General features: G+C 38.1%; 29 protein-coding genes, 1 long non-coding RNA gene and 2 other non-coding genes across 80 annotated transcripts; 14 read left to right on the top strand and 18 right to left on the bottom strand.

Annotated features, from left to right (window-relative positions):
• The first annotated feature begins 4,613 nt into the window (after positions 1 to 4,613).
• Positions 4,614 to 124,252, top strand: LOC135165697 (matrix metalloproteinase-2-like). 4 transcript variants are annotated; one of them, XM_064127240.1, is made up of 12 exons: positions 4,614 to 4,666; positions 21,346 to 21,797; positions 22,392 to 23,036; positions 49,881 to 49,982; positions 51,847 to 52,016; positions 105,167 to 105,313; positions 109,169 to 109,311; positions 116,249 to 116,407; positions 121,205 to 121,650; positions 122,194 to 122,492; positions 122,575 to 122,678; positions 123,044 to 124,252. In XM_064127240.1, the coding sequence occupies exons 3-12, from the start codon at positions 22,953 to 22,955 to the stop codon at positions 123,286 to 123,288; spliced, it is 1,899 nt and encodes a 632-aa protein (XP_063983310.1). In that variant the 5' UTR covers positions 4,614 to 4,666; positions 21,346 to 21,797; positions 22,392 to 22,952; the 3' UTR covers positions 123,289 to 124,252. The 4 variants fall into 4 exon arrangements, with proteins under 4 accessions (XP_063983310.1, XP_063983309.1, XP_063983311.1 ...); XM_064127239.1 differs by lacking the exon at positions 4,614 to 4,666 and adding an exon at positions 18,061 to 18,356; XM_064127241.1 differs by lacking the exons at positions 4,614 to 4,666; positions 21,346 to 21,797; positions 22,392 to 23,036; positions 49,881 to 49,982; positions 51,847 to 52,016 and adding an exon at positions 63,722 to 63,954.
• Positions 5,414 to 11,925, bottom strand: LOC135165696 (beta-glucuronidase). 5 transcript variants are annotated; one of them, XM_064127237.1, is made up of 9 exons: positions 11,829 to 11,846; positions 11,675 to 11,724; positions 9,501 to 9,529; positions 8,540 to 8,711; positions 8,288 to 8,386; positions 7,636 to 7,812; positions 7,325 to 7,557; positions 6,573 to 7,059; positions 5,414 to 6,359 (listed from the first exon to the last, which is right to left on the bottom strand). In XM_064127237.1, exons 4-9 carry the CDS (start codon positions 8,699 to 8,701, stop codon positions 5,523 to 5,525), a joined length of 1,995 nt encoding a protein of 664 aa, XP_063983307.1. In that variant the 5' UTR covers positions 8,702 to 8,711; positions 9,501 to 9,529; positions 11,675 to 11,724; positions 11,829 to 11,846; the 3' UTR covers positions 5,414 to 5,522. The 5 variants fall into 5 exon arrangements, with proteins under 5 accessions (XP_063983307.1, XP_063983306.1, XP_063983308.1 ...); XM_064127236.1 differs by lacking the exon at positions 9,501 to 9,529 and having other exon boundaries at positions 11,829 to 11,925; XM_064127238.1 differs by lacking the exons at positions 9,501 to 9,529; positions 11,829 to 11,846 and having other exon boundaries at positions 11,675 to 11,792.
• Positions 93,499 to 93,580, bottom strand: Trnas-gcu (transfer RNA serine (anticodon GCU)). The gene has a single exon. It is a non-coding gene; the product is annotated as a tRNA-Ser (tRNA).
• A 149-nt stretch (positions 124,253 to 124,401) lies between the features above and the next one.
• Positions 124,402 to 125,814, bottom strand: LOC135165709 (phosphopantothenoylcysteine decarboxylase). The gene is made up of 2 exons (XM_064127267.1): positions 125,395 to 125,814; positions 124,402 to 124,710 (listed from the first exon to the last, which is right to left on the bottom strand). The coding sequence occupies exons 1-2, from the start codon at positions 125,812 to 125,814 to the stop codon at positions 124,534 to 124,536; spliced, it is 597 nt and encodes a 198-aa protein (XP_063983337.1). The 3' UTR covers positions 124,402 to 124,533.
• A 932-nt stretch (positions 125,815 to 126,746) lies between these two features.
• Positions 126,747 to 127,214, bottom strand: LOC135165710 (uncharacterized protein). The gene has a single exon (XM_064127269.1). It carries the CDS (start codon positions 127,025 to 127,027, stop codon positions 126,749 to 126,751), a length of 279 nt encoding a protein of 92 aa, XP_063983339.1. The 5' UTR covers positions 127,028 to 127,214; the 3' UTR covers positions 126,747 to 126,748.
• Positions 127,215 to 127,648: 434 nt separating this feature from the next.
• Positions 127,649 to 129,536, bottom strand: LOC135165706 (uncharacterized). The gene is made up of 4 exons (XM_064127264.1): positions 129,372 to 129,536; positions 128,769 to 129,022; positions 128,300 to 128,605; positions 127,649 to 127,968 (listed from the first exon to the last, which is right to left on the bottom strand). The coding sequence occupies exons 1-4, from the start codon at positions 129,534 to 129,536 to the stop codon at positions 127,719 to 127,721; spliced, it is 975 nt and encodes a 324-aa protein (XP_063983334.1). The 3' UTR covers positions 127,649 to 127,718.
• LOC135165694 (trifunctional purine biosynthetic protein adenosine-3) lies at positions 128,410 to 135,290 on the top strand. The gene is made up of 8 exons (XM_064127229.1): positions 128,410 to 128,550; positions 129,815 to 130,042; positions 130,580 to 130,661; positions 130,728 to 131,475; positions 131,915 to 132,631; positions 132,990 to 134,026; positions 134,667 to 134,924; positions 135,010 to 135,290. The coding sequence occupies exons 3-8, from the start codon at positions 130,581 to 130,583 to the stop codon at positions 135,193 to 135,195; spliced, it is 3,027 nt and encodes a 1,008-aa protein (XP_063983299.1). The 5' UTR covers positions 128,410 to 128,550; positions 129,815 to 130,042; position 130,580; the 3' UTR covers positions 135,196 to 135,290.
• A 104-nt stretch (positions 135,291 to 135,394) lies between these two features.
• LOC135165704 (uncharacterized protein) lies at positions 135,395 to 137,996 on the bottom strand. The gene is made up of 5 exons (XM_064127261.1): positions 137,593 to 137,996; positions 137,390 to 137,521; positions 137,220 to 137,312; positions 136,246 to 136,599; positions 135,395 to 135,937 (listed from the first exon to the last, which is right to left on the bottom strand). The coding sequence occupies exons 1-5, from the start codon at positions 137,722 to 137,724 to the stop codon at positions 135,539 to 135,541; spliced, it is 1,110 nt and encodes a 369-aa protein (XP_063983331.1). The 5' UTR covers positions 137,725 to 137,996; the 3' UTR covers positions 135,395 to 135,538.
• A 61-nt stretch (positions 137,997 to 138,057) lies between these two features.
• LOC135165702 (heparan sulfate glucosamine 3-O-sulfotransferase 5-like) lies at positions 138,058 to 214,964 on the top strand. Of its 12 annotated transcripts, none has more exons than XM_064127259.1 (10): positions 138,061 to 139,111; positions 191,309 to 191,404; positions 207,370 to 207,553; positions 208,654 to 208,822; positions 211,852 to 212,069; positions 212,897 to 213,020; positions 213,248 to 213,373; positions 213,839 to 214,094; positions 214,240 to 214,558; positions 214,781 to 214,964. In XM_064127259.1, exons 6-10 carry the CDS (start codon positions 212,994 to 212,996, stop codon positions 214,896 to 214,898), a joined length of 846 nt encoding a protein of 281 aa, XP_063983329.1. In that variant the 5' UTR covers positions 138,061 to 139,111; positions 191,309 to 191,404; positions 207,370 to 207,553; positions 208,654 to 208,822; positions 211,852 to 212,069; positions 212,897 to 212,993; the 3' UTR covers positions 214,899 to 214,964. The 12 variants fall into 12 exon arrangements, with proteins under 12 accessions (XP_063983319.1, XP_063983329.1, XP_063983323.1 ...); XM_064127253.1 differs by having other exon boundaries at positions 138,062 to 139,111; positions 211,929 to 212,069; positions 213,243 to 213,373; XM_064127256.1 differs by having other exon boundaries at positions 138,062 to 139,111; positions 211,945 to 212,069; positions 213,243 to 213,373.
• Positions 139,516 to 143,858, bottom strand: LOC135166288 (BTB/POZ domain-containing adapter for CUL3-mediated RhoA degradation protein 3). The gene is made up of 4 exons (XM_064128412.1): positions 143,242 to 143,858; positions 142,354 to 142,666; positions 141,866 to 142,064; positions 139,516 to 141,500 (listed from the first exon to the last, which is right to left on the bottom strand). The coding sequence occupies exons 1-4, from the start codon at positions 143,507 to 143,509 to the stop codon at positions 141,297 to 141,299; spliced, it is 984 nt and encodes a 327-aa protein (XP_063984482.1). The 5' UTR covers positions 143,510 to 143,858; the 3' UTR covers positions 139,516 to 141,296.
• Positions 144,331 to 146,203, top strand: LOC135166290 (intraflagellar transport protein 20 homolog). 2 transcript variants are annotated; one of them, XR_010299649.1, is made up of 4 exons: positions 144,331 to 144,487; positions 145,178 to 145,332; positions 145,394 to 145,583; positions 145,687 to 146,203. XR_010299649.1 is itself a non-coding variant. In XM_064128413.1 (3 exons), exons 1-3 carry the CDS (start codon positions 144,364 to 144,366, stop codon positions 145,505 to 145,507), a joined length of 393 nt encoding a protein of 130 aa, XP_063984483.1. In that variant the 5' UTR covers positions 144,331 to 144,363; the 3' UTR covers positions 145,508 to 146,203. The 2 variants fall into 2 exon arrangements, 1 of the variants encoding a protein (XP_063984483.1); XM_064128413.1 differs by having other exon boundaries at positions 145,394 to 146,203.
• Positions 146,385 to 151,192, bottom strand: LOC135166287 (probable protein phosphatase CG10417). Of its 2 annotated transcripts, XM_064128411.1 has the most exons (5): positions 151,062 to 151,182; positions 150,871 to 150,989; positions 149,048 to 150,001; positions 147,836 to 148,402; positions 146,385 to 147,586 (listed from the first exon to the last, which is right to left on the bottom strand). In XM_064128411.1, the coding sequence occupies exons 2-5, from the start codon at positions 150,979 to 150,981 to the stop codon at positions 147,338 to 147,340; spliced, it is 1,881 nt and encodes a 626-aa protein (XP_063984481.1). In that variant the 5' UTR covers positions 150,982 to 150,989; positions 151,062 to 151,182; the 3' UTR covers positions 146,385 to 147,337. The 2 variants fall into 2 exon arrangements, with proteins under 2 accessions (XP_063984481.1, XP_063984480.1); XM_064128410.1 differs by having other exon boundaries at positions 150,871 to 151,192.
• Positions 214,965 to 215,447: 483 nt separating the features above from the next.
• LOC135165834 (uncharacterized protein) lies at positions 215,448 to 235,338 on the bottom strand. 5 transcript variants are annotated; one of them, XR_010299586.1, is made up of 14 exons: positions 234,705 to 235,338; positions 226,355 to 226,575; positions 225,812 to 226,040; positions 225,627 to 225,733; positions 225,339 to 225,455; positions 224,898 to 225,161; positions 224,400 to 224,779; positions 224,014 to 224,235; positions 223,525 to 223,758; positions 223,298 to 223,354; positions 221,913 to 222,372; positions 220,808 to 221,217; positions 220,210 to 220,473; positions 215,448 to 218,410 (listed from the first exon to the last, which is right to left on the bottom strand). XR_010299586.1 is itself a non-coding variant. In XM_064127558.1 (14 exons), exons 2-14 carry the CDS (start codon positions 226,424 to 226,426, stop codon positions 220,413 to 220,415), a joined length of 2,532 nt encoding a protein of 843 aa, XP_063983628.1. In that variant the 5' UTR covers positions 226,427 to 226,575; positions 234,705 to 235,338; the 3' UTR covers positions 215,448 to 220,412. The 5 variants fall into 5 exon arrangements, 4 of the variants coding, with proteins under 4 accessions (XP_063983628.1, XP_063983627.1, XP_063983629.1 ...); XM_064127558.1 differs by having other exon boundaries at positions 215,448 to 220,473; positions 225,812 to 225,862; positions 225,944 to 226,040; XM_064127557.1 differs by having other exon boundaries at positions 215,448 to 220,311; positions 220,411 to 220,473.
• Positions 235,339 to 236,936: 1,598 nt separating this feature from the next.
• Positions 236,937 to 272,973, top strand: LOC135165832 (MICAL-like protein 1). Of its 5 annotated transcripts, none has more exons than XM_064127550.1 (8): positions 236,937 to 237,089; positions 255,776 to 256,008; positions 259,281 to 259,459; positions 262,121 to 262,206; positions 269,671 to 270,890; positions 270,975 to 271,161; positions 271,422 to 272,187; positions 272,566 to 272,973. In XM_064127550.1, exons 2-8 carry the CDS (start codon positions 255,857 to 255,859, stop codon positions 272,751 to 272,753), a joined length of 2,778 nt encoding a protein of 925 aa, XP_063983620.1. In that variant the 5' UTR covers positions 236,937 to 237,089; positions 255,776 to 255,856; the 3' UTR covers positions 272,754 to 272,973. The 5 variants fall into 5 exon arrangements, with proteins under 5 accessions (XP_063983620.1, XP_063983619.1, XP_063983621.1 ...); XM_064127549.1 differs by lacking the exon at positions 236,937 to 237,089 and adding an exon at positions 244,402 to 244,730; XM_064127551.1 differs by lacking the exon at positions 236,937 to 237,089 and adding an exon at positions 245,450 to 245,571.
• Positions 272,974 to 273,091: 118 nt separating this feature from the next.
• Positions 273,092 to 275,818, bottom strand: LOC135165859 (protein-lysine N-methyltransferase EEF2KMT-like). Its single transcript, XM_064127612.1, has 4 exons — positions 275,688 to 275,818; positions 274,379 to 275,546; positions 273,622 to 274,054; positions 273,092 to 273,528 (listed from the first exon to the last, which is right to left on the bottom strand). Exons 2-4 carry the CDS (start codon positions 274,778 to 274,780, stop codon positions 273,413 to 273,415), a joined length of 951 nt encoding a protein of 316 aa, XP_063983682.1. The 5' UTR covers positions 274,781 to 275,546; positions 275,688 to 275,818; the 3' UTR covers positions 273,092 to 273,412.
• Positions 275,819 to 275,894: 76 nt separating this feature from the next.
• LOC135165865 (CUE domain-containing protein 1) lies at positions 275,895 to 278,709 on the top strand. Of its 2 annotated transcripts, none has more exons than XM_064127624.1 (4): positions 275,895 to 276,028; positions 276,450 to 276,816; positions 276,873 to 276,995; positions 277,481 to 278,709. In XM_064127624.1, the coding sequence occupies exons 1-4, from the start codon at positions 275,924 to 275,926 to the stop codon at positions 277,615 to 277,617; spliced, it is 732 nt and encodes a 243-aa protein (XP_063983694.1). In that variant the 5' UTR covers positions 275,895 to 275,923; the 3' UTR covers positions 277,618 to 278,709. The 2 variants fall into 2 exon arrangements, with proteins under 2 accessions (XP_063983694.1, XP_063983695.1); XM_064127625.1 differs by having other exon boundaries at positions 276,894 to 276,995.
• A 10-nt stretch (positions 278,710 to 278,719) lies between these two features.
• Positions 278,720 to 283,088, bottom strand: LOC135165830 (WASH complex subunit 4). The gene is made up of 2 exons (XM_064127544.1): positions 282,228 to 283,088; positions 278,720 to 281,862 (listed from the first exon to the last, which is right to left on the bottom strand). Exons 1-2 carry the CDS (start codon positions 282,488 to 282,490, stop codon positions 278,874 to 278,876), a joined length of 3,252 nt encoding a protein of 1,083 aa, XP_063983614.1. The 5' UTR covers positions 282,491 to 283,088; the 3' UTR covers positions 278,720 to 278,873.
• Positions 283,089 to 283,392: 304 nt separating this feature from the next.
• Positions 283,393 to 290,322, bottom strand: LOC135165848 (glucocorticoid-induced transcript 1 protein-like). Of its 2 annotated transcripts, XM_064127591.1 has the most exons (9): positions 290,024 to 290,322; positions 288,157 to 288,439; positions 286,709 to 286,982; positions 286,210 to 286,352; positions 285,652 to 285,818; positions 285,212 to 285,341; positions 284,953 to 285,033; positions 284,311 to 284,446; positions 283,393 to 284,145 (listed from the first exon to the last, which is right to left on the bottom strand). In XM_064127591.1, exons 2-9 carry the CDS (start codon positions 288,398 to 288,400, stop codon positions 283,959 to 283,961), a joined length of 1,362 nt encoding a protein of 453 aa, XP_063983661.1. In that variant the 5' UTR covers positions 288,401 to 288,439; positions 290,024 to 290,322; the 3' UTR covers positions 283,393 to 283,958. The 2 variants fall into 2 exon arrangements, with proteins under 2 accessions (XP_063983661.1, XP_063983662.1); XM_064127592.1 differs by lacking the exon at positions 284,953 to 285,033 and having other exon boundaries at positions 290,024 to 290,319.
• Positions 290,323 to 290,945: 623 nt separating this feature from the next.
• On the top strand, positions 290,946 to 293,876 carry LOC135165867 (uncharacterized protein). The gene is made up of 2 exons (XM_064127627.1): positions 290,946 to 291,140; positions 291,894 to 293,876. Exons 1-2 carry the CDS (start codon positions 291,070 to 291,072, stop codon positions 292,429 to 292,431), a joined length of 609 nt encoding a protein of 202 aa, XP_063983697.1. The 5' UTR covers positions 290,946 to 291,069; the 3' UTR covers positions 292,432 to 293,876.
• Positions 293,877 to 294,129: 253 nt separating this feature from the next.
• Positions 294,130 to 308,105, bottom strand: Ttd14 (TRPL translocation defect 14). Of its 3 annotated transcripts, XM_064127576.1 has the most exons (9): positions 307,763 to 308,105; positions 304,029 to 304,096; positions 303,667 to 303,704; positions 302,927 to 302,964; positions 300,140 to 300,313; positions 298,748 to 299,350; positions 297,990 to 298,197; positions 297,088 to 297,269; positions 294,130 to 296,707 (listed from the first exon to the last, which is right to left on the bottom strand). In XM_064127576.1, the coding sequence occupies exons 1-9, from the start codon at positions 307,800 to 307,802 to the stop codon at positions 296,442 to 296,444; spliced, it is 1,617 nt and encodes a 538-aa protein (XP_063983646.1). In that variant the 5' UTR covers positions 307,803 to 308,105; the 3' UTR covers positions 294,130 to 296,441. The 3 variants fall into 3 exon arrangements, with proteins under 3 accessions (XP_063983646.1, XP_063983647.1, XP_063983648.1); XM_064127577.1 differs by lacking the exon at positions 300,140 to 300,313 and having other exon boundaries at positions 307,763 to 308,104; XM_064127578.1 differs by lacking the exons at positions 300,140 to 300,313; positions 303,667 to 303,704 and having other exon boundaries at positions 307,763 to 307,824.
• A 196-nt stretch (positions 308,106 to 308,301) lies between these two features.
• LOC135165853 (lymphokine-activated killer T-cell-originated protein kinase homolog) lies at positions 308,302 to 311,135 on the top strand. Its single transcript, XM_064127598.1, has 5 exons — positions 308,302 to 308,550; positions 308,662 to 308,898; positions 309,198 to 309,491; positions 309,959 to 310,180; positions 310,575 to 311,135. The coding sequence occupies exons 1-5, from the start codon at positions 308,430 to 308,432 to the stop codon at positions 310,766 to 310,768; spliced, it is 1,068 nt and encodes a 355-aa protein (XP_063983668.1). The 5' UTR covers positions 308,302 to 308,429; the 3' UTR covers positions 310,769 to 311,135.
• On the top strand, positions 309,581 to 309,662 carry Trnal-aag (transfer RNA leucine (anticodon AAG)). The gene has a single exon. It is a non-coding gene; the product is annotated as a tRNA-Leu (tRNA).
• Positions 310,934 to 319,933, bottom strand: LOC135165863 (syntaxin-1A-like). The gene is made up of 9 exons (XM_064127621.1): positions 319,533 to 319,933; positions 318,913 to 319,005; positions 318,211 to 318,304; positions 318,055 to 318,129; positions 312,335 to 312,532; positions 311,792 to 311,868; positions 311,454 to 311,591; positions 311,137 to 311,247; positions 310,934 to 311,062 (listed from the first exon to the last, which is right to left on the bottom strand). The coding sequence occupies exons 1-9, from the start codon at positions 319,563 to 319,565 to the stop codon at positions 310,991 to 310,993; spliced, it is 891 nt and encodes a 296-aa protein (XP_063983691.1). The 5' UTR covers positions 319,566 to 319,933; the 3' UTR covers positions 310,934 to 310,990.
• LOC135165827 (condensin-2 complex subunit D3-L-like) lies at positions 312,418 to 330,284 on the top strand. 2 transcript variants are annotated; one of them, XR_010299585.1, is made up of 9 exons: positions 312,418 to 312,553; positions 313,315 to 316,914; positions 317,309 to 317,637; positions 320,488 to 320,573; positions 320,942 to 320,972; positions 325,805 to 325,938; positions 326,537 to 326,641; positions 326,800 to 329,543; positions 330,124 to 330,284. XR_010299585.1 is itself a non-coding variant. In XM_064127538.1 (3 exons), exons 2-3 carry the CDS (start codon positions 313,430 to 313,432, stop codon positions 317,616 to 317,618), a joined length of 3,795 nt encoding a protein of 1,264 aa, XP_063983608.1. In that variant the 5' UTR covers positions 312,418 to 312,553; positions 313,315 to 313,429; the 3' UTR covers positions 317,619 to 318,632. The 2 variants fall into 2 exon arrangements, 1 of the variants encoding a protein (XP_063983608.1); XM_064127538.1 differs by lacking the exons at positions 320,488 to 320,573; positions 320,942 to 320,972; positions 325,805 to 325,938; ... (1 more) ...; positions 326,800 to 329,543; positions 330,124 to 330,284 and having other exon boundaries at positions 317,309 to 318,632.
• Positions 322,512 to 329,294, bottom strand: LOC135165862 (ankyrin repeat domain-containing protein 29). Of its 4 annotated transcripts, none has more exons than XM_064127616.1 (8): positions 329,153 to 329,294; positions 328,512 to 328,622; positions 327,585 to 327,683; positions 325,481 to 325,579; positions 325,258 to 325,356; positions 324,568 to 324,765; positions 324,394 to 324,489; positions 322,512 to 323,746 (listed from the first exon to the last, which is right to left on the bottom strand). In XM_064127616.1, exons 1-8 carry the CDS (start codon positions 329,162 to 329,164, stop codon positions 323,549 to 323,551), a joined length of 912 nt encoding a protein of 303 aa, XP_063983686.1. In that variant the 5' UTR covers positions 329,165 to 329,294; the 3' UTR covers positions 322,512 to 323,548. The 4 variants fall into 4 exon arrangements, with proteins under 4 accessions (XP_063983686.1, XP_063983687.1, XP_063983690.1 ...); XM_064127617.1 differs by lacking the exon at positions 327,585 to 327,683 and adding an exon at positions 325,652 to 325,760 and having other exon boundaries at positions 329,153 to 329,169; XM_064127620.1 differs by lacking the exon at positions 329,153 to 329,294 and adding an exon at positions 325,652 to 325,760.
• Positions 330,201 to 331,354, top strand: LOC135165871 (small ribosomal subunit protein eS21). The gene is made up of 4 exons (XM_064127630.1): positions 330,201 to 330,283; positions 330,384 to 330,441; positions 330,631 to 330,766; positions 331,234 to 331,354. Exons 2-4 carry the CDS (start codon positions 330,392 to 330,394, stop codon positions 331,297 to 331,299), a joined length of 252 nt encoding a protein of 83 aa, XP_063983700.1. The 5' UTR covers positions 330,201 to 330,283; positions 330,384 to 330,391; the 3' UTR covers positions 331,300 to 331,354.
• Positions 331,355 to 331,442: 88 nt separating this feature from the next.
• Positions 331,443 to 338,361, bottom strand: LOC135165828 (TBC1 domain family member 9B). Of its 4 annotated transcripts, XM_064127540.1 has the most exons (7): positions 338,099 to 338,359; positions 337,429 to 337,547; positions 337,194 to 337,360; positions 333,783 to 336,596; positions 333,420 to 333,538; positions 332,893 to 333,153; positions 331,443 to 332,362 (listed from the first exon to the last, which is right to left on the bottom strand). In XM_064127540.1, the coding sequence occupies exons 1-6, from the start codon at positions 338,165 to 338,167 to the stop codon at positions 332,935 to 332,937; spliced, it is 3,507 nt and encodes a 1,168-aa protein (XP_063983610.1). In that variant the 5' UTR covers positions 338,168 to 338,359; the 3' UTR covers positions 331,443 to 332,362; positions 332,893 to 332,934. The 4 variants fall into 4 exon arrangements, with proteins under 4 accessions (XP_063983610.1, XP_063983609.1, XP_063983611.1 ...); XM_064127539.1 differs by having other exon boundaries at positions 331,443 to 333,153; XM_064127542.1 differs by lacking the exon at positions 331,443 to 332,362 and having other exon boundaries at positions 333,095 to 333,232; positions 338,099 to 338,361.
• Rab26 lies at positions 338,108 to 437,371 on the top strand. Of its 9 annotated transcripts, XM_064127602.1 has the most exons (10): positions 338,108 to 338,208; positions 380,346 to 380,503; positions 403,754 to 403,812; positions 406,653 to 406,865; positions 414,606 to 414,716; positions 433,316 to 433,426; positions 434,287 to 434,395; positions 435,297 to 435,407; positions 435,881 to 436,022; positions 436,107 to 437,371. In XM_064127602.1, exons 2-10 carry the CDS (start codon positions 380,500 to 380,502, stop codon positions 436,222 to 436,224), a joined length of 978 nt encoding a protein of 325 aa, XP_063983672.1. In that variant the 5' UTR covers positions 338,108 to 338,208; positions 380,346 to 380,499; the 3' UTR covers positions 436,225 to 437,371. The 9 variants fall into 9 exon arrangements, with proteins under 9 accessions (XP_063983672.1, XP_063983676.1, XP_063983680.1 ...); XM_064127605.1 differs by lacking the exons at positions 338,108 to 338,208; positions 380,346 to 380,503 and adding an exon at positions 400,998 to 401,018; XM_064127603.1 differs by lacking the exons at positions 338,108 to 338,208; positions 380,346 to 380,503 and adding an exon at positions 402,193 to 402,545.
• LOC135165851 (polycomb group protein Pc) lies at positions 338,941 to 347,444 on the bottom strand. The gene is made up of 4 exons (XM_064127595.1): positions 345,816 to 347,444; positions 344,484 to 344,651; positions 343,717 to 344,127; positions 338,941 to 343,385 (listed from the first exon to the last, which is right to left on the bottom strand). The coding sequence occupies exons 1-4, from the start codon at positions 345,876 to 345,878 to the stop codon at positions 342,825 to 342,827; spliced, it is 1,203 nt and encodes a 400-aa protein (XP_063983665.1). The 5' UTR covers positions 345,879 to 347,444; the 3' UTR covers positions 338,941 to 342,824.
• A 1,110-nt stretch (positions 437,372 to 438,481) lies between the features above and the next one.
• LOC135165829 (zinc finger protein 845-like) lies at positions 438,482 to 444,403 on the top strand. Its single transcript, XM_064127543.1, has 4 exons — positions 438,482 to 438,801; positions 439,040 to 439,177; positions 440,043 to 440,190; positions 440,357 to 444,403. Exons 1-4 carry the CDS (start codon positions 438,658 to 438,660, stop codon positions 443,383 to 443,385), a joined length of 3,459 nt encoding a protein of 1,152 aa, XP_063983613.1. The 5' UTR covers positions 438,482 to 438,657; the 3' UTR covers positions 443,386 to 444,403.
• Positions 444,404 to 451,390: 6,987 nt separating this feature from the next.
• Positions 451,391 to 481,283, bottom strand: LOC135165850 (protein Tob1-like). Of its 2 annotated transcripts, none has more exons than XM_064127594.1 (3): positions 480,946 to 481,283; positions 457,010 to 457,844; positions 451,391 to 456,932 (listed from the first exon to the last, which is right to left on the bottom strand). In XM_064127594.1, the coding sequence occupies exons 2-3, from the start codon at positions 457,738 to 457,740 to the stop codon at positions 456,398 to 456,400; spliced, it is 1,266 nt and encodes a 421-aa protein (XP_063983664.1). In that variant the 5' UTR covers positions 457,741 to 457,844; positions 480,946 to 481,283; the 3' UTR covers positions 451,391 to 456,397. The 2 variants fall into 2 exon arrangements, with proteins under 2 accessions (XP_063983664.1, XP_063983663.1); XM_064127593.1 differs by lacking the exon at positions 480,946 to 481,283 and adding an exon at positions 467,846 to 468,472.
• LOC135165873 (uncharacterized) lies at positions 459,958 to 463,203 on the top strand. Its single transcript, XR_010299588.1, has 3 exons — positions 459,958 to 460,166; positions 460,233 to 460,761; positions 462,774 to 463,203. It is a non-coding gene; the product is annotated as an uncharacterized LOC135165873 (long non-coding RNA).
• Positions 481,284 to 506,546: the final 25,263 nt, after the last annotated feature.

Here is a 506,546-nt window from a genome sequence, read left to right on the forward strand (position 1 = left end):
ATGTCTTTGAATAAATTGACAAGAGACGTCAGTGAGATATTGCGGAAAAAATATGAGAACCTGACGTAGTAATCGTAATTATCCGATGCAGAGTGTCATAAAAACCCCCCGGGGGACAGTACAGTGAGATAATTAAGCCTATCGAGTTGATAATGCAGTGATAATGATCAATTGTTCGGGAAGAAGGAAATTAAAAAGTCCAAAGAACAAAAAATCATTTTCGTTCAAATTTATTGATTTTTATTGAATCTCATTGATCTTCATTCATGTGATCAATTACATTTAAATTGTGGCTTAATTACTCGTTAATTATACCACATTAACGCGTTAATTAGTTTGATAACTCATGAGTAATAAACATTTCTGAAAATTCATTGGTTAATTAAAGCAAAAGGACTTTTTTCAGAAGTTGTTTTCATTAAAAAAAAATTAATTCCGATTATTCATGAAAATTACACTTTTAATACATAACAATAAATACCACATCTTCTAAAAACTTAAACAATTCTCATTCTGTATTCCTTACGTTGTCATCAACTAATTTTTTAATAATTATTTTCCCGAATCTTTTTAAACAAATAAACCAAATTTGATTAAATGAACCACTAAATGAATTATTTCAAGTCTATAAAATTTTGAAAATCGAAATGAATAATTCTTCATAAAAAACATTCCAAGTCCCTTCGTACTCTTCAAAAATTTAATCCATGACTAATTAATCATCAGCTAATTATCCCCAATTTTTGCAATAAATTCCGAGGATTGACCGGGAATTCGAACAGCCCGAGGAATTCACAGTAAATCGACATGAATAAAAAAAAATGATGAGAGGTTTGAGTGGAACGTGTGTTCACCGAGTAGCGGTTGGTATCCACTCGTGCCAAGGTCATTGATTCCTCCAACAGTTCCGGCTCAGTTTCTGGGCCAGGTTAACCGTCAGTCGACTCACTACGTCGGTTACAACACTGGAATTCCGAAGCTTCCTTGCATCTTATTTATTAGTTTTGCAGCTCCTCTCGGTTGTCCTGGAGCCCTTGGAGTCCAGGAGGAGTCCAGGCTTCCGCATTGGGCCCCCAAATGCTCCTGGTGGTGGGCCAGGGCCTGGCAGGAAATTATTTGATTTTCTAACAGACGTGAAACTTTAAATTAATCGTATTATTTAGTTTTGCAGGGCTTCCTGGTTGTCCTGAAGCCGTTGGAGTCCAGGGGGTCTCTGGGCCCCTAAATTGGTGCTCCAGATGGGCCGGAGGTGGGGACAAGGGCCTGGGAGGCGATTCTTAGATTTTAGAATGAATGAGGTATTTTAAATTCATATTATTTATTAATTTTGAAGGGTCCCTCGGTTGTTCTGAGGCCCTGGAAATCCCGAGGAACTCCGGGCCTCCAAATTGGGCCCCTGGATGGTCTGAGAGTCCAATTATTTGATTGTAGACGAGTGCAAAATTTTAAATCCATCTTATTTATTACTTTTGCAGGGATTCCTGGTTGTCCTGAAGGCCTTGAAGACCAGCGAGACTCCAGGCCCTCGAATTGGGACTAAGATGGGCCGGAGGCAGGGGCTAGAGCCTGGGAGGCGATTATTAGATTTTAGAATGAATGAGGTATTTTAAATTCATATTATTTATTAATTTTGAAGGGTCCCTCGGTTGTTCTGAGGCCCTGGGAGTCCAGAAGAACCCTGGGCCTCCGAATTGGGCCCCTGCATGGTCCGGGGGTCCAATTATTCAATTTTAGAGCGGATGTGGAATTTTAAATCCATGTTTCCTCGTTAATTTAAAGTTCCGCTAGCTCGGAAATTATCACGCCTCGGGAAACACCAACCGCGCATTGCTGCGGAATTGCTGGATGAGGATTAACGAGTCGTGGGAGATGTTTTTTTCGCTGAGGAATGTATTGCCGCTCGTGGAAATGTTTTTTAGCATTTAATTTTCTGATAATTTGTTATACTTTTACAGGTAGTGAGGAAAAATAGGGCTCACTCGCAGGAAAAGGGTCTCATAACTTGGAGGGACTCGTCTGCAGGGAACGCAACTTATCGGTCACAGAAAAACAACTTTACGCACTAGGATTACAATGAGGTAATATTTATGGGTTTTATAAAAGGGTTCAAAGGAATATTTATTGCCTGTGCGTAAAATTATATTTCTGTGGAGACTCAGAACACACGAAACCTTCATTTCGGCTGATAGTTATCACAAATAGGCTTCCAGACTCGTCAGAAAAGTAGTTTTTTATCCCTAGGAGGACAAAACAATTTTATGTACTCGTATGTCAGTGGATAATTTTTATTCGTGGGAAAAACACACTTTTGGGAGTAAAAACAGTCGTTAAGATAGTTTAATTAAAGGTGTTTAGATGTGCTATTATAATACGAAACGAAAACCCATTTTTTTAGTTTAAAAAAGTTGGAACGTTGGATCTGTCCAATCGGGATGGTTCTCTGGAGCTTGGGTATTGCAATCGGGTGACGAGAATGCAGTGGCATCCGGGGCACGCGGATTGGAATGCCCGGTTACGAGTTTCCCCGGCATGATGCGACGTGTGTCCAATTCCAATTTCGAACCGGTGATTTCACATTTTTTTGGGATTTTTTTTCCGTGAATTATTTTTTTAGATTAATAATAACTCATTTCGCGCTATTATTCATCCCCAAGAAATTACAATTTTTCCTCTTAATTAATTAATGGAAGAAATGAAAAAACGTTTCCAAAAAGTTATTTTTCATTTTCTTCCAATTTATTTTTAACAGGCAATAATTTTGCTGTATAAAAGTATTCATCATTACCGATAGATCATATTAATGATTTAATTTAAGAAGGTAATTAGGGGGAAATGGAAAAATAAATGTTTGAACAATTTTTCATTCCAAAATCGACAAAAAAACATTTAAAATACTGAAAAAAGAAAAAAAAATCTCAAAAACTTTCAATTTCGCGTGCCCCTAATAATCAGATAATTAAATAACCGTCACCCCTCCCCCTCCATTAGTAAACATATTTTTACCCCTCAATTGCCATAAAAAAATCGAACATTAATGATAATTTGAATTATAACTTGAATTTCCCGCGAAATTCTCTTATAATTAACAAATAGTTTCATTCACTCGTTAATTAATTGCGTTACTTCACGTCAAAGACCCGGAATAACGGTGCAATAATCGATTATGTCATTGATATCGTGATACCGAGCGTTTGAATTCGAGCAGTCTTGGCGCTCGCCGCGAGCGGCGCCCGCCATGATACCCCTTCCCAATGCGCCGGCGCAGGGACTGGTTGTGACGCGTTAGGGACGCGAACTCGTCAGAGAACAAAGGAAGAGGCAGAATCGTGTGTTTTAACCGGTTTTGTTGCGACGAATCATCATTAATAATCATTGAAAAGTCAATTAAACCGTCAAAGTCAATACTCAGTCCATCGAACTACATAAATATCGATCAATTATCCATTAATTGTCTCGCAAGATGAAGAATTGCTGCGTTTGCAACGCCGAGGCTTCGCGGTACAAATGTCCGGCGTGCACACAACCCTAGTACGTAAACAACTCTTGATTTTTGTTGTTAATAACCATTGGCGAATATTAATTAACATCGACTTAATGTTTTAATTTAATTTTAAACGATTTTTCGCCATTAAATACTCAGTAGTTGTTCAGAAGAACATTTTTACCTCGAAAAGTGGTGAAATGGAGACTATATTCGTGGGATAAATCCATGAAAAATCATTAAAAATTCGGGGAAAATATTGTTGCTGATTAAAACATGTTCATAACCTTAAAAGACTTGAGGAAGATATGAAAAAAAAATAATAAAAATCACAATACTTCAATTTTAATACTCAGACCATTGTTTTTAATTTGAGGAAAAAGAGCTGCGAATAGTTTTATTGAACTATTTACGTTTATAAAAAAATCCCTCTCAAACAAATAAATAAATAAATATTTCTTGAATGGTTGCGCATTTATTTTCAAAAAATATAATTAGATTATTCATGAAAATTTTAATTAGTGGTGTCCTCTTCTTGCAGTTGTTCGGCTTCCTGCTGCACGTCTCACAAGTCCACCTCCTGTTCCCCCTCTGAGTCAGCAAATAAATCTTCAGATGAGGGGAAGAAGCCCCGAACGTACGAATTTCCAACAGAAGACACTGTCCCCCTCGAAAAACTTGAATTATTACGTGAGAGTGAGGAAGTGAGGGAGTGCCTGAAGAATCCCCACGTAAGGGACATTGCTAGGGCGATCCTCAATGACCCTGATCCCACAAAAACCATAGCCCTGGCAATGACTGAGCCCATCTTTGTTGAACTCGCTGATGCTTGTCTGAAAGTTGTTGAGCCTAAGGAAACTCCCATGACGAACATTACATAAAAAGTACATTTAAAAGATTTTATTATTTATCAGATGTCATTAAATATTTTTTCATGAAAAAGAAAATAATGAGCTGGATTTGAAAAATGGTCAAAACTAGTGATAGATAGAATAGATAAGATAATTTATTTTTTGATGTATGGAAATAATGGTTTTCTTGATTTTGGTTTTTCTTTTTTATGAAAATAAGGGAAAGATTGGTTTTTGCGGTTTTATTTATCCATTTTGTTTTGGTGTTTTTAGAGTGTTGGAGGCAGATCTTCATTTATTTGTTGTCGTGAACGCAATACCTCGTCCTGAATCGGTAAATACCCTTTCCTTAATATTTCCTGAGTCCTAAAAATCATCAGAAAAATCCTGGTAATCCTCCCTTTTAAGTTGAAGCTATTTTCTGATGGTTTTTATTACGATAATTATTATTCGGTAGTCCTTGAACGATTTAGAAGAAGTGGGATGAAAATTGAATTATTTTTACATTATAATGTTCTAATGAATCTTTTTCGAGTTTGGAAACAGAAATTCATTAATTTTTTTAAACTTAGTAAGATTTATTTTCGATAACTATTCTCTGAGAATTATTTTTGAACGTGATTTTTACACCGACAAAAATCATTGCGAAATATTTAGAAATTCGGACTTTTAAAATCATTTGAAGTTCAGTTTCAAAAATTCGTAATGCGTCATTGAGTTGGAAAACCCTTTTATAATATATTTTCCGCAGTTTCAATGAAAATTTTACAATTGATTCGATGATTATCATTAGAAAAAAAATTCTGAAGTTTCTCACAACTGAAAAATTGCGTTTTCTGATGAGTTTTCAACTAAATGAGATCACTCTTCAGCCCTTGATCGTTCCAAATTTTCCCAAATCATTACGAAAGTTCGCAAGAACCTTCAAAACCCCTCATTAACTCCCAAAAATCATTGTTTCATGACTCAAAAAAATCCAAAAATGGTCGAAAAATTTCTATTTCATTTCATCGAAATTCTCTTTTGATGATCATCAAAAAAAAACTGGTATTCCTCACAGGGAAAAAAATCCTCGAGCTCATTCATTGCAAAATCGTTTATTACCGAAAATCACTGCCATACAAAAATTCTTGAAAAAGCTCATTAAAAAAATTCTTCTAATTAAAAACACTCCAGCGGAATTTGTTCATTTACAACTCCTCATGTCTCTCGAAGCTAGCGGAGTAATACTCTAAATCCTCTGGGGGCTCCTCGCTATCGAGTCGCTGTCCAAGGGCGTGATATCTCCTTCTGACGAGATGAGCTGCCATTTTTGGTTCTCTATTTCTCGTAAAAATTCCTTTTTTATTTCCCGCGACTCTCGTGTACGATTGAGCTGTTCTGAAGTCAGCGAAATTCCATATAAATTCCCCAATGAACCAGCCCTTTTCCCTCAGTCTGTCAAAAGCCTCAAAGTGCTTGGACAGAACAGCTGTCTGATATTCCTCACTCCAGATGTATTCAGGTAACTCATGGAGTCCTGACACTGTGTCAGCACCGTATTCGCTCATCAGGACAGGCTTGTTGTACTTTTCGTGCCAATTTTGGGCCTCTGCTATCACCCTATCAATTATCATGTCCAGTCTTCCGGCGTTTGAGTACCAGGAATTGTACCTGTTGAAGCTTATCACATCTAGAAACTGTCCTGCCTGGTCCTGAATGTAACTAGTGGACAGGGCGATGGTGATGGGTCTAGTTCGATCTAGATTTTTTGTGTGCTGAGCGACCTGTTTGAAGTAGCCATCAGCTCCTGGTTGAGTTGTCCTGGGCTCGTTGGAGATCGACCACATCACAACTGATGGACGATTCTTGTCTCGACGGATTAATTCGGAGATGGAGATCTTGTGGCGTTTTAGTAATCCAGAGGAGAAATTTTCTGTGTCGACTGCTGGACATTCGTCGATTATGAGGAAACCCTGGCGATCTGCCATGTCCATTACTTCGTCACTGTAGGGGTAATGGCTCGTTCTGTATGCGTTTGCTCCCACCTGGGGATGGTAATCGATGGTTTAGGGATATCGATGTTTTTTCGGGGTGAGAGAGTGGATTTTTAGGAGGGGAGGACTTTTCGGTTATAGTTGGAATACGAATTTTACTGTTTAGGCCGTAAAGTACCAAATTTTTACGTTCCAGGTTGTGAAATAAGGCCCAGGTGATGAAATTTTATTTAAAAAAACGATTTATGTCATAGCTCGACTCACCCATTTCAACAATTCGTGATCTCTCGTCATGGTAACTAGGTCTAGTCCTCTTCCCCTGATGATCGAGTCCTCGTGACGACCAAATCCCCGAAGGTAGACAGGCCTATCGTTCAGGAGAAGACTCGTACTGTTCCATTTTATCGTTCTGATACCGATTGGCAGACGATAGACGTCTTGTACTGCTGAATTTGGTAGTGTTAGGGTAACCTCGAAAGTGTACAAGTAACCAGGGGTTTCACCCATTCCTCGGGCCCACCAGAGTTTCACGTTTGATATCTTGAGAGTCCCTGAGAAATCGAAAATTTCACTTGAGGTGACTAGGGTTCCGTCTTCCTCTCGAACAGTTACTCTGCAGTTCGGGGTTTCTGTTGGGAGATAGCCAGCTGCCTCTACTGAGTATTTTACGATTCCCGTTTCCCCGAAGATTGAGGTTTCTACTGTTATGTCGGAAATGTAGACTCGGGGCCTTGTTGATAACAAAACTGGCCTGAATACATAAATAACGACAATGAGAGGTTCCGTAACTGAGGGCTTTTGAAATTCTTATTGGTCCATACGGTCATCATACGATGTTCATATTCGAAGCAGGAAATTAAAATGAAATAAATAAATCGATAACTGAAGACAACAAAAAAATATCCATCGATATTTTTTCAATTTTAAAAAATGTCGAATGAGTCAAGATTGAGAATCGAATTTACACAATTAAGGTTTTAATTTAAATGAAAAAATTCATGAATATATTTAATTACCTGTGAATTCCCGCGTAATTAAAAAAGTCAAATGAATAACTCTGAACCCAGGTGGTACCATTGTCAGCCTCCATTTTATTAATATTACCCTGGGGTACGGTCGTTTGCAACAGGATATTGTCAACTGCAACGGTTATTCGGTTTTTAGCACCGAAAAATATGTAGGAGTTGATTTCAGCCTCGAATGGCAAATGTCCCATTTCGTGGTTTGTCACTAATCTTCCGTTGATCCACTGCGAAATTTAAGAGTTAAGTGTGGTTAATTTGAACGGTGATTGTGGCTTTTTTATGACTTATTATGAGCTATTTACCACTTGGGCCAGGTAATTTACTGAGCCAAATCTTATGAAAACCCGTTGATCTTCCCAGGAAAGGGGAACAAAAAATTTACGCTCGTACCAGACGCCTCCGATGTGGTCTCTGAGGGCTTTTGAGGTCGTTATGTCATTGTAGGATGAGGGCACAGGCATCTGCATCACTGGGGCCGACTATTTTTATTTAATAATCAGAGGGAATTAGAAATTAATTGAACGTAATTGGGAATTCAGTGTTGAAGTACGAAGAATTACATCTTTCGTAAATTGAGGATTATCTCACGAACTATTGACTAGGGCAAAAAATGTCTCATAACCTTTTTTGTAGATTATGAAATTATGCGTGAAAATGATTTTGTGTGATTTTATCGTAGGAGCATTATTTGTTTAGATAAAATCACTTGAAAGTTTTTCAGGTTGATGAAAAAATTACTTCATTTGGGTTAGAACTTCTCTTGCGAAAACTTCTCTTTTTAATTGCCCAATATCTCGCAAATTAATGATCTTAAGCAAAAATATCAAGATATCTTTTTTGTCGGGGATGAAATGCCCCGCAAAAATGATTCTGGGACATTTTAGCGTGGAATCATTAATAAGTGAGGTAAATCATTCAGAATGATTGGGTTCAGGAAAAATCGTCTATTTTTACCTTTGATAAATCATCCTGGTACCATTCATGGTGGACTTCCGAGAGATAATCATCAGACGGTGATATTGCAAAGTCCCATAGACCGTCCAATGACTTTACCTGCATTAAATAATTATTATAATTGCATTTCTGCACTTGTGAGTGAAGGAAAAATTTGCGTGAAAAGTGCTCGCTGAAGGCATTTGGATCACAATGAATTATTTCATTCGACTGAAGTGTCTGATTATTCTCGCTTATTTGCACGATATTTACTTCTCTCGATTCACTCTCCCTTGGGTAAAGCATCCCCGAAAGAGGCGGAACTGGCTCCTCGTCATCGAACTCCAAGCGCTCAATCGATTCGTCATCATCCGAATAGTCCTTGTGTCCCGATACCAGAACCAATAGTATAAACAATTTCAACGCTCGTAACATTCTTGGTTATCTGTAACAATAGGAGCTGGTGGCGTTGAATGATAAATACGAGGAGCATGTCTTGGTGATAAGATTGACAGTCTTGCTGTGAATATCAGTAGATTTACCTTAGAATGGTAATGCAAACTAAAATTGAACGGAAGCCTCCAGATCATTTTTTATTTCGAAGTACTTTATTTTCATTGTTTCTTTCGAGAAAAAATGTCTCATTCATTCGATTATAAATTATCTGAGCCATTAAGTGGGGTCACTATCGAGCCCATCAGTATATTCACTCTCTTGATGTCCCCCAAATAATTCAACATTGAAAGTAAAATAATTTTTTCGTTGAAAAAAAAAAAATCAAAGTTATTAATTAATTGATTCAAATATTTGAAATTTCGGAAAAAATCCTTTTTTGAAATTATTCTTGACAAGATAAGGAAATCTCTCACAAAGAACTGCAAATGCCAAACCATTTTGCCCCGAATCAATCAATCAAGAGTTCAAAAATCGGAAAAAAATCTATTGTCATCAATTTTTTGTAATTCAATTGATAATTTTTTTTTATCATTCAAACAAAAATTGTCCTGACGTCCTCACCTCACGGATGTCTCCACCGACTCCCCCCCCCCCCTCCAACAATTCCAATATTTGTTATTCCCAAGAAAAATCAGCCAATTGAATTAAAAAATTGAAAAAGTATTTTTTAAAGAAAAAAAAATGCCACAGAAATAAAAAAAACAATAAAAATAATTTTCATAACTTGAAACATTGGATCACCTTGAACGACAGCTCAGCAATAATTATGGATACTCACCTGAGCAGAGGCCGATGTAACTGTTTCCACTGTTCAGAATGACAGGCTTTATATGAAAAGAGTTTCGACACCTCAATGATAAAAATATTATTGATAAAATTTATGAAACAATTAATTAATAAGGTAATCAGTGGTACAGGGATGTTGGAGGGGGTGGGAAGGACAGTGATGGTGAGTGGGTACGATGGTCTTGGAAGGTCTCGACTTGGTTGGTGAATAGACCGGTGAGGACTGAGTTTAATAAAAGACGAAACAGGGGAACTGGAGGATGTGGATGAAGAAGGTGGGCATTGAAATTCACCTTGGATTTCACCAGCCAGTGGTCGAGATTAGATTAGATTTGTTTATTCGGAAATTTAGGGGAGATCTCTGATCGTGTTATTGTTGATTTTTATAGAAATCAGAAGGAATAACGAGGGCATCACTTGTGTGTAAAGTGATCATTTCATTGTCTGTACGTTGTGATAAAAAAAGGGGGAGGTTGATATATTGGGGGCGGGGGGCGGGGGGGGGTCAAGGGTTCGATGAATGTTGGGAGTATACCACTCGGTAAAACAGGTTAAAATTTTTTTTTTTATATCGCCCAGTGCGGTAAATAGGAGATTATGTACTCGGAGACGTGCGTTAATACGAAAGTCGTAGATTTTTTGAGTTTCAGTTTCGTTAGAATTATTTTACCGCACTTGTGGGGTGCATTGTTTTATGACTTGTGTGTAAAGTAATATTATCACTCTCCACACATTGCAATAAATAATATAATTCGATAGTTGTGTGAAATGGGAGAATGGGAGCGAGAAGATGTGGATGAAGTCGATGAAAATTGTAACTCATCTTCAATTTTACAAGTCAGTGGCTGAGATTAGATTAGATTTGTTTATTCGGATATTTAATATCGATGAGATGAGGAAGGGATGACCGATAGGAGATATTTTTTTCCACATGATTGAATGTCTTCGTGTGGAGTTATGAAATTCGAAAAATTGAGGAAATTTTCCGGGTATTTTTTATTGCATTGTTTTATGAAGAGTCGCATGATAAAACGAAGTGTTATAACATTCATTGTTGTTAATTTTGCTGTGGGTATTTTCGTCCGAGCGTAGAAAAAAAATATTCAAAAATTTTGGTAATACAAACCTCTTTTTCAATAAAATCCAGAGTTTAAAAATCTAAAAAAACGACCACATTCTGCAAAAAGTGGAATTTAATAATACAAAATTAGGGGAATAATTTCGTACATGAAGTTAATAATTTAATTGTTTGTCGATGCGTTATCGATTCACCGCATCGATTAGTTGATTAATAATACCAGCGAAATCAGCTTCTGATATAAAACTGGAAGACAATATTTTTTTTATTCAGGAAGATGATGACACACTTGTTTAGGAAAAATTACTGACAATAGTAGCTCCCCCTGAGATTAGACATTAGAGTATAATTTTGGCGAGCATTACAACTGAATTTGCGGGGTAAATTGGTGCTGCGGAATTTCTGGATTTTTTTGCGGTTCGAGGGTAATTCGAGTCTTGGATTGCGGCCAGGATTTTTACTCACTCTCGTCGCAATGAAAATTACCTGTTTACTTCACAGCCTCCTAATATATAAATAATTCTCACACTGTGTCGACAACTCGTTCAAATTAGAAACAAAAAAAAAATTACAGAATTTTTTTTCTTTCCTTTTAGTCGAGGGCAAACCTGTAGGGTCCTTTGTAATCCACGAGGCGTCAGTTGACCTTCAAAATTATTTGGCCCTCAATCTGCTAGACTAACCACACATCATTTTTTTTTCTTCGAATATTCTCAAGGTCATTTAACCCTCAATATTCACAAAGTCTGTTTGACCTTCAACTTTAAATGCCTTTGAAGAGCGACAACGTTCAAAATTATTTGACCTTCGCCTAAAAATAATAAATGTTTTCCACATCTCGAGTTGAGGGTCAAATTAGCTTACGGTTTTAACGATTGAAAGATCTCCACATTTAGGGGTCAATGATCTCATCGCTATTTAACCCTCGACTTCAAACCCCCGTGAAAATTCAGTCGAAGGTCAACATTGAGTTGAGGGTTATCTAAGGGTCAGTAATTTATTTTCTCAACAATAAATATTATACGAACATAATTTAAATAATTAATTATAGTTCTTCCTCATTAATTTTACTAAATGAAAATACTCACAAATACTTGACACGTTTTTTCAATCTCATTTCATCCACCAGAACTTTCCTCTGCAATCAAAAGTGTAAATTACGAAACCATGAGGGAAAGAGGCCCAGAGGGGGAGGGTAGGGGGGTGAGGGTAACTTGAGGAAATACAAATATGTGCACAAACTCTGTGAAATTGTCACACTGCATCGGTGTACACGACTCTAAAACTGATTGATGTTAACATACGTGTTTTAATCAACCCCCGGCCACCCTTGCCCCTCCCCCTTCTCCCCTTGCCGATCCCCTCGTTTGAGACCGTAAATTTTACAGTGAACGAGGGGTACTCGGGTTTTGATGTTGCCTCATCGAGGCACTTTGTGCGACTAGATGAACATTCAGAGGATGTAAGTGAGGAGATGGGGGTTACCTATTCCAATCTCTCTCAGCACCCGACTTTCATCGTGCATACGACTGCGTACCGGGTGTATTTATCATGATGTGGGTATTTGACTGTTCAATCGTGGACGGAAAGAAATTTTGGATAAAAATTTGATTTGTAGAGGACAAAACGTGGGATGAAGTGATAATCAATCACTTTTAGGGGAATTTTTTGTTGGAAAAATTAGACTTGAGAGGGTTATTTTTGGAATAAAACTAACCTTCGTGACTTGTTTTGACCCCTGGAGGTCCAATTTTTATCTAAAATGTTTGTCCGTGTGTCAATGTAAACACTTTCGGGATTTTGAATTTTTTAATTATCTTTGTTACGCCCTTCGTGAGGGTGAAATGTCTTCGGGGAACGGTTGACCCGTAATGAGGAAGTAAAAAGCTTAATTTTCTTGGAGTTCTAGTTGAGGGTCAAAAAAGCTCGAAGAATGTTTAGGATTAAGAGTCAAGAGGGTCATTTAACCCTCGATCTTCAGATAGAATGCGATATTTTTTTTTGAATTTTTAATTGAAGGTCAAATGGTCTGAAGATTCCAATGAACTTTGAAAGCGTTTAGAGTCACGAAAAGGGTCTTTTAACCCTTGACTCTCAGCTAAAAGTTCATATTAAGCTGAACTTAATGAATACATTTGACCCTCAGCTAAAAATTTATAGTTAAGGCGACTATTTCTAGAAAAATCAGGTTTGAAGGGCAAAAAGGTCATAACTGCATAAAACACATAATTTGACCCTCGAAAAAAGGAAAAAAGGCCCCGATTTCTTTCAGGTTCTCCTTAATATTTTCCAATCTACGACTGAGACAAATTTTTAGTTAAAAAATTTGGATGAAAGGGCCTTTTTTACAGTCCTTCAAATTTTCTGTAAAAAGACTCATCACAAATGTTTCCTCATTTTACTTGATTATCTTTAATTCTCTTTTTTTTTCAATGACAAATTTTCGATGTGCATTCAATCACAACTTTTCCATCACTGTCACGCACGAATGGACTTCATTATCAAACTGTTTTGTATTTTGTGGTTGTAAAGGTGCATTAGGTGAATCAGTTGCATTTAGTTAATGCCAGGATCTACGGTTCGTCTGTCATCAATGGTTTCGCAAAACTAGTGGTGAAATTACTCTCGGATGCCTCCTGCATTGTAAAAATTTCTTTTACAACAGTCGAAGGGTCAAAACACCAATGACCTCTGGAAATGCCCTCAGAGACACAAAAACCACTTTTTTATTAAAAAAAAAACTGGAAAAAAAAATTTTTCTAATTCTCGTTCACTGAAAAAAAACGATTTCACTTCGAGTATTTTCTCTTCTCCGTAAAGTGGCGCCAGTTCTCGTGAATAATTCGCATTCACTGATTCGACTCGACTGCAAAGGAAGTGCTCTGCAATTTCCAAAACGAGAGAAATTAAAAAAATTAGGAGAAATGATGAGAAAAACGATGAAGGGGAATTTATTTTGGGGACAAAGAAGAGATTGGGATTTTTATTTATTTATTTATATAATTTTTAGGTCGCTGTGTTATCATTTAAATCGGCCTAATTGACATGCGATTGATCCTCGACATTAAAAGCCAGAGGATAGAGAGGTCACCAGCCCTCTGGGCAACAATCAGACACTTCCGGTCTGTCCCGACAATTTTACTCTGAATCATTTTGATACATGTATCAATGCCTCTAGCTCCTTTGTCTCTCGGTACAGTACTTTCATTACTTTATTCATGAATATGAGTCAAAGTGGCCTTGGATGATTTGTTAGATTTTGCGTTGGTTTACTTGCTTTTGTCGTATTGCGAGAAATTGGAAAAAAAATATTGTGGAGATGTAATGTGAGTGGATTTCCGGTTGGCGCCCACTGGATTTCACAACGGAATTATTATCTTCGGGGGGAAGTCAGTGGTCATTCGCCCAGTGATTTTAGTTTAATGAACTATCTTTGGTGTTTTTTATTCGTTTGGGGTAGTTGCACTGAAACAATCAGGAGAACTAGAAATCTATAAATTTTGACAAATCTTTAATAATTTATTTTAATTTATTTTTATTGATTTCATGGTTCGCCAGAATCACTTATATTTTTGTGGATGTGTTACAATCGGAGGGAGGTACGGAGGGAGGACAGTTTTGTTTATAACTTTTTTGAGGAGAATTTGGCATGCTGTGAATATAATTCCCTCAAATAATTTGGTATCGCTGATAAATCGCTAATATTTTACGAAAAGTGAATAAGAAGATATTAAAAATGTCATGAGATTGATGTTTTGGGAGTAGATGAAGGTCAAGTGACCCTTAAATGACGTTGAGGGTCAAGATATTCTTTATGAACTTTGGTTTTGTGGGTCAAATACTTGAGGTTAAAGGTTAAATGGTCTCAAGGGTTAAACTTGTTAGTATATTTATCAGAAAGGGCCATTTGGGCCACAGTACTACATGACTTCGAGGGTTTTTCAACCTCTTAATTAATCCTAAACGTCTTTAAGGGTCAAAATTGAACGCCAACTGCTGACAGACCCTCAAGATCATTTGACCCGCACCAAAAAACAACTCGGTTAAAGTTTCGTGTGGGTCAAATGCCCTTTCAAGTTGAAGTTGAGGGTAAAATGGGTCAAGTGAAGGTCAAACAATTAATCATATTCAAGGTTAAACGCCCAATAGTTACAAAGGTCAATTGACCTTCATTTTATTGACCCTTAGAACAGACTAATTTATCTTTAGTCAATCGGTCGTTGCAAAAACATTAAATAAAAAAATCCCAAGTTAAGACTATCGTCAAAGACCCGACACTGGCCCGATATGTCCTCGTTAAATTTCCCTCGCGTCCTTATTCTTCGCCGAAATAATTTCATATTCCCACTCTGGGTGGTCCCACCAATCTCAAATGTCATCAAAAATTTTATTGTTTCAACGTAAGAGGATTTGACGATCAACTTTAACAGCAAAATTGTGTCGGGTTGAGTTACCAAAGCGATTAGTTTTGGGTAATAGGTGTGACCAGTTCTCAAGGGTCCACTTTGTTTGGCTTAAGGTTTATGGATGTGCTCGGGGTACGTTGCAAAATCCTCTGGTCTCATGTGGTCCCGTTGGGGGATATCATATCAATTAAAGTCAAGACTCAACTTCGTCATTTCTGGGTGAATTCCCTGGTGCCAGTCCAGTGGGTTGAAGTGACAGGTGTGACAGGGAAGACCATTAAATTTTTTTTTGCGAGAGAAAACTTGTATATTTAGATGCACAGGTGGGCGGTGATCTATCGATCGAGTCAATATTTTTTTATGACTTTTTTTTTTTTTTTTTTTATTGCGGAAACCTACATTCTCAGACGGGTGAACACACTCATTGGGAGCATTTACATGGGTTCTGATGGAATGGAGGATTTGTTCGAGTGGAAAGTGGGTTTTTTGCGTTTTTTTTTTCGTTCTGGGGATCAATTAACTTGGGAGTGGACAGTGGGGGAGGTTGGGGAGGGGGCTGATAGATGGCACTGGCGAGGCCTTCGTATTCCCGCCAGGAATAATTTCATGGACATCGAGTGGGATTTTATTCATGTGTATGGATTTTTGTTTATTTTTTTTTGTCGGTTCGAGTATTTTTTTTAGGGGGATGTGGAGCTCATGGGGGGGTGAACAATGTATTGGAGATGATGGTAGTATCCATTGGGTCGATTACGAAAAATGGATATTGAATACTTGATTCGAAAGGTAATAATTGTTTTTTTCGAGTTTTACTGAATGTAAAATTATTGAATTAATTGTTTATGAGTTATTGCGGAAATTGTGGGGAAAATGAAGAAATGTTGGCAGTTAATGTTGCCCCAGTAGTGGCCAGCCGCCTGAACTCCAGAATTAATCTGGAGAAACAAAAATTCCTGAAGAGAATTGACGTTCTATAGAAATGATTGATTAATGAGTTCATTTGGTTGTTTTTGAATTAAGGGATTGAAGTGTCGGGATAAATAAGTGTAAAGAACCGCAGAAATTATTTATACAAATTTATTTTATTCAATTAATTCCTTGGTTACAGGGAATTCCACTAGTTTAACCTAAAATTGAAATTTCTTCACGGAAATTTGTCTTTTCAGTTTAATTTTTATCGAAAACATGACCTCCTATTATTTTTTCATACTATTATTAATTTCTACTAATTTTTCCAATCATTTCAATCCTAATTTTTCCCTAAAAACGTTGATGGGGACACGTTATTTGTAAGTCACAACTCGGGACCCCCGAGCGTCACTGTTCGGCTCACTTCGGCGAGCCGGACGTTGTCGAAGTCGTGCGGACACGCCCGAGGAGAGTAACAAAGGAAAAATTCTAGCGCTGATACTGGGACATTCCTCAACTGCACAATAAATATTTATTTTCCCAAAAATTAATTATTAATTATTAAATTAATAATCAATTATTCACATAATTTTTCATGAGGTTCTCCTTGACATGGGCTCAATGAGAAATTATTTAGTGTCAGTTGTAGAATTTTTCTCGTGTGTTCTCCCACAAATTGGAATATTTTTTACCCGTTAAAAAGAAACTAATTCTAGAATTGAACTTCAAAGACAAGTAGTGGCCCTACGTTTGCGCCCCAGTGGGTGGGTCTCGGTGTGAGTAGTGCTATATCCGGTGAAGTGAGACACGAAAACACCGAATGGTTGAGACACAACCGCTGGCTTCTCGGCTCTCATTTAGGGGCTCGACTTGGCTCACTGAAACGCACTATTACAGAAGCAAAAAAAACCGCTCAATAATTTCTGGGGGCATTGATTTTTTACCCCTAACTCAGGGGCGGAAAAATCATCTCGATAGACGCAACTGTTTGTACCTAGCAGTGAGCATTAACATATCCACTATCTTAATGATTTATGACGTTGTAATCTTTCTCCAGATGCACCGCAGAGTTATCAATTTTTTTTTTTCGATATTTTGACGTTTTCCGGTATCTTGCGGGATGATATGAGATAAAGTTCTTTTAGCAGAAAAATATTTCTTGGCTCTGCGATTATCTGGAGAGTTATCTGTCTATGGGGAATAAAATTGTGAATTATAACGCGAGGAGATAATCATACCATCGAAATTAATATTTTTTAAAATAAAAACAACACTTTTTCAAGCGATTGGATGTGATTGAAAAATTAATTAAACAGATCATTTTCACAGCTTTTTTTTGGATTTTTAAAAATCGAAATGCAGTGATAGAGGGATTAATTTTCTTGTGGGTTAAACGGTTAACGGGTGAAGAGATGGGGGAAATTATTAATCAATCTTTCTCCCGTTTGACCTCCAAAATTGTGGGAATTTTGAAGGTGAAATTTACTGGCCTTCTACGAATCAAAATAACGATAGCAAATCATTTATTTTACTCTTTCGTCAGTCCAAATAAACAAAATATCTCGTCTCTTCCGCTTGACCTTCTTGACCTCTTCGTCTATCTCTCTCAGTTGACCTTTTTGACCCCTTCGTCTGTCGCTCCCACTTCACCTTCAACACTCGTTGACCCTCACTTCACGACATATTAAACCCAAAAAAAAATAACGTCTTCCTTAAAATAGGAAAAAATCAAAACCATTAGAAAACAACATTAAATTGATAAAAACAATTTATTCCTTCAAAAAAGGAAACATTTTCTGCAATTAAAATCGAACATCTCTGCAACTATACTTTAATCAAATTAACTAATGAGAAATTCAAATTAATTTGGTATCATCAATAACAAAAATGATCAGGAAAATTAAGTGGTGGGGGTAATCCAGTGGTGGGCGTTAAACGTGAATAGAATGAGTGAGAGAGAGAAAGAGAAAGAGAGATTGTGTGGGTGAGTGGAGAAGAAAAAGAGAGACGTGTAAAATAAAAAAAAAAAAAGAAATGAGAATGGGCAGACGAATCGAGCTGAGACTCGAGGGTTCCCCATTGCAGTTGGGATGGAGTGAGAAGGACGAAAAAGGGAGCGTGCTTTGGCTGTTGTGTTGAGAGTTGAAGCCAACGACAGTCGCGCGGCACGCGGCGCCCTGTACGCACGGGTTTCCTTGCGTTGCGTGTGGGCTATTCATTTTTTTTATTTATTTATTTACCGTACGTCATCCCTTCCTTTTTACCTCACCCCCACCGGAGAACGAGCCACGTGAATACGCGGAATTCGCCTCCCGCGAGTTAATTAATTAGTTAATTAGTTAATTGAATAGATAATCAGCTGATGAATTGAAAGTAATTAGGAATTTTTGGGGAATTGAAGATTGAAAATCGAAGGGATTGTTTGAAAGTTGAAACGAAATTCCAATTTTTAAAGGTAATTTTGAATTTTTCGGAGTTTTTTTTTGTGATGTTTTGGTTGTTTTTATTTATTTATTTTTTGTGGTTTTGAAATGGTTTTTTTGGAATTCGCCAAGTGTTGAGTGGTGATTTTTAACGTCGTGAGGACATTGGATGCTCTATTTTTATCACGTGAAATTTATTTTTATTTTCTTTTTTTGATGGATGCTAGTGAGAAAGTGCTGAGTGAACAGTTAAGAGTATGTGGAAAACTATTTACTACGGAAATTCGAACAGATGTGTGGTAGAGGGTTTAAATTTTTCAGTTTCATTCTTCGATCTGCAGTAACTTTTCAATTTGAGGGTAAAAGGTTTTGGAGGTGTCTGCGAACGATAGGGAATTGATTGTTAATTGATTTTTGCCATTGGGTTGAATGAAACTGTTTTCTCCTTTGGTTTTTCATCTCGAAAACAGGTGGAGCTAGTGAAACACCTTTCGGATAATTTTCAATGGGAATAGTTTTGTAAAAATGAATTTCAACAGTTTTTTGGAGCTTTAGAATTTTTTAGAGAATTGATTAGATCATTAAAACAACCACAGACAGTTTATAAAATTTTACAATTCTGTTATTGTTCAGTCACCTCAGAAAAAGATGTTTATACAGTCAAATATTTTAAACAATTTTTCTGCAGAATTTAATTACCGAAAATAAATCGCTGTTGAAATATTTGCGATAATTGTAGTTATCAGAAAATTATCGAGGTAATTCAGGAATTATCATAAATAATTAAAACGAGTAATTGGCATAATCTCATGGAAAAAAAAAGTTATTAAAAATTGATAAAAAAGTTGAACTTCTTCATCCTTTGTTTATTCATCTATTCATTCATGTACATAGTCATCCTCGATTAATCGTTAATTACTACCGATAAATCGTATCGTAGTAGAGACAGTCATTCATTCATTTTTTTTCACTCATTTACTATCGCCTTATCTCGATAAAAACCTCATTCAGAACTTGTGAAACAAATTTTATTTATTTTTTTTTCCACTTCTCCATCGTGACATGAGGCATTCTACTATTTATCATCAGCTGCAGTATCTAATCAACTTGCATTTGAGTTGAACGGATAAAAGCCACCGTAAATGTAGCATAACAAAACATTTTTTTTTCTGGTATTGGCGTTGGATATTTGAACGATTGTTTGGGATGCGCGAGGAATTCAGTGGTGTCCCCATTCGGTGACCGGTTTAATTGACTGTCCACGGTGGAGAGGCGAACAGCCTCGGCGATCCTTGTTAGGTAAAACCGGACTGTCACATGGCATCACCGTGGGGCCTTCAACGACCTTTATGGGCCTTTGGAAATTTCAATTCGCAATTTTTGTTCTTGAGAGAATGGCAAAAAACAGTTGGCGGCGAATTTCGTTGATTAAGGGTCAAAAAAGGGCGGGGGTTGAATGGAAGGGATAAGGCATGTGACCTCTTCCTTTTGACCCTCAAGGTGGGGTGAGCTTGAATGACATTTGACCCATTTATTTATTTTATTTATTTATTTATTTATTTATTTAAGTAATAGAGATCGAGAGTTGATCCTCACAGTAAATTACAACTTCTACTTGACCCTGAAGCCCAATTGACCCTTGATGGGGGTGTAACCCCTTCAGATTGACCCTCAAGGCAGATTAATGTTGAAAAACGTCTGACTCATTATTATTTTTCTGATACTAGAGACAGAGAGTTGACCCTTTTGGAAATTCATACTTTACGATTGACCCTGAAGGACATTTCACCCTTTACGAGCCCTATGATATAATTTTATTATTATATATTGTTTATTTTGATTGAACTAACGCCAGGATAAACGATTTATTATCCCAATTTTGTTTAGTACATGAGAAATTTATTATTCACTCCGGGGTCAAGTGGAATGTTTGTTTAAGGGTCAAACTATGCTGTGGGTCAACTCGGAGGGTCAAACATTTAATCTGTTCGATTATTAAAGACGGAAAAAGAATTGTGTGCGTTTATTACGGCCTTCGCGCTGAATAATTATCTGGGAAAAGGTGGAAAATTAGTTTAATTATTTAACCAACAGCTCGTTCACTCGTTCATAAAATCCGCTGGGTGTGGCCTCTCTAAACCACAAATTGCGGTTATATACCTATGCATCACACGTTTCTCACTACAATCTTGAGTCACGTCGCGTGTAATCAAGAAAATAAACAATGATTGAATTCTTATTCCAATCATAACAAAACGAAGCGAGAGGGAATGGTTCAAGAGGGCTTTCTTAATTGATAATAGACTCGATAGTAAGCCGTCTTGACCTATATGATACAATGGATTTCTTTTGTTTCATCTCTCATCCACATTTTTACAATCTCCCCTTCAACTTATTTCCAAGTATCGAATAAAAGAAATTGGATAAAATTCGGCAAAATATTTCCGAGAAATTATTTTTTTATTTGACTCGAGTGGTAAATTATCGTGAGGGTCAATTGCCCCATTGTGATTGTGTATTTCTCATTTGCTCGCCTCTCAAGACGTTAATTCTCACCCTCAAATATTTTTAACCCACAAATGAAAACGTTTTTAAGAGCAGTTTAAACCCTCAAGGGTCAAACAACCCTTTCTGCACTAACTCATGCAGTCCTCAATTAAAAAATTAAAAATATCTTAATAATTAATATGGATTCACTTGAGGGTCAACTGATTATTGATCACATTCGGGGGTGGGTGAAATAATCGTAATGGTTAAAGGACTCATCAGGACGTTTGACCGCGTGGGTCAACTCCTGTCGGTGGGAAAACAACTCTAGTGAGGTTCGGAGCCCAAAAAAATAAACCGTAAGGGTCAAGTGACCCTTAAAGACATATATCGTCATGGGTTAACTTGTACTGAGGGTCAAATGACCTTCAAAACGTATGAAGTCAAAAAATAGTAGAGTTAGTTTTCACAAATAAATTTTATTTTCAAATTCTCCTCATTTGTTTTAACAGACAATTTTTATTCTTCTTTCAGACAAAATTCTCGGAACACGTGGTACCCATCAGAGTGATAAAAACTGTCCCGGGGCTCGGCGATTTATCAATTAAATAAAAAAAAGGATTCGGTGAAAAAAAAAAATTGCATTCACTCAAGAAATTTTGGTCCCGATGATTCAATTAAATTCCGTCTGCTCGACGAAGTGAGAAAATAGACAGACGGATTAAAACAAGGAACGGAAATACAAAGGGAAATAAAAAGAACAGGCAATAGAAAGCTAACGGAAGGAAGAGAGACAGAGGGAGACTTGGGTTGGTGGCGATGAGGGACAAGTTCTTGGAATTCCAGGGTGACATTTCCGGTCTGTGAAATTCAACGGAGCTATGGCAAATACGTTCTATTGAATCGTATTGATGACGAAACAATTATGTCGTACATCCAATACACACCGGCAACCACTCTGCATCACTTGGGGGAACGATTCAACGGTAAGTTTTTATTTATTTTATGACTCTTCATTACACCTGACCGCAGGGTGACTGGTCATTGGAATTCCCCAATGGTGCCATACAGGAAATCTCAAAATTATCGGCTTTAGGATCAGTGGAAAAAGGTCTACGTTTTTGAAATTTCTAATGTCAATGAGATATTGAAAAAAAATCATTTTGAATCGAATGTTTTTTTGGAAAATTTTGAACATTTAATTTTCGAGGAAAACTGCCTTTTTGGCAATTTTTGAGAGATTTTGACTGTTGTGAACCTTTTTTTATTTATTTACTTCTTACTCAAGTACTTAAAAGATTGAAAAATATTAATTAATATTAAATAACAAGTCAGAGACACAGAACAATAAACAAAATATCTCATCTAACTTTACTCACTTGTTAAACAACAGTAAGAAAATGAAAAGAAAAACAAAGTCATGAGAAAAGTCAAATGAATCAATCAACTTTTGGAACGGGAGCAAAAACAAGAAAAAAGTCTTTAATTTTTTTCCCTGTGAAAAAATTGATTCCTCGAAAAATGTTGAATGAAATGGCGAATATTTCCTGAAAATCATTTCCTTCCCGTGTAAATTCCAGATTCAACGAAAGACCTGAATGAAATCTGGAGGAGTCCGGGAAATACGTAGGATTGATCACAACCGCATGAGTTGCTATTATTCATGTGATGATGGATAACAAATAATGATCCACGTAAATAGGATAAAAAAACGTCCTCTTGCTTTCTCCTATTATTTTTAATGTTTAAAGTGGGGGAATAGTGAATATCCACGGTCAGTGTCACTTGGACAGTCACACTGGGAACATTAATATCCCAAGCCACCCACTCATCAACCATCAAATTCAAGGAGAGCCGGTCATATGTGTTCTACAAACTACTTTGAGATCCACTTTACACTGCCAACTTGATGACTCCCTGGTGCTCAAGACTGAGAGAGCTTGCTCATTGATACAAAGGGAGTGATAAAAAAGCTCGAATGACTTTTACGAGGCCCTGAAAAGACAGCAGGCGGGGATTTAAACGTTTCGAAACTTTTTCTGTGAATTTCTTTTTTTTGTGAAATTTTGAGAAATTTTGTGAAGTAGTGAATGTTGTTTTTGTGATTTTTGTTTTCGTGAGTGAACAATTGAGGTGTTACCATGTTTTTTTACGTACTCTTGGTTGGTCTGGTGTCCTCTGGTTATGCCAAACCTCATTCAATGCTGTATGCTGACGACAGAGTGGTGAGTGAACTTTTTTATCTTATTTTTATTGGTAAATGGGGAAGGACTCGCGGTTTTTTGCGGATAGCTCGTCAATAAGGGGACCTAGCCGAAAATACCTCAGGACCTTTTTTGTAGCTGAGGAATTTTTGTAGAAAAAGTCTCTTCTGACTTTTTGTCGTAGGGCATGTACTTTGGGGGATATTCGCGATTGAATGGAACGAGTCCATTTGATAATCTGATGATCTCCAGTGAATGCGTCTTTGCTGGCCTCCGCTGGTATTTTATTATTTAATTAAAAATACCTTCAGTGCCCCGATAACGATTATTTTCACTCTCAGATGTGGTATACGATGTACGTCGTGAGTCTAGATAATTTGTTCAAACTTTCCGGTAAAATTTTTTTATTAAAATTCAATGAAAATGTCTGGAAAGTGGCAGATACTGGAACAATGGCAATTAATTGCGAGATGCGAGTCAATGTCAGATGATGACTTTCAACGTGAATTAATGGTTATGGGCGGCTTATACTTTTATTTACCACTGGCTTTGGGATCGAGGAAGACGACGGGGTTCACGGATTAATGGGATCGATGCCCTGGGGATGATAAGAAGGTTAGAGGGGAATATACGATGATTTTTTCTTGTCTCGCTGGATCCAACGCCCATTCATCACTGATGTGATTTCAAGTCACCGAGCATTCTTTCATTTTCATCAACAACTGTATTTTCAACTGGTTGATGCAGTTTCTGGGGTCTCAATCGAGTCAAAGGGAGGGTCATGGGCAAAAACCTGGGGGATGCAATTTTATCGGATATATTGGCGTGAAAAATGACGTTCTTCGGTCACAGCTACGTCACAGAGAAACAAGATTGCTTCCAGGCATCAAAGCTCTCAATTTCTTGGACTTTTTTTTAAGGGTTGTTGGAGGTAGGGGGGGGGGGGGAGTGATCGATGCACCCTCGGGCCTTTATACCGAGATATGGATTATCGCGGTGGTGCATCAAATTGTGGAAGTTTTATTCAGGAATGTTGAGGGAACGGGGTTTCATCGGCTTTTAGGGCATCAAAGTTATCGTGCGGAAGGGCGAGGGGGGAGGAGGGAGGTTGAGGAATTTCGTCTGAATTATCGAGATAAAGAAGATGTGCTCTCTAGATTTAATATTGGAATTTTTGGTGCGTATGGGACAATAATGGCGACGATTTCTAGGATTATGAAGGGGATGTTGAGGATTATTGAGATAGTGTAGGATTCAGGAGAAAGCCAGGAAGGGTGTAAAATGAGGCGATTTGAATAAATTTTTAGGGTTTTGTAGTTTATGAAAATATCTTCAAAATGACTCAGAATTTTTTTTATTTTACTCTGCCGATATGGAGTTATCGAAGGTTGTATATTCTCTTCTTTAATGTACGATGGTCTTCGATGATTAAGCTTTCTTATCTTGACTCGCTTAAAAATGGTGGAATTTGAATAAAATTGTAGGCTTTTATAGTGTATAAAAAAATCTTCAAAATGACTTGAAGATTTTTAAAATTCACTCTACCAATGTAAAGTTATTAACAACCAAAAATTATGGCAGCCAAGTAAAATGACTTTCAACCTCGCAATTCCTGTTTCCAACATGGTACAAAAAAATAGTGGGGCGAAACGGGTCATCTTGTTCTCACATCAATGATGGATTTGTCTATCTAAGGGGGTGACTTTCGACCCCATTTTTCAAGCGCTAATCGCTGATGAGTTTTGCCGATAAACTTCCTGGGAGTTCTAAGTACAATTTGGTTGCACTTTCAATGGAGAGATTGGAAAGCACCGGGAGACTGGTGGGTGGAGATGAGGTGGGATTATACGTGGGACATTAGAGGACATCGGGAGGGAGACGAAGTCGTTGAAATGGCAAAGTTCCACGAACCAACAGACAGTTAAAGGGATGAGCATCTCTTCCACTCGCAGTCATCCTCCCTCTCTCACTCGGTATCTTACAAAGTAAATTAAAATTAATTACTCGGTTTATCTCTCGGCTACTGGGTTTCTTGTCAGTGCAAATACTACTCGAGGGAAAGACTCGCTTCTCTTCCGATGTTCCCTTCTATAGTTTCGCAAATGAGAACACATTTTCCGAAAATTAAAGAAAATTAAAGGTACAAAACTCAATTCAGTAGCAAAGTCGTAAGACGTGATAAGTTGCCTCCAGTTTTTGAGCAATATCTTCGAATCTAATGGAGATAGCGAAATTTTTGTAATGACCTTTGTTGTAGTGCTCAGTTCTTTCCACAAAAAAGGTCATAATCAAAATGTTGCTATCTTCCATAGATTTCGAGATATTTATCGAAAAGTGTTTTGCTTCCTCCGAATTCTGAGAAAAATCGGTTTCTGTTGAAAAATATTTGGAAAATATATTTTTAGATGAAATATTATTGGTGAAGATATAAATTTTATAGTATATTTATGCCAATGGAGTTACCGCAGAATTGAATGACCAATTTCAGTATTTTCATCCGAGAATTAGCGGTAAACATTCGCTGTATTTTGCAGTTTTATTTTATCAGTTTATCATTCACTCGCCTACTCGACTTTATATGATCGGTTATAATCAACGTACAATTCACCCGAGTTTTATTCGTCTGTTAACTTTATCACTTTCTCCTTTTCAATCAATCGCCTCTTCTCTCTCAAATTATCACTCTCTCGTGACTTTTAACGCGAGCTCGTCACGTCGCGACTTTTAAGTCCCAACTTATGCGCCGGCGCTTCCTGCAGTTAACGACCTCCGATCAAATATAAATGTCCGTGGACTCGTTCCATCGGTTTTTATTTTTCATCAGGTCCTATGGTACCTGAGTGATGTTGAAAGGGCTACTGGGGATGTTTAGGTTATTTTTATGGGGGTGGGTTCAGGAGGGACCTGTACATGGGGGATTGGGAAGGTGCGGAAGGATCGACGACCCGACTGTTTAAATTATTATGCAGTTCACGGACAGAAAAGTCGAGGAATTTTTATTGGAAAAAATTCCACGGCTGTATTTTAACAGAACTTCAATGTGTCAATACATGAAAAATTTCCCTGAGGTATTGAAACATTTTTCATTGCATCGGAAAATTTTTGGGAAAAAATAATTTGGAGTAGAAAATTCTCAGATAAAATTCACGTTTTTTCCCTTAATTATTTATTAATTATTTAGCGAGTTCAGGGATTTATTTCGTGATTTTACATTTAGTTATTGTAAAATATTTGTAAAGGGTTTCCTCACGAATGAAAAAATACAATAAAGTATTTAAAAAATTAGAAAATGAAGAAAAATATTAGAAATATAAAATGGAAGGATTTTTTTTGCTTAAAAAAATTCTTGAAACTTTCATTCTAATAATTTTTCGTCGTCAATTAATTTTCCCTCGACTCATCTAGTGATTAAACGTAGAAAAAGAGCGCCTTTGATGTAGAACACACACCGGGTGTCTCATAAAATTTGATTAAAACCTGAGAAAATGCATCGTTAAAAGCTCAAGTGACTGAGTAAAACAGAAAAGCTTTTGAAGGAAGTACACTGTAGGTTTTAACAAACCTCTCACGAGAGAGAGAGGAAAGTCGATGAACTCTAATACAACGCATAATGCTCATAAAATACTTATCTATAACGTCGTTAAAGAGTGGGAGAAAAAAAAATCTCCAGAGGCACGACGTTATCCATTATCCGAACTTCGCTAAATGCACTAATTAAATATCTCCATCAGAATTACTTTCAATGCACGTGAAAAAAAATTCATAAAAATTCACGTGAATCTAATTTTTCCTTTAATTATTCACCACACGTTTAGCGACGTCAAAGGAATTATTTTTACTCGAATTTATGGCAGGAAAACTGGGCCCTTTAATTAGGACTTCACACGAGATGAGACAAAATGATGTTTTGTCAAGTCTTGTTCCTTTTGTCTTAACTTTTCGATACCAGACGAGACGACAACGAGACCCGTTTTGATTTCACGTGTAATCCACCGCTTTGTAATAAATAAAATTTGTGGAAATTTTTCACGATTCAAATTTGGCGCCGGCGGGATTTTTTAAAAATTCGAATTTAATCGTTGGAAATTGCGTTCTGCAATTTTCGATCCCAGATGAATCGAGAACAAAACCAGTTTCGATATCGTGTGCATTTTTATTCTTCGTAACGAATAAAATTCGCGGGAATTTCTTCTGATTCAAATTTCCCGCCGGCGGGATTTCTTGAAATTTCAAATTATATCGTTGAAGATTGTGCAAATGATGGGCTCTTTATCCCCTGGGGGGGTGTTTGCATTTCACACAAGTATTAAAATGTACTTTGTGAAGAGCTCGTGAACCATCCGACATGTGCTGGGCGATGCCAAGGGAGACGAGGTTGTGATACAGAAACGGAGCGTTGGTAATTAGTAACACATGTGTGGAGCGAATGGTGCCAGCGTTTGAGCATCTCGTATTTCCCATTTCCCCTCTTCACCCTCACCGATGAGCGGATGGTGGGTGTATGCATGGACGAGTGAGAGAACACCCCTGGCGCTTTCCTTGGAGGTAATAAACGCGATGTTATCGATCATTGTCATTAAATTTCGATCGAACGGAGGATGAAATTTTTTAGATGGATTTGTTATGCAGACCCCAGTGAAGAGTTTTTGAAGATTATTTTGAAGAGTTTTTTTTGTGAGTCAAAAAGATCTTCAGGTGACAAATAATTCTGTCATAAATAACTTGAAAAATTCTTCACAAGATATTTTTTTGAAGATCTTTGTAAACCTATTTTTGTGTAAAAAGATCTTCAGAACTTTTGAACATTTTTAGGATCTTCAGAAGACACTTTTAGTTTTTAAAATGATAATTTTTTGAAGCCTCAAATTTTTCTGAAGATCTTCTCGTGGGATTTCCTTCTGAAGATCTCCTGGGATCACCAGAAAATATTTCGAAGATCTTCCCACAATTTTTCTGAAGAATTCAAGCAGATCCTTGACCGACAATAATTAAATAATTCATTAAAATTTCCCGAAATTATTTCCTCAAAACACAGAAAAATTATTCACCGAATTTTCAAGTGAAAACTACTTCAATAAAAATCTGAAAGAGACGCGATTAAAAACCCGTGTGATCTTCACTCAATTTATGCCAAAGTTAATACTCAATAAATATCAAAAAGAACAATGGGATTACGATGGGCATCCGATTTATTCACTCTGATGTCATAAAGTTTTGTTCTGTCGGATGTGCAAATGTCGAAGCTCCTGGAAATGAAAATGTCAGAGGGATTCGCCATATTTCAGCTTTGAATTTTTTTTCTAGTCTTCCCCCTGCCCCCAACCTCACCCTTTGTGTTTCCATCAGCTTCACAAACTCGAGGAACACTCATACCCAATATGTGCACACAAATTTACATGCAAATTTCCCTTCGACATTCTCTCGTCTTTCATTTTCTCATTTATCCCAGAATAAATTCTCATCGTCGGGTGAAAATTCAATCTACCGGAGTGGCTCCAACTTTCTTTATCAATTTTCGTGCCTAATCTACGGGAGAATGGACTCCATGAGTTGTCCACCTCACGTACCAATGAATCATGAAAATTCCATGGATGATTAATCCATTATTTTAATCCATCAAATGTGCCTTGTCACATAATAAAGTGCAGATGATAAAAATTTATTGTAATTTTTTATGAGACAAATGAGAAATTGTTCATTATCAGTGAGGATGACCCATCTGGAGAGATTTACGTCTTGTGAAGATCCTTCTCTTGAATTTGCACTGACATTTCCCATTATCACTCGCATATTCGCGAATTTTTTAATACTTTATGACGTCACGTGCAGCTGTAGTAACTGCAATTGAAATTCCTTTAATCCGCAGTGAATAATCACAGGTGAAAATTTGATGAAATCAACGAACCGTGAATGGTATTGTAGTAAAGGGAATTTGGGTAATCAAAACTTGGATGGAATACTAAATTCAGGGACGAGGAGGGGAGAAATACCTTCGAGTGGAGTTTATCATTAATTTTATCACTCTTGTTAATTTTGCGCTATCAGTGCAAAATTCTAATTAAGCAGTCCCTTAATTTCGAGGGGTAACTCATTAAAATCGATAATTCATGAATATTTACTGGTGGGAGGAGGGTGTAGAGGGCAGGCACGTGACCCTATTAGTTGAATCGACACATTGCAGATCAACTCAAAACCTAACAAACCCATTTAAACTAAATTCTAATTTAAATAAATTGGTATTATCAAATAGGATAATTTGTGCCTGAATTTTTCCAGGAAAAAAAAATTATTTCGAGACACCAGAATTTTTCTGGTGGTAAACAATCAAATCCATATTATCAAACATCACGACAATTTCTGTCTGAATTTTGCGAGTGAAAAAATTAGCTTGTGACACCAGAATTTGTATTAGACAGCACCAGAATTTTTCTGGCACTAGACAATTAAATCCACATTATCATGCCTCAAAGTAATTTTTGTCTGAATTTTTCCAGTAAAAAAATTTAGCTCGCGACACCAGAATTTGCATTAGACTGCACCAGAATTTTTCTGGCGCTAGACAATTAAATCCACGTTATCAAGCCTCACGATAATTTCTGCCTGAATTTCGCCAGTAAAGAAAATTAACTTATGACACCAGAATTTATATTATACAGCACCAGCATTTTCCTGGTGCCAGACAATCAAATCCATGTTTTCAAGCCATACGGTACTTTCTGTCTGAATTTTGCGAGCAAAAACATTAGCTTATGACACCAGAATTTGAATTATACAGCACCAGAATTTTCCTGATAATTAAATTCGCATTATCAAGCCTCACAGTAATTTTTGCCTGAATTTTTCCAGTAAAAAACCTATTATCCGATACCATAATTAGCACCGGAATTTTTCTGGCGCTATACAATCAAATTCACATAATCAAGCGCCAAATAACGTTTGCCGGAATATTTACAAAAAAAAAATACAAAAGCAAAAAAATAAAAATTCCACACATACAAAATCCCTTCAGAAGCATTTTGTTAACTTGTTGTCAACATTATCGATTTTTTTAATGATCTCAGCTGATTGGATTATCAACTCAGAAGTTTTTTCATCTGAACGAGAATTTTCTGACGACCCTCTCAACGTTATAATCTCCCCGAAGTTCTCGCAGCTTCTCAAGATGTTACTTCCACTTCGTGGATCGATGAAGTCGTTCGCGTAACATTTCACTTCATACAGAGAAGATGACTATCAAATCTAAGTTGATCCTCCGGTGTCGCATGTCCCCTCCCTCGATTCCCTTATCAGGAAAAGTTCGTTTGAATCGTGAAGGAAAAATTTTTAGAACAAGAGATGAAGTCGCCGGGTAATTTTCCACCTGACGGCGACAACAACTCTTGTCTCGGAATTCTCTGCCTTGGAGTAATCAAGTTTTTCTTTACTCTTGTATCAGAGGAGTTACCATGCATTCGTAATCGACTCTCCTTTCGCTCCGAGGGACCGTACCGTAACCCCCGATAAGACCAAAGTTGACGAGAATTTTCGTTAAAACTTGGTAGGGGAATAGTTTTTAAATAAAATTGGGAGGAGATTGGAAAAATTCTGGTGCTTCGCTGCACAAGTCGGGATGTGGGGATTTTTATTCCAATAGGGAGAGAGATATATTATGGTTTTATTAATTTTGTTTAATAGCAGGACAATAGGACATGAGTGAGGAGAATTATTAGCACCACAAAAATTTCCAGAATTTTTTTTTTGATTTTTAATCTCATCCATTTTTTGCAGAAAGCACCAGAAAAATTCTGGATTCGTGAATTTTGTCGCTGAATATAAGGGAATTCAGGGTCATCTAGTTTTAGGTCAACTCTAGTCACACTAAACTAGATTAATTTTAATCGTGATAAGCGAAATTTAAAATCGAAAAAAAAGGAATTAATTTTTTACATAAAGCACCAGAAAAATTGTTGATCTGTGAATTTTATCGTGAATCTGAGGGAATTTAGGGTCATCTATTTTTAGATTCATTCTAGTCACGATAGACTAGATTAATTTTAATCGTAATGAGCAAAATTTAGAATCCAAATAATCGGAATTAATTTTTTTTATAAAGCACCAGAAAAATTTTGGCTCCTTATAATTTCATCGCTGATTTCGATTGAATTTGGGGTTTTACCGTACGAAATAAAAACTGTCAGTGGATTAGATTAATTTAAATTGTGTTAAACAAAATGATATCTTTGTGCTTGAAGATCGGTAAATATCATAATGACTTGGCTTAGCAATTATTTTTTGTATTGCGTCCTTGGTGAGGACGCCTCCGACGTTCCTTTCTCCACATTTCTGGCGCAAAATGGGTCGCAATTGCCTGCTATGTTGCAATTACATTTTTTTTTCATCTTGAGAAAATAAAGGAACATAAATTGCCGGTTTTACACGTGAGATACTCCATTATCTCCGGATCTGTAGTCACCAATTGTGCGAATTCCGTTGAATCTTTGTTCCTACATCGACAAATAATAATCAACCGGTATCAAGATACAGATAACCTATTGCCCATTACATGTTGAGAAATTTCTGACCTAAAATCCGCAAATATTTTTTATTCCATTCATCATGCGTTATCGTGTCTCACTAAAGGGTCGATATCTTCTGACCCAACGATCCGATTTCCATGTGTTACCGCTTATTTCAAAGATCATAAAAATACCTTCAAAATGGCGATTAGTTCAGCTAATTTCACTCTGCAGATGCTGAGATATTACAGATTAAATTTCGAGTTTTCATTTTTTTCTTTTTTTCTCTTTCAAGTTCATATTCAACTTAAATAAATTATTTTTTCGATAAAAAAATTTATCATTTAGTAAAATATATTTCATATCCATCAATTAATTCGATATTGAATTATTATATCAGGAAAAAAACACTGGGAAAGTTTCGTCATTGGAATACTCTCAATAATTTTATCCCATAATTTATTTACCGAATTTTTCGTTCAGTTTTTCTTATTGACTTTATTCTAATTTTTTATTTTAAAAAGGGGAGGAATTTCTCTTGAAATTTACCCCAATCCTCAATTAATTGTTAATAATTAATTGATAATTACCCTCAATTTTCCCCATTATTACGACCAAAAGATTCAGGAAAATAGTTTCCACAAAAATTTTTGATATTTTTCGTTAATCCACCGAAAGACAGCCCATGGGCAATCGATCGGCTGGCGTCGCGACGCCGTCGTGTTTATTACCCGTTGATTCATCGCCTCGGGGAGTCCGCCCTATGCCTAGACCAGCTTGTGCCTTCCTCCCTTGTGCTCTGCCCCACCTTGAAACCACTATCGTGTTTCAACTTTACTCTTTTACCCGGTGACTCGATATTTTCCGATGAATAAATCTTGGGTAAATAAATAGTCTCACGGATTTCATTACAGCGGACGCCTGAAAAGTCGGTAAAACTTGCTGGATAAATTGAGACATCTTTTGCTCAATCATTTTGCTCCAGAATATGAAAAAAAAAAGTATTCAAATTTTTTGTTTTAGTCATGTGCTCTCAATGAGTCCTATCCTATTCATTCCGCTTTGTTTACAAACTTAAAATCAAAATCAATAAAAATGTTTTTCATTTTAAAGCATAAACACTCAGAAGAGAATGAAATCAATCGATTTTTCCTTCCTATTTATTTAATAAAAAATCCAGCAATCAGTGTTTAAGATACTCAAAAGTGTTTGATTATTTGGATCCCCATAATCTGACAGAAGATAATGAAATAAAGTGATTAAAAATTTTTTTCTGCTTTGCATTTTTCCTTTATAGGGATGAAATAGCATAAATGGGTAAAATTTTTCTGAAATTTTATTTTCCCCTTATTTAGTTTTTCTGTGAAAATGTAGCTCGCTGCTGCAGGCCACGTGTTGTTTGAAATTTTTCAAATGTGCGTCAGAGGACAGGCGTGGAGTTATGGTACCGCCTGAATCATCAGCGAAGGCCCCCAGTCTGTTCTATTATCGACGGAGTATTCCCGAAAAACTGGCATCCCCACTGGCCACTGCCACTGTCAAAATAATTCTTCCACCGGTATTTGGTGGAGTCATTCCTGGGTGAAGATAGTGGGGACATTTGGCATGAGGTTTTTCGTCGGTCCGGTGGGTACGAGATGAACGATTTGTAGGTGAAGGCGAAGGTTGAGAGTCAAACGATGAATCAACGACTGGTAGAGATAGACCTCCGTAATCGATTAATTACTAGTGTCGGGTGAGCGCTGGGCTGAGTGTTCTTGGGCTTGAACCGGTGTTCGAGGCTTTTTTAAACGTCCTTTTGGCCGGATTTGTCTATTGATTTTAGGTGGAAAGTTACGGGGGTTTTTCCGCGTTGATAAACATTTTGGAAGACGAATATATGGATTTTTTTATTTGAAAAAAGTTTTTTAGGAGATTTTTGGTGGAAGAGTTTTAAAAATTTTTGGCAGAACTTCTTGGCGATTCCGAAAGATCTTCGGGAGACGAATTCTTTCAGGAAAACTTCATTTTTTTAGATCTTCAACTTTGAAGGACAATTTTGTTTTGATCTTTTTCGAAGTAATTGATTGTGTTGCTACATTTTTTTATCTACTTTTACCCATATCCCAATACTTCAATAAGAAGATCTTCAAAATCAAGATCTTCAGGCATAATCAGGCAGGAAGAATGACTGTCTGTGGAAGATATTGCGGAATTCTTCAGAAGAATCATCGGAAGATCTCCCTGGGGCTCGCCAAAAGATCTTCAGATGATCATTTCTGTTTGGAGATATGTTCGGAAGAGTGCGTTTTCAGAATATTTTCCAAACTGAAACTCAGAAGATCTTCAGGAAAAAATAATGTCCTCGAATGAATTTTTTCGAATCCCCAGGCAGATCTTCCGACGGATTCTGGAAGATCTTGGACTGACAATAATTTTTCTATGCGGTATGACCGATGAGACTTGAGATGCATTCGAATTGTCCGATTCAGGTCAGGATGAGACATCGTCAATCAGCGAATCCACCAGTCTCAATGATATTAATTTTCCCCCGGTGCGGAATAACGATGAAATACGATGCGACAAAACGCGAAACTTCTTCCGGGAGTGCAATGAGCTAAATATAATCTCGTAATGGTGAACGACAAAGGCCAATAGTTCGTCGATGATTCCTCCAATGGGGGAGGGAGTTATGGTGGGCTGGAGGGGATAGCCGGAAGTCCGCGATTGCAATTGTGAAATGATCTTAATGAGTGAGTCTTGGAATGCGCGAATGGAATTATTCTGTTTTTGCAAAAGTATTTACATTTATTTACAATATTTACATGTAAATAAAAAGGGGTGTGCAAAGAAAACATAGCGATGGATATTTGATTAATCATAATGCGTACAAAAATTTCTGGTTGACGAAGATCTTTCAGGGATCTTCAGAAGATCTTCGAAGGTCATCTGAAGATCTGCGGAAACAATTTTTGTTTTATTTATTTGAAGATCTTTCATTAGTTTTCCGAAAAATGTCCCAAGAATCTGTTTGGATAATCCGAGGGATCTTCAGATCTTCACTGATTATTCTGGAAAATTTTCGAAGATCTTTGGTAGACATTAATTTTTCTACACAGAAATATCTTAACGACTAGCAAAAAAAAAGATTCAATAAGAGGGGATATTTTTTTTTTTATAAAGCAACAAAATAATAGCAGAACGAAAATCATCTTTTGTTACTCAACCAAATGAACAATTTCTCAATGAGATGAATCAACGGATGACTTCGAATAATCGTGACAATTGATCCTCCAGTCATTGATCAGCATTCGCTCCAATTGTTAGCAATTCCTCCTCCTGTACCCGGGCCACATGGATTCATTCACAACATCATTCGTCATTCATCAATCGTCAATAAACAGCTGGAGAAAAAAAAAATTATCTCTCTGGAGTGATTCAGTCTCGCTGGTTCAAGTACCTTTTGAGTATCAATTTTCAATTCTCGGGGGTTCATTGAGACTCCCTGGAGCGTTCACAAGAGGCCCTATTGTCCTGCGCCCTCATCATGAGGCGGGATTTTTTTTTTCCCCCTCGACTCTTGATTTTTTTTTTCCCTCCCCTGAGAAACCAACGAAACACTTTCTAAAAATACCACATTATACGGCATATTGAGGGACAACGAGGTGCCTTGTTGACTCTGCCCCACTGGCGCCATTGGTCTCTCTTTTCCGATCTCTTGGTTTCCAAGAAGAGTTGAAAAAATGTTACTCAGCCAAACGAATCAGCCGTGTCAATTGTCCTCTGGGAATTCAATTCAATTTTATTAAGAAAATTGTTGGGAAGATTTTTTGATCTGGTGAAGTGGCTTATTCATTTGGAGATGTTGGTGAGTTAATGAGGCAGATGATTTTTTGGAAGTAAATCAGGGTATTCGGAACCCCAATAACTGATCGCGTCGTGGGCGGTTGGCAGTAGCACCCGCGGCTACTCGAACAAATTATTGCAATCGGTAAAATGTAATAATGACTCATTATTAATCGCTTTGTAATCATGATTTCTGAATTGATGAAGACAATTTAATTAAAAGAGATGGGTAATTATTTTCGTTGGTTCCGGGGTGGATTTTGAACCGATTAAGTGGTTCAGTGAATGGAATATTGACTCAATGTTGGCCGGCAATGTCGTGCCAAGGTTTCAACCGACATTGCCTCAATGTTGACAGTCAACACTGCATCAATTTTGGTTGTGCGAATTGAAGCAATGTTGAATGCCATTTTTTACTTCATGTTGACAGCCAATATTGCCGTCATGTTGACAGCCGACATTATCCGAATGTTGGCAGTCAACACAAGGTTTGTGTGAATAAGAAAAACTGCCACAATGACGGCCACCTTTGACTGAACGTGACTAGTTAAAATTACGGTGATGTTGCCTGTCAGTTTTCGCACAATGTTGGTTGTCAAAGTTCATCTAATGTTGCTAGTCAAAGTGACCTCAAGGCTGACAGCTGGCTTTATTTCAATGTTGACAGTGATCCCAGCCCCCATATGCCCCAATACCGCCGAACAATACTGGTAACTGGCATTGACAGTGAAATCCATACAAGACTAACTATCAATATTCCCTTAATGTTGATAACCAACATTACCTCTGAATGTTGGCAGCGACATTACCACCAACATTTCCAACCCTAATTACCTCAATCCTAACCGCCAAAATTGAACGTAATGTTGGCGATTGTCTGCACAGAAACGTGTTGACTGTCAACATTGGCCGAGTGTCGGCAGCCAATACTGGCCGACTGTCGGCCGCCAGCATTGGCCCAACGTTGGCAGTCAAAATTATTTGCGTATGAACACCCAACATAACCCCAACGTCGGCAGCCAACATTACCTCCTGTGAACTGAAATCAGGAAAATAATTTCTCAATCCAATCGATTCAATTAACGATCCAATGCAACAATAATCGCCCACCCGAGAGAACATTGAAAACATCAATTCACATTCAACTACTCTCCATAAAAAAAAACATATCACAAATGCACTCCATTAATCACGATGTGTCGGGGGAGCCATTTAACTCCTCCATCCATCAAAGAATCCCATAATTTGTTGACTCATTTGAAAATACAACTTCACCACCCGTTGCTCTACAAAAGCGTTGAATTACTCCGAGTAAATTTAACAAATGGTTAATTTCAAAGTTCATGAATAGAATGAATATCTCGCCCCTCGTAATTTTAGCAATGAAAAATTTTCAACTCCGGAAAATGTCACTGGCATTTTCACCAAGAGATTTCTCTGATTCGTCGGGCTGTTCGTATTTGTCTCTGATTTATTCAGTCGAGTTGTTACTTTTTATTGAATGGCAGTTTTCAATTCCATAACGTCCAGGATGTCGGGATTTTTGCGATGAAGGGGAAAGGGGAGGCAAACGACATCGTCAACCCCAGGCCATCAACGTTTGAAATTCTATATTTACATGCTGCTATTTATAGGGTAGAAAATCTTATGTATTCCGAGACCAGACTCACTTGCATTTACAGCGGTCAGACTGAAATCTCATTTGCGAATTTCTTTTTTTTATGAGAATTGCCTCCATGGAATTTTTATTGTCGATTGTTTGGAAAATTTTGAGATGACGATGGTAGTTTACATAGGTTTGGCTGAAGGTTTTTTTTAAATATTTTTGAAAGTCAAATTAAAATATCCACTGAAGACAAATATTTTTCAAAAATCTTCTGACGAATTTTTTTGAGTCATTAATATCCTTCGATGATTCTTCTGAAGATTTCGGAAAGATCTTCAAGAAAAAAATTATTTTGCAGGGGATGAAGGACGGCTATTATGAGTTGTTCATGTTGCGATTTTATTCATTTAAACACAAATAATTAATGCAAAAAAATAATTTTGTTTGTTTATTCATAAACCCCATGAGGGTTGGAAGACATCGTACACAATTGACTCGTCTTTTGTATGCGGAAATCAATGGAATTTTTTGGCTAAAAATGAAGCGATTCAAATAAATTTCTAGATTCTTGTAGTTTCTAAAAAATACTTCAAATTGTCTCAAGATTTTTTTAATTTCACTCAGCCGAAGTGGAGTTATCAACAACTGTAAACATCTCCACGAGAAGCTTTCGTATTTTCCTTATCGTAACTTCACCCAAATTCGTTTGGCCCATAATTCTTATTTTTCCAGTAAAAAAATTATTTTTTTCACACATGAATTTTCCACGTACCAGAATCACACCCTTGTCACAACAAAAGTCATAAAAATTTAAATATTTATTCTCATTAGCATCAGAATTGAAATTTAACTGGCCCAACATCCGGTGTATTTCAGTAACACGAGGTTAAAACCAATAATTCCCCCCGGCTTTATCCGACGACAAGCAGATGTCACTTAGTTTTTTACCACACCCGAAAAAACAACTCTAATCTCCAACGTGGAAAACTAACTTCCCTTTATACAGACGTATCTCATTTTTTTTTCCCTACACGAGGCTTTATCATTCCCTTTTTGTTTCTCAAACTCGTATGTATTCAACTGCAATAGGTATTCCCCAGTGGATGAGAAAGAATGGGAAAAATAAGAGTGGCTAGTGGAGAAATGAAAACCATTTCATTTTCACGCGAAAACGTTTTTCCTTCGCAATCTCGACAGTTTCATCTTTCCTGAGTTTTTTTTTTCTCATTTTTTTTTCCAACTCTTGTTGCACGTTTCGCCGCTTTTCTTAATTCAAAATCCCCTCGGGATTATCTACTTACCCTGGAGATCTACTACAATTCTTGTGGCTCATTCGGTTTCGAGTTAATGAGAATTTATCTTGTTGAGATTTTGCTGGAAAAGAGGTGGAGACGAGCTTGCAATTACTGAAGAACTGAGAGAAATTAGATTTTTCTAGTTCCCCTGATTGCCACTATCTCTGACACTATTGACGCGACATAAAAATGTCACATACACTTTTTCTAGGAAATTTTGTTATCTACAGAAAGTTCCAACAACATTTTTACGCCAGATGACTCGTTTATAACATAATCACCGGATTATAACGGAATCCTTAAATCAATTGTCCCAAAATCGTCACGATTTCGTTCACTTTTTTTAGCCTGCAAATATCTTTTTAATGAGTGACTCTATGAAGAAATGTCATCAATACTTTTTTCTCGGAAATTCTCCGATCTACAAAAAGTTATTACACCATTTTTACGTAAAACGATTAGTTTATTAAATAATCCATGACTCCTGACCTAATTTTTCCAGTATCATCCCAATTTTGTTCAATTTCTTTTTAAATTGCAAATATCTCTTTAATAAATAATTTTATGGAAAAATGGCATAAAATCTTTTTTATCGGAAATTCTCTGACCTATAAAAAGTTTCTATGCCAATTTGTTGTACAATCAAGCGTTATCGAGGTATTGAATTTTTCATGAAGTCGAAAATTGCTGGTTTAAAATTAGATTATTCTAATTAGATTATTTTCATTGGCCTCAAATGGAGGAGTTGATGTATGTGGAACACCACTGTCGGCACATTTTACGTAAAATGCATATCTCTATTGCCCCCACACTCTGATTAGCCTAGTTGTGGGCACGTGAAGAGAAATGACTGAACCTTTGTTTCATACAAATGGTCAATAACGGGTAAAATCATCGTAGTGATGCATCTTTTGGGGAGGAAATTTGCCGTTTAATTTTTTTTCTCCCTCTCTGCTCTTCACATCCCGTTGGAACGGAAGTGCGGAACATATTTCAGAGTAATTATTGATGCTGGTCACGTAGTGAATGCTTGATGGAACCCAGTCCACGTAATACATTGGACAGAAACCCGTTTTTAGGTGTCACAATTCCTGAAATAAATTGTTGCATTAACATAAATTGTTCGGAGATCACGACTGGGGATTGAAAATTAGACGGATGAAGCATCTCCCGGGGGATCAATGGAATGGATAACATTATTCCATCGTAATGAATTTCGACGGAAATGAAATCATTTGAGGAATAAACTTTCGGACAAAAGGAAACGGTCGTAGGCGTACGCGAAAATTTTCAAGCATTGACAACTTTTTGTTGCCAGAGTGGAATTTGAAAAGTCTTGAGTCATTTTAAAGCTCTTTCAATAGTCTATGAGCGCTTAAAAATTTATCAAAATTGCTTCGTTTTTCATGCCAATGACACACAAAAACATTCTGACTAATTTTCGGACTGCGGTTTCGTCAAGTCGTGCACGAAATTTTCGATCATCGATAACTTCACATTGGTAGAGTGAAATTCAAAAAATCGTGAGTCAATTTGAAGCGCTTTCAATATCCTACAAAAAATTAAAAATTTTTTTAAATCGCATCATTTTCAGTCAGTCCACATCAAGAAGGTTTTCCGTCTGAACCTGTCTCCCAAAATGTAATTCATAATTCAACATCTCCAATAATTCGACATTGACTGAGTGAATAAAAAAAATGGCGCCATTCTTAAAGTCCAATCCATCAACCAAGATCATTATAACTCTCATTACGAAAGTTGAGCTCCTCATCATTATTTTTTTCACAAACTCAATGAAAATAACTCAATTTTCAAGCTGAGCTGCCTCAACTTATCACGAGGGTACCACCATCTCCTGGTCCATCGGATACTCAGGATTCTGCCGATCTTTCTTCCTCCCTCCTGCCCCCCTCCCCCTCTTCCGCACCCCTTAAAGAACAGACGCGACAGTAACGAAGATTAATCGTATTGCTAGTCTCCAGCAGTACCCAAGCTTATGTGATACATCCTCGCGTCCTCACCTAGATCAACCACCTAAAATCCATCCATGTACACATACCACTCCACAACTTTACGGTCAATTATATCCCAACGCGTCATCTTCACTGTTGTCACATACAGAGAAATGTTACGGTTCATTTACAGAAATATAAATGAAAGTTTTCACTCAAGTGAAGTTGGCAATCAGTGGAAATGTCTTAGAAATTAGCTTTCAAGTTTCTCCAGTGGTCATTATTTCGGTTGTTATTAACTTGACGGAAAAATGTTATATGAATTTTCTGTCGGAAATTTTCCATTCTACAAAAAGTTCCTCCACCATTTTTCACGTACAGCGAGTAATTTTCCAGATTTTCGCTTGTTTATAAAAATTATTCCAAATGAGTTTTTCCAGTCCCCTGAAAATTTAGTCTTAAATTTTTTTATTAAATTCCAAATATTTTTCCAATGGTCGACTCCATGGAAAAAAGTTATCTACATTATTTGTCGGAAATTTCCTTCTCTACAAAAAGTTCTAGACAATTTTTTTCGTGCGACTAACTGTTCTCGTGATTTTCTATCATTTCCACGAAGACAGATTCAGGGAAATCCGTCACTGCTCATTAACCATAAACATAAACCATCATTTCCGTAAAAAAACTAGTTGGAGAGTTAAATAAAAAATAGTCTCTCGTGTTCACTGTTGTTTATCGCAGTGGATAAAAACCTAGTTTGATATTTACGAGATTTACATGAAGCGTTGGACACACTCCCATTTTATTTCTCGTGAAATATCACCGGGGGATGAAATATTCTATCGTGTGGGCTGATTTAAAACGAATTGCGTTCGTTTATGAAAATTCGGGAATTTCTGGGTTCTTGTTAAGTCTATTGGGGGTGTGAGCATTCCTCAACGGGGTGTATATTTATAACGGTCAAAATTCCCTCTCGAGTCGTCAAAAAATCATCAAAAAATCTAATAGTAGAATAACGACTTTAAAAATGTCCCTTTCGTGAGCCAGAAATTCTCTCTCCATTCGCTTCGTTGGGTACCAAAAACAATAAATAACGAAACCCACCGTAAAACAAAATGATTCAGAGTTTGCCAATAAAGCAAGCACACCCCCCGAATCCATATTTCACCCACCTCCACACCAGTGATGAACCCCTTTTTTATTTATAAATTTTTGGAACGAATTTTTTTTTTTATCATTCCACTTCACTTTATCTGCCACCAATCCATTCTCCCAACTGAGTATGACAAAATGGGGGATGAAGGATGGGGAAGTGGGGGATGAAATTTTTCGTGTTTGTTCGCTTCTATTTCACGGTTGTTTCCGGATAAATGGAACTTCCGGAATTTCTCTTTCGCACACAACGAGGCCACGTCGTACAAGCTCAATTTATCTGGTGTTGGTGGAACAAAACGATAGCCAGAGTTGGTAGCGAGAAAAGAAGGAGTGAAAGGATGAAAAATAAAAATTGTGGGAGGAGAGGACGGGCGGGGCGGGGGGGAGAGGAGAGGAGTGAAATTGATAAAGAGAATGGAGAATATCGGAGATACGCAATACGGAAATTCACGTCCGGTCCACATACCATAAAAAAAGAACGTGATGATGAAGAAAAAAAGTGATGAGAAAAATTGAATTTTCTGAGTTTTCACGGAGGAATGGGATAATCGGTGGAGGGGAGAAGGTCCTTGTCCTTTTTTTACTTTTTTTTTAAGGGAGAGTGTCTTTAAAATACCTCTTTTGAAGGGGTAAAATAAAATATAAACGATTTAACGACACACTGTCAACTTCTTACTGTTGTTAATCATATTGTTTATATGTTAGACCTGTATTTAGTGAAGTTAATCGATACATTGTTTAAATTATATTAATTAAAGATTTGAAACGAGATGAGGATACAGCAAAACGTTTACAATTGACTTGAAATTTGTATTAAAAAATAGGTGGCTGTGCTCCCTTGCTCGCTCCGCTCGTCAATGCAACGAGGGGGGGCTTGGCCCCCCCTCGCGCTCTTTTCCCTCACCCCTCCCCCACCACTGCAATGCGTCCAGTCTTTTCACAGAGGGGGCTATGCCCTCTGCTCGCTCCACTTCTCAACGTAGGGCTGGGGGGGGGGGCTTGGCCCCCCTGCCTCCTGCAATCCATCTGTTGATACTTTTTTTCCATAAAATAAATTTACTGTTAATTGATATCATATTCACATTCAAAGGTACTGTGTGGTATTCTTCACTTATTTCCTTGAGCTCTCCAAACTTCCCTTTCATCCCCTAAAATCCAACGTTCCCTGAATTTCAAAAAAATGTCTCGTGAATTTTGAAACAATTTTTTTCAGATATCTTTCTCTTGAAAAATTTTCCAACTCGACAAATTGGTTTAGAAGATTATCAGAAATGATGCTGATCGACCGGCTTTGACTGTCTCCACCCCCCCAATAAGCCCCCCCCCCCCCCTCGACACCCTTCAAACCTTTCTCCGTCCACATATCTCTCACCGAGAGACTGAAACACAATATCTCTGTGATTACTCGACGGAAATATTTTCCTAAAATTCCTGAAATTGATGGAGTGTGTACGTAAGGACAAAAGAAGGGATAATCTACAAAGGGATGACTGCAAAGAGCCCCCTCGTGAATGACAGGAACGTCTTTGACGTATCGGTTATTCGCATCAAAGGATAAAAGCAGAGATACTTTTAATAGTAGAAAAATTGAAAAAAAAAATAAAATGTAAAAATCCGTTTGATAGGGATGATAAAAACCAATCAATACACACAACGCTGGTCCAATGTCGGTGATTGCTGGAAACCTCTCAGCATCAGTGTTTCTTTATACCCGGTATTTTCCCACCTGATAAGTGGTATTCATGTCTGGGGTAGTGATAGTAGCTCTTCTCAGTGGGCATTAGCATAATCGTATTTCCTCGCTTCGAGGAGATGTCTCGGAGAAGCCGAATAATTCACACATTCCTGTGACTATCTTACCCTTATGCATAAAACGTTGACCTTTGTCTTCTAGGGAAGATCGAATATTTAACGTAGCATGAAAAATTATAGTCGTTAGTATTCACAATCCTTTCGTGAATTTTTATCACGAATTATCAGGGAAGAGAAAATAATCGAGGAGGATTTTTCAAGTTAACAGCTTCTCTCGGAGGTTGAGTGATGATTTTCGGTGATGATCAGTCGGTTGAGGAAGAGTGAAGATTTAGAAAATCGTGAGTCAGGTTATGATGGAGTTTATTATGAGAGAAAGTGAAGTTTTTTTTGGTAGTTAATCTTTGTGGAGGAATTTTTCTCTGTGAATAATGTTTTAGAAATCTTCAGGGGGATCAGACGATCTTCGGAAGATCTTTGTGGTAATGTCAAGAGACTCTTCGGAAGATGATTTTTGGTTGGAGAGAGTTTTTTGAGAATATTTTTTATAGGGAAATTGGGAATATCCTCAGAAAAAAATATTGTCTCATGAAGAGCTTGGAAAAATCTTTTTGAATCAACACGAAGATCTTCTGAAGATTTTTCGATGTTTCTTCTGGAAGAATTCCTGAAGATCTTCGGTAAACAATAATTTTTCTACATGAGAAAGTCGCGTAGAACCATTTTCGTCTGTCGAAGATCTTCCAAAACTCTTCCGAAGAATCATCGAAAGATTTTGGGAAGATCGACCCCCCACCCCCCATAAATAAGCCCTGAAGATCCTGCAACCTGGAGGGGGTATCAGGCTCATCCCATATGGAGCCCAAAATGATCAAAATCCCTTATTTCTTCATTATATTTTTTCAAACCAATTCATAACCTCAAATTCCAACGTTACATTCTCCGTTTCACCTGCCCTGTCATCCCCTAAATCATCTCAAACATCCCTATCCCCAAATATACCAAAAGATAAATGTGAAAAAAAAAAATTAAAATACAACGACTCTCTATTTCCAGAGATTTTCATCATAACAAACTCAGGGAAAATTGATAGCGTGACAGCTGGCTTAACTCCATTGTCTACCCTCCTCACCCCTCCTCCCTCATCCCCTTAAGATAGACCGGGTGTTTTTCGTTGTTTACTTCCGTGAGTGGACCCAAGCAACTGCGGATAATGTCTCCACACAGACCAAAATGAGTTCAAGTGATTCATGAATCGTGGCATTAGGGTCGGGAGGGAGGGTGGGGGGGGGGATCGAGTAGCCGATCGAATTCTTCGTACTATGTAGTACTCTTTTAACCTGAAAGGCGTTTGCCTACGGCCGTCGGCATTCCTTTTACCACAATGTTTACACATTTCTCCACTAAATTCAACAGTCATCGAGTGCAAATGGGGTCTTTGTAGTTCTACGCCTCCGGGCACAGTGGGGGGGGGAGGGGGAATTTTATCGGAACTAGGTGCAAGCGATTCCTATGTTACCCAATTGCATTCACCCCTGGAATTCAATGGGGTCGTTAGAAACCAAAACGGTGATAATTCAAAGATTCAAATTTTTATATATTCGTAAATTTTATGTAATTCCTGTCTTTTTATTTTTTGGTTGAAAGGAGGGGGGGGGGATATGGTCGGAGGGGAGTGCGAATACCTCCTCTGTAAGGATTGTATTGGCTCCTGATGGTCAATGGGGTGGGGGGTGGGTGGTGACACCCCAAATGGTGATAATTCAAAGATGGCAATTTTTATTTTTTCGTGAGGGGTTTTCGATCGCTGATATCTGAAGAACTGGAGAGTGAAATTTGACGATTTTTTTTTCAAATTTAAGACATTTTTTCGATCTTCAAAATGAGACCTCATTTGTAGAAATCGGATCGTTCAGTTCGCGGATATTCAGGATTGAAATGATGAGGGAGCTATCACCGCCATCGCTATTTTGCGATGCCAATTATTAACGTCGGGGCAAAATGGATCACGCTCGGGGTGATTTAATGGTGCATTCACTGGGACCGCAGGAGCGTGATAAAATCCATTATAATTTCATCCACCAATTTTTCTTTTCCATTTTACCATCATCAATAATATGACATGTAAATTCAATTCCATTTTACGAATGATTTGGTTTCACATCAAAAGAGTTCATCTCGACAATCGAAATGCAAATGCCACAAATGATCGTCAGTGTGGCGGACAACGAAGACCAAATGTAAAACGATACAAAATAAATTCCCCCTACCCTCCTCCTCCTCCTCCTCCCCTTCCTGGGATGTCGATGTATTTTCCACATATTTTTTTTCCCTTTTATTTCGCTGTTTATTTTTTTTAAATTTATTTTTCAACTGCACTGGTTACGCGCTACGAACTATCGAGACGGCTAATGGACCGGAGTGACGGGATTTGCATGATACTGAACAACTCCGTCAGCCGTGTTAAACAAAATGCCAATTGGAAATGAAAATGAAAAAAAAAATACCAGAAATACCTGATGAAAGCTAAACGAGAGAAAAAAAACATTGAATTGCTCGCTTTGTTGATTCTTTATTATGTCGGAGTCGCGGGGAGGGAACGGATACAAAATGGTGCATTGAATGCTAATGGAACAGTCCATTTTGCCCCACTAGCTTAATAATAATGTGGGAAACCCTGAGATTGTTTTGAATTTAAGGCCCGGTTGGATACACTGAAGTGTCTCGAATAGATAGTTTTTGCTTTTTATTTTATCTTCAACTTTATTGCAAGTTCATCTACAAATTTTGTTGAAACAAAACTAAAAAAAAAAACTACAAATACAGGCGGGTCCAATATTTTTAGTTTTTTTATTTTATTTATTTTTTAAAATTTACTTTTATTAATTAAAATTTATATTTTAAATTTATATGAGAAAAAATTAATTGAAAATGAAGATCATAGACTGGATTTCATTCCAAATATTTATCAACGTTTTTTCATTTTCCGTTCCAAACAGCAATTCACGTAATCGCTAAAATCTCGTGCAAATTCACTCGCGAATACGGAAAATACCCCGGTGCATGTGCAAACCCTACCGTCCAGGAATGTACTCGGTGTTATATGTAAATGTTTCAAGGCACCTCCTCCGGCGGCTCTTTCGGAGGATGAGAGGAAGCTGAATATGAAGCAGATTAAGCCCGGAAGATCGTGCTGTGCATGAATGTCATATGGCACTAGGCATCACAAGGACATAGGTCGTCTTCGAATGGTCGTCTTCCCTCTCATCCCCTCAGACCCTCCGCCGAACAGCTATATATACACTCAGTTAAGGTCCCCGGTCCTCCGAACGGAAGTGGAATTTCTGAGGATCGCATAAACGTGCGCCGAATATTATTTTCAACATTTCCTGAATGTGGAATAATACTTCGTCTAGAATGTTTGGTTTTCTGTCAAATATTTTTCATTAATCTTCGATGAATTAGAAGATCCAAAAAAAAAAGGGTTTTGAAGACGATTTTCGGGTTCAAAATCCTTCGGAAGAGATTTTATTATGAAGAGGGGCTGGGCCCCTCTCTCCCTCCACTCATTAATCCCGAAGACCCCCCCCCCCCTATTCGCGTGGTTCACTCACCCCTTCCGGCAACTCCTCCATCAATGTTTTTCTTCAACGAAAATTATGTTTTCGTTAATTGAGATGATCTTCAAATTAGAATGTGACGTGACATCGTCATCACAATCCATTTGTTCCCTGCGGATTCCCATGAAATGTATCATTCCCTGAATATCCGAAATGTCCCCTGAACTCCATCCAAAAAATTGTTATCTATCAACTGAAGATCTTCCATAAATCTTCAGAAGAATCATCGCAGAATCATCCGAAAACAATATTTTCCTTCCAGTAAATATTCTAAATCATCTTTTGAAAATAACTTTCACCAAATCCCCTTTCAAACACACCCCCAACCAAAAATTTTCTTTCGAAGATCCCCAAAAAAATTTATTTCCCCCCCACGATGATCTTCCCACCCCCTACAACTCCCCTGAAGATCCCCCACAAAAATCCACTCATAAAAATTTTCTCCTCCCGACATCTAATCACCTATTCTCCTCCCACCAATTTCCCAACTAATTTTCGAATCATCACTAAGATCTTCATCTCCTTCAACGATTCCCCTGAAGATCCCCCGATTTTTCCGACAAAAACTTTTCTCCTTATCCCACATAATCAATACATATCTCAATACCACCCTTTCCCTCACCCTTCAATTCGATTTTAAATTTCCTGTGGATCTTCATCTCCGCCCCTCCCCATGCATATCCCCCCTCTCATTACAAACCCACTGATTCCCGGGAAATTAATCTACCATTTGACGTCTATGTCCAATGGAAACAGGAATTGATCTCTCGTCATATCCGACAGTGCGATTAATTTGGCCACAGCAACCCCTTCCACCCCCTCCCCCTTCCTCCCTCTTCACCATCACCCCTTTCATACCTTACAATTTCCATATCAGTTATGGTTTGGGTGCATTAATCATCGATAAAGTCACCGAAGCCATTGATGTACAAATCCTCTATCTTTGGTAATCCAACCACCGCTTCAGGTTTAACTTTTATTTTATTTTTTATTATTTTATTTATTTTTTATTAACTTTTATTTATTTTTATTGATTTTTATTTTTCTTTCATTCCATTGTGAAGGCCCTCTTTTCGTTATGGTCAACACACGTGTTTCTTGTATCTCTTATTTCTGTCTACAAAGGGAGAATGCCCGACCGCTCCTTTTATAGTACCACCGGTGTAATTCGCCGACACTGGGACAATGGTGGAATCATTGTCAGTCGCAGTCAGGGAGGGAACGATAAGAATTAATATTTTTATCTTTTAAGTGACTCAGTGAGTTAACGTCTCCATGAATTAATTCGAATGCTGAGGAATTATTGGAGTACAGTATCTGGTTGTTATTCCCAGGGGGGCAGGGGAGGGGGAGGTAAATATCATTATCTCGGGGGGATGGAGATATCCCTCGTTATCCTGGGGATAACGAGCGTGAGTAGGAATCAACAGTGAATATTTTCTCCCCTGAGGAGATGGAAAATGTGAAGTTGGCAGTTGTCATCTCTTCATTCGTTAATTTTTTTTTTCTTCTTTTTTTGGGACAAAATTAATTACTCCCTCATGGTTACTGGTGCGCGTTTAATCGAGTGTCTGACGTGTAAAGTGGCGGAAATTGAGACGAGTTAACTAATTGACGAGTGCAACAAGTCTTGAGTTATTTAAAATAGGAGCTTGTGGAGAAAATGTTTTGGGGGTGAAATTTCTTGAGAAATTGTGCTCCGGTGTTGTGGAGATTTTTTTTTTAATTCTTTGGGGAAAATAATTGCGGTTGAAATAAATAAACGATTGTTTGAAGATCGAATTGAATGATCTTTCTGAGGCTGTGAAAAATTTTCTTTAAAAAATCATTAGCCTTTTACCAATCTTCAAATAAAATTAGCAAAAAGCTCTTCAAAATAATTAGTGGAGGATTTTTTACTATAATTTGTTAATGATATTTTAAAGGAGGTGAGGTAAATAAATGGATGGAGACTATTTCTTCAGGATAAATAATTATTTTAAAATAATTCGGGATCCGGTGTAATATTGGAACGGATTAAGTTTTTCAATCCATCGGTGAGTGGAATTCACTTAATGAAACATTTTCCAAATTTTCCCGGCAAAATTCACCCCCATGTATTTGAAGGAATAATCCAAAAGGTCACAGCCGACGTAACAATATCTGTGTCACTGAAATGTTGTGGCTAACCGCAACGTTGAAAACAACAGTTGGAGCAGTTAACGACTAAATACAACAGCCACCGCTGCCAATTCCAATCTCGTCCAATGCAGGCAAATTCCATCTTATTTTTCCAATGAGATCACTTTTCCCAGCATCAAGTTCAGCTACTGGGTGCTTGCTACCCATTTTCTACCTCGTGGTGAATAATCACAGTCACGTTTTTCTCAGGCTGTATATATTTACCTTCGATATTTTTACATTTCACTCTTGATGGAAAAGGATTTCTATTTGCGTACGGGAAAATCCGCCGGTTGGAACCCCGAGATTGAACTCGAGTCAATGAAATTCCGATGATGAGGATTTTTCGCGTGAAGAATTATATGTTGGGAATATTTTCTCTGAAATCTTCGGAGAAATCTTCAATTTATGTCGAAGCTTCCGATTACTCTGAAGATCTTTGGCGATCAATGAGATATTCAGCAAATGACAACGTAAATTCTTCAACAAATAAATTATTTTAAACACAATTTCGGAAGATCTTCCAGATCTTCTTTAACAGATCTTCAGATATTTTTGAAGATCTCTGAAAGACAAAGGATTGAATATTTGAGTTACAATTTGAGGGTTAAGGTATTCGAGGGTCACAGTATCTTCAGTAAAAAAAAAAGATCTTCCATGGTAACCGGTCTTATAAGTCAATCCACTTAAGAATATTTACTCAAATCGATGATGATCCACTGATAGGATCTGTATTGATCGGAAAATTTGTTCTAATGTACCCTTCCCCCCTATGCAGCCCACCATAATCCCTTGGAATGTCGAAGCCATTCTTCGAACCTTCTCATACTTTAAACATCAACCCCCCCCCTTCTACATTTATTACGCTCACCTGGAGAACTTTTCAACTTATTCCCCAGATTTTTTCCCCTGAGACAGCCCCAGATATCCAGTCCAACCTATTCATCACACGTTAGAACCTCAGATCTTAACTGAATTAATGTTTTACTCAATTTTTTTTTGCAGCAAAACTATCTCATGAGGTTTGGCTACTTGCCGATGAGCGATTGGGAGACCGGCAATCTGAGGACTGATGATCAGCTGAGGGATGCCATTAAGACTCTTCAGGTGAGTTGAAAGAAATATTTTTAAAATTCAATCGTCTCAATTCCAAAATTTAAATTAAATTTTTTGTTTCTCGTACCAAATCGATCATTTTCATTCAAAATTCTCTATTTTTTTCGAAAACAAAAAATCATTATCAGATGGATCTTCCGTAGTTCCAGAAATATTATCAAATTAAAACCATTTTGCCCCACAAATTCCTCCAAAACTAATTTTTGATAGAGAAAAACGATTTCTTATGTTAAAAAATCTCAAATTTTTTCCGAAAAAAAATTAATTTTCATCTGAATTTTTCACTTCATTAATCATCTCCCCCCCCCCCCCCCGGTAAACAGATCCCATCATTAATAATCCCAGTGTATATTTATTGATAAGAAAATATTCGATTTGACGTCCCCTAAGAAACCGAATTACGCGTAAAATATGAGAGGATAAATGAAGCCTCGGAATTTCCCCAGTGCAGCTATCATCCCGGTACCATCTCCAAGGTGATGGAATAGGTAGTGAAAATGCCGATATATGGCCAGCACATAGGCGCCAATGTTCCATTGGGAACTGATCTCACGTGCTTTAGAGGGTCTCCCCTCCCTCCGTCCCGCCCCACTCCTCACCGTGTTTCCCCCTCTCTGCTGCCACCATTTGTCCCTCTCAGACTTCTCTTTTCTGAAACGTTGGTCGGAGACGATGGGATTTGCATGAAAATCGAGCTCGTCAACGACCCAAGGAGTCGCTCCAATGGAATCATAAAGAGATTGGGGAGTAGAGGGAGATGGTTACACAGATGAATGGATGAAGTACAGATCTGTCCTATACTACCAAATGGAAAAATATACGGCGCCTTGGAATACGTAAATAAGTGTCACTGGTACCTCGTTATTTCGAATAAATATCACGTGAAATCGTATGATAATATTTGGATGGAAAACATCTGTTGGGAATTGAATTTTCGAGTCTCGTGTGTTTTGTTACAAATGTTATTTACATTTTTTTTCTTCGGGGGTATTGTTGGTGGGTAATGGGATATCGCGCGGCAGGAATTGATGGGATCTATTGTGAATGATGATTGGGGGGACTGATTACGGGCGGGAGTGGTCCAGAAGTCAAATTCCAAGTTTTAGTTTCTTTGGGGAATTTCGGGGAATTTTTTGTTTTGAAATTGATTTTGAGGAAGAAGGTCAACACTTTTATTTTTTATTATTGAACCTAAATAGTAAACGGATTTAATGACTAGAATTATTCAATTTCGATGAGGAGAAATAGTGATCCAATAGTGTCCCAACATTGTCCCAATGTGGGGGCAATGTTGGAGTAAATAAATTATTTAATCGAACCAAAAAAACATCGACATAAAAATTCCACCAAATTAATTGAGACATTGCGTGCAATACTAACTGTCCCAACATTGACTCAAAATAGTCTCAACATTGTCCCAATGTGGGAACAATGTTGAATACAACAAATGATCAAAATAGATTAAAACTTCATCGTGAGGAAAATGCCACCAAATTAATTAAGACGTTGCATTAAATACCAATACTGTCCCAATATTGTCTCAACATTGTGCCAACGTGGCTGCAATGTTGATTCCCCTAAATAATCAAATGAAATACTAAATACGCAAATATATTTCCGTAACTTTTCTCGTTAATTTCCCTCCATGTATTCTCTTATTTCGATTATTCAAAGTGATTGTTTACACCACAAATTCTGGTACTCAATGTACGCTACCATGAATCTTCATCAACTTCACCAATCTCCCCATAAGATCCTATAATTACCCTCGAAAATTGTTGACGTTCGTGAAAGTTAAATTGAGACGTTGAAGTTACCATATTCGAAACGTGTTTGAGTTGACAAAACTTTACAGAGTAACGGTGGAATAGCTGTGACTGGAGAGATAGACGAGGCGACGATGGAACTAATGAGATCACGTAGGTGCGGTTTAGCGGACATACCAGATCCGCGATATCGTAGATCAAGACACAGGAGATTCACCATTCATGGACAGCCATGGCCGCACAAGAATCTCACCTGGAGGTGAGTAGCCTTTATATTTACAATATTTTCACGGCACCGAATACGCGCTCCGCTCGCCCTATTCGTATTTCCCGCGTCGAATGTCAACATATGGCGATTGCAATGGCGACAGAGTCTTACTAATGGAGTTAGTAAATGTCTTACGTAGGTGACTTAATTAATACGCGTTTGCTTTTACAAATAGGACTAGATATTTTGTCTATTTGCGTTCGTGCTGGACTCGATGAGAACAATACCCAACTTTGAAAAATTGTTGTCTGCGGAAGATCTTCACGAAAATAGGAAAATCATCGGAAGATCTTCGGAAGATACTTTTTAGTTGGAGATACACTTGATGGAGGGTTTTTTGAAAACAGTTTACAAGATGAAATTCGGAACATGCGTTGAAAAAAATATTTTGGTGATTATTTTGAAGATTTTTGACAGATCTTCACCAGACAAACACTTATTTACGTGGGATCTATTAAAAAAAACCTGTTGGCTCCCGAAAATCTTCGAAAGAATGTTTTTAGATCGGTATAGAGATCTTCCGAAGAATTTTCGGTGATTATTCTGAAGATTTACGAACGATCTTCAGCAGACAAAAATTTTTCTGTCCCACTAGGCGCTGAAAAATCAACTTTTGTCTCCCGAAAATCTTCCCCAGAATTATTTTTCGATCACTCGAGCATTTTCCGAAGATCTATCCATCATTCTTCTGAAGATCTCTGACTGATCTTCACCAGACAAAAATTTTCCGCCACTGGATCCGTTAAGGAACATTATCTTCCGAACATCTTCCAGTGAATCTTTTTGAATTACCGGACAGATCCTCCGAAGATCTTTTTATGATTATTCTGAAGATTTTTCAACGATCTTCAGCAGACAAAAAATGCGCTTGACTTTTGGCAGATGTTTCACGGGGTCTCTGACCAACGAATGCCGTTGACATCGTTGGTAGACTGCCAGGGACACTTGGCACACACCCGTTTGCATTTCCTTTTGCGAATCATTGCCATTGTTACTTTTACCATCAGCGCTTTCTCATCGTCGTGCGTGCCTTTCATTATCAATTGGCCTGGCTGTTATCGTCCGACGATGGGGGTGGAAAATTCAGTGCCTGATCGGAAAATAAAAATAATTCCCGAGACTATCGAACAGTGTCAATGACCCCCTCAACAACTGCCACTGCCCCAATATCTGCTCCTTGCAGTCTTTGTCAGTAAACATCGACGCTAATTTTTTAAACAAATTGTCTGGGCTACCAAGAGCTGGATGATCCGGGAAAACCGGTAAATGTTCGTTACAATCATAGGAGAAACATTATGACGACCACCCCCAACCCCTTATTGAGGTCAATCACGTGTCAATATTTCCTGCGGAATTAATCGTCATTCAGAACGTGATAATGAATAATTCTGCTGTTGACTAAAGCGATAACAATATCAGTCGGAAGTTATCACGATTTTATTTCCATCCGATTCATCTCTCTGTCCCTAAAACAGGGTCATTACCAACCCCTCCATCACCGAGATACCCTCTCTCACCCCATTAATTACTGATAGTGATACAACGAATTCAGTGGCATCAGTTTTGACAGAATAAAAAGGTCTCCAGCCCCTCAGGCAACTCTAGAAAAATTGTAAAACATAAAAGTAAGTAACGAGAGGAGAGTTCATATAAAAGCTCGTAAAAAGTTTTTCCTATTTCTGCGAAGAGGTGGGAGGAGGGTAGGGGGAGGGGGAGGCGGTATATGGCCTTACAAGTGGGATGAAAATTTTTCCTGCCAGGACAGAGGAATAATAAAAAATATGAAGAGAGGGATTGAGTTCCTCGAAGTACAGAGGAGCCAAAGCTCTACGGTTCATTCGAAGATCCCCTTTCTGACTGTCTCATAAATAATCAAAAAGATTCGCATGAAAAATTTTGTAATGTCGTCCCGAAATTTTAACTCATCTCGTAAATTTGTTGGAATTATTGTTGAGTGAGAAGAAACTTTAATAAATTCGATGCTCTTGAAATTTGGACTAAAATAGTAGGGAAATGGAGAAACTATTTATGGACATTTTCCTGACTGATGCAGTCGGGAAGATCCTTGTGAAGATCTTTCATAAATTTTTGGAAGAATCGGAGAAAGATCGGGACTCAGTGGTTTTGAAGAATATTCAGGAGTAGAAAAATTCTGACGAAGATCTTCTAGAGTTCCTGAGAAGAATGGTCGAAAGATCTTCGGAAGATCTCCGTGGTGATTCAAAAAGATTCTTGGAAGATGTTCTAAATTTCGGTTTAAAAAATATTCATAGAAAGTTCTCTTCCAATCATATTTTCAAACAAAAATCGTTTTCCGAAGATCTTCCAAAGAATCGTTTTGGATCATCAGGAAGATCTTCCGAAGACCTTTCGATAATTTTTGTGAAGAGGCATAACAATAGCTTCCAAAATAAAATTCAGAAGATTGTCTGGAAAAAACAGTGATCCTCCCGAGATCTTCAGATGATCCTTCGGATAATTTTTGAAAGATCTTCAGCGAAAAATAGAAATTTCTTCATATATTCTAACCTAAATATTTAAAATAATTTCAAAATACTTAAATAGAAAAAAAAAATATATATTTACAATATTATTATAAACACAAAAAACTCTTCATAAAAATTCAACTCTTCATCTGTTGAAAGTGGAGAAATTCCGATCTTTCTTTGTTGCGTTGTCCCTGTCAAGACCTCGGCTTTTACCGACCAAACGAAAATAAAAAGACTGAACGGCCGATAAAAACGTCGTCTTTTCTATTTTATCGACGCGCGTGTTATCCCTGACGGTACAGTAGGGATCCTGTATTTGATCGATCGGGCAGGTGGTGCTGCCTGACGGCCGGTGTTGGAGGTAATCAGTAATTGTATATTCGAATGACTGGAAATTATTAGGAGGGGAATTAGAGCGAAGGAAGTGATTTCATCTCACTCGAGGGGATGATAATGAATTTCTATCTCATTCCGAATCTTTTGTTATTTTTCTCAGTGGCTTTGAGATCCCTCTACTGTTGTTCGTAGAGTACCCGGGGTACCTCTGCATTAAGGATGGATTAAGACAGCGTAAAATTAGACCGCAGGCAGGAAAATTGTGGGGCTGAAGGGGCTAATGAATGCACTTTTTGTTGGATTTTTTTTTTGCATTTTGCGGCGGCTCTTTGTGGAATTTTCTAGGTTTCAGTGCGGTTAGGGGGGGGGGGGAGGAGGGAAATTGTGTTCCTAGGGAATTGGAGGAATTAGTCATTTTAAAGGGATAATAATGGCGACGGGTTAATTTTCTATTCTGTTATAGGAGCGAGGGGGTTGAAAGGGGGTAGAACGGTGCGATGTCAACGAATTTTTAGGTTTTTTGAGATTATAAAAAATGCTTGACAATGAATGCAAAATTTTTGAGTTTCACTCTGCCAGTTTTGAGTTATTGAAGATTGAAAATTGTCGGTTATAGATGGAGAACTTTCAGATGCAAGAAGTTGCTTCGATTAGTTATGAACAAAAATGATCGGATTTCAATGAACTTCTAGGGTTTTGAAGTTCATAAAGACTGCTTCAAATTGCCTCTAAATTTTTCGAATTTCACTCTGCCGATATGGATTTATCGAAGCTTCTAAAGCACATTCACAGTTAAGGAAATTTCCCTGTGCTAATTAAGTTCTTTATCCCAGTAGAAATTATTTTTTTTTAATTTATTAATCCAACCAATGATAATTCTCATTGATTGGCTGGATTGGCTGATTGGTTGGACTTCATTCAACCTCATCCCCCTCCCCTTCAATACGAAAAATCCTTTGATCTTAAATACAACTTTTGTCCCAAATAGTTAAAGCTCCGAGGAAAGAAAAATTCAGCTGAATGACTTTCCAGAACTTTTGAAATTTTATCACAAAAATCCGTCGCTGGTATCAACCCCCGCGAATTGACTGTTTGAATCTCCCTATTTTCCTCCCCCCGGCCCTCTCCCCGCACCACTCCAAACGCTCGTGGAAAACGAGAAGGCAAACAAGACGCGGAAAGTGGTCGCCTCTTTGTCACCCCAAGTGGAAAGAGAAGTCGATGGGGTTTCGCTGTGAAAAAGTCGAAAAGAAAAGCCCTGTTCACCCAATGGAAATGGATTCGCTAATTTTTTTTTTCTCTCTCCCGACCGTTGAAACTGAAACAAAAAGAAACGAGTAAAATAAACTTTATTCTCATTCCTTTGTTTCGCAAAAGCTCAGGTGCGGTCGTCCCGGGATATCGGATGTTCCGGGAGTTGCGGAAATTCGAGAGAAAATAAAAATATATCAATATTTTTAACGATAATAATTGATTATTTGTTATGATTGAAATTAATTTAATTGATGTCAATTCGTTTGACAATTCGATTTTTTCTCATTAATATTTTTTAATGGACTTTCGTAATTATCAGCGTTGAAATTCAGAGAACTCTTTCCGCATTTTACTGAAAACGTTTTGAACTTGTGAAGTGTATTTTTAAAAATTATTAATTATTTTAATGATAAATGGATATACCTGTCTGTCAATTGTGATGGATAGATGTGCTCATTCGTCATCTAAATAACGATATAAAGATTTTTTTTCTGGATAGGATGTGATAACTGCCCGGAAGCTATAAAAAAACTTGTCATAAAACGCGGAATATCCCGTCAGCGCCTTTCCGCCGTTAAATCGACGTATTTTAATATGATACTATTCAGTCCGTTGTCATCGATTTTTCAAATTTTTTGCGTCGAATCCGGTGTTACAGAGTTTTTTTACGTTTTATGTTATTTAAAAAAAAACTCACAATATGAAAAAGTTCCATCAGCTCGTGTCCGTCCTGCAATCGTCATTAAAGTCATTTCCCTTTGATCCATCGATTTTTCATTTTTTTCGCATGAAAATCCAGAGGCAGCATTTTTGCCGTTTTTCTATTAAAAAAAGGTCATCACAAATTCAAGAAAACATTATTTCAAAATTAAAAAAGCTCAATCAGTTCCCTTTCCCTCTCCACTCGCCATTAAACTCCTTCCCCCTTCATAAATCAATTTTTGATTTTTTTCATCTTAAAATCCAGACCCAAAATTTGTTCCACCTCCCAATTAAAAAATTCATCCCAAATTCAAAAAAACATTAATCCAAAATCAACACACTCCATGCACTTCCATTCCCTCTTCCAATCGCCATCACTCTCATCTTCCCTTTCCAAATCGATTTTTCATCCCCCCCCCCCTCAAAATCCCGACACAAAATTTTTTACAAAAAAAAAATCATCGCAAAATCATAAAAACCCCGTCATCTCCATATCCCCCACAGCTCACCTCACTTTCATATTCTCATACAATCCCATACCCTCCACTCCCTTTTCCGCCCTCCCGCCCCCCCCCCCCAGAATATTAATTATCAACTCTCTCTGCAAATGCTGACGTAAAAACAAACTGCCCAGCAAAGTGGTTTTCCGCACAAGCAGATATGATGAAAAATGTACGGTTGAATATTTTGATAAACTCGAATTAATAGAGAAAAGTACCAGATGAATCTGATGAGCATCACCGCTTGTTCCATACATACATATCATCGTGATACTGTATGCAATTTCATTTGGCTGAGTAATTTTCCATTCGTGTTTTCCGTATACCGAGCGTTGTTGGTAATACCGATATACCATTTTCCTACATATCATTCTGATAATTCTAGTGCAGAAGGTTACATTTTGCGCAGTTAAATAGAGAGTGGGAAAGGGGTGAAGGGGGAGGGAGAAGGAAGGAAGGGGATGTATGAAGGCGGATCGATAAATAATAAACACGAGTAGTTTTCGGTTTAGGAGGGAATCCACAATTACGTTTATTAGTTTGTGGAGAGGACTTTGGTAATGTTAGTCGGCTTTTATCAGATCCTTTTAATTTCATTCCGATGATAATTGAATGATATTTTATTTAATAGTTGGCAACAGGCAGGATGGCTGACTTAATAAGTTGTTAATTATTTATTTTTAAAAATAGATGGAGTAAAAATTGAGGGGCGAGGGAAAGTGGGGATTTACTGATTGGGACGGTAAATTCATTATCTGGAGGTCTAATTTTCCCCAAAATTTATTTCTCCCCATAAATATTCGTTTACATATTCTGATAAACAAATCTGGATCCATCACTTCCCAGAAAATTCTGGTTTTATAATAAAACATTAAAATTCACCCTCGAATCGCTTTAACATTATCCAACAATTACTATTTACCAAAATTATCCCCTAAAAGTCTCATTTTTCTCCACGTGGGCCGAACCATCCCCCATCCCTCCACTGACGAAAATTAAATAAACAATTACTCAGTTATCTCGTCACTTCGTCTCTCCCACAATCGTCACAATAACCCCTAAACCCATTTTTTTCATCTTACTCTTGTTAATTCATCCATTAACTAGTTGTAACTCATCCGAGCAATTCAAATGGTACCAGCCAGTACTTCAGGTTCACTAGTTGTTGGAAGGAAAAGCTGGGGGAGGGGTGAGGGGGTGGCACAGCAGCGCGGAATACCCCATTATCCGTAACTCTGCGTTACGCTCTCTCGGAAACGAAGTTTCGATCCTTCTGTCCTACTCCCACCCTTTCCTGGCCCTCTCACTTCCTCTGTTGGTGTACATCGAGCTTTACCTCGGTACCGTAATGCTGGAATACTAAATATTAGCGAACATAATGGCTTCCACGTGATCCCATCGAATAATTGGAGAGAGGAATTTTCAGAGAAAAGAAAAATTCAAACGAGAATTTTATTGTAAAATTTATTCCCGGGTTTCCTCCTTTCCACCCTACCATACCTCCCCCCCCCCCCGCCCCCATGTTCCCGATTCTCTCTATTGTAATGAGAAGTCTCTGGTTTTATTAAATTCTTTTGTTCAATTGAATTTGTTCAGTTCTTGGAATCATTGCGGTACGAGAATTGTTTGGGGGAAAAATCTTATTAAAATTTTCCCATCAATTTCAGGGGTTTTTCACCCTTTTCTTTTTGGATCGTTCACAAACATTCGCGTTTACTTTAGAGTCTATCGGGGGCTGCCGGGATTGATGGCTGGGTGAATTCAGTTCTCGGAAAAGAGACGGGAAAATTTAGAATGGGAGGAAAATGAATATTTTTGAGGGTTAATTTTGAAATTTTTTCTGGATAATTACTTTTTGATAGTGAAAAGTCTGTTGATGTTTTTTGTGTAGCTTATTGGGGTAAAATGGGGTGTTTTAATTGTTGTAATGATGAAATTTTTGAGGATAACATTCGGATCATCGTCTCTCAATATCAGAATTTTTTCTGTCTCTCACTATTTTGCTGTTTTGGTTTTAATTTTCGATTTTCTCACGCAGAAAGAAATTTTAGATACAAATTAGACGTCTAGAGGGTGAAACGAGGGATGAAGATTAGTTTTATCACATAAATTAGTACCTCAAGTCTAATTTTTCAACTAAACTTGACCCAAATAGTAGTCAATTGTCATTTTGTCCCACGTTTCGACCCCTAAAGTTCAATTTTTATCCAAAATTTCTTTCCCTGCGATAATAAAATTCGGAAAAGGGTCAATTCTTCTCAACTTGATAATAAAACCTCTGATCAAACGAATGGGGTCACAGTGAACAGTCAATTTTTGTCAGCTCCTTTTGTTAATTCAACATTTTTCCTGTTTATTTATAATTACATAATAAATTACCGGATAAATCCCCTATTTATCCCTTTTTTTTTTTTAATTATATTTTTCACTTTGTACAATTCTCCGAGTGTCGGCTGCTGCAAAATATCCCTTTTTCCCTTCAATTCAATAACAAATCCCCCAACAAAATTCACAAATCACCCCACTGACCCCAATATTCCCTTTTCCCATAAAAAAAAAATCAATTTCCCCCTCAAAAATCAAATTTTTTTTTTTACAACCCCCAGTCCGGCACACAGACACCCCCAGTACTGGTGGTATGATTGGCCAGTATTGTACGCCCTTCTCGATCACTCGTTTACGACAAAGCACTCGGCCTCGTCTGTCATGGCGACGCCATTGTCTTCCGGTTTGTTTGCATTACCCAACTGCCTCCACAAGCCTCCACTCCAATTCACCCCTTTACCCACCCCCTTCAGGGGGGCGGGAGTAGATCAGAGGGAGGGAGGGGAGGTTTGTGCCTCTTCCTATAATATATCTTGCTCTATCACGCTCCTCTTGAGTTTCCACTGGCTTCCGGAACTCGATCACTCTCGATTCTCTGTCCTCCCTCACCAGCCCCCCCACAATCCACCCCCTCAACCCCCTCGTGGAGTCCTCACAGGGCTCTCAGCATTTCAGTCCACTCAATCATTTCCATTCCTCTTCGACATTCACTCGAACATATCTCGGATTTTCACCATTATCAATGATTCCAATAATTTCATCTGATATTCATGACATCTCGTTCTGTTGTGGGAGATTTTTTGCTGATTTTATTCTGCTGTCGTGGGTACGAGGGTTTTTTTTTTTTTTTTGGTTGGTTCAAGGGGTGGAATAGTGTCGGAGAATTCTAGGGAGGAATTTATTGAATGTTGATGGAGAGATGGAGGAGATGGGGAAAATATTATTAAATTAAATATTATTGAATTTGTATTATTGAATTATTAAATCATTTACGGGTTTTAGAATGGATATTAGGGGTTGAGGACAGGGAGAAAGGGTGTTTGGGGATTGTGGAATTGGTGGGTATTTTTTGAGTGACGGGTCATATTTTTTCTGTTTATTTTTCTTGTTTATTTACTTCAGGGGAATATTTATTTTTTGAATTCTTCGTTTCGAAAATCGAGTAATTTCCTGAGGATTTTGATTAGGGTTAAATGGGCTTAATTATATTGTTGCAGAACATAATCATGTTATTTATAACTTTGAGTGAAGTTAGGAAATAGTTATGAGCATTACGGAATTCATCGAAATTCTTTCCTCGAGAAAATCAGAAATTTAGGAAAAACTGAATAATTATTAATAGAGTTCGTTCAAGGTCACTTAGAAAATACTCATCTTCTAGAGTAATATGATTATCGTAATTTGAACCTAACCCGGTCCCCCTCGGTAATGATTACACTGGGGGAATATAATTTTGAAAAATGAATCCTCTCAAGTAAATAGTTATTTGACAAATTTTTTTTTTCTTCGTGAAACTGTTCAATAATTTTTCCGAAATATTGTTTTGACGGACATTTTTAAAGAATTTTTCGTTTTGTGGACTGGAAAAATTGGACACTTAAAAAATTTTCAGTCAAAGAATTTAATTTCTGAAGAAAATTCATATTTAAGCGGATAAAATTGCCGGTTTTGCGATTTCTGATAATTTCTGGTGCAGTTCTGAAATAGACGCGATAAAACACCCACACGAGGACGAATATTCGATAAACGTACCAGAGAAGAAACGCAAAAATTACCGTTCCAGACGTAATCAGCGAGTGAAGTAAATTAAATGAAAATTATGAGTCAAGAATGAAATTTTACGGTTTCGTCAGAAAATTTTTACGTAGAGTTCCGTAATAATAAGTCAATCGTAAAAATTTCTAATTAGTAGACTTAAATTTCTAATTTCTAATTAATGAAGATCGCACAACAGAAAACTTCTTTTCGTTTTTCGGGCGAAAATTAATTTGATTCCTCTCACAATTTTTGTCAATTGCAAATTGCGAAAAAAATGCTGGAGCCCATCGATAAACATTGAGAAATAAAGGATTAAGAATTGAAATAGAAAATTAAAATTAGAAACTGGAAATTGATTAGAAATAAAATATTGAGAATTTAGTTGGGCTGTCGAGGAATTTTGCCAATTAAAACTCAACCGATGACATTGAATTAATTGTGACCCGGAAGGAAAGTCTTCAAGTAACCGCTGGGGAACAGGTCACAATAATAATGTCAGGATGACGTCAAATAAAGGTCAAAGATTATGCAGAAATTTGTTTATAAATACGAAATAAAGTGTAATGGCTGTTGCAATTAAAAATCGAAGGGGCGGTTCCAACAGTTTTTTTTTATATACGCGACGTTGGCTTATCAACAAACGAGAGAAGTGCCAGACCCACCACCGCTTATCATTGTACATCTGGACAATTTCCAATTTTTATTCAAAATTTATCTGCATTCCCGAGTGATGTTGGGGGGACCCCGGCAGATGGGCGGTACCGATGGCTGATAAATAGCTGAGAAAATCAATAATAAAACATATTTGATAATTTCAGTAATGGGGAGAGCGTTGAGGCCCTCAAAGGGTCGAGAAAATTGAAAAAAACCTCCACCCGTTTTGCCCCATTTGTTAAAAAAAAAGAACATAAAATAATTATTTTGCCTTTCGAACGTAAATCGCATTGAAATGGTTTTTTAATTTGATCATCCAATAATTTAATGTTGGCGGAATGTTGGCGGAATGTTGGCGAAAGGTTGGCTCAATGTCGGCGCAATATTGGTTTCAATAAACACTTTCTTAGCATTTGAAATATATTTTTGGGGACTTCAGGATGACAAAGGGGTCACATTGAGGTTTTATTATTGAAAGACGTTTATTTTTATCAAGAATTAGTTGATATTTCTCTTCGCGACGGACTTCGCAATCATTTTAGTTTCGATTAAACTCTATACGAGTCGGTCATCTCAGAATTCAATCGAGTAACATTGGAGTCAATTGCTGGGAATGACAAAGCGCAGTGGAATAACGAAACTAAACCCAATACCGAGGGTGGAATAAAAAGGCCGAGGCATTGGAAAAAAAAATGTTGGCTATATTTCCCGGTACGTTCGCTCGCCGATTGAAAATCAAAAGTCAAACTTTATTCCACTTTTATACCTGACATGGAGGGAATAATCAACTACTGGTGTGCCTTTCAGCTGAATGTTCCGTGATGATAGTAAATAACATTATCGTCTGATTTTCATGGCGGAAATCCTCCGACACCCGTGCGAGGATAAGATTTGATATTAACATATTTTATATTCATCGCGTTTGTTGATGATGAAGGGAAGTAATTTTCGAAAATAACGCGAGGTAATTTTTTGGGTCTACGGAGAGGGAAAAATTGTTTAAAAATTACGTGCCTCTTCCGTAATCTGCAGTAAAAATAATATTCAGTAAAAATTACGGAAGTCTCGCATTTTTTTAATGAACATTTCATACTTTTTATGAAACGTTCTTGACTTTCTCCTGAAAGTTTACTAAAAAATTGCGTAATTATTCCGTAATTTTTACTGAATACTATTTTTACTGGAGATTACAGAAGAGGTACGTCATTTTTAAACAATTTTTCTTTCCATATTCTTCGCAATTTGTCAGTCAAAACCTCAGGAAAAATTACCAATAAAATTCAGCAACTTATCAAGATCTACCTCGCACCCCCTCAACAATTTTCCCCACAACCAGCGACGGAATTTTCAACCCCCGTACATTTTTCCCCCACAATTCACCCGTAAAATGTAAGAATTCACCAGCAAATGAAAATAATCCAAAGAATAAAGAATCATATCTCATCCCCTTAACTCTGACATTAAATAAAGTCGTGACAACATTCAGGCATCTCGTCTCAAGTGTCCTCGAGTATCCCCAGACACCTTCTGCGGTTGTAACTGCCGTACACATGACAACGCAAAAAAATAAAAAATGAAAGATGAAAAAAAAAAAGAGAGGCCCGAGATGAAATAGCCATGAGTGGAGACAGAGTGTAAAGGGCTTTTTTTTCCATGGCACAAAAGGGAGGGGTTACGACGCACACTGGTTCGCATGAATTTCACTAATGGGGGGGGGGGGTGGGAGGGGTGCGCGCGCATATTTTACCACCACCCGATACTGACGGACAATAGGGGACTTTCCGTGGCAATTTCTACTTTAGTTGTTCCGTGCGTTCCGTACTGTTCGCATTTTCATGTCACTGGCGCAATATCTGTGTTTATTACGATAATTGAGGGAGAGACGACGGCATGGGGGCAGAACGGGCTGGGGTAAGTAGAACTTTAAATTGTAGGCGAGATATTTTTAAAATTTTTTTGAGTGGAACATTTTTTTTTTTCATGATTTTTTTGCTTTTAATTTTTTTTTGGTACAGTTTGTTCAAATTTATTTATTTGAAAATTGAATTGTGAAATAAAGGGAGGGTCTTGTGGTGTGGTTGGCAGATTTTTTTGGATTTTTTTTAGTGGTGGAAATTTTGAAAAAAATTGAATATTGAAAAACGTGGAATAAGCTATTGAACTATTTTGGAAAAATTGATTTTTTGTCGTTGAATTTCTATAGAATGTTATGGCAGAAGGGTGAAGTTTTTTGGAAATTTTTGAGATGGAGATATTGACTTCGAAATGGAGGTGATTATTTGAAATTTTACTCAGCCAATTTCGAGATATTTTATTTTGAAAATCCGCGAATTTTATTGCATGGAATGGAACGAATTCGAGAATTTTCTTATCACTTGTAAGCTCGAGAAACTGCCTTCAAAATGGCGTCGAATTTTCATCGACTCGTCAAAAAATATTTATTCTCACACTTGATCACAATTTTTCAGATTTCAATTCAAAAGCGGAACAAAAATATTTTTTCCGCTGAAAAATCGCGATTTTCTAAAACTGTTGAATGGGTTACGGGGCACCTGATGCATCTGGACCAACAGGAAAACTATCAAAATTTCATTTTCTTCCAAAATTATTATTTTTCTCCTGAACAAAAATCTCCAAAAATTACTGAAACAAACCCTTTCAAAATCAACTTTTTCCAACTTCAAATATCTCCAGCTCAAACCACCGAAGTAGACCAATTTTTTTTTCATTTTCACCCCTTTCAATGTACCCTCAAAACAACATCAAATTTTCCAAATATTCCACTAAATATCGAGACCTCCTCTTTCAATATCTCCGAATTTCCTCCGATTGTCCATCAATTATTCTCAGTGCCATCAATTAAATGCGCATTAAACTAATTCCTCCCATTGACAAAATAGCTTCTTTACCTCTTAAATCCCAATCGCTCCCGTCGGACCGGCCAACGATAGCCAACACTAACTCAATGATTTTATTGGACTAAACTCTCCCGAAACTTCGGACAGCGAACGCGTGATATCCACCAACAGACGATTGACTTCCTCAACTTAACGTCTGACTATCTCACGTCAATACAAACGTCAGTGGTATTCCATGTATTCACTATCAAACTGGGGTACATATATATCACATTTTAAGGGCTCTCAAGGTAAATAGGAAATTCCATTGTATCGTGAGAGATTGCTTGCCGTTTGTATTTCACTTGGAATCTGCATTTCGTGCATTTTCCCTTGTTCCAACTGTTTACATTAACAACATCCCCCTCACCCCCTTCGTGTTCTTATCCCACCCCCTTGCACCCCTCCCTCGCCCACTATCCTGTCCTTTACCGAGCCCCTCACCAAGAGGAGGGGGCGAGTGAGTGAGGGATGTTGCAACTGTTTACATTCCAACATCCCTCACACCCCTTCTTATTTTTATCCACTCCCTTACACCCCTCCCTCACCCTCTCGCTTCTGTCTCTTACCAGACCCCCATCCTGAGGAGGGGACTGGAGGGTGAGGGGGATGTTACAACTGTTTACGTTCTAACACCCCTCACACCCCCCTCTCTTATTTTTATCCACCCCCTTTGCACCCCACCCTCGCTGCCCTCTCCTGTGCGCCCTAACTCCTGTCCCTCACCTGCCCCCCTACCAGGAGGAGGGGTGAGAGGGGGGCAGGTGAGGGACGTTGCAACTGTTTACATTCCAACACCCCTTACCCCTTCCCGTTCTCATCCACCCCCTTACCTTCCTCTAGACCCCTCCATCGAGCTCCTACCCTTCACTCTGGCAGGTCTTGAAGGGGGTATTTTTCATGAGGCTCTTGTCAATGCTCTTTATCCTAGAATTTTTTAGCCGCTCGCGCTCTTTAATATTTATCAGCACTCTGGTACTCGCCGGCGGGAACAGAGAATTTTTATGAAGTCCGTATTATCGAATGGCGCGGGAAATTTGAAATGAATTTTTTCTTTTGTAGAGAAAGGGATTCGAGATAAAAATTAGACCTTGGGGGGTAAAACGGGTGATGAACGTTGGGTTTAGCACGAAAATTAGCCCCCAAAGTCTAATTTTTTTAATTCAACTTGACCTAAAATTGATTTATTGTCGTTTCCTTCCACGTTTGGTTCTCTAAAGGTCTAATTTTTATTAAAAATTTATTTCCATGTAAGTGGGTTTTTTGGAATTTTTAGGAAATAGCGAGGGGAGGGGAAAATGGGGGTTTTATTTTTTGAATACAATAAGTTGGAAATGGAATTCGTATTTCAATCATTTTGCCCCAGGATTCATTGAGAAAAGAATTTTTTAAAAGAATTTTTGGTTTTCGAAATGGTTACAAATAATTACAGGGCAAAATGGATGATTTTTGTGGCGTTCTTACTCTTTTGAATATTTTAAAAATTTGATAAAACAGGACATCCTCAATTTTATTTTATTTTTCAAAGTTTGAACATTTAAAATATAAAAATAAGTTGAATTAAGTTGAAATAATTTATATAAATGGAAATATTTATATGTGAAAATTCAGAATTTCCCCTGAATTTCAATTAATTTTTTGAATTTCATAAGAACAAATTTCAAAAGATTGCATTTTAAGAAACTATAGAGTGAAAGGTTTAATTACAGGGATCAATCCGGGATCAGTTTAATTAAAACTCTCGGGGTTTCATACAGAAGTATAAAAGGGAACTGGGGTGTGGGGAGGGATGGATGGGGTTTTGGAGTAACGAGAGATTGCCTCACTCCTCTCAAAGACTTACGAAGAGTATCGAGAGCGATAATGGTGGAATGGAATCCGGGATTTTCCGGACGGGGGGTAGAGTCCCGGGGCTAACTAGTTGTTCCGCTAAATCAAAAGATCCCCTCCGCAATTCTTACCGACGAACAACAGAAATCGATCCGCAACTCAAACATTCCATCAACCCCTTATAAAAGACACTATTCAATCGCGAATATCTCGGGAACGAACGATCCGAAATTTCCAATTTTTTTTCAGTTTGAGGGTAAACTAATATCTTGAAAGTTGAATAAAAATCGTTGATATTCACTCTGCCGATCGCGAGATATTATCAATGAAAAAAAAACAGCTGTTTCGCCCAACTCTTTTCTGTAAAGATTAATGATGTCCAATATCTGTTCTTTGAGAAATAAATTTCTAATTATTGTCCATTGTGTATCTACCTCACCCCCGTCCCTCGGAAGACGTATTACGCAATTATCCAAGAAACCGTCAAGGGAATATCCCCAGCCCCTGACTCGGGTGCCCTCTCCCTGGCATTACACGGGACCGCGTTTCCTGGAGAATATAACCGTCGGTCACGAGTAAAACGACTTACGACTTGTAATAACGTATTCCGTACCATTTGACGACAAACGCGATCGTGACCCCACTATCCACCCTGAACAAACCACCCCCCACCCCTTGACCCTTCATTGGGTCCATTTAATGGAAAATAAGAGAGACAGGGGAATAAATCCTTGTGATAGATTTAATGACAGCATAAAATGGTCGTAAAATGTATTTTCACTGATAAAATGGCCCTTTACTCGTGTCATTACGAAGAAAATCAGCCCTAGACGGGCGGGACTCCAAGGGTGGTAAAATTTCCAATCAATTTCACTGTGGATGAAGCTATTTATCCAGATTCACCGGTGAGATATCGACAGGAAATTGGCGATTAGCGTTGTCAAGTGGTTTTTGTGGCTGATAATTCACCTCATTCGAAGGTAATAGTTCAATAAAAATTATGTGAAATTAATTAAATTTTATTTGAGGTGCGAGGCATTTTAGGGTGACGTATCAATTGATCTTTCCAGTCCAGTAAATTTAAATACAAAATATCGAAAATTCCGGTAGAGCAAAAATTACTCTACTGATACAGCAATTTTCTTCTTTATCATAATAAAATTGTTCTAACCTAGAAAAAAATTTCTTTCATCCCCAAAAAAATTTCTAACCTAGAAAAACCATTCTCTAACCTAAAAAAAATGTTTTTCACATTTTTTAATGGTTTTTATAACTCGAAACTTGTAAAGTAAAATTAAATGATTTTGACTTCCTTTAAAGCTTAAAAACAGAGCGTCAAAATGATATAAAATCTATTGAATTTTGGTTGACAGCTGCCAAGTTATAGCTATTCGAAACCATTCTAGTTAGTCCCAGCGCGAAATCGCCCTTAAATGCATAAAGTTTCCCTTATCTCCCTATTTTCTTCTCGTCTCTAGATAATAATTCTCGAGTTTCCCGCAGAATTGTCGCCCGTCTGAATTCATAAATTCAAACAGCCCGCAACAATGTCCACACTCGTATTCATTATCCCTCTGCGAGACGAATACACAGGCCCACTAATCGTTTCATCAGTACAATTACCCGGTATTTACTCCAGTGACCATGCGCGACAATGCCCCTCTCCCTCACCTCGTCAGACCGTTAGACTCATAAGACTATTTCTCAAACACTCGTCTATGACTCAATTCCATTATCCCCGTAATCCCCAAAAAATGTGATTACCCCGAGGACCGTTCGCCAGATTGTCACGAAACTTTTCCCACCCGAAAGCCCGATGAATGCCCCCATGAACGAAAAATTAAATGAAATCCAATTGCAACTCTAGTTTTCAACTAATCACAAAAAATAAAAAATGAAATTTCTTTTTCCTTTCGTTCAAAAATATCTAATTATTCAATTTTTTCTAATTATTTAAGCATTTCTGAACAAAATTCAATTTAAATACATATTTTACGTCTTTGAACTAGTTTATGCAAATATGAATTGTTTACCATCATTTTATTGCGTCTAAGTTAACAATAATTGGTTATTGTCATATATTTAAGGTACACGTGCGAAAGAATTAATTGATTATTACCAAAAGTTAACTTAATGAGCTTCTGAAATTATTTGATTTTAATCGCTAATCCTGGTTTTTAATAACAATTTATTTTCAGTTTAATTTTTCGTAAATTTGAAGCGATTTTTTGTGGAATAAACAGCTGTCAGAAATAGTAATTTTTCATACGATTTACACCTGAAATTCGCAAAATGAAAATTACTACGTTGACTGGCAAAAACCACAGGGGATGACCAAAGGGTTGACTATTTTCACTTCTTTGAATTTCCTTCCTCAACCCCCGCCTGTTGACCCGAATAGCGGACTCCATAATTCTAAAAAGTTACTAGCCTTCCTCCCCCTCGCTTTTACGTACGAGTGGTTTATATTGTTTGTTATTACTGGGTAATTTTCGATAACTTTCTAAATAATAAACTGATATCTATCTCACTTTTTCTCGGAATCAATAGACTCGGAGAAAAATTATTAATAATTTTCAAAGGTAGTGGAGAAGATTACATATGGTTTTGGACGTTTATCACTTTGGCGATCAGTTGATTAGTGGATAATTTCATTTCCTTGAAAAATACCAAGAAATTTACTATAGGGAAAGAAATTTTGGATAGAAATTAAACCTCTAGAGGGTGAAACGTGGGACGAAATGACGATCAACCACTTCTTCGGTCAAGTTTTAAAAAAATTAGACTTGAGAGGGTAATTATTCTGATAAAACTACCCCTTGTCTCTCGTTTCACCCCCTGAATGTCTAATTTTTATCTAAAATTTTTTTCTATGTAAAAAATTTTTGGTTTTGTTGATGTAATTTTTGATGGAATTTTTCATAGGGAAATATTCGTAAAAAATATATAATATATAATATATTATTTATTTATGATATTATATATATACTATATTGTTCATATATTATATTATATATACGATATAATATATAATATACAATATATAATATATTTCGTCGCTAGAGGAGCCCAAAACAGTTAAAAAAAAAATTAATTTGCTTTCACTGATTTTTTTTTCAAACAATGAAAATCCAAATTTGTTATTAAATATTCCTCTTCATACAGGAGGTACTTTCCACCCCTTCGCCTCTCAGCAAGTAATTCTATTCACAAGTTTAATCAGCAAGCAAAAGATTTTTCCTCAATCCACACACCGGTTTCTCTTGATTGCAAAAAAGATGAAGTACTCGAGGAAAAATTAATTAAAACTGATTCAACTGGCCCATCAATTTTGCCTAATTCGAGGGGTTCTATCTTTATCGTTTGTCAATGGAGGCGGGGAGGGAGGTGGACGGGGAATTTAATCTCCTTATCTCGAGTTGGACAATGTTCTTTTTTGTAGTTTTTTTATTGTTTATTTTCCTCGGTTTTTTCCTGTTCTGCACTGCAGATTCACTTTGGGGGAACATCACGGTATGGTAAAGTCACGTAAACGCGTGTACTGTGAATTCAAATGCCGGGAGAAGTCATTCGACATTCGAAATCGCGTGCAGAAGGGATGAGAATTGGGGATGAAAGTTTTATTGGAATCGATTTTTCCAAATTTTTTTTCTCCCCAAATTTACATCCGGAGAAATAAATTTGTTACGAGTTCACTAAATTCGGAATTTCAATGACAAAATCTTATGCAATACAAGAAAAAATTTCCAAATTTTCTCAAAATAAATTCACGAAAATATTTTTTATCGAGAACATTTGTTTGTATTTTATTAATTATATTAATTCGGTGGTATCAATGAATTAATTCGGGATTAATTAATTTCAAATGCCATTCGAAGGTACCCTCCCATATTTAAAAAAATTATGAAATTACGGTACATCTTAATTAAAATGATAAAAAAATTGAAAAACAATTTTTTTTTTAATGAACTAAAATTCAATAAAAATAAATTAATGAATAATCTACAAGTAATGTTAATGAAACGTCATCATTACAATCCCGGGACTGCAAATGAAACCGCCACATCCCCTAGAAAACGACAGATCATCATGTTTTAATGACCCCTGTAAACACATCTAATTATGATGTACCTAAACCACTAAAAATCACTTGTCCATCTCCCTCTCTCTAGCATTCCAACCCCTGTAATCGAAAGCCACTGCCTCCAGCACTTCCGAATCGATATTTTGCGGTCTCGTTTCCGCGACAACGTTGTAATAACTATAATTATCACAGCTGTGAGTTGTAGTAAGAATTATAATTCCGAGAAACTAGAGGAATATTCTCCTAAACCGTTTTGTTACACGATCCAACGAAAATTTCAACCTCCTGGAATTCAATGGTATGAATTATTCAATGTTATTTAATTAAACATTCCGTTGGGCCATTCAGAGGCGCTGGTAACCGGAGAAAATAATTACAGTGAGAACAGAAAAGAGAAAAAGTGGAATTCACTTAGAAAGATGAATTCAACGAGAAACTTTTGAAAATGTTTTGTCTGCTGAACAAACTGTCCGCTTTGGATGAATTGAGTCTTATTTAAAGGCTATTCAAGAAGCTTCAGAGTGGCACCAGAATTTTTAAATTTCACTCTGCCAAAGTCCAGATATAAACAATTCAAAAAAGTTAATTTTATATCTCTTTAAAATGACAATCATTGCTTCCCTAGTTTGCAACCAATTTTTAACTGCAATTATCTCTACAAAAAGTAATTTCACGGAAAAATGTCTCCTTACATTTTTTCTAGGAAATTTCGCGCTCTCCAAAAAAGCTCTTATGACCTCTACCCCCAAATGCACTCATTACCGAGAAAATTAATGAATTAAAAAAATAGGACCTGAAATTCAAAAATTCAGAGATAAACCGGAGAAGGAAGCCTCCACAAAAACTCACATATCTCCCGTTCCCCCGATGAGATTCCCTTAAATGACCGCTCATTTTGAAGTACCTGAAATTCCCTACAAAATGGCGTCAAATGCGTTCGATTCCACTCAGCCATTACCAATTTATTGGCTCTTAAATTCATTTCGTGCCAATTATTTTCAAAAATTTGATTTTCGTCATTTATTTTGAAAGAGTCGGAAAAGTGACTAGGACCAGACAGTGAGGGGTGATGTAGGGGTGGTGTTACACATATTGGGCTCTAACCGAATGAGAATGACACTGTCAAAGGGTTCGACAAGGCTCGTAGAGTACATTGACGCTTTCATCGTCGCCTGTAAATTGATTGGCACAGCTACTATCCTGCGACAAACCTCTCCCCCCTCCACCCCCACCCCCTCCCACCATCCTCACCACCTATTTTGCCCACCGATTCACGGAAGATTCAATCCCCCCAAGCCACTCTATACTTTTGGCTAATGCCGTAGACAGACGTGACAGAGACGGCAATGAGGTGAAAAGGGTGAGGGTGAAGGGGTTGGGGGTTGTGCCGTTATTCCACTACGATCGAATTAAATTGAAAGCCCTTGCAGTGAGGGTCACGTTCGTGTGCCTGTCTTTGACTCGGTTTTAGCTCGACCCGGAGTAAAGGCTGTCCTGCGACACCCCCTACAAGGCTCTCAAGTAATTAGGTCGGGCCCTAGTGGAGCAATCGACGTGTTCATCTGCGTTGAGAGAATTTAAATTACGGATTTTTTTGGCAGAAGTGAGAGATAAGAGGGGAAGGGAAAAATCCCGGTCAAGTGGGTGAATTCGGCGCGATACAGTGAGGGATGAAAAGGGGAATAATTTTTTCATGAAGTGTCAGGGAGCGGAGGGATGAGGTGTGTGCGATGATTTTTAGGGTGTGATAAGTTTATAATGGCTGAGTGAAAATGAAAAAGTTTAGAGTCATTTTGAGGGTTTTTTTGTGAATTTGAATAATCCATGAAATTATTCAAATCGCGTCATTTTTGGGGAGAATACGTCGTTGTCATTCGGAAGGCTTCGTGACAGGTGCAAGTGACAATTGGAAATTTTTTACATTTTAATTGGAAGTTGAAGGAAATTAAACAAATTTCGCGTCATTTTGGAATTTTGTTAACAATTTAGAGATTCACTAATTTATCCAACTCACCCCCTCCCTAAACTTCCACAAGTTTTATTGAAAATAAAAAAAGAAGACGCGATTTTTCCAAAAAACTTTTTAAATCTTTTTCCCAAACGCACGCAATAATTTTAAACCATGTAAATCACCCCCCTCCCTCACACCTCCCCAAAATCACAGCGATCAACTGTCGTCATTACCTACCCCTGTCCACCGCGTCATAACTCTCGACTAATCCAATTTCGATCTTCATTCACACCAAATTATTTTCTCCAAAACTACCCCCGTTTTCATAATTCAGTCCAAACGAACCAAATTGCTTCCCCCAACCAATTAATCCCCTCCCAATCGTCAATATCTCAAGAAATAATTGGACGAAACCGCCAATTTTACTCCTGTTCATCCCATACTCCTCCCCCAGCCACAACCACCCCCTTCCCCCCCCCCCTACTTAACGACCAAGAAAAATATAGAGAAGAGAAGTTTAATGATCATTCAACGAGCCCTAACTAATGAGTTTCCCCCGTGAAGCTCGTAAATAACTGGATACCGCTAATTGGATAGGTATGCAACCACCCCCTCTCCCGGGGGGTGAAGGGAGAGGCAGGGGGTGCCAACAAGGTTAGGGAACAGTCACGCAAGGGTTTCCGGAGGCACCATAATCGAACAAAGCACGTTAATTCCATTCTCTCCGAATACAACGAACGAAAAAAAGAATTAACAAAAATTGAATTGAAATTTGAAAACAGTATTATTTAAATTTCAATGGCCGCCGAATTTTTTTTTTCATTGGCAACACTAGTATCGAAAAGTTTCAGCGATATTTGCATGCTCTGGCCCCTTTGTCTCTTTGAAAATAATCCTCGCAGGGGGTGGGAAGTGTCAATTGAAAAAAAAAGAAAAAATTGTGATGGTTTTTCTCATTTTCCGTCCGATCTAGTTAATCATTTTTTTCATTGTTAAAGAAGTTTTCATAGTTGAATAATTTTAGCGATATTTATTTTGCAAAATAAATGTGCAGTACAGTCGGGAAAAGTCGGTCTCATGGCACCGCAGGGGATGGGGGTGCAAACGGGCAAAATGTTATTGACAGTGAAGTCGATGTAAAACAAAAGAAAAAATTTGTAACATCAAAGTAAATAACAATTAAAAAAATTAAAAAATATGTCACCCCCCACCTCCCGGGGGAGACGCGTAAAATTCACTTTTCCGCACATCGTGTGTAAAGCATTATTTTTCGCACCAGTAAAAAAGTACTTTTCGATTAATTTTAGTTTTCGAGTCGGAGAGATGTATTACGAAGGTCGTTAATGAATGACCCAGTTAATCAATTAGTCCCTTTCATTCTGATATTCAGATTATCACCGACAGAACGTGTACACAAGTCCGAACAAGCGTTTACCCCCTTCACTTGATCTCTGTGGGGATGAGAATAGGGTGGAAGACAGGGGGAGGGGTTAAAGAGGGTGAACAGTGGGTGAACTGAAAGGAACAGGGGGCGCGATGAAGAGCTGACAGGGGATGCGAAAAAGGGGGTGGGGGTGGGAAAGACGAGGAAGTGGACAAAGTGAGACATAACGACAAAACCTCCCCACCACAAATGCACCCATTGGTGCGTTAAACGGCTTTTCCCAGTGGCCTCAGGGACGTGCATTCGATAATATTTCACAGTGGTCCATTCATCTTAACACTTGACTCAACACGACATCATTTAATCGTCTCAGAGACTCCACTCAATATCACGAGTACATGGGAGGGGGTGGAAGGGGCGCTAGGGCCTGAATTGAAGCTCAGTGAAGACCTTAATGATCGTATAACGATGGAGAATCGAGTAATTAAACGTGGGGAGGGAAAAAAATGGAAGGAGAGAGGCCCTCTCTCGCAGTTCATTGAAGTAATGACTGGGAAAAATGCATTGGGCGTCGAATTTCTCGGAGGGAAAATAAAACGCCTCTCGGGCTTTCCTTTGACATTTTTAAAATTTTTTTTTACAGAAGTAATGAGAGAATTTGATGCTATCCGGAGGGAGAGGGAATTCACCACCTGGAGCTTTGCGAATAATTTCATGCGGTGGCTTAATGGGGAGGGGGGGGGGAGATTACCTTACTTCTCGGCAAGACGCGAAGAGAATCGAGCCTGATGATGAGGGAACGGAATCCAGGATTTTCCGGGGGGGGGGGGAGGTAGAATCCCGGGGTTAATGGTTGTTTCACTAAATCATAAGATCCCCTCCGCAATTATTGCTGATAATCAACAGAAATCGATTCGCAACTCAAATATTGTGTCAACCCCTTATAAAAGACACTCTTCAATCGCGAATATCTCGCGAACAAACGATCGGAAATTACCAATTTTTTTTCAGTTTGAGGGTGAACTAATATCTTGAAAGTTGAATAAAAATCGTTGATATTCACTCTGCCGATCGCGAGATATTATCAATGAAAAAAAAAACCGCTGTTTCGCCCAACTCTTTAATGTGAAGATTAATGATGTGCAATATCTGTTCTTTGAGAAATAAATTTCTAATTATTGTCCATTGTGTATCCACCCCGGCCCCGTTCCTCGGAAGATGTATTACGCAATTATCCAAGAAACCGGCGGGAGAATATCCCCAGCCCCTGGGCCGGTCGCCCCCTCCTCCCTCGCATCAGACAGAACCGCCATTTGCTTCGGAATACAATCGTCCGCCGAGACTAACACGACTTACAATAACGTATTCCCTTCCATTTGACTGCGACTAAACGATTAATCATATCTCTCCGAAAATTAAATTCCGGACGTTGTTAACGCCTGAAAAAAATTAAAAACATCCCTCCATAATTTCAAGCGAGAGCTGGGTGTCCACCCAGCACTGAATAAAAGGCCCCGACGCGCTCGCAATAAAACGCGAGTATATTTTTTTCCATCAAAAATAAAAAATAGAAAACGCGAAAAAATACTGTTAACGCGTCCAGATTAGTTGGTGTGTGTTTCTCCGGGTCGTTCTTTTCACACCGGGCTAATAAAATCCTACAGGGGTGGGTGTGTGAAATCCCCCACACTGCGAATGGAAAATTTAAGGAGACGAAAGGAAGCCCGGAGAGAGAGAGACAGAGAACGATGAAATAAAAAAAATTGTAATGAATGGGAAAAAAATCCGGACTTGAGAATTATTCGTCTTTTCTACCATTTCGTAGCGAGTAAATTTACCCCCGACTTCCTGGTTCAGGAAATTGTCATCCGGCGAGAGTTGTCTCGAGGGTGTGAAGAACTGAGACTTAATATTCCGGACTTTTTTTATTTAAAAATCATCGGAGAAAATTTGGAGTTGGAGTTTGGAAAATAATTTGTTTTTATGAAATCCAGGGGAAAGTTTTTTCGTAAAGTAGATAAATATTATTTATTTGTTTATTATTTCATGTTATTTATTAATTTGAAATTTATTTTTTCATTTCATAATTATTTTCTCATATTTAACACTCGATGTATTATAATTGAATTGAAAAAATATTTTCATGTGAAAAAAATTAAATAATATATAATATATTTATGTTATATATTATATCATATTATATGATATGTTATATATTATGTATTATATATTATACATTATGTACGATATTATACATGAAATAATGAACGAAAAATGTTTTTATCTAGGAATTTCCAGGGGACTTTTTTCTGAGGGAAAGGGAGAATTTTTACAGCTGTTTGCGAGGAGCGTAAGGAGAACTTCAAAGGGCCTCTGCCAACTACGAAAAGAAAATTCAACGATAGCGTACTTCGTTTACTCACTCAACCCGGGTGTGATGCTTGTCCACAGTGACGTGGACTCCCTGTTGACCATCACAACCTTTTTGAGTGAGCGAATGCGGACGTTTGGTCAACAAGGAACAACTCTACATCGTCCCAGGATGCTCAGAAAGCTTGAGTAGTTCGATCGATTCGATGTTAAGGGGTTATTCTCATGTGAGCATTTCAAAAAATCGATTTTTTTTTTTTTAATATTTTGACAGTAAAACCTATTGAAAACATGCTGTGAAAAATTCAGACCGAAATTCATAGTATTTGATAAGTTACAGCTCATAGTAGCCGACGCGTCGTAAGCGATTGTCTACCAGGCTTTAAACTTTAAACGCGTTTTTCTCGAATCATCATTTTCTGAAACGGTCAAGGTCCTACAAGAAAAAGTATTCAACCGATTGCTTTAAAATTTACATATGTTGTTCTACTCATTTATAGTTATCGTCCCTACCACAATTGTTTATTTTCGACAATATCTTCATATTTTTTTTAAACGATTTGTAACGAAAAAGAACGAGATTTTCGTGATTTTTTTTTTGAAGTTCGATATTTTTTTTTGTTTTTAATGAAATTGATTATATTTGGTAGGGACGATAGCCACAGATCTACTGAATAATAATCCATTCGATTTTTTTATCTCAGACAACATGAACAGCCGTTATCATCTTGACCAGTGAACTACCTTTTTTGGTTGGGGACTACTTTGACTTAAAAAAAATATATGTTAAAAACGTAAAAAACGCCAAAAAAAAATTTTTTCGTATATTTCAAACTACAAATAAAAATATATTAAAAAATCAACATGATTGAAGGTTGTTGTCGCATAAAAAAAAAATTCCGAAAAAGTGGTAAAATATAGGCGTTCACATGAGAATAACCCCTTAACTCGAATTGTTAGCGATTCCGAGAGGATAAATCAGAGTTCATTAATTCTTCGGTGAGGACTCGTAGATGGAGGTAAATCATCGGGAATAATTACGTGATCAGTCACGTAATTCGTGAGCATTCGTGAGCGAGGGTTCTTTTTCGATGGTTTTTGAAGGAATGGAAGAGAATGATTCTAAATCTGTCAGTAAATTTTCTGATTTACAACGAAAAAATACGAAGAGGACAGGAATATCGTGACGTTGAATATTTTATACGAAATTGGCGGGTAACCCTTGTAGCCCGTCCTTAGGTGGCGCTCAAAAATGTCCAATTTATTTTTCATTTCACTCCTTCGATTTTCAAATATGAAAAATTGCGAAATTACGCAGGAGAAACTTTCTAACGGCTGTTCCTTAATATCATCTGTCGAAAAATGACGCGATTTGAATGAATTTCCAGGTTTTTATAGCTCATAAGAAGACCTTCAAAATGACTCTAAACATTTTCAAATTCACTCTGCCGATTTCGAGTTATCGCATCCATACCACTGTCGCGTGCACTCATTCAACTTTTCTCCGGAAAACCGTTTCTGATGATTCAATTTAAAATGAAATTACAAGGCCCCAATATAATACAACTCCACTCCCTTTTCTCCCTCAAAATTCTCATTATCTTCTGTAATTGCAAAATTAATTACAGAATATATTACTCTGCGAATGATAAAATCTACTAATCCTCGCGTCACGCCCCCGGGGAGAATTCAACATCTGAAAAGAAAGTAGACTCCAGACTATCTGACGAAGCAGAGGAAAAAAGTGGTTAAAAAGGCATCCGGAAGCAAGTGGAAAAGGGAGAAGAGGAATTCCATTCTCACTCACTTGAATTCCCTAAAGCTATACAGTCATACCTCCCTCCCCTCCTTTCATCCCTGTCCGTTTGCACCACCGACAACTCCGTTTCTATTTATTTCTCTTTTGCTTTTGCGTCCGTTGCAAGTTTCTCCCTTCGAACTCCCCCTCTTCCACCCCTCGGCTGGGGCTTCTTTTTACCCCTGGACTTGTGGCCGCATTAGAAGGAAAAATACAGTAGAAAAACCAATGGTTGTGCCGGCACCCAGGAGCCTCAGCTCGACGTGCACTTCTGTTTCTACTTCTCATTTTTTCACATATTTGAATCAAATTGGCGGGAAAATAACCTCGACCTTTGACGATTTCACGTTTCATCGATGTGAATGAGAGAGTTGTAGATAAAAGAGCGGTCGAGGGGATATTATTATAATTAAATATGAGCAGAAGATTGTAGGGGGTGGGATCGAAGGGGTGAGCACCAGAAATGATCACACGAACGATTGACAGATCTTCGGAAGATCTGTCTGGTGACTTCAAAAAATTCTTTTGAAAATCTTCAATTTTGGTGTGGATATATCGGTGGAAGGAAATTTTTTTTAAATATTTATAAAAATCCAATGGATATTTTCAAAAAAAAATATTTATCTCCGAAATAATTCCAAAGAATCTTTTTGGGTCACCAGGGAAATATTCTTCTTCGAATTGACAGACATAAATCAGGTGAAAATCGATAAATTTTCTGTTGCAATTTATCAATTGATAAGAGTAAATAATAAAAATGATAAGGAAGAGTTGAACGCAACCTTTGAAAGCTTACGACGATGGAATATAACCTGAGTACGTGACTCGGAATGCGGCCGTAATTCGTCGACGAATCCCCCGGACCCCGTCCGCATCCCTGAGCGCGTTATAAATTGGCTTGGGTCCAGAAGGTTCTACTTCATCCCCCAGTCCACGGCGACCCCTCCGGTTCACCTCATTTTTTTTCCAAATCGAACGATCCAAAAATGAAGAAAAAGAGACGATTTGTTCACTATCGAAGAAGATCGAGAGGATCTTTCCCGTATAATATTTTTTATTTATAATTTATGTACAATTAATATTTTTTATTGATAATGTTGCTGTGGCCGCGCGGTTAAACAAATATTCTAGGAAATTTTCATGAAAAATAAAACAGAAATAGATTCTATTAATTCCCGCTGGCGACTTGACAATTTACTGACAGATTCGAAATTATTCTCTTCGATGAGTTGCGAATTATAATAATTGCATAATTTTTCTCGGTCATTTCTCGTCGCGCGCGGAAGGGGCGAATGTGTGTGGTGAAAAGTGGCGACGTCTGAGCGGAAGGAGCAGCATTGAAGGTGAATGAAAAATGTGACAGAAGAGGGTAAGAGGGAGAGGGTGCATTGAAATGAAAATGCACAGGAAGAAGAGGTCGACAAGAGTTGGATCGCACATCAAAAGGTTTGAGAGAAGTTCAACTTGACGTCTGGAAAATATTCACAACTAATATTATCCCGGAAGGAGTGGTTTCCAGGGGGTGAGGGGGTTGGTTTTGGTATGACAGTGCTCAGAAATTCTATGCATCTGCAATGACCACGGGAAATTTTTCATAGCGCTTGAGATTTCAGTTTTTTCTCCCATTTTAATGCCGCAGAGGTTAAAAATTTGATTACGCGGGCGAATTGAATTTTTTATACAACAGCTGAGGGATTTGCAACAAGTCCGGGGGAGGTGCAAGAAAAATAAGGGCTTTTCATAGCCTAGTTTTATGAGGGTTCTGGAGGTCAGAATAATATTCCAAATTTTTTTGGTTATTTTAAACTGGAAATTTTATCGTATTTTCTCTCTTACGTTATCTGCCTAATGAGAAAGTTCATTCTTGAGCCGGCGTGATTAAAAACGAGGCGATTGTAATTAATTTTTAGGTGCTTGTGTCTTATAAAAAATGCTTCAAAATGACTCTAAAAAATTTGAAATTCACTCAGCCGATATGAAGTTATCAATCAATTTTGAAAATAACTTCCAGCCACGAAGATAATGTCGTAGATGAGGAAACCACTCCTTCGTTCAGGCTCTCACGAATGATGCGATTCAAATGAATTTCCAGATTTATCTATTTCCCAAAAGATGTTTCAAAATGACTCAAACAATTTTCCATACCACTCACCCAATTTCGAGTTACCCTGCATTGCCCAAACCTACGCACGCCTAAAACCAACCGTTAAAGCGAGAACCATATCCTCCCCTAGTTCCACTTTAAACGATACGATTTAAATAATTTTCTGAGTTTACATCCCCCCTAAAAACCCCTACAAAATGACCGTAAAATTTTTCAATTCTACTCACCCAGTCCCGAGTTATCAATCCTTCAAAATTGCCCTCCACGCCCACGAAGAAGCTGTTCCATAAAGTCAACAGCCCTCCAATCATCATTATCATCCCCCAAACCCCACTCCCCCTATTCCCTCGCACTTTTTTAGGTCCACTGCCAATAAATAACCCTTTTATTTGCATATCGCATCTAAACGGACAGAGTATAGACGTGACGAATCGTAAATTCCTATCACGAGTTTGATGCTCGACGGTGGCGCCCACCCGGGATACCGCTTCCCTCGGGCGAGGGCATTTTTTTATATTTTTTGTGGCCTTGTATGGGTGTATACGCTGCTATTCCCCAGGTGGGACAGGGGGATGAAGGAGGGAGGGGTTGAAAAACGTCCCGATCAGTTTTCCTAGTGGGATAGGGGCTGGTCCCCATAAATAACCGCAGTAGTCACACTGCGTTCTCGATCCACATAACCCACCCCCAAAACCCCCAGTCTCTTTTTATTTCTGAATCCACATTTTTATACGGAGTTCACCCCCCATTCTCCCCTCAGATACCGTTCCCACATCGTTGGAGATATCTGACTCTTCACCATCTCACAGCCGGAAATATCTCACTGGATATATCGATACTTCAAATCGAATGGTGATCCATGTGGATTGATCGTTTGAGCACATTTTTTTCCTCGTAGTTTTTTTTTTTCATTTTTTTTTTCTTCATTTTTTATCCTCTCAGGGTTGAGTATTTCCGATGTACTTTATTCCCCTTGTTCCTGAGGCCCTGACGTAGACAGATCGGATTATCATGATGGATATCTTTTGATATTCAGTGCATGCAGGTGAAATGGGGCTGTTCGATAGGGAATTTATTGAAGTGGAAGGACAAGAGAGAATTTTTCGACAATTCTATAACTCAAATTTTGAATTAAAACCATTTTAACCATCAAAAAATTGATTTTCCATTTTTTTAAACTTTCGATTGTTCTTTGAAAAGATTTAAATACAATTTTTTCTTCGTTTTAAAATTTAAAAAACTGCAACATTTCATCTAAAATTATATCAAGTGCTCAAAATTTTTGAGTTTTTGGATTCTAAGGACAATATTGTCGTTAGAATTATAAATTGATTTTTTTTTATTCTACGAGAATTGAGAATAATTACATTCTCTCAATTGATTCAGGAAATTGTTAATGGAGTGACAAAAATTAATATAAAAAAATTGGCAGGGAGCTAATTATGATCCTTTCTGGCTCATAATACCCTCGGCTAATGGCCTCTTGCGAGTGGTTTAATCCAATTTTTAAATTTTCATGTACCAGCCGAGTGTTATAAAAGGTCAGAGAGCGTGTCCACTGGACACACTTGTGAAAAAAAATAATAATATCCAGGGAATGGCATACGAGCGTTGGACAATCACTAATTGACCTAATTGAGCCAATGGAGATACCCTTCCCTCTCCCCTGCCCCTATCTCTTCAACCTTTTATCTCCAGCACTATGAATTATAATTATCATTATTATTACCGGCTAACGCTTGTACCACGGGACCTGGATGAATTCCCGTCTGGAGAATCTCGGCATTATGGCATTATATAACTTGAATAAATTCCATAAAACTCGATTCATAAACTTTCAACGATAAATTCGTCATAATTTGTTTGCGAAAATTATATCGTCTGGGAAAATTTTCCGTGAATTTAATTAGAAAAGAAAATTTGGCTAATGAGTCTTCGTTCAGCGTCTGCTGTGAGGTTCGCAGGGGAGTGGAAAAAACGGGGCAGAATGGTGCGATTTGAATAAATTTATAGGTTTTGGTGGATCAGGAAATATCCTTTGAAATGACTCTAGATTTTTTCAATTTCACTCTACCAATATTGAGTTATCAAACCTTATTGCTAAGAACATAATGAAATCATAATGCTTGTCATATTTCCGTAAGATTTGGGAGGGAGGCGGAAAAAGTGGGGCAAAATGGTGCGATTTGAATAAATTTGTAGATGATGATAACTGATGAACAGGCCCTCAAAATGAGTCCAGTTTTTTCAAATTTCACTCTGCCAATATCGAGTTATCTACGATAAAAATAATCGTGTCACGATCAACAATCTTTCGGAGAAATCCTCTCCATTTAAAAATTTCCCTCATTTCACCTGAACAACCCCAGCTATCCCACCCCCTCCCCTCATTTCACTCCAGTGCAAGCGAATAGTCTTCAACGGCTCCCCAATACCGATTTCATCCCCCAAGGTTCCATTACCCCCTAATGAAAAATCTCTCCACCCCCGAAGATGAAAGGGCGCTGCTAAGTGATAGGAGTAAAGTAGTCATCGTTATTCGAGGAAAGTTGTGGCCGGAAAAACTTTTCCCACCCCAGAACTAATCCATCCGCCTATCACTCCCGCGGGAGGGGAAAAATACCCTTCGATTCGAGTGAATTCGCGGGGGTTGCGTAACGAGAGGTACTACAGGGGCGTTCGCCTGTGTTGGACCGAGGGAAACGATCAGTAAAAATTGTGTAATTATTTATGTAATTTCTAGGCGACTGTTATTTCTCATTTTTTCGCAAAATTTGCCTGAAAGTCCCAGAATTATTTATTATTTTTCTGTCGACTGCACCCTCTCGGCTCTTTCATTTTGTTTCCCTCCCCTGCGGTACCCTGGGACCGACTTCCTCCCCAACTGCATTGACACAGGGCCTGAGGGGCGCCATGGAACCCCCCACCGTACAGAAGTCCCAGAATTATTTTCCCTCAACTCTCACCTGAACGTTCCATGATGGGACCGTAAAATTTAATTTTCAATTCATCATTTTTATTGAATTTTGCTTCGCTCGCTAATTATATCCGAAACGTAATTTTTACGTTTTTTCTTTAGGACTTTTTATTGAATTTCTACGGGTGGGGGAGTATTTTGGCGACCCCAAACTTTTTCGAAATGTAACATACGGGCAGTCGTATTCATCTCACGTTTGGGGGCTGTTGAATTATATTTCCTCCTCGGGGTGGGGGAGGGAAAAGGGGAGATACCCCTTTGACGAGATTTTCCAGTATTCCTTTATATTTAAACTAGTGCTGCGGTAACTTTATATTAAATTCGTGAGCTTTTGAGAATTTCATCACTTCGAAAAGAATCTCTGGGAGTATTTTAAGCGCTCAGAGGTCTCCACTTGTAAAATCAATTCCGCTAACATGTGGAGTATCCGGTGTTGACAAGTAATTAGAACTTTCTCATCTCCCAAATTTTTTTTTCGCTAAAAAAAAAATTTGAAAAATTGGGGGAAAAATAATTCATCCCTGTCACTTGTCCCCTGGAGTGGACGCGAGAGGGAGGACAGGGTGGAGTGCCGCAGGAGTGGTTTTTTCTCCGAAGGCTTGTATAATAGGGGAAGGACGGGGGTGAGTTGGTGAGGCGAAAGGGGTGAAACGTGCGTGGCCGAAAAATTGTCTGAAGAGTCATGTACCGTGACTACTCGAGTCTTACACCTTGAGGGATGGATCCACTGCGGCATCATGAAGTGCTACAGCCACTTGAGTCTGACGCGAAGGATAGGGGGTGGAGAGGGGTGGGAAAAAAGAAAAGTAAAGTCCTTTCTTATGAATTTTTATTTTATTTTATTCTAGCAAAATCTTAAATAAAGTGTTATTTATTATTTTTATTATATTTATCATTATTATTGTTATGAGGGTCAAGTGGGTCAAACAATTCCATCATTCCATTTTACCCCAGTATGGAGGTATTAAATTGGCAATTTCGACTGGGGGCTTTGAGGTATTGGGGTAAAATGGAATGGTGGAATCGTTTGACCCCAGTACCTCCCACATAATTTTCTTTCAAAAAATATCGGACACGAAATCTTTCTCTCGAAATTTCTTCCTTCAAAACCACAATTGTCCCCCAAATATCGCAATTCACTGGAACTCAAATTTCCGCTGAAATCAATCATGCAAATGTTCGTCCTCCAGTCCGTCTCATTTTCGCCTATTGTACTGCAGCTGTTTCAAGGGTCTCATTGGATTATCCACAAACGACTGACATTAGAGCCCATTGGCCAACTCACAGGGCTGACGTTTCTCTCCTCGGGCCATTACTCGACATTTCACGCGACTGAACGCACACTGTGCGAGAGGCGTTGGCCTGACTATTAAACGTTTCACCACAGTTTCCGTCTGTTGTTGGTGGTGCCGTGTGCCCACAGCTCCGAGGAACAACACCGGTTGGAGAATTCTGGGGTATCAAAGCCCCCAGTCGAAATTGCCAATTTAATACCTCCACCGGAAACGAAAAATCGGAAAAAAAAAATTGGGGTTGGGGGGGGGAAGGTCGGAGGGTAGTTACTGGCGCTATAATTTTCCGGGATTTTTTTTTCTTTTTTGAGGTGGAAAATTAAGTCTCGATGTTTCGTTGTTATCGACAACCTCTGGTTTATTGGAAAATTGGGTGATTCCGGGGGCTGTTAGGGTACCCTCGTGATTTTTAATTACGACCCTTCAAATTTTTTTCGTCATTCGTTTTTTCTGATTCAGAAACTATTTTTATAATGCGATTGTTCGAGTGTGAGTTTCATCATCGCTCCATTGGAAATGATAAAAAAATACATTTTAAGATAATATTTTATCCTCTTAGCGTACGAAAAAGTCAGTTTTTCTAACCACCTCATGTCATGAAAGCTAATAATTTCCATCATCACCCACCTAAATATTTTTTAAACAATTATTTCACGTAAAAAATTGCTCGATTGACCTGGAAATTTGACGATAACAACAGCAACTTCTCGTACTTTTTCTGTAGAAAAAAAATCCACAAAAATTCCCATAAATTCCCCCGAATTCCTTGATATTTTCTCTTTTCGTCCTCGTCCTAAAATCTTCATTTTAAATCATTTTCTCCGCCTTTAATTCACCAAAAAAATCCAAACAACACCTTCACCATTCGCATTTCCCTAGTTAATTGTGTTTACACAACTGAGATAAGATTATGCTGATGAAGATATGGTCGAAATGCCAGTGGCTGGTGGCGAAGGGGGGGGGCGGCGAGGGGGGAGGGGGTGACGCGTAACGACCTGCGGCCAGATTCTGGCTTAGCGAGTATTCAGAGACGCGCAATCACGCCTAGGGGGTAGTAGCAGGTGGCATTGTATGAGGGTGTGAGCAGGGGCGCGCCCCCCCCCCCGCCGCCGATTTCTCGCGAGAGGGGGGGGGGCTGAGGTAAGTGATGACCACGTTGAAATGCCCCCGTGGCCACTGGTGGCTACAGAATCGTGACCACCCACACCATTGCCACCACCAGTCCTTCCCCCTTCACACCCCCTTTCAACCCCCTTCTCTTACTCCCATCGCACGAGCTCTCAGTTCCACCTCTCTTCGGCCAAAATCGACGGCTATTTGCACGTGAAATTATCGACGATTAAGCCGACTGGGGAGCTGGGTAATGCCATCGGGTCGTACTCAATGCAACCGCACAATTTGTATCGTCTTTATTTCCCTAATTAATGAGTTAATTAATTGAGCTATTGGGGTTTTGTGGAATTTACCGGTTGCAATCGGCGTGAAAATGATTGGGGAGAGGGTTGTTTGATGTATAGGTAGGAGGGTGGAGGGGGGGGGGTCGATTGAGATGCGAGGGAAATGGGAGATTCCGTTCTGCCTCGGGTTTTGAAGATTAATGAGAAGTTGGAGGGGTTTTTTGACGTTTTATGGTTTTATTTTGATTGTTTTGGATAATTAGTTATTTGGTTTTTACTGGTATTGGGAAAGTTATGGGGGAAAGGGTTCACTCGGGATTTTCCTTTTGATTCAATTGAATTTCTCTGGAGAAAAAAAATTTTTTTTATAAAATTTCCGTTTATTTTTGTTTGTAAATTTAATTTTTTTGTCTGAGGGGTGGAGGGGTGTGAAATTCGAGAGCTGTCTTAGCATTTTGTATTTATTTGGACATATCGAGGGCTGAAGTGCTTCATTCAGGATTTTTCATTTACTAAATAAATTATTTAGGGCAAAATAATAACTTTTATAACCAAAAATCAATTCTTTTTATTTTCATTGAAATTTTTATTTCTTCCTAATGTTGATATCTATCTTTCACTTCTGCGTTAATTAAAATAAATTTAAAAAAAGGAAGTAAAATTGTATTTTCAGAGAAATGTTGTGGGAAAATGACCGAAATCTTCGTAATTTCGTCCAGAAAATTCACTTCACAGGACTTTTTGCTCCGAAATTACGAAAAATATAAATAATTTTTATGGAATATTTCTCTTCTTCAAGAGTGAACCGTTGCAGAATTAGTCTTTTTAATCTGACGAATGAGAAATCCTCCCTGAAAGTTAAAAAAGAGAAAAATGTAGTTTCCCCGAGTTTTATGATAAAACTCCTAAAAAATATAAACATGAGTGGAAATGAAATTCGACGGGGTAGAAAAGGTGAGGGAGAAGTCAAGAGTGCAGGGAGACGAGAGGATATTGATGCGAAAGCGGAGATATGCGAGGAGTTGGTGAGATTTATGCGAAAGCCCGAGAATTTTCGCATCAGACGGATTCTAAAATTCTTGATTTCACTCTCGCTCCAGAAACAGCGCGCGAGATACGAAAGGGAAAAATAAAAATCAACTCCACAGTTCGTCCATTTTTCAGAAAGAGAATTTTCTCATTACTTTAATTGGCGAAAAATCGGTGGGATCTAACGCTCACGACAAATGAAAGATTCCAAGACGATTTCAACAGCAGAAAGAAATTGAAATTTCCAGTTTTTCATAAACAAAGAAAAATTGTAAAAATATTTGTAATAAACAAAAATGTTTTTAGTAAATTTTAAAATGCGCCGCTTTATTTTTTTTCAATATTTTTGTTTTGGTTTCGTAAGTTCTCGTCTATTTCGGTTACTGCTGGCGTCACGATTGCAATTTTCCATTCCCACCGGTTTTCGCAGAGTCTTTTATTGCTCTCACTCTGTTTTTCCTGGAAAACTTATCGACGTCAACATTCCCTTCCATTTTCCTTGAATAAATTTGCGGTTATAACACCCCCGCAACGGGCGCGCAAATATTTAACTTGAAAATCAGGAATGATAGCGACTTTTGACCTCGATAAATATCATCAATAAGTTTTCACGGGCAATATCTTAAAATCTAACAGTGATACGAAAATTTATATGTCTACATTTCTTATGGGAAATTTCTTCACCCATAAAAGTGATTCTGTCAAAAATTGCGATATCTCGTGTAGATTCCGAGATATTCCCAAAAAATTGTGAATCCATTCCATTCTTTTTTCCATCATATCAATTACTATTAGTCTTTCTTAATTAACAATATCTGGGAATCCAAGTGAAATCACAAAATTTATGTATCTACATCTTTTGTGCAAAATTTAATGGCGCATAAGAAAGGTCCAGAGGAAAATTTCGTCAACTCCCATAGATTTCGAGATATTTAAAAAAAAGTAAAAACTCCCAGCGTCAAAATTTTTTTCCTCTATTTCAACTGACATCAGCATTTCCTCGCGGAAAAAAACCATTTTGGCGTCTCGGCGAGGTCACATGACCCACAAACATGATAATAGACACCACTTGACACCACTTGTCGCAAACCCATTACCAGACTAAAGCCGTCATCTATTAAAAACGAGAAAAATAATTCATGTGAGAGACTAAAGCGTTTACTCGATAATTCAGATGGTGAATCGTTCAATAATTCCCTTCTTCGCATTTTACGAAGACGAATCATGTTCCATGTCATTGCCAGCGCCCGTCGGCTTCAATAGACAATTATTGGGACGAGTCTCAATTATTAACAAGTGGCCTCCATTCCAATTTATCGACATAAGTATCAACAGATTTCATGTCTCGGCAATATCGCTGAGCATTACATATTTTTATTCAATTCCCTAGGGGGTATTTTTGATGCGTAGTTGCCCCAACGGTTGCAAATACTGTGAGGATTTTCTGAAGGAAATATTGAGGCTACTGGAGCAGGAAGAAAATTGAGAACAGAAACCCAATTACTTCGTTTGTATTTTTTTATTAAAAATAGGGATGAAAGTTCAGGGGATTTTCAAAGCAATAGAATTTTGTGTTGATGTAGTTTTGGTACCGTAGGGTCTTTCTTTAACCCCTTGACCCACTTCCTCAATTTGACCTTCAGGAAGATTTGGGATTTCTGGTGACGTCGTGTGTCTCTCTCGTTTGACCTTCAAAACTGTTTCAAACTTAATGAAATGGGTAAACTATTGACCCTTAATACTATTTGACCCATAAATAAATAGTGAAGCTTCTTGTCTCGTTTGACCTTCACAACTATTAACCCTCAATACGATTTGACCCTCAAGAAATGGGTGAACTATTGACCCTTAATACCAGTTGACCCTTCACTAAATGGGTGAATCTTCTACTTTACCCTCCTCCCCTTCTATAATCTAAAAGGCGAATATTATTCCCGTCTTTTATTATTAATATTATTCATATAGTTATTATTGTCCGTTGAGTTAACAAAAAAATTGTCGGATAATGGATTTTTTGGGAAATTTAGAGAGAACCCCAGCCTAAAAAATCGTGACATGAATTTACCACAATTTTTTTTTCTTCTCCCAACAAAGAATAATAAAACCCAATGAATTCCATCAAAATTTCCATTTTCCCATTTTTCTCTCTTAAATGACAAATATCCCAGTTTCACAACCCCTATTGTCAACCTCGGGACCGCCAGAATTGCCGTATGGCAACTGCCATTATCCCATATCCACTCGGGACAGTTTAAATATTTATCCCTCCGACTCGGGGCTCAAAAGTCCGTATACATTTTCCTCAATTCTTCTGTTGAAGAATCCGTCTGTCCAACGATATTTCAAGTTTTTCCGGCGAAACTCATTTAAACCGATTATCGTACCCCTTTCTCTCCCCTTTCTCATCAAATACTCGCGAAAAAATACCAGACGAGGTGGGTTTTACGACAAGATTTAATCTTACACATTTGTATTTTAATCTGGGAAAAATTGCATTTTAAAAAACAGGGAATAATTCCCAATTCCAATTATTTTTTGCGATAACGAAACTGTCCTTCCTGTCTCACCCGATATCCTCGCAGTCCTTATTTTAGAAGGGGAAACATGTGTCCAAAGGGTGGAGAGAAAAATAATGGGAAATTTTTCAGCGACAAAATGTTCTCCAATAAAGTCACTTCAAGGGAATTATGGGAACTGTTATTTTCGATAAAATCTTTGATATTTCCATCGCCTCTGGAGGTAGTGCAATAAAATCTTCGTTATCCGACGGACAAGAACGTTCTCCATAAGATAAAAATTTACCAAATCTATTTTACCCCAGTGGTTATTTAAAAAATTATTAAAAGGTAAATTTACCTCGAATTTTTTTTTGCGAGTTTTTGCAGCCCTCGGGGCAAAACGGAGTGGAATAGTTCATTGCACATGTCTTCGTTTACTTTATGAAAGAATTTCTAGTCAACGATTTCCAATAGCAACTGCCAAAATGGAATTCGTCTCTCAAAGGAGGAATTAATTTCGTGTTAAGCCATTCAACTGTAAAATTACGGATGATTCCCCCATATTCTGTTGAACCATTTTGTGCTCAAGAGTATCATCCTCGGATTCTTCAGATCTGGGGGAATATCTGGTGGAAGTCGAAGACGGAGGATCCGGTGAGAACGGAATGAAAAAAAAAATGTATCGGGAGATCTTTTATTGGAATTTTTCCCTCTGACTTCACCCCACCCCCTCCACCCAACCTCGATTGATACAAAAAGATGGCGAACACTTTCCCCGGTGACTACTTCCGAAAAGTCTGGGTCCTCCTAGTCTGGGGGTCCAGAAAGACCGGAAAACATTTTTTATTTATTTTTTAAAAAATTTTTTCAGTTTTTATTTTTTTTTTATTATTTATAACGAATCGTTGGAGCTTTTGCTTCTTCTGGTGGTTTGCTCCAGGCGCCGGTGAGAGAAGGATTTTCGGACATGAAGGGGATTTACGGGTTATCCTAAGCACCTCATAGCGTTATTACGCTATCCGGGAATGCATTATACCTTGGGGTGAGCGGGAGAAATTTATTGGGCAGCTCTGGTCCGCATAAAAATTAGGAAATGCCACCCGGTTTTTTGGTGGAGGGTGGGCGCACCTCTTTGTGAGGATAAATTGGGGATTGCTTTTCAAGGGAGGCCCATTTGTTCTTAAATAAATTATAGGATTTTACTACTATCTACCTCGAAAAACGTGTCGCTAACGTCCATTTGGAAAAAAAATACTTCAGCTAAATATTTATTTATTTCAAAGGAGCATTTTAATTAAATAAATGTTTTTCTTTATTTAATTAAGAGGCCCAATGAGGTTTCAAATATGACAAATCATATTGCTCTAGAGGATAAGTATTTTATTCATCTCGACTGATAATTATTTTATGGCGACAAAAATTTTATTTTATTTTTTATTTTCCATTATTAAATAACGTTAATAATTGTTCCGGACCCTCACTAAAGGTTATGACCATCCCAATCATCTTCTAATCCACCCAAATTGACCTCATTCATCAACGTCAGAAAATAAACTATAAAAAAAAAATTAATTCTTTAAAAAAAAATTTTTGAAATGAATGAACACTTGGAGAAAATATTTTTTTTTCTCTCAGTGTTCATTAACTCTCAAATACACCCGCATAATATCTGAATAAATACACAATGACTCCAGACACTCGTGCAGAACTCTCCACCTCTCCCCCTCCCCCCTCTAATTATTCGCACGTCTTATCATGCACCTGTCGCCTCGTTATCTCGAGCCCATTCTCCCGCGGCCACTTTGCCTTAATAATCCAAAATTGTCGCTGGGGCACGGGTGGAAATTTCGAACAACCCAGCGCACAGGAGGGCACCCCCTCCCCCTCCCCCTCCACCCCCGGCGGGCATTTCTTCTTCCTGAGGGAGTCTCCGGCTATGAAAATGTAACGGAGCACGCTAAGGAAGCCCAATGCAATAAGAATTTGCATAATCCTTGATGGCGTTATCGTCGGTACAGAGTACTATTTTTTTTTTTTTTTAAAACAGAAAAATTAAAAAAAAAATCCTCCGCTTCCGCTTAAGCTTGAGGTTGAGTTGTATAAGAAAATTCGTTATTGTCCCCTGGAGTCCACTGAAAATCCCTGAATGCACGTAAAGAGAATAGGTAAATGGCGGATAAGCCGATGGGGCGGGGAGGGGGTGAAGTAAGAAAGAAATTACAAGTTCTTTAGATTTTTTTTTGCAGGAATTTCACTTCGAGTTTGAATGGGCATTTCTTGGGGAGCTGTTGAAGCGATTTGTGGAAAAGTTTGAGGGGGGTTGGGGGGTGCGTGTTTGGGGGTGCGTTCTACGGTTGAAACTGAATAAAATTAAATGAGTTTCCAACAGAACGTGACCTAAAAAATGGTTAATTATCAATTCATCCCCTGGGATGAAATGATAATTAACTATTTTGCCCTCTAGAGGTCCAATTTTTATGCAAAATTTCGTTCTGTGCAAAAAACGAAATTACACTAAATCAATCTTTTCAATTCTTTAAACCATTAATTATTCATTAATCTCCCCAAATTAATTTAATTATTCTTTATTTATTAATCATCTTCAACTACATGAATTAAATTCTTCATTTCTGCGATGAATGATTTATTTGTCCGGGTTTAAACATCCCAAATAAAGTCGAAAAATTTCGGTTCTCCAAAATGGCGTCAATTTTATCCAAATCCCCTCCGTTGTTTCCAGGAAATCCCCGAAAATCCGCGGTAACTTTTTATTTACTTCACAGCTGTTCAAAACGTTTAGAATTATCACCGGAGTGAAGGATATTCTCTCCCCCCCCCGCACAAAATGACACGAAGGATTTACCGTTAACCCTTTCGCTACGAGCAGTGACTATAGTCACCCAACACCTGACGCTCGCTATGCACGAGCGGTGACTTGAGTCACCCAACATTTGACGCTCGCTATGTACGAGCGGTGACTATAGTCACCCAACCCCTAACGCTCGCTATACGATTGCAGTTGTTCCGCAAATGCACACTTTTGGCGCCGCGGCTCACTCAGCGAGAGAAGCGCGCCGGAGAATGCGTCCGTAGCGAAAGGGTTAAGTCGCTCTCGGCAGCTCAGTATATCCCACCTCGTAAACCACAGAAATTCCCCAGGTCCCGTGGGCTAACATCACGCCTGGTTGCGCAACGGTGGTTTAACATACCTGCTGCTTTGATAATATACGAGGGGACACGCTGGGGTCACAAACGAGAGTCAAGAGGCCATAGCTGAGGGGCAAGGCGTCTTAATTTCGGTTAATCCCTCTTATACGTTCTAATTTCATCCCCAAAATGTTTTAACGTTAATTAGGAAAATTATCGTGGGATGATTTAAGGAGGAAAATTGTTTTTCCCGGGTTTTCCGCGATTAAAATATTCAGTGAAAAAGTTTTCAAAAAATTAAATTATTTTAAATTAATTTGGATTTTTAAATTAATTTTTTTATAGATTCTTGAAGGATTTAAATAATTTAAAACAATATTAAAGTCTCAATTTTTTTATTTCTGAAATTATTATTTGAAATTTAAAAAGTTTAAATCGATATTGAACCCCTCAATTTCTTAATTTTTAGTTATTTTTCCAAATTTGCCGCAGTTTAAATTAATAATGAAGGTTTCAATGTGTTTATTTTTGAGTCAATTGTTGATGGATTCGTAATCCAAATAATTTTATATGTGCAGTTTAACTCGGGATATTTATTTATAAATAGTTTTGATTAGAATTTTCTTGATGAAAAGTAGAGAATTGAGAGGGGAGGAACGATTAATTAGATTTTCATAAAAATGTAGGAAAAAAAAATCGACGAGGATGGGATTCGAACCCACGCGTGCAGAGCACATTGGATTAGCAGTCCAACGCCTTAACCACTCGGCCACCTCGTCCTTACGATGATTAATTGATCGAATCGTTCGGGGACGTTTTTTTTTCATACGATAACTTGGTTTGCGGGGTTGTCGCGAGCTTCAAATTCAATGTTCTCGAGAATGAGTTGTTGTACGAAGAAAAGTGACAAAACCTTATTTGCGGGGATTTTCGTCAGCTTCAAATGAGTTCTTATGAAGTTTTCTCGTAATTTTGATAGTTTCCGAGATAAAGCAACGTTTATGACAATTAGAATTTAATTTTACACAAAAAGTTCTTTTTAATATTTTTTTATATTCGAATTTTCTCGGTTAAAAGTGGAGGCCAACAAAATGTGGAAATACATTTTTGTAGAGACTTTTGTCAGCTTCAAAAAAGTTTTTATAATTTATTTGTTCTAATTTAGAGAATTTTCTCGATAAATTCAACTTTAGAAAAATCTAAATGCGATTTTTCTAACGAATAGTTATTTCATTTCGTTGGATTTCAATTTTTCTCCGCAGCCGATAATTTTACGGAAAAATGTTATAGAACATTTTTTGTGATAAATTTTCTCTGCTACAAAAAATATCTTGTGACTTTTTCCCCTAAACTTGATCGTTCCCCAGATAATAGGGTTCTAACAAAGAAAGAAATTTTGATTCCACGAAAAACTTGAGTTCAACGCGTTGAAATTAATTTTTTTCAATAAAAAGAAAAACATTAAACAATGGAAAAATGTCTAGAGGGAAAAACGATATTTGTCATTATTTTATCATCTTAAAATTACCCTCTAATCACCCCGCCTACGCTAGTTTCCCTTCAGAGGAAAGCCTCTACGAATTCACCGCAAAAATCCGGAAACAGTCAATTTTCGATTTATCGATTCTCTGAAATAAACTCACAATCAGCCCCATTACCCGTGATTTTCAAGCTCCTCCGCAGGAAAATTCCACTGAAATTGCGAGTTCTCATGTATCGGAGGAACATTAACCCCAGAAAAACTACTGGCAACGGTGAAATAGAATAAAAAAATATAATCGGGGAAAATGTTACAGGAAATGCTGTTCTGTTCTGCTATCGATTTCACGTTTTCGCTTGAGGACTGGATTGTATCCTCGATATTCAGCGTATATCGTATATTCCATTACTCCAGTGCTCAGGAATTTTTATGTTTTTAAAGTTTCTGGGGGATTTGGTGAAGACGGCATTTGATAATATGGCAGAAGTTAAATCGTAAAAATTAAATTCAATGATGTAAACACGCTGATTCCTCCCCCTCCCCCTGCACATCAATCTGGTGCACTCGGTGTGCCTCTGACGTCACTTGTAACTCTAGTTCGATGAAAACTTGGTGAAGTTCCTGTTGAATAAAGCACGTAGTGGAAAGTTTCACGATTAATTTAAAGTGACTTGGAGGTCCCAAACTCTGCCGAAGGCCTCAGTGCCTCCTAATTTTCCTGGTTGTCGGGGCTTCACAGAGGAAAAAAAATCAATTGATTTATCAACGAGACACTCAATAAGGCAATCATCGATTTTTCCGGATGATTAAACCCCTTAGCGACTCATCAAACTCGTTGATAAATGAATTTCGAGATGAGGAGAGGAATTATTTTGGTGATGAATTGCTCTTGTGACGTTTTGACATTTCTCATTTCGAGTGTCATGGGTTGTCTCTTTACAATGGTCGAATTGTAATGAATTTGTAGGCTTTTCCAACCTATAACAGACCCTTCAAAATGCCTCAGGAAAATTTTCATTTCACTCTGCCAATTACAAGTTATTGTCAATTAAAAATTATCACCCGCTTAAAAGAACTTTGAAGTACTGAATTCGTATCGTCGCCAGGTCTATCCAAAAATGACGCAATTCGGATAAATTTCTCAGCTTTTCTACCCCTTCCCAAACCCTTCAAATCCCCTCAAGACGATTTTCATTTCACTCTACCAATTAAAAGTTATCATCAATTAAAAATTACCCAACGCCTCAAACACTCCTCAAGTACTAAAGCAATTCCTCCCCCAGCTCCATCCAAAAATGATCCAATTCTTTCAAATTTCTACATTTCTCTACCCCCCACCACACCCTTCAAACCCCCTCAAAAAACATTTCATTCGACTCTGCCAATTACAACTTATCCTCAAAAAAATCCCCCTCCAAGACTCACCGTTCAGCCCAAAACCTCGTTCCTCCTCTCTTCACACACTCACCCCCGCCTCCACCCCGAAAATTTCCAGTTCGTCACCCCTTCAATCGATTCCCCAAAAAATTCTTCCGTGTCTCAGTGCACCAATCGTCGATAAATAAAAATAGTACCATGACTTTCGGTCATGAATGCAGTTAAATGAACCGTAAGAAGGTCACGTCAATGATACCATCGTAGCACATTGGGCCCAAAGTCGGCTTTCACGTGCAATCTTTCCACCCATATGCATTTTAGGGATGGGTTTAGAGCCATGATGCAAGTACAAGAGTCAGCCAAAAGCTCACCCAATCCCCCTCCAGCCTCTCCCTTGACTGGATGGGAGGAGGGGGATGTTTATCCCATCTAGCATGCTGAGTACTGTGCATTCTCATCCCTTATTCGTCCGTACAATCCGTTCTCGTTGTACAACAGAACAGAACAGAGATACCGAATGACGTTTTGGTTGCACATCCACTGGAGCTTTTGGAGTAGAGGGAGTGGTAGGGTGAGGCTTCACTCATGTACATGGGGGTGATATTCAGGGGGAGACTTACGTCGTTCTAGGCTGGAAGCCAGGGTAAATCTACATGTGTAACTTTGACGTTGGGTGGACTACCACCGAGACGTCAGACAACTGTTTAACGTTGTTATAGGGATGCTCAAGTTGAACTCACAGGGTGGCTTAAGGGTTTTTTTGGGGTATGTGGGAGGGTCTCGGGTGGGGTGTTATTGTGACGGGGAGAGAAAAGCTGGGGAAAATTACTGGGAGGGGTGTAGAGTCGAGGGGAACACGAATGGAGAGAAAAATTGTTTAAAAATTATCTTTCGGACATAAAAATTCCTGTTCCTACCATTAATTTCGTAATTAATTTTGCAATTAATTATATGTGACTTGGTAAAATTGACTGAACAATACTATAAATTCTGAAGGTCCTTCAATTTTTTTTTAAGTCAAATAAAAAATTTATTGTAATTTTTAAAAAATTCTTAATTAGGTCAGTTTATTTTATTACGTCTTCCTTCATTTTTTACTGTACCACACAGTAATTTTTTGGTAACTCATTGTGTAATGGCTCCGTAATTTTAACTGAATACTGTAGTCACTGGCAAATTACCGAAGTGACGGATAATTTTTCAAGAATTTTCCTCTCCATATCGATTTGTTTTCTGATGTACCAGAAAAATTGTATCCAAAACTTCATTTTTTCGGAGCAGTAAAATTTACCTGACGATTCTACAATTATTGCCCTGCTGTTCCATCAATGAACAAACAATTTCAAATCAATTAAAAATAGAATCGATAAAAAACGAATTTATAATTAAAAACAATTATCCTCAATATTTCCCGGAAATATTTCATCATTTCCCAACATTTTTGGGAACAATCTTTTTATTTAAGAGAATCGTAAAAACTGGAATAACTCATCTCTAAATCACCAGACACTCAGCGTTTATTATCCTGTAAAAGACTGGGTCATTAAGGCATCTTGGCAACAGTGTAGTCTGTCCTCCTTCTGGTACCTCTTGTCCTCCATCCACCAGTCGAGAAGAGTTTTCTCTTCCAGGACAATACCATGACGTTCCCTCTTGCTTCTTATTTTTTTGTTCACTTTTTTTTTTTACTCCAACCATCTACACTATATTACCCAGCGCTGTGCACTTCACCGGGGTGGGGGAGGGGGGAGGGGATTTTTTTTTTCGGTCCAATGGAAGAGCCAGAAATGAGGGGTAGGACCGGTGTATGGAGACACTGGAGAATGAGAGTGCCACTGAGGGCTCTTGAAAACGTAACACTCGACACTTTTTGACGTCGTAAAAACTCGGGCACACCATAACTGACACTCCTTTTCTACGTTGCCAACGCCTTGGTGTTATTCTTGTGGATGATTTTTATTTTGCTATGGGGTTTATGATCGCATGAAAGTGGAGAATCATCGCTGGGGAATGATGTGTAATCGTGATTTCAGGAGATTTTTGTCGAGGGTGAGTTGGATGAGGGATAAAAAATTATTGGTACATGTGCACAAACGTTTTCAAGGTGCGATAACTCGACAGCCGCAGAGTGAAATTTAAAAAATTTTAAGGCATTTTGAAGGGCTATTCGTGCACTCCAAACAGGTACAAATTTATTCGAATTCGATCATTTTTGGATTGAGTAACTCAAAAGATTTTTTGTTTCAAATTTTCGGTTTTAGAGGCAATTGATAATTTTTAATATTCGATAACTGGGCAACTGCAGAGTGAAATTAAAAAAATCTTGAGGCATTTTGAAGGGTTGTTAGTGTACTTCAAAGAGCTAAAAAATTATTCGAATCAGATCATTTTTGAACAGACCAATTAACCTACCAATTAAAAAGATTTTTCCTTCCAAATTTCTTCTCTTAGAAGCACTCGGTAATTTTCAGTCTTCGATAACTCGACAACAGCAGAGTGAAATCGAAAAAATCTCACGTTATTTCAAAGGGCTATTCATAATCTACCAAAACCTAGAAATTCATTCAAATCATTCCATTCTGCCCCACTTTTTCCGCCTCCCTTCCTAATCTTCCAGAAGATCAACGAGAATCAAAACCCCAATTCCATCCAACCGAGAATATTCTGTGGAGCATGAGAGCTCCCTCTTGCTGTTCGCACCCCAGTCCACCCCAGTTATCGAGAAAACTAGAAAAATATTTTCCTCTCCCTAAAATTATTATTTACAGTAATCATTGAGTTCACAATATAATTTTCCTATCCGGAATAATGGTGAATCAATCCTCTTCTAAAGCGAATGCACATCCCATTGCGACCCGCGGAATTAAATCCCTCCCCCTTCCCCCTTTCAATATGCATCACACAGGGGGTAAAAGCGTTTTCCACAAAACGATCCATCGATCCCTCACGCTTCGTCATTTGCATATTCCAGGGCAGAACATTGAGATAACGAAAACGCCACACGTGCATTGCAAATCCTCCCCCTTCCTCCCTCCCCCTTCACCCCCCTCAACAGTAGGACTCGTTCACCCTGAATAAATACAACGTTTACTGAGTTTGAAAGCCCTTATCACTCTGTAATTAACACTTCTTTTTTTTTTAATGTAAATTTTCGACTTTTGAACAAATTCATTCCAGAGAAATTGTATTTTCATAAGACTAAAGTCTGTTTAGTCTAATAACAAAGGGTTTTCAATCAGTAATACATTTTTTATTACCTTGGAAGGATAATTAAATGACAGAGATAATCTTGACTTAAAAAATGGTAGGAAAATAAAAATTATTTATTTTTTTTAAATGAAATTAACTTTAATTTTACAAATTTTTTTATCGCGAAGTTTTGGGAGATGGAAAAATTGTACTGCCCTTGTTTTTTCCATTAATTGATGGATTGATTGATCGATTGAATATTTGGGAGGAGCCGATGATTCTTTGGCATCATTACAAAGTCCGGAAAAATTACAATTTTTTTTTTCAAAGATTAAATTTTGAATTTTTGTGTAATCGATCAATTTTAAGGTCCTGAGCCTCAGAATATTTTCATTTAATATTTTTATTGAATTCTTATCTAGAAATCCATTGATAATACGAAGAAAATTTTTATCTCGTCCAGTCACAAACTCTCCAGCACAACATAATGAAAAAAAAAAATTTCGAGGCCCTTTTTGCCCTCTAAATCACAATTTCGTTCTCTCAACCCAATAATATTTTAAATAATCGATTCTTGGTCTGACCAATATCCACCCAAATCGATTTCTAATTTTTTTTTTTGATTCTAATTCATTATGGATTCGAAAAACTCGAGAGAGTCCATTCAGCGCTGAAATTAATTTCTAAATTTTGAGTGACGAATGTTGTATAACAATTTTTAATGTAACTAATTAAATCCTTTTGATGAAGTTATGGAAAATTTTTGTGCTACCGTTGACGATATTAATGTTATCCTTTGCCGATGTAATTCACGTGATTCTGTCGTGTGGTAGGCAGGTAACGTGTTACATTTAATGGGAATGTATATCCCGTGATCGTAATGACGTATGGGCGGCCCTGGGTTAATTAATTCATGTCCCCTGGCTCACATATCATCATAATAATCGCACGTTACGACAACAGGAGGGGACATCTCCAGACGTTGTATTGCGTATCGAATGGTTTCATCATTATAAACGGAAATATTTTTTTATTTGGAAAAACAACAGTTATGGATGATTGAGTGTTGATTTATCGGTGCTCACAGGTGTATTGACGCATCCAATGAGACATTTCTGCAGTTTGCGTTATCATGCTGTGATAGCGAAACTGTTTGAACATCTTTGGAGAGACATTACGAATGTTGATTCATTGGGGCGGGAAGATGAGGGAGGGAGAGGGAAGAAGTGGGGCAAAACGGTGGGATTCATGTAAATTTTGACGATTGATTTGAAGGTCATGAGTACAATTGCAAAGTTATGATTTTTTTTTCATTTTTCATTTAATTCTGTGAAATTGAAGTATTGAAAATTAGAAACTATGGCTTACAGTTGAAGAAAACATTCCAACGGAAACTTACTTGACCAAGCCTGACCAAAAATGACGGGATTTGAATAAAATTGTAGGTATTTGTAGCTTATAAAAAAAGCTTCAAAATGACTCTAATTTTTTTCAATTTCACTCAGCCAGTGTCGAGTTATCGTCAACTGAAAATCATGACGTACGTCTAAGATGATCTATTTTGACGAAAACCTTTCTCGATCTGTTCTCCTCAAAAATGAAGCGATTTGAATGAATCTATAAGCTTTTGCAGCTTCCAAAAAGGGCTTGAAAATGCCTCTAAATTTTTCAAATTTCACTCTCCCAATATCGATCTATCAACAATAAACAAAATAACGCATACGCCTACGAAAATGTCCACCACAACAGCTGTTCCTCAATGACCTTCCCCCCTCCCCGAAGGGCTCCTGCATCCCCTTCCCTTCCCATCCCTTTCTGCATCATACCCCTCCAAAAAACCCATCCCAACAATCCCCAAGAATTCACCCTCTCCAGAAGATCCCTATCATACTCATCCCTCACCCCATTTTTCTACAAAAAAAAGCTAAAAAAAAATTCCCTCTTTATTGTGGTGTTGCTGGCATAATAGCACCCCGAGTTTTCGTTGAGGGGGTGAGTTTTACAAGAGCAAAACAGGTGGGAATTGTACCGAGTACGGGAAAGCTCGTACGCCGACGGTGTATATAAACCGAAACAAGGAAGAGAGCTGGTGCATCGTATCGGGTGCATGGAATATGCATGCCTTGGGTTCCTTTCAAGAGGGAAAATTTTTGGCGAGGGGTTGAGGGTGGAAATACAGGCTGGAAAGGTACTTGGGCATGAGCGATGTCGTAAATCACCGAGTGCGAGTGGTGTGTACCAGTCGGCTATGCTCTGCATAGACACCCCCTACCCCCAACCCACCCCTCCATCCCTGTGGCGACGCCTCGTTATTTTCCCGCGAGTATCTCCTTCCACCCCCAGCCCTACCATCCACTGGTCGCCATGTGCACAGGCATAAAGTCGTGGAAATATCTTTATTTGGATATTCCCATATTGCGGTTAACGAAATTATCATCTTCAGGGGGTGATTCCAGGGAAATGAGAAAATGGGGAGGGGGTGGATGTGGAGAAAGGGGAGGAAACGACCTTGCAAAGGTCTGGGAAGAGGAATTTCGTGGGGATTTGGTTTTTCGGGGTTGTGAGGGGGTGGAAAGTGGAGAGTTCTGGAACGAGGGAAATTAGGGGTTGAATTCTGGAGTTTTGGGGAAGAATTGTTGTTCAGGAGAGGCGTAATAATATACTATCAAATTTTAAAGGTTTTATGTTTTATTTTCATTGTAAATTTTTATTTAATTTTCTGTTTTATATAATTAAAAATTTCGTTAATGTGATAACTTCTGGATTTCAATTTTATCATGTTAAGAAACAAATATCGAAGGGATGGAATAGACTATTGAATGTCAAGAATTTGTACCCACATTTGTTAATATTGATAAATCATTGTTTGCAGGAGTTTGTCCTCCCCCAAACACTTTCGAAATCCCCAAAAAACTCCCCCTGACGCCCTTACAACAGCTGGAAAACCGAAAAAAACAATATGAAACCCTAAAACAAAACTTTTTCCTGAAAATCCCTATCGATTCCCCTGCCAACCCCCAGTCCCTAAAAAGCGAAAAATTATCCCAGTACTGGGGAAAAACGTGAAAACATCAGAGTCCGCCGTATTTCGGGTGAAAATAAATCCACGAGAGACGGAAAATAACCGGAGAGACTATTGAAAATAAAATTGCCGAAACAAAAATCAGAGTTAAAAACAAAAAAATTGAAATAGAAAAAAAAATGCAACAAAGACCATTGGAATGGAGAAATCCGTTGTTTACTCGGGGATGCAGTGAGCCAATACCGAGTGAGATTCTTCCACTGGTCCTAGTGTAAACGTAATATCGTTTATATACGATGTATTGTTAACGGGTATTGGAGCTGTTTGATTTTGGATTTTATTGACTCTCTGCATTTTTTCCTTCACCCGAGGCCCGTTATTCGCAATAAAATACGAATCATCGATACGTTATTATTTTGGTTGGCAATGATCGAATGCCGGGGGTTATTTTTTAATTATTTTTGGATAGAAATCCTTTGGCACAGAAATCTTTTTCGCAAAATTCTGCAATTTATATTGTTATTGATGATTAAAGGGATGAAGCCACTACAACCGCTTCAACTCTCACCGAAGTCCTCGAGGAATACCGCCAAATCTAAGGGAGATAGCGAAATTCTTGTCATAACCTTTTTTAAGGAGCGAATTAAGGGCTACAAAAAAGGTTCTCAGGAAGATTTTGGTATCTGCCTTAGATTTTGAATTATCAATAAAAAACTGGCCATCAAAATTGACCTCAAACATTTGACCGTTTCACTTCAGTTTTGCGGGAAATCCTCCAAATCTCCAAAAGTTACCGAAATTTTCATGAGAACCTTTTTTGTAGCTCTTAACTCGCTCTACAAAAAAGGTTCCACCAAAAATCCCGCTACCTCTCCCCGATTCCAAGTTATTCCCGAAAAACTACAATTAAAAATCGACGTAAACCGATTCACCACTTCTGACGGTTTTTCTTCATCGCTTTCATTCGCGCATTGACGCAATCAATTACTATAAATTAATTGAGAAATGACTTGTCCAATCCCCACTCATAACCACCCAATTAACAACCCCGACATGGGATTTTCAAACATAAAAAATTGACTGATGGCGTGACAAAGAGTTTCTCTCCATCGAAACAAATTATAAAATCAAAAACGTCTGTTTCACTCAATAGTACTTGTATTTACGGAGTACAAGTACAGGATTGGGGGTTGGTTGGAGGGGTAACAGGGGGGAATGTTGACGTGTGTTCACGACAATTGACTGGCATGACCCAAGTGCTGGGAAACGATCGCCTGTTCGAATGGCACGAGTGGGATTTTCGTGAGAGGAGTGTGACACAGAGAGGGACAGACGAAAGCTCCTGATGCTTTCAAGTGTCGCTCTATGCACACATAACAAGTACAACGACTCTTCCTCCCCCCCCCCCATTCCCACCCCTCTATCTATTTTACCCATCCACTCTCGAATCAATCCTGAAGGAGTGTCGGCTGCCAGTGATGGAAGACACTCCGGCTGGTGTTTGAATGTCAGAGCGATTGACAGGAGCGCGAATCAGTCGGGAAGCGCAGCATAAAATTACTCTGTTGGGAATAATTTTATGCTGTGATGTTGGAAAAATAAATAAATATTGAGTAGAGTCAATAAAAAAAATATTAACAGGCTCGGAGAAATTTATTTCCAATTTTTTGTGAGGTTTTTTAAACAACTGGAACCGAAGAAAAAATTGGAAAAACTCCAACTGCTGTTGGAGTAATTTCCCTGTTTTTTTTTATTTTTTTAATAATTAATAAAAATTTAATTTTCCAAAGATTTTTCCTTTATGTTGGGTATAAATTTTGAGTTGTATTTAGTAGAGATTTATAAAATCTTTGGGAATTTTTAGTAGAAAATTTTAATCAGTTTTTTTAATGATTTGTTTAAAGTGTTGACATCTGAATATACGATTTATTTACACAGTTGATTTAGTAATAAATTTTTGATTTATATTCCTTTAAATATCCAGATATTGTTTGTGTATGCTTAAGGGGCAGTTGGAGAGGCTCACGTGATCACAAATCGAGATCATAAATAAAATGTTGACATAATGATTTTATTAGAATCAAACAGAAATATTAGTCTAGGGAAAGAATAAATGAAGCGCAGTAATTAGGTTTGGTAACTATTAAATAATTATTTTGGCTGCAATCGATAAGGGCAGTTGTAGGTTATCTATCGATTTGTAAATAATTCGCAGCGCCCCTGAGAGAAAAAAGGATTTTTGCAAAATATCAATTCACTTCAGGGAAATATTTATTTCTTCAATTTTTTAATTCTGAAATCGAGGAAATCCCTGACAATTCTGATGAGGTTCAAATTGCGTTAATTATATTGCTCTAGAACATGATCATGTTATTTATAACTTTTAGTGAACCCCGCAATAATTATGAACATTAGATAATTCATCGAAATTCTTCCCTCAGGGCAATTTTACGAAGTTGCATATCATTAATTACAAAATTTATTATAAAGTTTATGGTATTGATAGGAATGTTTATGTGTGAGGAATCTTTAGGTGGTACACTAAGACATGAAGGAGATCCAATAAAATAAACTGACCTAATTAAGATTAAAAAAAAAATTCTATCAATTTTTAATCTAAACTCAAAAAAATGATAGACCTTCGAAATTTATAGTGCTGTTAAGTAAATTTTATCAGGTTACATATTATTAATTACAAAATTCACTACGAAACCAATAGCATGAATAGTCATTTTTATGTGTGAGTGAAGCACATTTTATTATTTTAGCACAGGGAGAGAAAAATTCTTGAAAAATTACGTGTCTCTTCCATAATCTGCCCGTCAACACAATATTCAGTAAAAATTACGAAAAACGGAAATAAATCGGGTAAAAATTACCCCTCGAGGGGGTGAAACGAGGGGTGAAGGTTAGTTTTATAAAAAAAATCAGCCTCCTAACTCTAATTTTCCCAACAAAACTTGACCTAATTAATTATTAATTGTCATTTCGTCCCACGTCTCGTCCTCTAGCTAGAGCTTTAATTTTCATTCGAAATTTTTTTTCGTCCAGTTACGCATTTTTTCACTGAAAAAGTGTGTCACTGTTCCGTCATTTTTACCGAATACTATTTTCAAGGACAGATTACGGTATAGACTCGTAATTTATCAATAACTTTTCCCCGCGGACGATAAATCGTTCGCCGGGTTCGCCGCTGGCCTCTCATTTTAACGAGTCCTAAAATAATAAAGTGACGTGTCTTTGATCACTATTTTAACGAACGCCGGATGAATAAATTGTGGTTCACCTATGTTACAGTTTGAGGACAGAGCAACCGAGTGGTTTAGACACGTACGGTGTCAGACAGGAGCTGAGCAGAGCTCTGGATCTCTGGGCGAGAAATTCAAAGCTGACATTTCGGGAAGTTAACAGCGACCGAGCCGACATTCTCATCTACTTTTATCGGTGAGTTAATTATTCCCCCTCTACCCCACTTTCTCCCTCACCGTTCAAAATATTTTGTCTCTGGAAAACCCCTAAAAATGGCCCCCAGCATTTATCCCCATAAAATAACTAATTAACTGTTTTCACATCTCAATCAGTAATTTTTTCCTTAATTTTATGACTGAGTGAAACAAAAAATTTAATGGTTTAAATATTCCTCAACTTTAATCATAAACTTTTTTCGTCAATTTCCCGCTGATTTCATCTCGATCAATTACCCTACCTCCGTCATTTACACCCGCGATAATTGGATTAATAATCGAGCTGATAGCAGTGCAAATGCTGATGAATTGACCGCAACGTAAATCCCATTAATTATGAATTTATTTTCATATTTTTGGTATGTTCAAATATTGAATGTTTAAACACCCGAAAAAGGTGGATTTACGCATAATAAACATGTACATTCAGCCCGGGTAATTCACTAAAATGGAAAAATACTTTATAATTCACTGACGAATCGAGCTCCCACTGAATTTCCTTTGTTATTTGGCCCGTAAACACGATAAATTCCATTCGAAATTCCAAATCCACCCGGATTATTATCTCGACATAAGTAAATTTCATTGATAATGAGTTATACTACTTCAGTCCATATTTGTGCCGATCAATACATGCACTCAAATAACGGAATATGGAGGGACGCTGGGGGATGAGGTTTGAATTTCGCGAATGCAAAAACCGTATCAACATTTCCACAATTTTATTTTAATATTATTTTTACGGTATTACTAATGTTTTCCCCAATTTCGGATTTTTTTTCCTTTTGTTAAAATTTAAACAAACGGTCTGACAATTTCAATTATTTGACTTTCTGTATTTTTCATCGTTATGGACTCGTGGACTCGAGGGTCAAATGATTTTAAGGATCAAGGGCAATAGTTGAGAGCCATTTAACCCTTAAATGACATAGAAATGTCAGAATATTTTTTTGGTCGTGGGTCAAGTGGTCACGAGGGTCAATTAACCCTCAACTGAGCTACAAACGTAATTTTTGTTGTCTCCAGTTGTGGGTCAAATGAAGCAGGTCTGAATGTGACCATTAAAACAGTTGAAGCTGTGGGTCAAATGGTCAAAGGGTCAAGTGGTCTATCCCCACTTGACCCTTAGAAAAAAAAATCTGGATCCAAAAAAATTCCTGAACATAAAATTAGAATTAGTAAACAAAATACAACAAAAAATCCCCTAATTGTTGCTCTTTTTTCAGTCGAGGGTCAAATGGACTCAAGGGTCAAACAATTTTCACCCCCTTTCAGGGTCAATTAGAATAAAGAAAATCCAGAAAAACCTTCGTTCTCCCCAGCCCGAAAATTCATACAAATCCTCATCCCACCCCTCGCCAATTCCTCCATCAACCCCGTATTGACACTGACCTCCCCCGGCGGGGGGTCGTCCCAGAAATCCCCTGAATAGAATTAATGGCTCTGTATGACGTATAAACAAACTAGCAATGGAGGACGACCGCGTATAAATTATAATTTCGAATGTTACAGACAATAGGGGAGTAATTTTCAGTGGTGAATCGTCGTGCGGAGGATTTTGTGAGGTTCACCCCAACTGCGACCTCCCCTTTCTCTCACACACCAATCCCTAAAAACTTGTGTTTATGTGTTCCCTTTGGAATTGTATGAGCTTTCCCTGTTTGTCCCACCCACTCTCTGTTTACCCACGAGCCCTCTTTTCCTTGACTATATATTCGCGAGTCGGTATTAAGGGTGGAAAGGGGTGAGTTGAGGTTTTTGTTGTTCCATTGAAATTCGAATGATTAAAAAAAATACCAATTGTTGTCGCCTCAATGGAAAACTCTCCCTCTCTTTCTCTTTCTCTCAGGGAGGGGGTAATTATTTCCTGATGAATTCACACCGATTGTTTGTAATTATTATTATTATTTCGTATTCGTGCTGAGAGAAGTGTAATTGCGCACATTATTATTCGGGTTTCATGTAATTAAATGTATTATTGTTTTATGCGATTGATAAAACATACGAATAATTATTAAATACATATTATATATTATATATTATATATTTTATATTATATATTGTATATTATGGTTCAATTATTTCTTTATTAAACAAAGAAAAATGTTTGTTAGTGTAAATACTGCCGCCCGTATGATCGATTAAATAAATAAAAAGTAACAAATATTTGAGAAAATTCCCCAGACTTGAAAGGTCCATTGGTCATCGGGAAAGAACAACATCTGGTTGAGTTGTTTTTTCCCGGAGAATAAACTCCGATGTAAAAACAGAGCATGAAGGAAATGTCGAGAGAAAAATCTGAGACCATTCGGAGGGTGAATTGGATGGCTGTCTTTCCCTTCTCCCCCTCCCCCCGTCCCGCTCTTTCATGCCGTTATATATTTTTTCTGCAAATGGGAATCGAACGCAGAAATATAAGATACGCGAAACCAATGGAAACTCAACTCCCTCGATATTCTAGACTTTCATAGGTACAAAAGTACTGGTACACGGGGGAAATCTCTGTCGCAAACTTCTATAAAAATATAGGTATTTTTTTATATTTAAGAGGAAAGGGGATGAGTATATAGAGGAGAGAAGGGAAAACAATTGTTTAATTTTATGAAATTTAAATTAAAATCAAATTGAATTTGATGAATTGAATTAATCAAAATATTTTGATATCAAAAAGAAAATCAGTAACAATAATATAACGTAATATCATATATAATATATAGTATATTATTTATTATATATTGTATATTATATATTTATATGGAAAGTGTAATTAAAAATTTTAAGAAGAATTCAATTAAAAATTTTATAATTTTATCCCTCGCAATTTATCTTTCCGAATACAACAGAATTTGCTCGTGATTTTTTTTTATCTCTTGATAAATGTGAAAGGGGGAACGGCGGGTGGGGGGAGGTTTTATGCAAAGATTTGAATGCAGCGAAAATGATGGGGAAATTATCTCTTGGGGCTCTCTGAGTTTAAACAGTAGCTTCACACGAGAGCTTTCACGGAGTTTAATTCAAAACGTAACGATAAGGCGCTCGGTAATTTCTACCGTTTGCCCAGTGTTTCCAGTTTGGAATGAGGTGAAAATTTTATCGTGAGGGGGGCGGGATGATTGCTATGGGTAGGGGTACATGTGTTGAGTACTCAAGATTTCATGACAATGGGGGGAAAAAATCAGGGGCGGAAATGTGGCGTGACGCTTTCGTTATTTGCTCGTGATTTTTATGGCGATTAGCAGGAGCTGGGGAGAAAAATTGGCGCAAAAAAAAAAACACTAATGTTCATTACTCGCTTTATTTTATATTATTACGGGAATTCCGCAACACTGGGGAGGGGGTTGGTGAGAGAAGGGAGAAATAATGGATTTCGGAGAATTTGTGAGGCCTGAGATTTTTTGCTATAAGTTTCCCCAGATTCTGAAACGTTTCTCCATTTTATTTTTGGATAAAATGATGCGATTTGGATGAATTTTTAGGGTTTTATTGTTTATAAAAAACCCTTTAAATTGACAGTAATTTTTTTCCATTTCACTCTGCCAGTCAAAAGTTATCATCGATTCAAGTTTATCGCACCCACTTGAAAAACTTTTTCACGACAAAACCATCCCCCGATCCTTTTTTTCCCAAAATGACGCGATTTTGATAAATTTACAGGTTTTTGTAGTTCATAAGAACCCCCTCAAAATGACTCAGAATTGTTTAAATTTCTCTCTACCAGTAAAAACTTATCATCAATTAAAAGTGATCACCAATTTCTAAAAACACCCTCCCATGCTGAAAACCTCTGGTCATCCCCCTTAAAACCCATCAATTTACACTGTTCCTCTTCTTGCAGAGGATATCATGGTGACGGATACCCATTCGATGGAAGAGGTCAGATCCTCGCTCACGCTTTCTTCCCAGGTAGAGACCGCGGTGGTGACGCCCATTTCGACGAGGAGGAGATCTGGTTGTTGGACAACGACAGCAACGAAGAGGGTAAGCGCCACCCCCTTCTTCATCCCTTCATTCAAAGCTCCCTTTATCCCTCACGAATGCGGTACACATTTCCCGTCAACCATCCCCTACCCTCGAGAGCGAGAAACCCCCTCTCACCCTCAAATCGTCATCGAGAAACGATTACGCCATTTTTCCTTTTTATTTCTCTTCTCTCGTTGATATAAACAGCAAAACATTCATCGGGTATCCGAAGCCAGCAAAACGACCTGTAGTTTGAAACTTTTGTATAATGCAACACTCTCCCCTCCCTTCCACCGCCCCGCGATCAGTCCATTCAATTTCCCCCTTTTCTATTGAAAAAGTTGGCTCGGTATCTCAGCAAAAATTGAATAAACCAATTCGACTATTTTTCGAGTTCCCCGTAAATGCGTATAAGCCAATTGAATGGTTCCGCCATTTTGAAAATTGGAAAATTTCGAAATGTGATGAGAAAAACAAAAATTGAATTTAAATTTTCCCCATTTCCCGCGCGAGTTGAAGGGGATTCCCCTTATTCTTTCAATGAAGATATCCTCTGAACTAGTCGATTGAATTGACTCGGTGCTGATTCTTTTTAACATTTGTTTCAAACAATCAAAAGTGAAATGAAAAAAATGGAGAAGTCGTTTTCAGTGACTTCTTACAGTGATCCCATGACCCGCAGGTGTGTCGCTACTGAAAGTTCAATTTTACATTTAAAGAAACGTAAAATGTTATTCCCACCTGACATTTCCATCGACCGAGCCAATTCCAGTCGTCTCAGGAGCCGATACCCGAGAGGAAACTCAATTCGATGGCTATTGTGTCGTGAAAGAAATTCCAATGTTACATTTTTTTTATTTCCTCCTTTAAAAAACATGGCCAATATTGTGAATCGAAAACGACAACTCACGGGGCTTTCAGTATTCATGAGTGCAATTGTCTTCTGGATTTTTATGCAGCTCATCTGTGTTGTTAAAAAAATTCCATTGATTTTTTTTTCTGTTAAAAATTCCTGGATCTCTATAAATTTTAGGATAATTACTCGGGTGAGGGGAGAGTGGACTTTTTCTGGTTCCAATTGAACTCATCCTATTCAATTAAGCCGACACCATTTCCAATTGGGGTCACTCTAGCTCCAACTTTATCCATCCTGGCCTCAATTGGGTTCAGCCTAATCCCAATTGGATTCATCCTAGTCTTAATTTCGTTCAGTTAATTCCAATTGGACTCGTTCTAGGGTCAGTTGGATCTATCCTAGTCTCAATGTAGGCCAGTTAATTCCAATTGGACTTGTTCTAGCCTCAATTGGATCTACCCTAGTCTCAATGTGGTCCAGTTAATTCTACTTGAACTTGTTCTACCCTCAATTGGATCCATCCTAGTCTCAATTTCGCTCAGTGAATTCCAATTGAACTCGTTTGAGCCTCAATTGGATCCATTCTAGTCTCAATTGGATTCACTCCAATTCCAATGGGACCGGTCTTAGTCTCAATTATGCCGAGCCCAATTGGACGATCCTACTTCCAATTGGTCCACCTCATTCCAATTCCATAATTTCCATAAATTCCCCAATAAAAATGACTATTTCCACCCAAAATCAACGCCTTAAATTTCCCCTCCACCGAATCCTTTCCAAATCCCGTTATTTATCGCACCTTCAAATGTATCGATCATAAAAAATAAATTGATAGACGCAATATCGAATCTGTCAAGAGAACGAGAGTTGAATAAAAATCGTCAGGCACTTGGGCATATCCTCAATATACCAATAATCCAGGTAAATGTAGGTGAAACTGGCGACGAGTTCTGGGAAGTTTTTTGACGCCATGCCAAATGGGTCAGGTGAAACCCCCCAACCCCGCGTCACCCCTCGGCCCAATAAGACACATTAAAGAGCGATGAACGAAGGGATTATCGATTACTACGTCGATAGAGACGAAATCCGTTCATTTCATATCGAAAAATCTTCCTTTTTGGGTTCGTACGATTCCGAGTGGAGCTCAGTCGAGTTTGAACAATTGATTCACACGCTCATTGAGTCGGAAACTTCATCCCATCTTTCTGATGATGCCCCGGGGGAAATTCGATTCGAAGTGAAGATAATTCGGTTAAATTGGGGATTTTTATTGGATTCGGTAAATAACGTTTGGTCATTTTTCTTAGCTGTGAACCGACGAAAATTGGCGAAAGCAGCGATTAATAGTTATTGAATTAGTACTTCTTTGACTATTACTTTGTGATATTTGTGAATTGGAAAAAAATTATCTCCCATGGGGAGGATAGATCAGTGACAAGAAAGGAGAATTGAGTTTCGATAAAATCTTGAGCACCAAAAACGGTGATTTTATTAATCTCCAGGAGGATCTTACGTCGCCGAGTGGCTGAAAGAACCGCCGATATCAAGAGCACTCAACAAGAGTGGAGATTGACCCTCGACCCCCGCAAGAGCCCCTGAAGAACTCGAAAAAAAAACAGAGAAAGAAAATAATGAAACTAATTTCTCCGGGAGACAATGAAAATCGATAAATCCCCAATATCTCAGCGAATCCCCAAGATCTCCATTGCCCGGAGGACTCAGACACACGTATAAACTGCAATCCCCTCAAAAAAGCCGAATAAATAACCCGGATCCTCTCAAGACGTCTCCACAACTCCCTCCCACCCCGTCTCATCCCCCTATTTTTCTTCAAAGTGATCGCAGAGTTTCTCCCCCGGTGGAAAAACTCGGCAATCACTTTGTTTACGATGGAAACTGTGTAAATCGAGAACTCCACAGTCGTTTCAGCCCCAAGGGCGAGATGTTTTTCGCCCCTAAAAACGAGGTCGTACCTCACCCGCACTACCATTCTTCCTTCATTACCTCAACGGTGTACATGTTTCCGCTCAACAATTTTTTTTCTCTCTCTTTTATTTTTACCCCCTCACTGGCCGGTGAAACGAGAATCCTTGGATAGCGAAAATAGAAGACTAACAGGCGGCTTACAAGGCCCCTACATTATTTACCTCACGTTACAATTATTTTTTAATTCTTTTTCTTTTGGGTTAAGGATCTACTTAATCGTCGGTCTTTGCCGAGACTTTTATGCCGACTTTTACGAGCGAAAACCTATTAGAACGTGATGATGAATTTGCTCAGTGTGGCGCTACTTGAGATTGGCTGAGTGGAATGGAATTTATCTGGTGTCATTTTCAAGATATTCTATTCAGATTTAATATTGGATTTGACTCGCCCAAATCGATCCATTTGATCGAAAGATACTTCAGTTTGAGCGACAATTTTTCCTTTTCTTTTTACGAGTAAAATGAGAGCCACAGCTTGAGCTATTCTTCAGTTGTGAGTAACTCGAAATCGACTGAGTGGAATTGAATTTTTGTGAAGTCATTCTCAAGATATTTTATTAAGCTTGAAAGTCGGATGTGGCTTATCCAAATCCCTTCATTTCCTTGAGAGATATTTAACATTGAGTAACTACAACTTTTGTTATTCTTTTCTTGGCTCAAAATAGGCGTTTGCCATTGTGACCATCGTATAGGCCTCTATCATTTGAGATCGGTAGAGTGAAATGGATTTTTTCCGGAGTGAATGTGATGATTTATTATCCAGCTTCAAAAATACCTGTGACATAACTAAATCGCATCATTTGATCAGAAAATATTTCACATCAACTACCAATTTTGTCAACCAGTCTTTTCAAAAATCTCTCCACCTCTGATAGATTCACTGCAACTCCCTGAAAACCCGAGTTGAATTGACTCATTACGTTGAGCTACCTCACCCTGATAATTAATTCTTGAGATAATTAGGATTGGGAATTTTAATTGAAAACTTTGAAGTGGAAAATATCTCGAGAATTAATTGACGTACAGAGGCTTACCCTCAGCCTTCCAGAAGCGTAATATTCTCCGATATCTCGATGGGATATTTCACGGTTTCATTTCTTTTTTTTTCCCCTCCAATATTTAATTTCATCTTTTTAACGAACAAGTTTCTCTGATAACTAATTATCGATGGGAGGCAGAAGTTCTTGTCACACATCTAGATTATTAGTTCTGGACTGGGAAAACATGGAGTCGTCTCGTTATTGTCGCTAGTCAGAGTTGTGGTTACCCAGGCCCTTAGTTACTATATAACTATGTATATGACAGGTGTGTGGAGATGGGAGGGGTTTTGGAGGATGAGTGGTAAGAGGAAGTTTCTTAACGAGGAAACTTCAGTAGTGTCTAGTCTCTCTCGATCCATAACTTCAGGTGCATGTGTTTTTCCTACCCTCTTCGTGTATTATCTCCGTGAATTGTTCTAATGGGAGATAATAGGCGAATGTTAGATAGTAATTTTTCATTCTTTAGTGTCTTTATTCAGGTTGACAGCCGTAACTTTTCTCCGTTATTTTACTCTCCAAAGCCGCGGGCATTCATCCAGTTTTATCCACAACCCCTGTCCTAAAAGGGCTCATCCTCCAAATAGGCTCAAACGACGTCCTATTTATGCCCGTTCAGGTCCTCATAGGGCCCACGAAAGTCCCATGCAGGCCCAAACTTCGCCCCAATGGAGCCCATCCTAGTCCCATGAGGACAGTTTTAGTCCACCCCCATCCCTAGTCCTATTGAGACTCATATCCTGACCCTGTCACGACCCAACTTTCACCCCCCAATTACGCCCAGTCTGCTACTAGTCCCACCGTCGTGAACTCCCTCGGCCACACAGGATTTCTCTCATATTTTATTCTCAAAAAAACTACCCAAAGCTGGGATCGAACCCTCGACCTTCCACTCAACAAGCAGAAACTCTACCGCTGAGCTATTGCTCTCCACCTCGGCATCTTCTAAAATCCAGAGAACTCATTCGGACGCGGTGCGTGGAATTATTTTCTTATCACTCCATCCTACATTCAGCCCGTGTCGAAAAGTGCCTTTTCGTTTACACATAAACAAAACGTCAAAACTTCTAAATAAATAAAACTTTTCGTTCACAAGTAAACGAAAATCGGTCCAGTTCACCACTCGCTGAACGTAACATCACTAGCAAAAAATATATTTCATAACACGTGCGAGGGGGTATGATTGGCAGCCCTCGGGCCCCCTTGGGCCCACTTCTATCGAAATATACTATTTGTGTTCATCTCGTAAAATAAAAGAGGAATAAAAGGCAAATGTTATCGGAGAAATTGATACAGAACGTTCTCGGCACCAACTGTTTTTGGAATTCAACACACAAACACGAATGGAGTAGCATGTTATTCCCTCTGGGATTAAAAGAGGGTTCGCATGGTGCCAAGGGGTGGCGGAGGGGCGGCGGCCGTGGGGGGGGGGAGGGCTGGGATGAAAGGCCAAGTGAGCACGTTCCCAATTGGCCCCGTTAATAATTCTCGGGCTTTCGCGCACGAAACTGCCATTGGGCCACTAAATCCGACACCCTCTCACCTACATAACGAAAACTCTGGCATTCCATTAGCATTGTATACAGAGATTTTCGTCTGCGTAATAATAGCAACGATATAGGTTTAATTAAACGTTGTATATAGCGCCAGCGATGGGGTTTCATGAGGCGTACGATGAGAGAAATATTCCATAAAAAGTACCAGAAGAGAAAGGCAAAAATTACCAACTTAATTTACACCTTCAACCCCAGTTTAGCTACGAAAATTCAAATTACCCGCCATTTTTTCATGAGTTTCACTTCTCCGGATGATTAAGATTGAAAATTGTGGTGAAAGCATTTGAATGGACATTAATTCCACTTCTCTCGATTTTTAAAAGGAATCGTGATGGTGTGTTTGAAGCCGGAACTTTTCGACTCGAGGGGTGGATCTGCTGGTAAAAAAAAAATGGACAATTGCGATTTTTCAAGCTCTCCCGTCTCCCAGTACATTCAGTAACGAACCATATCACGCCTGTCGTACCTCTCGCGTGCCCGAGTTTTTCCAGGCAATTGCCCCCGGGGATTGCCAGGTTGAATCCTCGAGTCTCTCCACTACGTCGTAGCCTCCGAACGCACATCAACCTCTCAAATTTTTATTTGCTCTCCTTTTTCTGGGAGCGAGTGAAAAAGGGCGAGAGACGTGAAGGATACGTTATCGTCAAGTCCTCTTCACGTTTTTCAACTCTTTCACGTTTTATTTCATTTTATTTTTGCTCAACGCTTCTGTTTGTTACTTTTTTTTTTTATTCACTTTTTTCACTCACTAGCAACCCCTGTCTCATTTCTGCTTGCACTCTGAAATGTATATCTGTAGCTCCTGTGAGCCGCGCTTGATGCTCGACCTATTCCACTTGAGCTCAATTGAAAACTACGATCTCTGCACAACTTGATGAAAAATCGTGATCTGACGTGGAAGTTACATCCTTTGAAATTTCAGATAAAAATCTGTCTGAATGTGTGTCAATTCGGTGAGATAATTAAAGGGGAAGAGTTATTTGATCTTAATTGGATGTATCTTGGGCGTGATTGGACACAGTTGAACATACCCTTATCGTAATTGGAATCATCCTAATTTTAATTGAATCCATTCTAGTCTCAGTTGGATTCAGACTATTTCCAATTGGACTTATACCAATCCTAAGTGGATCCATCTTAGTCTCAGTTGGATCCACACTATTTCCAATTGGACTTATCCTAGTCCCAAGGGGATCTCTCTTAAACCCAATTGGATCCATTCTAGTCAGGCTCGAGTCTCAGTTGGCTCCAGTCTATTCCCAATTGGTCGAATCTCAGTCCCAACCGAATCTCTTTTTTGCAATAGCCGGACACTCTACCGCTGAGTTATTGCACCCAAGAATTGCAACTTTGAAAATATCGACGGTTAATAACAGACTCCTAACAGATGATTAGAGGATTTCGGTGACCAATGAATTATGAAAATTATCATTAATTTTCCAACCTCAGAATCCCATAATATCATTTTTAAACACAACCCCGTTGGCATTAATAACAACTCCAATATTTTATCCCCCCCAGGGACGAGTTTGTTTGCCGTTGCAGCTCACGAGTTCGGCCACTCGCTGGGGCTTGCTCACAGCTCAGTCAGAGGGGCTCTCATGTATCCCTGGTACCAGGGGATATCAGGGAATTATGAGCTTCCGGAGGACGACAGGAACGGAATCCAACAAATGTACGGTGAGTGAAAAAAAGTCTTCGTGAAATAAATTTTTTTTAAGTCTTGAATGGATCATCGCGTCTCTTTCATTCCAATTTTCATGTCATTTCTCGATTTATTTCAATCATTTTTTTTTTTCATTAGTTGAATTAACTGATAGACAAGAATAAAAAAAATAACATAAATAATTTCTTTGAAAAATTAAATGAAATGTTAAAAAAATATTATTAATTATTTAATCTAATCAATAATAATTGAAAAATGACCGAAATATTTTTTGCTGATAATTTCACGATAAAATAAAGAACAATCCAACGGTTCAAAAAAATTAAATTAATATAAATATTCATTTTTCAATTTCATTTTATTTCTTTTTGTTACAAATGTTTTTTTTTGTTTCACATCGACTCCCCCCATCTCTCTGCTGCTCCATTAATATAAATAATTCTCATAATTATTCGTTTGTAAAATCGAATCGTCCACATTTTCATATTTAACACTGAAATGAAATCGAACGAATAAAATTTACAACGATAGATCCATTCAGGTTTTTATTTCCGTTATATCCGCATTCACCGAATAACATTTTCGTACTTTTGAAATTGTCTACCTTATCTTGGCCACCGCAATTGAACCCGTAAAACGGGAGAATGGTGAAATTGATACTATGAGAATGATATCAGCTTTGAATGCAGGACAATTTGAATCGAGAGTAGGTAAAGTGCGTACTGTACCAGCCGGTTTTTGTACTGTAAAAGCGATAGCGCACGGCCAGTGGTGCAGCTCGCTCGATAGTCAGACGATAGCACAAACGGTTACACTATTTTTTTTATTTGACGGTGTTCACTAGTTTTATTTTCTATCCTTCAACGGAGAGTTGAGTCGGGATACCATGAAATAGTAGTACGGAGATTTTTCTTCTAGTTTCATGGAGAAGACTATTCTATTCAACGATGGGTGAAGACGGTTCCGCTGAAGTTGCCCGGAGATCGTTTTTTTGGATTTGTCGGGGGAAATAATGATCCAAGGATAAAATACTATGAGACCTTTTTTATAGCCGATGAAATTTCCAACAAAATATTTCTTATCACTTTTGTCCATAAAATCAACCTTTATCAAGATAATTTAACGATGAAATGTTACCGTAATTTTATGTGAGTGATACTGAGGTACGAGGGACTTGGTGGCGGACAGTTATCGAAATTATCGCGGAATCCAGTGGATTTAGGCGAAAACTTCATAAAACCTTTTTTGTAGTGGATAAACTGTTGGATAAAAAATGTTATATGAAATTTTTTGATAAAACCACTCGTCACCGAGATAATCTAATTTTTAATAAAACGTGAAGGGATTGATAACATTTTATTCTACAACTGAAAGCTGACTCGTCAATCTGATTTTCGTTCTCCACTGGAATCTCAATTGTTGTCGACCCAAACCCCTCCTTCTGCACTCTTTCACCCTCCCCGCACCCCTAAACCCAGCAAGACGCGGTGGATCGTTCCGGGGTCACCCGGGAACATGAATAAAATATGAAGAATGACCCGACTCACCAGTTCATGAGTGATTTACGCTACCTGCAGAGCTTTTGTGGCTTTCCAGGGTGGATTACACGTTGTCACTATTTAATCCCCGAATTTTCTTGCCTCTCCCATCACTCATGACACCATAAATCATGAATGAACACCGAAACCCCACATTCCAAGACTTTTTACCATTGAAAAATGTAAAATTTTTGAATTTTTCTTGAAGTTTCAATGCTTTTGACGTCTTATTCAGCTTTGCGGTCGTGTATGGGTCACGTTAATGTCCGAAGATTGTTAACTCGATTTTTCATTCATTCCTGCTCTTCTGAGGAAAACTTCCTATGGGAAATTTTCAAAAATGTAAAGATGAAGGGTCACGAGGGTCTGAAAAGCTCAAACAAAAGAAAAACAGACCTTGAACAAACGTCCTTGACGCAGTTTTCCTCACAATTATGAGTATCTTATATTAATAACTTTATTAACATAAGAAGTGTTTACTCAAGTGTTTTATTTTGACCTCAGCAGCACTCAAGGTATTTACTCGTAGGAGGAGAGATAAAAAAATCGCATGGGGTTTTTAAAAAGAATTTTTAGTTCTTTTCAAGACTCATTTTACCGACCGGATACGTAAGAAATAATATCCAAGTACGTTATTTTCCGGGAAAGTATATTGAATCAAATGAGGTCGCCTCTTCCTTAATGAAACACTAAATTTCCCGATCTATTTAATGAACTCATTTCAACCCCCAGGACTACCTCCGTCTTCATCGTAATTTGAAGATGCAGCTGGGAGAGGTTTTCTACTTGCCATCGCTTAATTAAAATTTCAATTACGTCCGATGAATTAAAACGAAAAATTCTCTCAATAAATTCTGGATTAATACAAATAAAGTGAGACAGGCCGTTTCATTTTCATTAGTTTGACTCGAAAAGGGGTAATTATTTACTCGCGCGTCAACCACTCGACTTTATCGTTCCCCGGTTGCTTCGTAGTTTCTCTACCCTCTTATCCTCCAGTCCACCCCCTCCTGCCCGCTCGAGCAGACGTCCCCGACATTTCCGGACGATAGAACCAACGGTACTACCCCTCCCACCCACCCACACTTTAATTCTCCACCCAAGTTGTCTTCCTGTCGTCTCTTCAACTCATTTCCTCGTTCTCCATTTTCTTCGTTCACTTCCGCCATCAATTTTGCAATTTTAACTGTTCAGAGTATTACTAGGGAGGGGGTTACCTGGTTAGAATCGATTGGGGGTGGGATAAAACGATGCTGGGGATTTTTCGGGGAAATTAAGTCGTTGGATGCCTTTTGGGATTTTGGAAAATTTGGGGGAAACGAAATTTTGGGACAGGGTGGGGCGATTTAAAGAAAATTGGATGCGTTTTGAAGATTATGAACAAAACTGAAAAATGACCTATTTTTTTCAATTTCGATTCATCGATATCGAACTATTGAAGATTGATGATGATTGCTTATGTTTTGGCTGACGGGGTTAGACGGAAAAATCTTCTTCGATGTGATTTGTTTAACAATTATGCGATTTGAATAAATTTAGCGGGTCTTATAGTTCTGGAAAGGGGCTTCAAAATCACTCTAGATGTTTTAAATTTCACTCAGCCAATAGGAACTTATCGGCATTTAAAAATCGTTAGGAATTGGGGCTTGTTGCATTTCTGGAATATTCAGAAAATCGTCGAAAAAGGTGGGGCAGAACGGTGCGATCTTAACGAATTTATAGGTTTTCAAAGCCAATTAGACATTCTCCAAAATGGCTCAAGAATTTTTAAATTTTACTCTGCCAATATAAAGTTATTGTCAATTAAATATGCTCCGGGATCGTGCCTTGTTACAGTAGCATTTCTGCAAAATTCAGAAAATCATCAATAAATGCGGGGCAAAACGGTGCGATTTTAATGAATTCACAGATTTTTGTAGCCAACCATAAATCCTTCAAATCGACTCAAGAGCTTTTTCATTTCACTCACCCAATGTAAACTTATCATAAAAAAAATGGTTCCACACGCCCAACAGAACAATTTACCCACAAACACCACCCCCATGACATTCCACCCCTATCTACCGCCTTCAAAAAACCATTACTCCCCTCAAAATTAGCCCCTCAACCATTGTCACACCTCCCCCAAATCTCACCATCTGAGGTTCTACCCACACCCCCAAGATAATAACCTAACCCACTCGACAAGGGTTAAACGGGGGGCAGTCGAGATTAAGTTTCCGATTTCCGTGGAGCTACCCTCAGTGGGGATAACTACCCCAGACAGTTACAGTTAGTCCAAGTGTCCACAAAACCTCACCCAAAGTCCGTGGTTTGCACTTTACTTGCCAAAAACTCCGGGATTCCCAGGAATTCTCTCCAGCAATTCCACCCCTATTTTACATTCTCCAAGTAATTTTTTTTTCCCCTCACGATAAGAAGATCCATTGAACATCTGCGATAGGGAACTATCGTAAAAACTCTCGCCCGCATTCACCAATTTTTTTTTATTCATTCCAGAAAGAATGTCTCAAAGATAGAAAACTCGTCTGATTTTTACTCACTTTTTCCACTGAACTCACTCCAGGGGGAATCCCATTATCCTTGACGTCATTCCATTCACCTCTCGCAAACCCCTTATACCTTCTATTTCACCATTCTGGGATCAACTTCCGTACCTTCCAGCGACGATTTAATCCCCAGGATGATTTCATCAAGGAGAAAAAGAAAATGAGGGAATGGTCTACAGGGGGAGGGGGACAGGGGGGGCGTGCTAGGGAGCGGGAGTCGTGGGAAATGAGAGAAAAAAAAAAATACACAAGAAGGGGGGTGAATTCCCCTGAGGTTGAACACCAGTCTTGTACCAATTTCCACGAAAACATCGTCAGCGTCACTTCATTTCCTCTTTTGTCAAATTCAATTTGAGTTTATTTTTTGGTTGAGAAATTGAGGGGGAATCGGATAGGAAATTGTAAAATTTAGGGGATGAATATTATCGTACGGCTCAGATCGGTAAATTTCCGTCTCCAAACGGTAGTTACACCCCCTTTTTACCCCACAACTTCCTGAGATACTTCGAATCAAACTTTTCAAGTTCTTAATTTGTTTCTTAATTATCAGAGGAAGTTGTCGAAGTAAAGGGGTTTGTAAGTACCATTCGGAGACGGAAATCTCCCCACCGATTCGATAAACTGGTTTTCAGTAAACACTTCCGTGATATTGAAAATTATTGATTGACTGATACTGATTAATCCATTAGTTTAAATCGTTGATTCATCAATTATGTTGATGCAGGCGCACCGGAGGATAAATTATGGGGCAATTTACCAGACGCCAGACGTCCAACTCGTCCACCAACAACAACAACGACAACAACAACAACAACAACAACAACAACAACAACGGCTCGAACCCGTTTACCAACGAGAAGACCCTGGAAAACCCGTCCAACCAGGCCAAACACTTATCCAGATGATACAAGTCGAGACAGAATTAATCACTATCCATACAAGCCAAACTGGCGTACAGAGAGACCTGATTATTATCCGCAACGGCCGGACTATCCAGATAGACCGAGGAAACCACACAGGCATCACACGACAACAACCACCACTGTCACACCCCATCGACCAAGGCACAGATGGACACCACCACCTCGGAATGATATTCCTGATAAGTGTGACACGGCCTATGATGCCATTAGCATTATTCGACGGGAGGTTTTCATTTTTAAAGGAAGGGTATGTGATGCTTAATTTTTTAGCAAATTTTTTTTAAGCTGTTGTGCGACCTGAATTTATGCCTTAATCCAAATTTAGACGCAAATGCCATTCCTTGACACACCGTAATTTATTTTTTAATCCAATTTACGTAGCTTTGGATTTATAGAGGACCTGATTTTAGTCCAGTGCCTGATTTTTCATACAGATTGCGTTAAATAATGACTTCAATCAACGAGAAAACCTGACCTTGATCCCTGATTATTTGTTATTCAATTACAAATATTTTTAAGTTTAAAATTAGGTATGATTTTAGTCAGGTACTCAATCAGCTAAATTAATCACCGAATTTTGACGGAAACTGAGAGGCTTTTGTTCCCATCGTATTAAGTGAAACTTATCCCTCCCTCACATCCAATTAGCTGGTGAATCTCTCAATCCCTGCAACAAGGTCATTCCCATCCCCTCCCTGGACTAAAGTGTGTCAACATGTAATTTGAATCATGATTTTTACCAGTAAAAGTTAATTAACTGCGTCATTATCTCTGTCCTCCCCTGGAGCAGTATCTTTGGAGAATAGGCGATGACGGGCTTTACGAGGGCTATCCAGCTGAGATAACCCGTCTATTCAATCTGCCCCAGGATATTGATCATGTGGATGCTGTGTACGAGAGACAAGACAAGAAAATAGTATTTTTCATTGGAAAGAATTACTACGTTTTCAACGCTAATAAACTCGAGCCCGGCTATCCTCAGCCCCTGAGGACACTTGGATTACCGAATGAACTTGAGAAGATTGATGGGGCCATGGTATGGGGATACAACAGCAGAACTTATTTCTTCAGTGGCACAATGTACTGGAGGTAATCACTCTTAGATTTATCTTATTGTGATGGTAAATTTAGGTTGAGCACATGTTTGACCTTTTTCGTGTCTTAATTTCAGGTTTGATGAATCGGAGAATTTTATTGAGTTGGATTATCCCAGGGATATGACCATGTTTGCTGGAGTTCCTTATAACATCGATGCTGTCTTCCAGTGGAAGAATGGTGAGCATTTTCGTAATCATAAGACTTTGAATTTTTAACATTTTTTTTTAAATACATCATTTTTATTGGCAATTTCACTCTATTGTCATGCGTCGGCTTTGGACGACACCTGAATTCACCTGAATACTTGTCTTGATCAGATTGGGGTCAATAGTTTTTTTTTTAATTACCGCAAGTGAGGGCTGAACCTGATTTTAAGGCGTCAATTCGTGAAGACATGAATTTAGGTTTAGACGTGACTTTACGGTGTATCAGGACCTGAATTAATTCTACAGAAATGTTTTTCTATTTCTAATCTAATGGCAATTAGCAGGGAGATATTCTCTCCTCGTAACTGATATTGTAAAAATCGATTTTTCTTCCAGGAAAGACCTACTTCTTCAAAGGCAAAGGCTACTGGGAATTCGATGACATGAGAATGCGGGTGGCACACGAACGTCCCAGGCCTTCCGCACCATTCTGGATGGCCTGTCCTCCGGAAATGGAGACTAATGACATCGATTATCCGTCCCACAGGGCAAAAATTATCGAGAGCTCCTCGTCAGCATCTACAATCACATTTTCTGTTATAATTAGCAGTCTCTTTGTACTTGCAATTAGAATAACGTAGGTCATTATTTTTTTACGATTTTTTTTTTGTCACGTGAAAATAGAAAAGATAATCCGTGGTGGAGACAAATGTGCCTAATTATTAAGTAAAATTTAAAAACACTGCCGAACAATTAGAAAAAATTAAATTGTTAAAGGTTTAAGGATTCATTATTGAGAGGACACAAAATTGGAAGGGAATGAAAAAATCAAATTAACAAATTCAAAAAGGAATATGTCAACATCGGCTGAGTGAAAATCAACGATTTTTTTTTTATTTTCAAGATACTTTTGTGCATTTTGAAAGAACATTTGACTCGTAGAAATCGCATCGTTGGGTCTCGAGATATTTCATATCAAAGGCCGTCAGTTTTTTTTCAGTTTAAAGACCTTAAGGGGCCAATTAAAATAGATGAATTTTCCCAAAAAGTTTTGTGTTCTTATTAATCTCAAAATGATCCTATACCAATGCATAACAACAAACAACAATCCATCCAATAATTGAATCAAAAAATTAAAAAATAATTTTTATATGCGTCTTTACATGATTTATTATTTTCATGAAACTACAATTAATGGCACGATATTTGTGCATCAGTTTTATAAACTGTGATATTTATGTGAAACTCAAAGAATATGGGGAAAAAAATAATCTTATATGTGTAACGGTATTTATAAATAGTGAATGAGAAGAAATAGCGATGTTGTTGTTTAATATTGGAATAGTCTGAGACAAGTTTTCTACGTATAAATTTTTATGAGCTTCTTGTGATTGCAAAAAAGTCGATTTACATCACCAATAATTATCAATCAATAATCACTCATTAAAATTCTTTTTAATCCAACGTTTTTACGAAATCTCGTCGCAGAATCAATTGACGTGCAACTTCTAGGGAATAAGTGGAATAATGGAGTGGATTTATATGGTTAAGTGAATAAATTCAGAACCACTGTATAAATAAATAAAAAAAATGTATACGACTCAACCTCCCACCAATGTCATTTATTATTCTCTTTCCCCTGAATTTTTATTCTCGTTAAATATATTTATTTCATTTTTCCTTAATTAAACAAAGCTCCAGTATGATCTAGGGATTAGGATAGAATGAAAGAAAAAATATTTTGATGAAACGAATTTGTTATAAACACAATTTCGATTTTATTCTCGTACAGGTAGTGCTTCACACAAGTAACATTGTCTTAAAATTTCCCTATACATATTTTTTCACTCTCGTAATCCTTCGCTTGAACTGATTAAATATTCCAATTACTTCTTATGACGTAAATCAGGCGGTGAATAAGGATCCCAGGGATTGAGGGATCTGAGCGTTGTATGGACGATAGTGTCTACTTCAGCCATAGCTCCAACACCAGTATCACCGCACATGAGTGTCTTAGTGATGCAGCTAATCTCTCTGTATCCCCAGGACTTGAGTAGAGCCACCTGAAACCGTATTTCATTATGAATTCATCAGAATTAAGTCTTCTACCTGGAAACAACTGGGATTATCCTTGACACCTGGCTACGAAAGTAATTTTGTATCACAGTCAGGGTAATTTACCACTGAATGAAGAAGAATAATCCATGTTTTAGTGTATCGATTTTTAATTGGAAGAAAAAAATTAAGTGTTGGAACAAAATTCATAATGATTTCAATTTAATTCAGACGATCATTAATATTGAATCGCAATTTAAGACGAATTAAATTGATTACTGATCTTAAATTCAGGTTTGGACTTGATTGAGATAATTCAGATAATGATTTAAGACCTGAATTTAATTCACGATTTAAAATAATTCCTGTTGTCAAATTTCTCGTTTCGTCCTGAATTTAATCCGTGATCTGGATTAATCCCTTATCTAAAATTTATCTTTCGATCTTGAAGATGTTTTTTACATTTGGCCCTCAATTTAGCTCACATATTAATCCCTAATGACCTGGATAGATTCTCTACCTAAATAGAGGTGTAAATCAAAATTTATAATTCAGTGAATCAATTAATTTCAGGTTTTAACCTGAATTTAGTCCCTTAAATTGCTATCTCCCTTTCAATTAAGCCCCCAAGACTCCAACAAAATTAACTCGAAGGTAATCCCCGGACATTCAATCACGAATTAATCGTCTACCTGAGGTGCAGTAACTGGATGCTCCCACATCTTAGTGTTCATGGCAGGGCAGAATAGCAGTGGCTTAACAGGATCCCAAGCTCTAGCAACGCAGGTGAGTATATTATCACAAATGCCGGAAGCTAATTTTCCCATGGTATTGGCATCGAGTGGTGCTATGAGAAATAAATCAGCCCATTTTGCAAGATCAATATGGAGAACAGGATCACCACGATCCTGCCATGCAGCCCATTCCACAGTATCGGACAGGACAGGTATGTCCTGGGGAAATTCCGCGTCCTTCAGGAAATGCTTAGCCCTCTCTGTCACCACAATCTTCACATCGATATTGTGATCTCGTAATTTTTGACATAGCAAGGGTAATTTTATCGTTGCAACACTTCCGGTACAGCCCAGAAGTACTTTTTTTCTCGTTGCCATTGTTTAATTGCTCGGTTGTGTTTTATTGTTCAGACGATAGTTCGATTCTTAAAGCTTAATTGTTCACAGATATGCAAGGTTTGTCTTTGTGTGCTTTGTTGTTTTTTTTGTCCTGAATATTTTTTGATACTATTTCGGTAGAAAATTATAACTCGCTGATTGTGGAATCTAAGAACAATTGGTTTTAGCTGATTCTTTGAGCTTCAAGGGAACGAATCAATTGGTTCAGCCGATCTTTCTAATTTCTTGTGATGGAAACCAACTGGGGTAATTGGGTTTTGAAAAATTGGGATCAACTAATTTGTTCAGTCAAAACTGCAGAAATAACTTCAACCAATTTTTTCAACTTTTATTAAGTTATTGAGTTGCTCGACTGGGGCTAGACAATTGGATCGATCCAGATTCCTCAACTGGTATTAGAGAAAAGCCTCTTGACCAGGTGCTCGACTTGAGCTATGAAAAATTGAATTGATAGATTTTTCAGCTGGGGCTCAAAGAAAATACTGTCAGCCAACTGTTTGACTTGGGCTGGGGAAATTTATTTGATGGAATTCGTCAACTTGGACCAAAAAATTGGGCAGATTCAATTTTTTCAACAGTTCCAAGCAAATCGTTATCAGCAATATATTCAACTAGTTAAAAAAAGATCGTATCAACTTCATCAAATGCGTTTGCAAACATTAATATCAACAGCTCTATATTTTCTCTAGAAAATTTATCCCCTACAACATGACTAATGCCCACGTACCTAAGTTTCTAGTATGTCTTCAACAATAGCCTAAAAAAATTCGAAGCTGTGAACGTTTCATTGGATAAATATATGATATATATTCCTCGTGTCTTGGTGTCTTGATAATCTTCAACAATAAATTTCTCCTGGATTTTCAGTATTATCTCTCTGTATTTATTCGTTAAATATTGTTAAAATTTTTGGTTATGTGTTCTTTGTTGTTTTGTCCTCTTCAACACTATCAACATCGTGAAATCCAAGCTTCGACCATTCCTCACGGCTCATGAGGTTATTTTCCATCCTACACCCAAGATACTCTTTGGCATCCTCTCGACATTTGTTGTTATCGTTTTTGTTGGTGTGAAGACAACGCATGTACTTTATCATCGGTATTTTGCAATAGCCCTCATGATCCAGGGGAAAACTACCCTTCTGAGGGGGTATTGGGGTGATTATCTTCTGTGAGAACGTGTATGATGACATCACCAGGTGGTGGCACGGACATCAAGGCTTCTCTGTCAACGAATATTGTTCTCCTCCAGCTGCCACTCGATATTTCGTGGATTTATCAGGTTTTTTTCGACACTTGAGCACAGATTTTACCAGGAGTTTACAGGGAGTTTCTTAGACACCACTGGGAGGAGGATTTATTTCGTGAAAAAAACTGATGGAGGAGACTGTCTGCGCATGTGTGACCCAGTCAGGAGTGCCAGCTGACGACTTGGGGGTTCAAGGAGTTGGAGACAAGGGGCAGCAGCTCGTGGACGAGACTACAAGCAGTGTCGGGGGAGCAGAGCCCTGTAATATCTGACTCCCGGGTATCGATAAGTAGCGACTTCTGTGTTCCACATCTTACACTGAGTAATTAGACAAATAAATTATTGGACTACAAACGATTCCCGATCAATATGTCGATATAAAAATATCAATTTTTACTTATCTGTGGGCCCAACTCATGTTGGATTTTTAATTGTTTATTGAAAAATGAATGAGAGAGTAACGAAACATTCCAAGTTCAGTAGAAACGGTAGAATTAGTTCATTTTGCGAAAAATTATCATCTATCACATTTTTTCATCTCTGAGAATTTTTATGACGTACAAAGTCTTCTGGTAGATTAATACAATTTATTATGGTTTGATTACAAATTCATTAATTAGTGTATTAATTATCTTTCAACATTTAATTTGTGGCTCTCCAGTACAGGGATCGATATAGGCCTCTTCAGCTGGAAAATCTGGCTCCTCCTTTTTCGTGTACCCCGCAATCAGTCTCTTCACCTGGGCCACCGCACGCCCTGGGTTCAGGCCCTTGGGGCAGGTCTTTGTGCAGTTGAAGATGGTGTGACATCGGAAGACTGAGTAGTAGTCTCGCATCTTGGCGAGTCTCTCCTTGTGGCTAGTGTCTCTGGAATCGATGATCCATCTGCTCCATTCGATAGAATAAATAATATAAATAATATAGATAACATAAATAAATAATAATAATCTATCGAGGACTATCCAACGTTAGAAAAAATAAATCACATCTCTAAATCTAATGAGTCAATCGAAAAATCGTACGAAAATATGGTTGAGGATCATAAAGAATGAAAAATATGGATCATCGTTCTCATAATCTCCTGACATAATCTCTCTTTTGCTCGTGAGACTGTCAACAAACTCTCAATATCTCTTAAACCATCAGAATTTTCGATAGATTCACAAATTTAAGAGCTTTTCTGTGTTTTAAGGGGCGAACTCCAGGACAGTTTCACCTGTACGCCTGCAGGAGCACCGCAGGACCCAGGTACTTCTCTCCTAGCCACCAATATGGCGGACAAGAGAAGGTGCAGCATCCGCAGAGGATGCACTCGTACAGTCCATCCAATTTTTTCCTGTCCCTCGGGCTCTGAAGGGTCTGCCTAGTTCCTGGAGGATATGCCTTGTCCTCTCGCTTCAGATATGGATCGATCATCGTGTACTGTTCGAGGAAGTGCCCCATGTCGGGGATCAGGTCTCGAATTACGTAAGTGTGGGGCAGGGGGTAGATGATCAGGGGTTTGTCGTCGGTGGAAATTTTTCTAAAATCATTACGGATGTTCAGAGAGTGGGAGAGGAAGGAAAAATGAATTCGAAGACATTTTTTGATTGAATTCTTAATGTTAATGGTTTGTGGCTCTTCTTTAACGAATAAAAAATTTGATCGAGTAGATTCGTTTTTTGTTGAGAAAAAATTCTCGTTACGTGATGCAGGCGAGGGTGTTGGTCCCATTGATGTTCATGGCGCAACTCCCGCAGATGCCTTCCCTGCAGGACCTTCGGAAGGCCAGGGTCGGGTCCTGATAGGCCTTGATATTGATCAGGAGATCCAGAACCATCGATCCACATTTGTTCAGGTCTACTGTGAACGTTTCCATTCTCGCCTTCGCCGAGGGCATCTCTGGGTTCCATCGATACACTCTTACTGTCTTCAGTTTTGGAGGGATGACTTGACAGTCCTGGGGTGGTAGACAATCGTCATATGACGGCGATAGTGATGATTATTACCCTACCATAGCCCCTGATTAACATGAATGTCAATTCAATCAATTGATAAAACGAGAAATTTATAAACTCAAATTCTAATTCAGCAGCGAAATTTGGCTGATACTGTTCACTAAATATTTCGAAATCTGAGGGAGATGGAACAATTATGGTCATGACCTTTTTTGTAGATCAGATTCAGGGCTACAAAAAATGTCATCATGAAAATATCGTTACCTCCTTCGGATATCGAGGTATTCCTCGAAAACTGAAACTAGTGCTCGACTTAGACTGTTTTTTTTCGTAAAGTTGATGGAAACAAACCCTCGAGGCATCAGGATCGAAGCACTCCTCCATCTCCTCTCGATTCCTCACCACCTCCGCCTCCCACTCGGCATCCTTAGCATCCCGTTTTGCCCCCTTGGACGATAAAAAGCGTGAAAACCTGATTCTCCGTGTGACAGAAATTTTCAGAGAATTCAAAAACATTTTCCATCTCCTGAAAACTGTTTTTTTACTCCGAAATGTCACCTGACTTCAGTTCATATGATCACCTGACTTCAGAGCATTTAAAATTCATTTATTTTACAGCGATAAAATATTCTTCGTGTTGTTCTGAAGTTTAATTCTCCCATTTTTAAAGAGAAAAATATTTGTTTCCCAATGGCGTTGATAATTTCAACAGATCGATAAGTTCTGACGCCGATGACCTCTTGTTTCGTTCTCACGTCATTATCATTTGGAATTATTTTCGTGTTTGTGTCCAGGAGACAAGGGGTCAGATAAAGACGATGATAAGGAGGGAATTATCCCCCGCGGAGTGACGCGAAAATGGAAGTGGTGATCAGTTACTACTGGGAGTGAGCGGTGAGAGGAGGTGATCAACCTGTTGATTGAAAACGTGTCTCGAGGGTCTGTTTTGAAGTTCGGTGACGCTAGAGAGCTAATTCAAGGTCAATCACCACGTGGAGTGGAAGCTGAAGCTGCAGAATCGAGTGAGTCTGCTGTTTTTCATTGATTTTTTTCATAATTTATTGAAACTTTTCCGTTGGGAGCAATTTTTCAGTGAAAAAGTTGGTTTACAATGAATTTTTGGAGTTTCCGGAGACTTTTCGGTCTTGGAGGTTAGGCAAGGGACACAAAATTGCCAAAATTTGAAATAATTTATGCATAATTGAGTGATTATTCAATTTATTTACATTTTTTTTGGGTTTTTGAGGTGTAAATTTGTGTAATTTTTTATTAGAGAATTATTCTCAAGTAAAATAATTATTTTTTCCATTTTGGAATTCTATCAATTGTATTATTATTTTTGTAGTCACAAAGATGGGAAAATGGATTTCAAAAATGTGTGAAATGTGTCATAAATCCAAAAATAAAAAAGATTGGAACGATTTTTTTATTCGTAAACAATATTCTCATTTTTTTTACCTAATAATTCATTGATTTTGATTCCCATATTACCATCTAAACTCTTCGAATCCATTCCAGTTCTTGTAAAATAAATACTGAATAAAGATTCTCCTCCCCAGGATGTCCAGTCAAAAGGTTCTCGTGATAGGAGGTGGTGGTCGTGAGCACGCCATCACTTGGAAGCTCTCAGAATCCTCAAAGGTACGTGACTCCTCCCTCCAGACCCCCTGAAACCCCGACTAATCGAGACCAATGTTCCACCGCCAGGTCTCCGAGATCTTCGTTTCCCCCGGGAACTGCGGTATCGCATCGCTCCCAAAAGTGTCCCTAGTCCCCCTGACCATAAAGGACAACAAGGAAGTAGCCACCTGGTGTGTGAAGAATGCAATTGACCTGGTGGTGGTTGGGCCCGAGGACTATCTAGCGAATGGTCTAGCTGACGAGCTTAAGACCCACAAGATTCCCTGCTTCGGGCCCCAGAAGTCAGGAGCTAGACTTGAATCCGATAAGGACTGGTCCAAGGTCTTCATGGATCGCCACAGCATCCCCACCGCCAGGTGGAAGTCCTTCCAGTCCTCCCAGGAGGCCAAGAGGTTCATCCAGGAAGCCGATTTTCCAGCCCTGGTGGTGAAAGCCAGTGGATTGGCCGCTGGAAAGGGAGTTGTTGTTGCTAAAGATAAGAAGGAAGCTTGTGAGGCTGTTGAAGACATCCTCGAGGAGAAGAGGTTCGGCACAGCTGGAGAGACTGTCGTCGTGGAGGAGCTCCTCGAGGGAGAGGAGGTGTCTGTCCTCGTGTTTACGGATGGGACGAGTTTCAAAATTATGCCAGCGACTCAAGACCACAAGAGGATTTTTGATAACGATGAGGGGCCCAACACGGGGGGAATGGGGGCCTATGGGCCCTGTTTGTTGATTGGGGATGAGGAGATGAAGGAGGTCGAGGAGAGGATTGTTAAGAGGACTGTGGAGGGACTCAGGAAGGATGGGGTTGATTATGTTGGAGTGCTTTATGCAGGTTTGTCTCTGTAATTGTAGATATACATTATAAAATTGTGGGTTTGTTTTTTTATGGGGTTTGGGAAGGGTTTTAGAGGGCTGTGGGTCAACTGTCTTCAAAGATTATTTGAAAAGACAATGGTCTTGAGGGTCAAATGATTGTGAGAAGAATGTGACCTTCCGGAAGGAGACGAGAGCTCCTCAGGGTCAAATGATCTCTAAAGACGTTTGAAATGGAGAGAATATTTTTATTGAGGGCAAAACGACCCTTGAAGACAATCTTCAGAGTAGAGTTCAGGGTAGAGTTGTGGGTCAAGGTGTCCTTTCTGATCATTGTGTTTGCATTTGTTTGACCTCGAGCCCTCTAAATGTCTTTAAGGGTTGCTTGATCATCAGTTAAAGTAATAAACTTGGTATTATGAAATGATATCCTATTTCCAACCCTCATCACTTTCCAGGATTGATGCTTACTCGACAAGGTCCCAAAGTACTTGAGTTCAACTGTCGATTTGGGGACCCAGAGACCCAAATCCTCATGACTCTCTTGGACACCGACCTCTTCGAGATCATGAAATCCTGCTGCGAGGGCAGCCTATCATCCTTGGCCATTGATTGGCACAAGGGGAGGTTCTCAGCAGGTGTTATCCTGGCATCAAAGGGTTACCCAGCGTCGTCCTCGAAGGGTCAAGTAATTTCCAACGTCGAAAAGGTCCTGCGCGAGCCCTCGACTCACATCTTCCACTCTGGAACCTCGCAGTCATCGACTGGCGAGCTTCTGACGAACGGGGGGAGAGTCCTGATGACAGTATCGCTGGCTCCTACCTTGGAACATGCAGCGGCGAGGGCGACTATGGCTGCCAGGACGATATCCTTCGAGGGAAAACAATTCAGGACTGATATCGCTCACAAGGGCATCGCCCGGACCATCCTCAAGGCTGGAAAAATGTCGTACAAGGCTGCTGGGGTCGACATTAAAGCTGGTGATGACCTGGTCACCAGGATCAAGCCCTTGGTGACCTCTAGCAATCGGTCAGGAGTTCTTGGAAGTATCGGAGGGTTCGGGGGACTTTTTGATACAAAAGCTGCTGGGTTTCAGGATCCCATCCTCGTTTCTGGGACTGATGGGGTCGGGACAAAACTGAAGATTGCTATGGAGATCAACAAACATGACACAGGTGATTTTTTTGATAGATTTAAGGTCGACCCTGTGAAGTTAAAAATAGATGAAAAATCTGGAAAATAGCATAAAACATTTGTTTATTATCGAGGAAAAATATGGAATCATTTAGAGGTGATTTGGTGAGGTGATAGACAAATGGATGGAAGTGACACCGCCATCTTTCTTTACCACCCTCTCTCTACCGGATGGGATTCTAAAGATGGCGACGCATCCCCTGGAATGTTTAAACATTTTAAAAAATTGTTTATCCTCTTCTGATCATTGTCAACTCGTTCAATTCGATTTGTTTAGAATGAACAATTTTTTTTAACTCATAAGTAAATAGTAAATAAATAATAAGTCATTCACTCCAGTGGGAATCGACCTGGTGGCGATGTGCGTCAACGACGTCCTGGCCCACGGTGCGGAGCCCCTCTTCTTCCTCGACTACTTCGCCTGCGGGCACCTGGACGTCTCTCAGGCGACGAGTGTTATCACTGGAATTGCTCGTGGCTGCCAGGAGGCGGGATGTGCCCTGGTGGGTGGTGAGACCGCAGAAATGCCGGACTTTTACCCTCCAGGTGAGTACGATCTCGCCGGATTCGCAGTGGGTGCAGTAGAACGATCCCAACTCCTTCCAAGGACCTCTGAAATTCACGCTGGAGATGTTGTCATCGGTCTGCCGTCCTCCGGAGTCCACTCCAATGGATTCTCCCTCGTGAGGAAGGTCCTGAGGCTCGCGGGGAAGGGTTTTCGGGATCTGGCGCCTTTTGGTGACTCGGGGAGGACAATTGGGGAGGAACTTCTGGTGCCAACGAGGATTTACACTAAGTCTGTTGTCTCGGCATTGAAAACAGGGGCTGTCAAGGCTTTTGCACATATTACTGGGGGTGGACTCACTGAGAACATCCCCAGGATTCTTCCTGCTGAGATGGGGGTGGTGATAGACGCAGAGAAGTGGAGGATTCTTCCAGTTTTTGGGTGGCTAGCGGCCACTGGGGGCATTCCTGAGGAGGAAATGCTGAGGACATTCAATTGTGGTCTGGGAGGAGTTGTCATTTGTGCGGTTCAGGATCGGGAAATAGTCCTGGAAGCGCTCCAGGGAGAGGGGGCGGTGGTGGTGGGATCTGTCAGGATGGTGGAGGGTGGGGAGAGGGTTGTTGTCGAGAACTTTGGGAGGTGCTTGGCTGGAGTGATGAGGGAACACGTGCCTGACGTTGTCAGCAGGCTCCAGGTACCTCATAAGAAGGTCGGGGTGTTGATTTCTGGAAGTGGGACTAATTTACAAGCTCTTATTGATGCTACTGAGGATCCTCTGCAGCAGATCGGGGCCAAGATTGTCGTGGTTATATCGAATAAGGAGGGCGTGGAGGGCCTCAGGAGGGCGGAACGCGCTGGAATACCCACGAAGGTGAGATTTTTTTCAGAGATTTTCATCATGACATTATGCTGGTGTTGAGTGGGTCCATTACGATTCTGTCGTTTGGTTTTTTAAAATAGCTTTGGATCTGTTGGAGATAACGAAAATTTTGATAAGGAAGTTTTCGAAGATCATTCTTTGCTCTACAAAAAAGGTTCCGATGGATATTTCGATATCTCCCTTAGATTCACAGCTAATTATCAAAATATCAGGGGAGCTAAGGACTTCCAGGCGAAGATATACTTAAATGAACGTTTTCAATCTTCAACCATCGCTGACCTGACGATGCGATTTCCACGAATATTTGACCATTTGTTACCTCAAAGAAGGTCTTTCTGCTGTCCAAAAATAGTTGAATTTCACTCTGCGAATTTTGAGATATTGAAGATTGAAAGTGATTCCCTCTATCTCACTCGCCCCCTAACCGATTTTAGGTCAGCTCCTGGGGAATATCTCGGGAAGTAACAAAGACAGCTATATTGTTGTGAGGATCTTTTTGAAGAACAGACTGACATATGCGAAACAACCCTCATAAAAATTTTTATTGTTCAGAAATATCAAGTACAGAGTCAGTAAATGAAAATATTCTTCTGGAATTTTTTTCATGTTTTGGCATTTCTGATACTTTCAGGTGATCAAACACACGGACTATCCCTCCAGGGAGGCCTTTGACACAGAAATGGACTCAGTCCTTCGAGGATATGGAGTGGAGATAGTCTGTCTCGCTGGATTCATGAGGATATTGTCGGAGAAATTCGTTAAAAGTTGGAAGGGAGCACTCCTCAACGTTCATCCAGCACTTCTCCCCTCTTTCAAGGGTGCCCACGCACACAAGGACGCCCTGGCAATGGGGGTGAGGGTTTCTGGGTGCACAGTCCACTTCGTCGAGGTGAATACGCTATCCCTTAATGATAATTCCCAGAATAAATGGGGAGGTCTCGTTTTTCTAACATCAAAATTTTGATTTTTTTCAGGTGGAGATCGATTCTGGGGCGATCATTGAGCAAGAAGCTGTGCCAGTGCTTCCTGGAGATACTGTGGAGACCCTCCAGGAGAGGGTCAAAGGCGCTGAACACAAGTGCTTCCCCAGAGCTCTCAAATATCTAGCCACTGGGAGAATTCATCTCAAAGAAGATGGAAATCTCCACTGGAACTATTGAAAAATTGTTCAAGTTATTTTTTTAATGACATTAAAGCTTTTTTGGATTCTAATACTTTTTAGAATAAATTTTCATACATTTATGGACGATCAAAACGATTGTCAACAATTAATTCATAATTTTTCAACTGCTTTCCGACCGGTTTTTTAAATAATTTTCTTATTGCGATTAAATGAAGTTTTTTTATGATAAGAAAATATTATTGCGTTCTTCACGTTCAATTTTAATTAATATTCATCTATTTACAAGTTTATTAACAATATTAAATTTTTTATAATTTTTCTCAGCCGTAAAAAAATAATTTCGTCTATTCTCTTTTTTCTAGACGAAAAATATTTTTTTATTAATTTTTCCTACTCTCGAAACTACCCATCAAAAAATCAAGTATAGAAACAGGTTCTTCCTGTCTTGGGCTTTCCCCTAGAGGAGCCTCTTTAACTCTAGAGTTTGGAGGCCTCTCCATCGCCTTTTTCTCGAAATTTTTCAAATTAATCTGGACCATTTGCTTCTGGAGAATAGGAACGAGAAGATTATATTTATTAATTTTATCGTTTATTCGTTTCGCTGTGGTTTCCGCTGACTTCAGGGCTGCATCCCAGATGTTCAGGTCCTCTGAAGTGAATGGAAAGGGTCCCAGAGTTTCTCTGGTGTTGTTCAGGTACTCTTGGAGGTCCTTGGACTCTTCTCGAATCTCCTTGGAGAGCTGAATCCACTCAGGAGTGAATCCATTGTCAATCAAAATCTGATAGAAATGGTTTCATTAATAAAAGTTATTTTTAACAATCAATCTTTTGTTTTTCTTAAGAATGAGATCCACTGATAAGCAATAATGATAATTTATTAATCAATTGTACTTGATTATGAGAGAAAAATCTGACCTCAAGTATTTTTAAAAATTTTCTGAAAAGGATTTATCATTTTTTTATCGCCTTTTACCTTTTGTTATCTTATTTTTCATTGGTATTCTGCTATTAACCGAAGGTGATCTTAAATGCTTTTCGTTTGGATTGAATTCACTTTCAGGATGTTGGTAAAGCAATTATCACTCACTTCGTTTAATTTATGAGTGACAAAGTCGACGTGAGGGTTTTGAGAGCTTGATCTGTCCTTCAATGGCTTCCCCATGCCAGAGAGTTGACTGAACTCCCCTTTGTTCATCGCCTCCTGAATGTAATCCTCCACTAATCGGTCAATTCCAAACCTAGTTTTGATGTCCTTGGCTCTGGTCTTGTCTTTTCCAACTAGAGTATTTCTCTCTGCAGCCTGAATTTTTTTGAGTCTGTGCTCCATGACGTTCTCCACTGCTTTCTGGGCCCGTTCCACGGTGAATCTTCGTTGTCGTTGGCTCAGGGTACCCCTGCCTGTGTCGTAGGTAAGAAAATGACGATGTTGGGGAGCTGTGTGCTGAGAGGAAATCGTTGTTAGAAAAAACTGTTTTGGTTTACTTTTTGGTTAATATCTCTGGATCTGAGGGATGTGGCAATATTTCCATTAGAACCTTTTTTACAGAGCAAAGGGAGATCTAGAAGAATGTCGTCAGATTTTTTTTATCCCTCACTATCTCTCACTAATCCAAAGATATTTTCAAAAAACCAAATCTGCTGATGATTCTTAAGATGACTTGGGAGAGCGTGAAGCTGAAAATAATATCTCGAGAATAATTGAATATCTCGAGATCGGTAGAGTGGAACCTAATGAATTTTGGATATTAAGAAGAACTTCTTTGAAGTCAGACATGAGAGAAAATTCGTTGAAATCCGATCATTGGGTCAGCAGATAATGAAAATTTTAAAAAACCCTTTAGCTTCATCCTTTCCTGGGTCACCTCAACTTCAGTGATTGTTTGATCAATAGCTGCGAATCGAGAAGAGATATCGAAATATTCATCAGAATCTTTTTTGTAGAGGGAAGATAGATCTCAAAAAAATGTCTGATCAAAATTTTCGGGATCTCCCCCAGATCCAAAGATATTTTCGAAAAACCACAAACGACACAATCGTCAAAATTCGATATGACGTCTTCACCTGGATATCAAACTCCTCAACGTCGGGCAGCTGCTCGGCCCTCTCCTTCAGCATATTCCTCTGACGCTGGATCATCCTGTACGCACCCTCAACCTCCCCAACCACCAGAATTAATCCTAATTTCTGAGAATCCTTGATCACGTCATCAGAAAAATAAGAATGGAACTCACTTCTGAAAATTTATTAGCATCAGCACTGGAGCACCCACTGTCCGGATGGTACTGCTTGGCTAGGTGCACAAACGCCAGTCGCAGATCCTCATCCTGGCAGTCCTCAGCCAGCCCAAGGGTCTGATAAGACTTCTACCTCCAAGGAAAATCCCAAATCCTCAAAAAAAGCCATGAAAATCATCTCCAAAGCCTCTTCAACTCACTTTGAGTGCCGCCCGGTGTTTGTACCTCACCCCCAGCTTCTCTAGGGGTTCTCTCCTACTCCTGAATCTCCCAAGACACATCAGACACCTCAGGGGAGTCTCCGAGACACAGGAGCACACGACACTCAACATTTTTTAATAACAATAATCCTCGAATTTCTCTTTTGTTTTGGTATTGCGTTGTGTCCAACAATGATGTAATCAGACGTAACTCCACCATTTTTGCACTTTTGCTGTCTCTTGATTTTTTCGGAGGGCTGTAGAGACTATATTTACCCACTAACGACATTTAACAAACTTAAAATCAATTTATTTAATTTTTTCTTTATTTTTAAATTTTTTTTTGGACTTAACATGAGAATTTTCTTGATTATCAAATTTTTTCAACGTAATTCGAGATTTGCAATTTTTTTGAAATTCATCGGTTCAGCGCACATATCGCTGCGTAGTGCCCCACTGCGCATCCCAATATGGCCGTCGTGGTCTAGTTCATTGGCGTTCGTCTCCGTATTTTATCCGGAAATCTGGGGTAAAATCATCAAATTAATCATTATAAAGGTCGTAATTAGTTGATACTGAGGGACGACAACGATTTGATTATAAAATCAACGATTATTCAGACCAATTACGACTGCTGAATCGATAAAACCAAATGGCTATCAGAGAATGATGAGGCCCTCTGCGCATCGTGACTGCGCACCCTAGTAATGGCCGATCGGGAGAGAGTGACTGGCGTTAGTTTCTGGAGTTGCAGCAATAATCAAGGGTAAAATTATCAAATCAATTATTAAAAATGGAACAATTAGTCGATGACGAGGAACAATAATGATATCATCGTGGAATCCACGCTTATCTCGACGAATTACGAGTCAATACATGAAAACAAAAATTTACATTCGACAATCAGGAGCAATCTCCGCGCAATGGCTTTGCGCACATGCAAAATGGTCGCCTGAGTCCGGCTTTTTGGACGTTGGCTTAGTATCTTCGATGGAATGGCTCACAAATTAGTCGAATCAATTGATTATAACACAGTAATTAATTAATAACGATGCGGCGATACAATTATATGGAGCATTCATTGAATATTTTAATGAAGTACGAGTTTTTGAATGATCTGAACGTTGTCATGTAAAAAATAAGTCTCCATATGACCGATGGATTCGTGGCGCCACCAGGTGACGGCTGGAGGCAATTCTGGAAACCGAATCCAGTATTTTAATTTTTCTATGGCATCAATTACTCCTAAACGAATTAAAAAAGTGATTAAATAAGTTAATAAATGACAATAGTGGACTCAGGATTTTTTCTGTTGTGAATTGTGATTTTTTTTTTATTAAATCAAGTGATAAAGTGTATATGGGAATTTTCCTTGTCGATGTGGTGTGTGAATACGCCAGATGGCGGGGTTAGTGATGTTTGTGCGATATTTTGAAAGTTCAGTGCAAGTGATGTTCATGGAGACGAGTTCTTGGATATACTGGAGATCCTGAGGTCTGGAGGAGAATTTCAGCTACTGGTGAGTCACAAAAATTTATAATTGAAATATCAGTTTTCAATCGTCAATATCTCGATATTGGCTGAGTCAATTTCGGTAATTTTGGGCTAATTTTGAAGATCATTTCATGAGCCTTAAGATGCAATTTGATTTTTCCCAATCGTATCATTAGATCCTGAGATATTGACGATTGACGAACGTTCATGTTCACGTTCACGTCTATTTTGTTGAACTGCATGTTTTATTCGTCGGCGGTCCATTTTGTCCCCAATGACGGTTTCGGGGCATTGAAGACAATCTTTGGGCCTCAAGGCCCATGAACAGTATGCCCAACACGTCAGAATGCGTTCGATTCATTTTTTAAATCCAAAATCAATAGGTTTTATCGACAAAAAGTTCAGGGGAAAAATATTTTTCAAGATGAATATATTGTTTTCAACTTTATTTCAATCATTTATCACAATAACTTATCCATTTCACGCGGATTACATGGGCCAGACCAATTCTGGAAACTTTTTATATTATTGAATAACATACATCATCCACAGTCATTGATTTATCAATTAATGCATTTCTTTTAAATTCAACAATTGAAAAATTCATTTTGGCACAAATTGATATACATCAATCATTGTTCGATTGTTCTTGTGGGATTGTGGGGTCGAAAGTGACCCCATCAAACAGCCGGACACAGTTACCCATAAATACATTTAAAAAATACGACCCGTCTTGCCCCATAGGTGCTCATTTGCAGATAGAAATCCGTTTTATAGATTTTGTTTCGTTTCTCAACTTAAAATTTCCATTTTCAATCATTAATTGGTTTTTAATAGATTATTTATAAGCCAGGGGAGTTTTAGGCCCCACTGTGCAAACTCTTAGTTATTTATATTACAATCCACAGCTTGTTTCAATAAATAATTTATTCCTGTGAGTAAAAAAAACAAAAAACGGATCTTGGAAATTATGGCGACAGAACGGGTCATCTTATTTAATTTGTGCGCAAATTTCGCGTTAAAATTCGTTATCTAATTCAGAATAATGAAAACAATAATTAACTCGCATAACTGATTAAAAAAAAAATTATGATTATTGTTTATCAGTGCAGTTTTATCACTGGGTCACCCTCGAAACATTATAGTTCTTCAACAATTATTATTCAACATTTTATGGACTAATTTACACACTTAAACTTCATTTTTTTTTCTCGATATTTTATAGAATGAAATATTTAATTAATACCTGTCCATGGGGGGGGGGGGATATTGACAACCCTGTATTGTTCGTTATTTAATTAACAATTTGTGGAACAATGATGAGGGGGAGGTTTCTCATGCAGTTGTAAAAAATAATCGCATTATTTTATTTTTCATTTCAATTTCGAGAAATAAAAAATCGTTAACGAGAGAGAGAAAAAATGCGAATAATTAGTTTATGATTTTTTTTCTTTTAATACTTAAAACAATTATCTCGTTTTCAATGATAAATTGTTCGTGATTTATTGGCAGTGGTAATATCCATACGTCGTCGTAATGCAGTTGTAATTAATTCAATTTTTCACTAATGATTAACAAAAATTGAATGATAGTTCAATCCTGACGATTTTATTGGTATTGATATTAATTATCTTTATCATAAATTACGCATGAATAAATAATGACTCGATAGTTGATCAATTCAGAGTAATCTACAGTGGGAGCAAGGAAATTACCCAATTAAATTAATTAAATATTCAATTAATTAGAGGAAACAATGAAGAAGGGAGGAAGAGGATGAACCATTACTTTTTAATATTCGATAACTCGAGATCGACTGAGTGAAAATCCTCGATTTTTCTTCAGATACGAGAGTTTTTTCGGATCTTTAAAATGACATTTGATTTATCGAAATCGCATCGTCTGTTCGAGAGATATTCATGATTTAAGAACATCTCTTTTACCTCAGTCTCTCTCAGATTCTATTTTTAGCAGAAAACCGAAATGATTGATTGATTAATTACTTAATAGATATCAGCGTGAGTTAATCAATGTGTCCGATGGATAATCAATCGTTTAATTGTTTAATTGGTGATTTTTTTTTAATACTCTGGGGAAATTCGTTGGCTTCCCCATGATTTTCTTATCTATTTAATGTGGGCACATGTTTTCAATGATCTCACTAAACTTAGTAATGCAGGATGCGGGGGTGTTAGGGCAGCTGGGGGGGGTCAGTTGGTATTTTGCTTGTTGGTGCGTAGTCGAGCTAGTCCAGAACGCTCACCCTCTTCCTCGTCTGAGGTGCAGGGAGGACCACCACCCACTGCACCTCGTGATGATGTTGCCTGCATCAGTTCTTGATCTGGACCGTTTCTGTGCTCATAGAGTAAAATATTGAGGGTCTCCTCGTAGATGCGAGCCTCGGGGAACTCCACCTAGTGAGGAAGTTATTAGGGTAATGAATTAACTAATCAATTAAGACGGTTAAATAAATGTTTTGAATGAGCTGAGAGTTAAGCGCTGAGAGTGAGAGGTTGAAGGATTTGTGAGTTTCCTGCGCGAATAAGTCGGAGGGAAAGGGTTTAATGAAAAAAATTCATCAGACATTTTTCGTGAGAAATTTCGAGAACTACAAAATTGTCCTGTAACATTTTTTTGTAATTTCAAAGGCTGAGGAGATAATTGGGAAATAATAAAGTAGAGTTTAAAACGCCCCTTGATTTTTTACGATAACCCCTCTAAGTCCAGAGTTATTTCAAAACAACGGTCGGAAAAAAAATTATAATCATTGATGCATTACCTTCGTGTGCTTCTTATCAGTCGTGTAGACAATTGAATGACAACAGACCTCACCAACTTTCCTCCCATGACCATAGAATGTCCAGCAACATATTTCAATTGAGCCTATCACGTCCTTGATGAATAGAACTCTGCCATTGAATCTCAACGACATTTTGTCGAATAATTCAATATTTTTCAATAAATTGTCGTCAGACATACTGAAAAAATTCATATTCATTGATTTTTCATCCATAAATAGACGCTTCCCGATTGATAATGTAATTGATAACATAATTGAGAACATAATTGATTGATTGATCCATTAACATTCACAGGTTTTTCATTTTTGAACTCGACAATTCCCTGGACAACATAATTTTGAATCAGACAAGATGGTAGAAAAATATTTTAAAATAAAACTTCACTTTTAGCTCCAAAAATAGAATGAAAATTTGATTTTCAAGTGAAAGACATTTTTGTTGACTTGAGCGTCAAATCTCCTATTACCTGGTATATGAATATTTATTGTTGTGCCTATTGATAAGAAGTTTAACAACCGGTTTGGTTGTGCTGCTAATCAACAATTGCTCCTCTCTTTGTGATGTTATCAATGCAACCCTGCAAATTGGCTCGGCCTCTCGCTCTTTGCGAAGTAGAGCCTGTTCACATGATTCGGCTAGTTCTGTTATGCAGTAATATTTAGCCTCCGCTAGTAATTCTGTGATTTCTTTAGTGCTCTCGGGCAGGCCCACCGAGCCATCTCTCAGGAAGTTGAGAATCGTTCCAAAGTGTTTGCCACATCTGTCAATGAGAATCCATCCTAAAAAATGAGAAAAAAATTGAAACAATAGTGAAAATTATAGTGATAAAAGCTAATAATTTTATTAGATTTTGTTAAGCAAAGTTTGCAAAGTATAGGGCCATCGATTTCCAAAAGTAAAATGCTCAATTTTTCAAATGTTAAAGTTTTCTGACTTTTCAATCATTTAAAAGCTCTGGAAATTAATTGTTTAAGGATTTTCGAGAATTATTAGATATCGTTGGGGGTGTCAAGTGACCCCAGTACTTAGCCAGCCTCTAGCTGGAAAAAACTATATAATTCTCCTATTTTTTCACATTTTTCACGTGAAAAAAATTGTTTTTTTTTCTAAATCCTAATTAAATGTTTTCGATTTTGTTAGAAAATAATCCTGCTAAACATATTAATCAATAGTGTTGTCAATGCAGCACTTTTCCTAATCTCTTCCACCCACCCTCAACCCTCAAAGTCTCTTCCAACCCCCCGTAATTCATCAATTTTCAAGTACGAAATTTTGGCAAATCACATTTTCTCTGAACGTTTCTTGAAAAAATTGTTGAAAAAGTTTTTAAAGTCTCCTTTAAAAAATTGATCACCTTCAGAATCTGTATGAACATCCATTCGTCCACTGAACATAGCACGAAGCATGGTATCATGTTTCCTGAGTGTGCTGATAGTAGTGTAATGCAAGGATCCACCAATATTTAATTTAACGTATTCAGATGGATAACGAATGACAGGTCTGTGATCTCCAGACATTCCTGGTGTGCTGACTAATAATCCTGGTGACGACGTCGATGTGGGCGACGACGTACCCGACGGTGACGGTGGTTCCTCGATTTTATCGGGCGAAATGATCAACATTTAATGAATAAAATCAGCAACGTCCACGACGTTGCGATATTTATTCTTTTTTAATCACTTTTTTTTCTAATCCACGAATTCCTTGACTCCTGGAGCAATTAGTCGTGTCTGGGTAGGAGAACAGAAGGATTTTACAAGATTTAGAAGGGCGTAACTACGTTCACTGGGTCTAGGTTACGATTTGACGAGACATTTTAACGAGAGAGACGAGTTTGATGTAGATATTTGGCGAGTGTTTAGAGCTTTTTACTGGGTTTTGCTGACATTTTTGAGATTTCGAGGGGCTTTCGCAGTCACTGGGTGGCAATGGAGACGATAATTGAAGGGAGGAACGTGGGAATTACATGGGAGAGCCATGAAATTAGGAAGACGATGAAGAGGGAAAACTCCGGGCGATTGTAACGCTCCAGTGGACGGTTTTTGAAGTTCGTGTTTTATTTTGCTTTCGATCGAATTATCCTGGCAGAGAGTAGTTTCACGGGAAAATATGATAGGAACATTGTTATGGAGAAATTCGTAAGCTACAAAAAAGTTCTTATCACTTTTTTTGATAAGATCAGTTTTTATGGAGATAATGGTCAATTAGTCCGAGATTTGAGGCAACCTCATCGTTCAGCTGAAATCAATTTTATTTTCAGTTCCCTTCAGGTGTAATTATTTCGATAGGGAAGTGATTTATGAAAAAATCCTATCAGACATTCATTCTGCACAATTTTGCGGGCTACAAAAAAGGTTTCAACAGTTTTTCTTGTAGAATGACGAGTTTCGGAGATAATCGCGAAAAAGGAACTGATTCAGGTCGCTCTGGTTAATTTTGTGGTGTTGATGGTCTAAGGTTTGTTTTGTTTGGGAAAATGGCGGACTCACTGGCCAAGTACGGGCTCTACGTAGATGATTTCAGTAAAATTAGGATTCTGGAGCCCGAGGTAGCCGGACAGAGTGAGAAATTGAGGGTTGAATGTCAAGGATTTATCTCCAGTAAGTTCGTGATTTGTAGCTGTCGCTTGGAAAATTCTTGTTGATGTTTTCGTGCACCGAGAGAGGTTAGGGAGCACTGAGAACTATTCACACACTTCAATAACACATTTGCATATTTTTTTTCTACGAAAAAGAGCTGGAAATGCACTTCGTCCTGTTTCTTTAAGTTTTTGGTAGTATTTTTAGAGTTTTTTCTTTGTGTTTGGGTGAAATTAGGCTTCTAAAAAAGTATTAGAGTATTAGGAAAGTGTTCAGACTCTTCAGGAACATAAAAGATTTTTTTAGTCTTTATTCACTGAAAAAAGGCCGGAAGTATTCTTTTCATGGCTTTAATTTTATTATGTTTGACCTTTTTCAATATTTTTCTATCGTTGAACCTGATTTAGAGTTTCAATAGGATTATTGGAGTCTTGGGGAGTCGTGCAAGGGGTTGGAAAATTTATTTTGGCTTGGAAAAAAGGTTCAGACTGTCAAAGAACTTAAAAATGATTTTTTTCGAATTTGTATTTCGTTAAAAAGCCACTGAATCTGCACTTTTCAATTTTTTTGCTGCATTTTTGAGTTCACTGGGAGGTGGAGTCGTCCTGTGTTTTCAAAAAATACACCATAGCACTTCTCAATGGTACATGAGCCCTTCACAGGGTTTTTGAAAAATGTTATCCTCAAAGAAACCTGAAATTTCAATTTTAGAAATAACAGAATTCAAAAAAAATTCCGATGAATTCATCGAGATGCTTGATGGTCTTGCTAATGAGGTCGAGAGACAGAAGATGAGGACAATAGGTGCTAGGAATCTTTTGAGATCGGTATCGAAGCAGCGTGAGGCTCAGAAACAAAAAATTCAGGTAGAAAATCGTTTAAAAAATACGAAAGTTGCATGAAATGAGAATTGAAATGACTTTTCAGGCTTTGATTATTGAAAAAACAATGGAACTGGAGCGTTTGAGGATTCAGTACGACTCGTTGCGAAGAATAGAACAAGAGCAGCTGGAAACAATCGAGCATTTAACAGTTAATTAATTAATTGGCTTTTAATTTCATTTATAATCGCAGTGAATCGATTTTTTCTTGGTGAAATAACTTCTGAAAAATAAAGGTACGTTTGTTCTTCGCCAAATGTTCATTCAATCTGCGTTGGAGTTTATAAATAATTGAAGAATAGCGGGGCAATTTATTAATTACTACAAAATAATTTTTAGGAAATTTTAGAGTTCAATAACTTGATGAGCCGTTTTGGTCACAATTTTCGTTGGATATCTCTACATCTAGAAGAGTTGGGAAAAATATTGTTCGACAGCTTTTGTAGCTCTTGAAATTCTCCACAAAAAATGTTCAGACGAAAATTTCGTAATTTATCTCCAGTTCTGAGATATTGAAGATTTTTGGAAAAGAAATTCGTTCTGAAGTGAAATTCTTCTTGTCCATCACTTCACTGTTTCATTAATTAATTAATCAAATTAATTGACTAATTTTTCAATTAATCGGAGGGAGAAAAATAAATTTATAATATAGATTTTCTGGTTTTCGTCATTTTTATTAAAAACATTCTTTTCATAAACTGTCAATCAGGTTTTTAAGTGAGTAATTGTATTCCATAACCAGGGAAATTTACCCACAAATAAAAAAAAAATGTGTTTCTATCTTGAAATTCTCGAGATGTCGTCAGTTTCCATTTTCTAAAAGGCGTACAGGGTTTTCCTGTCTATTCTTCAGGAATATTAATCCATGATTACCCAGTGGGTACCCCCTCATATCCAAAATTGTCGAACTACTCGACGCGATTTCATTTTTTCCAAGAAAAAAACAAATTCAATTCTTCGTTGATGAAATTAAATGAAAAATTATGTCGTGTCTTCGTTACAAATATAAATCCTATGCTCTATTTTATTCATTCGTATTATTTATCTTTTTTTTTGCTCAATTTTTACCTCAAATATTTACATGCCTATTACACCACCTAAATTAAGTGTAACTTTACAATTAGTGAATTATTTTGGAGCATATGAGGGGCTTTATGAAAATAGTGGCTCAAACAATTGAATTTATGATTGTCGATTTGTAATTGAAACAAAATTACTTAATTACCTCAACGCAATAATTATTCGACCAATTGTAATCAACTTTCTGGTAAAATAAAGCGATAGCTTTTTTTTCAATTTGATAAAAGTTGAATTATCTGGATAACGCGTGGGTTTAGGGGAAAATATCAGGTGACATTTTTCGTTGGAAATTAAATTCCACGCAAAAAAGGTCTCATGATATTTATCCGCAGGACCCATCATTAACGAGATAATCAGCCAATGATGAAATGCATTTTACTATTTTCGTGAATTTAGGCCTTTGGCTCCTAATGGAGCGATAGATTTTCCCAGTTTGATAAACGTTGAACTATCTCGATAACGAGTGGATTTGGCAGAAAATGTCACTGGACATTTTTCGTCAGGAATTTCATTCCACGAATAAAAGATATAATCATATTTTTTCGTAGGACCAATCCTTATCGAGATAATCAGCCAATTACGAAACACATTTTACAATTTTTGTGAATTTAGGCCTTTGAGGCTTTGGCCTCTGGTTTTAATACAAAAAAATTACAAAAAAATTCAGTAACCGGGGAAATAATGTACTCATGTGCTCCGTAACGCCAATAACCATCACGAATACCCAATAAAACACTAATCACATTAATCGCGTTGATTAATCTTGCATAACCGTTTGTCCAGAAATATTAAGATTTTTTTTTTTCATTCAAAATAAGAGAAAATAATTATAAAAGAAATTATAAATTTTCACATTCACTTGTGGACAGTCGTGGCTATCGAGTTCATTGTTGAATTCATTCTTCGCCATTCAGACTGCCTCCATTTTCGCACGTTTACACTCATCAATTGGTTTATCATTGTTGACTGATTCCTCAGGATTTTCCTCGGAATTTTCGGTGGATAGGGGCCTCTTCTTTGTTACTGGGACTTGATCACTGTCACCGTTGTTCTGGGACTCAGCGGGTGAGGGCTTTTTGAATTTTACGATTACAGCTGTCATGTTGTCACAGCCTGTGCCATCACCCATTGTGTCTGTTGCCAGGCAGTGATCAAAAAGCTGAAAAAAATGGACAAAATTAGATTTTGAAGTGGCATGGCTTTATACGATTAATTAATCAGTCTAAGAAAGTTCATTAATGGCGACTTAGGGGTATTGAAGCTCATTTGCGACTCGAGTGCACCATAATTACAATTTTATCGTATTTAATTGATTGGTTTCATTGAATTTTTATTTAATTTTGACATTCGGCGAGGACTCAATCTGGATGTTGAATTAAAAATCAATGAAAATTTTGAAAAATCTCACCTCCTCGCAGATCTTCGATATATTCTCCCCACTATTTCTCAGCCTCTCCCTCACAAACTTGACAACATCGTCTGAAGACATGAAATTCCAAATACCATCGCACGCCAAAATCATGAACTCATCGGTCTCGGGATCAATTGTGACCCTCGTAACATCAGGCTTTGCTGATATCATTTGCTCATCAGCAGGAAGGGCAGTGTTTTGCTTGTATGCATGATCACCAAGTGCTCTGGACAAATTAAGTCCACCATTGACCCTTCCATCAGATGTGACTTTTCCTCCGGCTTTGACAATTCTTGCCATCTCCGGTGGATCCTCTGGCTTATGATCGAGACTCATCTCCATGGCTTCGCCATTTCTACAGAGGACACACCTGGAGTCACCGGCATTAGCGACGAAGAGCTCATTACCTCGAAGGATAGCCACAACAGCTGTACAACCACTGTCAGCTCCTGGCTCCTCGGTGATGTTGAACTCACCGTCTTCATCGATCTCGTCCTCCTCGTCCACATCGCTCTCCTCGTCCTCAACGTCATCCTCATCCTCGTCCTCGTCGTCACTAGTTGCCTGTTGACATAATCAAAATCCAAATATTAATTTTAATAAATCAGGAAAACATATTGTGATGGACATTAGTTCTAAAATTAAATGAGTCAGTGGTGACTGTCGATCGATTTTTGATGAATATCTCAAAATCTCGGAGGGAAAGAGAAATTTTTGTTATAACATTTTTTGTGGAGTGAATTGAGTTCTACAATAAATGATATCACGATAATTTCACTATCGATCTTAGATTCGGAGATATTGACCAAAAGCTGGAGCCAGAGATAAGTCAGTTTATCTCGATTTACGATTTTGCTACCGAGTTATCGATGAATATCTTTTAAGAGAAGGGAAATATCGAAATTTTCGAAGAAATTGATTTTGTTCGTGAGACTTTGCTCCACAAAAAAGATTCTACCAAAAATCTTACCATCTCTGCTCATTTACGATTTATTGATCGACAACTGTAGCTTGAGGAAATTGACTAATCTCATTTTACCATTTCACAACAAAATTCAGTCTCGTAATTTAATTCATGATCTTTGTCGATTCAAAAAGATTTTTTGTTTTTGAACTGGGCCTATTCGTATTCTTCCAATTTAACCTCATAATGTTTTTCAATATTTATATACATAATATTTATTATTAAGAAATATTTAGATGCGTCACCTCATCATTTCCCTCCACTCCTTCCTTGAACGTCTCATCCTCCTCGTCATCACTGTCAGAGTCATCTCCATCCTCAACAGCTCTCTGCAGTAGAGCTCTGTAGATGTGCTCTCCAATGGCTTTTTTGCTGCTGCTGGAGATTCCCTCAATATCATCAGCATCACCATTACCACAAGAATTGCACGACGACGAAACATTGTCTGTCTTGCTACTGTCTGGTACTAATGATTTCTTATCATCTCCATTAATCTCCGAATTGGATGAAATTTTGCTGTCAATTTTTTCAGTCGCATCGTCTGAACTATCTGGCATGTCACTTTTGACAATAGCCTTTACAACAGGGTGAGATCCATCACCGTTGCTCGTTGAATCCAATAATTGATCGGAATCACTACTTCCTGGCTCTGATTTTTTATCATTTTCGTCTGGTGATTTTACATCTGATGCATCAGCTGTTGTTGAACTACTGCTGGATACATCTGATTCATTTGTGGATGATGTTGAACAACCAGCTGATGTACCTGATGAACAACCTGGCTTTGATCTACGACATCTGAGGTATGGGGAGGCTACTCCTCGATGAGATTTATCTGTTTCTGTTTGGTATTTCAGCATCACCTGCTCCAATGACATTTCCGCTTCCTTTCGAAGATCCATTATTGAATCCTCCTCAGAGGAATCGCAGGAATCATTTTGTTCTTTCTCGGGGAGGCTTGAAGCAGCTATTTTTTTTAACGTTGCTATCGTTTCAGGTGTTGCCAGGGTAGCGTCGAAACTTAAAAATGCCTCGATTAGGGCTTGAAATACGTCCCCTTCCTTGTAAGATTTCGTTGATTTTATGAAGTCCGGGAGGTTCTGGGAACAGTAGGTTGCCACCTCGTGACCCCCGTGACCGTCGTACACTGCGAATAGGGAGGTGTTCATGTCGAATGATATGCAACAGTTGTGGGCGTCCTGGAAATTTGAAGAATCATTTTTTTCTTGTTTAGTTTTTTTTATATTAAAAAATTTATGTGATGGAGTCAATAATCTTAATTCGTCATTTTTTCTGCACGCTATTGTCGATAAAATCTTCAATTTTCTGGGGAAGGATAAAGATTACATTTGGGAGCGGATTTGCTTTTGGTCTAACAATTTATTATTAATTAAAGGGTAAATATATGAAGGGTAAAGTGTCTCTTGATATCTTTAAATGCTTATTTGAATTATAAATAAATGATTATGATTTGTAATTTTCGGAGTAGTTTTTCAAATGTTTTAATTTAGTTTTCTAATTTTTTTTGCAGAAATTTTCTATGATTTTTCTATTTTGTTTATGTTTTACTTGTTCATTTTATCTCTTAAAAATTGAGCTTTTCATTACGAAATTTCCCTTCACGTATTGTTATAAATAATAGCCCCATTTCTATAATAATTTCTCGAATAAAAAATCCAAAAATTAAACTACGAAAATTCTCCAAAAAAAAATTCATTTCATGAAAACAAAAATCGTTCGTTGAAAATGGGGTTTCAACAATCTCCCAACAATTGTTTACCTCCCACCTCTTCCGCCCCCCCCCCAAACAACCGCCATTATCTTTCGAAAAGTCGATAATAATAATTAAGACCCCTTCAAATAAAAAATTCGTTTAAAATTTCACCGAAAAATAAATCTTCAAAGATGAAATTCGAAATTTTAGGTTGGAATTCGCCGGAAGCGATGGCCCCTCCACGCAAGAAAAAAAAAATTTTTTCTTCCCCTCACCCCGCACGCAGTGAACTTCACTCTGTTATAATGACGTTAATAATTAATATTAGAGTAATAGTTTAAAATAATTATTTACCTCTTGACTGACCCTCCATCCCTGCATAGAGCTCGCACCAAACGCCACATTTTCACCCGACTCGTCGCTCGAGATTTTTGTCGTTATCGGCTCCGATAGGTAGGCCCCCATTTTCCAGCCTTAATTTTCCTTTTGTTATCAATTTTTGATGAGTTAAATTAACAATATGATGATATTTAATGCTCACGTACACCCTTTAACAGTGAAATGCGGGCAAAATGTGTTGATAAATTTTTTTGGTTAACGAGGGAATTATATTCGGCGGGACTGCGAATATGATGCGGTCGTTAACTGTCCCCCATGACCGGTTTTAACACTGCCTGCATTTTCGTCGGCCTATTTCGCGAAGGTGGCGACACCTCGCAATGATTTTCGCGCCCGTTTCAATGCGCAAGCGCACGCTAGACGGTTAAGCGCGCGCGGGATATTTAAAATTGGCTCCGACGCTTTCAATCGGTGATACCGGTGAGGGAAATGGATTTTTCTGGAGTTTTTTTTTATTGACGATAGGGTGAAATTGATTATTTATTTAATATTCGTATTTTAATGCTGATTATTTGGGTATTAATAGATGATTTATTGGAATAGTTGATTGGTAACTTTTATTGTTAATTAGTGAAAATGGGCTAATATTGAAGAGGAATTAAGTTCTGATGTAAAAATGTGCGAGTCACAATCTGGAACCGGAGTTTTCGGGCATTAAGTCGAGATGGAGTGGATTTACGAGGAAATCTTTGAGGATATCTTTTGTGGAGAATTTTGTCAGCTACAGAGAAGGTTCTATGACTTTTTTTGATAGGATGAATCTTTAATGAGATTATTGCACTTTTATGGTGGGCGGAAAAATTGTGGATTAGAGACTAATGAATTTTCTGTTGGAAGAGGAAATTGTTAACTGATATTTTTCTCAATAATGAGTGGTTTCTATGAAAAATGTCACTCTAAATTTTTTGCAGAGAATTTCCTTGGCTACAATAAGTGTTCAGGTCCATTTTTCGATAAAACCTCTGATTGCCCAGATAATTATCGATTTTTAAAGACGTGAACTGGAAAATTTCCTTCAGACGTGGATTCGTTCGATTTTCCCCTCGATTAATTTCAAATTTATCTCACTAATAAATCACTTTAAGAAAAAATCTCATATTACTTCATTTGTAGAGAATTTCCTCGGCTACAAAAAAGGTCATGTGATTTTATTACGTCAGAGTGCGCGTTTCCGAGATAATCGCAATTTTCAATCAGACGAATACTCGTTTTCTACTGATTGCTCAATTTTTTATATTATTGCTCGTTACGCCGTATTTTGTTTTGATGATAAAATACGCTGTTTCATCGTCTATATCGGTTTTTGGTCTTGAATGAACGGTACAGAATGGTGATGTTATGTGTGGGGTGAACTCGACAATAATGTCATACCGCAGTTTTAATGGGAAAATTGTGAAATATTGCAGGACAAAGTGTGTGGCGGAGTGTTTTGTACTGGTGAACTATGGATTATTTATGGAGAATGTCAGGGATTTGTTCGGTTTACATCGGCTTGACGTGGCTAGGTGTAAGTACAAGGTTTATGACCTTTACAGACTATCGTAAACGCCTAGTTAAATGATTAATTGAACGACATTCACTCCACGCAACTTTTCCGTACAAATATTTAATCATCGAATTTTTTCGCGATCTTTGCAATCAAAATATTCTCAAATTAATTCTTTTTGAGAGTCAAAACTCGTGAAAATTTCTGAAAATCAATGAAATGATATTGTGTATCATATAAAAAAAGAAAAATTGAACGGTGAATTGAGGAATATATTTTTTTTAATTAAAAAACAATTTTGAGTTGTTGAAACGTTCAGTATTTTTTCCATTTTTCAAATTTTTATCGACATTTTTAATCGAAGAATAGGGGGTGCCTAAAACTGCTTATCACTGTTAAAATTCCATTATCCGTTATCTGTCCAATCTATCAGCGAATGGATGAGTAAAATACCTCGATAAAAAATGAGGGACAGACTGTGAGAATTTCACTTCTGATTCCCTAATTGAGATATCGATCAAATAGTTTGAAAGCCATACGCAACAGTTTCTGTATCGAGTGGCTCAGGTCAGGGAAGCCTGACATTTGACCTACCAAGTTATCCCTTTTTCCCCCTCTTTTAATTAAAAATAATAAATATAGAAAATAAAATGATAAAACTCCGGGAAAATTATGAAAAAAAAAAAATATTTTATTTATTTTATTGAGCGAAGAGTAATTTTCATTGGGCGATTTCATCTGGATTCTTCGTACACTACTCTGGGGAGTTCTGAAGGCAAGAGGTCAATACCAAAGTTTGGGGAGAAAATTGCTCAGTGAATTATGAAAATTAGTTGTTGAAAAAACTAATTATCCCAACGAAATAATGAATTTCCGGGACTAGTTGTTAGGTTCAACAAAATTGTTACGGAAATTCAATAAACGAATTGCTTTTCGTAATCCCCTAATTAATTGATTAGTACTCAATTTCGTTAACAAGTTGTTCGTAAATTTTCGTAATTGGTTGTTCATAATTATTAAATTATAAAATTTACAAAGTTGTTGAAGCTAAAATTGATTTCAACGAAGTTCACAATTAATTCATAAATTCCTTAAACACGAAATTACTTTAAAAATTATAGAATTTTCAATTGTTTCTAATTTTACAAATTTCCTTGGGAAAAAAATTTTCAGGAAATCGAAAACTTAAAAATTTCTAAACGTCAAAACGTTTTTAAATTCATTATAAAATTTATCTGACTATTTTCCATCAAGAAAAATTTATGTTTAAATTCTCCATATTCCTAAAAAATTTCTCAGCCCTCAACTATGAAGTTTACCCAATATCTCTATTTTTCAATATTTATTTCCAGCAGAATATTCCCTAAAATCATTAATAACAAATTTCTAAATTTTTTCAGAGGAAAATCACAAAATTAATTCGATTTTTCAATTAAAAAAAATTATTTGATATTCAAAATCTCACGCAATCACTCATCAAATAGTGAATATATCATTTTAATAATTAATCAGATGATCAGTTAGTTTTCGTCGATTAAAAAAAAACGCAACAGTGTCAGTATCAAGTATTTGAGGTCAGGGAATCAGTGGATTGTTCCCTCCTCCCTCACTCGGTTGGTGGGAGGGCGGGGGGGGGGGGGGTTCGGCTGGTAGCTCTCGGGGTTTGTCGCTTATCGATTTTCACGCTGTTGAGAAATGTTGCCTCTCATATAGGTAACGTTTTTCACGAGCTTCCATACAGACGTGCGCACCTCACGGGTGCATTTTTACTCTCATCGAGGGGTTGAAAAACAATGTGAAGAGACGACGGGGGTAACGGGGTTGATGATGAGGGTGAGGGAGGGAGGGAGGGAGGTAGAGAGTGAAAAAGTAAAACATTGATGAGAGAAATCGCGAATGTGAAAAAAATTGAGAAAAATAGAGAATGAAAATTGTGTCTTTACGGCAACTCGACCATAAAGAAATCCCATTGGATTATCCTCCCCCCTGGGGATCCACCACTCTCGTCAAACGATATCATTTCAACGTATCACCGGAAGAGCCGCCTAAACCCTCGTCGTATGAAAAATTGCACATTTGTTTTTATTTTTGGAAAGGATGAAAAATTTGCCATTAGTACCTATTTCAATGATTGGAGTTTTTATTGATATCTCGGTAGGGGGAGGATTTGGGAAAATTTTGTATAGAACATTTTTTGTGGAGAATTTTGTAAGCTATGTTAATGGTTTTGTCACTTTTTTTTGAAAAAGTGATGGTTCTTGAGATATTGGCGAAATTATCGTTATGGATTTGAAATAATTTCATGATATTGAGTGATGAAACTTTGTTTATTGGTAATTGAGCGTGATTGGGTAATTGAAACAACAATGGCGAGGTTTAGTGCATCTGGCAGTGTTGCAAGTCGATTTAATTCAATAGGAAGATCGTCCACAATGCTGTCTGATATCTCTTGGCACGGCTCACTCATTCGATTTAATGAATCGTCGTGTCTGTGAATGTAATTTGAAATTACTTGTACTTTGATGGAAAGCCAATATTTATAACAGTGGAGAATGTCTGAAAAGGTCAATTATTGTGGTTCAGTATAAAAAAAATCGCGATGAAAATTTAGCTCGTAATTATGAAATAAAAATAGTATGAATTTGCGAAAAGAAGAATTTGGAACTTTCCACGGTTATCTAATTATCTCCAGAAATAATCGATTTATCGGGAAACGCAAGAGAACTAATTTTGTAGGTCTTCCTCCCCTCTACGAAAATGCCCTTATCACTTATTTCGATATCTCTGATAAATCCAGAGATATTACTAAAATATTAACTTCAATCATAATTTTCTGAATCAACAAAATCTAACCTCTCCCTTCATATTTCCGCAGATAACTCAAAAACCGCGAGAAATACAAAAAACTTCGTCTGAACCTTTTCGACAGGTCTCCATTTTCCCTAAAAAATATCCCCTATCGAAATTTTTCCATCCCCTATACATCCAAAGATATTCTCAAAAGATCGCATTTCAATCCCAACTTTTCCGTTCGACTACCCTAACCTCACCTCTACATTTTCATCGATTTTTCAAAAACCGTCATAAATACCAAATTTTTCATCAGCACATTTTTTGTAGCTCTTCTTCTCCCCTCCGATAAATGTCCTACTCAAAATATCCCCATTTCCCTTTTATCAGAAGATATTCCCAAAAAACTAACCTCAAACTAAACTCATTTTGATCGTTCCTCGCTTTCTCTCCCATTTAATAAATCAATCAAGCCGATTCTAAATTCAATTAATCAATTTCAAGAAAAGCTTTATCACCCCTAAGACCCTCCCACCCTCACCCTCAATATTTCCCAAACAATCGCGTAAGACGCGAGTCAAAGTTACACTAGGTTTGCTCCGGTTTTCAACGGTTGAAACAGTATGAGCTAGGTTTTGTATCTCATGACGCGGAGGGTTGGGGGCGTAGGAAGCGACCGGAAGAGGGGTGATTGAGTGAGAGAGAGAGAGGGTGAGTGAGCGAGCGAGAGAGAGGTGATGGGGGGGAGGGGGATAAAATAGTGGGGGCAATATTGAGGGAGAGATCGTCAGGGGCTTTATAACCCTCACTGGTGGGGATGGAAAATCCGGGAGCGGGAGAAGCTCTTGCGTACGACGGAGTTAAAGCTCCCGCCAGTTCTTGGACAAAGCTCGCACCGAACGTACCTCTCACCCTTATTTCAACATCAAAAGAATCAATTTATCATCGTCTCGACGAATTTTAAAATTTAATGTCTGTGATCATCACCCCCTGATCTGCCAGTGTTTCATCGTCAATTCTGTGAAGTTAATCCCACCCCCTCGGAAATTACGGAATTTACTGAACATAACCTAGAAAATCTAAAGAGAAAAATCAGTTGGAAAAAATGAATTTTTGCAAAATTTTTTTGTGACCGAACTTGGAAATTTTTTTTTTTTTTTTGGAGGGGTGTTAATCAACTTCTTGGGAATTTATTTATTGTGAGGGGGAGGGGTGAGGAGGAAACGTGTGGATGCGGCCTACTGACCTGACCTTGGGGCGGCCAGACTCGGTGAGTTCTCGGTTCGTTGTAAGACGATTTTTGGTGGTTGTGGTGGGTGAGGAAGAAGGGGATTCTAGGGGTGTTGGATAGGTCCAGAAAATTGTGATTCAATGGGAATAAACTGGTGAATGTTTTTTTGATGTGAGGGATGTCGATGAATATAATTTTTTTGAAGAGAATGGCTTTTGGAATTTTTGGTATTTTAGGGGTTCTAGGGGAGTCTTGTAACGGGGTTCTAGGGGAGTCTAGCAAAGGGGTTCTCTAGGATTTTTTGCGGAATCGACATTGTTGTTGAGTTCACTCGATGTTAGACTGTTGAAATATTTTTTAACTGAATTTTCGGGATTTTTGGGGGCCCTAGGGGCTGGAGAGAGGGTGAGAGGAATTTCTAGGGGATTGGGAGATTCAGAAATTTGGATTTTGACTTGAAAAAACGCATAAACCATTCTTTTCCTGACAAACAATGAAACCAAAATTACTTTGGAAGTTGATGAGATGTTGGTGAATACGAATTTATAGGGGTTTCTGGAATTCTAGGGGAGCCATGAGAGACATATTTAGTTGTAGGAGACAATTTTTCTGGGGTTACGACCGGTCATTTATATTCTGACTCTTTGAAAATTCCCTACTTGAGCTCTTGGATTTTATGGAGTTCTAGGGGATGGCGAGACCCGCGACGGTAATTCTAGGAGTTCCGGTAGGCTGAAAAATTTGTAACTGAATTTAATAAAGAACAACCGTAGGTTTACTCGAGGAATTCATGAGGTATAAAAAAATCGATTCTAGGGGAGAAAACGGTTTTCAGGTTTTTAGGGGTTTAGGGGTCTCACAGAATTCCCTATTTCTCCATCCCAGATCCACTTTTTTTTTTCTCAGAATTTTCATTCTGAATTCTCAAGCGATTTTGTCTTCTAGGAAATTCTTTAAGAATTTCCAGGGATCGATAATGGTCGCGGAACTTTTTTTTCTTCATCTGAGATCGTGAACTTTTATCTGAAAAATTTAATTAAATTCTTGTTTTCACCGAAACTTTTGTGTATAAAAATTTTTCAGTAAATTTCCATCTTCTTTTTTTTCTTTCGTTCTGTTATTTCAGTTCTCAAGGGACACTTGGAATGAGTCTCGTGCCCATTGTGTGTACAATTGTCTGTGGGCTGGTAAGTGGCGGATAGTGGGGAAATTCTGGTGTAAGCGCACGCACGTTGCGTACTCGAACACGTATTCCAGTGAGCGTAAAAAATAGGTATGTGAGGGGTGAGGATTTTTATTCTCATCACTGGTTGGAGCGTTGGGTATAACTCCAGGTTTAGGGCGAGGGTGCAACAGCCCCTGAGTCTTGAGGGATTTTTTTGTATTTTTTTTTTATTAACGTCGAGAGAAATAAAAATCCTCATTCTATCTCATTGTCAATTAAAAATTATTAATTGAAGTGATATGACTTGTGGGGGATGATGCAAGACAGCCGGTTTTGCCCCATATTTTTTTTGAGCTTTTAATAACGCAAAGAAAAATAAAATCTAAATTTTTTTTTGAAAGAAAAAAAATAAATAAAAAATTACGGGATTTAATAAATAATGGGGCAAAACGGATCGTACCTTCGGCATCTTTCGGAGCTTTTAATTTTATTGCCCCCCTCCTCTTCCTGGAGAAATAATAAATCCTGAATTATTATGCGAATTTTCTCATTTTTTTCAAAAATATATTTTTTTCCCCCCTTTTTACTAAATATCCTTGAACTTGAGAAAATAAGGGACAGAGCAGAACCTACTGACCTTTCCCTCCATAATTTTACACGGCCAGAAACACTAGTGGAAAGCCAATAGAGGCATTGACAACTCCATTGCGTGACCAATGCACTCATCGTATTTATTTATTTATTTTATATTTTAAAACATTTACGACTACATGAAAACTCAAGTCTAATCTACAATGGTATATGTAGGGGTCGTATACATGTCTCGGGGTTTCCTTTGTAATTTACGAAACGAGTTCACCACTGGTCTTTCTCTCTCCGTCGGTCGGTCGTTTTGCCGTGCCAAAATGCCACGAAAATTACTCGGCAATCGTAAAATCAAATAAATTCGCGGTACCAACAGCAATTATCACCCCTTCTACCTTGAAAAATGGGGTAAAAAAATTTTTTATTTCCACTGGGTAATTACTCATGAGGTACAAAATTCAATTGTTCTGTGGGTTTATTATTCTTCGGTGATTATTCAATTTTTTTTACGGCGTTTGTTTCAAATCTATTTTGAGTTTTTATTTTTTTTTTAGTGGAAAGGTATTATAATTTGCGGTTGTGAGGGAAATTGATGGGGTAAAATGGATCGTTTCGTGGTTTTCTGGGGTGATTTTCGATCTCGGTTTGGGGGATATTTTTTAGTGTTATTTTTTACGATAATTTCTGAAGTTAATTATTTGAAACATTTTTTTTTTCGACAATTAAAAAGTTTCTCTTCGAGATAGGCGAGTTGAGGGATTTTTTCCCTCTGGGCTGGGGTGAGGCCGAATAATTCTCAGAGTTTTTATTATTCTTGCGTCATTAGGTAATTTTTATTGCGCTTTTTAAATAATTTATTACAAGTTACATTTTTTTTTCATTAAATTTATTTTTAAATATGAAGATGTCAAATAATTTGTGGGGCTGAGAGAAATTAGGGGGGTAAAATCGGTCAGATTGTTTCTTCGTGCACCCCACTTTTATCTCCAGTTTGAAAATAATTTTTAAATAATTTTTCCTTCATAATTGCTAAAGTTTATAATTTTTTTTTCGAAATCAAAATGAATGAAAAATTGTTGGAGTTAATTTTCAAAAATTTTTCTCGAGATATTAGATTTTTCCTCTCTTTGTTGAAGAACTGGTCACCAATGATTCAGGTTCAATCATTCTTACGTCATTAATCACTTGAATATTACATTTTTAAATTTTATTTCAAGTTTTAATTGTTTAACATTAAAATTCCTCCAAAACGTTCAAATATCCATTAAATTTCGAGTATAAAAAAATTGACTAGATAAAATGAGGTTATTGGTCTTTTATGGGGTGACTTTAGACCCCAGTTTAACAATTATATCTCCATAAAAACTTTTTCCAGTAATTTCTGGGAATTTTCGATTTTTTTTACAAAAATTAATAAGTTTTCTCTAGTGATATTGGAATTTTTTTCTCTCGGTTGAAGAACTAGTGATCGATGACCTGAGTTTTCATCAGTTTTTTTTTCTCTCTTCTCCTCACCCTCTTTCTCAGTAAAAAATTTCGAATGGATATTTCCCAGTCGATTCAACGAGCGCTCTCGCCCACTCTAACGGCGTCTGTTTTTCCTTCTGGCATTTTGCTTCAGGCGTGACAGATGACTGAGTTCACTGCATTGCACTAGAGGTGGGTGAAAATTGTGAAGAAAGGAAATTGAGGAAATTTGCGTTTTATGGGGGTGTAGAATGGAGGCGATTAGTTCCAATTGAAGAGATATTTTCTTTATTTGAAATTCAAACATTGTCTGAATTCTTTGAAGTGGCAATCCAACGAATTATTCATAAAGCCAATAAGACATCGGATATTCAATTATCTGTGATAATTATTAAATTTAGTTAACGTTACGGAACACGGAGATGAATATTTAATCAATATAACGTATCTAATTTTGGAGCGAAGTGCGATTTTTAATAAATTTTACGGAACTGTCTGGGAATTTTTATTGAATAAACAATATTTATCTCTGTCAAGTTGTCAACCATTAATATTAATTGTAAATAATTTAGTAACGAAGTGATAAAATGAGATAAGTCACTCACAACATTTTACTACTTCGTTATTGAATTAATTGAAATTAATAAATTATTCTGTTACTTTAGAATGTTATATTCTCTCAGTAAATATTAATCAATTTAATTGATAAACAAATAGCGAATGAAATGAACAAATAAACAGAATTAAAAAAATAAGTAAAGGAATCCCTGAACACGAATTCGTAAAATCGATTAATCAAATAATGAATCATTTCCTTATTAAAATTATTTTCAAATAATTGCACTATAATAATAATACAATTGAATTAATATAAATCAATATTTCATTCTCTCAATGAATATCCAGCAATTAATATGATAAAAAAATAACGGATACAATTGATAAATAAATAAAAGTATAAAAAGTAATTCTTGGAAAAAAAATGGTATAAAAATCTCCATAAAATCAAATAATTCCAAATTGATTGATATTTAATGCCTGCAATGCGCATTACACGGAAGCGAGAGATTTTTTTCCCCGGATTCTAGGGGAAATCACAGAGTTGAGCGGAAGTCCTAGGGTGAGAAAAAAAAAATATAATAAAATGAGATGGGGAAGGGGAATGGTAGCGGTGAAGCCTTCCTGGATGAGGGAAACGGGGAGATTGTGAGTTGTGAGAAGAAAAAGTGAGGTCACGTTAGAACAGGTGACAAACCGGCGTGACGTGACCATTGGGAATAGCCCTGGCACTATCATCCCCCTGTTCCAACACCTCAAAATCCCTCTCTTGCATTTTTTTTTTCCCTCTTCACTCCTTTATTTTTCTGTCCGCTGGAGAACGTTCAAATACGCGAAATTTTTATCCCTACAAATGTCGTGGATTTGAATATTTCAGGGGTTTAAAAATTGTCACCCTCGTTTTACCTCTGATTTTTTCCCTATCTATCGACAACGAGTACTTCAGAATAAATTATTCAATTTTTTTAATTGTTTTTAAACCTTTTTTTCATTTTTTAACACAACAGTAGAGAAGTGGGAAAACAGAGACAAATTGACTCAGTTTTTGGGCCAGTTTTTGGGAAATATCTCTGAATCTAAGGAACACAGCGGAATTTTTGTTATTAGAGTTATTGTAGAACTTGAGTTTCTCCATCGAAAAGGTTATAATGAAAATTTTGCCAGCTATCTTAGATTTTGAGATATTTATTAAAAACTAGTCAACAGTCAAAAGTGACTCGGTTTGGCACTTCGCTACTGACCTATCCTTTAATCCTTGAAATTATTGGAAGTTGGGGATCGATAATGTCACCATCGGAAAGTTCGGTAAATTTATCCACAATCTTGCAATAAGCTGGTCCATTTTACCCCTCTATTATCGAAAATAAAGTCAAAATAATTAGATGTAATTTGAATTTTCATTGAAGACGTCTCTCATAGAAAAACATGAGCAATTTTTTTTATTAATTCTTCAATTATATTTAATTTTTTAACCCCGGACTTTTCTTTTTCCAAAGATCAGAGTTCAGGGGGCGGTAACGACCTCATCAGAAATAATAAAAAATTCATAGTCTAATTTAATGAAAAATGAACCTTTTCCCCCACTATTTTTAATACAATTAAGGAAACCGACTCATCTGAATTTTTTTTTTCAAACATTAAAAAGCATAAAACGGAGCACTTTTTAAAATTTAAGGATGAAAGTACTGGATTTAGTGGAGGGCTTGACCGCGTATAAAATTTTTTTTGCAATGAAAAAAAAAATGAGAAAAATAAAAATGTAAATGTAAATGTGTGGCTTCAGTCCAAATATTTTGAAACAACTGCACAGGGGCATTGAAAATACAACAGTGGGCTTGTTGACGGGGATTGTGAGGTGAGGGTAGATGAGGGGGGAGGGGGGAAGGGGGTAGTTGAAGGGACAAGAGGGTGCTCCATTGCCAGGGCAACGAGCCATAGCCACTCGTGTAACTATTCACCGAGGCAAATTTTTTCCAATGAAATTTTATCACTCGAGGGGCTCGTGCAGTCATTGAATTTTTTAAATCTCGTAGGGAACATTTTTTTTTTTCCAATACAATACACCCACCGTTAGATTATTCAATGTCAATTACAGAATTGGGTCATCATGACAAATATTCATTAAAAATCCTAGTTAATTATCTCAAAATTCAAATTATTGGAAAAATTGTGTTGAATTTCCCGCCCTTTTTTCCGTCCACTGTGACTCTCGTTCAAGAGATTCAAAATGTGTCAATGGGGGGGAAATTAAAAAAGATCCATTTTGCCCCAGATGTTATTTTAGAAACTTGATAGGAAAATTTCGGGTATTTTTATTTTTATTTTTTAAATTTCTCAGTTGTTAATTAAGAAATTACGAATATTCATTAAAACAATAAATGTGTTTCCCATATAATCAAATTTTACTCGTAGAGAGTTCCAAAAAAAAGGTCCAGCCCCTCCCCCTCCCGCCGCAGTATTAAAAAAATACTCAATAAATTCTCATGACTTTTTTTTTTAATTTTCAACTCAATTATACGGTAATTAAACAAAAATCAAAAAAATTAATAGAAGCTTTGAATGTGTTTCCAGTATATAATTACCTTTACCTCCCATAGAATTAAAAAAATGCTCCATTCTGTCCCAGCCGCAAATATTGCCCTGTTTTATTAACATTTCAACTTCATTATTCGTTAATTATCAAAAATTAAAAAAAATTAATTAAACTTTGAATGGGTCTCCTATGTAATTAAATTCCACTGGCATAGAATTCATTGAAATGTCTCCTCCCCCTCCCTCCCACCCCCCCACGATCACCCTAAAAATAATTATAATAGCATTGGAGAGCATCCAAAATTCTCTGAATAAATTTGCTTCATCCCTCAGAAATTCAAATTGCAAACAGTAATATATATTTTTTTTCTCCTTTTACCCAAGTGGTTGAGTTTACGGTCCTTGAGTGCAAGAAAATAGTTGTAAAAAAACTACGGGAGATGAAAAAAAAAAAAAAAAGAAAACCACAAGTCATGAAGCGTGTGAGACGAAGGGGTAGTTTGGGGGTGGGAGGAAGATGAAGAAGATTTTTTTTCAATATTTTTTTTTTCCCTCTCTTTTTCCACCAGCTAAAAAGAGAAAAAAAAATTGTAGTAAAAGTGGAGAGACACGAGAATATCTGGAGAATCCGTTGGAAAATTTTCTCCCTTCTATCCAGTGTTGAGAGTTGAGTGCTGAAGGGGTGGAATGAGGGAGGGTCTGGAGAAAATACACAGGGAATTGGGAGTCTTTGCAGGACCTCAGGAGGTACTCATGTGTGGGAGCTTACATTGGAGCCGTTTAATGGCACTTTCTCGAGTACCGTGGGAAGACGAGGGAGGGGGGAAGGGTGGGGGGAGGGGTGGAGGAGGAGGTAAGGGAGTACTATCCCACAATTCTCCTCCTGTCATCCCCTCACCACCCACTTGGACAAGTTTCCACTAGTTATAATGGTGAAATACAGGATGTCAGTGGAGTTTGTTACAACATTTCTAAAGAGATCTATTTTCTCACGTCTCAACTTTCACCATTTTCCCGTGACTTATCGCGGAATTGTGTTTTCTGAGGGGTTGTAAAATGTTGGTGGGTCATGGGGCAGATTTTATAAAATGGGTTTAAAAAAAAAAAATGGTTCGTTTGGGGTGGATGGGTGGAGAATTAGAAGGGAAAGAGTTGGATGGGTCTAGGAGACAGTGAATGATCTATGAAATGATTTTGGATTTTTTGGGATTTTACGAGGGGTAAATGAGGCGGATTTTTTTGGGGGTGGAGAGAGGGTCTTTCAGATGAGAGAGGGGACGAAGGGTGAATGAAAAATTAATTGTAACTCGTTAATAGAATGAGAGATACAATGGAAAGGGTTGAACGGGTCTAGAAGACGGTGAATGATCTATGAAATGATTTAGGATTTTTTGGGATTTTACGAGGGGTAAATGAGGCGGATTTTTTTGGAGGTAGTGAGGAAGTGCTTCAGTAACTACTCACTTTGGATAGAATCTACGATAAACCGAAACATGTTGAAATGATCTACATCCACATAAATGTAGATATCGATAAGTGATGTACGTGGATTAATTTTCGATTTTCGTGTGAATCTGTCTTTTCACATTTCTTGGCACACCTTCCCCTCTCATAAATCCCGATTCACATCTGGAATTATGGAAATGATCTACAACCTGATCAATGATCTACAAAAATTCATTCACAATTTTTGTCAAAACTACTCATGGGAAATCAACGATTTTTTTTCATCGTAATACAAATTTATCGATCTATCGTATGCTCTGACTATCGATTCCTCCTCCCTCCTCTGGGCTGATCTTTACTGTTGTTTCTCCTCGGCAATCTCATCATGATCGAATAAATCGTCTGATTTCCCTAGATTCCCTCCCCCTAATCCTCCCTTCATCTACACAATTTTCATCAATTCAAACCCCGTAATCTCATCCCCATAAATCTTCTTTTATCTCTCTCTGCACCAGTTATTTTCATCTCAAACCAATACCATGTAAATAAACAAAGAAACAACATTTTCATTCTTTTGTTTCTACGGGGAATAGAATGAATTTTACGATGAACGGACAATATTCCTCTATTTCAGCTCATGCTCAGAAAAAAAAAAAAAAAGATCTATAAAATTGAGTGTCACGTAGTGGCAATACGCCACGAATATCCCACGGAGACAGACGATTGGAAAACGTCTCGTCTTTTACTTTCCAATAATTTTTTTTCCCCCCCACCCCTACAGCCCCCTCGGACACCCCCACAACCCACCCCTTAGTTTGCCCTTTTTTTTCTCTTTCTTCTCGTATTTTTTTTTTCTCACTTCCACCCCCTGTCCCTTCTTGGACATTTCGATTCCGACTAAAGGAGACTCCATCTACGTCTTAACACGTCACTCTTTCACATCGAGTACTCGAGAAAAATCGAGATTCCTTGTCACGTGATTTTTACTTCCCCTTTTTATGTCACCTATTTTTTTTTACTGCTTTATCTTTTTTTTTTCCTGACGGTTTAACGACGCTCTCGTGCACTGGAAAAATTTATTTAATACTTTGCGACGTGGGGGTAGTTTGCGAGCCCGAGGGGGTAACGTGAGTGAAAATTTTAGTGGTTGTTAATATTTGTGAGGGGTTGTGGGGGAAAAGGGGGATGGTTAGAGAGGGGTGACAGTGGTTTCGTTCGATAGATCGGATGATTTATCAGGGGTTTGGAAAAAAAAAATCGTTTATTTCGGTTCAGTAGTTTCGGAGAAAATCCTAAATGAAGTTTTATGGATCATTCGGTGATTTAGAGATCCTTTTATTGATCATTCCGTTGGATCTTCAATGAATTGTTGAGATAATCTCATCCGATAAATCTGTAAATTCTTCGTGATAATCTGGCTTTGTGACAAAATTTATTTTGGTCAAGTTGTCGCTGCGAAAATCCCAAACGAAACGTCATCGATCATTCAATGATCTATAGATCATTCTGTTGGATCTTCAATGAGTCTCAGATAATCTCATCCGACAGATCTGTAAGTTCTTCACGACATTCCAAAAAAATCTACTCTGATCCGCTACGTGAAAAAACAATTGTGAATTCTCCTTCGTAGATCTCTCATTATCTAGATCATCTTTTATAGATCAATGGCTATAGATCACGATGTCGTTTTCTTCTGTAACTCGGGTTCTATGGGGGCTAGATGAATGATTTTTTTTTCATTTTGCCAGTTTTTTTTCAATCTATCCGTTCATACGATCATTTATAACTAAAACCCACCCCCCCATCCCCCACCCCTCTCCACCTCGTCGCTTATTCATTATAATTCAAACTTTGCAATCACAATTTTTTTTCTGTTACAACCCTTATCATTTTCACATTGAAATGTACATGCTAAAAGACCGGTGAAAAAAAAAATGGAGAAGGAGGTGGAGCTGAAGAGACAGGATGATTAATGTCCTCGAGTGTAATTCAGCGTTTCCGCAGGCGTCCGTGGAAACGACTTTAATTTTTAATGCGAAATACGTGACTAGCCGTTGCTTCCTCTGCGTCGACACTTTTTTTTTTCCCCTGAAACTACTTGCGTTTTTCCAATCATGAGAAAAAAAAAAGATTATCTTCAAGTGATCCGTCAACCCACACCTTCAGCATTTTCTTTAATCTCCAATTCAATTTTTAAATTGAAAAATTGTGAAAAAAAAAACAAGACTTTTGTAGGATCATAAATAATCCCATTTCATGCGAAAAAAAACTTTCGCTGGAACTGCATTAAATATAGTTTATTTTGCTGACTCATTTTTAAAGTTTTTTATTTCTCAAATAGGAACAAAAAATTGTACAGCTTTTTTTATTCTACTTTTCAACATCAAAATTTGTTTGCATCAACTTTTTAAATATGTGGGGTAAAACGGGCCGTTCTATTTCTCTTGTTTGGTGAGGGGTTCATCAGGGACCCCAATGGGCTATTATCTTTTGTACAATTTTTTTTTGAGTTTTATTTTTAATGGATGAAAATGAAGTGAAAATTGGTAGAGAAATTATAGGAAATAATTGGGAAATAATAGTAAATCATAAAAATTAATAGAAAATAATCGGAAAAATAATAATAAAAGACCAACTTGTTTGTACATTATATACATGTCGGTAGGTATACAGAGGGAGTGAAAGAGGTGGGAAAAGTCCTTTTCAAATTCTGATGGAAACTCGAGTGTTAACCCAAACCGATAAGGGGTTGCGATAACGTTGGCCGATTTAAGGGAGCCGATAACAGTTGTTCAGACAGTTTAAAACTTCTCTACGTGTTTCCATAGATTCTTACTCGGTATGTTCAGCCATTGGAGACACTCCAGTCGAGGTGAAAGGAAGTCTAATATTTTCTTTTGTTATTTATTTTGTCTTCGAAAGAATGAGGAAAGAATATCTATTTCTGGAATTCAGGTTTTGATTTTTTTTCTTTTTGTTGCCAACGAAATAACGTTATAAATTTTCCAACGGGTAGAGGTATTCGAGATATCAATGTAAATTGGAGGTAAAACATTCAGGCGCCATATTTTTTTATTTGATTTTTTTTTGTTTTACTTTTTACGGTAAATTCGCGGTATTTGTGAGGAAACTGAAACTTTTGGATGGACATTATTTATGAAAACGGTGAGAAATCAATTATTAATAGTCAATCATCAAAATCCAAAAATATTTTGAAATTTTCGCCCGAAAAATTGAAAAAAATGAAGAGAAAATGGGATTTTAGGTTTTAAAAAAATTATGAAATTCAGTTTTTTTTTTTGGTGCACAAACGCGGAAAATAAATATTACAACAGATCGACGTAGTAGAGGATAACAAACGCAAGCTGAAGGTGAAAAATGGCGGTGGAATTTTTTTTTATTTCGATTTTTTTTTATTCTTCATTCATTTTTTTTTTGGTTTTACTTTTTTTTACGAGGTATTTACGTTAGCTGCCTGCAAAGCCTGTTTTCATTCTGCAGTGAAAAAAAAAGAACGAATGACGTTGTATACGGACACCCACACGTCGTCAAAAAAAATGAAGAAAAAAAAATAAGAATGAAAAATACGAGTTTGCGTATAAATTTCGATTTGTTTTTCCAAAAAAAATACTGTTGGAATAAATGTCGAAATTTCTAGATAAAAAATATCGAGATAAAAATAACCGGATATCTGTTATTGGTCAATACTCTCTCACTATTTACAACATTGAAGAATAAAAAATTATACCGCGGAATATTAATGAAATTTCGTGTTTAATAAATGTTTTGCTTTTGAAAAATGGGGTTACGATAGGGAAATTAATTTTAATTGTTAGCGACCTTTTTTAATCGAAGTTAAACCATTTTTCATTCTTAAAATTTAATTTACCGTTTGGTGGAATGAGGGGAAAATTACAAACGAGTTAAATTAAATAACTTAATTAAAAAACGGTTTATCTAAAGGATTTTAAATTAAAAAATTAAAAACATTAATCTATTCTTTTTATTTTTCATTGAAAAAAAAATCAAATGATTACAATTTTTTATTTTCATTCAATTTAAATTACCACTAATCCAAATCGCTGCTGTCAGTTAAAAAAATAGTCGTAGAAATAGTCAGAGCCGGGCTATCCCTCGTCTAAAATCACCGACAGTAAAAAAAAAAATTAGAAAATCAGTCAGCGAATAATTAATGTGATTTTGTCTAACAAATGGGCTCACGACGAGGTAAATGAATTTTAACCCACCCCTACCCCCTCAAGTAATTCTACTTCTACCAGTTTATCGCTCATTTCTCCCTTCTCCTCCATTTTTACCCACTTCTGTTTTTTTGCCCCCCTTTAACTTCCCCCTGTTCTCTTTATTCCTTAAGGCCAATTGTTAGCGGGTTCCTCTCGACGTTCTCTCTTCTTTTTTTTTTTTGCCAACGACCCCATTGTGCCCTGAGCTCCCGAGACTACCGACTATTGGCGGATGACCACCGACGACCCGGCAAACTCTTCTCTTATTTTTCCCTCAATTTTATTTCTCTTGACTTTCTCCCTCTCATTCACTCGTTTCACCAGAAAATATATTTATCGACTGTTTGACTTACCGATTGAAGCATTTCCCCTCTTCTTCCTCCCCCCCCTCACCCTTCTCTCTTTTCCGATCCATCCTCCAGTTATTTCGCGTATAGACTCGACTGATCGATTCTCAACTCGGAGTGAGTTTACTTTAGGTAATCGGGTATCCATTCAGGGCTGTGTATACATTGAAAAATGGAGTTTAAATTTTTTAGGGAATCAAACTTGATTTCTATTTATTCAGATTCCGATGACAAAAAAAAAATGGAACGTGAAGATAGGGAGTGAGCGATGGCGTCATTCGATAGATCGAAAAATCCCCGACAAAATAAAAAAAAAATTATTGTTCTTACTCCCATAGAAACCGAGTTACGAAATAAAATATTCGTATGATCCAGCGATCGATTGATGATCTATCCAAAAATTAACTGGCCTAATTTGGAAATTTTTCCGTTATCACTGGTCCAAAATGGATCATTTCCTTCATAATTCAATCCAGAAAATAGTCTCTTTCCCCTTTCATATCCAGAACAACGAAATTTTCCCCTTAAATTGCTTAAATGATCTAGAAATCGATGAAATGATCTACGAAAATTCATTCAGGATTTTCTCCGCATCTACTGAACCAAATTCGATGATTTTTTTTTTCATTTCCACATAAATTTTTCCAATCTTTCGAATGGAATGATTACCCACCCTCTCCTCAATCCTCCCTTGCTCCAACAAACGACAAAATATTCAAGATCGTAAATTTTTTTTTTCCTTTCTCGGTATAACATTTACCAAACGTTACACGGCCTTAAATATTCGATAGGCCATTCTCAGTCCTGGCGTTTGTCACCCCACTGGTATAAATAATAGAAGTCACTCTTCTCTCAACACAATCCAGAGAGAGGAATGAGGTGTACCACCATCTTCCATAGTTTTTCCGTAATCCGTATAGTGCCGCCTGAGGGCTTCTCTGCATTATGTATAACTGCTCTTGGTGCCTCAAACTCCCCCTTCGCCAGCATAAAAAGCGGGGAAGAGGAAGAAATGGAGGAATCGTGGTAACCAGGGGGGTGGGGGGTGGATGGGCTTAAAAAAAAACGAAGAAATACGGAAGTTTCTGGGGTGGGTGGAGAGGGGGTGGGAAACTAGTCCAGGCGAATTGTAAGTACAGACGTGAAGGCGTGGAAATGAGAATGGAGTACTGGAAAAGTAACTTGCTCCTGTCATGACCAAGTCCTAGTAATTTCCCTCGTTGTAACATCCCTCCATTCTCCCCTCTTACCCCTCTTAAATCCCACCCCCAACTCCAGACCGCAGCGAAAATGATGAATGTATTGTTCACGAGAAACATTCATGCTATGAATGTATCTCGTTACATCAACTTTTATTCCATATTTTTTTTTTTTTTTAATAACTTATAAAATTTTTACACGGCCTTGGGGAGCCTTGGAAAAGATCTGAGGGTAGAAAATAACTTTTTTTATTATTTAATGGGGATATTTTACGGGTAAAATATTTTTTATATATATTTTTTCCATTTTTGAAATTGTTGGTTAAGGGGTTGGGGCGGAGGGGGTGGTGGGGGTGATTGGGGAGGGATGGAATTGGTTTGGTTGGATAGAAAGAGGAATTTCCTGGAGGAGGAAAAAAACGAGAGTGTTCTAGCCCTCGTAGAAGCCGAGTTACGGGGAGAAGTCAAAATGATCTAGCGATCGATCGATGATCTAGGGAAAATTGATTTAGGATTTTCTCGGAAACTACTGAACCGAATTGAGTGATTTTTTTTTCGGGATATTTGATTTCAAGGGGTCGAAATCGTAAGATATCGTTGGGGGTTGAAAATCGAATGGCCCGTTCAGCCCCGTTATGGAGCTATCTACACTAGAATAATTTCTTTTCTATTCCATGAAGGAGTGAATTCGTGTTTTGCAACCATAAAACATCCCCATTATATACCGATTTCCTGGGTGATAGATACTGTTGGTGAGATAACAGTCACTGGCCTCAACAGGCCAACCAATTAGGCGAATTAGGGGACAAGGCAAGATACAACGGGTATTATCGATTTTCATGCCTCGTATCAGCTAAAGTGCATTACCCATTTCAGTTTTTTCTTCCCTGAAAAATGGGGGAAAAAAATACGAGGTGGATTAAGTAATGAGAGGAGGATAATGGGCTCAAGAAAATTGAACTTCAAGGGAATAATGTAAAATTCATGGAATATTTTATTTGCAAAAATCGAAGAACTCTTGCGGGGAACGATAAATCGAGGATAAAATCTGGTGATTGGTATCAGTAACGAGTTTGAAACGGTAAAATTGCAGTTTTTGAATTAAAACATAAGAATATTTTAGATCAACTCGAAAATTGCGGAAAATTCATGAATTTTCGAAACATTTGAAAATTTTTCCAGTTCCAACATTAAATTTTTCAACTTTTCCCGTCCTCGAGAATCTCCGCACGACATCGGCAACGTTCGTCACGCCGAGGGAGGCCGAACAGCTGTGCTCGGAGGTCCCGAATGGGGCCTTACAAATGACGTTTCAATTCTGCCTCATTTCAGTTCAATAAAAACCGTAGAAAACACGCAAAATAATTGCACAAAAAGTAAAATATTGTTAAACAATATCACGGCTAGATAAATCGTATACATTTTTTCAATTTTACGGTCTTTTTTCCGGGGAATAGAATAACGCTCTTGTGATCGGTGAATAGTAAAGTGCAGTTGAGAAGACATTCCAACGTTGTCCGACCATAACGGGGACCCTCCACTCGCCACTGGGATCCTCATGTTACCCCTCGTAAATGTGGTTATGTGCATTGACGTCTCATTCGATTCGCTCGTATTGTTTGAGTTTTACGATTACGAGAGGATTTTGTTTATCGTTATTTTATATGCTGATCGGCTGGACCCCGAGGAGGGGTAATAAATAAAATGCAGGTGGAGATCTTTTAGTATGAGAAACTGAGATCATTCACGTAATATTTTTTTCACTTCGAGTGAACAATTTCATCCCTTTGACATGTGAGTCACTTAATATATGAAAAAAAAAAATATTTTTGTATATAATATATTATATATCACATGGGATATGAGCATATTTTATATAATATATCGTACATCATATATGATACATTAATGAGTTATGGGTTTACTACTCTCATCAAAATACATTATTTTTATGTTTAATATATATACATTGAAAATAAAAATAATATATATCATAAATGATATATTATATTACCTTACGTTTAATGGTTAAAACCATTTCAAATCTTTCTTTGTTATAAAAAATATATACAGCTGTGTATATATACCTTCTACATAATATTAAAAAATATTGCACTATCCAATAATCCATACATAATCATTAAAAAAAATCCTTTCAATTTTAACTCACCATCAGTGAAATAATTCACCTAAACGGAAAAAATGGAACAGAGGCGCAATGACTGGGGGTAAAATAACGGAGCGAATGAAAAAAAAAAATTACAAAAAAAAAAAAAAAGAAACGGGAAAAGAGATCTCGTTATCGCCTCGTGCTACGCCAGCTCTGAAGCAAAGTCGTTCGCTCTAGTCTCTGTGAATTGGTATATATGTGTCTTCTCTGCTTTTGGTATCCAACGATGAGAGGTCTGCCGACCCGATAGGGGGTGGACAAAGGGGTGTAGAGGGGTGGGAGGGAATGATGGGGGATGGAGAAAGATGAGATGAGTAAACCCATACAACTGTCTCACTCTATTCTCTGTAACCAATTACCAGGACTTCAATCAACGTGTAATCAGCGAAGCGTACGACGTGGCCCGGATGGGAAATTGATTGTACCACTCACTGATACTTTCGTATAATTAATTGGACCTCGTGTAATGATAACACACCGTCATTTTATATGTATGGAAAGTTTACTGTAGATTGGCTGTGAGATATTGCTAGTACCAAGATACATCAAGTATAAATAATTAGTATTATTAATGTAACTAGAATTGATATCACTGTGCATTGAAAATAATTATCATAATCGTAATAATTAATTGTTCAGTATTAAAAATAAAAATAAGATATTACTGTGAAAAATTGAACATTCATAATTGTCATCAGTAATATATTATTGTGGGAATTGTTATTATTGTGATATTTATTGTTATCGTGTGCTGATGGAAAATATTTTGAGATTTTTGGGGAAATTTCATTGACTTGGAAAACTTGAGAGAGAAAATATGTAAAAAATAGTAGTGAAGAACGTAAAGACAGAAAGACTCTGTTATCGCTCGAAGGTGAGCCTCCTCGAGGAAGTCCCCCCCCCTCCTCCTCCTCCCCCTGGGGCGGCTTTTCTACCCACTCGAGATAACGTGTCATATTTTATCCACAAATCCCATCCACAGATCTCTTCCCTCTCCCTCTTTACCTTTCCTCTAGATCTCAAGTGCCACCCCTCTCACCTTATTTTAAACACATGAAATTTTTTTCTTCTGCAATTTGTCACACATTCAAATCCCAAAAAAAATCAGCATAAATTGAATTACAATTTCTCTCCATCAGTTTTTTTTTTTTCGCTTTTATTATAAATTATGGAGTCGCTGAGGGGTTGAAAAATATTTTCTTAGGTTCACCAATGGTATCCTAATATTTTTACTGAATATCATTCGACGAATGGCCATGAATATTCTTCTTTCTCCTCTTCCTCCCACCCTTGCGGGGGGGGGGGTTATGGGGCACGAAATTTCTGGTAAAAATTACTTTTGCGTTTGGAAAAAATGGATTTTTAGAATTTTTTCGAAGCTGAAGAAATTTTAAAATATAAAATTATTTATATTATGTATCATATATTATAACATCGTATATAATATATTAGACACTATATAGTATATATAATATATTTTTTTATGTTCAGCTCGCCCCATTTAATTTCTCATTTTTTCTTCCCCGATGTTGATTAATCGAGCATTGAGAAATGGCCAATAATGGGAAAAAATAAAAAAATAAAACTGGGGAACAACTCGTGGGATTCCCATTTGTGGACATGAATCAACCAAGTGTTGTTCCAACTGATGCAATCGTCGTCTGTCCAGGGTCTGGACTCGGTTGTTTCTTTTTTTCTTTTTCTTTATTCAAGAGTAATTACGTGCCTCAGGGGAGATGATAGATACATCAGTCATTTATATTTTTCTGTTCAGTCTCGTTGTTGAGGGAAAGTACCTACATGTGATTGATTAATGAACTTTCCACACTTTGTCCCGTGCTTTGGGGGGTAAAATGACACCCGAATTTCAATTTTTCATTTCGATAAATATCAGCCTATTTTATTACTCTATTTGATGTCAAAAATGAGGGGAACAAAATTTTAGACGCCATTTTTTTCGATTAAAGAAAATTAGAACTAAAAGTTTGTCTTAATATTTCGAAGAATTGATTTTTAAAAATTGTAAAATGGAAGGAAAATTATATTTTATGATAGAGCTGGGGGAAAATTTGCAAAAAAATTGAGAGGCGGTTTTTCAGGTGCCTCAATCGTAGAAAAAAATTTGTTTTCAGTTTTTTTTTCCATTTCCTAAAGTTGACTCATTGGAAATGTCGTTGGTTTTCGAATGACGTCAGTTAAATCTCTTTACCTATTTTCCTTCGTCAAATATGGGGCAAAATGGAGAGGGATTTTTTGTTGGCTGAAGCACGAATAATTGAAATTGTGTTTGTAGGTTTCTCCCTCAACTATTGACTCTCCTGGCATTCTCCCATCCCACGAAGTGTCTCATCCCTATTCCCTTCACTTAATCACCCTTGACCTGTTTTCTCATCGGGTAAAATTGTGCATTCTAACCCGTTGTCCCAATCTTTAAAATCTATAGGTCTACAAAGGCCCCTCAAAAGCCACTCAAAACTCAGTGTCTTACTCCCCCAACCCCCCACCCCCACCCCTGCCCCTCTCATTTCTATTCTCTCGAGATTTTCGAGTGGACACTTGGCAAACGCGTACCACGACAGACGTCCGCAGTTGGAGATCTCTTCATCTCCCAAAAATTGCGAATCAAAGGGATGAAACAATTCGCAGCAAAATTAAAATTAATTTTATATCATCCATTTCACCCTCTTCGATAGATCGATTAATTTTAGTCGGAATTAGAAAAAAAAGTGTTCATTTAGGTTTCAAAGCTCCAGAGAAAATCCTAAATCAAGTTTTCGTCGATCATTCGTTGCACAGTAGATCCTCTAAGGGATGATCCGGCTTTTTAGGGTGAGACAGTCAGTGGGGGGTGACTCCAATCAATGGCGTACGAAATTTCAGTTAAGATTGAAAAAAAAATTATCCATTTTGGGCAAATAGTCTGGGAGAAAATCCTAAATGAATTTTCATAGATCATTTATCGATCGCTAGATCATTTTTTCTTTCTTCTCTAACTCAGATTCTATGGGAGCAAAATGGATGATTTTTTTTCTATTCATTTGATTTTTCGCTGATCCATCGACTGACCATAATCACCTCCCTCCCTCCCTCCCTCCCCCCACCACGTCCTATGGGAAATATTCCTCTAAGATATCAAAACATCGAGGCATTTCCAACTCGAGACTTCATTCTACTTTTTTTTTTCCTAATGGAAACTGGGAAAATTCAACAGACTTTCCCACAATTCCCCCTCCCCCCGTCTTATTATTCTAAATTATTCAGCCAAACCCGAGTAAGAACTACCATTTTCCATTGCTGAAGACAGTTAGAACGAAATATCAAGGGAATTGTGGGGTTCATGGGGGTGGGTAAAAGAAAGCTTCTACCCCTCTACATTCTTGCACACCCTCTCAACTTCTAGACTGAAAACTTACCGTGAATATTCCCACAGTGTCTAAGTAGAGACTGTTTAATTATTTTTCTCTCCTCGCTGTACCATGAAAACAATGAACCATCTTGGAGTCAGGGTGTGATAACGGAAAGATTGTGAAGAAAAATATTTCAGAACTGATAAAATTCATTTGCCTGTGAAAATGGGTTATTTAATCAGACACTGGCTAACTTTTCTGATAAACTTTTCCCAACTTTGTCATTTTTTCTTAATGAGTGTCAAGCGTGAGACGTGACCGCTGTAGATTGTACGTTGAAAATACACCGTAAGAATATGAATTTCAATTTTCAGGTTAGAAAATCGTTGTTGTTGTTGTTTCATGAAAACTGAATAATGAAAATTGGCCTTTATCCGTTGGATTCGATGAATTTAAAATTTCCCGCCCTCTGGAATGCCGTCACTAGACGATTTATAACCTCAATTTGATTGGTAATCGGGTTATTTTATGGATATTTGTGAAAGAGGATCAAATTGATTGAAAAAATATCAGGGAAAATGAATTTTTTCTCGTCGGGTTCATTCACCATTCGTTTATACGAAATAAAATAACATCAAAGAATAAACTGATCTGTGACTACACCGTAAACCATTTCTGGATGACAAGGCAAATCGATTTTTTAACGTTTCGATGAATTTCCAGGCTTTAGCCAATTATCGATTATTCATTAATCGGGTTTATTGCCAGTCGCAGCGAAAAAAAAAATTGTACGTAAACAAGGGAATATTTTTCCACAATTTTTCTCGTATTTTTTAACAATTTGTTTTTTTATGTTGATCCATTTTACGAAGACATGAAAAATTATCGTTGGCTTGTACACCGAGACCACATGTTCAGACGCCCATATGGTGCACCAATGTTCGAAGTAAAAATGACAGTTACAGGTCATTGACAATTTGGAAGGCCCAATTAAAAAATGATTTATATTTTTTTTAAGTTATTACGGTGCTAGGACCGTCGAAAAATCAAACAATTATCACAAACGTTACGTTTGACCGTCACATGATCGTCACTGATCGCAATCTGACCGCATTTGTATCGCTCCTGGATTTTTGAGACTTCTTCCAGCTCCGAAAAAAAAAAAGAAAATCTCCTTCGCCAGAACATTTTAATCATCTTCCTCCTTCTTCTCTCATCTCTTTCACCAATCGATACTGAATTCCTCTATCCTTCGAGTGACACAACTTCCATCATCTTCCAATGCATCATCTCCAAGATAATCAAAACTTTGTAAACTATTTCCACTGCCCGACCCTCACTCCCTTCGCTCACTCGCTCACACCGCTCCCCTACCGGATCATCTGATACTTTGAAAGCAAGTCGGTATGATTACGAAGACATGGTAGACGTCGAGACATATTGAATTACGAAAACGAGATGTCGAGACGAGTGGAAGGGGTTTTTTGAAAAAAGAAGAAAAAAAAATGAAAGGGATCTTGATGAGAAGCCTCTCTGGAGTGCTCAAAACTTATTGGATCGTTGGAGGGAAACGTGAGTTGTGGGGAGAGGGTAAATTAGCGTTAGAGTTGAAGCTGGATTAGATTCACCATGGGGATGGTATATCGACCGTGAGCACCACCCGGAGGGCGGGGTGGTAGATACGAGAGGTTAGTGTACATGAGAAATACCACCACCTGATGCCACCAATGGTTCCTATCTCCGAAGTGAGAGATTATCTCTCACCAAATATGCGTGATCCATTTTGTTTCTAGATTATCCAGTGAATAAGTTATGATGGGTAATGGAGGTTAGGTTATTGTGAAATGTTAATAAGACGAGATCATTTGGTATGGTCGAGTGGCACGAGTAATCGATACACAATCTGTCATTGCTATTCGATCGCGTATTCTTGGTGGGAGTGGGGAGAAGGCCAGGGGGTTGCCGATGGTCGCCCGACTGTCGGCCGACGTTGAACCGATATGAGCTATTTTTGCGGAAATCATCAGCTCTGGAGATAATATACGAGGGGAGACGGCCAGGGGTTCCAATGATCGCCAATGAGCGCCCGACTGTTGGCCGACGTTGAGCCGACAACAGCTATTTTGGCTTAAATGATCATACAGGGTCCCCTTTATCTTATTGTAAAGGGTGCACCGGCGTGTTTGGGGGGTGGTTTGGAACCGAAAAGTCCTTTTCCACTTTTCGCCCCGACGCACCCCTATCGAGATATGGGGGTGAAAAGAGCGGCCAATGGGGCGCGAGCTTTGCGCGGCTGTACGTCCGTGTGCCGCGGGTAAGCGGTGTGCGTGCTTCCCCTTCTCCACGGACGGACGTTCCATTCCGCTAGTGAGAGGAAGAGAGGGGGGGGGAAGATATTTCTCTCTCAATCATTGCCAATTTCAAGACAAACCTTGGGGGGGGGGGTAGAGGGGGTGATTAAATTACATAATTAATGTTTAAAATTGTCGAAATAATAATAAACACGTTAAATAATAAACGCGATTTCTTGATTATCAAAGAATCAAATTGTCTACAACAAATGTCTTATGGCGGGTCCCGTAAATCCATTTGTTTATGTAATAATTGGATGTAAAATTTAAACAACAATCCGCGATTAATTATTAAACTAAGACATCTACGCGATTTTTCGATACAATCATTAATGTGTAAAATTGAATTTTTGGCAAAAAAACCGTCTTGACAAAATGTTGTAAACCCATTTGTTTACAGGATAATTGGCAAAACGTGTTTTTTGGTGGAAAAATTCTGAAAATCGCGAGCTATCCCCTCTGAAATTTACCCGCGATTGTTTATTATTAATTATCTCGATAATAGGCTCTTTTACAGCATTTTGTCAAGAGATCTTTCTTGTTGTAAATTAAATTTACAATAAAAAAGATCTCTTAATAGATCTCGATAATAGGCTCTTTTACAGCATTTTGTCAAGAGATCTTTCTTGTTGTAAATTAAATTTACAATAAAAAAGATCTCTTGACAAAATGCTGTAAAAGAGCCTATTATCGAGATAATTAATCATAAACAATCGCGGGTAAATTTCAGAGGGGATGCCCGCGATTTTCAGAATTTTTCCACCAAAAAACACGTTTTGCCAATTATCCTGTAAACAAATGGGTTTACAACATTTTGTCAAGACGGTTTTTTTGCCAAAAATTCAATTTTACACATTAATGATTGTATCGAAAAATCGCGTAGATGTCTTAGTTTAATAATTAATCGCGGATTGTTGTTTAAATTTTACATCCAATTATTACATAAACAAATGGATTTACGGGACCCGCCATAAGACATTTGTTGTAGACAATTTGATTCTTTGATAATCAAGAAATCGCGTTTATTATTTAACGTGTTTATTATTATTTCGACAATTTTAAACATTAATTATGTAATTTAATCACCCCCTCTACCCCTCCCCCCCCAAGGTTTGTCTTGAAATTGGCAATGATTGAGAGAGAAATATCTTCCCCCCCCTCTCTTCCTCTCACTAGCGGAATGGAACGTCCGTCCGTGGAGAAGGGGAAGCACGCACACCGCTTACCCGCGGCACACGGACGTACAGCCGCGCAAAGCTCGCGCCCCATTGGCCGCTCTTTTCACCCCCATATCTCGATAGGGGTGCGTCGGGGCGAAAAGTGGAAAAGGACTTTTCGGTTCCAAACCACCCCCCAAACACGCCGGTGCACCCTTTACAATAAGATAAAGGGGACCCTGTATATGTGAATGGTATACGAGGGGAGACGTCCGGTGGGTCTCAGTGTGACTGAAAATAAGTGGGTAATTAATTTTTTTGTGGAAGCGTAGGGTATTTTATTACTTGTGCGTAAAAATGGACTTTTCGCACGCACATGTAATGTATTCTAGGTACTTTGTATACGTCCGGTGATAAGCAATAGCTTTATGTACACTCGGTTTTTGTGAACAGGGATTTTTTGAAGGGAATGTCATAAAATAGTACTTTTTGTCACGAGTACAAAAAAGTGGATTTTAAGGCGTGTGAGGATTGCAGGACACGCCGAGGGTGAGTGCTAATCCCACCCTTGTTCTCACGAATATTCAATAGTGACTTTTATCGCAATATGTGGGACAGGGACTTTCAGTTAAAAATTTACTTTACCGCATCGCGTCATGAAAAGTTACTTTTTCGGACGGTACGATAAAAAAATCAGGTTTTCAATTCTGAGTAAATAATTATCGGCGACAGAAATTCCCACACAGGACTTCAAACATAATCCAAGACTATTATGCGAAACCCATGAAGTGAAAATTAATTATCCGGACGAAAAAAAATTGGAAATTTTGGATTTGACGAATACAATGCTTTTACCCCGAGGCAAATAAATTGGAGAAATGCTCTTCGCTGTGACAGGGACATTTGCATGGTCCCATCATCATCCAAATGGAAAATGTCCATCAGAATGAGGAAGCAGAATTGAGAGGAGAAAATTTCGAGGTTAAATTGCATAATGGATTTTCCATCCCCCTCACCCCCGAAGGGCTTCTGCTATTGAAGTATTGAGACCTTGACCTATCGAGGATAAATTCCAGGATATTGGGAAGCGTCCTTTGACTCCCTGCACTCTCCTGCATCCAGCACAGATTTAACCTTTAAATTCCACAACCCCTGACATGTTATCGTGCTTTGTACATTTTACCGTCCCTCAACCACGAGACTCGCCCACGTGCTCATGTTACCCTTCTGTTGACCGCCTGAGTAATGTAGTAGCCCACAACTCAAAATTAATGACTCGTTGATTCTTCGTAATCAAAGCTGAATACAAAATGGAACTGAAAATTTTTCAATTTTCATTTTCTAACCTCAAAAAAATGCTTTATAACCCAAAAATTGATTAATTTGAATTTTTTAACTTTAAAAAAATCATCACGAACTAAAAATTCTTTAATTTCAATTTTCGAACTTCAAAAAAATTTTCATTAACTGAAAATTTGTTAATTTTAATTTTCTAACCTCAAAAAAATGTGTCATGAACGGAAAATTTTTTAATGCACTGAAAATTCATACCTCTCTTACTTCATACGTCTCTCGACAAAATATGGATATGATTTCTCTCTGACTTCATTTTTAATTCATATATTTTTTTTTTCGTTTGGAATTTTAACAAGAAAATTTTACCCCCAATGGAAATAGCGAGAAAAATAACCTCTTCATTTCCATACGCCTCCGCCATTTCCTGAATACCCTTCCAATTTTCGTGCACAGAGGGATAACGATGCAGGCGTTTCCTTGCGGTTACGTTAACGGGTTTTTCCTCTTTTCATTTTTCCATAATCCGTTGTTCCTTTTTTTTTCCCTTCAATTTTTTTTCCCTCATCTTTTATTACATCATCTTTCTCATTTTTCCACGGCAACGTGAACATTCTTGAGTATAACGTTTCGTCCTCATCTTTGTTGCAAACATCTGGGTAGGGGGTGGATGAGGGTCGTCGACACTTGGGAATTTGCATGGGTTTACCGCTGAACTTTTTGAAAAAAAAAAAAGGAAAAAGAAAATGGTATCCAGGTAGAGTTTGTAGATGGAAAATTTTACATTGGCTCGGGGATGTCTTTGTTCTACGAATTTTCCCGGGATTTTCTTCGCGGGTGTGAGAGTTTTCAAACTCTTTACAATTCTGGGAGATTTGAATTCAGCCGGTGAATTACGGAGGGATTCCCCTCTTTGCTGATTAATTGATGAATAATAGTGATTGAATTTTGTTGAGCCGTTGGAGGGACTGGGGAGATGAGATTTCAGTGAATAGATCGGGAAATTTGAGAGGAAATAAGGAAAATGATGATTCGATTCTCCAGTGGGTTTTTGCGACAGCCGTGGGCGAGACTCGACCGCCGCTCTCGCATCGTAATTTCCATTTTCGGAAAAAATATATCGGCGGTGTCTTGGATTGCGTGAACCTTCGGCTTTTGTCTTAAGGAAGACTCGTAATCGTTAAATAAGTCCTGCACGGAGGGAAAAGTCTGTGAAAAATTACTGTCCCGGGCACTAGAATCGCGGTTCAACATGCGAGAATATTGGAATGTGTTTCACTCACACCGAAAAATTCCTATCACTACTGTAAATTTTGTAATTAATGATATGTACCCTCGTAAAATTTACTAAATAGCACTATAAACTTTGAAGGTTTATGATTTTTGATTTGAAGTTAAATGAAAAATTGATAGAATTTTTTTTTAATTTTCTATCTAGGTCGGATTATTTTATTGGGCATTCCTCCATTTTTGTTCCGTAATTTTTGGTTGGATCGACAGTGAAAAATGACGATACTGTCGCGAAAAATTTCCCCGTTGATTCCGTAATTGATGAGCGAACTGCGAGTTCCGTAATTTTCACAGAATATTTTTTGTCAAGTACGAGGCCGATATAGAAGTTTTCTTAAGTCGATAATTAAATGTTACTAGGCAGCATAGCAATTTTTATCGGTATCACACTATAAAAATCCTCCGATTTTTCTCTCCGTGTGATGGTAAGACTTGCGCGAGACTTGGCCGCAACTCCACTGTTATAATCCCGCTTTTGTGATCTCACGAGAAAAAATTCGTTTATGAGAATATTTCTTCCTTTTATATGATTTAGTGTAATTCTCGTGTCTCTATGGGAGATCATAATCTTCAACCAAGTTTTATCGACACCCATCCGTGTGGAAGACACGACCGCAACTCCAACATCATAATTTTCATTTTACTGTATCTCGAGAAGGAATTGGTTTATGGTGACATTTCGTCGTTTTATTTGATTTAGTGACGTTTTCGCGTCTCTACGAGAGATCATAATCATCAAACAACTCGTTTAGATAACCAGCCCAGTGCGACACTTAACCTCAACTTCAAAATGAATATTTTGAAATTCCGAGGATTTTATTATCTCCAAAATTTCTTTAAATATTTTATCCTACTCTAATTATTCGTTTTTCAAAATATATAATCAATTTACAATGCATCAGAAAATTCATTCTAACGTTCGTAAAATTCAATCACTCACTAAAATCTCGCCTCAAAACATCCGTACGTCCATTGGACGAAATAAATTAGGAATAATCCCAACTAAATTAAATTAAACTGAGAACAAATTAATTATAAAAATGAATTTTTCATTGTACTTCTTGTAAAAAATATCTTCAAAAGGTCTGTAAAATTTCACCACTATTTTTCCCATAAAAACCCGTATCATCATCCCCTACTAATCCTTCAGTTAATCCCCCTTTTATCCCCGAAACTTCATAACTTCTCTCTCAATCAACAATTCTCATCCATTTCCGTTAACGACTGCAAATAAATTTTAATTTTCCCTTAAAATGCACCTGCTATTCTCCTTTGATGTCACCATCCACTCACCCCCCCCCCCCCCGCCGGTCCGAAAAAAAGAAGAAAATAAAAATTCTTCATTGCTACGTTGGTAAAAGGGGGTCGAAAAACGGGTGCGCAGGGGATGGTCTGGTGGAATTTTTTTTTTTCATAGATGTACGCGCTACCTCCACTGACCCCATGTAATTACAGCCCGGGGGATGAACGCATGGAGTTCAAAAGATTTTTTAACAAAACATCCTGAAAAAAAAAATCCATCCCTCCCCCCCCACCCCTTTCCTCCTTCTAACGACTAGAAAAGGGCGCGTGCCACTCGCGTATTTAGAGCGATAGTAATTATTCTTTTTTATAGAAAATTATTATTTATTATAATTATTATTATTAATAATTATTATTAATTATAATTATTATTAATAATTATTATAATTAATAATAATTATTTAGTATAATATAATAATTCTTTCTGTTTCTCCTCTGTTTCTATTTACTAAAACAATTCTAGACAAAATACTGACATGGGTGAAACGAAGCTATAGCCAGAGGGTTAATTATTGTCCAGACATACCATGCACTCTCAATAGATGTTATAGCGTGGTATGTTAGGGTTGAAAAAAATTTAAAATGGATTTTTTTAGGAGGGGATGGTTGAGCTTAACAGACACAAAGAGAGCATTGAAAACGGGAATCATCGATACTCTGTATACGGTAGAAACCGAATAGTCTGTTCAATTGCCCTCTCAGTCTGAGGATGGTGGGATGAAATAAGGGAATGGGGAAGAATTGCAAGCACGTCGAACATTGAAACTGGTGAATAAAAAGGGGTGAAGTGGGTGGGGGAGTGGGAGGAGAGGGGTTTAAAGTGCTGAAGTACTCGATGAACCTCGCTTCGTCTTTAATTGAACTTTTGCCTCGTTGTTTTTCAACACCTACGGGTTTTTGGTGAATTGAAGGAAGTGGAAAGATCCTCGCTATCCAAAACGGATATTTAATTAATTCTTGAGGCTATCTGAGTAGTTCGGGTACAGAGAAAAAAATATTCAATAAAACAAGGAATTGAATGAAAATAAGAATTGCACAAATTTTAACTATAGAAATATATTTTGTTTACTAAAACATTGTACATGTAAACTTAAACTTAACTAACTCCTATTTGAGACCGATCATAGTTGAGTGGGAGAGAGACGCAAGGCATTCGGCGGGCCTCTCTCTCGTTCGGTGACTCATCGTAACGTTACCGGGCGTTACACTTTTTCATAAGTGACTCCCAGCCGCAACCTAATTTAAGACGTTGTCACGTCAAAAATTAGGTTTTTTTTTCGTAATTGTGAAGCTCAATGTGACTGATAAAAACTTTACTGAATTTTTTCATCGAATTTTGTTATTTTTACCGTAATTTCCCAGGAATTGCTCCGGAATTCCTGGAATGTCGAGAAATTGAATGAATTATTCGCAAATTTAAACAAATTCTGGGATCTCTCCTCTTCCTGTCGCCAATAAATTGGGCCTTGACATGAATTTTCATGAATTTTTCAATTATTCCTCACGTAATTGAACTAAAAAGCTCCGAAAGCTCCATAAGAATTGCTCAATGACTTAAAATAAATTCTGAATCCTCCCGATAATTTTTACCACTCCCGCAATATTTTTTCTCATAAACAAATTGCATTCCATGACTCCTCAAAAATCGCATAATTTTTCCCCAATTTATTTGCACCTGATGCTACCTCAAAAGCCATCGTCACACTGCTCTCTCACCCGGAAATATTCTCTGCTATCCGATGCATCGCTCACCCTCCTCAAATCCCAATATTTACATTACCCCGAAAAATAAACACTCCCAAGCATCCCCTGCAATGCAAAATTTATCAGGATTTCGAGGTGTTGAAAAAAAAAAATAAAAAGAAAGCGTGTGTACACGTGAGGATAGAAGTGCAACGGGACGACGTACGGGAGTGGAGAGGGACGAGGTCAGGTCGATCGCTCGTCGAGAGTGCCGGGGGAGACCTTGACTCAGTGGTCATGTCTAGGGCGCATGCGCCCTTATGAGAAAATACGACAGAGGACAGTATCCTCTTGTCTCGTTCCCCAACACACCCTCCATCCCCCGTCCTTCTCACACTCGTCGTACGCCGGTATTTTCTCATCGTCTACCGTATCTACTACTGTTTCACTTCCACCGCGTCGTACTACTGGTACGTCACTGTCTTTACACTTGCCCCTTCCCCCGGGCGCAAGCCCCCCACTCCATCCGCCAGCTCCCCACTCTCAGTTCGCGACAGTAGCTGACGTGAGAGGCAGCGGAGGCGGTGGAGAAAACCCCGACCACCAATTCCGTGGACAATTAACTTATGCGATAAAATTTCGTTGTTTTTTTTTCTCATTCTCGTTAAAAGTTTTTTTTTTTTTCCTGAGGAGATCCTTTAGTTTCACCCACTGCAGTTGACCTGTGATATTTGACCCGCAAATTCCTTCAGCTCATTAAAAGTTGCCGCCAACTATTGCCCCATAATTTCGTTTCTCAAGGGGAAAGAAATTTTGAAGGACGTAATGGCATGTTTTAGATATTTGTCATTTATTTTTTTGTCCTTTAACGGGAGTATTTACCGACACTGAGAATCCTTGACACGTGAGAATATAGCGTGACATGTGTCAAAATGACTAAATTAAAAAATTATGAAAACAATTGTCGGTTGAAAAGACTTGTGCGATAAATTCTGTCTCGTGTTATAAACTTTAGTTGTACATTTTTTAAGCCTTGTTAAAAGTCTTTTTTGGGGGGGACCTTGAAATTAATCCGACTTATTTCAAATTTTGAATCAGTAATTTCATTTATCAATAGGGGAGATATTTTAAAAATTGGATTTATTTATTTTTCAATTTGAAAACGTCTTTTTATTGATGTCAATTCAATTTCCGCGCTGTCCTTGTCGTATCTATCGACACTGAGAATCCTTGACACGTCAGACTGTGCACTGCGACACGTGTCAAATCATCAAAAATAGAAAATCAACGACAGGAAAAATAATGAAAAAAATATTGTGATTTTATATATTTTTTCAATTTTTCATAAAATGTTTTTTTGACCTACAACCCCTATTTTTATTTCTTAATTATTCCCTCCAACCTCCAACAATTAATCTTCTTCAATTAATTAAAAACGACGCCATACCTTCATTTATAAACTTGAAAATTTGAAAATTTAAAATAATTTATTTTTCTGATTTTAATTTTCATTTCCTCGCTACTGATCTATCAATTTAATTTCCACCCTCACCTTATTTTATTCACCAGGACAGAGGATCCTTGAGATGTCAGAATATAGAATGAGATCCGTCAAATTAACATTAAAAAAAAATTTTTCTTTCCAATATTCGAATAATAAATTGAAAAAATAATAATGAAATTAATTATTGTTATACACTTGTTTAATTCTTGTCAAAAATCATTCTTAACTCAAACTTTTATCTTAACCCTTGAAATATCTCATTAATATTCAGCCCTCAATTTTCCTCAAATCATTCAAAATTATTACCCCACAATTTCATTTATCACCTCGACTGACATATTTTGAAGTATAAAATGATGATTGATCTCACAATTCAATTTTCACCCTCCAATTGTCGTATCTGCGGCTACGGAGGAGCCTTGAGGACACGTCAGAATATAACATACCACGTGTCAAATTGAGAATAAAAAAAAAATGATGAAAAAAAAAAATATAGCCGATTGAAAAGGCCGCGAGGGAGTGGTCAGGGGCAGAGGGGGTGGGGGTAGATGGAGATATTTCGGTCTCTTTCCCTATTTTTCTTCGTTTTCGGCGAGTCTCGGGATATCCAGAGAGAATTCCCCCGATAAATTTTCAATGTGACGCCTGACCTTTTCGTATCAACCCAACTCACCTCCCGAAACTACATACGTTATGATTATTGATTCAAAAATTGCATGAGTAGCGGTGGCCTGACATATTTCGGATGAGGGGATAATTTCTTTATGTCATTTATTCCATATAAACGCAATTTTCGTCATCATCGATGGAAACATTGCCTTCTGATAAATTTAGTGCAACTTTTTTTAAAAGTCTCTTTCGAGCTATTCTAGCGATATAACTGATATATAATATATTATAATATGATTATAACATTATTATAGTATATCATCAAATAAGTAATATTGTATCAAATATACAACTTCTAATTATCTCATATATAATAAATAATATATAATATTTCGAGCTTTCATAAGTTTAGAAAAATAATTGCATTTAATTTTTCAAAAGCTCAATTATTATAAAAATTCTGAAAATTTTTTCTCTCTTCGATTAATCATTTCATAAAAAATCGAAGAATTGGCGTCACACTTCTCACGTTTTCCCAATTTTTTATACATTTTCCTCACAATTTCATTATTACCAATTTTAATCAAAAAAAAACTCAATGATTAAACTTTCTAATCTTCTTTTCCAAACTCAGAACTACAGAAACGTGCAATAAAATTTTCCCCCTCTTCCTGACATGTACCAGGAAGTGAGAAGTTTCGCATCAACTTTGGAAATTCCAATGGGCAGTTGCCAGCGAGACATAAAACTTTGTCAATATAATTTCGTAAAATCTCTTCTTCAACAAGACTTTTTTTTATTCTCACCCCCTCTCATACACACGCAACTGCTAACGACGCAATTTTATGTTATTTTTCATCACTATAGAACATGAGGTGCCTTTCAGTCACAAAAGTATGAAACTGTAAATGAAATCATCAATCAAATGAGATATTCTATCAAATATGTGACTTCTGATGGGATTTTCTGTGGAGCCCTGAAGGAATTTAATTCTTCAGTCTCTCCAATAACAATAAAGATAAGGGTGGGGGAGGGGGAAAAAAAATCTGAAGTTTAATTTTCCACGCAATTCTGTCATTAATGCATTGTGATAATTCTGATAAAGCTCTCAAATGTTATCAACGATTGGAATAATACTCACACGACACAGCCACTTATTGCCACTATCTATTTCCGTATCAGCTTGTCTCCTCTCTAAGACAAAATCCGTTTACATTATCCCCGTAGCAATTCTCGTACGTATTACAATCACGCAATGCCTCAAACTGTACAGTTTATTCCCGTGTGAATTTCCATTCTCGTGCGTTTATCCTTGCTCCTGTTTTGGCCAATTCTCTTCTTCTCACTATCGTGTTATATTCGAGCGAGGTCGAAACTTCATCGGGTTGTTTCGTGTCCTTCGTACAATTGCCCCAGTCACGTACCCTGTGATGCCTTTTTTTCCGGTATTTTATGAGGAATTGTATAATTGAAAATAACTTATTTCGAGAAATTATCGTCTAAACAAGTTAGTGTGACTCTGCAATACAGTAAAGTTGATCCTCAAATGACTGGAAGGATTCATTTGTTGTTACAGATTCGATAATGAGATATTCGTCTTTAACCCCTGGATTTGACCCACACGAATTGGCCCTTCAATTTCTTCATCTGCACTTGCATTCACCCATGAAAAAGTCCTTCTCTGATTACAAAACATTATTCGATGTATCGAAAAAAAATATTGAAAAGATTTTCAGATTATATCATTTTTTTTCTCTTTAACCCTCAGTTTTAACCCATACGATTTGACCCTCAAATTATTCCATTTTGCACCTGTGACATTCAGCCATAAGAAACCCCTTTTTCAAAATCCAAAAAATGGTGTGATATCAACAAACCTATTGCACCTATTTTTAGATTACATCATTCCTCCCTCTTTAACCCTCAGTTTTGACCCTCAAATTATTCCATCTCACACTTGTGACATTCAGCGATAAGAAACCCCTTTTTCAAAATCCAAAAAATGGTTTGATATCAACAAAAATTACTGCACCTATTGTTAGATTACATCATTCCTCTCTCTTTAACCCTCAGTTTTGACCCATCCCATTTGACCCTCACAATAATCAACCTAAAACCCCCCTTCAATTACACAAAATACCCAATTATTTTCTGTTTCTTCCTAATGCATAAAATTATTAGACCCATCCAAACAACTGTTGAACAAATTGCATTGAATAAATATACTATTCTCAGGTTGTATTAGCATAGGGTAAAGGCCAAGTGAAAAGTTGTTTTCGGGGGAAATGCAGGTCGAATAGGCTGTTTTTCCCTCACTGCCTTAACGATCTCAGGGCTGCAGCAATGTGCCAGTAGCACGCGAGACGATTCCCTCCGCCCCTCTACTCGCGCACCCCTTTCAGTAAGAAAAGGGGGCTAACATAGGGGTGGGTGGGGGGGGGGGAGGGGGAGCAAGTTGATCGATGTTGAAGCGGGCAAAACTTCGAAGCAGTCGATATATCGCAACCGTTGAATCCCCCCCTTGGGCAATACCTGGGAATGATCGTTATCCCGCGGTACGGAAGGGCGGGGGGGTGTGAGGCGATTGAGAAACGGTGAGGATGGGATAGGTGGGACGAGAGGGGGTGGGGGTGGGGGGTGGATGTGATGCACAGAGAAGAGAAAAGGTGAGGTGGTGGGGAGGAGTGAATCCATGGCCATCCGGTGAAACCCCCAGGATCGTTATCCACTTGGGAATACCAACGGATCTTTGGGAGTTTTGGTCGTTAATACGAGGGTTACCTCGGGAATAGCATGAGTTTGATTCGAGAATAGTTGGGGAGGGGGTCGTGAGGGGGGAGGGGCGTGATTACTGGGTTATTTAATGATCATTGTGGTGATTGAAATTAAAAAAAAAAATTGAAGTGAATTACGAGCGAGTGAAGGTAAGTGTAGAAGGAACTGACGGAAGTCGATGTGATCGGTTTGAATAATGAGGGTGGTGGGAGAAATTGTCTTTGAGGGTGAATTTTTCATATCGTTGTTATGTATCTTGAAGGAAAATAATTGATTGGAGGAACTCATTTGGGTACAGGAGACGTATTTTATTATTCATTAAGTGTTGATTTAACGACGTAGTGATCTTGGTTGAAACGATTGCGATTGCTATCTTCGTGAGAGTGTCGAGTGATTGCTGGGGGTCTGGTCGTTAATAGAGAGTTGCGTCGTGGATAACGTGAATTTGATTCGTAAATAGTTGGGTCAGGGGGTGATTAGTGAGTTATTTTATGATCATTGGAGCGATTGGGAAGAAAATAATTGAAGCGAAATATGGTTCGGTGGAGGTAACTGTAGAGTAAATTGATGGAGCCGGATGTGATCGGTTTGAATAACGAGGATAATGGGGAAAAATTGTCTTTGGAGGTGCATTTTTCATATCGCTTTAAGGTATCTCGAAGGAAAATAATCGATTGGTGGAGCTCGTTTGGTTACATCAGACGTATTTTATTATTCATTAAATCTCAATTCAACGATATAATGATCTCTATTGAAGCGATTGCGATTGTTATCTTCATGTGAATATCAACTGATCTTTGGGAGTTCGGTCGTTAATGCAACTTTACCACGAGAATAGCATGAGTTTGATTCGAGAAAAGGGGGGGAGGGTGTCAGGAAGTGATTACTGAGTTATTTAATGACCGCCCTGGACATTAAAAAAAATTGAAGTGAATCACGGCTGAGTGGGGCCGACCGTAAGACAAATTGAGGGGAGTCGATGTGATGGGTTTAAATAATGAGGGCAATAGTAGAAATTATCGTCGGAGTTGCATTTTTCATATCGTTTTTATGTATTCTAAAGGAAAATAATCGATTGGAGGAGTTTCATTCGTTCCATCCACCGCAGTATATTATTCACTGAATCTCAGTTCCGCCAAATCATCATTTCTGTACGAAACCCTCAACATCAGACCATTTTTAACAGCAAAAAAATTTCATATACTTGTTTCTTTCGTTTTCATGTGAACCACTTACACTCTGACAATTTTTTTCTCATCCCCCGATATCGTAAACTCCTTCAGTTATCCCAGCAATATCGCATCCAGCCCAGTTGAAGTTAAAATTACCATGCAAAAACAGCTGAGTTCACCACCTGACCATACCCTTCACATGAGATTACAAAATAGGATAATGCATTCTCGTTTAAACTTCACTCAACCCCTCTCTCACCCCTATTCCACCTACCTTCCACCCTCCTAGGATTGTCGGATCGATTTGCTGCATAATTCAATCTGAAATTAAGGCGGGAGAGGGAGGAGTACTACTAGCTGGAGTATACACCAAATGTAAACCACGTTGAGGCTATTCGTGGCTCGTTTAAATGTATTATTCAGACCGTCCTTGACGGGGGGGGGGAGTGGACTCTAGGGGGTGTCAGATCAGGTGGAGAAATGGTGTGAGATGACGAGTTGAAGGAGAAACAAGAGACGAAGTTAATCGAGTTCCGAATGAAGTTTGTTGGGGTATATCTGTCCTTCCGTTGTGTATTTTCATTATTAAGTGTAAATGATAATTTTCCATTAAATCCGATTCCTGGAGAGTTGAAATTAATACAGTTTTTTATTTGTTGATGCATTAATTTTCATTATTTGGAATTGTTGCAGAATTGCGGAAAGATGTGAAGGAAACATAATTACTCAGATGCCCAATAAGGCACGGCCTCGTCGTGAGTGGTCACCAAAATCCCCTATAGATGTTTTGTAAGTACAAAAATAATTAAAATGTTTAATTATTAATGTGTCCTCGTACCATCGGTTATGTAGAATCATTCGATGATGTCAGTTCGGTTGAAATAAGAGGAAATATGTCATGGATGGATGAATCGGACTGACGGATTATTGATATGGAAAATTGGTTGACAGAAGTCTTCAAGTTCTACATTCGGAACTAAAAAATGTTATCCGAAGGCCGTCGTATCTGCGGTAATTTCAAGTCCTTCAACAGTTGACGATAATTATATGATTCCAAGGAATAAACGTAACAATATATTACATGCAAATTTATGATTAGTTTGTTGGTTTTAATAGATACAATTGTTCAGTATTTCGGATCCTGATGTTGTTAATTTTGATACTGGGGAATAATTTGTTGTAAAATCTCGCTTCTTTTAAAAAGAAAAAGTGAGTCTATCATAAATGACCTTTGACATTTGGTTTTTGATAGTTCTCAACCATTTTATCTTCTCTTATAACTTGAAGACATTCCCAAATGATGAAGTTGATGTCCTGGATTTCAGCCCTTCAGGTGCGCACCTAGTCCTTGACAATTCCACTTCATTCAAATGACTTATTGACATCATAATGACCTGATCTCCTTCTGTTAACCCAGACAACGGACTCCTCAAGTAACCTTTTGATAAAATACCCCACCCTATTTTCCAAAACTTTCAAAAATAACTTCTTTCACATTTCGCCCACTGATTGCTCCTCTCATCAGGTTCCCATTCTCCTTTGATTCTCCTGTGATTGTCGTGTATCCCTGTTATGATCAATTTAAATAATAATTTCCAACTCTGTAAAGCATCGAATCAAGTTTGTTGTTTCAACTTCTTATAATTCTCTCTCGTCCAATGAAATTTAATAATTATCCTCCGGCTTGTACAGCTGAACAGAAACATTTGGATCCGCTAATCAAGCGTACCCCCCAAGGCCACAGTCTCAACAGCAGAGACGGAGAACCGTAACACAGATACAGGCACTCGGTACTGCTGTAATTAACTAATTAAAGTTTCCGCATACGTGGTCGCAAAACGGCACGATTTCACCTCGAGAATAGCAAGCTCACTCAGCTCCAACTTGCTTCAATTTCGTTTTTTCTCAATGTAGATATTAGTCAGAGTCACGAAGTTCATTTTCATTTCTTACTTGACGATAAATTCCATGAGTCGCTGTAGAATTGCATCTGTGGATGAAACGTAAAGCTGATTAGATTGGACGGGGGGTAAGGGTAAGGGTAAGGGTAGGGGTAAGGGTAAGGGTAGGGGTAAAAAAGAGGATAACACAATTCATACCAAATAGCCAGATCAATGTCTCAATTTTCTACTGGACAGAATGTCCAATACGTTTCCCAGTCACGAACCATAATTTTCCGGTAATTCATTTTCAGTTTTTTTTTCTCTCATTTCTTATCGTCTTCTATATGAGAGAACTTTCCGGTTATCCACAGAATTGCCGTCGTTCCAAAAATCTAAAACCGTTTGGAGCAAAAATGCAGGATGATTTTCCTCTCCCTCACGGATGAAATTGCTCGGGTGGAGATCGAATCGTTCCAGGTTTCTCCTGCAATTGGCTTCGATTCCTTTTACCTTATCCTCTGGCCCCTCTGGCCCCTCCCTTCGACCTTCTGTTTCTCATTTTACCCGGAATAAAGAGGTTAAAAGAGCGAGGAGGGGGGTGGTGGGGGTAGGGTGGGAGGGGGGGTCGTGTCTTGATGTTGAAAGTTGAACCGACAAAACCACGAGCCCTCAAAGACTCGAATATTCACTCGGTCGTGTTGAACAAAAACTTGGTGATGTGCCAAAAAGCCGGTTAGAGAGATACTTGGCAGTAAATTTTCTATTGGCTTGTGGCATATACCCGTCAAAATGGATATTAAAGCTGTTAAATATGCATATTTATCTCGATTACCCCTTGATCTGGTGAAAGCAACAATTGGATGATACAGATATCTGGGGTTGAATAGTGGATAGGTTTCTAACACGTGATTTTCATTTACCAAACTGGAAACTTTCCGCAGAAAAACATTTTTTTTCGATTTTGACAGTTACGTCAGACGCACGAAACTGTTCATGATTTGTGAATATAATTTCCTAGTAAATCTATGAGATAATATATCCGGAAAAGCTTTCCGCTTGATATGCATTTCATGGTTAACAACTGCAAACGAAACGAAAATCGTTATTCATGAAAATACGTGGTATTTTGCACCGAAATACTTTCAAGTATTGAATTTTCATTAGATGTGATGAAAAGCTTTCAGATAGAACTCAATTTTTGAATATTCAATGGTCAAATCTCCCGCATTTATATGTTCATCGTTGCATAACTATAAAAATTTTCAATTCAACAGCTAGAATGGTATCGAAAATTGGACGAGAATTCCTGAAAGGTCCTCCATTACCTCCAATTTGCAAACTACTCCCAGTCCATTTGAAATATATGCGGAGTGAGTGATTCAGGGACACCCAATGTAAACTTTCTTACTATCCATCTGACCCTCTTGTTATGCTCATCCTAAAATACAACTTGCATCTACTCCAGAAAACTCCCTCATCGTGTAACTCCCTCAACAACTTTGAAGTACCCTCCATAAAGCCCACCACCATCTTCGTAACCAGTATTTCACCCAATACTAATTAAGGTATTCTAATCGCCTGACAACATATTCCATTAACAATTCACCCGTATTTGGTAGGACCAAACCCTTGTTATATCTCTGTTTAAAAGCCCTCTGTAATATTTAAAGCGATTTCATCAGAAAACCGATGCGAAATTCATCATGCGGTTTTCACTTTTAGTTGAATTACCGCCGCTCCTATCGTATCTGCGGTTGATATATTCTGCATTAATAATTTACCAACTTCCAAAATCCTAAATGTACAGATTTAAATATTCCATCGAATAATTCATTACAATTTCGATAACGGCCATTGCATTCAATCAATACTACGGCTTTTATTCGACAAAATTTTCACAAGAAAATTTAACTCATGAATATATCAACAACTATCCCACTAAAATCAGTTGTCCAGTTGTATATGGACTTGGAAATGTCCTCGAGTTCCCAATGGACTAACTTTCAGCTCCACCCGACCTGAAATCGAAAACTTGAACCATCAATTTAATTATTCATGCTGATGTATCAGTACGATTGGTTGATAAAAAATGAATGTTATATTTTTATTTTTTTTTTTATTTTCTCGTTCAAGGTGGATGCCCCGCTCTGCCATGAGGCCGGCCGAGGGCGACACGTCAGACTGCATTTTGGTAGTCGGTGTGTCACGTCCAAAAATGGCCGCTGCATTTCTATCAGTTGCACTAGTATCACTCTTCCTGACATTTCACATACTATACGACAGTGCCATCTACAGTCTTCATGCTGCAACTGTTATTGAAACAATGGATGATATTACAAATGATATTGATAATCATCAGCACGAACAATTACCAACGATTTTTATATCAAATAAAGTACATTTTTCACGTACTAATAGACATTTACCACAAGCTATTATCGTTGGTGTACGTAAATGTGGTACACGAGCACTACTAGAGATGTTATTCCTCCATCCTCAGATACAAAAAGCAGCTGGTGAAGTGCATTTCTTTGATCGTGATGATAATTATGAAAAAGGGCTTGAGTGGTACAGAAAAAAAATGCCGTACTCATTCAAAGGACAGCTAACCATCGAGAAGAGCCCTAGTTACTTCGTTACGCCTGAGGTGAGTTGTTGAAATAAATGGTTATTCATGAATAAATTAGTTTATCGCATGTATTGATGATAAAACATATTTTTTATCATTCACTTTACCTTGCACAACATTCATCACGAGAACCGGGCGCGGTTGCAACGAGTGGTTACCACAAAGTAGCAATTATCAATTATAAACTACGATATTATTAACTAGCGCGTACCGGAGACTTTCGAATATTGATTTTTCATTTCATATTGTCGTAAGCTTTTGGTAAAACCCTAGTTTTTTATTTTCGCTCGGATAGATTCGTGGGAATTAACTATTCATGATTAGTGAATAGAAGAAAAATCTTCAAAAAATCTAGTTTTTAACCTAATTTTAAACTCCATGGAGTCTACGCGAAGTGCTTGTTTCGTTTGATCACTCACGTCAAAATCATGTCATCATCAAACGTTCAAATCACGTAGTTTCCACATTCAAACTGAAAACGTATCCTCCTTTATAAAAAAAAGGTACCGGAGCGCATTCGTGCGATGAATTCAAGTGTCAAACTACTACTGATCGTACGTGAACCAGTGACACGTGCGATATCAGACTATACCCAGCTGCGTACACACGCTGCGGCAGCAGCATCAACAGCAACAACGACAGTTGAGGGTAGTCAAAAGCCACCATCACAACCGCAACGTAGTTTCGAGGAACTTGTCATACGTCCGGATGGCACTATCAATGAATCATATCGTCCAATAGCAATATCCCTTTATCATAATTATATGCATCGATGGTTAGAAGTATTTTCACGTGAACAAATACTTGTTGTTAATGGTGATCAATTGATTGAAGATCCTGTACCCCAGTTACGTAGAATTGAGAATTTTCTCGGTATTGAACCTAAAATTGGTAGACACAATTTTTATTTTAATCACACTAAGGGCTTCTACTGTCTGAGAAATGAAACATCCGAAAAATGTCTCAGAGAGAGTAAGGGTAGAAGGCATCCACGTGTCAGTCCAATAGTCGTTACTAAATTGAGAAAATTCTTTAATGAACATAATCAGAAATTCTATGAACTTGTGGGTGAGGATTTGGGATGGCCAGAGGAGTAGGAAATATGAAGGAGAGATGGAGGCTGGTGGATCACATTGGTCCTTGACTCGATAGGAACTGACACATATCATAGGATTAATAGTTGGATATTAAGAGATTTAATATTTTTATAAAATCCACATTGGAAGTTGTTATATATCGTTAATTGATGTTTTTTTTATGGCGTGAGTGAGGGAGAATATGATCATTCAATTGATGCATTTAATGCTTTAGCAGTTAATGTTAATTTTCAACTCAACCGTGTGATTGATTATTGGACTATTTTGTCATAATTATCCACTGACACCCAATTGCGATTGTCGATAGTAAAGGGCCATCGATTGTATGTCAACTTACTGGTGAAGTGAAATTGTCGTTGACCAGTGTTCGTCAAACATCTTCCATGTCTAACCACCGATGGGCTCTGCCTACCGTTTGACAGATACGTGTCGACAAATTCTGTACACAAAGGAGTGAGCTTGACGCCTCCGATAGTGACTACACTAGGGGGTTGACAAACAAACACCCCTGTGTTGAAGGATTTCATTTGTCGGCGCGCCAGAGATTTACGTTGCTTTATTTATCAGACTTGGCAACTACTGCCCCCTACGTTCAAAATTTTTTCGAATGATTATCCACCTTCAAAACTCTTTAGAGATACTGTAATCAAAGCTTTTCTAATGCACAAATAATTTCTACCCTCGTCAGTACCCAAGATCTAAGTTATTCACATTTAAAATCAACTGTTTTAAAGCCAAATGCGTCAATTGCATGCTTGTACTTTTCATGAATAAATTCTCGATGATATTCTGTATTCAAAATGTTAACCTCGAAGGGGCTTCGCCCTTCAAATGAATTAACTAGAAACCCCTGGGTTGGAATCTGTAACCATTTCCAAACTATACAGATATAGGTGAATCTTCACAGACAGCTTTGAATATATAGACTGTTATTTCAACGTTACTAACGCCGTTGTAATCTCACGAATGATATTCGGAGGTTCTGTATTTGATCTTAGCTGTGGGATTTAGTTATCCAATGCTCTGGGTGTCTTGTCAAACGTTGATCGTTTGTCATCTATTATACATTCCACCATCAACTCATCCATTAATTAAGACATTTTCATTATCGATTTCCCGGGGGGAATTAGTTTGACAAAATAAAAAAAATGAATGAGGTCCGGGTAATCTTCACTCAGCATCTATCCATCATGGTCATCCCCTTTCAACCCTCATTCCCTTTTCACCCTCATCACGTTGATTTCAACCTTCTGACTCACATTCGGCTTTTTTTTTTATCTCCCTTTTCTCTAATCCCATGAACACGCGGATGCACTCTGGGCTTTTAACCTTGTACATGTATAGTAAACCACTCGGCACTTTGGGAAACTGCACATGTGTGAATATGTGGTTACCCACATCAGCATAGTCTGAAGTGCTCTTTGGTATTATTATTTAATTAGCCAGGTATGGATTGAGGGATTAAATCCTTTTGTCTTGAGGTTGGGTTCGATGAGAGGTTCATTATCTCGGGAAGTGATGGGTGAATAGTCAATAGTTTGATGTATATGTGATCGGGTTATAGATAACCTTCGTACATAGATCAGAAATACCTTAACATGGCTTTAAAAATGGTGGAATAGTGGAAATTGAGGAGTGGTGGGGAGGGGGGTTAAAGCCCTAAATATTTGGGGTCCGTCTGGGTATATTGAACTCGACATAAGTTTTTCTTTTGAATAAAAGAGTGGGGGACACGGGTTTGTATGTGAAATTGATGAGGTGGGAGTAAGTTGTCGAGGCAAAAGTCGTATTGATGTCAGTATAATGGGCACTCCCCGAGAGTGGGAACTTATTTGTATCTCATTAATATAAATGCGGAGATTATGAGCGCATGAAAAATGTGATCATTCATTAATTTCGATATTCACTCAATTTTTACCCTAAACCCAGTGATGACTGATTAATCAACGATCGATAAATGAAAAATTGAATGATAATCATCAGATGTCTGACCCAGAGTAGATCTGCCATTTAATCCGATGAAAAAAACCTATGAAATATATATTCATCTCCAATTTCATTCAACTCATTTCGATTTTCATGATACACAGTCTCTATTCCCCATGAGCATTTGACGTCCATCACTTGTGTCACAAATTCCATTCGATCTGTCTTTCTCTTACACACGTAACCCTACAGGAGTCACAATTCACCCCCGACATAGGACCAAAGTTATTCCTCACGACTATGATGAACGGTTGGGACATGGTAATATCGATTTTTACGTCGACGCTTGTTAACGGTGACAAATTTATCTTGTTGTGTAACACTTGTCTTTTTTCATATGTGAAGGTAGGGTCAATGTTGATTAATTTGGATATGTCAAATCTTGGCATTTATTGATTTTCCCTCGTGTTTGCGTTCATGAGACGTGATCAATTATCGAACCAGTGGGTAGACAAAGGATTGTCGGGGAAAGGGGTGAGGGGGTGGTATGTTAAATCATGTTATGGGTCAAAACTCTTACCATTTGACCTATAGATTTTGCCCAAATCTGTCAATTCTCTCGAGTTATTTTAACATCATTCATTTTCTTCAATCTAGAGCATAAAAATTTTATGGTGAATAAGAAAAAATGGTATCTCGGGGAGAGGGTGGGCTTGTACAAACGACCTGGTAGCATCTACCTGGCACACTATCGCATCATAGCCCATTCTTCTTCGTTTCTTTTGTATATATCCTTCTTCCTTCTCACTGGTGTTCACCTCGCGTGCATCTTCGCCTCTTCACCACTTTTCTTTTTGCACCTTCACCCATACACCTCCCCTACTCCTCCCTCTTCTCCCTCCTCGCCCCTCTATTTCCCTGTCTTTTTATTTCCATTATTCTTCGTTGTTTTCTTTCGTTTCTCCTCAACCGAGGCAACCTCGTGTTCTTTATCCAACACTGGCAGCGAAGCGTCTTGGAAAACTGCGGCAATATCTTTACCTTCTGGGCTCGTATTTATACACACACCCAGACAAATTACGTAATCTTAAGGTACAGAAAAGTATCATTAATGCTAGGCGAGTGAGGTGATGATGAAAAAAAATATCGAGGATTTTATTTTACGTTTGTGTCTCGCGCTTTGCTCATGGTATTCGTTTATTTGCTTGGGGGAGATTTCTGGGCATCAAAAGTCGTTGAAGGTATGAGCAATAAGGAATTTACGATGTGAAAAATTGATAAAAATATCCCAAGACTGGAGATATTGAATATTCAGGGGGCAAAATGAAGGATAAATTCGTGGATATTTGACTTCTCGATGAGAAGTTACTGAATCTTTTGATCGTATTTATAGGTCACAGAGGGTTCATTACTCACTCGCTTATGAACTACCCTCTTTCCCCTACTCCTATCTCCCATTAACTGACGACTCCCCCATTTCTTTTGTGCTCAAATCCCTCAACAGTCGAGACTGATAGATTGCTTAGAAAAAAATCCTAAGTTCCTATTTATTAACTTCAGCACATGAAAAGTCATTAACGCAGCACAAAATCAATAATTTATTACATAAAAAAGGTCTGAAAATATTTTGAAACGTGAGATATTGATTATTCAAAACTGAAATGAAAAAATAATATGAAAATTACCAAAATTTGATTTTCTCACTGATGAAATCACTCAATCCAATTGATAATAAACAGAAGATTTAATCTCACCCCATGGCAAACAATTCCCTTCCCAAAAACCAACAGCTCATCGCTCCTATTTCCTTTTCCCTCCAAATTCTCTAACAGCCAAGACATAGATTATTCATAAAAAAATCTAAAATTCTTGTTTACGAATTTCAGTGCCCAAAAGTCATTACAAATACATGACATTCATCGTTTCCAATCAGTAAAATATCCGAAAACCCCCTAAGACATGAAATATAACCTATTCATACCCCAAATTTATGCGTAAACCGCGACAATTTGACTTGTGCGACTCATCCACTCATTTAATCAAATTAATAATCCCCATTACATTGCCTTCTCACCCCGGCATAAACAACCCCCTTCTTCAACCCCCTACAACCCCTCCTATTTCCGTTATCCTTAAAATTCTCCAACGGCCGAAATGCCTTCGGGGCGCCATAATTTCTCCCCATCATGTTCCATAAATCAAATTGCGTGGAGCTTCTTTCACGCCAAATAAAACACGAAGATCCCCTTCGATGCATTCACGTCTCGAATAAAACAGAATAAATCATCGACAAATGTATGAATGATTGAAATAATAACGTCTAACAAAGTGTCAAGTATAAAAGTTTTTGAATATTGAATACGATATCGTGAATAATAATAATAATATGGAAAATCAACTGCATATCATAGATCATAAGAAATATTTATTTCCTGTTTTACACCGGTGTTGCTGTTATTTCTATATTTTAGTTTTACCTCGGAGCATTCTCATATAGCTCAAAATAAAAGAATACGGAGAGGGATGGGGGTGGTATGAAGAAGAGAATAAAATCACCAAAGGAAAACCCAGAGGGTTGAAGTTTTCTCGGAACAGCTCAGTCAGAGGCAGAAGAAAACACAAGGTGTATGGGGGGTGGGGTGGGGGGTGGAGGAGGGGATGAATGGGGAGAGGGTGGTAGGGGGTTACCTGTATGTATACAGTATCTGTTCTGGTGTCCCACGAGAACACCAACTGATTTATTTAGCGTGCGATGCCACCGGCGACAATCACGAGTCCAGAGAGGGTGAAAAGAGTGAAATTTCTTGAGTTTTTTTTTCAAGTTTTTTTCTCTTTTTCTAGTCTGGAGAAAGGTACGAGGTAATGCTGGTGGATAATGTAGTACGTTGGGACTTTTAATTTCTGGAAGTTGTTGAAAGTGCGACAAGAAGGGAGGAACATTGATTTTTTTGTTAGGGGATGATTGTTCATTTTTAATATGGAAAATTGGATCAATTGTATTTGTTTCGTTGGGTGAGGGTGGAGATCATAGTTGGGGAGTTTATGATGGGGGTGGGTTAGGGGGCCAGTCGATGGGTGGATTTGAATCCCCTCCTCCAAATTTTTGAAATCGGGGATTTTTGCTTCCGAATGGAAAAACACTGCGACTGTCGCATCGAAATTTTGAATATCTGTTATCAGAATTAGTGATTTTGGGGGTGGGATCATGGATCATCCCCACCCCCAAAATTGATGTGATATTTTCATCAAAAATTGTTCAATACTTTTGTGAAAAGGGGTTTTTATCTCGTGGAGTTGAACCACTCGTCTTCGACTGGTTTTAGTAATTTCCCAGGAGGTGAAAAACACTTTTACGCAGTCTTAATAATATAAAATGTTTTAAAAAGTTTGACTGGGGATGTGAATGTGAAAATTAAAATGAATCCACTTGTGATTTAGAATATTCTTATCATTGATATCTTGACTGAGCCCCATCATGAGTTTGATCGCATCATTTACTGATGAAAGAACAACAAAAATCTTCTAGACCAACAGCCTGAGATGTGCAAAAAAAAATAACGTTGAAGCAACGTTGAATGTCAATGTTGGGACAGGGTTAGCTGTGAACCTTGCGGCAATGCTGCCCGGCAACCCCAGGGCAATGCTGAGTTTAATGATTCATTGAGTTGAATTGAATGTAAAATCCATTCGGAAGCAAATGGTCAATATATTAGCAAAATATATCCATTATATTGTAAGGAATTTTCCACTTGTTTTTGGTCTTATGAGCACCATCAAAATAATCATTCAGGAATGTAAATGGTAATGGGTGCTACGAATGAGCGGATGTGCTTGTACAAGATTAAATGATTTTATTCACTAATCTAAGGTCTTCTAGGTGTAATTAAATTGTAAGAATAGTTTATAAGTTGAGAAAAAAATGGGGTTCAACAAACGCCATGATAAAATGAAAGTAACGATACATATCGATGATTGCCTGATTAAGGTTGAAGATTAAACCATTAACTAGAGTATATTAAGGTTATACATTTTTTTTTTCACTCGTCGGTCTCGTATTCGAGACATGACATCGCAAAATAGAACATATCATTTTAATGAATATTGAAGTAAATGTTGAAAAATCGTGATCGGAGCCAAAGATATATCCAAAAGTGAATAATAATCCGGGGTGAAATGCCGACAGGTATTTAATGAATAATTAATTAGGAATCATTTTCCATTGAAATATTTAAAATTGAAAGCTTTTGCGATGCTTTAGGCACACTCAGTGTTTAAAAAAAATTTACAAAGATTGTGAATTCTGAATCGTGCAATGTTATTGCCCTTCGTCATTCCTCTTAGAGAAATTTAATGATAATTGAGTAATTATGATGGATCACAGCTTTTTTCGAGTATTAAAAATATTTATTCAGTTATTTTGTCATTTTTTTACTCAATTTCTTGTCGATAAAAATCGTATTTTTACCGTGTCGTCCGAAAAAGTCACTTTTGCGTCCTTCGCATGTGTAACAATTGACTTTCCCTCTCGATAAGGTCAGATAACATGTTTGAATTTCCCGGGAATCAAAGACTACTTTTCTGCACTTGTTATAAAACGTAGTCATTTATTTACGAGTGCGAAAAATTATATTTTTCTGTTTAGGTTCGTAGCAGCATTTTGAAAGGGCTTTTAGGTGGTAAAATTGTTTACAAAATATTTTCTATACCTGAAAAAAGTGATGATCCCTTTGATACTTCAGCGCATCTGCTTTATCGTCTTGAGGACGTTCACGGAGTTGTTCATTAATCATGAGATAAATTATAATGTACAATGAAAAATGTTTTTTTTACACTGTTTAATTATTCAAATGTTTGGGGGACAGTTTTAATGATTTTTATAGGTGATAATTTTGTGCATATCTAGAATTAGTAAAGTGGCATCAAACGTTTGATAGTTCAACACTGATACATATCATTAGGGGGTAATTTAATGAGAAAAATTGTCGTTTTTTTGCGATTGATCGGTGGAAGTAAAACACGGAGAGAAACTTTCAATTGAAAATACCAAATAAAACTGTAAAAATTACCTTTCCCGGTTTCAGCGTCGAGCAAAGTCAAAGTCAATGAGAATTATGAGTCTGCAATAAAGTTAACGGTTTCGTGGCATAAAATTCCGATGATTAATGGCAAAGGGGGAGGGGGGTGAACCACAATTTTTTTTATTGGAAGAAAATGAATAAGAAGTGAACAAATAATATCGGAAATGAAAAAAAAACGGGAGGAAAACTTTTTTGTCTCACCACACGTCATTTCCCTCCAATAAAACCTACGATGAGGTTTTCCCCCTCCACCTACACGGGCCGAAGGTGTCCGAGGTGTCGCGAAGAAGGGCTAACCCGTTCGTTGGTGGATATTTCCCGCCAGTTCCGTAAAAAAATTCGGCGCTCGAGAATTTTTCTATTCGGTAGCGCAAGAATTCTGGAAATTTCAGTTAAATTTTTCTGCGTTCAGAAAAATTATCTGTTTTTTCCGTAATTTTTCCGAAGTAGACGAGAATATTTACTGACACGTTCAGAATTATTCTCTTCAATTCATGTAAAAACTCCGGAGATATGACTCGCTAACGGATTACGTGAATAATTGGGTAATTTTAACTGTAATTTCTCTCCGTGTGGAATGATCAAGAGGGATCTCTGCTCCCCGACCGCAAAAATAAATAAAAATTTTAATAAACAATGAAGTAACGAAGTGAAAAACGAAAGAAAGTGCATAATGAGTGAAGAAAAACGATATTAATAATTTATTACACTTTTACCGTATAAAATAGATATTTCATATACTAAATATTATATATACAAAAATATATTAAAGAAGTGGAAGTTTTATTAAAATTATATTGTAAAGATAAATCGAAATATGAAGAGATGATTGAATAAATAATGAGATGTCGGTGGAACAGACAGTATTTTAAGTATAGGCTATTTAGTATCATTGAATACATTGATATATCGATGAAAATTATCATTTAATCAATGCCCCCAGATCATAAAGAGTGAAAAATACAAAAGTAAAAAAAAATCAGATATAAAAATGCGAATTGATTAATTCGATTTTTATTATTTTTGTATTCAAGTAATTAAATTAAATCATTCATCGGTGAATGAACATAAATTCACTTAAATTTATTGAAATATATGTGTAATTTACGCGTAATACGAAATGAAAAATTTTAAAAGAGTTAAAATCGCTTTTTAAACTTTGCTCTTGAATAATCCACGTAGAATTAAAGGGGGGGAGGGGGGTACTAACGTATTAGAGTTTATGAAAAATGGAGGATACGTGGTGACACGTGGCTGATTTTAATCATGTAATTCCCGTACAGTTTTTATCGCATTTTAGGAATTTTGATGAAAATCCCGTTTTTATCGACGAACTTTATTCAATTTATTTTTTTTTTAATCTGAATTACAATTTTAGATGATCACATTCGTATGTAAAGTGAGATTATCAGTCGTTGATGTGCGTGTACACATTGAATCATTGTTGTGATTTAAAAAATGAAAACAAAGCAAAAATTAACAAAATGAAAATTATGAATAAAAAAAATTATTTAAAGCAGAAAAATGGCTTTTATTACTCTGCGAAATATGGGCCCGTTGGGGCACCATTGAATACCTCGGAAGATGTGCCTACTGATTTAAAAGAACGACCCATTATGCCCCATGATTTTTGGGTAGTAGTTGAAATAAAAAATAATCTGATTTTTTTGCAATTATGTAAATTAATAGGGGAGTCAAATGAAATGATTTATCAAATTATGAATTCATTTTCCGAACTATCTAATTAAACAAGAGTCCAACCCGCTTTACCCCAACTTTTTAATTTCATTATTTTTCATTTTGTATTTTATTTTTCAATTTTGTATATTTAATTTTAATTTTAAATTTATTTCTAAAAATTCCACAAAAATGGGGGGAGAAAATTATTAGTCTCGCTAAATGTGGGGTCATCTGTGACCCCACTGGATAGGTGGAAAACTTTTCCCTTCATTATAAAAATTAAAATCACTGAAATTAAATTGATAAATTTGACAATTAAAAAAATTGTTAATAAAAGAAAAAAAAATTCGATGAGCCAACAATTTTCCCCCTTTAACCACAACTGTCTCAATTAATTAAATCATTTAATTTTGTTTCAATTTGTTTTCTTAATAGTTAATTAATTAAAACAAACGAATTTTTTTGTTCACGTTTCTTTATCAAAGGGTGGATTTAAAATTGCGATAAAAATCAGTGACTCGTGGGTATGCGAAAATCCTCTTGAGTCTCTTGTTCCCTTTTTTCCATCATCTTTGTTACTCTCCCTACGCTCATGCCTTCCCCTCTCACGTTCCCTCGCCCTTTTTTTCGGAACAAGGGGCGCGGGTCTCTATCGTGTCTCGCGTGTGTCACGCTCTCACTTGAGAGGACGACACGACGCAATCGATATAACTAGCGCAGACTCGTGAGAAATCATGTTCAACGATATTGAAATAAATATAAAAAATATATACATAGGTATATATTTTATTTATATATATATGTCAGTTCAGATTCTAAGGGCTGAGTGGGGGATAATGGAAATGACTGATGGATAGTTGGGGAAATTCATGGAATGAAAAATAACAAGTTTTGCTCTGGGAGTTACCATATTAACTGAAAAAAAAATAAAATTGCAATATTCGTGTTCGATTTTTTTTTTAATCAACCCCTGAGGCAAAACAAAACCTCTTTTTTGCAATTCTGCAGGAAAAAAAAATCACACAAAGTGATCTGGTGGTACTCAATGTTATTTGTCCTTTTTTTTTAATAAAAAAATTTTTTTTAATTAATTTCATTTAATGAATTTTTTCTCAGTTTTCGAATCTTTTTTTTTGTTATAATCTTTTTTTAAGGGGAGTTATGAATAAATTTTCCGGGGTGAGTACTGTGCTTGGTAAATGCACGTGGCCATCAATTTATTGATAATCAAATTACAGCAGTTCTAAATTGCCTCGTTACATTACTCCCCCGAGACTTCACTCGTAATCGAAAATAAATAACGTGAATTTATTTTTCTCCTCTCCCCCCTTTCCTACGACACGTGTGTGTCCCCAGTGAACACTGGTCACTATTAATAACATGGAAATACATTTGAACTAATTCGTGAACCTGAAATTATCTACTTCACACGTCTAAAAAGTGAGAGAAAAAAAAAATTTTAAGTAAAAAAAAAAGTCTAAATTTTTACTTTAACCAATAAAAATAAAGTAGTTATTTCCTCATGCGTTCGAGAGTTTTTTCACCTAGGACAGACAAAGAATTTTCCTACGACTATCGACCGTTTTTTTTCACGCTATACAAAAAAGTCATTTTTTACGGACGCGAAGTGAGACTCGTGGCATTATATCACTCGTCTCTGACTCATGTTACGAATCCCGTCCGAAAAGAACCACTTTCTGCACTGAAATACATTATCGAACAGTTGAGAAAAATCTCTTTTCATGCCGCAGTCCGAGAAAGTCACTTTTTCGGACGCACCATGAAAATTTTTTTAAAAATAATTGAGTCGAATGAACTTGATGTCTACAATGACACGATCCTATTCCAGATAACTTCAGTTTCGCATTTTCAAAAAGTCAAGTCGTTTTGCCCCACTAATTCACTAAATCCTTCCCCCCAGAGAATTTTTTTTTTCTTCTTCAATGATATTTATATTTCAACAATAATTTTCCTAACAATTAAAAGTACCACTGAGTCGCATGTGAAGAATTGCTGGGAATTTGTAATTATTATTATTCATCGTAGGGTACATAATTGGTTAAATAGTGAATACAGTTTCATTGAAAAATGATTAATTAACAAGGGAATCATATCAACCATTATTATCCATGTACAATGTGTAACACCTGTTTCGATCTCATGTCGCGTGACAGTAGGTTAATATCATATCGTTGAATTAAAAATAATAAGGGGATGACGGTGGATTCAGTGGAACCAGAGGAATTAATCCCGTCAGATGCATTTTCACTCATCCGATGATTTATTTATTTTTTCCCATCGTTTGGAAAAAAATTAAAAAAACTTGTTTTGACTATCTGATTGTTTATGCGACCGATAATGGCGAGACATTTTTTTTATTTATTTATTTTTTATTTATTTTTATTATCTCAAGGATTTTTAAAAAGTTGATTATTTATTTTATTTTATGTTAATCCTGGAGGGCCGGTTTGGTGCCAGAGGGGGTGATTTTTGGGGGTGAGAAGTGAAGGTTCGAGGATTTCCTGGGTAGAAGTGAAATTCAGTGTCCTCTCATCGCTATTATGTATTATATCGCTGTGGATACTGCACCAGGCACCATATTCGATTGACCGGCTATCGCACGGTGGGATTTCACGCATGCGCAGGTATTGACATGAATTTTTTTCAATAAAAATCTCAAATAAAAGTGTCACGTGTCCCCCCAACATTCAAGGAAATTGTTCATTAAGTAAGAAAAATTTTAATTATGAAAAAATTAAATAACTTTAATAAAATTACTCAGTCGGTAATATACTGACCGTCAATAATTTACATGCCATTTGGTGGTAAAAAGTTAATGGTGAAAGGATAAGAAAGAAATTACATTTTCTTTTTTTCTATTGAGAGGCGCAATGAAAAAAAAAAAGTTTTTTCTTTATTTAAGGTGCACTAATCCACCCCCACGATTTATTTACACTAAAAAAAATGTTGAAAAAGTATTTTATATCTTTAAAAAATATCTCGAAACTTTACTCAAAAATTCTCTTAAAAAATAGAGCAAAAAATATTTTTTTAATGCGGTAAAAAAAGTTTATAACGTTTTAAAGAATCTTAAGTCATAAACAATTATATTTAATGAACTAATTTCTCCAATGAGGGCCTCTGAAACCCTCTAGAAAAAAATGAAATCCCAATGAGAAAAAAAATGCAATAAATGAAATTTTGTAATTCTTCAATGAACTATAGTTTTCGGAAAATTTCAAAGTGAATGTGTGACAAAAAAAAATGAATCAATATCTAAAGAAGCCATCCCACACCCACCCCTCATAAAATTCTTTCCTCCTTCACCTAGAAAAAAAAAACTCCATTTCTCTAGACAGTAACTTCGCTCACGTCTTCGCCACCTCTTCAGTATTCTCTTCTGTTCTCTTGGCGTCGCCTCAACAAAAAACCCATTCATGCGCATTTTTCACATTCCCCTTTCCCCAAACTTTGAAATAAATAACTGAAAATAGTAGAGAGAGCGAGAGAGAGAAAAAAAAATGGTAAAAAAAATATCCGCGGTGAGGAAAAAATTTAAAAAAAAAGGAATTCTGTCCTGAAGACTCCAAAAATTTCGAATAAAAAAAAATCAACTAAATGAAAAACTCGTTCGCCTGTGGTACTGTCTCCCCCTTTTGTCTTTCATTCCATCCTGACCTCACCCAGTGGAACCATTCGATTTTTTTTTTATTTTAATTTTTTTTTTTTTTTTCGGGGGAACCAGGGGCACTCACTACTGCTTCTCTGGCCGATCAACACACACGAGGCAGTTCGGAAGTTCCCGCGCCCCAAGCCGGACACACATAACACGTACCCGTCGTCCAACACCTTCCTCATACACTTTTTCGGGGCTTCCAAAGCTGTTGGAGACTATTGTCACGTGCGGTCCTCCGGTGAGTGGTTTAAAAACGTTATTTTATTCTCTCCTTTAGGTATTAAGTTAAATAATTTATTTCAAATTAATTGACAAGAAAATTTATGAATTAAAAACTGCGGCAAATTGGCTCCATTTGCCTTCATTTTTTAAATTAGGCTGTAGAGAACCCCTGGGGCAAAATGGGATTTTCTAAAAATATGATTTTGCCCGTCCTCTGCCCCTTAAATTTAGGGAGAGATGGATGCGACAATATAATTAAATAGAAATAATAATTAAATGACAAAAAATATTTTGCCGATTCGTACGTTACGATAAACATTAAATTTTCATTTTCTCATTTTTATTTTTTGAAAGTAAACCACGAGGTAAAATGAACTGTTTTTTTTTTTATTTCATCGGTTCATTTTTATCTTATGTCTCAGATATCTCACAGTCAACCCTCCCCCTTGTCTACTCAATAATCTCCGAAAATCAATAATTAACTAATAATTATTTCAGTAATTAAATAATTATCAATATCTGGTACAATTATTCTCCTCAGTGAACTAAACAATAGCCCATTTTGCCCCATGATTTTTTATCTTCCAATAAAACCAAATGATTAAATCTCATTTTTTTTCATTGCGGAGATAACTACCGGGGTAGAACGGGTTGTCCATTAAAAAATTCATCGATTAATTATCAGGTCAATCCGATGACGATTACCGTCGATCCTCAGCCCTCCCCAACCCCTCCACCCTCTAAAAATAAAGGATTGAAGGACATGACAAGTTTGAAAAGTGAAAAAAAAAATTATTATTTTTATTGATAATGAAAAAATTCTTATTTGCGTTGGAAAAAAAAAGGAGAAAAAATTGGGAAATTTATGGAGTGCCATTGAACTTTGTAACCTTGAAATAGTATCTCAGTATAATTTTTCATTCAGAAAAAAAAATTTTTTTGAAACACGGGAGTTCAAAGGACACTCGGTACTTAATTTTAATTTGTAGCCAGAGCAGTTCAGTTTCTCCTGGTGACATGAATGACGTACGTACTCTCCTCTCCTGAATAAGACGCGAAAGAGAGAAAGGGAAAACTGACTGGTTCATTTGACTGTTTACCGTTACCAAATGCCTTTTGAAACCCTTCTCAACATTTATCAGCCGCCCTGATTATTTAATGAGACTGTAAAAGCCACATTTAACCGATTTTTCAACGCTCCAAAAACATCGCGAATATTTTTTCGTCAATTTTTATTTCCAATTTTCAATAACAAATTTTTTACGACACGAGAGAATTCATGGAAAGTAATTTTTCACTTGTGGAGAATTTTTATTTTCCACTTCAATTTTATTAATCAGGGTAATTAATGTAATTATTATTAATTCTATGGTGTAATGGGGGATATTGTTGATGTAGTTATTATGTAATATAATTTTTATAGAAAATTAATTTTCTTTGAGGTCCAACACCTCGACGAAGGTGAGCGAGAAATCTCGTGTTGACTCGAAATGATTTCTCATCTTTATTCGATCGTGAATACTCGAAAAAAAAATAAATTCATGAATGCTAATGCCACTGGTCGAAAAAAACCGGACCACACGGATCATAAATAAATCTGATCGGTGGGAGTTAAGAGGATGAACAAATAAATGTGTAAATTGGAAATTTTATTCTTATCTTTCGATTGAGAATTTTTTGCTCGACAAAAACAGAATAGAATATTTCGATACGTGTGAGGAGGAATTTTCACGGGTGTTGAGATAGCGATAGCAATTACACGCGCTCAAAATTCTCGTCTCACGATTGTCGAACAACATTTTTAGATTAATTTATCGATGTTAACAAGTGTCATTTTCTCCCTAGCGCTGACAAAAATATTCATGTGTACGAGTGAGGAAAAGGACTTTTTATCACGTCGTCCGGAAAAGTAACTTTTTAGGGTCAGTTTCTCTCTCTCATAGATCGGGAGGATAAATACTGTTCGATCGTCGTGGGAAATGTAGGTCACTTACCTTCGGCTCGATTTATAGTCCTCACACGGTCCGAAAACTACTTTTTTTAACTCGTTACAAAAGATACTATTTTACTAGTATCATAAAACCACATCTCGTTGCCAGTACATTTTTTAATTCACTAAAGAATTCAAATACTATTTTGACCGGATGAGCCAAAACGTAGTTTTTATCACACGGTCCGGTAAAGTAACTTTTTCTGCCGTCTTCGCATTCCTAAAATTTTCTGCAGCATTTTATGATAAAAAATACTGTTCAATAATCGTGAGAAATGTAGTTTATCACCAGTGAGATTATGTCGCTCCCTCGGAATTTAACCTTTTCTCAAACGAAAAACTACTTTTTCTGTCTAGTATCATAATTTTACTTTTCGGTATCGGGTGCGAAAAAAATTCTTTATTATATTATACTACATTAAATCTTTCACGAGGCATAAAAACACTTTTCCCACGAGTATCAAACCCCATATTTAACCGCATGCTGTGAAAAGTGAAACTTTCCGCACGACCAACGAAAAAAAATTTTTCCTTTTTTTTTTGTCAACAAAAAGAAAGGAAAAATTCTTTTTCGTTGACAACGATCAAAATTTCTATAACAGGCCCACCCGTTTTACCCCAGAAATTTTTGTGGGGGAGACTACTTCGATTGGGGGCAATACAGGACGTTCTCCTATCAATTTCCGACCCTATATTTCATGGTCGTAAAATAATCGATAATTCTTTCTTTTTATTCCTAACTTTTTCTTTTGGCATGTGCCTCACATATCTCCATTCTGCAATTCTCTCTTGTTTTTTCGATCACGTACCAAGTGTCAAGGCGCTACTGTTACCAAACCACGCAATCAATTATGTAAAGAAATTGAATTGAGCAGCAATGAAATTTTGAAGGCATTATATGACAAAAATCACAAGGTCAATTGCCGTTTTTATTTCTCTGTCGACATTTGAATTAAAAAATTGCGAAAAAATTGGGTGACATCTACCATCAATTTAAACATAATCGAATTCAGTGGAATCGTGTAAATTGACGTTAAAAAAAACATTATCTCCAGTGTCAATGATCCCAAGTCATCAATATTCCGGAATTAAATCTTCCTAATGGAATTATAATTTATGTTACGCGATGGAGCCACTCAATCAATCAGCCCCCATGATTCATTCATTTCTCCAGGATTTATAACATCGAAGAATTATTTTGGAAGACAGTCTATGGTCCAGCGTCATGAAGCGAGGATGGATTTTCATCGGGTGGATCTACTTAACTCTCCAGGTAATTAAAAAATAAATAAATAAATAACAAAATCAAAAAACTAAATTTGAGCTTCTCCAACCCAAAAATTCCCATCAATTTTCCAATTTATCACATCTCATGAGATCATGTGACACAAAAACTATTTTCTTTGAGGCGCATTTGGATATAATTTTTCCAAATTGTAGTTTAAAATCAAATTAAACTACTAATCAACTAATTAAAATTAATTAACCTTCATTCATTATTTTTAAAATATTTTTTTCTAATTTATGAATTAAAAAAAATTTGTGATATGAGTTTGAAACCGTGTCATGGGCGTAAAATGTTCTTTTCCCACCTGGTGTCCGTAAAGTGGTGCCTCATACGAAAAACTGTTTTACGACCTTCAATTTCACTTTGCACACTAGGGCCTGATAAACCCAATACCCATAAACCCTTCCAACTTCACGCCGATAAAATTATTCTCATTATCACTTTGCATTCGTCAAATAATACTTTTATCGCCTAGTGACATAATCCACCATTTATTGTCCTCTCGAATCCAATATTTAATCCCCCGATTAAATCACAGTTATCGCGCCCTCCGGTCATAATCCAGTTCTGTCATCCCGCGAGTCCGAAAACCCTTTTCCCACTGCGTGTGCAAAATATAACTTAACGCACGACGAGTCAAAAAACTATTTTTTAAGTCCCCCAAAACTGTCTCTCGCTTTTGACTCACGTAGAAACCTCAAGGCAACCCATACATGACCTATCAAAAAAATATTGTTTTCCGCACTCGTTAAGAAATGTAGCATTTCTCAAATTTTATTTAATAATATTTTTTTTATTGTTATCCGTCGAAGGCGATTGAAGTGACCAGTCATGGAAGGCTCATGGATCCACCAGCGAGGAACAGCATGTGGCGTTTTGGTTTTCCCAATCCTGTGAACTACAACGACAATGAGCTTTTCTGCGGCGGTTACGCGGGTAAGTAAAAAAAAAATAATAAAAATAATAATAATGGCGGCAATAAAAGCAACCGAAATGACTCACGTAATGTCGTAAGAAGGGGGTAATTGTCGGCAACGAGTGAAAAATAAAAGGCTATCTGATATTGATGTTTCGGTGAATTGGGGAATAAAAGATAATTTCCATAAATAATGAGTTACTGGAAAGCATGAAACGTGATTCTGGGATAAATTTTTTTAGTGCAGTGGGTGCAGAATGAGGGCCAGTGCGGAATATGCGGTGATGCTTATCATTTGAAGGAACCTAGACCTCACGAGGCGGGGGGAGAATTCGCTAAGGGAACCATTACGAGACATTACACCGCTGGACAGGTTTTCAACAATTATTTTTATATTATCTTAATGGATTAATTTTCATTTCATCTCATGTTGAGATAAGTTGATTAAAAATAACTCAAATTGGATTTTTTTTTGGTTTTTCGTCTGGATTGTCTTTGGCTAGAGTGGAGATAGCATGAGATTATATTACCTGAGGATAAGATACTCTTATCGAAAGATAATATAATTAATCTATCGTCATATGAGATAATCTTGGATTTTACTTCTGAATAAAAAACGATTTGATGTCATAAAAATGGTAAAAGTAGATGAGATCAGATAATACAGTTGTATCTGAAAATAGATATGATCTGTATGGCATTATCTTATCTGATAGATGAGATAACGCGATAATTTTCTAGATAATTCTTTGAAAAATTCTCATTTTTATATTTTTGAAGGAAAATTGAGAAATTCGCGGGTAAAAAAATATGTAAATAATTTCTTAATGATTTTCAGGACATTGACATTGAGATAGAGTTGACCGCCAATCATCAAGGTCACTTTGAGTTATACCTGTGTCCCAACAACAATCCTCGTCTTCCAGCGACTCAAGAATGCTTCGACAAATATCCCCTGTACCTCACCGGCACCGACGAAGTGAAATTCGTAATACCTGAGGACAGTGATAAAAAAGCTATTTTTCGGTACCGAGTAACATTACCCCCCTACCTCACCTGCTCTCAATGCGTAATGCAGTGGAATTACTACACAGGTGAGTTCCATAAACCAGTAAAATGAAAAATAAAATACCTCAAATTATCACTTGCAAGTGAAAGTCCAAGGCCTGGCACAAAAGGGCGTAACAACAACAACAACAATCGATTGAATAAAAAAAACATTTTTTTTTTTCTTTCCAGGTAATATGTGGGGCACATGTGCCAATGGTACAGAAGCCGTTGGTTGTGGTAGACCCGAGACCTTCAGAAATTGTGCCGATGTTAATATTGTAACCAGCACTGGTGCTGTACCACCGTCATTCATTCATCAACAGGATAATCCATTTATTCTGTACTATCAGGATTACAGATTGGAAAATCAAGTTGTACCACTTGTTATTAGATCACAGATCTGTCTACCCCGTCAACTTTACAGATTTATACCTGGTATGGACGAGTGGTGTCAGACTAATTGCTTGAGATATCCACCTCATTGCCCAGAGAATATCTGCACTTGTCCGTAAGTAATTACATAACTCATTATAAAATTATTCAGCATTTCCGGTCAAGTGCTATATCACCGGATTTTTCAATATGACGTCTTTTCCGATTGGGTCATAATTTTTTAAAAACCGCCCCACGAGAAATTACGTTTTCTTTCTAATCCCGTCACTGGAAATGACGTGGTAATAATAGTCTAATGAAAGAAAACTTCAGAGTAATTGTTTTTTATTGTTCTCAGGGAGGACTGCACAGCCGTAGGTGAATTAGAAGGAAAATCAGGTGCCGATGTCTACTGCATGGACCAGTGTCTCGTCTACCCCTCGCACTGTCCATCCCAACGTTGCCAATGTTCCTAGTGCCATCAGTTAATCAATGAAAATTAACAAAACTGTAATTTTAATGGTGAATAAAGAATAATTTTCCATTCAACTTTGTAATTTTTTTTTCTAAAACATTCCAGTTCCTTTTTTCCTCCTTTTCACTAGCAATTACGTCATTTTTTTAAATTCCAAAACTGGAAATGACGTCAGATGAAAAATAATCTGACCGGAAATGACGTCATGTTTGAAAAAAAATTGCTATCGGAAATGACGCAGCATAAAAAATTATCTAACCGGAAATGACGTAGTCTTTATTTTTAAATCATAAGACCAGAAATGGCGCAACATGAAAAGTTTCATGACCGGAAATGAGGTCGCAATAATAATGAAAAGCACAAAAAAAATTGTTGTGTTGTTCTCAGAGAGGAATGTACAGCTGTAGGTAAATTAAATGGGAAATCAGATGCTGACTCATCTACCCCTCACGCTGTTCATCCCTACGTTTCCAAAGTGACTAGTGCCATAAGTTAACAAATGAAAATTAAAAAAAAAAAATTTTAAAGGCAAATAAACAATAAATCTTCATTTTACTTTGTAATTTTCTTTATTATGACATTCTATTTCCTTTTTTTCCTCTTTTTGACAGCTTACAATTATTTATGCACTTGTTTATACGTATACGTATATATTATATACAACCCATAATCAACAAAAACGTATCGATTAATTTTTAAAATGTTTTTTTTTTCTCTCGTAAGATTTAAATTACGCATTTCACAATTTAAAGATTTTTCATTTATGTTGTTTTAAATCATTCATTGAAGCGTCATTTTTATATGACATTTTTTGCTCTTAAATTCTATTTGTAACAGACAATGTGTCATACTCATTTCGGGCACTCGATACTGCTCTATAACATTTTTAAATTATTTTTTTTTATTAATTTTCCCCTTTGATTTTTCGTTTTTTTTACTTGCGTCGGGAATCAACCGACGAGACCAACGATCCTCCCTCGAAATCATGACTTTCTCCAAGGGTTTTGTTCATTTTTTTTTTTTTACTAATAACACTTTACAAAACTATATACATTAAAGCCCATTTTAACATTTTTTTTCCTTGATTTTCAAAGTTTCATTTTTTTTCTCAATATTTCACAATCTTTGCGAGTGTAAATAACATTTACGCGGCAAATAAAAATAATATAATTAATAATAATATATTAATTATTTATTAATTATTATATTATTAGTAATATAATTATATTTCTCCTCACGTGATGATCAGTAGTCCTCAATGATAATTTTGCGATGGAAATTTCTTACAACAGATTGAGGATTTTGTTTTATTTAGCAAAATGTTATCCACTTTCATTGGAACATTGTATCAATCATGTTCATTCCTTATAATTTAATCAAGGGCAATTGCAACTCATTAGGCACACATCAATCATCAGCAACTATTTTACAATAAAAATATCGAATTTAACTGAACAAATCCATCGATCTCTTGAGGAATTGTAAGTTAGAACCAGTGGTAAAGCAGAGCTTCACATTTTTTTAAATATCTCGAGACCTATGGGAGATAGCAAAATTATTGACAATATCATTTTGGCGGAGAATTTCTCCCTCCACAAAAAATGTTTAGTCCAATTTTTCTTTATCTCTTCCGGTTTTCGAGATATTTACGATAAACTGAACATCGACTGTTTCTACTTTTTTATTCCTTCACCTGATGAATTGATCATGTCATCGTTTTTTTAAAATAAATAGAACTGTATTTTATTCACCTAAATGAATAATCTACCTCGAGTGATGGACGATATTATTTTTCATTTTGTAGAGTAGAAAAATTTAATTAATAAAACAAAAAAATATGGGAGCACAAGCGAGACGATAAACTAGGTAAATTATTCATTGATTCGTTAGCCAGATTTTTTTCAGTTTCGTTATCGTTATGAGGATCGTCTTCGGGGGGAAAATTGATGTATTTATATTTACGACTGTTGTGCAACAATCGACATAGGCCTAAATAATATTTTAATTATCTATTTTCCTTTCTCTCTCTATCTCTCTGACTTTAGTTCTCAGGTACTTCTTAATCGAACTCGAATGCACTCCCCCAATTGAATGATAACCCTCCGATTTTCGTCGCTCATCTGGTACCTCATGTAAACAAATGATTATATCTTACTAATAAAAATATATCGAGTCTTGAAAATCACAATTTTTCGAAAAAAAAATTAATTGATTGAACATCAGATGATTTCCGAAGTGAATTGGTAAATTGAATTGAGTGTAGTTGGTCTAGGATTGGTTATCGGTGGATAACTCGCAAATAGAGAGGGATAGCGGATTTTTCGTAGGAATCTTTTTTGTAGAGCAATATGTGGACTAGAAAAAAGATCTTCACAAAAATTTCCGTATCTGGTCTCCTTGGGGAGGTAATCATCGATAATTGGGGTGAATTCAAATGCACACTTTTTAGTTTATCAATTCATTGCAGAATTATTGAACTTCTTTCGTTTCTCATTATGATTTTTTTGGGTATTGTTTAATAATGATTAATGAGAGATAAGTACCAAGCTCCGTCTAACGATTGTGAAATTTTCTCAAGATGAAAGAAATTTTTTTTTCCCTTTGAAATTACGATTTTCGACGGTTTTTGTCTCGCAAAATTGCATTTTCGGAAATTTCTCGCGATAATTGCGTTTCAAACCATTAATTGATTGTATAATTATCAGAGTGAAAAGGGTAATCATTAATTCAATGTGAACACGTCCACATTTTTTCCCCAAAGTCAATTTTTAATCACATGAAAAAATTTTAGATTGAAATTTGATTGAGAATTAAATTAAAAATTGTCAATATAACGAATATCAAGAAGCATTCGACGAAACATCTGAATATTATTGATCAATTCATTCGTTAATAATTATTAATAAGTAATAAATCAATATCGGAAAATTTTTTCCGAGCAAAAATGTAATTTTCCGAGGTCAAATTTTCTCCGACATAATTTCTCTGCAATATCCTCAACGTCACTCTCCCAATGTTTTTTTTGCATTAAAAATCTAGGTCTAAACCTACAAATTGTCACCGCTAATGCGTAATATCAAGTGCTATCCACCAACTGGCAATTAATCATCTCTTGTTCATTATCTTAAATTTTCATCGTTTCCGTTTCCATTGAAATTAATTTATCTGGGGTTGCAGTGTTTCCACGACGGCAAATATATATTATTCATTTCATTATCCGTCATTACGCCTAGATTATCATTAAGTAATTAATTAATAGTTAATGGTAATTTTCCTAAGATTAAAATCACTCTAGACTTAGATTGAGCTGACGATTATTAAGAGTCTGCTTTTTTACGGTAATTTCTCTTCTGTTGAGTGCCTGGTAAAGAATTCTCAGTTGTCATCGAGTGTCAACAGTCATTCATCCCCCTCTCCTCGTCTACTTAATTAATTAATCAATGAAAATAATAAATAGTTCAAGGAAGTTCATGCTAGGAATTTGCTTCCTCAATTTTTTCTCGAGTTAATGGGCTGAAATATATTATTATAAATTATTTAAATACTTTTATAGTCATTTAAACAAGTCTACCAATTAAGTAAATGATTAATTGATCCATTAAATGATTTTTAGAAATGAAAAATTGAATTATCCATTTTATTTCGCGATTTTTTTACTTTCTAAAGATGAGATCCATTTTTTATGGATTGTTTTTCATTTCTTTGGTTGTAATTTTTCTGGAAATTAATCATTAATTACCACGACCTCTTCTGCCATCCGTTTAGTTAATTAATCAATGAAAACAATGAATAAATCATCAAATTTCACATCAGAATTTTTTTCGTCAATTTCCGTCGTATTAATCCGCCAACTTAAATTATTATAAATTATTTTGACGCTCTTGCAATTATTTAAACAATTACTCCGATTAATCAACCGATTAATTAAACAATTAATGACTTTTCGAAATCATCAATTTAATTTCTCACTTCATTTTACCATTTGTCAACCTTTTTTTGTGAGACTTTTTATTTAATGAACTTTTTAAAATTATTTAATTTCCGTTTTGTTCGTAATGTTTTTGTTAATCAGTGATTAATTATTCTTTTGTGATGGAGCACTTCAGACTCCGGGGCAGTGGCAGTCTCTGAAGCCTCAGATCACAATAAATTAATTATGTTCTTCATTAACATTAACCTGAATCGATTGTTTTTTTTTCTCATTTTTAATATCTTCCACTTTAATTCATTGAATCTATCAATTACAAACATTCCATGAACAATCTACCTCACTCCTCGCTAATTAACTAACAGTGATTATTTTTTTTTTAGTTTATCAACATTTTTTTAATTCACACAAACTCGATAAACACTGACTCCACTGTAATCTACTATCACAAAAGCCTTCAATCGATTTACAAACTACAAACGCGTCCTAAATTTAATCCAGGGTATAAACTAATTAATTAATTTCTCAATCAAGTCGCCTATCTGAATTGTCAACTGGAAAAAATCCCCAAAAAATGATTTAATCGTATAAAACAATTTTTTAAGCGAAAAAAAAAATTAATTTTCATCTCTCTAATTTGTTAAAATTTAAAATAATGGTCAAAATTAACTGATTATTAATTAGTTTGTGAATCACTGAAGATGGGAGCCCAAGGGGGAGGTCACGGGGTCTGTAATGACAGTCCGCCTTGAGCCAAATCCTCTGTACAAAAATGATAAAAAAAATTATTTATTGATTCCACAAACCTTGCAAATATTCCCTGGATCATGTGTTAATCTACTCGGTTAATTTACCTAAATTATCAAGCGTTCCACGTCACTAATTACTAATCACTAATTGAGGTTCAACATTACGAATAGTCTAAACATTCTAAATTATTTATGTATTTAATCAATAATTTCATTAACGTCGATATACGTATTTAATCATCGAGGTGATCTCTCGATGCAACACGAGTAAATAATTTTCTTTTCATTATGTTAATTATTTTTTTATATTACTTGATGATTTTACGAGTGTTTCATTGATTTTTTCTCCAAAAACGTGAATTATTCTCACAGCTGTTGATTAATCACGAATCGAAAAATCATTATTTGTTTCTGGATTCTATAGAATTAAATTTTGCAAACCAAAAATTCATTAAATTAATTTAATTAATCGTTTATTAATTGTTTAATGTGCTCAATTAATCGGTGAATTAACTATATAATTGAAGAAACTATGGAAATAGCGGATTAATCGATTGTTTTCTAGTATTTCCAGTTGTTTAACCAATTTTTTGGTTTTGTTTCTGCTAATTGATGTAAACAATGATTATTGGTACCTGTTTTGGTGTTTGTGAATTGTTTTTGCGACCTAGGGGAAATCCTGGAACCCCTGACACTCGTGATCGACTAAAAAAACCGTCGTTAATGCCACCAGGCACCTCCAAATGCAGCAAAAATTTTATACAATTAATCCTCTTCACGACAAAATTCTCATCTTCATATTTTCAGGTCTAAAAATTTTCGCCTGGCATAAGCACCTTTACAAATATCCTAGGGTCGCATAGGTCTTTACATAGGTCGCATCCACTCTACAATTTTCCCTAAAAACAAGAAAAAAAACAATTAAAATTTACCACCGTGAATAATGTAAAATTCTGATAAAATTCAAAATGAAGATTTACTATTCGAGCCTCATAATGCATAAAAGATCAATGACAATCTATTATCTATATGAATGTGCATCTGTATTTACATAAATAAATCGCTGACATTTCTCAAGTGAAATGAGACATGACTTTTTTGTTTCTCCTGCAAAATCTGCGGAAATCGTCTAATTCCCCCGATAAATCGTCCAATTACCCAAACAACTCGCAAAACTGAGGAACTGATAATAGACATTATCGTATTAATTAAGAAAGTCTCTAATGAACTTACTCATCTTCCCATGGGCAAACTTCATTAACATTATTGTCACGTTCCCCCGGCACTTGTTCGCTCCCCTCCTTCTGCCCTTCAGGATCATTTTCATTATCCTCAGGGACCCAGACAGGTACAACTTGTGCTTCTTCCCCAGAATCAGTCTCTCTCCCCTCGACATTTTCATTATTTTTTTCATTCAACTTTTCTTCGACTTCCGGTACTTCCTCAATTGTCACAGGAATGCTATCTTCCTCGAGCTCACCCGATTCACAAGCAATATCTCCAACTATTGTTGAGATACTTATAAGTGGTGCTATCCCTGGGGCTCTCGATTCCTTCGAGTCATCTAGCTCTGAGGCACTCTCCTCTGTACTCCAATTTTCCGATTCCTCTGGGACACTTTTGGCGACGTCTAGTTGATGAAGCTGAGAAAACAATATGCATTTCATTTTTTTTAATTATCTAGATAGTTATCTGCTAATTATCTCGATATTCAAGATAGCCTGAATCATCACATCATTATGCGATGAAGCGTGAAAGGTTTAAATTACAAATAACTATGAGTCAGATTCATGTTTTCATATTATCTAAGATAGATACTTGTCTACAAAATCATCTAAAAAATTATCTCCAATTGAGTAGTTTTCAAAATGAAACAAAAACAACGTATTCCATACACTCATGTTCCCGTAGGGTCACTCGAGACGAATTTCTAGCTCAGATGTGTATCTTACAGAACTCCCGTTGTTATCTAGATATAAATTTATCTGCTATCCATCCAAAAATCGACATTTGTGCTTCATTATTTTTTCGAGACTAATCTCGGTGTGAATATTGATACTCAATTGAATTCCCTGTGTATGCATGAAAATTATCTGAGATAACTATGTATCTCAGATGTCTATCCTAAATACGTCATCTAGATACCCCAATTCATCTCTGATCCAAGTAAATTTCATGTTTTTGTTACTTAATTATCCACAGTAGCTTTCACAATAACTATTCACATCAAATAACATTTGATCTATTATCTAACCAATAACTAACCTGACAAAATCATCTGAGATTAAAAGATAAAAAAGAAAGAAAAAAATTGAAAAAAAATCTAAATTCGACTGACCTGAAGAACAGGATGACTCGACCCAACGAGATGACTCCCTGACAGATCAAAGCTATGTTGCGGTGACGGAAAATTACACGAAGAAATCGATGATCTGCTGGTATCTGCCAACTTGACCCTGGGCACTGGTCCAACTGAATAATTTCTCGTTAAATTTGGCCCTACTATGGTGCTAGAGTGCTGTAGACCACATGTTTTTCTCAGTCTTTCAGACGCCTCGGTAATGGCTATACTGACATCTGATGACGAACTACACGAGTCAAATTGAGAGGAATTTTTTCGTGATGCTCTTGATCCAGTGTCCGGTGGTAATGGCATACCAGACCAATTTGCAGGATCAGTCGAACCTGATGATGTGCCGGCGATTGCGTCTGGCTCGTTGCTCGGACCTGGCGCTGCGTCCCAGGGGCAGACATCGTCCATAGGGCGAACCGCTGATGTCTCGGTGGCACCAGCATCCCTGGCAACACGAACTTCATTATGTCATTTTATTTTTTTTATTATTGTTAATCAATGTTTCATTTCTAGGAGTCATTAAGGGGATGTGTGAGAAAGAGGCTGGGGGGAGTATCGGAATATTTTGGGGAATATCTCGATGGGGGTGAGGTCTAGGGGAAAATGTGATTGAACCTTTTTTGTAGGGGATTAAATTCCCCACAAAAATGATCTTAGGATTTTTTTTGTAGAACCAACGCCTGAGGGGATAATGAAGTAGTTAGTGATGGATAAACTTTTGTTTCAGGAATGGGTGTTTGATAGATCGATTTTTTAATTTTTGTTTATGGGGGAGGAAGATCGAGGGGGAGGATAATTATGTAGAGGGGTGGGGACACATCAATTATCAGAATACATTGAGATAATTATAATACAAAATAGAGTACAACGAGAATTCTATATGTAATTTGAGGAGTTTTTTTATGCAGAAGTTTCAGGGGTGAATTCCTGGAGGGGTGATGGGTCAAAAATGACCTCATTGGATAGATTAGATAATTACTCAATAATGGTTAATTACGTTTCTCTTAAATCTATCCAATGGGGATGAATTCAACCCTCTGAGTCTATTTTTAAAGAAATTATTTACATAAAAACAATTAAATTGAGAAGAATGATCTTAGTTAAAGAATTGAAATAAATGCACATAATTTTCGATTTAATTTTTTTTCAACCAGAAAAAAGATAATTATAGATAATCAAAAGATAATTATAGTGAACATTCATGCACAGAGAGCCCCGTATGACATCCAGACTATCACAATAATCTCAAAAAATACATGAATTGCACAACAACATTTGGATAATTTTTGTGGGTAGATATTGATAATTTTTTTTAACGAAAAAAAAATTTTTTTCAATTTTTCATCTTCTCATTGTCATTGAGGACTTACTGAACACTACGTGGACTAGGCCTGGAAATGTTCTTAGTGAGACGCTCCAGGTCTCCCCTGAAAATACCGGAATTCAACATTTTTCATTGCAGAAAGAGAAAATAAAATCTTTTTTTTTTTTGTTCTCAACTAAAAAAATGTTTTCAGTGTTCATGTGGTGCGTGTCACATGTCGCGAAATGTCGGACGTTTATTTATCGCAAATAGATTGTAATTATGCCACTGTACCTGTAGGGAATATCCGTTAGATTCTGTTGGCTGAGGGAATGTGGCACTCGGGGTGCAGTAGTCACGTCACGTATACCACAGATAGCTAATTCGTGGGCTGATCCTGATAGACTTCGATCACTGCCCCTTCTTCTACCACCGCTCGTTGAACCACCCATACTTGCCTGCTGCAAACCACCCATACCACCTGAGGTGGTCGTTTTCTTCTTCGTTTGCCCTCCGAAATTAAAAAATCTGGGGAAAAGATAATTTTTTGGTGAATTATCTCAATTGAAAAAAATATCTAGATTATTTCTGAACGTAAAACGAATGAAACATTTTGAAATTAAGGAGTCACACTTGCTGGGGATTTTTTGAAATGTTCATCTGAGATAGATACTCTAGATGAATAATTTTTCAAAATAAGATGAATAAGATAAGATGAAAATTATGGATAGGATTATCGTTTTTCTTTCAACTGACAAATTTAATTCGTGAAAAGATAAATACCTTTTCTTCTGTAGAGGCTGAACTCCAGCAGCCACTAGATTTCTGTAATGATCAGACCTTATGAATCTAGGATAGCAGTCCTTTTTAAGTAGAAGTGTGTAAACATGCTCAGCCGCAGCATCAAATGTAAATCTGCTAGGATTTTTCATCTCCTGATGAACTTTTTCCATGGTTTTTCCATCAATATTTATTTCGCACGGTGCACCAGGTGCTAAAAATTCCCTGCGAACAAAGATAATCCCATCAAGATGACTATCTACTGCACATCATAATCATCCACTGCAGATAATTCATCTAGGCGATTATCCACAGCATATCATTTCTCGAGTCGTGAATATCCCAAAAAAAAGTAATTTTCAGATTAACATAAATAAGTAAATAATTACCGAAAAATTTCATTGACTTTATCCCCAATGTGGGCCTGATTGCAGTGTCTCAGATCCTTGACAGCCAGCCAGAATCTGATATTCTCGTGGCTGTACTCCTTCCTAAGATAATTAGTAAACTCTAGCAATCCCGTGGGGTCAAACATCAGCTCCTCCATGGATAGACCCCATCTCTTGACCCGCTTTTCCGTTGGTACATCGACAAGAGGACTATTCAATTGCCAAAATGACTGATCGTCTGTCATCCAGGGGTTTGACGGCTGGGGTGGCACTATCAACGGATCGTACTCCGTGTACGTTTCGTAATGTGTTTTCAAATTTTCAATGGCTACTGATACTTTTGTTCGTGTGCGTGTCAAACTGTTTCTCAATAGTTCAACCTAGAAAAAAAAAATTAACAATGAAAATTCACCTAAAATATTATTCATCAATAATTTACTAAAATTTTCACTCTTCCTTTTTTTCTTTATTTGATGTGATAAGATCGACGGAAATTACCTCGCGCTGCAAATCGTTGAGTGTACGCTTTCTGACAGGGAGTTTTGCACCGGGTCTAGCTCTTGTTGGCACTGGAACTACTTCGAGACTGCTTGGACATCCTGGGGGTGGCCTGTAGACTCGCCAGAACGCACGTTCTTGCGAATCACTCACTATTTTATCACCTTTTTTACGCTCCTTGGAGAGACGCACCTGCTCCTCCGCCTGCATCTGTATCAACTCCCATTTGTTGGCTAGATTTTTTCTCAGGCTATTCAGGGCTTCCTGGAATTTTTAAACACAAAGCCACAAATTTCATTTCAATTTTTGTTAGTCTCAATGACGAAGTAAATAATTTGTTGTCAATTCCAGTTGGTGTTTATTTGATCTTTCTCATGATCTATAAAATTATCTAGAAAATTTTTCGATTTATTTAAAAGAAATCAACCTCGAATTACTTACGATCTCGTATTCCTCGAGTGCATGACGTTGTTTGTTCCTTAGAGTGCGTTTTGCCAGATATATCGCGTACTCAACGTTGTCAGGTGTTCGATGCTGCCAAGGCCAGTAATACGGTGTCTAAAAAATCGTCCAAACAGTTCAATCAATATTTTTTCTTCACAAAAAAAAATGATAGATCGGTAATGGTAAAATAACCAGTCGCATCGATTATAAACTCATGATAAATTCGTAATTTAATTTCTAGATAATTAGCTGCGCTATTCAACTATATAATTGATGGTTAATTACCTGAAATCTATAGAGGGAACTGTCATCCTTAACAGTGAGAGTTTTGGAGTCATTCACTGGGAAGAAATAACCATATTGGCACAGCTGATTAGCTAGATGGACCGCCTCTGCAACGGAAAAATACAAAAACAATTAATTTTTCTTACATTAGTAATTAAGAACGTTAATGATGAATCGCTAATTACCGGTTTCGTCGATCGAGAGTCGGTCTATCAGCCACTCTACGAGATCGTAGCCTGAGGAGAAATCCAAATGATGGAAATAATTTCTTGTTTTCATTAAACAATTAGAATTTTTATTAATTTTCATTCTTTTACCCATGAATGCCGAAGGTATTGACGTGAGAAATTGCTTCTGGCTGCCAACGGGCACACCGTTCTCCGCGTCTTGCATCTTTCGCACCAGCCCCTCCATCTAAAAATAATAACGATTAATATATTTTTTTTCATCATAAACATTTTCTTTTGAAAAAATCATACAGATTTTCTTTTAAAAAATTAATGAAAATGTTTTCTTTTGCAAAAATCTTGAGGATTTCATTTTCATAAAAATCGTAGTGTTTTTTTAATAATCATTTATGATTTATTGTATCAACAAATTTTATAATTTTTTAAAATCACTTTTATGATTAAAAAAAATTATGAAAAAATTTTAAAAACATTTACAGCTATATTTATACTCATTTTAGTTTAGTTTTAGTTTGAATTTTATAATTTTTTATAATTTACCTTATCGAAGGCGCAAGGTCTGTGTACACGTGGTACCTTCTCCTTACGTTGTTGAGTACTACCTGCCTCCATCGCGTACGAGGTGGCCCACCTCTTCGCTTGCACGATCGGTGACGATTACGATGGCGGAGGGGGCTGGGGAGCTGGGCCGGAGACGGGCCTACCCGAACTCCATGGGGCTCTGGCCCCATCCCATCACTCCAGTCACCCCCGCACGCCCACTGCAACATCAATTCCGATGAAAATCGGAAAAGATTATTAAAATTCTCAGAAACGTCCATTGCAATTGACAAATAAAATCGACTTTGTCAATGAACTGTCTCATTACAGACAATTCATTATACTTATTATGGAGATTCCCATCAACTTTCAACAAAAAAAAATGGCCATTTTGCATAAGGAATTTTCGAGACGACTGGGCGCTAGACTTGACCGCATCTCCCACACTGAATTTTCTACTCGCGATTACACAGCATCTACTGGGGCAAAACGGATTATTTTTTAGGAATAATTGTAGATTGTTAGGTATTTTTTATTGAGAGGGGACTTGACTTTTTATCATCGAATGTTAAGACAATATCGAGGGTTAAAGTTGAAAAAAGTCTCTGGAATGAAATCAGCGGAGAAAAAATCACAATTTCGATTCTCTTTATAAACAATGGTCCCAAAATCATAAAAATAAATTATCACTATACACCCAAGTCCCCCTGACCCTTAACAATCACCAGTGGGCCAGCGAGAAAATATGAGACACCAAAAAGGGAAAAATAAAAATAAAAAAACACATGAAACCGCCCACAGGGTGTCATCTTTCGTAGTGTCATAAATGTAAGAATATATTAAAACTAATAAAGACAGAGACAAAATTGAAACAAAACGTCTCATGAATTTTTATACCACCAACGAGGTGCTCACTAATGATAACAGTGTGGAAGGGAAAAAAAATTGTGTGGGTGAGGTAACGGTGTACCATAACCCCCTCGAGGCGCGAATTGTTGACAGAGGAAAAGTAAAAAAAAAAAATGTCCTCCAGACTTTTTTTCACTCTGTTTGTCTAACATCCTATTTTACTTGGAAAATGGTATTGTCGAGTATTTACCGAAAAATTTAATAAAGTGGTGTTTGCCGAGCTGGAGTAGAAAAATAGAAAGAAGAATTTCTAACGAATAAATGACGCAAATATTCCGCAAAAGTCATTTTTTCGCTGAGTTGAAAAAAAAATTGCTACTCATTTTGTTCCGGGGCTAGAGCTCAAAAGACGTTTTTATGATAAAACTATATTTTTATGGCTGACTACTGCAATTCAAATTCAAATTCCCGTCATTGTCCAGGAGTTCTGAATGTGAATGGGGTTTTGCGGAAGATGATATCGATCACATCCGATGGCGATGTCCACGATTTGAAGAGCAGCGGAAAAAAAATTATTTTTTAAATGGCACATGATCTTAGAGCCTCTGTCATTGATGTCGTTGGTAACTTTTACAAAAATTGTCAACTTCAAATTTAAATTCACACATTCATCATTGATGTCATCAATAAATTTTCAATTATGAACTCGAAATCTAAACTCAAAGCTTGATGTCATCGACAAACTTTTTAAAAATGTTCAACTTTGTAAATAAATTTTAAATGTTAAAAAAAAAATCGATCGGAAGGGGTAGAAAAATGAGGCAAAATGGATCACCCACCTACCCCGAAAACAATGTTTAATTCATTGACGTATTACTTCGAAAAAAAAAATTAAATTCAAGTACAATCCGGGAATCAAAAACAGTAATCGATACGTACGTTCAACAAAGATATCCAATAATATTAATAATAATTTTATGATTAATTATGACTACGAAATAATTATGTCCTGATTTCTCACGACGTATTACTTTGAAAAAAAAATTAAACTCAAGTACAATCCGGAAATCAAAAACAGTAATCGATACATAGCTGGAACAAAGATATCCGATGGTATTGACGAGTATCCGGCAATTCCAACTGGAGTAATTAAGCGCGTCAGCAACCGGATCGCTAGACAAACGTCAGCCGAGCTGCAATGGGTAGAGCATAACCACCTCCCCCCCATTCCCTCAACTCCCTCTTCTAGATGAAAAAAAAAAAAACCGAACAGAGTGAGGATGACGAAGTGGGTGTACACTGGAGAAATTCTTTTCCATCTCCCCAGGCCTATATATCACCAATGCAATAAATTTCTGCAATTTAAATTGCGAAAGAAGCCATGAATTGAATTTACAAATATTCATGCATATTCATACATCCTGAAATACCACTGAACGGTGAGGACCATTACTGCCTGTTAATTGATTGCGTCACATCCGCCAAAATGAAAATATCCTGGCCCATTGTACCCCAATGCTTGCCGAACAATTGGCGGATGTTAATTTGCCGGGGTAAAATGGAGCGGATTGATTTTTCAATTCATGCGGAACGTGATGATGCATCAATGGAAATTATTATCGGCTCCATTATCGAACAATCGAAAGACATTCGAAGAAATGTCTCCGGCACTCACCGCAAGGACGCCATTTTTTTTTCTCTTTTTTTCATCGAACAATGAACACTTAAAAACCGAGAGAAAAAGTTAAAAGAAATCAGACACACTCACTGTTCACCATTTAACTTTTAAAAACTTCTTCCCGCATCCGTCTCATCTTCCTCTTCAACTCGAAAGAAAAATCGGGCGCAACTTTTTCACTGGAATAAAATCTCCATCTGAATTTCTCCCCCTCCTACGCCCACCACCCTCTCGCAAGCAGAACAGAATCTTTATCTCCGGTAACAAAAGAATTCGTAGAAATGTGATTCATACACCGAGTTTTATTTTTTCTTTTTGTTCGGGGGTTGCGGAAATGAAAGGAGTGGAGTTAACTTTAGATTATTCCGCTGCGTCTTTCAATAGTTTTTGCATTATCCGAGCGCAAGTTCTACTCCGCACGGAAGGTGTTATTTTAATGTTTGAGTAATGAGAAATAAAGGATTCAGCGAATCCTAAATTATTCCGCGCCAGGTTCGTACGACTTCCATTATGCGGAATTATTGTTCGCGCATTCTGAGAGGAAACTTACGTCCGGAACAAACCTGTTCGCGCGGAACAGAACTTTCTGTGCGGGGAAAAACATTAAGCCCGGAATAAAACGTTCCGTGTGGAGGAAATAAATCTGTGCGGAACAAAATCTTCCGCGCGGAGGGAAAAAATGCGTGCGGAACAGAATCTTCCGCGCGGAGGGAAAAAATACGTGCGGAACAGAAGCTTCCATACGACACAGAACTGTCCGTGCGGAACAAAAGCTTCCGCTTGAAGAAATAAAAATTACGTCCGGAGCAAAACCTTCCGCGCGGAGATAAAAAATTCCGTGCGGAGCAGAACCTTCCGCGCGGAGGGAAAAAATGCGAGCGGAACAGAAGCTTCCATACGAAACAAAACTTTCCCTGTGGAACTGAACCTTTCCCTTGGAGAAAAAAAAATTACCTGCTTAACAAAACCTTCCGCGCGGACAAAAACCGTCCGGAAAAATATTCCTCCGCAAATTCCAATACCATACGTTAACGAAGTCCTTTAAGATCGAGATAAACCCATGAATTCTTTCCGCGACTCCTGGAATTTTCTCCGCACCCTGGGAATTCTTTTATTTTGGTATTGAGGTTATGTTCCCTAAGTGCATTGGCTCAAGCCCGATTTTAGAGCTTTACAATCACACGTGATGGAGTTAAATCCGGCGGCTCTAGTATAAGGTTGACCCAATGGATATTGCATTACATTCATTACGTATTCATCGAACAGATATCCTCGTGGTATAGTCGATCAGCGCCCAGTGGCTCTTAAGACAGTATATAGTAAACTACATACCGAAGTGTTCTGGGAATTTATCCAGATGGAATATACACCCAATACCCAACTGTCATCCTCATTCCCGGGGCGATATCTACTTCAAGAAAGCTCTAAAGTGGATGGAGAGATGAGAAATAAAAATATGGAGAAAGTAGAAATATTCCATTTCTCGGGATTTTCCAAGGGGTGTGGGTGGGAGAGTTTTTGCAAGGGGAGGGGGGGGGGGGAAGTACAGAGGAATTGAGGATGATTTTATTGAATCACCAGGGAAATTTTCCATCGCGTCTAAAAAAAGATGACCCATTTATTCCAGATAATTTCAGGAATAGACTGACGCAAGTATTGACCGCACCTCTCAAAACCGAATGATGAATTGACTGGATTCGATGACGAACGAGAGCAAAAGCGATTGTTTTTTTCTTTTTTTTTTTCATTTGTGAGGAAATATACCTGGTCGTGGAAGTCACTCCCATCCGTTATCTCCCCAGTGGAATCTCAAACGTAGGTGGGGTATGATAAAAAAGAACAAAAGAACCGGAAGTCGTTTATTTCTCGGAGTTTTGCAGAATGAAAAAGGGGATGGGGGTGTATATAGAGGTAATGGGTTATGTGGAATATTTCTCCTGGAATCTAGAAAAAAATTTGATCATTTAGACGTGAAAATTTGACGAATAACTTGGCGCAAGTATTGACCGCACCTCCCGAAATCGCATGTTGAAGGGACGGAATTTCAAGAGTAAAAAGAGCTGAAACGATTATTCTTTTTTGACTTTTGTTTGGGGGTAAGTATACCGAGCTTTTCGGGGATGGTCACTCCCATTCGCTATCTTTCCTGAAGAATCTCAAACGGAGGGAGTGGGATATGATAAAAAGAACAAAGAAACCGGAAGCCCGTCATTTTTCAGAGCTTCGTGGAGTAAAAAAAAGGAACGGGTGGGGAGGAGGGGGTGATATTGAGATAATCGGATATTCCAGGAAATTTATGACGGAATTCAGCAAAAAACCGAAGCACTTTCGGCAACGACTTGGCGCATGTATTGACCGCACCTCGCGAATCCAATTTTTCAATTCGCTCTAGCTCCTAAACCACAAGAGCAAAAATCATAGTTTTTTTTTTAATTTGTCGGTAAATTTCCCCCACCTTCTGATCGTACAACTGTCGACCCCTCGTTTAATGTGATTGACCAGATATTGACTAGCTGATCAACCAAATAAATGTCCGAAAAGCTGTTAAATTACCCAACCCCCAAACCAATGGAAGCGAAATCGATTATTTTTAAGATATTGTCGTTCAATGGAAGTAACTCCCATTCTCATTCTCCCCTGAGGAACCTCAAGCGCAGATGGCGCACGATAAAACCCACAAAAGGACCGGAAGTCCTTCATTTCTCAGAGTATCCTACGATGAATAAGCTGCGATAAGAGTTGATATCAACTCAATCGAATATCCCAGGCAATTTATTGTGAAATCCACCAAAAAACCGCAGCACTTTGGGAAACAACTTGGCGCAAGTATTGACCGCACCTCCGGCATTCAATTTTTCAATTCACTCTATCTCCTAAACCACAATAGCAAAAATCGTAGTTTTTTTTTTAATTTGTCGGTAAAGTTCCCCGGCCTTTTGATCGTACAACTTTCGACTCTTCATTCAACGTGATTGGCCCGATATTGACATGTTGAGTAAATGAAGAAATATCCGACGAGTCTGGTCACGTCTTTTCGCCTCAATTTCCGTTGGAAATAAATCAACGGACAGAAAATGAATGTTTTTATTTTCGTAAAGTCAATAGCTACAAACACACACACATGCACGCACACATATAGAATTCCACATATACAGGAAATTCTATTTTATCTGAGTGGGTGGGGAAAAAGTCGAAGAGGTGGACTGGGTGTTTTGCCGGAAGCATCGAAATCAGTATCAAGGTCCCCTCCCCCCCTTTTTGGATTATATCGTACGAGGCCAAATGCGTCCAGAACGTGACGATCGACTGAACTTTCAACCATTTTACCCCACGATCATTCTCTTACCGACGAATTTTTCACGTATCGTGATCGTGTTGTATACCACAGCTACTATAAATTACGAAAAAACTAATTGAAAACGTCGAGCGAAAAAGTTTCAATTTTTTTTTGAGGTTAGAATTTTCTACGCGTTCGAGTGTAAATTTAACCTCAACTTTTTTTTTCCCCTTTGTGAGGTTAAATATTCAGTTTGGCATTGGGGGAGGGTTACTTCGGTCGACGAGTTGATAAAAGTTGAGGATAACTGAAACTTCAAACTTCTTGAACGATATTGATAGGATTTACAGCGGCCTAGAGTTGTGTTTATTTATTGGGTTAATGAACTCTCGACTTGGCGCACTATCAATATGGACACTGTAGCGCCATTGACATCGATGGTGGCGCCTTTGAGTGGAACACAATCTGTTTAACACTTCAGGAGAGTAACATGTCGTGATTTTCTTGAAAAAAAAATTTTCCAAGTTTTTCCAACATTTTATTTTCCGGAAAAACATTTCAGGCGAATTTTCCCGTGAATTTATATTCCACAAAAAAAATCGAGTGCATTTTTCTATTAATTTGATTTGTAGAAAAATTTTTGCGTTAATTATTCCAAAATATTATTTTCCGGAAAATTTTTCATGTGAGTTTTTATGAAGTTCGATTTTCCGGATAATTATCACGTGATTTTACGCGGCATTTCATCTTTGTGAGAGCATTTTTCGCCAATTGACGAGTGATGGATTCGAGGGATTATTCAAATATTAGATTATATCTTCTCTTGAGTGAAGGACGAGGGGTGCAAAACGATCCCATTACCCTGACTCTCCCCCTCCCCGCGCCCCCCCGGGAAAATCCCCCTAATCAGATATCTCAAAAATCGTCAATTTCCTAATGCCGGATCACCCCCTCCCTTCCCTAAACTCCCCACCACTAAATGGATCTCTGAAACTCACCCCATCTTATAGCTGGGGAAATTTCCACGTCGAAACCCAGTTTGACGAGCCCTCAAACCTTCGATTTTGCCACACGGAAAATGTAAAACTCAAAATTTTTCCATAATCTCATTCGCCATTTTTCATTTATCAGACAAGTTATTTTCAAAACAAGGATTTATCTACTCTCTTCCATTTTTCGCAATAAATATTTACTTCATATACTGATCTATCTCAGCTGTCACCTCTGGGAAAATGATAAGAGCTCACGGGAAATCTCTATTTCATTGTTTAGTTTTCCTCGAATGACTCCAAATATAACTTTAGACGTACCATGTTTCTGGAAAACTATTTTCCAGAATGAGTTTACCTGACACTTATATTATTGGTTATCGATAACTCATTGCCTCGGAAAAATCTAGACCGAAAACAAAATTCAATTTTCCAATTTTCAATTTCAGTCTTCTGATGACATGAAAAAGAAAATTTTCCTGATATTTTTTACCAAAAATACTGTGCAGATTGAACTGTTATAAATGTGAGAAATTTTAAACATATTTTCTGGGAAAATCTTTGGTTTTCCACGAAACTATTTTCCCAAAATGGACTTATGCTGGAAAATCTGGTCTTCGATTTTCATTTGAGTTTTCTAAGAACCTTCCAAAATATGCGTTACACCAAGAGGTACGATAGCATCGCATTTTCCAAAGCATTGCAAATCAAGTTTTCGGAAAATTCAGAATAGATTTCCCGGGAAATGCCAATTTCCATCTTTTGAAAAACAATAATATTCCAAAATGAAGAGTGCCCTTAGCGTACATTTTCAGCAGGAAAATTCACATTTTCCCAACAACAATTCATTCTCTCAAAAGACCAAACAATCCGGAAAAGCGGAAAACTCAGACGAAAATCGAAAAAGCTTTGTTGCACAAGTGTTGTCTCCCCCAAATCTATCGACAATAATCCTCTTACCCCACCCCATTTCCATCGTCATCATCCCTCTTCCCCCATTGCCCTAAAAACCCAAAGAAGATGAAAGACAAAAAAAAAATTGAAAAGCCCGGAAAACTTATTTTTTTAATGAGACTGAAATCACTGAAAAGCTGTGAATTCAATCCTGGAGGCATTTTCCAGTGTCTCTGGGTCACCGAGAGAGCGGTGTCACCACTGTCGCACTATCCCCGGGACCCCCGAGCCACCAAACGACCATATGATTCCAGAAAAACAAAAAGAAAAACAAAAACAAAGGAAATTAAATCCTACGAGTAAATTCGGATTTTTCCCATTCACTCTGGGTTTTCCATTTCTGCAATTAAATTGTGAAAAATACTTTTCCGGTTCATTGACGCGTCATTAATGGCAGTTGACACGCACAACCATTGAACAATGGGATTCGTGGAGGGTGTGGGAGGTGGAAAATCAGTAGAAAATTGGCGGAAAACTCGATGAAAATTTCAGAAAATTCTTTCATAAAAATCACGCAAAAAAATCCGAAAAAAATTCAAATGGACAATGAAAAAATTATGAAAAAATGGGGTGGGGGTGAGGTGATTTTTTGAAAGTACTTACTCGACGACACAGAGCAGGTGAGCTTCATGGAATGTGCAGTGACTAGCGTTGAGCGCCGGGGATGATGTGAATTCAGGCCATTTGGAGATTTAATCCAGATAATTCGTCCGATAAATTGTCCACGATATTTACAATAAACAATTTATAACTTTTGCCGAGATCCCTCAATCATACCCATGATTTGTTTAATCACATATCAGGCACCACACCCCAAACTCGCCCCTAGACGCAAAAAGAAAAAAAAATCCCGAGATTATTCTCACGCGTGAAAAACAAAGACAAATTTTTTTCTATCTCCAGAGATTTTTCAATCCGATAGTTTTTTCATTTTCAGAAATAATGGAGGGGATTTTTCGCGGTTGTGGGGGCTGGGGGTACGGCACAGGGGGCTGCACAAACATCACACACCATCGATATTAATTTAGTAATTTTTTAAAAAATCCCTTTGACAATTTTTTCAATGAAAACATTTGATTTATCAATTTTTTTATACGAATTATTTTTCAACCCCGTCTGACATTTTATATCCACGATCCAGTGTCATGGATATTATTTTGAAACATTTTTCGATGATTTTTGGGGGGATGAATTGTGCAATGCATCGAGAGCTTTGACGTTCACACACCCGTCGTGGTGATAGAGACACTGGGAATAAAAAATTCCTACAATAGTGAGGCAACTCCGTTGGGTGGGTGGAAAGGGGAGAGGGCGGGGGGGAGGGGGGGATGATCGGATGATTTCGGTTATCATCGGGTTGGCTCGGTAACTGGTGAAATCGCGTGCGCGATGAAATTCCAACCCCCACGCACATCCACCCCTACCCTCCTATTCACCCTCTCCACCCTTACCACCCTACGCCGCCATCAACCCCCTGTTGGATGAGAATGGAGAAGTGAGTATAGTCTATTGTTCGCGTGGGGTGTATCTCGTAATTGGAATGAGGATTTTATTAATTTTCTCTTTTTACTGTCAATTATTTCCGGTAAATTTTGCTCGTCAATTTTTTATTACGGGAAGAGAAGGGGGTGCGATATGGGGGAGGGTATGTAGTTAGAAGGGGGTTGTAATTTTTTGAAATTTTTTGGGGGGCTGAGGGGTGGATGGGGAGATTGTTTTTTGGAATGGGGAAATGGAGAAAATAATTTTTTTTTCGGAGATTTATGGAGAGAGGGGTTGGATTATTGGGGATTTTTGGGGATAAGGGGTGAATGGAGGGAGGGATTTTTTGAAATGTAGAGAGACTGGTGAAATGGAGAAAATGATTTTTTTTAGGGGACTGTCAATTATCGTTTTTTTTTTTGAGTTTTTAGTTCTGGTTTTGAGGGTTTGGGGGGGGGTGAAGGGGGAGGAGGGAGTCAAAGGGATCGGAGATGGGAAGAAATGGAGGAAAATTGATTAATTTTTGCAGGGAAATCATCGGTGTTTGGGGATTTTTGACAAAATTTTTGAAGAGTTGTTTTAGTTTTCGAAATTTAGGGTTTTATTGGGGAGAGATAAAGTATTAGGGATTTTGAACAGAGGGTGACAAGGGGGCGAATTAGGAAATCTGTACTTTCTGAGGACATACTTTCAATTTTAAATATTTTTCCAAGAGATTTTCCTATTTTCGGAAATTTTTTGAGACGTTTTTTTTCCTTTTTAGAGACTATTTGGGAGTTTTTTTGATTCCAGGATTTTTTGAGAAATGACTGGCAGAATTTTCATATCAATTCCATATGTTTGAAAATACAAATTTTGAGACGCATTTTTGCGCCTCAAAAAAAAATCAAAACCGATCAAAAAACGACCAAACTAATTAAATGGAAAGCAGAAGTAAAAGTGAAAAAATTAATTAGAAAAATTGAAAAATTTTTTTGAAATTCGGAAAAGGCTTGATTCAAGTATCAACTCGTCTCTCTTCATTAAACTCTCGAAGAAGTTCGGATGAGTAATCAATATCCCCCCGGAATCATCACCTCAATGGATCAAACGGTGCAATTAATGAATCAATTATTCGTATTCTCATCAAATCTCGAGAACACCTTCTCCACTCCTCATCATCATTTCTCCGTCAAATAAAAGGGGGAAAAAAAAAAGCCATTTCTAAGGTAGAAACTCAAGAGTCGATAGACTCCCATTGCGCCGGCGCTCTGGTACTGGGGTAGGGACACCTCCTGGGGACTTATTGATCAACGATCGGTCTCCACCATTGCCCCTCTATATCTATATTGTAAAAAACCACCTAAAGGTATTTTCAATTCTGGGAAAACAAACTTTTCTTCGTATCAGAGAGCAACACGACACACCAAATCATTGTTGGTCATTTTTATTAAAACCTTTTAACGTAATTAAATTTTTCAAACAGCCCATTATCATCAGAGACAGTGACCTTCGGATAAACAAAAGGTAATGAAAAATAAAAATTAACTACTTTCATGTTTCTCAGGGGAATAATTTTTAAAATTACAATTCACATGTTAAACATTTTTTTTAATCACTCGGAAGTAACAAAAAAATCAAATAAATCACCGAGAGTCAGGAAACATTTCACGTAAAAATCATAATCATTAACCCCTTTTGCCCCGAGACTACGCAGCAAATTGACGAGATTAAGTGACTCAAAAAAAATAGTAAAATAAAGGAAAATTGTGAAAATTAAAAGAAAATTAATTCTGTCGTTGAAAAGTGGAGAAAATTTACGATTCACAGCACCGGTAATTGGCCCATTTTGCCCCATAACTACGAGACGAAATGAAGAAGTGGGTCAAATAGAAAAATTATAAAAATTTTCTGTTTATTGTTAAGGAAAACCTAAGAAAGTGAAGAGAGAAATTTTTTTTTTAATTCTCATTCGACTGTAAATCTAACTAACTGCTGGGGTAAAACAGGTTCCCAACTTTGTTTTTTAACGATTAGGCATTGAGAATGAAAAAAAATAACGAAATTAATTTTTCTACAGTTGTTATTAGTTGCAAAAAAATAATTTAAAAGTTTTAATGAAAATATTTGTAATAGAAAAAATTATCCAGAAGAGAAAAAAAATGGCCTATTTTTAAATCGATAACTATCGATATCTCAAAACTCTCTCACGCTACTTTCTTATTGGCTGATAGCCATTTTAGGCGGTTAATTTGAATTTAGAATTAATTTAATGTCAAAATTTTAAATTCTTATTTTTATAATTATGCGGCGCGCATTCGGTCTCGTATCCTCAAAAAGTCAGGACAATTTTCGAACAAAAACGGTGAAGAGAAACCCATTTTGCCCCGAAAAATGATTTTTAGAAAAATAAAAATTGTCTTTCGACTACAATTTGTACAACTGGATAAAACAAATTCTCTTTTATTCCATTTCTCTATCAAAATTTTGAAAAAAACAGTTCCTCTTTTATTTGAACACTCAATACACCCTCCCCCTCTCGCCCTAAACAACTAAAAAATCCTTTTTCTCTTTCACAATTCAAAAAATTTATTTTTCAACGTAAAATGGGTTTTCCGATGGTTTAAAATGTTTTTATTGTACATAACTGTTTTCATTCGATATTGAATAGGTACAAAGTGGTGCCGAGGGGGTGGGGTTGAGAAGGGGGAAGGGTTCCTTTGTTGTTAGTGAGGACACAGAGAGGTGACTTTTATCTAGACACATTTTTCCTGCACACGGAAAACGATTGAAAGGTACATAGCCACCACTTGTTTCCGGTTCTCACAACATAAAGACGGATTTTATATGTGAAAAGGGGGAGGGGGATGTATTGTTGTAAATATGGACGAGTATCCCATTAAAAAGGTCGAACTAATTCATTTTTCCCCGAGTTTTCCATTTTCTCAACTTCTTTGACTTCAATTTTTTTCCTTCAATTTTTTTTTCATTCAAATTGAACTATCCAATGCTTCGGATTGGTCGCCCTTCGCGCGCAATAATTGGTCACCTGCGCGGGGAAGCGATGCGCACGTTATATTGAAGGCAACGTTGCCGAATGGACTCTACACGAGCCGAGCGCGTTCGACGCGGCTCCGGCAACGTCGCGTCTCTGGCAGTTTCCCGGGTCATTCAACCCGAGAAAAAAATCATTTTCTCCCCCAAAAAAATTTTTCTTCATTAGTAACTTTAAACATTATGTTGTCTTCGAACCACTATAATTTTCTAAACACTTTAATTGGAAAATCCAATTTTTTAAAAATAATTTTTCCGATCAATCGATCCCTAGTATTACTTTTTAGAAAACGAAACGAAGCCCCGCGATAGCGGGGCAAAAGGGGTTGAACCTTGAAGTCATTAAAAAATGTCAAATGAGTGTCATAACACAGCACTTCGGATAGGATAAAAAATGACAGAAATTTCGAAAAGAGAAAAATTAATTTTTCATGAAAAATACAATTTCCCTTTCTTTTTCGTTTTATATATATATTTTTTTTTTTTTACGAGACGTTGAATCGAGATGAGTTTACGCTTACATTTATATTACCGTGAGAACGAAGGGACTACGAATAATGAAAGTTTGTTGGCAATGTGAGGGTGGGTGGGGTTGGCTCGTTGGATTCATCCTCAATGTCGCGCCACTTTTCCAGAATGAAATAAAAACAGAAAGTAAAGTCCTAGCGTCTCTCCCCCTTTGTGACCGTAAAATATGGGATTGTAAAGGACCACATTCAACAGCTCGGAAAATATTCGTTGAGAAATACTGGGTTATGAGCCCTTAAAAATCTAAAAATAAATAATAAAAAAAATGTTTTTACCTCACGAGTCACAAAAATAATGAGGTTCACGTGAAGGTCGCGGAGAGGTTATACGATATTTTGAGAAGGTCGATGGTGAACGCAGGGGTCATGTGAAGGTCAGGCGAAGGTTTCGCGAAATTTTTGTGGTGATAAAATACGGGCGAAGACCATATGAGGGTTTTATCGAGGTCTTATTAGTGACGTGAGGGTCAGGTAACCGGTATGTCAAGGGCATAGAAATAGTCAGGAGGTCATGTAGGTCATTTTAGGATCGCATGGGCACCATATTGGGTGTCCAAGGCCATGAAGGACGTGCGCAGATCGTGTAAAGGTCGCAAAAAGGGTCTAGGGACGTCACATACGTCTTGTGAAGGTCACAAACAGGTCATATAGGTCTTGTGAAGGTCACAGACAGGTGATATGGAGTTTATATGATGGCATGACATGACGAAGATCATAGGAACATGATAAAAAAAAATCAAAAGTGGACGAAAAATTATCAAAAAAATTGTGAATTCATCTTCAATTGAAGACATGAAAGTAAAAATATAAGGTAACGTAAAGGGGATGAAAAATGGAAGGTCGTGAGCCCCGAGCTACAGTTTTTTTTTTATCGACTGGAGAGAGCCAAATCGAGACATGAGAGGTCGTGCCCTCGTACGACCTCTTCCGCCACAAGAGAGAGAGTCCTCAGCCATTTTTTTTTATTATCATTGCACCTTCTTTTCCGTAACAACCTACGACGGCACTTGCCATCTCGCTGCCCTATCAATCCCACTCCGGAAATCTTTTTAAATGTCTATTTCCAGGCTCGATAGTCATTATCGTTTTCACGGAAATTATTTTAATTTTCTGTATGGTATGTCGAGGATTTTTTTTATTTAATTTTATTTATTTAATGTTTGCGGACATGAGAAGTACCTTGAGCTTATTCTAGCACCTCGTGGTCATCGATATCATCACGCAATTGCCTTTCACTTTATTTTTAGAACAATAATATTTATTCAAAAATTTATTTAAAAACTGGGCCAAAATCTGAATTGAGATGATTATTTATTAAAAAAAAATTCTACGAGATAAAAATATGTCTCTCATGTAAACATATTAATTTGTTATAAAACTTGTGGTATTGCATTTCTAAAACACAAAAAAAAAAAATATTAAAAATTGAAAATTTCATTTTTTATAAAAAAAAAATCTTTTGAATCGAAAAAAAAAATTTCACTATTGAATAATTTATTGTTTTTTTTTTTTTTTTAATATGTTAATAATGTAGCAAATTGTGTAATTGTCCCCTCAATTCTCAAGTTTTTAAGTTAAATTATTTTGTCAAACTTTGATTTTTCTTTAATTAACAAAAAATATTGATTTACGTTTAATAACTTTACATTCCATTTTTTATCTCTTTAGTTTTCATTTATTTCCTTCCGTTCATTTATTCAGACTATTTTCCTTCCTTTCCATGGGGTCGTTTGTGACCCCATTGAGTGTTTCCAGTCTTTTGAATGTTTTTTTTTTTACCGGGTATGAGTTTTTTTTTTAACGGCAAATAAAAGGTCGACGATGAGACTCTGTGTAAAGACAGTGCTCAAGCCGCAATTCATTGGTGATGCACTTGCCCACACGACCTGCCTCGAGCAAACTTCCTTTCACCATTTACTTTTTTTTTTTTCCCCTAGTGTTGTATGGCATGAGTAGACGAGTGGGAAAATAATAAAAGAGCAAGTGGGGAAAGAGATGGATTATGGTAGGTACAGGGAGACTTATTGAAATGGGTCTCCGAAAAAATTTTTGACTGATATGAACTATCAGAAGTGATCGGTTGCGATGTCCGAATACAACAAATTATTTGTGCCCTTAATCTTCACTTGAGTCACCGATTTCATTCGATTTTAATGTCACTGGGCCCATTACACTGATGAGACCATTATCGGCTAAATTACCACACGATTTTATCATTTATTAATTTTTAGTTTAAATTTCATTTGAATTTTTAACGTAATTTATAGAGAAAAATTTGAAAATCAACATAAAATTGCAGAAAATTGACTAACGAATTCAGAATTATTCTCTCATCTTCTAACAACTCCCTTACGACTTTACATAGTTCCATCATTATTGTTAATCAGCTCTCTCGTAATTAACAAATCGATAAATTTTTCTGGAGTAAAATTGGAATGAAAATGTGTTTTCAATTAAGAATTGCAATTTATCGATTCAATAAATGGAAAAGTCATGTGTTGATGACTCTCTGCAATTAGTTAGTCTAGTAATGTTAATCGAGAATAATTTTACATTTACCAGGGAATATTCAAGGTTAATTACTCGCGAAAAATAAAAACCTTGGCTTTTAAATAATTAATTTTATCGCAAGGGACTGTTCCACTTGAGTTCAAATACTCACAAACTCATTGGGGATATTAAAAACCATCATTAGGGTAACAGCCACTTCGTCTAGACAACTGAGCCCATCAACGGCCAACCATACCCACTGTCAATTGGCAATTCATGTCGTTAGTAGCAAAACTCCTTCATCCTTAATTTTATTACTTCATTTATATCTCTGCGAATCACCATTTTTACGTTCAGTGAATTTCACTGCCTCGGGCATTTTAATGGCACCAATAAACATCACAAAAATTACCACCCATTTTGCCCCATTATTTATCAACTTAACAAAAATAATATCAAATTAAAATAGAAATTTTTTTGAATTTTTATCAAGACCGAAAAAAAAAATTCTAATTAAAATTTTTCCTTTGGTTTCTTTTTTCACATAAAATTGTCTAATTGTTAGAAAATTCGTGGTTTTGAAGAGATAAAATATATTAAAAATCCTGATATTTTCTTTTGATTTTACAAATTCTTTGAACAAGAATAAATTAAATAACAAGGAATTTTAATTTTCTTGTGAATTTTTTTAACGTAAAAAATGTTACAAAATTTTTCGATTGTCAAAAAAATAACTAAAGATCTCAACAATATTTTTAAAATTAAAAATTTTTATCAATAAAAAATTGTTTTATAAAAAGAAATCAAATTATTGCAGATTTTTTTCAACTTTTCCAACTCTTATCAACTATTCAATTAATTAATCAACTATTGATTAATCAATTTTTCAATCAATGAATTTTCAATAATTTAAAAAACCCGAAATATTTTTCAAATCCCTATTTTTCATTACTAAAAAAAATCGCTAATGAAGAAAACAGTAATTAACTGATTTCACCGATTTAATGACTTCCCTTTCCTCCACTAAACTGTGAGCACTCTCACCCTCGGCGATCGATAAAAGACGGCAATTGCTTGTCGTTACCCCCCCGTGATTGCCGCCGACGCACGTGTATATTTTTAGTACCACAAAACACCCTCTGGCTACCCCTCCTTTTCCCTCCCCCCACCCTCATTTACCCCTTCCACACCCCTCAACTGACTTTTCCCAACTCCAAACTTCCATCTGAATTCGATTATCGGTAATAACCAATTGCGCCCATAACAGAGTTTCGTAACTCCATCAAAAAGCGAGAGAGAGAAAGAGAAAAAATAACGAAAAGATAATTTTAAATTTTACCCGATCAATCAATCTCATAATACAACTCATGTTATGAAATAATTTCGCATTGCACCTTCGTAAGTCTGCGTTTGCATCACTCGATTTCCCCATAAACTACTGTCACTGCATTAAAAAAAAAAAAAAATGATTGCGAAAGAAATTGAGATGAGCGCAATTATTTATTCAATCTATTCTGATGAATGGGGAGAGGGTGGGGGAGGGGCAGAGAGGAAGGGGTTGATAATTACCGAATTAATGAGATCATAAAATTTGAGTTGAAATTAAAAAAAAAGAGAATTCATGTTCCCCCGGTTTTTCGCGATTTTTTGTAAAAAAACATTTTAATTCCGGAAACTTTGTGTGATTATTTATTAATTTATGGGGGCAAAACGGGATTTTTTATTATGACGGCATTGAGTGGATCAAAGACTTTTCGATGAAATTAGAAAGATTTATTTTAATCTCATATTTCGCGAATTTTGAAAAATATTTTTTTCCTGTGTCCGAGCGATTATTTATAAATTTATTGGCGCAAAATAGGATTTTTTATAAGTACCGCATTTGACAGGTCGAATCATTTTGGTTTGAATTTATACAAAATAATCCATTTAATCTCATGATTTTGCAATATTTCTGTAAAAAAATTAACTCCAGTCCCATTTCACAATTATTTCGCAATTTCGAAAGTTCGTAATTATTTGAGCCTTTGCGATTATTAAAAAAACGTTTTGGCAAAATATACCTGAGCAATTTAACACAAAATGATTCTACAAATATTCATTTCCGTCTTATCGCAAAAAACCATTATAAACATTCAGGAAAATCACAACAAAATTAAAAAATCAGATAAAAAATCTCATGAGAGAAAAATATAATTAATCCAATTAAATATTCTTCTAACAGAAATTCAAAGGGGATTTTCCAACTCAAAATTTCGAGTATTTATTTATCCAGAACAAATACAATTGGCAAGATTATATTTTTCTCTCAGTACTTAAATAAAAATCCTTTGTTCATTCCAATTAATTTTAGTTTTTCGGATCCCCCCCCAAAAAATGTGACAATTCTAATTGAACTAAAAAAAACATTTGAATTACCTGATTTTTCCGCTCTCAATCAATATCCGGCACTGGCCTCATCCCCCATACGCCGGAAGCCCCTTGTAGCATGACGGCCGTGCCCCTGGAGGGTCGATAAGTCAGATTTCCTCCTCACGCACTGGTGGACAAATGTACTGCGCACGCAGTCACTCTCTCACGCAAACTGACGCGAAACAGAGAAAGAAAAAATAAATAAATAAATAAAGCAAAAAGGAGATATTCCGTCGAGGTGGGGTTAGACCTCCGGAGAAGAGTGCGAGAGTGAGATAGAGAGGGTAAATTGTTCAGACGAGGAGGGGATAGCGGCTCAACTTCAACTCTCATACCCGTAAAACCCGTGCCCTCGACTCGTGGCGTTTCAGTTGTCGTTTCGCACGCGCACGAGATACTTTAAGGCCCCTCAGTACCCCACTCCTATTCGCAATCTCACCTGTTGGAGAGGAAAAAAAAAAAAGTAACAGTCCCAATTACAATCGGGTAAACATACGAGCGATACGTGAATAATTTACGCTCTGATTAATTCGTAAGGCATAAAAGTTTGTACAAAGTTTTACAACATCGATTATAACCGATTTATTCACGAGTGTGAGGCCCGAAAATTGGTTTTGTGGGCCCAATTGTTCGAGAAACAGTAGGTTCCCTGGAGAAATCGGTAGTTCCTGGATTATGACTTAAGGTAAGACGTCTAATATTTGAGTTTATGATAAGGCCCATTCTTGGGGCCCAGGGGGGCCCTTTCGGGGAGAGTGACAAGCAACTGCCATGGACATCAATTCTTATCAATCAATCGCTATGAGAATTATTTACATCAACTGGATTTTGTTTATAAATTGAAAGGGCCCTGCGATTCACTTCAGTTTCTTGACCGGAAGGGGATAAGGCCCTTTTACGGGCCCAGTGCTCAGGCCCTCTCAATCTAATACCGTGAGAATTTTTTATTTATCAACGATTTCATGTTTTACAATGACAGGAAATTATCTGACATTTCCTTTCATTTTTTTCCGCGCATAAGGCCCTTATGAAACAGTCGTAGGGCCTCATAGGGCCCAAACACATGAAAATGGGCCTCACAGAGATATATAATATTTTAAAATACTGTTAAAAAAACTCAGTGTGGTGATAAAAGCCTCACAAGTTTTTTCGGGGGTACCTAAGGCCTTCTTTGCGGGCCCTATATGCATGCGCGCGGACCCCATGGGTCGCGATCGTGGGAATATTTTTTTCATTCTGAGGCCCCAAATAGGGGTTTTGTTTCAAAAAATTGACCAACGTGTTTTAAGGGATTTTCTGCGGTTTTTTTGAAGATGGGGTGGCAGTAGTGGTACTCGCGGGGTGGGACGGGTGGTAGGGGAAGACGTCTGCGTCTCGACGTGACCGAACTACTACCTGTTATACCGGCAAACGTTCCCACGGTACTGAGGCCCTCTCAACGTGTGCGCACTCTTGCGTGTGAATTTTTATTTTTCAATTTATAGACGATTTTTGTTTTGTTTTCTGGATTTCTTGGATTTTCGGGGGTAAGTCAGGCTGTGACTGTTTATTGTCGATATTATTGATTTTTTGAAGTTACATTTAATTTGAAGTCAAACAAATTTATTCTCAGTTTTGGGATGGGATCACAAGGCTATCGTGTACATGATATCGATAGAAAAATAATGTTGAAGACTATTTTGTAATCACTTGTATTGATGATTACGTCGTTAACATGATAAGGAAATTATTAGATAATTTTTTCCTGGCTAACATTTAATATTTAAATAATATTTTAATATTCATTTTGTTTCCTGTATTTTTCATTATGTTTTTTAAATTTACCCTTCATTTTTAATAATTTATTAGATTTAATTGTTACGTTAAAAAATATTTTATAAATAATCTACTGTTGTATTAATATCTTGTGAATAATCTACTGTTGTATAAAAATTATTTAAACAATTTCTTCAATAAAAATAAATTTTTTAAATAAAATTAGTTTTTCCCCACGAATAATAGTTTCTACGACAGTTTGAAAAATACTGGGGCAAAATGGATGATTTAAAAAAACATTTAATAGTGGGAAAATTTACGAGACATGAGATGGGGTTATTCTGGACCCCTTTGGGTGGTCCAGTTATGGGTCGAGTGAAAAATCTCTGGACCACTGAGATTGATATTTCTTGGTTTATGATGAAAAGGCTGTGAATTCAACGCAACATACGGTGAAATAATCACGCGAGATAAAATACGATTGTAACATATACAGTTGGATTTTTTTTTCTTTTTTTATTCAATAACACGAGGGGAATATGAGGCCTGTGTGCAGGCAATTTGCGTGTGTAAGGGCGTTTTTACGATGAGATGTTATCGGGTTATTCTATCGGTTCCACTTGTTACCAGTGGCGTGTTGAATTTGTGCCGAATATAAATTTGTGGAATGAGGCGGAAAAATTATGAAAATTATGAAATTGCATAAATTGTTGAAATATTTATGAGGCCCATATCGAGTTATCAATGATTTTGCGGATTATTTTCATTATCTAATCATTGAAATTTATCATTTAAAATTATTTTATGAATCATTGATATTGGAGGCCTAGAATTAATTATGGAAATTATTTTTGTATTTTTTTAAATTGTTTTTAAACAGTAAACAATTACTTTTTTGATTTATTCAACGATAAAAGATCGGTCGGATAATCATTAACGTTGACACCATCAGATTAACCGCAAAAAACACTTTTGTAATTTTTTATCCATTAAACAATTGAAAAAAATGAATTAAATAATTATATTGGAAAGTTTTTCTTTTCAATAGAAAAAATCATTTTGAGTCATCAAAATTGTGAATAAAAATTATAAAAATAGATCACCAGTATCGACCTCATTAACTTAACGACAAAAATCATTTCTACAATTTCATATTCATTAAACACTTCAAGAAAAATTCAATTAACAAAAAAATTCTCCCTCAAATTAATTTTCTCATCCATTTGACTTTATAAAGTTATGAAAATAACTTCAAAAAATAAATCAACATCAATAATCCTCAATTATCCCGTCAGTATAATTTTTCACAATTTCAAATTCGTTAATTCCCCCTCTCCAAGCCCATCAAATGCCACTTAACCCATGCAAATTACCTCTACAACATTCAAAAATCCCCTCCAAAATTTATCTCTCATTATTTATGGACAGCTGTTGGACCCCTGGCTATTCTAAAACGTGTCCTAGCCTGTTTCCCTTTTATTCTCAATTTTATTTTCTTTTTTTTCTTCAAATAACTTTTTTATGCGTTTCAGTTTTTTTTTTTTCACCGCTCGAAAATTCACTGGATCGGTTTCTCCTTCAAAGAATATCCACAATGCAACAACGAAAATGAGATGGCTCGCTTCTTCTTTTACCTCGAGATAGTTAGGACAGGTAGTCTTTTTACAATTCCTCTTTCCCCTCTCATCTTACTCCACTTGAATCTGAACCATCTCCCCTTCGATACCTGCGCGGGATAAATTGTGAAGAGGTTTTAGGGGGGGGGGAGAGGGTGGCCCTTTTTAGAACACGTAGCGGTGAGAAAGGGAGAGGTGGAGGAGGGGAGAGGGGAGGAGGACTGAAAACTGGCATGACCAGACCCGTCTAACACTAAATTAAGGTTCTCAGAAGATTGAACGATTTTATTTCAAGGGCCTGTAATTTTTAAACTCGAAAACCAAAAAAAAAAAGTTTTTTTGCGTTGCAATTCATATTTTGATTTTTTTATTTAATCGGTGGTAAAAAAGGGGATTATGCAGGTCAATTTATGGGGTAGATCAGGAATATTGAGAGTGGATTGAAAGAAAAACGATTTTCTTTAGCAGAAAAATAGTTTTTTTTCAAAATGTTTTGGGATAAGTGGGGCAAAATGGATTTAAAAAAATTATTTAATCTGAAAATGTGTATTTTCAGGCTCATTTCATGTTCAATTAAGATTTTTAGAAAATGAAACGATTTTATTTTGGGGGATCTGAAATTTTCAAACTCGAAAAACAAAATTCAAGATTTTTTTGAGATTAAACTTGATTTTTTTAATTGAAAAAATCTATCAAATGCCGGGGGAAAATTATCATTTCCATCTTTCAAAATTTCCCTTCATCAAACTGGGGTCGGTAATGACCCGATCGAATCAATCGGAAAATTTTCAAGATATCCTGGCCCTGAATGGGCCCAATCACCGGATGTAAGTAAATTTTATTTTCCGCAATTCAACAAATCGGTTTAATTTTCTTTTCCCTCAATTTATCACTCAGCCATGAATTTTTAAAAAAAAGCAATACAACTGGAATGAGGAGAAAGCATAGAATTACATGATAAGATCGTTCTGACCTTGAAACAGCTGAAAACCGCTAGAAAAAGTCTGTTAAAAAAAAATAACCGGTAATAATCCCCGTAGAAGTGTTCGGGACAGCTTCTGGGTCACCTGTTATTTACCTGTTTTTAGAATTCACTCCATTTATTATTTACCACTGACACCAACCGGTTGAAAACATTAGAAAGTTGGTGGTGAATAGTATAATTAACAGAAGAAATTATTCCGGTAAATGAACCGAACTGTTAACGGAATAAATGACGAAAAAATTATTGTTTGAAATAAGAAAATGTATGGAGGGTCAAATGTACGGCTCATCTATTACTTACTACAAATAAATAAATAGTTTTCAAAAAATAGAAGAAAATCAGTTGATAAAAGAATTAATAGGATCGACAGATACAGATGCGGAGCCACTATAACATGAGGGTGAAATACAAGGGTCAAGACTGTGGGTAAAATCAAATATTAAACAATAAACTCATTGTTGGGTGCGAAAGAATTTTGAAAACATTGAAAATATTTTCACAATAGTACCCAGAAATGACGAATTTAAAGATCAATTCACAGGTCAGTTTTCTGGGTCAAATCGGTGGGTCAACTGAAGTGATCATCAAAATCATTTCAAAAATGCGAAAAAATATTGAAGATAAAAAATAGACGACATAACGAGCTCAAATGAGCGACTCAAACCTGAAGGTCAAAGAGATGGGTCAAATAGAGGGTCAAAATAATGAAAGAATTAAGATAAAATAAACATTGTCACGCAGGTCATACATAAATATTCCTAACATCAATTCAACATATGTAGATAAACGTCAATCCAAGGAATTAAACAAATTATAAACTCCATAAAATTTAAACCCTCTTACCCAAGGTCAAATCAACCCAATCAACAAATAATAATTCAAATTGAATAAAATGAAAACAAAATTACGATAATGACACGTAACGGTTGCTACAGCCCGTATGCCGACTGCCTCATGACCCAACCGAAGTGATTTATCACCTCCCACCCCCACCTCATCCTTTTTATTATTTTTTTCATCCATTGTCCTGCAATTTGACGTAGCGGTGAACGCAGCGGTTCAATTCACATAGGTATTTCCATTTTTCACCGAGGGTCAGACGGGGTCAACGATGACCCCATTGACTCCATCGATAACAAAAACACGGAAATTTAAAAAAAATAACCCACCCATTTTGCCCCACCGTAATTAAAATGGCGGTAAAAAAAAATTTGGCTGTAGCGTTTCCCTTTTCTCCGATATTTCCGAAAATTGTGGGACAAAATGGGTCATTTTTTAACCACCAGATTACTTTTTATTCGTCCAATGGGGTCATCCTGTCCATTGATGAAGAATTATGGATTTTTTTTTTACAACTTAATGAACAATTATTCTGTAATCACTTGTGAAAAAAAAAAATCAACTGGACCATTAATTGGATTTTACGAGATGTCGAGTGATTTTCGATGACGTAACATCATAAATTTCCCAGAAATTCACCAGCTTTTGTAATATGTTGATTTAAAATCCTATAGAGTCCAATAATAGGAGTAATCCGTCTATCGCAATTACCTTATTTGCAATCCTCTCTCTCGTTTCAATGCTCACCTATACCATCGTCATTTGCGGATTGCACAGTTACAGAGTCGACTCAACTGTTATTCAATCCGATTTCCGTGTTTTCAATCCGACGAGCCATTTTTTTTTTTATTTCTTCTCGGAGGTAAATTAACTCCGGAGTATCATTCAAACTTCCTCTGTGCGAGTGTTCGTTATTGGTTCATTGAATGACCAGGAAAAATAATCTGCACATTGAAAAAAAAAATAGGTCCACCATTTTGCCCCACTGTCCACCGGACTGTAGGCAAAGAGAAAAAAATTCGGCGAAGACGTAATTATTTTTTCAATTGCAAGCGATTTTTTCCGATTTTTCAATTGCGAAAGTGTTTATTTTCTGACGAGTGCGGAAAATAATTTTTTGGCTCTTCAGAGTCTTACAGAACGAGTATCGATTCCTTCTTTTCATCAGAAAATGTGAAAAACCGACGTCTCACCCCCACAAAATTCATCTATTTAATTTTTCTATCGGAGGAGAAAATGATTTATTTCGTGACTAGTGCGGAAAAGAGATTTTTTGGTTGTGGGAGGTTTATAACGCGCCTAAAAGTCAAGTGCTACAACTCCACTTTTTCCACGACTATCGAACGGTATTTATTTCGTCCTAATGTGCAGAAAAGTTCCTTTTTTGTCCCACGTGAAGAAATAATCCATTTTATAACAAGTGCGGAAAGTACATTTTTGGCTCCTGAAAATTTTCCAGTTCGATATAATTCCACAACTCGAAAAAAAACTTCTCTCACGAGTGTCAAACGATAATTTTTATGGCACTATGTGGAAAAGGGTCATTTCCATACAGAAATAAAAATTATTTTTCGCGCCTCCCGATGAAAAAAAACCTCATTCATGCGGTGTCACTATTCCCATAATAACGTTAAAAAAAATAGTGTTTTAATGGTGATTTTTTTAAAGCTAAACTAATAATAATAAAAGTGGCAATAAACCGTGAAAATAATGTTAGGACACACCCAAGAATGGTATAAAAGGCCAACAGGCAAAAGCCAGGGGATCATTAATTACCAGGTGAAGTCTCTCCCGATGATTTTACAGTTAACCGAGACTTCCGGCGATCTCTCTCACTCTCTTACTCTCTTTATCTCTTGTTTTTCCTGAATGAACCCACGACAACAACAAAAAAAAAAATATCCCATTATCCAACTCCCCTCGTACTTCGCTGCTAGACAAATAAAATTCATTTTATTTTATACGTCGATTAATCCACCACTGATTTTAAAAAGAGGAATATCTATTTTGCCCCTTCAATCTAGTCACGATGATGATACAATTTTCACCGGAAATCATTTTTCTCAATTTTTTTTTTTTTTTTGGTAACTGGTGGGGCGAGACGAGTTATTTTTAGATACAATTGTTGAAAACATAACGCGGCCGTCTGATGGAGAAAAAATTATTCATTTTGGTTCGATAGATGGAGAGTTAGAACTGAAAGTCTTCAACGAGAACCAGAAATCGAATAATGATCTATGGAATTTTCACTGATATACCCGGGGCAAAATGGGTTTTCTTTTAATTAGTCTTGTAGGGGATGCCCTCAGACAGCTTACGAAGAAAAATTTATCCGTTTTGCCCCCATAGAACCTGAGTTATCCTAAAAATTGTGAATATGATCTATAAATCGACTGAAGATCGATGAAAAATTGAATTAGGATTTTCTCCTGATCTATTAATCCAAAACAACTCATTTTTTTTTCATTCTACCCGAAATTTTACCACCTATTCAATGGGGTCACTACCCACCCCATCAACAACTCAAGCATATCCCTACATTATCGATAATTCGATTAAAAATGTACGATTATGAGTTCTGTTTTCACATTCAGATAAATAATCGTGAAAAAAAAATCGCGGAAGTCTGATTACGATCTCACACTGGAATTTTCACTCAATCTCTTCTATTCCAGTCTAAAAGTAAAAGTAGCAAAGGAGAAAGAGAGAAAAAAAAATAACAATGGAGATAAGAAATCGGGAATTGTTTTCAACGAAAACATGAGAAATAACACAAGTGTTGGTGAAACAATTTTCCAAGAGTCAATTACTCCGTTGAGTATGTATTCATGAATACTCGGTCGTTTGAAAACAATTAAATATCGTTTTTTTTTCTCCCTCTCACTCTCTCACTCTTTAATCTCTCTTTCTGTTCGGCTGAAGTGCGCAGTTTATGATCGAATATTTAGAACTTCAAGTGGGTGGAGAGGAATGAGAGGAGTGAGTAGATCACGCTCGAGTGATCCAGAGCTGAGGCCCTCCATTGTTGTGTAGGTTATATGAATAAATACATGAGCTAGTAAAAGTTCAATTAAGATGTAAAAATAACATGTAAAATTATAATTTTACATTTCATTGGAAATCACGAATACTTCACATCTATAAATAATTATTTCGTTAAATAGTAGTCAATGTTGATTGCTATCTTAATTATCGCAATCAATTATTCCGGAAAAAAATAGGGAATGGTTGAAAATTTGAAAAAACTTTATTTTGTTTTTGCAAAAGGAGAGATTCATAAAAATGTAAAAATTATTAACTCGATGAAAAGTCTTTAAAAAATCCATCAGAATTTTTGAAAATAAGACGTAACTGAAAGAATAGTTTCCCCAAATTATTCGTGAATATTACTAGAAATTTTAATTAATTGGTTAATAGTAATTTTTTTTTTAAATTATTGAAATTTATCATAAAACATAATAAATGCGATAAATTATTCAGTTGAAGAATTGCAAACACTCAAATTATCCAATTTATCTGTCTAATTGGAATTAATTACAAAATACAACAGATCGGATGAATGATTTATTTAATAAATGATAACTGTCAGATAAGATCGAAACACTTCGAACCGGTAAACCCGAAAAAATCCAATGAAAATATCTAATAAAAAATATTCATTCCGTTAAGGCGAGTGATCTATGAAAATTGAATCAGAATTTTATTTCCAAACGCTCAACTAAATGAGATAATTTTCCCTCAATCTCATTATGAAATTTACGATCTAATCGATAAACACTATAATCAGAATTCATTATAAAACACAATAGATACAATCAACAATTTAGCTGATCAATGATAAACTTTAAAAATGCTTGCAAAAGCTTCAATCGATAAATAAATTTAAAAAAACGGAATTAAAAACAGAAAAAAAACATTTCCTCACTCAAAAAATCTAAAAACGATCAATAAATTGACTAATTATTCTATCACATTACGGTACCAAAATTTATAAAAACCAAATGTCCCTTTAGCCTACAAAAGCACAAAGAACCTAAACCATTATTGTGATCATTATAATTTATAAACGAATCAATGAATTGATGTAAATCAAATAAAAAATTTCTCTCACCTGTTTCCACCAAAAAAAAACTAAAATATATTTTTCCACATCTTCTGATAAACTTTCTCATCTACATAATGAAAATCAAATAAAGTAAATTATTATTATCAACAATAATAATAATAAAATTAATAAATTGATAAAAATCAACTGAGAATTCTCTTTCAATTGCCACCATAAAAAAAAATATTGTAAAAATCCAATATTATTATCCCAATCTCCTGATAAATTTTCTCATCTCCAAGTCATGAAGACTGAAATAACCCATTTTACCCCAATGCAATATCAATTTATGGGAAAAGTCATAAAGCGTTGAAATACACCTATTGGATGTAAAGTGTAAAAGGCCCTCGGGACACTCGAGGTCTCTTTTAAACTGCCCTCGAGACGTTCCACTCTTTCCTCGGTACCCACTCCAGGCTCATTAACCCTCTCCCCCCTCCAACCATCCCTCCAGCAAGTACCGTCCCATTATGCAACCACCCACACACTTTCATTTTGTCTCCTCACCTCATCCCACAAGTGGAATTCTTCCCTCATCAGTTTATCTCCAATTTTTTTTTCCAATAAATTAATAGTTTTTTTTTTTTTCGTTGTCATTATTATTTGTCAATTGAATATTTTATTGTTTATAAAATATTTATGTGAATAAATGAGTCTTGATGACAGAATAAAGTGAGTGATTGTTGGTGAATATAGGGAGTTGGTAATGGTGGGTAAATAGTATTAACAAGGCCAAATGCCTCGAGCGATGTAAATGTTCAATACCATTTTATATGACTTTTACTTGGACATGTATTTTTCATAAGTAACCCGAGGCGTTATGTATTTCCAATGTAATTTTATTGGAAGGATATGGTGAGAAATATTGAGGACAGGTGGATAAATATATATATATACACATATATATATATATTTTTTTTTCATCGTTCGATGTTGCGAAAGAATTTTCGATTGGAAAATTGGGAAATTTTGAACCGGTGGTTGATGAGAAACTCCATGATTTTGTTATTAATAATTTGATTTTTTGTTTGCACTGAAGTTTATGTTAAAGAGGGAAAAAGATACTCCACTTGACGGTCCGATGATAGAAAAAAAAATCATCGATTTTGGACCGGTAGTTGTTGAGAAAATCCTGGTTTTCTTTTATAGATCATTTATGGATCTATGTTGATATTTTGGTCCATCAATACTATTCATGAGAGTTGAATGAATCACTATTTGATGGATCAGACATTTTCACATTAGATAAAACCCCAAATGATGGAATTACGTAGAATGGGACATTCACTTGACCTCTGAATGATCGATAAATGAACCATTTGGTCCGGTACTAGTCTCCAAAAATTCGAATTTAATTTTCATTGATTCCATCAATGATTTCTTGGTGGCTAAATGCATCATTATCTTCTGGATAAACCACCAAATTTTCCACCAGATAAAATTCAAGAGGATTTCCCTGTCCCAGATGGTCCACTTCATCTTACTATTCCCCAATCTGTACAGTCCATTCGCGTTTTTGTCTAAAAATCGCTTTGTATCGCGGCAAAATAAATGTCTTTTCAATTACATTGATAGACATTTCTCGCAGGAGATGACAAATGGCCAACAATCGACCGATACTGGCCCAGTGTCGGCCAATGCTGGCCCATCTCCGGCCAACTGTCGGCCATTCCTAACGTCACATCCAAATTCCATAGTTAATTCCATAGATAATTCCAAATTCCATAGATAATTCCATAGATAACTCCAAATTCCATAGATAATCCATTCACTTCTAGATAATTTTTCATCTTAGTCCTAACTCCAGTTGAATGAAACCAAAAAAGATGATTTTTTTTTAATCTCATGAAATATCTCCACAGCTTCACCAACGGGGTCACTCTCAACCCCTCGGGTTGAAGTAGAACTCCACCTATTGATGAAGTTGAAGATGTGTCTGAGGAGGTTATGTACCCTGGGGGCCATTTTATACATATATATACTTTTTATTCTCCACTTCTCAAGCCACAAGCCTCCAAACAGTGTACATACACAAAGGAGGAGTGGCTGTGAGATTACAGAATGGATTCCAGGGTTGTACCAGCGGTCTCAAGCGGTTTCCTCAAATAAATATAACATTTTTCTCCGAGAAGTGAGTCCAGGAAGTCCCGATAAATGCGTTTGAGAAGGAAATAAAATGTTTTATTTTGCCCGAAGAGCGAAAAAAGGAAAAAAAAAAACTCGTTAAAATGTCCCTAGGTGTCGTAAAAAGATCCCCAACGTTAAACTCAACTATTATAACCTCTTAAAATTATTAAAACTGTAAACAATTGCAGAAAATTGGTCCCCATGACATTTACATTATTTTTTATTTCAGAAAAAAATATTTTTAGATTTTCTCTCACGAACGAAAGAAACATTTTTCAATTTTTTGTTTTTGTTTGTTTCAGAATAAAAAATAATCACCGAAAGCTGAGATAATTTGTCATAGTGTTTTAAAAAAAAGTTGGAAAATCCATTGAAAAATCAAAATGTCGGAGAGACGTGGCCCCAAGGCCCTTGAGCTCTGGTGTAGACGCATAACGGACGGTTATCCAGGAGTTAACGTGCAAAACATGACCACCTCGTGGCGAGACGGTCTTGCTTTCTGTGCGATGATTCATCACTTTCGTCCCGATCTCATGTAAGTTTATTATAGATATATATATTTTTTTTTACATCTGGCTCTCTTCCTACTTCACATTTTTTAACCAATTCCCCTGGTTAACCTCATCAATCACCAATGGGTGATTAAGGACGAGGGAAAAGAATATTCGCAGCTTGCAATCGAAAAAAAAAATCTTCCGTTGCACGAAAAAATTATTTCCTAAAATATACTAGAAATTAAAAAAAATTAAAAAATTGAGAATTAAAAAAAAAATTGATTCCGAGGGGCTACAATTGCGGGGATCCATCAATCCATCAATGATCTCATCTGCTAGAATCCACAATTTTAGTCAGAATGAAAAAAAAATCAGCCATTTTGATGCAGTAGTTCTGGAGAAAATCGCGATTCAATTTTTCATCGATCATCGATCAATTCATAGATCAATTTCACATTATCACTCATATCTCCGGTTCTATCCAAGCAAAATCGATCATTTTTTTTTCATTCCACACCTCTAGACCCCCTCCACAACATCGCCCTAAAATAAACCCATTCTGCCCCCTCCTTCACCTTAAAAATCCCGATTAAAATTTCATCACAACGTCGCTCGTCCCATTTTCCCCCATATTTAGAATTCCGCCAGAACCAAAAAAAAAACCCATCCCCCCAAACTCATTTCCCACCTCCGAATCAATCACTCCCCCAATTCCTCCCAACCATGCGGGGTAAAATGGGTGTTCCATCAGTCTTAAAAATTCGTGTTACCGATACTGACGACCATCGACAGCAGCCAAAAGGGAAAGTGATCCGTTGTGCCCCATTTGAATAAAAAAGCTTTTATATAGCCCCCCCCCCCCAAAGAACATACCGAACGTTCTCTAAATCGTCTCGATCTGGGACTGCCGCCAGAACTCTCAATTCGGCCCGAGGTAATCGAACCCTCTTCACTCGTCATTACATATACACCTATTTTCTTTATGTATACACAAGGCGGTACATAAAAGTCTATCCAACGAAAGACGTAGTAGGAAAACAAGAATAATGAACGACGTTTGCACACGCTGGGGTATTACCGATGTCGTTGACCGGTTGGGGTACTAGACGTCCCCTCCCCCCCCCTTCCCCTCCCATTCCCACCCATCGTTCCCGCTCCCTCCCCCCTTCCTATCCCCCTTTACCGCGTGAATACTAACGTAATCCTCTCTCGTGCCACAGATAAACGAAACACGTGGAACAATTGTCTTTTCAAGCATCAAAAGGTACTACCGAGAATTTTAAAATATTCCCTTTCAGTCGTTTCTTTGAAATTTTTGTATTAGAGGAGAAAAAAACGATTTTTTTTCTCACATTTCAGAAATTTATGAGGAACAATGGGGCCTTTCAGAGGCCATGATAATTTTCACCTGTTTTTTTTTTCATTAGTTGAAAGGCGATGGGAGAAAAAGAAAATTGAAAAAGTGAATTGTAGTTTATTTTGAGGAGTGAAACGGTTTTTTTATGGGGGAGTACGAAAAAGTAGGGTTTTAGGTGCAGGTAGCATGGAAAATGTTTTTATTTCACACACGTGAAGGGATTATAATAAAGAAAATCGTTCCATCGGTGTTATTCCAGTACTGGAGAAAGACGGAAATCGGAGAAATGAATTTTCGTTTCATTTCAAGTCCGGAAAACTTCGGTTTTCCTCGTGATGTACAAAAAAGTAACTTTTCAGATATTCCAAGTACGAGGTGTCTAATTTCCACCCATTTTAGTACCATAAATCCTTCGATTAATTGGTAAAATCGCTCGACTTCATCTCCGCTTATCAACCCCCCAACAACAAAAATATTCTATTTCCGTACTAGTCCGTAAAATAATTTTTTTGGTATGTGGTATCGCACCAGCCAAAGTAAGTGAACGATATAATTCCTCTGAAAAGCTCTTTCCCATGAACATTGATTTTTTTATCTCATCCCAACGTGTGAAAAAGTAACATTTTCACAGCCGTCAAAATTTACTTTTACGTACAGCGTGATATAATAATATTTATACACATATAAAACTAAACTTCTCCCTCACGTTCACATTACAACACTACCCGAAAACATCTTCCCGTGCGTAAAGTCTCCCTCCCACCTCCCCCTCTCTCCCTCCCCCCGAAAAACTCTTTTCCACACTCGTTCCAAAATATCCTATTTTTTCTACACGACCAAAAAAAATCATCGAGAAACGGTGAAAGGCTCCCTAATTCATCCACATCATCCATAATTTTCTCACCCATCAAAAAACAATTTTCGCGGTGATTTCACCTAACAATAATGTCCCCTAGACATACGATATCGCATACTATTTCAATTCAAACAATTTTCTCTTGTCACCACTTTCTCATGAGGAAAAAAAAACTTTCACATGAAAAAAAAAAACAAAAAAAAATCATAAAATACTTGAGATTTGAGTCTTCGAACAATGGGATATTGGTAAGAGGAAGCAATGGGGGTGGGGGAGGGGGTAGGGGGGTACCGATAAGTTGAATGACAGTTAAATGCAGTGCGTGGGCGGATAGGACCGGGAGTATAAAACCTAGGGAACGGGTGTGGCACGACGCGGCGACCCTCTGAGTCATCCAGGATGAAAAAGGGGGGAGGGGGGAGAGGGTATTGTGTGTCCCCACCGCAAAATAATTTTTTCCGAATTTTTTTTCCTATTTTTAATCTATTTTTATACATTAAAAAAATTTAGTGAAATAAAAATACTAAAAATTTTCGCTGAAAAATCAAATTTTGATTTTAGGGGAGGAGATGGGGAAAAAGGGGGGTTGATAAATGGGGTTTGTTCGATAAATCGATAAAAATGAAACAGAATGATTGATTAGAGCTGCGTAAAACGTGAAAAAAAAAATTGATTCAATTGTTGCAAATCATTTATCGATCGTTAGATTAAATTTGCGGTGGGACGTGAGATTATTGATTCAAAATGTATTATGTTTTGTTAAAATCGATATTATTTTTATCTTACGATAAATTGAGGTCATTGCCGATATGATAATAATTGATCTTGAGACGATAGATTGAGGTAAATTTGTTTGCACTTTGATGCTGATAAAAATTGACTCAATTGGATGAAAATAAACGAGAGTGAGACGCGGTTGGCGATTAAATTGTCAAGGTTGTGAGGTTTAAAACGGTCTCGTGAGTCATTCGTCCAGGGATTTTACATCGAAAGAGATGACTATAATAGGAGATAATGAGTGGAGTTTGAAGGAGTGGGGAAAAAAAAACATTTTTTTTTTTCATTTCCTTATTTTCCTTTTTTTTTTCACGTGTTAACAGTGACTTCAATAGCCTGAACAAGGACGACGTGTATGGCAACAACGAGCTGGCCTTCAGAATCGCCGAACAACATCTGGGCATCCCTGCACTACTTGATGCTGAGGACATGGCCTCGTGCTCTGTACCAGATCGATTATCAATTTTGACTTATCTCTCACAATTTTATCAGCACTTTGGTGGTAAGTATTAAAAATATAATAGTTCAAGTTCTCCCATGGGGTCAATAGTGACCCCATCTGATAGCTCATAAAAACTCATGAAATTGAAAAAAAAAATCATCCGTTTAGCTCCCATAGAAATCGACTTAGACCCGATAACGAAAATGATCTAGCGATCTATAGATCGATGAAACTTCTTGACATAGAATTTTCCCGAGTCAGAAGGAAAATGAACGACAATTTTTCCATCTATCGAAGGGATTAAGGATGGACATTCCCCAAAAATACTCCATAGATCCCTAAATGATCTATAGATCCCTAAACAATCAATAAAAATGTGACTGAGGATTTTCCTCACCCATCGAATGGATAAAGAACACTATCCCACTCCCCTTCCCAACTCCCAAAAAGATCCATGGATCTCCAAACGATCTATAGATCCCTACCCGATCTATAAAAACCTCACAACGGACTCTCCTCACCTACAAAGTAGACGATGAACCCTCCATTTTCCACTCTAAAACTCCAAAAATAATCGATACATCCCTGAACGATCTATAGATCCCCAAATGATCTATAAAAACTTTACTAGCGATTTTCTCGGAGGCCGTTTGGTCTAAACGAATAATTTTTTTTTCCACTACCGAGAAATTTTCTGATCCATCGAATGGGATCATTTACAACTCTCCCTCGCTCCCCCCCCCCCCTCCGCCATTTACCAATAGAAATACCCGGGAATAATTGAAGGAGCGCTAACGAGACCACTTTGTACTACAGCTCAATAGAAAGTTTTCACGTGTGACTTGTTCTCTCTCCCATTTGATTCTTACTCACCAAACGCGTCATACTTGTATGGCTTTTATAAATAAAAAATAAATGATATAAATTGAATTAAAAAAAAAAAAAAAAAAAATTAGAAACCTATTGGAGGACTGGTTTTAGCGGCTGGGGCAACTGGTTGCCCAGGAGCATTTGTAGAGTTGCTCTTTCACTTTTATCGCCCCGAGATCCTGCCCCCCGGGTGTTTGCCAGCCAATTGTAAGATTGGCATTACAACTACCGACAAGACGATGCAAAATTGCATTTACTGCTCTATCAACCGACCGCATTACGTTTTCTAGTTTTATTCAATTTTTTTTTCTGTTCAATCGAATCATCCTGCAGTCATTTCATACATTTGCCACGAGATGATGATGAGGGGGGATGAAAAGTCACCCCATCGGATGAAAATTACGAATGATCCAGGGATCGATAATGATCTATGAATTAAAATTTTCCCATCAAGACCACTGTCGTTTGGTATTGATAGAACGAGGCTTGGAGTGAAAAATTTATAGAGGATCTGGAGATCGATAGATCGATGATCGATAAATCGGATCATCGGGTTGTAATATATGTGATAGGGGCAGTAAGTTGGGAGCGATGGGTTCGGCGAAATTGTGAGACAAAGAAATCATTCGTCCCTGGAGAGCGAGAGTTACAGTGGAAAAGTGAAAAGGGATCGATCGATGGATCGATTGATTGATAGTAATCGATGAAATAGGATTTTCCTCCTAAATATGATTCGGTTCCATAAAAAATACCCTCACGTGTCCACAGAAAGAAAAACGAATCGTTTCGGTCCGATAGAACCGAAGTTCCAACGGAAAATTTACAGATATGCAAAAGGATCTAGAAATCAATGATCGATAGATCTAATCATCGTGACGTAATTCCCACGTGTAAGTAACGCTATCAGCCAAATCGTACACTTCTCTATCAAACGAGAAACAAAAAAATCGCACCCCTATCACACCCGGAGTTACAACGGAAAGTGAAAAATGATCTAGCGATCGATAACGATCAATGAATTAAATTTTTTATCAACCTCACGCTCCTCTACGTGCAATTACCTCACACGTCTGAATAAAAAAAACTCGTTTTGCCTCAATCAAACCAGATTCGCAAGAAAAAAAATGTAAAGAGGATCTAGAAATCGATCGATGGATCTATCAAAAATTCAGTAGGGATTTTCTCCGGATCTACCGCACCAAAATGAATAATTTTTTTTTTAATTCAATGAGATTTTTTCCGATCTTTACATTGGGGTCACTCTCGACCCCACTACACGATTATCTCACCCTTCGTAATTTTGGAAAACCGATTTTTGCATTAAGATTGTTGATAACTTCAACTTGCACTCACTCTCGGGTGAATGACAAACGTTAACATATAAAATCATCGGTCTTTCGCAATATCACACAGGTTGAATCCTCGTGGAAAAGGTCTCACGTGTTTACCTTTTGTATTGAAGTACCTCCACTCATTCCTTTTTATCTTCTTCCTCTCCATTTCATATTGCATCATACGGGTGAATTTATATTTCACAAGAAAATAACTCTCGTGTACCGTTAAATTATTCAACGTCCTGAATTTACAAACAAATAAAAATAACGTCAACGACTACGTTATTCAGTTAATTGAATACTACAACAATGATAATTTGAATAATTAAAATTCAACTTCTCATCTACCAATTAATTCCAATTAAAAATTATTCAATTATGAAAGAATACAATTCCAGCCATTGATACCATACGATCAATAATAATTATAAAATTATAAAATTCATTATGTAATTATTTGGAGTTATATTTTTACGGTTAATTTATCAACTAATGATGTTAATTTAATGATCAACAGGTTCATCACCGAGTAGACTAGCCCTCAGATCGGCTGAGAACACGAGCCAAGGAATGACACCGGTAACTGAGTCCCCACAGCCAAAGGTAATACGATAGACTCACATTTATATTTATCAGCAACTTCTCTTTCATTCTCATTATTCAATTTCTCATTATTTTATCTCTTTTTGTATTTACTGTACTGTCCGCCTGTTATCTGTATCAATTTGTTTTTTTTACATCAATTCATTGCATCCACGTGGTAACGCTCACGTCATCCATTTTAATTAGAAATTTTATCAAATTAGATGACAAAATAGAAGAAAATCAATTAATAATTGAGTGGTGGATGGGGGGTGGGGAGGGGGCGGGGTGTTGGTTATTATCTCGTTCTAAAGATCGACAAATGTACCCACAAATTAAAAAAAAAAATACGACTCGTTTCGCTGCATTATTTCGTGACGTGTGGAGATAATCGAGGATTTCATTACGAGTGTGTAAATGATTTTTGGACTTTTGAATGGTTCATACGCTAAAAACCACTTTTCTCAGAAGCATTCAATGATTTTTTATTAATGACAACGTGAATAAAAGAGACGTTTTCAGTCCTAGGTTTAAAAAGTTATTTTTCTGTATCGTGTGATAAAATATTGTATTTGGTAACGAGGATGGAAAATAAGGTTCTGATTCGTAGAAGAAATATGGAACGAACAGAAGACGAGTGATATAAATTTTAAAAAATCATAATGTGGAAAATGGACGTTTTTAGTCCTCGGTTTGAAAAGTAATTTTTCTGTATAGTGTGATAAAATATTATAGTTCGTAACGAGAGTGGAAAATAAGGTTCTGATTCGTAGGGGAAATATGGAACGAGTAGAAAAAGGGTGATATAAATTTTAAAAAATCATAACGTGCGGAAAATACCTTTTTACGGCTCAGGTGCGTAAAAGTGACTTTTCCGCACACTTTCACGGAAAAAAAATTATTTTTTTTTTTTTTTCATCTGTGGGTACTTTGTGTGATTCATCAATTTGGGTGACAATCGACCCCATTATTTATCATCGTCATCAACTCGCTTGTGAGCTTACGATTTTTACCTGTCTCTAAGTAAAATTTTCGGGGCAATTAATTGGAGTAGGGAATTAGGGACAGGTAATCATTGTGCTTCTGTTCAAAGTGAATTATTTATCATTTTGCAAGGGATTATTGTGTGCTCGTAAGTGTTGTTTATCGTGTTGTGCAATTGGTGTTGAAATTTTTCAATTTTTTTTTTCTTTAATTTGCAAAGTCCCTCCTGTATGTACTGATAAAACCCAGTGCTGTGTACACGGTAAATACACGCTCATGACTCCCTGGAATCTCGATAATTTCCGGTAAAAATGCGGCAGTTGAGGTTTTTTTTGCTCGTGCACTTGCCGGCAAAAAAAAAACATTGTTGCACAAATGAATCACTTTCTCTAGAAAAGAAATCTCTCGAAAAAGCCACTCTCGTGCGCAATTCAATATGGAATTGGAAATTATCTCATTCAATAGATCGGAAAAAAATTAAACACGATTGAAATAAAGTAGATTCAGACGTCGATGAATAATCGATAAATATTCAATTGAAAAACAAGTTGTATAATTTCCTATCGAACGAAAAAAATATTGAATTACTCCCAAAATGATCAAATGTTCTAAAATATCGGTAATAAATCAGTGAAAATTGAATTAGAATTTTTCTCCTTCATTTTCTTAATTTTTCTTCTTTTCCCATTACTCAATTTTTCCCCCCTCGATCGAGCAAAAAAATTACATGAAATTGCCAAAGAAATGATCTATTTTACTTCCACAAAGTCAAAATTAAAAATAAAAATATCAAAATGATCTTAAAAATCGATAAATAATCCATTACAAATTGAATTAGAATTTTTTTCAAACTATTGACATAAAAAAAAAATTTTTTATCGTACGGTTTTTCATCTGCTAATTGGAATCCCCTTCAACCCCTACCCCCATCCCCACTTCTCCTCAATTAATGAAATTACTAATTAATTTTTAATCTATTTGACAACGAGAGCCTGTAAATGATCCTAAATAAAAATAATTTGAAAAAATATTCAAATGATCTCAAAAATCGATAAATAATTTCCAAAAAATTGCGCTCCAATTTTCCCCAAATTTCTAACCCCCAAAACGATCCCCCGCCCTCCTCCCATTTCCTCCCTCACCCCCCAAAAGAGTTGAACCCGCCAATTTGTACTTTCTTTCTTTATTTCTCTTATTTTCCGTGGACTTGACGTCTCTTCAGGCCCCGACCGAGCTCCGTAATAAGAGGGGAAATATAAAAAAAAAAAAAAAAAAAAAAAAAGATCTCAAGAGGAAGAAGGGGAGAAAAAAATGTTCAGAAGGAGTTATCCGTGGGTTTTATACGCGGTACGAAGGCGCTTGCCTAGAGACCGATAATTTTCGTTCCTACCTGGAGCATAAAGAGGAGGACGCAGAAAGGAGTAAAAGGTGGAACGGGAGTTGTACGTTCCTGGTACAAGTAAGATGCCGACCGGCCACTCAAACGGACTTATCTTCGTGGCAAACACGATTTTCTGTTCAACTCCTCGAGAATAGTCAGACGTCATTGCCCTCTACTTCATTCACTTCCGCATCCAATTCCTATTTTCTTTTGGTATTAGGTTTTTTTTTTTCTCTTTTTATTTTCAACTTTTTCTTGCTTTGGGTGGGGTAATTACGGGAAAAAGACGTACCCGGAGGTACCTCAGGGCTTTATCCAACATTTTTTATGATTATTTATGCAATTTTCAGGCATTAAAAAATGGAGAGTGTCAAAAACTTGGGAAATTATTTTTTTAACAATAAATAAGGTCCAAAACTCTGTGATACAATTTTTTCAAACCTCAAAAACGTCAAAATCACGTGAAATAATTTTTTTAACCTCAAAAAAGCGTTGAAAATGTCGAAAAAAAATGTTAACTTTGACAAAAATTTCAAAAAATCTTTCTGCGTCTCCCGAAGCTCCATTCACGGACTAAAAAATATCAACCTTCAAAAAAACCTTCTTCAAAAATTTCTATCCTCAAAAAATCCCTCAAAAGCTTCAAAAAACCCAAAAATCCTTATATTTACCTCCAAAAAAAAAATTCAAAAAAGTTTTTTGCCTTAATATCAATAGTAACCTTCTAAAAAAGGCTATTTAAAAAATCCTTCCCTTCAAAAATTCCTCAGACCCTAAAAAAACGAAAATTTTTGTTGCCACTTGAAAAAAAAAATTTAAAAATCCCCAAATTTTCCCTTTTTTTAATTCCAAAATTACCATACCCACCCATTGCCCCACAAACCCCAGATAAAATCGAAATCTGCATCACTCCATTAGCATTCAGAGCGTAACGTCTGTAATCCTTCTCGAAAAACCATTGAAAAGGCGGAAAAAAAAAAGAAATAATTCTCTATCTCTCGTGCCATCGACAGGCGCATAATACTCGCGTGTATGACCCGTTCGTTCACATTGAATTCCCTCACACATAAGTAACGATTCCAGCCATAAGAGAGGAAAAAGACCGAGAGAGAGAGAGAGAGAGAGGAAGAGAGGCCCGAGAAAGAAAAAGAGAAAAGTAAAACTCGAGAGCATTCAAATGGGCGCATGAATTTCCCCATCCCCACAAAGTTTAGTACAACGTCGGGCCAACGTTGGATCACGAGAGCCTACCGTCTGCATTCAGTATTTGCAATGATGAGAGTAAAAAAAATATATATATATATTCTCCAAGACATTAATAATAAACAAAGAACATTTACGACGATGAAAGCGTCGGGTCTGATAACAGAAAAAATAAATAAATAAAAATTGAAAAAAAAAATATTTTTCATTTTTTTTTCTCCAGGAGGAGAGCTTGGACTTAATGGGGCAATATAAACCTGAAATATTCTGCTAGAAGGTAATTTTACAAGCTTTCATCGTTTTTATTGATTAATTATTGCTTTTATTATTTGTTTATCAGTTGATTTATTAATTTTAGTTGCATGCTTCTGCCTAATTGCACTACATTAATCAGGGTCTTGGGAATTGGGGGTGGGAGGGGGTGAGACGGTGCTGTGGGGTGGGAAATTTGACTGGAAAATTGGAGAAACATAAACATTTTGCTTATTTATAATCAAAGTTGCTGTAAAATAAATTAAAATGTTGTGTAATAATTCACGTGGAATATTTAAAATTTTTTAAATTTTCTCCGATCTTTCCACTTAACTGTCACTCATTACCCCCCCCCCTCCTATAAGGAATAAATTCTCACGACATTTGAATGTGAAAATAAAAAAAGAATAGTAAAAAAATATTGAACAATTGTCTTTTGTTGTTCACCGGTGAGAAATCAACGGCAATAAATATTAATTAATCACATACCCTCGATGATCGATTGGCGATTGTAGTGGGCATTCATCGAGTAATGACAATGTGCAATTGCATAATAAAATACTGACTATAGCCGTTGGCATCGATTAGTGCGTTAAAAAAAAAAAATATCGTTGAAAATATGTGTAGGTAATGAATTTTTATGGTACAACAGTGGTAATGGACGAGACAACGAGGCCAGTGGGTCTTGTTTCAATCATGTGAGAGAAATAAAAAACTGCATTTTTTACTGTCTTCATTTCTCATTCACTCATAATTACTGCGATTTAATCGGATAATTGTGAAAAAGATTGAGACTAGTAGCAATTAAAAATTTAAATATCTCTCGCCCTAAAAAACAACCTCTTACTATTAACAATTTAATGCATAATTATTAACTATGCATTTAATTAGAATTATTTTTTTAAATCTCTCATTTGTTTACGAGTAAAAAAGTGAAGAATTCATAATTTTTCAATTTTTTCATTTCATTCGTTTTTAAATTTTGAAATAAATTTGTTCAACGTGGACTGCCCTATTTAAATTATTAACTATCTCATTAATATTTATGATTTTTTATTAATTCTTCTGTTTATTTTTTTAATTCCGAAAAATCGAAGAAAGAAAAAATTTTTAGTTTTTCAATTTTCAATTTTTTTTCTGACAATTTCGTGTTTTTTTTCTCATCTTCGGTAATAATGGGGCAGAACGGAATGTTTTTCTTTGATATCCAATTATTTTTTTCTGATGTATCGATTGGGATCACTTCCGATATTCAATCACTTCCGGTTCATCATTTTGGTCAATAAATAAATATTTTTTTTATTTTTTTCTTAAAAAAAAAACGAAATCATCAGAATGATTAATTATTAGACGTAAAGAGAGAATAAATTATTTTTTCGCGTGTATTTTTCCACAGGAAATGATTTTTCCATGGAAATGAGGTCACTTCCGAGCGCCGCGTGCTCTTCATAAAGTGGGTTTTGAGCATTTAACACCGGCCTTTTATTTGATTTTAGCCGGTGCCAGGGGTCACACGGGTTTACATTTCACCTCTCCATTGACACATATTCATCAATCAAAAATAAACATACACCGGTTAGAAAGGGAGGAGCGAGAGGGGGAGACTATTGTGGCCGTGAAATTTGTTTTTATTTAGCATTCAATGCGAGACGCTAAACTCTCTCGTCTTCTTTTAAGTCATTCACCGATAGATCTACGTGACGAAGATTGATAATTTATACTATTTACGTGACAAGAATAAATTCTAAATTCACGAGAAATGGGAATAAAAGTTCAACGAATTCAATTTAAAATTGATGAAGAAATTTTAAAATATGAGAAAAAAAAATTGTTAAATAATTGAAAAGAAATGATAAATATTCATTAATTAAATGAATAATTATTTAGATGGAGAAATGTAGACTCAATCAATTTATTTTAAAGTTCAAAGTTCAGGAAGTGAACAAATTTTCAATCTTTCAATTTTTAGATTAAAAAAAAAAAATTCTGAATCCGCAAAAATGGATAATAACAACAATAATAATAATAATAATAATAATAAATAGTTGAAATAGCGGAATATAAGCTAAATGAATTTATTTTATTATAAGTTTGAAATGCAAAAAATTTGAAATTTCTCAATTTAAATTTCCAAAATTTCAAGAGAATAAACTTTTGTTTTTTTTTTAATCTTGTTTAGGTTACGTGGTTGATAAAGCACATGTTTGTCTCTATTTATAATCGCATAAGTTTGTAGTAGTCGAAGGAAGTGGCACAAAATGCGCACGCGCTGTGTCTGCATTGACTAGAAAAAAAAAAAAAAATTATCGAAGACAGTGCTGGTGCGGCACCTCAGAGGGCCGGCCACGTTAAACAAACTTTTATTTTTCCATCCTCTATTCATCATAAACAAACGAAAGAAACAAAAAAAAAAAAATTACAAAAACGTTGCACTACTTTTCCCCCCATTCTCCTGATGTCACGGTCTGCAATGTGCAGTTAATAATTAAACTCAATTGAACGTTGCGGCTGTTACGAGGCGAGAGAAATAAAAGGAATAATGTACATGATGGGGATGAGTAGTTGGAGATAGTGCGTCATACAGCGTGAAACGGTTAGTGATGTGTCGTTGAACTCTAAAGTAATTTATTATATTTTTTTCGTGCGATAGAAGAAAAAACAACAAAATTACGTGAAGATAAATTTTCATTTACCCCCTTAATTTTGAATTATTCCGGTAATTATTGATTTTATCGTAAATTGTGACTGAACATTTTTTATAGAAAATTCAATTCTCCGGAAAAAATGTCTCATCACATTTTCCCCTGCCGCTATTAATTACGGAGATAATTGCATAACAATAAAAAAATTGGTGAATTTTAGTCTTCAATTTTTTCCCCTTTAATTTTGAACAGTAATAAAAATTACCATTCGCAACAAAACGGTCTTGACGATAAATACTTATCACAGAACGCGGGGAAAAGTTGAAGGAAACACTTAGCTCTTTATCAAAACCACCAGCTTGTGCAGTAATGCCCGACAATTCCGTTAAATAAATGTATCCAAAACCGCGGGATAAAAAAAATAAATAGAGGAGGAATTCCTTGCCAACAGGTTTTAGCAAATGCACGTACCACTGGCCTCGACTTGCATTTAGAAAGTGTGTCCATGACCGTAAAAAATGTTGTTATCAAAAATTAGACTTAAGTTATCGTAATCTGCTGAAATATCTGTTTTCATAAATTAAAGTAGACAACATCCCAAAGAATTCTCCCTTTAACTGAAAAAGAATTATCCATTTTGCTCCATAATTTTACGAGTTATAGGAAACATGATTTTTTTCAACGCGTTGAAAATCATCAACATGTTGATAATCATCAACTACTGAATTCAATCAACGTGATGACAACAGTTATCCATTTAAAATTATCAACATGTTGATAATTGCATGTAATCAGCACGTGTTGATAATTATCAACATGTTGACATTCATTATCCTTTGAAAATCCCTAACCCCCTCAAGATCCTCGTCATATGAAACCAATCAACTAGACGTCCATCAACATGTTGAAAAATCACAAACCATACGCACGTTGAAAATTTGGGAATCAACATGATTATTCCCCTTCGATCGTCCCCTTATCAACTACAAATATAAAAAAACTCATCAACTTGTTTTTCCCCAGGTAATGTCCCGTCTGGCTATGCGTCGGGAGGTCTGCGCGGTGTGCACCCTGCCGGTATTTCTCGCCGAAAAATTGGTCATAACCCGTCGCACGTATCACCGAACGTGTTTCAAATGTGCCCGCTGTACCAATCAACTAACACCCGGAAATTTCTACGAAACTGAGGAAGGTGACTTCTGCTGCGAGACATGCCCCGATGAAGATAAATCAACTCCCCTATCCTCACCAACTTCCACCGCCCTATCAACTCCTTCAATACCATCGACTCCTCTACCCACCCCTAGATCACTGAGTGATGAAGAGAAGACGAAAAAAAATCATGAAAATCCATCAAAAACAACGCGTATGAGACTTGATTTTATGTCCCATCAACTCGAATCATCAACCGTTGACTCAGTTCCCGATCATCCTCCACCCCCAATCCCCCACGATCCACCAATCAGTGAATCACTTGACGAGTGTCGTCAATCCCCGAGAGACAATTTACCCCTTAATTTTACCGATAATAATGATGTTGATGTAACAAGTGTTGAATTAAATGTTGACGATAATGTTGTAATTGTGTGCAAGGATACCAAAGAGACACTTGGCGTTGATAGTGACAATGATGATGTTGATGAAGCCAGTCAGTGCCTTTCAATTGTACAGAAGAGACTCAAGATGTTTGAGAAAATTGGTGTTGATGAGGTGTTCGTGAAAAATACTAATTTACGTCAAGTTGATAATGACATTGATAAACAAATTGATAATGACTGTGTGGAGCCCGATTCGTTAGAATTATTGGATTCATCCCAACAAATTGAAAAATCAGTTGATAACATTGAACAAATTAAAAACGTTGATAATTCTGAACCTGTTGATAACAACAAAGATGTTGAACTGTTGACCGCCGACGGAATTGATCTGAGCGTGGAATATCCCGAGGACATGAATCCATTCAACAGCGATGACGACGACGATGATAACAACAAGGTTGATGTCCCCGAGCTGTTGAAAACCCCCAAAGTATCGACGAATCCTTTTGGCAGTAGCGAAGACGACGATGAGGAGAAAGTACCGACACCCGCAGCTAGACGAAGAACGGAATCAGTGGAGCCGGTGAAAAGGAGACTCCAGGCACCTCATATCAATCTCAACCCTTTTTGGAGTGATGAGGAAGAGGGGGAGAGTGATGATGAAGCGCCCAAGGTGATTCCAGTTCCAAAACCAAGAACAATAAGGTGATCTTACATTCAATATCTCTGAGTTAATCATGTGTCGTGGTTGATGAGCATTTTTTTAATCAATAATTCCACTCATTCCAGGGATATTCCTGGAAATTTAGAACGCACTGGATTGTATGCCTCCAGCAGTTCGCTGGCAAGTACCAGTTCCACAACTACAACACCCGGGGGTACATACAGAAAGAGAAAGCCAGCACCACCACCACCAGTTTGTAATGAACGAGGCCCAACGATTATATCCGATATTAAATCACCACAGTCTTCACATGTGAGTTATATTTTTTTTTAAATTACTGGCCCGTTCATGATAATCAACGTGTTGAAAAATAATCAACATAGTAAAAAACCTTAAGGGCTAAATAAATTATCGTTGTGCTGAAATACTTCTAATGTGTCAAGATATATTCAACACCTTAGAAGCATTTCAATATGTTGAAAAATCACATATGCGTTGAAAATCATCAACATGTTGATAAGCTGGAAAAAATAAATTTTCCATAATCTGAAATTACATTTTTTTTTCCACAGAATTCACCAGTAAAAACACCGAGGGCGAGAAAATCGAAGCCAGCCCCACCTCCCCCACTTCCCACGAGCCTCTTATCAACCCTATCCCTGTCGTCTACTCCCTCCTGGGAGGAGGAGAAAATTTCCAAGAATCAATCGAACAAATCAAAACAGTCTCAGAGATCTCCTCCACCGATTGACGAAGACGACTCTTTCTCCTACACTGACAAGAGTACACAGGGCAAATGGAAGCGTAAAAAGGGCCCAGCACCGGCCCGTCCAGTTCCACAAAGGCGTAAGATCAAGGTGATGTCAATGAAGGATGTGAAATTAGAACTAGACGAGATAGAAATGCAGCAACAGGGACTCGAGAGACAGGGGGTGAGACTTGAGCAGTTGATAAGAGACAGATGTGAGAATGATCATGACAATGATCCCCCAAGAGTTGATAACATGACAATGGATGTTGAAGAGCTCGTTCTCGAGCTCTTCTCATTGGTCAACGAGAAAAATGAATTGTTCAGGCGACAGGCGGAGTTGATGCTGTTGAAGAGACAGCAGAGACTCGAGGAGGAACATGCCGACATTGAGTATCAGATAAGATGTCTAATGTGTCAACCAGAGGCCACTAAGACTGATTTTGATAAGCAGAGGGAGGAGAAGCTCATTCAAAGGCTTGTTGAGATTGTTGAGAGGAGAAGTGAAATTGTTGAGTGCCTGGAGATGGACAGACGGAGGGAAGTGGAGGAGGACAAGAGCATCAACATGCATATGGGACTTTATGCAGGTAATTTTACGATTATTCAACCTCATCAATCATGATCCCCATTAATTCACCTGATCATTTCCCTGATGAATGAGAGGACGAAAATAACGAAGAGAGTTATTTTATTTTTCAACTCTAGTATCAAAGCGACACTTAAAGTTGATAATGATGTTGATAAAGACAGTTAAGATCTTTAATCATACGAAAGAGACTTGTGAAATTGAAAAGAAAATGGTGTGATAAAACCCTAAAGAGAATTATGTTTTGAGGGGTTGAAAATGTTGATAATATTAAAAGACTTCAAGTTGATAGAAATTATCAACACGTGCAAAACGATAAAATACTCTGAATGATTGCCTGGTTGAAAAAACCTAATATTATTATAATTTTTTTTTTCAGCTAAAAGTAAAGGAGATTTGACGAAAGATCAAGAATTTTCACCGAAACCTCATAAATCCAAAAAACTGAAGATCAAGGGAATAATTCTCGACAAACATCTGAAAAAAATACACAAGAAAGATGCTGACAAGGACGTGGATGAGACTGAAGTCAAGATTAAACGTCAAAATAAAAAAAAATGGTTCTAGTATCATATCAGTTAGCACACTCTCATGAAACATCCATGTGAAATGTAGAATCTCAAATTTATGTTTTAAGAGTCAAATCAATATTTAATACATCAATTTTTTTTTATACATAATATTTTTCCTCGATGATACCCTTTGTATTTTGTATTTATGGAATAATTACTTTCTTTTTTCGTAGTTTATGTACACTGTAGTTGAATAAATGTAAGTTTAAAAATAATTATCAAGTCGATAATCATTTCACAATAAGAACCAAAAACAATCCCATAAGATTACTCAAAGACCCACTTTGCCCCATAATTTTCCGAGTTACTGTTTAAAAAAAATCAGAATGGGTGGTTTGTCATTTGACAAATGGAGTAATTTATTGCTTATTGAATGAAATGATTTTAATGATCTCCCCTGCCCCTCTCAGAATAATTATTAACTAATTAGGTGAACGAGGGAAAATAATGTAGTGTTCGATGAGGTTCAATCGTCAATATTTCCTGACAGAACGATACGATCTTAATAAATGAGATCTCATTTTGAAGATTTGTTTTCAAGCTTCAAAATGATGCAAAATTTATTAAAATTCACTCTGCCAATCGCAAGTTATTGATGATTGAAGAAACCGGTTTTATCGACTGCATTCGTAAATGAATTTTCACACGATTTTTTCAACTTCTTTTATTACGGTACGATAATTTAATTATTCTGACAGGAGTATCATCACTCCTAATGAATATTGAAAACTCTGGAGTGTCGGTTTCCTCATAAACGAATCCCCCAGAATCTAAAAGACAGTTAAATTGAGGAATTAGTGAGTTTTCCAGGAGATATTTTCTTACACAAAGCAAAAGCTTCAAATTGAGAGAAATTCACTCACTCAGTTGTTCAAAAAATTCTGAAACAGTTTCCTGGTTCCTGACAGTCATCGCAATGACCCCGACACAGTTTCCCGAGGACATCAACGTCCTGAGACCGTTGATCAACGAGGGAAACAATGATTTATCATAAATAACATCAGCTGCGATTACCAGATCAAGATCCAGACTATTACTCAATTGTTCGTCGATATTTTCCCAGGGTAAATCAATTATCTCATGGGGGTGATCGATTTTTCGGGAATGACAATCGACATTGGACCTCAAAAGGGTTAAAACCCTGGGATGACAGTCGGAAAATATGAATTTTCGAGGGGAACAGAGACTCAAGATTGTCAGACCTGTTAATCCCACTCCTGACCCCAGTTCCAGAATTTTTTTCCCCTCGAGAAAATCCCTGTGGAGGACGCACCATTCACCTAGCGCCAGAGCTGCCTATTACCCAGAAAAACTCTTGTCAATCGAATTTCCATCGTAAAGAGAAATAAATAATTAGAGAGAATCGAGAATAATTTGTCAAAGAAAATCGTAAACTTGAACTACTTTTTTTCTCAAATTTTCTCATTATCTGGAGAACAAACAGACTTGAGAGAAAATGTCAGGCGACATTTTTTCAAGAGAACTCAATTTTGAATATGAAATATTCAGTGGAACTTTCTCCTAAAACCCCTCACAGCCGAAATATTCCAACAGTTATGATCAGAAAATTATAAAATACAATATTTGATTGAAAAAAAATCCTATTCGATTTCTAATCACCTGCCAAGAACAGAGACCCGTAGTTCCTTCCGAGATCAAGCTCCTGCTCTCTTGAATGATCAGCCTGTCAATGTTCCCCCCATTCCCCAGGGGAAAATGTCGATAATGAGTTTTGTGGTCATTATCAGTCGTTTGGGACAACAAATTGCAAAGGGACTCGTAAAACAATTCGTAAACCTCTTCGTTCTCACTATTTTCCAGTGACTCTACGATTTTGCGAACGAATTTTTGTTGATACTCGCGCTTGATCGGATACTCCAGAACCCGAGGATCGCCCACAGTTGCCTTAAATATCTCTACCTGATCGTTTAGCTCTATTTTCCGGGGTAAATTAAACGCAGAAAGAGGAAAACACGCGAGAAATTTCCTCTGAATTGAGGTTATGACACTGGAGTCACTCATTTTATCGCGTGCGAGGTTTGTTGACCCTTTTTGTGAGGTTATGAGAGATTATATAAATGTCACTCACCATTTTACCGGCTGCCGGTGCCCCCGGAACGACAGGAACTCCTTGCCAACGGCCAACAACGAGGATAACCTCATCTGACCTCTCAGCTCCCCTTCAAATCACAGAAAATCACAAAAACTTCACTTAAACACTCAACGTGAAACATTCGCACACACACTTTTTTGATGTAACTATCACTAATTATCACTAACTCCTTCGATATTGCTCTTCAACCCTCATTTTACACTTTATTTCCAGTCCTCAGAGCTTCAAACACCTTCTTGACCGCTAATAACACGTCAATCAGTCCACAATTGCCCCCACAATCACCAATTTCCCTCCACAAATCCCAATCACTTTCATTGTTGATGATCACTCGCTGGTAACTAACCAAAAAAAGATGGCGTCATACCCGGCCCGGTCTTCCACACAAGGTAACACACTGACTGGACATTGTCCGAAAACAGGCAAATTATGGTCTCCCATCTCTGTTCCACACCTTATTTACATTCATTAGGCTCTCATGACCTCTCTAGACCACTTATTAGTCATTAATTATCCCGTAATTACTCATCATTGCATTAATTTCACGCGACACGTCCCAATTACGTGATTTCTCGCTGGTAACTAATCTCGCCAAGATGGCGTCTCGGCATGATGAGGGAGAGATGCGCAGGAGCGTGCGCCGTAACTCAGGCATGCGCAACAGGCCAATTAACACTTGAAAATTAAATAAATTGCATAAATAAATTATGGATTGTTAATAAATGAAATTTTTGGTCGAACAGGGCTGAAAGTGTTGCAGATTTTTTTATGTTTAGGGGAATTATTTTTTTTATCGATGTTAAAATGATATTTTACCTATGCGCGTGCGCAATGGGACGTCCTGAGGCTGTCAACGGAGGGTGCAGAGCAACAATAACCTCTGCTACGTTTAATTATCGTTTCAGCGATAATTATCACGTGTTTTAATTAGGGCTATTGGAGACAGGGTACACTGGGTGGTGGGTGTCACACTGAGCATGGAGACGTGTGCTGACATGTTTATCATTGAGTGATGGTGTTCAGAGGCTGACGGGTGTGGGAACGAGTCCATCATGGCATCAGCTGCTGAACAGCAGCAACAGACCACCCTGGAGTTCTACCAGGCAATGGCTGATTTCAAAAATATGTTCCCTCAGATGGATGACGATGTCATCGAGGTAATAAAATTTTTATTGAAATTATTGATTTCTTATAGTTCGTTGATTAGGTCAGGGAGGAGGGGGTTTGGGAGAAAAAGTCGTAGAACATTTTTTCTGGAGAATTCAATTTCCAATAAAAATAGTCTTATGACATTTTCTCCTCAAGTCAATGATTCCCGAAATAATCAAACTTTTATGATGGACTTCATGCCCTCTCGACGTAATGGAATTTTTCTCGCAGAAATTATTGAATTGTATAATTGTCGAATTATCTCGAAGAGGTGGGGGTTTAGGCGAAAAAATCATAGAATATTTTCTCTGGAGAATTAAATTTCCAAGAAAACATTTCCTATGACATTTTCCTCTAAACTCCAAAAATACGGAAGTAATCGTGTCGTTAATGAAAGTAAAAAATAAGAAATTATCTTGTGATCCTCAGGCTGTTCTTCGATCAAATCAGGGTGCGGTGGACACGACAATCGATCAGCTCCTGGCGATGAGCACCGACAACGAGAACGAGAAGATCAGGAGTGAGCTGGAGCAGTCAGAGGACCCCAATTCCCCGAAGATCTCGAAAACCGAGGCCAGAGTTCAGAAAAGCATCAGCAAGTGGCAGCCACCCCTGCTCGGTCCTCTTCCTGACACCTTCCTCAGGATTCCCCAGCAGCTAGAGGCGTCGGACGGTGATCCTGAGATTCAGGACAACTCGATGCTCGAGGACGAGAGAATAGCCATGTTCCTGCAGAACGAGGAGTTCATGGCTGGACTCCGATGGAACGAGGACTTCCTCAGCACCTTGGAGAGTGGTAATGAAGTCTTCCAGGATTTTCGCCTCAATTTCGCTCATTTTATGGGGTTTAAGATTCTTTCGGTGACTTTGCAGATACGAAGGTACCTCGTGGGGGCCGCTGCACCTCTACTGACCTCCAGGACAGCCATGATGAGGAGGATTTGTTCAAGGAGAGACTGAGAAACATGGGAAAAGGTACAGGATTGAGTAAATTGAGATATTTGTGGTTTAAAAATGGAAGTGTTGAGGAATTTAAATTAAATTGAAGTTATTGAGGAATTAAAAAATTTTGGAAATTTTAAAATTGGATTTTTTTAAAGTTTTGAGTGGACAATAAGGATTTTTTAAATGGTTTATTATTTTTAACTAATAAATATTGAATTATTTTGAAAACAAATATTTTTTCAATTTTATTGTTCAATTGCCTCAGCAAGAATCTGAAATGTTTTAAATCTTTCAAAGTTTAATAGTAATATAATAATATTATTAACAATCATCATAACATTACAATTTCATTAATCATAATTTTATAATTTTATTATTTTTCGCATCTTTTTGAATGAATTTCAAGATTTATGTTGACTTCAAAATTCAATTTATCATCACAACATCTCAATAACTATTTTCATATTATTTATAAAACATTATAAAAATTATTAATAAATAATTTTTATTTGCAGTTTCACGTCGTAAGTTCGCTCAACTTACGAAAGTCTTCACTCGCAGTAAGAAAAGGGGTGAGAGACAGTTGCTGCCTCCGACAGCCTCATGTGACGATCTCTTGGACCCCGAGGAGTCCTCTAGGCCCCAGACTTGAGAGATAAATAAACCAAAGAGAGAGAGGAATAGACAATGCTTTGATTAAAATCAGGATTCTTAGTGGGCTAGGTAATTTTCGATGAATCTCACTAGATTGATATTTTCTTGGGATAAGACAAGGGACACCCGCGAGCCTTCTAGACGATCCCGAAGTTCTTTTCCCCTGCGAAAATTTCCCTTGAAATTCCCCTCCTCCCCCGGAGTCATTGATTACAAGCGAACAGTAAATAATAAGAAAAAGAATATTTTCACCCGGGAAATCAATGCCAGGGAAATTTTTGTTACGGGAAATCTTTATTTGGGGAAATTCACGAGGAGGGAATTTAATCCGCGAACGTTTTGCCGGGAAAATTAACTCCGATCATCCCTTGTAGTCCCAATACTTAATGACAACAATTTTTAGTTGAAACGGCGAAGCGATATTTTTATTAGATTTTTTTAGATTTTATTATCTCAGTTGGGAGCGACTCCAGAGGCAAAAGTTGCATAACATTTTTTGTAGAAAATTAAATTCTCTGGAAAAATGATAATCAACATTTTCTTCTCAGTCGTCTCATTATCAAAGAAGATGTGATGATAACGTGAATGTTTGGAAGATTTGAGATGATTCTCAGTGATTTTGTTATCACAAATTAAAAAAACTAGTCATTTTTACGGTAATCGTAGTCCCACGATTTATGTTGTTACCAGTCTGTATCGGTTACTATATTTACATTGTTATTGTGATGTATTTATTATTAAAAATTTGGGAGACGAAATTAGACCTCGAAATCACAGAAAATCTCAATTATTTAAAAAACCTCAAATTCTCGTATGAACTCCTTCGAAATGGCTGGAAATTCCCCTGAATTCCTCCAACAATTCTAGAAATTCTCGGAATTCCCTTAGAAGTTAAAAAAACTTCTTGAGTTCTCACGAAATTTTAACAAAACCTTCAAACTCTCTGAATGCCTTGGAACTCCACAAGTTCCCCACATGCTCTCATCTCCAAAAAAATTCTGGAATGCCCTTGAAAAATTCAGAATTCGCTGGAATTCCCTTGAATCATCCAAAATCTACCTACGACACAGAAAACATCTACAAAAGCAAACTCCAGAACCTCACAAAAACTCATTTATTCCCAAAAAATTCCCAAAGAATTCCTCACAAAACAACTCCCCAAGAACTCGTTTATTCCCAAAATGCAGAATTCCAAAAACTCCCAGAGACCGCCAGGAACCATCCAGACCGTTCCCTGTAATCTCCAAATAAAACTCACCCCTCGGGTTGTTTGAAAAAAACCCTAGCCCCTGACAACGAGTAGTAAAGCAATTGGAACTCAGCAGTTCGTTGTGCAATTCTCTTCAACGTGAGTGCCTTCGTCTGCTGCAGCTTCTCATCACCTCCATCTGCCCTGACTTCTGCCGCCATTTTTTCATCACTAAAATGTCGATTGACCGTCTCAAACCACTGGAGTCCGTCCAATTCCGCGTCCTGATCGAGCAGTGCATTGATATACGCAACACCCATTGCAAAACCATCGTCCGTAAACGCAGCTCCATCCTTGTTCTTCTTGAAGATCTTCTCCTTATTCGCGACTGCATTATCCACGAAGCTCAAGGTCAGCGGAGGAATGATGGCGTAGAATTGCTGGAGATGAAAGCTCTTGGAGTCGCGAAACGAGGAAGCGAAGACATCCACCAGTAATTTAAAGTACTGAATTCCCTCCGTGAAATTCCGCACGAGATTTCCGATGTCGTCGTCCAAACGTTTTGCCGCTGCTCTGGTCGTCGCGGAATACTCAAGGCCATCGCATGCGTTTTCGAAATGCGCTGACGACTTGATCTCCGGAAGGAACGAAACGGCGTTTGCCGACGCGTGCAGTCCACCCGAGCGGATAAGCCGAACGTACCCGAGTGCAGTCCCAATCTGCGTTATCAATTGACGAAAATGATCTAGATAACTCAATCCCTCCGGGGACATTCCGAGTTTGCGAATTCCCTTCTGGAATTTCTCCGCGCGTTCGTACGTGTACGGAACATCGTCGCGTTCCCTCTGGGAGCGAATGAACCGAATGTCCCGGAGAAGACGCGACTTGATGTGTTCGTCAAATAGAAATTGGGAGAACGTGTGGAGCTTCACCCGGAGAAACTGATAAACGAAATTGACAGTTGTGCTCATAATTCCGGTTCCGTGTGTGCGAATTGAATTGGCAATATGACGAATGCCAATTGTATTGAGATGTTTGTTTGCACTCGTGTGCTCCACGAACGTCTGCGTGTTCAGGTTGTAGAGATACTTCGAGACAAAAACGTGGATATTGCGCATGATCTCCAGGGCGTCGAGTCCCTGCTCGAGTGTCTGGGTGGGCAGATGATTCTGGACAGTTTCCAAACCGAATTTGTATTTCGCGAGTGTGTGCATCGTCCTGTAGGTCTTCCAGTCGTGAAGCGCCACCGTCGTCAGGTTGTAGAACATGTCGTCGAGGTAGTGTTCGATAAATCGTTTGGAACTTACGAGAGAATTGGCGATGGGCAGCGGCGACGAGCGAACGATTCGTCCGCCGTCCTTGACCCCGATTTTCATTGGATTAGCAGAATCGAGTTTGAGGTGCGCGTGCACGTGAAGGCGGAGGCTGGTCTCGATCTCGCGACAGGCGGGCTCAAGTATGTACTTGATGAGTGACTCCTTCATGTCCTTAACCTTGACCTCCGTCACCTCGGACCGTCCGGTCTTGACGACCGCGGAATTGAATGCGTTCAGAAGATGCAAAACGTGACTGACGTCCTGATCAGCTTCTGCCACCGACGTCAGATAGGCCGGGATCATGCTCTGGTGGTGGAGGAGAACTGAGTAGTCGCACGCCTCGGAGATGATGGTGTCCAGGTCGGCGATTGTGTCGAAGTCGTCCAGCTTCTGCTTGAGGTTGACGGCGTCCTCGTCCTTGAAGGTGTCCGCCAGCTGGCGGGAGATAGTCAGGGCGCAGCGGGCGATCAGTCGGCGGTCAGAAGAGGGTGCGGTGTCGATCAGTCTCATGGCCAGACTCATCAGGGACAGCGCATCGAGGCGTTCCCGACTGTAGCCCTGGTCCTTCTGGATGAGGCCCTTCCGTGCGGACTCCAGGATCAGGAGGATCTCGTAGGCGAGACACTGAAGGGATCGCCCCTGCGCCTGGACGATGTTAGGCCCGAGGAAATGAAGGGTAGACTCCAGGGTCTTCTCCATCTCCACTAATCTGCAGATGATCTGGACCGTTCCGCGGGTCATTGGCTTGGAGAGTTCTGCGTGGAGGTTCGTGATCGTGAAGACGATCTCGTTCATCTGCTGGAGAAGACCCACCACCTGCTTCAAGAGGCTGTACTGCTTCTTGATGTCTTGAATCTGAAATTCCGAGTCCGACAGCAGATTCCGGGCGTCCATGCACCAGATCATCGATCGCTGGAGGATCGCCCCATAATTCCCCGGAAGCTTCTGGATCATTGCGGTGAGGAGTTTCTCCCCAACTTGGGACGTCACGACGGAGTTGCCGAAGTCCTTCGGGAGGATCTCCGCGAGATACCGCGAGGGCACCCACAGGACATTCCCGACGAGGGTGACTCCGTAGATCTTCTTGTTTATCTCTGCCATTCGCTTCTGCAACTTCTTGTCGCAGACGCCGAAGAGCTTCGTCGACAGGACGATCCCCACGTTCATCCGCACGACCTGTCGGGCGATCAGGTGCGGTGAGAGAATTTTAGTTTCGATTTCGCTGGACATCGTCCTGAGGTAGCTCAACAGGTGGTCGTTCATCACCGGTGTCTTGCTGACGTTCATGACCCCCTCCAACGCCCGGAGAAATAAATTCCGCGTGAATAACTGGGCGTGGAGGTCCTTCAGGAGTTTGTCGAATGTCACGAGACGATTCTCGGGGAGTGAAAATTTCTGCGGATTGTGCATTACTGTCCGCACTTGGATACGGTACTTACGCCAGTTCTCCTGGAGGGTCTGGTGCGCCTCGATTACCTCGTCCAAGGTCACCAGGATGACGAAGAGGTCGATGAGGTGCTCGATCAACACCGGCAGGTAGATCTCGTTGGATGATTTCGTCAGGCTCGACAGCTGAGCGATCCCCAGGTGGATCACTGAGGAGATGCGGTTGCAGAAGACCGACAGGTCCTGCAAGTCCCCGAAGAAGCCGCTGTAGTTGTCCTGGTGATTCTTCTCGGAGTTGTAGAGGAGCTTTGAGTAGAAGATGGGAAACTCGGATTTCAGCTCACGGATCTCCCTGCAGATAACGATGGATCGTTGTTACAAAAAATCGATTATCGAGAAATCGATTTTTTGCGATTCATCAATAAAAAAATCGATTTTGTGCGATTCATCGATAAAAAAAAATAGATTTTGTGCGATTGATCGATTAAAAAATCGATTTTGTGCGATTCATCGATAAAAAAAATAGATTTTGTTCGATTCATCGATAAAAAAATCGATTTTGTTCGATTCATCGTTAAAAAATCGTTTTTTTTTTAATTATCAAAGACTTGAAGAACCGATGATCAATTTTTCAGATAATCGAGAGTTGTTTTTCATAAAATTACTGGTAAAACCATTTTTTTCTTAAATTCATAAACAAATATCGCTGATTCGTACCTGCAAGTGCCCGCCACTGTCGCCAAGACCTTCGACAGGTGCTTGTTCTCCATGTCCGAGAGGGAGAGCAGACTCTCGCACTCGGTGATACGATATACCAGACGAATTGGGCCCTCGAGAACATGTTCCAGGCTGGATGAGGGCTCCCACCAGATTCGCGAGAGCCGGGAGAAGAACTGACCATACTTACGAAGCTGGACATTACCCGCTGCCTTGTGGATCTCCTCATCACGAGAGGACGACCATCCGGACGTCTCAAACATTTTCCCAATCGTATAATCGGTTTTCTGGGACGATTATGGACTTTTTCATAGGGTATGGGAGGGGGGAAATGGTTTGGAGGAGAAAATGACGTGGGGGAGGGACATCTAGGGGGTGGCAGGTGCAGAGAGGGATTTGTTCAGGTCGCCAGGAGGCCTCATGAGGTTTTAGGGGGGTTTTGGTAGGAGGTTTGGAAAGAAATTTATGTGATTTTTTGTTCAAGAATTTGAGGGAATTTTTTGAGGTCAGAATGGACATCCAGGGGATGTTGAGGCTATTGTAGGAGGAGGGACGGAATTCCTTGGCATTTTCAGGTTTTAGGGGGGAATCGACTAGAATTTTGAGAAATTACCTCTTTGAAGACATTTTTTGGAGGTTGGAATGTGTTGCAAGTGACGTTCAGGGAATCGTAGGAGGCACTAGGGAATTTTCCGGGGTTTTAAGAAGTCCTGAGGGCTCCAGAGACAGATCCACAAGTGTCACCAGTACTTCCACAATTTTTTAGGAATTTCCTGAGATATTTTTAAGAGAACTTTCACTTTTAGGGGTGTTTGAAACATTGGAGAGTGTCAAGATGATCGGCCGGTAGTCGCCGGTAATGTCACCAGACCTGCGCATGCCCAGTAGGATTCTTGATCCAAACAAAGGAAAATGTGGTTTCAAGGGTGGGATAATTTTTCTAGGGGATGTTACTTAGTTTTATTCTTAATTTATTATTTTGAGAGGCAGAAAGTCCCATGAAAATCTTTTGAAAACGATTTAATTTTTAAAAAAGTCGTAATAAAGATGACGTAGGTATAGATTGCAGTTTATTGTTTAGGAAAAAGGTGAAGCAATATTATAAACTGGGAATAAACAATATAGAAGACTTATGTTCATAGAAATGGTGAAATAAAACACACAATTTATTTAGAAAAAAAAGTTTATTTTATATTTTTTAAATTCTCTGAAAAAATTCACTTTTTCCAGACCTCAAGGCTGAGAGCCCATTGATTCTCTTAACATTTACTAACTTTTTTTTTTTTAATTAATTGATTGGTTGTACATGGTCAGTTTCCATTTTTCGTTAAATCTAAACGTAAAAATACAACTTCATCCCCAAAATCATCCTGCAATTCTCCATCTGATGATTAATCATCGAATAATATTTGAAAACCCTGCGAAATACTTCGAAATAACCATCTCCAATATTCAACATCATCACCACAATTTTCATGCCTTCGAAAAGGCAGTTAATAAATTTTTACAATGAATTTTAATTTTACAATTTCAGATATTTTCATTAGGGACAGGGGGAAATAGAGAGTTAAGGGAAATGAGGGAAGAATTGCAGGGAAATTTTTGGGGGTAGTTCTCCTCGTAATTTAATTAGTAAAATATTTGTCGTAAAAAAAGGTAATAAAAAATACGAATGTTGACACTTGTGGGGGACTGTGTGAGGAGGGATTGGGGGAGGGAATGGAGAGGGGACTATGGATTTGGGGGTGGTGTTGAGGGATTCACTTGTGACGATGGTGATTGATTTCCGGATATAACTGTTGGGCTTGCTGGGTGCTGTTGCAGGGGTAGAAATGCCGAGCCAAGACTTGGTTTCAACTGGAATCCTTGACATGGCTTAGGATGAAAATCCAATTTACTGACGTCAATCATTGGCCGCCTGTCAAAGGGGATGAAAAAAAATTGACTTGTCAGACAATTATAATATTACCTCAACCCTGACGATCTGGGAGACATGCAATTACATGATTATCTGGCTACTAAGTACACGATTATTACGATTGAATTCAGGGAACATTGAAATGTCTAACTAAGTCATCATTACCTGGCATCCTCGACGAATTTGAGATTAACTTTTTCGCAGCCATCAGGGGGTTCTCTCGCCAAGAACCTGTTGATGTGGGGCGATGTCCCTAATCGTCCTTCTCTATCCTGATCCGGAGTTGATCCACGACTTCCACCTGCGATTCACCAAGACAAGTAAGTAATAAATAATTAAACAGAGCTCCAGAAGGTATATAAATTTTCATAAATCATCCAAAGAAGAAACAAGAGCCAAAAAAACGAAAAAGACTGGAAAATAAATATGCCTCTCGTTCCTGGCGTTACAACAGTCTCATGCTAAAAATAAATAACAATAGGAGTAAAAAAATTACAAATCCAATGCAAAAGAACAAAAAAATTAATTGGGTAATGAATTCATTAAGGCATAATACACTCCTTGTCGAACGTTATCGATATCGAAAAAGGCTCTTCGAAAACATTGAAAATCTTTTATAGTTTTTTAACAATATATGTTGATAATTTTTGGAAATCCCACAGTGACAACTAAGTGATTTTAAAACGTCACAGTTTTGTCAATCACAAAATCAAATAGAACATAACCACAATAACGTTCGAAAGGGGATATACAGGGGCCTTAATCAATTAATTAATTAGCCATGACGATGAATCCTAATCAGCCGACCTTGTGGTAGATCGCTGGGTGGACGTGACGTATCCAGCAGCCCTGGTATCAGTGGAGACTCGGAATTTCTAGATGGTGGCCCTTAATCCCATGATTAGTTCGTTAATGAGATTATTCATCAATAAAACCCGTTAGAAAAATTAATCTATCTGTTTAGAAACATCTGGGAGGGACTTCTTAGGGTCTCGAGGGCTTCAGAATTTTTTTCAGGGGACAATCAATTTTTTTTTTCAGGTAATAACTTTTTTTTTCAACTTACCTGAGGAATACGAACTCGAGGGTAGGTCTGTGGCCGGTGTCTGGGTGTTTACACTGCGTGTTGCCCGCAGGAGATCCGCCAGGGGGGCCCTGTGACCCTCTGGGGTCATTTGCTCACGATATCTTGCGTACTAGAATGGTATTGGAGATGATTAACGATTTTCAGAGATGAAAAACAGATTTTCCAAGATTTTTTTTGAGATTTAAATGCATTTGAATGGATAAAAGACATCTTTTGCTGTAAATTTCTCACATGTCAATAATTATATCTGATGACTAATCTCTGTCTTATTTATAATTTTCTCTTCTCTTGGAACAATTTTGTTTGAAAATGAATTTCGTCAACGAAATTCAAATGAACTGAAGTTAAATTGAATTCGTCTAATTTGTTAATGAATAATAAACAATATAAAATACACAATAATTAATTATCAACTCTACCTTGTCTTCAACTGGATGATCGGGATCATTACTATTCGAGTTTGGCGTGAGGACAAGACCCTCCACCTCCTGATTGAGAGCCTCGACTGAAGCCCGCATTGGTGTTCTCATTGGTTTTACTGGTATGTTCATGGGGCTGGCTTTTGTACTCAAACTAAATTGATTTTCTGCGTCAAAACGAATAAAAACCATCAATCGACCCATCAAGTTCCTCACAAGAATGGCAATTAACCATCAATCATCGCAAATAAATTCTTCTGAATGACAATTCAATAGCGAAGCGTTAAAACGAGATAAATCAAGACAAAACTTAATTTTCAGGTGACATCTCCAAATCTAAGAGAGATAACGAAATTTTCATCATGACATTTATTGTAGCTCTCAATTCACTCCACAAAAAAGGTAATCATGAACATTTTTGTATCTCCCCTAGATTTCAAGATATTCATCAAAGACTGGTCAATACTCAAATATCACTTATCTCGTTTATCCCCATCGCTATCAAATTTAGAAAAAATTAACGTTAAGACCATTGTTATTCACCAGGAGAAGACTTACGTATCGATATTTGTGATGCAATACTGGGGAGGAGGACAGTGTGATCCCCAGGGAGTGCAGGGGGTGGTCCACCTGGCATTATCAATCCAAACGCAGTCGTTCGCTCTCTACAGCTAGTGCTCTCCTTATTTGTCCGTTGTAATCTTGAAAAATAAACGGATAAATAAATAAAAGTTTAATGAATAATTTTCAATTCATCACAATCATATTATTCTGAAATAATTCGTGAAGATGTTTAAAATAGACTTGGAAAATATTGAAAAGATCAAATTTCTCTACAAAACAAATTATTACAAATGTTCTTAGTAATTAAAATGAATAATAAAATAAGAGTACACCCTTTGTAATATCATTATCATCATTACTAGTTCATTATTATCATTAATTAATACATATTACACATATTGAATTGATTAAATTGGCTGTTAATAAGAGAATAAAATTACGAGTTTGGTTGGAGAGAAACAAAATTAGAAAAATTAATAGACAATTTCAATACCTTTGTCTTATGTACTTGTCCATGGGCAATTTCTCATCCTGTGAGATGTTGGTCGGTTCAGTCTGATGTCTACTGTGTGTCATTTTCCTCGGCTCACTAGACCACTCATCTGTCTGAGTGGATTTATCAACAAGAAGAAGACTTGTGTGAACGTAATACGAGTCACGGGGCCACTGGCCCTTCAAGTAAATCGTGTCCAGGGATGCAGTTCTACGTATATTCTGGTTACCACTGAGACCATCGCTGCCCCTGCCAGTCAGTGTCTTTGATTTGGCTGGAGGAAAGTGAAAATGAAGTTAGAACGGGGCTTTCATGTTGAACAATTGGGGGTTGAAGTTGATATTTTTGAGGTTATGTCATTCATTGTGAGCTGATATTGGGGAGAAAGAGTATATTTGCCTCAAGAATATGTACTTATTGTTGAATAAACAAATATTAGTTGTTTAATAGGGGGTTATAAGTACTTTTGTTTATTTTATTTATGGTTATTCATCTTTTGTATTCTGCTGTCTTCACTCTCCTTGGAGATCGTGCCTCATCTCCAAGTCTGAGCTTCCTTTGTCTTAGGCAGGTCTTCGATCCTGTCCATGAAGAGGAGGTTAAACCCGAAGCCGGTGGCCGGCAATCTCAGACCTAACCTCACTTCAAGCGCGTCCCCTAAGGTATGTCTGTGAGGCAGGGACATGGTACCTTGTGCTGAGACAACGCAGACCAGTCCGAGTGTATAACACCCCACAAATGGGGAAGTTTTATCCCCACAATTTGACGACTTCGAGAAATTGGAGGACGCAGGGGTCTATCTGAATGTTTTGCAGTTACCAACCGAGACCCCTTTGCTTTATTCGTCTTTAACATTTTTGTTAATTTGTTTATGTTTTTCTATGAGAGAATATAAAAATAATGGCGAATTCACCAGCACTAGGTTCGTGGATAAAAATGGGATTTTCCAAGATTTTTTTTAGGTTTAAAATTGAAGTTGAAAGCGATTTATTCAGCTCGAGAATTTTGAAGAAAAGACGAGGATTTTCAAGACTTTAGTACAGGTCGAAGGGCAATGTATTGAACTCAATTAGAACTTGACATTGGTGGACATTAATTACCGCTTGAAGTTCATATTTTTTAGGTTATGCTTAATTGTCAGGTGATCTTGGTAATTATAAATCCAAGAAGAGTATTGATCAGACAATATTTCTGTGAATCAGAAAGACATCAGCAGAAAATGTATTTATATTCACCAAAAATCCTCTGATCAATGACCTAACCTCACTTTCCCCCAAAAATTCATGAAAAATCCCAAAAAAATCTCTTGACCCTTCGACAATTCACCCAATTTCCCTCCATGGGGCTCACATACCCCAGATGAATATCCTACCGAGGACATCCACCAACTCAGGGGACATTTGGATACCCTAATTCTCATAAAATTGACCACTTCATTAATCTCTCACCTTTGTACGAGAGTGATCCAGGACTCCTCTGTCCCGACGACGCCGATGTATCCGGTGATATGCGTGCCCTCCATGCATTGGCATTAGTTGGTGATACAGTTGGACTGTTGCTGTTACTTTTACGCAAACTACTTCCCTGTCTACTCTGTCGTAATAACGAACTAACCGGCAGGGTTGCGCGCATTGGTCCCTGCTTTGTCGTTGAGCATGGCGATGATTTTCTCATTCGCTGTGATCCCGACATTTTATCAACATGTGCTCCCTCAATTAACCCTTTTCACACCTGAAAACAAACACAAACAATGTTGTTAAATTAATTAACTTCTTCTAATGCTCAAAGAAATAAAATATCAACTTAAAAACATGGAAGAAAGACTGAAGGAATGAAAACTAAATGAATGTTGTTATTAAAATTAGATATTTATAATATATTTTCGATGCGACTCCCTTAATTTTTCACCCCATCCTCCCATAAATTATAAAAATTATAAAAATTATAAAACTCGTGAACTCTGAACAACAAGAGGGGCAGAAAATTATAAAAAATGAAAACTGAAAAAGGTTTTCTTCCTCATTTTATACAATAAACAACCCTCTCTGATTAAAAAAACAAGTAAATGGTAAATTTTTTTTGATAAATCCTCAGTTTTTTTCTTTTTGGTAATAAATTAAATTTAAACATTCGTCAAGCATTCGTGTTGCAGTAAATAAATAAACGAATGGATAAACTAGTTAATCAATCAAGTCAATAGAATCGGAGCAATTAAATGAAATTCAGGATTTCTCATTCGCAAACAAACAAACAAAAAAATACATAAATAATTTTAAGAATTTCCAAATCGTGTTGATCACATTCAAATTGAAAAAACGTATAAATAAACGAATAAATGTATTGAAAAAATGTCACCCCCTCTTCCCATATAAAGAAAAACGAATCCCTCTGTTTATTACGATCACATTTTAACAAACAAATTGAAAAAATGAATAAACAAACCCCTGAATTGATCCCCAAAAATCTCACTCTCCCCCTCCTGCCCTCATTTCCCGTAAAAAATCTATAAACCTAAAAACTCAAAAAGAAAAAAAAAATCTCCAATTCACCCCCAAACGGTGCCCCTCCCTCTCCGCCCCCGTCCAAAAAAAGAAGCAAAAACCGATAAAAATCCTGGGAAAAAAAAACCTCAGACCCATAAAAAAATTCCCCACGTTCCCCACACGTTGTCATTGTCCCTGTCCCTTTGCCACCGTCGTAGTACACACGCCCCCCCTCTCCACATCCCCTCCCCCCCTTTCCTTGTCCACCTACCCCTCCCCCACTACGCGATGGTGGCGGCGGTGGAGGTGGAGAGTGCACGAAAGGACGCTCAACTCTTCTTCATTTTTTTTTTCTCTCCATTATTACCACCATCTATTTTCCACAAAAAAAATAATCAACAAACACCCCTCTCCCTCACCCAAAACCGTTATAAAAAAAATCACCCCTCATTCCACCCCCAACTCAAGGTCAAAACATTTTTTTTAGCACCAAATTTTTCTCGCTTTTCTCTCAACTTTTTTTGTCTTCCTCTCAACTTTTTTTTTTTGTACATAACACGCACCCCCCTCTTACCCCACTCCCCCATATGTATCACCTACACATATGTACAATTTTTCAACACACGCACGTCACGTGACCACTTGAATTCGGCCATTGAGTTGTAAAAAAGGGGAAAAAAGGGGAGAAAAAGTGAGAGAGACAGAGGAAATTTTTTTTTTTTTCACTGAGACGGGGTAAAAGGGGTTTTTCATGGTGGAAAAGGCCTCAGCGTTGCCCTCCGATGGGGGTGGTGGGGCTCCAGGGGGAGAGGGGGGGCACAATGGGACTCACCAGGCGATCCAACTCGTCTCGGTGAAGCGTTCCATTCACTGATACCTCCACTACACTCGTTCCACCACACAATTGAATATTTTTTATTGAGTTAGTTTTTTTTAGATGACTCTCCGGGATGAGTTTATCACCAACGATGGGGTGACAGGGGGCTTTGGGGTGGTTTTGACGATTGGATGAGACAAGGGCTTTGTTGAGATATCCGTGGAAAGTCACGACACGGTGAAAAACTTATGGAGGAGGCACAGGCACGGTCCTGACGACGCGAATCAACGCCAGTTTTCACGGGTCTTGGAGTAGGTTTTTTTGAGGATGGAAACTACGTCGGACATTTTGGAACGATGCAGATGGGTGGCGCATGGAGTGGGGGAGTCGAGAGCCGATGGGGTGCCGAGAGATGGCGGTGGTGGGCTGTTCCGGGCGGTAGAAAATTTTTAATTGAAAAAAAAAATTGTTTCAGGGTTTTTGGGGATGATCAGCCTGTTGGGCTGGATGGTACTGACTTTTTGATTCCAAGGGAATAAAATAGGGGTACGGTAGTTGGCCAGGGGGAGGGTTTTACCCCTTTTGAGCGGCGGTGGAGATGAATTTTAGGGGTATAATCTCATCTACAGGGTTTGGGGCCTAAAATTGAAAATGTTTGACCCACAAATTGACCCTTATCAGCGATTTTTACATATTTTATCCTCAAAATTTGCACTGAACCATAAACACGATATGATTTGGGTAATAAATTGTATTCAATTATTTATTAACCACAAGTGTACCCACATAATTGACCCACAATATCCAGGGATGGGACTTGACCCACTTTGAAAGCCTGATCTCCTTCCCGTCAATTTTGAAATCTGCCTCCATGTTACTCTGGAGATGGCGCCACCCACCGCCACCTTCCGAATGAAAATCTGGCAACCTTGTTAACCATAAAAACAAATCCTTGTTGTTTTTCTGGGTTTACGACAGATGAGGTTATTTCACTGTATTTTGAGGGCTCCATGAATTAGGGTTAGGGTCACAAGGGTTTCCAAGGGTTTAATCCACGTAATATGGCTTCCTTGGTCGCTGATTATGGCACATCATCGGCATCTGAGAGTGAGGACGACTGTAGTGATAATGTGTAAGTGTTTTTGATCTTTTTTCAATTTTCTTTGGGCTCCTGGAAAATCGAAATGTCAATTGGTTCGGGAGGAGGGTTAAAGGTCATTCAATATTTCAGGAAGCTGCAAAGAGAATAACAAAAAACCCTCATTTTGTCCCCCAAAAGACCAGTGAAATTGGGCTTCGGCTCCATTACTAATATTATTTCATTAAAATTATCCAGGTGTTTATGGGGCGAAATGGGTTCATGACAAGGACCAGAAATTGTTACTAGTCTTGGCTCTGGGGCCTCTGAAAATATGATCCATTTTGCCCCACGAACAGGTGAATCACCAGTGAAATTGACCTTTGGCCTCTTTTTTGTTGTTGCCATTTTTCAAACTTTATTGGGGCAAAATGGGCTCATGGCTAGAGGGTGATATCCTTCACTTCTTTGTTATTCTGATAAAATTGACTGTAGCTAGCACATCATCATTAAAATGACTCCAGAAGGTGGAAAAGAGCACGAGATGATTAGAAAGGATTCCCATAATTATTTTCCCCTGGGAAAATTCTCCAAAATCTTCAAGTAGAAGTTAATTATTTATTTATTTATTATGAAATGTGCTCAAGAGTGAGATTACATTTAGTGGAATTGCTGGAGAATTTTTCTTAATTAAGCTTTTGTTACTGGAAAATTTTGCTTTGAGGAAATTCCCAACGAGAAAATTTTGTCTGGGAATTTTTCATCTGGTAAAAAAACTCCTGTCACCATCGGAATATTGAATTCCAGGTCTAGAGACGAAGCAGAAGATGATGAGGAGAACACGAAGAGCGATCCCGATGTCTCCAACCACTCCAGTATCCCAAAACTTCCACTACCAACTCCAGACTTCAATGGCACACCCGCCCTGAAGACGTCTGTCTTCATAAATCCTTTTGTCGAGGCTGAAAAGGCGAAGAGTGCGATATTGGAGAAGCACGTTAAGATGACCCCAACCCTGGATGACACCAAGATGATCAATGGAAGGAAAATATGTTGGAATTACAGAAAGGGAAGATGTCGGTTTGGGCACAACTGTACATTTGCTCATGACTCGGATCTTCACAGAAGTGCAGCCGAGTTGGAATCGAGTCGAGCACCTGAGGAGACCATCATATGCCAGACGAATTTTCACAATCAGGGGGGACACGACGAGGACGACGAGGTGGATCAGGAGAATAATCTGACTAAGAGGAAGAAGAGACCTGGACTCGCCCAGAACCTCGTACCTGGCAAGAAAGTCTTGAAGATGTACAAAGCACAACAGGCCAAGGCTGTCGGTAGATAGATTCAGTTTTTAGGTTATGTTGGGGGGGTTTGGGGGTTAATTGCCTATTTTTATTTACTGAGGACGTGTTGAGGACTCTCAGCTGATGATTGGGACGTTAATTGAGGTCAGGAGATGTTGATTAAGTGAGGAATTATTTCTTTTACCAGCTTTTTGAGGTTATGTTGGGGGTCGGGGCTTAATTGCCCATTTTTTACGTCTCCTTTTTTGTCATTTTCATTTGAGTAACAGTTAACCTGCTTTTGAGATTATGATTGTGGGCCAACGGTGGCAGATTTTACTGAACCTAATTATATTAATTTGGAGTCAGTCAACGATAGATTGATAATGTCCAGGGTATTTTCCCCACTTCGTCGATTCGTTTAAATCTCTTCAATAGTCCCCTAAAGAAATTACAAAAATGACTGCGCATTATTGATGTTCCAATCTCCAACCGATCGTCCTTAAGGATATGGCCTCCCTCTCCGACCTAATTACGATCAATCGGACATCCTAACCTCAAATTTAATCAAAAGTTAATCGTGGCTAGCTTAACCAAAAAAACTGGCCTCGAGGTGCCAAAAAATGGCTCTTAACCTAAAAACTGATCCTTCAGGTCCATTTTCTTGAACAAAAGTCCCAAAATGTAACGACAAAATGGCTCCCAACCCCTCTGACGACACTGATTGAGGTTGTGTAACCGACGTAACCTAGTTCATTGCTTCCAAATAACTCCAAATCACAGATAAACATAAATAATCGTAAGATGAATCTACGTAACAATTGTAAACGAATATTTGCACTTTTACCAAATATCGTAGGGTAGATTTTGAGATATAAAGATGTTTTTTCCGACTCATTGGTAATCTTCCTGACGATTAGCAGGTGAACAGTGGGATCCTGAGAGTTGACGATGAATTTTCATGATGAATACTGCAATTTTATTGATTCACATCGACCTCTCACCCCCAATTTCTCCAGGACAATGAAAGTTTCTGTACAATTTTTCGATGTTCCGAGGACATTTACTACTTCCATACTCTTCTAGAATTTTACAATGTTATTATTGATTCATTAATAAGTAATAAATGATAATTATTAGGCGCCCAATCCAATGAAACAGACAAGAGAAGACAGATCTCTCTTCTCGTTTTGGAAGATGAAAAATTCCAAAGTAATAATTTATGATAGCTAATTAATTGAATAATTCATTGAGAATAGTTAATTAATTAATTGGTTAATGGCTTCCCTTTTGATTTTAATTATTTTTTCGTCTCCAAAACTGTTCTAAAAATTGATAAACGAGAAAATCAAACAGGAAATGAAGTTTTCCACGAGTATTACTAATTAGTAAATTAATTAATTAATTATACAAATTAATGTGAAGACTTATTGGTCGTAACGTTCCATCATTGTATGAAGATTTTAAACAATTAATTAATAAAGAATTTATGAATAGTTGAAAAGACATCAGTGTTATCATTTCATCAATTCCATTGTTAAGTAGCAATAATTTTAGTAATTATTGGATGAGTTTTCAGTAAATAATTATTACTTGCCTAATAAGTATTTTTATAAATTAATTGATTCGGGAATTTAGGGTATTTTTCGCCCTATAAATAATTTCAAGAATTAATCATAATTTTCATTTATATTTTTACCTGAGAAATAATTATACAATTGTTTAGGTATTTATCCAGGAAAATAACTGGACGAATGGCAGACGAAGGATATTTTATTCTTAAAATCTTAGGTACAACGTCAAATAGCGACGAAATCATCATCTTTCATTTTTTCATTAAATAATTGCAAGTTACATTATCATTCTTATAGCATTCATCATTGAAAATATATCTGAAATTGTTTATTCATTATTTTTTTGTTATATTGTTTATGCATTCGAATATTCTCGCAGGCACTTTATCTCGATTATTTCCAGAGGTTTTCAAACGCGTTTTTCTTAAATAATTCGGTAAATTACGATTGAAAAATCAGTTAAACAATTGATAGTTTAATTATTAATTAAATGATTAATTCATTAGAGGAGATTCGAGATTTTTCATACTTTTTGAAAATTCATTAGGTACATGTCCATTAATTAAGTACAACCAATGGCTACTGATAATTTCTTACCCAATTTTTCATGATTTTTTTTTCTCTCACGTCTAAAATTCTTGACTCTCGTTATTATCTACAATAAATAATTATTACAGTGGGGCAGGGGAAATTAAAGAATTGCATCGTGCGTCCGTGAGAATTCACCCCGATTTTTTTTTTCGTTTTTTTGTCAATTTTTCTAACGAATTTTTTTTATAAATGAGAATTCAGTAGCAAAAATAATTTCATAATGATGAATTCGTATTTGCGATCAATTGTTGATAGTATTGAATTGTTTATTGTCACTGTCGTAAGAGAAAATTTATAGAAATGAGATAAAATTTTATAAAAATTGGGAAAATAACTTGAATGAGGTATAACTTCTTAAGAGGAAATTAAGGAAGTCGTGTTTGTCCCTGTCAAATGCCTATTATCTCGCACGATTATCAGATTAGAGAAAAATATCATACGACTTTTTTGTAGAAAACTACATTCTCTAGAAAAAAGTTCTTATCACATTTTTGCGTAAATCAATTCAGTAACGAGATAATGAACGACGAAATAATCAAGTCGTGTTGAACTGATTTCCCAAATTTCGTCAGTTTCTCCTGATAGATAGTTAATTATCTCGTTAATGCTTGGCCTTACAGATAAAAGTGATAAAAACACTTTTGTAGGAAATTAAATTTCTGACAAAAAATATCTTATCACATTTTCTCGTAAATCCCCCCAATTAAGGGTTTTCCCCGTATTTGCCATGCATTTGAAGTTATTCTCAAGTGTCAGGGCCATTCACCGACCTCTAGATCCACCGTATTCAGTGAAAAAACAACCAGTGTTTCTGTTTAATAATTTTCCATTCACTTCAAGTGAATCATAAATGATCTCTACAACAGTGTCAATTAGGACAACCATCTCAATTCTCCCTATGTCCATTAATTTCACGAATGCACAATTCACAAGCGAGAAATTCCCAATTTTTTAAAATTCTATTGAGTAATTCAAAGAATCAATTGATGATCTGACCAATCATGACTCATCAACCACACAAATGACGGGCATCATCGTAATTTCATGTGAATGACGTGATCTGATAATAAATATCGTGATGAATCTATTTATTCTCTTTGAAACGTTAAATTCAGTATTTTTTTTCTATTTTTCTTGTTTTTTTTATCACATTTAGATTTTTTCGGTAAAACGGATACTTCCCCTTGTCAAATACTTCCGGCAAACTCTGAAGTGACTTAATTACGTGTGATTCAAGGGTCGAAGAAAATACTTTAGCATTAAGTACAATTTAACTAACGATTTTTCTCTCAAAAAACAATAACTGAAAAATAAATTCTTTACATCGATTTCAATCGTCAAAATGAATGTCTACGTGATTCTACCACTAGTCATCATCTCTAAAATTTAAATAACTACGTGTTTTATCAACATTTAATTTTTAATTAATGTAATGAGACAATTTGATGATGAATTTAATGAATAAGTCTGTTGCGAAGTGGTAAAACGTAAGAATTTAATCTTTTCAAATTTTCTATCGTGATTATCACCGAAACTACTGATTCTAGTGAGAAAATTGTTAAGTAATTTATTCCGGAAAATTTCATCCTCTACAAAAAAGGTCTCATGACATTTTCTCGTAGGGTCAACAGTTTTCGAGATAAGTGAGAAACTATCGCAGACACATTTCCACGACAGGAGACAAACGTAAAAGAAAGTCAAAAATTTTTCAAAAAATACGTATAAATCGTTTCAAAAACTCTTATCAAATAATCAAATAAAGTTGGAAATTTCTAATAAACTCTTTCGACCTTGAAAATAATCATAAAAAATATATTTAAAAAATTCCTCGCTGAGTTACCACTCCTCAACAACTGAATCTCTCTCTCTCTCGATCTTTAAAAATTCTCCTGCGATCTTCCCCCTCATATTTTCAATCGATTATTGAGCGCATTTTTGCAATCACCGTTGACACTCTTATCAATTTTTTTCGTCGAACAAACCCCGTTGTGTTTAATCCCGTTAAACCCATTTTCAACACCATTTTTCCTGTCATAACCATTTTTATCACCATTCACTCCCTTATCACCATTCAACTGATTAATTCCATTAATCTGGTGTAATTTGTTGTCGTCCTTGGTGTTGCATTGGTTGTTTGTAAAATCTACCCTCAGTGCACCGTTGATTGCGCCTGGAAAAATGAATCATCTCCATTTGTTTCATTCAAAATTCGCAGAAATGAAAACTACTGTCATTAGGGGCATGCGATGGGGTCGATAGTGGCCACAATCGAAAGATCGACAATGATCCCAATCGAAAAATCTCTTTCAAGACTAAAAAAAAAATCATTAGGGCGCCATTTTTTCCCGAACAAAGTTGTTCGATCGATAATCGATCGATAAAGAGGTCGAACTAATTGGCCCTTTGCTTTAAATCGATTGTAATTTGTTTGATCTCTGGACTGATGTCAATTTGGCTTCCGGAAACCATCAGAATGAGGATTTTTTTTTAATTGATGGACGAAGGAGGGGATGATATGGCGACTATTATCTGCAATATTGATCTACTTACTGTGTAAATAGGAGTACTTGCTGCCAGTGGTATTCCACTCCTCCCTGAGACTGAGATTGAACATACTGTAGTCCGGATTGCCAGTGACATCTTTCTCGATCGATAGAAAACTCGGAAGAATGTTCTTTAGTTCTTCACCAGCTAGGGCTGTGTAAGTCTCCAAGAGCATCAAGCCCCTACACCTATTACCATTCCCCAAAACCATTAATTCCACAATTCCCAGCAATTTAAAGCACCAAGAAAGAAAATTAAAGCCGAGAAATCAATTCAAAATGAAAAAAACTTCATTTTTCAAGAATATATCGAAAATCAGAATCGATTGATCGATGCAGCCCGTCCCATTCTGTAGATCAGAAAATCTCCGAGGGATTAAAAAAACAATCATCCATTTCGCCCTAGCGGTTCATAAGTTACCCCCGAAAAACGATTTTCCCACCGAGCGGTGCTGGTCAGCGGTTTTGAGCGGTTTCTGGCGGTTCTGCTGCAAAAATCGCCTGACGCCACAACGGGGCCTTTATATGTGACTAACCTTGAACTGGTTGTCACGCCGACCGGTCGTCAGGCGTGTTTGGGCGGTTACTGGCGGTTTTATTGCAATCTTTCGATCAAATGACACAGTAAAAAAGACGTTTAGTCTTATCTAAGTTGGAAACGGTTTTCATGACCAGCTGCCACCGCTGACGGTTTTGGGCGGTTCGCGGCGGTTTTATCGAGCACAATTTTCGTGGATAAACTTTTCGATCTACAGAATGGCGCCTTTGTGAAGCAGTTGCATCGCCATTTTTTTTATTATAATTTATTCAAGCGTGATGAACTAATCTCTCTTTGTTCAGGTTGATATCTGATCCGCTTGATTGTTTAGATCAAATTGATAAGTAATAACGATAAGAGAAATTCCACACCTTGGATGTCCGGGCTCCCTGTAGATATCCAGCTGAAAATACTGATTATTGATGAGAAAGCATCGACGACGTTTGAATATTGTGAAGTGCGAATCGTCGCGTTGCGCAAGCATGTTTAAATAGTCCCTGTGCGTCAGCTGGGTCTTCACTTCAACGACTTGTCCACACATTTTTGGTCTCCTCAATGTGTGAATATACGACCAATGACCTTAAATTGAAAGAAAAAAACCTCATAAAATCCTCCATTTCCCCAATAATCTGTCTAAACCGCCGCAAAATCAACTCAAATAGTTTTCACCGACTTAAAAACGGGCGGTTTTCACGAAAAACTGGGCGGTTTCGTTAAAATTCATGTTTTTCATCTGTTTTTTGACCTAAAAAAACTTCCTACGGCGATTTGTTACTCAAAAGCTGGCGGTTCACCAGCGGTTTTGACGGCAAACCCAGCGGTTCATCGCGAATTTCTTGGTAATTCAACTTCACCAACTGATAGCAAGTGTTTACATCAACGAAAAGTCTGGCGGTTCAGCAGCGGTTTTGACCGGAACCCGGCGGTTCATCACGATTATGCTAGTAATGCGATAACACCAATTGAACGGTCGTCTTTATATTGACTAAACTTCTGGCGGTTCGACAGAATACCCAACGGTTTTCGTTGAGACATCGATGATTCATCAGCGGTTTAGCGCAAAGTGTCAAAGCTCTTCGTCAACCCAGACCGATGTCCTGAAAAATATGAAAACCGCTGCAACACTTACCTTTCTGTCCGCGCTTGCGTAATCTGGCTTGTAATTTGGGTGTCTTGCTCTGGAGATAGTTGTGGACGACATCGAAGTCCTGAAATGGCGGAAATTCGCTGTCAGCCGGTAGCGGGCTTTTCACCAGGAACTTAACCTTGCGAGAACTCGCCCTCAATCGATCACCGGTGTCAATGCCCAATTTCTGGCAGATGCACTCGATCATTCGACAGATCTTCGACTCGAAGTCCTGGGAATTATCGATTACGTCGAAGTAAGGATGTCCAACCCAGGCAGCGGCTGCTTTGTAATCGAGTTCTCGAGCGAGTTCCATTCCCTCAGATCTGCAGGCGTGATCTTCGGTGGAGTAAAATTCCTCAGCTCCATTGGCCGCCGAGACCATGTGAATGATCTGATTGTAGCGGTTGTCACGGAGTTCCACGTTATTCCAACCGTTGGAGGAGGTCATCAGGTCCCACTTGTCCTTGGCGATAAAAGCGGAGGCGTCCATGGCACCTCGGTCACATATTATCAGACAATTTCTGCTGCACGATTCACCCAGCTGGAAGAATGTGTTCTCAATCTGGATCATCGTCTTCAGAAGATTCTCCTGGAACTTGAAAGCTGGAAAAGAGATATTCATGAGCGGTTTGTGGCGGTTTTCAGCGGTTTACGGGTTCAGGCCAGCGCTGAGAAATCTGGAAATCATTGATCAGGGATTCAGGAGGCTGAGTTGTTTCAGGCGGTATCAGGCGGTTGCGAGCGGTATGGGCATGAGATCAAAACTATGCTGAATGAATTTTCAAAATTTATCGATATAAAAAAATGTTTTCAGCGGTTTCAGGCGGTTTTCCGAGCAATGGAGCCAATTGACAGGAAAAAATCACAACAGATGATTGATACTATTTTTTCATATAGCCAAAATAATTTAAAACTGAAAACGTAGTTTGATGGCCTGGTTTACTCTTCAAGTTCTCGAGGTATATTTTAAGATGATGATTTCTATTTTGAAATAGTTTAGCACATTTTCTCGGGAACTTGAGTAAATCCAACGGTCTAGATTTTAAAAATTCAATCGGGCTCAGCATCGACCCCAATATTTTTGTCAAAAATAAAAAAAATAATTAATGATCTTATGCATTCCTCTTTAAAAAAAACTATGAATGTTTACTCTACGTGAGGATCAATGATCATAGCTCCAAAAATAAATGATGAATGACGTCTGAACCAAGTGCCTTGACAACTGAAGTGGCAAATAAACAATCAGCGCATGATAATTCTGGGGATTTATTGAACAATTAGCGTCTAAAAAACAATGTAAAAATGGTTGAGATTGAATAATTGAGCACTAGGGCCAACTCCGGAGATTCAGGTTTTGGAATGCAATGAGAAATACCATCCCCTGGCACTCACCCTCACCAGAGCCGACCTTGAGTAGCTCCGGCCACTTGGCTTGACTCTCATCAGTCATGCTCCAATTTCTCAGTGTCCTCTTATCCCCAGAATATTCACATTTTGGTAACTTCAATCTGTCAATCTCAATCGTACGACTTTTCCTCCATAATCGACGCCGTGATCGCACTCTCTCTTCATCGATTACAATCATAAACAATAAAAAAAAAATCATAAAACGGTAGAGGAGTAGTTCATTGCATCACTAGATAAAAAATGAAAAAAAAAATCGATTGAAGAGAACAAAAAAAATTGATTTAGCCCCAGGGGTTTACGAGTAATCGCGGAAAAACTATTACCGGCGGTTTTGGGCGGTTTCCAGCGGTTCTACGTTTTTTGGCCATAAGTCGAGAAGTAATGGGGCAAAATTGATAGTTTTTTTTTTAATTTGTGATTAAATTCCGGGACCGATCAATTGGGATCACCCGGAAAATTGTGGGAATTGACGTTCCTTCATTGACATTCTAGATCTTCTTCATTGTCAATCGTGGATTTACAGCTAATTCACCGATTAATTCTCTTGTCGGACTTTCATTACTCATTAATCATTTCATCACATAGGTCAATTGGCAGTGATATGAGCATGCGTAAACAACGTAATTTTGTCAAATAAATTGGCGCATCTCCAAAAGTCAACAGCAATTGAGAAATTGGCTTTTACCGTTATTGTCACCTGGTGGTTTTGTATCATAAGATTCGTCACGAGTGATTCATTCCGTTAATCCCGTGTCGCCTCCAATTGTCAATCAACTGTTGGTTATTTTTATTTATTTTTACTGTTAAAAATAAATTAAATAAATCAAGTAAATTTGCCGATCACTTATTCTCTTCATCAAGCGTGCCGAGCGATTTATAAAACATGAAGCCCAGGAAATTGACTGCAAGAAACCTCACTGCACTGACCCGTCACGTGTACATGCGAATGGAATAAAAAATAGAGTACCGAGTGCATGTAAATAGAATTCTAAATAACTGCGCGATGTGAACTCGTTTTTTCGTCTGCCAGAAAAATGTCTTCGCAACGGGGATGTGGGGTGTCTAGCGACCCCAGTTAATAGATCGGTAAACTGCCAATGAGATGAAGAACAGTCGATTTGCCCCAGCGGTTCACTGGTAATCGCAAAAAAAAAATATTTAAAATTTTGGTTCGACTGGCGGTCGCAGCGGTTTCTGGCGGTCTCTGGCGGTTTCGGGCGGTTTTGGTGATATAAATGGTGGGACTTGATTGTATCGCAAAATTACTATTAATTCGGGCGGTTTTGGGCGGTTTCAGTAAAATAATCGGGCGAAATTGGTCTTTTTTGTATTTTTTTCTGAATAATTCTCTGAATTAGCGGTTGAGGTCGTTTATATTCGTCATCCCCAGTTCTCTTCAGAATTTTTTCATACAAAAATTTACGTATTTTGGGGAATGAGAGGAAGTTTGTCGAACGTTTTTGATTTTTGTAATTAAAAATTTATTGACAATCTCGAAGGGATGATCTATGCGTTCATAATAGGTCTGATACAACTACTGATGCAGTTGTTGAGACCAATTGCATCTGAAATATCCCTGGCATAACGCCACTATTTATTTTCGTGTAATCAAAGCCACCAGAGAATGAAGAGCAGCAATTATCCCTCGTTAAATTAATTATCTACGCTTTCATCACTCTCGCTTATGCAGCGATACCGAGGGTGTGTCACTGAATCGTGGAAAGTACCTCAATCGCCCTCACGTTAATTCATCACGTTTGAACAAAGAAAGGGAAACAAAAAGTGGCGAAAGTTATTGCTGCGTTATTCTTGGATTCGTTGGATAATTCACGTGAATTTTTGCAAATCCCGTACAGCTGTTGCATTTTCGCAAAAACAGTTGTTAGTTCATATTGAGCAATAGTTTACCTTCACAATGAAACATGACATTTATTCCCCCTCATAATTAATAACTAATAAATGTTTTTTTTTTGCGTTAGACAGGTAAAAGGCCGATTGACCAATTGGTCGATTCCGTTTATTTTTAGTTTTTGAAAATTTTAATTCTTATTTATTGCGTTCTCATGAGTATTCATGGCGATCAATTGTTGAAAGCCCTTGGGACTATTGCGTCAGACAATTCCGTATGCTAATGTATTTATTAAAGTGGAAAATATACAATCGGTTAATTTTTTTTTTCCTTTCTTCAATTCATTTCTCACTGCGCAGTCGAGGTTTGACAGCCGGTTGAATTAAGTTACACTTCTTGTTAAGCTAATTTATTCTTTCAAGTTCATGCATACGATCATAGAATAGAATTATAATACAATCAATTTTTTAATTTTCTTTTTCTTTGGTTCTCAAAAATTTTTTGCGGTGGATGACTAGACGTGGATCAATGCAATCAATAGATTGAGAGTAATTCGGGGGATTAAAAAAGAACCCATTTTGCCCCATTATCATTTGAAATGCCCTTTCGATTAATTTTACGAGAAACATGAAAAAATAGCCATTTAGAGCCAGCGGTTTGAGAGTAATCGCGAGAAAAAAGAATCAGGCGGTTTTGGGCGGTTTCCACCGGTTCTACCATTTTCGACCACAACGGAGGGTATTGGGGCAAAATAGGTAGTATTTCATTCATTGGAATTCATTTTTGTGAAACTCGCAAAAGAAATAGGGAATGAAATCGATTTGTGATGATTTGAGTCCTCGAAATTTAGTGAACAATGACTTTGGGGCTATGATCATTATAAATTAAGAGTTAATTGTATTAATTATGATTATGAGACTTACCCTCCTCTGCTGTGAGATCTGAGAACTTGATTCCACCACTGTAATGTAAAGAAAAAGCAGAAAAAAATGTTGAGATAATTTTAACAAAATAATCTTAAATCAACTCGAAATTAAAAAAATAATTGAATAACAAAATTCTAATGAAAGAGTTTGATGACTTCATTCGACGATCGAAGTGATTTATTCGTCATTCGTTGTTGGAAAGTTGATTTTAATAACGTGACAGGCCATTGGACAATGGTCCAAGGATTTTTTTTTTTATTTTAATAGCTGAAGTGAATTGGAAAAATGACAGAAATTGTACGACTTAAGTAATTGCTCATTACCTCATTAACGAAGAGGTTTAGAAAAAAATGTCGCAAGACAAATGAGTGGGGAATTCCATTCCCCATAAAAAATTGTTCATGGTAATTTCTTCTAGATCTAGTTTATAACGAGATAATTAAGGATTTAATGAAGTGTGCCAAAGACGAGGGATTCTTCCAATTTCGGAATCTGCTTGATTCGTGCTTGATTGATTGTTAATTATCTCGTTAACGAGGGGTCTTAGAGAGAAAAACCATAGATCATTTTTGCAGGCAATTGAATTCTCTACAAATAAAGTTCTACAATATTTTTTTCTAGATCAATTAATTAACGAGATACTGAAGGAATTAAGGAATCATCGAATTCTATCAATTCCTGACATTTTACCAATTCATTTTTCACTTCACTGTTGTTACATTTGTTAAATAGCATACCTGAGCAGCACAGTCGCTGTCTCGGGGACACGGAACACCTGAAAAATAAGACAACCACCACTCTATCGAATCCACAACGCAGGAGGGATGAAAACCTCGAATTTCATCCCATAAATTTAACAAAACGACAAAAGAGGTAATAATTATCCTTAGAAAAATGACTGGGGAAATTCTCAACAATTTTCACCACCAAATAAACTTCTCGAAAATCCCCTCAGAACCACAAATAAAATCTCAGAATTTTTTTTTTCTAGGGAATTTCAAATTTTTCATTCAAATGTCTTCAGTAAAAAAAATGTGTAGTTGTTAATTTTCGAACCTTTGACCGCGTCATTAAGATCATTAATGAATTGTTTACCCACCTTCCATCCCATATTCTCGAAAAATGTGCAGAGACGAGTTTGGCCTGTGGTTTTTCCCCCACAAGGACCTGTAAACAGTAAGAAAAGGAATTAAAAATCAAACAAAATTCATTAATTTCGGATGAGATGGAGGAAATTGAAACAAATGAGTAACAACTTAGGACAAAAACAGTCCATTTGGCCCCACTAATTACTGTTTCATAAAGTTACAATGTAAAACGAGAATAACTTTGATTTTCAAGCGGTTGCTCCAAGCGGTCGGCGCGGTTTCCAAGGAATTTCAGCGGTTTCAGAACGCGGAATGGGAGGCATTGTTGCGATTAACTGCATAATACATTGATTTTAATGGCAAGTGCCTTTTCCGAGCGGTTGTGGGCGGTTTTAAACCGGGGAATGCAAAGAATTGTTGCCATTAATTCTGTCCGAAATTCACTTCAATTCCAGGCGGTTTTGAGCGGTTTCCTACTGAGATGACTCTGAAGATAGTAGCGAATTTGTGTTTCTCGTTACTTTTTTTTTATTTCGGGGCTTCTCGTTTATCGCGCGTAAATTATCAATGAGATTGTGATGGACGTGTTACCAATGTAACTGAATTTTACCGGTTTCCTACACTACGCAGTAATCGCCTGGAACACTTGAGAATTACCTCGAAACAATTTTTTATTATTTTTTTTTTCGGGGTTGAATAGCTATTGGAGCTATTGGATGATCATTGGGGCAGTGATTATGGAGGTAATGAGCATGCCATTAACCGATAATTGTTGTGAAGGTCGTTGTCAAGGTCAGAACTCCAGGTCGTGGATAATTATCGGGGAGTTACAGGAAGTGGATCGATGATTTTTAATGGAACTCGTAAATTTTTTTTATTTTGAAACGATATCTCACATGATTCTAGAGAGTTCATTCTGAGTTCCTCTCAGCAGAATGACACCAACATATTCATTCAAGGTCTCGGAATTAATTCACGTGATTTGGAATTGTTCTTCGAGAATTTCGATATTTTCGTCGAGTTCTACGTCTTTCGATAACTGAATCATGTCCACTAAATTCACGATTATCTTCGAAATTACGGACTCTACGAAAAAAAGTCAGAAGATATTTTTTGTAGCCGATAAAATTCTCCAGGAAAAATGTCTCATGACTTTTTCTCCTGGGGCCACTTATTTGTGAGATAATCGTGGTCAACGAAACTATGAAAATAGAAAGTCTGGAATTTTCTTCACATCATTAGTTAAATGTTTGTTGTGTCGCTGGGGGTTAATCCCCGCATGTTGGTGCTCCCCCGAGACACTAATTACCTTATCATCCAGATGATAAGGCTCTCGAGATGGCGAGTGGCATCCGGAGGAGTGGGAAGTCTGGGAGATTTTTTTTTTTTTGTAATAAAATGGGAAATATATGATAAACGTCGGTCGTAAGGAATCCGTCACGTAAGTACTGATTTCGCGTAATACGCGATAAGTTGTAGCGCTTCAGGAAACTACTGTCGAGACGTTTGTTAGAATGTTTACGTCTGTAGAACGGATAACTTTCTGCGGAGTCGACGATTCTGTTATTCTCAAGGAATTTTTCATTCTAAATTCACCGCAGTTTATCGTCTTTTTCATTTATAATTTTTTTATGTCTAAATTACTTGATTAACGAGCATGAATTTCCCGGTGGAGTTACGATTTTTCTTGACAATTTATCCAATTAAATTGTTTATCTATTAATTGAGACAGGAAGTCCGGAAACTATCGCTTACTTGTTAAATTGTGACAGAAGATTTTTTTGTCATGGAATCTGGGGAATTATCAAGGGAACGAAGCGGTTTAGGAGAAAATGTCAGAAGAGATTTTTTGTGGGGAATTTTGTCAACTATAAGAAAAGTTTCTTCACTTTTTTTTGTACAATCAGTGGTTTTCCAGATAACTGAGAATTTTCGAAAGACTACTCCGAATCTGTAGAATTATGAAAAGTCATTCATGTTGTTCAAAAATGGATCATTATCTCGGTTATCAATGAATTTAGGAGAAAATGTCATAGAACATTTTTTGTAGATTATTAAATTATTTACAATAAATTTCTCTTCACATTTTTCCCTAGGAGCCCTCATTACCGAGATAAACTTTCTCAATTACACACTGATTTAAATCTGATATTGATGTTGAGCTCGATTGAGTTAGTTTTTCCATCAACTCCGCAATTTCTTTTCTTATCATTGATTACTCATTTAAATAAGCCCCTGGGGGGAAACCGGAAGACGGTTCACGTTTCAAAACCGGTAACATCCGTCAGTGGAGACACGCGACGCAAAGTAAATGCGGCTGGGGATTGGCACGTGGTTCTGTCTCTCTAAAATCCAATAATTACTCCCTCCCCCTTCTGGGGGATCGAAAAAATCCAAAAATAATTCCACTATCACCCGGATGTCTCTAGAAAACATGTCATGAAGATTTAGGCAACAAATACATACAAAATTAATTTTTTCGCAATTTTTCTTCTTTTAAATTTAGAAATTTTGGTAATCAAACTGTTTGGAAATTAAAAATAGTTCGTATAAGATAAAATATTTCAGTTTATCATTGAAAACGTTAATGAAGGTCATTAGTGCTTGTGGAGTTATCAAGACGTTGAAATTGGAGATAATTGGCCCAAAATAAAGAAGAGTTTAGGTCTTCCTCAGGCTTTTTAAAAGAAACTATTTATTTATTTATTTAGTGCTTCCAAATATAGCCTATTAGGATTAAAATAAACTATTCGAAAAAATCATAAATTGGAATTAAAAAACAGGATCATCCATCAATGGAAATGTCATCAAATTCATAAAAATCTTTTTGAAAAAATATATAATCCAGGAATAATCCTGGAAACCTTTCCCCAACCCTAAGAACCCCAGAAATCCTCACAATAAATACTTTTAAGACCTACAACGGCTAGGATAATTCTTAATGATTCGTAATGTCGTAGTAATTCATATTTGCTTAATTGCTGTCTGACCCCCAGAAACCCAATCAACACTCATTAAGAACCCTTTCAAAGACGTTTCTGTCTCAAAGTTGAAGGTAATGCCCTAACAAAATCATTCGATTGAAAATTCTTGTTAAAAAATTGCACAAAATCTGTAAATAATGTTTTAAAGTTAAATATTCCATAAAAAGTCCCAGGAGAACATGAAAAACATAGGAAAGTCTTCGGGAAAGGATAACAAACAATTAATTTGAAACATTAAATAAATAAAATGAATTTAAACTGTGGAAAAAAATGTGAATCTCTCAAACAAAAATCAAAATATCTTTAAAAAAGGTTCAGCTCGAAATAAAAATGTGGCGATTCTCTAAAGAAGTCGTTCATTAACAACGAGAATTAATGACTGAAAGTAATGATAAATTTTGAAAAAAAAAACTCAGGATCCCACCAAAACCAACTATTTCAATCACGTCCTCAAAAAACCATAAAAAGCAACAATTTTGACACCAGAACAGCATTAAAACTTCTCAAAAAAAAATTCCAGCTCCCAAAAAACGTGGAAAATTTAGGAAAAAATCATTCACCCAAACAAAATAATCATAATAATGATAAAATTGGAAAAACGTCAGAATCCCTCCAAAAAGGATTATCCAAATGACGTCCCAGCAAAACTACTGACGTAGAAAAGGATAAATGACGCATTTTCCCCAGAATTTTCGTTCAACTCTTCAGAAATAAAATAACGAATGGGGAGGCCCCGAAATAAAAATAACATTTGCCCTTACCTCCAGTAAGTACGACCTTGTACACCCTCTTCTGCTCCATTTCGCTGACAATTACGTCGACGGCGTGGATGGTGTGTCGAGAAATACGTGGGCTCAAACGTGGAAAATCCTCCACCTCGTTGACGTTGAGAGAAAAGTTGAAAAATTGATGGAAAAAAACAAATATGTATCACCAGAAGCTGAACAACCTCGAGGAAGTGATGTCCAGTGATCGACAATTACTACATGAGCACTTGGCCCATTTCTGTGGCACACGACGTATCACACGACGAATTCATCTGATATTTTTTTTCAATTTTCGTTGAGCACTTGTCAGGGCGACAAGAGGGAACAGGGAAAGAGACAAATCGTTGGAAGTGGGGGATAAGATTGTTAGTTCCAAATGGGCTCGATGGCGGCGCTGCTGGCAGGGACTTGGAGATCCCAGTGAGTACACTGCATTTCTGCATTATCGGCTTGTAACTAGACAGCGACACGAGCGCCACGACTGCCAATGGATCTAGGGGCTTCTCTCTAGAAAGATGGCGACGCTGCTGCGACACTCCTGAATTCCCCAGACGTTCAAACTCGTCTCAACGGACAGAACCAGTACACAAACAAGACCCAGTGATCTCTGTGGACAAACAGGTGTTCATCGACGAGATCCTCGGGATTTTCAGGAGAAACAATGACTGAGTTCAAGACCCCGACGTCGAGGAAGTTCAGGAGTCGAATTGAAAATTCCGAGCACCAGACGCCCATTAAAATTCCGGCTTCACCCTTCCTGAAGCAAATAGGTTACGGTTGTGGTAAGAGATCCTTTGTCTCTCCTGTTCATGTCTCAACTATTCTCAGGATTTAATTTCTGTCGTTTTATTTGATTTTTTCACATGAAACTATTCGTCTTGTTCATCTTCCAGGCGTCAATGTCTTCACCCTGGAGAGATCCCCCAAGGTGGGCCTCATCCGCTCCCCTTGGGCCATTAAGAAGAGGAATACGTCTATTGCCAAGGACAAGAAGTACGACGACATGATAAGACTCGAGGGCAACATCCTCAGGGCTCTGAAGCACCCGAATATCGTCGGCTTCAGGGCACTCACTGAGTCAGAGACTGGGGTACCTTGCTTGGCGATGGAACAGTTGGATGTTTCCCTTGGTGAGATTAATAATCGATTGATTGATTGATTCAATTGACTGTAAACTCCAACGAAAACAGCTTCATAACCTCAATTAATATTAGACGCTTTTCGTGTCTTCTTTGACACCAAAAATTAATTATAAACTCAGTTTATCAAATGCAGAAGTGAATGGCAGTTGAATATCAGCCATTGTTGGCTCAATTTCGGCACAATGTCAATTTATGCCGTAACAATACTGCTAATTAACTAATAAAACGATGTTATGATAACAAATCAAAATAAAATCTTCAACTATCACTTGTTATCACTTCACCAGGTAATATGATCGAGGAAAAAGTGGAGAACGGGCTTCCCCACTTCAGGGCGAAGGAGATCGAGGGGATAGGCTTCGAGGTAGCAAAAGGCCTCGAGTACCTCCACCACACAGCCCACATTCTCCATGGGGATGTCAAGAGCTACAACGTCCTCGTCTCCAAGGATCTCAAAATCGTCAAGCTCTGTGACTTTGGGGTCTCTGTGCCCCTGAACAACGCCCTGGAGCTGGACACGTCCACTGCTAAATTCGTCTACACTGGAACTGAGTGCTGGAACGCTCCAGAAGTCTTTGCAGGTATTTTTTCATTTATTTCTGTGATTTTTTTTTGAACAGATAATTTTCGAGGCTCAGAACCGCTATTTGGGGGGTTGGGTGACATCACTGGTAGCGTGGCCGAGCGGTCTAAGGCGCTGGTTTAAGGCACCAGTCTCTTCGGAGGCGTGGGTTCGAATCCCACCGCTGCCATTATTTTTATTTCTTCTTTCGATCAATTCAACGTTGAAATTGATAATTGATTACACCGATTTTACCATTTTTTTTTCGGTCCAAGGGATTATTTTTCGGCTTAAACGATTCCTAGGTTTAATAGATCAGATCCTTCCTTGTGTGCTGTGGCTCGATTTTGAATGTTGGCTCAATGTCGGCTCAATAATGGCATATATCACTTGTGTTATGATGTTAATTTGAAAGTATTGAAACAATATCTTACTCAATTACTCAGTCGATGAATAAATAGAAGTAAAATGACTTTTCTCCTGTAGAAGGGCCAATAACCAACAAAACAGATATGTGGGCGTACGGCCTCATCCTCTGGGAGATGATAGCTCTTTCTCCACCGCACGTGGAGGTCGACGAATCACTGGAGGAATCAATGCTCGATGGTTCTTTCAACTGTTCCAGAGATTACAGCGAGAATGAAACTCCCAACGGATCATTCAACGACGATCTCATGGGCTTAGAGGAGAAAATTCGTGCAAAATATGGTAAAAAAATTCATGAAATAAGTTGATAAGAGAATCCAATCGGATAAATATTATTAATTTTGAAAATTCAATTAACAAAAATGGAGAAAATGATTTTTTTTATAAAAAACTGGGCGGAAAAGTCACTTTCTAGACAGAATGTGAGAAAAACGGTTTTTTTCGCACATTTTATTTCAATAATCATTTTCATTTCAATCAGTTTTTAATTACGATCGTTATGTAGTTAGTTATTGATGATGATGAACAGTAATTATCAGTTATGAATAATAATTAATGATAATAATGGCGTCTTCGACACATTGTAACTAAAATTACTTTTGTTTACGACCAGAAAAACCATTTTTATCGCACTGGCCGCAAAATATACTAATTATATTCTCCTTTCGATCATTAGGAACTCGTCCGGCCCTTCCTGCTATCGAAATAGGCCCTGAGTATGACAAAATCCTGGAGATATTCTTCATCTGCACCGATCAAGACCAGAAGACTCGACCCACTGCCAAGGGAGTCGTTACCTTCTTCAAGAATTACATTTTGAATTGTTGTAACACGAGGAGCAACTCCTCCAGTGTCGATTGCGCCATGTGAATGTCCGTTGATTAATTATTTATATTAATTATCATAAGAGCAATAACTGCCAGTTCTCAGTGACTAAATTATCTCGGTAATTTTCGGGAAATAATTTAGAGGAAAAATTCTATTGAAAATTACCGACAAAATCATTGAGAATAATTGAGAAAAAAATCTCAGGAGTTGATTATAAAATAGATAATTTTATTTAGACAATTAAGATTTTATACGGTTTTTTATTCACAGAAATATCGCTATTAGGAGCAGAATTATTATGATTATCGCGAGAATTGCGAGACACTTGATTTTCCTCTGAAAATAAAGGACGATCAGTTTATTTCTTGCGGAATTTTGTCTAATCAATAAAAGAAATTAATTAATTTTACCCTTCGATGCCGATTTTTTCGCTTCTCAGCTTTTCTCAGGTCGATTTTGCCGCTGTCCACGTTGTTTGTCGCCTGTCCAGCAAAATGTTCGACACAATTCAATTGTTCTCCCTATAAATAAATTATTTAAATAATTTTTCAGTCCTTAGAACGAATTTTTTGAGGGTGCAAATTAAATTTTCAAATCATTTTTTCATGACATCGAGTGAAAAAAAATGGGTGGTTTTTGGTATAAATTCTTTGGAGTGGAATGAGGACCTTCTGGAGTAAGTCCTGGAGACGAGGGCTCAGTAGGTGGTTTAGGAACGATTATTCACCTGTTTTTCCACAGCAAAAGCCATTTCTATGAACATGTCCCTGACTTCCACTAATGATTTTTCAAGCTTCAAGACTTCTGTGTGCCTCATCTGGATCTCTGATAACTGAGCTTTAGCAATTCGACTGTCTTCCAAAATCTGTGAAAGTCGTTAACATTTATGTTTTTTTTTCAATTGTTCCCTAAACAAGAATTAATTGTTCGTATTTTTCATTGATGTTTCCACTAAAATTTCAGTTTAGAATTGCTGTAAGAGAGATTTTTGTTCTTTTCGTTCCTTAAATTGAAAAAAATATAGTGATTAATTAATGTCGGATTAACATTCGCGAAAGTACTCACATTATCGACAAAAAGACTTGTTTTCTCCCCTTCCTCCGGGTCAGACTCGATGTATTGACTAGCATTTTCCTTTCTAACTGAAAAAATCCCGACAGTCGAACGATCGATGAATAAAATAAAAACCAGTAAAATTCATAAAAAATATTTAAAGAATTAGGACTAAAAAATAAAGAAGTTACTTTAACCCTTAATTCATATTCTACATTGTCCACTGATTTATCTCTGCAGTTCAACCTTCGATGATATAAATTCAATAGAAAAAATGGTAAACCGAGATAAGCTGACTGATTTCTCACTCAGTTTTTGAGCAATAGCTCCGAATCTAATGGAGATACCAAAATATTCGTCATAACCTTTTTTGTAGATCAAATAAAGGTGTACAAAAAAGGTCCGGATAAAAATATCGCTATCTCCCTTAGATTTCGAGATATCCATCAAAAACTGATCAAGAATCAGCAGGGACTCATCTCTACTCGCTATTGTTCTTCTCAATTTTGAATTATTCAGCACTTTCCCGCCAAAAATGAAAAAAAAAAATCTCACGTAATCTCTTTTGCTGATGATAAATCGATGAGCACTTGGCGTGATACTTGATGAGTGCCTCATTGTACTCCCGCATGATCTCCGAGAACAATTCAAAAGTCGTGACATACTGGAGCACTCGAATGCGCGCATGCGCAGTGCCTTCCCTCGCGGCGTCCAGCGAGAGTTCCTGAAAGTTTGGGATATCTCTGCTGAGTTCTGAAACCCCGGAAAAATCAGGTAAGTCCTGTGGAAGCCATCGAATCCCCTCACCCCACCCTAGAATTCAACACCAAATGAAGAGAAGTTTTGTTTCCCGGTCATATGACAACGCCAACCGCGTGCCAACAATGTGAGGTTATGTTTACATGTGAGACAAAAACAAACCTACTCTAAGGTCTAGCATGGCCCTAAAAGACAACAAATGAAAAGAAAATTAATTTAAAACCTTTGACGTATAATTCCTCAAATCAAAATTACAAAATAAAATAATTAATTAATAATTAATAGATTGATGAGAGCAAAATTAATGGAACAGTATAGCGTGGAACACAATTATTAGGAAAATCCCATCATCTTCCTGACTTTCTTTGCTCAATTTAATTTCAATTATTATTACTATTATTTTTTAAATTTATAAATAATACGTTCAGGATTTTTTTAATTAATTTTTTTTAATTAAATGTTTGCAATTTCCGGACTTTGCAATTTTTCCCAGTTTTGCAGTTATAATTTTTCAATTCCAGACTTGTTCAAATAGCCAAGTTAATTTACAATTTTTTGATTGTTAATTTGTTGAATTTTATTTCACAAATTTAAATATTCCCGCCAACGGCTTTTAATTCCCTAGCCATTGATACCACCGCATTTTTTCCACCGGGCGAGGGATATTTAATCATGATTTCTTTTTTAATTATGAAAAATTCCGATATTTAATTACGACGAGGGTGTGCTGAGGCCCTTCCCCACGTCATTGCCCTGAAAATGACCCTAAACCATAGTTTCTAGGTTCTTCCTGGCGGATAAATCGCCGACCAAACACATGAAATCTGGTAGTTTAACCGTTAGACCCTGGACCCCTCCCCCGGTGATCGTCGAGGGTAAAAAAATCTAAAAATGGAGGACCTAAATAACGTCTTCGCCTCCCTCCACCTCGAGAGATTGCCCACCCCATGGGTGACCGCGATCTGGGAGGCGCAGTTCCTCATCTTCGAGGCGATCCCCGAGGACTACATTCCAGAGCTCGAGTCTCCAGACGGCGATCTCGACGCGATCCTCGGGGACCTAATAAAAACCCTAAAACACTTCATGTCGAAAAACAATCGCAACAACCCCGCGGCCCCCCAGGAGTCGGTGTTCTCGTGGCAGACGCTCACCGCTGCAAACGCCGAGCCACGCCCTCTCCTGGCACTACTCGGATGGCTGATGAAGATCGGCCAGGATCGCGATTACGACGAGGACGCGCGTCAGTCGTGCCTCCTGGGGACGAGCCTCTACCTGACTCTCCTGTCGATTCCCGGGAGTTCGGTTTACCAGGTGTTCCATGAGAACCTCTTCCACCTCGCATTGGACACGTTGAAGCTCGCGGAGGGTCTGGTGGCCTCGGTGAAGAAGCCCAGGTCGTCAAACCTGGCGGATCCCCACGAGAACGATGAAAACCTCCCGATTATGAGTCACGCGCAGCGACAGAATTTAACGGCAAGTTTGAACACAATAATGTACGATATGATCGTCTTCCTCGGGGGTTTCAGCCTCCTGGAGCTTCCGCGCTCCCTGGAGGCGGTGATAGCAGCACTCGTCGACGTGACGAAGCTCGGAGTAGACGCCATCGTCCAAAGCCCAAGGAAAAGCACGAGCCCTCCGGCCACCCTGGGCACCCTCACCCACAACGCATACGTCGCCCTGACAGCCACCTGTCACTCGCGTCACGGCCCCATCTCCATAACCATCAAGCTCATCATCAAGAAGATCCTCATGTTCATGACCCAAAACTGCTACAACGATCTGAATTCCAAACTCCTGGCGACGATCAGAAAGTCGACAATTCACTTCTTGGCGAGTCTCGTCGAGCCGCACCAGGAGGCGGTGGAGGCCGGGATTCTCATCCTCATGAATCAGATAATGATCCATTGTTCGAAAATTGCGGAGGACCGTCGCAAGGAGGTCTCCATGATCATCGATCTCCTGAGGATCCTGAAGAGCAGTCGCTCCCGGGGCGACATCTGCAGGGACTTCCTCAGGTGCTCGCACAATACCAAGATTATCTGGAGGATCTTTGCGCAGGAGATTCTCAACAAGTACCTGAAGATGCCGGACGACCTGGAGCGCGTTGAGGGCCGGAACCTGAGGAAGATCCTCCTGGCGACGGTCCTGTGTCACTGCAACGACGTGTCGAGCCTCGTCAGGACGAAGTGCGTGTCGACGCTTTCAGAGTACACTGAGGACCCGGATAATCTCTTCGTCAGGGAGCTGTTCACGAGGAGGGAGGAGGGAGGTGAGTTCACGGTTTTCGAGGAGCTGGAGGAGGGGATGGAGAACCTCGCGGGAGACCTGGACATTCTCCCCGGGGCTGATGCTATGATGGCCATGTTGACGGAACGATTAGAGGACGAGAGAGCGGCGGTGCGAATTTCCGTGATTCAGATACTCCATAATTTTGTGATGGTTAACGAGGACTTTCTCATGGGAATCATCGACATCATCGCCGAGCACTGCCGCGATCCCACAATGACTGTTCGCATCCGAGCAATTCAGGTTCTAACGTCTTTGTTTCAATCGTTTCCGCGTCAGGAGGGCTTCTGCACGACTTGGGTGAAGTCAGTCGTTCCCCAGGTGTTCGACATCGAGGTGAATGTCCAGGTGGAGGCCCTCAAGGCACTGGAGTCCCTGACCCTGAAGAGAATATCCCCGCCGGGCGAAAACGATGATCTGCCCTGGAGGGTGCTGGACGAACTGACTAGGAATAAGATGAGGAAACACCTGACAAAGGCCTGCGACGCTTGGACGGAGTCCGGACGACTAACTAAACCCCACATCAGGAGCATAAAGTCCCAAATTGGGTTGGAACACAACATCGAGGCGTGGATATTCCTCGCGGCGATCTCCGAGAGTCAAGTCCTCGAGGACATGCAACACCATTTCCGGGAATACGAGGCGTTATTCGAAGGGGAGGGATACCTGGAGCCCGTCTTCGAGGTCCTGAGGAGCTGCTGTTCGACGTTTGATCAAAACTTCCTGGAGGAGATGCAGCAGATTTTCCTGAGGCGGCTGCAGGAGTTCCGGGTGCACGAGAGACTGATCAGTATATCCTTGGACATAATTCACAAGGTGTCAGCTTTGTTGACGCCCTCGGATGAGCGTAGACCCTTTGAGGATGAGATGAGGCACCTCCTGGAGGCCTCCGAGACAATCATCGGGTCGATAATCCATCAGGAGACTTCCGAGAGTACCTGCATAAGGGCGATTTACACCCTGGGGTATACCTCCCTACTGTGTCCCCAAGACGTCTCCCTCCCGGTCTTGAGGATTCTCCAGGGCCTTCTCATCTCCCCAGAGACGACCTCCACGTCGTTCACCAGCCCCAAGCGTCTCCAAGCCTGTGCAATAGTAGCCCTCGGGCAGCAGTCCATGCGTAAAGAATCAATTGCTCACGAAATGATGACCATCTTCGCACAGCTCCTCTGCACCAGGTCCTCAGATGATACATCTGAGGACGCCGCCATTCGCGTCAATGCTGCAAAGGCACTAGCCGACGTTGCCACGAGGTTCACCTCCCTAGTCGAGCCCCATCTCCCGGACATCTGTGTCTCCATGAAGGACAGCAATCCCATCGTCAGGGAAGCCATCGTCGTCATCTTCATTCAACTTCTGGTGGAGGACTATATAAAGGTCAAAGGAACCTTCTTCTTCCACATCCTGACGATGCTGACGGACCCCAAGAAAACCATCCGCGAGATGACGGTCTTCCTGATCAAGGAGAGACTCCTCATGAAGAACAAGAATCTCATCTCCCAGCAATTCCTGGAGGCCATCTTCCATTACAACGACTTCGATACGAACAACAAATTCTGCAAGCGGAGCATGAAAGATAACGAGAAAATGGCGCTGGTTCTCAGTGGAGATAGCAATGCACCCAATCGCAGGCTCATCTACGACTTCATGCTGGAGAACCTCGATCCAGCTGGAAAATCGAAGCTGCACCAGGTCCTGACGACGCAGATATTCAATAATTTTCTAAGTAAAAACTTTAAGATAACGAAGGGACAGGGTCGCTGGGTCCTGAGGGACGCCCTCTACGTCGTCGCGAGTGATCACCTGCAGGTGGGGGGCGGAATGCGCAGTCAGGGTGACGAAGAGGAGGAGACGGAGGGAGGCAAGACCTCCAACTCGGCAAATGTTCATCTGGAGAAGGCGAAAAAGCACAGGCTTTCGGTTTTGTTGCCGAAGCTGGCCGAACTAACGCGACTGATGAGGAAGACCGAAGTCGAGGGCGACCTTGGGAGGGCTTTTGTCAAGATTGCAGGCGAATTCGGGAAGGAGCAGTTGGCCGGACTGTTCGCGGAGTTTCCGGGTGTCGAGGAAGAGATGGAACGATGTGTTAGGTGAGGAAATCATTTTTTATTACGCCGTACGAAAAAGTGATTTTTTGAGACGCTCGCGTTCAAAAACCGTTTGATAATATTCTGAGTAAATAATTAACGTAAAACAATTAAAAGCTATCATTATAACCTGCGTATAGGTTCACGAACGAAAAATTACTTTATCGTCCGAGGTATGAAAAGAGAAGTTTCGGGAGTTTTCAGTACCAAAAAGTTCACTTTATCGGACATTTCTCGATGGAAAAATACTTCTTTATGTCTTTGCAACGTCACACGAATCCACGAATCGAATATATTGATCCGTTTTGCCCCATAGTTTTATTAAACTGAGCAAAAAACAGCGTTTTCTCCCGAAAATCCTACGAGGGATATCTCTGAAGATGATTTTATGTCCCAGATTGCACGGAAAGAGAGGGGAAATGGATGAGGATGTTGATGATTCCTCGCAACCGGTTGAGGAATCGACGTCAATTAAACAAAAGTATTTATCACTGAATGGCAAAAGTCCGCGGATAGTTCTGAGAAGACTCTCCTCGCTGACTTATCCAGGTCTCAATCATTCCGCGAAGCCGAGGGAGAGAGACATGAGCAGAACTGTTTCCAGTCCAGTGGTTGTCTTGAGTGACTGCGTGCGTGATCTTAATTTAATTAACATGCCGGAGTCCTCGAGAGGTGAAGCACGAGGGGCCGAACGGCAAGAGAGGTGATGGGTTAAAACTTAATGAGGTGAATATAGACGTTATGAATGGTTTTCTTTTGAAGGGGATTTATCAGGGGAAAAAGTGGGTGTAGGGGAAAATGTTCTGAGTACTTATTCTAGAGAATTAAATTTCCAGGGTAAAAGTTCCTCTGATGTTTTGGTCTAAAACCAGTAATTACTGTGATAATTAGGAAATTAATGACCCTGTTGCTATAAGTGTTTGATGGAGTTCATTATTTGACGGTGTTAATCGGGCAATTATCTCGTTAATGACTGGGTTTGGAAAAAAAAGTTCGGAATAGTTATTCTCGAAAATTAAATTTTCTACAAAAATGGTCTCTTGACATTTTCCTCTAAATCCATTGATTAACGACATAACCCCGTACAAAAACTTGTCGAGAGATTGAGACATGAAAAAAGGTAAAAGAAAAAATGCAAATTACCTTTTAAATTCATACGAACTTTTGCTGAAGTCTGAGAGATTATGAATGTTCGACCCGCGAGTTCAGTCTGAATATCTGAAATTCTAATTTTCAATTAGTTAAGGAAGATTTATGGAAGCTCATGACGTTAGGTAATTTCCTTTTTGGAGGTTTTACCTGGATTTGTGTGAAGTAGTTCATTGTTGTGAATACCTTTCACGATATGCACGTTGTCCTGGAGGGTATCCAACATTATCCTTATTTTCTCAGCCTGAAAGACAACTTCTCATCTCTCAAAATGATTGCAAAAGGGAATCCTAATTAATCAGCTCATCTGGGATTTTTTTGTTAATTTTTTAACTAAAGTTTCTTTATTTTTCTTGACTTTTTTCCTATTCCTGAGAAAAAAAAAATTTAATCGATAAATTCAGAAATAAATGAAGAATATCAGTGAACTACAAGGAAATTACATAACAATAATTAACAACATAATTAATTATTAATTATTAAAAATCATTAAACCCGTTCCCAATTTCTGTTTTTTTTTTCTCAGAAATGAAAGAAAAAAATCATTTCGAAGAGTAATTAAACTTTCATTACGACTAGCACTTGAAAAAATAGTTAATTTATAACTTCATGAGTTTATAATTGTTCAATGACAAGCTAATTAAAAATATATTCAATTGAAGAAGTTGATTAGAGATTTAGATTTTATAGAAAATATGGTATTTACGCATTGTCATGAATCTCATTTTTTTAAATGAAAATGTCATTCATCGCAGAATTTAATCCTCCCAAACGAAGGCCGATGAAGTTATCATTGACTGGAGTTATTAACCAGTCATCGAATCACTTATTTAATCGATGAAAATCACCCACCTGTTCCAGGACATCCTTCACCCTTTTATTCTGCCCAATTTGAACACAAACATCTTTCAGGAGTTCTCTCCCAAATGAATCACTTCTGCTCCTCTAGAATTCACGGAAAATCATGAAAAAAGATTATTTCGTTTCAAAATAATCATCAAATCATTAAAATGATTATGAAAAATAATTTTCTACATTGAAAAAAATCAAAAGCTATTTTTCTAAACAAAACCTATCGAAAACTATTTGTTTTAGTTACGAAAACAATTTAAAAAATAATGTTCATTAGAAAAATCATTAAGTAGAACCTTTCCACATAGAAAAATCAAGAAAATCGATTTTTTAAATTACAAATGATTGAAAATTATTTTAAAAAATCTTGAAAAGCAATATTTGTATTTAAAAACCACCAGAAATTTTTGTTCTTGAAAAAATTATTTTGAAAAGTCGTGTCAAATGAAAAAAATCATCGGAATGCATCTAAAAAAATAATCATAAACAACAATCTAATCTAAATAATCTGGAAATCATTCAAGTGACACTGCCGACGACAAATCGCTGAATAAAGTTTTTAAAGACAAAAATCACGAAGACAAACTATTGAACAATAAAAAACTTTTAAAAAAACTAACGGCACACAGATCTGGCAATCGATCTCGAATCATTGAAACTTGTCACGGAGGCGATATGCACTGAGAGGAGCCTCAAAGGTGACTAACGTTCTTTATCAGGCTTATCTCTCGCAACGGTGATAGCCGATAACGTCGACAAATGTCTTAGCATCACTGAGGCCTTCTTTTCACACGGCGACCCACATTTCAGGCCGTAATTCACAATTACACTGTGAGTATGGTTTGCATATGTGCATGAACTTTTGCAAAACTACCGAGGAAATGATCACTTGACAGATGGCTGCCATCTCGAGGACATTCAGAATGTGAGGTAATGGCCAAAGTCTCATGTGTTAGAACTTGCTGGAATGTTGGAACGGGGGGGAAATTAAAAATGGCGTTAGGGGGGTGGAGGGAGGAAGGGTAATGGCGGAAAAAAAGTGGAAGCAAAAAGATTGATGGGAGATTATTGAAACGTTGAAAGATGATTAATCAGAGCTGTTGCTGAACTTTTGTTGGAGGACTGAATGCAGTCATTGTCTGTAATGACTGGTGAGTAGTGGGATAAACTGGAGAGGATTGCGATGTGGGGGGCTGGGGGGAAAAGATAATTTTTTTTCGTTTCGTTGGAGTTGCAGTCAGTTCATTGGGTCATTTTTTCAGGATAATTATGTCAGATTTTAATTTTTAATGGGGTTGTCTGGTTGCTGGGGATTGGGGAAATCATCTGGGGGTTCGGGCTCTAGGGGAAGATGTCAGGGGATTTTTTGATGATGAGGATGGTCCTTGGGCATGGGTTCCTCTGCATAAGATGATTCTGTTGGAGCTTGAGGGAATGTTGGGCCGAGGGGAAAATAAAAAATGGCGGGGGGGGATGGGGTAGTGGTGGCAAAGACTGGAAGCAAAAAGATTTATGAGAGATTGTCTCAACGGTGGAGGATCATTAATCAGAGTTGTTGCTGAACGTTTGTTGCAGGATTGAATGCAGTCATTGTCTGGAACTGGTGAGTGGTGGGATTAACTGAAGAGGATTGCGATGATGTGGGAGGCTGGGGGAAAATGGTAATTTTTTTTGGTCAGTTCAGTGGACTTGTGTTCAGTTCATTGCACCATTTTTCTGATCAAACGTACGAGTTGTAATTTTACTTGGATTGTCTTGCCACTGGGGGAGATCACCTGGGGGGTGGGCTGTAGGGGAAGGTGTCAGGGGATTTTTTGGTGATCAGGATAGTCTTTGGGAATCATAGGGTCTGATGGCATCTGATGAATCAGATTATGTTGGAAGTTGGTGGAACGTTTGGACGAGGGGAATATGAAAATGGCGGGGGGAGGGGGTAATGGCGGAAAACAATGGAAGCAAAAAGATTGTGGGAGATTATTGTCACGATAGAGGGTAATTAATCAGAGTTGTTGGTGAACGTTTGTTGCAGGAGTGAATGCAGTCACTGGCCGGAACGAAAGGTAAGTGATGGCATCGAGTGGAGAGGGTTACGATGATGGCGGGGGCTGAGGGAATGTTTTCATTTAGGGGACGTTGGGTTCGGTTGATTCCAACATTTTTTTTAGGGTAATCACATCAAATTGTATATTTTATGTGGGTCATCTTGTTCTTGGAGGCTAGGGGATTCATCCGGGGTTGTTGGCTCTAGGGGAAGATGTCAGAGGAGTGTTTGATGATGAGGATAGGCTTTGGGGAAATAGTTTTTGGTGGATTTTGCAGAATGTCATGATTGTGTTGGAAATTGTTGAAACTAGGGGGGAAGTTAAGATGGCGGAGGGGGGATCAGTAATGGTGGAAAACAATGGATGTGAAAAGAGCGTTGGGAGATAATTGCAACGATGAAGACTGATTGACCAGAGCTGGTGTTGAATATTTGTTGCAGGACTCCCTGCAGTCGACGTCTGGAACGAATGGTAAGTGGTGGTATAGACTGGAGAGGATTACGATGATGTGGGGAGCTGAGGGAATATATTTTGTCATTTGGGTGGAGTTGGGTTCGGTGGATTCCGACATTTTTTTAAGAATCGTCACAGAAAATTGGCATTTTTCTTTGGGTCATCTTGTTCCTGGGGACTAGGGGATTCTTCCGGGGTTGTTGACTCTAGGGGAAGGGGTCAGAGGAGTTTGTGGCGATGAGGGTAGACTTTGGGAAGATGGGTTTTGGGGGTTTTGCAGAATGTCATGATTGTGTTGGAAATTGTTGAAACGAGGGGGGAAGTTAAGATGGCGGAGGGGGAGGCAGTAATGGCGGAGAACAATGGAAGTAAAAAGAGTAATTGGGAGATAATTGCGACTGGAAAGGATGCTTAATCAGAGTTCTTGCTGAAAATTTGTCCGGGATTGCCTGCAGTCATTGTCTGATGTCATTGGTGAGTGGTGGGGTAGACTCTGGAGAAGATTCCGATGGTGGGAGGGAGCTGGGAGAAAAGTACATTTTTTTTCGTCATTTCCTTGCATTTGTACTCAGTTCATTGGATTTCGTTGTGAGGATATTTCCATCGAATTGGAATTTTTACTGTAGTTATGCTGCCAGTGGGGACTGGGGGAAACATCTGGGGTTGTTGGTTCTACACGAATGTGTCAAGGGACTTGTGGAGATCAGGATATTCTTGGGAAAACGCGTTCTACTAGGGTCTACTCAATTCGATGACTGTGGAGATGATTTAGCAGTTGAGGGACTGCCATTTTGTGGTTTGGATCGACTGTGGGGGAAATGGATTGAAACATTTTTTTATGAAATCCGTTATTACCGGATTTATTATGTTATTGTCAAAGGAGGGAAGGTCGAGATGATGACACGTGTAAATGGACATTTTTGGATGTTGTGATCTTATCTCGTAAAAGGGTGATTTTAACCAAAAACTTGATGATTCGTTTTTTGGGGGAACTCTCATTTCAATTACTGGACAGGCTTCGTCATAGGTTTTATCTAAAATCACTGGCCAATGCGAATTCTCTCATGGGAAAATGCAGAAATAAATTATGCGGCGACGCCATAGTTTATTCATAGAATTCTTTTATTTCTTTTAATAACTTTATAACGATTAACAAACATTATGTATTTATCCACAATAAGTTAGTAGGAAGACTGGAAAAATAGTTCCTTATTATTCAGTTGAATTTACTAATGAGAAACGAGATTCACTTGTTCATCTCCACCAGTTCTCCTGGCAACTGATTTACAAAGTTTCAAGCAATATATTTTTAATCGAAAATTTAATCGTCTTAAAAATCGTCAAGTCATTCTCCCTCTCTCATGCAGACAATCAAATGTTCCAGAAAAAATAAATTCCCGATGTCCTTTATCATCATAAAGTAACATTTAATCAGTCATCTTGGGGAATATTGTTCTTCCAATTTTTGCTTTGAAATCATTTAGTAACAAATCAACTTCACCCCCTCTCTCTCTTAAAATTTATTAAAAAATGGAGTTTCAAGGATGTTTTTACATTAATCAACGTTCTTCATACATTATGAACACTTCAATACGACTTCTAAGGCATTTACAGTCTCAATAAAGTATTAAAAACGATGAAGTTGCACTAAAACTAGAGGACGGTTTTTACATTCTCTCGGGAGGAACATTTTCATAATAAATAACTTTTTTGTCATTAGTGTCCTCGTGTATTTACAGTTTTCATTGTCTCCTCGACCTCCTCAGAGAATAAAAAACCTGCAAATCACGATCATCAAGCATCGCATATCATTTGCACGTTTTATTTTTTTTTATTTGAATTTAATCTGAAATTTCGATTATATAACTTTTTTCCCGCGGTTTTTTGCCAAAATCTCTTGACGCTATTCGACAGATCAGATAATTTAACAGATAATTTAATTTAATCTATCGCAAACAACGGAATTATCCCAAAGAACGTTTTGCTGAAAATCTTCGAAAATATCTCCTGCATAAACTTTCCGATCTTTCCAACAAATTTGTTCATTAATTTTTCCCCTCGTATTTTTGAAACCGAAAATTTTGAAATTTGCGAATTACAAAACAATTATAATTTTTAATATTGCATTTAGGCATTATTTATCAATGAGATGCAGTTCTTGACCTGACCCTGTCTTTGAGGTAATTGGCAACCTGCCCCTGCGAATGCCTGAGCGCTAGCTGAAGAGGCGTAAGTCCCTCCTGATTGACTAAAAGTGGATCGGCGCCAGCCCCCACCAATTGACGCGCCACGGTCATGTGTCCCGTCAAGGCTGCTGCATGCAGTGCACTTTCACCGTTCTCCATTCGTACATGAAACATATGGGAAATGCGTTGAATTGCTTCCGGTGAATGACTCGAGTGGTTTAATATCCAGGGGTGAAATACACCGAAATAGCACGACACGAGTGGCTATTATTTCTCTCGGCGGGCGGGGGAGAGGACGAGGGGGTGGGGTTGAAGTGGAACAGGTAAAAAGCAGCTGACGTAATTCGAACAGAAATAAATTCTATTAACAATTTTTTATCGATCGTTGTTTGCTATATGAAGTAATAACAGGAATAATAATTTTAAATAATAATAAGTGGAACAGGCAACAAACAGAAAGCGTAATTCAAACATAAAAATTCTATTAACAATTTTTTTAGCGATTTTTGTTTGTTATATGAAGTACTAATGAGAATAATAATTTTCCATTCATAATCTACGAGACTATTCCTGGGTTTGGCGCGCGTTATTTGAATTTCCCGCCTCGAATATGAACACATGATAATTATATTCATTAATGCGGAAGGAAAATTTTAGATTTTAATATTTACTGGGCTTCCGGGATATTATTTATACTCTCAAAAACGTGAATAACTAAATTTTTAGCGATTGTTACACTACATTACATAAAAAATGCAGAGATGGCCGTATTTAATTGAAAAAAAATTAATCTCGTTTACCGGGAGAAGTCCCAGAGACGGCCGGTACTTCAGCAGCTCCCCAATAACCGACGTGTGGCCCTTATGGGACGCCTTGAACAGCGGAGTCGCTCCGTCCTGAAAAAAACAAATAAAAACCTCAACCCCCCCTCTGGAGTCTCGCACCCTCGAAAAACCCTCTATCTCTTTATTTACGTGTCTCGTGGCATCGACCTTGGCCCCAGCCTTGAGGAGCCTCCTGACAGCGTGATCGTGTCCCATTTGCGCTGCAATCCACAGTGGTGTTGCCCCGTCAGTTCTCGCCGCATCGGTCTTTGCCCCGTGCTCCAGCAAAACCTCCAGAATCCGCACGTGACCGTTCTGAGAAGCTATAAATAGCGCCGTCGCTCCGTCCTACGTAAAACACCCCCTCCCATAAATCAATAAATCCGCAAAAAGAGTAAAGACTTCAGTGCGAACATCGCGCGTTTTGCATTTTTTTTTTCGATAAAAAGGAAAAAAAAGTATAAACAATTTTTTTTTTACAATTCTTACTTAATTTCTCACGTGAAAACGAAATTATTTCGTTCGTAGAATAGGCCGTTACCCCCTCCCCCTCCCGCATTCTTATTTATTTATTTATTTTTCAATTTAATTGGTGAAAAAAAAAATTGAAATTTTTAAAATATAAAATATTTTATTCGTAAAATTGATCTTTTTTATTTAAAAAATTTCAATTTTTGGGTTTTATTAGGGCAAAATCATTATTGATATGGTCCCCTCGTCTTTCACAATTTTTTTTTCAGTAAATTGATAGTAAACAATTATTTTTTTAAAACTCCATTTCAATTTTTTTAAAGACAAACAATTTTCAATTTTTTTTTGTGGGAAAAAAATGTTTCATACCTTCATGTGTGCGTTAACGTTGGCCCCCCTCTCGATCATACTCTCGACAACATCCAGATGACCGCACTGACATGCCACGAAGAGAGGGGTGCCCCCGTCCTATCGATGAGATCAATCGTCAGAATTAGAACGGGCGTCAATCAGTTAGATTTAATGGGAGTAAATGGAAATGAAGTGGGTGCAGTGTATGGGATCAGAAATATTGGAAATATGAATTACGTACTATGCTGCAGGAGTCGACAGTTGCTCCGTGTTCAATTAACAAATTAACAATGTCAACAAAGCCCCCTTGGGCAGCGAAAAACAGAGCTGTCGTTGATGTCTGCAACGGAAATTTAATAGACGTCAATATAATTTTTTTTGACTATTTCAACGTCATTATGAGGGCCCATACATTTTGGCAGATTATTTTTAATCGCAGGTCCAACTGTATTGGGGGCAATGACCCTTGAGGGTCGGTAGAGTTGAAGATCGGGTGAAGCCCAAACGAAATTGACATCACACTAATAATAAAGAGACATAATTTAATTTATTATTTTGTTTTTAGGGGAGGATTGAATGGATTCGAGGGTCAAGCGATCTCTAGTTGGCCTCCAGACACTTCTGAGGGTCAAATGGCCCTGATAACCCTCAGAGCTGAGGGTCAGCCCATCCTGGGGATCAAACAACCCTTAAAAATCGGTGAGTGAAATAGTCAAGTTATTAAAAAAAACAGTGAAATGAGCTGTATTTTTGATTAAAATTTCTCCAGCTCCTTCTCATGTCAATCTTCATCATTATGCAGTTATTCGTTACTTCGTTTCATTTGGTCGCTACAACATTAATATTCATGCGCCCCATGGGCCCGGGTGACACACTACATATCCATTACAAAAGCCACTGAAATTCTAGAACACCCGGGACCGTAGTCTCACCTTCATACACGAGCCGTGAAAAATGGGAGTAAAAAATACCTCTGACTCTCATGTGACTGGAATTTCAATGGACATCAACCTCTTCCCCTCATAAATTTCCGTTCTCTTCATTAACATAAATCAACAAGGGACGGACAGAAAAAATGGCAAATTAAACTGGACTGTCCACTTATTAAAAACATTAGGAGCTCCCGTGGAAGGGGCTCATAATGACCCCACGACCCATATTCCCTCATTAACTTGAAAATTAATAATTAATATTTAATTAGATTACAACACGTCTGCAGAATTTTCTATTGTCAAAGTTTGGTTTACGTTTTTTTCATAGAAATCTTTAAAATACGTTTTTCCTCTTTTTGTTCCAGGATTGGCCATCGCTTCCTGAGAGAGCAATATCTCCGAATCTAAGAGAGATAGCGAGGTTTTGGTCATTACCTTTCTTGTAGAACTCAATTCGCTCCATAAAAAAGGTAATAACGATTTTTTTTCTAAGTTCCCTTGATTTCGAGATATCTAGCAAAAACTGGGCATTAGTCAAAAGTTACTTTCGGTTAATCACTTCGCTGTCAGCGCTTGTACTAGAACAAATAAATAAATAAATAAACAAAAAATATGACTTATGAAACAGGTGGAGAACACGTGAGACAGGAGCGAGATCAACCGAGTGGTGCTAACAAAAAATCACTCCAACAGAGGCTGGTTCGGTATTGCGTAATGGTCCGGCGGTTTTAAAACCCGTGAGTTAACCGTTTTACGTAATTCCTCAACGTGTGCGAGAAGGTTCCTCTTCTCTTTGAGGTCAACGACAGCTGGAGGATTCATTCGTGAGTCTATCCCCATGTTTTATGATCTTTTTTAGTTGTTTTTCCAGTTATTTTTATCTCTCTACCGGCCGTGAAAACCGTAAAAAAATCTTTAAAAAATAAAAAAGAAAATTCGATCTACATTCCAGACATTCGTGTCGCTCTATCAATCGAAAAATTTCCACTCAAATGAATTCAACGGCCCGTTTTGCCCCCACATTCTTTAAAAAAAATCATTCCGTTTTTTTCCGACAGAAAATTTCTTTCATTTTTTTTCTTTGAAAATTTTTCAACTATTTTCTAATCAATAGAGCTCTGCATTCAAAACAATTCTGTAAATATTGAATAATCATAATTTATGTTCTGTTTTTCTCACATTAATAATATCATTATTGTTAGCCTGAGAAAAAGAGGAAATAAATAATGATGAATGATATTCTCTTAGCATTTTTAGGGTGGGAAAAATAGAAAATAAATAGTATTTGTGGAGAAGGACTCGTCGCTAACAGGGTATCATGGGCCAAGTGGAGAGTCATTCATCCACAGCCATTCATTATTTTTTTTTTTCGGGTGGACGGCCCCACAACAAGGGGTCACAACCAAAACTTACCAGCCTTTTGGCATTAGGATCCGCCCCTTGCTGTAATAGCTCGGTCACAGCTTCAATATGGCCCCCAGCGGCCGCCAATATGAGCGGGGTCGTGCCGTCCTAAATGAAAAATTAATTTTCTTGAGTGACTTTTTTAAGCTCCGAGACTAATTGGGTTTTGGAACTTCGCGGGCTGGGGAAAACCGATTTTCCACACGTTGCCATGAAATCTCATATTTAGACACTAGTATAGAAACGAAGTTTTTGAATACGAGGATTATTTCGCGCGCTTCTGCCTCGCGCTGCAAAGATCGCGTTTCCGTCCTCGTAATAAAATTTATTGTTTCGCTCCTTTGATTGGCCAGAAAAATGCATATTTTCGGTTTAAGTGCACTAAAAACTGTCCTGTTCATTTTTGTTGATAACGTCCTAGGATCATAAAAAATTCGTTTCCATCGTAGCACCGAAAATGAACCTTTTTCGTCCTCGTAAAAAAATAGTTTCTTTCACCTTCTGGTCGGAGAGAGATTGCGAATGTTTTTGGTATTCGATGCACTGCAAAGTGTTTAGTTTAATTTTACATTGAGCTAATCTCGGGCGGAAAAGGGCTTTTTATGTCCTAGTACGAAAGTAATTATTATCGTGAAGAGAATGAATTTTTCGTGGAGGTACCCCAAAAACTACATTTCTCCCTCTTACCCGGAGGGAAAATCCAATAATTTTGTGTGCGTATACAAAAGAAAATCTATTTCTCAATTGATTTTGCGACTACTTTTCCGTCCTAATACGAAAAGTAAAAATTTACAGACGTTTCCTAGTTAAAAAAAAAACTTATCACATCAAAAAGTCAGGCTTTTGATTTTCTTATCCACTAATCCAATGAATTTGGAACAAGTGACTCATTCGCTTTTTTTATTCAGTAAATAAATCCAAATTTGGGGGACTCACCTTATCTTTACAGTCAATATGAACCCGTCCCGACTCGAGGAGAACGCGAAGACGTTTCGCATCACCACGTGCCGCTGACAGATGCAGCTCCACGTCCCACGGGGATTCTTTCTATTAATCAATTGGCAAATTAAGAAAAAAATGAAAACATTTCGAAAGCTGATAAATGTGGATCAGGGCCGTGAAAACGGTTGCGATAATTTTTTCACTAATGAGTAATTAAGTAGAAGAAAATTTGCATTTAATGAGGATGAAGAGAACGACTTTTCCCCTCTCATAAATTATTTATATTTTTTAACACGTGTTAATGCCACACGTATATCTCCGGTGTGCGTTAATATTGATATGAGATAAGGAGTTCGCGTTTTATTGACATTTGCGTCAATTTTTCGTTTTTTAAGGCGAAAAATTGTTTTTTTCTCGTGAAAACTATTTTTTTATCGCAAAAACAGTTTTTTTAACGCGATATTAATGAAAACATTTATTTTATTATATCCTCGCGGGCGTTAATATGGAACGAGAGATAAGGAATTCACGTTTTATTGATATTCGCGTCATATTTGCGTTTTTTAACGGTAAAAAATTTTTTTTGCTAAAAAACATTTTTAACTCGATAGTAATTAAGAAATTAATTTTATTACCTTCATGGACATTTTTAATTCATGAAGCGGACTGAATAATTGTCGCGATTGACGGAAAATATCGAAGTAAAAAATAGAAAATCTTTTTTTAACTGCACATCGCCGAGGCACTTGTCACTACCGCCTGTCACTGCGTGAATTCATGATAAAAAAAAATTATTGCGATACTGCGGGGACTTCGGGGCGTGCGGAAACAATATTTTGTGGGGATTTGGTGACGAATATTGATGGGTTTCGCGGCTGGGGAGCATATCCTTGAGGGAGGAGCCGCGAGACACATCAGCGGCCGCGATCGGTCGTCCGATGACTACGGACTCGACGTTTCACCGCGGTGGTGATGCACCTGAGTGGGAGTTGTGGGTTGGAGGGGGCAGCACGGTCCAATGAGATGGTAAGCTGATTAAATTTTTTTTATTATTTGTTGATTAATGATTTATTTTCGATTGTGGAAGACGACAGCTTTAAATTTTCTTCGCTTCGTCGAATTGGTTATTGACCCAGTTTTCATGGACGATTATCTTGATAATCGTTGCATTTAGGAGAAAATGTTATAGGACTTGTTTTGTAGGAAATTTAATTGTCTAGGAAAAATGTTTAAGACTTTTTCTTCTAAACTGCCTCATTACCGAGATAATTGAACAATTAACACCAAGCCCAATTTCATTTTTCTTCATTTCGTTAAATGGATTATCGACTCAGGTTTGTAATTAGTTAATTATCTTGTTAATGAGTGGATTTAGAGTGAAATGTGAGAATACATTTTATATCGGAAATTTAATTCTCTATAATTAATGTTCAGGACATTTTTTCGTGAAATCGCGCCCTCTCGAGATGCTCCCAGGGCTAATAATTGAAGAATTTTGATTATCTTAAATTTTGATATTTTCAAAAATTTTAAAAATTCCCCACAACAATGGAAACTAAATCATTTAACCTATTTTCAATTAAACCTGACTAATCAACTTTCCCAGAATTTTCCAAGGCTTTTAATGAGTATTACAAAGATTTCGTTATTTAAATCCTCCCGCGGATTCGGGTCCTCAAGATGGCGGCAGTGATTCCCCCCCTACGTATCGAGTCTCTTCCCGACTCATTCTTTCCGGTTTGGAACCCTGCGTGAAAACGTCGACAGTACGTAAACTCAAACAATTTTTGCTTAATTACTCAGTTCTTGAATATTTCAATTAATTTTGTGGTGAGTCCATCGCTAATTTTTCGTTAATTTTATCAGGAAAAAAAATGGAGAACGACGCGAGAGAATTCGTGGACCTGTACTGGCCAAGGAAATGGTGAGTGTCACACGTGGTTCGGCTTCAAATGTCCAAAAATATAGTTTATTAACCCCTGGAAGTGCATAATTAGTCCAATGAATCTAAAAATATTGATTGGAAATCATTTTTACATTCGTTGAAACCGTTTCGGAGGAGAAAATTGCACGGAGAGGAGCGACGAAAGTGAGGTTATGTCTTGTTTTTCAGTTCCTCGAGCAACAGAATCATTCACGCCAAAGACCATGCGTCCATCCAGCTGACTCTTGCTGATGTCGACCCAACTACTGGACGTATGACTGGACAACACAAGATGTACGCAATCTGTGGAGCCATTCGTCGCATGGTAATTAATTTTTTATTTTTATTAGTTTTTGGGCTTTGGGACGGAAAAGAAATATGCAAACGGAGTTCTCGCGGTTGTGAGTGAAGTTAGGGGAAAATGTTATAGGACATTATAGGGAGAGAATTAAACTTCCTACAAAAAATTTCCTGTAGCTTTTTTGTCCAAATTTTGTAATTAATGAGATAATTAGGAAATTAATAGAACTGCTGATGTGGGTATTGCATGAAACGAATTTTGAATGTTATATTTTGTTGAATGTCTTGATAATGGAAGGGTTTGGAAGGAAATGTCCTGAATACTTATTGTAGGAAATGAAATTCCCGACAAAAAATGTCTCTTGACATTCTTCTCCAAATCCACGAGTTAACCAGATAATTCGATATTTGATTCAATTGAGAGTTATTTTCTGCAATTTATGATTAAAAAAATGTTTTCATTTATACTCATGATCTTAATTAATATTTTAGGGAGAATCTGACGACTGCATCGTTCGTCTAGGCAAGAAGGACGGAATTCTCGCTAAGAACTATTAATTTATGGCTCCACCAGTTTATTCCACAAAATAAAAAAAATACAAAAAAAAGACAAGTCGAAATTATTTTCTGTCTCTACACAAGCTCTCTCTTCCCCTTCAGCAATCTAATCACTCGCGAAAATTAGAAGACAACAAGGCAAGTTTAATCTTTGAAAATGTTTATTGATTATCTCTTGATTAAAAATAAAATAAGAATAGTGGCGGAATAATAATTCTGCGTTAATTTGAACATTTATATACACATATAATACATCAAACAAAAATTACTCGACAGGAGAATCAAGAATATTTTCTTTAGGCGTTGAAACTAGTTTCGGTAACAATCATAACAATATTTTTGATTTTTTCATTCCGATATAAAAATAAAAGCTATATCTATAAAATAATTCTGGAGTGGAGTGATAAAAAGCGAAAAATTAATTAAACAATAAAATCTGTACTTTCTATTAATTACTTTACTTTGAAAAGATTCATTTTTTTTCTTTAAACAAATTCATCATAATTGAATTATGATTAATTCAGCGATTTAATTGCTAAATAACAAAACTCACTCTTTTCCACTCCATCACTCCACAACAAAATTAATTCTCACAGTAATTAACCGAAGATAATTATCCCAGTTAATTAGTAGGCTCATGTCATTCATAATGACAATTATGACGTTAAGACATACATTATTTGTGACTTATGAAGGAACAATTATTTACATCTCTCAAATTTTAAAAAATTCAAAAATAATAACAAAAAAAAAATTTCAGGCAAATTAATAATAATTCATAATGAGAATAATAAGATTAGAACGCGGGTCAAAAATGACCCCATTGCATATGTGGGGATTCCCCTCCACCACAGATGAATACAAGAGAGCCCCTATTTTGCCCCAGTTTTCATAAAGATCTTCAATTTTTTTTTATTTTGAGAACATGAATTTCTTTCTAACCCACCGGGGCAAAACGGGGAATTCTTATCATGTAATTTCACTTCAGATTGTCTCATCCATCGAATGAGGCAGAGCTCATCTCCGTCAGCTAGAAATGTCCAGTGATATATATATCATATTCCTTGAAAAATAAATTCTCTGTTATCAATTATGCCTGTTAATTGGCATCACATAATTATTGACGTTCATATAAAGCTATAAAATATAGACTATCGAATGTTGTGAAGATAAATCCTAAAGATTATGCAAAATTTTGGCGAAAAAATTTCTTTTTCAAATAGTGAAAAAAAAATAATTTGTGATACCCTGAGTATTTTATAATTTGCACCAGTAAAAAATTATTAATTACCAATCGTGAATTATTTCACAGACGGAAAATTCATCGTAATACTTCGTCATATTTTTCATTACAAAATCTAATGTCAGGATTAATTTACTAGTTAATCCCCAATTAATTATCAATTAATCAATTGATACTGTGATTCATTGAAATTCTAAGTAATTAATTAGATCATCACTGATTATTCAATTGTTAATTAATTATTTAAACATAAATGAACATTCAACGATTGGCATTCCCATGATTATTGTTACTCTCATATTATTATGAAATTGTTATTATTTATTATTGATTATTCGAAGTTTGTTTACCCTCGATAAATGATGTAATTAAACATCGATAATGGGCCTGTGTCATACTTTAAGTACTGGTGTATCTGCTAACGAATGGACACGATTGAATCTTCGATTTCTCAGTGTTGCAATGGCCTCAAGGAGATTGGCCCTTTTGCTAAAAAAATCGGTGATCGGTGCCCCATTTAGGGCTGACGCTAGAAATTGTTCGACTGAAATTGCCCAGTCAGAATCGGCTGATGGAGACGATGTCGAGGGATTTCCATTGCGATCCGGTGACTAGAACAAAAAATCACATTCAAAGGTGCCGCTAAAATCAGGTCTGCCTCCATAGCCAATCGATAGACAGCAAAATTTCCTTAAAAATGAAAAAAAAAAAGATCTCTGTACATGACTTTGATCAGAAGATATTTTGCAAAATTTAATCGGCTTGAAATCGATTCATTTTAATACGTGAAAATCGAACGAATTTTCAAATCCATTCTTAATGTACCGCCCTATGAGCTGGGATCATATGACACGGGTTCATTTTTTTATGAACTTACTCTCTGAATTTGCGCTGCTGACTGAGCTTTTGAGGCTGCTATGAGGAGGCTGTCCTCTGACTCCTCCCTCTCGCAGTAGAATTTTTTTCCCACGTCTCCAAGTTGCAGTAATAATGTCCCTGCGATTATATTGACCCTCAATTATGAGCTACCATTCATGATCATAATTTTACGATCGTCACCATGATTTTACGACTAAAAATGATTTTTCAATCCTCATTCTATGGCTGTGATCATAAACTCATGTAAACGGTCATACGTTTATGACCGTCAATATGATCTTATGACAGCAATTTCATAATCTATCCTCTTCTTCACGGTCTGATCCTATGATTTCCCTAATAAACAAAATCACATACTGACCTATCGATGCGATAGAATGATAAATCTCCTGCTCCTCCGGCTGAGTTGGAAACATGTCATAAAGTGTTTTCCACAGCGCTATAAAATGCCTCTGATTCATCTTCGGCACATTCTTCATCTCCAGTGGACTGTCCTTGGAATCCATCATGGACCTGAGACTGCCCATACTCTGAATCTCCCAGCTCTCCTCCTTCTGTGAATTAACACTCGCCGATCTGCTGAGCTTTACCTCGGCTTCCTCAGCAGCACTGACGGCCATCTCCAATTCACCAAAGCTCTGCTCCATTGTATCGAAGAAATCGGTAGCTTCTGCAGCTACTTCGGCCCCGTCGGAGTGCGTCGGGGAGTCGATGTCCACTGGTGAAAGCAATGGGGGAAGATGAAGAGTGTACAGAAGCTTCAGTCGTTGGGCAGCGTCTGCTGTCGCTGTGATTCCAATCGCTTGCACCAGCTCCCGAAAATTCAGATACCCATCACGATTTCGGTCCATCAATCTGAAGAGTCTTGCTGCGAGGGACTCAGCCTGGGAGCACTTACCCCAGGACGATAGACCACCAAATAGAATACGAAAGAGCTCGAAGTCCACTCGATAAGCCTCGTAGGGGGGCTGAGTTGGGTCATACCGATCAGGCTCTGACTTTCGCTGGCTCATTAGCTCCTCACGAACAAGACTCAGCAACTCCTGCAGCTCATCCGCGGTCATGTATTTGTCGACGATAACACTTCTGATGACATTCTTCTCGATTCCCTCTTCCAAATGCTGGACAACTCGGAGACGATGCTTCAGCCTCAGTCGTTCGATCCGACCGATCGTCAAGGAGCCGTATCTGGAGTAAGCCTCGTAGATGAGGGTCTGAACGGAGATGCTTCTTGGGGGAATGGCCGAGTCGACGGGCCTCGGTAGAACAGGTCCTTCATCATTGAATACCCCACCGAGATAATCCGTAAGGATTTGCATGGCTTCTCCGTCATCCCGACAATTGAGCAGCTTCTCCTGATTCCACTCGAGCACTGTCAGGGCTATTTGGAAGATGACCTTGGCACCGTCGTAGAAGAAACAGTCCATGATGTTGACGGCGCTGCCAGTGGGCATAACACTGAGGAAGATGGTGAGGAACCAGGACAACGATATGACTCTAATTAAACCAAGTTCTTGGAGTTTGGCGTGGAGTGTTGGTAAATGCTCCGCTGCAAGTTCCTCCAGGAGGCCCTGATCGACGAGTGCCCCGACGACCCTTCTATCGTAGTAATCGGGCAAGAGGGACTCGCAGACGTTGCAGAGCTGCCAGAAAGCTGATTCCTCGGAGCAGTAGATCAGGAGGACTGAGGTGACAATGTTCATTGCTTGGCAGTAACCGATTTGGGGATTTCTGCAGGCATAAGCCGAGAGTACCCTTCGAAGGGCACTGATTCCTGTGTCCGATTGGAAGGCCGGGTGTTCGGGTAACGATCTGTGAAGATCCCTCTCAATTTCCTCGTTCGCTTGACAAGATTTTCCGATGGACTGATCCACTAAGGACTTGTAGAGACCCGGATTCATCGCCATTTCATTAATTGCCCCGGAGAAGGTCAGCCAGACCTCACCCCTGAGGGTCTGGGGTACTCCCTGAATCACCAATTTAGCGGTGTCTGTTGTTCTGTAGATGGTTATACCTCGTCCAAATTCACTGAAGTGAATCTCCCACTGTTTTTCCTTAGCTTCCTGCTTTATGGAAGCTTCTGAACTCAATGGAGCCTTGAAGAGGGTCATCAGGGGGGGCTGGGGGGACCAGGATTTTGTCGCTGGAGGTGGTGCACAGGCAGTTGGCAAGTTTAATCTTGTTTTAGCGAGGAGTTCAGAGATCTTTTGAACGACGAAGTCACGATCTTGAATCTGGGCAAAGAGAAAGGAGGATCGTGGAGTTGTCACCAGGATGGACTTGTCCGTTGTGTGCGATGACATTGGGGACTGATCGGCCGCCTCGACCAGCTGGACCTCTCGCAGGGGTATCACCAGGCTGACCAATTGGCGGACACGTGACTCAAAGCACAGATAATTCTGGGAGAGAAAGATTTTACCCCAGACGTGGTGCTTGTCGTAGGGTGTCCACAGTGTGGCGTCTATGCAGCCGTCGAGTTTTTCAACTCCCGGAAGTCGAAATTGTAGGCGATAAGCCTCCGAGTGTGCACGAGCATCTAAATCACGTTTGAGAAATGGCTTCTTCTTCGAGACATTTTTTGAAAGTTTGTGGAGAAGATCGCGATCCTCGTTGAAGCCACTCTTCTCGTCGATGAGTCGCTTCATGGCGATGTTCGTCAGCTGCTCCATCAATGAGTAAGTCTCGGACTTTTTGAGGAACATGCTGAAGTGATGCTCCTTATTATCCCGTGTTACCACCCGAATGCTGTCCGGGAAGAGAAGGGAATTTGTCTTTCCGAGTTCAATGATATCCGCCCATCGTATAATCAGCTTCGTCTCCTTCGTCAGGATGTAGGCGTAAAAACACATGTGATTAACGGACAAGTACAACCAACCCTGGCGAGGTAAACGTCCCTTCCAGTAACTGCACGAGTAGTAATTGACGAGTTTATCGTCCGTGGGGAGACCGAATTGTTGGTGAAATGTGAAGGATGCGGTTTTGAAAGACTCCGGATCCTCTTCCTCCGCGAATTGACAGTCGGGTACGTTGTTTGCGATTATTGATTGAATTTTACAACATACGAATTCGGTTATCTCGTCCTCGGTGTCGAAGGACTTCAGGGTGTCCATCAAGTTGGATTGGAGCCACTCCCAGTCCTGGAGGATCTCCTCGTGGGTGAGAGAGCATGCTACGACTGTGAAATTTTGATGTTTTCAAGCGATTTTTCATATTTTTGGAAAAGGAAATTGGGGACGTCCTCCAGGATAGTTCGGGAGGAAGCGGGACGTCCTGAGGGATAGTTGGGGGAGGGGGGATGCAAGAACAAGGTCACGTGGAGATTGGGAGTGATGAAGGGGATGTTTATGGTTGATTTTTGAACGGATATCGATATTTTTGATGGATGAACGTCCTTGGAACGTTCCCTGGACGTTCAGATCTAGTTTTTAAGGAGCCATTGACGTCCTTTTCGGTTTTGAACGTTCAATGGACGTCTGCGATATGCAATAAGGGATGTGGAAGGGATGTTCGATGGACGTCCATACGATGATGGATGTGTTTCAAGGTCAATGAACGTCTGATGGACATTCTCATTTAATTTTGAACATTCGATAGACGTTCGTGGTTTGATTTTCATCCCCTGAATATCTGGTGGAATTTTGAATGATCAGTCGACGTCCAAAATGAACGTCCGTATTATTATTTTGGACGTCCACTTTAGCATTTTTAATGAGCGATCCCCATTATGTGCCCCCAGGTCCCTGACTGACCCGATAATGATCCGCCAGCTTACCCCAATACACCTCTGACGACGGGGTCTGATGGAGAATCCGGAACGGCGGAGGTTTAGTGTCGAAGACACTGTCAAGGGTCCCAACGAGAATCGAGGACAGGCCCTTCGTTTTACCATGGCCCTTCCGCCGCTGGAGAACAAAGTAGACGGTGGCTGCCTCCGTTACCCTGCGATAATATCAGGTAAGTTTTCGCATTTATTATCCATCCCTTCCCCCAATCCTCTACGATACGACCTTAAGGGTACCACAAGGGCCATGAGGATGGTGAGGGTCAGATATAAAAAAAATTGGTTTGCTTTCTTTGTGAGTGGAAGATCCTGGGGTTTTGTAATTACACGACTGCTCCCCGAATCCTGAGGAATACAAATTCTAAAATGTTGTGAGGGTGAAAAAAGGTCATAAGGGCCAAACAGAAAACAAAATGTTGTTTAATAATTTGTTTTTTGTTAGGTACACTAAGGAAGGGTTTTTTTTATTGAACCCTCCCTTTCTCAACCCCCATAAGATAACCTCAGAAATACCGTAAGGGCCAGAAAGGGTCGTAAGGGTCGAGCATGAAGGAAAATTGTTTTTAATTTTTTTTTCTTATGTAACATTCGGGGGAATTTTTTTTTTTTATTTAATCTCCGTTTCTCCTCAACCTTAATCGAACCTCAAAAGGGTCGTAAGGGCTGCAAGGGTCAGGCACAAAGACATAAAATTTTTTTTCCTCAAGCACAACCGAAAAAAATGATAACTACGTAGAAAAAAAAATGATCTAATACAGTTTATCGTAGCAAATGGGTTATGAGTGTCAAGATAAAAATTTTTTTTGACGTCAGCTGTGTTTGACACACGACAGAATGTAAACAGTTATTATGTTGTGGCTGTTGTAATGAAGAAATCAAATATTTCGATTTGTTACCAGAATGCATTTGCGAGGAGGACCTCCTGTGGTTTTATCCACATATCGATGATTATTTCTGCTGTACATATGGCACCAGGAATCCACACACAACTCCAACCACTCGATTGGTGAGTGATATTTATTTTCTTTTTTGTGAAATATTTTTTTTTCAACGAATACGTGAAGTCAATGGGCCGGAGGAGGAATTATGTCCTCGTGATAATGTGCGAGGGCTTCACGGGTTTATTGTCGTTCGGCCACTGATCGGGGGACATACACGATACGAGGCTGTCGATCGGCTGTCACTAGGGGGCAGCGAATCCTCGGCGGGAGATTTAAATATTATTTTCGTACGATCACATCAATTATCGAGTGGTTATTTCACCAAAAAAAAAAAGGAAATCAACTTTTTTTGGGGATGGATTTTGAGGTTATAAATTTTTGAGTGTCATTAATCACCGAATAATCAATCTCCCCTCTCCCTGACCCCTCGGGACCCCCAATTACTGCGCGCTAATTAATTCCAAAATGAAGTGGTCTGACCAAGCAATTTTGCTCTTCTCAAAATTCGCGATTATCTCCAGCAGGGAGGGTTCTACAATAAAATGTTATATGACACTTTTTCTGCAGAATGAAATTCCCCACAAAAAATGTCTCGTGATATTTTCTCCTGGATCCCGTTCTGCCCCTGAAAATCGCAGTTAATGAACTTTTCTTCAATCATTTTTCTTTCTTCATTAGTAACTCCCTCATTTTGAAGAAACAGTCTTAAATATCAATCGATGATTTCAATGAAATATCGATTTATCGAATCAGGAAATAGGAAACTGTTTTATAAGGGCAATGAAACATGTCAAAGGTCTTCAAGATAATGATTTTTATTGAAATATAAGGAATCTGTACCAGACAGAACTAAAATTACTGTTGGATTTGGTACTACCGGGGTTTTACATATTTTAATACGCGATCATGTGGTACGTGTACTATTAACTTCATCCTCTCAATCATCAATACAATAATGATTTATTCTATAAGTACAGAAAACAAAATAATCGAAGGTACGCACAGTCTATTCTCAATGATAATAAAGAATTAATGATCAGTGATTGAAAAATAAACTCATTAAAAATCCCAGAGGACAGTTTACCCCTCCCCCCCCCCCTTTTTTTTTCCCCTTCACACCATCACTTTACAACTTATAATCGATGATATTTATTTATTTACATTTTCAAGTCAGTATCAATTAATTAAAGAAAAAAAATCTACATTTAGTTTATTACCCATTTCCGCTTATGACTTGCAAGGAAATTTACTATTTTTATTTACAATTTGTACAGTTGGATTTATCATCCTCATTTACAAGTATACATTACAACAATTACTTCGTCATTCATCCATTGTCACTGACGATTTATCAGTTTGATTGAATTTTTCATTGCTTTGTCGATTTATCAAACTAGTGTCAACAAAAATTGTTTCTCGTTAAATGTGATTCTTCCACAAAATGATCATTATTTCAAGAGCCATTGGAGATGGATCGATGATTTTTTATTCATTTTTAAGCTGAAGAAATTTTCGATGAAATCAAGAAAAAAGAAAGTGTTTTATCTCTTTCCGTTCTCTAAATTTTTGAGATAATTTTGCACCGACGACTGGATAAAAACGTTTAGATCGATTCGGAGGACTGACAGTTTTTCTTGAATATCACGAAATCTAGGAGAGATATCAAAATTTTTATCCCTAGCTTTTTTATAGGGCGAATGAGGAACTACTAAAAAGCTTATGACGAAAATATGGGTATCTTCCATAAATTCAGAGTTATTCTAGAAAAACTCAGGTAAACTCGAATAAACTGAGACCGTTGGACCGATCTTCTTTCTAGAATTTTACTAAAACAACCGGGGCAAAATGGGTGACTTTTTTTTTAAATCATCGGAAATTATCCTGACTATCTGATGCGATAGAATTCGCACCTCCAGCTGATCAGGCTCTCGAAATAATTCAGATAATTTGGTTTTCGGTGGTGTTTGCTGAGATATCACTCTTTGGTTCTTCGTAATAACTGAGCCAATTGTTTAATAAATGCTGTTATTGTTGTCTCGTCGCAATGGTATCGAGTACACACTCGTAATACTAGTTTAGTTATTGTAAAAACCTAAAAATTCGTCATTCGTTAGTCATAATAAATAAGCATGGTACATGATTTTGCATTTTTCACTCTCGCCATTCTGTCGTGGTTTTTACAATCTATTTGTTGTTCTTTTAAATTTTTATAGTCAACTATATCACGGATTAACTGGTTTCAAAAGTGCACAAGTGTCACACTGTGTATATGTATTTTTCATGATTTTTCATTCGATCTTTAGTGTTGTTTTTAATGCAAATAAAGATGTTGAGGGGTTTTCATCCCTCAGGGGGGTTCAACAATTGCCTGTGATCGGTTTTTCCGGAGTTCTTTCCCTCGGAAAAAATTTCCCCGACAATATTTTTCCGTGAGTAACAGACGATGGATAATTACACTTGCAATTAAAATTACAAATATATCTGTTTGTTCGGGGAAAACGAATTATTGATTACAATCGCGCAGCGAATACCTAAAAAAATGGAGATATCTTTACTCAGAAAATTAATTCCACGGAAGTTCTTGTTACGGAAAATTATAATTTTGGAAAATTCCCAATCAAGGGATTTGTCCGGAAAATGTTTTCGGGGGAAAAGAACTCCGCTCACCATCGTCATAGTGATGTGGGGTGTCCAAGAGGCTTTAAGGGTTCAAAGGTTCTCACAAAAAGGTCCTTTGATCTTTCGGTCAGAACTATCCTGGTGAACAATTAATTTATTAAACCCAGAACAAGTTTCCATTGTTTTTCGATTTTTTAAATTTTAGTTTCCACCCAATTTATAATTTTCCCTCAGTAACTCATCAAATCAAGATTCTGTGCCAATTGTTGTCTGGAAGACCTACCCTAAAATCTAGATCAAATGATTAGACTCAGTAATCGATGACATTGGACATTTTTACTGTTGGAGAACCTCTTGAGCACCCTCCAACCTGTCATTTCTAACAGGTCGATCACTTATTAATCTCCCCCATCACGATCTCCTCGCAAAATCCCCGTTCGAATGAAAAAGAAAATTAAACTCAACGAGAAACACAATTCAACGATCTCCAAAAAAAAAATTAAATAAAAACTCATTCGTTTTTTTCTCGCCCCTCAAAACTGCAACAACTACTTAAAATTGACTGACAAAAACAACTTTAATTACACCCTTCTAAGGATACATAATAAACAATTCGCAGGTTAAATAGTTCTGATAATTTTCTATTGCATTTGTGGAGAAATGAAGAGAATAAATCAACTCCCATCCCCTGAAAACTCGATTATCTCAGGAACTACTACTGACTCCATGGAAATAAAAGTTATCTCATCAGAAAGCCAGGAAAATTTTCGATTATTTCGTGAAAACTAAACCCTTTTTACCCCCGTGGCCGGAATAAGTGAGAAAAACGAGTCTTCGAGTTTTCTTTTTCCCAATTTTTCTTGAAGCCTGTGGGGCAAAATGGACTTTTTTTTTTTCAAATCGACATAAACTTTCTGGACTATTCATAAATGAGGCCAATAGCGATCAGCAATTTTGAATGGGAGTGAAATTATCCTCAAAAATTAATTATTTTCATTTTGGTTGTGGAATTAAATTACTTCAAAGATGATTTTTTGGGATCCATTCGTTGAAATCGGATTACAAAGACCAAATTTATTGGAAAAAATAGTGTTTAGGTTTTCCACGAGGGCGTACGCCCCTCAGATCTCGCTCTAGAACTACAAAGCCCTTTTTTATGTACAAAATAATGATAAAAAAAATCATAATTCTCGTTTAATACTTGAAAAACATCTTCCATAATTAAAAATAAAATTGTGATAACAATTACCCTTCGGTTTTGTCTATTCAACTGAAAAACAATGATTCGAGAGGTGATTTTAACATCAAATTTTGACCCTTTTCAGTGAGAAAATAATTTATATTTACAATCGATCCGTTGAATTTCATTCTTAGAATTTATTTTTGTGGTTTGGTGAGCCATTCGTTAATTAATGGTCTTTCTTCATTAATTCAGACTATTCATTATTTTTAGCTTCAGGAGAAAGTACTAATTTTAGTGATTTCAATGGATTAAGACCATTTTTTAATGACAATATCTGATTAGGGGTTTGAATTCCAGCCTTTGAGGACAAATTAATGTTGATTATCTTACGATCAACACATAATTAATCATTTGAGAGTTAATTCCACAATTCAGATAATTTATAAAGCAAAAATGAAAAAGACTCCTGATTCGAAGGAAATCCAATAAAAAAATATTAATGTTCAAATCCTGTGATCGACTACATGTGTGAAAGTCCCATTAATCACCGAATAACCAACGTCCCCTCTTCCTGACCCCTCGGAACCCCCAATAAATGCTCTCGAATTAATTCCAAAATGAAGTGGTCTGATCAATCAATTTTCTTCTCCCCAAAATTCGCGATTATCTCCATCACGGGTGGTTTTACAACAAAACATCAAAAGACACTTTTGCTGCAGAATTAAATTCCCCACAACAAATGTCTCTTGACATTTTCCCCTAGATCCCCTTGTGCCTCTGAAAATCGCTTCCCAAACTCAATTGATCAAACTTTTCCTCAATTATTTCTCTCTCTTCACCCCCAACTCTTACCACTTCATCGCGCCCCTCCCCGCCCCCTCAGTACACATCACTCTTGGGATCTCTCTCCCTGAAGAAGCCCTTCTCAGTCTTGCACTCCCTAATCGTCACAGTTTTTAAATTAACAGTGACATCAGTGATAAATACTTGATCAGCAACAGGAGTGATTGAGTGCCAGTAGTCAGTTCCTGGACTCAGGGGCTTGTAGTCCTCAGGTTTTATCAACTCCGGGGATTTTATTGATGTAGGATTATTGTTGTGATGTCCATTGACGATAGACATTAACCTGTTGTTGTTGGTGTAGACGTCTGTGGGAGATGGGGATTTGTGGCCATTGGTGTCTGTCACACCGTTGGATTTTTCCACTTTGTCGAGGGGCCGTTTTTTCGGCGGATGCTCCAGGGGGGTGTCCAGTTGGGGGGATGAGGACAGCGGTGGTGCCCGAGGAAGTGAGGGCGGTGGACCGTGGGGTACATCGGCCTCAGGACGTTTTTTGTCCTGAAGAGCTGGGGCTGGAGTCGTTGGGACTGCTGGCGAGGGCTCGTCTGGAGTCGACTTCACTGATGATGATGACGGTCTTCTCCCGTTCACTTTGTGATTCTGGAAAATATGAGCGATTAGGGGTCATTTATTTTTTGAATTCTCCCAATACTTTTCAAATTTTTTGTAGTTTTTAAAAAGCTTTTTCCAAAAGAAAAAACGAAATTCCAGGGAAGGAAATTTCAAAAATCGAGAAAAAACCCCCCTAGAAATTCTTGATTCAATCTACGCAAAGAAAAAAATCCTCAAAAACGCTTTCGTCTCAAAAAAGGTTTCGAAAACCCCTCAGTCAATTCACATTCTAATCAATTAAAATCCTCCTCCCCCCCCCTCAGAATTAATGAAAAAAATTAATTATTTCTCAACTAACGAAAATTCTGATGACACTCACATGATAAGACGAAGACGTCGCATTTCCCTTGAGTGGCAACAACCTGGGCAACTTATTTGGTGGAGGACTGCTGCCTCCACTACTGGGACTAGTGGTGATGGTGATGCCAATTTTTCCTGACTCCTTACTCAGCACCTCCGACTTCCTCTTGATTCCTGGCTCTCGCCTGGGTAACAGAGGTATGTCGACACTGCTGTTGGAGCTATCAGAGTCACCAGTGAAGGCTGATACTGATAGGTCAGGGGGCGTTGGGGACTCGTGTCCATCGAGGGAACTTGCGATTGTGTCCTCATCTGGGACTGGATTCAATCGCTGGGCTGAGGTACTTCCTGACTCATCTTGGCTGTCTTCACCCACTCTCTCGTCCCCACCTGGCTCCTCCTCCACCACTAGGTTTGCCAGGATTTGCTCCTGTTGATTGATTTATTCATTAATTTCATTGATTGACGAATTGATATTTCAATAATTTTCATTGACTCAGTAATTCCTTTATCAATTATTCTCATTCACTGATGTATTGATTTATATTTTCATTGACTAATTGATTAGTTTATCAATTATTTATCGTGTCGTGAAGAACAGACTGTTGATGTCAATAAGAAATTGACAACGGGTTTAGTAATTTAATTAAAAAGGAAATCCTAGCAATTGCGATAAAAGCTGACTCGACTCATGAGAATAAAAGGAGAAATTAATCTCTGGAGTCCCAGAGACTTGGGAAAATGGTCTTTAATCCTGGGAAATAATTAATCCAAATGAATTATTACATTGTATCGTGTGTCTGCTCTTCGGGGCCTTCTTGGTGCAACGTCACTCCCTTTCTGGCTCTCCTCGTACAGCTCAATTAGCCTCACGTCGAGAATATTCTCCTCTGGCTCCCACGTGTTCCACTTTTTGCTCCAGCCCTTCCATTTCACGAAGTACTCGACCTTTCCCTGAAAGCAAAATCAATTTATCATCCGATCCTACGAAGAATATTTTCCTGAAAAAAAAACTACTTCAACAACCGAATGAAAAACCTCTTCCCCATGGCTTACAGAATACTGGGGCAAAGTAGATCATTCAGTTCTTCCTGCTCTGCATGAGAATCTGCATTCACAACTGAAAAAAGATCCATTTTGCCCCACATTTTCCCTTGAAAATTTCTCTCTCAATTTAATTGTTCCTCGTGATTTCACTCAAAAATGTTTTTATTATTTCGGTTAGGATGTGTTGATGTAAAATGGGTCGTCTTTCGAATCGTAGGGAAATTTTTCGAGTTATTGATCAAAGTTATCATTGTCGCCCCTCATTTCAAGGGCTTCTACCCTAAAAATTCCCTGAATTCCATTTTTTAATTAATTAAGGGAGAGAAATCGAGTAGGCATTCTTAAATCAATATCTCCCGATGAAACCGAGATATTCCAACGAAACAGTTCTCATTTTAAAGTCTCAAAAAGTGTCTTCAAATGGAAAAAAAGAAATTTGAAATCCCCTCAGCCAATCTCTAGTTATTTACTATTGAAAATGATTTATTTCCCTCTCTGTAACCAGTTGCTCTCAATTTTAATCTTTTCAACTGTCTAATAACTCTGAATCTAACGAAGCAATTTGATGGACTCACATCTCATTCCCAAGCCCCAAAGAATGCCCTCAAAACAAAAAAAAAATCATTCAATTCCACTCAGCCGATCTTCATCAAACCCCCATTCAAAAAACAGTTCATTCCATTCTTCTACAATTACTCCCCCCTAATTTTTCCCCTCCACTCTCCATAAAATGTTCAATAACTTCGAATCCAACGATGCGATTCGAACAAATCACATCGCATTTTAAACTCCGAAAATATCTTTTGAAAACAAAAAAAAAATATTTCCAATCCACTCAGCGGATGTCAAATTATGCTCGTCCAATCATCAGTCCCCAAAAAAAATTCTGAATTCAATAAAAAAAAAAAGGGAAAAAAATCTCAATATTTCCCTGGAGGAGGTAAACTCTCCTGATCTCTCCCCCCCCCCTCCCCCCTCCGCGACCCCACCGGATAGACAAACACGAAAGCCCCATTAATCGCGTTCTATCCGGTGTCGCCGTCTGGTGGCAATTTCCCCCTCCCCACTCACCCTCTTTTCTCGCTTCTTGAGTATCCGCTCAGCGGCATAAACGTTTCCAAGATCCATCTCCATAAAAGTCACTGCCACACTAATCACAAAAGAAATTCACTCATTCACTGAAATAAATATCACCACGTAATCCAGATGAGCACCTGATGAATATCTCCACGTGATTTAACACCACAAATTCACCATTCCGTCCGAAAAAATCTGTTTACGTGAGTTTTCACGGCGCATGCCGGATGTTTTCAACTCCACAATGTGGAGGGGAGTCCCCTCCAAAAGAAAAGAAAAGAAAAAAAATCACTAAAAATTTGTTACGAAATACCACAAAATGTTTTTAAAACGGTCTTCACATCCAGTAAACCGGCACAACACGCACATCACACAAGTGTAAATCCTCGTTTTCTCCCAAAAAAAAAAAAACCTGGAAAAAAGGGTCACTCAAACCCTCACTCGCCGCGTCCGGCAATTCCCTAGAATTCACCGGCGGATAAGTCCCCAGGTGTTCTTCAATCTTTGTCAAATCTCATAAATCACAATTTCAAAAAAAAACAAAAAAAATCCACAAAAATCGTTGCACTGCCGGTGCTGACCCCTGTCGCTGATAATTCCCTAGTTCTGTGACGTCAGCGTGTGCCGTAGCTTCTCCCTCGCGGCTCGTAAACACCAAACATGGCGGTTGTCGGGCTGTACGTCGGTATCAACGACATAACAAAACCGCCTATCATCGACGTAATAACAATAAAAAAAAATTTTACCATCGGTCGTTTAAACAGTTCAAAAATCCCTAGGTTCTAGGTTATTTTTCAAACTAGTGATTAACACTTCACAAGATGATACTGAACTTATATAGCACCAGAGGTAACGTACAACGGGTGAGTGGAATACTTTTATTTTTTATTTTTTTTTTTTATTCTCGAAACAACACGCGGCGTCTGGTACATTCACCGGATCGAGACGTACTAGTGTTGGAGGGCTCCTGCCGTACTTCCCTCGGCAAACATCGTCGGTTGGACTCGCCCGACCCTGTTCGGCTACAAACGCGCAGGGGCAGGGGTGGGGGGAGGCAGGGTGGCCGATGGGGGGGCCACAAGACCAGTGGTAGGGGGGGCGTGAGTGGGACAAATCCCGTGGACAAGAGAGAGACACAAAAATGGCTCTGGTGGGGGGGGTTTAGGACAATGTGAAAAGCCGTAGAGGGACGAGGCCACCCCAAGCTATACGTGTTTACCGTGTATCACTGTGTTGATGCAACTGCGCGCGCCGTAACCAACGTTGCCACGTCTACCAACTTTTATTTCACTCAAAATCCAACTGCTGTCTCACTCAATTCACAAAGTATATCCCCCTCCTGCACCGCCTCACCCCGTCCACGAATACCGTTGAACAATTAGCAAATCCAATTCTGACCGTGATGATGATCCTCACTAATGACAAATATTGGCAACACTGCACTGTCACTCAACCACAATTCCATAACCAGTTGTACTCCAACCGTCAGCCCTCGAGTCTTGTGAGGTTAATGTAAATATTACAATTGCAAAAAAAAAAAAAATTTTTTTTATTTCAGTGCGACGAAATCGTCCCGACAGTTTCAACGCGTGCGACCTCGACGATTCCCGAGACAAGAGTGTCCCAGTGATGCCAGATGGGAATTCCCACACGCTTCCCACTCCTCTCGGTGAGTAGTGCGCAGCCTTTAGGGCGCAGTCGGCCCGGCGCGAGGTTTAAATATTTTATTCGGCTCGAATGGCGAGAATGGCAAATTTCTGGAGGCCCACGAGGGTCACGAAGAAAAAGTCAAGCCTCATGAGGGTCATGAGGGGCAACGAGGGTGATAAGCGGGACGAGGACGACGAGGGCAAATTGAAAATCAGACAGCAATTTTAAATAAACAATTTCTATTACCATTCGTAGTTGATAATTCCTTAATATTCAAATGGTTTCATAAACTCTTTTCTAATTCCTTTTTTTTTCTCCGATTTGGAATATCCCGTCAATTTTTTACGAAAGCATTTCCGAAAATATCCGAAAAAAAAACGATCAAGATACTCCGGACAATTCCGCGAACTCGTAACCCTCCTGCGGGCCAATGAACGTCAATGTTTTGTTTTCACATTGACACAATACACTCACCCGTGTGCGAATCAAAACAGAAGTTAACTGAATCTCGCTCATTCAGTCACTTAAAATCGGTGGGGAATCCATTAGAAGTGATTTTTTTTGACGGGATTATCGCAGTTTGATACCAATTGAATATGGAGAACATAGGAAAGCGGAAGAGCTCGGAAAGCTCGGAAGATGCAGTTTCCGGTATTCCAGTATCGAAGAAGAGGAAGGTATTTCAAGAATCCTGGAAAAAAGAGCCTGAATTTTCAAGTTGGTTGGAGAGTGTTGAAGGTAAGCTGAACAGTGCGTTTTGTTGTGCTTGTGAGAAGGTGATTGCTGCTGGAAAATCCGAGCTCCAGAAACACGCGAGTGGGGGTAAACATAAAGAGAATCTTTTAAAATCAATTTCAATTAATCGCGAGGTAGAAAATTGTGATGAAGGTATTGTTCCTGAGAAAGATCCCTGTAGTGTCGCGTCAGATTATCAAGAATCGGTGAAAACCGCGGAAATTCTCCTCGCCAATTTCTTTGCTGAACACAACGTTCCCATTTGTGTTGTGGATCATCTGACTCCTCTTCTCAAAAGAGCAATTCCGGATAGTCAAATCACGAAAGATATGTCTCTCGGGCGTACAAAGTGTACAAGTATGATTGAAAATGTTTTAGGGAAGGTCGCGAATGAAAATCTCGTTAAAATTTTGCGGGTAAATAAATTTTCAATTCTGATCGATGAAACAACGGATGTTTCAAAAACGAAAATTCTTTGTGTTCTCGCGAGATATGTTTCCCCAAAAGACGGTGAAGTTAAAACAGAATTTTTAGATCTCATTAAGTTAGATGCAACGGATTGCTCCGCGGAAAAAATTTATAATTCTTTCAAAAAATCCGTCGAAGAAAAACAAATTCCCATGGAAAATATTGTCGGGTTGGCTTGCGACAATGCAAGCGTTATGGTTGGCGTGAAAAATTCCTTCGCCCAAAGATTAAAATTGGAAGTTCCTAATCTTATTTTGATGAACTGCACTTGCCATTCATCCGCGATAATTGCTTCAAAGGCCTGCAGTAAATTACCAAACGAACCGGAGGAATTGATGAAAGGTATATCGGGATACCTGTCAAACAGTCCTAAACGTTGTGAAATATTAGCTGAATACCAAGAATTTTTTAATATCGAAAAATTAAAAATTTTAAATTTATCAAACACGCGATGGTTGTGCTTGCATCAATGTGTAGTGCGTATTATTCATAATTGGGAACCTTTGAAATTATTCTTCTCATCAGCTATGCTGGAAGAACAGTCACCTTCAGCACAGAAGTTGTACGAATTACTCGAAGATCAATGTGTTAGAGCTTATTTCCTTTTTTTGAAATATACGATGCATTCTTTCAACTCTTTTAATGCTCTATTCCAGTCTCGCGAATTTATGCTTCATAAATTGGCTGGAGAAAGTCAAGGACTAATTCGTACAATGGCCCGCAATTTTTTGAAGAAAAATATAGTTCAAAACCTCTTCACCACTTCTATCAATATTAGTCATCCCGATCATTTGCTACCTTTAAATGAAATATCTCTCGGGCTTGAATGCGATAAACTTATTACAACTTTTCCAGCAAATGTCGCTGAGCAATTTCGTCTCAGATGTTTACAGTTCTACATAACTGCGACTTCTGAAATGAAATCTCGTTTACCACACACACATCCCATAGTTAAAAATTTGGAATTCTTGAGTCCTACGGAAGCCCTAGAAGACGGTGATGAACGTATCGAGTCTACAGTAATTAATAATCTAGCCCAGCACTTCGGACATTTTGACGAAAGTGCTCTTGCTTTTGAATGGCATGCATTACCCGATGCGTTTGCTAATCCAAGAGATAAGAAACGCGTAGAATCCTTCTCAGTGGATTTATTTTGGAGGGAGGTTTCAAATTTGAAAGATTTCACGGGTTCTCTTCGATTCCCTAATTTAGGTCAACTCACGAAAATTGTTTTGTGTTTACCACATTCTAATGCTGAGGCTGAGCGTATTTTTTCTATTGTAACCGACGTGAAAACCAAGAAACGCAACAAACTTGGTACTGATTGTCTTAAATCCATTTGTCAGATACGATCCTCCATGCAATGTCACAATGTTGACTGCACAACCGTCGAAATAACTTCAGATCATCTCGCGTTACATAATTCAAGTAATTTGTATTCAAATTCGAGGTCGTAAAGTTGGATTTTCTTTATGTTGAACACGTTCGTTTCCTTCATCACCTCTTCATTTTGCCGGTATGCCGCCAACACTCTTCAGCTATTTCACTAAGAACAAGGGTTCAATCGAAACTTTGGGAAATTTCCAGGATTCTTCACAACATCAACAACTGTGAAACTAACTCTTTCTTATTTTACAGCGGTCCTTTTGTTCATCTGCCGAAAAATGGTTCTTTTCAGAACCGAAAAATGGTTCTTTTCAGAGCTCATCGGCCCTTTTCAGGGCCCCAAATGATAAACGTGGAAAATTTAATAAAGCTCATGAATCCTCTTACCTTCCCTAATATGTATTTCCTAAAGAACGCATTCGCGTATGAACAGGATTTTTGGTAATGAATTAAAAATTCCGATTTGCCACCAAAATTTGAATCTGAATGTAAAACAAAAATTACAATTAACCTGAATTTTGCAACAGAATAAACAATTTTGGTAAACGAGAAAATATTACAAAATGTTATGAATTTATTACTCAATTTCAAAGAATTATTAACAGTGCTTCTATTACTATCGAATGTTATTGATGACTAGATAATTGAAAAACTAATAATGCGATCAATTTTATTTATTTCATTTATTTATTTGATAGTTTTATTGGGCAATTTAATGTCTTCAATTTCATATATGGGCGCTGAGCCTGGCATTACGGGTGGGGACCCGAGGAGTGCGCGAGGGAGCTGCGCACGAAATTCCCACGCGTGGGATTTTTCCCCTCATCTGGCATCACTGGAGTGTCCCGTCCCTCTCGGGGTCGCTCTCACAGACGCAAGAGAGAGAGAGAGAAAGTGAGACAGCGGTAACTTCACCTCTCTCTCTCCTACCGTAACCCCAAATACTCGAGTGAGTGAGATAAATTCAACATAAAAATTGCCTCCACAAATGACAGAGCCAGTATGATTGGCCGTAAGGGGCTACCAAGTGCTGAGACATCCCCCACTCTAGGGTGCATCGACCAATCCAGTGTGAGACCACTTCCCACTGTTGAGTTACCCTTCTGATGTTGTCTAGAGTGGGCGTCAACAGAATTACTGTTTCTGGTCTGGTTTTCCCTTCTCCGTTCGTTGGACTCAATTGCCAGCGCTCCTCGTACACTGCCCCCCTTCCACCGCCCTCTCACTCTAGAGTTCTCCCCCTCTCCCCTTCCACCCCCCTTTTGCCGAGCATCTGTGGCACAAAACGGGTACACTCACACCGGCATCCTCGGCCTCGGGCAACCGCACGTCAGAGAGAGATCCATCCGTGTGTGAGAGAGAGAGAGGGATGGGCCGACAGGGGGGTTGGGACACAAGGGGGGCGGTGAGGGGGGGGAGAGAGCTGCCCCTCTCTTTCTCGACTGTCGGTATTGAAATATCCTGGCCCTAGTGCGACGATGCCGCTTCTACCACGCTACGCAGCGGTTCTATTCCCTCTCTCCATCGCGGAACCTTTCTGTATTATGAGGGGGGAAAATACCCCCCTGGCTTCACCTCTCGACAGCCCCTCGTCGAACCCCCTTCTACCCCCCCCCCCCCGCCCCTCGCCTTGTCGCCCCTTTGGCCCGTGTTCTGGTGAATAACGAGTGACGCTGCTGGTTACCGAGTGTTGGAGTTTGCGTTCTTTTTCTCGGTGGTAAAAAAAAAAAAAATAAGCGGTCTCCCGGTTATGTGTGCTGAGGCTTTTTACAGGGTTTTTGGTGGGATTTGAGGGTCTGAGGGGGCGAGGGGGCGAGGGATGGAGATCGGAGGATGAGGATTTTACGGAGTTGTTGGAGGTATTTTTAGACGTTTTTTTTTTTGGAGAGGTATTTGAATTTTTGGGGAAATTAGAGGGGTTTTTGGGAGATTGGGATGGGGGAGGGATTTTGTAAGGGTTTTGAGGGTAGGAGATAGTGAGGGGGTGGAAGGAAAGGTTGAGGGTTTGTTGGTAGTGATAGAACCGCTGGAAAATCGAGTCTGGATATGTGGACGGGTGGATTTGCGATTGTTATTGTTTTTTGGAATTTTTAAGGGTTTTGAAGGTTGTGAGGTTCAGGGAGGGAGGGGGGCGTGTGGGTGGGATGTGAAGGGTGAGGAATTCAGGGAATTTTGACGGAAATTTTTAGGTCTTTTCTATACGGTCGAATGGAAGTCTTGTGGAGGAGTGTTTGACATTTTTCGGGGAATTTGAGGGTTTTGAGGGCTTGGGGGTTGGGTAGGGAGAATTGGGGGGAGGTTTTCAGTGGGTTGATTTGATAGGGGTCGGGGTTTTTGAGGTTCGGAGGACGAGAGCAGAAAAATGAAGGGTTAAGGGGAAGATTCTGGGAATTTCAGTTCATTCAGTATTTATCGTTTGGGAGAGATTTGAGAAGAATTCTTTGATTGGAGGGATCTGAGGGCTGGAGGGATGTTCTGGTCGAATCGCGTCCTAGGGGAGCGAATGACAGTTAACGGGGAAATGGAGGCAAGGGCTGATTAGGATTATTAGGAGACGGATAAGACCCTCGGATGGAAGTTGGGACGGAATTTCGTTGATTCAGCGGAGGAATTTATTCGCTGTCTAGGGGAGGTTTTGACATCAGGAATTTCGTTTTAAGGGTTAACGAATTCTAAGGGTGACTAGAGGGTCTAGGGGATGCCCGCGAGCTATTTCGGTTTTTTTCTCTTCAAGGGCTTGAATTTTTTAGAGAACTTTTGACAAGTTTCTGGGGTGAGAATTCAAGGGTTTCACGTTGGGTTATTTTTCTTTCTGATCTGGATTTGGGGGTAAAAATAGGGGAGATAGGGGTTGGGGTTGTAAGTGGCAGAATATTTTGACTTACGTTTATTCGTAAAATTTTACAAAACATTTCTCTCTCTTCCTAAATTATTGCACATTCCTTCTGAATAATTTTCTCATTTTTTTTCTTTAATGATTTCGGAAAAATTGACGATTTTTCCTCAAAATTCTGTAGTTCTAGGGAACTTTAGGGATCGGGATACGGTAACTGAAGAGGGGAGAAGCCATCGCATAATTTTGAAAGTCCTACTCCAATTTTTCCTCTCCATTAACCGAGAGATGAAATTTCCTCCGGGAATTTGACCATGCACGTGAAGTTTTCTCTAAAAATTACGTAACACCGGAAAAATTCCGAGATTTCAGGTCAAAATCACGTGATATTCATCAAAACTTTCCTGTACAATCACGTGACGCACTAAAATGACGCAAGAGATACCAAAGTTTCACCGGATATTCCTCTCCGTTCGAAATTCCATCCGCAAATGTCGTTTTTTTAACGGGAAAATTCAGATACGTAAATTAGACTCGATATTTTGAGTTCATCATTGGGTAGAGTTATCTCGAGTAGTCGCGTTTAAACCGCAAATGGTCACGCAACAATACGCGCGACGACCTCAACTCGAGAAATCATCTCATGCTGGAGTGATTTTGCCTCCGGAGGCGAGGTTCACGGATGATAGCAATGCTGATAGAGGGAACAGTATGTCCCGACGATCGAAGACATCCGGTTCATTGTTGGGCACGGTATCTCCCACTCCCCGAATATCTCCAATCTCTATCTGACGTTTGAATTTCCGTCCTTCATCGCTATTCATATGAAAATCCAACAAATTTTCATTTCCCTTCGAATAATTTTTTCTCACCTATTTTGCCTTCTCCCGTTGTGGGTTCACAATACAACATTCCCTATAGGGTTTTCCGAGTTTAGAAACACAGCTGAACGTCGCCAAATGGGTGCCGACTATCAGCCGACATTCGGCCGACTTTCGCCGTTTTTATCGTTTTTGCATGGGGTATAGCGCCGATTTTTTGTCATCAAATTTGTAGATGGAAATTGACTGGAAAATCTCATTGTTTTTTTATTTGCAAAATATTTCAAGTCTTGGCGATTTGCATTTTTTGGAGCTTTAGAAACGAAATGGAAGCGCTTTCGCGGAGGTATGACGCGACGCTTCGCCGCGCACCTCCGGTATTTCTCGCGAGTGCGATTCTTGTCAAAAACGAGCATTTCATATCTCGCAAACTATTGAAGTTAGAAATTTGATTTCTTCTCCAGTGGATTCTAGATCATTTGTCACGGCTAACATTCGCGTCTCATAATTTTATAACCAGTGGTTCTTAAGTTATAAACAATTGAAGGTTTGAGGCAGTCCGAGACTAGCCGTTAATTCCCCGACAATTTACCCCACTTTCCGGTCCAAAATCGTCCATTTTTCGTCCAAATTTTTGTAAATTCTCATTTCCCAATTTTTTTCCGATTTTTTCATCCATTTTTTATGCCGATTGTTATAACTTTTATAATTGTTGTTAACAAATGTCATTATTATACTGATAATTTTTGAGTTTTGAATGAGGGGTTCGATGGAGGGTCAATTTTTGACGAGGATTTCCACGTCAGAATGAAAATTGATTAATTTTTTTGAGGTTAAACCCGGGAAAAAGTGTTTAACGAGTCGATTTTTACGTTCGTCCGGGGCATTCTCACTCTGAATTTACGCCGTCAGTTGAACCCCCAGTAAAATGTCTCATGTGAATCTTGAGCATGCAGGAGTAGAGTCTCGATACCCAACTGATTCAAGATATTTCCCTATCCACAGATCTCGATGCACGACCGCGCGTGGGTATTAGCATGCAGTCGATGTATTTATGCAGCACATCCTAAGGCCGCGAGGAACGTTTTTATAATGCCTCAAGGTAAGTACTCTCTCACACATTCTCACTATCACTAAAATCCCGATGAGAACAAAGAAACCGCGAAAAATTGGCGTTTCAAGAGCTTCACAAGATGGCGGTATTTTTACAAAATGGCCGCTGTGAGCGTCAATCGCGGGATTTTTTTCGTGTTTCTCCAGACCAAAACGTTTTTAGGATAAAAATGTTTAAAAAAAGCGGGCAACTCGTCTCTCCAGAACTCCACAAAATGGCCGAATTCATTTACAAAATGGCCGCCCAAAGCACAAGTCACGGGATTTTTTTTGCGTTTTCCCGATGCGAAAATGTTGTATTTTGGTGAAATATGATTTTTTAAAATCGAAAAATTTATATTTCGGTTATCCACAAAATGGTGGAATTTTTATCGCAAAATGGCGGAGTTTTTTCGCAAAATGGCGGCTAAAAGGACCGATCATGAGATTTATTTCGTGAATTTGAATGTAAATATAGACTTAGGACGACTGAATATTGAAATTTATTTTTGAAAAAAATTTGCACGCTCTCTAATTCGTTGAACAATGCTCAGGGCATTCCGCAAACACCAATAACCCTTGGGCAAACCCACATGCCGTGTTTACAACGTCCGTAGGCGCGCAGTGTCGTGACTATCTCGGCGGTCGTTATCACCGGGAATGACTCCAACACGTCAGCGCCAACTCTGCACAATGTTTTGAAAAATAATCTCAAACGTGTGGGGATAAAAATATTGCGTCACCTGAGGAAAGAATAAAAATGACTCAAGTGGCAATCGATAACTGCAGTTTTGCGAGGCGAAAATCATTTTAAAAATCGATTATCAGGAGCTTTCAGCGGATTTCAAGGAATAAATCGACAGATAAACTCGTCCGATGTTTTTTAAAATTACAAATAATTTTTTGGGAGTGAATGGACACTTATCTCGGTTTCAGTAGGTGAAGTGAGGCAAAACGGACCGGTTTCAATTCCGATCTTTCGATTTTTCGAATTAGAAATTATTTTCAAACATCAAAACAAGTTCATTATTTTTCTTTCCCTAAATTTTGAAGTTTTACATCAATTTACCATAATAATAATAATAATAATAATAATAATAATCTTATAATTGTTAAAGACTCAACTGAAACTATCGATTTCCCGATGTACCACAAAAACCCTAAAATTTGAATCCGACAAATTGAAAAAAAAAAATTAAATTTTTCCAAAATCCAAATCTACATTATTTTCAAAACTCGATAAAGTAAATTGATAATTGAATTGATGAGCATTTTATTACCATCAAACGATTATTTTATTTTATTCTTTCAATTTAATTATTATTAAAAATCAATTGTTTATTTTTAAAGCCCATTGACGGTCTATCAGAGTGAAAAATATTCTCATCCCCGAGGAAGACGAGCCTTCGACGTAAAAAAAAACGGCATCGTAATCCTCCGGATTAACTCCAGCCTCTAATAATACAATCGAGAGTGTACGGAGTCTCAAATTACCGGCTGTTGTGAATTCCTAATGTCGGGTCTGGATATGAGGCCGTAAGGCCCCAGGCGCGCAGTTTTGAGTTTTAGAACTGAGGAGGTGTCCTACCATTTTGTGAGAGAACTGACCATTGAAATACACCCGGGCCCAAATAGAGTGTTCCAACAGTGGGATTTTACGATCGAGCGTTTTGAATAATGGAGGAGGTGATTCGGAGAAATGAATGAGAACCGATGAATCACGAGGAGTTTAGATTTTTAGGTTTTTTCGGTAGTCGTTGGTGAAACGACGATTTTCGGTGATCGGTATTTTATATGTTTTTAAGTATTTTTCGAAGTACTAATTTAACAGCCGATGCTGATAAGAACACCGACGCTGTACACTGATAGGAGAATTCGGTTAATGTCACCGAGTTAATTGAAGTGAATATTATTTTCTGATCCACTTTAATGAATGAGATGTGCGGTGGAGAGGGGGAAAAAATTGTTTAAAAATTCAGGGACTGGTTCTGTTGTTGCGTCAAAGTGACGGAAAAGTTGCGCATTTTTTGAGTGAATTTTCCGTATTTTTCTGGAGCGTTTTGGATTTTTTCCGGAAAATTCGGTGAAGTGCGTAACTGGTTCGTGATTTTTACCGAATGTCTTCGACTGGTTAATTACGGAACAGCCGCGTAATTTGTAAACAATTTTTCTACCCGGAGAGTTGACTGTAAATATTGTTAATCAAATGAAATACTCGGAACGAAATTTTAGGTAAAAATTGCAGTTGTGAGCGGTAAAAATTACTGGACTCGTCTAGTCATTTTTACTGACTTTAACCTCAATTTTCCCGCACCCTCTCATCAATAGTTATCAGATCGCATTAATCGTGCGATCTGATAACGATTAATCGCACAATTAATGGAATATTGACCGGTAATTTTACGGGAAATTTCTCTTCGTGTGTGATCTCCACAACCCCTCGTACAACCCCGTGTACAACCCCTGTAAATTTTTTTTTTTCAAATGACCATTCCTTAACTATTACCGATCGCTTCATTTGCACGAACATTTCCCAGCTCAACTGAATCGATCGGTAACTATTACCGAGTACTTAGAGTTGCCCTAATTCAACAGACACATTCGATAAAAGTTATCGACCCTCATCAACATCAATCGAAGTATTCCGCTAGTGTCCGACATCGCAACCGATTTCTTCGGAATAAACCACAAAATTTAGAATCGATTCCCCCATTTTCTCTCCTTCGATTTTCCCAATGTCACGTGGGCGTCTAATCGATTCCCTTCGTTCAATAGGAATGATCGATACGGGGTGATCGGTACTTCAACGATGTTGTGATCCTCAAAACTAACTGAAGAATTCGGTTGGGCTTTCTTTGTGAGAATAATGCCTTCCGATTGGAGGAGGGGCATTCCAATACTCAAGGCCTGCAAGTCTGAACTTGTCCCCTCGGGTTTCGAGGGCCCCACAGTTGCGAGGGCCCCACAGCATGTTGGGAAACTCATATATTTCCAGAGATGATGAAATATCGATTTATCCCACTCGCAATTCACGACTTCGCCGATTTTCTGACGAACTAACCAGTAATTTATAGCGGAAAAAAATGGAGAGTCGTTTGGGGATCGATTGATCGATCTTTGTCCCTCTGATATCGATTATCGAAGCCCTCGGCCATTTTGGAAATGGACTTGGACGCGAAGAAGATCGATAAATCGGTTATTTAATCGAAAATCGGTGTAAAACGTGAAGAGCGATTGTTTCTCGAACGCTCGATTTTTCGTTCCTTTGTTCTCGATTATCGAAGCCCATCGCCATCTTGGGAATCGATTGAGATCTGAATGAACCATCAGATTCGTCAGTTGGTAATCGGTATAAAGTTCACTCTCTTTGTTATTTGAGGAGAATTAACGCGCGGTAGTTCGATCCATCTTCGATATAAATTCCTCGAACTCTTCCACTTCTCTCGCGATTCTCGTCGATAATCGATTGTCGTTGATATTCAGCACATGGAATCCCACTTCGCGAACAGTCCCTCGAGTTTTCTTAATTAGCGTCACATTCGATTCCTCTCCAATCGCTTAAAAAACTCGTCGCGCGAGTTTTTCCGGTTTGCGAGTGCGCGGCGTCCCGACGCTCCCCGGAAAAAACCCTCGTAATCTCGAAATTATCGATAACATGACCTATCGATGATGTTCATCGGGTGGTGAACACTTCGGTTTATCTGCCAACACAAGAATTTTCGAAGGCAGGCGATTCTGGAAAATGGAGGGCGATCGTTTCTCGGGCGCTCGGACGATCGAGATTCCTTTGTTCTCGATTATCGAAGCCAATCGCCATCTTGGGAATCGACGCCGGTCTGACTGAACAATCGCATTCATTAAGGGGTGATTGTTATAAAATTCATTCTCTTTGTTATTTGAGGAGAATTAACTCGCGGTAGTTCGATCCATCTTCGATATAAATTCCTCGAACTCTTCCACTTCTCTTGCGATTCTCGTCGATAATCGATTGTCGTTGATATTCAGCACATGGAATCCCACTTCGTGAACGTTCCCTCGAGTTTTCTTAATTAGGGTCACATCCGATTCCTCTTCAATCGCTTAAAAAACTCGTCGCGCGAGTTTTTCCGGTTTGCGAGTGCGCGGCGTCCCGACGCTCCCGGGAAAAACCCTCGTAATCTCGAAATTATCGATAAGATGACCTATCGATGATGTTCATCGGGTGGTGAACACTTCGATTTATCTGCCATCGCAAGAATTTTCGAAATCGGATAATTTTAAAAAAGGGCGTGGCCTTGTCAAAATGGCAGTATCGATATCTCGAAGACGGTCGCGAATTTCGATTATCGAACGAGACCATCAGGATGACAATAAAATGTCATGACTGATTCCAGAAAATTTTTTTTTTCGACTCAAAAGTTTCTTTGAAAATCGCATTTTTCACCTCGCGATTTCCCCGCAGGGTCTAGGGAAAAATCGACTGTATCTCTGGGGATTTCTGGGGAATTTTCGTGAAAAAAATCGGGTAGAGGCGCGAAATTGTGGGGATTTGGAGGGGGAAAAAATTTTTGCGATCGGGTCAGTGGGTTCGGAGATAAAAAATACCACTTTTGCGGATGCGCGCGAGGTGACGCGTTTCGGGAGACGTCTGCGCAGTCTATCGCCGCCTCTCACATCACACGAGTGGAACTTTCCGCTCGAGGTGAAACACAGGCAATCGATAACTCGTCATCAAATCTTCAGTTTTCAGGGGAATTTAGTTAATTTTATGATGAAATTGACTTTGAGTGACTTCGGGTTTCGCGAGGTTTTTGAGTTTTTAAATGTCAGGTGTGACGTAACGAGGATTTTTGGGAAAGGAAGCGATATTTATTGAAGATTTGAGCGTCGACTGAAATTCGAGTTTCAGAAAAATCGCGTTTTTGACGCAAAATTCAACGAAAAAAAATAATATAAATATCGGATAATTAACCAGATCTAAAAGTCACTATTTCGGATTAAAAATGGCGTCGGACTGTCAGGTCTTTGCGGAAGAAATTGAAATTTAAGGGGATGCAATTTTTTTTGTATCACAAAAATCGTACTTTAGCCTCGATAATTCCACGAAAAAAATTGCAGAAAATTTTCTGGAGCTAAAAATATATTTTTGGATTTGGATTTTCGATCTCTGGGGACTTGTGAAGTTTTTGGGTGTCGGGTGGGACGTGAGAAGGACTTTCGGGTACCGAAGCGATATCTGTTGAAGATTCGAGCGTCGACTGCACTTTCAGATTCGAAAAAATCGCGTTTTCGACGCGAATTTCTGCGGTAAAAAAATTGGAAAAATTTTGGAAAATCTACTGGACCTCAAAGTAACCATTTCACCCTAAATATAAGCTCTGCCCTTCAAAACCTCACGGAAAAGATAGAAATTGAGGAGAAAATCGGTTTTCGATCGCAAAAACAGCAAAAACTTACTCAAAAAAAAATTACAAAAAATTCTCTAGATTCAAAAAAATAATTTTGCCACGAAAAATCGCTTGGTACACTCCCCCTCACTCTTAAAAATAAAAAAAAAATAACAGATGACTCTCAAAAAAATCTCTCTATCGAAAAACCGCATTTACCCTCCCAATTTTTGACAAAAAAGTTCTCCAAAAATTCTGAAAAAATTCCCCACCCCAACAACGAACTCCCTCTCCAGCACACCCCCATTCACCCCCTTTCAACTTATCAAAATCTCGTTCTGCCCTCACTTTTCAGGCAAAAATCTTCCAAAAATACGCCTCAGCTTATCGCCCCCCACAACCCCCTGTTACCACCCCCGCACCTCAACCAGGCGTTCTCCAGTGCTTTTTCGATTCCGCAAGATTCTCCCCCTTCTGGAAAAAAAAATGAGTGAAAAGAAAACCCTCGAGATTCTTAAAAAGAGACAAAACTAGATGTACTCCTACCCTTCAGCCTCCCCCTCCCACCCCCTCGTGGCTTCACTGGCGTCGGCTGTAATTCCGTTGTCATGGTAACACCCCTTCACCCCTTCCCCAGCTCCCCGAGGCGTCCCCCTGCCCCCCCCCCCTTCATCCCACTCCCCTTATAGCTCAACGCGTGCCACCCCCGCGTCGAAAACCCAACGTTATCGATCCGTCGAAACGCTCGACGTCGCTTTTACTCCAGAACCCAGTGTTTCGCACCGGCCCGAGGACTCATCCATTTTTTTTTTCAACGTCGCCCCCGATTTCTCCTGGCCTCATCCCTCCGAGGGCTGTTGAAGTGGCGGGGAAATTTTATTTTTTTTTCTTTCAGGACTTTCGCTCGGTTCTGGGGAATAATTTTTTGGCTGACGGCGAGAAGAAGGGGAACTCGGTTTTAGGGGTAGTTTAGGGGTTTAAGGGTGGACTTGGTTTCTTGGAGACTGGGGAAGGTGCCTGAAGTTGATGGGAGATGCCTGATTTTTTAGTTTTGGAGGGAGTAATTGTTTTTCCGGATTTTTGAAAATTAGGGCGAGTTAAGTTTGGTTTTTTAAATGTTGTTTCGGTTATTTTAATGACCTTGACTTTCTGGGGGTTGGAGAGGGCGCCTGAAATTGATATGGCCCGCCTGATTTTTTGGTTTGGTCGGTTTTTCCTGGAGAAAATAATTTTGTTTTAGGGTTTTTGAAAATTAGGGAAATTGGTTTTCGTGGTCTTTGATTTGTGGTGGTTTGGGGGGGGGGTGCCTGACTAGGACCTGATGTGCCTGATTAAAAAAAAAAATTTGTTGAGTTTTTCTGGTGTAAGAAATTATTTTTCAGAATTTTTAAAAGCTGGAAGGAATTTTTTTTTATTTGAAACAGTTTTCTTTGGGAATTTCCCCCATTTTCCCGGAGTTTTCTTGTGGTATCGCACTGAGGGGTTGCTGAAAGTCTCTGTGGTTCAATTTTTTCCGAATCGATGAGCTCTGATCAATGACATATTCTCGAATTTCCGGATAATTTACTTCAGAATTTCGTGGATTTCCATCGACATTAATTTTCGCTTTTCTTGGGAAAATCCCCTTCTTTCATACCGCTCAATATTCCGTCAAGTTTCCCGCCACCACCTTTCCCTCCAACGGTGGAAGATAAGTCTCTCAATTTTCCCACTATTTATTTTCTCGTTTTTTCATTTACAACTTTCGCGGATTTTTCTTCGATTTTTTAATGAGGAAAAATCGTGAAAAGCCGGAGTTCACAGCATAAATTCTTTTATACCTATTTATTCTATTATTATAAATATTGATATTGAATTGTTCCTCATTCGTTCATCACCTCAGAAGTCCCTCGATATTTTCGTTAAAGCTCTCGACTTTGAGGATTTACGTAGGTTTCTTTCGTCAGAAGAATTGCGATTTTTCGAGGAAAATCCCGGAGTTAAATACCTAAATTTCTCTCCCTTTTACACAGTTTTCCGTTCAATTTTCCTTCCAATTTTTCCGGTTAGTAAAGGGAAAAGTTTCTCAACCTGCTCCACATTTCCCTACGAGCAAATCTTTCTAATTTTTTTAATTAAAAAAAATCCACTTTTCCTTTGACAATTAATAATCAATAATTTCCTAAATTTTCCCCAGATTTTCCCACCCGATTTTCCCATAATGAAAATGAAAATCAATATAGAGCATTTTTTGTAAAGTAACTCCTCACTTTTCCTCGAACCCAATTACGAAAAAAGGAGAGTTTCCCAATAGTTTTTCATTTTTTTCTCCCCCCGAATTTTCACTTTTTCCGCAAAATTATTCCACTCAATTTTTCATCCTATTTCCCGACTTTCCCTCCATTTTCCTCTGAAAACCTCCTAATTTCTCTCCTCAAAAAAAAATCTTCTTTTCCCCGAAAATCAGTCCAACAATTTCCTAATTTTCCCCTCCTCCTCCCCCGGTTTTCCGCCGCATTTTCCTCTCGATATTTCCCATAATTAAATGAAAAATCGATGTGTGCCATTTAAGGAGAAATAATTTCCCCTCCCCTCGAAATAAAAAGAACAATTTTTCAGTCCATCCGAGGAGTGCATTTGAAATTTTTTCCAATGAAGATCAGGTTTACGCGAGACCTCGGGGACACGTACCTGTTCGAGATAGAGCGGGTGCACACTCGTGCCACTGGTAAATGCCCCCATGTATACATGGACGTAACTCACACAGTGACTCATTGAAATGCGCACACTGGAGACCTTCGCGCGCGTCACGTCCTCTTTTCTTTCCTTCTTCTGCTGTTTGTTCGTTGTCTCACTTTGGGTAGCTCCACTCGGCTCTGGCGCTTTCACCGGGGGCCTCTGATACCAAATGAATTTTACCTGCAGGCGATTTTTCCTCTTTACGGGTGAGAGGTCTTTTCTCGGGGCTCCAACGAAAATAAAATATCAATTCAAAGAAAATTACTGAATAAATTTTCATCAGCGCCGATGAATTTTTTCGGATTTTTTTTTATTGTTCAATTCACTATTTTCTTCTCTTCTTCTTTACGTTTTTTTAACTGAAAACAATTGAGAAATGAGACTGACATTGGGGATTATTAATAATAATTGATTGATACTGAGATGGAATGAAAAATTCGAATTAAAACACAAATTTGGAGTTGAAATGTGAAAGAAAAAATTTAATTTCAATGTCATTTCAATTTTATTTTTGTTTATACTCTATATATTATGTGTTAGTATATTATCTAATTTATTGATTTATGTTGTATTTAACATTTAAATTTTAAATTATTAATATGTAGTTCAGTAGTGAAGCGGTAGAACGAAACAAGTGGAGTCACCTCTAGGCCGAGTTTTTGAGCAATATCTCCGAATCTACGAGAGATAACGAAATTTTATACATAACATTTGTTAGAGTACTCAATCTACTCCACAAAAAAGGTTATAACCAAAATTTTCCTATCCCCCCTGGATTTCGAGATATCCACCAAAAACGGATCACCAGTCAAAAGTGACTTATCTCATTTTAATATTAGAAAAATCCGGTTATTCACCGAATGGATTCGGTTGAATATTCTTTTCTGATTCGTTTGAATGAAGCACACGTGCGTTGAAGTTGATTATAAATTTTTTTAATCCAGTTAAATATATTTTTCCACGCGATTAGAGGAAGACAACGACTTTGTTGATGCAAAGGAGTATTCGGTAATCGTCGACGAATCTCGATTGATGGAACACGTCATCTAGTTCACATCGACGGTTCATGATCATCGTCTTCAGGGAGAGACATTTCCACGATAAATTACCGGTGAAATTCCATGAATCATGGGACATAACGGAGAACAAGAAAAAGTGATGATTATGTGGGTAAAAATTGCAGTTGCGAGCGGTTAAAATTACTGAACTCGTCTAGTCATTTTTACTGACTTTAACCTCAATTTTCCCGCACCCTCTCATCAACGTTTGTTATCAGGCGTCACATCGCACGATTAATCGGATATTGACCGGTTATTTTGTGGGGAAATTTCTCTTCGTGTGTGATCTCTACAACCCCTTGTACAGCCCCGTGTACAACCCCTGCAAAATCTTTTTTTTTCAACTGACCATTCGGTAACTATTACCAATCGCTTCATTTCAACGAACATTCCACAGCTCAACTGAATCGATCGGTAAATATTACCGAATATTTGGTTGCTCTAATTCAACAGCGATATTCGGCACCAGTTGCCGGACCTCGTTAACATCAAACAAATTATTCTATCAGTGCAGTGGGTTTACCCACGTGGGGGCCGATAAAGTCCGGTAATTTATGCTGGAAAATCATGCTAAGCAGTCCAATTATTCCCGCACGTAACCACTGTTTACTCGAGTCTATATTAATACCATAAAAATACATAGGATAATTAAATAAACACGCGTTCTCCCCCCATTCCCCCTCCCCCCGGTGCGTGCCAATCACAGGTTACGTGGGGCGTTGCGTAAGACACTTCACGAACGGATCCGAACCCCAGGAAAACGTCGGGAATTTGCGTCGAAGGCCCACAAATTGCGCTGAAATATTTACAATAAAGAAAAATCTCCATAATTTCATTTCTACCTCGAGACGACAAAAGTTCCCCCCAAATTACTGGATTATCTCGAAAAATATGCACTTGACAAGAAAACGTCAAGAGACCATTTTTGAAGAGGATGAAATTTCCTTCAGAAAGTTCCTGATGACTTTTTCCGCTGGAAGTGATAATTATCCAGATAATTGCGACATTACCGAGCGACTCAACGTGATTCGCGCAGAAATGAAATGAAACTTGATTTTCCATTTTTGGAATTATCTCGGGACTGAGGGGTTTTGAGAAAAAATGTCCCTCCAACTTTTTTTTTGAGAATTAAATCCTCCACAGATAAGGTCTCATGAAGTTTTCGATGAAAACCGCTCATTAAAGGGATAATTAGCGTAGAGAAACCGCGGAAAAATATAATCCCAATTTTTTAAAATTGTTTCTCAAGTTTTATCAAAACAAATGTTATTCTCCTTCACAATATTCACTCTGCATTCTCCATTAGTGCCAGTACACTCGCAGAAGGCAATGAACTGACGCACATGCTTCACCGGCCGAGGGAATGAGGAAAAATAATTGGTAATAAATGTTGCGCACAAACGCGAAACGGGAAATAACGTAAGGAATATGTTTTTCTTGCCTCAAACTCGAGCTGTTCGGTTCCAAAGGACGGCTAACGGTATCAAACAACTTCACAAAGGATGATTATACATAAAAACAAATGTCCAGCAGCATCGAAGCGGTAAAAAAATTATTTTCCAATTTTTATCTGCCGCCAAAAACCTTAGCAGGCCATCAAATAAATTTCTCACGTGAAAAAAACCGCCGAGAAATCGTTCAAAAAAAAATCCGCAGTAATTTTTAAATTATTCTGAAGTTCTGCTGGGGTTCTTGCCCCCGCGGACGATTGAAATAAAATTTTAAAAATATTTTCAACCCTTGAAACCAGAAATATTCGTCTTTACACCGAAATTATCGACCTATTTGTGTTTCCCTTTTTTTTTTCACTCTCTTATCCTCTATTATTGGACGAACCGGGCACTCTCTATTGATCCTTCGACAGAAGCTCACTAGTCCCCACGTAACAAGACGATAATAGCGGTAAACCGTTGCTCGAGCTTTCGTGCATGAATTTGCAAATGTATATTTCCCTCGCAACAAAACCATTTCACGTTTTTTCTCTCTCGTTCCCCTGGAATTTTGGCTGTGCGCCATTGCTGCGCCCGGGTTTGGTCACCGTGACCTTGTGAGGGGGGGTCAGTGACTCCACGAGAACCTTATCACGAGTCCGACCCTTATTATCCCCCCTTAAAACAATTTTTATCAATTTTTAAACTGACCCGCTCAATTTTTTCAAGATCGCAAATTCCTATAGACAATTTCCCCTCATTTTCGGTGGAAAAAATGCAAATACCGGAGTAAAACCGACCCCATCGGATGCGCCAAGAAATTCTCCATCGATTCATAAAAAAAGAAACCCATTTTACCCCCATAGAACTGTCAATATTCCCCAAAAACCTCTGAATACGGAAATTCTGGTTTTTCCGAATTCACAAGAAATTGAAGCGGAAAAAGGCAATTTTATTTTTCTCCCTCTAAAAAATTTCCTCCCCGAGATTATCGAACCATTCCCCAGCCCCTCCCCCTCCGCGAATACATGGAAATGCGGGATTTAGCGGGAAATTCAAATTTTAGATGCGGAATTCTCGATTTTTCTTCTACTGACTCAAGTCCGCGGGCGCTGTTTCCCCCGGTGACACTTATTTTAGTAGTCGCTACCTCTGGATGTACAGTAAATGTATAAAAAAAAAAAACTACGAGAAGTCAGTCACGGGAACGGAAGCAGAGAGCGTGGGGCGGTGATGGGCCGTTTCCGGTGGTCCCCCGTTCTTTTTATTTTGTCTCTCTCTTTCTCTCGCGATACCCGTACAATGTTGAATCCTCCTGGAAGTATTGCAACAAAGTTGACCGCAGACGCACCGTCTGCCTCATCATTCTATTAAGATACACCCCGACTGTCGTGAACAAAAGAATTGTCAAAAAAAACGAGGATTTTTCCCGGTGAAAAAAAACCTCGAAACCTCGGAAACACCCGAATTTCAATTTTTTTCCCATCCCGGTGGAAGAATGGGGTTATTTTTAACCCCATTCTAGAGAATAAGGACTTTCAAATCCTCCAGAATACGGGTATACAAAATAAGATCCATTTTACCCCCATTATTTCTGATGGAAGTTAAGGAAACGGCGAGAGGATAAATCATTATAATGAGTTGAATTTCCCGCCAAACCGAAAGGGCATGTTGTTGAAATTGACCCCCTTCGATAGGTCGAGTCATCGACTATCGTAGTAAACAATACCACCCATTATACCCCACTTTTTTCGATAAATAATTCGGAAAAATACTTTCAATGAAAAGTCACTTAAAAAATTGAATTTCCCGCCAAAGCGAAGGGCGATAAGGGTTCGGAATTATTCCTATTCCATACGTCCAGATATTGACCATTGCGAGTAGAAAAAAAACCCTTTTTACCCCAATATTTAGTCGGAAAATTAAAAAAAATACTTCAAATGAAAAATGATTTTTTGAAATTAAATCCCCCGCCAAAACGAAAGGGGACATCCGGCTTGAACTGACCCCGTCCGCTGATTGAAACCATTTTCCATAAATATAAATTAAACCATCGATTTGACCCCGCTATTTTCCGAAAAAAAAAATAATTCAAAAGAATAAAAAATCAATTTTATCAAAATAAAAATTTTCTAATTTTCTAATTTTGATTCTTTAAATTTTTAAAATGTTTACATCACTTTTCAAATGTTTTCTTCTAAAATATCGGGGCAAAATGGGTAATTTTTAGCTAGTGATTTTTGATAAATTTGTCGTTCCCCTTAACTGCAGTGATTATCATCCCCCTACTTGGTGTACTTGTCACCATAGGGGGAGGGGGGAGGCGAATAATGAGCTAGAGGGCGTGGCCAAGTCGACCCCCTTGGTACCCCTTTAATTCGTAACGCTCCTCTTCGGTTAATGCAATGCGACAGCAAAACATCATTGGGACGTATAGTGCGTACCGTTGGGAATTGACAAGCTCCCTATGGTCAGGCGTCATCCGGTGAAAGATAATTGGGGGGAGTTTGGGGTATTTCTTTACTCGAATTTTATTGCCTTTTTTTGTTCCCCTTCTTCAAAGAGGCACACTACGCGGGATATCAATAGGAGGGGTGGGGGGTGGGGGTGTCGATAATGACCGCAGTGTGTAGATCGAAAGATGAGCTATGACGTAAAAAAAAGAAAATTTCTCTGCGATTCATGAGGCAGGAGATATTCCGCTTTGAACATCTAGTTATTTTTTGAGTTTTTGGTCATTTCTAGGGATTTCTTTAATGCCTTGGCGGTGATTGGAGGGGGTTATTGAGGGGTATTAGATTCATCAAGCAATAAGCCCCTTTAATACGTACAACTCGTCCGGAAGATCTAGTATTTTTTTCCGTTTTCTAGTGACTTTTAGAGGAGTTTGGAGACTTTTCTTTTGCAGGAGGTGTCACAGATTTTGTCCGAAAAGTTTATAATTTATGGAGATCACAGGCCCCAGCGCTTCATGGGACTGATTGAGATCTAGTCGCGTTACATCTCCACTTAATTCACATTGAAATCTAGTTTTTTAATTCGTTTTCTAGTGATTTCTGGGGAAATGCTAGAGACGAGCGATCTTGACCGGGTTTTTTGGAAGATCCTTGTCTCCAAAGTAGTCGATTTGCTTCGCCCGATTTGCTCTCGATCGATCTCCAATTAGTTAACATGGAAATCTAGTTTTTTAATTCGTTTTCTAGTGACATTTGGGGAAATTCTATGGAAATGGCGGTAAAATCGGTTCAAGAAAATCGAGAAGCGACTGATCTGAGGAGTTCAACTAATTTTTTTTTGTAACTGAGTCTTTTAATCCATTTTTTGGTGACTTCTAGGGATTTCAAGAGTGAAGGAGACTTTCAAGGATAAAAAATGCAAAATAATCAGGCTTAACCATGCGGAATGCTCTTCCCGTCTGTTTACGATACTTGTCCTTCGTATTTTAGTGCGGTCATCGTGTGTTTGGGCGCTGGCAACATTGCTATACCGGGGTATGGGTTTACATTTTCGAAGGATAGGCCCCAAAGAGCCATCTGGTCTCATCCTTTGCGGGGAAGGCAGCTGCCTATGTGCGATCATCCACGTCCTTTTGGACGGCCCCGAAAAGTACCCCCGGGTAAACCTCACTCCAGAGATTAGAGACACTCGAGTCACTCGGAAGAATAAAAATAAAGAAGTGAAGGAGGAGAAGGCACGAGGCCTAAATTTCGAGCAGAATAAATAGTTTTTCAGGTTAAGGCTTTAAATTTCATCCTTGGTAATCTCACTTTATTTCTTTTCATTCTCAATATATCGAGAATCGATCGACACAAACAATCGATTCTTCTCCGGGAACACTTCCGGTTGAAAAAACAAGACGAGTCATTCTACCCCGCGATATTTCGAGATATCGAGGGAAAATCGTTGCGGTACAATTTTTGGTTTTGAAGTTGTTTTTGCGAGGTATCGATTAAAATCGATAGTTTTAAACTTTCTCGATGGGAGGCGAGGGAATTCTCTATGAATCGTGAATCGTTGTTCGAGATATTGAAATGTTGTAAAAATGGCGCAGGTCGTGGGAGTTGTCTATCGACTATCGATTTACGTTTGTTTCGAGATATCTCGAGGACCAACTAAGGTAGATAATCGATGTTGGTGTTGTTAGGCAGCTGTAAACATTACGAGGCGAATCAACCCGACCGATTCCGCCCTTCGACTTTTTGAGATATCGAAAATAATCGATTTATCGTTCGATATTTCGGACAATCGATAGCCATTTTACGTTGTCAACCGGAAGTGTCTGCAGATTCTCAATGAATCAGTTCTAAATAAAGTGTAAAGGTGGCGGAGGTCCTCGCGATTTTCATTATCGATTCGCGTAGGTCGACATCTCTCGAGGGCGACTCGATCTAGGCAATTCATTCTGGTATCGTCCAATCGCGCGAGGAATTTCCGGTTGAAGGCGCATCACACCGACCTCTCCCCTCGATTTACCGAGACCTAACAAAATTATTTGCGATATGATATCGCAAACTTATGTCCAAAATTTATCGATCAAAATCGATTTATTCGCCCGGAAGTTTCACCAGACCTTCGATGATACATTAATAGCTTTTCGATATATCGAGGAACATGTGAACGTACTCGAAACCTTTAGAATTATCCTTATCGATTTCCGGTTGTTTCGAGATATCGCGAGGGCTAATCGACCCGAACAAGTGATCGATTAGGTCGGCAAATATCGGAACGTCCTGTCGAAAATCCATGACAAACCCATGACAAACCCATCACACCTCTTTCTACCCCTCGATAATTCGAGATATCGACGAAGTACTATTTGCGATACGATATCTCGTTTCGAGGTTATCTAAAAAAATTATCGTTGGTAATCGATAGTCATCCCGATCCAAGCGGAAGTAACTCCAAATTCTGGATCAGACTGATGTGAATTTTTTAGATCGATCGATCGTCGAGATATCGAGAAACGGTGTTTTAAGGGCTAATCGTAAACCCCTCGAAGATCGACCTCGATCGACGAGCATTTTGGGCATCTCACCTTATCTCGTATCGCGACTAGACAGTAACATCGGTATCACAACTGCCGTGTTATTTCATTCAGATAACACACGCAAATGTCACAGAAAAACATTTCATGTACATTTAACGTTTAGGTTTTATAAATATGGGAGATAGTGTATTATGTGCCGGTGAATATAATACTTTGAGCTGGGGGCTTATCACGACAAATCAAGGACGTCGGGGTCTCGACTTCTGGTGGGAGTCACTGTTTAACTATCGATAGGACAAATATTTAAAAAAATGCAGATTTTACAAAAATTCTGCGTCTGTTCGCGGTTTCAAAATTGGATTTTCTTAACAAATTTGGAGATAGAAAAATTCTTCTAGAGATTCGATTTAACAAATTGTCATGAATTGTCATGATTGTTGTGAATTTTTGTTTTTCCTCGATCATAAAAGGAGTCGATTTTTTTCACTTTTTCCTACACTAGAGGATAATCATTCTAATGAATTCAAATTTTACAAAATTTTCTAAACGTCGACCAGAATTTTTAAAATGTTTTCTCGACTCATTAAATTCTTTATTCAACAAAACAGAATTCAATTCTCTCAGCCGCTCCACTAATTATAAAAAATTAGGTAATTTTTCCACTTAAAAATTCTTACAAATAGCGGAAGACACCACAAGTTTCAAACTTCTCTCTTTAAAAATTTTTCTTTCTATTTTTTCAAAGTATAAAATACATTTTCATTTCCTGCGAGAAATATCGATGAAAGACTCCACAATATTTTATCCTCCACTTTTTGCCATGTCAGGGCAACAGGTGGCAAAGTAGCTGGCGTCGAGGTTTTAGTTTTCTACGAAAAACTTATCGCAAAGGTGTCTCGAGAATTCCAATGAAATTTCCCGGATTGCGAAATCTAAGGAGAAGCCGATTAGCAAAAATTTGTCACGCGATTAAAATCCCCCTCCCCCCCCGAGTCCCTCATTATTCTCATTTTTCTCTCAAAACCCATTTGTTTGGTAATACATTCACGGTGAGACCAATCAGGGCCGCTCTGTGTGGCATTTTACCTGCAACATAAAACAGAAACAGAGAAAAGGGAAAAAAACAACACGAGAGATGAAAATAAAACGAATGCGAGTTGAAGAAGAAAAAAAAAAGGAAATTACGTCGCTCGGTGGAGTTGTGCCGTCACGAGGACTCGGTCGATTGGTATCTGTCCCTGGATTGATAAGTATTGACTCCATCCGAGACTTTGGACGACTGGAAAAAATTATTTTAAAGAGACTACAATTTTCCCGGATTTTTGGTGGGACTTTGGATGGGCGGAAGAGTGAAGGGAAAATTGGAAAATTTTTTTTTGCCCACGGTAACGCCTGGGGATGCGAGTCGCCCTGGAGACGAGGTCAATACTTAGCCAAGTCACCCAGCGCACGGCCTTGCTCGAGTCTATTACACTCGGTTGACGCGCGGTGGTCATACAATACCGCATGTGAATGTGTTGAACGCGACTCTTCAATTTTTCACAATCAGCCGCATATTTTCGCGTCAAAAAATTTTTTTCGCATCATTCAAACCCTCAGCGATGTCACCAAAAATTTTAATCCGATAAAATGTGGAATTCAACTCCAAAAAATCGTAATTTTTAACAGAAAAAAATATTCCTGGTCTTCTACTTGATGTGAGATAAAAACAAATTGTTTAAAGAAAAAAAATACTGCAAAAAAATTTTAAACGGGGGAAAATCTCGGTTTTTAACCCAATAAAAATTATCTCCACACCCCTAGCAGTTTTTGGGTGGGAGAGAATTTTTTTTTGTCATCTAATCGATCTAAAATTTTGAATAAAAAAGTGATAATCACATGAAATGGCGATTTGTTTCGCAAAAAATCTGGGTGGGGATTCCTAGAGGTCAGTAATTAATTCGTTGAGGTTATCCCCAGAGGGAGTGGAGGGGGAAGTGCGACGTTTCGATGGAGTTGAGTGGTGGGGGAGATAGAGTGACAATAAAAGGGAAGTTTGTTGTTGGCACGTGCCTCACACCCGTACACGTACGTTTAAGGTTTTGTAGTAAAGCGTGGTATGCCCCAAAATCCCGGAGTGAATGCCTAATGACAATGTTATTGTCATCCGTTTGGTCATACAGCCGTTCTATTTTTACTGATTCTTTCACGAGTCTCGAGGACAAGTGTCATTCTACACCACTTCGACACGTGATCGATGAAAAAATAAAGAATTTGTCTCAAATCTGCTTTCAAACTTGAGGAACAATTCAAGGGCGATAAAAAACGGGGTCGAAAATGACCCCATTCCATAGGTCGGAAAATTTACCTGCAGTTTAAAAAAAAAAACTATCCATTTTGGAGCACTCGTTCCCGAGTTATTGGCGCAAAGCTGTTGCGCCCTTGTTTGGAAGGACCGGGGTAAAATGGGCCTTATTCTGATCCGTTAAAAAATATCACTTGGGCTTGTTACCCCTTGGTTGAGGATGGAGGGGCGAGGAAGAATTAAGGTAAGGCCCAAAAAATTTGTGTGAGGCCCAAAATTTTCGTGGGGCCCAATTTTTTAGTGGTCGACGTAAATGGACGTTGGAAAACTTTATTCTGCGAAGGTGGGCTCTCACTCGTGCATTCAAAACGTCCGGGAATAGAGGATTTTTTGGATAGATAAATAATGATAAGGCCCAAAAATAAATAGATTGGGATCGAAATAAATGTTAAAACATCCGCTTTATGCTAAATAATACGTTACAACTGTTGATGCCGATACCCAAAACGCTAAGACACTAGGACTATCGCTCTATAATTTGGCCATTTGAGGCCCATTATGTGGGCCGTAGTTTGCTTCCCTCTAGAGACCGTTTTCCTCACGTATATATAGATTTTTTTTATGTATGTTATACGTGAGGTGAGTTGAACACAATGAAGGGGTCCCGCTGCCAGCTGCCCCCCGTGACACGCGCCGCCGACGTTGGGCCCCGCACTCGCGCGCGCTACAGGCCTCAACTTGGGTTCGTTATGGCCTAGGTATATTTATTATATAAAAGGTGAGGCTTATTCCTTTTTCATTCTCCATGATATTCTTATTCTTACGTTTAAGCACTAGGGGGACTTGAGTCCCAGTGACACGTGGGCCCAATTTTCTCTCTCGGCCTTTATTCCCGGAGGAGGGGTGAATAAAATTGAAGGAAGAATTTTTCTCAATTCATGAGCCGACAAATCGTGTGTGATATTATTTGAAAAATCAAAAATTTCCAATTGGACTTAAAATAAGTCCCAAAAATGAGTTTTCCCGCCGAAAAGGTTTTTCGCTCGTAACTTATGAAGGAATGGGGCAAAACGGATGATTTTTTTTTTAATTTGTTGGTAAATTTCCCGATCTATTGGATGGAATGGACTCTGAGCCTCAGATTTTCCAGGGAAATTGAGGAAATTGTGAAAGTTGAAGAATTTAAATTTGAAAAAAAATGTGTTTTTATTTTGGCGTTCGGCCTGGCGTTGACGACTTTCGGGTAATTTATGGAGCTAGGGGGGCGCTCCTGGAGGTTTATAATCCTGACGCGTTGGGGATTGAGATCGTAAAGTTTTGGGTAAAATGGCGGATGGCCAATTAGCAAGCGATTAAGGTCGTAAAAATTGTAAAATCATTGGGTGGGAATGTTAGGAGGGGAATGTGGGCATTAAATGTGGCAACATTATTGGACTCGATAGTTGACATCTTATACTGAGCGATTATTTTATGATTAAATACCCAATCGGATTTAATTACTCATTTCTTCGTTATTTTGTAAACAGATGATTTTGTGGTCTCTTTGATATTATCACGTGAAGGGGAGGGGGAGAGTAGAGGGTTACAATTAATAGCACTTGATGCATCGAAATATTTTCTATCGAATTAAAAAAAAAATCGTCTCAATCGACTTTTTAGAACCCGCGAAAATTGAAAAATATATTTTCCCGATTCTTCCAATATCGGTGTTTTATTTTGCGTGTGTACTGGTAACCAATCGATTGATATCAATTTATGACCAGTGTTTGGGATCGGAAATTTTCTCAGCTTGTGAATGAAATGGGGTGCGTTTATTTCCAAACAGTAGTTTTTGAGATATTCCCAATAATGAATCAATCAATGTTGAAATTGTGAAAGGAAGAATTTCCCGTTTTTAATTTTTGCTAATTACGCAATTACCCAGTTAATGAATCATTTTTACCGAAAATGTGAAAAGAAACTTTTTGTAGATCTGGAAATTCTCTGCAGATAATGTTTCATAATAATTTCTCCCAGAACGACTCCCTAATTAAATAATTGCACATTTATAGTGATGAAAAAATGGCATCTGTTGCTGTAAGCGGCATTTTCTAAAGTTAATGACGCTTCTCTTTAAAAATGGAAATAAATAACGAGAGTTAATATTTTAACAGCCCTACGTACTTAACCATTTCAATTCACGTCCCAATGTTTTGTGCACCGATGCAACAAGCCCCAAGGCCGCACAAGCGTTTAGCTAAGCACGCGACTAGTTTTTGCGTCGTTGGTCTTAAAAAGGAACGACTTTAAAGCAAGAAATAACCTCAGCTCGAGAATAATCTCAATGAGTCAGCGTTAGACCATTGAAAATACGTGTAAAGGACGATGCAAACAATCTCATCCACCATTTTGTGCATCTCGTAGGACATTTTGAGACGTCAAAACTATTTTGGGCCCGGAATTCGGTGAAAAAATGTGATATTCTCAATCGACTTTCGATAACACTCGAGCGACTTAAAAATGGGAATAAAAAATTTCGTTTTGCGTTGACTTTTTTCGGGAGAGTTGAACATTTTTTTGGAAATTTATGGAAAATATGGCGACCATTTTTGGGAAGAAGGTATTTAATTAATTGGATTTGAGGGCAAAATGACTGGAAGAAATTCCAAATTTTATTTTATTGAGATATTGGGTTTCCTTTTGACTGGATTGTGACGATGGAACGATCCACCTGTTGAAGGAGTGGGGGTAATGGAGGGGAGAGGTGATAATGACCAGTAATGATGCTCTGACCAACGCCCAAAATATCTATCTACGTCTCTGATTCATCCGAGAAAAATTAAATCGTCTTAAACAATTTTGACTTCCATTTCACGAGTCTCCACATAAATAATCAATTGAACAAATATCGTTGCTATTTTTGTCGATAGATCAAGTGTTTTATAAGAACGGAATAATTTGGTTGATGTTAACGAGGTCCGGCAACTGTTACCGAATATCGCTGTTGAATTAGAACAACTAAATATTCGGTAATATTTACCGATCGATTCAGTTGAGCTGTGGAATGTTCGTTCAAATGAAGCGATCGGTAATAGTTACCGAATGGTCAGTTGAGAAAAAAATATTTTACAGGGGTTGTACACGGGATTGTGCAAGGGGTTGTAGAGCTCACACACGAAGAGAAATTTCCCCACAAAATAACCGGTCAATATCCGATTAATCGTGCGATGTGACGCCTGATAACAAACGTTGATGAGAGGGTGCGGGAAAATAGAGGTTAAAGTCAGTAAAAATGACTAGACGAGTTCAGTAATTTTAACCGCTCGCAACTGCAATTTTTACCCACATAATCATCACTTTTTCTTGTTCTCCGTTATGTCCCATGATTCATGGAATTTCACCGGTAATTTATCGTGGAAATGTCTCTCCCTGAAGACGATGATCATGAACCGTCGATGTGAACTAGATGACGTGTTCCATCAATCGAGATTCGTCGACGATTACCGAATACTCCTTTGCATCAACAAAGTCGTTGTCTTCCTCTAATCGCGTGGAAAAATATATTTAACTGGATTAAAAAAATTTATAATCAACTTCAACGCACGTGTGCTTCATTCAAACGAATCAGAGAAGAATATTCAACCGAATTCATTCGATGAATAACCGGATTCGTCAATCCCTCTGCAAAACAGGCAATCGATCTCGGAAAAATATCCGATAATTTTCCGTGAGCCCCGATAACGCATTATCTCACCCCACGATTTCCAGACCCAAATTCATCCGTGAGAAAACAACTCAATGTGCATCATAAGACGTTACGTATCCGCCGAAGAAGAAAAAGAATGAGAGTTTTTCACTCAAGTACGAGAATAATAATTTAGACAGAAACGAGGAGGCATCTGGTCTCAATATGTACGCGAGTGTGATCCTGGTCTCGTCATTCCGGTCTTGGGTGCAGTCCACCTTCCTACCCACTGCCCAGGGGTTGACTCGGGCTCATTGTAAATTCGGTGGGACACAAAAACACGTGGGGCCACCTCGGATACGGGTGGAAAGGAGTCGGAGAATCGTTATGGAGTGGAACGAACAAGAGGCGCCCACTGTGCGCCTTCTACTCTCGGAACGCCTATTTATTTTCTCCTTCCTTTTTTCCTACTAGCATTTCCGGACATTTGCCATCACCTAGGGTACATTTAATTATTATCCGGGAATGACCTTCGACGAGATCCCACGATTTTATCTCTCGAAACGAGTACCGTTCGTTTTTCAACTGACGATTCAAAATCGCCCCAATATTCCGCGATAACTCTCGATCGGAGGAGCTGGGGATTGGGCTCATTCGATAGATCGCCAAATTTACCCACAAATTAAAAAAAAAACGAAGCGTCTAGCTGAAACCGTTAAGGAGAAAATCCCAATTCAATTTTTATAGATCATTCGACGATCGCTAGATCATTTCCAGAAGATCGGGGCGGATCCAATTGGAAATGACTTCATCGGATAGTCGAGGGTATTTCCCCCCGATTAGATGCAAAACCGTCGTTTTTGCCCGAGTAGATCCCCCAAAAATCCCGAAAAACTCCATAGATCGTTGATCGCTTTTACATTTTTCCCGCTAACTCCCGATCTACCCGAGCAAAATCGTTCGTTTTTTTTTTGATTTGTCGGTAAATCTCCCGATCTATCACATCCCATCCCCCTCGTCACTCCATGACACCCCCAACCCCTTCCCCACCCCCTGATCGTTCTAAACCTCAAAATTTTTCCCCAATTATCTGAAAAAAAAATGGAATCCTCCCATCATCACCCACCACGTAATGCCGCACTGGCACATGCCTTTGTGACCGACAAGTATTTTCCTTCTCGCCTTCCATTCGCGCGGGCGAGGGATAAAGACAGGAAAAAAAAAAAGCCCCTCTTGGACCGCAAAGAGGGAACCGGACTGAAAGAGCGCAAGTGTTCGTATCCCATCCACACAACGCACACAATCGATTGTCCATTCGTCCGTGTATTTGTGGGTGAGAGTTGGCACTGTGTTGGGAACACGTTGCCGTCGGCGCAAAGCCGGCGAGTGAGACAGAGATATCGTTGAATCCTTCTGTTTTATTTTTTTTTTTCTTCTTTGAGGCCTCGTGGGGAGGTATTCGTGCACATACGCCGAGTGTATACCGTTTCTCCTCGTTTTCACTCTACTCTGGTGGCACTCCGATAGAGGGGCAGCGGTCGCAGCGGCACGGGGGGAGGGGGTAGGCGGTGAAGAGGGGCGGGAGGGGGATATTTGCCAGGGAGAGAGGGAGAAGAGGTCGCTTATCGCATCATAGGATCAGCAAGACTCGCACGTACGCCAACCGCACGGGTTTTGACTCGCCTTTACTTCTTCAACTTTGTTGTTCGGGCATTGGGAATGTACTTTTTTGGTGGGAGATAATGTTTTTTTTTTTTTTTTGGGTGAGATAACAATTTATAGGAGAAAATGGGGTAATTTTTTTGAGGAAAATTTTGGGGGGTTTGGAATGAGGCCATTTGCGGTGGGTGGGGGGGTGCGAGGAGGATGGGGGTGGGGTCGTTGGAAAGCTGGGGAAATTTCCGATCCAGAACACTGGTTTAGAGTGGTTGCTGAGGGGGGCTAGGGGTGCGTTCGGGGGGATGAAGTTTTAAGGGGACTTTTGGATTTTTGCAGTTTTCTACTGATGGTGAGGGGCAAAATGGGTGGTTTTTTTCTTGTTTTGTGGAGAATTTTAGGGGCTTTCCGTTGGCGGAGGGTGCGATTGGATAACGTCAGGGGGTTGGGAGATATTCGGTAAAAAGTGAAATGTTGAAAATGGGGAAAAATGTTGATTGATTTTATTTTTGTTGGCAAGTGGTTAATGACAGTTTTAAGCACCGGGGGTTGATTATTCATGTGTTTGGGGGTTCTCAGGTATTTCCAGAATATTGTAGGATCGATGAAGTAATGATAATCGTTGTAACCTAAGGTTTTCATTTAAAAATAGAAAAGAATTTGGCATACATTTATTTTCGAAGGTAAGTGAACCGCTCCCCGCGGGTGTGGATGGGCTATAAATCAACAAGTACCCGTGTTGTAGGTCTTCACAGTCTGGTGCCTTTGCATTGGTCGGTGCCGGTCGTTCGCACACATTCACGATGAATACTACACAACGGCAAAACCGATCGACTCAACGAGAAATACAAAACCCTCAATTGGCCAATTTTTTTTTATCGTCTTACATTTTGGGGAATATCTCGGCTTCTATGGGACATACGCCATTTCACCTGGGCTCGTTCAAAAGCTGAGAAAATTTCCGACTCAGTACCCTACCGACAAACCCATCCTGCCCCAGCGGAATTCGTAAAATTAACGGGACAATTACCCCGTCGTTTGCGTTGATATTCAAGCCCTTTTCTACTTGCCCCGTTTCTTTCCATCAACCGGGGCAAAACGGGATAATTTTTTTCGTTGCGTTCGATCGTAAATCTTTTTACCTTTAAAGAGAAACAAAATTGACCAATTTAAATTACTAATTCTCGAGATAATTACGGTTTTACGGAGAGAGAATGATTTTGTGAAGTTACAAATTATCGATTATCGAGTGGCAACTGATAACAGCAATAAAAAAATCTACAGAATAAAGAGTTACGGCACACGCTTTAATTACAAATGCACAAGAGGGTGAGGAGGGTGGGGGGTAGGGGGGGGGAGAGCTCATGAAAGTATAATTCGCCACGTCGACTCTTCTCGTTTCTCTCAATTCTCTCTTTTCGCTGGGATTTTTCATTTCTTTTTTTCTCCTCTTGTTTTCTCATCCACCAACACTTCTTCCACCATTCAAATCATCTTCAGGCCCGCCCACGTGCCCCACACACTATCGTAAAACATCGTGGAGAAGAAATATTAAATGCGAGCTGAGCCGAAGGATGACAGAGATAAATTATGTCATGTTGTGTCAAATGGTATGCCGCATTGATATTAAAAAATTTACTGTCGAATTAAAAAAAAAATGATCCGTTTTGCCCCGGTAGGTTAGGAATTGAGGATGATGTAATGTTTGGGGGGTTGGATCGACCTGACGGGGCAGAATGGGAGAATGAATCTCTTTTTTGCGGGAAATTTTCCTGGATTTTGAATCGTCAATGAATTAGCTCGTGTTATTTATTTATATTTTTTTATTTTAAAAAATTGTAATTTTTATATCTTATGATTTGGGCATTGATATCTACGGTGCGGGCCAGAACGGCTCATTTTATTATTTTTTTTCCTTGAAAGTTTCCTGAATTTTCAGTGATGACAAAAAATTCTAATTGATGGGTGGGAGTTAATGAACAAATGTGGGGCAGAACGGGGGGGAAAGTTGAAGGGGGAATGGATGTGGTGGAAAGATGGAAAGTTTTACCGTCGAATGAATACAAAAAGATCCGTTTTGCCCCTCTACTTTTGTAGTTATCGGCAAATGAATTTTTCATCTTGAAACCGATTTTTTGGAAGTTATAATGAAATTAATAGATGAAGTGAGTCTTTGTATTGTTTTTTGCGTGTGAATTGCCCCGACGATCGAGTTAGACCACTTTAATTCAAATTGGATGAACCTGGTTGTTTTTTATTGAGGAAAAAAAAATTTGTGAAATACCATTGAGAAAGAAAATCGGGGAAATAAAGGGAAATGAACTTTTATGGATTTGTTTTTGTAATTCATCGTTTATGGGATTTCGTTGGTTTCAGTGGTGATGAGAATACGGGGAATAACCAGTGGAATCATCCACCGAAGCTGCCGCCGTCTCTATTCACCGAGTAAATCGAATTAAATTCCATTTGTGGGATTGACAACATCAGGCCAGGCCACTTGCTGCCAATTACCAGCGTTGAGATATCTCGCATGAGTGAGTACGAAATACCATTTTTTTCATCATTACTTACTCAACTTTTTACTACAAAAAACTATTTGAAAAACACTGGCACAGTCCGTAAAGTTGGATTTTACGGACGCCCCCGCAGCTCTACTCGCGCGACTACAATCACCAGGAAAATTACGAGAGCCAACTATTTATGCATTTCTATTACATTACCCCATAGATCAATTACCAGGAGCCCCTCCACGCACCTCAAAATCGTACCCCAACGTGCGTCCGCAAAACTGCACTTTGCGTATCGCTCGCACCCCGAACTGAAACTCCTCAAAACGAATCACTTTCAAATCTCAATATCTTCCCTCCCAACGATCCGATTTCGTCAACTCAAATCTCATTTTAAAGCTCCCTAAAAAGTCTCAAAAATGAAAAAAAAATCGGTGAATTCCACTCTACCGATTTCCTATTATTACCGATCAAAGACGGTCGATTGTACCCCACTCAGTTGAAAAAGATTTTTTTTTCAATTTTTTTTTCTGATCTGCGCATCATTCATTCACTCCCCTCGTTATACTTCTTACAACCCCCTCTCCCCTTCCCCCATATTGCACTCTCCGTCGCGCAATTACAAATTCCCACAGTGCCGGGGGGGTGGGGAGGGGTTGGTTATGGGGATGGGATTTGGTGTATCCCCTAGTTTCCGTACGCACTCCTATGAATACACAAGTTCCAATACAAACATACACACGCACACACACACATGCCCATGCACACGCGATTGCAATGTGTGCGTTCTCGCGTTTGCTCGACTCGATTCGTATGTGGATAGCACGTGATCCCCTACGATCCCGGGGACGACGGGACCTGCTGATGCGATACGCTCTTTCATAGGGGGGTTGAGGGGGTATGTGTGAGTGTGTATATATGTGTGTGTAGTTTGTAGTGCATACAGGATTGTTGTATTTGCCCTTAGGACAGGAGAGGACGCGATGGGGGCCAATAAAATCGGTTTTAATTCACTGACAGTGAACAAAAGCAGGTGTCGACGAGGCAATTAAATCACTATTAGGTTTTTGGTAGGTGTTACAGGGGTTGGGGGAGGCTACGGCAATTGGTCGAGGGGTTGCTCCTGGTTCAGAAGTTGAGAAGTATTTTTTGTCGATTTTTTCCGCCGGAAATTGTGTCCTGAAGGGCTTGTGATGTTTTTTTTTCCGGAATTGATGGCTTTTTTTGGGCGGAAAATATTGGGGGAGGGGGTGGAGGGGTGAGTCAATAGTCATTAGAGAGATCGAGGAATTTGATATTGGGTGAAAAAAAAATTTGTGTCTAGGTACGGGAGTTCTCGAGAAAATCCCGATTCAATTTTTTAGGGATCATTTGCAGATCGATAGATCGTGAAATTATTATTATGGAGTAGTTTATGGTGGACTACTTGAAGTCGGTGAATTTTCAGATGGGACCACGGAAGAACGAGACATTTTGCTTCGATAGTTCTCTGGAAAATCATTGATTATTTCATAGATCATTCCACTGGGCATTGATCTATAGATCCTTTTACATTTGCCCTATAATTTAGGTTCTATTCACTCAAAATGAATAATTTTTTTTTAATCTCATGATAAATTATGCGCAGAAAGTCGTGTAAAAAAATGGGAAATTGCGTTTTTTGTTTAAAAAAATTATCTAAAAAATTTTGCTTTGGAAAATTCACCGATTACAAGAGAACAATAATTAAAAAAAAATTCCATCATAAATTTCCCCCCGAAAGTTTTTAGAATAAAAAAATCTCATTTTTTTCAACACAAACAAATTGGAAATTTCTTAAAAAAAAATTATCTAAAAAAGTCTAGTTTGGAAAATTTGGGGATAATTAGCCCGCCAAATTTGAAAATGATGAATATTAATTTTTAATTATTACGTGCCCTCGACAAACTCCTGTAAATAATATATTGTCTATTGAACCGCGAGCTTGACTCGCGTTCAAAACAGTCATGTCTACCTCAACGCTATCTGGGTCAAGCACGTGACCCCAGCCCCGACAATCCTTCCCCCCCTTCCTACCCCTTACCATCCCACACTTGCCCCTTTTCGTTGTTTCCCTTCAACTCCTCAAATTAGAACTCTCTCATCCCCACTCTAAATAATTCAATGTCACCCCTTGTTTTCCCCTGATTTACACTCTTCAATTATTGGAACAGAAATTCATCCATTTTTTTTATTTCACTTGAACACTTGAGACGATGAAGTTTGGGGTTGGGAATTCAGGTTGTCGAGGGTTCCCACCCCGTTTTTCATACCTGGAATTTAACACAAGGAGTTTGTGTTAAAATAGTGGACGGTTTTAGGGGAGGGGGAGAAAATGTCGTACCGTAGGGAGTCTAACGGGTATTTTTTTTTATTAAGAACTGGGGTGACTGGGGGTGGAGGCATATCATTTCATCGATTGATGAATTGTAATGAAGTTCATTCCAATTAAAATCGATTTTTCGACTACAAAAAAAATTAATTATTAAAAAATAAGAGATTGGTTGAAATGTTTTTTTATTATTTTTATAAATAATAGAAAGTAGATTGAGATTCCGGGAAAATGGCCATCGAAGTCCAGAAGTTAATTAACAGTCATATAACGTTAAAAAAATTAATTAAAATATAAATTGAAAAAGAAAATTTCAGAAATAAACAAATTGGGAAAAATCAAAAATATAAAAAAATGTAGTTATTGCATCAACCTGTCGTAACTGTATTATGAAAAATTATAGTGTTAGAAAAGACTTTGAAAAAAATAACGCATTTTTCTCTGCGGAAATAAACAATTGGAAATGGAAATTTTTAAGTTCAAATAATTTTTCGAGTTTAACGCAGGAGTTGAAACCATAAAAGACTTTTATGCTATTGAAATTGATTAGAAATTTTCCCAGCTTTCCAACGCGACGTGTCTCGCCGGCATCGGCTCATTAGTTCCTGAAATACTGATGAAAATGTGAGACACCGAAAAATCGATGATCGGTTAACCATAAAAATTTCAATCTCCATGATTTATTTCTAGTGAATGATTACCTCGCTGACACCTATTCGACCGCTCGTGGTGAACTCCTTGACGTATTAATTAAGCGTATCCCTAACGACTGTGGGATCCACCTCATTGGCTGGGCCTGCGGCCTTCCCCCTCCACTCAAAAAGCCCAAACTTTGTGGTTCTCAGAATCGAACTGAAGAAAAAATTATTGTCAGGCCTTTGGCTGCATTATTTATTACTTATCAATTGTCTGCAAAAAAATTGGGTTTGAATTCCCCAACAATTGCATTATATTTTTAAATTTATTGTTCAGTCAGAAAAAATTAAAAAATTATTTACCGATTTTTTACGTTAAGACCTAAATGTCTAGTCACAACATGAGATGGAAAATTGTTTTTTATTCCCAGGAGTAAAAAACGACTTTTCGATGCGAGAGGAATATTCAGCTTAATTAATCCCAATATTAAGACTTAATTTGAAAAATATTTCTGTCAAAGCCTTTCGATTTGTGGCTTTTAAAGCTCAAAAAAATTATATCTCAACTTGAAACATTATTTTCGCGTCCTCGGCCGTAAAATATACTTTATCCATCAAATTTACTTCTAAAGATCGTTCCATAATCCAGCGAAAATTACCTCAGAGTGTTAAATTGTTTTTAAAAAAATTCAATATCAACCCATCGTTATTTTACATCACGACCTAAAAATTTAGTGTTCCCATCGTAACCTAAACATTTTTTTTTAGCTTCTAGGACCAAAAAACCCTTTTTCCATCGTGATAGATAATTCCCTAATCATTAGACTCAATTAAAAAGATGATTTTCTCTGAAATATCATCATATTAACATCAAAAAGCGGAATTATCATCCGATAAAATGATCTTCGAATTCAAAATGACTGTTCAATGATCAAAAAATGACCTCATATTTTCTACTAACGATTTACCATTAATTTTGAATTTTACTCCAACGCTGAATGGCATTCATCAATCGTAATTCGATCATTCGTGAGAAAAAGAGCGCCGCAATTTTCGGTTTTTTTTTTCCTTCTCAAGGTTGGGTCGCGTTGTCTAGGGGTCGATCGAACAGATACTCCGGTCTCATACATGACTGACGTGTGTCAGAGGAATTGTCAAGGGGTCAAAAATTGTAACACATCTCTCCCTCCTTCAAAATGCACCGGTAATCTCTCTAATGCTCTTCCTCTCTTTCTCTTCATCTCTCACTCTCTCTTTCTCGTCATTCTCCGCGTGTTTTTTCTTCATTTCGCACGGGTATAATGGAAGAGACAACAATGTCCTGAAATTAGCGAGAGAACGGAGGAATGAGTGGATGGGAATACGAAGGCATTCCCATGAATTTTATGTTGTTATTGTTGTTTTATTGAATTATATTAAAGAAAAAATATAATTGGCTAATTTTTTTTATAGTTTATCGCTATCTCGGTCGTTATTAATTGTGCACAAAGGGTGTACTACTAGGGAGAGAAAATAATAGCTATTGACTGCCGCGAAATATGAGAAAAAAAATCCCTAGGGTTAGGGAAGTGCCTGATTGACTTGTCAAATGACTGGAAAAATGCGAGATTGATGGGAGGATTTACTTTATTGGGTCACTCGCTTAATAAACATATGATCATCTTCCCACCCTTAATTTTCCTGGTGGGTATGTGCAAAAATTACTAGACTACTAGTTCTAAAAAATGTACTGCATAAAAAAAATTCCTAGATTGGTGGAATCAAAAAATTAGGAAGTAGAGCCGTAAAATTCCTCGGACTGCGATTTTGAAAATTTGAGTTATCTCCGAGTGGGTGAAGAACACCCGAAAAATGATCAAAAGTCCCCAGATATCATAGTAATGTCTGAAAAAATCTCTAGGCTGTAATTGGGCCGGAAGCCGAGAGTTCCCGAGAAATTTCGAAATTTTCTCGGGACCAATCAATATTTGGATAATTCAAAATCTCCCCCACAAAAATCCTAATATCCCTAATGTAAAAAAATCCTTGATCGATTTTTGCGTCATCCCTCAATCCGTAAAAAAATTTTCAAAAACATATTCAATCATTAAAAATTCCCCTATTAAATGAATCAATTAATTCCATAACAAAATAAAACCCTTTATTTATCGTCTCCAAACCGACCTTTCTCCCTCCACTAAAAAACCTTCTGAAACCAAAACCAAACTCCTCCAACTCAAATTAAACTCATAATCTAAAAATCCCACCCCCTCCCTTATCTTCTCTCCTAAAATTTCCCTAAAAATTCCTCTAAAAATCCCAAAAAATTCCTCCCCAAAGGGCCCCATCTACCCTTCTCCATCTAAAATTAACCAACCGATTAAAAAATCCCCGCCCCCTTCCCCACCTCTTCACCCCCAAATTCCAAAACCCCTGAAAATTCCTACCAATTCCTCCTTTCCAAAAAGCGACGAATCTACCCCAAAACTAATCATCTCCCTCTAAAATTAAAATGACGATTAAAAGATGCCTGCACCCCTCCCCTTATCCTCTCCCCTCCGCCCCTCCTCCTTTATCGCCCCTATTCCAAAGAATTCCTAAACCCTTTTATCCATCGAGTTCCGCTCCCCAAAAAATGAGAAAAAAAAAATAAAAATTGGTGGAATGAAGTGAGACTGGCGGATCCCCTCGACTCCACGCACTCATCGAAGCCAGCAAATCCTAGAGGGCAGCACATTACCCAGCGGAAAACCCTGCACAAAGGCGGTGAATCGTTGTGGCGCGGTATCGAGAGCAGCTGATCGTCGGCTATATCCATTCCAACGTGACAAGGAGGGCCTAAAAATACTTGCGATACTGAGAGAGAGAGAGAGAGAGAGAGAGAGATAGACAAAGAAAGGGAGGGACAGAGAGAGAAAGAGAAAGAGAGTATGAGAGAGAAAGAGAAAGAGAGAATGAGAGAGAAAGCGAGAGCAATCGGCGGATCACGCACCGCTGGAAGGCAGAACGAGGGGACGACGATGATAAAATGAGAGAGAGAGGGACAGAGAGAGAGAGAGAGGGTGAGTAAGAGAGCGTCGGCTTGACTGCGCGCGCATCATCTCACCGTTCGCCATATTGCCCTGGCAAGGAAAGGGCCACTGCCGAGCTAATGAACGAGCATCCGTGAAAAGAATCACCACTTGCAACCCTCGACCAAGCGATTTACCCGAGATTGTATTAAATGGTTATTACACTCAACCCTTTTGCCGACTACACGATAACCTCAGGAAGTCCCTAGGGCCCCTAGGATCGCCGGCAGAGGCGAGTCCACGAGGGAAAGGGAATTCTCCGAGAATTTTTTTGCGATGAAAAACGCGGGAAATGGGATTTTCAGGGGAAGGGGGGGTGATAGGGGGTGTCTAGGGGGTTCATTCGATAGGTGAGGAAATTCACCATGGGGTTGATATAAAGACGGCCCGTATTGCCCCGGTATTTATCGAGATACAGCGGAAAGATCTTTCGGGAGCTGATGATGTTCGAACGTATTTTCTGGAAAAAAATATCGGGCGAAACCATTTTTTTTTTTTATTTTATGAGAAATTCGGCGGTCTTTTGGGTGATTTGGAGAGGAATTCCTTAGGGCCCCTAGAAAGTCCTGCAGAAGCGACTCTAGGGTGCGGAGAAAAGTGTCGACAATTTCTTTATGAGGGAAAAACTACGGAATCGGCGATTTGAAGAGAAAGGGAGGGCATAGGGCGGTTCTAGGAGGTTCGTTTGATAGCTAGTAGAATCTCAAATAGGGGTAAGCAAAAGTTTGACCCGTATTACCCCAGGATTTTTCAAGCTACAGCCCAAAAACCCTTCGGGAGCGAATCAAATTGTCGCGCGTTTCTTCGGAATGATTTTCCCTTCAATTTATGAAGAATTGTCCGATTTTTCCTTGAATACCCTAGAAGTCCACTAAGGGTCCTATATAGTGGACCTATAGTGGGCCCTACTTCAACATAAATTCCTCTGGGGTAAAAAGAAATTCTTCGAAAATTTTCTTACGACCGAAAGCCGCGCGACTGCGCAATTAAAACGAAAGGGGGAAATTTCTAGGGGAACACTGGCCGGATTAGGAAATTTCTAGGTGGATCATTCAGTAAGGGAAATTCCCTCTAAACTCCACGACAAAATTACCCGTATTGCCCCAATATTTATTGAGATACAGCGGAAAAACCTTTTGGAAGTCAGAAAACTTTTTCCCCGTTTATTCGATATAATTCCGGGATAAATAACTAATTTTTTTTCTATCTAATGGGAACTTCCCCTATCTTTTCTTTGAATATCCTAGGAATTCACTGAAATCCCTAGAACCCTCCACATGAGCCACTTCAGGACAGAAAGGAACCTCTTCAAAATTCTTTTGCAATCAGAAGACGCGAGAATACGCGATTGGACCAAAATAAAAAATAAAAAAAATAAATAAAAAATTTATAGGGGTATCATTCAATAGGGGCAGGGGGAGGGAGGGGGGAGAATACACCATGAACTTGACTCATAAAATGACCTGTATTGCCCCAGAATTTTTAGAACCCCACCTGAATAATTGATTGGCGTTTTAAAAGTTGATAAAAAAATTAATTGTTTCGTCGAAAATTCACAAGACGAAGAGATTTTTTATTTATTCAGACGATAATTTTTTCAATCTATCGAATGGGAGTACTTTCGATTCTCCAGTCTATAGTTGAGAAGTGGAAGAGTTCTCCAGTGTCGTCCGTTCGAAAAATCATCGAATTTTTTTACCGAAAAATTCCTCGGCGAAGGCCTTTCTCAAAAAATAAGGGTCTCTCGTGGTAAAAAAATATACGAAGAAACTCGTTCTAATTCACGGGCTCAGTGAAGCCCCAGTACTGGCTTATTCACCTAGTTAGCACGGATATTAACATGCGCGAGTGTAATACAAACACAACTTTTTCACTCAATTCCGGCCAGTGCCTCCTCCGGGCGAAACGTTATTAACGAGCCGGTTATAACGTATACGAAGGTTACAGGGTTAAATCGCTCGCATGTTATCTACTTATTATCTATCTGGAGAGATACACTAGTCGGCTTGTTATATTTATCAAACAACAACTTCTCGGAATGGTAACAGTGGAGAACAAGGTGGACTTTCATTGAGAGGAGTGGAGTCAATTATCATGTGATTTCATTGGAATTTTGTTAGTTAATTTTAGGACTAAAAAGTATTTAAATTGTCCAAATTTTTCGTAGAACTAGTTCCAAACATTCAAAACGTTTTAATAAAAAAAGAAAATTGTTTAAATCTCCTGTTCCCCCTTAAACAATCTGTCAATTGATTTTTTTTTTTGTTTCATTTAATTTGAGATTTGTAGAGTAAATTTTACTTGATTTTTCCTGGAGTTTTTTCTTCGACAATTTTATCAAAAAAATCTCCAAATATTTGAGTTTAAAAGCGGATTATGACTTTCTTCAATTCGAGAGTCAGATTTTATCAGAAAATTTGGCCGCGTTCGCATGAATATTTTTTTCTTCGAGTCATTTTTCATTTTTGATGGCCACTTTGATGTTTTGGTTCCGGATTTTTTTTATTCCGGGGAATTCCTCCCGGTTTATTTCGTCTCGTTGGTATGTGTATCTCTCTTTGTCTGTTTTGGTTGGATGTTGGCCATGAAAATCGGATGATTACGGTAATGCATCGAGTGAGTGGCTCTCGTGTACGTGGAGAGGAGAAGGGGATACGTCTCTCGAAATAAAATTGAGCCGATGTGGGGGCCACTGCGGGTGGCTACCACAGGCTCAATGCGGTTTTTCTGGCGGAATGCCATTCCCCGAGTGATTCCTCGGGGTTGAATCATTCATTTGAAGTTTCGTTGGGTATTATTGAGGGGTTATGAATGAGAAATTTTGAAAATTATTTTGATTTGCGAGAATATGAGATTTGATGTTTGAAGAGTATCCGTGTAAATGGGCCGTTATCTGCGCAGGGAGGAGTTTTAGAAGAAAATGTGATAAGAGATTTTTTGTGGAGAATTTAATTTTGGAGAAAACATGTTATCTGGTCATTTTCGGTCAGAGGAATCGTTCTTAAGATAATTTGAAAATTAAGGTGGTAAAGGGAGGCGAGGCTTTTAGTTACGGGACATTGTCGGCGTACCTGGGGAATTATCTTCGCAGGGGGGAGTTTTAGGAGGAAATGTGATAAGACATTTTTTTTAGAGAATTTAATTTTCGAGAAAAAATGTTGCTTGATATTTTTCGCTCCGAGAAGTCGTTTTTGAGATATATTGAAAAATTGAGAAGCTTCAAATTTCGGGTGTCGATCGTTTTTCTGCGCTGTAATTCGTCATTATTTTGAAATATTGGGGTTGCTATCGATATTTATCGATGATTTCATCATCATTGTGATGTAACAGGACTGATTTGGGGTTTCAGTTTGTATTTTGGGTATTTTTCGAGATATTCAGGCCCAAAAATCTCAGAATTTCACGACGAAAGACACAAGTTGTCAATCTCCTTTGAAATTACACTAAAAAAATATTTTTCGCCATAAAAATTATTAAAAAAACATGTCTCGTCATCTTTTCCATTTAATCATCTCCTTGAGATCGGGAATATTCAGGAGAAATGAAAATCCCGATTCATTTCTTTGAATTTTCTCCGGTTTGTCTCTTCAATTCAATAGTTCCAGTCAATTTGAACTCACTAAGTCATCATTTCCATTGGATCTTTCCTATCATCAACAATTTAACGACCCAGAATGTGAAGTATTCAGATAATGTGGCTCCAAATGACTTTTAATTTCACGTTTCTCATGATCATAATCGACGACAGTTAAAATAAATAATGTACTTCCACTCGACAATTTTTAATTTCACCTATTACCCATTCACCAATTTCCCCAATAATTATCACACATTCGACGTAATTAATTCTTCTCGCCCATTCCATAACTATTTCCGCAATAACCGAGGGCTTATTCCATGATTTTCCCCACACAATTTTCCATTAAATCCTTCATCGACATTTCAATGAAAATTTCCTCTCAAAAACTCCGAGAAAAATATAATTTAGTCAATTAAATATTCTCCTGACAACAATTTACCGCAAATTTTCCCCCGGAAACTTCCGCCATTTTTTTCATTCAATCATTTTTAAACAAATAAAGTTTCTCTGCATAACTCCGGGCATTTGTCTGTTCAAAACAAATATAATCAACAAACTAATATCCCTCCCCCCCCTTCACCATTTCCCCAATTTTCATATTTCCTTTCCTCCCTCAGCATTTCCCTTCATTCTCATCTCATCGACCCTACCATTAACAAATATCCCCTCATTAGTCGACTCGAAATCTCCCATTCATTACCACCCAACGCATGTCATTAACCAAATAGATCATCCCACAAATCCCCTCCCAAAAATTTCACAATTTCATCCCCTCCGCCCCCAAAAAAATTCTCTTCATCCTCCGAAAATCCGATTTCCTCTTCAAAAATCCGGGTACCTCTCACCCATAAAAAATCGCAAATCCCTCAAAACCACCCCTTCAACCCCTCGTCCCCCTTAAATTTCCCCCACACCCCTATTTTTCAAATACTTCAAATTCACCGGTGCGTGGATTATTCCGTTGGTTGCGTGATTTGGTCGCGTGTCCGAGGGGATCGAATCCACCTCCGCCTCCACCATACGTCACAGCTGTATACCTTCCACCCCCTCACCCCCAACCACCTCACCGGGTCACGCGACAACCAACTGCCGCAGTATCCTGCTTCCTTGGTCCCAATACGAGGACTCCATTGTCCTACGCCGCGACGATACGACGAGTCTCATCGTCTGTTCGAGTCCTTTTAGTCCTGGAGACGCGTTAAAATTTCCCCTCCATCATTCGTCTGATCCTCGAAGACGCCACGAGGTGTCTCGGGTGAGGAAGGAACGTGTTTTTGAAGTGAGTGTGTTGGTTGGTTAGGGGTGGGGGAGGGGGAGGGGAGATGGGATTTTGTATGAGTTGATGGTGATGAGGATGTCCTTGATGGCGTGCTGGGGGCGCTGACGTGCGCTCCTGGTAGATCCTGGCGCTTGAGTGCGCGGGAAATATGAGAAGGAGGAGGTGGAATGGACGTTTGAGAGGTTCCTGACTGATTTTTCGGTCGGAGAAAAATGTCGGGGGGAAATTACGGCGCCGGGGATCGGAATTGAAGGGAAAAATTGTGAAAATGGGGAAATTTTTGAGAAAAATTGTGATACAGGGGGTGGGAAATGTTATAATTCCTCGAGGGGGAGGCAAGTGTAATGGTGATAGGATGTAATTTCTGGGGATTTTTGGAGCGAATTTTCAGTGAAGTTCGGGAAATATTTAGATTTATAATAAACTTTATAATAAAATAAAGTAAAATTTTCTGTGTTAGGAGTTTTGGAAATTTTTCTCGATCAGCAGTTTTGCCGCATTTCCGGTGTTAGCACCGTAATTTTGCTTAGAAATTCCTTTTGTGAGGTACCTGGCCCGTAATGTGCCTCACGGAAATAAATGTTAGGTAATAATTAGAGAGCTAGGGGGTGAAAGGAGGGACGAGGGTCAGTTTTATGAGAAAAATTACCCTCTCATCGTGTCTAATTTTTTCTGCAAATGTTGACGCGAAAAGCGGTTGATCATTATTTTATCCCCCGTTTCGTCCTCTAGAGGTCTAATTTTTATCAAAAATTTTTTTTTCGTGGAGTCAAAACAATAATCGGCGAACATTACGTCAGAGGACTTGTTGCATCAGCCGTTCGACGTCGATCTCGTCGCTCATCAGACTTTGAATTTTTCACGAAGTGGATCTACAAGTTTTCCTAAGTCGATAACGAAATTTCATTAGGCGGCATATTAATTATTTGAAGCAGTCGTCGGACTAGAAGCGATGCAGTGAAAATTTATCTGTTAATTAAGATGGAAAAATTCAATTAGAAAAAGATTAGAGTGCGTCAACGGTTTATGATCGTCGTCTTCACGGATGGACATTTCCACGATAAATTACCGGTGAAATTCCATGAATCATGGGACATAACGGAGAACAAGACAAAGTGATGATGATGGTAAAAATTGCAGTTGTGGGCGGTTAAAATTACTGAACTCGTCTAGTCATTTTTACTGACTTTAACCTCAATTTCCCGCACCCTCTCATCAATTTTTTTTATCACTCGTCATATCACACGATTAATCGGATAGTAACCGGTAATTTTTTGTGAAAATTTCTCCTCGTGTGTGATCTCTACAACCCCTTGCATAACGACCTGTACAACCCTTGTAAAATATTTTTTTTTCAACTGACCATTTGGTAACAATTACCGAACACTTCACTTGAACGAACCATCCACAGCTCGACTAAATTATTCAATAAGTGTTAATAAATATTAAATGATTACCCTATAATTTCTCCTTTAAAAATTCTCTCCGTCAATTTTTCCCTTTTCCCCTTTTTTCCGCATTAATAAATCATCAACAAAAGGATGGACTTTCATGAAAATCTTTTTTTTTCAAGGATCGCTCGGGCTTTTTGTTCATATTCCTCATGAATTACGGGGGCACTGGTGGGGGGTAGAGGAGGAAGGGGGGGGGGGTGCATGCGAAGGGGTTTTCCGATGTAAATGGAATACAACGAGGACGCCAGGTCACCCGAGTGGCACTCGTAATAAAAGAGAATTTATCGAGTGTCTCTCCCCACTTTCCCGTTTTTTATTCACCATTTTGCGAAATCCAGGGTCTCTCCCTGACCATTCAACCAAAGTTGGTCACCTCCACTCGATATGTCACAAGTTTTACCCGTAAATTGATGAAAATACAACTGGCCCGTTTTCTATTGAACGGGAGAAGTAAATAAATAAAAATAAATTCATTTCTCAAGAATTTTCCTGGCTGTCCAGCTGATCCGATTTTCCTCTTCGAACCCGGTAAGTTCTCCACACAGACAGAAAAATAATTAAAAAATTACGTACTCGTTCCATAATCTACGAGTCAAAACAACATTCGGTAAAAATTACGGAACAGTTCCGTCTTTTTCCAGGAATTTTCCGGAAAATTCCAGAACATTTCAGAAAAATTATGGAACGTTCAGTGAAAAAATACATAACTCTTCCATAATTTTTACCGAATACTATTTTGACTGGCAAATTAATAAATTACGGACTTAATAAATTACAGAAAAGACGTCATTTTCAACCAGTTTTTCTGTTACCTCCGAATTATTTTCAAAAACATTTCTCCCTCCCACCCCACCTCCTCCCCCAAAAATCCCTATCCACCCCTAATTTCACCAATAATATCCTCACTCTTACCACCAAATCCCCCTCGACCCCCTCCGGAATACTGAAAACCCCTCGGCGTCCGGTTTCACACGATGTGGCTCATCTATTAAGATAATACCGAAGTACAAAAATAGCTGAGATTTATTCCGCCGCGTGAGACTGTTCCGCCTGGACCTTGAAGTTAACCTCCACAAAAATAACGTTCACAATATACCATGAAAAAAAAAATAAAATAAAATCCAATCAAATAAAACTTCATTTAAACGTGAAAAACACGAGTCCTTGATCCTCAATTATTGAAAATTGACTCCTCACAAATTCCCTCCTCCTCCTCCTCGTCCCTCCCCCCCAACCTCACCACAGCCCTCCTTTACCGCAGTACACCCCCCCCTTCCCGCCATGACCCCACCCTCTCGACTGCTCAAGCAAAACAATATGTGAAGACACTAATGAAGCGGAAGAGCCACCATCCGGTCCGTCTTACCCCATCCTCTTGGCGCATCGTTTGTTCTAGTTGCGGCGTCGATTGAGATTTTTGGATGGGTTTGAGGCAGGTGGTCCTGCGTAATAAATCGTATTGTAAGAGAATCCCAAAGTGAAGGGGATGAGTGAGAAGGGGGTGTGGAGGAGGGGATCGGCGACGAGGGGGGAAAGAGGGTTTACCCACCTGCGAATCAATAATTTCCCCGTCTCTTTCTCAACCGGTCCACAAAAAGCGTTTCGCATGCAAATTCACACGGGGGTTAATACAATGTTACTTTAAGACTTCATTATGTTTCAAGATGGTATCGCGTTCATCTATTGACCTGGTAAAGCCATTACTCAGTGACTTCCTATTCTGAATTGTTTGATATTGAAATATTTCGATGGGTGGAGGGGGCGAGGAGAGGGGGAGGAGGGGGATGAAAACCGGTTGGGTTCGGTGGATGGGGAAATTTCGAATTGAGGGGAAAAAAAATAATGGAATTCGCGTCGGTGGTTGAGGAGAAAATCGTCAGTGAATTTTTATAGATCATTTGTAGATCGTTGGATTTTTGAGGGGAGGGAGGAGGAAAATTTGGGGGAGTTGAGGGTGAGGGATGGGCTGGGGGATGTTTGATTGGAGGGGAAAAAAATTGGGGGTTTTGCCTGAGTAGTTGGGGAGAAAATCCTGAATTGGGGGATAGATCATTGTAGATCATTTTGGGTTGAGGCGGTTTCATGTTTTCAAGGGTTGCTTGTGATGTGTTGGATGGAAGTTAATGGGGTTTTCATATTTGGGGGATGATTTTTCGAGTCACTCATCGGGAAAAAAGTGATGGAGGCATTTTTGCAAATCGGTGCGTTCAACTGACGTCATCTTGAAAATCGAGTTGTAGTATTTGTGTTGTAGAACACTATCCGGAACCGTACAACGCGTTTTCGGAATAACAAATAAAATCAACAAGTGACACCACAGCGGATGGTACATGTGCGTATCACCGTGACGTCATGCGACAGAACTTGTTAGTCGTCTGAACTCGTTAAATATTAATTATTTTTGAGCCCAAAAAAATACGTGTCGCCTATTTTCCCATTTCCTTTGATATTCCACCCCCCAAAATTCACCCATAAACCCCCAATTACCCCAAATGATACATTCCTCATCGTGGGGGATTGATTATCCTCGGAACTTGGGTAATTGGACTCGCGGAATTTCCCGATATCATCGATCGAATTAACGGAATTAAACTCGAAATGTGTGCGCTTGTTCCGTAAACTTGGCGATTCACGAATGTAGATTTTCACTGCTCTTATTTTCATGATTATTTTTCAGTATTTTATTTATTTATTTATTTATTCTCCCGAGTGGCTTTTTCGAGATGGCCGGAGTGTTATGTACAGTAGATAATCGTGAGAGTTCTTGTGTTCTCGGTCGACGAGGCACGCCGTGGCGTTTCTTTCTCTAACGGATGTCAGTGACCCTCCTCCCCCCTCCCCATTGCCAACCTCCCTCCTCTCAACCTCCTTCCTCTATCTCCCCACGGGCGTTGTATACATCTGTGTGTTGGCGCGTCATTCCCCCTCTCTATCTCGCTCACTTCGCTCTCCCTCTGGCGCCCTCTCTCGCTCACTGGCGTTCGCTCGCGCTCACGCGCGCGCTGAGGAAAAACGAGAGCCGGCATTGGGCTCGAGTATCGATTCGCCTATTCCATGCAAAAAAAAAAAAAAAGGGAAAAATGTATTCCTGATGTCGATATCCGTGAGACTAGGCGAATCCTTGGGATGTGCTATCGAGGGCTCGCGAAATGGGCCGGAAGGAGGTGGACTGATACCAGAATTTTGGTGATATTAACGAGGTTGGGTGGCTGTTGACGGTGAGCGCTGGTGAATCACATTGTTCAATCATATTTATTGAAAGTTAAGTTAATAAATTAATTAAACTATCATTTAAAAGTAATTAAATGGTTTTTAGGGTGTGTTGGCACTTCGAGAGCACTCGTCAATTGGAAGATGAAACGTGAAATTTGCGAAGACCGTAGCATCGACATTGTAGTTTTTTTATTTTCAGGTTTTGTCATTTGTTTATGGGGGAAAGAAATTTTAGGGAATAATTAGAGCTCGAGGGGATGAAAGGAGGCACGAGGGTGAGTTTTATCGAAAGGATTTGCCGCTCCAGGTTCATTTTTCCAAGGAAATTTGACCGAACAAGTGATTGATTGTCATTTTGTCCCACGGTTCGCCCTTTAGAGGTTGAATTTTAATCCAAAATTTGTTTCCGTGTATTATTTTGTTAATAGTCATCTCGAGTTTTTGTCGTAAGACCGGTCTCTCCGAGAAAAAGGACATCATAGGATAATAACATTAATTTATTCGGGTGTGAAATAGGATTGAATTGTTTTATCTCGTTTCAGTAAATTAAAGCGACTAAATATTTGTTGTCAGTTAACGAATGACTCAGTTGAGATGTGACATGTTCACTCAGGTGAAGCGTTCGGTAATTTTTACCCCTCACAACCGCAATTTTACCCACATCATCATCACCTTTTCTCGTTCTCCGTTATGTTCCATAATTCAGGAAATTTCACCGGTAATTTATCGTGGAAATGTCTCTTCGTGATGACGATGATCTTGAACGGTTGATGTGAACTTCACGACGTGTTCCATCAATCGAGATTCGGTAATTATCACCGAATACTCGTTTACATCAACAACAAGATCGGAAAAAAGTCCCCTGAATTTATTCGACAAAATTAACCGAATTCCTCGATCAGTTGTCGCGAAATTTACGAGTGAATCGAACGAAAGATGACCTAATGTGATGCCATCAAAGCAAAATTACAGATGAAGATGCCGACGATCTACCGATCGATGATCTAGATAAGCATGACTTCATAAATGAGAAACCATCGGGTCAGATAAACACCACCGTCAGGTGATCATCAGTGACGATGACGTCTGCTATCGTCCATAAAACCGTCAGGTACCATTTTACCATTAGCAACTCCCGCAGACTAATTTTTGTCCTGAAGATCCACCATAAATCATCAAAAGAGTCACCACATCTTTCTCCGAAGATCTTCCGATCTTCCCAACACAATTCAAGCGCCCCCTGACGATCTCAATTCTCTTTTGGAAACCATTTTGGAAAAAACCCTCCTCCAAATCCATATTCAAACCCAAATTGTCCCCTAAGATCTTCCGATGATTCGTCCGATCATTTCGTGAAGATCGTCTCCAGAAATAAATTTATTACGCGATTTTCAACGAAATAATCCACTTGTTAAATTCTATCCCCGCAATAACCCTTAATTTGTTCATTAAGAATTCCATTATGGACAGGGATTGTCTCAATAATATAAAAACTATTTAACTATCAACTTTAATTCCTTATTATCGCACGCAGAAGGTAAATCTTTCTCGTATGATGTCTCCAGATCAACTGACTCCTAGTGACCAAAGATTTCACACTCCAGACCCATTTGCCAAAGGCCCTTGTTCATTCATTCCGTTCTATTTCTTCTCTGATTCTATTTATCAGAACCATTCTAAACATCTCGGTGCTGTTCGGAGAAAAACTATAAAAACTATAACATACTGAGATAAACTAAAAACAGCTGTAGACAGACGATTCATTTTTCTCCACACATACCAAGCACTCTCAGCAGATACCTTCAGTCAATTAATTTTAAATTAATTGAAAATTAATTCAAATTAATTTCAATTAATTTTAAATTAATTGCAAATTAATTGACCTAAACCTAAATTAGTCCATTTACTTCCCGCATCAACTCATACCATCGTACACTTAATTTCTTCTCTCACTCGATTTTCCGAAATAATTTTCCAATCGATGAGAATCGAACGCGAAAGATTAATTACGTTACTGATGAACGCCGAATGAGAGTAGAAAATATTTGTAGAATAAGACGATTGAATTCATTTGGGCGACTTTCTCCGCGTCATGTTACCTCGATGAGAATGGATAGGAGCCTTCTCCTCGTTTTCTTCCGTAAATGGCGAGAGCAAGCGGTGTGGTGCGTTATAAAAGCGTTCTCTTTTCAGCGAGTTGCAAAGGGAGTTGGTTATCCATTATGTATTGCCTCAAATTCCTCCTTTCTGACTTTTTATTCCCCCAAATCAGCTTAACAACATCTAGGGACATGAATCGGTATGATTTATTGGTGCTGATGATTATTTTTTTTAAACATGTTTGTTTAGCTATTATATATATACAGAGCGAGGGGACAATGTTAAACTTATTGACTACAAGAAAAACATGAGAAAAACGTAGATTCATTATATATGAAAGAAACCAATTTGTAATTGGTGAGTACATACGCACGAGCACGCTTCGTATCACTGGAGTGTAATGTTATATTTGTGTGGTGGTTCATCGGCTTTGAGGATGTGAGAGTCAGTGACATATTTGTTCAGAATTTTTGTTTGTCGTTTTAGAGACCAGAAAAGTGGTTATTGGTGATGATGAAGCCACTGGCGATTGAATCATCACCGAAATGATCTACAAAATTTCTACTCTCGTTCGAGCGAATGACGTGCCATCAAGTCTTCTAGTACCAAATTTTTGAGTTCCTCTAATTGTAAATAACGAATCGCGCAAATAATCAACTTGTACGTAACGCGACGTGTGAACTGATCATGAGATAGATCTTAATGACGAGAGGAACATCGTGTGAATTATCTGTTGATAAACAGTTGTAGATTTTTTTCCCGAAGTTCGGAGAGGAATTTTCTGAGTTAGAACTTTGGCCTTGAAGTCGATAACCGGACGCGGTTCATCAGACATTTTTATTAGAGTGCGATCGTATCTAGGTGAACCGCTAAATCGTATGATACTGCGGTCATAAATCATGATTTTATACGATTTTCACCGGGAAAATGGCTGACCAGCAAGTGAACCTCTGGAATTTGGTATTTGGGTTTCGCTGAGTTATGGAGATCGCCTGGTGGAAATTGAATAATGAAAGTCGGGCGGTGAAACATTGTTGAGTTGAAAGGAGAATTGAGGATTTCAGTGGCCTCATTCATGAAAGAACACTCTAGATCCGAGTTTTCGAGGTTGTAGACGATCTTGTTAAGCGAATCTCCTACAATTTCGGATCTTCATCGATTGAATTGCTAATACGATCTTTTCCCTCGGGTACACGTGCCCGTGACCCAAATAAATCGTCCTCATTACGAGGAATGACATCAGACGCCTTCACCCATCAACAATACCATCGAATCTGCACGGATCTGCGAAGATTTTCCGCATGATTAGATGATCCATCTCCCTTCACCATTCATCAAGGATTCCTCCGGGACAATCGGCTGATTCCATGAAGAGTTCAGTGGCCTCATTCACGACAAACACTGCGGATCCAAGATTTGGAGATCTTGGAAGATCTTGCCAAGCGAATCCCCTACCAAATCTCAAATATTCATCACCAGATCTACTAAACCGATCCTTCTGTCTGCGAGAGCACGTGTTCACCTTCGACTAAGTTCCCCCCATTATGCGGAATCCCATGAGATCTTCAATCGTCAAGACTTCGATTGAATCCGCGAGGACATGTAACGATTCTTCCTTAACATCACCGCATGATCCATCTCCTCCCTCTCCCACCGCCCCTTCTGTCCGCAAAACTCAACCGAAATCATCATCAACTGTTTACCCTGCCCTCATTCCCAAAACATCACAGCAGATTCAAGTTTTCGAGATCCCGGACAATCCTCTTATCCCCATCTGCAATCATCACCACTTTAAATGGCTTCCATGACCCGTTTACCTCGGATCCGCCGACTACCCCCCAAAGTCCTCATTACCCCCAACAACATCCCGCCTTCAATCATCAACATCCTAGAATCCGCGAGGATCTGCACGTTTTCCCGTGCCATCACCCCACGATCGATCCTCCCCCTCGCATCACCCAACCTGAAAAACACCAACTGGTATCGCTCTCACGATCGCCCGGCTCCTCACCTCCCAACACCAGCTCCTGCTCTCCTGATCCCATGGGCGGCGAGACGCAGACGTGCAAGATGGCGCGTCGCCTTGTCGCCGACCGTGACGCAGCCGCTGTCGTTGGCTGTTCTCCCAGGATTTCATCAAAAAAAAAACTACACAGCAATTCCCATCCGCCGAAGAGGTGGCACGACTTCATGTAACCGGTGGTCCTCCAATATTGCCATCCGTAAGCTGAAGTACCAGGAGAGACAAGCGGACGAACCTCCTCGGTTACAAGGCTAATGCGTTCCGCTTCGTTCTGGTTTAATGGCTAGGCCAACTGTTCTACCAGGAGGATTTCCCATGAAGAGCTGGCACGAACATGTTTTTTTTTTTCAACGTGTATCAGAAACTACGCCAGTGAAGAGGTAGTTCCGCGTGACTGTAATCGTTGGATATCAGGAGAACAGATTCACTTCCTCGAAATGGTTTCTTCATACTTTATTCGGCTTTCTCGTTGCGACCGACGTTCATCTCGACCTTTGGACGGGCCGTGGTTAGTCGGTACGGCGTCATCGAGATTATTCCGCCAGGCAACCGAGGGCGGGGATTATTAGGCGTACAAACACCTCTTTCTGGCTCCGCTGTTGACGCAAAATGATGGTGGAAGAGGGGAGGAGGGGACAATAGCAGGAACTGTTGGGATGATGATGATGGACAGGTGGTGATGAGGATAATGGGATTTTTCGGCGGATCCGGCAGGTGGGGAGCATTAGGTCGGCGATACGCTGGCTGCCGAGGGGGACAAATGTGCCTCGGCGGACGCCATTTTTACGGGTATCAGGAGCACAGAGCGACGCCAGTAACAGCTGGTACCCAGACAGAATTCCTTCTAGAATATTCGCGGTGAGTAACAAACAATTTCAGTTGCTTTTTAAGGAATTCCGGGGGACGAATGGTATAAGTGCGATTGCTGAGTCATTGGGATGAAATAGCGATGTTGGGTCTTGCTCTTCGAGGGCTTCGCCAGCGTATCTGGCGAAATTTTCCCGATCAGCGGAGGTTTTGGGGTTCGTCTATGGCGTTGAAGTCCAGCCGATTGTCCCGGAGTATTTCAACATGCAAATGACACGATGAAAGGGCTTTCAACGATTTCGATTTGTACTGGCTTTGTCATGAAGCATGAGCAGCGCTTCACGTTGACCATTACCAACGACATCTTGCGGTGGAAACGGGAAGCACTCGGGTATTGAAGATATTGTGCTTGAGTGAGGGCCGCGCAAGTCTACGTCATTATATACCGCCCACCCACGTTGACGCTTGCTTCTGCCCCCTTTGCTACTCACAAATAGGGGTTGGTAAATCCTGATAGCGGTGGGTGATTTTATCGGCTGTTACGGCATTCGTGAATATGCGGGCGCTCGTCGGACTCTGACCCATTGCGGTCTCCGTCGGTTATCAGTTATGGAAAGTTCAACTGAGGTTTTTCCATTGTTCGAGTTATTGCCTTCTTATTCTGGGCACGACGCGGGGATGAGGGGGGAGGTGGGGAGTTTGTTCGTTATGATTGAAGGGGAATCGATTGGCGAATCCCTCAGGAAGCTTACGGCTTCCGAATTTAGACATCAATCGGAGAACATGTCGGACGAGATTTTCTTCTTTGTTTTTGGTTCCGACGTTAGGTCCTCTCAAAGTTCCCGCTAAAATTAGGCAACACGTCCCGAAGGGTAAGGTAATTACTGCGATATCGACGCTACATCCGCCGTCAGAAATCGATCCCCAAGGTATCACCGTCGGAGTAAATGAATCATTTCATCATTGGGTATCAGGCTGACCCATGGAAACGTCGTGAACACCTTCTTCAGAAGGCTGGTTCCCAAATTTCAAGCCCACACATCACCTCACGGTCACAGCTCATCAAATCTACCCATCAACCTCTGATTATCACTCCAGACATCACGTTGTCCACGTTTTCCCGCCAATTTTCGGCGTCACGTGTTGCCCAAGCGCACGGTGTGACGCAATAACTGGGCTATCGAGTTTGCATTAGCCGTGACAATTGCGCATGCGTGAGCGATAGTGCTATCGTCCACCAGCTGAGTCGTGGCGTTTTTCAATCACAAATACGTTTGAATAATATTATAAATAAAATTGCTGTCACCTCTGATGACAGTACAAGTGCTTAGCCCCAGCATAAGCCACGTATCCGCCAACAGACAATACTCAAGACCAATTGTCAAGTGTCAAGTGGAACTAATGAAGAACTTCTGGTATCTGTGTCACGTGTGAAGGTGACAGGAAAACATTCAACGTAACCTAGTTCGAAGTTGGCGTTTGTTAAATTCGATTGTTTCGTCAACTCCTACCGGAGAGTTTACCATATCAGGTGATTACTGCAGCATCAGTGGGCCCATCATCACAGCCCAATACCAGGTAGTTGATGATGTACACATGGCCAAGGGGCACGGTCACTGGGTCGGAATGGTAGATCAATGTTGATGCTGTCATAATCTAGCTTTTGGAATTGATGAATTCATTCGCTGGCCACAATACACCCCTTCCAGGGGGTGGCGTTGGGTGGGGGAGGAGGAGGGGGTGGGGTGGATGATGATCCGGACGATCCTGATGGTTACACTGATCCAATGCTGCGTTAGCCAATTTGTCCATTAGGCTAATGGGATTGAATTTTGAAGTACCGACTGCCGATAAATTCGTTATTTATGAGTTTATCAATATTTGGGGTTTCCATTGGCTATTGGGGGTTACATATGTTGGAATGGTAATGAATATTTTCAAAGGCACGACAAGTGCTGATTCAAAATGCGTGGTGAGTGTGGGCGGTTTGTTGAGAGGGCTCAGAGCTAAATATAGACAAGCGCTTTGATGGCGATACGATGCGTGCGTTTGCAGCTTGTGCTGAGGGCAAATGTATCCAACACAAACGCATGCTGATACCAATCCGTGAACAATCGAATATCCTGTACAGGTCCTTGAATAGTGTAACCCTCAGTGGGGCTCTTTGTGCCTCTTGTGCCCCCAGGTGAACCCTTCAGTGGGGATTATTACACGATAATTGAAATTGTTGAGGGAATGTATGAAATTCCGGGGGAAAATGGGAATGTTTGGAGGTGATTGGGGTGGGAATTTTGAAGGGTTTGAGGGTGAGATTTTTGGTTCATTCGAAAGTCATTGAAAAGCTTCGGTTTATGGCGTCAACTGAGACTTTAAAGGGCTCAATGTGAAACGCTCAAGTTCGGGTTTAGAATTTACGGTACCGCAGGAGGACTTGGGGGGTTTTCACTGCGACTTTTGAAGGACTCGTCGGGTAGGAATAATTTTCGAACTTTCTGAAGTCCAAACGAAAGACTTTATATTTCATGAGTTTAGAATCAAGAGTTTACCGGTCTCTGGTCGAGGGCGTCTCGTCGCAAATAAAAATTTTGGAAAATTCAACTGAAGCTCTCAAAAATGTGAGACTTCCAAGTCATAAAGTTTGGGACTTCTAGAAGTCCTGCAGACGTCAAGTCCTCTGTTGAGACTTCCCTGAAGTCATTTAGAGACCTTCGAAATTCGCAGCTTCAAAACCTTCTGATTTTCCAGAAAAATCCGGTTAAAAACCAAAATTCTGTTCATCATTTCAGGCGCCATGCGAGAGGGTGCGACGGGAATGACAACCCTCACCGCTTCATCATCCCTAAACGTGAGTTACCCTTTCACAACTTGTACCATATCTCGAATAAGCCAAGAAATATCGAGAGCGTAAACAAACATCACAAAACAAATTTTCGCTTCCAATTTTCAAAATTATTTTTCATCCCCTATTCACCCAGTTTCCTCCACTCCAGCAAATGCCATTGGTTCCTTCCCATTGTTCACCTATTTTTACAAACGATATAAAATATCAAAGACATTGATACTAATTCAATTTCACGTAATCCCTCTGAGGGGTGCGGAAGGGTCAGAAAGAAATTCCCTCTGGCTTTTTTTTTTTTGTCCGAGTTATTCGTTGTCGGTTGGAAGGTTGACTAGCCTTTGTGTCTCTTTTGGAGTAAATCCCCCTGTGGTGTTTACGTACAAGCCGGAAACACCGATAATACCAATAACAGAGCCGACATCCGACAACGTCACAGTTTGCCCGATGCTTCCGATGCACTTGATGGTACCTTGTGAAACAGACGTGATCGATTAAACTTTGGGCTCACGTGGTAGGATGGATGCACTCGGTCAATGGACAAATTGAGGCTATGAATGACGGTGTATCTGCTTCCTGGATGATAATTTGGTTTGACTGAGTGAATCATGTTGGTGATGATTTCCTCTTATTACATTGCAACCCTGTCATATCCGGGAAATACTTCTTGCCAGCATGAAGATTACCCTCTTCCCAGCGTCTATTTATAATCGAATAGGAATGTGTGGAGATGAATTTTGGCCGGTGAAGATCGTTGAGAAACATTCGGAAGAATCATGAAAAGCTCTTCCGAAGACCTCTGGGATGACCCAAAGCGATTTTTCTGGATGATTTTCAGGGGATAGATTTTTGTGGGAAAAGATCTTCACGATATCTTCAGAAGAATCGTCGAAGAATCTAGAGATGTCGGTGATCAGTCAAAAGGATCTTCGGAAAGAGAGGCTTTCAGATACAACTGACACTTACAGAATATAATTTTTGGAAGATCTTCAGAAGATCTTTAGATTTGCTTTGAAGATCTTTGGAAGACAGGTTTTGATTGGTGAGGATTTAAATAATTCCATTGAAGATCTCCGAAAGCCAATTTTTGAAGATCTACAGAAGACATTTTTGAAGATCTTCGGATAATCATTTTTGCTTCAAAACCAGTAGAATACATTTTTTTAGACGTAGAGAGGGGGGAGGGATTTGTCCTTCGCAGCCAGACTGGAAATCACTTGGAAGATTGTCTCCTGAAGATCTTGGGAAATAACTATTCCCCGATGATCCTAAAAAAGTCTCCTCAACATCTCAAATTGTCTTCCGCAGATCTTCTGGAAAGAAAAATCTCAAGATCTTCTGAAGATCGACAAAGAAAAATCATCTCAAGATCTTCAAAAGTTATTTTCTAGAAAGTTTCACCAAAGTTTCTTTTGAAATTTCTCTTTCATGTCCCTTTCGAAGTGTCATTTGTCCTCTCGGTTCCGGTCATTTTTATTGAACTTTTATATTCGTGCGGGTAGACTTCCGATCTATTAAATGTACTGGGTCAAACCGAATACATAAAAAATTAATGAAGATGAACTACTTGATTCATCAGACGACTCCGGAAGTTCATGTCCCCCATTACCCCCAATTTACCCACATCGCACTGTACTCCGGCTCCCGCTGCGCCCTCCATTACATTTTGCCCCTTCAGACCGCCCTCGATGGCGAGATCACAGGGGTGCTTCTGTCCCACCCCTCAATTGCAAACGCCAACACCAGCTAACCCCTCTAAAAACTTTAACTCCAGCTCCAGTTGATTCTCCGGCTATTTTATGCGACTTTTTCAAATGACGTTCACGTCCACGATTGCAACGGTGGCTATCAATCGGGGATTTTCCTCAATCACACGATTGACCCAATTTAAGCCGGAGATTTTGGAGCCGGAGATCCAACGAAAATGGGCAACATCACACAATCCATTTACCGAGAAATGTCTTGACAGTAAAAGCAAATGTCCGACTTTTACACACCTTCGTTAGTAGGAAATGCGGAAATCACGTGAGATGTTGATTCCCAATTTGCAGAACACTCTGCGGACATGTTTTTCCGAAAAAACCTGGTGCCCTAGAAACTTTATAGAATTTCCCATTTTTGTTTCTTTTTTGGAAATTCTAATCGTATTATAAAATCGTCTTTATCGCGCAGTGCGAAGTTTCTCGCGTGTTTAAACATCTCTTTTGCAAATGCTGTAGTAAAAAAAATTATCAACTCATTTGGAAAGTGTTTACTGAACCACAGGATTATATCATCCGCTTTTGGCATCGGAAATAAACCTGCCAGAAGCGAAAAAACTCTCTTGACCACACTGTCCGAAAAAGTGATTTATTAGACTCACTTCACGTCTAAAGTTCGATTTTCCGAATTTTAATTAAACAAATACTTCCATGCCTCTAAAAAATATTTGTTAAACCGTGACATTATATTATTTTGCCTTTGACTTGCGCTATAAACCTCTCACAAGTAAAAAAATCCTCTTTTTACTCCGCTGTAGGGAAGGAACAACTTTTTAGACAACTTTCGCGTCCCTGAAAAAACTCTTATCTACACATTTTCCTAAATAAAAAACTCTGTTCATAATCACCTGGTGCCCTCACGTTCCCACGATTCAAAAAATCCCTTTTTATGACGCCGTACGAAAAAGTCATTTTTTAAGCTCTCCTCATACTCCCAAAACGTCTCCTCACTACATTCAAATAAAAAAATTCTGCGAATCGCTTTCGGCTCGTGCCATAAACCTCGCACCCCTCAAAAACCTCTTTTCCGTCCTCGTAATAAAATACCCCATTTTCGAACGCATAACGAATCATCCTCTATCTCACCAGAAAATGACACGTGATTCGAGCCCTAACGAGGACGTATTGACCGAATCCCCGGATCATCAGAGTCACCTGACACCGGGCGACCAATTGTCAACGACATCAGCGCCCTCGCCCACTGGTTACCGTGACTACAAGCCACCCGCTGAGTTGCTGAACAGTGGATACCACAGTAGCCCCCGTCGTGACAACACCCGAGAGGAGACCGAGACGCACAAGGTAAGACCTCCATTTATTTATTTAACATTTTTTTTTTCTCCCTCTTAACTGGAAAAAATACAGAAGCCAAGAGGACAGAGATAAAAACACAAATACAAAACAGACGAAAGGGACTTTTGAGTCATTGATTCAAGGTCACAGAGCGTGATTCCCCTTCTTGGATGAACACCAGTGTGGAATAATGATCGTGAAATGCCAGGGACGGCCCCCAACGTCCCTCTTTCTTTATCTTTATTTCTTCTCATTTCTCTTTGAATTCCCCTTCTCAATCCTTCTTTTGGTCTTGTTCTCCACATCGGGACTCTACTTCGCTTGTACACTAACCATCGTATATAATTTCATCCGGATTATGTACTCAAGGTTATGTATAAAAGGGAGAGCAAAAAATTATGAATTTTTTTTCCATAAAAAAGACGACATTTGAACGATTTATCTTCACCACTGGATGTTTTCACGTCTGCGAGTGGTCGGAGGGGGAGGAGCTGTTGCTCATTAGATGACTCGGAAAATTTACAAGTAAATTAAAAAAAAAATTTGCCATTTTGGTGCCATAGAACCGGAGTTATCACCGAAAATGTCAAAACGATCTAGAAATCGATGATCTATAGATGTCAAATCTATCTTTTTCATTTCGTTTGATTCGGTGGCATTTAGATAGTCATTTTGCGGAGGGATGGAGAACAAAGACGACTATTGTAGTCGTAGATTTTTCATAGATCATTGATCGATCGCTGGATCATTTTTACATGATCGCGACAGAATCGTTGAGGCCAGCTACATCATGCGAAAAAACGCTGTAGGAAATTCACCGGTAAAACAAAGCGATACATTTTCACTAACTAGTTCAGTCAAAAATCCTAGATCAATTCCCATAGATCATCATCGATCACTAGATCATTATCATTCCATTTTTAGCTGCAACTCGGCTTCTATGGGACACAAGTGTACGATTTTTCGTACGACTCAATCGTAAATCTCCTGCTCCACCCAATTTCGTCACCATTGACCCTCGCCATTACAAAAATACGGGACAATGATCTAGCAGATCGATAAATGATCTATGAAAATTTCATTTGCGATTTTCTCTCGAACGCCTCCACCGAAACGGATGATTTTTTTTTTAATTCGCGGTGAAATTTTCCAATCTATCGAATAGGGTCACTTTCGAACCCCCACCGACTCACCCTTCACCCTTTTTACGCACCCTACGTCGCTAGGGGGCTTTCTCGCGGAGAAAATGAGAAAGAGCTGGTGTATTGCGACTTTTCACTAGTAAGCAGAGGCAAATAAATGCAAAATAATGTATACATGGTTAATCACACGTCAGAGACAGTGAACATCCGTAGCATCAGGAGAAGGTGTATCCGTCGGCGTTGCGTCCCACTGGAATGCGATTAACCACCAGCTTTTAAAGATATCTCTCCACGTACATATGAGAGGCGCTGGCAAGGTCTGTCTGGCCTTAAGCGCCCATCTGGTGGAGTCACTCTACCCGCATACAAATTGAGTTACTGGAGGTAGTTACTTTACTAGGATAAACTCAAACATCAAGGGAGGGGATGGATAATTCCTAATCGGAATTCATTAGAAAACTGTCAAGTGGTGGAACGCACCTTCTGATGCGCAGATTTCACATTCTGATGGGCATTAATTTTTTCATGAATTCTGGATTACGTAATTGTGCGGATAATCATGGCCTCTATTTTGAAAAAAAATGTTGAAGTCATTTTAAGTTTTTTTTTCTTGTGATGAATTTATAAAATTCGCTTTTTCTTGATTTTTACTCGTTTCCCCAGCGACTATTGCGTTCCCTCACGTAAACACGTCTCGCACTGATAGGCTGGGACTTATCTCGTCACGAGGAATGTTCATCAATCTCGGGTGAAACTATTCTGTCTCACTCCTGGTTTAAATCAATTACGTCTCAACTAGAATTTTATTTTTTTCTAATTTTCTAGACTTTGAAGTTATTATTTTTTTTTTATTTTTCATATTTGGGGATAATTTCGATGGTAAATCGGATCGAATGAGTGGGTCAAATTGACCCCTCGGGTCAATCTCCGCATCTCCTCTATTTGACCTTTAAAGACGTTTAATCCTAACGACTCTTCCTGCGCTTCCTCTTTAATCCTTGCGACCTTTGACCGCTCATCTGTTTTCTTCATTTGACTTTTGACACTATTCGGTCTTCAAAAACATTTGCTCCCCATAATTTTCCTTTCTTTTTAATCTTTCACCTTCGCTCGATCACCTTCAAAAGTACTTGCCCTTCAGTATTGTTATCCCCTTCTCACCTGCAGTTTTTTTCGTAATTGTCACCTTCCACTTGTCTTTTCATTTCACCCTCAAGTTCGTTTGACCTCGCAAGTGATTTGACCCACGGTATTACCCCCAGTTCTTCCATTTGACCCTCAAGACGCTTTTGACCTTCAACTTATCCCTCCCACTTGACCCTTACCAATTTTTTCGCTAATTGATTCGAGAAAAAAAAATCATTTTCTGAGTTTTGCTCTCACAGTAGTTTTTACTCAAATAAAAATGGAAAAAATTGATATTTTTCCCTGCGATATTGTGATGGAGGATATTGTCCCACGTCCAACAGTTTCATCGTAAAATAATGGCCGAAGTCCTGCCACATAGACAACTCCACAAATTACCATTATCTTCACGTCCTCGATATCAACTTTTCCCTCGAAATATTCAATTTTCTTCTTTCTTATTTTCATTGAACGGCGAATCGACAAGTTGCAGGAGGTATTAGCATACGAATGGCCACGGCCTTGTTGATACCTCATCGGTTTAAAGTGTGCGACAAAACGAGTCTTTAAATCCCCTCTTCTCTCACTCGAGTTTTTGCTGTTTAAAACACCTTCAGCGTTCGATTTATATCGATTTATCTGCCCTGAAAAATTTATTTTCAGTCTATTTATTCACTCATTACTCGGTAAATATGTCAACACCGCGGCTTATCAATAGTTCGAGTGAATAAAAATTCAACGTGAAATTTTTATCCGAAAAACCTGATTCAATTTTTCATTAACTCGGAAAAATCGCCGATTGATAATTTTTATATTCTCGCTACACCATCTTGTAAATCGGAAAATTCCCAGCAGAAATCGCAAACATTACGACTCATTCGGCCCCATAAATATTCCCTTCAGAAAATATTTGGAAAATTTTTTTTCTCTCGTTTTGCCCTGCAACAAAAATACAGAAAAATTGATTTTCCCAATTTTTCATAAAATCTATATATTTTTCAGTTGAAAATTTTTCCATTCCTCAGACACACATTCGATAGACTAGGGAATTCATCTGAAAATAAAAATGGAGACAGAAATAGCCACCAAAATATAAAAACAAAATAGTTTTTTTTTCCAGTTTTGTAAAATAAAATCCACGAGATTTTTTTTTACATGTGAGACTGTTTTTTCCCGCTGTATTCTTTTTCCGGAGTCAGAAGATTATTTTCCTTTTATTCAATTTTTTCATGACTGTGAGGATTACCTTGACACACTGTAACGTTACAAGCTCTTTAACACGGTTTCACCAGTGAATCTGCGAGACACAACCGCGCCATTGTCAGGCGTTACTGTAACCGCAGTGTCTGGCGGCATCTCAATGACGGGACTGTTCCTGAATTAATACCGATAACTCCGTCATTGTGGGGATGATTGAATTTAGTTTGTTTCAGTGAGAACATTTCTATTTTAATTTATTCAGAACAATTAAATGTAAATTCTCTTTGAAAATTGATTGCGCAGAACTGGAAAAAAATCACTTAAATTCAACTAAAGAGAACTATGAATTTATCTCCTTATTGAGTAGATTTAGAGGAAAAAGTTGCTCATCATTTTTTGTAGGAAATTGAATTATCTACAAAAAATGTTTTATGAGACAATTTTGTAAAATGAGTCGTTCACTAGATAATTCGGATTGAAAATAGACTTCAAAACTGAAAAAATGAACATGACTTGAAATTCAGCTCTCACAATAATCCCATTATCTCCTAAATGGCTCGGTTTATCAGAAAATGTGATAAGAAACTTTAAGAAGTAAATTGAAATCTCTATAACAAATGTTTTATGACATTTTTTCGTAGAGTCACTCGTTAACTGAATAACGTCGATTAAGCCACGACATTAGAATTAAAGAGCCTGAAAGTATTTCAAAGTTAATCTTTAGCAGTAATCCAATTATCTCGATAATGGCTAGATTTAGGAGAAAATTTGATAAAGCCCTTTACGAAGCTGATTAAATTCCCTACAAAAAATGTTCAATAACTTTTTCTCCCAAACCCACCCACCACCGAGTTAATTCCAATTGGACGAACTGCAAAGAGGATTTCGTGTATTTTATTCAGTGACGTTACAATTTACCACTCCTTCCTGTACGGAATTGAGCACCACTGAGGGGACGGTAGCTCCTTCCTTTCAGTCGCAAAAGTAATGCGATATCCCGTGCCATTCCGTGACACAAGCACACACATTACGTATGCTGGATACTCAAAGCATCACGACATAGTTTATATTTCCATTTCTCACCGCGAGAAAGACTGGATTTTCTCTAAAAGTCCATTTCCCTCTAGTTTTTCCGATACAAATTATATGGGGTCTCTGGTGACCCCAATGGTTACCCCATACGAAGAAGAATATTCCATAAAAATCACCGGAAAAAACCGTTAAAAATTACCGGACGTAATCGTCGAGTGATGTCAAATTTAATAATAATTATGAGTCAGAATTGAAATTTTACGGTTCCGTCACGAAAACTTTCCGGAGGGTTCCGTAAGAATGATTCATCCATCTAATGGCTCACAGTCCAAATGAATAAAAAGTGCACGAAAAATGTCATATGAAACAAAAAAATTTATTTACAAATCTGTCTCCGTAACCCGAAGCGTAAAAATTACTCGTGAATTTTGTTAAAAGATTTCAGGGTCCAAAAATTTTTATATTCGTCGTCGCAATAATTCTGAAACTCTCAGTTAAATTTCCCTTATCCCGCGCCAATTTTCTCCAGGAAAACAAATTTTGGCGAAATATCAGACGTCGGTTAATGTTATCGTGAAAATCAGACCCCAAATCCAATTATCCCGACAAAACGTGACCTAAAAAATTGCGGCACATCATTTAATCCCACGTTTCACTCTCCCGAAGTCTAATTTTCACCCAAATTTTCTTTTCTCATGTAATTTTCCTAATTTTTCCGAGAGAGACCAGAAATTCACTGACCTAATCATAATTATTCATTTCCATTCCTGCAAAAACTCCCAATAAACAACCCTCGCTTCCAGATTACGTGAATAATTACGTAGTTTCTCCTGATGATTTCCCTCTCATCCGGAAAATTCATCTACATCACTTGGAGAAGACAGCGCGTCCCCTAAAAAATATAAATAGACGAGACGAAGATCATTTGCATTTTTACGGCTGATCCTCAACGGCTGTATTCACTTTATTTTACATGAAAAATTTTGGTTTCCATTTTGTTTCTCATCGAGTTGACGTGAGAGAGTGACGGTTTGGTAGGATAACACATAACACACTTAGGTCGTAAAATGCCAGTGGCAGCCGTAAAAACCGGTAGCGTGAAGACAAAGATTCGTGCCGACGCTTTCAACTTCTTCGTGTGAGAGAGGAAAAAAAAAGTGATCGTGAATTTTCAGGGGATTTCAAGTATCTGAGGGGATGGAGAGGGTGGGGATGGGGATCTAGTTGAGAAAATGTGGAGACAATGGGTACGAAGTTCATGAGCAGTGGGACAGGTCATTAAAATGGGGCCCTAACGGCTGACGGTGCGATTGTTGATAAAGAAATTGTTGATAAAGTCAGTCAGACATTCTGATGTCAGTTGTTGGGTTGAGGGAACGGTAATGATATCAAAGATGGAAAGATCAATCAGTCGATCAGTTGAGAGAAGTTGAGGGAACATACGAAAAAAAAACGAGGAATAAGAGAGTGGAATCGCGTCAGATGTCAATCTTCTGATCGTTTGGGATCATCAATGATATTAATTATCGAATGATCAATTATTCAGTCATTAGAAGTAATAGGAATTACATGATAATCTTGGGAAGATGATTTCATGAAAAAAATTCGTGAAGTCGTGGGAGGAATTTATGAATTCATGAATAGAATTCATAAAGATAATTCAAGAATTCTTTCGACGAAATCATGAAAAGAATTCGTCAATTCGTTAGAAGACTTCATGAATTAATGAAAATTAATCAATTTATTAGAAGAATTCACGACACGTCATAAAATCATGAACATAACTCATCAATTAATTCGAAAAATTCATAATATCATGAAAAAAATCGTAAAATCAACCCCAATCACCATCAACACCCTCAGAAAAATTAGCCTTCAACCGAAAGAACCATTGACTCCCTGGCCCACATCAATACCCACCTCCAAAAAAGACCAAAACCCGTCGTTTCCCACAACGACCCGATCATTCACTCCTGACAAACTCCTTCGCTCCACCACCCAGAGACACACGAATTTGTCACGGTTCTGCAATTGCTACAATTGCGCTCAATTCTACATTTCTCCATTATCCATTCTCCCAAGATTCGAGTAAAAATCGTTGGCGCCCGGGATAATATGAATTTATACGAGAACAAGGGAATAAAAAAATCGCGAAGGGGTAGGTGTGGAAAAATTACCATGTCGAGGCTATGAGCGTATACGTCAGCAGCAGTGAGGGGCGTGGACACCTAATTCACTTCTCCCCCTCCCCTCCTCTCTATCAGTAACTATCACAACTTCCTGTATTTTACCCTTTACACAATCCACTATTTTTCATTTATCTGGAAAATGAGGTCGAACGTCAAATTGGCACTTGTGCGCCTGCATTAAAGTATCGGGTGATTCTACTTCGTTGTAATTTGAATTTAATTCTAATGACAGGGAAGGGAATTAATGAGTTGAAAGTTAATTGGACAATTACTAATATTTTGTCATGGTCAATTGATAATGAAATAATTTAATCGTCAATTTTCCATAGATATTCGAAGAGAAAATTTGAAAATTGAAATTTTTGGCGGGAAATTTCGGCCCCTCGATGATCTCATTGATTGGACCATCAAATTTACCGACAAATTAAAAAAAAAATTATCCGTATAACTCCCATAGAACCGGAGTTACGGTTAAAAATGTCAAATCGGCCTCACAATGAATGATCTATAATGATCTACAGAATTATTGACGATTTTTGAGAGATCTGATGGAGCGAATGGCGTCGTTCTTCTCCCATGTACGATGATACATCGATAATCATCCGATGGCATCATCTCCCGGCGATTTTACCCCACTCTTACTGACACGATCTAGCGATCGATAAATGATCTATAAAAATAGATCTCGGCTTTTCTCTTGAACTACTAGACCGAATCGGGTCGTTTTTTTTTTAATTCGCGGTGATTTTTTCCGATCTATTCAGTCCAATCATCGTAGTCCCGTTTTGCCCCAGTGTCATAGATTCGTTTCCTTTTGAGTACGAAAGAATCCATTATCGGAGGAAGCTGCATTTTCCGACCCTGAGGACACCATGTTACACTGATACTCGACATTATTTATCACCACCGAGACCATATATCCTCGTCGCTTGGACACAATGAATGCACCTGCCAACGTGCCACCTTGTGTTCTGCCACTCGAAGTTCACTTCAATATTTTTACGACTCTTTATTTCAAAACGAAAAATAATGTTTGAATTGTTTTTTTCTATTATTACCAGACGATATTGCTTGGTGACAGCGGTGTGGGTAAGACATCGTTGCTGGTGCAGTTCGACACCGGTACGTTTCAAACCGGAAATTTCGCCGCAACCGTTGGTATCGGCTTTACGGTGAGTAGAATATAAAAATATTTTATAACTCCAAAAATCCACCTCAAGTCGCGATGAATTTTTGATGATTCTCACCATTTTCATGTTGTAATGGAGAACTCGACGGTTAAAACGAAAAAAAAAAATTTCCTCTAGCCCCCATAGAACCGGAGCTACGACAGAAAATAGAAGATGGGCTGACCACTCGGTGATCTATAATGATCTATACATTTATTCAGGATTTTCTCGACACCTGTCGGAGCAAAATGAATATTTTTTCTTCAGATCATCCGATAATGCTCCAACCTATCGAACGCAAGCACTCTTGAACACTTTTGCCTCGATCCAATAATCGCAATCTAGCGATCGATGAATGATCTACGAAAATTGAACCTGTAATTTTCTCCGGAACTATGGGAGCTACAGTTCCAATTTTTTTTTTAATTCACGAGTAAATCTTCCGATCTATCGGATGGGGTCACTTCCGACCCCCCACCTATCCCTCTTTATTCATAAAAAACCTAGTTCGCCAGAATGTCTTCAATTTTGATGGAAATTTTTTTGAAAATTGATCAGAAGATCTAAAAATTAAATTTTGCAATCACGTACACGTTTTGCCCGATGAAATGTACCACCGAGTGATGGCAAAATGCGCAGTGAAAATAATCGAGCGAGTAAGTCATGTAGAAAGTTGTGGAATACCACTGATACCCAAACGATACCATATATTCGCTCCTCTTGGGTTTGGTAAATCAAAAGGTCGTACACTATTTATCGTGACTATCGTGTGTTGGAGGATTGCGAGCGCGGGGCGAGGAGAGGGAGGGGGGAGGGATATTATGCAACCAATAAATTGCATCCGCCGATGAATTATTGTGCATCTTTGAAAATTTGATGATGGAATACACGAGAATCGGAGATGCGAGATTATTTATGCGTATCAATGATTACCGTTGCATGCGCATTATGAGGATAATTGATTTGTCAGAGATATAATTTGGGGGGTGGAGAATACAATTGACCCCATTCATTACAAAAAATACCCCCATTTTCCCCAAAACCGCATTATTCCCGAGAATTCAATGCCCAGAGAATTCTGAATCAATTTTTCTAGATCATTGACCAATCCTCCTCGATCACGTGAATGGAAGGTCCGGGGTGGGGGTGGGGGTAGAATGGGATTGACCTATGATTATTAGATTACCAGAAAAATTTAGCTACAGACCAAAAAAAAATGATCCGTTTTGGTACAGTAGATCCCGAGAAAACCGTCAATGAACTTTTATAGATCATTGATCGATCCCTAGATCATTATCATAGAATTGGGGCAGAACGAGTTGGCGATGGTGTCATCGGATAGATCGTGACATTTTTCATTTTATTGAAGAAAAATTGTGAGTTTTGCCCCACTCGATCCCCTAAAAAATCCTAAATAACTCTATAGATCATTATAGATCATCGTTTAGTAGATGAATTTCACGTTTTTGCCTGTAACACGGGTTCTACCGGTCCAAAATGGACGATTTTTTTTTTAATCCGATGGTAAATCTCCTGATCCATCAAATGAAGCCATCACCGAACCCCTTCGCGATCCGCTGGATATTCTTCAAAGAGATATCTCCCCGTGGAAGGACACCAATTGATGAAAATGGAGAGATTCAAGCCTGTGATATCCCAGGATGGGAGAGAAGACGGTGGCAAAGCAGAGGGGAGGGCGGGTGGGTGGTAGGGGTGAGGCGGCAATAAATCAAGTCAGCTGACACTGCCAAGTGGGGCTGGACCGCAGCATCTCCCCTCAACTTTTTTTTTTCACTCTCTCTCTCATTTTGTTTCACTTCTAAAATCGACGTCGAGGGGTAAAAAGTTTCTTTACCGATTGGCTACTCGTACAAACATTAAGTAACTCTTTTACAACGTGAGAGGCACTTTGATACGAATGCAAAGGCCCCACACGAGAGAGTCGCGCAATTCCAGTTGTGCGCCTGGTTAATTAAATGGACTTTGATTAAACGTTAGCGTCTTCTGAGCGCGCGGGTGCCTTCAATAAAATCGTTCTGCATCTCTTTTTCCTTTGGGTTAATTAGCGAGTCAACGAACATTGAATCACCGTTATGCTCGGTACATGTTTATCATCAATTGTGGATCAATTAAATATCTCCTGTCGGGTATTTCGAAAAATTCTGATCTGTTAGTTTCACGGGGGATGGGGGATGGGGTCGATGGTGATACCAATCGATAGATCGGAAATTTACCGAGAGATTGAAAAAAAAACGAGTTCTGTAACTCCAGTAGTTCCGGAGAAAATCCTCAATTAAGTTTTCAATGATCTATAGATCGTAATTGACGGATTGGGGCAGAATGGCGTGACGTCGATTCCGTTCGATAGGTCGAGGAGTGTCATGAGAATCGAAAAAAACCGATCAATTTTGCGCCAATAGGTGCGGAGGAAATCCTTAATGAAGCTATAGATCGTCATAGATCATCAATGGCCGGATTACATTTACGTTTTTTGCTGTAACTCGAGTTCTACTAGCGCTACGTGGGTAATTTTTTTTTTGATTTGTGGGTAATAGTTCCTGGCTTTTCGATAACACCATTTCCATCGCGATCGGATCGAGTTTTCCATTTTCCACGGGAGAGGGAAAAAATTGAGAAGTTGAAAAAAGTAATTTGAAGTTTGAAATGAATTCTGAAGTGTGTTTGGCGAATTGTGAATCATGAGGGAGTAGAAAAGGATTATTTACATACAGAATACTGAGGTGAATTACAGATAATGGCGGTTTTTGTAACAGCACGATCCACGTGCGTGTTGGTCTGTAGAAGGCGCCCCTATATATACACTTCGTGTATATCACGCATCCTCGGTGGCTCGTGAGGGGGCGAGTGGACGTTTTCAGTAATAGCTGTAAACAATCGTCGAGCATAAATAAAAAATCAGTAAAAAAAAATCATTTCCCCATTGCAAAAGTGATTCTACCCCAAAGGTGCCTTCAAAAACATGTCCAATATTTTTTTTTATAAAAAAATCTCATTTAAAACAATTCCATCGACCAATTTCTTTCCGAAAACGTTAGCACCTCTAGTTTTCTTCTTTTTAACATAAAAATAAAAATATAATGAATTTTCTAACGGTATAACCAAAATTAAAATTGTTCCAATGAATATAATTTATGAGATCGTGTGATAAAAATTTGGTTATTTGAATATTTGATAATTTTTTAATTGTTGGCACATCATTTTTTGAAAATCAATTGAACAAATTTGTTTTTTGCGACTCAAACCCATCACTGCCGAGGGGTTGAGCTAATAAACTCCGGCCTCCAGGGTCCGCTCACTGAGACGCCCGATAGCCTCGGCTTTAGCACAACTCTATATCGAAAGTTCACGTGTGTTGGTTACCCTCACACTCTCGTGAACCTTGTTGAATTTGTACACGTTGGGACCGGGAGACGTAGCAAACTTTTGGCTGTACATTTTTCCGGGTATTGGAATTGGTACAGCGACGGGTAAATATCGTCCCACTCAATCGAGACCGTCAGTACTTCTATAAAAACAGAAGCCCTATTTCTCAATTCACGGGGTAAATCGGATTTTGGGGTAGAAAGTTACCCCATTATAAAGTTTGGAGAATCATTGAGAGAGTGACGAGAAAAACTTGTTCATTTCACACCAGAAGTTTCTCCAGAAAATCTGTTATCAATATTTACAGATCACGGCCGGGGCAGAACGGACTGGGATGGGCGTCATTCGATAGATCGAGAAATGTTAATACAGATTGAAAAAAAAATCGAGTCTGTAGCTCCAGTAGTTGCGGAGAAAATCGCAAATGAATTTTCATAGATCACTCGGCGATCGATAGATCATTTTTGAATGGATCAGGCAAACTGAGTCAGGTTTGATTCCATTCGGTAGATGGAGCATTGAGAAGCACATTTGAGGAAAAACGAATCATTTTGCCCCACAAGCTCGGGAGGAAATGCTAAATAAACTTATAGATCATCGTAGATCATCGATCGCTAGATCACTTTCACGTTTTCCGCTGTAACTCGAGTTCTATAGCCGCTAAAGAGTTCGGTTTTTTTTTTATTTGTCGGTAAATTTTCCGATCTATCGAATGGGGTCACTCTCAACCCCACCGTCAATGTACGATTTAGCGTAGAAATATTGAACAAAAGTATTTAAAAAATATTTATCTTGTTTCGCATGAATATTTCGTGCAGTTAAACGCCAGAATTTCGTAATCCTCGGGATTTTCTCCGAATTCACCCACATTCGAATACGGGAAATGTTTAATAAACATCGAGTGACGTTCGAAACTGCCATTTGAATAATACAATGGGAAAGCGATTTCACTCCGGAACCGAGCGTGATTCATACAAATCTCGAATATTGTTTTCTCTTTTTTTTCAGTCGACTGGATAAAAACGTTTCCATATTTATCTTCGGTAGAATTTCCAATATATCCACAACAAAGATATTCCGATTTGTGTTTTCATGATAAATTTAAACATCAAAATATTGGAACATAAAATTGTGAATATTCGTTTGACATTCAGTCAGTAAAAATGAATGAATGGAATTGGCCCTCCGTAAAGACACGCGATCGAAAGAAAACTTGAAGAATAATTCCAGAGATGACGCTGAAAAATTTCCCGGACTGTCAATTTTGTGGAAAATTCCGTAGAAAATTGTGGGAGGAACTCCATCAATTCCTGAAAATATTAAAAATTTTTTCTGCAATCGGGGGATTTTTTAAAGCCGAACAGCAGAATTTTTCTGGCTCTATTGAGGCTCGTGCGGGTTCGGTCGACATCGGCGGCGTTCGCCACGCCGAAATGAGCCGAACAGTTGCGCTCGGGGGTCCCGAGTTAGGACTTACAAAGGGCGTCTCCAGATATCAATCACTCGATCGCCCGTCATCGACGTGAAAAATCACAATAAAAAATTTGAAATTCGATTTTGATTCGATTAAAAAATAATAATTCAATTTAAAAAATCCAAAAATCGAAAATTCATTAAAAAAATTATGACACGACTTGTGAATCATCAAGAGCAGTGCTTCAGTCAATATTAAAAAAACAAATCAATTTCCACTGCCAACATCATCCCTAAACACACCCCACAATTCTTAGAAATCCTCACCTTACATTACACTCCATAACGAACAGTCTTCACCCTCGGTTCTTCACCCCCTCGTTATGTTATCCCCATTATCATAAAACCCGACGGTAATGCAAGCGTCATAGCGAGGGGGAGCCCAAAATGAAAGAAAAAAAATATTACTAGGGAGTGGGGGGAGAGTCCTGGGGGAGCAAGTGGATTCGTCCGCGTGAAATCTGCGAAAGTTTGCCCCCGAGCCTCCGCCAATAAAAATCCAATAAACTCGGAGACTGAGATTATGCTCTCAAACGCGGCTGAATTACCATACAACGTTCTGGAGATGAAAAAACTCAAGAATTTTGTAGCCCGGGGTCGGTAGCGACCCCATTCTGGAAATCGCAGAATTAACCCACAAATCATCGTATGGACACACCGTTTTGTCCCACTATTTTCCGGGAAAATTCACACCTCATTATGAGTTCAAATTCGAATGGGAAAATTACGATAAAAATGGTCATTCTCGCGCCGTAAAGAGGGTTCAGTAATTTGGGTGGAAAATAGAAAGGAAAATTGTTGGTCTGTACAACGAAAATGAAAAGACGGCGAGTAAATTGGAATTTTTTACAATTTTTTGATGATTATGAAGTATTTTGAGGGAAAAAAGGGGAAAAATGTGATTGGAATTGGGCTCAACTAAACAAATGATTAATTGAATTGAAAAGCGATGAGGTTGAGGGGTGGAAAAAATGGAATGACACACATTGAGAGTAATTCATGAATAAAATAAAATTGATGAGTTGAAAAAATGATAAATTGTTGGCGTTTATCAATGAAATGCAACTGGCTTCGGCCCTCTTTCATTCACCAATTTTAGTTTTTGTCCGCGAAAAATTCAGTTTTTCAATTAACGCTAGGCATTTACGTGGGTGGAAATATTGGGGCGTATTGTTCTCAAAAATGAACGATTGTTTGTGTTGATTATCAAATCATTTATTCATCTCCTCAATTATTCGGCGTTCATTTTTCTTTGGTTTTGTTTGGATTTCGATGAGGTTGTTCTGGGGCTTCAGGAGTTTTTGTTGGACCTGTTGCGGGAGAGAGTCGAGTTTATGGTAATTGGGGAGGATGAGATAATGGGGTAGAGGGTAGTTTAGAAGGTTCACGGACTCCTATCATATTATCACGAGAATTATCGTGTTTGGAAAATCCGTTATCAGATTTTTTGCCGATGCTTTTTAATTCCCATCGAGGCAGATAAATTTTTGGAAGATTTAGAAATTTGAATATTAGAAACCTTCAGAACTCTTTCTTCAGTCCAAAAGTTGTTGCAAGAAGAATGAGGTAAAATTGGATTTTTTTTAGTTGTGTGAATCAAAAAATTGTGAAGAACGCGCAGTTGAGGGTTGAAAATAATTTTGAGGGTTAAATGAGGGGGTGGAGAATCATTAGAAGGGTCAATCGAAAGTGATGGGTCGAGGGTGAAAGGTATTTTAAAGAAAGAGTTGAGAAAAGTTGAGGAACTGATGGGTCGCCGGGTGTTGAGGGTCAATAGGAGACCGAGAGGGTCATTTGAAGAGCCCAAAGGGGTTGAGGGTGAAATGGAGGGCCGGAAAGGTCACTTGAACAGCCCAATGAAGTTAAGGGTCAACTGGAAGACACAAGAAAACCCATTTCATGGGTCAAATGAACTCGTTGAGGGTCAAATGAGCGCACCCAAAACACAAACCGATGGGTCAAACACTCTTCAAGGTCAAGCGGTAGCGGCGTTCGTTCAAGGGTTCCTATGGGTCAAATCCCCGAAGTGGGTGAAGGGTTGAAGGGGGCAAGTAACTAGAAACGTGAAATTGCGTCGTGGGTCAACTGGGAGCGATAATTTCGTGTTTTTCATTTGACCCTCATTAATTTTCATTAATTTGTTTCCCACGACATTCGACGGAGGGCTCCTCTTTGATCCATTTTACATCTGAGCATTCCATCCTTCCCTCGCCATATCGTCACATCAGACATCGCATCCCATGTTCCAACCGGAACATAATTTTTTTTTCCAACTTCTTAATGACTATTCGCAATCGTTTATCACCCTTCGAGCGCCTGCGCGCGGATTCGCACGCGCTGGATGAACGTCCCTCAGGTGGTGCACCGAGACCTTACCACACAGTAACGTAACTCGCCTTGGCTCGTCAGCCTCGGCCACCCTTCCCGCGTAAATTTTAAATCGAGAGTGAGCGAAGAAAAAGTTTGAAAAATAAGCTCCAAAAATCATTAAAAAATTCCAGACTGTAAGTGATAACGTTCTTCATCTATTCCCCTCCCCCGGTGGCTGTCACTGATACTGGAAGAATTAATTTGCAGATAAATTGCCTTCGGATTTTTTTAAATTGCAATAATCCTGTCAATTTAATTTTTCATAATCATTTTTAATGGCATATTTTTGTGTTCCCTTTTATGACGACGAAAAAAACACTCCAATTAAACAGTTTGACGGGAGTTTTCTATTGACGTCGGATTTACAACGCTCGTGTACCGTGTGCACACATCGGAAATAATCGACTCGTTAATTGGATAACGATAGTAACGAGAGATAATTAAATAAAATAACTAAATCACGTGGAAAGTCGCCTAATTGGTGGTTGAATAATTGATTAAAATATTTTCAAGTGTCTGACCGAATGTGATCCCCCGAATAATTAAAAACCAAAATTTTTCAAAATCCGTTTTACCCCACACAACGTTAAAAATTAAAAAATTGAAAATCTTGAATTTCATAATTCATTTTGCTCACAAAAGTTAGTTTTTCACTGCACCTTGAAAAATCATCGGGTAAAACGAGTCATTGATTGGTTTTTTCAATTCGAAAAAATAGCCAATTTGAGGGAAAATACCATACCAATAATTTTCAAAAACCACTATTTTCCCGTGAAACCACTCGTCATCGCGATAACTGATGCCTAATGAACCGTTGAATGAACAGCGCATGAAAATATTCTATTGTTGATTCCGATTTTGTTGTACAAATCCTAACAATTCGACGAATCGACAATCATGATGTTAATCCCCACTGCCGACAACTGCATGTACGATTATTACTGGTTATACGTTTAATATAATAGGACGGGAGTTTATGGTACATCATATACACTCTACCCCGTCGTTATTGATGCGTATATTTCACGCACGTACGCCATCATGTGTTCAAAACCCTATTCAGCTATTCCACTCGACCCATACCACTGGCTTCATTACACCGTATGAGCAGCTAAATTGTTTGCGCACCAGCTTCAATACCTAAAATATAATTTTCAACTCGAAAACCGTGAAATTTGAAAAAATTTAAGATTTTTTAAAAATAGACATTTTGAATTTCGCGGGCTGGGGGCTCGTGGATGGCTGCATGTCATAGTCCGCAAATTTACCCACAAGTTGAAAAAAAAATGAGCTTTCTAGCTCCCTTAGTTGTGGAGAAAATCCTAAATCAATATTCATAGATCATTTGTCGATCGCTAGATCGATTTTACCGGATCAAGGCTCAATGAATCAGCGTTGAGTCCAATCGATAGATCGAAGCACTTGCCCACTGGCTGAAAAAAGACGATTCATTAAGCGCCAGTAGTTCATGAGAAAATCCCAAAAGAAGTTGTAGATCTTTATAGATCATTCATTGCTAGATCGCTTTTACGTTTTCGGCTGTAGCTCTGGTTCTATGGGAGCTAAACGGTTAGTTTTTTTTTCAATTTGTGGGTAAATTTCCCGTTCCATTGAATGGAATTGGAACGATTGGCGTTGATTGCGCCCGTCGAACGGAATGAAATCCAGAAACTTTGAAATTAATGAGGTTTTGTTATAGTTGAAAGAGATTTTCAACTTCTATTTGTGTCGAAGGAGATTGTTCAGGGGAATGAAGCCCCTGTTGCTCAACTTTCCGAAGTTTTCCTCGGTACAAATAGAATTGGCAAATCTACCCCGGGGATTCGAAACAATTAATTGAGTAATAAAATGGAAAAGTTGGAAAAAAAAAGTAAATTCCGGTTATTCCGAACTGTTCCTTTATTCAGATTCCTCCTATTATTGCATTATCTGACCCACAAAAAATTGTATCAACTCTCTCCAGTGGTGCATTATCACCGGAAATCACGTACGAGTGTCTCGAGTCACCGTCGCACGTCCGGAGTTACGAATTATCAGGATATTTCCGTTGTTACAGTGACAAAACTGCATTTGCGTCATTTTTCAACGACAAAATACGAATAAAACATAATTAAAGACCATAAAAACTGCTTTCCAGGAATATTCAGGTTGTTCATTCATTGGTGGGTCAAATCGTGGGTCAATTGTTCTCCTGAGGCTTTCCCGACCCTTTCCAGGCCGCTGGACCCTTACGGCCCGTTGACCTTCATTCAAAAACTGAAAGAGCCGAAAAAATTCTTCTTTTCCTCTAGTTTGGAATCAACAGACCCTTGAGGACCCTCAGCACTGAGGTTCAGATGATTTGAGGGTCAACCAGTCCTTGACGTTTAAACGAAAAGGTCAAATAAGGGCTAGGGCTCTAACGAGTTACAGTTCCATTCCTTCAAAATTCTTTTCCTTTTTAAAAAATTATGATACCATTTAATCACTTTTGTTTTTTGTGATTTGATCCTTTCGACCCTTCGACCCTCACCCGAAGGGGTCGTTAAGGGCCATTCGACCTTTACGGTCTGTTCATTCTCATCGCAAAACAACAAAAGCTTTTTGAATTTTATAAAATTCCACTTTTATCTCACGAATTCATATTTTTCGCCATTTGTTTCACTTTTTTTATTGAAAATGTTTTTTCGGAGGCAGAAGGCACATGTAATCGAGATCGGGTGCATCCGAGAGATAAATCGATTCGGTATTTTGCATCGAAACTCAGCTCTTGCAACACGATAAGCTTTCATTCCTCTCCTTTTGTAAATGTACACAGATGAATTTGAAATGGGGTGAGAATGGTTTCGCGTTTGCAAGGGGGGAGGAAATGATGTGGGTGGATATGACTGCGGCCGAGGTGATAAAGGGCGCGATGGAGAAGAGGTTCATCGAGTCGCGAAATGCGTTTTCAGAAGACCAATAAAATTGCCCTCAAAACGTTATTCCGCGGAATGCGCACTATAGTGGGGTTAAATGGGTGACATTTTCTTCTTCATTTGAGGGTAAATATTCCAGTCAATTTACTATAATCAATCAATATAAATAAATAAATAAATAAATGAAACTCTGAACACTTGTTTCGAGCAAATTTTCTTTCTTTTCGATTTTTTTTGTTTTTGTTTCTGGTTTTTTGGAATGTCAATTTGGTTATCTATTTTCCGGATGGGGTGTCCCTTCGGCCCTTTTTCTGTCCGGTGCGATATACCCCCGGGGGAATTGAATGTACGGCTCAACAGCTCGCCCCACTCGACCACTGAATTTTGCATCACTCTGAGGTATCGCAACGAAAAATGAAAAAAAAAACAATTTTACCACGTGGTGGCGGCTGATGGGGATAAACCCTCTGATTGTATTTGTAGAGGGTGGGGGAGGGGGAGAGGATGACACGTGAGAGGTAAATCCGAGTGTCTTTTTTGAGTAGAAAATCGAATCGCGATAAAAAGCCATCCGAGCGCAGAAAAAAAATTCATGAAAATTGTCTGTTCAAATAATCGAATTGTTCGAGAAAAATTATTTAACAATTGTTGGTAAATTATTCTGAAGGATTTTTTGGTCACTGGGGACCAAAGAAGATCCAGGAAGATCTTCGAGGGACAATTTTTCTTGAAAAATATTTTGCAAAAATTGTTGTCTTCCGAAAATCCTTCAAATTATTTTTTCGGATCATCAAGAAGATCTTCCGAGAATCTTTCGATGTCCTCCGAAGATATCTGCACGATCTTCAGCGGAAAATGGTGTCACAATTTTGATTTTTGTTGTTGTTTTTTCTCTTGTCTTTTTTATAGGATAAATGTAGGTGCCCTGATCGGTATTGTTTTTAGATTGTTCTTACATGGGGTTGAGTTTGTTGTAGTGGTCATCCCCCCGGTCATCACTATATTTATCCGTCCGGCGGTTAGATCAATACAGAAAGAGTTATCACATGGGGAAAGTCATTGGCTCAGGTGCTTGGCAACACAATTCTCTCAACTTCTCAACAACTTTCCTGATGGGATGAGCTTGAGTACTTGCAGTAAGTCGCAAATTTCATGGGATCTTAGTGCACCTGAGTGCAGTACGGGTCTTCGGACATTGTACACCGAATCACCGGACAATTTCCACTGAACCAATCAGAATTTTTCAACTTGTTAATTATTACCCATAAATTGCGCTAAAGTAACTAGAAGATCAAGGAAAAATGTTGATTATTTTTTTAATTAAGAATTTTCCCATTTATTCAATAATAAATATTTTAATTAATATCTCGTACATTATATTAACTAATATTGCATTTTATGAATAATATTTTATATTTTATATTCATTTATTTATAACAAAATGCCATTGTCTGACGCATCGTTCGAAAATGAAATTTTTACGCGATTAATTGACCGAAAAAATCTTTATTAATTTGTTGGGGTCACTATGGACCCCATTCAAAATTGTCAAACGACTTTTCCGCTGAAGATCCTTCGATAGAATCATCGGAAAATCTTCTTGATGCTTCAACCAGATAATTCGAATGATTTTCGCAAGAGAATATTTTTTTCAAAAGTTTTCTGACTTTTCCTGAAGAAAATATTCTTTTTTTTTTAAAACTTCTCTTAAAGATCTTCCAAAAAATATGTTTTGGTCACCGCGGAGATCTTCCGGGGATCATTCCAAGGATCTTCTCAAAATTCCACGCAATTGCCGCCAGAAAAAAAAATTGGTTGTCAACAATTAACATAATAAAATCCTTTTATTAATTTCTAGGGGTCACTATCGACCCCATTCAAAAATACCCATTGCATGATAAAATTTTCAACCTCGAATCGAAGCTCGAAAATATTGATAAAGCATTAACGTCAAAGTTGATTAATAAAACAGGGAGCCGAGAGTCGACAGTAACCGGGGAAAAAGCGAATTTAGCATAGGGGATATCCTGGGGGAAGCACTTAGTTGGCCGGTGTAGTTGCAACACTGTAGTTGAATTACGAAGCTTTTCGCAATCAAAATTTAATAAAACTCCGTCTCTGTTGTTTGTGCCGCTGCGACCGGGCAAACGAAATGTTTTACCCAATGCGAGACGCGAAAGAAGAAAAAAAAAACCAATGGCCTTTGATTAGGGAATCACAAAGGAGAGTTTATTGTCGACACTGATTAATTATTCGCTGTGAATTTCAGAACAACATCAACTGTTGTTCAGGGCTGAAAACCATTCGGGTAATTACGTTCTAAAAATTGTTTCAGTGACTGCCTGACTGGACAAAGAATTTTCTCTGTTGAAGATCTTCCTGAAAGCTTCAGAAGAATCGTCGGGAGATCGGAAGATCGATGACTTGAACAGATTCTCCACAAGATCTTCAAGAGACAATTTTTGATGAGATCCCAAGTCCCAACTTCCCCTGCACGAGAACTTGCATCAAATTTCGTTAAAAATTTAAAAAAAATCCCTAAAAATAGTCAAAAATTTTCTAAAAAAAATCATCTGATAATCCTTTTTCCCTCCCCAATCAATCGAATACAGCGGCAATCGATCATTTCTTTAACGATGACCACCATAAAACAATTCCCACCAATCACACGGAGGGAAAGATTCTTCAAAAATTCCGTATTTGTTCCGTAATCTTCCAGTCAACCCACTATTCCCTAAAAATTACGGAACAATAACACATTTTTGCACCGAACGTTCCATATTTTTTGTGCTACATGTTGGACTTTTCCTGGAACTTCCCCAAAAAAGTGGGTGACTGTTTCGTCATTTTTACCGAATATTTTTTTCACTGACAGATTACGCAAGTGGCACGTAATTTTTACAGAATTTTTCTGTCTCCCGATATTTTTCCACCCGCGATGTTCTTTCCAATTAACTTCATCATTCCCCACTACCTATCGTCGTCTTTACAGTACTATAACCTACGATATCCGGGGACTGTCGAGAACATTTCGTCCAGCCCTTCCCAGAGTACTAATATCACCCAGAATAAATGATAAAAGGGGGTTCGAGGAGAGCGCCCTAAGGGTTTCTCCAGTGTATTCAGTTCAATTGAGTGGGGGAGGTGAGGGGGGCAAGGGTGGGTAGGGAAAGGGCGCCGGGGAGGTAGGTAGGTAGGGGGTTGTTTGCCAAACGGACTTATACCGTATATCGAATTCGTGCAGGCACAGCAAACCATACGTCACACATATCCACCCCCTCTCCCTCCCCATCCCACGCAACCCTCACGTCATCCTTCCATAACTATCCTGCGATACGAGGAAGGACGAACTGCACAAAGGCTTGACTTTCGTCTCGGTTGCCTTGTGAACGCCCTATCCACTATTTCACGTACCTCGTTATATTTTCATGCTATCGAAGTGGAGCTTTTTTCGATTTTTTTTTCTTATTATTTTTTAGTAATGGATTTTTTTTTTCTCCAGTACTTTATCGGTTGAAGATTTGTTTATATTTATTTATATTAGGGAGTTTGGATGTTGTTTGTGGGGGAGATTAAACGGTGATTTTTTTGGGGGATTGTGGATTTTATGGGGATTTTTTGTGGGGAAATCATTGCACAAAACAAAATTTTAGGGGAAAATTAGATCTTCAGGGATGGGGGGTGGGGAGGGGGAATGAGGGGCGTAGGGAAGTTTTATAACAAAGATTAGTCTCCTAAGTTGAATTTCTTCAAAGAATTTTCACCTAAAAAGTGATTGGTTGTTATCTGGTTTGACGTTTCGACCTCTAGGGGTTGAATTTTTATCAAAATTTGGTTCCGCGTGCATCATGCTGAGTTGAAACCGCGAGAAATCAGCCCTAAAATCATGCGAGTCTCGGGATAGATGTGATTTCACGGGATGTTCCGGAAAAATTCCGTAATTTTTACCTGAATCGTCCGTCAAAAATGGCGATACTGTCACCTAAAATTTTCCAGCAGTCTCCGTAATCTGTGAACGAACGGTAATTTCCGTATTTTTCCCCAAAAAAATTAAACCGAAATCATTGTGTCATGTCATTTGACGACGAATCATCCCTCCATCCAAACATAACATTCAAATACCGAACTCCAAGTTCTTGCACTACGGCGCAGTCGGTAAAGCGCCGCTCCTCTCAACCAAAACATCGCTGGTTCAAATCTCTAGCGTGTTACGCTTAATCTTCGACTACCTCTTTTTCTTCACTGTGATGATAAAAAATATTGCCGAGATCGACAATTAACTGGATTGAAATCGTACTGATGTAAATCCACGTCGTTCCATGATTAGCAATGTCATAGTTACTCTGAGTGAAGAAATGCCCATTTTTTTCGTTCATAAATGACCCTCAAAACCAACTACAAAAACTGAAAATTCCCAGCACTCGGAGCATCTCGTCAACTTAAAAAAAAAATTACCCGTTTTGCTCCTGGAGTGTTTGACTAATCAATTCACGGATTAAATAATCTCATTAAGCCTCTGGTGATTTTTTCAAGCCCTAGGGATTTTTGCCGTTGGTATACCGAGTTTTTGCGACGTTGACACAACGATTGTTTAATATAGAAAAAATAATAATTTCTGAAAATGACAGACAATAATTTTTTACGCGAGCAAGTCTTTACAAAAAATAAAAAACGCTATAATTCACATGTACACAACTAATCTTCCGCCCTATTTAATTAACCCCACCACTCCCGTCTCCCCCCCCCCACCTTCCGTCTTAAAAGATCCATTTCCCCGATCCATTTCCCCGATCCATCCGCCCTAAAACTGCCACCGAAGCCCTTTTCATCTCCAATACCCGAAAAATCCCGATTTTTCAATTATCGATTCATCCCATGAGGTCACTTTCGACCCCCCCTCCCCTTCCGCGCCTCACGAAACCTCAAGAAAAAAAAGAAATAAACTCTCAAATGATGCAACAGCGTTTCTCCCGGTCACGTGAGTCACGTGACAGTGTCGTGTCAGTGGCCGAGCACAAAGCGAGTGAGAGAGTTCGGCGTTACACCGTCCCAGCACAGAGAGCCCTCACCGTTCACCAGTGTGTGTGTGTTACGTACGTGCCTCTGTCACACAATTGCCGCGAAGCGACGGCGTTGGAGAAGGGGAAACGGTGGAGCAGTGAGAGGGGGGAGCGTAAGCGGCAGTTGTTGGCGCAGCGGCGAGAGGCGAGGGGCTGGGGTCAGGGCGCCACTAGTCGGGTAGACACATAAAATAAACCTCGTGCCTCTAGCCACTCTCCAAAACACAATGAGTCACATTCATTCAACCCCGGAGACCCATCTCGTTTACATTTATTATTCGCCTCTTCCTCGTACACATGTTGGTGGGTAGCATGGGACGTGGGTGGGTTCTAAGGCCTAATCCACGCCTTTTTAGACCGGAAGAAATGTAACGGGAAGATGGAACTATCGTCCGTGGCCGTGGGAAATTTTTCACGATGTACTTCGAGACGGGGAGAACGTAGCCTGGAAGGTTGGCGATAAGTCGGCGGGAGGTTAAGGGAAATTGGCGGAGGATTTTGGTAATGATTGTTTGATTATTTGGATGGAAAAATTTACCCAGTTGTTTGTTTGGTTTGTAGGGCCCCTGGGGCGCGGGAATGCCTCCGTGGGGAACCATCACCGAGGCCTGATGATATAAAAGTCATATTTTATAACGGCAATTGTCTCGACTGTTGGAGTACGAATAATTGTGTCGGTCGGGAGGAGCTCGGCTTTGAAGGTGAATCAGTCTGTCGTCATTTTTTGGGCCTGAAGATTTTTGCCGATTGCGAAAATATTTTTATTGAACAGTGACAACGGCCTGAGGATCATTTTTAAGGACTTGTGCGAAAAAATGAGTTTTTAGGCGCTTTTCGCGTGGGGAAATCGACTTTAGAAAATACTTTTATTCACTTGGAGCGAAATATACTTTTTTGCACTCGTTAAAAAATATAAAATTCATCGCGACTCAAATTGAATCACTTCGGCCTCGTTTTTGGGTGGGAATTTCTGGGAAAGTTATTCGGTTGTCCCAGGCAAGGAAATACTTTTATGTCTCTAGACCTGAAAAGATTGTTTTTATGCCCCGAAAATGAAAAATTCTGGAAAATATGAAAATTTTTTAATCGCATAGATCATGTGATTTTGAAATTGCCCATTCGGCTTAACGTTAACGCTCAATTTATTTGAATCCCAGTACAACTATCAGCTCATGACGTTTACACTCAAAGGACAGTTCAAGAAGATAAGGCCCCAACAGGGATTAGAGGGAAAGCTGTGCGACGATCGAGACGTCACGTCTCCGATCGAAATTTAAAATCCGAATGCTAATGCTGTCGAGAATTCTAATCGGAAAAAAATTATTTTAGCGATAAGATCGTCAAAGGTAATGAGTAAATAATAGTCCCACGTGAGCGTCACAAAATGTAATCAGACAAAAAAATAACTTGTCCGCTTGTTTATTGATTAGTAATTTTCTGATTAGTTTCCGGACAGCTTAGCAATCGAAATTATCGTAAGTCATGAAATCCCGTAACCTATAAACTCTCGCGAAATCGAGGATAATATTGGATATCGCTGAGTTTATGGATTGATAGACTGCGACGGACGGATCTGATAATGGCAGCAGCTCGTATTTTTCATTGACAGCTTGACAAGTTGATAATGAGTTCTGTTGCAATATCCGGGTGACGGAAGTGAAGTTGAAAGTTTCGTTAAATACATTTTGCCATTTTTCAGCCGATTCTGATGAACTTGAAATCGGTAGCGCGATAAAATATCTTTCAATAATGTCTTTCATGAGTGTTGTCGCTGTCACCCGAGGAAATTTGTTCTGGCTCAAAAAATTTGTCGGAAAGAATGAAAAATATTAGAACCTTCTGCACTGGAAAAACTAAAAAAAAAAATATATTTTTTTAGCAATGGATTTACAATCTCCTGATTTTTTCAAAGAAATCAATCTATCAATCTATCAATATGATCTATCAATTGAAAAAATAGATTATTTTGGCCCACCCAATTTATCAAAATAAATCTACGATTTTTCTAAACTCCAAAAAATTTCTATTTCTTTTCAAATGCATTCACAACCTCCAGATTTTTTCAAAGACCTCAATATCGATTCCTTTCCCCAACTCACTCAATTTTTGACACCTCCCAAAAATCCCCAAATTTATCATCTGTCCCAATTTTCCTTATCACGTGACGCCCAAACCCGCCCTATCAATCCACCAATTTAAATTCTCGATTAATGCAGAAGCCATAACGACACTCCAAAAGTGACTCTCGCCTACATACGAATCTGAGGTCGTATTCCGTTTGGCTCGCGCCGGTTGCCTTTTACCAGGCTTATGGAACAGAGTTGATTGACCTCGCCGACGCTCGGGAGTTGAGGTAGAAGTGCGTTCTGGTGGTTAATAAAAACGAAAAATAAAAATAAAGAAAAAAGCCAACACCACAAGCCGCCGTCAGGCGAACGAAAACGACGAAAAAAAAAAAACAAAAAAAGGCCCGGATAGTACGTGAAACGACATAACTGCGACTTGGACGGCGAGGAGTGGCCGAGAAGAAGAAGAGCAAATTGGTGCTCCTGATAGCAGGAGCGCATGAGAGCTCTGGAGGAGTCAGTGAGACCCGGTGGGACGCGGTCGCAGCGTCAGTCCGGTCCCACCGGTGGCGCCGCTGATTGGCCAACCACCGACACCAGTGGGGGTACTTCACGGGCCCACTCTACCCCCACCACTGGCCCCGGGCCCATTGTAAGACGACAGTCGTCCTACGACAGCACCGGCGAACCACAGGCCCCACCCGAGGCCACGGAATTACATTTCAAGGTCTAATTCACTCCTGATACGTCTTTACTTTCTAATTTGTAACTGTGGGACTTGTGGTGATGATAATTTACCGGATAACGGGGGAGAAATTGGGACCACGGGAAAGCTGGAGACGTTCACAATTGACAGAAGTTCAATTTTTATTTTTATTCGAAATGTTTATAAATTTTATTGAGAAAATAAATCGACTTTGATCGATTCCAAAATTTCTTTTTCGGTTCCATAATCAACAATGAAATTTGGTGTCTAAAAATTGGGCCCTTTTTGCTCTTCCCTTGTTTTTTAATTGTGTTCTTTAGTTTGTACGCGACTAATATTGGGGCAAAATGGTTTATATTCTTTTATTTTATGACTCCGCGAACACAATTTATTTGTATCCAGGTAGCTCGAGGTTTGTTACTGTTTGCAAACAAACAAAAACCTCCAACTTTATTTCAACTTTATTTTTACAAGTGAATAAATAGTTGAAACATTGCAGCGACTCCCGGGGGGTTTATAATTAATGTAATCGCGACGCAGTTGAGTTTTTTTCAGAGTCCTCCAGGAGAAGGTCTCGACTGAGGGAGCGGTATTTTTCTTTCTTGTCAAGGGCCTTTTATAAGATTTTTTTTATTCAAACCGATAGGTTATGCTATTGGGTGACAGCGGTGTGGGAAAAACCTGCCTCCTCACGAGATTTCGTCACGGTAGATTCCTCTCGGGGAATCATATAAGCACAGTTGGCATTGATTTCAGGGTGAGAAACATCAAAAATTCATCGCTCAGTCCTTGTTCTCCCAAATGTTGGAAAAAATTGAGAAAATGTCTTGATTTTTTACGTATTAAGAAAAATTACTAAAAACGAGGAAATGCGAGGTTGGATATTTCAACTGCATAAAAAGAGTTTTAAGGAGTTTCGGAAAATTTTCCAGGTGTTCAAATGGCGGAAAACAATTTGGAAATTTTTCTGGCATTAACACAACGTCGAATAACGTCTGTGAAAATTCTCCGACTTTCTAGACTTGAAAAATTATTAAAATTGTGAAAAAATTAACTTTAGAAATTTCGGAAATGAAAGAATTTTTCGGGGATATTAATTTAAATAATCTGCCTGTCGAAGATATTAAAAAAAAATCTAGAAATTTTTTTCGAAATTAGAAAGACGTCCAAAAATATTGGGGAAAATTCTCCGACTTTCTAGACTTGAAAAACTGATCAAAATCGCAAAAAAATTCACTTTGAAAGTTTCAAGAATGAAAAAACGTTCCAAAAATATTAACAAAAAAGATTTGTCTGTGTAAAACCTTCAAAAAAAAATTAAAAATCCCGTTTGACCCAATAAAATTTCTAACTCGGAGAGAAAAGTCCACTAGAACTGATCCTACCCTTCCCTTCCCATAATTTTCTAATTTCTCCTGCCATTTTTCTCTCCGTCAACTATAATTTTTCTCAACCACCACTTTGCGCCTCTTTTTCCGCCCTAGTCCCCAAATTTCTCCCAAAAATTCCCTTTCCTGCTCCAAAAAAGATATTTTCCCCCGTCAAGAATATCAATCCCTCACTGAAATAAATTCTTGCGCAATGTGGAGGTGAACAAAGGATAAAATTAATTTTTAGAATAAAGTTGTGACAGTCGGGGACACGAGGATCAAGCTCCAGATATGGGACACCGCGGGCCAGGAGAGATTTCGGAGTGTAACACACGCGTACTACAGAGACGCTCACGGTAAAATGTTTGAGAATTATGATACGGGATTTCATTATATCTGGGCGGTTGGAGAGCCTTTTGTGAGGCTGTGATTGCACCCTATGGGGACATTCCGTGGGTGGGATTACAGTTGGAAAGGATCTGGACTTTTGAGGGATTTATGGTGGGGTATGTCTGGGGGAGACAGTCGCTATGAAAATAGGTCTCTGGGAAAATTGGTGAGTTTAACGGAATTATTTCGGTAATTGTCGCCCCCAAGACAGAGCATCGAGATTTTTTTTTGCAGAGAAATAAAATGAATAAAAAATACTGCGAAAATAAATGGGATATTCATAATTTCAAATGATAAGGTGTTTTTTGATAACCAGCACTTTGTTCCTGCGTTTTTGTTGGATATCTCCTAATCTAGGGAGGATGAGAAAATTTTTGTCATGACCTTTTTTGTAGCATGAATTGAGGACTACAAAAAATGTAATTATAAAAATTCCTCTATCTCTCTCACATTCCGAGATATTCCTCAAAAACTGGACCCAGAGATGAGCCAACTTGTTTCGTTTTACCATTTCGCTCCTGCGTTTTTGATGTATATCTCAAAATCTCGGGGGAATAGCAAAATTTTTGTTATAACCTTTTTTGTGAAGCAACACAAGTACTACAAAAAATGTAATTATCAAAAGTCCGCTATCTCTGCCAGATTCCGAGATATTCGTCAAAAACTGGACGGAGAGATGAGTCAACTCATCTCTTTTTATCACTTCCCACAGAATTCTCAGTCGTGTTAGAAAAAAAATTCGACTTCTCCTTATTCCGACGAGATTATACACGCGCGTGTTTAAATCCACCGGCATATACTATCCCACACAACACGAAAAGCCCTCATTGATTACATAATGGATGAGCCAACCGACTGGTTTTTCAGCGCTGCTATTGCTCTACGACGTGACGAACAAGACTAGTTATGATAACATCAGGGCATGGCTTGGAGAGATCCGGGAATACGCTCAGAATGACGTTGTCATTATGCTACTAGGTTTCGTATATTATTATTGATACTTTCAACAGCATGTTATTGTGTTATTCAAATTACACGGAGTGAATAATGTTATTTATGCATTCGTACTAAAACCAAAACATCAACATGTTTATTACCTCTGTCATTATCTCGCTAATGCGTGGATTTACGATGAAATGTCATAATGGATTTTTTATGGATAATTTAATTTCCTACTTATAACATTTTGTGGCTTTTTTCGCTGAAATCGATCGTTACGGAGATATTTAAGTTATAAGAAAGATGAAAAATTTCATTTTGGGGAAACATTGAGGTCACGTTTTTAGATTTTTTAAAATAATTAGTTAATGAGGTAATGTACGATAAAACGTCACAAAATCTTTTTTGTAGAGAATTTGGAGATCTACGTAAAAGGTCATTATGCATATTTCCATATCTCTCATAAATTCTGAGATATTGAGCAATAACTGACGCCAGATTTTGCTTATCAGGAAATAAAGCGGATTGCGGACCCGAGAGAATGGTAAAAAAAGAAGATGGAAAACGTTTGGCCGACGAATACGACGTGCCCTTTATGGAGACCTCCGCCCGGACAGGAGCCAACGTTGAGCTGGCATTCCTCGCAATCGCAAAGTAATTTTCCTCAATTTGAAATCCTAAAAAAACTGAAAAAAATCGATTCAGCCGAACGCGGTTTATTCTTGTCTGATATTTCAGACAACTGAAGGCCCGAAAAAATGCTGATTTGGACGACACAAAGTTCAACGTTCAAGATTACGTTCGAGAACAGACAAAGAAGAGTACCTGTTTCATGACGAACTGTCAGACAACCTGAATTCATTGACATTCACTGTTTAATTAACGATCAGCTGATTTAGCTGAACGAATATGAGAGACGAGAGCTGAATAAATTGATGATGATAATGAGAAGCAGACGGAAATGTTGATATTCAGAGGTGCGGGAAACCCAGAGAATAAAATAAAATAAATATTCTGTAATGAAATTTCTTAGTGAAGTGGCAAAACAAAATTTGGAGGATTTTTATTCATTTAAATGATTGCGAAATTTTTTTGGGAGTACGAAACTCCCAAAAATCGGAGAAATACATTTTTTTATGAATTAAAAAAATAGGAAACAGTTTCAAAGATCCCGTTTCATAAATATTCAGCAATAAATTAATAGAGAGAGAAATTTTCGCGATTCTTTCCATTTTTTTAAACATAAATTTGTAATCAAAAACAGTTTAAAATGTCACGGCTTTGGAGATTACAAAATTCAGTGAAAAATAATCGAGATCGGACAGCAGAACATAATCGATTAGATCAACGTTCAATAAATAAAAATAATCAAAGTTAATTGTGTTTAATCATCGGTATTAATTATCAGTAATGATCAATACTCAGCTCCACTTCACTAGAGAATTTCCAAATTAATAAATGGCAGGTCAAATTAATACGAGTGAATGTTGACATTTGCACTTTCAACAAAATTTCAAAACTCGTGAATAGATTAACAGGACAGGTTCCTAACTACGAAAAAATACTGAAAAATGTTATGCGTAATTAAGTGGATGTAAAGTAGCTTCGCTTCGTCAATAATCGAAAGACCAAAAATTATCTGTCAACAGAAACAACTGTTGATTGTCAAATGCAATCACTGTATCACTGTAGATCTATAAAAGATCGATGTAGATCTATAGAACAATCATTCTGTTGAACCTTCAGCCACTCCACATATCCACTAATTATTTTCGTTAATTACTGATTAACAGGACGTTGTTTATTCCAACTCAAAGGACCAAATCCTCATTCTGTTGCTGCACAATTTAAAACAAGTGCACAATACTATGTTATTGTATAAAATATAATTATTATTGTTACTGTTCGTTGGAAAATAGGGGGAGAGGATTCTTGACTGATTTTATGCTTTCGAAAATTTTATGTAAAAATCAATAAATTACTTAAAAATTTATGAATGCCGAGGGGAAGGGCTAATTTATTCGTCTAATTTTCCTGTCCTTTTGAGCTACCCTAGGATGCAATCAACGCAAAGGAAATCATTTCTCAGTGGAAAGTTTAAAGACAAGAGGAAAGTTTTAGATATTTTCAAAAGAAATCGTCCTCTCAATTTTAACAAAAACAAAAACGTTGTGTTGGCCTTCAGGGGACCCTCAAATGCGAAAACTACCCCTCTCGGTGGCGAAACTCAACCCTAACACGACTTCATTTCTCTTACAAAAGATGGAAAGGACTTTCAATTTTTTTTCCGAAAAAACTTTTTTTCTGGCTTTTTCTGCTTCTTAGGGCCTTGCCAACATCCAGGAGACCCTCACACGTGAAAAATCACGTGTCTCAGTGGCGACATTCGACCATGACACGACTCATTTCTCTCCCAAAAAATCAAAGGGCTTAAAGAATCGCAGGGGTCAATCAAAGGGTAGCCTTTGGATTTTTAATGAGAAAAACAAAGTATTATTTTCGCGTCTTAGGGTGTCGTTGGAGAAACCGACAAACGCGGGAAAGAACTTCCCCCAGCGGGGACATTCGATATTGACAAAAATCGATTATCCTACGCAGAATAGCAAAATTTTTGTCAGAACCTTTTTTGCAGACCAAATTCAGCTCTACAAAAAAGTTCCTAACAAAGTTTTGTCTATCTGCCTTTAATCTCGAGATATTCGCCAAAAACTTCTAACCCTCAAAATTGACAAAAACCAGTTTCCAAAGTTCCAACTAATCGCCAAATTAAAGGTTAAAAATGATTGAATCCACTCACGGTCATCCTATACCTCTCAAATATCCTTCTGAACCCGTCAAATATCCTCCCGAACTCTCAAATATCCTTCCGACATCCTCACTTCCCCAAACCCCAACAAACCGTCTGAAACTCTTCCAAAACTCACGGCTGACGCCATCTTTGTTCTCTCTCCGAAACTCATCGGCGTCCCTGGCGCCATCTGCATTATCCTCCCAAACCCGTTGATGCTCCTGGCGCCATCTGGACTACCCATAATCCCCCATCCTATTCCCAATTGCTCAAGCCCCCCAAACTGAACCCCTTGGACCGCTCGATGCGATACCTGATGCCTCGGTGGTAGCTCCGCGCGTTCAAATGTCGGCGAGCAAACAAAACGTTGCGTCCCTAACCTTCTCCAGCCTCCATCATCATCATACGACGTACCATCGTTGACTCCAACTGGCCAGTCTCATCAATAGTTGAATCAACTCCATCAATCACATCCAACAAAGTGGTATTTATGTCCTGAGGATGGACGAAGTTGTTGAGCTGGAGGCACTGGACAATGTGTGCAGACTTTGTCTATCAACGGACGAGCCCAAGTCACCAATATTCGGCGTCCAAGGGGCAGCTGTACCATTAGCCGAGAAGATTCAAGACTGTCTCAGCATTGAGGTGAGTTTTATTGTCATTAATTGTTGTCCCATGTTGTTGGAGATATTTTTTAACGAATAAAGGGGCCTGGATGGGGCCTTGGGTACCCTGGCTCTGGCATTTTTGTTCATTTTTTTGGGGACACGATGGGGGAAGGTTATGGCGTCGATGAGTCGTGTCATCCATCTTTGGTGATTGGAGTGGCTGGTGGCGGTGGGATGAGAATCACTTGATGAATTCGTTGTTACGTGGGTTTCAGGTGCTACGAGATGATAAACTCGGGACTTTGATATGTGCTAGCTGTGTCAAGAGTGTTAATCAGTGGCACTTGTACAGAGATTCCTGCCTCAGGTCGCAGGAGAAGCTCCAGAGATGGGTGGAGAAGCGTGGAGATGTTGTAAGTGGATTTTTTGTTGGGCGCGGGCAAAGAGGGGGAGGAGGGGGGAGGGGAGATGGAGTTGGAGATTTTGGTGTTTTGGCGGGAGGGGGGTTTTGGAAAATTTTGAGTGGGCACTTCTTGGATTTTTTAGTTGTTGATTTTTTGGCTGTTTGAGCGGGAGGGGAGGGGGGAGGGCAATTCTTGGGAACTTTAACTTTTATGAGGAGTTATTATTATTCTTTGTTGGTGTTTTTTTTGAAAAAGGTGTTGCTTTAGTTTTTCTTCCGTTTTGAGGATTTTTTCTTTGAAAATGCGATGGACTTTTTGGAATATTTTTGAGAATGGATTTTTAAGCGGGATAGGACTTTTTTTGGAGAGTTAAATTTTTTTATTGTTATTATTTATGCATTTAGAGGAATTGAATTATTTTTGTCATTGTGAAATTTTGTTTTTGCAGAATTCAATTTCGATGAATAGTTAAACTGTTTTTATTTATTGATATTTATAATAATTTTCTAGCGGATATTTTGGGATAATTTTTTGATTAATCTGGATAGGTAGAACCGGATGTGATTTTTCTTGAATTGCTTTTTCCTTTTTGAAATTTTCCATTTACAAATCACGGATTTTCTCTTTTAATTTTTTTTTCATCAAAATTAAATCGCCTATTAATTAAGCTGTTAATTGATCAATTCATGGCTATTTATTATCATTAATATTATTTATAAATGTTCTCTTGATTTTATTATCGATTAACGTTTTCTCTATGAGGTTTTCTTCCAAAACTAAAAACTCTTTTTTAGTTAAATTTTTTTTTTTATAATTTTTAATGGGAAAGAAAGACTGCAATTTCATCTGTGTTAAATCATTTGTACTTCTTCAGGCACCTCACATAAAATCGGAGCCAATCGACCCAGACGATGTGTCCTCCCCAGAGGATCTCATGAATACCATGGACAATATGGATGACCTCCCGGAGGATAGGTCACCTCCTCGATCCAAACGTCGTCATTCATCGAGCCATTCATCAGGTAATTTACCTATCAGGTGATTTATGCAATCACTAAGCCTTTCATGAATGCTGTCATCACTTTCCCTTTCTCAACTTCTCATTTTCCTAAAATGAAAAAATTCCAAACGAATGAAAATTTCTTAATTCTCCCCTTCCCCATAATTTTCACGATCGTCATCTTTCAGATGCGGAATCAACCTCGGGCTCGCAGCTCCTCATAAATCCAATGGCAGCAGCGGCGAAGGACCTCCTGGACTCTGCCTCAGTCGACTATCACCACACCTCCCGTAAAAAATTAAAACGCGGTCCCCACACTCACTTTCGCGGCATCAAAGTATTCAAACGTAAGTGCCCCCACTGCATGATCCACTTGCACTCAAAGCTATCGTACAATAATCACATGGAGCGTTATCATCGCCCAAATACCCCAAAATCCCGAAATGGTCCCCTATCATTTCGCCTCCCCTCTACCGACAAATCCTCCTCCCTCGACGAGGACGTAGAGATGGTTGAGGACGTTGAGGACGAGCTTCTCTCGATGGAGAAGAATGCACCGCTGACGCCAGTCCAAGAGAACATAATAAGCCAATTAAAAACCTTCTCCTGCTACTCGTGTCAGCAGGTGTTCAGCGATCGTCGAAGTACCCTGAACCACATACGCCAGCACATGCCGGATTTACGTCCTTACACGTGTATTGCATGCCTCACTGAATTTCCAGATCGTTCAATATACAAATTACACTGCGGTGCGTCATTCGATTGTGCTATGAAAATAGCCCTAGTGGTGCCAAAACATGGAACGGAAAAATATTTTACGTGCAACATGTGCCTTAGACCAATGCCAAATCGTAAAGAACTTTTGTCCCATTTGTCAAAGCACTCGGACAAGGCTTACGAGTCAATTCCAACGATTGCAAATAAATCCCCAAAGAAGGATCGTACAACTATTGCACCAGGTCCCTATCGTCACGGTGATCCAGCGCATAATCACACGTGCGATTACTGCGGAATGATCTATCGCTACAAACCCAACATGTTGAAACACGAAGATCTTTGCAAACGTCTACCCCCAGACGAACGCACCTCCTATCGTTGCGCCCACTGTGGCATGACCTTCCTAGTTTTTAAGAAATTCCAATCACACATTACCCTGGAACACAATCGCAAAGACCTCGTCTGCTACGAGTGCAACGCCAAGTTCAAACAAACGAATGATTACCTGGTGCATCATCAGCAGCACAGAAACAGTGCAGTGAGGGAGGGCTCGAAGACCGTCTGGAAGAACTACAACTCCAGTTTGACGAAGGTGACGATGAAGTATGGATGTGCTGTCTGCCCCGAGGAGTTCCTTACCAAGGAGGAACTCACCCAGCACAGGCTGACCCATTCCAAGACGAAGAGCCCGGGGGAGAATCATGTTGAGGTTATTGATCCCGATGTGGAGGACAGCCTCAGCCAGTCGGGATCGGATGTCAATGCGTCCACGTACTCAATGCCGATGGAGAATAATTCTCACGGTAGGAGCACCGAGTGCACCACCTGCGGGAAGGTATTTGCCAACTATCCAAATTTACGGAGGCACATTAGAACGACTCATATAATCGAAGGTAGGTTCAGCTGTCCCAAGTGCCCGAAGACATTTACCAGTGAGGATTTGTGGAATCAGCACGCGGAGAGGGCTCACCCCAAGGACGTACCTGCTGAAGTAACGCCCTACAAGTGTACCCAGTGCAAGAAGGTTTTTGATTCGCAGGAATTGCTGAATCGCCATCTCCAGGAGTCACATGGAATAGCTGAGGACGATCACTTGGCCTGTGATATATGTGGGAAGCGCTTCAGCAACGAGACCTCACTGAAGATTCATCGGGGACATCACTTCAGACGTGATTCTAGGCTATCGATAAGATCAGTACCCCATCCGTTAGATCAGGTGCAGGTGGAGATCCAGGAGGGACCGATTGAATTGAACCTGACTCCACGTCCGGCTAAAGCCAAGAAGTCATTCCCAACGCCGAGTTTCAAGCAATCAATGTCACCGAATACTTTGGCCTGCGCTGTATGCGATGACTCGTTTGCTGATGTTGGTGAGTTGAGGAAGCACCTCTGGGAGGTTCACTGCCAGAAACACAAGTCGGAGAAGTCATTCGTTGAAGATCTACAGTGTGAGCTCTGTACGAATGTCTTTCCGGATGAAAAATCTCTCGAGGAGCACATGAGGTGGCACAAGGAGAATCCGATACTTGCGGAGGTGACGAGACCCGTCGACATCTCCTGCGACATATGCGGAAAATTTTACAGCTCGACAAAGGCCCTGTGGAAACACAAGAAGCTGCACAAGACGACGCCTGTTGCGGGCATTAAATTTCAATCACTAAAGAAGACAACACCGACGTCTTTTCCCTGTCCCGTGTGTAAGAAGGCCTTCAACAATGAGACTTCCATGAAGAAACACAAGGCTGCTGCCCACTACGTTAGAAGATCGTTGAACACGATAACCAGGAAGTCTACGACACCGTCTCCCTCGAAAGTTGATGAAGATGGAAAACCAAAACGACCAAAATTGGATTTTGATATCATCAGGAAGGCGTATCATCTTGGTGAGCCATCTGGCAGTAGCTTTGGAACACCCACCACCACCAGCACCACAACCACCACCACCAAGAAACCCGTCACCTGCGGTATATGCAAGAAACTCCTGCCCAGCATGAGCTCCCTCTACAAGCATCGACAGAACGTCCACAAGAGCAGTATTGGGAAACCTCTGGAGGTGGACGAGGGTGAGGTCGATGGTGAGGGGGTACCCTGCACCGAGTGCTACAAGATATTCTCCAATCCTGCCAATATGAAGCAACATTACACCAAGGTACATGGCAATGGTGACAAACACTACTGCACAATGGACGACTGCGAGGAAGTCTTTGATACTTCGCTGGCGAAGCAAGCGCACGAGAAAAGTCATATGAATATCTTGTACAGCTGCAATCTCTGCTCCAGGCACATGTTCAATCGATCTGCCATCGATGGACATCTTGTTAATGAACATGCGGACGAGGTTGAGGGGAAGAAGACTGAGCACTTCTACAGGAAAACTGATTTGGGAAGTTATGAAGTCAAGGGGGCTGATGGCAGAGTCTGTCCCATTTGCAAGATCAAGTATCCGAACATCAAAGCGATGAAGATTCATTATGTCAAGATTCATGAGGGAGTTAGTTAGGTTAGGCTTGGGGTGGATGAAACTAGGCTAGACCTGGACGGATTAGGGTAGGGCGCGTCGGGGACGAGGGGAATGAATCCTGAAATTCTGAGGTTAATTACACAGACATTGTACAGTACATAACCTATAAGTAAATCATCATTTTGTATTATTCATTAGGAACATTTTTGACGCGATACCTCTCAGGATCGTTCGAGATTTGCCGTAGAATTTTCAATTTTTAGGCTTTTTCGGTTCTTATAGGTTAGGTTTGTTTATTTTTAGTTTTTTTTTTTGAGATTAGGGGAGGTTAGAACTTCATCATGGCTTCCGATTTTTTTTCTCTTCTTCTTCGACAGGGAGGTGTCGCTTTAGTCGATAGGGATAGTGTAAGATAATTTTTTTTTTGTGTAACGATGGAAATAAGTGCATAATAAATGCAAAACATGTTTATTAAAATTTGGAAATTCATTACCTGTGTCATTCTGCGTAGGATCTTGCGTAGATACATTCTGGCATTGGGGAGATTGCGAATTATTTGAATGACAAGAAATTGCACATTTTGACCGAGTTTGTGCCGAACTACAGACAAGATCCTGATTTACCGTCAGTCCATTATGATATGAATCACGAATTGAAATTTTTTTTTATTTCACGGAGACAAAATGGATTTTATTGTGTGGAATGGAGTCGGAAATGTTTCCGTCGATGTTCTATCGATTAGAAAAAAAAAAACGATTTATTTTGCTCCAGTGGAAGGCGACTACAGCGATCGACGTTGAAGTGATCGAGAAAATCTGCGATTTATCTTTGAAAATGAGATTGAAATTTTCTCCCGAACCCCTGGGCCAAAATGGATAATTTTTTTTTTATTGTGTAAATTTCCTGATCCATTGAATGGGGTCACTTTTGACCCCTCGCTCTGCATCGTTGACCGAAAAATTGAGTGTTTTAATTTTATTTGTAATAAAAAAAAAATTGAAAGTATTTTTTTCCTTATTCCACTTTATAAATTAATAAAAAAAATTATTATCACTGATTGTTGGAGTTGTTATTATTGAGTGATTGAGGCGGGTAATTCAATTAGACAATTAACGTGAAAACTAGATAAATTATTTTTTTTTTCGTTGCGAATTTCTTTGTTTATATGATATACACAAAAACATTTGTTTTAATATAAACTTAAAAATTTTCGTACAACAATATGAAAAATTATAGACTATTATACACATATATTTATAGATATATGTACGTCTGTGTTTTCTTGTTTATTTATTTTCAATTTTTTAAAATTATTTATATTTTTTTTCGTTTCTCTTTATGGGAGGGAAACCCTTCAGTTTCTCACTAATTGGTTAAAGAGGACCGGTGATCGGTACTTACGGTTTACTATTCAATTCAACTAATTAGTTAAATAATTAAGAAATTCATTAACGCAATTGTTAACCTAGATATTTCTATCACATTCAATAAAATCATTTGTGAAATACTAAATACACGAAGGAAATATATTTCCATTCGTTGAGAAATTAATTAACACTAATTACGAATAGAAAAATCGAGAAAATTAATTCTAATGTTTCTTCTCTCTCTTTTTCACTGCAAGAATAATCTGCATTTAATACTTTGGCGATTCAAGGTAGGTAAATTGTATTTTTATTAGAGTTTAAATTATTTTATTTAATTATCAATTTTTTTTGTTTATTTTTTTTTTTTCAATGAATTGGTTTTTCATTTTTTTAAGGTACGTAATACACTGATGACATATAGAATTAGGCCAATAGTTATCCTCTCTTTATTTATTTTTTGATAACTTTTACTTTGTTCAATCCCATCGCAGACTCCGTATTTCGTTTCAGATCCTTAACGTCAATATTTTTCTCGCCTGAATGAAATAAAATTGATAGGATGGAGGGGTTCGACGATTACCAATACGTACAGACCAGAGATTTTCCCTGATAATAAACAAAAAACGACCCATTTCGCCCTCACAGAACTGAAGTTACAGCTAAAACCGCGTTTCAGCGGATCTATAAAAAATTGAATGAGGATTTTTTCCTACTATACTGGGGCAAAATGGGCTGCGCCTATCTCTATATCAACGAGAGTTCTCTGACCAATCGAATGGGAAAAAAATCGTCCATTTCGCCCGAGTAGAACCCGAGTTACGGACAAAAACGTCAAAATCATCTAGAAGATCTATAAATGATCTATAAAATTTGAATCGGGATTTTCTCCTGAACCCCTGGGCCAAAATGAATAGTTTTTTTTTTAATTCGCGAGTACCTTTCTCGATCTATCGAAGGGCTTCACTATCGATCTTCCCCTCCTCCTCCTCCAATTTTTTTTCATCCAATGGAGCATTGCAAAATCGATTTATCGACGTCAGACGAGAAATCGACATTTACAATTGAATTCTGGAGCCTCGTGTGCTCGACTTTCGTCTCAAGCCACGCCCCACTCATTGATTTCACGTATGTACTACCAATCAAGAGCCTGAACATGATCACCTCTCAATTTTCATTATTAAATTCGAATTCTCTCGTTTATTATCATTCATTCACGAACGAGTGATCGTCCTCGCCACTAATTAACTTACTTTATGATAATCATAATTATTCCGTCATGTCGGTGTTGATTTTTTCTTTAATTGTTAACAATCATGTACAAAGTGTAGCTGCGCTCAGGATTTTTTTATTATCCCCATTTGTGATGTTTCTTCAAACTCATCTATTTTTTTATTATGAACTATAGAAACACACTGGCTATCGAACGTTAGTACACACTCATTGGTATTTTTATCCACTTTTTTTGTTTTTAATACAAAGAGAGATTTTGTAAGTTGAAAAAGGACAAATACGACATATCGACATCGAATTCAACAGTAGTAGATGTTTAAATATTTTTTTAATGATTTTTCCGACGGTTTATTTATTTATTTTTTTTATTAAAAATTGTCTGTCTCTGTGATGTTGATCTGATGGAAGCTTAACAATTTTTTAAAATTTTCATTGGCGAGGATGACTGTTTCGTTTTTATCTGTTGTCACTGGTGTATTGTTGTGTTTTAGCGGGTAATGTTCATTTTTGGTATCGTCTCGATGATTTTAATCGATAATCGATTATACCGATCGATCATGATTGCAGGAAAATCGTTGAGGGGGAAAATTCACCCACAAGGTGAGAGGAAATGTCCCTGCGGTTCTCCGTAATGTCGATGTATCGCAGAGATGAATCGATTGTTATTGATAGTTATCAATTTGATAAAAATTGAATTTTGAATTTTCCAAAGTTTGTGTGGATCAATTTCTCCCCCTCTATCGGATATAGTAATGCAAATATTAATTTTCCCTTTTAATCACGAAATTATGATTTTCGTCATTTGTTGAAATCACTCGTGTAAACAATTGTTCTGTCAACATCAATAGTTCATACGTTACGAGAATTACTTTGAATAGCATAAGCAGAGCTCTTTTTAACCATACAGATATGTTCAACACGAAAGAAGTAACACGGAGACGACTCCAGGACGAATGGAACTGGTGCAACGATTTTTCGTCACGAAATCGGTGAGGATTGAACACTCGTTACATTTTCTTCGATATCTCGAAAATGAAATGAGATACAGCTTCTAGTCAAGTCTCGATCAAAAGCTGAGTAAATTTGAGATCCAAACCCCTTATTATGGCTCCTATTCGCTCCAAATCTGAGGAAGATATTGCCATTCAAAGTTTAGCCTTGAAAAAAGTTGATTTCAAGGTCAACATTGATCCGTTTGGCAATTGAGACAAGGAGATGAGATAGAGAGGTTGGTAAGTAGGGGTTTGAATCGGAAATGTCCCCAGCTTTCGATTGAACCTACTTTCGAAGCTGTACCTCGTTACGTTCTCGAAATATCGCGGAAAATGTAAAAAATACCGTTCATTTCGTGACGCGATATCGTGACACAAAATGGAGGGACGCATTTGTTGAGAGGAAAAAACAGCCAACGTAATATTGTCTCCCTAACTCATAAATATGCGTATACAATGCGCAAAAATTTCTGTAGAAAATTACCTCTACATCTACTATTTTTGTTAATTAATATTATATTCAAATTTATTCATTCGTATTTTTAGGTAGTAATATATATCGATTTTTTTTTCTCATTAAATTAGTAATGCGTTTTTTAAAATTAATCGTTAATTACTCTCGCTAATGTTTCACTACGTCAACTATTGTGTACCCTTATACGCCTACGAGTGAGTATTTTTTTGGTATTATCCCTTTTGTTTATTTATGCATCAGTTGATACTTCAAAACTTTTCAAATTTTTTTTTTATTCCTCTTGAGGATTCTCTTGTGATAACGCACATTCGCTGCAACTCTGGACGACCCATACGATTACTCTAGTTATTATTCCCAGCGCCAATAATTTTTATTTATTGTTAATTAAATAAATAAAATAATTAGTCGCGACAGTCCCAATTTTCTTAGGGGTGACGTCGCTAAATAATGGATGACAGAGTTACACGGCTCATTATCATAATTATTATCAAAAATTCCCAGTTTTCAGAGGAAATAATTTATCGATAAATTATTATTTATATCCAAGATCTCTTTGTTTTAAGAAAATCTCAAGATTTAAGGTCGAGAATAATCCCACAATATAGATCGGAAAATTTACCCCCGAATTAAAAAAAAAACGATTTATTTCGGTGCCATAGAACCGGAGTTATCGCGGAAACGCTACAAGAGATCCAGCAATCGATGATCTATGGAATCATTTAAGATTTTTGGGGGAGCGAAATGACCGCTCTTTCTTCCATTTCCTAGAAAATTCATCTGTCCATCCGATAGACTCGCTTTTTAATTCCCTTCGTCCCGATTGTGTATCACTGATCTATAGATCGATGAATGATCTATAAAAATGAATCCGCGATTTTCTCCGGATCTACTGGGCCAAAATGGATCATCTTTTTTTTAAATCGTAGGTAAATTTTCCGATCTATCGAATGCCACCGGTGTCATTGGCCCAGTGTTTGTGGTTCTCGAGATAAACAATAAGATAATCGTGGATTGATCTGAAAAGCACAGAAACCCTGCATTACGTATTCAGGTGCCGGTTCCTTATACTAGACACAACGAGATATCAATTCCCTCGATCCTCCGCATTCACTCGTCTATTGTTTATTTACTCATCTATCAACTATTCGGAAGGAAAACTATTCATTCAGTTATACATAAATAGAGATGAATACAAAGTTCATTTTTTTAGAATATAAAATTAAATATACACGTTACGATATTTTATCTCGATACAAGAATTATTCAATTTAAAATATAGATTTTTGTATTTTTTTTATCTTAACTTTAGTAGTTTGGCTTAATTTTAATTCATTCATTAACTAATTTACTCGAATTTCTCATGAAATAAGAAATATTATATAGCGATCGATCTTGCTGATCCCTGAAGTTGATAAAAGACGACCCGTTCTGCCCCAATTTCTTTAATGTATCCAGGAATGATGGGGCAAAATGGATCATTTTTTAATGCGCTAATTTTACCGATTTATCATCTCGATCGTTATAAAGTCGGATAAATAGCGATTTTTCAATCGTTCTTTTTTTCAATAACATTCTCATTGATAAATAAAAATTCTAATAACGTCGTTATGAACTATCGCATATCACTGATGACTCACATTCTCCCCCTTCCTCACCGAAGCAGACGTCAATCGTTCTAACGTCACGCATTCCAACGATTTTTCATATTTCTCCCTCTCTCTTTCCCCTTTGTAATGGAGAACTGAAGAATGAAATGACAAATAATCATGCGTTCGCATTACGACGACTCGTATGAATCCACATCCACGAGCTTTAGCATATTAATGCATCGTCGACGGTTAATCTAACGGGTTAATGCACCCGTCCATTGTCTTCGAACCATATGGCCTTGAGAATTTTGAGACAGGGCGGAGAGGGTACGGGGTCACTAGTGACCCCATCCGATAGATCGGGAAATTTATCCACGAAATGGAAAAAAAATGATCCATTTTGGCCTCATAGAACCGGAGTTACAGGGGAAAATGTAAAAGTGATTTAGCAGCGGATGATCTATAATGATCTATAGAATTATTTAGGATTTTTGAGGGATCTAGTGAGGCAAAATGAATCGAATTTTTTCTATTCGACAGAAAAACCGAGTGTTTGTCTGATGCAATCGTCTCCCAGTTCCTTTGCTTCAATTGTGCAGACATGATCTACCGATCGATCAATGATCTATGAAAATTGATGCGTGATTTTCTCGGGATCTACTGGGCCAAAATGAATCTTTTTTTTTTCTATTAGTGGGGATTTTTCTCGGTCTTTCCGATGGCGTAATGTTGGTCGATGTCCGGGAAATAATTTCCCAGTTGTTTTCCGGAAAAATTACGAAATGGTCAAACGAAAAAGGTTTTACCTGATGAAATAATTTTTTTAAAAGAATTGTCCGGTTTTAAAATAATAGAGATGATGATCCTCCAGCTGCAGACGCCATGTTCCATGTCATCGAGGGAGAAAAAAAACAGAAAAAGGTGATGAAAATTGAGGTGAAGTGATCGATGAAATGCAATTCGACGCTTCAAGGCTTCGGAGTAATCAATAAATCCTCATCACGTACCCATAACCCAATATTACGTGTATAATACGATCCCCAGTGACTCTCACTCTCATCAAGTATCAATTATTTATCGGTCTTAGTTATGTTTTAAATAGCAATTTTTTTTTTGTTTATTTTGTCAATATTTTCTTTCGTTTTTTAATTATAAAGAAGTAACAAAGAATAATAATATTTCATGATATCGTACTCTTTTTGCTCTCAATTGTCACTATATAAGTATAGGTAATCTTTATATATTTATATTGTGGCAAATATGTATGTATATTATTTATAATATTTATAATAAAACGTTAGCTACGTTTTAAATACGATTTCTTCCATTCGAGTGGATTTCACCATCTGGGGAGACAGATCGACGTGCATTCTCCTACATTTTTAAAATTTTTTGGTGGTAGGGGTGGGGGGAGGGAATTAGATGCGACGCCATTTTGTAGTCCATAAAATTTCCGACAAAATGACCAAAAAATTATTCATTTTGCCCTCATAGAACCCGAGTTACAACGAAAAAAGTGAAAATGATCCAGAAGATCGATAAAAGATCTACGAAAATCGATTGAGGATTTTCTCCCAAACGGGTGGGGTAAAATGGCTAATTTTTTTTTGATTTTATCAGAAATTCATTGGCTATACAATGACGCCATTTTTATTTGGCTCCATCCAACGCCCTCTGAGCTACCGCCGATTTTCAAAATTTCATTTTCCTTCGATTGAGGGAATTTCTCGTGCACGTCGATCGGTCTCAAAAAAACTTGAGTAATGAGGGAAAAAACGACAACATTCACCTAGAATACTCTTAGACTACCAAAAATTCCAACAACTAATTGTTTTTCTCGAGGTTCTGATGCCCCGGAATCAATAATAAACATCTAATGAAAAATTTTTCTAATGAAATTTCAGGGCAATCCCTCAATTACGTGACCTTGACACATTTACAAGACTATTTATAGGTTAGATCTAGATAAAAATCACACACATCTCGACGCGCCCTCTCGAGGATCAATTGTGCTCACTTTTCCATAAATTGAGGTCTGGTCGATTTTTCTAATATCATCTGGACTCTTTCTCTGCTCACCATCATCAACCAAAATTCATCTAATCAATGAAATACATCTCGAGATGATCCAGATAATTTTTCCACATTGAAAAATAATTTAAAAACTCTCATATAAAAATACAAAAAATAATTTACAAATTATCCAAGATCCCGGTGTCAATGATTATTTATAGAAAAATTTTAGGTGGAGAAAAAATTATCTGGGGCGGTAAAAAATTAATCAAGATTATCTCAACATGATTTCACCGACAATAGTTAATATTTTCACTCATCGTAATCCTATAATTATCCAACAAATAACACGTGAAAAAAAAGGTAAACAAAATCAACTGCAGTTATCAAATCACTGTATTATTAACAAAAATATAGTATTAATAATTATAACAGCCTGAACACAATGAAATTAATAAAAAAAGGGGGAAAAAAAAGATGCATTTCTATTCACTGTGTCCAGTTGTTAATAATCTTTCAATCAAGTATCATACAAAACAACAATAACAAACTATGAAAAAATTTCTTATCCTAATCAATAAGTTTCATTTCTTAATTAATTTTCATTTTCAATTAAAAATTGGCCCAATCTGAGCGGTGAATATATAATAATGTTTATATATATGTGTGTGTGTCTGTGTGTGTTTTACAAAATGAAAAGTAAAATAACAATAACTAATATAATGTTTTTTTTTATCGTACAAAAATACAAGGAAAGAAAAACAATAAATTTTCTAGGTTACAATAAAAATTGATTTGAATAAAACATCGATGAAGTTGCAGAAAAAACTCTAATGGGTTTTTTTTATGAATTATGGCTATACAAAATTCGTACAATAAATTCGTCTAAACGGTTTTTGTTATGTCGTTAGAAATTTAGATAAGAAAAGTGGGCGCAAGCTCCGTATTAATCTTTTCACTTTTTTGGTTTTTTTTTTTCATGCACTCATTTTTTCAAACACTCGATATAAAGATAATAAAGGGGGTGGGGAGTGGGTTTTTCTCTTGTAGAAATAAAGGGGGTGGTAAAAAAAGGGGAGGGACTCGGAGCTCACGCTGTTTACTCGGTACAATCACATGAAACGTAGGGTAATAAGATACATGAGATACTGTTGTCATCTGGAGTGAGATGATTTCAGTTATTCGGGATTTTTTTACGTAGGGGAAGGGGATGGGGGGTTGATCGATACGTCATCGAAAAGAACGTAAAATTTCCAACAAAATGAAAAAAAAATTTCTCATCTAGCTCTCATAGAACGTGAGTTACGGCGAAAACGCGAAAATGATTTATAAGATCGATAAATGATCTGTGGAAAATTGTTTTGAGATTTTCTCCTGAATGGCTGCTCCAAAATGAACGATTTTTTTTTCATTTTGTAGGAAATTTTCTAATCTTTCGAATGAGATCATTTTCAACACCAGCCCCTCCCCCCTCTCTCCTGATGATCGAGGTGTGGGTATTCAGAATTCTTCTCTCATTCCAGATATCAACGAAATTAATAATTAAAAATTAATAATTAAGAGCCTATGCACTCGTTCACCTTCTACGTGATAAACCCGCACTCTGGAAGGTGCGCGCAACTACCGATGCGTGTCCTCATAATGATCTATACATTATTAACTCAATTAATAGCGTAATGTGTATAATAACATCATCTTATTTTTGTTTCACATACAGCGAGTAGTAGGTATTGAAAAATATATATAATAATTACAAATTTAATCATTCACATATTTCATGATCATTCAAGGTATTTTTTTCAGGCGTCACGTGACCGCCCCGTAATTTATATTTTGGTGATTATTCTCTTTATTTGTGATTTTCTCGTTCTTTGTTTTCATTTCGCCTCACTTTGGCCACTATTTCGGCCCATAAATCCACCATTTTGTCGCTCAATCATCAGCCACCATTTTCATATCAATGTGGTGTCTCGTAATGTCCGCGAGATGGCGCTTGCAATCGCGATAATTCGTATTTACATGGGAAAAACAGATAAATTATTAGATTTTTTTTGTCGGTTTCATGTTTAATCGTTTTCGATTGACCCTGCCTGTCTCCCTCATCAAAAAAAAATGTTTTCTCGTTCTCATCACTCGGGCTACGTATAAGAATATATATCGTGTAATGTCTCGTATCTAATCATTAGATAAATTATCTGCAATGAATTTTTATCTCAACTCGCGATTCATTTTTTCATTCCCTCTGAGTCAATTAAATTTATTTAATCTTTTGGTTTATTAATTATTCAATAGACAATACCGATATTTTTTTGGGTTTTCTGGGTTTTTTCACTAGGTTCTTACAAACACTTGATATTTTTAAAAAGACAGATTATCGATTCCCCCGCTGGGTACATGCGAGAAACGATTTTTTTTTTGGTAAATCTTCATTTAAGTTTAATTATTAGGTTTACTCGTGTGTCCCCTCGATTTTTGTTGCTTCTCATTTAACAAATACACTCAGTTAATGCGTTGGAAAACTATGCGTTTAAATTTTTGTTTTATACATTATAATACTATGTTTTATATATTTTTTTTGTCTTTTCAATGTAGTACTCTGAATTTGACCCTCGGGTGAAACGGAATTCAGAGATTTTGGCGTTGTGAGTAACCCCGGTGGATGGATCGATAAATTTCAGCCGGAATAAAAAAAATTACTCGTTTTGACCCCATAGATCCGGAGTTACACCGAAATATGTCAGAATGATCTGTAGATCAGTCGATGATTTACGATAAATTGATTCGTAATTTCTGACTAGATCACTGCGGTCAAATCAATCATCACTTGGCTCATCTCCAATTATACCTCCATATCAACAGCGCTCATTCAACAAAACTTCAAATTATCTAGAGATCCTGCAGTGATCTATGATCTATGAAAACTTCATTCAGGATTTTCTCCTAAACTACTGGACCAAATTGAACAATTTTTTTTACTCTCAGCAAAAATCTTCTGATCTACTCCACAAAATAGACGCCACCCATTTTGCCCCGGTAGCACGTCAGTCACAGCGAAAGCCGCAAAAGATTGTACAAGATTTTCTCGTAAACCGCTGGGGCAAAACGATTCATTTTTTTTTTTCGAAACTCGATTCAACCCGAGAGTGAAATGTGCATTTCTCCTCTTGAAGTAATTGTCGTAAACTTTATCATGTGTTTATTTTTCGTACATCAAGTTTGATTTCATAGCTTTCCCACACCTAAGCCCGTAATCTCGCTCGAGATTCGTTTGATTCTCGTTATATTCAATAAAATCGACCCGCATCAATGAAAAAATTGTAATTGAAAATTTTTCATTCAACATTTAAATCTCTGGATAATTCAATAATAATCGAGTGTAACATCTTCGACCAACGAAAATGGCTGGGAAAAATTTTTGCGTTTTCAATTTTCTCGATTTTATTTTGTTTTTTTTTTTTTAACAATAGCAGGTACTAGCATAGCTACCACAGTCGTACGTATCGTTTAATAGTTACAATTAAGTTTTTAATTAGGTATTAAACTAGGGTAATGCGGTGTCTCTCTGTCCCCATAATTTTATGCCTTTATTCGCGTCTTTTTACCCCTGGCGTCAACAAAAAAAAAAATCTGGGCAATTTTTTTCCTTCATTTTGCGTTTCTCTTTGTCGTCCAGTCGTTAATTCTTCATGTGGAAAATTTTTCTCTTTCGGGGCTTCTCTCGCCCACGTTTTTTTAATACTTTAGCACCTGGTGCCTCAGCTCCGGCACCTTTTATGTTTTTCTTTTGCATTTTCATTGTCAGAGATCTTCGGTGACAATGGAACTATGCAACTGCGAATGGAACGCAACGTGAGGTGAATTTTAAAGCATTTTGTACTTTTTTGGTAAGTTTTTTAGGGAATTTAAGGGGTTTTCGATTCCGGAAATTCGAGATTTTGATATCTTGAGGGCGGAATTGATTCCATGACGTGGTCAGGCAAATTTCAGGTGGAAAACACAATATGGCGCCTTCCGTTGCTCCCATAAAACCCAAAATACATTCAAAAAACGATTTCAAATCGACTTTTGGTTCTTTTCAATACGCCATTAATAATGGGGAGCAATGGGTTCAACCCTCGTGTTTGGAATCAAAAATATTTTCACCTGATTCATGAAAACATTTCCCTACCAAAAAAATCAGAATTCGAATTTCTCAAATTCGAGAAATGATTTTTATTAAAAAATGAAATGAAAAAATGGTAAATTGACACCTCACGTTATGCCCACATGTACCCTACCCATCTACATGAATTTATCATTTTCTCGTTTATAAAAATAAAATGTAAGATCGTACCAAAGGACGAGTCTTTGTTGCAACGGTATGAGAGCAACTCCAATCACGTTAAAAACCTCGTAAAGAAGAAAAAAAATTCCCCAACGAATTGTTTAAAAAAAAACGCAACAGTTATCCCATACCGTTCCACAAATGAATAAACCCGTTGAAGTGAGTGCATTTTTCTGAATTATAATTACATAGGCTCTACAGATATACTATACTCTCCTCATTTTTTTTCATTTTCTATTCCAGTGAAAAAATAAATTATTACACATTTGTCAATCCATCTGTGTATACTCCGCCCTCTCAAGAAACAATTTTGTCATTCCGTTTAATTAAATTTCATAATCTGGCCCAGAAGTGTTCTTCTCAAAACAACTAATAATTTAGAAAAAAAAAATCATTATTGAACAATTTTGGGACACCTGGCCACACGTGTCTCCATACCCAACGAGGAAAAAAAATAAAAATATTTTTTGGTAAAAAAAAATTGATTACCCGAGTGGTAAAACAGGATGGGTTTTTCTTTTTTGTGGAATATTTCAAAATCTAGGGGAGATGCAGTAATTTTCATATGAACCTTTTTTATCGAGCTTATTTCGCCCTACAAAGAAGGTTCTCATCGAAATTTCGCTAGCTCCCATAGATTCCGAGATATTTACTCCAAGAGGATCGACCACTCATTCGATATCTGGAGCGTAATCGACAGATATCGAATGCAAAATGATCGAAAGCGCCATTGTCATATTCCATTAACGAGACGAACATTTGGCCGACGAATCGGCACTCAACTCCCGGAGGAATGAGTGCATAAGCTGTGATTGGCCATCGTATATTCGGCGGGAAATTCAAACTAATTACGTCAAAAGTTCATTTTAACGCTTTCAAGCTGTCCTAGTCGTTCAATTTCATCGAAAACTCATCCTATTGGACCCCTCCACTGCCGAACCCTCCCCCCCTCCCAGAAAACTAAGAAAACGATAGAAAAACCTAATAATCAATGAATCTTCAATGACTTAAACGACTGATGAGAGACGAGTTGGACAATTGGGGGCCAGGCTGCCAGTATATTAATTAGCAACGAGTAGATGTTGATACTGGCTAGCAGAATATGTAATCCCAAAGTTATTCAACCCATCAACAATATTGTTCTTATCCTGTTGTGTCGTACCACCACCATTGGAAGTACCTGAACCAACAGGGCCAAGATTATTAGCCTGTGAGCTACCAGAAACCCCCCCATAGAACTGATGTCCAATAGTTGGATCAAGATAGGATGACTGAAACTTAGCGCCATAGAGATCAGGCAGATAGCCAGCATGATTCGACGAATCGAAGATATTGCGATGTGAGAATTGTGGATGATAAGGACCTGGGAAGAAGTAGGCGCTGGGATCTGTGTGCTGTTGAGGCTGTCCTTGCTGTTGTTGCTGAGGTGGTTGGCCAACAATACCACCCGGTGACAATGAACGGCTTGTTGGTGAGCTCTGGGAGACAGGCAGACCACCGGCCGATTGATGAGGGCCATGATGATGATGATGATGATGAATCTGCTGTTGCATCGCTCGTTGCTTGATGTAGTTGGAGAATTCCGTTGGTGACATTCTGAAAAATCAACATTCAAGCATTACAGTGAGTGCCTGGCCAATCAAGATGTGTCCACTGAATCAATGATGACATACCTGTTTGCCCGTTTGCTGCTGGTCTTCAATTTGGTGCTACCAAATTTCGTCTGAGCAAAGGTCGCCGTTGTGAAGGTCAACGGTGCTGTTGTTCTCGGTATAAAAGCCGGAACAGGACTCGGTGATCCCTTGAAGTTGTTGGTGATTGGTGTTGGTGATGGAGCTGAGGATGAGCCCGATACGTGGCCATTCTGTTGATTATTTGAGGAGCCATTGCTGGCACTGCTGCCCAGTGAGGATGGAAATGGTGAGGTGGATTTTGGACTCAAACTGAGACCACTCAGAGATGTACCAACTGCTTCAATTGGTCGAAAGCACTGGGCCTCGGGATTGAAGGTCTTGGTTACTTCACGATCAGCTGAACTTTCATCGTGAAGGTCTGATGACTCTGAGTAGAGTATCTTAACGGCACTCTTTTCACCAATTCTGTAGCTAACCTCACCGGGATCAACCCATACAGCCAATTCAGCTGGAAGATTTTCAAGAATATCTTGAATTGGTACACCGGACTCTTTGGCCGCTCTTTCGAGAACTGGATCAATTGGATCACCGGTTTTTAGGCACCTGAATGCCGAACCTTTGAAGGGCTTTTCAGGGTACCAATGACCCTTGAATTTGTCCTTCAGGGCCTTCTCCAATTCTTCACCGAATATGTTCACTCGGCGACGGGGTAGTTTGTTGTACAAGTACGATATCACGAAATTCAGGGCCACCTGAACCTCTATGTCCATCTTTGGCTTTGAGAAGTGAATCGTTGGGCTGGGTGATTATCTTGGGGGGATGAATACACGGCACTGGGGCCACTGTTGAGGGGTTGCAGGGTGCTTTTTAGAATCTGCAATCAGAAATCAGAGAGTCTAATTAGATTTGTCGACAGTCTCATCTAGGTAAGGATGCAATTGCTAGAGAATTTCGGGAGATGCGTGCATGGAGTTTGATTTGGTTTATCAATCGACGAAGGTATTTGCTAATTAGAGAGGTAGTTATCAGCTTCGAAAGTTTAGATCTCTAGATTTCGCCAAAAACCATTTTTGGTGGTTGGAGGCTGACTTTTACGCTAGATCAAAGGCTTCTTGAAGGATTTCCGGGAGTAAATGGGTCTTTTTCAGTTAATTCCATGGTACACTATTCTGTCTACAATGCGTGATCGCTTTTAACCCTCCATCCCTTAAATAACCCCTCAAAACATCTCTTTATCGCTTGAAATAGTCTCTGCCAAATTTGTCAGCTAACCTTTATCGAGTTAAGGAAGTGATATCTGGAGATATTGGAGGGTTGCATGTAGGGGGTTTCATTTACCGAATGAATAGTCAAGATTGTGAATGGATTAAATAAAAAATTATCAATTTTGACATTCCTGTTCTGTAGGAACCTCAAAAAAATTTTTTGGTCGTTGAACGCGGTCTTTTACTGAATATGAATTTTTTTGATGAGTCTCCTCTACCGGAGCTGCCTGAATAGGTACCTTTTTTTTTCTAGATTCCATCGTAAATTTCCGTGCCTGTAATATGAAACCATTTTCAACCTTCCATCCCTCAAACAGCCCCTAGAAATACCACCTTATCTCGGAAAATAGCTTCTGTCGAATTCCGTCAGCTACAAATTCCACCGAAAACTACTTTCAACTTATTTTTACGACTGTTCGGATAACTCCGGGTCACTGCTGCACAACGATCGATTGTTCAGTACCACCGTGCCAGGGGGTGGTTGAAGAAGGGGGATGAAAAATGTGTGACCCCCTTTTTTTTTTCACGATTTGAGTTGGGTGCAGGTTACGAAGGCAAAATACGACTCGGATATGGCCCACAAGAAGACTTATACACGTACACATGTACAATTGCATGGTGGGGGGTGGTGGCGGCGTCGTGGCTGCTCACGGGGGTTGTATATAGGGTAGAAAAGCCGACAGCTAGACTAGCCCAGGTATTGATCCCCTTGCGGCCGGTTGGCAAGTTTTCTAAAGTTAAAAATACACGGCCTTGCAACGTGTGTGAATCCTCACTGGGATAAAGGAGAGATTTACCCACCCCTGATTTTTTCTTTTCATCAATTCAACCCTTTTAACACCCACCCACCCATCGACCCAGTCTCTATCAAGTATTCGCCTCTTTTGGATCACGAAACCGTTATAACTCTATAAATATTTTTTTCAAGGGAAATAATTGGTGAAAAATTCGGAAAAAATTCAGAGAGATGAAGGCACAATTTATTGAGATACACAATTTTTTTCAAATTTTTTTGAATTTTTGGGAAGAAGTGAAAAATTATTTGGAAAAAAGGCTTTCTGTCAGAGTGTTGACACTTCTCGATATTGAGAAAATATATTTTAACCGGGTTAATAATTACCATAAAATTATGAAAAAAATCACTGAGATGGAGATACACTTCCTCCAAATGCCCAATTTTTTTCAAAATTTTCCCATTCTCCGGGGAGAAGAAAATAATTTTTCACTGACCGTAGTGTCTTCGCCTCGCGTGAACTGATTGAATTTCCTATGTTTCTCTCACTTTTCGGTATTGATTTTAATAGGGGTTGTTATTGTCCCCCTCCCCATTCACCCGGATCATAAAATGTGAAAAAAAAAACGGGGGACAAGTAGAAGCCCATTATCACGAGTTGGCAAACAGTTTTACGACTGTTACTACAATTATGCTTTTTTTTATCACCCCCTCCCCCCTCCCCTTCCCAGCCGGGGGTGAGAACGGATGCTCTTGCAACGAGAGATCAAAGTATAATATTTTCTCGCAAAATCAATTTTCTCTTTTCTCGCTTCCATTGAAAAAAAAAAATCCCCCATTTCTTTCATTCACTTTTGTCATCCCCTTATCGTGAGAGGCGTCTCCCGATAACTAAAAAAAAAAAAAAATTAATCAGATTAAAATACATCAGTGATGGCCTGCGATAGACTTCTGGTATTTTCCCTGGTCGTTGAGTGCGACCAGCGTCAGATCAATAACGACACGGCCCACGAACAGACACACGGTACTAAAACCGTTGCTCCAGATAACAAAACACCGAGAAGAATATATTGTGCCCTCTCGGCCGCACACTCTATAGACCTCCCCCTCGTGCACTCAACGTTAAGCCTCGCATCTGAATGCCGTCACGGATCGTCGAAAAGTGGGTCAAACGATGCTGAATAAGAGGAGAAAAGTTGTTTGTATCGAAGTCATTTCAATTTCTGGGGATTCAGATTTATACTCACGACTTTTATTGTCATAGGAAACACCAACGTATTGGGGTCGATAAGGACCCCAGATTGTGGTTGGAGCATTACTCTATTTATTGAAAAAAAAATCACCCGTTTTGCCCTCGTAGAACGGAAGTTACAGAAAAAACAACGCGAGAATCCGACGGTCGCCAGTTCAATCACGATTTTTACAGGTTATCACGGGGCAAAATGGATTTGTCGCAGGTCAATCAGATGGACAATTTTCTGATCTTTCGATTGAAAAAAAAATCATCGTTGTAGCACTGATAGGTGCTGAGATAATCGATAAACTGTGAAAGTGATTGTATTTGCTGATGGGAGAGATCGAGCAATCAATAAATGATTTATGAAAATTGATTTGGGATTTTTTCCGGATCTAATGGGGCAAAATGGATGATTTTTTTTTTATTTTCATGGGGAACTTACGCACTTTGTAACTGACCGATTTTCATCGGTCTAGGTCTGATAGTCGATAAGGCAGACGGAAGAATTCAAAGACGATAGTCCTTTATTTGGAATGAAGAATTGTTCTACCTCGAGGTGAGTAGTTTCCTCTTAATTTTTAAACGAAACAAACTGAACAATTCCATTTTAACATGGCGGAAATAGCTCTAGAACCCAGCGGATGACGAACGACTCTCGTATTTCCCCGGATAATGGCTTTCGTACGTTCTCTCCAGTGCTACCACGCCCCGGCGTCTCCAACCCCTTCTTCGCCGAATGCTCTTGCGTTTTTTTCACCCTCTTTCTCGCGTTATACCATCCCAACCCCCCGCGTATTTCTCTGTGTGCACTCGATACTCTCCTCTATTCCACTCACGTACTCTCGGTGACTTCCGTGGGCGTCTACCCCACCCCACCCCCCCGCACTTTTTATTTCTTTAGTTTATAAAGCAAGGGGTGAATTTAAGAGAAAATTGATTTTATTGATGTCCCTCGGGGTCGTGAGTGGGTCTACCACCTTATAATGATTTTGGTGATTATTGGGGGATGAAATGTTGAATTATTTAAAGTCTTCAAACTTTGAATCACCGAAAATTTTTGAAAAATATTTAAAAAACAAATTTTGTTTCACGCGGACTTGTATCGATATTCAAAAATATCTGATGACTTCTATCTGATTTGTGTTCATCGGGTTCATTAATTGTTGATTGATGTTGTTAACACAATTAATTGCAAGTCATTACACCATTCGCCTGATTTACATGATAACATTGTTGCTATTGATTTTAATATTTCATCAGTTAATTAGTCTGACGTTATAAATTGCTCAGATGATGCCACAGTTTTTGTTGATTCTAATGCTTCACTGAATCATCATTCCATTTTAACTGTCATTGATAATGACAAGCGATAAACAAGATTATCCGAGTGATTCTCATGATGAAACACGCGACGTTAAACCCCATTTAGTATTAAAAATTATTGTTTTTTAGAAGAATAAGATAATTCTCAACAGCAATTAAATCTTTACGTCACAGGATGTCATGCACCATTGCCCGTGTTGACTTGGCACCGGTGTTAACGCATCCAACTCTCCCCCTTATTTTTAATCTCTCGTTTTTTTTTTCTTCGTTTTTTTTTTGTGTCTCACTTGAGCATAAAATTAGGCCTCGAGGCGTTAAAGAACCAGCCAGGGATCTAGACGCTGAATAAGAATAGATTATTCGGCTCCGACTGACATCCGTAACACCTGCCATTACGTAAATACCAGAGAGAAAAGTGACAATGCATTTCTCAACACTTACCATCATTATTTTTATATACATTTTTTTTTTGATTTTTAAAAAATCATTTTTAGACAAATTTTCGTCACACTCAAACGCATCGGAATCACACGACGCCCCCATTTTATCGATCTGTCTGCCTTCCCCTCTTTCATCCTTTTATCGTTTTTTCACGCCATGAGACTCTCATTCCTACCTATGTCACGCCCACACATACGTAGTGACTTGTGGATTTGAAATTTTCACAGAATCCAGAGTCTTGGGAAATAAAGAGAAAATTATCGTCTCATGTGACCGACAGGGGAGGGTTAGGGGGTACATAATGACCCCGTTCAACAGATCAAAACGTCTACCCACAAATTAAAAAAAAAATCGTCCATTTTGGCCCACCCAATCGCGAGGAAATCGCGAATCAATTTTTATAGCTCATTTATCGATCGCTAGATCATTTTTATCTGACTGGGGCAAACTGGATTGGAGACGATTCCATCGGATAACTGGGGACATTACAAATCGATGTAAAAAAAGACGACTCATTTCGCCGCAGTAGATCCCCCAATAATCCCAACTAATTCTATAGATCATTATAGATCATCAGCTGTTGAACGCCTTTTCGATTTTTCGGTGTAACTCTCGTTCTATGGGGGCTAGACGGGTAATTTTTTTTTTAATTCACATGTACATCTTCTGGTCTACACATTGGGGGCATTATTGACCCCAGAACTATCTCCCTCTCTCTGAAATGGGGGTTTATTTGTTTTATCGCGTCAGGATAAACGGAAAAATGATGTTTTCATGGGATCTAATTTTGGATGTGCCCTTCAGATTTCTCATTCAACACCTCCACCATTGTGATACGACTCAACAATGCAGTATCCGCCCGGAGAGGACACATTGAGGCGCATAGTGCAAGTAGAAAAGGCCATTGTGTCCAGTTACATCGTAATTCAATAAAGTTTCCTCGGTAATTCATCAACTCACGGAATTTCCCCCGAGCCTACGGCGGATATCAAAACAATTTGTAACGAGCTAACGAAGTATGCGGATTTCATCGGCCACCTTGTTTACATTCCAGGGGGCCTCTAGTGTTACAGAAACATGGGCTTAAATGCCTTCGGTGCGGTTTTTAAATAGCACTCAGTCAGACAGTGACGAATTTCTCAAAATAGAAAAAAATCATTTTTCCTCAATTTTCAAAAGATTTTTCTATATTTTCTATTATCTTTATTGTTGACAATAAACGAAAATAGTTTTAAAAATAAAATTTTCATGTTCTTTTAATCTTAAATGTGTTACAACAATTGTTTTTTCTCTAGATTATTATTTTTGTTTAATTTCAAAATTTTACGTTTTCAATTGTAAAATTTAAACAACGATTCGTTTTCATAGAATCATATTGTGTATGACGGTTTTCGGAGTTGATAAAATTTTATTTTATTTTTTAGTTTATAATTATCAGGTTTTTTGGGAATGTGAAGAATTTTTGGTTTCAAATTTTTTTTTCCTGTTCTAATTCGAAATATATTCAATACCATTGCTGATGTCAACATCACGACAAAGTTGACATCACGATAACGTCGCTATCAATGATAACCTGCTACGAGACTTGGAAGAGCGCACGGAGCGCCAGATAACGCGATGTTTCGTTTTTTTTTTTCATTCTCGTGACTGATGAATAATTTACACGGAAAGTTTCATGAATTTTTACGAGAGGTGATATATTTTTTACATTCAGTGATAATTTTTCATTTTTTTACGTTGACGGGAAGTACAAATTTTGAAAAGTAAAAGAATAAAAACAAAAAAATCGCGAATCGCAGAAGTTTGACGAATTGTCCAGAAACTTTTCTGTTCTTTTGAGTACCAAATGATCGTTATGAGAGGAGGAGGGGAGGGGGGGTGGACTGAGTCCGGTGTTACGTCCATTACCGAGCACCAAAAATTCTCCAATAAATAAAAAAAAAATCATCCATTTTGCTCCCATAGAACGGGAGATACGATACAAAATGTGACGATGATCTAAAAATGATTGATGATGTATAGAAAAAGGATTAGGATTTTTCAAGGATCTATTGAAGCAATATGAATTATCTTTTTTTTAATTCATTGGAAATTTTCCGGTCTATCATAAGCGACCGTGATCGACCGCGTGCCCCCACCACCTCTCGAGATATCGGAATTTTTCAATGGAATCGCAAGGAAAAATACCGGAGTGATCCAGACATTGATAAGTGATTGATAAAAATTGATCCAGAATTTCTTAGGGTCAAAACGAGAGAGAAATAAAATAAAGAATTTTTCCTCTGTACATGTCGGATTCTGCTGCCACCACCAAAGGAAAAATTCTAAAAATTGATCGATGATCTATGAGGATTGATTGCGGATCTATAAAGATTCCATTTGGACAACATTGATGGATTTTTTATCCCTCAGGATTTTCCCCAAACTCTTAGATGCGCCAAGGATCGATCGAGTTCCTTCGAAAAGCGTAAAAATGATTTAAATTGATCAATGATCTATAAATATTGATTGGGGATCTTTAAAGATCCGACTCAGATGAAAGGGACGTCCTTTTTTTTCTTTAACGGGAACCATCCCAGGGTTTTGAATACACCCATCGGTCAAATCCACAGAATTGAATTATTTAAAAATCATAATGATCCAAAAATTGATCAATGATCTACGAAAATTGATTCACGATTTTTATGGGTTCTATCAGTGCGAAATGAATAATTTTTTTTTCCATTTCCTGAAAAATTTCCTGATCTTTCCAATGCATTAAACGCCAACACCCCCTCCCCCTCCCCTCTCCTGGTCTATCCAACCCATTAGCGTGCGTTGAAGACTTTGGAATGAATTCGGAACGATAGATCGGAAATGCAAAAATTCCGAAAAATATTTACCGGACTTCCTAATAATGATTTTGACCCTCTTTTGCCAGTCTGCAAGTCACGATTAAATATCGAACTGGTGCATAATTGAACTTGACAATGCCAGTAATAAAAGAATGGGAATAAAAAGGGGGACGAAATAAGTGAATGAGGATAATTAGGTGTCAAAGAAGAAACGGAAATGGACATTTGCGTCAGTTGAAATGGCCGAATGAGGTAAAAAAAAAAAACATAAGAATATCAATCGAAACCACCTCTATATACGCAACCAGACTGTTCAAACAGACGAGTTGTGAATGACGCAGCTGAATTTTATCGAGCATTTTTATTCGTGTTTGTGATATTAAAATGTCTATAAAACTACGATATACATCTCTCGAAGACATGAGAACCGTCAAAATACTGTCAACTTTATTTCCTCAAATTTAAAAAGAGAGAAATTCGTTGTACCATCTATTTTTAATTTTTAGATTTTGTTTTTCGCAAATATCTCTATATCTACCAGAATTATTAAAATTTTCACCAGAAACATTTTTGTAGACAAGAACTCAATCTACAAATGAAATTTTGGCAAAAATCTCGATATCTCCCATAGATTTCGAGTTTTTCAACGACAAAGTAAAGTATAACAATACAACAAATCAGAAAAAACAGGAAATTGTGGTTTTTTTAAAATAAAAAAAAAATATTTTTACTCGCGTTATCTAATTTTAAAGACTCCTAATATCTATAAATAATTGTTCGTTATTTTTAATTTTTTTTTTAGGTTAAAAGTCGTAAATAAGTGTTTTGGTGTTTCATGGCCAGGTTTAATTATAAGAAATAGCGCTGAGGAATTTATCTATCCACTCTGTTTCGCCCAGTTCGACTATGCTCAAACATTACGCAATAGTAGAATCGGGCCATCACTCGTGACGACCTGCCAACAGTTATTGGCAGGGAGAAACAATGCTGTGAGTTGTCGTTGGCGTAATTATTTTGTTTTTCAAGGATGAGAGAAAATAATTTGTATCAATTTCACTGAGAATAGAATCTTTTAGAATGTGGAATCAATACTGACCCCATTCGATAGGTCAACAAAAATTTGTCTCGATAAATTAAAAGATAATTCATTTTGCCCCAGGCGAACTATCGATATTTCTGAGACAAGAATTTTTTTTTCATTATGTCCTAAGGAAGGCGGTAATTCCAACTCTGTGCGCCACTCTGGGGTCAACAGTGACCCCACTGAACATATCAGTCAATTTACGAATGAGTTAAATAGAAAAGACGACCCGTTTTACCCCAATAAAATTCTCAATATTTACAAACTGCGATATCATTTCTAAAAAATCGAATTGAAAATGAGTTTTTTCGAATCCCATGAGAGCTTGCGAGGTCGGTAGTGGTTCTATTCGTCCGATTGGCCCATTGACCCACAAATTTTGAAGAATACAACCCATTTTGCCCCAACCGAACAAGTAATATTCGCAAAATAATAAATAAATTATTTTTCTGTCCCAAAAAAATTGGATAATTTCAGTCCTGAGACCTTCAGGAATCGATAGTGACCCCATATTGGGTTAATCGGAGAATTGACCCACAAATTAACAAAAATACGACCTATTTTGCCCCAGCCCATCTCTCCAAATCCGCAAAACAAAATTCCACCTGTATCGTAACAGAAAAAGGGGCAAAACGATTCGTCTTTTATTGCAATAACTGGATAATAAATTTCCGGAGCGATTCAAAGAAAAATAATTCACTGTGATTGATCGTAAATAACGAGATATCGATATTTACTTTATTCAGAAAGAAAAGAAAAATTGCTCTAAAAATGTGATAATTCGATTCTCGTGACGTCGAGGCCATCGACATGCCCGTGAATATTCCATACGTCGTAAACACGAGAATGAAAAACTTCAAGGTTAACGGAGCGTGACTTTAGTACACACACGTGTTCGCCATGATTGGTTATAAAAAAATGTGAAATGGAAGGGGAAAAAAAATAATGGCAAATTAAAATGAAAATCAGAAATTTTTTTTTTCCCTTCACTCTGTGATTCCCAGTTCCGAAATGCCCGGCGATGCGGGTGAATATGCGAGACAGAGTCGACAATTAGCGATGGTAATTAAGCACTGAGCATTGAGATACAGTCGAACCAGGGGCTTATTGATTTTTAATGACAAAATTAACGAAATAATTTGGGAGGAACAAAATTTCTACTGGCTTTTCGTTTGTTTCTTATTTCTTTCATTCATAAAATTTTGTGAGACTTTTTTGTCGCGTAATCGTCCCGTAATTCCCCTGTTTATGCGCCACATGAACTCAGAGTTTTCGCTGATAATCTCGTATTTACCCAACAACTGATAAAAAAAAGGGAAAGAATCGAATTTGAGGAAAAAATGTTTCTAGATTCACCAGAAGATAACCTGTTTTGCCCCACTGATTATCTTATCACTGGCACGAAATTATTTTTGAAAAAAAAAATATTTCGCTTTTCTTTGAATATACGGGGTAAAACGGGAATTTTAAAAATGTGAGGACAGATTTCCAGATGTGTTGACTGAATTGTCAAAGCCCCACCCCTGCCCCACCTTACGATTTACTCCTTATCTGATAAAAGACACAATTGAAATTAAAAAAAATTGAATTTCCCGCTAAATTTTTATCACTGACGCGTCATTGGCCGATTCCCGGGAGTGAATTTGCACTCAGAAAATTCAAGGAATTATTGTTATCGATAAAATAACGGAAGACAATTGACAGTTGAAAAGACCGCAGTGAAAGCCAAGAGAAATTTTGTAATAAAAAATTTGAATTTCCCGGCATTTTCCACAGTCACGTCATTGATGGATTTTCGTAAGTCACTTCCCACTCGGAAAATCACGGAAACCATTTACTCCGGGTGTTGTAAAAACGCTAGATCACGCGGAAAAATCGTGAAATGCATCAGTGCAATAACTCTAGGGGAAAAATAAAAAATCTAGGGAATTTTGAAATTGTAAAGAGTGAAAAATACTCACGTGGTATTTAGGATGTTTAAAAAGCCCCGAGGTAACGCGTGTCAGACGGATCGGGAAAAAATATTTATCCTTGAATAATAAAAAATGTCATAACATCACTTTGAAAATAAATATGCAATTTCCTCTTGCTTCACTTATTGTTATTAATTTTTATATATGCGATAAAAATTGCTTCCGGGTTGGGATGACCCTCGACAGATGCCACAAACTGGAAAACACACCTCAACGATCCAACAAAATCCTCTGTTTTAATCCAAATGTCAAGTGTCCACTCAATTCACTTATTCAACAATTTAAAATCCCTACGAAACCGTTAATTATTTATTATAAAAGTAAAAAATGAACAACAAAATTATCGGGAGATTATGTACGACGTATGGTGATATATTTTGAGTCGAAAAATAATAATCTGAATTTTTAATTTTATGTTTAAGTTTTTTATCCGAAGTGTTGAATCTCAATTATCAATTTTGAGGTTAGAGAAAATTTTTATCCCTAGTTTAACGTTTAAAATGAATTTTAGGTTTTTTTTTAATGTTCTTATCGGTATCACGATCTTCGATAAATCGTCCCCGTCACTCCCGAGTGCCGATGCGAGACTGAAACCGCTGGGGAACATGTGGGTGACTTACATAGCGATAGGGGGAAGTGGGAGAGAATTCAGATGCGTTTCAACGCTGCGACTCGAGTGGGGGCATTTCGTAGTGGGGGATTTCCACTCCTACGGGGGTTCGGTGGGGATGGTGGGGTGGTCAGGCTGCTGGTGAGGGGGGAGGGTGGGCAGGGGGGCGGTTGGCAAGGACGTGGTGAAGTCGCCGCGAAGTCTATAGAGGCGGATTGCAAAAGCGGAATTATCATTTTTTTTTTATTGACAAATTTTTTGAGTGGGCGGGGTGGGGATGGGGGTGAAGCTAGAGGGATTGAAATTTTTTTATTTTCGGAGCCGTAGAATCAAAATTATAGAAAATAGTGGGGGATGATCTGAGGGAATGAATTGGGATTTTTCGGGGATTGGGGCAGAACAGGTTAATGACAATTTTGAGCGGAAGATTCTTCTGAGAAAATTTGATTTTGATTTTTCAATGCGATTTTAATATTGAGGAAATGCCCCATAAATACTGGACAAATATTGGACAAATACTCGACAAGTTGCGGATAAATATCGGATAAATACTGAATAAACGCCGGGCAAATAGTCGGCAAATTTGGGATAAATAGCAAATAAATACTGAGCAAATACTGGATAGGTATTCGGCAAGTAGTGGGCGAATACTCGATAAAATTTGGATAGATATTGCATAAATATTGAACAAATACCGGATAAATAGTCAATAAATTTGGGATAAATGCCAATTAAATAGTGAACAAACGCCCGATCAATACTGGACGAATACTGGGCCAATATTGGAGAAATACTGCTAACATCATTTGACATTTGCGATTGACAATCATATTCCTCAGCATACGTTACTTTAACCTGATCAAGACCTAATTGCACGGCCTACGGTAACGCTCTGCCCTGATGAACCTGATCAAGACCTTGTTTCGACCTGATTACGCTTCCCCACCTCTGGATTCCTTATTATAGCCGACCCGTTTCCGGTATGCCATCAAACTCACCTTCCGACATTTATAATTGGGTTGACTACCAAGAGAAGTTCGGTGAATCGATATAAGCCGACTATTGGCCGACACTACTTGAATCGATAGTCAACGAGGGCATAATGGGTCGAATATTGGCCGCGTCCGTTGGATTGACAAATCCGGCCTGGGAGTCGATAAAAAGGTGTGACACGGGAAGAAGGTAAAAGCCGAAGCAGGAAGAGGAGTACATTGACACTGAAATTCTGTCCACCTTTCAGAAATAATAAAAAGAAATATCAACATTGAAAAATAAATATGAATCGCTGGTCTTTTTGTTATCGCTCTCTTCTTTTTTTTTCTTTCCTTCCATCAACGAACAAAGGATGTCGCCATCCGTGTAAACAAAATGTCGGTGAAGTTGAAGTACTGTCAACAGGTGACAGTTGGCATTGGCACAGATTTTGGTAGATATTTTACCAAAAAAAAAATCATCAAAACAAAACCGTCACCCGGGGATTCCCAAAAAAATTCTAAAATTCTTGTCTACATTTTCATAAATATCCCACCCCCAGGAGGCGCTGCAACAATTCTGGTGGTGCCATTGAAAAGTCCGGGAAATTTCTCACAAAACCAAAAAAAAAATACCCGTTTTACCCCCATAGAACCAGAGATATCGGTAGAAACGTAAATGTATCCGGAAACTGGTCCAGCAGAGGGCCACAAATTGACCTTCAATTATCCCAACAACCACGGGGGCAAAATGGGTTCTCTTTTTTTTCATTTGCCTTTAAATTTTCTCAGCTTTCGAATGAAGCCAGTTGTATTCAGATCTCCCCAGTAGTTCACGAGATACCAGCCCATTTGTCCCCAACAATGAGGTCAATTTGTATGAAACGATTTTCTCGAGGTTGAGACCTGAATGACCCGCGTAAATTCGGATTTTGCCGGTAAAAACTCGTCACTCTAGCAACTGGAATAGTGAAGGGACCTTGACAGCGTCTACAGGCTAGCACGCGCTGCTTGTTACGGCCCTGAGTTTAACTGCAAACAGGAACAAGACGATTATCCGGCAAATGAATGAAATCGAGTGAGTATACGCACTGTCCACGGTGTAATTTTTTTCGTGCTTCCTTGATTCGTTAATAAAGAGAATAATTCAAATTGTTTCCGATGAGAGAGATCCATGAATGAACAGGAACCTTGAGATTTTTTTCATAAATGAGAAAAACGGTTTTCAACGGAGATTGAGTGCATCAGGAAACGCAAATCAAGGTCCTATTTGTTTTTTGTTTTCTGTGATTACGATCGCAGGGACTTCCGGAGGATGTTTGCTGGTGATTTCATGATTTTGCAAAAAATAGAATTTTTTTTTTCACCTCAAAATAGCTATCAACGTCGAAAACACTGATAAAATGGAAAAACAATTTTTGAGGAAGTGGTGAGGGAGGGGGGAGGGGGGAGGGGAAGAACGATGACTTCATCAAAAAGATAAGAAAATTTACCAACGATATAAAAAAAAAATATCGAATTTGCGCGAGCGGATGCGGAGAAAATCCTAAATGAATTTTTATAGATCATTCATCGATCGCTAGACCATTTTTCTACAGTTGGGGATAAAGAATTGGAGATGACCCCATCGGATAGACATCAGGGCCATTGCGAGTGGAGTTCAATGAAAATAAATCATTTTGTCCGAGTAGATCCTCCAAAAATCTTAAATGATTTTATGGATCATTCTAGATCATCGCAGGCCAGTAATTTGGAATTTATGACGGCGATTTAGGTCAGCTCCCTTCTTGGTGAAGTGATTAACGACTAATTGACAGAATAAAAAAAAATCATGAAAGTTTTAACTCAATTGGTATAATGGTATTTCATCTTTTTTTCAGTGGCACGAGTGTATGTCTGTTCAACACGGGGTATAACCACTGGAGACTCGTGGCGAGTAACAAGTATACGGCCACGGTCGCCCCGAGGCCTTCATACCTGCACAACTCACGCCAGAGGAGTCGTATTACGCAATGCAAGCAATGGTTAGGTACGACTCAACGTGATGTTCTTCAATAACTAGTATTTTTAGGATAGAATAACCAAATAAAAAATACTGCATCCCACAAAATTTAGTGAATGAAGTCGATAGTGATTCCATTCGATAGATCGGAAATTTTCAGATGAAATGAAAAAAAAAATTGTCCATTTTGGTTCGGTAGATCCGGAGAAAATCGCAAATGAATTTTCATAGATCCTTTCTCGATCGCTAGATCATTTTTCCGGAATCAGTAAAAAACGGATTGCATCGGATAGTTCGAAGGACCTCCTGTTGGACGCAGGAAAAATGGGTCATTTTGCCCGGATAGATCTCCCAAAAATCCTAAATGAATCTATAGATCATTTTAGATCATCGTCCGCTGAATCACTTATACGTTTTCCGCTGTAACTCGGGTTCTATGGGAGCTAAATGGATGATTTTTTTTTTGATTTGTAGGTAAATGTCCTGATCTTTCGAGGGAGACCGACATTGGCCGCTCCCTCTCCTCTTCATGAAGGTCGTTTTAATGGCGTGGCAGTTGCCCAAGTGCATGCGGAAATTGGATCGAAACAAATAAATAAAGAACAATGAAAATTTCCGGGAAAAAATTGTTTAGGGAAATTGTGATGAATCCATTGTCGAGACAATGGTATCCACCACAAGAGACAATGAATAAATAAATAAGTTGTGGGAAGAGAGGAAATAAAAACTGTTAATAATTCAATTCGATTGATTTCTTTTTTGGGTCTCATGATAGCATTGAGACGTTATGTTACAGACGATTTAATAACAACTGCACTGGCAAATGTTGCAGTGAATTTATCACCTCTTTCTTGATTCAGTGGACGAAGAGAGGTGGAGGAGAGGTGGGTAATTTGCCGTCAGGAAGACACCAGCGTCGTGCCAAATACTTATTTTAAATATAATTTGAACGATAAATTTCACGTGGTATACCAGTGTGTTAATCTCATCAGTAATTTGCATTTAAAACTTACTTTATGGTTAATTATTTTTATTTTTATTGGTGAAACATTATTCACTGATTTTACGACGCACACCAGACAATTTTTTCAGTAGCTAATAAGTTTTTTAATGAGTCTCCCACAATTAAGAGAATTTGATTATTATTATGGTGATGGGTTCATTAGAAAGATCGTAAAATTTCACGTAGAAACGAAAAAAAAATAATCTTTTTTCGCCCAGAGGTTCCTGAGATAATCATCAATGAATTTTTATCGAGCGTTCCCTAGATCACTAGATCATTTTTTGAGCATGGTAACGAAATGATCAGGCGATGATTCCACGTGATAGCGAGAGAAGTTCTAAAGTAAACTGAAGAAAGATCGCTCCGTTCGCTCGAGTAGATCCTTCAAAAATCCCTAATAATTTTATAGATCATTGATTGCTAGACCATTTCTACATTTTTCGGTGTAACTCGGGTACTACGGGCGCTAACTCGATGATTTTTTTTTATACTTTCTGGTAATTTTGCAAGGTATTGAACGGGGTAATTATTCACCCCATAATTTTCCTCCAAAAATTCAATCCCCTCTGGATAATTAAATTCTACCGCTGAATAAGTCGCGATCAACTGCAAAAACGTCTGAATAATACAGTAATATTCCACTCGAGTGCGCCTGCGGTGCTAATGTGGATTTCTCGTTATCGAAATCACGTCAATAAAGCCCCGCTAATTACCCTTGCCAATTAACTACGTTGTAAAGTCCAAGTGTTGTTAATGGAGATCAAACGAAACTTGAGAATAAATATGAAGATTTTTGGTGAACAAAAATATCTTCCGTATTGATCTCTTGACATTTTAACAGCACATCAATTTTCTTTTGCAAATGTAATTTCAAGTTGATGATTTTTTTTTTCTTCATCCTTCATTTCTCGATTTACTGGCCAATGAAGCATACCATTGTTCATAAAATATACGTGGGGCTCGTAAATAATAACGTTGATAAGAAAAACCACTGGACGATTATGGCTTTGTCGTTTAATAACGCCAACGACACGTGTGCACAACTAGACGAGGTCATTTGGTGATTCTATGTCAATTACCATTGACAATTACTCTGTATTCATATTTTTTCTTTAATTAAATTTTCATTATTAATTGAATGCAGTGCAATTTTTCAGTAGCATAAATAATGCTCACAAATTAGAAAAATAAATGGCTCTTGTAGTTTCCGTAGAACCCGGGGTACAGTTAAAAATATGGCGGCCATCGATGATCTATAAATGATCTATGGAATAGTCTAGGATTTTTTGGGGGATGCACTCAGGCAAAATTAGCGATTATTCTTCGATTCGGTGGACAATTGATCGAGCTATCCGACGCAATTATTCTCAAGATTATGATAAAATGATCCATCACTCGATCAATGATCCATAAAAGTTGATTCAGGATTTTCTCCGGATGTACTGGGGCAAAACGAATATTTCCTCGTTCAAATGGTGGGTTAATTAACCGAGCAATTGAACGGAATTATTACGAATTCCCCATCTCTCACAGTTGGAAAGTTATTTTTATCGCGATTGGAATTGACGAATTTAGATGTGTAAATTCAATTTAGAATACCAAAATCGTCTTTTACCTAACAACCCAGCGATATACAGAGGACGAGTGTGGTTTTGTCTATTTATAAATGTGGGTCGCCTCTCTGAAGACTAACCGACACTCGTTTCGTCATCGTTTGAGCATTTCTGAGTGCCTGTGAGTGCATTAAAAAAAAATCGCAAAATCCTTGATTTTGCTCGAGAATGAAGAAATTAAAAAAAAAAAAATTCCCCAATTTTTCACCCCTTGGTTTATCTCGGGTGAGTGGTGGGGAGAGGTTAATTGGGACGAGTTAAAATGCGAGACATTTGTGGATGGGATAAGAGTTTGGAATGCGAGTGACATTTGAGGGATGGTCTTAAATTAAAACAGCTCTGAGCTGGCAGAAGTGGATAGTTTTGGTTGCCTCACTGGTACCCCGGTTGTTTTGGCAAGGACCGCATAACACCCAAGTAGTTAACATGGAGGCCTCACTCGGAGCGCCGCTATGCACGATTAGCCAATTTATTTACTCGTTGTGTGAGGTTAATAAAACACTTTGTGCGTGACTCAAATCGAAAAAAAAAAGAAATCGATTGAGTGACGATTTCAGGGGTAGGTTTTGGGGGTGGAGAAGGGAAGAGAGGGTTAATGATGACGGTAATGGACAGATCAGAGAATTTACCCACAAATTAAAAAAAAAATTAACTGTCTAGCCCCCATAGGATCTATGATGATCGATAGAATGATTCAGGATTTTTGGGGCATCCACTGGAGCAAAATTGCTGGTCTTTCCTTAGTATGATGATACAATGTCTTGGCTATCTGATGGAACATTGCTGATCTATTCTTTCTCAGTTATATCAAAAATGATCTAGCGCGCAGTGAATGATCTAGGGAAATTGATCTGCGATTTTTTCTGGATCGGATCAAGCGAAATGAGTCGTTTTTTTTTTAAATTGTGCTGAAATGTCCTGGTTTCCCGAGCGATGTCTCCTCTACGTCTCGAGAATTGTCGTAGAAATGAAAAATTCACTCAAACGGGGAAAAGAGAATCAATTTTCTTTGTTTGATGGGAAATAACGAAAGTAGTACACGAGACGCATTAATAAATGATATTCATCGACGTTTCGGTGGCCAACTGTGGCGTTGTATAAGTGCATGCACGGAATTCATCGGGGAGTCTACAGTTTGCAGATTAACCAAATAAACTCATTCCCATCATGCGATGCCTCCTTTCCTTGGTTCCTCCCTTTCCGTCGAATTATCTCAGGGGCTGATGGAGTTGGAGGGTTCGTGTTGGGCTCCATGAAAAGTCGGTGAAATTACGAAGAAAATGAGCCCCATGAACCTATGCCTAGCTCCGATAGCTCCAACGTTAACACCAAAAACGTAAAATGAAAAAAAAATAACCTAAAAAGTGCAAAAATTGTTTGTCGATATTTCCACGAATAATTTCAATAAACAGGTCATCAGGCTGACTTTTTCAGCTGAATTCTTCCGTTCTTCACGATGAAATCACTCTCATTCTTCGGAAATTGAAAAATTCAAAATCTAACCTCAAAAAATCTCGATAAATCATTTCGATGAGTAATCGAAATCAAAGTATCGTTACGCAATTTTTTTTCAACGCAAATTTTCCACTATCTTCACCGATTCGACTTGTTTACGTTGAAAATAATGTTCAAAGTTATTTTCGAATTATTGAAAGACAGAGAGGTGCCGTGAAGTAGCAAAAATTGCTTTATTTAAAAAAAAAAATGTTATTTTTAAAATTATGGAAATGAATGAGGCCACGGGGGATAGCACAGGGTCTGACTCACCGGTGAAATATTTCGGGATGAAAACAAAATACGAAAATTTTGTGCAGAGGCGAAGCGACAAAACAAACTGGCTAAATCCAGACGTGGACGAGTGGTATAAGACACACTGCGGCCGTAATATTCCGCGAGTCTATTGCGTTTGTATGACAAACTCAAACGGTTTTACAAGGATACAGACAATGGCACGCGCAAACTTTGACCCCCACAGTGGCTCGGCAACTTCGCATTGTAGTTCACGGTCGAGGAATCAGCGATTGTTGTGAAACATGTTCAACGGAATAGAGAAAATAGAAGAAAAATTTCGGAAATTGTAAAACTTCGAGTTCATGGGGGTTGGTAATGACGCCATTTTGTAACTCTGAAATTTTTTGGTGAAATTTATTGAGGTTTGGCTGATCGGATTGATCACATTTCGCCACGAAATGAAAAAAAATCGGCCCATTTTGCCCGATTAGATCCCCAAAAAATCCTAAATCATTCTGTAGATCATTATAGATCATGCGATGACAGGTGGATTAGACATGTTTTGTTGCAAGTTGAGTTTTGAGAAGGTTAAATGGATATCCGTTTTTTAGGAGAACAAAGTTCCGAGAAAATCCCGGATTAATAACGATAGATCATTTATAGATCGCTAGTTCACTTCTGGAGGGCGGGGGCAGAACGGGAGGGACACGATTACATCAGATAGCGGAAGAATTTCTCAGTAGAGCCGAAAAAACCCGAATTATTTCGCCGGAGTAGATCTCCCAAAAATCCTGAATAACTTTGTAGATCATTATAGATCATTCATCAATCGGATTTAATCGGAATCCATCAAGGCTTACTCCGTCGACTAGATCGACATACATTTTGTCCAAATGAAGGAAAACTGCTCATTCTGGCCCTTTAAAGACCCCAAACACCCTAAGTAATTCTGTAGATCATTATAGATCATCGATCCCTAGATTATTTCAACACTTTCCGCTGTAACCCCTGTTCTAAAAGGCCTAGACAGTTCATTTTTTTTTTAATCTGTATGTAAATTTTCTGACCTATCGATTTAAAATATCATCGATTCTCCATTCCCCACCCCCGACATTTCCATAATTTACTCATTAAGTTATTCATTTTTTATTTCACATTTCTCGTTCCAATTCTCCCGGCTATTGATTCTGGAGTATTGAAATACCCGATCGGCTTAAAATATCCCATCCTCACCTCTACAACAATTGCACCCAGTGATGAGAAAAAAAATGAATGAAGTACTCTTATCGAATTAAGGTCATCGTTGATAATTCAAAAGATTAAAGTAGTTTATTTCTGTTTCAGAACTCCACTGGAGTATTGTCAGATGAATAAAAAAAATGAATAATAGAGGAGTGAATAATTCCTCGGGTTTAACGAACGCTTTCACTGATTTTACCATCACCAGAGCTAAATTGTTGTGGTAGCGAGAATTTAATAAAAAAAAAAAATGAAACAATCATCGTAACGTCTGATCGTCGAGGCGTTAAATCCGCTGTCTCTCGTTCTCTCTCTTATCATCATTTTTTATTCGCGGATTTATGCGAGAGGATTACCAAATGCTGTCGACAAATTCTGATATTTTACTGATAGTTTTTTTTTACCGATAAAATTGACAATTATGGATATTTAGCAATGTTAATTTTTATCTCACTGGTAACATCGACAAAAACGACACACATTAACGTCGAAAATGACAAAGCAAAAAATATCTTGGTGTTGGAAAATCAGTTCCTGTCGATATAAGATAAAATCAAATTTTATACTGCAGACGGAGAGAAATTTCTGACTGTAAAATCCTGGTGACGTAAAGAGGCGCCAAAAGGTGAGAAAATTGTCGAGAAATCCCTAGAAATTTTACTAGAAGTCCCGACAAGTTTTGATTTAACAACATTAGATTTTTTTTGTAATCGAGGAATTGCGATTTTTCCTAACTCGCGGACTTGAATTTTTATGACAAAATTCTTCGCAGAATAACATTTCTGTCAGAAGTAATTTTTTCAGGTCTTTGGGATAATCAACAACAATTTTCTACAAGAATTATAGCGTTAGAAGTGGAAAAGTTCTGCAAAATGTCAGCCGAAGAAAAAAATTCCAACGTTGAAAAATTCATTTGTATCAAAATTTCATTAGAGATAAAATGAATTTTTCCCATAACTTTCCCTAAAATTCCGCGAAATTTCTCTCAAAAGCACCAGAATATTTTCCACCCAATGGATTACAATTTAAACCATTGATAAATTAACATGATTAAATCATTTTTAATTTTTCTTAGGATTCAAAAATTTCTTGCACTCATCTTAAAATTTTTCTCAGTTCGAAATTTTTTTTCCACTCCGAATTTCTCCCCTATCAGCATATAAATGGCTGCATACCGTCTCCAATAGTTGAATTATCCTGAACAAACGATTTTCAAATGATTGTTTCAAAATTGATTTCCCCCTATTGTTCATGGAAATAAAAAAAAAATTCCATTTTTCAGTGAAACAAAAGTTGTTCATTTTATATTTCTACCCCCTCGCGCATTATCCTATAAAAGCAACAGATCAATATCAAGCGAGAATTGGAACGTAACGCCAAGATCAACCCGCGTGACCCAGTGGAGACGCCCCGTGTATTTCCATCTAGCGACTGTAGCGCCAGTGTAATAAAATTTTATCAACTCTCATGCAAGCAGAGGGGGGAAAAAAAAATAAAACTGTAGGATGAAAAAAAATTCTAAAATGCTGGAGTCATGATGCAGATGTTATAAACAAAATTGTAAAAAAAAAATAGCGGTTATTTTGATGGAGGAAATGAAAAGGAAAAAGAAAACGTAACGACGGTGAAGCTGGTGGGGAGAGTTCAAAGTCGAAGTATCGATGATATAATACGCGAAGCCCTGCATGGGCTGGCAGTGGCTAAAATTAATTCAAACTGTGTAGTTTCGGATTAGGAAGGACAGTCGATGGGTTTCCCTCTTTCATGTACATGCACACTGAATTATACAGCAGCACTTAATTTCAGTGATTAAAAAAAAATTAGTGCAGTTAGGGAGACGTACAGTGAATGGGGTAGATGATGACCCCATTCGATAGACCGAGAAATTTACCTACAAATTGAAAAAAAAATTATCCCTGTGGTCCTCATAGGAGCCGAGTTACGGCGAAAAATGTAAAAGTGATTAGTGGCCGGATGATCTATAATGATCTATAGAATTAATTGGGATTTTTGAAGAATCTATTGTGGCGAAATGAGTGGTTTTTTGTGACGTTTCTCGGGAATGTCCGGGCCTTGCCATTGGCACCATCTCAAACCCATTTTATCTCATTACGAGAAAAATGATCTGGTGATCGATGAAAGATCTATAAAAATTCATTCAGGATTATCTCTGGACCTATTGACGTTGAGAGGGTGATTTTTTTTTTAATTCCACCTGAAATTTTTCAATCTATCGAATGGGGTCACCATCGACCCCGTGACTGTCACAGGGTAAAACGTTGTTTTCAGACTGTTTTATTGGAAAATCTTTTGAATTGGAATTCCGTTTGCCTTCTCGTATTTTTCTGGTAAACGGCCCGTGGGGATGGGGATTTGAAAACATTCGCTTGGACAAAAGAAAAACAACCTAAAATCGATATTGAACGGTCGCAGATCGGTGGCGCTGGCTCGACCAGCCAGGAAACGTTTCGAGATTGCTTTTCTTTCCGCGTCTAATGGCATAACGCCCGCACCCCACCTCCCCCTCTCCTGTAGCTCCAACGATGATGCGTGTTTTGCCCTGTTCTCACTCTATTTTTATCCAATCACTCAGCATCACGATTCATCCTATCCCTCCATTCAAAATCAATTTCATGGGTTAGTCCCCCCTCCAAATCCAAACAATTTCTTTAAATTTTTCTTTCCTCACCAAATAAAAAAAATGTCACGGAATGGTGGACACATGGGGTCGATCATAACCCCACTCTACAGATCCGGAAGTTGTCGATGGTGTGAAAAAAAAAATGGCTCGTTTTGCCCCAGTGGAACCGGAGAAAATCCTGAATCAATTTTTATAGATCATTTCGCGATCTGTAGATCATTTTTACAGAATCGGGGCAAAATGACTTCTGGATGATTGGATCAAATAGCCAGAGATATCATCTGGATAATTGAAAAACCAGCGCACATTTTGCTACCGTAGATCACTCAATGATCCCGAGTAATTCTATAGATCATTCTAGATCAACGACCGCTGAATCACTTTTACATTGTTCACTGTAACTCGGCTCCTATGGGAGATAAACTGATTATTTTTTTTTCAATTTTATATAAATCTCACCCACTATTCGATGGGCTCAAGTCCAAGGAGGTGACGGAAAGGGGAGGGATGAAGCGTCGACAATTTAATCGTAAAAATTAATTGAATGCGATAACACTGCAGTTTTAGTAGCATCAACCGCTTGGAAATTGTGGCTGGGTTGCCACGGGCGTGGATACAGTGCGATCGATAATCGAGGGTAATTGCTCCCGAGGGGGTATGTAATACGTATATGTGGAGCAAGGAGGATTGTCACGGCCTGTTGGACTGAGGAATTTAGTCGATAGCAAAATTTTGATGTACGACTGACAGATCAGAATGCACCTTGTTAGGGATCCTCTAGTGCTTCACTTGCCCTTTGACGTCTGTTTACAACCCCCTACGTATCCTATCCTACCTCAACTACCCCCATAATATCGAAAACAGATAAATACACAAAATATGGGCAAATTAAAATCAAAATTTATAACTAAAAAATCAGAAAACCACTTTACCATTTTTTAAAAATATCTTCGCCATGAGGGGGGGGTGGGGTGTTATTGGTCGCATGTGAAAGACGGGGAAATCCCCTTGAGATGGAAAAAAAACTTTTTTTTGGTGATAATCAATCGAGATAATGGAAGAGAACTGATTTCGATAATCAATCACTGATTGTCAACCTCGATAAACACTCAATCAAAAATAATGTTTTTGTTTTCAAATCAATATTGAACTTTTTCCGCCCATCGAATGAGTCCAACTCCCACCGTTCCAAAATAACAACAGACTTAACCCGAAAAAAATCTTTTTACACAAAAAAAAATATTAAAAAGTGAAAATAAATTTGAAAATTTTACTCACCACTTCGAAAACACCTCAAATTCCCCTCGATAATCTCCCCGATCACTTACGCACACACACAGACTCCCAAAAATCACAAAGCACTCCCTCTCCCCCCAAAAAAAAAATTTTAAACTCAAAAACTTCCTTCCGTGCGATTCAGAATGAAAAAAAATCCTTCTTCATGAACTCGTTCGATTTCCTTGCGTTTATGATGGAAAAAAAAATTTAAATACCGCGTGTTCACGGTATCGTGAGGAGGTAAACAATTCGATGGTGAAAATTAACAAAAAAATTTTTGTTTATCCCTCAATGAGACAGCAGTGCACGCAACTCGGTGTACCAGCGGAGACTGACTGCTGCTTCGTAGTACAATTCTAGTTGTAGCCGTCGGTGGTGGTCCGGGGTGATGGGTGGTGGAAGGGAGGAGGGATGGGAGTCACGAGAGGAGCGCGTGACGTAACGTGAAACAGGACGAGTCGACGCAGTTTTGTAGTGATTGAGGGCTACGGGATGTGGAAGAAAGAAAATCGAAATGTTTTTTTTCGCATTTACCGGGGGATGAAAAGGGCCTGAAGAGGGCGGTAAAGGGGGTGAGGGTGGGAGGGAGTGTTGTTGTTGGGTTATGTAGGTTGGGTGACGGTCATTAGTGGCAGTGGGACACGCCAAGATTCGGAGAGGGTGCAACTTCCCTCGTTGTCTTTATTAGGGGGTGGGGGTTGGAGAGGGGAATCGCTGGGGGGTCGATAATGGTCGCATTGGATAGATCGGAAAATTTACCCTCAAATTAAAAAAAACAGAGAGCTTTTTGGGTCAGTAGATCGCGAGAAAATCGCAGTTGAATTTTTGTAGATCATTCATCGATTTCTAGATCATCTCATCGTTATCTGGGATAAAAATCAGATTTCTTGGGATGGGGTTGACGTAAAGAGTTGATTGTAGTCGCATCTGATAGATCATGAAGGACTCCATGATATTTGGAGATTAAAAATGTATTTTGGATGTCCGGATCCAGGAAAAATCCCAAATCAAAGTTCATAGATCATTGATTTCTAGGTTAATTTCGCATTTTTAGGTGTAACACGGGTTCTATGGGCGCAAAATGGGCGATTTTTTTTTCCTTAGATGTTAAATTGTCGGAACTATCTAGCAAATTGGCGCCCATCTGCCTAATCTACATTTTCGTACGTCTTTGCGCAAAATATTTCAATGAAATCGCGAAAATCGTTATGTCTTAACATCAAACTCACCCGTACGATGAGTTTTGTCCAGGCCGGTTTTGCTGGATTATACCGGGTCAAGGTATCTATATAGCAATGACATGGAAGACTTACAGCTGAAGTGTATTCGTTATTCGGGCTGCGTGCGGTAATTGGCGGAACGGTCCAAGGCTGAATCGTTGACACAATAACGGGATACGTTATCCTATGCTCCTTTTGTCGCTCCAAGTGACATCCAAGAGAACGATGGTAAGGTACTTCATTTCACTCCTACCGGTATCACAATATCATATTTTTTATTAACTGTTCATTTAACTGAAATGGCTTGTTTTCGACCGTTATGATGAGACGGAAATATTTTTCATTTTTTTTTTAAAGAATTTTCTTGGTATTTTTTTCATACTCATAGCTTACCGTTCGACGGGATATTGCGGGCCCATCGCTAACCGCTAGGGTAATGTAACTGTGCATCGGTTGTACAGACACGGTAATCCACACTTCTGTAATGAAACGAGACAACAATTGGTTAACGAACAGGTTTTATGTGAAAATTTTTTTGAACAAGTTCTTGTTGCTTTGTGGGGTTGATATTGACGAGTGGGGCTGGGAGGGGAGGAGTGAGAGTGAGTTTAATCGATAGATAAAAAAATGTCAAGAATTACTAAAAAAAATTACCCAATTCGGTCCACTAGATCCCGAAACAATCCTAATTGAATTTTTATAGATCACTTCGTGGATCTATAGATCATTCTAACCATTTTCGATCGATCGAATCGATGAAGGGGGAAAGATTTGGGACTCATTTGACATATATTATAAGATGTGATACACGATTTAAAAAAATGGTTTGATTAGCAGCAGTAGATCCCCAAAAAATCATAAATCAATTTTCATAGATCGTTTTTTCGAATTTTAGGTTAGAATTACACCTTCTCGTCTAGCTCCCGTTCTATGGGAGCAAAATCAACGATTTTTTTCTCAATCGCCGTGAAAATTTTTGTTCTTTTCAGTGGAAGTGGCGAGACCTCCCCAGTTGAACCACTTGTTAAGAGAATCCCTCATACGTACAATATTTTTTTTTCGTATGAAAAGCTGAATAACAGCATTAACGTATATAATCCTGAGCATTTGTTGGCCGCAAAAGCTAGCATATCCACAACCACGTCAAAGCCTCCTCCCCGTTTCCTCACCATCTCAGTAGCAACCATAAAGCATTATCATTAATGCATTCAGTACACGGAAATTTTCATTAATAAATGAACAAGGAGATGATACAGCATTCCGTATATCATGCTGGGTCTCCTTATTTCATGCTGTCCCCTCATTTCTGCAGACTGTAACCCATGTAGTGGACATTAATCCCACAGTGGAGACTTCTCCGAACGAAAAGGGGATTATCTCTAATACATTCTCTGTGCGCATTTGTTATTTTTTTATTATTTTTTTTATACTTTTTTTTTTATTCTGTATTTTTAATCCTCTTCATTTCCATTGCTAGCTGTGAGAAGTGGCTCCGGACGACCCTGGGACGGGGCTTTTTTTTTCCTCTGTTTCATGCTCCACCCATACTACCCCCATCGCGCCACCCGCACGCGGTCCCTTCGTTTGTTGGAAAGGGAGGGGTGGAGAGAATCCTGGATGACGGGCGGGAGACGGTGGAATTGGGTCATGAGTTTTGCCAGGAAAAACGTGAGATATATATTTTTTTTTCCTGGTTTTTGTTTTGTTTTATTTTCGGGTATGGGTGGAAAAAAAAATACACGTCTGATTGGATGGGGACGGGGGTGACCTCGTTCCGAAGATCGGGAAAGTTGGGGTGGAATTAGAAAAAAAAATTATCCGTTTTGCAACAGCAGATCTGGAGGAAAACCTAAATCAATGTTTATGGATCAGTTATCGATGGCTAAATCTGATTTGGGGGGTGGTGGCTGAATTGATTGAGGATTATTTTATCTCGTGGTCATTTTTTGGGGGGATTGAAAAAAAATGGTGCGTTTTGATTGAGTAGATAGAGAGAAAATCATAAATTAATTTTTATAGGGGATTTATAGATCGTTATAGATCATCTGTGGATCGTTCCTGAAGATTTGGATTGAAATGAGGCGATTTAGGGAGGAACTGGGAGGACTTTTGACTGAATCGAAAAAAAATTAGATGTTCTAGGGTATTAGATCCGGAGAAAATCCTAAATCAATTTCTATAGATCCATGATAGATCCCTAGATCATTTCTATACTACCGGAGCTGAATGGATTAGGAATGATTAGAGAGTAGCCAGACCCATTTCTTATTGATTAGAAAATAGGGACGACTCATTTAGGTCAAAAAGATCCGCCAAAAATCCTGAATAATCCTATAGATCATCGCTAGATCATTAAAAAAAATATTTTGATATAACTCCCGTTCTATAAGAGCTAAGTATATTTTTATTTTTTATTTCTGGATAAAATTCTCGATCCATCAGATGAAACTGGCGCTGCAGAAAAATTTTAGGGGATGAAATTCCTATTAATTTTTGTTAAGCGCCATCTAATTTATCAAACGCACATTCAACTCGTAAATTGAATTGATCAAGTGGATGTTTAGTATGAGCCCACTTGTAATTGAATTCCATCGTCAATACCCCCACCCACCACAATCTCTGTAACAATCACTGCGATTAAAACCCAGAGAAGTGCTGGACCATTAGCCAGTTACCGAGAATCCTTGATGCTTCAGGGATTTGACCGGTAATCTGGTCTCACCAGGGGCTAGCGTACACTCACGAGAGCATTATACTAATTATTATATTCTGCGAATAATGAGCATCATTAAGTATTCCCCCCACCATTTTTACCATCAATTGTCAAGAGAAAAAAAACATTTTCATTTCTTCCTTCATTTTAGTTTAATTGAAATGATGATTGACCATGAACCCATTCGATGTATCGAAGCATTCGAGACAGACCGAAGAAACGGTCCATTTTATCTTCACAAAGCTAAAAAAAAATAATTAAAAATTCTGCTAAGTAAACAAAATAAAAAAATTTACTGATATTTTTGTTTTTCAATGATGACCTCAAAAATCATAGGGACAATATCATTTTTGCCAGTCGACAAATCATTACCACTCGCCATTTTTAGAATTCCGTATCTCGAATTACAGATCTAGCGGATCAGCTCATTAGGCCGATTCATTAATCAACTCCTTCGAAAACATTTTTTTTTTTGTCTGTTATTTTGAAGAGGATAATATTAGAATTGAGAGGTGATGTGAGTCGCATTTTGAAAAATGAAAATAAAAACTGCGATTGAACACGCGGGGAATGATTGATTGGGCTGAACACGGCGTCAACATTTTCTGAATATTATTATTTTTTTTTTTCTTCGAGTCAATAGAGGAAAGACTTCGTTGTGGGTGGATGATGGTGGGGTAGGGGGAGGAGGAAGAGGAGGAGGCATTGTGACGATTATTGTTGTAGCGACGCTATCGGACGAATCGTCAAGGTCGTGGGTGCGGTGACAGACGTTGAAAACGATTTTTCAGGTGACCTTTTATCGAAATTTCTATGTTAATGATTTTCGAGGGAATTGAGTAACCGTGACATTTTTATCTCACCACGATATCGCGGGGAATTGTTTGTTTGGCCTTGAGAGTAAAAATTTTGAGTGAGTGGGGAGGAGAAGGGGAGGGAGGAGGTGAGGGACTTTCAATGATGTGATGATTTATAGCGGGGAATTTGTGACGATGGGCTGATGTTTTACTGATGCTCATTGTGGTTCAGTGTTTTTGGTGCTTATGACTGATTGATTTGAAAATTCAATGATACTGATGATAAGAGATGACCGAATTACTGATGACTGATGTCATTGGTGGTATTGATTGAGGGTGAATGTCAATGGTCGATTACATTCAATGATTTTTATTGTTTGAGGAAGGATTTTCGTCGTCTCTGTTGTAAATGATTTTAATATTCCACTAATGATTGTGATATTATTCTGCCATTGATTGTAATCAACGATTTCAAAAATTGAAGTGATATTTGAATGACTCAGTTCAGTGATTATAAACTTGATGATTGAATTGTCTAATCACCACATTTCAATCTATAAATTTTTGAAAATTCTGATTTCGTGAATTTCAGTTTTTGGATAAACGATTTTGTTGTGATAAACATAATGACTTTTTTCAAATTCTCCCGGTCTTTACTGAGTGACAGATGATGCTTATAACATCATTATCATTTATTATGATTGCGATCAATCAATGACTTCAGCCTTCAGCAAAATTTCACGAAGTTATTGTTGCTACAAATTGTGATATTGCACTGTTCCCTCAAAGATGACTAATTACTTTCAATTCTATCGATTCCCTCGATGATTTTGTCATTGATATTCATTCTAATGATCCATCAATTCATCTTCACATTTTTTATTCTATCGATAACATCGAATGATGGCATGATCGATGATCCACGTCTTTGCAAACAATTAATTCTACTGCAACTTGAACTATTGAAATTACAATGACTCAATGACTCCATTCATTTTCAAACAGTCCGATTAATACATTTCTCCATGAATTCCTCGAATTCCATAATATAAACTGTCTTGTCAGTGCAGATGACTGTTCACTGCCATCTGTCTACCCGCTCTTTCCGGCTCTCTGAATCTCACTAATATAAACCTCAACCACACACACACAGAGACGTCCAATCATCCCTGACATTTCCCTTCTCCTCACCCCCACCCCTCCGTTAGCCACGCACATTAAAAAAAAAAAATCACGGGGCAAAACGGCCCACCTTTCTTCCTCATTCAATACTGAAACTCACCCCCACCCCTCGAACCTATCAAACGTACATTAAAAAATTCAATTCTCAAATTTCCCATTTCCCCTCCCCCTCACTCCACTTCCACCACCCCACTAATTCATCTTCGTTCATGTCAGTGAAATCGATCCGGTGAGAAATGCCCAGAAAGCACGGAAAGAGCTCAACCTGCAATATTTTCCTCAATTTTTTATTTTTATTTTTTTCCCCCTATTTTTTATTTTTTTTCTCTTTTTTTATTTTTTTTTCTCTTTTTAAATTTTTTTTTTCTCTTTCGTTTATTGCGAGTCAAATGTTGAGAAGATGAACTCGATTGTGAAACCTGAGGGTAAACAACAATCATCGAGGGGCTGGATGGGGTATAGGGGGTTAGGGGTGGCAGAGGGGGTGAGAAAAGTTTCTATTTAAATACGGGTTATGAAATGAAAACACCTCTGGTAAACGCGGATGAACATGGCAAACGAGAAATTCAATCTTCTTCGTTTCAAGGGGAATATTTTCTACGTGACATTTCCATTTTTTTTTTATGGAGAATAAAATTAGAACCAACGGGGAGTTGCGCATTCTTGAATGCCTTGTGTCGATGAATAAAAAAGTGAGGAAAGTGAAATATAATGTCATATCTCGTTTTTCCAAGGTTTTTTTTTATTTTTACATGAAAAACATAAACATTTTTCAGAGGAAAAATGATTTTTTTGCTTTAATTTTTTTCTTTCAATTTGAAGGTTTTTCTTTTTAATTTAAAAATTATTTTTTTCTGGGAAAAAATTAAGAAAGTGAATGCTTTGAATTTATTGTGTCAATTATCAATTAAACTGTTGATTGGTTTATTTCATCTTTAATTGTTGTCAACGGTTGAGTGAATTTCCCGGAATTAATGATTTTATTTATAAGTTGGGAGGTGGGGACATGACAATTTACGGTATCTTATTTATTTTTACTGGCATTTTTTTCATGAGGAAATTTTACTTTTTTTTTTCCTGCTATATTGGTGAGAGACATGTGACTGCACTTTAGAGTTTTTACTCACGCCTCGTGTGGGCAACGATCTCGTTATTGTATTTATGATTCGATGCTAATCTCCGTCTTTGACGTAGAAAAAAAATTGCCCCAACGTCATCGGAGTATTTTGTATTGGATGGATTTTAATTGATATCGTATTTCATATTTTGTCGTTATCGGAGTGACAAATGGATAAATTGTTGATGTACGAGTTTGAGGAACAATGGAATATTTAAACATTCATATTCAAGGTAAAAATACTTGAATAATTCCATAAAAATTTGATGCGCCTCACTCCACTCGATAGATCGAAATACTTCAGATGAATTTAAAAAAAATAACTCGTTTTGATTCCGTAGAAAGGGAGAAAATCCTAAATGATTCTATAGATCATATAGATCATCGACCCATGGATTTTCACGTGATTGGGAGACAATGAATTACGATTTCGTTGGACAAACTGTCGAGTGCAAGAAATATCATTTTTAACTGGAAATTTCTACAAAAATCGTCAATTTATTTTCGTAGATCTTTGACAGATCTTCATAGATCACTCGATCATTTTTGGATCGTTGAGGTGAAACCAGTTGAAAATGAATTCATCGGAAATTCGCCTCATTAGTCATTAGTCAGTAATCATTTTGCCCCAATAAATCCATCAGAAATCCTAAATAAATCTATAGATCATTTTAAAAAATCCACTGCTAGATCATTTTCACACTTTCCCCTGTAACTTCCTTCCTATCAAGACTACACAACTCCTCTTTTTTTCATTTTCTCGATAAATTACCCGACCTCTCTCCCCGTTAAAATTCAATATCCAAATTTCGCAATTTGATTTTATTCAAAAACTATTATTTATAAAAAACTTATTATCATTATTTATGAAAAAATACCAATTGGACGAATATGTCGGTGAATAGGGCGGAGTCTCACCCAAAATGAAACGCAATTTTGTCACCCCCTGTCCTAGTGACTGGAGGGTGCGATAAACAAATAGGTCAATCGTTTGGATCTACGCAGTTTACGGAAGTTTTCTTCGTCAGTTTTCGTCGTCCACCGCAGGAGCTGTCCCCGGGGTTTTCACCCCTCATATTCATATCCGTCTCAGCATTACGCAAGTAACCTCACCCCTGGGCACCCTTTGCACACCATTTCTGGTACATTGTTATTGATACAATTTCCCTCGAGCGATTGCATTTCTCGTTCCATTGATTTCCAAATTTTTCAAAAAAAAAATGATAACTCACGAACCAGTCGACTTGTCAGATCGCTAATGCCACGAATAACCACCAAAGGTAACCATTAAATTAAATGAAAAATCAACAAAAATAAACAAAGCAAGAAATGACCAGAAAAAATTACGAAAAATAAGAATTAATTTTTTTTACTCGTAAAAATAAAAAAAGCAATGAATTATGAGGTCATGGAAAATATTAAAAAATCTGCGAAAATTTTGTTGGGAGTTTTTTTTTTTTCTGGAGTGAGCTGAATTGTCTTTGGAATTATCAAATGCTCAGAATAAAATGGTTTTCTTGAAGCTATCGTTCCTAGTTGCCGAGATAATCGCCCCTCAACGAAAGAAGATTGATTTTTCAAGAGAATAAGGAGACCCCCCCTTTTATATTCTACTCATAATAAAATCTTGTTACATCAGATAAAAACATAATTCCTTGGAGCGAGGACGCGTGCAGCGAGTCGGGAAGCGGTTGGAACTGCTGCTACCCGAAGGACGGATTATAATCCCTAGGAACTTGCCAGTTGTTGGTGAGAGGGATGGAAAGGGGGAGGGAGGGAGGATGAGAGAAACCCGAGGGAACAGAAAACGGGACGAGAGTGAGCCTGGAGGGCCGAGATATCGATCCAGACTCCGCCCTCCTGCAAATAACTGCGTATCCTCGGGGATAATTTATCAGAAAAAAATTGTATGAATGGCTATTAATAGCTCAAGCTATTATGAGGTTTCTAATGGAAGAAATTTTCAGGTAAAAATTTTCGATATAAAAATCCCAATTTTTTAAATTTATTTTCAAAATTTGGAGGTCATGTTGTTCATGTTTGTGGGGTCAGAAATGACCCGACGGGAGAGGCCGATAAATTTACCCTCAAATTAAAAAAAAAATGACCTCTCTAGGTCCCAGAGCAGCTGAGTTACAGCGGAGAATGGAAAATTGATCAGTTGCCGGAGGATCTACAATGATCTATAGAATTATTAAGGATTTTTGGGGGATCCACTGGGGCAAAATGAACCAGCTTTCGTGTATCCCATGATAAGTATCCCCCACTATACGATGGGATAATGTGTCAACCGTTCGACCCCATACGCTCAAAAATGATCTAGCGATCGACGAATCATCTACAATAATTGACTGAGGATTTTCTCCGGTTCTACTGGAGCAAAACGACTCATTTTTCTTTCATTCTACCTTAAATTGGTCGATCTATCGCATGAAGTCGTTATCAACCCCCCATCAGTCATTTTTCACCCCATCCATGGAAACTGTGTCGGCCATTTTATCGCATTTTTTTTTCTAATCCTATCGATCCATCAATGCCCTCATTTTTGACCCTCCAACGCATTCACATCCGCAAAAAAATTTCTTCTAGTGATAAAATTTCATTTGCAAATTCGAATTTCCCGCGAAAAATCCTTAAGGCCGTTTTTGCAGCTCTCATGACATCAAAATATAAATTCCCAGCCGTAAATAAGGAATCGGGAATTGAGGAAGAGAAGGAGAGTGTTAGGGACGCCCTGGCGTTGAACATATAAGCGAATCGATACCGTAACCTATTGACCCAGAACAGCCAGACGCATGCGTTCACACGTGGGCGTCACGTCGCTTCCCGTGACGTCATGAAACGGGTTGGCTGCAGGTGGGAAATGATGAGGGAGGGGATATGGGATAGACTAGAAATCCCAGAAATGTCCCAGGACTAGCCTCACTCGAGCGAGGTGTCACGTTTATTTTTTATTTATTTATTTGGATTCTCAGTTTTTATTCGCTCTCGCTCCATTGGTACTCTTTCGGGAATCGACGTCGCGGGGGGCTGGTGAGGGGGAGGGGGGGGGGAGGCGTGAAATATTGACGCGGATGGTACCACCGGGATTGGGCAATAAAAATAAAGAGATAGGGATTTTTGTTTCGACGAAAATAAATTCGATTTGATAAGAAAAAAATATTATGAACTGTCGATTTTTGGAGATGCGCCTTTATGAATGAGGGGACATGCAACTGGCGACTTTGGATCTGGAAGTAGGGAATGACTTGGGAATAATTGCCTGGTGCATTTCTCTACGTTATCAGGTGTGGTGAATTGAAAGTTGAGGTTAGGAAATAAAATTTTAGGTTAGGGGTTGGATAATAGGGGATTTTGGAAGAAATTATGGGGCAAAATGGGGGTATAACGAGAGGGAGAGATGGGAAATTTACTGATCGTTTGAATGAGTGGTGGGTCGCAGGAATCGTATGAGTAGTTCAGGAGATATTAAATAAAACGTATTATTGAGAATAGTTATCGCCTCTTTACGGGAATTGGAGCTACCTATTTTTATTATCTGGTTATCTTATCGGGTTGACGCGGTATTCATTTGATTTTCTGATGCAAGTGCCAGCGTGTGATACTCCATACCTGGTACGGGCGTTACTCGCTGTAATTATCGGAGATATTGTAATTACTAGGGGCGTATGAGAAAGAGGGTAATTTTTCTTGAATGAATTTTCGAGAAAAAATCGGAAAATCGGTTGTGAGGGGAGGTTTCTCTCTATTGATTTTTCTTTCAGTTTTTCATAGACCTGAGGGTGCGGCCCTCGGACGGAAAAGCCGGAAAAATGTCGAGGGAAAAAGAAAATGAAAGGAAAAATCAAGAAAAATTGAAGCCCCTGGGAAAGGAATTTCCACTCCCAATTAATTTTCTGACTTCGTCGCTGAATTAATGACCCACTCATGACTATCACTGACAATGGGCAATTTGTCACTCGTAAAATCGCTATTCACTGGAGCCACTTGACGTCAATGAAACAAAAACGAAAGGTGAAATGGAAAATGGAGGAAAATTCATCGGTATGAGTAAATTTTCTGTCGATCTTGGGGGGAGAGGAGATAAGGATCACGATCAGTGATAATGAAATTTCCTATTGTCGAAAAAATCGAGGGAAATGGAGGGATCAAGGGAGAAATACCGGGGGAGACTGGGGCGTGTGGCCTCGACCCATTTTCCTTCACTCCCGTTGGAAAATCAGTACCGACCCTGACCGGGCGGGAGGAAAACTCGCTCATGGACATAATCACACCCATTTCACACTTCCCAGGCATTCTGAATCGATTCAGGTCTTCGGCGCATCTGTCTCCTCAATTCACACGTCGTACTCAGATATAGGAAAATTATCAAGAGGAAAATTCAATCACTTTTCAATTATTTTTTTTGTTGAGTTGAGTTTTCGTAGGAAAATTCAACTTTTGTTTTATAGAGCTGTTTTTTATGAAGGGAGAATTAGGTCAGTCAGCACGAAAAATTTTTCCCAAAACATTGCGGAAAAATGAGTTGCAGGAAAATTCTGAAAAAAATTCCGTGAAAACTCGTCGGAAAATTGGAGAGCAAAATGGATGTAACGTTGTTTTTCGATAGATCCTTTTTATGTGTGAAATGACATTATTTTTATTTCATTACCAATCATGATTGAGGCAATGAAATTTTCGGAAAATGAAAATTCTCGAAAACTCCGAAGGGAAATTGTAAAGCACACTAAACGAGAAATATGTCATTTTGATTGGATATTTCTCTCAATACCGGTTTTCTGCAAAAAATTCAACGGAATTTCTTTTCTCATTTTCCGGGAAAACATTCTTCAATTTTCCACGAGATGTTCTAACGATTAATAAATTATGGGAATAAAGAAAAATCCATAATTTTTTTCTTCAAATTGAGAGAATGGATTCGTAATTTTCATGGCCACGTGGGGATTTTGTACTTACCGAACAATCACGAGTCACGTTTTCCACGTGGGGCTTCCATCATTCGTTCGGATCGACTCGAATCCCTTTAGTGACTGCCCCTATACAGAGAAAAATATTTTATCTGTTATTTGCGTTAACAATTTTCCAACGTTTTTGCAATTTATTGTAAAACAATCGACTCAAAAATCATTTTTTCCATCACAAAAAATCATGACAATTATTATTATTTCTCCCATTTTAATCCACAATTTTATCGTATTCATGATAAAATTGAGGTATGTGAAAATGCTGAAAAAAATGACAATTCAATTTTCTCATGTTGATTTTGAACGAGACAAGTTTGTTTTGTATTCAGAGCAGATCTGAAGCGGCTCGGTAACCTCAATTTTTATTATCAGTTAGGTATACCGGGCATACCCGGAGGCTGAACTATATGCAACAAGACTGTTTGTGTTGGATTGGTTGTATTGTGTGTGTCAAGGTGATTACACTGAATAACAGGACGGTTATCTGGGTTACAGGTTTGTCAACTTGTACGTAGAACGCAGGTGAATTGATAAAGCAATGAGAATGAGTTTTTTTAGCAATTATCATCGGGCTCACGATTCCCCTTAAAACTTTTTAAAATCATCAACCAATTTTTTCGGATCAACATTTGTTATTTACGTAAACGTTTACGTTTTGCATTTATTTAAAAACTATTTACCGACTTTGCAACGATTTTTTGATTGATATAAAATATTAGAAACTCGAAGAAATGTAATAAATTCGCATGAATTTGTTCTTCTTTTTTAAACATTTTTCTATGAAAATTCTTTTCAAATATTTTGTTGCAGAAATTGTTGTATGGAGAGTCAAAATTCCCGAGAACAATGAGGGGATCTTGATGTGGAAATGGTAATTGTCACGCGAAGCGCACACTGAGAAGAAAAATGATTTTTGTTTAATGTTCATTGACTTCAGGAAAATATTTATTTTTTCAATTTTTTATTTCTAAAATCGAGTAATTCTCTGACGATTACGTTTACATTGAGTCAATTGTATTGCTCCAGAACATGATCATGTTAATTATAACTCTGAGTAAACTCCTGTAATAATTATGAGTATTAAATAATTCATGGAAATTCTTCCTTCAAGAAAATCAGAAATTTAGAAAAACTAAATAATTATTAACAGAGTTTATTCAAGGTCCCGTAGAAAATCCTCATATTAGACACTAATATGATTATCGTAATTTAAACCTAACTAGGCCCCCCTTGGTAGTGATTGGACCGGAGAATGAGAATTTTCAAAAAATAAATTCTTCTCTGAAGTGAATGGATATTTGTAAAAAATAATTTGTTTCTCTGTGTATTATGTTTACGGTGGATATTTTCATCACTTGTGTGTAAACTGAATAAATTAAGGTGGAATTGTAATTAAAAAATGTGAGAAACAATAGTCCACAAGTGCATTTAACTATTGCGTGCCTTATCCCACGGCCTCTGACAATATTTCCGGGGCAGTTTGGCCGGGTAAAGCGGCAGACGAAGGCCAGGAGCCACTGCCTATTAACTAAAATCCAAACTCAATTTACTCCGATAATTTTTTTAGGAATTAATTTCCAAAAATTGATGTAAAATGCTCGTAAAAAATTAAACGAATCGCTATTAACGCATTTTTACCTGAATCATTACTTCTCACTATGAAAAATCACTCGAATAACTATTCTTTCTACTTAGTATTTGTTTAAATAATATTTTGAGGTACCTGAGAAGTTCATCAAATTTTTTTCGATTTTTTTAAAGCTCTTCCAAATTTTAATTTCTACTGGAAAATATTCCGTGTTATATGGCCCTTCTAAATTAATACTTAATAACTTAATGACGAATTAATAATGGGTTGATTATATAGATATTAATTAATTGTTACGAATATTTTTACTGCCGTCAGAAGCAGAAATTTTTTAACTCAATTTTCTGATTTAAAATTTAGTGAGAATTTCAACAATTAATAGAGAAATAATTGCAGATTGTTTTCTCTCATTAGCTCTGGCCCTCACTATTGTTTCTATCGTTTATTATGTCAAGTGTTGCGCTTGAATAATCACGAGGTCTCGTTTCCCCTTTTTATTTTTCGCAATTTAAGAATAAAAACTTCTGCTATTGACCTGAAAGATAATTTTCCTTCGAATACTACCGCTTCCGCGATTGTTGGCGGTACTTTTGAAAGCCAATGCTAATGAGTTTGTGCCCGGAACGATAATTGAAAAAGATTTTTACTTCGATATTCCGTTTCTCGATAATAAACAATTTTTTTTTTGAAAAAATATTTCAATTCCTGGAGTCCTGGAACTAAAAACTCTCTCTGAGTTATAATGGGGTCTACAATGGGTCCATTCGAGGGCCCAAAAAATTTTTTTATAAATATGATATGTTATTTTGATATTGAAAAATATATATATATGATATTTTGTCGGCTGTTTTTCTTCGATTTAGAAAAATATTACTGAAAAACTTGACTCAGAAATCAGTCAAATTATGTCGGTTTAGGAATTCGCCAGAAAATTTCAGTTCATTAGAATTTTTCCCCAAAAATGTCTGACATATTTCTCGCTATGAGAGGTATCTCCTCGTTTCTGAGATCAACATTCAGAGGATCATTTAGAGCTGAAGAGCCCCGAAAAATAATTGAGATTGATTCGACAAATTTTCGCAATTAATCTTGATTGCATTTTCAGTTTTAATTATACCCCCGAGTATTAATATTCTCCAGAAAATTGGTGGCTGCATGACAGCCTAATTAATCCGTTCAGGAGGCTTGCATCGTGGCAATGAATATTAATAAACCTCGCGCCTCAATCGAGTGAGTCAACCCGAAAATTCTGAAGAAAAACAAAATCAAAAATCTCACAAATGTTATTTCCACGTTACTTGACACGAGAATGAATTTTTATATAGTTCGTGGCAAACAAATATTATTTTTAAAACAGTTAAAAATACGTGGGCAAATACACGATGTCATGAAATACCTAATGTCCAAAAAAAGTATAATTTAGTAAGTGGAGTAGCGAGGAGGTGTCTCGCGTACATTCGCTAAACATTCCCGTAAATTTACACCGACGACATCCCATCTGGTTTGCGTCAGTGTTATACTGCATAACGATGATTAACGACGGACCTTCGCTAATTACGTCGAGCGATATAACGCTCTAGACCTACGAACGACTAGACACACATTGCACAATATTTTTCATGTGTGTTGTTACATTTATTACGCAACTTAAATACTCAAAACATATTTTACTGGATAAAAAGAGGTTATTTACGTTCTTGGGGGCAAAACGGGTGGTTATTATTAAAATGCATGGGTGCTGTGAGAGAGATTGAGAAATTTCGTGAGGAATGAAAAAAAAATTGTTCGTTAACACCCAGTAGTTTCGGAGAAAATCCTGATTCAAATTTCATAGATCATTGATCAATCGGCTGATCAATTACGTGATGAGGGGAGACGATCACACTGAATGGCATTGGATTATCATCAATATTATCGGTTTAAAGGAAAAAAGGGTTTGCTGGACCTTTAACATGTCATAATACATGTGAAGTATTTTCTACCAGTGATCAATGAAAAATTCCTAAATATATTCCGATCAATCCTCAATCAATTACCAGTTTTTTTCGCATGAGATTAAAGGCTTTTTTTTAATCCTTTACATTCCAACGTAATCTTTCATAATCTATCAAACAAGATAATCGTTGAGCCCATTTTGCCCCACCATAAAGTTTTTAATTGATCAACTATTGATCGTCAAATCCTTTTCAGTCGTAGCTCCGGCTCTATGGTACCAAAATGGATGATTTTTTTTTTTGTTTTGTCAGAAATTCTTCCGGCTTTCTGATGGGATAAGAATCAATCACCTCCCTCCAATCATGTTTTCTCACCAGATCTATAATTACTGTGAATGAAATATATTCACTACTGTTGACCTCGATTCGTCAATGATTTGAAAAAAATTGATTCTAAACCCACGAGACTCGGACGTAATTGCGATTATTCATGGGCGTATATCCTAAATAATCAATTCGCAAATTTCAGTTAAAATTTAACCAACAGTATTTTAACCACTTTTCCATTCAATTCTGACAATTTTTTCCTCATCCTCATGAATAATACATACATTTCCGATAGGAAATGAACCACTGGGGTATGATAACGTGATAAAATATACATGGAGAGGTTTCAATGCAACCGGATGAGCGTGCGATATCATTTGCATAACCTCAAAAAAAATTGTTTTGAAAAACAATTTTTTTCAAAATCTAAATTAAATTTCTAATGCTGATTTTTATGACCAGAGATCTAGCGAAATTTGGGCTCAGTCGACACGTTAGGATGATCGATAATGACTAATTAAAGAGCTTTTGAATAATACAACTGAATTTAATTAGAATAAAACAGATAAATAATGATGATTTAGTGGAAATAAAATGTGATTGACTTTACCTTGAAATAATAATTTTTAAAAAATTACAGCGATCGATTTTTGTGTCAGTTGATACTAGAGTTTATGGACAATATTATGAGCGACAGATGGTTATTGTTATTGAATTATTGAGCGTGCTAAATTATTTAATTGGTGAACCTCGTATAACTACGACTACTCATTCTGAAATTCACAAGGAAATTCATTCTTCTGCTAATTTTGGCGAACACGGGGGGAGGGAATTCAACAATGTGGAAACAATTACCATGTAAAACGACGGGGGACTGTTCAAACGCGGCGAGTGATAAGGTGATACATAAGTTTAAATGGTAACGGGATATAGAAAGTGCGCTTTTTGGTACGACAATTACAATTTTTTTACAAATAAAAAAAGTGCTAGGTGAGCAGTAATATTATCGTTTGATTCGATAGATAGTATCAAAAGGAATGTTTCAACATAAAGTAAATTCTTCCAATGATAATCATTCAAAGAATAAACCATAAAGTTGGAAAAATAAAATAATTGCAATAATAATTTGGAATAGGAAAATAAAATAATAGCGATTAGAAATTTTCTCAATTGAAATAAAAATTAAGTTTTTCATTTGAAATCGATTTAATGAATCGATAAAAGTCGGTTCAGATCCTGGAGCACTGGTAATTGAATTATTATGTAAACAATTGCAAATATAATTTATAATTGTACTTTTTTAAATTAAAACGAAATTCTTCATTTTCTTCCAGATTTTTCTCCAGTTTCTATCACTTTATTACAATTTTTCAGTCAACTATTGACCTCGTCTCTTCCAAAAATGTTTACTTCCACTCAAAATTAGTTGAAAATTCGATATACAAATGTTCCAAAAATTTTGATATCGAATTTTCTTCGCTAATTACGGGAATGGCCCACCTAATAAGCGATTGAACGCACCGTTGAATTGAGTTGACAAATAATTGAATGTCGAATTATTCGATTAAAAAAAATTAGTCTTACCGTCAAAATCACCACCTTTCACCCATAGGTCACTGAGCACTCCCAATGCCATTCCAATTACGTCAGCGACGGTCTGTTAACGCTGTCCACTCGCTTCGACACATTCCTTCATGAAATAAAACATAACAAACAAAAAATTATCATCAACACTCGGTGGAAAATGTGACTGTTGACACGGTATGCTCGGGTAATCAATAAAAATTCTCAAGCAGGAAGTGTAACGATATTTTTCCTCGGCTTTCGTATCGGACGTTGACCGAATTAACATGACGAAAAAAAAAAAAAACCACCGTTGGCCACATTGCGCAAAAAATAATGGCGAACTTTGTGTGTCCATCGGCCCCACGAATTTTAATTCTGCTTTCAATAATGCGAAAGGAGAAAATGGAATATGAGAATAAAGGCTCGACGTGCGGTGACGGCAGTTGCGTAATTTTAAAAACTTTTAGCTTTTTTATAATTAAAAAAAATGTAAAGTTGAAAAAAACGTAATTATATATTCATTTTACCAGTTGTCGTCTCGACTAAACATTAAAAAATTACCAATTTTGCTTCCATAGCACTGAAGCTGCAGCGAATTTCGGAAAAAAATGATTTAGAAGACAGAATGATCGATAACATTTTTTTTTTTGGATTTTTTCGTATACGATTGGGGCAAAATGGAATATCGAATGGGTCATCTCGTTGGAAAAACTGTCAGCTATTCAACGAAAAGAAGATTTCTCATTTGACGTGACTAGAACGCGAGTTACAGTCCGAAATATGAATGATCTATGGAAAATCGATAGATGATCTACCAAAAATGGATCCTCTGGGACTTTTCCCCTAAAATCAGTGGTTTATTTTATGAATCAACAGAGAATCTGTCGATCAGTCAAATGTGTCCTTCCCATATCAATTAAAGAGGATCTGTTCTCCTCCAAAATGATCTATAGATCATTGAGTGATCAACAAACATCGAGACTAAATGTGACCTCCGCCATGAAGACTCAACAGATCATTTACATTCCTGACAATTTTATTCATCAATTCAGTGAGAGCAAAATACTAAAAATGATCGATAAATCGATAGATGATCGATAAAAACTTGAATCAATATTTTCTCCCCGACGATTAGTCCCAAAAATCCCCTCTTTTTTCCCCCATGTCAAACTCTTCGACATATCAAATCAATGCCAAGTCAAAGGAGGAATCCACCCATTTTGCCCCAAAATGATCCACCGAATGATCTACAGAAATTATTCAGTGATTTTCATCGAACCCATCCCTCCAAAATTTCCCATTTTTTTTCCAACTCCTTCAAAATCTTTGCATCTGTCCCTTGGGGTTATTATCGACCCCATGAGTATATTTTGTGTCATGAGACATGGTATCATAGAAAATAGTATTCACGCAAGAATTATTATTACGACTGTTGTCACTTGTCCTTGAGTCGATAACCCATCCAACTAAACTTCACCACTGGACAATTATCATTATCATCCCTGGCTGTAGTCAGTTATCACCGGTATGGGATGCAAGAAGTTTGCGCCCCAGAGCCGTTGAAATATATTACGCCATTTCCCGAGAACTACCCCCTCCCCACCAACCAGTCATGTACATTTAGACGATCTGATACTGTTGGTACGGGTTCTCCTCGTATATTATATACTGAGGATGTATTTCCGTTATTTACCGAGGTCACTGGGTGTCTATTAAACTTTGGCATACGAATTTCAAAAGATGGGGGGAGGGGGGGAATGGGGTCGTTCAAGAAACACGAAAAGTCAAAAAATTATTTGTGTACGAAAAAAATGTAAAAAAATGAAGATTTTTTGAAAATAAAAGAAGGTAATTATATTTAATAATTAAGTAATAATTAATGTACTTAATAGTTTTTAGTCTTATCTAGTCTTAATAATTAATATTTACTATAATAATTAATTTATATTTTTTCGCGAATGTAAAAGAAAAAATAAGAATATTTTTCTAAACAAAAAGAATAATTAAAGTTCAATGCAAAACTGTTATTTTAGTTTATAATGAATACACGAAAATCCCAAAGTAAATAATGGGATAATATGGGTCGTACCAGAGATGATGATTTTTTTTCATTGGAATGCGCTTAATTGATTAGAGTAATTGTTGGGATAAACTTTTAATCACTTCTATTACGGAAATTTCCATCGCTCTTGGGTGTCAGTTACATTAAATGCCACATGTGTATTTCACCTTGAGACAGACACTCGCCTCGACAATTCATGTCTTCGCGTGGTATAATGTTTTTATTGAAATTCATTACGCGATGTTCAATGGGTCGAGACGATTTATTGTTATTAGTCTGGGGGATTAGGGGTCAGAAGGTATTCGAGGTCTACGGGCGGACGTTGGTCTTCTCTTCGATCTCAATGTTTTTCACTTTCTTTTTTTGTCTACATGGAACGCCGGTTAAAGTCTCTACAGCACAAATATGCATCGGAGTAAATGAATAACATTTGTTTGAAAAAATTCTAAATATTAAAATCAAATTGTCGTATAAATCACATCCGTTTGAATAAAAAATAATGCAACTGCGCATGAAGGGAGGTGCCATTTTGTGCCCGGGTGCCATTACGTGCACGACGCCATTTTGTGCTCGAGCGCCATTTCGTGCGCGATGCAATTATGCGCTCGAGCGGCATTTCGTACTGAACCCTCACCAAAATGGCGTCTCATCAGCTGCGATATCGATTTATGCAAATGAATCATCGGGAACATCGTCGTCTGGAGACTTGAAAACAGGTAAACAAAGACAAAGAAGATCCGGTGGCCTCGAATGAAACACTTTTTGACATTAACGTATGGGCTCAGATGTGCGAGTTGCCATTGTATTAGTCGTGGAAGAGCCAAAAAAAAAACATATTTGGCTCGTTTTGCGGTGACACGCGGGGGAAGGAATTTCGTTTGGCACGCGACCACGCGAGATGAATCAGACGCGCATGGAAACGAGTGACTTTGACGGTTAATTCAGCCATGCCAAACGACAAATCTACGTCATAGAAGAATTTTCGTGACGTCAAATAAAGACGCAGCTGATGCCCGAGTTATTTTTGAGGTTATTATAAATATTGCGGATTGTGTGGGGATGGACGAAAAATTTAGCAAATCGTATGGCTTCGACCTTCGTATTGTTGTGATGCATCAAATGTGAATATTCGAGTATTTTGAACACTGGTGAATATGTGGAAGGAGAAGATAGAGTTTACGGAGTCAGAATGAAAGAGAATTTTTTCTCATTCGCAAATTCGGTTTAAATTAATTCGCAAACTGATGAACGGAAAGCGCAAGTGCATTTCGTTTGGAACAGAGCTATTATTATTTTCATCCTTGATCCCATTTTGTACTATTGATGACAATAAAAATGACGATGCAACATAAAAACAGTAATTCATTTTTTGCATAATTACATGAACAAAAAATATTCCAGTGAAGAATTCATGTTTTTGAGAGACCAAATTATCTTTTTGGAAGGTATTTGTTGGAGACTTTTGCCAAAAATACTTTTCATCCTCAGCGAATATTGAAATGAATTAGATTAACTAATGTTCCTATTTCGATAATCAATTATCCTCTTAAGATGATGACCAATGATCAATTCGGTGAATTTGGAACGAATTTCGTGAAAACATGAAAAAATTTACTTCGGAAAAAGTCTGCAACCGAAAATTGTTTTTCGAAGATCAAAAAAATTTCTTTGGATCGCCAGATCTTCCGCAGATTCTTCATTGACTCTTCAAAAAATTTCTCCAAAATATTCCTCCGAAAAAAATTGTTCTACGCGCGTATTTATAAATGGTTTTTAATGTTGATAAAGAATTGCAGGAAAAGATTGTTAAATCGTGTGACTTTCCTTCGCTTGATTCCCTCCTAATGATAGAGTGATTAATGTTGGCTACAATGAGCGTAAAAATGTAAAGAACAAAATGGAATAAATTAAAATGATAGTTATCGACATGAAGCCAGTTTGCCTGATGATCGGTAGTTATGTACCGAGAAATGTTGGTAAACACGTGTCAGTCACGCGAGTCACGTTCATCCATCCCCTCCCCCACTTTGTGTACAACTTGTATGATACTTTCCCCCACATGTGCCCAGCGTAAGACCTAAATATTTATTTATACAGCCTATTATCTCCCGTAAATTGTGTAATTGGATAATGACACAATAGTGGGCGAAAGTGAAACAGACTGAAGAGATGATCTTCACCGGCGATGGGATGGCACATCAAAACAATGAATTTGTTATCATTAATTGATGACCGGGAATGACCTGAACATTACCAAAATCAACATCATCATCGAAAACAGTAATTAGCCGAGAGTGATTCTGCCCTAATGCACCGGACGTGTTGATGATTTTTTCGGTTACAATATCTTCATTAATGAAAAACCAATTTGTCATTCAATTGTCGATGTTCCTGATGATTACGAATGATCTGGTAACTGATGGGTATTTTTACAGGAATTTCTAGAACTACGATTTCAATGACTGATGAGTCTCTCCAATAATTTCCATGATTATGTGAATATTCGGGGGCTTGAGGGGTGGGTAAAGACTTAACAATCGGTGAATATTGTTTTTTTGTCTGACGAAGATCTTCCGGAATCAGAGAGACACCAAAAGGCCTTCGAGGGAGAGATAAATCCCCCCTGTGGTCGAAAAAGATGTTTACATTATATTGAAAATCCAGGAAGTCACTGAGGATGACGGCAATGATTATACCCAGCAGTCACGCGAATCTCACAACTGTCAGGGACCATCTTGCCCCATCCCAACCATCCCCCACTACCGACGCATTATCCACAAACCAATTCCCGCAATCATAACTTTCAATTTAATTCACAAACCGTAAGAGAGAATTCTACGCTCTTAGTAAAAGCGGCTCTTTCATCATTCTCGATAACATCTTCTCTTCGTCGGTGTGGGGGCATTCTGAAACGCCTTCTCCAATCTTCCTCTTTGTTATCCACCGAGCGATCCCTTTCGTCGCTATGCACCCAAGACAGACTGCTTTCACCCGCAGTCTCCTTTTCCTCACGTTTTCATGCACTTCTTGGATTTTTTTTTTTTCTATTTTATCTTTTCGGAGAGGGAGGCACTCTATTCTGCCTGGATTCCCGTCCAAACGAAATCAAACGGATTTTGTCCCTTTCAAAAATGCCGTTTCCGGGTATCAATGGTGAAGGGAGGCCACAGGTATGATGATGATTGGATTGATATGAGCGGAAAATGTGCTCGTCAATTAAAAAAAAATGATCCGTAGCCAGGAATCTGTCACTGGAAAATTGGCCATCGATTTCTACATTCATGGAGCCCTGGCACAATCGTCAATTGACTTAGGACTTGAAAGCCGTCGGTTAAATGGTCCTAGCTATGATATTTCCAAAGATATGGGCGAAAAACGGTATGATCCCAAATCCGGGCCCTTTTCGCTCTAGGAGGCCCAGGAGCCGAGAAAAACGCGAAAAACGAAAAAATCGACTTTAGAAAATTCCCGGACCCCTAGAAAAATCGGAAATCGTCTCACGAATCCAATGGCACCAGCCAAATTGTCCTAGCTATGATATTCCCAAAGATATCGACGAAAAATGAAGTGCTCAGCAGTTCGGGCCCTTTCTTTCCACTTTAGAATTTTCCTGTTCCTTTCAACTGTCCCACCGAATTGCCACTGACATCAGGATGGAATTGCGTGTCTGAATAATCTCCGATTAGATTTCACGTTTCAGCACAGCATCCAAGTGATACCGAGATCAACGAGTCCAGTGTAAACATCAATCAACGACGTGATGTTGCCCCCTGAGATTATCGAAGATCCTTATCACCCAGTGCCACGGATTCCTCACCCGTGACCTGGCGATCGTAGCCGAGATTAACATTCCATTTTCAATATTTATCGAACGGTCATTGATTGGCCAAACCAATTAGGGATTATCAGACAAGAGCCTCACAACTTTCTACTTTCATTCTTGAGTCTTCGCGTAATTTCCAATGTTTTCCTCATTATCCTGAACGATACGCATCAAAATTAACTGGGAATAAAATTTTTTCTCTTTAATTTTTCATTTCCAGTGGAAGTTGCGGAAATGTCAATGCAATCGATTGTCAAGTGAGTTCTTTTCTAATCCATCCATACCCTCGAGAATAGAATGAGGGAATTGCGCAATGGGAACAAAGTGGTATTAGTTACGTGTGAACTGAAATGTTACAGACGTATGAGGTGCGAGGATGTGGGTATTTATTTTTGGGGGGGTCTATGCACGCGGTGACGCGCCTCAACTACGTATCTTAGACATCCACATTCTATTTTCGTACCAATTAGTCATTGAAATGATTAAGGCAACTCGTTAATTAGAAAATATTTTTTCTCCTGAAACAGAATTGCTCCAGGTGACTTTTCTTCATACAAATATCAAGATAATTTCAGAACGAGTGACTTGACGAAAAAATGATATAAGACCTTTTGTATGGAGAATTTTATCAGCTACAAAAAACGTCCTATGGTATTTCCCCATAAAATTTACGGTTACCGAGGTAATTACATAATTACAATAGATGGAATTTTGTCATTAAGCTAGGAGTCATCAAGTGCCAATGATAAATATGTTTACTAATATGGAAATATTTCCGTAATGAGTCAACGTACGGTAAAATGTTATATGACATTTTTTGTTGCTGATACAATTTCCCACAAAAAATGTCCTATGAAATTGTCTCGTAAAATCCCTAGGAAATCTGGTATTTGAATAATTACGAAAGATGTAGTCCATCAATTGAATTTGCTATAAACCCTGATTCCTTTAAAATTCAGTCGCCGTTGCTGAGAATAAATTTCTGAAGACATCAAACGAATCTATCGGATCTACCGGTCACAAATCATGTGTTACCATAAAAAGTATCATTCGATTTTATAAAAAGATATTGAAAAAATGAGAATACGATTTGCCGTTTGAATACTAAAAGGGGGAGTGGAATATAGTCAAGTGCAGTAGAATTGGAAAACGAATCTCGTTAAATATTGCTGACTCGTGCATACCAACCCTCGCTCCCTGGAGATTACCACGCTTTTGGTTATCCCCGTGGCCCAGATATCAACCCTCATTCAATCCTCCTCCTCCTCCTCCCCCCTCCCGCCATCCTCCTCCCTACCACCACCAGCCTAAATACCCCAAAATAGACGTATTCAACATTTCCAAATATCCCCATCCGAAAATTTTCACAATCTGGCGTTGATAATGACCCCATTGGATTAATCAGAATATCGAGATGATCAGAAAAAATAGGGCCCAATTAACTCTCCAATAACACTGCGATAAACATCACAAAATCTCATGAGTTGTCATATCACCGTGACAGAACGCATTGCGAATGCAGATGTTATCAATATTTTTGTGAATGAAATCTGTTATTTTTGCAGGAAAATAATAAATGGACATAAACAAATTGTGTCTCTCATTTAACAAATCAACTAATGGATCATTATGGAGAAATATTCTACGTAGAAAACATTTTGATCGTGGATTGGCTGTCATAAATCATAACAATGGCCAGCAAAGGTCACTATCAACTGCGGAGGTCACTGTCAATCGTAGAGGTCACAATCAACAGTAAAAGTCGCTCTCGAGAATGAGGTAACTGTCAACAATAGAGGTCAACCGTAGAGGTTACTGTCAATAACGTTCCTATGACTGTCACATTTTGGGTAATGACACTTTCCCATTTATGTCATCACCTCGCATTTCTCGGATGACTTCGAAATTTGATACATTAACAAATGAAAATATGAAAATTCCCGTAGCGAAATCTTCAAATCAAGTAATTCACCTCTAAATTGATGATCTGCCCTGAAACAACTGCAATAAATCCTGATTTTATTGAATAAATAATCATCCCATCAGTCAATGACAGAGGAAATTAATTGCCATTAATTATCACTGGATAAGTTGATAAGTCCAATTACTCAAGGCTACCTCCTCATTCAACACCCTCTACCATACATATTTCAAATGAGAGAAGGCTTTTGAGTTTCATCAACTCAATTCTAAGTAATTTACCCCTAGCCCATAGCCCCTCCAATTCAAGTTACTCGAGTGTCTGTTGGTTAAGCCCACACCAAGTTTCTGTAGCATTGACGCCCGAGAGAGAATTCAACCCCCTAAA

This window comes from Diachasmimorpha longicaudata, chromosome 9 (genome assembly GCF_034640455.1).
Source record: "Diachasmimorpha longicaudata isolate KC_UGA_2023 chromosome 9, iyDiaLong2, whole genome shotgun sequence".
In the NCBI taxonomy this organism is placed as follows: Eukaryota; Metazoa; Arthropoda; class Insecta; order Hymenoptera; family Braconidae; genus Diachasmimorpha; species Diachasmimorpha longicaudata.

Coding starts and splice junctions, on each gene's coding strand:
- LOC135165696 (XM_064127236.1), bottom strand. CDS start 8,701: ATGTTACGAGCGTTGAAATTGTTTATACTATTGGTTCTGGTATCGGGA. Junction 8,387..8,539: donor GGGAGAGTGAATCGAGAGAA/GTAAATATCGTG, acceptor TATTTAATGCAG/GTAAAGTCATTGGACGGTCT. Junction 6,360..6,572: donor ATCACGAATTGTTGAAATGG/GTGAGTCGAGCT, acceptor TACCATCCCCAG/GTGGGAGCAAACGCATACAG.
- LOC135165697 (XM_064127240.1), top strand. CDS start 22,953: ATGTTTTTTTACGTACTCTTGGTTGGTCTGGTGTCCTCTGGTTATGCC. Junction 122,493..122,574: donor AGTGGCACAATGTACTGGAG/GTAATCACTCTT, acceptor TCTTAATTTCAG/GTTTGATGAATCGGAGAATT. Junction 122,679..123,043: donor TGTCTTCCAGTGGAAGAATG/GTGAGCATTTTC, acceptor TTTTTCTTCCAG/GAAAGACCTACTTCTTCAAA.
- LOC135165709 (XM_064127267.1), bottom strand. CDS start 125,814: ATGGCAACGAGAAAAAAAGTACTTCTGGGCTGTACCGGAAGTGTTGCA. Junction 124,711..125,394: donor ATCCAGTTACTGCACCTCAG/GTAGACGATTAA, acceptor ATACGGTTTCAG/GTGGCTCTACTCAAGTCCTG.
- LOC135165710 (XM_064127269.1), bottom strand. CDS start 127,027: ATGTCATCATACACGTTCTCACAGAAGATAATCACCCCAATACCCCCT.
- LOC135165706 (XM_064127264.1), bottom strand. CDS start 129,536: ATGTTTTTGAATTCTCTGAAAATTTCTGTCACACGGAGAATCAGGTTT. Junction 128,606..128,768: donor AACACCCTCGCCTGCATCAC/GTAACGAGAATT, acceptor TAATGATTTTAG/AAAAATTTCCACCGACGACA. Junction 127,969..128,299: donor GTGCTCCTGCAGGCGTACAG/GTGAAACTGTCC, acceptor CGAATGGAGCAG/ATGGATCATCGATTCCAGAG.
- LOC135165694 (XM_064127229.1), top strand. CDS start 130,581: ATGTCCAGTCAAAAGGTTCTCGTGATAGGAGGTGGTGGTCGTGAGCAC. Junction 130,662..130,727: donor AGCTCTCAGAATCCTCAAAG/GTACGTGACTCC, acceptor TTCCACCGCCAG/GTCTCCGAGATCTTCGTTTC. Junction 131,476..131,914: donor TGTTGGAGTGCTTTATGCAG/GTTTGTCTCTGT, acceptor ATCACTTTCCAG/GATTGATGCTTACTCGACAA.
- LOC135165704 (XM_064127261.1), bottom strand. CDS start 137,724: ATGTTGAGTGTCGTGTGCTCCTGTGTCTCGGAGACTCCCCTGAGGTGT. Junction 137,522..137,592: donor AACACCGGGCGGCACTCAAA/GTGAGTTGAAGA, acceptor CCTTGGAGGTAG/AAGTCTTATCAGACCCTTGG. Junction 136,600..137,219: donor TTGAGGAGTTTGATATCCAG/GTGAAGACGTCA, acceptor ATTTCCTCTCAG/CACACAGCTCCCCAACATCG.
- LOC135166288 (XM_064128412.1), bottom strand. CDS start 143,509: ATGTTGATCATTTCGCCCGATAAAATCGAGGAACCACCGTCACCGTCG. Junction 142,065..142,353: donor AATAAATATTCATATACCAG/GTAATAGGAGAT, acceptor GAATTTTTTCAG/TATGTCTGACGACAATTTAT. Junction 141,501..141,865: donor CTGATAAGAAGCACACGAAG/GTAATGCATCAA, acceptor CTTCCTCACTAG/GTGGAGTTCCCCGAGGCTCG.
- LOC135166290 (XM_064128413.1), top strand. CDS start 144,364: ATGGCGGACTCACTGGCCAAGTACGGGCTCTACGTAGATGATTTCAGT. Junction 144,488..145,177: donor ATGTCAAGGATTTATCTCCA/GTAAGTTCGTGA, acceptor TTTCAATTTTAG/AAATAACAGAATTCAAAAAA. Junction 145,333..145,393: donor CTCAGAAACAAAAAATTCAG/GTAGAAAATCGT, acceptor ATGACTTTTCAG/GCTTTGATTATTGAAAAAAC.
- LOC135166287 (XM_064128410.1), bottom strand. CDS start 150,981: ATGGGGGCCTACCTATCGGAGCCGATAACGACAAAAATCTCGAGCGAC. Junction 150,002..150,870: donor GATGGAGGGTCAGTCAAGAG/GTAAATAATTAT, acceptor TCAAATTTCCAG/GACGCCCACAACTGTTGCAT. Junction 147,587..147,835: donor TATCGAAGATCTGCGAGGAG/GTGAGATTTTTC, acceptor CATTTTTTTCAG/CTTTTTGATCACTGCCTGGC.
- LOC135165702 (XM_064127249.1), top strand. CDS start 191,346: ATGCCCAATAAGGCACGGCCTCGTCGTGAGTGGTCACCAAAATCCCCT. Junction 191,405..194,631: donor AAATCCCCTATAGATGTTTT/GTAAGTACAAAA, acceptor TTCTCGTTCAAG/GTGGATGCCCCGCTCTGCCA. Junction 195,146..195,630: donor GTTACTTCGTTACGCCTGAG/GTGAGTTGTTGA, acceptor TATAAAAAAAAG/GTACCGGAGCGCATTCGTGC.
- LOC135165834 (XM_064127557.1), bottom strand. CDS start 226,426: ATGGAGGCAGGTAGTACTCAACAACGTAAGGAGAAGGTACCACGTGTA. Junction 224,236..224,399: donor AAAGTCAATGAAATTTTTCG/GTAATTATTTAC, acceptor CTTTGTTCGCAG/GGAATTTTTAGCACCTGGTG. Junction 220,474..220,807: donor GTTTGCCCATGGGAAGATGA/GTAAGTTCATTA, acceptor TCTTGTTTTTAG/GGAAAATTGTAGAGTGGATG.
- LOC135165832 (XM_064127550.1), top strand. CDS start 255,857: ATGTCGGAGAGACGTGGCCCCAAGGCCCTTGAGCTCTGGTGTAGACGC. Junction 259,460..262,120: donor ATTTTATCAGCACTTTGGTG/GTAAGTATTAAA, acceptor AATGATCAACAG/GTTCATCACCGAGTAGACTA. Junction 272,188..272,565: donor GCATATGGGACTTTATGCAG/GTAATTTTACGA, acceptor TTTTTTTTTCAG/CTAAAAGTAAAGGAGATTTG.
- LOC135165859 (XM_064127612.1), bottom strand. CDS start 274,780: ATGAGTGACTCCAGTGTCATAACCTCAATTCAGAGGAAATTTCTCGCG. Junction 274,055..274,378: donor CGGGTCTCTGTTCTTGGCAG/GTGATTAGAAAT, acceptor TCTGGGTAATAG/GCAGCTCTGGCGCTAGGTGA. Junction 273,529..273,621: donor AGAATTTTTTGAACAACTGA/GTGAGTGAATTT, acceptor ACTGTCTTTTAG/ATTCTGGGGGATTCGTTTAT.
- LOC135165865 (XM_064127624.1), top strand. CDS start 275,924: ATGGCATCAGCTGCTGAACAGCAGCAACAGACCACCCTGGAGTTCTAC. Junction 276,029..276,449: donor TGGATGACGATGTCATCGAG/GTAATAAAATTT, acceptor TGTGATCCTCAG/GCTGTTCTTCGATCAAATCA. Junction 276,817..276,872: donor CCTCAGCACCTTGGAGAGTG/GTAATGAAGTCT, acceptor ATGGGGTTTAAG/ATTCTTTCGGTGACTTTGCA.
- LOC135165830 (XM_064127544.1), bottom strand. CDS start 282,490: ATGTTTGAGACGTCCGGATGGTCGTCCTCTCGTGATGAGGAGATCCAC. Junction 281,863..282,227: donor ACAGTGGCGGGCACTTGCAG/GTACGAATCAGC, acceptor CGTTATCTGCAG/GGAGATCCGTGAGCTGAAAT.
- LOC135165848 (XM_064127591.1), bottom strand. CDS start 288,400: ATGTCGGGATCACAGCGAATGAGAAAATCATCGCCATGCTCAACGACA. Junction 286,353..286,708: donor GACAAGTACATAAGACAAAG/GTATTGAAATTG, acceptor TTATTTTTCAAG/ATTACAACGGACAAATAAGG. Junction 284,146..284,310: donor AAATTCGTCGAGGATGCCAG/GTAATGATGACT, acceptor CCCCTTTGACAG/GCGGCCAATGATTGACGTCA.
- LOC135165867 (XM_064127627.1), top strand. CDS start 291,070: ATGGCTTCCTTGGTCGCTGATTATGGCACATCATCGGCATCTGAGAGT. Junction 291,141..291,893: donor GACGACTGTAGTGATAATGT/GTAAGTGTTTTT, acceptor ATTGAATTCCAG/GTCTAGAGACGAAGCAGAAG.
- Ttd14 (XM_064127576.1), bottom strand. CDS start 307,802: ATGGAGCAGAAGAGGGTGTACAAGGTCGTACTTACTGGAG. Junction 303,705..304,028: donor TCGAGAATATGGGATGGAAG/GTGGGTAAACAA, acceptor CTTATTTTTCAG/GTGTTCCGTGTCCCCGAGAC. Junction 297,270..297,989: donor AGGGAGCCCGGACATCCAAG/GTGTGGAATTTC, acceptor GAATGGTAATAG/GTGTAGGGGCTTGATGCTCT.
- LOC135165853 (XM_064127598.1), top strand. CDS start 308,430: ATGACTGAGTTCAAGACCCCGACGTCGAGGAAGTTCAGGAGTCGAATT. Junction 308,551..308,661: donor GCAAATAGGTTACGGTTGTG/GTAAGAGATCCT, acceptor TTCATCTTCCAG/GCGTCAATGTCTTCACCCTG. Junction 310,181..310,574: donor GAAAATTCGTGCAAAATATG/GTAAAAAAATTC, acceptor TTCGATCATTAG/GAACTCGTCCGGCCCTTCCT.
- LOC135165827 (XM_064127538.1), top strand. CDS start 313,430: ATGGAGGACCTAAATAACGTCTTCGCCTCCCTCCACCTCGAGAGATTG. Junction 316,915..317,308: donor GAGATGGAACGATGTGTTAG/GTGAGGAAATCA, acceptor TTTATGTCCCAG/ATTGCACGGAAAGAGAGGGG.
- LOC135165863 (XM_064127621.1), bottom strand. CDS start 319,565: ATGATTCGAGATCGATTGCCAGATCTGTGTGCC. Junction 318,305..318,912: donor TGAAGGATGTCCTGGAACAG/GTGGGTGATTTT, acceptor GTTGTCTTTCAG/GCTGAGAAAATAAGGATAAT. Junction 311,592..311,791: donor CAAGTCTTTTTGTCGATAAT/GTGAGTACTTTC, acceptor CGACTTTCACAG/ATTTTGGAAGACAGTCGAAT.
- LOC135165862 (XM_064127616.1), bottom strand. Junction 327,684..328,511: donor ATATTGACTGTAAAGATAAG/GTGAGTCCCCCA, acceptor TTTTTCATTTAG/GACGGCACGACCCCGCTCAT. Junction 323,747..324,393: donor CGTCTCTGGGACTTCTCCCG/GTAAACGAGATT, acceptor GTACGAATGGAG/AACGGTGAAAGTGCACTGCA.
- LOC135165871 (XM_064127630.1), top strand. CDS start 330,392: ATGGAGAACGACGCGAGAGAATTCGTGGACCTGTACTGGCCAAGGAAA. Junction 330,442..330,630: donor CTGTACTGGCCAAGGAAATG/GTGAGTGTCACA, acceptor CTTGTTTTTCAG/TTCCTCGAGCAACAGAATCA. Junction 330,767..331,233: donor GTGGAGCCATTCGTCGCATG/GTAATTAATTTT, acceptor TTAATATTTTAG/GGAGAATCTGACGACTGCAT.
- LOC135165828 (XM_064127540.1), bottom strand. CDS start 338,167: ATGTACAGCAGAAATAATCATCGATATGTGGATAAAACCACAGGAGGT. Junction 337,361..337,428: donor GCCCTTGTGGTACCCTTAAG/GTCGTATCGTAG, acceptor ATATTATCGCAG/GGTAACGGAGGCAGCCACCG. Junction 333,539..333,782: donor TCATTCTATCGCATCGATAG/GTCAGTATGTGA, acceptor ATATAATCGCAG/GGACATTATTACTGCAACTT.
- LOC135165851 (XM_064127595.1), bottom strand. CDS start 345,878: ATGGAGATGGATCTTGGAAACGTTTATGCCGCTGAGCGGATACTCAAG. Junction 344,128..344,483: donor GAGCAGACACACGATACAAT/GTAATAATTCAT, acceptor ATCAATCAACAG/GAGCAAATCCTGGCAAACCT. Junction 343,386..343,716: donor CGACGTCTTCGTCTTATCAT/GTGAGTGTCATC, acceptor CATATTTTCCAG/AATCACAAAGTGAACGGGAG.
- Rab26 (XM_064127602.1), top strand. Junction 414,717..433,315: donor CCGTTGGTATCGGCTTTACG/GTGAGTAGAATA, acceptor TCAAACCGATAG/GTTATGCTATTGGGTGACAG. Junction 436,023..436,106: donor GCATTCCTCGCAATCGCAAA/GTAATTTTCCTC, acceptor CTGATATTTCAG/ACAACTGAAGGCCCGAAAAA.
- LOC135165829 (XM_064127543.1), top strand. CDS start 438,658: ATGGACGAAGTTGTTGAGCTGGAGGCACTGGACAATGTGTGCAGACTT. Junction 439,178..440,042: donor TGGAGAAGCGTGGAGATGTT/GTAAGTGGATTT, acceptor GTACTTCTTCAG/GCACCTCACATAAAATCGGA. Junction 440,191..440,356: donor TTCATCGAGCCATTCATCAG/GTAATTTACCTA, acceptor GTCATCTTTCAG/ATGCGGAATCAACCTCGGGC.
- LOC135165850 (XM_064127594.1), bottom strand. CDS start 457,740: ATGGACATAGAGGTTCAGGTGGCCCTGAATTTCGTGATATCGTACTTG. Junction 456,933..457,009: donor AGCAGCAAACGGGCAAACAG/GTATGTCATCAT, acceptor TTGATTTTTCAG/AATGTCACCAACGGAATTCT.